This window comes from Carassius auratus, chromosome 23 (genome assembly GCF_003368295.1).
Source record: "Carassius auratus strain Wakin chromosome 23, ASM336829v1, whole genome shotgun sequence".
NCBI lineage: Eukaryota > Metazoa > Chordata > Actinopteri > Cypriniformes > Cyprinidae > Carassius > Carassius auratus.
Genome location: NC_039265.1, coordinates 5251511 through 5707668, shown reverse-complemented (window position 1 = coordinate 5707668; position 456158 = coordinate 5251511). Strand labels below are relative to the sequence as shown.

At 37.2% G+C, this 456158-nt stretch overlaps 8 protein-coding genes and 1 long non-coding RNA gene across 27 annotated transcripts; 5 read left to right on the top strand and 4 right to left on the bottom strand.

The window, feature by feature from the left end:
- The first annotated feature begins 80072 nt into the window (after positions 1-80072).
- On the top strand, positions 80073-220199 carry LOC113041081 (extracellular sulfatase Sulf-2-like). 6 transcript variants are annotated; one of them, XM_026199393.1, is made up of 23 exons: positions 80073-80452; positions 104514-104565; positions 142163-142223; positions 191147-191365; positions 193172-193411; positions 196180-196331; positions 196460-196629; positions 202292-202442; positions 203351-203526; positions 205443-205571; positions 208756-208812; positions 208931-209063; positions 211400-211631; positions 212058-212295; positions 212381-212477; positions 212612-212706; positions 213168-213230; positions 213307-213476; positions 213749-213891; positions 214349-214472; positions 216039-216072; positions 217499-217552; positions 217990-218255. In XM_026199393.1, exons 4-23 carry the CDS (start codon positions 191191-191193, stop codon positions 218018-218020), a joined length of 2664 nt encoding a protein of 887 aa, XP_026055178.1. In that variant the 5' UTR covers positions 80073-80452; positions 104514-104565; positions 142163-142223; positions 191147-191190; the 3' UTR covers positions 218021-218255. The 6 variants fall into 6 exon arrangements, with proteins under 6 accessions (XP_026055178.1, XP_026055174.1, XP_026055179.1 ...); XM_026199394.1 differs by lacking the exon at positions 217499-217552 and having other exon boundaries at positions 80075-80452; positions 217990-218258; XM_026199390.1 differs by lacking the exons at positions 216039-216072; positions 217499-217552 and having other exon boundaries at positions 80144-80162; positions 80256-80452; positions 217990-220199.
- Positions 118487-123651, bottom strand: LOC113041083 (uncharacterized). 3 transcript variants are annotated; one of them, XR_003275340.1, is made up of 5 exons: positions 123077-123650; positions 119811-119879; positions 119533-119701; positions 119321-119453; positions 118487-119095 (listed from the first exon to the last, which is right to left on the bottom strand). XR_003275340.1 is itself a non-coding variant. In XM_026199395.1 (5 exons), the coding sequence occupies exons 1-4, from the start codon at positions 120603-120605 to the stop codon at positions 119324-119326; spliced, it is 990 nt and encodes a 329-aa protein (XP_026055180.1). In that variant the 5' UTR covers positions 120606-121436; the 3' UTR covers positions 118487-119095; positions 119321-119323. The 3 variants fall into 3 exon arrangements, 1 of the variants encoding a protein (XP_026055180.1); XM_026199395.1 differs by lacking the exon at positions 123077-123650 and adding an exon at positions 119984-121436; XR_003275339.1 differs by having other exon boundaries at positions 119533-119879; positions 123077-123651.
- On the bottom strand, positions 163348-175959 carry LOC113041084 (uncharacterized). The gene is made up of 3 exons (XR_003275341.1): positions 173604-175959; positions 169078-169165; positions 163348-168978 (listed from the first exon to the last, which is right to left on the bottom strand). It is a non-coding gene; the product is annotated as an uncharacterized LOC113041084 (long non-coding RNA).
- Positions 220200-222947: 2748 nt separating the features above from the next.
- On the top strand, positions 222948-286664 carry arhgap46b (Rho GTPase activating protein 46b). Of its 3 annotated transcripts, none has more exons than XM_026199384.1 (10): positions 222948-223133; positions 250225-250647; positions 270684-271998; positions 274917-275532; positions 275791-275889; positions 281835-281908; positions 283185-283384; positions 284398-284489; positions 285052-285221; positions 285309-286664. In XM_026199384.1, the coding sequence occupies exons 1-10, from the start codon at positions 223120-223122 to the stop codon at positions 285501-285503; spliced, it is 3198 nt and encodes a 1065-aa protein (XP_026055169.1). In that variant the 5' UTR covers positions 222948-223119; the 3' UTR covers positions 285504-286664. The 3 variants fall into 3 exon arrangements, with proteins under 3 accessions (XP_026055169.1, XP_026055170.1, XP_026055171.1); XM_026199385.1 differs by lacking the exon at positions 222948-223133 and adding an exon at positions 247795-247979; XM_026199386.1 differs by lacking the exons at positions 222948-223133; positions 250225-250647 and adding an exon at positions 268378-268977.
- Positions 286665-289022: 2358 nt separating this feature from the next.
- On the top strand, positions 289023-305388 carry LOC113041080 (PHD finger protein 20-like). Of its 2 annotated transcripts, XM_026199387.1 has the most exons (19): positions 289023-289169; positions 291622-291729; positions 291977-292148; positions 292240-292324; positions 293200-293273; positions 293359-293818; positions 294425-294526; positions 294634-294759; positions 294923-294988; positions 295082-295330; positions 297126-297260; positions 297359-297451; positions 298582-298713; positions 298981-299159; positions 300886-300985; positions 301176-301371; positions 301469-301877; positions 303426-303645; positions 303749-305388. In XM_026199387.1, exons 2-19 carry the CDS (start codon positions 291647-291649, stop codon positions 303892-303894), a joined length of 3027 nt encoding a protein of 1008 aa, XP_026055172.1. In that variant the 5' UTR covers positions 289023-289169; positions 291622-291646; the 3' UTR covers positions 303895-305388. The 2 variants fall into 2 exon arrangements, with proteins under 2 accessions (XP_026055172.1, XP_026055173.1); XM_026199388.1 differs by lacking the exon at positions 298582-298713.
- Positions 305389-309036: 3648 nt separating this feature from the next.
- ndrg3b (ndrg family member 3b) lies at positions 309037-369521 on the top strand. Of its 6 annotated transcripts, XM_026199375.1 has the most exons (18): positions 309037-309267; positions 331036-331117; positions 334810-334842; positions 352678-352783; positions 353666-353786; positions 354928-354990; positions 355163-355223; positions 357405-357491; positions 358085-358141; positions 358216-358319; positions 358396-358461; positions 358557-358608; positions 359078-359125; positions 360048-360083; positions 360176-360227; positions 360653-360670; positions 364502-364540; positions 368076-369521. In XM_026199375.1, the coding sequence occupies exons 2-18, from the start codon at positions 331061-331063 to the stop codon at positions 368249-368251; spliced, it is 1176 nt and encodes a 391-aa protein (XP_026055160.1). In that variant the 5' UTR covers positions 309037-309267; positions 331036-331060; the 3' UTR covers positions 368252-369521. The 6 variants fall into 6 exon arrangements, with proteins under 6 accessions (XP_026055160.1, XP_026055161.1, XP_026055162.1 ...); XM_026199376.1 differs by lacking the exon at positions 360653-360670 and having other exon boundaries at positions 309038-309267; XM_026199377.1 differs by lacking the exon at positions 364502-364540 and having other exon boundaries at positions 309038-309267.
- Positions 369522-371907: 2386 nt separating this feature from the next.
- Positions 371908-379886, top strand: sla2b (Src like adaptor 2b). Of its 2 annotated transcripts, none has more exons than XM_026199382.1 (8): positions 371908-372600; positions 374983-375124; positions 376016-376115; positions 376196-376282; positions 376576-376679; positions 377711-377860; positions 378337-378469; positions 378843-379886. In XM_026199382.1, exons 2-8 carry the CDS (start codon positions 375034-375036, stop codon positions 378973-378975), a joined length of 798 nt encoding a protein of 265 aa, XP_026055167.1. In that variant the 5' UTR covers positions 371908-372600; positions 374983-375033; the 3' UTR covers positions 378976-379886. The 2 variants fall into 2 exon arrangements, with proteins under 2 accessions (XP_026055167.1, XP_026055168.1); XM_026199383.1 differs by having other exon boundaries at positions 371921-372600; positions 378340-378469.
- A 1128-nt stretch (positions 379887-381014) lies between these two features.
- Positions 381015-389909, bottom strand: exosc10 (exosome component 10). Of its 2 annotated transcripts, none has more exons than XM_026199373.1 (25): positions 389753-389909; positions 389478-389614; positions 388812-388935; positions 388400-388504; positions 388158-388311; positions 387204-387312; positions 386653-386728; positions 386459-386569; positions 386232-386375; positions 385839-386029; positions 385595-385751; positions 384917-385065; positions 384793-384843; positions 383243-383354; positions 383090-383137; positions 382908-382983; positions 382708-382820; positions 382435-382530; positions 382288-382356; positions 382074-382167; positions 381912-381985; positions 381591-381822; positions 381451-381512; positions 381301-381368; positions 381015-381204 (listed from the first exon to the last, which is right to left on the bottom strand). In XM_026199373.1, the coding sequence occupies exons 1-25, from the start codon at positions 389873-389875 to the stop codon at positions 381174-381176; spliced, it is 2706 nt and encodes a 901-aa protein (XP_026055158.1). In that variant the 5' UTR covers positions 389876-389909; the 3' UTR covers positions 381015-381173. The 2 variants fall into 2 exon arrangements, with proteins under 2 accessions (XP_026055158.1, XP_026055159.1); XM_026199374.1 differs by having other exon boundaries at positions 382435-382527.
- A 5741-nt stretch (positions 389910-395650) lies between these two features.
- slc2a4rg (SLC2A4 regulator) lies at positions 395651-452610 on the bottom strand. Of its 2 annotated transcripts, XM_026199371.1 has the most exons (9): positions 452220-452610; positions 449895-450115; positions 414521-414621; positions 409005-409240; positions 403869-403969; positions 403259-403523; positions 401680-401787; positions 399368-399489; positions 395651-399280 (listed from the first exon to the last, which is right to left on the bottom strand). In XM_026199371.1, the coding sequence occupies exons 1-9, from the start codon at positions 452409-452411 to the stop codon at positions 399169-399171; spliced, it is 1458 nt and encodes a 485-aa protein (XP_026055156.1). In that variant the 5' UTR covers positions 452412-452610; the 3' UTR covers positions 395651-399168. The 2 variants fall into 2 exon arrangements, with proteins under 2 accessions (XP_026055156.1, XP_026055157.1); XM_026199372.1 differs by lacking the exon at positions 401680-401787 and having other exon boundaries at positions 452220-452609.
- Between the last annotated feature and the right edge of the window lie 3548 nt (positions 452611-456158).

Here is a 456158-nt window from a genome sequence, read left to right as displayed (position 1 = left end):
AGGAATACAGGATAAAACAGAGTTCTTAATATCTAATGTACATTTGGACATGTTAGAGTACGGCATGTCTCCCTCATAGTACATAGAAGAGGCCCCCTGGTCCTTTTTAGCTGGCCTTGTGACCCTAGGAAAAAGAATACTTACACACATGTTCATGACATGTAAAACCTGACACTTCTAGGAAGAAATAATATGTTTCTAAGTAAGCATGCATCAATCTATAGTTATATAGATGGCTTCTTTATTTAATCACATCATACAACAATCTTGGAGGTTAAATACTGATCAAACACTTGATTAATAATCACACAATATTAATGAGATAATATATTTTGAAGAAAGGATATAATCAGCGTCAGAATCTCTATCCTCTCCTTCAGGCAACTCAGCAGTGAGTCAGTGTCATGGATGGAGGACCTGTTAATATTTTTTCTAGTTTATATTTCCATCTCGTTATGCCGCTGGTTTATATATTATCTAATTAACCTATATAATATATAATTATGGTTGTTATTAATCGTGAATAAATCTAAATCTTTTTAGACTATTATTTTGTGTTATTGAATTTGTCATGAAGATGTGACCATTTCTTCCTTTTATGCAGGCTTACTAAATAATCTTGATATAAAAAAAGGGTTTTCATTTTCAGCACATGCCCCTCAAAAGGTCTGTGCACGGCCCTGTTAGGGAGTAATGCAATATTGTAATGTGATACTTTTAAAAGTAACTATATGTCATTATCGCTGTAATGTGGAGTGTGCTAGTTTCATAGAATTAGAATCATTATTTAAATGTTGTTGTTATAGTTATCATGTGAATGCAACGCTTCAGTGATACAATAAAGAAATGTCTGACCGAATCCAAGGACTGGAACTATAATGTACATCATAAAACGCATTCTAAAGGGAAACAAATATTTTTAAACCATATACACAAATTGTGCAACTTGAATGTCACATTCTGCATGTTACAAATTCCGCAACTTGTCCACCTTCACTTATTTGAGGTACATTTCTCTTTTTGAGTCCTGTCAGAGGGTGTCTTGCTTCTTAACGCTCCTCTGAACAGCCGTTCAGAGAGACATTTCCTCCCCAGTGAGACCCTTCTGATTCATCTCATTGCTTTACTGATGTGGAAAAGTGAAAGTGAAGCTTTGACTGAAGCAGCAAGACAAAGCCTCCTTCAGAAGCCCTGCCTCAAACACAAAACACCCTCTACTGGATGATTTCTCAGGTACATTTCCATTCACCCCGGCAAGTTGGTGGTAATTATGTCCCCTGAAGAGGCCCTTACCCATCTGTTTTTTTCTTCCACTTAGAGCTGTTCTTTTCCATAGTTATCTCATCTACTGCAAAGGGACACCCATTTAAGTGTCATTCTCAGTGGCTCTCTTTTTCGTCCGTGCAAACAATGCTCCCACTGCAATTCAGGTAACAGCTGAAAACGGTACAGATTTGAGACTTGACAAATTAGAGACTCATAAACAACATAACTGCATAGATCTGGATACTTTATCTGAATATTACACAGCGCAAGAGAACTACTTTGCAATACTAATGAAAAATTTTAAGGTGGCACAATATATCAACACTATATAAAATGGCAGACCTTAAAACTAATTTAAAGAGACAGCAATAGATTATTTATTAACCCTTTAAGAGCGCTCTTTCTCTAGAGGAATCCAGTCTGATTGATCATCTTCAACTTGTTTGCGTGACATATTCATTGCTCTGTACTTCTTTTCTGAAAAGTTCTGTCCCTCCGAGCAGTTAATTTTAGAAGAGCTTGTTTTCGTATTCTCCAGGCCACATGAGCCTTTTCTACTTTTCTCACTATCGATCGCCAGTCCAAAAAATGCCTTTGGGGCAGCACTATCAGTGAGAGGACAAGAGATAATAAATTTCACCACAGCAAATGAGCTAGCAGAACATTCAGGGTCCTGGCTGCATCGCATGGCCTGCCAGAGTTGCTCGTCTGACTGTGAGTGGAGCTAATGTTTATTAGGTTAGTGAATCCCCATGGGCAGCAGATAAAGAGGGATACGGATCCTCCCTAATGACCACTGAGGGGGTCTGAGGACTGTGTCTGATATCACCTCACTTAGTCATTTTACTATACTATAAGAGAGGTAGCGATATGTTTGAGTGATTTATATATCTATCCATCCTTCTTTCTTTCTTTCTCCTTTCCTTCCTTCCTTCCCTCCTTCTGTCATCTGTCTATCCTACGTTTCTTCCTTTATTCTCTCCATCCATCCATCCATACATTCATATCGTCTGTCAGTCCTTCCTTCCTTCCTTCCTTTTATCCATCCATCCATCCATCCATTCATCCAGCCATCAGTCCTTCCTTCTCCATCCATCCATCCATACATCAATATCATCTGTCAGTCCTTCCTTCCTTCCTTTTATCCATCCATCCATCCATCCATCCATCCATATCATCTGCCAGTCCTTCCTTCCTTTTATCCATCCATCCTTCCATCCATCCATCCATCCATATCATCTGTCAGTCCTTGCTTCCTTCCTTTTATCCATCCATCCATCCATATCATCTGTCAGTCCTTCCTTCCTTTTATCCATCCATCCTTCCATCCATCCATCCATATCATCTGTCAGTCCTTCCTTCCTTCCTTTTATCAATCCATCCATCCATCCATCCATCCATATCATCTGTCAGTCCTTCCTTCCTTTTATCCATCCATCCTTCCATCCATCCATCCATATCATCTGCCAGTCCTTCCTTCCTTTTATCCATCCATCCATCCATATCATCTGTCAGTCCTTCCTTCCTTCCTTTTATCCATCCATCCATCCATATCATCTGCCAGTCCTTCCTTCCTTTTATCCATCCATCCTTCCTCCATCCATCCATATCATCTATCAGTCCTTCCTTCCTTCCTTTTATCCATCCATCCATCCATCCATCCATCCATCCATCCATCCATCCATCCATCCATCCATCCATCCATCCATCCATCCATCCATCCATATCATCTGTCAGTCCTTCCTTCCTTCCTTTTATCCATCCTTCCTTCCATCCATCCATCCATATCATCTGTCAGTCCTTCCTTCCTTCCTTTTATCCATCCATCCATCCATCCATATCATCTGTCAGTCCTTCCTTCCTTCCTTTTATCCATCCTTCCTTCCATCCATCCATCCATATCATCTGTCAGTCCTTCCTTCCTTCCTTTTATCCATCCATCCATCCATCCATATCATCTGTCAGTCCTTCCTTCCTTCCTTCCTTCCTTTTATCCATCCTTCCTTCCATCCATCCATCCATATCATCTGTCAGTCCTTCCTTCCTTCCTTCCTTTTATCCATCCATCCATCCATCCATCCATCCTACTTCCTTCCATCTTTCTTTCTTTCTTTCTTTCTTTCTTTCTTTCTTAGTTTCTTTCTTTCTGTTGGCAGATCTGTTTTCAGTTTTCTTTAAGGAATGTAGGGGTTTTAATAGCAAACAGAGGAGCTATTGCGTATGGTTCGGCAATACTGGGTCACTGCATCATTTAGCTTCTAAGTAACTGTGACGGTTGGAAAATGATGTCCCAATCCACTGGTCAAAGATCAGCATATAGCAGAGTTGAAGTCACAGCGGCCATTAGGTTCATAACTTTTCCTCTCACGTATTTTGGCTAGGCATTAAAGGACAGGCCCACTGATTTAGTTCAGGCAGCTGAATGGTCATCATATCTCATAGGATTAAATGTACCTTACTTTCATTATATTTCTATTCAGGGCTTGATGGGCCACATAATAAAAGTCATTTGAAGGCAATTACCCAGTGCTTTATACTATACTATACTCACTTTTGATTTTTTAATATTTGGCTTAGAATTCATATGCATCTTTGGTGCAGAAAAATTTCATCAAGTATATTTAAAGGACAATATTGGCCTAGGTGTCCTGATACATGTTTCATAACAAGAAAAGTGCATTAAACACACTTCGTGTTGAACAAATATCCAGATGGTGCAAAAGAATGGGAAAGAAAAGAAACAGTGTTAAGGAAAGTAACATTTAAATGTAATACATTGCGTTAGTCCATTAAAAATTAACTAAAAGCAAAACTTAGTTACTTTTTATGGATAGTAATGCATTACGTTACTTTTGTGTTATTTTTTGTCATCTGGGCTGGGCTTGCTTATTTGTTTTTTAATAACAATAAATGCAAAAGTTACATTTTTGGCAACTGTAAAGGCCCTTTCACACCAAAAGTGAAGTTAATAAGACTCAGGCTGAATGAAGTGTCTCAGCATGGCGACAGGAGAGGTGTCAGTGAATAAATAGGAAAACATAGTAACTTTTATTACTTATTTGAAAAGGTAACTCAGATATTTTATTGTAAATGTAAAAGTAATGCGTTACCTTAATAGTTACTTGAAAAAAGTAATCTGATCACATAACTAGTGATGCATTACCCCAAACACTGAAAAGGAAAAGGCAGAAAAATTGTAAAGATTCTAATCACACAGAATAGCTACGAGCACTAGTGAGATGACAATGAGGAAGGCAAGCATGTCTAGTGTCGGATTTCCCAACATTAATTCAAACACAATATCCTCTCAGAAGTGTCACTCTTGAAGTTTTCTGACAATAGTTTCTCCATTTGTCTCATTCAATGACCCGGCTGATCTCTTTTAATCTACTTAGCTCCTCACATTCAGAGTGACATCTCGAGAGACTTAGTGGAGCAAATGTCTAATTGCAATCAAAAAGACAGATAAAAGCTGGAAGCAAAAGTGCTTCCATACACTTCACCAAAAGCTTTTCTTATTGCTTAGCTTGCAAGAAAAATCATGATTTTCTCTTGTATTTTACTGTTTCCCCCAAAAAATTCATGCCACACAAATGGCACACTTTAATGCAAAAAACCCTCCCACCCCACCCCGAAAAGAAAAACATTGTAAACACTGGTTGCCTGATGATACTTCACTCATAATGCGTCTTGTTAAAGATGCTTATGGGGAAAACGTATTGGTTAGTGCAGTGAATATAAAACAAACCAACAGTTTGCAGAGGAGTGGAACAAATAAAAACGAGACTAAATGTGGTTTAAAAAATAGAAACTGCTAAAATGTCTCTTAATTTTCTTTGATCAAAACGAGACTAAACAAAATGATATTATGTTAGCCACAAAGCCAGCGCCCCCAGTTGCTCCCACTGCTCCTAAGCCTGAGCCTTGCAATTGCTCCTGCTAGGCCAGACGCTACTTGTTCCCCAAACGCCAGGGCCCCAGACCCAGGATAGCATTGGACCCTGTGCCCCAGGCATTATCCTGACCTCTGGTACAGGAAAAGGAGGGGGACATGTCTCGTACACAGTTGGACCACCCCTCAAAATGCCTCTGTTATGCCTCCAAGCACCCCGTTCAGTTCAGGGTGCCGATGGCAGTGTGTTTGAGACCAAGAATACCAATCCGATAGCATCCACACCACCAACCACTGTGATAGCAGGAAAAATAAAACACAAATATTTTCAAAAAGAGAGCAAATTTTCTCTTCCACTCACTATTAGCTCCGGGTCCTCTCTAGGTGGCCCACCGTTTGAATCTATCCAGCTCCTTGCCACACGGGACAAGGCCATGGCTGGCCATCCCCGGGGTGTGAAGCTGGGTTACGGAGATAATAAAACAAGGCTATACATTCTAAATGCCAAAATGATGAATTTGCTGACAAAAGGAGCCATAGAAATGGTTCTCCCAGCTGAGAGAGAGTCAGGCGTTTACAGCTGTTACTTCCCCAAGAAGGATGGTGGCCTAAGGCCCAGTGGCCTTGTACAAAGTGCATGAATGTGGCTTTTTCCCAACTGAGACAGAAGAGAATCCACATTCTGAAATACCTAGATGACTGGCTCATTCTGGCCCAGTCGGAGGAAGAGCTGTATCAAACAGATCCCTCCTCCTTAGCCACCTGGAGTGCCTGGGACTCAGGGTAAATTTTGCCAAGAGTGCGCTGTCTCCCAGCTAATGGATATCGTATGAGGCCAATAGTCACGTTCAGGCAGTCCGATCAGCTGTTTGTATGCTTTGGTGGCCACACCAGGGGTCTCCAGTCATGAAGCAGAGACTTTCCAAATGGATAATTGATGTTATTAGGCTAGCATACTCTTCTTTGGGCCTTTAATGCCCCATGGGAGTAAGAGCCCATTCAACTAGAGGCATAGCTTCTTCCTGGGTTTGGTTTAGCGGTGTGTCCATTGCAGAAATCTGAGCAGAGGCCGGCCCAACCTCAAAAGAACATGTCCTTTCTGCATAGCAGTGCACTTTTTCATATGTCTACCAGTTTGCCTCCTTCAAGTACACTCTTGGCCCTCAGTGAGTTCCGAGGCTGTACTGATTTATTCTGGAACAATTATACAAGGCCATGCCGACCTCTCTGAGTCTGGCACTATTGCCTCTTGCGGGGTTTCCCTCCAGGATACTTGGTCCCTCTTGGCCCCTTTGGGTGCCTAAGGCAAGTTCTAGTATTAATCGTTCTTCTAGTATAGCATGGCGGGATTGAACTGGTTCCCCATAAGCGTCTTTAACAAGACGCAGTACGAGTGAAGTATTAACAGTTAAAGCTGCAGTAGGTAACTTTTGTAAATATATATTTTTTTCATATTTGTTAAACCTCTCATTATGTCCTGACAGTAGAATATGAGACAGATAATCTGTGAAAAAAAATCAACCTCCTCTGGCTCCTATTGCCATTTGCAGTTACGGACCGCTCCCAGTAAGAAATCGACCAATCAGAGCTGCGGTCCGTAACTTTGTTTGTGTTCAAAATGTAGAAAAATGTATATAATAAGCGAGTACAACATGAATCCATTTTCCAAACCGTGTTTTTAGCTTGTCCTGAATCACTAGGGTGCACCTATAATAAGTGTTTATATCCTGACTATTTTAGATTGCTTTGGGGGTACCGCGGCAGAGTAACCCAGTACCTTTGTGATCCTTCATAGACATAAACAGAGAGAAGTAGTTCCGGCTACGATGTTCTTCCGCAAGACGCAAGCAGTTCTGTTTATTAACCGCTAGAGCGTCAAAAGTTCCCTACAGCATCTTTAATAACAGTTACAACGTAACCTTGGTTCCCTGAGATACGGAATGAGTACTGCTTACTTTGCCATACTATGTAGCTGCACGACTCATGTCTTCACTTCAGTCTAAGTAACCTAAGGATCCTATGGCGATATGCCACTTATATAGCCAGATGCCTCCTTTGGCGGGCTTTACTGCCATAGGCTCATGCAGCCCCACTGCCGAACCATTGGTTCGTTTTATATTCACTGCACAAACCAATCGCCAAGCTGTTACAATGCGTAACTAAAAAAGGCTTCAGTCATCTGAGAAAAAGGAGTTTTCCTCATAAGCATTCTTAACAAGATGCAGTAGTCGTTCCGTATCTCTTTTTATGTTAGTAACCAAGTACGTTATGATGCGGAAACAACACTTTTTTTTTTTTATAAGCCCAACTTTTTGAAATGGAGTTCTCTGCGCTCCATTACATTTGTACGAATCAATGAATTCAAGCTTAATACAGGTCATAAAATCCAAAAGATTAAAAGATAAGAGGTGTTTCTGGTGTCTTGAATTCATTGTAATCTGTCTCAATGACCTTATGAAGGAAAATGACCTTCCATTGTGTTGTAACGGCAGTCATCAAAGAAACTCCATTGTAAGAGCCTCTATTGAGAGCCTAATACTCAAAACATCTGCTGTTTCTTGGCACGTAAAGAAAATGGCACTGTGCTGAAACTCATATATTCAGGGCAATGTGTCAGGTTTCCTAAAATTCTTCCCAAGTGTCACATCGAAAGTGTGCTGTAAAAGATCAACTTTTGGTTGGACCTTTGTGCTCTAATTTCCTGACATTAATCAGGCCATTTCATGCTGGATAAATAAAAAGTGAAAAGTGACGTGACATTCAGCCAAGTATGGTAACCCATACTCAGAATTCCTGCTCTGCATTTAGCCCATCCAAACTGCACACACACAGAGCAGTGGGCAGCCATTTATGCTGCGGCGCCCGGGGAGCAGTTGGGGGTTCGATGCGTTGCTCAAGGAGTCAAACTCTGTAACCACTAGGCCACGACTTTCCCACGTGTTATGAATGGAAATGATCCTGATAGTACAACTGTATATACTGAACACCCTTGATGTGGAGTTCAATGGTCTTTCACTTTCTCGTTCAGTTGTAATGCCACTTTTTGTCAGAAATATGAGGAAATAGCCTTTATTCTTTCAGTAAAGTTGCATCTCCATAGGTGAGCCAGTCATTTGTGAAGAACTGTACATCTTCAGTACCATCACCATCACATTTATAATACAAGTGTCACTAGTTTTTACAGTTTTCTTGGACCACAAGCACTTCAGGGACACATAGTGTCATCAACCTCAATAAATAGGGAAAGAAATGTTCTTCGAATGTTTAACTTTTAAAATCTTCTTCCCTGACCAATGCTTTTTAGGAGTAGAAATATTGCACATAGGAAGTAAAGCATACATTCACATTGACACTAAATGGATATGACTTCAAGTAACCTTATTGAACTTAAAAGTTTGAAGTTGTGACTTTTGCAGATTTAATTCTTGATTTAATTTGGTTTCAAAACAGCATGTAATGAGACTTTTGACAAAGATAATTCAGTGATAAGATTAGGTGTCCTCAGTGTAACTAATCATAATTAAACAAGATTATAGAAAATATTCTTCCAAGACTGATCAGAACTCAAATAAGCAAAAAGATCATGCAAGAAATCTGATTTGTACATTCCATTATTAAATTTATTACATTTAGAGTGTTATTAATTTATTTTAATCTTTTTTTTGGCTTGTTATTTTTTCATCTTGAAAACACAACACTATATTCTTTATCCATATTAAACTGTTTTATACTCCATGAAGCAAAAAACACGATACACATCTCTTAAACTTCTTTAATATTTGAAAATCTCTTGCGTTTTGCCCCAAAGCACACACAATGACTTGAAAATACATTAACCTTGAATATTATCAAAGCTAATCTAGTCAAGCATGAACTCTGCTAGTTTGTTTACGTGTTTAAAGCTGCCTGAACAAAGAAGTGTGAATGTGCTAGGGTGATGGATCACCATTGAGAAATAAAGGGATAAAGTGAATGTGTGTCTGCTCAGATGTGAAAGTCATGGAGACAGTAATGTGAGGAGACGGGGGTCTGGGTGTTTAACTGTCAGACTCGGAGTGCAGGAAAGATGGGTTTGGGACTGATGTGGGTATAATTACAGTAACACCAAAAACGGTGGATATCCAGGCTGCTACATTGTAATCACACACACACACAAACACACACACACACACACACACACACACACACCATGAAGCTGATAATTACCGTCACACCTGTCTGAGCGCTGCAGTTCTCCTCCTGGGCTGTCTGAGGTAAGACTTGTGAGACAGCTGCTCTTGCAGCGAGGGGCGTGGATGTACACCTGCCCTGCTGAGATCCCCCTCATCCCGTGTGCTGCTGTCGGCATTGCCTGTGCAGTTTATCTGTACAGATGCCTGAACGCATGTTGATGTCTCTGTTTATGTGTGTCCCCACATGGAAAAAACCTATATAAACATATATCTTTCAATATAGGTTTTGATAAAGGTTTTTAATATATGTGACATATATAAAATTGTCAGTTTTCCAATATTATATGTACATATATGTACATATATGTACACACACACACACACACACACACACACACACACACACACATATATATATATATATATATATATATATATACACACATATATGTACACACACACACACATATATATGTACATATATGCACACATATATTTACACATATGTACACATATACATGTGCATAAATATACCTATATAGGTACATATATGCACGTATATGCACCTATATGTTCACCTTTAATAGTAAAATTAAAATCCATAGCTGCTAGGCAACATGCATAAAAGTCCAAAATGTAGAAATGTACATTATTTATTTACTCAAGATCAATCAAATAGTACAAAACAAAAAATATAGTACAAGAACAAAAATAAGACAAAAAAACTGCTAGGCAAAATAAAAGTCTAAAATATAGAAATGTACATTGTGTATTTACAAAAACTATCAAATAGTACAAGAACAAAAATAATAAAAAATCTTTGCAGGTCTGTCATGACGTGCCTCATCCTCCTCCTCTTCCTCTTCCTTCCTGCACTATCCAATGACGTTTGTTAGGGTGTCCGATATTTTTATTTTTATTTTTTTATTTTTTGGTGCACAAATTTTTTAGCGGATAGGCATTTTCGTCCACACGGATCTGGTGTTTTGGAAGAGTGAAGCCGATGTTTTGAACGACGCCTTTGCGTTTCGTCTGGACGGCAAATCCGTACATTTTCTGAAAATTTAACGTCATCAGCCCATGTCTCGCCCTTAGTCAAACACCACTACATCACGTAACAGCAACAAAAACATGAACAAAGACTGAACGATTGTATTTTTTATTAACTAACATTAACACGGATTAATAAATGTATTGTTCCATGTTCATTTGTGTACCATGCGCAAGGTTTGTCAATTACATGTGACACCAATTTCACATGTTCGCACATACATAAGTTCTTGCATAATTTTTTTTTCGTTAAATCTTAGTTTTTGCCTTGATAGTAGAAAATATTAGCTAGGCATCATGTATAACAGTCAAAACATGGGATATGAGCTACAAAATGACCAGATCCTGCCATTAGCTATATAGAAGACATATCTTGTATGTATAGGGCTTATACATGGATATGACGAAGCAATACAGGAGACCTATATTTCCTGTATATGCACATATATGCACCTCAGTTTTGCCTATATGTGGCATATATACGCATATATGTGCATATATACGCATATATGTGCATATATGCAGCATATATGTGCATATATACTGCATATAGGCTTCATATATGCGCATATATCCACATATAGGTTCTTTCCATGTGGGTCTCAATGAAGTATGCCCTCTGTTAATATGTGTGTAGCTGAACACTCTTCTGTCGTATAATGAATTGTATTTTTATGGCATTGTAGTAAACCACACCATGGTTATTATTATTAAGGGATCATTCATGCAAAAATTAAAATTCTGTGGTCATTTATTCAACAAAATGGAAAAGTTAAAAGAAACAATCAATCATCTAAACCTTAATTCTTAATAAATAACTTTTTTAGATAAGTTCTACGTTTTGTGGAGTTGTTTAATTATGTTCTACTGAGGAAATTATCTAAATCTTGAGCGATTTAGGCTTCGTCCACACAAAGCTAGAGCTTCCCCTATCCATCCTGTTTTTCCCCTCAAGAAATATCTGCGTCCACAGGAAACCACAAAACGATGTAGTATAAATGCCAGACCAGCATGTGGCACTGTAATTCTGCCACAGAGATACACTTAAAATGGAGAAGAAGACCTGGACTATGCACATAATAGTGGTGGGTGATACTGCTCCGATCGATCCGATACCAAATACATATAAGGTCAGTATTGCTGATACCGATACCAATACGATACTTTTTAGTGCAAAAAAGTTTGCTTTTTTTAAAAACAAATTAAATAAAGTGCACACAATTATTACTGCAGAACAAACAAAGAACAAATAGACCTGTGCAATTACATTCCCTGAGCCCCCCCTCTGGACTTCAATGTGCTATCAGCTTCGCTCACTCTGTTCGCGGCACGTTGTGTCAGTGAATCACGTGACGACACAACAACGAATCACAACAGAGCAGCAGGAGGGGGAGGAGTAGCAAAGTGGGCCAGGATGTGAAAGCAGCGTTTGCTCAGGATTTTAGAGGTAGAAGACAATCGAAAAAAATCGATTAAATTACAATTGTATCGATCCGATACCAATACCAGTGTTGGCATCGATACTATCGATAATTAGATCAATCCACCCACCCCTAGCACATAAACCTTGCGCACAGTAGCTATGCAAACAAACATTTATTGTCTCACATGGCTCCAGGGCGTGAACAAAGGCCCAATATAAGCCAAAAGGAGACTGGTTTTCCTTTGCTAAAATAAGGAAACTGTGCTTCCTTTGCTCCTGTTAACAAACATTGGATTTCACGAGACTCACTGACTTCAAGGTGAGTACATTATGGACTAATTTTCATTTTTGGGTGAACTAACTCTTTAATTAATCACATAATTATCTCATTAACGTTAACACTGCTTCAGTGTTACTTTAACAGTCAAGTGGGACCATATATGCTCCGAGCAGTGTTAATTTAGGATTTTAACTCAGGTTAACTCAGGATTTTACTGTGTACCAAAATAAGTACAACAAAATAAACTAAAACTTAACACAAAAACTATACACAAATTAATAAAAATTACCAACACACACACACACACACACACACACACACACACACAAAGATACTAAAAGTTAAAAGTAAAAAAAAATTACTGTATATATATGATACTGTTTTTTCACCCTTTTAGTTATTATTAATATTATTATTATTATTATAAGTTGTGCATCCTAAGTCCTTTTTTAAATTATTATTTTTTTATTTTGTAGATATTTTTTAAAGTTAATTTTAATGTAATTTAATGAAAAGTTATAAAATATAAAAACTAATAGAGTATATTAATTTATTATTTTATATAATGTATGTATAATTACGTTAGTTCATCCCTAATTAATTGAAAATCTTAAGATATTAATAAATACAATGCATATTATAAGTCATTATAAATATCCATCTGGAGATGTTGCCAAGAAATTGAATTAACTTAAACATAGACTCAAAATTTAATTAATGAGTAATCATGATATATGATTTGATATAAATAATATATTTGTAATGTTATAGATGAGATAAACATATTAATATCATACAAAGCTTCATTAGAAAAAGTGGCTTTTTAAAATCCTAGTTATGTTCATTTATATTATGTATTATTGTCAAATAATTTTGGTTCAGCTCCTAATTGCTGAAGTTTCCTCATGCTCAGAAGGTCAAAGAAAACATCAAGAACAAGCAAATACTGTGAGGCCAAATGAATATTTATCCCCACCTGAACAAGTAGCGCTCTGAGTGGCGGGGACCACAGTGAAATGTTTATTCATAAAGGGATTATGTAAAATAGCCAGAGAGGCGTGTTGGTACATTCAGACAGAGCCTAATGGTCAGTAATTAAAACTCAAAGCTGCTGTTGAAAGGATGAGAGAGCACTTATTGTTTTGGGTGTTCAACAAAAAGATTGGTTTTCCCTTGAGAGACATGCATTAGTCCCACAGCAACCTCTGTCTAGATGCAGAAAACATGATATTCTGGTGTATATGGAGGACACAAATGTGTATGATGACTTGGGTACTACAACGTAAACATGGTTTATGTGGACACTTCCTGTGTCCCCTTAAAACAAAATGATTAAAAACATACAAAACTGTGTTTTATGAAATTCTAAATTTGCCAATAGTTGTCTGAAAGGGGTAAGTTTAGGTATAGGGTTGGTGTAAGGCTATTGAAAATCCACAAATGCAAGTATGTGTGTGACAGATGGGGACACATCACAGGCCTGTCTCTAACCAAACACTAGCACATGTTCTCTGACTGGCCGTCTGTTCGTCCTTGTCTTTTCACCTTTTTGACTCACTTCATCCTGTCTGTCCAGAATGTCTTGTGATGTGTGATGTGCATGTCTGTATATGCTTATATATACTGGTGTGGGGTAGGGTTTCAAACTGTCCATTTCTGCAGAACTGAAGTCCTCAAAATTCACTTTTTTTATTATATCTTTAAAAAGAAATTGTAGCTTAAACAGACCTTTCTGACTTTATTTTCGATGTCTAGACTGGCTGTTAGAAATTTAATTGAGGATGTTTTCAGAAGCTTGTGTTTGTTGACCTTATGTTAATGTAAGATTTGTGTTTAGAGAGTGTTTTTTAGTATATATTGAGGTGTGTGTAGATGGCATACATCAATTCAAGGTAAGGTATTTTAAAGGTCCCCTTCATCGTGATCCCATGTTTTAAACTTTAGTTAGTGTGTAATGTTGTTGTTAGAGTATAAATAATATCTGTAAAATTCTAAAGCTCATAGTTCAATGCCAAGCGAGATATTTGATTTAACAGAATTCGCCTAAAAAAAACGACCCGTTTGGACTACATCTCTCTAGTTCCTCCAGTAATGACGTCACTAAAACAGTTTTTTGACTAACCTCCGCCCACATTAATTCACAAAAAGGGGGGCGTGGCCTTGTTGTGTGTGCTCCGACGGAGAAGAAGGAAGAGCTGCGTTTGTGTTTGTCGCCATGTCGTCGAAACGCTGTTATTTTCATCTCTGAGTCCAATCATCTCTGTTTGGCCTTCCCAGGGACAATGTACTTGGATATTAATGGTTACAATTAATGGACAAAATAATTAAATGGACTTGCTCCTCAATATCTTTCTGAGCTTTTAATACCCTACATTCCGACACGTAATCTTCGCTCGACCGACGATGGTCTTTTAGTTGTTCCGGTAACGCACCTAAAAAAAATGGGTGATAGGGCGTTCTCTTCAGTTGCCCCAAAGTTATGGAATTATCTGCCTGCCGTTATTAGAAATGCACCATCCTTGAAAATGTTTAAATCCTTACTCAAAACTTATTATTTTAAGGAAGCATTTGGGTGAAAGGGGATTTTCTATGGTTGGTTAAGAGATGTATTTTATGAGTTTACTATATGTCTTGGATACTTATTTTTAAACTGTTTTTGGTTTGTAAAATTGTTTGTAATGCTTTATTTGTACTGAGTTTATCACCCCTATTTTATCTATCTTAATTTTACTAATGCAAAGTGCTCTGAGAATTGACTTTTAAAAGCGCTATACAAAATAAAGTTATTATTATTATTACAATTTATGTTTAACTCAGTTCCGGAAAATTATAATCCACATGTAAAACTATGTGCAGCACATTTTGCTGAGGACAACTTTCTCAATCTCAATCAGTTTAATGCCGGATTCTCACAAAGATTATTCTTGAAAGATGGAGAAGGCGTTGTTTATGGACCACAACCGGTAAGTGTATTTTATTATTTAAGTTGGTGCGTTTAACAGTTTCTGTAACTTATTACACAAAGGGCAACGCTTTGTTCACTAGATGTTAGGGCTGTGCAAAAAAATTGAATGCAATTTTCATGCGCATCTTGTTGTCAGTAAAAACGCTCCTGTGACTATAAATACAAATCCTGCACATGCTCCTGCCCACTTGCTTCTCAAAACTACTCTAAAACTAGTCCAATCGTGTTAGCAGGAGGGCAGCGTGCTGTAATCTGCTGTCGAATCACAACACAGGAACCGCTGGCCCAATCAGAACTTGTTACGTATTTCTGAAGGAGGGACTTTATAAAACAAGGAAGACATCAGCACGTTTTTATGATAGTGAAAACAGCGGTATACAGATAGCCTAAGTGAATTGTGTGAAAAATACTGTGTTTTTTTACACGCTAAACATGAACACATGTTATATTGCACACTGTAAACACAATCAAAGCTTCAAAAAGCGCGTAAAATGGGACCTTTAATGAGGTTTTACAAACACTTTTTTTAAACGCAGTTATCTTTCAAGGGAACTGCGTCCTATAAGGGCAGCTGTGGGGACCCGTGCTTAAAGCATACATACAAAAATACTGACAACATGTAGGCCTACTATAGTATAAATAAGCGCTGGGAGAACACATCATCATCATCTTCTTCATGTTCGTTGACTGTTTTGTTTGAAGCGTGCAGCATTTAAGAGTGCATGTTTTTCACTAGAGGCTTTGCTCTGATACCTCACATGGATCGCGTGCTGTGTGTATGTGGTGAAGAGCAAGCACGTTCAGCTCTCAAGGGAGTTGGATGCGCTCTGCATTCATTGCTTATTTCTTGTGAGGGATAAGAATAAATTGAACGGGCTTGTCTCATGAGGAGACGGCCTGTGCTCATTGTGATGCATTCGCGAGGTGGATGTGAGTATTTCACCATTTACCTGAGTTTGTAGATAGCATTTGCATGAGTGTGTCCTCCTCTTGCAGGAATAGCGATGCATTGATGGCAGCAGTTTCATTTGCAATCATTTGTAATCTAGCAGTTGGGGAGACCTGGTTAAAGGCAAGGGCCTGTCTCCCGACGAGGTAGCAGAGTTGGCCCGCACCACAGATCCCGCTCTCTGTGCTACTATTCAGGCCGCCTCTGCTATGGGCAGGTTCATGGTGGTAGTGAAGAGTCATCTGTGTCTGAATCTGTCATATATCGGGAAGAAAGAGAGGGGTTCCGGTGTAACCTTTCTGAATTTTCGATACCTCCGTCGAGATGATGGTTGAGAAATTCAGGGAGATGAAGGCATGCTCAGCAGCCTTCAAATCCTTTGTTACACAAAGGTCCAGGTCTGAACCTGTTCAAACCTGGGGACCGTCCTAGATCTGAGGATCAGAAGCAGGGACAGTAGGCTAGTGTTTCAGCTCACACTCCTAGCTTAAACACTCCTCCCCCACCTACGGGTAGGAGTATGAAGAATCACGGGTCTAATGGAGATAGGCAAAATAAGAGATGTGATTAAGATGAGGCATTAGCTTTCTTCATCCAGATTAGACTGATACTTGAGTATCTTTAAATGGGCCAGCGGGGCTAATAGCCCCAGACCTGTAGCACCTAGGCCAAAATAGCATTGCGTTCCCACCGTCGGCCAGAAGCTCCGCTGCGCTCCACTGAAACCTGCCCTTTTACATGCCTCTCAGGAATAACATCAATCAACCCCATAATTTTACTGACAAAGAGAAGTTATCAGAAAACGAATAAGAAAAAAGTCACTGGAACTAGCGCGATCACAAAACGAACATGATAAAAGTGGCTGTTTGTTTGCATGCATTAAATGCGTTAAATATTTAAATCCAAAGCTTCGATGTTTACCTAAAGTAAATGACACATTGATCATAATGAATTAATTTATCAGGACTGAAAATTAGTCACACAGAAATAAAGTGTTATGAACATAGCCTGCTTATTCAGTTGAGACTGTTTCTGTTTATTTGTAGTCACAGTAGCCTATATACATCACATTTAGAAAGAATTATCATTTCTATATTTTTATAAAAGCTCCCAAACAAAAACCATTGCTATATTTTTATGACATAGGTTACGAAGAGCTAAACTCTCGAGACTAGACTTATGATGGATAAAATTTGTTACTAAATAAATACACGATTGTGTTAGAGAATAAGAAGTTGACATGATTTCTTCATGTGGTCGCATTTGCAATGTTTACTATGGTAATTTTAATGGCTAGAGTGCATAGTCTTTTGCATCGCTTATAAATATTTCTGCCTTGTATGGTGATTATAATCACATCAGATCAAGTTATTTCAAATACTCACTGCTGACTGAAAGTGAGTTTTGAGCTCAATATTTTAAAAAGTTTTTAATGCTGGTGTTTTTATAGCTGTTAGCCTTATGAAATGATCCACGGCATTGACGCTCTCCAGACGCGGAGAAACTCCACCTTTGTTCATAACCACTCCTCTAGTCCCAGCTGGCCCGCTTTGGCCCAAGGTTGTCGCCAGGCCAAAGAACTGACGAGGCACGATCAAGCACCGGAAGTGACAGTGGAAACGCACTGAAACGCACTGCACGCACTAGCACACCCGCTTTTGGCCCGACAGTAGAAATGTGGCTAGTGATTACCTCACTCATCGGTGTTGTATCCAGCCGGTATGAAAGCCCAGGTTTGTGCTTCATACTTCCTGGAACATGTGGCCAGGTCACAGGCTTCTGCGGGAGCCTTTTTTGATCATTAGGCCCTAGGATCATTAGGGATTCCTGGTCACCAGGATATCTCCTCTTGCTGAGCTTGCCTCTCCCATCTGAAATTCACATGGTGGTAAGTCTGCACGCTGAGCACTTTGCACACTTTCTAAATTCCAGACAGTGGGATGCACCATTCCAATCTATTGGCTGCTCTTTCAGAGTGTCTAAAATCCTGTTATGGAAAGGGTTATGCATGGTAGCTTCGTTGCCTTTCTTGAGTTGGTTACAGCCCTGGGCACCTTGAGCACCACTACACCTATCAATCCTATGGATACCTATTTTTAACAGGGTGTTGCTACCAGGGTTCTGTTGAGACAGTTCCTTTAGCAAGCTCATGAAGTGCAAGTGACACCCTCTGTGTGACAGACCGAGACTTAGTATGATGCTAGGTTCTTGGTCATATCCTATATGTGTTCCTGTAGCTCAATTGGTACAGCATTGTGGTATCAATTGCAATTGATATCAAGTGCAAGGTTGGGGGTTTGATTTCCCGGGAACACATGATAGGTAAAAATTAATAGCCTGAATGCACTGTAAGTCGCTTTGGATAAACACGTCTGCTAAATGCATAAATTCAATTTAATTAAATTTTAATTTAATATCCCCTTTAAAGGACTCTAGTCCTGATTCCAAGCCTTGAGCTCTTCCCCGGTCCAGGAGATCTGGCCCTAACAGTTAAGTTTTGGGGTATATAGCCTAGGCTTTAGGCCATATGTGATAATGTCACTGACAGCCGTCTTAACGTCCCAGGGATAGCTCCCATAGCTATGGTAGAGTTGGTACTTAGTGCTCACCATGGTTCAGGCATGCACTCCCCTAAGCATGGTGGCATGAGTATACCATTCCCCATAGCGACCCCTAGAGGATGCAGTTCGAAGTTCCCTGAGTAGGAAAAGAGAGACAGTGCGTCCTCTAGGTTTCTTGCTTTGAATGCAAGCTTCCGGTGAAGAAGTGGATGTTGTGTTCTCCCGGGGGCCTATTTAAACTATAGTCGCACTAGTACTGACGTCATGAGCTGCCGCTGGCCAACATGTTGTTGGGGTTTTCATATATTTGCTTCAGACACGGGTCATGACAAGGCGTTTCCCCATAGCGATCCCTAGAGGAAGCAGTGTCTTGTTCCCTATTCAAGGAAACATGGTTACATAAGTAACTAAGACGTTTTACAAAGCATTCTGTGTTTCTTATGGGTCAGTCGCAGCATCCAGCTGTCTGACATTTCCCAATATTCTCTGTTATTTGTGGATACGCTGTATACTAAAAGCATGCTCAGTTGCTCACATTATCGAAACTTCAGGATAAAGTAGATAAAAAAAATTTGCAGCAAAGAAGATCCATAGTCCACTGTCAGTAGTATACCGAGACATGAAGTACTGCTAACTCAACTTTATATTCCTTAACTACATATTAGTAAAAGTGGCAATTTGTGTGTTAAAAGTTTAACAAACTTTAATCTGATGTGAAATTTTTGTGGAGAATTTTGTCACTTCATGTGTCTCTTAGGCAAAATTCCAGATTAAATAATTTAATATAGAAGTTACTGTGTATAACCTGTGGAATTTTGCCATAGAATGCGAAAAATGAATTGGGGAAATTTTATATCCAAAAAGGTCAGCTGCCTTTGAGCACAACACACTTTCAAAATCTGCATGCTTAACTGAACCCATTGCGAAATTGTCACTTTTCGTCACTCAAGGCATCCTATGCATCATTTATATGACTTTCCTCTTTCAGACGAATCTATTCTGAGTTATAAAAAAAATTATCCTGGCACTTCCAAGCTCTATCATTGCAGTGGGCGGGTGTTTCTGTTCGACAGTCCAAAACACATCAATTTATAATAATTTTAATTTTTGGGTGAACTAACCCTTTAAGCTTCTTCTTCTGAGCCTTCTTTTAACACTTAACTCCTCCTAGAGCTTTCAAGCTACAACCACCAAACTTGGGTCAGACCTACAGACTGGTCTGTCCAACTTCTGGTTTTTGTTAACCAGACTATCAAATCCACCAAAAATTCCAAAGATTTTCAAAGAAAAATTTTGTACAATGAGACTTATGGTGCATGTAAGTTGTCTACTGCTATAGCAAAGCTTAAGAACTCCCTACTGAAAAAAAAAAAGGTTTTAAAGTGGTTTTGGCCACTTTTGAACTGGTCAGGCTGGTCTTAGCTGGTCAAGCTGGGAGTCCTGCTAAAAGACCAAGCAAGTGTAAACCAGCTTGACTATTTTATGATAATGACTGCCTCAATGTGCATTATTACACTACCTAAAAATTACACATCCCAGATTGCATCCAGTCTGAGACATAAAGTCTGACTCGCTTCCTCTCATAAACCTAATAATTCACATAAAAAGACACATCCTCGCACATGCTCCATTACCACCAACTGTTCTGTTCTGAATATGGCCTTTCAAGCTCTGCTGTACCATGAGACAGGAGTAGGTGAAATTACACCATTGCTGTATGTTTGGGACTCTTGGATGCATGTTGGCATACATTATCATACTGAAGACATTTGTCTTTTGTGGAAACATACTAGATCCTATCTGTCTATCTCTCCATCTTTCTGGTAGCACAATCAGCAGAAAGACACGCTTATGAGCATTGATGTGAATATATAGGAGGCCGCAAGCTTAACAAGCCAACATGTGCTAGACTAGTTTGCCTTCCAAAGCCAACTTAAACATAGATGCCAATCTGACTTAAACAGCAGTGCAACTGTTTGCTTTCTGAAATATAATTTGACTGAAATGCTTGAAAACCTTCCACCTTTTTACAGTATTTCAATGTGAAAAAGTGGTTTAAGCTCATGTAAGCGCTGAAGCACTGTAAATGCTGACTTGTGCTCTTGCTCAGACATGGAAATGTACTAGAGACAGACAATGCTTTCTTGGTGTTGTAAATTTTAAAGTGGCCAGATCTTTTTAGCCAGTTTTGCTTTTATGTGCCATTTAATTCAGAGTTTACTGTTTGAAGTAACACTGCAATGTTACAGTATAACCCAGGCTCGAACTGAGGGGGGATGGCAGAGGATGGCATCCTCCTGTTGGAAAGAAATTACAAAAATGATCACCCCCGTTAAACCATCGTCCCCCTAACCATCCCCTTTAGATTAATTATGTTGTGTATAATGTAAAATTTATCGTGCAAATTAAATGTTAAAATTCTCTACTTATGATAATTCACGAACTAAATAATGGCGATTGGCCAATCAGAACTCACTAACAAGCTAATAAGCAGGAGCAAGTTTCTGTAATTTTTCGTGAAAAATGGTTCATGCGCAACTTTTTAAGTTCTTTACAAAACAAGACAACAAATGGTATGATTTTTCCTTGATTAGATTTTAAAGACATTCCCCTAACATAATATGATTGTGCTGATGTGTGACTTTGAGGGACTGAGACGAGAGTTGACGAGCATGTCAACAAAAAAAGTATGACAGGTAAACAAACAAAAACACATCTTGAAATTCCAGAAGCATTCACTGCACAATGAAACCCACTGGAATGCAGTCAGAATGCTTTTATATTTCAACCAATGAAAGAAAAAATAACCATGTATGAGTTTTTATGTTTTTATATTCATTGTACAAGCAATGTACTTTTATGAATATTAGGACATAAATTGTTAATGTTTTAATAAATGTACATAAATCCCTCCATTTCAGGCCCCAGAAGGAAAATGAAGCTTAAAAATAGTTAATTTTTCACTAAATAAAAACCTTTTTTTTTTTATTCGTGTAAAATTAGCTCCGGGACAATCCAAAGAAATTGACCACACCATCCCTTATTGAAATTGTTTTAAAAGTTGACCACTGAGTATAACACAATAAAACTTTATATAAAACTGTAAACATTTTATGTGTTTTGGCCATTCATTTATATAACAACAGCATCTTGGGTGCCTGAAAATGCAAACTTTTAAAAATGGGTTTCAAAGTGCAAGTTTTTGAAAATAATACCGTTATCATTTCTGTGTATACTACAAAAAGGCGAATTTGTGAAAACAGTAATATCAGATGCATGCATATTACTTGTTCTGTCTATAGGTAATGCGTATGTGCGCAGGTGCACAGTATTTCTTTACAAGGTGACCTTAACATCTACTGGCCAGGCATGAATAATAGTGTTTTTAGTATTTTTCTTGGATCCATGTTAACGGGGTTCTTTTTGACAATGTTGTCATCTGTACACAAATCTCTGCTGTGTAAACGTACTCAAACTCTAAAAACTAAGTATTACATACTGTATATCATATAACCTTGCAAACATTGGCAAACCAAGTGAATATTTCATCTTCAAAAGTGTTTGCAGTATCAGCCTGGTATCTTGCTTCCAGATACACTGATAAAAGTGCATTTGCATAAAATCAGCCAATCATATTGGAGCTTGCCAAATCATGAAAGTTTAGAGTTTTTTGTGCAATATGCATCAGACTGCTAATGAACTGTGGGTGGACATGTCTAAGGCTAAGAATAGGCTTTTTGATAAGCACACATGCATATCTACATTTAATGATGAAAACTCCTATAGGTGGATAATAAGAGAGGAAGGTAGAAGAAAGTGTGGTGAAAAATGATTGATATGGAGTAATTTGCTCTGTACTGATTTTACCTGGCCATCTGCTAACACCTCTTTTTCTCTCTTCACCATTTCATCTGGTCAGAATCTCATAAAGAAAATTAATGGTAGTTATTACTTTAAAATGAACTTGCATACCTTTAATATCCTTCACCCATGACTTTTGTTGAGTTGCACTCGGAGACTCTGAGCCCTTCCTCAAGAGAAAAGAGAGGAACAATCAGGAAGATCATATTGATCTTGTTAGTGATATGGACTTGCATGTGCATGCCGAATCATTTTGCACCTGGTCTTCGTTGGCTGTCAGTAGTTTTGTTTTTTTTCCCCCACATTTTTTTCCCTTCACTTCACCTCTAATAAATAATTTATTCTCCCTCATGTCATTCCACACTCATATTCTTTCTTTTGTGGAACACAAAGTAAGGTCTTGTTGCTCTTTTCTATACAATGAAAGTGTCCAAAACTTTTTTTTGGAAACTCAGAAAAACTGTCTAAAAGTTTCCACAAATTACATAAAAGCATTTAGAGGTGGTCCATGTGTCGGAAAACATAGGAAAACTTTAAGGAAAACAGATATTATAATAATATTTTAGCTGTAATTTGTTGAAAATCTTCCACCTGAACAGTTTTCAAACCAGCAACTCAGTCTTCATTTGCTTACCTGCATCTGCTACTCCACAAGCGGATCCAAAACGTTATATATCCTGATTTAATCTACACTTTCCATGCACATAATTATGGGCTGATTATGCATGTGGAAATTGGAGATGATATCAAGAGGCATTGCTGTGGAAAAGCCAAAGAACATAAATGTAAAATCTGGAATTTATTAATGCAATGAATGGATATGTAGGACTTTTCAATCTCTTTATACGTGGGTACATTTTAGTTTGAGAAACATTAACTGTAGTCTTAAGCAGAAAATAATTTTCCTTTTAAAGAAAGAAAATGGTCAAATCACTGTGCTTCAAGGAATGTATGAACAATTGACTGACCACATTACAATGAATATATTTCGGAGGGGTCAACTTCCACAGATCACGGACCTTTCATCCAGTAGAATGAGTGAAGATTGATGTGCTCCCACATTCAGGAATGTCATTAATCATGCGTCGTCCTGACGTTGTGGACATATTTATGCCCCTATACAATTAGACCCCTCTTTTTCACTTACCTTTGCCATCACAAGCGGATCAAGAGGGATGCACTGTTTAATATCTGTCACTATTATATTTTTATGAATGCTTTCAATTAGATTTTATTTTTATATTTTCTGCTTTTATAAAAATTGTAGTTAAAATTCTAGATTTATTTATTCATTTAAATAAGTCATTGTAGTAGTTTATTATTTTGTATTAAATTATTTTAGAAATAATTTATTTGATTTTATTTCAAACAGTGGTTTTTAGGAGGGATGTTCTACCTATCTTATGAATCACTTGCAAAACAACTTTCAATGCAAAGTGTTTTACTGGTCAAATTTTACATCTACAATATGTAATATCTTCTTTGAAATGTAATATCAAAATGCTGTGCAAAGGCAAAATGTTACACAGATGGTTTTGGCTCATCTATGATAAAACATGGAAAAAATAACAACAAAAAACAGACATTAAATTGTTTCCAATGCATACAATATTTCCTTGAATATTTTTCTTGTATATGTTAATTTAATAACATTTGATTTAATTGGGCTAAGTCTGACTATCATCCAATGAACAATTTATTTAGAAAGTGCAAATTCTCTATATATCTATAAGTGAATATCATCTATCAGTTCTTGCTATAAGTGTAAATCTTCTTGTGCCACATTTTGCCAGCTATTGGCAAGCTGAGCTCATTAAAGGAATTAATTATTGAAACTTTATCTGTGAGTGTTAGACTACGTATTTGTCTATACTTTTTCCAGTGCTTCTTTCACTAACCTTCAAACTGACAGGTTTTGCAGAAAAAGGAGAAAGAGCACAGCCGGGAACCATGCACATAAGAAACTAGAGGAAAACTAATTACAGTCGGTATAATTAGTGGGCATGTGGCTGTCCGCCAGCTCAGCTCGCTTTAAAGAGAAACTCTGCCTCTGTTAAAGACTTAAGGGAAAAGTCCATATTGTATTTACAATCATGGGAACTGCTGCTTGCTTTGAATCAGTTGGACCTGGCAGAGCATTATTAGTCTTTGGGTCCAAATCTCACACACTGTGTGTGTGTGTGTGTGTGTGTGTGTGTGTGTGTGTGTGTGAGTGGGAGATGGAGTGTGAGTGTACGTGCAATGTGTGCTTGGCACAATTAAGTTAATTAATTAAAAGTTCAATCAATAAAGCTAACTTCATGATTTGTCGATTTAGAAATTTCTCTTTGCCTTATCAGGAGGTTCGGGTTTACTGGGAATTCAACCACAGCATGTTGATGAATTAGTTGCCTATTGGAATGATTTAGAAGAAAGTGGCTTTAAAACATACCTGTAAAAAAAACAAACAAACAAAACAATATATATATATTCAACACACACACATACACACACATATCTTATCCCTGAATGTGTAATCTTTTATGCAAATTCTTAAATTTAGTCAATATTTTAATTCAAAGAATAAGGCCTTGTAGGACTATGGCCATTAAAATGAATAAATATCAACACATACCCATTTTTGCCCTCTAGAAATGACAAAACACTCTTCCTGAAATGACATTTACTGCAGATATTTTTACACTGTTTAATACGGCTCAGGGGAGGCATTTACATCGTAATTACAATTGCATATATATATATATATATATATATATTCAAACATGAAACTTAACTGCCAGTAGGTGGTGGCCAATCACTGTTTTAATAAGTTATTCTTTGAGTCATTCGTTCAGTTGATTTGTTAAAAAAACATGCATTTAACGATGGAGAAACATTCTCACTGCATTCCATTCGGAAGGGCTCATCCTTATGCCCTAATCCCTTCGAAGGGTTGAAGGGTGTAGGGGACCAAACAACTGTTTCTTGAAGTGCCCTTCTGCGCAAAGGATCATGGGAGTCCAAAGTGTTCATTAGTTGTACCCTTCGAAATCCTTGATTCTGAAGGGTCCTTTTAAGAGGTCTGTTTTGAGCACTTCGATTTGGAACGACCCTTCATTATGGCGGCCATGATTGTTTTAACTCCGGGACTGCCCTTCGGAGGGCGATATATCCTGTTTGGAATGCACCATCTGTTGTGCCGTTGCTTTCCTTTGCAAAATATAGTAAATTCTGACAATTTTTCTGCACTTTTCTGCAGTTTTGTGTTCTAGCTTTTTGGACTATAGCTTATTCCCAAAATTCAACAGTGTGGTATATTGTTGGCTCTCATCCATTAAATTTATTGCATTATCCCTTATTTGTAAGTTACTTGGATTAATAATTCTGTTAAGTCTGTCAAGTGATTAAATGTAAATGTAGAAAACTCTGTTTCTTAAAAAAGCTAATAAGCAACAGTCTGTGGATCTTAAGACACTGCAGGTGAATAGGGTAAATATATTATATATTTATATACATTGAATAATATATTGATGATACAAATATCATATAATATTTTGCAAAATATACAAATGATTGCCGCTTTCAATATATTGCGTATTTACGATATATTGGAAAAAATAAATATTAAATCCCATATATAAGAATATATGCCTAATATATTACATTATATTTTTTCAATATACTGCAATATATTTTTGTTTCATAAGGGGATGAAGTCAGTTTCAAAATTTTAGTTAAATCTTTTTTACATATTAAAGTCAAATGTTTTTACCGAGGGAATTCTGGGTATCTTTTTTGTCACGCCATAATTCAGAAAATACTTATATACAGCCAGAAAACAGTATATTTTCACAATTTTGTGGGGAATAAAATGTTGTTCATAATCAAGGAAAATATATATGAACAAATCCCTCTGTAAAAACCTTCAGAATATAGACAGGAATAAAAATGTCAAGTTTGGTGTGTGTAAGTGCTACTGAAGTGGAGATTTATGGCTCAGTCTTGGAGAAAAACTCATTTTGAGAAAACGGCCTTTAAAAATATGTATCGTAATTGAAATCTATTGACACAAACAGATAAAGTGCTATAAAAGAAACACTTAACAGTGTCTTTTGGATGTTTTCATTCCATTAGTTTGAAAAAGCACTTTATGAAAAACCAAAAAGCCCAAAATCTCAGAATTGACAGGTGCTTGAAAAAACTGTTTTAGCCTGCAGTGTCTAACCTTGGGTCTTCATGGAGTCACAGCACAACACAGACACAATGGCAAAATGGTGTTTAATGTATACCTTATTCGAACAAAAGATTATAAAATTAATTATTTAGCAAAATTTTTTATCCAAAGCAACTTAGAGAACACTAATAGCATTGACTCACTTTCTATACCGGATAGGCAAAATAGGCACAAATAGTCAGCTCATGATCAAATTCAATTGGATTAATTGAGATCAGGTTTGCAAAGAACCCTAGAATATAAGCTAAAGCACAGAGTAAAGTGTTTAATACAATTACATACATGTCTTTTGTGTAATATCCTAACAACAGGAGATTTTCTTATCTCCAAGAAGAAGTTCTAAGGTTCATTTTAAGGAGTATCTTGATGACATATGGCCTGTCCTATTTGTATGTGTAGATACGTTCTCTCTCTCAGGGAGAAGGATCGCAGGGTCATTTGAACCGAACACTCTCAGCTCAGAATAATAAACTGTAGGAAGAGGGCCCTCAGGGTAGCCAAAGAAAACAGCTCTGCGTTATGGATGAGTCGTGAATGCATGAAGAAGTGTGCATGATGGATGTTAGGCACAAGAGTGAAAGGGCGAGCAAAGTTCAGCAAGGTAATGCTCAAACTTTTTATTTCTTCATGTATGTAGTAATGGCTAAAGATATAAAGAATCTGTGCGCGTTAGGGTCCAAGGACTTATTTTTCTCCAACAGGAAATGTCTTGCTCTTAACAAAACCAAAGTTTACACTGGACTAAACACAAATGAATAAAAAGAGATGGCAGAGAAAGAGGGAGAGCGAATGAGGGATTATGGCGAAAATATTTTGTCAATAGCCGACAGGTAAGGTTAAACTCTTTACTGTAACCAATTTAAGGGCATTGCAGAAGCTATTTGAAGAAAACATCTTTGAGTTGCCCAGAAGTGAGTGATTCATTTCAGGAGAATGACATCTTTTATATTGCATTCTGTCACAGTTTGAGACGCTAATAAATCTTGTCAGTCCCTGTAGTGCTTTCCTCACACACTCTTATGCCATAAAAACATGCTCGACACAAATACTTGACCAACACAATTCAAATAGACGGCTGTACATACATAGTGTACGTTCTTATGTACTTGTGGTTGTAACAAACCTCAAGAGTCTTCAAACCATAAAACCGTTTCACATTTCCAGGGTTCTTCCAAGCAGAAGTTGGTAAACTTCTATAGTGGTATAGTGTGAAACTAATAATCCATTGATACCATCTTTATGACTTTACATTAGAAACACAGAAGTGTTAACTTGCTTTCTTGTAATTTAATGCCAAGCTTAATAACAAAGTATTTCAAATTCAACTTTGATTGTAAATAACTGTGGAAATGCATTAGGTCTTTCACACATTACGGCAGATTCAGTTAGCTAGCTGTAAATGTATAAAATAGATATTAACTTCAAATCAATGTTCTATCTTTGTGTGAGAAAACAAGAAAGAAGTAGATGTAAAAGAAGGGTTATGGGTTGGAAAAGAGGCTGGAGGATAGAGGTATGATACTGTGTGGTTGGATGTGCTTTCTTTACTGAAGGAAACTTCCTTTCAATGGTCCGTCTCTCCTCATTAACCGCAAAAGCCAAAGATAACTACTTGAGAGTGCTGCTTTTGGCCTCTCCTCCGTCCATGTGCTGAACTGATTTCCACAAGATAAGTCATAAAAAATTGTTAAATGATCTTTAAAATAATAATTGGTTGATCATTGCCACATTTCTTATGCCCTGATTATATTAAGTCAGCTAAAGTGGATTGCACAAGTGAGCTTTCTAAGTAAATGCACGCTTCCATTTTACCCAAATGTAAGTATTTGATATTAGTGGAGTTTGGACAAATACATTTTGGTATATTTGAATGTTTGTTTTCGTGCAGTATGGACATATTGACAGCATCTAAAACTTAAGAAATCTTTCTAATATAATGATAAAGGTTTATTCATATTATCAACGTTAAAATTTTTTATGTGTGTATACTTTTTCAGTGTTTTTTTTTTTTTTTAGGATTTTCTGATGAATAGAAAGTTTAAAAGTGCAGAGCCATGCCATGCACATGACATGCAGGAAAAAATATTAGGTTAAATCGTGTGCACGATTTACTAATTAGTTCCCTCAGTGTACTAAAACATGCACACAATTACTATTGTGTTACCTCGATTTAATATTTCGTTCACTCAATTTATAAATTGTGTGCACGATTTACTAATTCATTCCCTCGAATTGCTAAATCATGCGCACGATTTAGCAAATCGAAGTAATGCAATAGTAAATCTAGGGAATGCAATAGTTATCGTGTACACGTTTTAGTACATTGAGAGAACGAATTAGTAAGTCGTGCACACAATTTATTTATTTTTTTCTTGCATTTCATGTGCGGGGTTTTGTATAAAAGAACAGCATTTATAAGAAATATAAATATTTTGTAACATTATAAATGGCTTTACTGCAACATTGGGTCAATTTAGTGCATCCTTGCTCAATAAAATAATATATTTTTTAATCTGACTGACCCAAAACTTTGAATGGAAGTACATCAATGTCATTGAGTTAATTAAATGACTCTAAAAGGATTTGTAAAGTTTAGAGCAAATACAGTTGTTCATATGTTAAAGCTTAAGTTTAGATGCACTCAGTTCAGTTATGATGTACAATTTGGTATCTTGCACTAGAACCCCACTTTATGTAGGAATGCATGTGATCACTAAAGAGATCACATTGAAGATTTAAATATATTCTTTTGATTTTAGACAGACAAAAACAATAATTGTCTAGAGTAACTATAACAAAAACAGGAATGATGTGTCTGTCAATCTAAAATGTGATTTTTTCCCCCCATCATTTGAGGCACTTGACATGTAGACAGATTTGGTGATTACAATATGAGCAGTCCATTTTTGTTTTGCATTTTTAATTTGGTGAAGAGATAGACCCCTTGGAGGGCCTAATCTTTTCAAACAGGGCATTGGTTTTAATGCTGTGCATTTATGCATGTTCACTCCACCCCACCATCTGAAGTGTTGTGGGAATGATGTATGACTAGGAGTAACACATTACCCAGTTGGGCTATTTTTTTCTGGAAGGTTTAGTGTTGACTTGTTCTCTGGTCTTGTCTTTTGAAATGTCACACTCTTTGTAAAACTCAATGGCTCACCTCCAGCCAAGAAGAGCTTTGGGAAAAGTTTGTTTCCTCTTTGAGAACTGGAGAATCTTTTGGAAATTAAAAACAAAAAAACACGCTGTTGATCTTGGCTGGAGAAGCAAAGATCCCTCTGATAAATGTATTCCATGGTGATCCATCTTTTGTGTCTGCTTCCATTAATCGCTCGCCGTTTTCCCGGTTCTGCAATCAGTTCTGAGTCCCTACTGTCCAAGTTCTGCCATGGTCTTCTCCCAAAAGGCTCCTTTCCCCGCAGTTTGCGCTTTATGTCACGTTTCAGAGTACAAGTAGATGGGAAATTCAAAAGCTAACATTTACACAAAGAATACTGAAAGAGGAATAGCAAAGAAAGAAAAAAAAAAGTGCCAAAGTTTAATCCAAGTCGGAAAGGACACGGCCCAAAAGGCAGGTTGTGTAAATGGTGTTGTGTGGGTGTTTATAGGTTACTGGCGTACTGAAAGGTTACACGGTGCCATTTCCTTCCCCTTCTACAGCTTGACATTTCCTGACACCCTTGACCAACTGTCTATTAATTAGGGTGACATTTCAGGCTAAACTGGCCGTCGAAAATTGCCAGAGGAATCTTAAGACATTTACTGAATAGGAGGAATTTTAGGTGCAGTGGTAACATCCATCTCCTGTCTGGTCAGGGTCAAGTGATCAGCGATTAGATAGACAGAAGGTCATCATTGATCATACATATGGAATTGCTGAAGCTTCCTTTATTGATTTAACCAGTGAATCTTGAAGGAATATTCCAGGTCAAGCTCTATTGACAGCATTTGTGGCATAATGTAAATTGAAAGCAATTGCTGTAACAGTAACACACTTTTGTGTGTTGGAAGTACAGAAGTAAATATCAGCAGCGTTCCCGTAGGGTTTAAGAGCAGAAATTTGAAGCTTGTGTTTTTGTTAAAGCATTTACATGAATTATTCAGAAAACTCCTGTTTATTATTTGATCTGTAAAGTCATCTAAATCGTTCTTTTTGTGCTAGGAATATTTGTCGAGGTGGATGAATATGGCCACTGGTTCTGCATTACAGATGGAGTGAAATTTTCAAAGACGAGTTAATTAAATAAATTACTGTACTGTAACCACAACTATTGCTTTTAACTGATGGATGAATTTAATTGGATTGTGTGCTATTGATTTATTAAAATGTATTGAACTCTGAACATTCCTTGAATGTGTCATTATCCTTTCTGTGTTGGTATTTATTCATTTGTCAAAAACTCTGATTGGGCTAGATTTTGGTCCGATTTTCAAATAGTGTCAAGTGTAAGTGTATCTGTAGAAAATAAAACATTATTAATCCTTGTTGCACCAAGAACAAAGTGTGTGTCATGATATTGCAGACTACAATTTGACACATTTTTGGGAAATTAAGTGTTCTTCCACCTTGGTTCTTTTTTTTTCTTCTTTTTTTAGATATGATGAATTAAATAAACAAATTTCCACCCATCCATTAATACATTCAAACATACAGTAATACATCCATACATAAATGTATCCTTCCATCATCCATGTATTCATCTATCTATCCATCCATCCACATACCATCCATCCTTTCATATGCATCCATCCATATACTATCCATCCATCCATGCATCCATTTACTGTATATCCATCCATCTTCCATCCATACACATCAGTTCATATCAATCCATCCATCCATCCATCCATACAGCCATATATCTCCATCTTTCCAGCCGTACTTCCAATATGTCCATGAATATACATCCATCCATCTATTCCTCCATCTATTTCATCAAATATTCCAAAATATTTATGAATTTCTATGCATTCATCTATCTGGGCTTTTCAAATGTTTTGATGAGCCATATCTCATATGTGACCATGGACCACAAAACCAGTGTTCACTGTACATTTTTCTAAATGCATATAAATAAGCATTTAATTGATGTATGGTTGTTAGGATAGGCCAATATTTGGCCGAGATAAAACTATTTGAATATCTGAAATCTGAGGTTGCAAAAAAAAATCTAAATATTTTAAGTTAAAGCCTTTAAAGTTTAATATTCAATGCATATTACTAATCAAAAATTAAGTTTTTATATATTTATGCTAGGAAATTCACAAAATATCTTCATGGAACATGAGCTTTACTCAATATCCTAATTATTTTTGACATAAAAGAAAAATGCATAATTTAAAAAATACTTTTGTGGTCCAGGGTCACATATATAAGTTTAAAAGACTTGTCTTAGTGCAGTAATTAAATGTTGGATGTGTAGCCCATTAGTGTTCGCACCAAAAAATTCCACATAGCATTTTTTTTTTCTGGCCCAGTTCCATTCCACACAACCCCTTTTCCTTCTGCCAACATACCACAAACAATGGAGTAGCCCAGATCTGGATTAAAGACAAGGGCCACACATGAGCCATAACTGGCCCAAGTCTCAGCGAATGAATAGCCCATATGTGTCCCTTCACTGGGCCTGAATGAGTTTTAGCATTAGCTCTGATTCTCCAAGTCACACCTGAGCCTTATATAACTCAGATCTAATAAGAAATCTTGATATCTGATAATATTGCATTGTATTAATTTTATGAAATGTTTTGGTAATTTAAACACAAACCATGCAAATACAGTACATTAAACTGTATAGAAAATCAGCCTTAAAATCCACAAATCAACCAAAAAAGAGTGAGTGTTTAAGTCTTTAAGAGAGATGTAGACAAATAAACAAACGTGTTATCAAAAGCATGGCAGAAATGTCAAAAAGCAGTACCACAGTAGTCTAAATGATTATACATTGCAGTCGCAGTCCTCTCTGGCTGGCAGAATATAATAGTTTAGTGTGATGAGCAGGGCATAATTTAGGTTGTTAAATGTTTAAAGTACTATCCTGATTCACTCTGTGAATGTGTGTGTTTCTCGTTCAAAACATGCATTACCATGGCATGTCGCAATCTTTGATTAAACTGGTTTGTTTGCCGTGATCCATTCTGTGACATCATTGCCATACATGGCCCAGCTCTGGCTGAAAGTGCACATGCCATTGCCATCAGGAGGCCAGCAGTGCCAGCTTGAAGCCACATTTGGGCCAAGATCACTTGCTATGTGGGATGTTTTTGATGACCTTTAAATGTAGGAGTGATTGGATGACAGAACATTTTGGACCTTTGTGTACACATGTATTTAATACTGTCCACATGTTACTGGATCACTAGAGACAGATGTTAACAGCAGGTGTAAAATGGGCCTAAGAGCTAATGAGGGTGAGCTCTTTGATCAATAACACAAAAGCATTGGCTTGAGGATGTTCAGGACCTCAACTTCAGTCAGATTCTCCTGTTTGTGGTGTGGATTCAAAATATAATTTGCATTGGAGACAGATGTGTTGGAGACTGGTTTCAAAGAGGCATCAAATGCACAAATTTAGGGAATGTGCAAAAACGAATCAGATTTTTGGACAGTTTAACCCAGCTCCCCGACACATTTTGGCATTGACAATTGCATATTATTTAAGACATACATAAGTAGTTTCTGATGTTTCGGGAACTTATTATCAGAGGCCCATTTACAGGAGAAATCTTTTTAGTTATCAGGATTCAAAATTGTTCAATCTTGTATAGACACGGCTTCCAAACCAGCCAATCACAGCAACAGTGAAGAAGAAACCTTTCAAAAGCAATCATTGAAAACAGGGTTCATATTTCATAGATTTTTGCAAATCCATTTGGAATTGCAAATTAAAAAGTGAAATAGTGCTGAATATGTTTTAAATTCAAATCTCAACGTTTCTGTCCTCATCAGAAAGGGTGTGTTTACTGCACACACACCCATATTTTATCTGTAAATGGGCCATTAATTTTGGCAAAAGCTGTGTTTCTGTTTTATGGCAATGATTAGTTGAGGCATGACAGTTGGAATGTGTGTGAATCCAACAGCTGTTATGGACAGATGAAGTATGGAGAAGATGAATATAGTTAGTTACAGTCTGTGGATTTTTTAGGGCAGTAGTAAGCCTAGGGTTTGAGTCTAATTAAACCAAAACAAAGCTTGACATGCTTAAGCAGAACCATGCAAACCAAATTTCCACATTTAAGGTTTCATATGAAAATCCATTTTTCTTCATTCATAGTGCAGCATATTTAGGTTTAATGCGTGAGAACTTATAGCCTTACACAGGCAACTAAAAGTCTCCGTCATACAGTGTATCTGTAGCAGCAAAACAGAATTTTCTTTCCTGCTGTGTTGCAAACAGCTGTAAAGGTAATATATGAAATATTTAGTTGAGGCATTTATGCACATCATTAAGCTTCTGCATGAAGTTTATTAGAGCAAACAGTGTGCTAAAATAGAGTAAAGCTGCAGTGCTGATAATCATGTTTACAGTTCATCTGAATGTGACTCACGCTGCTAATTGGTTAATTCTCTCCAACATCCTACATTTCGTCTCCACAAGAAACGAAGGCACTTAACCTATGTGAGAACCTATGTGAGAAAAAAAAGAAAAGAAAATGTGTGTATATATATATATATATATATATATATATATATATATATATATATATATATATATATATATAAATATTTGTAAATAATATTTGATGAAAATCAGTTACTCTCAAGTCATTCCTTACCCATTTGGTTAAACTTTGACGCCCTTACATTGAAAGGCAATTCATCCAAACCTTTGACCCTTTTTAAAAATCATAAAGATATGGTAAAAGAAATTTGCATGAATTAAACCGTTTAATACTTGATAATTTTAAAAGAACTGATTTATTTTATGTTTTTATCCACATATAAACATTGATTACTCCACATAAATAAAGCACATTAAATGTGGTAGGTGGAAGCTCATATGTAATTGATAAACCTGATTATAGCTAAACAGAAATTATACATTTGTCTGAAGTAAACAGCATGGCTGTGCACCACCAGATAGAAAAGCACAAAACCAGCATAAACCAGCCTTCATGCTGGTGAAATCTGGTCTTTTCAGCAGGATAAGCTTTTGATCCTGTTATATGTCTTTATATTTTAACATACATTCCAGAAAATGGGAAACAAAGGTAGTTCACACACTATATTGGCAAACTGAATACCTGTTAGCCAGTTTGAAAATCTACTTAGCAATTTAAGCACATCTCATGTTCCTACACCGAATGTTTCCCAAAACAGCCACTGAGTAAAATGCCACAAGGCAGAGTCATTTGTTGATATTAATGAGTAGATGAACTGAGGTTATATGAAGGTTCACACACACACACACACACACACACACACACACACACACACACACACACACACACACACACACACACACACACACACACACACACACACACACACACACACACACACAGAGTTCAACTCACTCTGAATGTGTAGTCACTCTTTTCAGCCCCTCTTTTACATTCACCTATATGTTTCTGTGCTCTATAGGGCTTTGTTAGATGGTTTTTAAAACACATGCATTTCCGTCTGCTCTTTTCCCGATAATCTCCTCAGGGAACGATCTGATTAGCATCTCTGCTAATAAAAAATAAGCTGTTAAACAAACTGGTCACATCTACCCATGCAACCCCGGCTGAAGGAAAATTAGATGTGTTCTGAAGACAAAAGCCCCAAGCTGCAGCCCTTAAAGATTATTAAATTCAGAAAGGGCTAGGTAAAATAAAGAAATAAATATATAAAACTGATTATCATGTTGCATAACTATGGTAATTTTTGCAGTAGCGTGTCAATGCTGTGGCATAAAGGTTGGGTAGATGGAGCATAATGTACATAATGTCCATGGACTTTTGTTTTTATTAATTCAAGGTTTTAGTTGAAAAGGTATGAAAGCACAGATATACTGTAATCTAAATGTTTTATTTTAATCAGCATTTTTAACAATTTAGCCTTCACTAGTTTGTTACTGTATGTGAACTAGCAGTGTGACAAATTCATTTTAACAGTACAAGTTTCTATCTAGTCTCCAAATATGAGATGTGTGTGTGTGTGTGTGTGTGTGTGTATATATACATATATATATATATATATATATATATATATATATATATATATATATATATATATATATATATATATATATATATATATAGACTTTGGTTTCAACCATTATTATTATTTATTTATTTTTTCAGTTAGACTGCAGAATGAATGTTGTGTGCTTCCATATGTTTTTAATAGTTGCTTGTGATGTCATATTTTTATATATCCACTTCATCATTTCCAATTTCATGGGATAAGTTTCACATTATACTAAATCTTCTCTTCCAAAAAAAAACTTTCACTTGGACTCTATGTAGGCAAAATTCATCTTGGTCTGTGGTCTGTCAGTGGACTTTGAAAGTCTTAAAGCATAGCTAAAACTAATCCACTCTAATACAACTCCCAATTGGACTGTAATTGGATTGGAATATTTTGCTTGGGAAGTGGAGCAAAAAAGTAAAAAATTATCAGAGGAAGAAGGATAGAGCTATGAATTGGGGAAAAGAGAGACTCATCCTTTCCAAACAAAAAGTTTATATTTAGAGGAAATATTGAGTTTAATTACCTGAATATCTTTGAGAGGTAGAAGCAGACGCATTCCTTTTGATTATGTTCTGCTTCCAAAAACAACTCCTTAATATAGATGCATAGTCAGAATGCTATGAGAAAGATGCTCAAGCAGAAACTTTTGTGAGTTTGCCCATGAGAAACTACAAAAAATTCCACACAATTCAGATCCCTGCTTATTCTTGTGGCCAATTATACTCCTGTCTCTCGATCTGTCTCAGCCTCTGGAGATATTCGGTGGAGGGCCTTTTAGCTCTATTACACAGTGAAGTGAATGAACGTATCCTGAGAGAGAGGCTGCTTTTACTTTCAGACCTGTCTCAAAGGAACTGAGCCAGAACACTGTAACTTCACCTCCAACTGTCCCACACTCAGGGTTACTAACAAACCTTGACCCTGATTTTTATAATATGTTCCCACGCTCGCTCCTCTGGCAGTATTCAAGATTTATAATGATTCTGAATGAAAGGCCCCTGCAGATTGGATGTTGTTACACCACTTGAAGTCCTGAAGGACTTTTAAAAAAAGACTCCATGCACTCTTGGTTGGGAAAAAATGGTTTTACTGTAAGATATGGGGTGAGAGTCAAAGGATGAGACCTCGTTTAGTTCAAGTAAAGGTTTCTCTATATGTGAGATTGAAGTTGAAGATGATTGTTCTGTTTAAATGGGTTGCAACTGAGAGGAGCTTCTGGTTGTAAAGCTTTGATACTGAGAGACAAAACAGAGTGCCACATGTTAAATAAATCAATGCAGAAGTATTGAAAAATAGTGGAGAAGAGGAGGTGATGAAAAAGAATGAAGCTGTAGTCTGAGGGAATAACAGAAGAAATAATGTAATTTTCTTAGAAGAGTGCTACTAGTAGCAGAAGGTTCCTGCAGTTTACATCATTGCGACTAGTTGATTTGTTCAAAAAGTTTGCAGATTCATTAGGCAACAAAAGAAATGTCTTAAACCACTGAATCATTCACTTGAACCCTATGTTTAAAAAAATAATTCTGAAATTCATTCAGAAATGAAATGGGAATGTCTTTATAAGATTGTTCAAATAATTAGTTTCAAAACATTGATTCCTTCATAAACTGAACAAGCGAACATATTTATAAGTGAGTCATTGAGTCATTCATTCAAACAATTCATTCAAAAATGCAGATTCATTAATAAACCCAACAAAAGAGTCTTAATGAGTAACTGAATTATTCACCCAAATGATTCATAACACACTTATTTATTCAGAAATGAAACCAATTGCAATTTTTATTAGTGTGTGATTGAGTCATTAATTCAAACGATTTGTTTTAAAATGTTGATTCATTCCTAAATACATAAATTCATTCAACAGGAGAATGTTTTTTGAGAGTGTCATCGTATCAATCATTTAAATTAATTCAAAACACTGATTCGTTCAGAAATTTAAAAAGACACTCCCTATGTCCCAATGTTCATACTATCCATCCTTAATAGTTTGTAAGATTAGAAGTGTGTCCCAAAGCATAGTATGTTGAAAAGAGTCCCCAGATGGTCTACTATTTCAGGTAAAAATATTTTAGAAGTGTCGATCCGTGCACACTTTAATAGCTAATATTGCCCACAATCCATTGCACTTTTTATGAAGTATTCAGTTCAGAAGTACAAACATGAATAAAAAGTGTAAAAATACTACAAACATGGTGGATGTGTGCGACTGATTGAGGTTTCGATTAAGGGGTTTGAGTTAGTAATTATTAGTGGTTGCACGACTAATAATTATAAATTTCTAAAATAATATTTATCATGCAAGTGGAGAGATGTCATGACAAACATTTAGTGATCATTTGAACACGACTGAATCAATTCAATGCGCACATTTTCATTACATTAACTCTTTAAGCAAGTCTTAATGTTTAGTGAACTTTACCAAACAAATGTGCGTGTGCCGCACAAACCAGCAAAAGATAAAGATGCAAACATGTAGGCCAAATAGAAAATGGATCCATGTCTAAGTTGATTAATAGCCTGCTCTCTCTCTGTTTTTGACAGACTGAGACGCGCAGCGTGGCTGTTTGATTGGTAAGCACGCTGTGCTTAATCCATTCATTAATTTAATATCATAGCCTAAGGTTTAAAGCATTGCCTTTTAAATATATACAATAGAACATGTATGATGTATTATTACTGGTGATATTATTCTTGCCAAGCATTGATTTCTGAAAGATGCACAGAGAAACAACAGCAATGCTGTGTTTGATTTGCGCTCTTTTCACTCATAAAGTTTACATTGATTTACGTCACACTCATGACTTTAGAGGTCTCTGTATAATATTGCGCTGATCCCCTGGCTCACCTGTTATTTAGCAAACACCGGACTGTGTTCAGCTTCAGCTGAGTATTTAGGCAGAATTATTCCTTGACTGTTATTCATTTTTAAAGCCATTATCCGTGCCATTCAGAATAAGGAATTCGGCTTTAGGCACATGCCTATTTACATATTTAAATTTTACATGCAACATAGATAAGGTCATAGAAAGTAGCAGCTACATGCAATATTCTAATCCTAAAATTCACGTCGTACTTGCAATCTCTTTGTACGCATTATGTTTAATGCATGCTCGAGTAGTCGATTGTTTCCGACAGCGCCGACTCATTGTTGAAGTAGTCGATCACTCGACTACTCGACTATGCAAGCCCTAGTAATTATCAACATTTAACCTGGTTAAAAATATTTATTTAAGGTTATTAGTGTCATATTTCATCTGCAACAACTATGTGAAAATGTATAAACATCAATTTGGCCATTAACTTTAAAATGCATCATCAGGCAAATAATATTAGCAGAGTTAATAATAGCAGATTAACATGCTACTTTCTGTTTTTTTTCCCAATACGGTAGGAAGTTGAATTAAATGAAATGAGGAGGATGTTATCTGTCATGTTATCAAGATGACTGACAGTCCACTTTACAGTGACAGGGTGCTGGCAACTGAGCAACAGAGTGTTAAATGTGAAATTATATGATGTGTCCCAAAGTATGTCCCAAAGCTCGTCTACTCTTCTACTACACACTCAAAAGTGTGTACTTTTTCTTCACCAAAAGAGTACATACTTCAAGGGTGTAGTATATGTAGGCACACTGGAAAACAGCATCTGTTTTTATGAATGAATCATTGAATCATTCACAGAAATTATTTGTTTAAAAAACACTGATTCTTTCTGAAATTAAACAAGTGATTTTTTAAGTGAACATTGCTACTTTTAGTCAGCTAGTTACTCCCAAACACTGATGGTTAGTCTCAGAGATGATGTGTATTAAGCTGAAGTGGTAAAACATTGGATTCATTGGAAACATTGGATCGGTGAAGTTTAGTAAGCTTAGCATATCCTTGACTTTATTTCCACTGGTAGAACTGGACTTGCACTGCAGAGAGCACCAAAGTATTGTACATTTCAGTGATTCTGTCACGCATGTGCTGAGCTCTATGTTAGCCCAAAGTAGGTGGTTATTATCCATAATGGGCCGGTGCATTATGGGTAATGTGTTTGATTCAGACCACATAGACCTTGGCATGCTTGTGTAAAGGTTCCATTAGTCTGGAAATTGAGCATAGAATTGGTCATTGAGATGAATGCACCGTACCTCTTACATGCTCCTGCTCTTTCCCATGAATAATAACTTTAACCTTTACGTGGAAAGAAAATGTTCATGAGCGAGGCAGTAAGTCTAATATGATTTGTGGTGCATTTCATAAAAATTAGTAATTTCATTTAAAACTTGGTATATGTAGCCATAATAAAAATTGCAGGGCTGCAAGTTGTGTTTCTAGATTTGATTCTTTTATTCCTTCATGATTTCTGCACCACTCTCATCACTCGTTTGAACTCAGCACCTCACTTCTTTTTCTCTGTCTGAAGGTGAAGGAGCGTGAAGACTTTTTCAGTGGTTAATGGGACTTGGATGACAGTTCTCCTGATCGCATGAGTGTGTGAATACTGCAATTTTGGAGTTAAGGTCAAAGTGTTGATGTCATAATTATTGTGGACTGAAGCTGCATGTCACATCAAAGAACATGGAAGTCAACACCCGATAATGAGCTTTCAGGATGAGTGCTTTCAGCTGCCGTGTCCATCAATAATGACATCCTGACACTGATATGGCAGGTGTATATGCATACGCTTCCACACAGCACCAGCTTCCACATGATAGCTCAGAATAAACAACATTTGCATTTGCTGTGAAATCAAAATTCAAGTTTTGTGAAAAATATAATCAACATTGTATATTAATTGCATTAAAACATTGCGATTGTTGATAAATGACCGTTTTAAATGTAGTTAGATAAAGCAGACAAATTGTATCATTTTTAAATATTCGTTACTGTTAAACTGTTTATGGTTGGTAAGATGTTTCTGTTCTTCTGTGCTCACTCAGCCTGCATTTATTGGAAGAAGAATACAGTAAAATATGAATACTGTGAAATATTATTAACATTTTGAATAGCTGGTTGTAATATATTTCAAAATGTAATTTATTCCTGTGATGGCCATTATTCCAGTCTTCAGTGTCACGTGATCCTTCAGAAATCTTTCTAATATGCTAAAAAAATCATTTCTTCTTATTAATGTTATATATAGTAGTATATCACAGGGGACTTTTGTTTGAAATGGCTTTAAAAGAAAGAATGTTACTAGATTCTTCTTCTTTTACTACATTATTGCCATCATAAACAGATCATAAACTTACAGTATATTTTGTTTTATATGTATGTATAAGAGTGCACGTTTCCTCCATAGAGCCTCAACATTATGAGTATGTCTCAGTCAGAAACACCAATAGTTTTAACGCCTTATAAAATAAACCTCATTCTCTGTTTTTGATATCAGCATCATTGCACAGCACCCTCAGATTTCATTAAATAGTTTTACAATGGAGCTCTGGTGATAAAACCGCTATAGCAATATCTACTGCAAAAAAAGAAGTTAATATTATTGAGATTATTATTAAGTCAACATGATGCCTGGCATTTCTCTTTGCTCGCAGCAGACCTTGATACGTCTCTGAAATGAGGGGAAACTTATTTCCTCTTTACCACCAGGAAGTCATAAACCTGTCAATCATATCTGATACATAATCCTCTGGAGGTTACTGTAAACCTGTATGCGTCTCTAAGAGAAGCGATATCATGGATTATTTACAGGGATTGTGAGGGATATATAGCCGGCCTGTGAAGACAGGTGTTATTATAATGCAGTGTAGCTAGCTATATTCAGTCCTATATAACGTATTCAGAATTGCAGCTGTAATACAGTGACCTCTATTAACCTGCAGTGAAAGTCTGATGCTGGCAAACACTAGCAAAGGGAAACGCTCCTAATATGAGTAATGTGCTGCATAATCTCATCCTGCTTTGTCAAAGATTGGACAAAAGTTTGTATTAAACAGCAATAAGCCAGGTGGTGGCATTTATACATGTATTTGGTCTGTTTGCATTTGAATAATTCAGTGACAGGGAGGGAAGTAAGCAGAAAGACACGCTGGATGATCCTCAAGCTCCAAAACACACATTAGGGCTGTACGTTTTTGAACCTCAACTGCTTATACCTCCAATTGCATGTTTATTTTGACTGCACTGACATTAACATTGTTCCGTGACATTGACAATGATCTTAATGTTTGTTGTCCTTCCATGTTAATTGAAAAGTTTTAATGTTTTGGTTAAAGGCACAATATGTAAGTTTTGGCTGCTAGAGGGTGCATATTGAGAACAAAGGCGAAGTTTGATGAAGCAGTGACTGAGCGTGGACTTATGGGAGTTGTTGTCTTCATCCCCACTACTGATGCAATCCGATGGGACTCGGGCAGAAATCATGTTCATGGATGTGTTAGTGATTTTTTTAAACGTAGTAGAATGAAGCAGGGTGAGACTGAAAGCTGTGGAAGCGAAACAAGGCCGCTGAACAAGCGCGAAGCATGTACGGCTTGAAAGCAGCGGAGCTTTTATTATGCCACAGTCGACCGCTTCGGCTCCTTCATGTTGTGCGTATGTGTAAAGTATTGCTGTTTTAAAATACTAGATACATTTGAAAGTTCTTTTATAATGTTACTCTGCGCGGTCGTCATCTGTCTATTAAAATGCACAACATATTAAAGTGTCTTTGGTGTTTCCATGTTTTCAACAAAATAAAACCGGAAATCGAGGGGTTATGACATCATTGGTAGGAGACACAATGACACTATGGACACTCTCCGTGTCACTAGTTAAAATAGCTTATTTCACTGGATTTAAACATTCTTCGAAACATTTGGGATAATGTAAGTACACAAGGCAGCAAAATATTTAACGCTGTTCTATTGGTGTTTGGATATTTTAATAAAAAAATCATGTTAGAAACGCCTTTAAGCATTATGCAAATTGTGGAGTTATCTTAATTTAAGACCAAAGGCAAAGTTTTAACATTTTAACATTAATGCAGCACACTTTTAGAAATAAAAGCAAAATTGTAACATCCAAAAGTCATAATTCTAAGTGGATTTTTTTTAATTTTCCACTAATTAAAATTTTACCCCAAAAGCAAATGAAAAAAAAAGGTAAATTATCATCATTATCATAGCCTATATATATATATATATATATATTTTTTTTTTTTTTTTTCATTGTTACAGCACTTTCATGACAGGACATGTTTGCCCTTTTCTTTTCTTTTTACAGAAATTGATACTTTTATTCAGAGAGAATGCATCAAATTGATCAAAAGTGACAGTAAAGACTTTTACATTGCCACAAAGGTTTGTTTTTAAAGTGTTTCTATTAAAAAAAATACTGAAAATCCGTGTTATGGTTTTCAGAAAAACATTAAACGGTATAACTGTTTCCAACACTGATAATAATAATCAGAAATGCTTCTTGAGCAGCAAATCAGTATATTAGAATGATTTCTGAAGGATCATGTGACCCTCAGGAGTAATGATGCTGAAAATTCAGCTTTGCTTCACAGGAATAAATTACATTTTAAAAACGTAATACAAAAGAAAACACTGTTTTCACTGTATTTTTATATCAATTATTTATATCTTTTTTTATATGTATTTATGTATGTGCATGTGTGTGTAAATGTTTAAATGTATTTGTTTATTTATTAATCAAATGAAGATAGGAAAAAAATAAATGCTTCAAGCAAGATGCCCATTATAGACTTGAATCAAATTTGCACTAACAGCTCACAGTCTTGATCTTTGAACTCCAGTAGGTCGTGAAGCATACACACTCTTTGGCATCCAAGCAAACCCTCTACTGCAGACTGTTTCTGGCTCTTTCTGTGGTGATTAACACACAGCTTACTTTCTGCTCCTCAAAGCTTGCTTCACAGTGTGTGGCAGCATAGGACAGATTCTCATGCAGTGCATCGCTGCTGCTGTGGGCTTTGCTGTACTCAAAGGCTGAAGAAGCAAAAGAGGCCAGTCGCTGGGGTCTAAGCTTTAATTCACCACAGGACTCAAGTGCTTTTCACTTTTTGATTGAGGGCGAATGGGGCCGTGAAACGAGAAACATTGTGAATAAAAATGAATGACGCAGCCTTTGGCTTGACTTTCCTTCCTTGTCTTTCTTATTCCCCTGTCAAATCTGTCTTTCATGCACAGATATCCCTTTTGACATGGTTTCTTTTAATAAAATGTTAGGCTGTTTCTGATATTGAGTGGCATGTTGTTTTGCACGTTGTTTTTTTTTTTTTTTTTTGAGAATCGATTTCTTTCTTCCTTCCTTTTTTTAAATAAATGGTTCAGACTGATATAGGGTTACAAATTCAAACAAGCCTTCATCAGTTGTGCTGTTTTAAGAGAACCTGTCAGGGTAAAACACCACTTCAGTGCCTAAATTGCAGACTTAGCCCATTTGTTCCTATTCCTGTCATTCGAGCAAGACACACATCTCAAAGGGACCAGATACTGGATACCAAAGCATTTGCAGTCTATATGATTTCTCATCACACCTCCGATTCATGTTGACACTCAATCTGACAAACTTAAAACTTAGATAATTATATAATATATAATTATTATATATTTTATTATATAATACACAATTTAGGGAATAAATAAAACAAGTCTTTACCACTCTTTTTCCATCTGTAACTGTTTTTCATGTTTTGATAAATGTTTTGCATTTTTTAGTGTTCAAGTAGACAAACATAACTATTTAAAAAGCTTTTGATAACTTGGTGGATGTGTTGTGGTATCATTTAAAGGAATAGTTCATCTATAAATGCTGAAAATGTACTCACTCTCAGGCCATTCAAGGTGTTAACGATTTTGTTTTGGAACAGATTTGGAGAAATGTAGTATTACATCACTTGCTCAGCAGTGGATCCTCAGTGAATGGGTGCCGTCAGAATGAGAGTCCAAACAGCTGATAAAAACATCACAATAATCCAGAAGTAATCCACACCACTACATTACAGAGCATCACTTGTCACTGTGGTTCCTCAAGGATCAATTCTTGGACCCCTCCTCTTCTCCATATATACGACATCCCTGGGTCCCGTCATAAAGGCACATGGATTCTCCTACCATTGCTATGCTGGTGACACACCAGCTCTATCTTTCATTTCAACCATATGATCCAATGGTAGCTGCACGGATCTCATGCTGCCTGGCAGACATCTCTGCATGGATAAAAGGATATCACTTACAGCAAAACCTGGCAAAGACAGAGCTTCTTGTCTTTCCTGCCACTCCAACTCTACAGTATGATTTCTCCATCCAACTAGGCTCTTCTACAATTTCCACTTCAGTCAGAAATCTTGGTGTAATCTTTGATGACCAGCTGAACTTCAAAGACCACATTGCAAAGACTGCTCGATCTTGCAGGTTTTAATTGCACAACATCAGAAAATCAAGCTCTTTCTAATGGAGCATGCTGCACAACTTCTTGTCCAGGCCCTTGTCATTTCTAGTCTGGACTACTGCAATGCTCTTCTGGCTGGACTTCCATCAAGCACAATCAAACCTCTACAAATGATTCAGAATGCAGAATGTGTCCTCATAAACAACTTAATACACACACACACACACGCACACACACGCACACACACACACACACATACACACACACACTACATATATATGAAGAGTTCAGATGCAAAAGCCTCTAAATGCCATCTGAAATTTTCATCTAAAATTAGGATTTTTATCAAGCTCCTATATTTATGTTCAGTTATTTCACTTTAATAGCCTGGAAAAGAACCTGCACATTGACATTAAAGTAAAATGACTCAACCTAAGCATAGGAGCTTGACAAAAATCCTAATTTTAGATGAAAATATCAGTCGGCATTTACAGGCTTTTGCATCTGAACTCTTCATATATATATATATATATATTAGGGCCGGAACTTTAACGTGTTAATTGAGATTAATTAATTACACAAAAAATAACACGTTAACTAAGATTAATTTATTACAGAAAAATAATTCCCGCATTTTTAATAACTTATTTTTGCACCGCGGAACGTTTCTCACTGGATGAGTTTCCGTGGACCGATTATACTGGAGCACCAACTAGCATTCGTATATCACCGCAGCACACATCGAGCCTCAAGTATCACCTCAACGCAAAACATATAGCAGTTAGCCTGGACCTTACACTTTATGTTGAACTATGTATTATTTTGTTGGTGCAACAGTTTATGTTGAACTCTTTATTGTTTTGGCCAAGGTTATTGAGAGTTGGACTTAGTATGTTATGGCCTCTGAAGCAACAGAGAGATATTTTCTAATAGTCAGTGTTTCCAATTTTTTATATATATATATATATATATATATATATATATATATATATATATATATATATATATATATATATATATATACACATACATACATTTTCATTTGTCTGCAGACCGTGACTAAATTTCTAATAACAAATGCAGCTTGTACCAATTTTCAAGAACATAGTCTGACCACAGGCAGGTGTGTCAAAAACATACATGATAATATAAGTACCATTAAGCAGTTTCTCTGTAAATCTGAAAGGTTATTACAGCAAACACCTTTCATATTTTATAGTCTGCCTAACATTAGTTGTGCTGTATTGCTTTAGACATATTGACCTTTAGTTCCTTCCACTTTAGCAACATGTTGGTTTTGAGAGGTGTGTGTGTGCGTGCGTGAGTGTGTGTATCATCTGTGCCGCCTCATTACCTCTGTAGGAATGTGAAACACTTCTCATCAACGGGTCCTCCATTATCTTCACTGTTTGACACACACGCACACACACTAATACTCTTACTCTTTAATTAGAAGGGATTTTAATGTTCAGCAGGTTTCATCTCCTCCAAGCCCCTCTGACATCCATCTTTCATTATAACTTGTAAACCACAAGTAGTGTATCTAAATGTGTGTGCGTGCCTGGGCTTAATCAGTTTCCCAACTCTGAGACAGACAAACTAAGAACAACACAGAATTACACAGCCAAGAACACTTTCACCCAAAAACAGCCATATAATACCTTCTAATTTGTGCAACATGACACTGTGATTTTATGGTCCTATTCCTTCCACAAATTATATAAATACATATTAATACATTTAAGCCACTTGACTTAGTGATTGCTCTCGGGATGTAAAGAGACTTTCAGACCTTTACAACCTACATTTTTTGTACAATTTCAGTGGATGTTTTTCTTACATTACTTTTTTTCAAGTCATATAAGATGATCGTTTAAACATTAAAGAAAGACTGCTGTTAATTTCAGTTAATCTGTTAAACGGCAATGACGGTGTTATTGAAATATTTTCTTAAAGAACTGCGATCTGTGAACTTTGTTTTCCTTGCATACACTACTGTTCAAAATGTTGGGGTTGGTAAAATTGTGATCATTTGATGAAAAATAGAGAAGAAATATAAATAAATGTGAATAAGAATATATTATTAATATACAACTGCTTGCTATTTTAATATATTTTAAAATGTAATTTTCCTGTGATGGCAAAGTTGAATTTCCCAATCCCTCTGAAATTATTCTGATATGCTGATTTGATGCTTATGAAGCATGTATTATCAATATTTAAAACAGTTGTGCTGCTTAATATTCTTTGTGGAAATATTATATATAATGATACATTTTTCAGCATTGATTTGATTAATAGAAAGTTCAAAGAACAGCATTTCTTTTAAATATAAATCTTTGTAACATTATAATTAGGGATGTCCCAATCAGGTTTTTTTGCCCTCGAGTCCGAAAAAACAGATCCAGTGTGTTCAATAAAATACATTTTGAAATGTATTCAAATAGAAAACAGCTATTTTAAATAGGCTAGTAAACATATTTCAAAAGGTTACCGTTTTGCTGTACTTTGGATCAAATAAATGCAGGCTTGGTAAACAGAAGATACTTCTTTAATTAAACAATAGTAACAAGCTTACGGTTTAAAAACTTCTGACTGGTAGTATAGGCAACTTTAATGTCTAGCTTTTAATTGGCTTAAAAATCTATAACTACTGGACTGTCAGGGATCTAGGAAGGAGGACCTAATTGCAGTGAGATATAACAAGGTTTTATTGACAAGACAGACTGATACAAGGAGGTAGTGAAGTGCACAAGATACCACAACAGGAACACAATAAACAGGAACCGCTAGGGAAGGCCACTGGGAAGGCTTCAGGAAACAACTGGCATAATACTTGGGCAACAGAGGGGACAGCAAGACCAGGCTGATGGAGAAGACCACACAAGGCACCATGGAGCGGAGCTCAGAAACTTGTTGACCACCGACTCTGGAGACAGACCAGATGCCAGGCAGGTAGAACCCGGGCAGGACGCATGGGGACAGGTAAAGAACTCGAACACAAGACTAAACAGGACAAAGCTCCACAAAAGCACAAGTTAAATCCAAGACAAAGAAACCAATGAAATAATAAAAGTAAAGTAACAAAATAAGAAATTACCCATTTAACCAACTTAAGAGAATGAGCAAACAAAACCATGAATAAGGACTAGAAAAACTAAATTAATATTTCAAATAAAAGCAAAAACAAAATACTAAAAAAAGGAGCAAGACAAGAACAAGGAATTACAAGGACTAGACAAGGGCACAAGACCAACCAGACAGCAAGACAATGGCACAAGACCAACCAGACAGGGAGACATGAACATATATATTCAGCCACAGACAGAGACAGGGAGTGAGAATGACCACAGACCAGCAAACACAAAAGGGAAAGGTGCACTATAAATAGGGAGGAAAATACATGAGGGACAGGTGAGCACAATTAGACCAACTAGGCTAACAAGAGGGTGTGGTAAAGAGGAAACAAGGAGAATGAAACGCAAACTGCATGAGAGTGTTCATCGCTCCGTGATGTTCATCTCGGCTTATTCTGGGTCCAAATAAAACACCAGATCATGCACAGACTATCCTGTCTCTTTTAGTTTAAATCTATATTTATTCACACCTTTATTATATATATATCCGAGTCCTGATCGGGAGGTAACGTCTGATATTGATTGAGTCTGAAACCATGTGATCAGGCCCGATTTCCGATCCCATTATCGGATCTGGACATCCCTAATTATAATGGTCTTCACTGGTACTTTTGATAAATTTAATGCATCCTTACTGAATAAAGCATTATCTCTTTCATGAAAAAAAAAACAACAACACAAATGTTACATTTATTTGACCATTTATTACCACAGTGACCAACTGCTGATTCTTATAAGTATGCCACTGAAAGTCATCTAGTCAGAACCAAAGACTAAAACTTTGCCTAAAATTTCAGTGCTGTTTGTTTGCTGCCTTACAAGCACTGGTATTTCCCTTTTGGAATCTAGTTTCCAAATCCACTCTTTGCCAAAGACAACAGCGTCTGCTGAGAGATAGATTTATTGCCTTATTTGAGATAAAGCCTCCCGCCATCTTCTGTCTGTCATGAACAGAAGGTTCATTCACCCTCTTCAGGTCATTAGATGAGCTTGGCAATGACTGGTATGTGAAGCTTGTGTTTGTTTAAACATTATTTAGCTGCTATATAGTCGAGAGTTCAGGCAACACAAATGGTTGACTGGCAGCGAACAGGCAATTGAGATTTACAGTAATCTCTCTCTTTGATGAGAGAACCAGCATCATGCATTTCTTTTAGGGCACATCTAGGTTAAATATGGCGGTTGGAACTCTTTGCACTAGTGAATGCTTTGATGGCATTTCTGTGAAAGGAAATATCTGAGCAGGGAGGAGCGTGTGGATTTGGTCACATATTCTTCTTTTGTTACTTATTATGTGTGTGGTTTGATATATATTATGCACTTTTGGAAGTTATCTGGCTTCTGTTGCATGTCCCTAAGGGAAATAGACCCCTGCCCTTCAACCTCACATCTTAAAATAAGAACAATCACATGACCTGCAGATGGAATAGCTTTGGCTCTGTTTCAAAGATGCTGAAGGTGAATCCAAAGGTTTTAAAGGAATAGTTCTCCCCCCCAAAAATGACAGTTTGCTGAAAATCTACTTACACCCAGGCCATCCAAGATGTAGATGAGTTTGTTTCTTCATGGGAAAAGATTTGGAGAAATGTAGCATTACATCAGTTGCTCATCAATGGACACAAGTAATCTGCATGACTCTTGTTAGACAAAATGCTTCAAACTATTACTTCTGGCTAATAAACAATCCTCTATCTGTAACAATGATTTCTCTGGATTTTTGTATTTTAATTGCATATTTTTAAATATAGAATATAAAAGAAAAACTTGCTGATGGCAATAAAATAAAATATTTAAATAGTAAAAATTATTTCACAGTATTAACTGTTTTTACTGTATATTTGAACAGATAAACAAAGTCTTAGTGGGGGTAAGAGACTTCTTTCAAAAACATTACAAAAATCACACTAGCCACAAATTTATGAATGAAACCGTGTATAAGTGCTTTTCAATAAATTAGAATGTAGAGGAAAAGTTCATTTATTTCAGTAATTCAACTCAAATTGTAAAACTCATGTATTAAATAAATTCAGTGCACACAGACTGAAGTAGTTTAAGTCTTTGGTTCTTTTAATTGTGATGATTTTGGCTCACATTTAACAAAAACCCACCACTCTCAAAAAATTAGAATATGGTGACATGCCAATCAGCTAATCAACTCAAAACACCTGCAAAGGTTTCCTGGGCCTTCAAAATGGTCTCTGACAATCATTGACACCCTTCACAAGGAGGGTAAGTCACAAAAATTAATTGCCAATAAGCTGTCAAAGAAAATATCTCTAAATAAAGACTTCATCATGCATCAGCCATGATGTCAGCATAATATTTTCCCCCACGCAGGTTTCTGTCAGTTTTTCGTCTAAGAGCTGTTAGTCTGTGCTTTTTCAACCTGTTTGTGACCTGTGTCTGATACATCTGTTTGCACGGAAGGCGAGTGTACCGTCATGTTGTAACAAGAGAAACTGACATTTCGTACAGAGGGAGGAGGGAGTGCGCTGCTTGAATTCCCAAAGTTTAATGTTCCACATCTGCAGGCGTGATCGCTGTTGAAAATCATTTCATGACAAGTCATTGTGGTTGAATGCGCAGCAGCTGAGCCATGGCTCATAATTTGTGTGTTTCCCACTGCCATGTTGCTGCTTGACAAAGTGTGTGTCTATGTGAAATAAAAATGGAAACATATCTATGAGTCCGATGGTTTACACGTCTGAGGCTACAGGTGGTTTATTTCAGGCTTTATGATCAGTCTCCATGGAGACAAAGATTTTTAATGTATAAGGTGCCAAATTTACTCTTTCTCTTTTATTTCCTTTCCATCCCTTTCTACAACTACTCTTTCAGGATAAAAAGTCGCCACTTGCACTTATAATACAACTGCTACAGTTCTGTCTAAGGTTTTTAAGTTTTCATATACATGTGTGTGTGTGTTCATACAGTATTAAGTAATTTTGTTAAATATTTTTTTTAGAACCTGTGATGCCTTTCTATTATTCTTTGATACATAAAAAGTTACAAAGAACAGCATTTATTCAAAACAAATACATTTTTTGGATTTTTAATCAAATAAACGCAAAAAGAGACTTCTTTTGGACATTTTTAAACATCTTATCGATCTCACAGCTTTGAAGAGTAGTGCTTTTTTCTTTGTGTTCAATCGATTTGATATTCCCCCCAAAACCACATTCAGATCAGAGCAGCTTCTGCTGTGAGTCAGGCTCTTTACTCATGACTTCTGCAAGGGAATTATGACCCCTTGATCATAATTTCCACATCAGGATACACACACTCAGTACTAGAGCCAGAGTGTAAAATCAGACACCATCCTCAGTGGTGCCCAAACCACAGAAACAAGTCTTGGATTGAGCTTTGTAAATGTGGTGAGTGAATTAATGCTGTGTTATTCTATAAAACAAAAACATTAAAGCAGTTAATCATGTACTACATACATCTCTCTGTCTTTTCTCTCTATAATTGTCCATGTTTATTTTTCAGATAAACACGGACGAGGTTTCTGTATCAAAACAGGACATGTATGATTGTATGTGTTTATAACAGCATGCAGCATGGTTATGTGGTGATGTGCTATAAATAACATCATTCTGTACAGTAAATTTGTAAAGGTTGAGACATGAACACAATGAAGAGTTGTTGTCGGTGCTTGACATTTATTATGATGCACGTTTGACTGAACAGAAGCCCAGTGAACATAAATATTACATGTAGTTTATCAGAAAACCCTGGCTCATATTATCACAATTTTCAATATTTCAGTGCATCAATCAGAGGCATTTTTGGCATTATGTTGATGTTTAAACAAAACAAACCACAAAAATAATGTGTCTCTTGTTTCTCTTCATAAAGAAAAAAATGAAAGTTGCACAACCCTGTTTATTCCCATAGATTAAAGAAAGAAAGAAAGAGACCAAGTTGGAAGCAAATGGACATTACATTTGACTGAGCTTTTGTTGCGATATAGTAGACAATGTCAAATTCATTATGAGTAATGTGGCATTATCAAAAGAATTCCTGTAAACGGAGTCAAACCTTCATTCATATCGTTCATGCTTATTTTTGCAATTCTCAGAATTCTTTTGTCATGCATAAAGAGAAAACTGTTTGATGAAATGTGCATGTTTACAATGGTTTTATAAAGGTTGTATTCAGATAGCTTGGTGGTGGTCCGTTATCTAGTTATTGGCTTTTTAGGGATGAAGTGGATTTATGAAAGGGTTTTAAGAGTCGTTTCTCTATGAGGGGGATGCATTGTGACCCTGTGGGCTGTCTTTTGACCCTCTGTGATTAGGGACGGGGTCAGAAGTGACAGAAGGGTGATGACATTCTGTCATACCAATTGGGGATTTTTGTAGTTTCATCAAGGATAAGCACATTAACATCCAAGCCAATTATTATTATTTTTTTTATTGTTATTATTAATTTTTATTATTCATTATAATCTATTCTGAGACTAAAAGGCTGGGAAATATTTTAGCATACCTTCATTATGTAATTTTCTTATTTTCAAATGCCTTTTATTTATAGATTTATTGTTTTAGTCTTTTCCCATATGAATATTTAAAACCTAGATAGTCTTAAGATTGATTTAAATGTTAAAGTCATTTTGATATTTATTATATCCAATTAATAGACATTTTTCCCTCAAATGTCTTTCATTTGGGGCATAATTTCCATCCGAAACCAACAACTGTGCCCCTAATAATCTTGGTCAATATTTTTTTTTTTTTTTTTTGTAGTTTGCAAGTACAACATAATAACTGTAAAATTGGCCACATAAGGCAAGCAATTTTTATATTTTTTTTTTTTTTTTACAAAAAATACTGAAAGTGCTTTTTCCATTACAGAATGCTATTATATTTTAAGATGTGGTTGAAATGACACTGACTGAAATTACTTTCAGAATATTTTTTAAGAATTACGCTGTGATGCATGTATGGCTACAGCTGGACATTGTTAGTGGATAACATAAAGTGGTGAGAGTGTAAAAATCAAATCATGATTTATAAGAGTTTCTTTTCTAAATGTTCACATTGCCAAAAGTGCCCATAGCTGAAGAAACACAGTTACACAGATATATACACAATTACTCTGATGACGATATTTTTTGGCAGTTTGTTCTGGGGTTCCAGTAAAGGACGTTATTGCTGAATCTGACTCATGGATCAGGTCCTGGCAGGACAGATGTGTCTTATCAGAAATGGAGGCATTCGAAAGTTGTGAGTGTGTGTGTGTGTGACTGTAAGACTTAAATCTCAGAGTGGACAGCCAAGGCTTTCCAGTCAGAGACTGAAGATGTGTGTATTATTAAAGGTCTGGAAAGTATGAACACGGCAGACTGTGAGTGTATCAAGGAATGTGCATGTGTCAAAAAAATGAGTGACTGTGTCTCCATTTTAAATGGCAACTGGTGGAAGTAAATTTCCATGTTGGAAAGTCCACTTGCTGGTAGGTGATTTTACATGCTTTGTAGCTCATCACAGAGTAGATTGATTTACCTTAAAACATTTTTCACAAACTTTTTTGTTCTGTGACTTAAGGCAAATGTTCTTGCAACCCACAACATACAATTAAAATATACATTTCAAGATCTAACTGGCAATTGATGTTGTTAAAAATAAAAAGACCTTTTACTGTAATGTCAGATAACTACTGTAATAAGTAAATAAAAAAATGGCCGAACACTGCAAGCACTCGTGGAAAATGTAATGACTCTTTCCATAATTGCGAGCTTCATCTTTCAAAATAAATGTAAAGACATTTAATAATGGTCGTGTGAAAGACACAGTGATAAAGCTCCTGTGTGTTTGTAGTACACAAGCAATGGACGGTTAAGACAGCTGACTCCACCGTGATGTGAGTAACCTTATCTCTCTCACAGATATGCATGAACACACACACACAACACATAAAACTCTGCATTTTAACAATCAATAGCAAATACTTAAAATAATAACAAAACATACTTACAGTAGCTGATTCAGAAGCGCCAGATTGTTGTAGCAAAGTCAGAATTACCTCCTCTCCCAGGTTCACGAAACGGTCGTTCATAAAATGCGTTGCTATTTTGTTTTAAGCGATCTTAAAGATTTCTAAATGCATCTACTTTCAGAAGGCCAAATAAAGTGCTTCTGCTTTCTCCTAGACGCACACAGCATCTCCCTGACATGACTGCTTCAACACTAACTGAAGTTAACTGAACCCATGCCTTCTTTCTTTGCGTGAACATTTGGGCGGCATTACACAAATATTTCCACATAGTGATGTAGAGATGTGGGGGCGTGTTTGAACGAGCCGTTTTAGGGGCATGGCAGAGTCTTAACTTTGATAAAGAATATCTCTTTGGATTTGAGACTTTAATCTTTGCAACTTTACAGATCTCCTTTATGCACCAAGAGCTTGTAACACTCCAAAGAGAAAGCAAAAACTGAAAGTGCTTCATATGACCCCTTTAACATTATTGTAGAAACATAATAAAAGTCATTTGAAAGATTAATATGTCTTTAAAATGCTTTTACTGACACTTTAGATTAATTTACTGTGTCTGTTCTGAATAAAAGTATTTATTTATTTCATAAAAAGTATTTGAGCAGTTGTCTATACATGTTAAAAAACATACCATAAGTAAATATAAATCCCCTAAAAGGCATCTTTGGTGACCATGTGGAGCTTTGACCTCAAGCTTGAAAATTTCTGACCTAAAAGGAGTTTGAGCTGCTACAAGAAGACTGAATCCATCTTGTTCAAGCTGGACCAGCACAAAACCAGCTACCATCTGTATTTGATCTGAATTTCTCCCAGCAGGGAAACATCTCAATCCAGAGCGCTGTCGATTGTTCTTTGGTCGTCATTTGCGTGTGTGCGTCAGGACACGCACATTTTTTTCCAGAGCCGTGCATTTGTGTCTCCTTTCTCTGCATTGAGCTAATGTTGTATTATAATCACATCATAGGCCTTGTTTACACTGCATATATGCATGCATCTTTTCTCCAAGCCGGCGAAAACAATCGTCTGAACACATATCAAAAGACTGGCCAATAAATCGTCAGAGAGGCCTTTCACAAAGAGAGCAAGCTCCCGTCAAAGCCGTCCTAACCAGCATGACTACAAACACACTCATTAATTAGTCAACAGCTTAGTGATCTCACCACCCGCCAGCAGGGCAGGGTGGAGGTCAAAGTGAATGACCTTGTCTTCATCGGTCGTCGTGGCAACTGGGCCACCCGATCTGTCAAGCACTTCTTTTCAGCACGGTGGGAAAGCATGTTTGGCCCAGGACCCCCATCATCCTCTGCTCATTGGACTACAATTCCCAGCCATTGGGCATGGGAGTCAGGTTTGTCCAAGAGCCGCCAGTCAGGGTTAAAGTATAGCTGGGCACAAAAGCAGGCTGGAGTGAACACAGTGGGCTGGAAAACTAGAAGTCTGGTGATGAATGCCTCGCTTTTCTTACCAGTTCAGCCAAGGAGGAAGAAAAGGACGGAGTGGCAGGAAATGTTACTCTAGTTTCTTAATTTTGAATGTGCTCCTTCCCTGCTTTCTTCGCTCTTTCGCCGTTTTTCTTCCTCCATTGCTGCGTGCTGTCCCTTTCATGCCTCTCTCTCACTCTTCATACTGCTGTATCCTAATGGATTTATCTTTAGCTTGGCGCTGCGTCGAGAAGAGGAACATTGTGACATGGCCTATTTTGCTACAACAAGGCTCTTCCATTAGCACAGAGTCTGTAAATAAATAAATAACGGTTACAAAAGGTGCTCTCGTTGGGAAGAGGGAATGTCTCATATTCTGGTTTTCGTGTGATGTGTTGAAGTCATTCACAACTATATACGTCGTACGGCTCTTTTCAAGGGGTGACTAACCTTCAAAACGAATTGCCAGAATTCATGGCCGAATGATTAAGATACTGTTTAATAGTCTCTAACGGACGAAAGGATTTGAACAAAGTTTCTCCTTTAGTTATATTCTCCCTTTGGCCTCATATAAAGGTAAAAGAGGAAGCAGAAAGAGTTTTAAGTGGTTGAGTAAACGCTTTGTGACTCCAAGTTATATTAAAAACAATGTCCTTTTAATCGTTTTCATTTTAATTGATTCAGTTTCTGAGCGGCTGTGTGCACCAGAAGTCCCTGTGATTGTACATTTCAATCATAAGCAAGTCTTTTTTTGGCCCTCTGGGAATGTGAAAATAATTGTTATTTGTAATCGATAAAGTTGGCTGGTATTTCTTTTATTGTAGTGTGTTGCTGTTTAATTTGAAGACATGCATCTGGCTGGATTTTAAATAAATTATTTTTTCAATTACCTTGTTGATCTATTTGTCTACTGCAAATGGAAAACCAGAGAGAAAGTACACTAGAATTGTTTTAAGTTTAATAATTACCATGGAGATTTATTTTTTTTTCATACCCAAAAGATTTTCATTGTTGTTTTATGTCTAACAAATCTTATTGAGGTTTGTGTTTGTAATAATAATAAATTATTTACCAGTGAATAAAGAAAAATACACTTATTTCTTTAAATACTTGGAATTGGTGCCTCAAAAAGAAAACTATCATGTCGTCCTGTTTTAAGGATGCTAAATATTTTATTGAAAACAAAACAAGACAATAATACTGATAAATGTTGTTCAGGTGCTGTGTGCATTGATTATTGTGTATGTTTGGAGATATTTAGGAAAAATACTAAATATCCAAAAAGCAATGCTAATGTTTATTTGTCAGAAAGTCTGTTTTTTTTTTTTGTTTTTTTTTGTTCATGTGAATACCCGCTGCTAATTTACCTTATAGTATTTCAACACCCTGGGTTCCCAGCTGGCAGAAAACTCAACGTATTGCAGCCATGAAAGCCAGCAAACAACATTAATCCAAGACAGCAGATTCTATACCTAAAATTCTACATTCCATTCTAAGATACCTTGGTATCCATTTAAAAAGCTCCATAGCCAAATACATAAATCTTAGATAAATCAACTTGTTATTTTACAGTTTAAAGCTTGTTGCCTTTCGTTGTCAGTTGTGCTTGTTCCTGTTGTGTGTCTTCAAGGAGGAAGGGGGAGGGAGAATCAACTTTGTCCAATATTTTGAATTCGTACTGCAATTCCCATTTCAACTGATAGCTGTCAATATTACATACTACCACTTTAATTAAAGGTATAGCTCACCTAAAAATGAAAATTCTGTCATTAATTACTCACCCTCATGTTGTTACAAAGAACTTAGTTCATTTTCAGAACACAAATTAAGATATTTCTGATGAAATCCAAGAGCTTTCTGACCCTGCATAGACAGCAACACAATTACCAGGTTCAAGACCAAGAAAAGTAGTATGAACATTGTTAAAATATTCCATATTACATCAGTGATTCAACCGTAATATTATGAAGCTACAAGAATAATTTTTGTGTTCAAAGAAAACAAAAATAATGACTTTATTCAACAATTTCTTCTGTGTCAGACTCGCGTTCAAAACGGTAACACAACAAATAGGATTAATTTTCACTCACTTCATTGTTTGCAGCAGTTTCACACAATGAAAAGTATCAGGATATTTAATGTGAGACAAAAAAAAGTGCTGGATGAGGTGGATATGTACTGTACCTTGCAGACTTGCAAATGTCTTTTTTGTAGCTGTTTGAAGCATAAATTTAACAGGTTTTTAAAAGTTTGTTTAAAATAAGAACAATTTGCCAATTAAATAAGAAAAATACTCCAAAAAGTTAGAAAAAAAAAAAAGAAAGAGGTTAGTTTAAATGAAAATACTTAGATAAGTTTGTTGTAGAAAAAAAAAAATACAACTTCACTTTCAAACCTTAAATGGACTTTTTGTAGATTGAGGGTGTTTTAGTTCCTATTCCAATTTGTTACTTTTATAGTTGAATTCGTGAGTCAGACCACTGTCAAGGTTTTGCAAGATAATTATATCACGCTTTGTGAGGCAGAGGCGAAAGGATTCTGTTTGGGCATCCATAATTTCAAAAGCAAGATGTTTTTAGTAGGAATTCAAACTGAGATCTCCAGGCTACAAGTGTTCCTTCTTGTGGTGAAGTTGATGCTAATAGATAAGACCATGAACTTGTTCAACCTTTTCCCTTGGCGTTCTCTCTCTTTCGCTGCATTTGCATCTACTCCTTGCCTTCAATTACCCTCACCCATAATGCATTTCTAAAGCGTGAGGTGTTCAGGACCACTACAGACCAAAGGAATCTTGAAGAGCGCTTGGCGAATAAAACCCTCCCTGCATACTCCACTTGTGGGCTGTCAGGAGAGAGCGAGCGGGAGCCTGTTTACTCAAAGCAAGGTTTCAAGTATGCTCGCTGCACCAGCGAATGGATAAACCTTGTGAACCTGTCCCAGCCGGGCTGCTTCAGAAAACAGCTGTACCCGCGTCACTGACCCAGGCTGAACCCCGGTAGCTTTCCGCAGCCGTGTCCACATTGATCGAGGTCGCCAGGAGATGCTGATTTAAAGTCAGCTGTCCTCCTCCGCTTACAGATCTCTATCAGCACGATCTGGGAAGCAGAACTGAGGCTGGAACAGCGTGGCACTGCAAACAATGACATACGAGAGCAGAGACAGTTCACGTCTCTCACGTTTGTTTCTCTTTCCTCTCTTGAGAGTCTCTCCCTCTGTCCTTTTTCTTTTCCAAGACGTCAAATCTCCATCCATCACAAACATGGGTTTCTTCCATCCTCATTTGCATCAGTCTCTCCTACACATCTCTTGCGACGTCCTCAGCAGTGTATTAACTGCGGCGCTGGAATATAGAAGCCTGTGCAGGAAGTGTATGTGGGTGTACGCCAATGAGGATGGTTGAGTCCAGACTGGCTTTAATATAAAGCCAAAGGCTCTTCCTCTGGGTTGTTTATCCACCGCTCTTCTTCTTTGACTCATTCTTTATCCCTCATCTGTTGATCTGTTTTTCTTCTTCTTCCTCTGCTCTTAATTCGAAATCCATTTGACCTGAACTGTCCTTCCTGTTTGCCTTGCCATTCCCAACTTGTCCATTGCTATGCCACAAAGATCCATTATTTTGCTATAAGGAAGGCTGAAAAAAGACCTTTCCTTATCTTCAGGTTGTTAGTATTGACATTTAATTCTTATACTTTCTGTATTTTTTTATACAGTAGGAATTCAGTGTGTGGTTAGCAGAATCTGCCAGGGAGTTAAAACTCTTTAGCTGTGTGTGGACATGGAAGTGTAAAAATAACTTTTATGGCAAATCTACACTCTCAGGAAAAAAGGTACAAAATCTGTAACCAGGAAGCTTTCATAAGTTACTAATATGTGCCATTTGGAGTAAATATTTTTACATGGCTTTTAAAAAATGCTAGGTAGCATTTTTGTTTTGTATGCGTTTGGCCAATCAGCGTAAACTTACGTGATTGATAGTTCCCACAGAATTTTTTTAGACCCTACCCTGAAGTAAGAGCTAATTTAGTTTCCTCAAACAGAGTTCCTAGAACTAAATGTGTTCCTAGTTCCTGAGGTGCGAACATGCCAAGAAGTTCTAGGAACTATGAAAAGGTTCCTGCAAAAGCACCTTTAGAAAGGGTGCTGCCTCAGTGACAGGTTTTGTACTTTTTTTTGGGAGAGTGTGCAGCCATGTTGGTAGTACTCTAAGTCTACATTCTTATTAATCTATATAAATTTGAAAATGCATTGTTTTTCTTTGTGGATATGTTTACACTTATCTAGATACATTTGAAAACGAATCTTAATCTGTAGCACCTCAGTTCAAGCGACACATGAACCCATCATCTCTTCTGCATAATAGAACAAAATAAACATGAATGAACATTAGAAGACATCTTGTTTCAACCATGGAAAAACGTCAGTACACACAACTTTTAGGATGATGTTTGTCGGACAAAATGGCAGATTCTGTTTTATGATTGGTCAGATCGACTGTCAATCAACCTCTCAGCGAAGGATCAAATGCTGTTCTGTGGCAAAACATGAGGATAGTTGTGTTTTAGGCTAAATATACAGTATAATGGTGACAGAGTGTGACCTGGATGCATCAGTGAATGGTGAGATATTTTGCTAAGTAAAATGATCCTACCAGAAGAATAGCAAAATAACTCTATAGGCCCTATCATACACCCGGCCCAATGCGGCCCAAAGTCTTTTTTGCTTGTTTCAGCCCGAGGCAGTTATCATTGGGTCCTGCGCTACATTGTTTAAAGGTGCTATACTGTATGTAAGTTTTTGACTCTACTAAAGCATAAAAATACCATAATATGTTTGCAGGTATTTAAGAAACATGCTAAGTTAACATACCTGTTTATCTGAAAAACAATGCTACAGTCAGTTATTCTCCTGAAAATGTGTGTTCCGGGCCAGAATGTCATTCTCTGTTTTGGTTTGTGAAACCTGCCCACTGCCTGTTTACCCAATTGTATTTCGGCACCCTGGGTTGCCAGTCGGCGGAAAACACAGCGTATTTCATTTCATTCATCTTCGAGTGCACTATTTCCTGATGATGTCATTAATCTGGCAACCTGCATGTGCATTAAGTCTGAGGAGGAGAGGACTCTCCAAAATATTGAATTTGGACTGCAATACCTAGTTCAACCACTCAGCGTCAATCATACATACAGCACCTTTGAAAAGCGAATGCAATTTTTTGCTCATGGGCATGCTGTTCTGAAAACAAGGTGTGTTCAGGTGCATTGCTGGCACGTTGCTATTTTGAAGTAACTGAAATAGACTTTGCCACTGACCTAATAAAACTTGGTCTGAAGTCAATGGTGCAGTATTATATATATATATATATATATATATATATATATATATATATATATATATATATATATACATACATTCAGAACAATTGTCACGACTTTAAATTCTACATGTGAATATGTGAATATTGTTTCATTAATTCTCATTTCCAATGTGCTGTTAATTTCTCTGCTGTCTGATGTTGTTAAATACTAACAGTGACAGTGATATGTTACTTTGTACACTCTTCAAATTACATTCCTGCAAAGTTTACAGAATATTTACTTATATGTATATTATTTTTTTCAGTAAATAAATGAATAAATATATACATTAAATGAACTCTAATAAATAAGTATAATTAATCAGTATTAAGTATATACTGTATTATTTAGAGTACTGAATTGATCTTCCCACCCGTTATTGGAATGCTGAATCCCTGATGATTTTCAAGCGACAGCTGAAAACTTATCTCTTTTGACGCTGCTTAACTTCATCTTTAAAAAAAAGAAATAATAATAATAATAAAAAAAGACTTTATATTTCTCTTTATTCCTTCTCTTTCTAGCTTGTACTAATTTGAACAATGCCTAAAACTTGGTATTATGAGCACTTCCTGTGTCTGTTTGCCTCTTTAAGAATTGCTTTATGCATTCCCAAATTGTAAGTCGCTTTGGATAAAAGCGTCTGCATAAAGACTAAATGTATAGTCATGTATATTTAAGCAATATAGACATCGCTAATTGCTCAATACTACTCATGTCCATCACTTAAAGCTTATTGCCTGAAAGACAAGCACTTGTTTGTGCTTGTGAAGTTGCTGTAATTTCATCTATAGAAAAGATAAAATGGAGTAGAAATTGTTAGCGGCCTTTGTGTGCATTCATGCAACCAGTCTTTATGATACCAGCTCCGCAACTCTCTGTAATTTTCGGATTTGATCATATCATGCAAAAAGCAAAAGCATTGTGTCTCTCAGTTCTTTAAAATCTCTCTAATCTCTGTCCTAAGAGGGACCTTATTTTGAGCCACTCACTAATAAGAGACAATGGATAGAGAAAGACATCTTTGTGTAACTGGCTATCTGAACTCTGCTATAATTCAGCTTTGGAGTGTTGGTCTTCCCAACACACAAACACTTCTTTATGCAGAAACATTCTTGGACAGGCAAACAACCGACAGGCAACATTCAGTGTAGTTTGAGGGCTCGTGGTTTCTTGTTTCAAGAGTGAATGTTTACTGTAAATGACTTAAGTCAGAGAAAGAGAGATCAGATTGTGATTAGTCTAAACTTCTGACAAAGGCCTGATCCACATTACAGCTTATTTTGGCCAAGAACTGCTCATTTTGATATGAAGAGGCCATCTTTATTTTAAATAGATGCTTCCAAAATAATGTGGAACCAGTACAAAAAAGTTAAAAATACACAAAACAACTTTCAAAAACTTTGTTTTTTTTAAAAAGTTTTTTATGCTCACCAATACTGAATTTATTTGATCAAAAATACAATAAAATAAGTAAAACTGTGAAATATATTTACGTTTCTTTTCTATTTGAATATATTTTAAAATGCATTCTGTTCCTATTATGCAAACTGAATTTTCAGTGTTCACATGATTCTGCAAAAATCATCCTAATATGCTGATAATTTGCATTATTTTAATCAGTGTTGAAAACATTTTGCCAGTTTTTTTTTTTTTTTTGTAATATTCAAAATGTCTTTGTCTTTGATGAATAATAGTATTGAATACTTTTGAACGGTAGTGTAAATAGTACAGCATCAGTCTAGTGTAGTAAAATCATGGATAATCTGATTATACATCCATATTATAAGAAAGCTCACATCTACCAACCACCGAGAACATCCTCGCAACCAAACATCAACTCCCTAGCATGCACCCAGTGGCTGAGTATATAACAATGCTAAAATCATATTCTCTTTTGCTTTGTTCTTTCAATTGTTATCTATACCCAGGGCTCTTGTATTGGGTTGCGCAAAGATTACACCATGCATGTATACTTAACAGAATTGCCATGAGAAAGAAAACAGCCAATCAGCTCAGCTCTAGCTCAATATCACACACTCTCCTCTCGACCTTGCTGATGCTGCATGCATTTTCTCCTCCCCGTTTCTATCGTTTAGAGAGCGCCGGTGTTCCATGAATATATATTGTCCACATGGGATTCGGCGCTGCACTGTAATAGTGTTCACATAATATATTCTCAGCTTACACCGACAAACAAAACAAAATGCGCATAATCAGTGTTGTAGATAGCAGCACAATGACAAACACGTTCGAACACTAACAGCACTCCCATTTATTTTTCACAGAATCAATATATTCTTCCTTTGGGCCTGAGACCTTGAGAAAGACATTTACATTCTCATGTAAGGGTCACTCGCCGTGGCTCAGTGGAGGAGAGATGGAGCCTTTGTGTTTTATTCGTCTAGTTTGGTTTGGAGACCATTTTTATTATTTCCAGGAGCAATTAAAAAAATCTTTCTCAACCGACATGTTTCTCACAGCATCTGTCTCACTCTTTTTAAGTCTCATTTTTGCAACAAGTTCATGTTTTTAGCCTGAAGTGGATCATTTTAGCAGAATCACGTTCATTAGAGTAAAGTGTGCCTCCTCTGAGTTTTCAAATACACCCTTTAGTAATTCATCTTGCCATCGACTCTGAACATTTGGGCTTATATTTTGTTTCCGGGCGTAATTTTCCGTCTCCTGGGTGTCATAGACTGTTCAATTCTTCATTATGTTTATTCATCTGTTTACAAACCCATTTATAATTCTACTCTGAGCCTTCAGCATGACATAAATTCCAATTAAAATTTCACAGGCCCTCAACTTCCATATTCCCTAATTAGTCGAAGTGCAGCAGAGGTGCCAATCTCTGTGTTGAGGTTGGCAATAAAAGTGAACCGAGTAACATTTTCCTCTAACCTCTAGCCTAAACCAACAGGGATAACACTGAAAGCGGTTTTCATTATGCCTGTCTTTTCCAGCACCAGCATTTTATAACTTTCGCCGACATCGAGATGAGAAAGGCGAGCGGTTTGAAGAACTTTTGAAGCGATCCTCATAACCCTGTCACAGGCCTTGCTGCTGCCTTTAGATATTTCACCTTTTATCGCATCTGGTGAAGTTTAAAAGAATGAAGAGGAAAAGTGAGGTGCACAGAGGGAGGAAAAGCTTGAAGATGAGAGACAGAGAGACCAGCTCTGAAAACGGCAGACAGACACAATCAGCACAAAGCGAAGCAATTTAGAAGCCTTTATATTGTTTATAAAGCCAAGCTTTATGGAATAGAAAGCTGTAGTGTGGCCATGTATTAGTACGTGTTTAATTCAAACCGCACACATTTAAAAATGAGCCCAATGTTCTTATTTGAAATGAAACTTACAAGACAAAAATCGAACCAAAATCACAGGCAGTCTAGACAAAACACAAAGCATTTGCTTTTCTTAGAGAAACTTTTGTCACAGAAATGATAAGTGGAAGGGAAATAAAAGAAAAAAAGATACCCAGTGCTTTTGTGAGTGAATGCAAAATTTCTCAGTGACATGTAATAGTTTTGAGAGAGAGAGAACACAACGTTTTTTTAGGGGAACACAAAACTTTGGTGAGAGAATGCAAAAGCTTTGAAATATAATTTTACCTAGCATTTCATTTTTGTTCTCCATCACCCATAGAGGCTCTGGAATTTTCATTAAATCTTTCATTTATTCATTTATTGATGCATGAAAATAATAAGAAAAATATTAAAACAAGTTAAGATATATTTTGTAAATTAAAAAAGAAAAAAGTTTCTAAAACTGTAAAATTAACCTCCAGACGTTTGCCAAACTGAACTTTCTAGTTGTAATTGTTTATATTTGTCATAATGCACATAACTATTTAACCAGTGTGAATAATCCCAGCAGCAAATATAAATACTGTAAAATAAATGTAACATAAAGGAAATCCTATAAGTAAATATGAGCAGATACTACTACATAGACAAATATTTATTCATAGAATTCAGCTAATAAAAAGCTTGGCATTCTTTGAAATTCTTTGGAGAACCATGTTAATACCGTGGTAATCATAGTATGAGTATTTGTACCATCTTTGCTCTCCTAATATTTTGTGAGTGTATCAAGTTAAATTTTTCAACTTTAGTTTCCAAGTCAAAAGTTTAATAGTGTAACTGACTAGATTGACAGTAAGCTGGCATCAGTCTGCCTCTTTTGACTTTATGACTTTAATATCTGACGACACTACCCTGCAAATTTCATCATACTTTCAATATTCTCTCTCATACTCACACTGCTGCGCTTTCTTTTTTATCTGTCATTCTTCCTCCCATCCATTTAAAATGCAGTCAAATGAACGGAGCCGCATCCCTGTGGATGTGCAAAAAAGTTTGTTGTTTTGTCCTTGAGATGCCCACTTCAATTCAGTTACGCTTAAAACACCCATTTAATGATCCTGTTTTCTGCCGGCGAAATGGCTCAGCTTTTGCTGTGCAGTATTCGGATAAATAGCCCTCAAAAGAAGATGATTCATCCCTCGAGTAATGAAGACATATGGTTTTTGACTGAACGGATGCATTGTTATACCCTGTCGCAGATAATGTTGGGAGGAAATACAGTGGTACAATAGATTCCATAATAGCCGCCTCACAAACTGGCCTTGTTAGTAGTGTGTCTCTATGTGTGTGTGTGTGTGTGTATGGGAGGGGATGTGATTATGGTCCACCAAGCCTGCCAATAGCGTGTACTCAGCTGAGATGGAGAGTGGGTGCACATTGCTTGCATGTCTGGCGGCGATGAACGTTGGCACAATGAAATGCTGAGTGTTTGGGTGACAGTAGCGGTGGGTTTCCGCTGCCAAAGATGGCTGCTGGTTGGCATGTGAGATCACATCAGTTTTAGCTCCCATATAACGTTACAACCACTTAGCATAGTCACTCAGACCATTAGCAATCACATCCCTGTATAAAATTCACTTCCTGTCTCGGTTAAGTGGCAGAAGGTTTTATTTGCTGCAGTGTTTTAAAACCCTCGATTAGACAAGTGGACACTTTATGCTTTTGAGGGTTTCGTATCAGCATAACACAGTCAGATGAATTTGGTCTTTAGTGAAGCCCTCTCATTTCATTTCAGCAAACTCCACAAGAATTAGCATACGCTCCCCATCTAACGTCACTGTTTTCTTATAACTCATGTTCAAAGGCAAAATGACACAATTTGAAACTGTTAAACTGTGATCATTTAAAATGAAAACAGGTTAAGAAAATAAAGCAGAAATGTTGATGGATTCAAATATGTAAATGCACAATGTTATTTGAGTATTATTTATACAATATTATAGAATTTATTGATATTTTGAATAAATTTGAATTAAAGTGTTTGTTTTAGTATTTTATGCACTTGATATTTTTTGTTAATTTTTTAGATCTTTATTAATTTTTAATTTATTATTATTTTAGTTTTAGTTATATCTCATCTTAAACGTACTGTATTTCAATTGCCAAGGCAAAATTTTTAGTTTCCATGAGAGTCTATTTTATTTGATTTCAGCTTGATTTAAGTTAACAAAATGTGTTTGTTTGTTATGTGTGTGTGTGGTGTGTGTGTGTGTGTGGGGGGGGGTGTAGCTTTAGATTACAATTTAGCAACTTTTTTTTCCGAAAGCACTAAGCAACAAATGTACCCATTTTTTAAATTTATTTGGCAACTTTTAGCAACTTTTGAAGTGACAATAAAAAGGCCCAGATTTTCTATCCAAATTACACAAAAAGAGGAAACCACAGATGCCTAGCAGTACACGTCACGTGTATTGAGTTAGCTGCTATTTCCAATTATTCATGATACACTTTGTTAGTAGCTTGTACCTGCGATTGCTGATCAGTTAGTAAACTGTATGAAAAACAGAAAATGGAAAAGATACTAGTAATTTTCCAGTGCATTATCCATTGTCACCAGGTAACCTGAAAACACTATGCTTAATTTAAAATGCATGTAAAAAAAAACAATATGGAAAATTTATTTCATATTAACATAATAGACTGTGTCCCTTATACTATATATTATTGTCCTACAAGGAAGTCCTGAATCGACACTATAATTAAAAAAAGGGTAGCACTATATTATAGTCCTGTGCCTCATGTACATAATATGTACTTATTATAGTAATTACAATAACTATGTAATAACTATGTACTAACCCTGAACCTACTCCTAAACTTAAACCTACCCCATGTAGTTACCATCTTATAGAAATAAACTGTAAGTACACTATAAGTACATGCAAATACACATACTGTAAAATAAAGTGCAACTCAATAAAGTTATGCTGTAACTTTAGTTTACTTGCATATATCTTTGCAGTTTGCATATCTGGTTGTTACTCTCTTATTACCCAAACATAACACATCCTTTCCTTATACTTACATTTGTGTTCTTTATAGGTACACTATAATAACAGAAACATAAACTGTAAATTCAGTATACTTGCGTAGTTCTTTGCGGGTTGTAATCTGAAGCGTTACTTCTTTTTTTCAGTTACCAGTAACAATTTTGGCACAGTAACACAACTGTGTCCAAATGCACTGTAAATATGAACACAGAACTCAATGGAAATGTAATCCAATAATAAAACTACTTTTTTCAAAATTTCAAACCTGTAATATATATATATATATATATATATATATATATATATATATATATATATTGGGATTTGTGTTCCATGGAAGGCGAGTAAATGATGTAGTTGTTCAGTAAGTTATACAGCAACTGTAACAGTGAGTGAAACAAATGAATGTTAATGCAAATAAGCAGCAACATGATTTAGACACTACCAGTGTGAGCACAGATAGTGATTGACTGCTTGATACACTCGGAAACCATGACAGGGAATGAACACCAACTAGACACCAACAGGACAGCAACCTCCAGCCATTTAAGTGTGAATAAACACTTTAACTTTGACAGCCTTCATTGTTATGCTAAAAATACATTAGATTATAATGAGTGTGAACTGAAATGTATTAATAATGTGAATTTCAGTGTCATTAAGATTACATCATACATTTTCGTTACTGCTGATTTTTTAGCTCTGAAGCTTCAGGCAACTATATTTACTGAACAACTTGAAGAATGATTCACAGTAAACAAGTCGTTAACCTCACTCTCTCTATTAAATAGAGTCTGGAAACAGTGACATTTAGAGTAAATCAACAGTAATGGATATATAAATAATAAATGAACAGAAAACAAACAAGCTGTGGGATAAATAATCATCCTTAAAGTTCTTACCCTGCTGTGTTTGCCACCTTAGGGTAAAAGGCCCAATTAATATTTATTAATTAAAAGAACCCTGATGATTGCATTTATCTGCCCGGAGGCATCAATACAACAAGGCATCAATACAGCCTAAATGTCTGCGACAGAAAGTAAGCACTGAAAAGTGCAGTGGCTGTATAATTAATCATTGTGATTTCCCTTAGGGATCTGTAATTCCAGAAACAGCATGTGTTAGTATGCAGTATGCAGACCGGCTGTATTTCAAGTGGATGGCATTGCTGAACTTTCACTATTCTTCTGCTGCCATTCCATTATTTTGTTTCAAAATCACCAGACACACAGAGATTTCCACAGTTATATTTTATGATTTCCACGATGCATTAAACGAAGACAGAATCGCAGAATCTGTCATAAAAAGGGAATTTACAGAATATGCACGGAATGTCACAAAATTCGGCACATTTTTGGACGGACAAATCAAAACATGACATGGAATAATGTCTGAATATTAAGTTGCAAAAATACCATTTAAATAGGAATCCTGCTAGTTATGTGTGCCTCTGTGTGAATGAATGCGGCAGATGCATGCTTTTATTTTACCGTTTTTTTTACTTTTTTTTTTTTTTTTTTTTACATAAAATCAATTAATTACAGATGCTTTTGATTATTACAGTTCAATGAAACCATTCAAATGGAATCCAGAAACAATAGAACACACAGTATTTGGAATAAACAAAAACAAATAAATTAAAACTGAATTTCAAAAAAAAAATAAAATAAAAATTCATAGTGCCTTAAGAATAAATTTGTTGTTAAACTTTTAGTAAATTGCTGTTTAATTTTGTACATTTCAATTGATTAGACATGCTTTTTGATTAATACAAATTAAATTTAACCATTGAAACAGAGTCTAAAAATTTTTTATGAAAAAAAAAAAAAATGGAATTCAGGAAAATTAAAGTGGAAAAATAAAACATATTTCATAGGGCCCCACACAGTGCTTGCAGTCTGAGCACTGTCCGTGCATTATTCATTACGATACTCTGTTTTTACTTTCTCTCTTCAAAACTTCTATAAAAGAGTTATCCGAGGACTGGTTTCGACAAATAAGGACAACTAGTCCGCCCCTGCGCCCACTTCCAACATCTTCACCCTCTCTGTCTAGCCCTCATTTGCATTGTGCTCTGTCCGGTGATGACCGCAGATGCCTCTCTCTGGGGGCCACAGAGGGTTTCCATGGCGACTCGGTGGGTGTCTGCGAGTGTGAGGGTGGTCTGACGGATGGCGACTTCCTCTTTCAGCTACATGACACGAGCACAAAAAGAACAGCTCTGAAAGAGAGGGTCGAGAAAAGGGAGCAGAAAGGAGGTGAGGAGGGGCGGGCCGTGAGGGGTCAGGAATAGGGGTCAGTGTAATTTGCACAGTGCTGCTTCTCTTTGATAAAGGGCGGCGAGAGGGAGTGTGGTGCATCTGTAGGGTTCCTGACTGCCTGTGTGCCAGGAATATCCATCGCTCATTCAGGGCTTGTTCAAATACAAAGAAGCTTCAGGAGAGGGAAAGTTACCCCAGGAGATAGACACAGATCTGCTTCTCTTGTCTTTCTAATGGCCAGCGGGCTGTCTATACAACTCTGGGACATGATTGACGAAACACTCTTAAGAATACAATTCTGTATTAATGATACTAGTTAATAATTAGTAATAAATTCTTCTGCCGGTTTCATCTTTTTTTTTCTAAATTATGAATGAAGTTATTAATATTTTGTATTCCCAAAGACATTCCTTAAACAAATAGTTCACCCAAAAATGACAGTCTCTCCAGTCATGCTAGTCGAAATGAAATTAGCATGCAGACTTATGATTATAACAGACAGTGCACAAAGATGCCTTTGAGGTGCTATTTTCTTCTTTTAAAAAAGTTGTTCAGAATATTTTTTAGGGAATTATACTTTCTGACAAACTTTTTCTTGAATCCTTCCCTGTTTCTGGAACCTCATCTTTAAATAAAGTGCATTGTGGGTAAGTTTTCCCTCCCTCCGAACACATATCAGCTTCTAGAGCGTGAATGTGGAACATCAGATCCTGAGAGACATCCAGCCACATTGTGATGGCTAAATATCTTCACTTCTGTTCTCACAAATGCTCACAGGGACAGAAGCCAATGGCAAAATTATAAATGGGCTGCATTATTCTTAGTCTCACTTTACATACGCTTACATAAGAAAGCGCAGAGCAGGTATTGAGATGGCCAGCGTCCGATAAAACTCAGATGAAAGCTTGATCCGCTGTAACTTTTCCCTAAGTGCTTGATAATGTATTTGAGTGCATTTACATTTATGAATAATTGATGGTGCGAGCGGTTCAGGAAAAGTGTGTTGGTTTACATAGTGTACGCTACACATGTCAGGGAGCGAGCTTGTGTATAATGTAACAGGGAAATGTAAGTCAGTGTTACTGCATTTCTGTAGTCCTGCTTACCTCTGTGTTCATATGATACTGATTCTTACACACATACACACACACAAACACACACGTACAGTACGTATCCCTTGCCTGAAAGCCCGTCCCTAAACCTAGAAAGCTGCCTCACAGTGTACAGCCAACATACGCTGCTGTCTTCTAAGGTGACATCAGAACCATCAGGGAAGTTCACAGTTAACCAGAATTTAACAATCCACATTGGCTGCACAAAAAGGATCAAGTTAAAGTATCTTTGCTAAATCAAAGTATTAATTTATATAATCGCTATCACCCCTGGTCCCCCATAAAAAATACTGACTCCAAGGTTTAGGATTTATAATGCTACAAAATTATATATATTTTTTTCAGATAAATGCTAATCTTTGGATTTTTCTGTTCATCAAAGAATCTCAAAAAAAAAAAAAAAAAAAAAACTTTTTTAAATACTGATAATAATGATAATAATAATGTTTCTTGATCAGCAAATCTGAATACTATCATGATTTCTGAAGGATCATTTGACACTGAAGACTGGAGTAATGATTTGGTCACGGGCATAAAAATACATTTTAAAATATATTGACAATATTACATATTACATATATATATATATATATATATATATATATATATATATATATATATATATATATATATATATATATATATATTACTACTTTTGCTATATTTTCAATGCAAGTGGTGTGTTCACATTGACAATTCAGAAAAGAACAAGTAAATACCCGGATGATACACTTAAAGGTGCACTGTGTGAATTTTGCTAAACGGCATTGATATTTGAAAGAACCAAAACAAACACACCTGTACCCCAACAGGACCTCGCCCCTATTTTAATATCGTCACCTCACATGTACTGTACGTACACAACCATGGCAATGATGATTGCGGAAGCAAGTGAAGATGACACACAAGCATAGCATATTTCAAATGTTTATTTCATTATAATTTTGATGATTATAACTGACAACTAAGGAAAATCCCAAATTCAATATCTCAGAAAATTAGAATATTGTGAAAAGGTTCAATACTGAAGACACCTGGTGCCACACTCTAATCATATAATTAACTCAAAACACCGGCAAAGGCCTTTAAATGGTCTCTCAGTCTAGTTCTGTAGGCTACACAATCATGGGGAAGACTGCTGACTTGACAGTTGTTGACACAATTCAAGGTAAATATTTAATTCAATATATTTTCATATATTAAAGTTGTTGACACAATTCAAGGTAAATATTTAATTTAATATTTAATTTAATATATTTTCATATATGGAATATATTTGGAATGATATATTTTTAAATTTAGAAATATTGGCTACACATATAATTTAACATGCAGTATAATGTCACACATATACAGTATGTGAACATGTATATAAGTATCCAAATATGGGCAAATATATATAGATTCTAGTGCTGAATGACAAAATGCCCTTATATTACTCAATTATATTATACAGTACACAATTGAGTACATGGTGTATAAGACTATAGTGTATCATTTGGGACACAAATTAGAATAAATTATAAATTCTGTGTGAACGTCCCCTTAGAAGGCAGCGTAAATGAGTTGCCTACTTTTTGGAACAGACTCTGAGACTGTTATTGCCTAAGTAGGCAGTTCAGTCGGTTTGGGAACCGTGAAGAGCAGCACTGTGTGTTCATACTGCTCCAGTCTCAGTGGCAGCATTATCCTCATTTCTCAGTCAAATAACACATCAGATTTCAGCCAAAACATTTCCACATTTGACTTTCGTGACTAATAAATTGACTTCCTCCTGTCTGAGATGTGTTTGAGGCTCTCTGAGTGTGTAGAACTGAAGGAGAACGCGTGGGCTCATTTTCTGTGTCTGGGATGCTCATTTGAGAGAACGGGACAGGAACTGAGGATTCATTTGTTTGGAACTCAGTGTACATCTATAATAGAGTGCTGGGATTCACTTATACACACACATTTCTCTTTTCCAGTCTTCTCTATTCCATCATCTCATCTCAGCCGTGTCTTCATATCTATCTGCCTTATTATTTTCTCTCTCCTTTCAGTGTCTCTCTGACATGGTCATGGTAACCTTCTCAATGTCAGTGAAGAAGAAGGTGAAGTCATTTTTTGTGACAGCTCCACCCTATTAACCTTCTCAAGTCTGAGCAGGGTGTGTGTCATTCAACACACACTCTCTTTCATTTTCTGACAGAGCTGGCCTTGGTTAACGGTTGTTTTTCCCTTTGTAACAGGTACAGACAGATCGCAGGGAGATGTTTGTCACCGTTCGGTTCTTCACTTGCATTTTACAGTAAAGCCGAGTTTATCTCTGCCTAACCAAACCACGCTGTTCTCAGAAGCTCACCACAGCACAGGTTCCCAGCATATCTCTGACACAAATTCTCTGCAGTTCCTGCCCGGGGAACAAATCTTGTTCTTTGGGGTCACATTTGAAGTTACATTTTCCTGTCTCTTGCTACACGTTTTCTTTTCCTTCAGTTATTTTAATGTCACATCTCAAAGGCATTTAACTGATTATATTTCTTGTGATGTTTGATTGAATGGTTGCCAAAAGTGCTCCTGTGGCAGAGAATGTCAGGAGGGGACTGAAGGGTGTGCCGAAGATGCTTTATTATTTTTGGGTTAATCCCGACAGCTGTTTGGATTAAATTTCAGCTCTGAGTCTTGGCATGTTTTTTTGGCAAATTCTGCAAATACTTTAGTCATCAGGAAAATATGGTAACACATTTGTGCAAACAAATAAATACATTTAATAATAATAATAATAATAATAATAATAATAATAATATAAAATGAACTAACAAACAATCTAAAAATATGAAATATGTTTTTTTTTTTATTATTGAAATTTAATTTGAACTATTAAGTTCCATTTGTTAACATTAGTTGATATGGACCAACAATGAAAATTACTTCTAAACCATTAATTAGTTATTTTTCTTAGTTATTTTTTTTCTTATGTTAATTTTTTAGCATCGACTAAAACATTATTAAAATAAAAAGTTGTATCCGTTAATCTTATTTAATGGATATAACAATGAATAGTTATAACTAATGTTAACAAATATTAATGACTCCTGTAACAATTGTTTTGTTAATTGTTATTTAATGCATCAACTGATAATGGGTAAATAATGGGATCTTAAAGGTGCAATAGGTGATTGTCTTAGGAAATTTTTTTTGTTAAACTGGTTGAAAGTGTCTTCACATCTCGATTGCAATCATTAAGTTAAGTGGTTTAAATGTATTTATCTGTATTTATATATTCTGTGGGAGGCATAGGACCAAGAAATGCATGTCCAATCAAAGCACTCGGTCCAAGCATTTTAAATTCAATGTATGTATCTGCATAGCTCTGTGCACCCTGTTCGCCCAGACAGAATACGTCATTAGTGCATTCACGCAAGCTGTGCAGACAGAGCTCGAATGGCAGACAAACATAAACAACCCGGTCTTCCCTCCTGGTGTTGTAGTACTTTTAATGTTTTGTCGCTGGTTGATGACACATGATGTAGCCCAGCGGTTCCCAATTCCAGTGCTCATGCACACATTTTGCAGGTCTTGCTTAGTTAACACACCCGATTCAGATGACCAACTCTAATGAGCTACTAGAATGAACTGTGTTCCAATCGATATGATCCCTACACAGTGTTCATCACTCCCTACTCCCTGAGCAGGGGTTTACTTCACTTCGGAACATGGACTGGAACTGGGAACCGCTGATGTAGCGTATTGTAGTAATTTTGTCTCTGGTATTCTGGTTTGTGAGCATAAATGCGTTCAGGGGGCGTGGCTTGGACAGCGATTGCAGGGAGGGTGGGATGTTCCCTTTCAGTGCTATCAGGCTAATGTTAGCATTTTCCAAGATCTCCTATTGCACCTTTAATATAAAGTGTTACCATACTTGTATATAAATGAGTATTGCATAATTTAAAAAAAAGTTACATTTAAATTTATAAGAAATAAGAATTTAAAATATTTAAAAAGTTTTTTATATATATATTTCAGTCTCTTTAGTCTGCAAACTTTGGTATCTTGCTAAATTTTGACACACTTTGGGCAATGTTGTCTAAAAAAAAAAAAAAAAAAAAACATGAAGAAATTAGAGATCACATTCCACCACACCAAGTATGCTGATGCCTCTTGTTCATACATCTAATTTTCGTTTTCAGCCCCTGCTATTTATCCCTCCCCCTCATACTCAAATTAAACCCTTTCACTTGTAATCAGCAGCCTCTGAAGTCTCTTTAGCTGAGGTTTCACCTGAGGGTTCAGCATTATGCTGTTCTTGGTAGTAATTTGTATGGGATTTTGTATAATTATAATTCATCCTTGTAGATGCAGTTGATTGGAGTGGCAGAGCTGAAGCCTGAAGCTGTTGGGGCAGAACCTACTCTGTTTGGCAACACTGATAATGAATAATGAATATTATGATTAGCCTGCCTTTGGTCCAGAGCTGCCTAAACACACACACACACACACACACACACACAGTCAACAAGTTATTACAAAAGACTGCACTGGAACAGAAAATGAGGTAAGAAATAACTAAGAGTCATAAGAAGAGCAGAAGAGCAAAAGAGCAGTCGAGGAGGCAGGGGCTCACTAGGGGGCCTCCCGGGGGCCCTGTAAGTCTTAAAAATATCAATTTAGATAAAATATTGTCCGAAGGGATTGTGGAGTCAAAAAGGTTGAGAACACTGGTTTCGCAGATTCAAACGATTGAGGGAATGAACTTGAAGAGAGATGGTTTTGGCTGACTGTAATGTAGAAAATGTAGAAACAAAGCCTTAGAGACTGATACCACTTGTATATGAGTTTATATTGCAAGGTTACTGCAGAACACCACATCAGTACTGCAATCCAGATTAGATGTCCCTCCATAATGTGAATTAATCTAATCTGGATTACGAGAGCTCAGTTTGTGGGAACAAGTAAAGTTCAAACCATGATCCAGTCCCTCTTGCATGGCACAAACGCCCCTCACACGACCTCCCTTAAAAGACTAAAGATTAAATTTAATCCATCCTGCCCATTAGATTGAGAGTGGGATTGGTTAAAGAGCAAACTCTGATCTTCAACATATAATCTCCTCGCTGTTGCTTTTCACTGCACTGCACTCTGTGGGAAAGCCTAGGTGGTGTCTTTTCCAACTGAATGACTCTTGAAAGCGAGCGCAGGGGCATTTGTCAGGTTCCTGTCATTCAGACATTGATAGATATATGCAACCTTTAGCTTTTGATGCCTCAGCAAGAAGAAGAGAAAAAGGTTGGCACTTTTCTCTATTACCAAGAAAGAATGGGAGGAAACGAGGTTGTGGATAAACAGAAAAAGAGAGTGGCAACTTTACTTTTATATGGAAACTATTTGTCTACTCTTCCTCCTTCCATGCTTTCATTTGCCTTCATCTGTCCTATTCTCCCTTCATCATCCTCTTATTATCTTCTTTACTGTATTACAGGACATTCAAATACCAACCTTGAAGTTTCCAAGAAGTTATTTTTAAAGTTTCTACGATGCTGCTCACAGTAGGCCAGCCTACAGAAAGGTGCAAACACACACACACACACACACACACACACACACACACACACAAAGTTACAATTCCATTCTTGCTGCTAACATAATTGACATCTGAAGTGGTGCAACGTTTTGAGAAGAGATGTGCTTTCAGTTTTCTCTAAGCAATCTCAGACTTATGATTTTCACCTTATTTTGCATTGCGAAAGTTTGCTGTTTTCTATGATGACTCAGTAGTGCAAAACACAATGAAATCTCCACAAAGCAACAAAATTAACTCAACACAATGCTGACTTCTGACATCTGACAATGTAGACAAACCACAACACAGTTAAATTAGCACTACACAATGGAAACAAGCCACAACACATTGAAAACAAGCCACAAACACAACGAAATTAACACAACACCAAAGACATCACAATGAAATTAACACAAAACAATGGAAATGAGCTGCAGCAGAATGAAATTAATGCAACACAATGAAAACAAGCCACAACACAACACAATGAAAACAAGCCATAATGCAATGAAATGAACACAACACAACAGAATCAAGCTGCATCACAACAAAATTAACACAACACAATGAAAACAAACCGCAACACAACCGAAACAAGCTGCAACACAACATAATTAACACAATGGATTAACACAACACAGCGGAAAGAAGCTGCAACTCAAAGAAAATAACACAACACAAAGGAAACGAGGTGCAACACAATGAAATTAACACAACACAATGAAAACAAGCCACAACACAATGAAAACAAGCTGTAAAACAATGAAATTAACACAATACAGCGGAAACGAGCTGCAACACAACGAAAATAACACAACACAGCGGAAATGAGCTGCAACACAAAGATAATAACACAACACAAAGGAAATGAGGTGGAACACAATGAAATTAACACAACAAAATTAAAACAAACCACAACACAGTAGAAACGATCCACAACACAACAAAATTAGCACAACACAATGAAATTAACACAACGGAAAATAGCCACAACCCAAAGAAATTAATACAAAACAATGAACACAAGCACAAAGAAAACAACGAAATTAACACAACACAGCGGAAACAAGACACAGCACAATGAAATTAACATAACATAATGGAAACTAACCAAAACACAACTCAATGAAAACAAGAAACACAACGAAATTAACACAACACAACAGAAATTTGCCGCAGCACAAAGAAATTAACACAACAGAGCAGAAACAAGCCGGAACACAATAAATATAAGACAATGGAAACAAGCCGCAACACATTGAAATTAGCATAACACAACAAAATAAGTCCTATGGTTTGTTTTGTGGCAATTTTGTGGTGTTATAGAAAATAACTAGAAGAATAACAACATGCAGTATCTATTCTACAAACCAGTGTTTATGATTATTATATTAAATTAAAACAGTCTGATAAGAAATACTGCTTTGCAATATAAAGCAGGAGTGTTTTTGCTCAGCTCAAATATGTGTAAATCACACTCGAACCTTTCACATTCAAGTTACATGTGACTGCACCTGCTATACTTCAAAAATATGAAACAGGCAGAAAAATCCTTACATTGAAGGAGGGACCTGAGCTATATATAGAGACCAGAATATCACTGTTGTCCTCCTAGGGCAGTATGTAATCACCTAGCAACCACCTGAACACCTTAGCAACCATATATCAATAGCCTGGCAACACCTCAGAAGCCCCTAACATTGTGTTGGCTAGTTTTGTTGGGGCAACAACTACTTGTGTTTTCTTCAGTAAATGCAAAAATCTAGTTTCTCTCTCCCGTTTCCCTTGATGACTGAAATCCTTGAGTTCTATTCTGGTCTTAGTTAAATCTGTTACACGAGGCCTTGGAGGCGGTGGATAACCTTACGGGTTCACCATGTACCATTTATATCATTCTCATAGAACATTCTCTCTCGCCTCGCCGTTCTCAGGAATAGAAGGCGGAGGAATGGAAAAATCGACAAATTGACTCGTTGCACTAGCTCAGAGATTTTTTACTTAGGGGTGGCATACCTACCTGTATTAGCGCACAGTCGATAATACTGTTCAAAAGTTTGGAGTCAGTCGTTTTTAAAGGCATACAAACTTTTATTTAGCAAGGATGCATTAAATCTATCAAAAGTGACAGTAAAGACATTTATAATAAATTCTGCTCTTTTGAAACTTTCTGTTAAAGGTACAATTTGTAAAATTTTTGCAGTGAAATATCCCAAAACTACTAGGCTAGTGTTATATATTTTGTCCAGCTGGTTACTAACAATATAATGTTTTCAACTACTTGTAAATCATGAGAAAATCCCCATTCTGAACAGTGACACGGGGCAGTGCAGTCGCCTGTCAATGACGCAGTTACCCTTTGTTCCCGCCTTTACTGATGTAGAAACCACATGACAACAGTGTCGTGGACAAATGCGGAAGTAGTGTCTAGCGTCCAGCAAACCACTAGCTTGCTTCAAGCAGTTCCTTATTTTACTTCTTGCACATTTTATGGTGGATTGTGTTACTTATTTATGGAAAAGAATTACTGCTTACCGTCTGCTGGGCCAACCAAATGATCTAAGAAGAGTTTGGGACAAGAGGAGAGAAAGAGCGAGGATCAGTATCGGTGTTGCATTTTCTAGATGGAGAGAGCTTCGCGACAAACTTCAACTAGAAAGAGATGGCAATCGGATGTACACGAGTGTATATATTTGTTGAACAAGTGCTAATTGTTTTCATATCGTCTGATTGACGGTCGTCAGTGGTTGGGTAGAAGACGACAAATCCCATCATTCCACGCCCCTTCTTAGCGTCATCAAACCATGCGATTGTTATTGTTTTGGTAGCGCGCCCTCTAGTGGCAAACGTATCTGTTTTCACACAAATATTAAGTAGGATAACTGTTTTAAACATTGATAAGAAATGTTTCTTGAGCAGCAAATCAGCATATTAGAATATTTTCTGAAGGATCATTTGACACTGAATACTGTAATGTTGCTGAAACTTAAATCAATTACATTTAAAAATATATTAAATAGAAAATGGTTATTTTAAATTAGAATAATATTTCACAATATAACTGTTTTACTGTGTTTTTGGTCAAATAAATAATATATTTCAAAAATAAAACAAAAAAATACTAAAAACATTTGAACAATAATACCTGTATATACTTAGCTTCTTTTCCCTGAATAAAAAAAATCATTAAATTCATTTAGCAGCATTGGTTTGTTACTTACTGTGTACAATGTATTAGTTATATAGAATCAAATCATGACAAAATATGTTTTAATAAAAATAATTCGTCAAATGAATTAATTAAACATTTTCTCAATTATTATTTTTTATTACCAAAGGTAAAACAAATTTTATTACATTGAGAATTGGAAGTTGAATTCAAGATCCACCTGGCTTAAAAACAAATGGAAGCATATTTGAATGTACGTGACACATCTGTCTGTACTAATATAAGTTGTTGTACTTTGAAGCTTCTTCTGACTCTATTAAGCCCAGAAGGTAGAAGCCACATGAATAACCATGAATACTGCACACCGAAGCCAAGCTTTCCCCTTTCACTCACTGAGTCCGCAAGCTCCGCCTGTGCTGCCCTATGTGAGTGTTTGTGTGTTCAGATTGGGTACCAGCAGGCAGAACAGCCTCTCTTTTTCAGTATCTCTCTTTCTTTGCCTCCCCCCTCCTCCTCGGTCGCCCGGCGATTGAGGGAGAATGTGAGTAAAGCAAAAGAGGCAGGCGTGTTTTAACAGATGGCTCTAGCCGTCCCCATTCAGCCAGCTCACTGCCTCTGGTACAACTCGAACAGAGAGAGAGAGAGAGAGAGCAAGGTAGTTCAGGAAATTGAAACCGCTTCTTTTTTTCACTCGTCTCTTTTAAAACTTTCCGTCCAGCCTCTCTCACTCTCACTTCTGTGTTGACAGTCACTTGAAAGTTTGACAAACTTCGTAGCAATGCGGTGACCACAGTGCAACAGGGTGCAGGAAGATAGATATCAGGACAGAAGAGGAAAGAGTGCACCGGGACACTGACACCCCTTCTCGGCTCACTGGTTTGGGGTCTCCGCCGCAGGACAGAAGGGGTCAAACTGCCACCTGCCTCCCCTGCAGCTGTGTGTGAGGTAGGCTCCTGTGACATGCCCTATTCCCCCCACCACCTCTCTCTCTCTCTCTCTCTCTCTCTCGCTCCCTTTGCTCAGCTAATGTAACCGCACACTGGGAGTTCTGCAGAACAAGTGTAGTGAGGTGATTTGACGTTCCACCGTTGCGATTGCATGCTCTCCCTCCCTCTCCCTCTCCGTTCCCCCTTCACTTTCTCATTCTTAAAGGAGCAGTCTGCCTGTTGCCTTGGCTTACTGTACATACAGTGCATGTGCCATTTTTCTGTATGTACTGTATATGTGGGTTCATGGGTGTTGTTGTTATTATAAGTTGACTGACTGACTCCAGTGCTTCTGAAAAAAGGGAGGGTCAGAGTTACACCCTGTTCCCTCGACAGACACATTCATGTATCAGTCAGGGGAAACCTGCTCTTGATAAGTTTGAGACATCCCGAGTTCTCCTAGCGCCTCATGCTTTTAACCTGTCATCAAAGACACTGAGTGATTTATATTTTAGTCAAAGGTTCAGCCTCAGCCGTCCATTCTTTATTTAGAATAATAGTGAAGTCAGTCAAAACTGTGAAATAAAGGTGGAAATTATGTCGTAGCAAAATCTTGTAATAACATCTTACTTAAAGCTGACAACTTTGGTCAAGACTGATTATTTCTCTGGACATCCCCTCAACTTCATGAGGTGCATCCTGGGACACTTTTTAAACATTGTCAAAGAGATTCAAATCTGTGTTTAACACTTATTGGCAGCTCACTGTCCACTCAGATCTGTTTCTTATTTGCATGGTTTTAAAATAAAACAAGTTTTCTAAGTAAACTTATATATTGGCAGTTTATTTTCATCTACAAAAGTTATTGAAAAAAATTTGCATCAACTTTTGAATTAAAATTATGGGAAATATATAAATTTAGTCTGTTTATTTATCCATCAAAAAGTGTAATAACTTGTTTGCAAAAGTAAACACTACTAGCATTGTTTTTAATATAAGAAGTTCCATTTGTAGCAATTGTAAAAACCGTTTCACACCAAAAAGTGTAATGAATAAACCTCAGGCTGAAGAAAAAGTAAATTCACGTCTATACAGTAGAACACAGGAGAAGGTTCAACACGTCAGCAATAATAATAATAATAATAATACATTTTTTTAAATGAATGAAGCACAATTGTTAGTTTATCTAAAGTCGTTTTTGCTTATCAGTATGGTTGAACTAGATCATCAAAGGTCAACTGCAAAGCCATTAGTTAAAAAAATGAGATACTGTACATTTGTGTTATTTAACATATTTAATTATTGCAGGTTTGCGTCATATTCTGAGTTTGCATTTCACTCTTTTAAATCATTTTGAGGAATACTAGATCTGTTTTTTTTTCTTTGTAAGTGGGATGAATTAATGCACATTCTCATTAGTATAGTATAGAACTACATAATGTTCACACAGTGCACACAACACTACTGTACTTTCAATTTCTCTCAATGTGGCAACAGGAGACTTGTCAGTCAATAAATGGGAAAACTGGTGATACTTAAAAAAAAAAAATAACTTACATATTTTCTTGTAAATTATAAAGTAATGTGTTACTTTACTAGCTATTTGAAAAAAAGTAATCTGATTACATAACTTTCGATACATGTAATGCGTTACCACCAACACTGCTTATTTGTTTATAACAATTAAAAAAATACAAATTAAATAAACATGCAATAGTTTTTTTTTTGTTTTAGAGATTGTTTGTATTTAAAAAAATATATATTGTTCTAATATAAGACTGAATCAAAACTATAATTTCAGTGAGTGATGTGACATACAGCCAAGCATGGTGACTCATACTCAGAATTCGTGCTCTGCATTTAACCCATCCAAAGTGCACACACACAGAGCAGTGAACACACACACACAAACATCCAGAGCAGTGGGCAGCCATTTATGGTGGTTTTGGTGGGCAGATTTTATGCTGGAGCAGTTGGGGGTTCAGTGCCTTGCTCAAGGGCATCTCAGTCAAAGTGTTGCTGGCCCAAGACTCGAACCCACAATCTAAGGATTGAGAGTCAAAGTCTCTAACCACTTGGCCATGCTTAAGACTGATAAGTAAGACTATATGACTTTCTATGATTCTTTGAAAAGCACTGAACGATGCCTGTGTTTTACATTTGTTGTTACATGCAACCAGTAGGAATGACACAGTGTAAAAAAAAATGTATATGGCATGTATTGTCTTCATATTATTTCATGCCACCTAGTCTCTCTCATGAAATTCAATTCAGATTGCAAACTGGCAACTCAGCTAAATATAATTTATTTTTCCGTTGCACTGCAGATTCTGAATAGCAGTGCAGGATAAGCCGCATATCTCATTTAATGCTGTGATAAGGACTGCTTTAGATTATATCTAGCTAACAAGACTTGCTGAGACAACAAAACCCACGTATTCATTTCTCTTTTTTTTAAAGGAAGAGGAAGTAACTAAGGAAGCAGAGCCACTGCTAAACTAAACCATCATCTAATTTAGCTGTCGACTGATGATTTCAGTTTCTAATGAATGTACAAGTATGTCGGTTGAAGATTAGCATTCGCTTACAAGCGGTCTTTGATAAGTGTGTGTGTGTGTAGCAGCAGCAGTCTGAGAGGTGGTGTCTGCGTCTTTACCTTGGCTCTGAGATTTTGAGTGCCATGTTGATTTTGGGACTCTGACCGCGGTTAGCCTTCCATGGCCTAGCCAGTGTTTACACTGATTACTTGCATTTGGTTAGTAAATTCCCACGATTTTGACAGGTGGCAAAGCAAGACCAGGAGATTGGAGGTTTTTGCTCGAGTTCTATCACACTTTCTTTGTCTCTCCTTCATTATCTCTCCTTTTCTGCTCTATTTCTCCTCTCCTCCTGCTGTTAACCTCCGTGAAGGGGGGTTCGAGGGCTGAAAGGAAGTTGCTGTGCTCACTCAAGGCTAATATTGTGGCCGATGTCAGTGGAATGGAACCGTTTCATACCTTTCTGCCTTTCTCTTTATAGCAGACGGTTTTAAAGAAAGATAGCAGCAGTTTTATGCGGGCAGATGTTTGACTTCGGCTGCGGATGGTTTTGTGTTCATGAACTTCAGCTTATTACTCAAACTGATAACAAGGAGCCTGGGTAAGATAACTAAAAGGTGTGGGTGTTTATGTACGTGTTTTTCTCTTGACATGAAGAGTCTGAATGAAGGGCTAAAGTGAACTATAGACTGAACAACTGGGCCTTTTATATGAAGAAAATATATTATCTAATGGCATTAGGCTTGTGCTCAAGCTGTGACTTTAGGGACCTATGTAGATTTATTATATATAGACTGAATTGCGAATAAATAAAGCAGATTTCATCACTTATGGGAACAGTCCAAAAGATCATATTTGAAAAACAAAGGGGATTTATGTGAATAAAGCCAAAGAGACTTTGTTGTTGTATTCAGGTCATTTGTGTTTAACTGACCTCTGACCTTTCCAGTATCGTGAGACACCATGTGAAATACTGACACCCATTCTGTAAATGAGGTGTTTGCGGATCCACACAGAATCTTCCGTAGGCTGTTTATTGAATGCTTCTGAATCATTTCGTCTCATTATTCTGGTTTAGTGCTTTCACTATCGCTTTGTCTGTTCTGATTTGGCTCATGATCTTCCTTGTCTGACTGTTTTCTGGTTTTGACCACACACTTTCTAGTGTTGTTGAGAGCCCCGTTCAACTAGCGTTTGCTCTGGACTGAAATCCTCTGTTGCTGGAAGTGGGGCACTGTGTCTAACTGCTGACACAAACACACTTACTGTAAAAAGGCCACTGACACCATCACGCACACATTTTTGAGCAGCGTGAACAATCTATCTAGCATTTTTTCCCTTGACTTAAGTCGCCTCTGGCTCTTTAGTAAAGCTGCTTTGAAATTATATATATTGTGAAAAGCATTACACACATAAACATGCAATATATTTTGTTAGAAGGCAAAAACACAATTGGCTTTTGGGTCAATGAAGGAATGCACAAAATCACACAAAACTCCCCCAAATTCCTCAGGCTCTCCTGATGGTTATACTTCTTTGGCATTTTGACAGTATGCCTTGGAGAAACTGTAATTTGTACTGCTTGCATTTAATATGTGATGCACCAATGTCAGCAGTTCAACATCTGCAGCAGGAAGCCATTAGCAACATGTTTATGCAGCGAAGATTTACAGTCTACATGTGCAGACCTGCGTATGTGAAAGATTTCAGGAGATTCCAGCAAAGATTCATATATAATGCAACATATAATGTCTCGTAAGTGTTTCATAGCTAAAAGTGAGCGAAGCATAGCTGTGTACTGTAACACACTCATGTACTCAGAGCATACCTCAGCAGTGAACACTTACAGCAAAAACATCTTAAATATTTTAAGAGAGACGACACACAATCAGGCTGACGCGAATGGACTTAAATAGGGATTGGAGGTCATCTGAGGGGAAGAATGAGGGCGTGAGTGTCAGAAACCGCCATAAAATCAAGAGATCTCTACAGACTGAAAGATGGAGAGAATTCCAGACATAGAGATGCTTAGAAAGGTACAAGTTCAGTGTTTGTGTGTTTGATATCTGGATCTCTTGCCATTCCCATCAATCTCAGTTTACCATTTGGATTGTCTCAGGACCCAGCACGAGTGCACAGTCTGAAATCTGTCATCTTGTTCAAGGGCGATGAGTTCCAGGAAAATGTTTTGGGCCAGTCACCTGAGCAATTATTGTGCAACCAAGTTCCTCGGTTGCTTTAGTGGCGTGTGGTTCACCTAGTTTGAGTTATTAAAGGAATAGTGAAAATTCCTCAAACTCATCTACTTCTTGAATAGCCTGAGGGTGTTTCTTCATCAGAACATATTTTGAAGAAGTATTGCATCACATCACATGGTCACCAATGGATCCTCTGCAGTGAATGGGTGCTGTTTTTGGAGCTTGATTAAATTAACGCTAATAAAATAAGGACATTTTAAACCATGAATCTTGCAGGATGTGTTAATGATAAAAAAAAGACCTCTTATTTGCCAATAAATCAAGGCAAATTTGTTTTGTCATGCCATGACCCCTTTAATATCTTGTGGGAAAAAAAGCTGTTTTTGTAAGAAACAAATCCATCATCAAGATGTTTTTGACTTCAAACTGTTGCTAAAACATGAGTCCACTATCCACAATATGGTTTCGAAGCATAAAAAAATAAAAATAAAATAAAAAATAGATCTTGGATGGCCTGAGTGTGTGTACATTTTCTGAAAATGTAGTTTTTGGATGAACTATTCCCGTAAAAAAAAAAAAAAGCTGAAATAAAGTATACAAAATACAACTTTATATCTAAAATTAAAATGAAAACATAAAAACATATATAAAAAGCCTAATAAGATGATAAACAAAGGTAGCAGCATCAGTTAAAAAAAGTAGTGTGCCGCTGCATTACGCAATGAAGATAAAGCTTGCAAGACATTGCTGGGAATGTAGCTTAATCATGATTTACATAAAATATACGCCAGAATAACACATCTTATGATAGAAGCACAAAGATCTAATAATTTCTGCAGACATGTGACGTTCCAAATCAGTAAACACTCGCCAGTACCCTCTTTATACATGGGCTGGCACAGCTTGCTGCCAGCTCTTGGGTTCGTCCAAGCAGAACAGATCAGGCTTGATCCAGGATTTCAACTTCCCAAAATAGACAATTTCCTGAGTTTTAGGAAACTGGAGTTGTATTCATCTATGTATACACACAGTGCAGAGGTGAGGGATGATGCCCTCTGTTCTCTGCCTTCCTCAAGCCTTGTTCTGGAATTGAAGTGCACAGCATGTAGCTGGAACTCTGTATTCATCAGGTCTTCACCCCGTTACACTCTTTGTGCTAACAGCAGGAGTGTGTGGGGGTGTGTTGGATGTTTGCGTGTGTGCATGTATCTAAAAGACCGTATTTCCTGGAAGCTTGTATGTGGGATTTAGGTTTCGACACACTTGCGGGCTTTGTGATAACCACAGCTTCAACCTGCTCTCTATTCAGAGCGTGATGATGTCACAAGGTGCTTTCCCCATTTTGTTAAGTGGAAATGAAAGGATTTATTGAAAGGCACAGCTTTGACTTAATTTTTTGTCTAGAAGCTTAAAGTGGTTTTATATATTTATTAGTGCTGTCAAATGATTCATAGTGATTAACTGCATCAAAAAAATTGTTTTACATAATATATGTATTTGTGTGTACTGTGTATGTTTATTATTCATATATAATTACAAACACATGCATGTATATTAAAAACAATGGTTAATATAATTAATATATTTATATATAATATAATATATATATATTTCCAAAATATATACTGTATATGTGTGTATGTATATCTACATAATAAATAAACAGAGCACTCATACATATTTTATGTAAAATAAAACTTTTATTTTGGATGTGATTAATCATGATCACTAGGTATATTTAGATGCACCAATTTTAATCAATCCGAATCCAATTTCAGATTTTGAAACTTCTGTTTATATGAACCCTTAATTCTGCAATCTGATTCACATATTCATTTGTATATTCATTACATGAACAAATGTTAGCTTATGCAGAGTGTGCAGTGCTGTGTTCAGAACTGTCACCGGAGATGCAGAGAGCATAAATATCATGGTAGCACTTTATTTTACAGTCCTGTTCCTAATGTACATACTATGTACTTATTAAAGTAATTACAATAACTATGTAATAACTAGGTACTAACCCTGAACCTACCCCTAAACCTAACCCTACCCCATGTAGTTACCTTGTATTGCCAGAACTTTCTTAGATAAATACACTGTAAGTACACTATAAGTACATGTTAGTACACGTACTGTAAAATAAAGTGCAACCAATATCATTATTGCCAGTTCAATAATGACATTGACAATGACAATATTTCAAATTTTTGAAAACTTCTACATGTCATGATTATTTCTTATGCAACGATGTTAGCCTGACATAACAATGGGTGTTCACATTGAAGTCTTGAAGAGAGTTCCAACTGGTGGTCTAGAATGGGTAAACATGGCTCTTTATTTTCAAATTATGATAATAATAAAAAAAGATGCAGTTGACACCCTTAATTTTCGCATCTATTCAGGTGTTTACATGAAGGCTTTTCAGGCTGATAAATTACTGATTAATTATTTAGTTGTAGCTACAGTGTTTAAAGGAATAGTTCACCCAAAAATGTGCATTTTCTTCTGTCGTTTCGGTTTGCAAAAAACTGAGGGTGAGACAAATTTTTCATTTTTGGGTGAACTGTCCCTTTAACTTAGTGTATTCTTAAAAATCAGTTGGGTTGCATTTGGCTAGATAGGGGTTATCTGTGGTTGTTTGAAGATTTTTGACGTTTAAATCTTATTAATGTTACATTGTAAGCTCTTTAGATCAGTGCATTTGTTTCCAAGTTCTTTAAAACACCAGTACACAGACAGTTTTCTAAAGAACTGGAGAATAACAAGTTCTTTGTTGAAACTAAAAAAGTTCTCCAATGACATCAGACTGGTAAAGCCCTTTGGTCCTAATTTGAAGCTTTATATGTAAGAGTGTCTTTGAATTCTGTGTCTTTCTCTGTTTCTTTAGCGCTTTCTTTGAACGACAGCATGGTTGCCATTAGCAGGTCAACATAAATGTTTTCAAAATGGAACATCAGTCAGGGCTTGGCTTTATGCCACCACTTACACACACACAGGAGCTCATACAGAAGGCCTGTTCCTTGTTTGTTGAAATATTCCATGCTTGCCACAGGTACGCAGGCATATGATGTTCTCCAGCACTTCGCTCACTCTCCGCTCCTTATAAACACACACATACAGTACACTCTGTCCATGTGGAGAGCTGTGGGTTATTAGGTGTTTCCATTTCATTTGCCTCTCACGTTTCCACTGGATTGTCCCCAGTACCTGCATCAATGTGCATACATACTTGCATATATCAAGTGCTTGTCTTTGCATGTGTATTTCAATACATACACTCTTGCTCAGTCTGGCAGTGAGAGAAGGAGAGAGATCTGTCCTTGCCTTAAGAATCGAGTGGGATACACACATCAGCTGTTTGCCTTTGACCGTTTAGTCCCTACTTCCTTTTTTCTCCAAATGTGTCATTTGTAATGTGCAAAATAAAGACAGAAAGGCTAGATGGATCAAATAATAGCATTTTATTTAATAAAAATAGATAGATTTTAATACATATATTGGGTACTTAAAATCTTCTGATGTTGATAAAGAATGAAAAATGTATTAATTTTTATAGGAATCCATGGGATCTGTAATTTTGTGTGAGGAAAATTTCCCCAGCACAGATTTCACAACTGGTTCCCGAGAAACTTGCCATGTTGACCACATATGAAAACAATATATTTAAATATATATATCAAAAGATAGTATGATATAAAGTACTGTATAACATAGAATATAACATACAATATATTTGTTGCTAATTGCAAAATATTAAAATATGCAATGCTTAATATGCAATGCAATGCTTAATAGGGGGATGCTGCTGAGCTCTTTTAGTGCAGTTTTTGTTAAGTAACTACTGAATGGCCAATCTCTATTCAGGATTCTTGGTAGTGTAGTTCTTATATTTATTTTGAAATTAAAGATGAAATTGTGACGTGTCAGGGAATCTTCACAGTCACAGCCACTTCCACCATCACAGTCACCTGTTCCCACTCACACCCGATCTCTGTCATCGGATTACTGATCACCCGCACCTGCACTCAATTATCAAGTCAGGTACAAAGCCACTCTCACCACAGTGTTTCAGCTTCCATAAATCTATTACAGTGGGTGGCGGTAATAAACCAGTCAGTTAGGCTGCCAACCGCCAATAAACACCAAAAAAGAAGAAGAAGAAGTTTCAGCATCTGGTCTATCATTCACCAACTCGAACTGTATCCTGACTCTGTGTACTTAACTGTGTTATTCTCATTCGTTGTTCTCCGAAGTTCCTGGTTCCCTGTCTCTGACGATCCTGTAATGATACCCTTCATTAGTTTCAGCTAAGACCCATTGAACTGTCTCAATATTCAAGATTCTCAACTGCCATTTGCTCCTCCTATGGATTCGATCCATATTCAAATCTGTTAATAAATCACCTTGTTAATCCTCTTACCCATCGTTTCTGGCTCGATTTGTGACAGAAGACTGGACCGACACTGCCACTTCCATGGATCATGTCGACGTTCTGCAGGAGCTGGTCAACACTCTTTGAGCCTCTCTCATGCCAGCCCCCAGCCCCCAATCTGCCTCTGCCAGTCCCATGGTTATGCCTGCTTCCTAAGGGGGGTGGGGGGGACCAGCTGGATGTGGTGGCTTCCTCCTTCAAGTGGCGCTGTATATAGAAATAATTCACCATAGAGCGCTCTAAGGTAGCATTCCTGATTTCTCTTCTTTCTGGTCATGCATTATCATGGGCAAAAGCAATATGGAATGCTAACGACATCATAATTAAATGCTAAGAGGTTTTCACTAACCACTTCAAGGAGATGTTTGGCTCCGCTACAAGAGAGCTTTCTGTTTCAGACCAGTTCAGGCAGTTGCATCATGGTGCATCTTCCACCAACAACTACACCATGCAGTACCGAACTCTGGCGACAGCTAGCAGATGGAATGAAGTAGCTCTTCTCAGCACCTACAGGCAACGATTGGATTCCTCAAATGGAAATTTATGATGATTCTGTTGGATTGGAGAGCTTAATGCTAAAAGCCACGGGAGGGACCCAAGGTGGACGTCACCCTGGGACGCCCCTGGCTCATTCTCCATTCTCCAGAGATCAAATGGGACTCCTGTATGGTTATTCGCTGGAGCGAACTGTCACCAACACTGCCTAACTGCACTTTCACGTCCACTCCAAATGCCACCAGCTTTCCAGATCACTTCCACGCGTATTGAATGTCCTGAATCAAGTGGAACTCCCTCCATCCCATCTGATTACGTGGCATTCAAGGATGTCTTCAGTAAGCAAGCAGTCACCTGTCTACCACCTCATTGGCCATGGGACTGTGATATTGATCTGCTGCCTGGAAATAAATTCTCCAAGGGTAAAGTTTACCCACTGTCCGCAAGGCTATGCAGGAGTATGTCAAGGAAGCTCTTAACCAGGAATTCTTCTGGCCACTATGAGTAACTTGTTATACCGTATGGCCTTGCCAAAGCCCCATCAGTCTTCCAGGGATTTATGAACAAGGTGTTCTGGGAGTTCCTCCACAAGTTTGTGATCGTTTACATTGATGATATCCTCATCTACTCCCGGAATCTAGCCGACCATCACCACCATGTTAAGCAGGTCCTTCAGAGGCTTTGTCAGCACCACCTTTACCTCAAACTGGAGAAGTGCGAGTTCCACCGCCCCACAGTTCAGTTCCTCGGCTACATAATAGGCCAGAAGGGAATTCAGATGGACCAATCATAATTCTGAAACTTTTCTTTTTGTCCAATAAACAAACCAGACACTAGAGTAAATTAAAACTTAAAAAAAATGGTGTGTAATGATGTCTTTCCATGGCTGAAACAAAATACCTTCTAATGTTCATTCATGTTTATTTTGCACTATAACTAGTAAAGAGGAAGAGATGGCTGGTTCACGTGCCACTTTAATTGAGGCGCTACAGTGATTTGTCATGTCATATAATTGTATATATTATTTGAATTTCGTACAAAATTCAAAAGGCGAGACTTAATTTCATAAAAAAGGTAACCTGCTGTCTTCTCTGTTGGCATGTTGTCATTTCCCTCATTGCTCCTCGATGTATTTTTTAACACATGAGAACATGATGTGTAGCGTGAGAGCGCCATTAATTGTTGGACATAGCAACAGTAACTAAGGAGGCAGGTTTTTGTCAACCGTCCAATCACAATAAAGTATGCTAGAAAGCCATGTAAAAATTGTCAAAGCATCTTAACAATGATACACCTATTGTGATCTGTACTAATGCTTTGATAAAAGCCCTTCTTTATCATGCCAAAACATATTTAATCTTGAGAGATTCGAGCAGGCGCTCACTTTCTTTTCTTTATTCTACCTGTCAGGGCTTTAAGCCACCTTGTCAAGTCAGTCTGCGCTTTCTCTCTCTCTCATTTCACACATCACTGCGTTCACTCGTCTCCCCGCTTATCTGCCCACCTCTTTATTGGCCCTCAATCCTGGCCTTTTCTCTTAACATGCCTACAATTTAGCTCTACCAATAAAACTACCTCACAATTAGATAAGCCTGACCTAATATAGCTTTATGAAGAGCTAAGATAATTTAAGACATTTTGTTTAATTCTGTTTAGTCACTCAGGGCTCCACTTCAATTACTTTCTCCGATTTTCTTTGAATTTGTGTGAAAGGCTAATTTTGTTGGTCATGAGGACTGCATGTGAACGACAGAGGGGAAAGTTCAATTTAAAAAAGTGAAAAAGTGCTACAGAATTGAGCCAGAAAGACAAAAAATAAAATAAAAAGACAATGATGCTTCACTTCTACACTTCCATCATTGAGTCCATTCTCACTACCTCCATCACCATCTGGTATGCTGCTGCCAAGGACAAAGGCAGACTGCAACGTGTCATCTGCTCTGCTGAGAAGGTAATCGGATGCAACCTTCCATCTCTTCAGGACCTGAACACTTCCAGGACCCTGAAGCGGGCGGTTAAGATTGTGGCTGACACTTCTCACCCTGGACACAAACTTTTTGAAGCACTCCCATCTGGCAGAAGACTGCTGTCCATCAGGACCAGGACCTTTCGATCCACAACGGTCCTTATCAACAATACCTATGACCCATCAGGTCTTCATACTCACTCCCATTGACTTTACACTTGACTTAAAAAAAAAACGAAAAAAACAAAAAAACACCATACACACGTGTTGTTTCACATGTGTTACATTAACACACACAATTCCGGCTGCAATATTCTTATATTCCCACATCCCAGACTGTAAACTTTGCACTGGCTCCTTGCTGCACATTTCACAATGTTCAGGATTGTACAATTTAAGTTTAAACTGTGAACATTTGCACTCCCCCCTTACATATTCTGCACAAATGTAGAGTTAATGTGTTTATTTTGTATTTTATATTTTTATCTTCCTGATTTTTTTCTTCTCTCTGCTCTTATTGTATAGCTTTTACTTGTCTTATTTTAAAATTGCTTATCTTACTGTTCTGTTGTTTATTCTTGTTTTTCTTTTGTCTTTGTCAAGCACCAAGACAAATTCCTTGTACATGTGTATACATACAGTACTTGGCAATAAACGTGATTCTGATTCTGATTCAGAATGAAGCCTTTGAGCAGTGACATGTAAGGCTCATGTTCATTTGAGTGTGGGTTTACTTAACTATACATTTAACATTTAAAATTTGACACTGATTAAAGTGTCAAAAAGAAGAGCGGTTCACACATCCAATGGGAAATGGCTAGTTGCATAATCACACTCCCTCTTTTTCTTACATTTCTTTTCACCTAAATCGAACCCTCACTAAAGCTTTTCTGCATTTTTATACATCAGAATCATAGAACAGATTTCAGAAGCTCATATCTCATTCATGCAAGAAAAGGGCCTCCATGTCAAATGTTTTAGGAGTTACTTACATTCAGAAAGTTTTTATATTGTGGACATACCACAAGCAAAATTACATTAACAAGAATGCATTTACAATGGATTCTATGGGCCAAGATGGCATTAAATCAAACTAATACAGCAGACTCACCTCAGAAAGGATGCTAACGTTACAATTCCCAACATAAATTTTTATACAGAATAAATAATTTAATAATACTAATCTCATTTTTAAAGCCTCCAGAATGTTTTTGTCCCATAGATTTCCATTCTAAGTACATTTCTGTATTTGTTTCTATGAACTTATGGACAAGTCAAAATTAATTAATTGGCATTCCACGGACATTGCCAATAGAGCTTAACTTGTATTGAGCCCAGAACATGCCTTTAAAGTGAAGTTGTGAGAATAATTTGTGATAAGATGATGATTAACGGGATTTAATTAAGCCAACATTGATTGGGCTGCATGAACCAATACATCACTGTGAAGCGACATTGAAAAGCCAATTAGAGTGGGAGTTTGAGGGAGAACTGGAGACATGAGGTGTGTAGTAATGTGTTGTTGACTGACTGTTTAGGCTGAAAAGTCACATACTAAATTTGAAATGAACCTTCCAGAGAAGAACAATGCATTCCACGTGATAAAGACCGAACACATAAGAAAATGTGACCAAACCTGCTGATTTTATGAAAAATGTTTGAGTTCTCCCTTATTTGTTTCTGTTAACATTGCACTGCATGGATCATTTCAAAGAAGGAACATTATTTCAAGATTATGCAACTGGACTTAAGAACTGTTAATCATTGATTCCCACGCGACACCTAATAAGCACCAGAGTACACTCTCATCCAACTGAACTAAATATTTAACTGAATGGTACATTTGACTCATGGACTGCAAAATTAAATAAGAAGTGTGAAGTCTGTTGTTTAATTCCCAGTGAAGGACGCATTTGACAGTAGGCCTGAGACTTGTGCTGTCTTGCCAAAGCCAGGTGAACCAAAGGACATACTGAATGTTTAAAGGCAGAACTTCGCAATAAATGCTCTCATTAATACTCTGAAGTGGCCTTCAGAGAAGAAAGAGAATTGAAAATGAATGTGAAGCAGAAAGTGAGTGAGCGAGACAGAGATATTTTATCCACTGCAGGGACATGTAAATATAAACTGATGCAGCTGTCAAATATTAGCGATATCTGACATGACGGAGCTGTAAGTGACTGTCGTAATCGCATTTAAAAGAACACCTCACGCATAGCCTTGTGTGTACACGTGTTTAGTGATGAGTCCTTGTTTACGTGTGAGAACATCAGGAAAAACATACACATCTAAATTGAATGATGGTCTGTCTGTCAAGTTGTTAGTCTACTTTCTTAATGATTGTTATTGGGATGTGAGTCTTCCCGAGAGATGCTATCGCATACGCGAACCAAATTTCCAACTTATACAGCCAAATCAATTTCAAGCTCTCGGACAACTCCTGCTAGCATTTAGCGGGTTTATTGGAGCTCTTGTTGTGTTTATTACTCGGCATACAATGAAAAGGCAGCAGGTTTAATTCTTGCACGCTAAAGACTGTGGAAAACAGATAAAACGCAAGAGCAGGAGATGAAAGTGAGCTCGTAATAAAAGAAAACAAAATGAATGCGCAGGGGTAAAAAAGGGAAGCTTAATGATTGTGTTTGACTGACAGGGATTAGCGCTGTGAGCACAAGCGCTGTGATTTGGGTAATTACAGTAGTGCTTTCCTGCGAAGACTGACAGTTACCTTGACGCTCTAAAAGGAGTCCTTGAGGAGCTGCACGGGTGACTTGACACTCCAACAAAAATGGCTCGGAGGAAAACAGATCTGGTATCTACTTTTGCCTTGTTAACATCATCAAATTAAACAAGCGCTTCAGGAAAAAGTTGCAGAAAGCACATTGATGTTTCTCTCCCTCCACAGACGTCACTCAAATCTCCCGCCGCGGGGCGCATCACACATGCTTCTGTGAGCTACAACTGAATTCTTGAAATTAAAGCTGTTTGTGCACCTTGTGATAACAGCTAAATTGACTAGATTTTCACATTTTCTGAGGGGCTTGTCCATACAAATCTTGCTTTCATGATGGTGTTGTAGAGGCCTGTCAGTGCAATGCAGATGCTAAGATGTGGCATTTGCAAAATGAGTTCTGGGTGTTTAATAATGCATTGCTTCATGCCATTAAAGGGATAGTTCACCCCAAAATGAAAATTGTCATCAGTTACTCACCCTCATGTCCTTCCAAACCAATAAGCCTTTCTTTCATCTTTGAAACACATATAAATATATTTTCAAGAAACTTGAGATTTTGGTCACTACATTACAAGTCCATTGCACAGAAGCTTCACAAAGTTAATGAAGATGGAAGTAATTCACATAGTTGGGCAGTATAATCCACAATCATGTAGTGATTTTTTACATCTTATAAGATTTACAAAATGTGATAGACCACAAACATGAGGATAAAAAAAAATCCTAGATTTAACCATTTTGGTCCTATAGTGTGTCATGATGTGACAAAGACAGCACACCACACACAAACAGATTTTCAACCAGAGTCAGGAAGAAATTTCATTGATAGTGTTTGGAATGATTTCATACACAACACGTTGTATAAACATTCATGCTGTTGTCACAAATCAACAAGCTGATTCTCCATCTCTGCTGTCCACGTCAATTTCACTTTCTGCTGAGCCATGACTGCTTCCGTCTTCCATCATCTCGCTTTCTGATTGGATAGTGTTTCATTTCACGTGATAACTCGTGAACAGATGAAGTCCAGACAAAACCATAACAAAACCATAACAAAACAGAGCAGAACAGTGACTTGATGTTTGTTAGGCTTCAATTAAGATCATTGGAAACCCTTTGATGTGCAATCAAACCTGCTGGACATTTGAACAAAAAAAGTTATGTATAAAAACCTTGTTAAAAACTAACTTAAAATTTTCCATACCTACCAAGAAAACAGTATAATGCTGCAATACACATGGTTGCTCCCAACACAGGATTACAGCTTGCAGGTCCTTATTTAAAAACAAAGGTAATAAGCCTCTTTATTTAACAGGCATTTTCAAGAGCAACCTGAAAAAACCCAACTTCTAGCACTCACTCAAAGCACCACGTCATAGAGGAGCAGTACAAAGGATGATGCATCCGAAGCCACCAAACACTTCTTTCTTTTATATGCACAACATTATAGGCACTAATTAGCTCATGAAACATAACCTACTGACCAATCATGATTAAGTACAAACACTGATATTTTCACCTGTATGGGTAACGCCAGCCGATCACTGGGTCTATACCTCTGCTACACATGTCTGCACCATAAACAGTGTGAGACGAGTTACCCACCAAACTTTAATATTTAGTTTGATTCTCTAACTTTAATTATGAGTGAGAACAATAGTGATGTACCCTAGCAAACGCTGCTAATTGCTGATGTTGAGGCTCTGAGAACTGAATCATGTGAATGTTTTCTATTCTGAGCAATGCTTGCTAAGTTTATCCTTCATGAATGAGTTAAACATAAATGAGTTCAAAATGGGTCATGTTTGTCAAAAAAGATTGCATCGGTTTGTTAAATGAAATCTACAGTGTAACATTCAAGGTGTCTGTGTGTGTGCATGTGTGAGGCTTCATGAAGATGTCAGGCCTCTGATAAGCTCCAACAGGACCTCTACTGCCCTTGTGCATGTTTGTTTGTAGATCAGCCTTTTAGATCAGGAGAAAATTGTACAAGCCTCTAAATTGTGTTTGCATTGAATGGCCTCACCACCCTCACACTCTGTTGTAGCATTTCTATAGCTTTATGCTAATCAGTTCTCCATCCATTTTCCTCTTACATGTGACTGATTGCTTGGCTCGTCTGTGTGTGTGTGTGTGGTCGGGCACTTGAAGGTCAGTAAGATGATTGCTCTTGTGGGATTTCTCTACTGTTTATCCCCTCTTTCCTCATCTGTTTTCCCCCTCTTTCTCATCTATTTCCAGAGTAAGTGTTGATAGGACCATTTCTGCTTTTTAAATAAGATCTGGCAGTTTGTTACATGTTCCTGAGATTGGATTTTGCCAAACTAATTTCCAATCTCTCTCTCCCTCACACACTCTATCTTCCACTCACTTGCTTTTATGTTGGTTCACAGCTACAAGATGAATTGATCAATGACTTTCAATTTTGGACTCAAGCATGATTATTTAAAGTTTACACAGGATGGATAGGAAAAACAGAGAGGAGGAGAGATTATCATAGAGCAGCCTAGGCTGGCATTCATTAAACCAGCTCTACTGGACTAGTCTAACGGGGTTTAATTGGGTGCTTGAAAGGCCTCTGGAATCAATTGACTCGGAGAAAGGGATGAAGAGTGGATGAGAAATAGAAACAGTGAAGGGATAACAGATGGAATTAAAACTAGGCTGCCTGAAGGTTGCAACTCTCCTTGAATTGATTTCAGGACTTACAGGGGAAGGGCGGCAAAGTGTTTGTTAAAACCAAGACTTACTAAACCTACATCATGCCATTTTATATTCTTAGATAGATGATAATTTCCTTACTAAATCCTAAAAACACTTGAATTGTCTTTGCATTAGAAAATATTGAACCAGATGGCCCATCAGGTCTACATTTTTAAATTTCACTGGAAGCAGAAAATAATCTGCTCTTTGGATATTATATTGAACGGAAGTAGTCATTTTCGGGCACAGAAATTGAAAAAACTAAAGATTTAGAAAAGGGAAGTAAGTTCCAACAAAAAATTTTATTTATTTATTTATTTATTTTTTATGTGCCAGTTGCTTGATATTTTGTCTAAGGTGTTATGTAAGTAGTTTAATGTTTTTTAAGAAAGTCTCTTATGCTCATTAAGGGTATGTGTGTACGTATATATATATATATATATATATATATATATATATATATATATATATATATATATATAGACACACACACACCCACACACCCACATACACACATACATAATACATACCCTACAGAATTATTCATCTTTATTTATTTTCACATTGTGTTTACATTTATGTTGCTGCCATATGTTAAACTGCTTTAAAGTATTGCTTTAAGTTTTTGTCCACTTTAATCTTAGACCATAATGCCAAAGCAGCTTTCATAAAAACTTTGCAAATTTATTTAAAAAATAAAAAAGAAGAAGAAGAAATTATTACATTGCATGAGCATGCATACTCTTTTCTGGGACATTTGAAATTTAGCTCAGGAGCATTCATATCGCTTGTAGATGTTAATATATTTTAAATGGAATTGACCTGTGTCAAATCCAACTGAATGGGTATGATTTGGAAAGGTACATATCTGTCAGTAATAAAAGGTCTAACAGCTTAAAAAGGCATATTAAAAATAAAAATCAAGGCCTAAAGTCAAAAGAACTGCCTGTATATAGAGCTCAGAAACAGGATTGTGTCTAGCCACAGATCTGGGGAAGAGCTCAGAAAAAAATTGCTGCATTGAAGGTTCAGAGAAGCATGTAGCCTCCATTATCCTGAATGAAAGAAGTTTTGGATAGCCAGAACTCTTCCAAGAGCAATCATTGGAGTAGAGTCTTGGTTAGAGTGGTGACCAAGAAGCTGATGGTCACTTTAGTTGAGCTCCATACTCATATATGGAGATGGAAAAAACCTACAGAAGAACAAACATCACTCCACCAATCTGGTCTTTATGGCAGTGTGGGCAGACTCGGTTCTGAAGACACATGAAAACCCATTTGGAATTTGCCAAAAAAATAAATAAATAAATAAAAAACACCGAAAGGACCCTCAGACTGTAAGAAACAAGATCCTCTGGTCTGATGAAGTTTAACATAGGCAACAAAAACACAAAGCATGGAAAAAATGAAGGGGTTATTAATACGTTTGCAATATACACACTGCTCAAAAGGTTGGGGTAAGATTTCTGAATACTTTTATTCAATAAGAATAAAAAACTTGAAAGGTTTTTTTTTTTTTTCGAATAAATGCTGTTTATTTGACCTTTCTGTTCATCAGATTCTTTCACGGTTTCCACAAAAAATTATGACAATAAATGTTTCTTGAGTAGTAAATCAGCACATATGAGTGATCATGTGACACTAATGATGCTGACACTTCAGCTTTGCATCAAAGGAATATATTCAGTTTATAAATATATTCAGTGTATTTTTCTCACTGACGTGTAACAAATTACAGCTTCACTAGTCTGCCACTGCACATAGGCTTAAAAACACTCACATTTTTTTACAGCCTCTGAACACAGGCAGGGGCTCTGGTGTGGTTCACCATTACTTTTTTAAATTGCCCCACGGACCAGCGGCCATCAGCTTGTCTTACCAGGCTCAGCAACTATCTAAATTATTAATCTAAGTCTGGGAGCATGGACGCATCACAGCAAACCCCAGAGGCCTGACAGGTCTACTGTCCAGACAGAGAGACAGAGCATATCAGACATTTTAGCCTGTATCTTTTTTGATAAATATAATATAGGTTGGAGCAGTGCCCCTGTGGTTACTGCTCCAGACACGAAAACCAATGAAAGGGTTGCAAGCTCAGTTCCAGCTCATATCATGTCCCTCTTTTTCCTCCTACCATTTCCTCTCTCCTCTCAACTACCATGTGTCTAAAATCTCTCTGTGACTTAACAGGCAGAGTCTGTGTATGAAGACAAGGAAACTTGTTCCACACTGACTTTGAAGGCACCCTAACACCTCATCTATTCGAAAATAATGTAAAATATAATGCATGTGACCTGTCAGTCCTTTACCTACTAATACTTTACTTTAAAATACTTTACTCAGGTCGTTCTCATGCAGTTGATGGGCTGTTAATCACTTGTAACTTTTTTGTGTGCATTTTCTCCTCTCTTCTCCGAACAAATGAGTCAGTATTTCTTAAGTGTTGTATTAATTTCTGGCTTGTTGAGGAAGCCGGGCAACAGCAGGAATTAATTGCATCTTTGCAATAGTTATGTGAAGCAGCTGCATGCTGCGTGGTGATTAAAAGCGCTTCACACGGAATATGAATAAGAGCATAAATTACACCAAGCGGTGGGCCGCGTAATGAGAAAAAAACGATCACGTTGTACATCAGGGCCAATCCACGATCTCAGAGATTACTGAAGGTCATGGGAGGGAAGGGATTCAGATAAAGAAGATAGCAGCAAAACAGCAGTCATGTTCTTATGCCAACTGAAGTCAAAACTTTAGCTGAGACTGAATTTATCCTATAGATGCTGTAGATTTACCTTGTTAGTCATAGTAAAAAAAAATGTAATATTAAAATCAGATAAATAAATACAGTGCTTAACTGTTCAATAACTTTGATCTTATTGTACTTTTTTCCATTTACGATGGTTTTGATGTCTCTAGACTGTACCATGTTTGCATGTAGTGTTTTGTTTTGCTTTGCTTTTATGCACTTTACTTTGCTTTGTCTTGGTTTGCTTTGCAGTTTGATGTTTTGTTTTCATTTTTGCTTCGCTTTTATGTTATGCTTTGCTTGTTTTTTTTTTGTTTTTTTTTGCTTAGTGTTATGTTGTGCTTTTCCTTTTGTTTTTTGTTTTTGTTTACTTTTTTTGCTTTGCTTTTTATTTAGTTTTCTGCTTAGCTTAGTTTTTCCTTTTTGCTTTGCATTTTTGTTTTTTGTTTTGTATTTTTATTTTTGTTTAGTTTTTCGCTTAGCTTTGCATTTGTTTGTGTGTTTTTTTTTTTTTTTTTTTTTTTTTTAGTTTTCTGCTTTGCTTTGTTTTTCTGATTTGCTTTCCTTTTTGTTTTTCTTTGCTTGTTCTTTTACTTCGCTTTTATGTTTAGTTTTTTTATTTAGTTTTTGCTTAGCTTTTATGTTCTATTTTGTTTTTGCTTTGTTTTTTGTTTTGCTTTGTGTTTTAGAATTAGAATAGCAGATAACAGAATCCACCATGTTTGTGCTTTTTTTCCCCCTGTAATCCAGTTTAAATTCTATCAAAACAGTTAAGAGATCTTCCTCCGGTTATTATATCACATTTCCGCTAGGTGTGATTTTCCCCAAATACACTATTACAGACGTAGGTCACAAAAATAGAGTGGGAGATGAAGAAAAAGAGGAGAGTAATCATGACGCATGGAAAAGGCTGACAGACAGAAAGAGAGGGAGATGAAAGCCGCCTCTGTATCAGTTTTCTCTCACCTATCCATCACCTTGGCGACAGCAGGTCTGTGGTTGGACCTGTTTGCTGTCACTGAAGCTGTAGTGAGGGAAGCAGCCATTTTACATCATTGATTTACATTAGTCAGAGAAGAAAGCTCAAGTATGACTGAAGAGAGTGACTCACACGCGCACACACACTCCCTTGTGTGCAGCCTTTTAATATTGCATTGGGTGTTTGGTGTCTGCTTTCTACTTGATGGGGTTTAATTTAATCTACGGTGGTTAACTTTCTCTCAGTGTGGGGCTCTTTTCAACATCTGACAAGAGCGAGATAGAAGAGGGAGCAGAGGAGAAGAAAAGACAAAGTAACACAACAGAAGAAAGAATAAGAAAAGGGGGGTCATGTATGGTGGAAAACCTAAGTGGGAAGAGAAAATGAGTGGTGGATTAGAGGAGAGGGTGATGGAGTGACAGAGACAGATGTATAAAGATGAATAGGAGAGAGGGTCAGTGTGGTCTTATGGCTGAAGGGAAGGATGCTGAATGATGGCTGAGCGTGTGCCTCCCGTCAATGTCACCTTAACATGTCTCACTGCTGCAGAGAAACACACTTACAAAGATTCTCACTAAGTGGTTGACCTGATTGGTTCAGACTGTCGAAAGCTTTTTTCAATGGTGTTCTTTCTTATGAAAACTTTTGACTTTTTATGCTTTACATTTTGCTGTGCTGATACTTCACATTGTGTGGCTTGTTGTTATTATTTTTCTTGGCAATGGGTCATACTCAAATTAAATGATAAAGCAGAGCCTTAGGGACCTGAATATCTAGTTTTCAAATTCTAGTCAAGGACTACCAGGAGGGTCCATGGATAACCTGAGATAACAAAAAAGATTTAGCAAAAAATGTATGTTTAACACAATTGTGATAATATTGCTAAATTTATTTACTTGTTTTAGTGCTGTCAAACGATTAATCGCGATTAATCACATGAAAAATAAATGATTTTGTTTACATAATATATGTGTGAATACTGTGTATATTTATTGTCTGTATGTAAATACAAACAGATGCATGTATATATTTAAGAAAAATGTTGTTTTTCTATTAAATATATAAATGTATATACATGTAAATATTTTAAAAAATATATACTGTATGCATGTGTATTTATATAAACATGATAAATATACACACTACACATACATATGCTATGTAAACAAAAACTTTTATTTTTAATGTGATTAATGATGATTAATCGTTTGACAGCACTACTTATTAAGATAATATTTTGATAATATGCTTTGGCTTCAAAACAGTATACAGTATAACAACAATTTGTATTTATTTATTTATTTATTACAGCTGGCAAAGTGAACATGTTAACATAACTACCAATTTTATCTATACAATATTATTTATTTATTTATTTTCCAGATAATATTTTAATAATGTGATTTGACTTCAGTAGACTTCAAAAGTGTATATAACAATATAAATGATTTTAACAACCTGCTTTTTATAATAATTTTATCTTGAACATATTTATTTATAATTATTTGCATGATGTTCTTTGGCCTCAATTAAGTATTTCACTATAAAAAAGCAAATGTTTGTAATATTACACAAACTGTTTTCCAAAACAGTATAAATGAGTCTTTATACTGCATGATAAAATATCTGCCTTTATATATTAAATAAAAATATTTTACAAAATGTATTTCAACAGCTTTTATTATGTTCGACATGTTTTCAGCATTATTTATTTACTTATTTTCCATTTAACATTTTAAGAATGTACTTTGGCATCAGTACAGCACATAACCACATTTGTTTTGTTTTTTTCTTATGTGTGTATTTATTTATTTATTTATTTTCCAGATTATATTTTAATAATGTGCTTTGAGTTCAGTAGCCTTCAAAATGTGCATAGCAATTTACATTTTTTTAACCTGTTTTGTTTTTTTTACCTGTTGCTTATAATAGACTTACTCTTTTTTCCCACATGGATTAAATGGCTTTTTATGCATACAAATATTTAGATGCTTTTATATTTCAGAAAGGGGCCCTTGCAAGGAGAAACCTTTTCCTGACTTCATCTTGTAACCACTCAAAACACTTTAGCCACAAGATCACAACACCCTGAAACACATCCCTCTCGGTAGTTAAATACATCCAATGGACAGTGACAGGAACTTGTTCGAGGATCTTTAGGAATGTGCTCAGGATCAGTTGCATGCCATGCTTGACCATGTTTAATCAACACCATCACCACAGCTCGCCATCCCCGACACCACAGCTCTGACGTCACAGTGCTTTTTCACCCTTTGACCCTGTATTTCGACTCAAAATACATTTTATTTACCAAATTTCACACAGTTCAGAATAGCACACAAACATCTCAACAACTAGCTTCTTGAGGCTGAATAGAACACTATTTCAACCCTGCTTTTGTCTAAGGGTGAATGGTGGGCCACTAATTACCTCTCCTCCTCTTTCAGTCTCAGCTCTTCTGTAATACAGCTTAACATATTCACATCCCACCCTAAAGATGTTGATGAATATGCATGAGCCCCCTCAGCTTAATCCTCATGATTGACAGCTTGACATCTTAATCAGAGTGATTGATGGAGCGCTGATTCCATTCGATCGGATATCTCCTCCCTCCCTCTTTCTCCTCATACATTCCTATAGCCGTTCCCACACTGTCATTAGCCATCACGCTAAATATCTTAACCTCCCTCGCTGAGGTCTCTTTAAGCTTTCATCCTGATTACCAAGTCTAGTTTCTGGCCGCTTCGTCTGAATAAACTTGTCGCGCTCTGTTTTGCGTGCGTGTGTGTGTGTTTGTGTGTGTTTTTGTGGTGTGGTGCTCACTAAGCCCCCCTGCTCTGGTAATTGGGCCTGCTTTCTCTCAGCGGCCTCCGAGCGCAGTAGGAGCTGGCAGTGCGGTGGGAAAAAAAAGAGGCCAGAAAGTCATTCTGCGTGTCCAAATGCACTGCACAAATCCATGACATCAGTATTTTGGTCAGACTTCACTTCAGACACAAAGAAAAGAAGTGTAAAAGGAGGGGAAGGCCAGAGAGAGAATGCGAGACTGAAAAAGGGCGAGAGAGAAGCACATAAAAGTCTTTTGACTAGGAAATAAATGTGGCCTGTTGGTTTTTTTTTTATTCATTTTTTGACAATTTCTTTAGAAGCAAATAAGTTTCAAGCTCACAAAACAGAGAAATCAGTTGGCGCCATTCAAAGAGGCACCAAATGAAAGTGATATTGAGAGTTGGATGCAAAAAGTTGGGTCTTGTGCAGTAGATGTGACTTTTTCCCTGTTTGCTTGTTTTGCAGAACAAAAAGTCAACTAGAAGAGCCGTGAGCCTGCGGTATTCTGGACCGGCAGGTGAGTGACAGGATGTTGGACAAATGACACAGGCACATGGCCAAGTTGTCATGATGAGAAATTGTCTTATTCAAAAAAGCTGCCCTCTTGTATTAGACCTTGGCAGCTGTATTGAACATGTTGTTCATTCTTTATACCAAAGAGAAACAAAAGCGTATTGTTGAAGATGACTGTGTGCCATTTAAAAGTGCTGTGGTGGGAACACGGTGTAGTGTCAGCATACTACTGTGGTGCTGCTATAAAACGCATTGGCCTTAAGGTGTTAAAGGGTTAGTTCACCAAAACATTTAAATTCGTCCATGTTCTACTCACACTCGAAGGTGTATGTGACTTTCTTCTTTCAGAATAATTAAATCAGAGTTATATTAAATATTCTCCTTGCTCTTCCAAGCCTTTCAGTGGGGGTAAGCGGGTGTTTGCTGTCAACGGTTCAGAAGACGTGAAATAAAGTGCATGCATCTGTAATAAAATTTCCCTCTTATATATATATATATATTATTACATTAGATACAATATACTGTATCAACCCCAGTGTCACAATAAGTGAATTATATACTGTACTGTTAAAAAATTTGGGGTCGGTCAATTATTATTATTATTATTATTTTTATGTTTTTCAAGAAGTCTCTTATGCTCAGCAAAAGTGCAATTATTTGATCAAAATTACAGTTCAATATGAATCATTAAATATGTCAATGTAAAATAACTTTTCTATTTGAATATATCTTAAAATATAATTTATTTCTGTGAATTTTCAACACCGTTACTTCATTCTCCAGTGTCACGTGATCCTTCAGAAATCATTCTAATCTACTGATCTGTTGCTCAAGAAACATATTGATATTATTATTAATGTTGAAAAGCAACACAAATAGAGTTCTGCTGCTTAATGTTTTAGTGGTAACTGTGATAGAAATCTTTTTTTACATCATAAGTGTTTTTACAGTCACTTTTGATCAATGTAATGCTTCTTGCTGATTTTATGTATTTTCAACTGTTACTTAAATGTCCATATATTTTTTTATAAGTTTCACCTTATAGCATGATACAGATATATTACCATGTTCATTTGCACTTACTTTGTACTTTACAGAATACTGCTATTGACAGGGTACATGTCCAGAACCATATTATTTTAGAAAATGTCCACAAAAAAAAAAAAGAAAAAAAAAAACGGTTATCTTGTGTGTGAGAGTGTAGGACAGTATGTTATGATAATACATAGCGTCACCATATATCATAGCCTAGAATCGTAGATGCAAAAGAAAAAAACAGAAATGACTGATTAATACAGTATATGAATGAAATAAAATTAGGACACGGGGTCAGAGCTCTGTGGGGTACTACAGAAACACACACACAGGGATGACCTTTTTGTATGGTAGATTGACCCTCACTAAAAACACACAAATGCTTCATTACTTCTGCCTCATAGACATACACACACACACACACACACACACAGTTGTTTCTGTGAATTGTGGAATACTCTGAATATTTTCCCAAGGTTGGCTGGTCTGAATCAGTCAAGTGTGTCCAAACTTTGAACCGTTAGTGTGCCGCTATCTGAACAGTACCAGTCGCATGCAGAATGCTTACACCCTGGTTTTAAACGTCTTTCTGCCTGACCTGGAGGTCAGTGAACTTTCACCTACGATTGAATCCTAGGCTTTCTGTGAGCGCTTGGATTGATTCTGTTTATTCCTCCCACACGCTCTCTCTCCCACACCCACCCAGCAAAAAGATGAGAACGTATTCCACAAAGATGCCTCTGATAAAGATCTCCTCTCTCCAGCTCATACACACCCACACTAGCTCTTGCACAATGTGCATATGGTTTCAATCTTTCCAGCTGTCCCACGGTTGCAGTCATGAGAGGCCAGCAGGAACAGTAGTGTGTGTGTGTGTGTGTGTGTGTGTGTGTGTGTGTGTGTGTGTGTGGTGTCTCCGAACATGAAGAGGAGTAGAAAAAGACATCAGAGGTTAGAGGAGTAGAGGATGGAGGGTATGGGTGAGAAAGAGACACACTCTGTTTAGTCTCCCAAGCAAGGTTTCTGTCTAAGTCTCACTTTCTCCTTCACACACACACTTACAGGCACACACGGTCTCTAGGGACGATATGTGCTCTAGAAAGCAGGCATCCTGATTTCCCAGCAGGCTGTGCTAAAGGAACATCAGGTTCAATCTGCCCCTCACTCTGTTTTGTTTCATTTTTGCTTGGTGTGTCTCTGTGAGGTTAGTGTACATTTCTCAGTGCCATGTCTGTAGTGAGTGGCGGCTGGCTTACCAACTTCAAATTAAGTTTAAATGTGCTATAATCCCATTTTAGTCACACTAGGCAGAGTCCCACAGGATGCATCTGAACCTTCTGACCCACAGATAAGTGTTATCAGAGAAGTTATACATTTAATTCACAATAATATGTTTATACTGTGCTGACCTGAAAGAGTTAACATTCTGCACAGTCTGTTTAATTGGTGGCTACTTGTGTCATCTAAAATCCTATTACCAAAACATCTATCTATCTATCTATCTATCTATCTATCTATCTATCTATCTATCTATCTATCTATCTATCTATCTATCTATCTATCTATCTATCTATCTATCTATCTATCTATCTATCTATCTATCTATCTATCTATCTATCTATCTATCTATCTATCTATCTATCTATCGTTCTATCCATCTATCTATCTGTCGACTGTCTGTCTGGTATCTGTCTGTCTGTCTGTCTCTCTCTCTCTGTATCTCTGTTTGTCTGTCTCTCTCTCTGTCTCTCTGTTTGTTTGTCTGTCTCTCTGTCTATCTGACTGCCATCTGTCTGTCTGTCCGTCCGTCTGTCTGTGTGTGTCTTTCTATCTATCTATCTGTCTGTCTGTCTGTCCGTCCATTTGTCCATCTTTCTGTCTGTCTGTCTGTGTGTGTGTGTGTGTGTGTGTGTGTCTGTCTGTCTGTCTGTCTATGTGTGTCTGTCTGTCTGTCTATGTGTGTCTGTCCGTCTGTGTCCGTCTGTCTGTCTGTGTGTGTCTGTCTGTCTGTCTTTCTGTCTGTCTGTCCGTCCGTCAGTCTGTCTGTCTGTCTGTCTGTCTGTCCGTCCGTCTGTCCGTCTGTCTGTCTGTCTGTCTGTCTGTCTGTCTGTCTGTCTGTCCAGCCGTTTGTCCATCTTTCTGTCTGTCCGTCTATCTGTCTGTCTGTCCATTTGTCCGTCTTTCTTTCCGTCTGTCTGTCTGTCTGTCTGTCTGTCTGACCATTTGTCCATCTTTCTGTCCGTCTGTCTGTCTGTCCATCTGTCTGTCTCTCTTTCTGTCTGTCTTTCTGTCCATCTGTCTGTCTGTCTGTATGTCTGTCTTTCTGTCCATCCGTTTGTCCGTCTTTCTATCTGTCCATCCGTCTGTCTGTATGTCTGTCTGTCTGTCTGTCCAACCGTTTGTCCGTCTTTCTGTTTGTCTGTCTGTCCGTCTTTCTGTTTGTCTGTCTGTCCATCCATCCATCTGTCTCTCTGTCTGTCCGTCTGTTAGTCTGTCTTTATGTCTGTATGTCTTTCTGTCTGTCCATCTTTCTCTCTGTCCATCTTTCTGTCCATCCGTCTGTCTGTCTGTCTGTCTGTCTGTCCATCCGTTTGTCCGTCTTTCTGTCTGTATGTCTTTTTGTTTGTCCGTCTTTCCAATCTTTTGTCTGTCTAATTCACATTCAAAGGAGCTTTATTGACATGACTTGCACAGTATTGCCAAAGCATTGTACATTATATGAATAAGGAATAAACAATTACATAGTACATAAAACAAAATAAGATTGGTAAAATAATTAAGTGAATAAGTATATGTATACTTTCTTTTTTTTCGACAAACAAGAAATAAGAAAATAAACAAAAATAACTTTGGACAACGGTACATGGAAGATGTGATCTTTTTTTCACTGGCTGACAGTCTTAGTTTGTGACAGACTGATACATATCTTGCTGTTGTTGTGATCATTTGTCTGACTGTCTTTCTGTCTGTCCATCTTTCTGTCTTTTGATCTTTTGACTACTTCTCTCTAGACTCAGTAGTATTTTTATTTTGTTTAATTTGATTATGTTACAGCTTTTTATTTTATTTTATTTTTAAATAGTTTGACTACTACTATATAAATGAGTTTCTCTCTAGACATTTATATTTTTATTTTGTTTCATTTTTATTGTTACATCTTTTTATTAATTTTTTTTTTAAAAGCGTGACTATAACTGTATAAATGAGTTTATCTCTAGACTAATTTACTTTTGGATTGTTTAATTTTATTATTTTACAGCTTTTAAGAGTAATGGTATATTAAGCCAAAATTGAACTCTTGTCACTTGCATGAGCATCACAACTCAACATGCACTAATAGCAGTCAACATTTAACAACGTAATCACACGGTGTCTGTTTTAACTTCAGTAATAAATTGTCATAATAAACATCACATTGTCATTCCGACGGCCCTCTATAAAACGTCTTGTACTGCAAAATGAAAAAAAAAAGTTCATATTAAGTTTTACAGTTTTTCTCAGTCACTTTGGTGCATTTTTCAAAACAGAAATGAAATTTTCAAAACTACTTGTACAACCTCCACATCATCTAGTCATTAATACACATCATAAAACCAGTTTCTCATTCTTTTGAACAAGTTGCGATTGCTATTGTACATTCATGCAATTGATTACGCACATTTATCTGCGGTTTCCTACATTATCAGTTGCTAATGTCATGTTGCTCAAAATGTATTATACAGTTTTCTGTGCAACAGTCTTACCCCTCAAAACATCTAGTCTTTAGTTCATCGTATAAGTCATTAAATGCAAAATGGTTAATCTAGTTGTCATAAACTGCCAAGCACACTTTTTATTTGTATTTTTACACACTATTATTAGATGTTTTGTCAATTTGGCATGAATTGTGCAAGTGAATCTTTACTAATGAAGAGAATGTAGATGATAAACCAATGATAAACCATTTCTCTGAAATAGCTCAAAGGTTCATCTCATGAATCTTCAGTAGGAAAGCTTATACTGTATAGACAAAGGACAACACAAGAGTTACAAATTCTGAAAATGGAATTATTTTCATCTTTGTTCCCATATTTCCTTTTCTATATCACAATGGCATTGTAAAAGTATTTTTTATTTTTTTATTTTTTTGGTCAGACCACTAGTAAAAGTGTAACTGGGAATTCTATCCAGTCTCTTTCAATCAACATCCCACAAACAGTAATGTGTAAATGTGTAGTTTTGAAATGGATATATGGCATACATAAGCATATGGCATACTGTTCAATACAGTAGTTTACATCAGAACATCCCTCCACTGTTAAATTGACAACATGACTAAGCAATTTGACTGTCTTATCCGTAAACTATGACACAAGGACTTGTCATTCTGATGGCACTGACATGTTCATTGACACAGATATTTATTTTTGAGAGATGAACTAAGGATTTTGAGCAAGAGACTGGCTTTTGCAGGTCATCCATTGTGTTTTGATATTTGTACGAGTTGTTTTGAGAAATGCACTTACTGTTTTGCAAATCTCAAGAATGATTAGAGAAATGTACCAAAGCGACTGAGAAAAACTGTAAGAAGGGCTTTAAGACCAAATTAGTCCGAATGGGCCATTTATAGCTGTTTTTGAGCTACCTATACAAATAATTTCCATGTCTGGCACATTTAAACATGTTTCCATGTTGTTTCTTTTTATTTCCTTTTGTTGGTTTGGAAGGTAAAAATAACTTCTTCAGAGACATGAGTCACTGTACTTGTTTTCTTTTGGTGTCAAAGGAACATCCTTCTCTTTTGTAAAAAACAAAAAACAAAATAGTCACAAGGACAGTTCTTGTTGTTTGTCTGCCGTCCACCTCCACATCAGATGTGCCACGGCTCTTTAAAGCTGGTAAATTGCCCGTAGGAGTGAGTTTGAGCTGTCAGTCAAACTCTACACCGCAGTGACTGGCGGATGGACTCATGTTTTCTAATAAGGTCATTCCCCTTTCCTTAATTAGGCACGTGTTCTGTGGATAGCGGTACCCAATCTAACACTCTGAAAAAAAATTATGCACGTGTAATCTTGAAAATCCCAGTAGAGAGCCAGTGCTAATCCATCATTCTATTTGTAAAGGTTATTTTTGGAGAAAACTTCATTAGAAGTAGTACTCCTTTGAGTGTGTCAGCAAAAGGCGAGATGTGGGAGGATGTGGGATGAACAGTGTGCACGTTTTTAGGAGAACTTAAATGTGTGTTTTAATAAAGCGACAAAAGCTTTCGGTTTGTGGGTGATTATTTTCTGAAAACAGCACTATTTTTTGTTTGCAGACAAAGCACTGGGCTTCTTTATTTAGATTGAATTCAGTGAGTGTCCTGCAGTTATTTATTGGTGTGTGTGTGTGTGGTTTCCTGTATAGTTGAGTGTGTGAGATGAGAGGAGGGGCCGTGACCCATCCCGCAGTGCTGTTTGTTTTTTTCCGTGGTCCGCTGCCATAAGGACGTGTAGAGATTTGTTACCTAGGGTACCATTTATCATAGTAACAGCATTGTGCAGGGGCAACATGGGAGGAAACCAATCATCCATCATATACAGTACATGGCCTGTCTCCACAGCAACGCCACAGCCCGTGACCAGAGGCAGAGAGGCTGCTGGGGGATTGAGTGGATCACTTAGAGTTCACAATTGGACAACCTGTCGTCTATCTCACACGCACAAGTAGCTAAATAAGGGGAAACTATGTGTTATTTTTATTATAAAGCTAACTGTTTAAGCCAATATATATTGTGTATATATTTATTCTTCTAAAAAAATTTTTGAATATTTTGTTTTTTTCCATTACATTTTTTTTGGAGCACAAGACAAAAGATTTTAAATTATATTATAATAATTTCCCAAGCACTCTTTTTCTTTAATGATGCCAAATTATCAAGAAAATATATTTTTTGTAAAATACATTATATTTTGTTCCCCTTAGTCACGTCTAAAAAAACTGGTCTGAAAGGTCTCACTATCGTGTTTATTCCACATTGTTTGGAGCACAATACAAATGGAGATACAATGCATACAACACATTTATAAAATTTTAATTAAATAAATATGAATATTAATGAATAACAAATCTAAATATGAAATATACCCACACGCTGTAACTGCAGTTGTTCTGTAACCAGGTGGTTTTCTATTGGATAAGTAAAAAAAGAGTACATTTACATTTTTTGAAAAAGCTATTTATTACTATTTCTGTAACTTTTTAGTATAGGCACCATGAAGAAGCACTTCTTTCTGTCTGTCTCTTCTTCTAAGTGTCTGGGTGATTTATTTTCGAGTATGTAGACTTTGCACAACCCTGCAGCAACTGGGTCTTTGTAAACAATCCACTTGAATCCACTGAGCCTTGGCTGCAGGTGTGTGTGTGTGTGTGTCTGAGAGAGAGAGAGAGAGAGAGAGAGAGAGCCCCCCTTTAGGGTGTGATAGTGAGCATAGTATTTTTGGCAGTAGTTAAGGCCATTATATCAGCAAGAGTGTGGAAGAGAGGGAGAGAGAGAAAGATGTATCCACCAGGAATAGCAGCCACCCCAGGGGTCTCAGCAAGACTTATTTCCCAGTCACTTAGATCACCCCGCCAGCAACGTCCCCTATTACTAGTTCAGAAGTGAATCTTTTGAAGAACGTGTTCAGGTCATTATTTCCCCTAAATCTAAAGTAAAAAATATTAAATCATATTTTGGATTAAGAAAATTAAGCCTGTTATAAGGAGCATAATATATTTTTGTGACAAAGTGTTTCATTAGAATTCATTCATGTATGTATATATATATATATATATATATATATATATATATATATATATACATATATATATATATATATATATATATATATATATATATATATATATATATATATATATATATATATATATATATATATATATATATACCATTAGTATATATAAAAACTACCATCAAACTTGTGGGGATGTTATTATCAGACTTTTTTCCTTGTTTTGTCTGTGTTTTGCTCCCCATGTGCCTTCCTTGCCCTTATTTGGTCCTTCCTGTTCCTGTCCCCATTTAGTTCTATTAGTTGCAGGTGTTCCTTGTTATTAGTTATCCTCCTCACCTGTCTGCACCTCATTATCTGCCCTATTTGAGTTCTAGCCCATTCTGTTCTTTTTTGTCTGGAATTGTATACTGTATGTCATCCCTTGCTAGGTGTGTTTCCCCGTTCCCCGGGTGTGATTAAAGCCAATATGTTTGAATTCCTCTTCTTCGTCACTGTGCTCCTCACAGTAGCAAACCTTGACAGTTATCTTATAAATGAGTTTCTTTGACTTTTTATCAAGAAAAAGCGTCTGACTCCTGCCAGCGTCCATCTTTTGGATAACCAGTTAGTTCGGATGTCACAAGACAAAATTAATATTCATTCCCCAAACACCTGACAATATCTGTGTTCCGAACTGAAAATAAAAAACAAAGAATGAAGGTTGAAATCATTATATAATCTATGTTCAAATGCAGAGTTTTATTTTAAATTCAGTAAATATATCATGTATAAAGTTTTGTGGGAGTTTTCAAAAAAAAAAATGTTTTAATCCAAATATTCCTAAAATACGCTGAATTTTCTTTAGGAAACATAATTTATATACTGAATATATCTTTTAGTTTCAAAATGAAATATTATCAAGCATTTTGGGCATTTTTTGTGAGATCCCCTCAGCTGTGTTGTTGCTGTGAGAGAGGGTTGGAAGAGGAGGGTCATTCTGGACTCTGTCTTTAATAAATAAACAATAAAGAAGCCAGAGCTTTTCAATCCCTTTTATATCTCCTGTGACATTCTGATGGATTACACAGCCATCTGCAGCAGAATCTGTGTGTATGAAGGGAGGGAGTTCACCCATTTTACACATACATAAATCCAGACAGGCAGCGCTTTGTTGTGTGAGTTTGTCAGCAGTCCTGGGTTAACGGGAGTGAGAGACAGGTGAGCAGGTTGTGCATACAGAATAAAGATGGACATCAGATGACTGATGGAATGGAGAGAGATACTTCAGAGAGTAAATGAGTGATTGAGTGTATGAACGTCCTTAATTAAGCTGATCCTTTTAATGAGTCAGATCAAAGGTTCATGTATAATTAAAACAGCCGAGCAATAATGCACCTGCTTCATCGGGAATTATGTGTTCTTGAGTGTGTGGAGAGGAACGAAGTGGACTTTCTGAGTGAATCTCACAAAACATATTTCATCTCAAAATCAAAAATAAATTATATTTTATTTTAGTATTCTGGTACCTCATGGTTTACTTAGAGGCTTTTTAAAATCAATGTATTTGTTTAACATCTTTCTCTCACAATTCTGGCCTTTTTGAGTTTAAATCTTACAAGTTGGATTTCATTTGAATTACAAGAAAAAGTCAGAATTGTGCGATAGAAAGTCACAATTACTTGTTTTATTTTATTTTTATTTTTATTGGTGGAAACAAACAACAACAACGAAAAAAACAGAACTGCTATGTGTAAACAAAAAAAAGTCAAAATTTCAAAAAATTCAAAAGTATTTCAAAATTCAGACTTTACATCTCACTATTTAATGACTGTATGTACGTTGTAATTCTCAGAAGAAGAAAAATTAGAGAGAAAAAGTCAAAATTATTGGATAAAAAATCACTAATTATATTTTGTCGAAACAGCCTTCCATACATTTGAAGCAATTGTATTTTTTAGTTACTACTTTTTTTTTCTTTCAAAAGATAATACAGTATTTTTCTACTGTATTTCAACACAATATTGCATTACAGCAATAAACATGTAAAATTATATATTGAGAAACTCAGAGGTGCTGATTTAAGTGCTTATTTATTATATGTATTTATATTGGTCAGTATTGGATTTCGGTATCACTTTAGTATAGGGACCAATCCTCACTAATTAACTAGTTGCTTATTAGCATGCCTATTATTAACATATTGAGTGTTTATTAGTAAAAAACATAATAATAATAAAGCACATATTCTGCGTGACCATATTCTACATCGCTAATCTACGCTACCTAATACCTAATTGTAACTTTGTTCCTTACAAACTATTAATAAGCAACAAATTAGGAGTTTATCGAGGCGAAAGTTATAGTTAATTGTTTGTTAATAACAAGAACTGGATATATGCCATCTAGGAACTGGTGTGAAAAGTCACACTGTCATGTTTATTCCCCAAGGTTTTTCTTTAGGGGCACAACCTTTTCGTTTTATCATCTTGAACTTTAACTCTGAGTGCTTGGTCATGACCTCCATCACCAACAGCATCATCAATCTGCCCTGCATTCAAGCCCCTTCTATAGTTATGCCCCAAACATCAGCAAGATGTTTTACAAACCAGTATGCATCACAGGTTGAACCCTTGTTAATAAATTGCCTTTTAATATGACATCTCTGTTTTCCAATTGATTACTTGCAAAAGCCCCGCTCAGGAAGAGACAAATCATTGATAATTAGGTTAATACATCTGCAGTCTGGTGAGGAGAGAGCCTTTCATCCACGGCTCACTTTGTACACCAGACCAGCTATCAGAAAATAGTGCTCAAGAGTTGACAAGTTTGGAGATGAGGAAATGGCCTTATTTTCTGAAAGAATGTTTTAAAAGAAGGGTTTAAGAAGATCAGGGGATTATTATAGGATTATATAAATTGGTGCTGAATGTCATTTGAATGCATTTAATGATATGATAATCTGATATGATTTGGACTTTTTGTGGCTCATTTCAACACAGGGTTGTCGTTTCAAAGGCAGGCGTCGACTGACGCCTGCCTTTGAGTACAAGACAAGTTTTCACACACTAGATTAAAGCATTTTGCAACTGGAATTTGTATGGGCTTTTAATGAACTCACCCTCTGAAAAAAATTATATACACCAGACGTTTACAGGATTTAATTTATGTTCTCTTTATGTTTTTATGTTTGTTATGTTTATGGGATGGGACAGTCACGCCATGTGAACTCACTCAACCAGGTCTCAGACACTTCAGTACTGTGATTCTGAAATTAAAGAATAAAGTCATCTTATGTTATACTTAACAATGAAACAAATAACATGAAATAATTGCTTAGTCAAATATTTATCTTACATTTAGCCTACATACTGTATGGCATACAATGCAACTCAAAAGTTTGGGGTCTATCTAATATACACTGTAAAAAATAAATGTATTTTTACAGAAAAAAACGGTAGAATTTAACAGTATTATGACATTTTGACCAGAACTGTGAAATTCCATAAAAATGCTAACTTTTACATCTAATGTACATTTTCCCTGTTTTTTAACTATTTAAATTTGTTACTGCAAAAAAATTACATTTTCCTTTAAATAACAGTAGTTGTTGTCTATTGTTATCCTGACATGTCCTTAAAAAAACATTCCTGTATATTTTTTGGTCAGAGTTGAAAAAAAAAATTAGTTTTACAGAGAAAACCAGTAGAATTTCACAGTCATTTCTCATTTTCATCAGAACGGTGAAATTCCACTAAAAATGCATACATTAACACCAAATATAGCCTACATTTTTCCAGTTGAATTAGGCAGTGACTATGCACTAAGTGCAAAAAGCAACAGTTGTGATTTACACTAAAAACAAATAGCTATATATTCTATTTACATCATGTAAATGTCGCGAAAGTTTGCAATAAGTGTAAATAGTAGCTAATTAGATATTCTATATTTTGGCAGATTCTGTTTGCATCTCAGTAATTGTGTACATTAACAGGATGCAATAATAGTATAAAGTGTTTTATTAAACACTCGTTAGACACTTTATTTCTACTTCATTTTTGTTGAAAATAAATGCCTTTTCGATGTGATTTGTGATACCAAAAGGTATAAACTACAGTTTCGAACCAAGGACTTTGAAACAAGCATCAAATAAACGAGGCTTCCACATTAGTGCCCGTGCCACTGAAGACATTAGGTTAAATTGCGCATCTTTTCTAAACTTTATTGGTGATGTTGTTTCCTTGATTTATAGTCAGCGTTTAGCCTACTATTGTCTACTATTGTTGTTATGCATATCATACATATCGTTCGTTTGTTAAAGAAGCGATCTGGCGCTGGACTGTGTTGTTTATAAAACCTGTTGTTTTTTTGCCGCTGTGGTTAATGGTGAAAGGCATCAGTTTTCTCTTGTGGCTGTTAGAGAATTTTATAACTGTGGGGTCAGTTGTAGCTTAGTGGTTAGAGAGTCGGGCTTGTAACCAAAGAGTTGCCGGTTCGAGTCTCACGGCCAGCGTGTTGCGATTTATCCTAATTGCTCCCTGCACTGCTCCGGGGGTGTGTGTGCTCACCCCTCACTGAGATGGGTTAAAGAGGTCACATTTCGAGTATGCGTTTCACTTATTGGTATCCTCATCCAAACACACACTCCTGTCCAACCCACTTGTTACACCACTTTAGGAAAATCATTCCTTGTTAAGGTAAGCTAATTGTCATGATTTCCATATCAAAATCCGAAGTAACCAGCAGTAGATGATATTTACTACGGAGCCCTCAAAGGGACGTGGTGGTGGAAATTTTTTTGCAAATCTTTTGCCTTCACCCGAGAAACTTAGCGTTCCCACGTAAAACCTGTTTTGAGCTCGGACAGACACTTCCTGTTTAATGTCCCGCTGGCAGTGTTTCAGAGCTCCGTATACGTTAATGGAGCGTTTCATAGTGTTTGAACTTGGACTCAAATATAAAGAAATGTGGTCAGTTCTTAACTCAAGAAGGAGTTTAGTGAAGTTGGTAATATTCACATAGGCTATTCGAACTTCCCTATTCTTGAGCTAAACGTTAAAACACAAATGACACCTATTTAAAATCACAGTCACCTAGACAACGAGCTACAACCCAATTAATTTTTACGTAATGCTATTTACATTAGGTGTAAATAATTTTCATTTAATAAATAGAATTATCAAATTTGCAGTAAGTGTAAATACTAATTAGATGCTATCTATATCGGCAGATAGTTGCACCTTACTATTTTTGTAGATTAACAGGATCCAATAATTATCTGAGTGCAAATGATTATATTTATTAAAATTGTTAAATGGATGCTACATTGTTGTGAGAATAAAAGCCCTTCTACACCGACCCCTAAGCCTACCCAATAAATACTTTATTTTTAATAAACACTCTTCTCTTAATAAAGCACTTTATTTCCACTTTTCAAACATTTTCTAAATTTTCATTGCAAATAAATGGCTTTGTTTTAATCACAAAAAAGCCAAATCTATAAGCCAGTGGTTCTTAAACTTCCTCGGTGTACATTAGTCAAAATAAAATAATTTGTTCTGCTAACCACAAAGAAAGTTATACATACTGAGAGTACAAGACAGATTTTCAGTTTTATCACATTAAAGGTAAATAGCAAGCATCTTAACTTAAAATGTGCTAATATTGTTTTTGGCAGAGAAAATACAACTAACTTCAGGATGAATTTGAATGTTTTCTACGAGTAAACTATCAATGTGCAAGAACAGAATTGCAGCAGCTCCCTTCCATAATGACCAAATAAAAAATAAGTGCAATTAGCAACCATTACTGGCAGGTCAGGCACAAAAAGGGTTAAGGGACGCTTTCATAAAGGAAATTTCCTACAAATGCATATCCAATAAAGATGCAATAATCACTGTATATGCCTTTCTATCATGTCTTCTGAAAACCCTGACACATTCAGAAAGTGTGCACTGCCACAAATAGTTAGCAAATCTGGGCTTACATGTTTTCATGCCATAATCTTTTTCTAGTGAATTTATTTATTTAAACCAAATGTAGAGGGACATCTTTGTATACTGTGTGACAGAAGTAATGCTAAAAACTAATTAAAAATACTCTTGAAACACAAATTTTTGTAAAATGTTATACAATAAATTATGGTAGCCAGAGTATTGCTGTAAACAACTTCAGCTTTTTATTATATAGCAAACCTTCAAGATCAAACAATGGAAAAACACTTCCCAGCAAAAGTCATGTTTTAGAAAACAAATTTGTTCAATTAAAAAAAAAAAAAAATCGACATTAATTCTGATAATCCTGAACATGTCACATGGAGAAAATGGATAAAGCATGTTTCAGAACACAAATGTGTTCAGTTTAAAAGAAACAAAAACACTGGGCCTGGATTCTGATAATTTTGAAGTTGAATGAATTTTCAAGTATTAGGTGAATATTGTATACGGGGCTTTAGCTAATTTATTGATAAACGATGTACTAACTGTAGATGTAAATTTTATTATGTAATGTTTTGTGACCCGTGTGATTTTAGCCGTGGGACTACGGATGGAAATTAGCCTTTGGCTACAATCCAGCATGTTTACATGCATGTATTCCATGTTTGTTCATTAACATGCACTGTCCCAATCAAATAAATAAATATAAACTAAATCCTAATCACGTCACAAGGTAATAAAAATGATTTAAGCAACAAAGCGCTGAACTGAAGTACAAAAAGTCGGTCTGTCCTGTTCTTCAGCGAAATGTCAATCTTCTGAAAGACCACATCTGTGGGGACACAAACAGTTACAATTAAAACCCAAACCAAAAGAAGAGCAGAGACAGCAACAAGCCTTAACCAAATACTCTCAGTTTTGGCCACAGACAATTACATCACATTTATTGGAGTTAATTCTAAAAATGATTGTCCTTTGGTCCACTTTATCATCGATGAATGATAAACACAGAAGATGAAGTCTACCACTACTATACAAGACAACAGAGCTTCTATACCTGTTACTCTCCCCAATCAAATGCAGCAATTTTTGATGTCAGACTCAATACTCTGGGGTTGACAGAGTACGCTCTCTTTTTCTCTCTCTTTTCCACCTTGGTACCTTTATGAGGATTTATCCTAAAGATGCACCTTTAAAACACAACACAAACAATATCCTTAAATAATTGTTGTATGCTTCTTAACCAAAGGAATGCAGTCTATGAAATACCTTTGCAAGAATTCTAGTGTGGCTCCCAGTTCTACAGGGTAACTGATGTTCAATATATAGTAAAGAGAGAACATCAGATACAGGGCTTCTGTAAAACTCAAGAGATGGTCATTTACAATCATCTGGTCTACTGCTACCATGTACACACTGGCTGTCAGTGGGTTCTCTCCTTTGAAAAAACACAAAATCAGTAAGACATAATATTTAACAGAATGTGAGTTCTGATCACCCAAAACCAGGAATTATTGTGTTGCAAGATCATAGTAAATAATACCCACCACACACTACTATACATGGTGTTGCTGGAAGCTGTTCTGAGCATATATCACTTGGAACAGAGGTGTCTTCTACCATCACAAGAAAGTGGTCTTGGTCATTTTTGAAATGGGTTAGCAGCAACATCTTTCTGTGCACTGAAATTGAAAGTAGTCCAATATTCTTCTGAACTTACTGGAAGCAGATTCTTCAAAGCTGTTGTTTATGTCAATGCCAGTGAGCTCTTTAAAGTGTGCTTTCATTCCTGCTGGCTGAAAAAGATATGGCCACTCATCAAGTAAATCTTTGGTTTCCTTTCCAGATTGGATGCTGTTTCTTTGAGGGGTGTATGTAGAAGTCATTAAGTCATAGATTGTCTTTACATCACTTTCATTATTTTGAAACATTACTACCAACTTCTCTTTCTTTTCCTGCTGCAATTCAGATGTTTCTCCAACTAGCAGTTGTGGATCAGAATTTATACAACCATATAACAATTTTTGTTTCTTTGTTGATACTTCTAGAGTACCACAAAGTGGTATACTAATAGCTTTTGCTCTTTTCAAATTGTCAATTCTACACACCAGTTGTTTGAGGAGAGAATCATATCCACTTCCTACAACCTGGGAATTAATCTCATCTCTGAAAGACTTTGGGTATGCAATCACCATTTGTCGGGCTATTTCTGATACATGTTTTTTTGCTGGACATTTGCTGACTTCCAGGATCTCAGAAGCAACAATGCGGACCGACTTTCTTCTCTCAGAGCAACTTGGCCTTCCGCCATTTTGCAACTTTCCCATAAAACTTGCTGGCATTTTTTGTCATGGAACATCAAAACTATAATGCCAGTCATGGTCATAAAATGAAGTTTCACAGCTACTGTCACCTAGAAGATAAGCCAATGTCCACAGGTTACAGGATGAACACTTTTCATGCAGCTGTAATTTTTTGGCAAAATTGCCTATTCCCAAGCTGCAGATTTATTGAAGTTTAATAACGGACAAACAGAGATGGCATGGGGCTTTGTGGGTTGTTCATGTGCCACTATATATAGTATGCATTTAAAGTGGTGCACAGACTTATTTTATGTCCGCAGTGCATTATTGTCAGAGGGGAGACGGTTGTGCATTTTTCACAGGGACCACAGGACCACAGTGCAACAAATCACTAGCATGAAATGGGCACATGTAACGTGTTGCTGGTGATTTGCTGCACTGTGGCCCTGTAGTTGCTCTGAACAATGCACAACAGTCTTCACTCTCCGCTGGCATAAGCTGCGGACTCAACTGGAGACGTTTTGGCCATTCATGCACCAGGTAATCACCACAGTGGCACATGTATGGATCACAATGTATGCAATTTCCAAAATCAATGTTTTGAGGCCCCGTGCCATCACAGTTTGATTTGTACCATCAAACTACACTAGTCAAAATTTTAAGAGGATCAAAACCTTTCATAATAGTTGTCTTAAAACCAATACCCAAAACTCTTCAAATGTTGACTAGTGTACAATAAATCTGCAGATTTGTATACATATACACCTACACATATACAAACCCGATTCCAAAAAAGTTGGGACACTGTAGAAATTGTGAGTAAAAAAGGAATGGAATAATTTACAAATCTCATAAACTTCTATTTTATTTACAATAGAATATAGATAACATCAAATGTTGAAAGTGAGACATTTTGAAATGTCATGCCAAATATTGGCTCATTTTAGATTTCATGAGAGCTACACATTCCAAAAAAGTTGGGACAAGGCCATGTTTACCACTGTGTGTCATCCCCTCTTCTTTTTATAACAGTCTGCAAACGTCTGGGGACTGAGGAGACAAGTTGCTCAAGTTTAGGAATAGGAATGTTGTCCCATTCTTGTCTAATACAAGCTTCTAGTTGCTCAACTGTCTCAGGTCTTCTTTGTCGCATCTTCCTCTTTACGATGTGCCAAATGTTTTCTAAGGGTGAAAGATCTGGACTGCAGGCTGGCCATTTCAGTACCCGGATCCTTCTACGCAGCCATGATGTTGTAATTGATGCAGTATGTGGTCTGGCATTGTCATTTTAAATGAGCCTTGGCCCAGAGAAAATGCCTGCGCTTCTGAATCATGTTTAGATATGGCTTCTTTTTTGACCTATAGAGTTTTAGCCGGCAACGGCGAATGGCATGGTGGATTGTGTTCACAGACAATGTTTTCTGGAAGTATTCCTGAGCCCATGTTGTGATTTCCATTACAGAAGCATTCCTGTACGTGATGCAGTGCCATCTAAGGGCCCGAAGATGGTTTTCTGGCCTTGACCCTTACGCACAGTGATTGTTCCAGATTCTCTGAATGTTATTATGCACTGCAGATGATGATAACTTCAAACTCTTTGCAATTTTTCTCTGAGAAATTCCTTTCTGATATTGCTCCACTATCATCTGAATGGTTGACGATGGCACCAGGTATTTTGCTTGTAGCTGCATATAAAACAGGCAGAGATTTTTCATGTACAATGACTTTGCGTTACATTTCGTCAGGGAGTCAGTGAATTCACTTTCATCAACCTCCTCCTCAGTAACATCAAAAAATGCTGAAGAAGGTTGCTCAGATAAAGTATCCATAATCCGTACTTGTGCAAATGTAGAAGTCCTGTGCTTTCGTGAAACATGGGCAGTGAAACTTGATCTTAAACTGAAATTTTTGTCACATTTTTCAAAAGGACAACACACCACCTCTCCCTTGGCTAAATGTGACCTGAGATGAGAAAGGACATTGTTCATGTCTGTAAATTGTTGTTGACAGTCTGTATTGTTGCAAACAAACGTGCCCGTCGAATCATCAAAATGAGTATGTGGTCTTTTGTGATGGCGATAAACATGAGCTTTGAGAGCATTGTATTTTGAGAATTTAAATTTGCATTCTGGGAAGCAACATGGAAACTGAGCATTTGCTTCATGTCGGTGTACGATTTGATGATTAACATATCCCTTAACTGTCTTCAGAGAGCAATCACAAAATTTGCACAAATACATCATCATCCATATGGTTAAAGGTAACACACCTCATAAGATGAAATCCGTTGTCCATGCATATGAGTGTTCTTAAATGATTGTGAAAGCAACGTTCTAAAACAACAACACAATTCTGAAACACCTTTATACTTTTTAATGCAACTTGCGTCAAACATTAAGAATAAGATTTCAAAACGTATGTGATTAGCCATTGTAATTGTATTCACCTGTTGCCAATTAACTTTTAAATTACGTTGGATGATACGTCAACAGATTTTTTTTAACACTTACCCTTCACCACTCGACATCGAGGTCCATGATTGTTTTGTTGACATTCTGTAATATATTGCATGCATACAGCAGAATATGTTGCCTAAACGGTCACGTTTACTCACAAAGCTACTTAACAAAGTCACTTACGATTTTTGAAAACAAACTGACGCCTGTAAATATTCCAGCGAACCCAACTCCCCTCCGTGTTTTAGCTTATTTGCCATGTCAATGAGCACGTTTCCCGACCAAAACAAAAACAGAGATTTTTTCCTTGAGGTATTTGTACGCTGTTTTGGAGCCATGATGTGCCACCTGCAGTTAACAGGCTGCTGCTTTGTCTCTTGGCTGATGCCGTTGGGCCGAGGCCAATGATTGAGAAGCAGTTTGACCAATGGCGTGCGTAAGGCGGGACTTAACAAGAAAGGTCAAAACAGTGCAGAAACGCACACAAAAAAATTGTCTACCATAGAAAGCAAAAGGGGAAATTTCCTGTGACATTGTGAGGTCATCATACTGGGTAAATATGCTGGCATGTAATATTAAATATAAAATTGTAATCAACAAGTGTTACTGTATTTACGTTGTTTCTTCTGTTGCAGTGCACCCTTGGCCTTGTCAGTGGGTGAGGTCACATCACTAAACTGTCTGAAGAAGTAAGGTGTCATGGACCATCATACAATTTGTAAGTGCATTACATATTTAATGAACAAAAAAATTTTTGAAGTAAAAAAACAATATTTTTTTTTATGTACGAAACTCAAGAACATATAAAAAGAGTAACATGATCAGACATAATGAATATAGATATGTGATGTATGATATATAACCATTTTCTCTCTTATTTTTTAAAGGCATCAACATGGAGATTGAGTTGGAGACCATTGTTCTGTTCGAAGTGTAGTTTGTGGAAGATGCAATGATGAAATTAATTTGAATTGTCAATGTTGTATTTTAAGCATATAAGCGATGTTCAGATGATGGTACTGTAGCACTGTTTAAAGTTTTTAATATTGTTGTTATTTACAATGGAAACTACTGTAACAGAAGAAAATAAAGAGGGAAAAATACAAATTATTTTCTCTAATTACTTTTTGTGACATATAACATACATTTCATGAACTACATATACAATTATCTGTGAGCCATAATCAAAATCAAAATGCTGTACATCCCTTTCAAAATTATGGTCCATCACAGTTCATTTTTTCAAATAACGGTCAACACATGTTATTTCAATTTACAGTCAAACTGTTAAATAATGATCAAAACATGATTTCAGTTTACAGTCAAAACATGCTTTATAAAGTAATGTTGTCAACATGTCATTTATATCTACATTCAAATCATGTTTAGTTAAACAACTGCTACACCAAGTTTTTACATTTACAGTTAAAACATGTTTTATTAAATAAGGGTTTAAACATGTTACGTGAACTTACAGTCAAATAATGCCATTACATTTAATGGTCTATGCATGTATTTGCAATTATACAGACAAAATATGTTATTTCAGATTACGTTTTAAACATTTTATAGTACTGTATGGTCAATGTTCTTTTTTCCTGTTGCTGTGTAAGCATGTTACTTCAGTTCATGAGGTTTTACCGTTATTTTCATTAATGGCAAACGTTTGGCACCCTGTGCTGCCATGCATTTGCTCGTTTTTTTTCATGTTTTTTTTTACAGTGTATATATTACTATTAATTTCAATAAAATAAAAATTTCAAGTATGTTGATTTGTTGATCAGTACATTTTGAATGAATTATTATCAGTGCTATACAGTGTTAGTATTTTTGTGGATTCATTGATAAATAGAAAGTTCAATAGTACAGCATTTGACAATGTAAACGTCTTTACTGTCACTCTTTAAATTGATCATTGCTATGAAGTATTGATAAAAAATGGCATTGTGTATATACAGTACTTATTTAAAGACATATTACATATTTCAAGGTTTTCTTTATTGAAATGCTATTAAAGTATGTCCGTACAACACAGATTAAAGTTATAGTTCATCCAAATATATATATATATATATATATATATATATATATATATATATATATGTGTGTGTGTGTGTGTGTGTGTGTGTGTGTGTGTGTGTGTGTGTGTATGTGTGTGTGTGTATGTTATTGTTGTTATTATTATTATTATTATTATTATTATATATGAATGAGTAATTAATAACAAAATTTTCATTTTCAAAGGGAGGACTATCCCTTTAAGAATCTTATAGACACTCCAAACTGACATGCCAACTTAAACAACAGTGCGTTCAACCTGGAGCTCCTGCATAAACCTGCAATTATAGAAGATTAACACCCTTGGATCGGAATCAAGAGTTTACTATAACAATGCCCTGGTATGAAAGCAAATAAAGTGCTAATTCAGAGTTTAGTTATGTACACAATAAATAAACACAGACACAAACAGGGATGATACCTTCAAAACAGATAACACCCATGTGTTTTTGCCAGTTTCACTCCCCGAGATTTCAGGTTTTGCAAAACTCTTCTTTTGTGTCCCAGTCAACTTACGCTAATTACCTCCAGTACAGTACCTCCAGATAAAAGATAGAAAATATAACTATACCTTCTTAAGCTCTTCCTATTTCTGTCTTACTTGAAATTCCTTGTGTCAGCAAGTCAAGAAGGGGTTTGTTAAATTAAGGCCTGCTAAATGATATTCAAGCTCCAAGAAGAGTTGTCGGAGATGACAGAGTACAGGCAGGGAATGATCAGTGATGAATACGGTTTGATGCATGATATTGATTGGACCCAAAGTGAGTGTTGCTGTGATTTAGTCTCAGGTGTAGCTCATCCAGAGTGGGCTTAGAGCTAATATTGATCTCTGAGCTACCTGAAGGCTCCTGCCTGCCTGTCTGTGAAGCAATGGTGCTGAGGAACGGAAGGCCTCTCCATCATAGTCACTGAGGGTTACTTGTAATGCAATGCTTGGATAAAGAACATAGCTATATTAGGGGGATCTTCATTTTTGAGGTTTTTCAAATTTAAGACATTGTATAGTTTGAGGAAAGGTATCTCATGCTGCCCTCTAACATGTGAAGACTCCTGGGGTACGTTCTGATTACTCACCATGCCCTGTCAGTATTTAGTCAAATTAAGTAAGATTACAAATCACAGGGAGTGTATATTAGTCTGAAAGAAAAACACATTTAAGGTTAAAATAAATGAAATTAAGTAGAAGGTGCATTTTTATTTAGCTGAATTTGTTTTCAGATGTGCCTTTTCACAGATGTTTAAGGTTTGGAGACTAAATAAAGTGGTCATTTATCATTGAGTTTGAGTGAACTGATGTAAAAAGCAACAAGACAGACTCAGCATTTTGATGCAATAAAGGCTGGAGCTGTTATTTATGGCACCCACCACCACTTACTATGAGGGCAGAGCATGACTGATCTTCTCAATTTTGGCGGAGGTGCTGATGCTATAAACATCCTGTAAACCACCCCAGATTGAAATATAGAAATGACTTATATTGTGGATAATGCTGTGGAGTATGTAACTTTGTTCACCTCAGAAGGGATTGTGAGAAGAAAAGTTTGAAGTAGGGAGTGTGTTCATATGCGCAAAAGTTGATCCGCTAACCTTGAGTTTATGGAGTTTATACCTAATTCAGTCAAGCTGCATCTAATTCTTGAAATGAGCAATATTCAGTTACACTTTATTTTAAGGTGTCACAGTGTAATCAAACAATTAATTACTAAAGCCCCTTTCACACTGCACGTCGGACCCGCAATATTCCCGTAACATTGCCTGGTCGCCTTCTGTGTGAAAGCAACCACGTCCCGGAATTGATTACCGAATTGAACCCGGGTCGGGGACCTAGTAACATTGCGGTAATCGATCCGGAATGAGTGCTGTGTGAACAAAAGCCAGATCTAATTCCGTATCGAAGTGATGACGCACGTTATCACGCGACTCTTTTACCGGCTGTTTTGAAGGAAGATCAACATTCGCGACGAAAACATATGTGCAAACTGTAATGAAGCAGAGATCAGTTAGTTCCTCACTTTCCGCGCTGACGCCGAGATCGTTTGCTTGCTTCAGTTAAAGTATAACGTGCCAAGCGTTGTCGACTCGTACATTACACGTCACACGCTGATGTCACGTGTCGTTACGGGATCTTCAAGGGTTGTGTGTGAAAGCACATGCATATCCCGGGTCATCACTGGCTGTGTGAAAGTGCCAAATCTAGCGACCAGGGAACAATTACAGGAACACTTTACCCCTGTATTTGCCGGAATGGCAGTGTGAAAGGGGCTTAAGTAATTAATTAAAATGTAAATGGTTAGGGTTTGGTTTAAGATTGCTGTTATTACTATAGAAGTTCTCATTGAAATACTTCTTAATTAAAAGCAAAGATCTCTTAGTATTTATCAGAACGGTTAACCAAAAATTGTTGGTATTCAAATGCATAGGGATGAATATTTATGGTTTCTGATACCTTTGTTTATAAACTATTTTATAATAAAAAAAAATAAAGTCATTTGGAAGACTCATCATTTTTTTGCTCTCCACCCTCATCACTGGGGTTCCACAGGGATCGGTACTAGGCCTTTTACCTTTTTCTGTCAAAGTTGATTCTGTACATTGCTCTGACAGATTTTAGAAATAAATTCAACATACCTTAAACTTGATTTTTTGCCAGCTTTTGTGATCTGCTTTTTTAAGTCCATATATTTCCTTCTACAGGTCCAGATTTTTTTTTGTATCCCTTCAAAGGTTTCTATCCTTCTCTTAATAAGATAGAAATCCACTTCACATCTTTTGCAATCACATTTACCTTTATATGAAATCTTTATAACAAAATAGCATTACCTCAATTTCTTTTTCTAATGGCTGCAGTCAGAGCAATTAGCTGAAATGGTTGCAATAGTAGAAATGGCAAATCTCTTCTTCTCATTTCACTATGAATCTCTGCCCTCTCCCTTTGTGGTGACCATTCGTCACGGTACTCTGCTGTCATTTCCTGTTCCCAAATTTGGCAATTGTGCCTTTGCCTTGTGCCCCCTCTTTCCTATACAGACAGATGACAGCAATCATTCAACTCTTTAGCCTCCTCTCTGCAGGCTATGAGCATGAAAGAGTAAAATGAAGAGTTTGTTTATCTTTTTTTATATATCTCTCGCTCTATCTCTCTCTTGCCGCTTTGTCTTTGAGCCGTCCTCTGTGTTGCACTGTGCCATGGGTATTTACTGTGGGAATGGCCATGGTCTGCAAGTAGGGTTAGCTTACACGTGAACACACACTCACATTTTATTCTGCCCATTCCCTAGATGCATGCATGCACACCTCCATCATGGAGTCATATATCATCATTCACCTCATTACTTATCCATGATTTTCCTGCATTGTGAAAAATCTCAAAGAATTAAAGGGATAGTTCACAAACATTCACACAACAAAAAGTACAATTCTGAGCCAGTGCTGCCATTGTATTGTTTTCATTATGCCATGGCCCACAGTGAAGTGGAAACTTTAATTATTCTGTTTCTCTTTCTTTTTCACTTCCTTCCTCTCTTTCAGATGTCAGTTGCATTAGAAATATGATGCACAATGTATTAAACTTGTTTTTCATTACATCACGCCCTGTCTTCCTGCTCTTTCTCTGATAATAAAGCACCCGTCTTTCCCATCAAAATTTCCGTTGGATTCAGCTCGTGCCCCACCCGTCTGTCGCTGTCTAATAAAGCTTGTGTCTCAAAGGAATAGAAGGTAATGAATACAGCTCTGCTACAGTGGCCTGCAGGGCACCAGCCCTGACTCAGCAGAAAGACCTGATCCTTTTTTGCTCTAGAAAGCATGCTTGTATTTAAAAGCGATGACAGACTTTCACCTCGACGTACAAGGTGTGTAATAAATTAAAATCTATGAGTCCTTTGGTTTCCAGGCGGAAATGATTGCTTCTCTTTTTATTTTTTTCCCTGAATTTTGTCCAGGTATGCTTTCTCTGAACTGAGGGCCATGACACAATGAATATTATTTACACTAATAGACTAGAGTGACATTGTGGGAAGATTTTTGCCCTCTGGGTGAATAGTTGATTTGTTGGTTGAGAGATAAGCAGAGAAACTTCGGTTATTAAATCAGTTCATGCTGAACTGCTCTTCCATTGTTTTTCTTCCCAGTGGTTCTCATCTCTCATATTGAGCTCTGAATCGTGGCCATGAGTGAATTTGCTTAATTCGAAAATATATGCCACACAACACAAATGCTTCTAGTTTTTAATATTCTTGAGGTCTCTCATGTTTGCCGAAGCTAAATTTATTTGATCAAAAATAGCGTAAAAACAGTAATAATGTGAAATATTATTACAATTTAAAATAGCTGTTTTCTGTCTAAATATATTTTAAGATGTTATTTATTCCTGTGATGCCAAGATGAGTTTTCAACATCATTAGTCCAGTCTTCTGAGTCACATGATAAAGCTCAGTGCATTATGGGGTTTAAAGATTTTTATTTGTATAATTTTTTTTGCCACAGGCTGCCACTAAGGATAACTTTGGTAATCGATTAATCAGCCGATTATTCTGACGATTAATCACGTAATTAATATATATATATATGTGTGTGTGTGTGTGTGCGTGGCAATATAAATAGACCTAAGCAGTAGTATCAAAAGCTAGCAATCTTGTAGTTTTATTTGAACAAAACTGTTAAAATACACAATGTTTTAGAAACAATAGTGCTATAGTTTTTGTAATATTAACAAAACTAAACAACATTTAATTCAAACTTAGAATGATGCTTTTAGCTTTTATTTCGCAATCGCGATGAACAGTTAGCAGACTGAGAAATACATTGATGTATTCTACTGAGTTTACTTATATTAATAAATTATTTACCTTACAAATCTGAAAAAATGGAGCATGCTGTGATCCCAGATGAACATTATAGTAAATCAACACTCACAATAATATGCAGAGATGGAGTTAGAGATGTTCCAGACATGGAAATGAAAGCAGTTTGTGTGGAGCAGCATTTACTGTGTACAGAGCCTAAATGCAATATGACTACATGAGAAAAGCTACTAATGTTTTGTTGGCTATGTAAGTGTGTTTTTTTATGTCAGGTTCAACACATTATCTGATCAGGTGCTTTGACGTTCTGAGTTATTTGGCTTTGTACCATATTTATCTTGTCTGTTTCTCCACTCACACCACTACCAGCTCAACCCATCATTTTGTATGGCGCTGTTTAACTGGCCCACACTGACCTTGGCATTTCACTTGGATTTATGGGTCAGCTGATGCCTTTGACCAGTCATATTTCACAATCTCTTATCTGCTAACACATAAGCAAAGCATGGCTGAACACGCTCGTGTCTTGACAATTGTTTTGGTCACGAGTATGGACTGCTTTTATGGTGTTTTTGTGGTGAAGCTCCAGTTCCCATTCATTATAACTGCACAGAAAGCGTATTTATACTCATCTCATCATTTATTTCTTATGCGGAAGGAAAACAAGTCAAATGACATTAGGGTATGATTTCAGTTTTTCTACCAAATGTATAACCTTTCCTTCCTCCATCTCTTCTTTGTAGTCACGGTCTCTTCTGTGTCTAGACGAGCTGTTAATTCTGCTTGTAATAGTGATTGTGCGTAATCAAGTAAAGTGAGTAATTAGGTGTCCTCAATAGTTTAGAAGAGGGCTAATGAGATCTCTTCAGCTTCCTGTTGGGTTTTGCCTCTCAGGTGTCCTGAAGGAACGGCTTCTTGTGGAGAGACGTCAGGTTTTTTGATTCTGCTTCCTTCTCTAAAATAAAGACAGATTTTTTTTCCATCAATCTTCTGTCTTCGTACATGATTCATACTCCGCTCACGTATCAAGAAAAAGAAATTGGGTGAAAGGAGAGACGGAAATATCATTAATTTCCTGTCAGTGTGCTTAACTTTTGTGTCTTTGAATTTATTTATTTCTTTTTTTTTGCTCATTTACTGCTGAATGTAACTTGACATTGCATTATCCTGAGGGTTTGCAAACACCTAATATGGGGAGAGAAAAAAGGGAACGGAAAATTGAGATGGATGGGAGCTGGAGGAATGGAGGTTGTGTGTGTGTTCTGTGTCACAAGAGACAATATTTGTTAAATGTTCTTGGTGTAGCCTTTGGCTCTGATACTCTGTTTAGAGATGAGTGTAAACAAACTCATTAAACCCACAAAACAGACCGTTTAATTGTTTCATTTGGTATGACAGCTCAAATACACACACACACACACAGATGAGGACAAACTTTTGTTAACGTAACAGAATATATTTTATCGAATTTCTGGATTTGCCCAAATTTAACTTAACTTGACTTCATGTAAGACAACATTCTCCCACATGCATATAAGTGTCAGTTTAGCATATTGCAGAAAAAGTCAACACAAGCTTCATGTTCAACACAAATGCTTCCTTAATTAATTAATTCATTCATTCATTCATTCATATTCTTGTCCATTTCTAAGCTGCTCTTTATTTTTAAAATAAGAAACAATTTGATTGAAACAGTAGCTAGCAAAGAGCAACTAACTACATAGTTGTTCACATTTATTATTTACAGTTCTTCCATCAAACTTGGTTATTAATATGTTTTTAAGATACTGAAAAAAAGCACAGATGTCAGGGCATGTCAAAGCTTTTCCCAGAAAAAGGGTTAAAATAAGATTATTATATTGTATTGTTAATATGAAATCAAAATATAATTTTTTTCTATTTATAATGATATATTACATTTATAAAAATAATATAATGTAATATAAATTAGATTGAAATTCTAGCTAATAAAATGTTAAAATAATATTAATAAAATAATTTACTATAAATATTTTTATTATACATTTTTTGAATATTATTAATTTATTAAAAATAAAAATAAAATGCTTTACTTGAATACCTTAATAATTTTATTCAAGACATATTTCTCTGGCATGAATAATGGGGATTTGCGTGACAGCATCACAGCAGCCTTCAAAAATGTTTGAAGACATTCACAGATACTAAATAAACACTGTTTAGTTTGATCAGGTGGAAAACAAACATTAATGAGCAGCATTTAATGCTATTTAAAACAAAGACCTAAACACACCATAGTTATGTGTATCAGTTTTGTTTTGTTTTGCACAGGTTCAAAGTTTAAAAACTGACAAGTGTAGTTGAGATGGAAGTGTTGCTCCTTTTAGCTATTTACTCCCTAACACTGCCATGTGGCTAAGTGTTGCTTTTGATAGAGACTAAAAATCACACAGACTCTGGGTGTGTTGTGTCTGTGGAATGCATCTGTGGACCACACCTGCTTTTGATGCTTTTGAGAACCTGGCTTGGCTATGATCAATTCCCCGGAGCATTGTCGTCCTGAGGTTACACGGCTTGTTTTTGTAAGCTGGTGAAGCATTCAACACAATAACTCTCAGAGAGGTGTGTGTCTTTATCCATGAGGGACGGTGGGTGGTATGATGTTGCTAATGTCATTAGTAGTTGTGCTCCTGAGGAGCCAGAAATAATCCAGAGCAACAGTGCATGGCAACATCTAATCCACAGAAAACCGATTCCCTCAACCCTGAAAGTCCTTCTAAAGCCGCTCTCTGCTCCATGTATCACACATACACAGACACACACACACACACACACACACACACACACACACACACACACACACACACACACACACACACACACACACACAGTTTCAGTAACCAGTAGAAACTGCTGTGCTTCCCTACTGTTACTTTTCTAAATGGATCCACTTGCTCTGGGCATGTGGAAGGTGTATTACTTTAAGCGCATGTCCGGAATTTATAATAAGTCTTTCATCCGCATCTGGCTCTTACTGAGGCATTGTTGCTGTTTTTTGGCAATTTGAAACCCATTTTTCTATTCAGTGGGTTTACAGAGTGCAAGAGAGGGAGGTTCAGTTTGGGTTTTGTTGTTTGTTTGTTTTTTATTTGTGTGGCGCTGAGTAAAGAATAATTGTTTTTTTCTGAACTGAATTTTTGGTTCTTCTTCGTAGAAGTTGCCAACGCAGAAATGGAAAAAAAAGAAGAAATTGATTTAAAAAAAACAGGGAGGAGTTTTAATTGAGTTGAGTGTATTTTCAGTCACATAAGATTGATTTAAAAGTATTTAACTAGTTTTTAGGGAATTACTGTACAACTGAGACGGGTCTGAAATGAACTTCAAATCATCTGTAATGTCTTTTATGAGACCAATTATTTCAATCAATCAAAATAATATGTACTATTACAAATTCAATTCTACCACCATTAACACTGTAAAGGTGGAAAAGAAGCTGTATCTGATATGGCGTTTTCAGTGGTGACTAATCTAAACGCCTCTGATTGGCTGTTGCATGCATAAGCGCAGCAGAAACCTGTGTGATTGGTTGCAAAAGAACACATCTGATGAAACATGAGCAGATCTAATTGTAAATGTGAAAATCGAATGATCTGAATCAAATGATCTGGTGGTGAAGTGATCTGATTTTTGTTAGCTAGTTCAGCGAATATGCATGACCATCTCCAACAAGAGCAAAATCTGTTTAAAGGAACTCTTTCGCCCCAATCGCATGCCACAATCAACAATCTTCATTCTTTTTTATTCTCGCCTTTATTTGCAACACCTATAATGTATTTCGTTGAATTGTGCAAGGGCACAAAATAAATTGTTTTTGTTAATTTTGCTGGCGTTTAAACACCCATTCATTTCCAACTCTGAGTATGAAGATTTTTATCTTTCAGTAGGTTACTAAAAGAAAAAAAAAATCATACTCAAAAGCAGAGTTGGAAATTAATGGGTGTTCAGGGCAATAATTCATTTAACATATCCTATTTAAAACAGTTTCTTTAAGTGCCTTGTCCCATAGACTTTCATCATACATGCATTACTGCAAACATGATGTTGTTTTCACAATCTAAAGGACGAGTCTAAATTATTTTCTGCAGTAATCGACAACATGCCACAGATGCTGTCAATAGAGATTATGTTGTATTGAACCTGGAGCGTTCCTTCAAGGGGATGCGCTGTTCTCGCACCACAGAGTGGCACTGATCCTGCCAACAGGACCATCAAATGCTCTGTTATCCCAGCAGGCAAAAAGAGATTGCCTGCTTTGATTGACAGCTTCTCTCCAGTATGTTTTTTTTTCTTTTAGCACCTTTTCTTTACATTTTTTCTTTTGCTGTTTCATTTGGTTGTGGCGTTCCTTTTTATTTTTTTTGGTAGCTTAAAATTAGCTTTCATTTTCAGTGTATGGAAAAGAGCAGCATGAACATGAGGGCTGCACCGGTATATTATATTACATTACATTCAGTCATTTAGCAGATTCTTCTATTCAAAGCGACTTGCAAATGAAGCAATAAAGCCCAACAAAAGAGCAAAAATATATCAAAGTGGTTACAAGTCCTGGTTAGTCTGATGCAGTGCACATAGCAAGGGTTTTTTATATTAAATAAAAAGAAAACAAGTACATTGAATAGAAAAAAGAATAGACAATGCTAGTGATAGAGGGTCCTTTTTAAAATAAATAAAAAGAAACAAGTAAAAATAATAGATAACACTAGTGTTATGAGGTCATTCTTTTATGATAAAAAGAAAACAAGTAGAACAGAAAACAAATGCAAGATGGTATTTTTTTTAAACTGCTGAAAATGACAGATAAGAATCAACTGATAATTATTTTCATGTCTTGCTTTACCCCCCCCCCCCCCCAAAAAAAAACAAACAAAAAAAAACAGTAATTTTAATTGCTATATCAGCATCACAACATAATTATAAACTGCTATTTACTAGTATAGTATAAATATTATGAATTAGAATTTATTTTAGTGATACTAATGCTTACACTTATTTTAGTTGCACTGGCAACATTTCTCATTTTCACGTCTGCATCACGATGTGGGAATATTTTCATAACACCGCCCAAATGTTCACGCAAAGAAAGAAGGCCAAACTTTTATTGTTGCTGTTGCCATGTTGTGGCGATGCTGTTTTGTTGTGAACACGAAAATACTATCCTTGCATTGTCTTCCAAAAGAGGGCACACCTACAAATCAGTGGTTAATTTACAACACTGTTCAAGAACAGTTCAACCCAAATATTCATACGCAATGTGTAAAAAGACAGTATAAGTCATTATAATCAGCAATTATGTCCCCACTGGATATAACAAATGTCTTGTTTGAAATGGGTTTTATTGGTTTTGTCTCGTTGAGCCGGGACGCACAGTATGTTTAGGGGTGCAACATTTCCATCATATGCTTGAGGCATTCAGCCAATCACAATTCACTGGATAGCTGGCCAATCAGTGTACACCTCGCTTTTCAGAATGATGAGCTTTGTAAAAATCGACGCATTTCAGAAAGGTGGGGCAGTATGTGGAAAATAAGGTTGTTTTTTTTTTTTTTTTTTACCTTAAACCACTTAAACACATTGCACTACACCAAATACACAAAATAATGTTCTTTTTAGCAACATCATATAACCACTTTAATAAGAACAAATTATTAGTATTTTTAAAAAATATATAAATTAAAAAAATAGAGGAAATCCACCATGACTTATCTAAAAAAAAAATATCTGCCAGTGGTATCAATAGATTTTCATTCCCTTGTCAACATTCTGCAAAACTTTTATGTTCCTCAGAAAAAAGGAAGTCGGATAGCTGTGGAATGACGTAGGTGTGAGTAAATGATAGCATAATTTTCATCATCTGCCACAAGGCCTGTGGATTTTTGTTTTTAGTTGTTTTTAGTCAAAAACGACTCACTGAAAGACTGGTCTCTCTTTTTTTAAACTACAGTATGAACTATTTTGGATGTGATTGTCAGCATACAAATAAAGGTGTGGAATCACCCTCGTTTAGTTTAGAGGAAGTAGAGAGAATTAAAGGCAGACAGGGAGGCAAAGACAAAATGAGAAATAGTACATTGTCGCTTGCTAACACGAGTGTTATCATGGAGTCTGTTTCACACGTCGTGTTTATTCCTGCTTTCAAGACTCAGCTGCTCTCACCTCGTGCATTATGCATGTAGCCGGACGCTGTTAGACAGGAAACCTGCCAGTAAATGTGTTTCAATGAGTTCGTGTGTTTCAGTGAGTTGGCCACGGGCACGATTCCTCATGGGTGCCGCTTTCCTTTCAGGTATAAGAGGCCATTTTTGGTGTTAATGGACAGGAAAGTGGACACTGGCCCAGGATCCATATTTCATAGCTGTTTGAGTAATATTTCACAGATCTTATTTGCCGCATAAGTGGATAAAAAGTGATGTTCGAGCTGTAGGGTTGATTTGCCCTCTACAAATCAAATTGCTCTGTAAGACACATTGGACGCATAAAGATGTTTGAATGGCTGTCTGGGGATTGTTGTATAAAATACAGCGGTAATGCAAGCCACAATAGGATGGCTGAAAATTGATGTGTGTGCGTGCGTGTGTGAGATGTTTTATTCTCATTAGTCTATTGGGTAGCAGATGGTCTGACATTTGTCTCATACTTGCAAATCAGCACAGATGTTCAACACACAATTAGCTCCAACAATAAAACTCAGAAATACATTGGCTACATCACAATGACAGAAATTCAGCACCGGTATAATGTGTGCCATAATCAAACATCTGAATCTTTTTGATTATATTGTGTGGGGATTTTAGCCATGTGAATAAATTATGTTTTGTAGCGTAATGTGGCGTAATGAGGAGGCAAACAATACCTCAAATCATGCGGCTGGAGGAGTAAATGTGCTTTTACTTTTCTAAATGATTGGGCTCGTGGATTTTTGTTAGGCAGACAATAAAACTGCTAAAATAATCTCGCAGTTTTATACACCTATTAATATTTAGGGCTCACAATATCCTAGTGACTTGGTTTTGGGTTGCCAGGTCTGCAAAACAAAACCAGCCCAATTGCTATTCCAAATTAACTGTATCGGTTAAAAAAACAATCATGGCAACAGTGGACTTGGTATGTTCTAGCAACATGCTTAAAACTACTCAATTCATTAGCAAATGCATAGCAATGCCCTGGCAACAACTGACCAATCCGTAAGCCCCGCCCCCTTTGTTACTGTTGCCTACTCGGATAAACAAACGGAGTTGCTCACTGTCTCAATATGACAGCTGTCACTGAAAACCTTCTTCCGAGGTGTTTCTGATAAACAGGTGGACCTTCAAGTGGGACTTAAATATGCCATGGAGGGACATATAAATTTAAAATAAATATATGAAAATACAGATCACAATGCAAATGGGAAGATTAATATTACGGTCGTAATATTACGTCACAGTCGCAATGACAACATTCTGGATCAACACCATTCATATACTGCAGAGTAAGATTAAATTAATTTACATTTAACCAGATTAATATGGAACGGCTCTCTTATATAGACCTTCGTTTATGTGTTTTTGACTTTCACTGCAAGGTACTTAATTCACTTTCTTCAATATCTTAATTCACAGTATGAAATAATTATTTAGTAGATCTGCTAAAAATGTAAAATAGCATATATAAAAATATTTTATGATAAATTAAAGATTTCTAAAATAATACAATTATTATTGTTTCACTATTTTTAAAGGTTAATTTCATTTTAAAAGTCATTTCAAAAAAGTATTTAGTAATGTGTTGAATTAAACATGATATTTTTAAAAAGTAACTAAAATAGTAACTATAATATTTTTGTGTAATACATACTCTTACTGTAATCTCCGTTTAATTCACAATTTTGAAAAACTCTGTTTTTAGTTTCACATAATTTTGAAATATGTTTTTACTTTGAATTTTATTTGAATTCAATTGTATTATTTTATTTTAATCACCATTCATTCATTGATTCATTCTTTACCAAGCCCAATACATGACAAACATCTTCTTAATCCCCTACTTCTAGTAAAACTGTGAACTTGAATTTAAAGAAACATATTCACAACATATATAACCTGGATTACAGTGAATGTTAAATTACTGCAAAGGTTTATACAATATTAACCAATACTGATACAATACTGATAGATGGAAATATCTGTCAAATTAAACAATAGCTGATGTGGACATGTTATACTGATATGTTGTGTTTAATTAAAGGGGTAATCAGATGCCAATTTTCCACAAGTTGATATGATTCTTTAGGGTCTTAATGGAAAGTCTGTAAAATACTAGTGTAAAAAAACCCGAGTGTTAAAATCAAGCCGTTTTAATCCATTTCCATTTAAATGCTAATGAGCTCTGCTGACCCCACCCCTCTCTTCTGTGGGTTGGTGAGCACATTGTTAGGAAAGGCGATTTGCAAAGATTCATAAAAAAATCGCTGGATCGCGAATGATTCACACAAACATAAATGCATTTAGGCAGATTGGGATCGGCGCATTCCCTTCAAAAACAAAATGAATCCTCTGCGTCTTCAGCGTCTCAAATGTTGGGAGTAAATGTCGACTGCTATGTTCATTACATCCAACAATAAAACACCTCATTCGCTTAATCTGAGACATTCTTGTCTTCCCCCGCACCGGAGTTGACACAATGGTGGACAGACAGATCACAGCTCACTCAAGGCAGGCCTAAGGTAAGACGGCCTTGTCAATCAACTATTGTGGGAGGGGCCTGTGCAGAACTACGTCATTCTGACAGGAATCTAGGAACAGTCTGATTTGAAAATATATGGATTAAAAAATAATAATAATAATCACTGTGTAGATTTTTATCATTATAGGTCGGTCGGATGTATACACAACATGTAAAGTAAATTTTGTATCCGATGATCCCTTTAATGTCAGCTGATGTCTCTGTGACATGATCTATGGTTGGGCAGCACAGTGTATATGGAAACTGAATTCTCACCTGCTGTGTATTATTTATGGAGAACTTGTATTATAGGGCTACTAAATATACTGTTTTCTGTGGGAGAGAGGAGAAAAAAAATAGAAGGAGAGAGTAGGAAGAGAGCGGATGTTGCAGAATAAAGAAAGCCTCTGAAAACCTCATCATATGCAGAGTTCATGAAGACCCACTTCTGCATCTGCACATAAAGATGTTTCCTCTCTCCCTGTTCTGTCATCATTAAAACTCCATCCTACAGAAGGACTGGAGGTGATGATGATGATGTGTGTGTGTGTGTGTGTGTGTGTGTGTGTGTGGCTTCACAGCTTCCTCTGCATGTGTGGATCCACTAGCCACTGCGACATCACTTCCTAGTTTGCATACGTACACTTGTCTTTGTGTGACTTTGCCTGCTTCTATCTGAGCATGTGCGTGTCCTTGCCTTTCCCTTCGTGTGTCCTGTTTGATTTATCCTCAGTGGAGGGGCTTTGATGACTCCCTTCTGATCTATTTGGTTGAAAAATAAGAGAAATTGCACCATTGCTCTCTATACTTGAGTAAAAGAAAGGGAAAAATGGGACACGGGGGACTGTGCACATGAACGCACACACACCGTTCAGGGCCGGGCATGTGTGCTTTACTACTGTTGTTGATAATCATTTACTAATGTATATTTCATCCTTTATGCATTGGTGGAATGTGTTTTTATATCTGTAGCCCTGTTAAAATTTGTATGATGAGACGATACGGGTTGCGCATGATTGCAGAGTCTTGTGTATAGAAATTTAGGCTGGAAACAGAAAGTTGTAATTAGTCTGAAGACCTCCTCTAACATGCCAAGAATAAGTTAGTATCATTAATGGCGGTCCTACCTCACATTATACACAAGAAATATTAACCAAAGGTTCAGAGATTCTTCCTACAATGAAAAGAAATTTGGTGCAGAAACAGAGTTCACTCAGAAATTGCTAGCAAGTTCACAATTAATTTAATAAAAGCATCAAGTAACAAGTCGAATTAAACATGACATTTTTAAATACAAAGACTGAAATGGTATTTTCTTCTAATACAGTACATACTAGGGCTGTGAATCTTTGGCAAGGCAGCGATTCGATTCGATTACGATTAATAGGTTTTCGTTTCGATTCAAGAAAGATTTTTGCAAATTTAGAATGATTCAATTCGATTCAATTCACAATTAAATTTAATATAACGATTCGATTCTGCATTCTTTAAGTGCATTCACGGGATTATTTAAAAGCTTCTACTAAATTATTTAAATGCTTAGTCAGGGGGCAAATTACAGTAGCATTTAGAAAAAGCAGTAGAGGTTAGAAAAAGAAAAGAAAAAAAGAAACAAATTTGTCCATTTGTTAAATGTTAGTTTAATAATGCGACATGGCGTACGTAAAAATGTATGTAAGCCAAGTTTTTAAAAAAGAGCTTAAGCTAACATTTTGTCACACCAGGGGTGTAGCCATAATTTCAGAAGTGACAGAAATGTCAAATACGATCATTTTATGTATGTAGCCTATATAATAATAATAATAATATTATTATTATTATTATTATTATTATTATTATTATTATTATTATTATTATTATTATTATTATTATTGTTGTTGTTATTATTATTTACAAGGAATAATCTTCTTTTTAATTAATTTTAATTAGCTGTAATAAATCAAATACACTGCTGGACAATAATCAATCATTTGTAATCGATATTTTTTTCCTAATGGCAAATTTATGATTGTTTTATATACTAGGCTACATTTATTTAGCAATTATTTACATTTTCTGCACAGAATAAGGTAGAACATATACTTTATAGTTTCTGTACTGTAATAAATGTCAATTAGCACTGCATAATTCAACACAAACGGACAAACGGAGCACTAGCCCAATCCTGTGACAGTCTCAGGCGGTAAACAGTGGAGCGCGTGAAGGAAAGATAAGAGGAACGATTCATGAACACTCTTCAAGGTCTCCATTAATTTGTGCGTGTAGCAATTTAATGTGTATACATTTTGAAAGCATTGAATCGCTATAGAAATCGCGATTAATTTCGATTCTTAGCATTTTGAATCCATTACTGTCCAAGATCGGTGATTTACGATTCAAAAATCATGTTTCAAGATCGATGCATATCAATCGACAGGGTTTGAGAAAACGAGTGAATCGTTACACCCCTAGTTTTTGTCAACAGGGAACTGTATGAAATGTAAGATGATGTTACTTGTCTGTGGGCGGGGCTAGTGCCTTAACTGTGTTGAAATGTTTTAATTGCATTATTTTTACATAACTTATTAAGTTAATGCTTAAGACTCACAGCCCTAATCTTATTTAATTTAGGGTTAGGGTTAGGGTTAGGGTTAGGGTTAGGGTTAGGGCTAATCCTAACCCTAATTTAATTTAATTTAATTTATTTTAATTTAATTTAATTTAATTTAATTTAATTTAATTTAATTTAATTTAATTTATACTTTTTTTTTACCAAGCCCCACACATGACATTGAAACAAGATATTGTGGCCACAACTTATTAATTCCCTAGTTTATTTAAATTGTGACTGTGAAAAGGAACAAACTCAGGAATTCATAAATTGTGGAAATTCATTACTAATTTGTGGCTACAGTTTAACTAAAACAAGGGAATTAATTAATAACATGTGGCCTCAAAATTATAGATTGTAGAATTGTGGCCATTTTGTCTATTTTGTCTTCCACATGTCATGTGTACTTTTACTTAGAGAGACATATATTCACAACAAAGTTGTATTGTAGAAAAAAAAATCATAAAATATTGTTGGTCACTGTTTGATATTGTAAGATCCAATTGTAATTGAATTAGTTAAAAGAGAAGCATTGTTTGGCAGTTTGGCTGTAAAGTAAGTGACATGTTGAAACCATAATCAACACAATATTTGGCTTTAATTTAAGATCTAATTCTCACTATTAACTAGAACTTTTGCGTCAGTTTACTCCTAACTTGCTGCTTAGTAATAGTTAGTACGGTAGTTTTCAAGTTCTAGTTTTTGGTGGGATTAAGGATGTAGAATTTGGTCATGCAGAATATGTACTAATAAACAGACAATGTGTCATTAATATACTTGCTAATAAGCGACCAGGTAATAGTGATCTAAACCGAGGTAAACTGTTCCCTATACTAAAGTGTTACCAGCTTTAGTTTTATTCTTTATTTGGCAAAAAATATAATTTCAAGTAGTCAATTCTAGTTGCATATGCAAATACTGACTCAATTTATTGTTTTTGTTTCTCCTCAGTGCATGTGGTTTGTGCATCTCCACTGGTTGTCTGGACAAGCAATCATCTCCTCTTTGTCAGGTAAGCTATCAAACGCACTCCTCCAGTGAGTTGTGGTCTCTCCATCTCTCCACGGTTGAGTGTAAGTCTTTCATCCTCCTAAACACTGTCCATCAAACTCCTGCAAAGTTTCCAAACAGGAACCATCAAACAGACACTCACACACTTAGAGTATTTCTAACCACACAGACACTCTGCTGTCTGCTACAGTCTCTAATGACTTGTAAGGCAGCTGTGGGGCATCTGAGGTCTGCTTTTCTTGCTCATCGATGACCCTTGTTGTGTCTTCATGCTGTTGCCTGGATACTGGGGCCGTAGAGGTGGCCTTGACCGAGAGGGAAATGAAATGGCCAGTGCTAATGGCTATCAGGAGACAAGCTTCAAAGCCACCAGGGCCCAATCTGACGAATGTAAACAACTTTCTCATAAACAGGAAAAACGTCTCCTCCCCACAAAACCGTCCTCTAATTCTAAGTGACTGAACTAGGCACAAAAAATCTATTGCAGATCGGGCATTTCTCTCTCTCTCTCGCTCACTCGCTCTCTCTCTCTCTCTCTCTCTCTCTCTTATGCTTTTTATCACAGAACAAGGCAGAAAATATATTGTTACATTTTTATAGATTACTGTAATAAATGCTATGTCAGTTAGCGCTGCACCATTCAGATACTTTATTTATTACCTGGAAATGACTTGGAAAAACACACATAAACCAAATATAAATATAAATAAAACATAGACTGCACGAGAGTGTTTAGCGCTTTAGCATGTTTAACATTCACATCCCCTCATTTCAGATATGAATAAAACACCAGGTCATGCATAGACTTTTTAAAGTTCAATTTACATGTATATATATATATATATATATATATATATTACATTTTTGTTATTTAAATGTATATATATTACATTTTTGTTATTTAAATGTGTGTATATATATACCATTTTTGTTATTTAAATGTATATATATATATATATATATATTACATTTTTGCTGGAGCACCACTCAAATCTTCTCCTCCCATTTCCCTTGATTCCCATGTTTGCTACCTGTGCGTATATCAACAGCGCAGCTGAGTTTTAGGTTGCCAGGTTGAGGTCACAAATGGGTTGTAATTTTTATGTTCATTATCAATTGTGTGAGTAGGATGCGTTTCACGCAGTATCTGGCAACTGGACAACTTTGGGTTAATGTATATATTCCAAGTTCCCACCAGTCCCTTCCTTTGTTGTATCTACGGCGCAAGGACGTGCCTTCCTTGATGGGTGATATGTCAGGGTCATGGACCTGTTTTGTTGTGTTTTTTTTTTCCCCACATGCTCCCCGTAAACCAGTTTCTCCCATGTGTGATTGTCACATTTCAGATGTGTCTCATTACCTTGTTTAGTCCTGTATTTAAAGTGTTGTCTGGCCTATGTTCCATTGTCCAGTGTTAAACGTCTTGATGTCCTACGTGTGTCTCCATCCTGCCCTGTCTTTCCCTGCATTTGGATTATTAAAAATACGGGAGTACAGGAGTATTTGTTGCCCTAGAGAAGCGATTTTCAGTGATGGCATGCAAAAGGTGATTAAGCTACTTTCTGTATTCATTACTAGTGTGTTATTTCTCACTTCCTCTCCTGTTACTGTATATATCTGTCCTCCTCACTTTGTTTCACACATATACGCACACATCTGAGTCAAATAACTGCGAGAAACTTAAACTCTCTTCAAATGTGCCCTCAGTGTGAATAGAAAGGTGAGAAGGACAATATTTATTTTAAAACCACATTTATAAGCATTTGTAGGTTGGCGATCTGGTGGTCTTGTAAAGTAGGATGTTGTAGGTCTGCAAAACGCTTTGGCAGCACATCACACATTGAGTTTGACAGAAAGCATGTTGAAAATGCAGTGTAAACCGATAACGAAATTTACAATATATATAATACAATAATACAATATATATTTTGTTCATTATTGAGGGAAATACTAGTCCAGGAACCCATAAATCGCTTTATTTTCAACATCTAGACGCTGTCAGTTTAAAAATCACAGTTCAGGTCTGCTTATCTGAATTACATGGCAACCCTTGCACAGTGTGTAATTTGAGCACAGCTAATATAGCTCAACATCTTCCCTCGAAGATCAACACAGATGTGGGCTTGTGTACATAACTGCCTAAACCCTAATTACCATAATTACATGTATGAGGCACAGTTATGGTTCAGTTGTACAACAAGCAGTGTAAATGGACAGGAAAATACAGGCTATTTTCTTTAATTCCCTCTTTTGTTGGCATTTCTTAAACGGATGGCCGAACAAACCTTAGCCTCTAGTATTAGACCAAAGCCATTACTCAGCCATTAGTCTAAATGAGATAACCTCTAAACTGCAAAAAAAAAATGGAGCGATCTTTTCAACAAGACACCCAGTCGGATCGGTTTGAGGGAAGCCATTAAAAATGGCAGTTTTCCCAAAAGCCAAACCATCTGTTCATTCAGAATTTAGTGTAATCATCATATCTTTTTTCAAATTCTGAAGCATGGAAGGTAGATGAAGAGGAAGGGAGAGAGTCTTTAACCAAAAAATAAAAAATCTGTTTGCTCATAACCAGTCATCCGTTTTTGCCTTATTAAACATCAGACCATCTGTTAATATTGATTCATTATTAAAACAATACAGCCCCTACAGTTAATTGAGTGTGAATAATCTGAATAATCCAATGTGGAGGGTTTGTGCGGTTTAATTCATAAAACTGCACAGCACACTGAACTCACATACGGTAATCCCCATCGGATCTCTGTGGCGGTTATATAAATTTCATAATTTCTTTCATGGTTTATGAAAGCCAGCGGGAGGTCAGCTGGATGCCCCCTGGGCCGTCCTGAAACACAGGTTATGAAAATCCAAAAGACAGGTGGTGTTACAAAGAAGAGAAAACAGTCACCTGCAAATTAATTCAGTGCGTTGGTGATGCCATGGTCTGTTTTTTTATTCTTTTATTCTGAATTCACCTATACCTCACATTCCTTTTCGATTTCAAACACATTTAATAGTCTAATGGGGTTGTTGTTGTGCATTTTGAACATATTTGGGTCAAGTGTTTGTCGTCCAAATAGGTGGCGTGGTAAAGAAACAGAGGTTGCTGAAAAGGAAAAAAGGGAGGAAATGGTAGGAAGTCACTAGAATGACAGAAAGAACTTAACGCTGTGCTGTTTTTTTATTCAGCCATTGTTTTTTTTTTCATATAATGTATCAAAAGTCATTTTTGGATCTGTAACAGAAGTGATCTTCCCTAAAAAACAGGAATATTGAAACAATAGCCTGAAAATATGTTTAGGAGGGAAAAAACTTTATTTGGGAAACCTGTATTTCCCAAATGTGATGTTATATATATATATATATATATATATATATATATATATATATAGAGAGAGAGAGAGAGAGAGAGAGAGAGAGAGAGAGAGAGAGAGAGAGAGAGAGAGAACATGTGACTGTACATTTAATATTTCACAATTGCAACTCTCTCAATTATGACTATCTTGCAATTGTGTTTTAGGTTTCATACTTACAACATATTTTCTCACAGCCAGAGTATTTATGTCATAATGTTATTATTTCTTCTTTTAAACTCCTCCAATTGACCCCTCACAAGGAGTTTGATTGACAAGCAATCTGACCAATCATAATGCTGAATCTTTCATTTTTTACAACACACAGACCAGACAGGAGAATAGATTAACATCATTGGACTTTGGCCTGTATTGACATATTTCAATGATTGAAATGAGATAACCTTCTGATGTTCATTCATGTTTATTTCATGTTATAACTACCGTAGTAAAGTACTCTTAACTCCTTGGATATGAATTAGATTTACAGAAGATCTTTTTACTAAATTTCTCTTTTCGAAAGTGTTTTTGTCCACCTTTACCCATTGACCGGTTGAACAACCTGTTTCCAACCTTTCGATTCATCTGATCTTCCACCATCTTTGCTGTTTAAACATAGACAGAGAGCGAGAGAGAGCGAGTCATTGATTTTGTCACCTATCTTATTCTCAATGATTTGTCAGTGGGAGACACTAAGCTTTGTCAATAAAAGGCCACACACTGTTCCAGAAATGCCACTGTGGCGACAGTCTAGATGATTACAGTGAATCTGTCCCTGCAGAAATTCATTATGGATCAGCCACGTGAGGCTCTAGTGTTCGGCTCTTATTAGTTTATCTACATTTCTCAGTAGTGAGGTAGAAGTGTAGCTGTTCTTTAAACTAAGGAGTAGCTTTCTGTATTAGTGGCAGTGTTATCAAATACAGCATTATATTTGCTCTCAAAATATATTAGCAATCAAGCAAGTGTCTGTTGCCAGAATCAGAGTTAAAGTGCCCCTATTATGGCATATGAAAGGTTCAGGTTTTGGTTTTGGGAGTCCCCAACAACAGGTTTACATGCATGCAAGGCAAAAAAAAAACTTTCATTGTCTTATAATATGCATTTGTTTTTACCTTACTTGCTCAATGACTCCCAAACAATTCGCTTAACAATTAGTTTTTTCCGAACCCCTCCTTGCGTGACGCTAATTTGCAGTGATTGCTCTGAATGGTCTCATTTTTATTTCATCATGCATGTAATGCCTGATAAAGCAGTGTTTGTGAGCGCAGTGCTGCTTTGTGTACAGCATTACCGGAGAAACCGCTATTTTTACGCTCCAAGGCATCTAGTGGCAAAGATTGAATTTGCATTTTGATTCAGACCAATGGGAAAAGAACAAGTGGGTGGGCAATATGTTAATGTTTCATGTTGACACCAACATGAAATGGCATGGGATTCGTTTAAAAAACGACTTGTTTCAATGATTCAGAGTCGACTCTTTCTTTTCAGAGACAATAACTTTATACACAGTGCACTTTCAGATTTATATCTTAGAGCTGTGTTACACACGGCATAAACAGTAATTTTCACAATTCCATAATATAGGGGCACTTCAATGATTTTTGAGTCATTTGAATCAGTTCTTTTAAATGAATCAGTCTGAATGGTTCGGAAAGTATCTGAATTAATTCACTGAACAAGAGAGGTTACTAAAGAGGTAAAACAAGTACCACAGTGGTTCTCAAGAGATTCTCAGTAGATCATAAGTACTGTAGTTTATTGTACAAAACTTAATTTAGAATTTATGGCTCTGGGAAAACTAATAACTACTCAGTGCATTTGCAAGTAGTACAAACCATGACACACTGAAAGTGTATAATTGTGAATATGTCTTCCATAATCTAAAATGTTAACTTGTTTCCTTTGAACATCCTCTACAAAAAATATTTTCGGTGTACTGTAGGGGATCAGATTAAACTCTACTGTTGCTACTAAACCACATACAGACATCTGTCAGAGTATAATGAAGGGTGACAGCAGGACTAGAGGACATATGGCCAGCCCTAAACCCTGTGTTTGTGTCTATTTTGTGTCTCGTCTCTTGTGTGTGAAGGGCCAATTAAGTTTGGAATATTTATTTAACAAATTCTGCTTAGAATGTTTTGTTCTTACAGTTTCAAATTGACTCGAAGCCCAGAGTGATAACGAGAGAAAGAAAGAGTGAGGAAACCGAGGCAGGATAAGTTAGAGAGGGCAACATGAGCAGAATATGCACTCTGTTGTTGTCAAGGTACTAAATATAAGCCTTTCAAGTGTCTGAGAGTACGTGGGTGTGCATGAGTATATGTGCTCGAAGGCAAAAATCTCCCACAAAACCCTTCTTTCTCTCACTTGCTGATAACATAATTGTTTAATAGATTTAAGTAGCGATAAAGGGTCTCGACTCTGGGCTAATGAAGTAGCAAGGAACTTCAGATAAGTGCCTGTAATCTACTATGCCTGTTGCAGGAAATGCTAACCTCTTCAGAGATCGCTCAGATAGGTGCGTGCTACTATAGCGGGTTTCTCATTTAGCAACAGTGTGTTTGTGCAAGTTGGAAAAAAAACAAACATTTCAAATGCAAGGTTAATGTGTCCATAAATCAATTAACATTTTATGCTACGCATGAACTTTGAAGCTCTGTTGATTTGTGCTGAAAATGATTGCTTGCAAACCTAGCGAGAGCTGTTTTGAATAGCTTGCCCAATAATGGTTCTGTGTTTGTAATGTGTTTTCAATAAGCGTGAACACTGTTTTTATTGAGAAAGGCTGTGAGGTGATGAAATCCAAATTCTCATTTTGTCTCCAAAGGTTTAGTTGTTATTTTGTGTATTGGATAATTTCAGATTGATAAGGTTTAACATGCAAAGTTTGATATTTCATAAGCGCTGTTCTCTATTTTGCTGCTTTTAAGATTCTTCTTCAATGTGTAGGGCTAAAAATGCAGCTGCGGTAATGTACAGTTGTCATATATACACATTTCCCATTAGTCAGATGAGCTGTTGGCACTGGACATTGCTAGATATTCATCCACATTTCATTCCTTTATGTCTTTAGTTCTGCAGCTTTCGTTTACTTTCATCACATCATTTATTTTTCATCATAATGCCTTCTCTCTCCCTCTTAACCGCGGATATTGACAGATGGATGGATGAAGCGCTGAAAGAATTCACGGGGCGAGCAAATAGATGTGGGGGGGGGGAGATCGCACGTGTGCACGTGCAGCCTGATGTGTTGCATTTCTCTGTAACTCACGCTCTCATATTTGTGTATAATTTAACAGAATGAGAGCAAAAGAGATAGATTCAGATTAATGCATTGTGGAAAACACTTTGCTTTGAGGGAAGCATGGGAATCTCATGCTTGGATGGGTGTATGGACATACAGACAGACAGAGAGATCTGCCTGTTCATCCAGTAGAGCATTTGTGAGGTCAGGTACTGATGTTGAATGAGAAGACCTGGCTTTCAATCCCTGTTTCAGTTCATCCCAAAGGCCTTTATGTCAGGACTCCATGTGGATCATTCAAAACTCATCCAACCACGTCTTTATGGACCTTTCTTTGTGCACAGGAGCACAGTCATGCTGGAATAGAAAAGGGTCTTTCCCGAACTGTTTTCTTAATGTTGGAAGCATAGCATTCTAGGTGTCTTCTTTAGTACAATTATAATCGGAGTTACATTTTTAAATGTCCAGGCTCTTCCAAGCTTTATAATGGCAGTGAATGGGTTGATATTTTGAAGTCCAATAAAGTACATCCATCCATCATAAAAATTGCTCCATGCGGCTCCGGAGGGTTAAAAAAGGCTTTCAATGTGTCGAAAGCGAATCTATGTGTTTGTGTATGTAAAACATCCAAACATCCATATAAACCATAAAATGTAGTTTCCCTATGCTTGTCCATGAGAAAGAAGATAGAGATTACAGTTTATAAATTTTTAAACATGGATATTTTTATGACACAAACGAATTGATTCACTTCAGATGGCCTTTATTAACCCCTGGAGCTGTGTGTAGCACTTTTTATGATGGATGGATGCACTTTTTTGGTCTTCAAAATCTTGACCCCCATTTACTGCCATTATAAAGTTCGGAATTTCGGATATTTTTTCACATAACTCCGACTGTATTCATCTGAAAGTAGAAAAAGTCTCATACTCCTTTGGATAGCTTGGGGGTGAGTAAATCGTGGGGTAATTTTTAATTACCAGCCCCATACCATTATCCTCCACCAAACTGTACAGTTGGCACAATACAGTCAAGCAGCCAATGTTCTCCTGGCATCTGCCAAACCCAGAACCGCAAATCACCCGAACAGAAAAGTGTGGTTTGTCACTCCACAGAACAGGTTTCCACTGCTCCAGTGTCTGGTGGTAGATATTTTACACTTATTTGATCCTTTTCTTTGTATCTGCACACTCACAGAAGCACATATGGAATCGAGGAAAGAAAAAATTGTGGAAAATTACTCTGATGGGCTGCTTAAAAGCCGAGACCTTTAAATTGTCATTTGAAGTGCTCTCTTGCCGTCCAGGAGAGAGTGGTTCTGAAATCTAAGCGCTGAACTGATCCAAAGCATAACGGCACGGCGGAGAGTGAGCTGTAATTATGGCTGGGCAATTTGCCGTGGTTAATGTGGGCCTCGGGCACAGAGGGTGAGAGAGAGAGGGATGATGGGTAACAGGATGTGATCATAGCTTTGTATCATGCAGAGGTCATGGAGGAGGCAATGGCTGAATCAGAGAGAGAGAGAGAGAGAGAAAGAGTCTGTTTTCTGTGTGTGCACCTGTTAACATTATTGAGCTCTTGTGTAACACCTCTGTGTCTGTCCTGGTTCTTGCGCTGTTAATCTGTCCGGTCAGATATAGAAGTTCAAGTCCAGCCCAACAGGTCGCTGGAAAAAAAAAAGCGGATCAGAACTGTTTTTACCACTACTTACATTCACCCAAATGTGAATTATGGGTATTAAATATAAACCTCTTTCACCTCTTAATCTTGTGAATCCTGTACGGAGTGATAAAACAACTCTAACTCCCGTTAAAAGAGGACTTAATCTAAGCACTGCTGTCTCTCTGCATTTCCATTAAAACATGCTTGATTTCCATGAACTGAGTGTAATCTCGTGTAAAACGCACACACCATTGTGTTCCAGGATTGTAGCAAATGATTAACATGAAGATGCATGCTTATATCACCACAACATGAGTCACATCGCTCACAGTTGATCAGTTTTAAGTGCTGTGGGTTTGTTCCGAGGCAGTAGGAGCGCTTTGGACACTGTGTGGGATGAAGACAGATAGATGGAGCATAGTTTTTACATGTTACTTTGTTGTGCTGTACTGTATATACTGTAAGAAAATATTAAATGTAGTAGCATGTAACATTTCTTTTTTTTTTTTATTAAATGTTCACGGTCTAACCAGATACACTATAATTTGGGGTCAGTAAGATTTTTTTTTTTAATTGCAATAATATTTTACAATATTCCTGTTTTACTGTATTTTAATATAATATAGTATAATGAAAAAAGAGTCCAGTTGCATGCTTTATTCTAGTGATGCATCAACCCAGTCCTGTTCTCCATCCAGTCGTGATCTTCTTTCCTCTTCACCACACTATTTTCTTTGCTTGGTGATGTGTTTGTCATGCTGAATCACTGTGTGATTGTCACTTTATCGGTTGTTTCTTTTTCTCTCTCTCTCTCTCTCTCTCTCCTTTATCTCTGTTCACACACATCTTTCCATCTATCAGGCTACACTTCTTTCTCTTTTCCTCTCTCTTCTTCCAGACTGTGATATAATTACACAATCTGTCCTGCCAGAGTGGGACATTATTTTTTGGCCAATAGCTACCTGATCGTGTGTGTGTGTGTGTGTGTGTGTGTGTTTATGAGCAGACTACAGCCTGTAGTTTATAGGCACACTACAAACAGACACACACAATCTTATATGACCATGATTTACCCACACATTCTAAAGTATAAAAAGCAGGCCATTATTATAGCATGGGCTTTGGTATGTTGAGTCATTAACTCTGCCTTTTTAAATACAGAAGAAAATAAATGACAGCATAAAATAAATATCTTGAAACATGAGATCATCTAGTGTGTTAATGTGGCAGGAATGTGAGGGAGTAACTGTGCTTACATTGTGCTGTGATTGGCTGATTGTGCTGTCAGCTGGGCCTGTCCTCCTCTTTTCAGAAGTCCACCGCACATCACGACTCTTAAATTCATCCTACAAACTATAGAGTGGAATGCTGGGATGTGTTTGTATTGTATATATCAGTATGTTATGTGTTGGTATATTTTGCGTGTAGTAGAGCTTGGCAGGTGTCCCTCGAGGTGTGACTGTGTTCTTGCATGCCTGAGTGACCCTACAGCTACACAAATGCTCAAACAAACACACACACACACACACACACACAAGTCGCCCGCTCCTGTGTATCAGCTCTGCTCTGTTTGTTTCCCTGTCCCACATTTAAAACACCATGATGCAATCATGCATGCTCATTGTTTTATGTTTGGTTTCTATTAGTTTGCATTGTTTTTCTTTGTTTTGTATGATTTTCTTTTGTTGTTTGCTGATTTTTTTTAATGATTTTGTTTTATTTAATTTTTAATTTTTATTTTTTGTGTTTTTTTTATGTAATTCTGATATATGCCTTTTTCTTTTTCCTACAATGAGGTAATGTCAGGTTTTATTATTATTATTATTATTATTATTATTATTATTATTATTATTATTATTATTATTATTATTATTATTATTATTCATTGGGGGACATTTTTAGAGTTTTATTTTTATTTTTGTATTTATTTTACACTTTATACATTTTTACACTTTATACATTTTAGAGTTTTATTTTAGTTGTTGTTTAACACCTTTTTGTTTTGTTTTGTTGTTTGTTTTATTTGTTTAACATAATTTTGTCTGGAGTGTTTTTTGTTTGTTTGTTTGTTTTTGGTCTTGTTTTGTAGTTTGGTGATCTTTTATTTTATTTTATTTTTTGGTATGTTTTTTTTTGTGATTATTTTTGATGATTGAGTATTTATTATATTTAATTTTTGTTTTGTTTTGTTTTTATTTGTTTTGTTTATGTATAGATCTGATATGTGCCTTTTTCTTGTTCCCACAAAGAGGTATTGTCAGTTTTTTTGTTCCTTGGGAGACATTTTCAGAAATCTGGAAAGATTTTTCTTTCTTTCTGTTCTTTTTATTTCTTTTTCTTTCTTTTTTAAGAGGGAAAACAAACCTGCCCACACACATAATTAAGGATGTTTACAGAGTGTCTGAGTCTGTCACTTTCCTCTCATTTCACTGACACACAGGACTTTAAATTTATCGAGTGAATCAACTGAACTGATCTCAGAGCTGTGCTGAATCTCGGTGCTGTCTGTGTTTGTGCTGGACAGCTGCTCTGAGTGCAGGATTTGTTTTCCTGGGAACATTTTTGGACTCGTAACAGGATAAAAGGATCTGACCAGCTCTGCTGATGGTTCTTTGATGTCTGCCTTTGTTCTGCCCGCCGAGTGTGTGTGTGTGTGTGTGTGTGTGTGATGTGGAACTGATGTCTGTGTGTGAGCCTGTTACTGCACAGAGGTAGAAAGAAGCAGAAGCATCAGATTAGAAAAGTGTGTACATTTTGTGTACAAGTAGTGTGTGTTTGTGTAGGCTAGTTTGAAATTGATCTCTGGTTTTCATTTTTCCGCCAAGGGCATAGCCGTGATGTCGGAAAATTGAGGCAATTTCAAACTGGAATAGTATGAAAGGAATCTGATTGATTTGTTCAAGGCTTGCACCAATATCATTTTTATTTTAGGCCTTTTTGCCGCTTTTCTTTGTAGCAGTTGTGTTGAGTGGACAGGAAATGATGAGAGAGGTTGACGGTATGAGATCAGGAATCTGGACTTGTATTGTCCAACCCTGAAAATATTAAGAAAAAATATGAATAACCTTTTAAACATTTTACATTGAAAATGTCTCATGGTTGATTTGTTGCAGATTGGAAGATCAGAATGAAAAATAAAATGACCATGATTATTTTTTTAATACTCATAATGAGATTATGTATCATTACATAATATTTTTATGTTAATAGTTCTTTCTGAATAATTAACAATGAGATTAACATAATGATCTGCAAAGCTTTTATTTAGAAAGAAAGAAAGAAAGAAAGAAACCTAAACCATGTATTCATTTATTTATTTTTTTAATCTAAATTTAGGTAGGGGGTGATTTGTAAAGTGATATAAAAATATATATATTAATAAAACAATATATATATATATATATATATATATATATATATATATATATATATATTTTTTTTTTTTTTTTTTTTTTTTTTTTTTTTTTTTTTTTGCACATTAAACAGATTGAAGTAATACGTTAAATAATGTGACTTCTGTTCTTAAAAGTCAGATTTTGCCTGTTATTACAGCATATCAGAGAGTCATTTCTCAAATGGCACTGTTTGCTGAGAACTGGCCACAGAGCAAGTCTGTTCTCATCCTCAATAAGCTCTTGCAGCAGTATTACTTTCAAAGTGGACGGTATGAATTAAGTTTGCATGGGAATTCTGGATCATTCTGGATCTGTATGCAGTCGATACACACAGGGGAGAATCTCTGTAAAGGTTGAAATGGCTCCACCCTGCACATTTCTGCAGAAATCTCCATCATTAGAGAACAAATATCTGTTGCTGCTCTGAGTTCTCAGAATTTGATCAGACTCATCTCAAGCGCTGCAGTGATGCTGTGGCTGTCCAGCATGACTCACTGCACATGCTGAGGGGAAGCGCACGTGTGTGTGTGTGTGTGTTTGCATGTGTATGAGGAGGAGGTTGATGAGTTTAGATGCTTAGAAACAAGCTCAGCCATATAGCTTGAACCAGTCTGCACCTGTAACCTTGCTCTAATTCAGTCCAGTGAATGTCAGCGCTACAGCCATCAGACCATGCCTCGGTCGAGAGGGGCCTGACATCAGTGTTTCACATCCTGCCCTGCTACATGCTCTGATACGATCTCCATTCCTCTCTGGGACTCTGTAATAAAAGTAATAACACTTTCCCAGACACACAGACGGACTGCTGGGAGAAAGCGCTAACTCAGCGTGGCCTCTAAGATGTCTTTCTCCTGCTCCTAGGCCTTTGGGCTGATGTGACGACTGCGCAGGGCGCCCACTGTTTCCTCCCTGTCTGTCTCGCTCTGTCCTTCTCACACACACACACACACACACACATACTAGAATTGAGCCTAGACAGATTGAATCGAGAGAGAAAAGACACTGAATACAGACAGATGAGACCTGGGAACACGGAGAAAGGAATGGAGATAGTTTTGAGGATTAATATATAACTGATTGCGTGCAGTGACATTTCAGAGACATATTAGTTGTAATTCTATTTTGACCTTATTATCAAGACTGATCTGAAAACTATAACGGCCAATGTTTCTAGGTTAGATTTTACCAGTGGTGAAAAAATGCACAGACTTCAAATGAGAGGAGAAAAAAAAGACTTGATAAAAGTCGACACTTTTAGGACAGTCTCCTCGCCTGCGCTCTCGTTCTGCAGAGAGGAGGCGCAAACACCTTTAAGGCACTCTCTTCCACAACACGAAAACGTGGCCAATTTCAACCCAAAATAAAGTTATATTTTATGCTTAGAAAGTAAAGTCTGTTTTCAGGGCCATAATGATTTTCATAATTTGACAATTAAGCACTTTCTGGAATACTCCACTGGAATACATACTATAAAAATATTATTAAATTAAAATGCAATATGTGATGTTCAGGGCGTTGAAATAAGTAATAACTTTTCCTCCAGGGTCGTGCCTGCTGTCAGTGTCAGCCAACAGAGAAAGAGCGTCCAGGAAGACAGTGATCTTAAATCTAACTCATGATGACACTGGGAAAACATTACACGTGCAGTTTTCCTGAAGATATCAGCTGACGGAGCTCTGATTCAATGCAAACATAAGTTTAGAATAAGGGTTTCATTCATGTGATATTTCACAGAAATGTATATGTATAATTATTTCGTGTTTGGGGGATTTTGGCCCTTCGGAGCTGCTAAAGCACAATGTGAGAATTCCTCCGAGGAAAGCGGTTTGGCTCAACAGAAGTAGAGCAGATGCTGCATTTCATCAGGTCTAGACTGCCTCCAAAACCACTTCTGTTCCCTAATGAAAATCCCAGCCAGGTTTATATAGCACCAAGAGCCATCACACATGCAGTTTCTGTGAGATTCACGAGAGCCGGTCATTTTCAGTGATATAAAGATGAGTAGAGTGTTTCCACCTAAACTTAATTATGTCAATATTGTTAGATAATGTGTTTCAATGTTATTTTTATTATTTTACATTTCACATGTACTTTATTGAATTATACATACAGTGCTCTCCACTAATATTGGCAGCATTAGTATATGTGAACAAAGGCGACTGTGAAAATAAATCTGCATTGCTGATCTTTTGATCTTTCATTTTAAAAAGTTGTACAAAAATTGCAAAAAAAGTTGTAGAAAAATTGCAACCTGCAAAATTGCTAAATTGCAAGTGAAACAATCGAAAGACGTTTATTATTACTACTGCAACTACAAAATTTCTTAAAAAATAGGTTGCAAATTATTTTTTTCAGTTTTAAAAAATAATTTAATATTTTTATTCATCAGCGATGCATTAAATAGATCAAAAAGGGCAGTAAAGGTTATTTCAAAGAAATTTTTTTAACTTTCTATTAAATACTGGAAATAAATATACCTGTTTCCATAAATGAACAACTATTTTCAATGTTGATAATAAAAATAAATGTTTCTAAACCAGCAAATCAGTGACACTGAAGACTGGAGTAATGATGCTGAAATATTTTTATAAAATATTTTAATTGTAATGATATTTCACAGTATTATGTTTTTTAATCAAATAAATGAGCCATGCTGGGGTTTTTTTCACAACATCTTACTTGTTTGTCCAAGTAGCTACTCCAGCACTGATGGGTTATTTGTAAAAACTAAACACAACGACTCCAACAGCATTGTTAGTCTGAGTGTGTCTGTGTGTGTATCATATTCATACAGTGTGCAATTTGGCAGCTGAGGGCGGTGAGGGGTGGGAAATGAATGAATGTGCTCCGCGACGGGAGTTTCATCCATAAGCTCCCCAAAGCGCCAAAACAGACGTGATTTAGCACCTTTTACCTTCGCCTCTCTCCCCACCAAAGGCCACTGCATTCATCCTACTGTCAGCAGCCTGCTTGATCAGCACTATCCACTATACGTGTGTGTGTGTGCGTGTGTGTGAGTGTGTGTGTGTTTTCTATGAGCCAGTAAAGTGCAACAGTGTGTTAGGTGCAGTGACAGCTTCATTACAGAAGGATGAATAGCTGAAATGTGTGTTGCATGTGGATTACACAGATTTCCCAAAATAGCTCAGAGGCTAATAGGGGGTCTGTCTCATCAGCGTACACCCTGTGATAGTATGTTGATGGCTTACAAATAAAATTAATTAAAAGGATAGAAAATCTGACATGAAATCTCTTTATAGTGTTTCAGAAAGAGTGGAGACTGTTGGGAAGCTCATCTGAAACTGTAGCTTGTCAAGTTACGCGCTATAGACACAATCTGAAGTCGTGAAGCTATGCTACGAGTTTCTATTTCATAAAAAGTAGTTAACTATACTGAAGCTACTAAAACCATTAGATATGTTATTAATGTTTGGAAGAGCGCATCTGATTATTGCCTTTAATGCTAAAAACAATATTGTAGCGCTATGCTACATCACTTCCTGTTGGAAACAGTAGCTTGTTCCAGTGTAGTTTTTGTGAGAAAGAAAGTGAGCGGAGACAGAGCAGTGGAAGAGAGGGGAGCAGGTGGGTTTTTTCGTTGTGGTTATTTTGACAATATGACTCTCCCGAGCTCTCAATCTCTCTTATGAGGTCACGGCGTACAGCTGTTCAGAAGCATTAAACTTTACAGTGGTTTTCAGGGAACATGTGGTTTTTGTAAAAACACATATTCGCCTCACAGCAGAGGCATTATGCTTTCAGGGTTTTTTTTACAAGCAAATACATTTGTGAGAAAGAAGTACTTACACTTTAGCATATCTTTTAAAAAGAGTACTTATTACAGAAATAATATACTTCAAAAGAATGTACTGATTGTGATATTTTCTAATTATTTACAATTAAGTCATTTTTATATTAAATACAATTAGCAGAATTTGGGTGCCTTTTGACCCACTTAAGTAGGACTTAAGCATTTCTTTAAATATGATTTCATTACTTATGTTTTCTTTGAAATATGGGTCAATTGTACTGCTGAATGTGCAGAAAACCATTTATGGTAAACTAAAATGTATGTTAATGTAATTTCTATTGAAAGTATATAATGCATTTGTACTAATAAAGTTGCAATTGAGTACATTTAAAGTGTATTAACTTTAAATGCCATCAAATAGCACACTACAGTTAAAATTATAATTCAGTACTTTAAATGTGCTTTAGTATGTTAGTGAATACATCAAAATAAGCACATTTAACACTATTAAGCCAATTTATTTTTCACAAGCGTAATCATCTTAAAAGTTTGTTTATATTTTAATCATAATTGTTAGACTAATATTCACGATCATTTGAGTATTTTGGAGATTATTTAAAGAAGTATGTCACCAAAGCTGTCTAAACACATGGTTTAATTGCTTGGTCCGAATCCAAATCCACTCCCACCCCGTCCTCATTTTCACATTGTATTATTTGGCTCAGAATCACAGTAAGGTAACGTCTCAAACCCCAAAAATGAAAAGCGCTGTTTCACTCACTTTTTTTTTCCCTTATGTTGTTGTCTTTTTAGTTTTCCTAAAACATCATCTGTGGGTGAATTCTGTCCTTGAACAGTGCATTGTATCTGACACATACTTACATCTGCTTCTCTCATCTGATGAGAAAAATAGACAGAGTAAGGAAAGTTGGTATCTAGATGAATCTGGATCTGGAAGGATAAGCTTCTTACCACTGTCTCTCTCTTTCTATTTCTCTCTCTCCGTAGGGAGTGGATCTTGTTTCTGTGGCGCCTGGGAGACTCAGTGTTTGTCTCCACTCCGTCCTCTTGCTCTCTCCATCCCTTATTTCGTTTTGCTGTCTATACACTTTCTCATTCTCCTTAAAGGATTAGTTAGTGATCATCCTGTCAGCGTTTAATCACAGAAACCTGGATGGCTTTGTGGAAGACGAAAGAAGAATTTTTGAAAAATGTTCTGGTAGCTCCATACAATAACAATGAATGGGAACGGAGACGTTGAATTTTCAGAAAGGACACAAAAGCATCATAAATATGTATATTTCAGATAACTTAAGTGGATTCCAAGTCTGCTTCTGTGAGGAACAGATGGAAATGTAAGCCATTAATCACTAATTGATTCAAATGATCAAATGATTCAAAATATTGAATCATTGAGTTGAATCTGACAGTTTGTTTGTAAATTATTAATTCAGACTGGTCAACCAATTAACTCTTTCCCTGCCAAACATGGAATTTTCTGTGTTTCCGTGTTGTCACTGTTATGCAAGAGGGGGCGCTATTACGCATCTCCCAAATGAGTATAGAATGTCCTGATCAAAAACACAGGCAAGGAAGATGCAGAAATTAGAGATGTCATTTGTAAGCATATGCATATGAAAAAAATGTGATCATTCTTTATTTTACATATATATATATATATATATATGTTGTTGTTGTTGTTTTTAAGTTAATTAAAAATGTAAAGATTTTTTTTACTTGATTGCTCCAATACCTGTTTTTTTGTAATTTCATGGAAAAAAGTGAATGCCACATTCTTCAAAATGTCTCTTTCTGTTTCCATATAAGAAAACAGGGTATGAGGGTGAGTAAATAATAACATTATTTTCATATTTCAAAAACCGGGGGTCTCATCTATGTGTAATTCTTTACATATACACATCATATCCATGTGTGTGCATACCGAATGCCATTGACCTTCACATGTTAAATAGGCTTGGAAATAATTTATTATGAAATTGCACATGGCACATTTGGTGTGTCGGATAAGTGTTTGTGTTTCCGTGTTCTGTCGTGTGTGCCGTGTCCCTCGCTTCGGGTATGGATTTCACTTTAAAGCCCTTCTCTGCTGGGAACGACAAATCATGGCAATTAGGCTGATGTGGACGAGGTTACGCTATGCATTATTAATCAGTCTGGTCATTAGTGCTCCAGTAGCACACCCAGAAAGCAGATCTTATATCAGTAGGCTAGTGCCAGGGCTCTTTAGCTTAGCACTGGCTTTAGCAGCAGTTTTTAGATGGAGATCTGGGGCCAAAAGAAGTTAACCCCCCGGTGTGCAGTTTTCAAGCAAAAGGGGGAGCTGGGGGACAGGGTTAAAGCAGGGGAAAGTATATGTGATAGGCTCATTATGTTAGCACTTGTGTGTGTTTACCTACGTGCACCCTCAGGAATTTGTGTGCACTGACAGAGTCTCTAAATGCATGCTGTGCTGATATAAATGAAGGAGTAAAAACAGCCTAAAAATGTAAACCACTTGTTTTGCTGAAGGAGAATAAGTAAAGAGGTTGTTACGGGTAAAATTCCTCTATAGACAAACAACACAACCATTAGAAATAGTGGTGGTGGTTTGCCTCTGTAGCTGGCTATGGACTTTTGCTATCAAAACACACATCGAACATCTTTAGTATGTCTGCATTTCTCCAAAACATTTGATTATGAATGTGGTTGTGTTTGCTTGTTTGTTTGTCGGTTTGTTTGTTGGTTTGTTCTTTATTTTTGTTTTGTTTGCATTTGTTTGCATTGTTAATCTTTTGTTCTCTTTCTAGTCTGTTTATTTTCGTTGTTTATCCACAATCATTTTAATCATTTGTTTGTTTTCTTTTTTGCATTTGTTAATCTTTCTTTCTCTTTCTTTCTTTCTTTCTTTCTTTCTTCTTTCTTTCTTTCTTTCTTTCTTTTTAATAGCTTATCAATATTAGATGTTCATTGGTCATTCATCCTTCTTTCTTTACAAATTTATTCACATTTGTTTTATTCATTGATTTTCTTGTTTTTGTTCATCTAGCAATAAAGTAGACACCATGTCAATTTTTCAAGTAATAATTTCTAGTAAACAGCGCTAGTAATTACTGTAAGCAAAAGACTAAATGGTAGATGCCTAACAAATAATGCTGGACTGCTTTCTTAGAAGTGTACAAAGTCAAAAGACATTTTTTTAGCCTATTTAGCAGCATTTTTGCACATAGATTATATAAATATCACATGTTTGCTTGCAATGAATTACTTGATGCTTGATTTACATTCATTTTGGCATGTAAAAGCACATTAGTGAGCTGTTAGCGCTGAATGTGTCATCGCTGAGCTGACCACCTGTTAGCAGTACCACTGTTTCCAGATCATGTCTTTAATTTGAGTTTGTGCTGTATAGTAATTGGCTACATGCCGCCTCACTGACCTCAGGTCAGCCGCTCACCGTCATGAGTCACAGCGCAGACAGGATTACAGCTGAGCACAGTCACCCTGGAGGCCCAATTACTGCTTGTTTAAACAGGAGCATTGTCTGATCCGGGATCAGTGTAAGAGAGCGGGGAGAGGTCATTGAGTATGCTGCTGCTGGTTTGAATGTAGCTGCTTTTCACTGATCCAAGGACTGAGGTGGATTTTGCTGAGTTTGCAGAAGTGTTTGAGTGACTTGACAAAGAAGAAACACTCCTTCTCGCACACACTTATCATTTCCCAGGTGTTGTCGGGCGGATGGTATCAGGATGATGGGTGGTAGAGATGAGAGCGTGGGCAGGGAGTTCTGCTGAGTTTGAGATAGTGTGTGTGTGTGTGTGTGTGTGTGTGTTTGTATAATGGCTGTAGTTAAAGACATGATTAATATGCAGTGTAGGCAGAGTGACAGAGGTGCGTGTGTCATCAGAGCTGGGCTGTGTAACAGGGCCTCTGGAATATTCCCATATGTATCCTCATACAGCATTATGTTAAGCAGAACATAATGCAGAAAGAGTCTTTATTCTCAGACTCGTATATGAGTGTATACTGTAGATAGTAAAGCAGGTGTAAGGTTTCCGACGTGGAGGTGTTCTTTTTTTGTTCATTAATTCATATTCATTAATTTTTGTCCATTTGTTGGTTTGTTTAATAGTTTGCCCTTTGTTAGCTCTTTCTTGTTCATTTGTAATCTTTTTTGTGATTATCATTTTCATTTTTTTATTGTAGATTCATGCTTGTCTCTGTTCTTTCTTTTTTTTTTCCTTTTTTTTATTTGAACATTGTTTTGAACATACTGTGTTTTTGTTTTGCATGTATTAATTCTGTCATTCTTTTTCTTTTGCGTGTACTTTCTTTTCAATCACTTGTTTTTGTTTGCATTTGTCTGTCTCTCATGTATTGTTTGCTTATTTGTTTGATCTTTCCTTCTTTGTGTCATTCTTTTTTTTTTCATTGTTTTTAGTTTGCAGTTGCCTTCTTTGATTTACTCTTGTTTGTTCCCTTACATTTTTGTTGTTTCATTAGTTTGTTTGTTTGTTTTTGTTTCCGTTTGCATGTTTTCACTTTCATTTGTTTTATTCATTTTGTTCATTTTCATTATTTATGTTTGTTTTGTTCTTTTTGAAAAATTAGTTTTTATCAATTTTCTTACCTTTTTTTCTCATTTCTTTTGTTAGTTTCTTTCTTTCTTTCTTTCTTTCTTAAATACAGTTCCATCTGTACTCATGGCATGTCCTTGATGACATTTTCTCTCTATACATCATAATCCTGTCTGTCATTTCGCTGGCATTTCACTGATTCTCTGGAGACCAGCCAATCTCACCAACACTACCAGACTTAACCAACCACACGCTTGCACGCACACACACACACACACACAGAGAGAGAAACAGAGAGAGAGAACTCCATAAGGCACAGATTAAAGATGATAAATAGGTGGGTAGTGGCAGAAGCGTTAACCCCACAGCCTTAACTCACAGATTCACTGCCCACCATATAACTAATGACTTCATCAATAGCCCAAGGACTATAGAAAGGCAGCGTTTATCAACACGCTTAGCCGTTAACCAATTGTGACACAAATTCATCCTGCATGGATTTAGCTGCAGTGTACACCATTTACTATAATACATAAAAACAGATCTTCACTCAAAATATACGTACAATATGCACTGTGTTCCACTGCAAGGCTCTTAGCTTGAATTTATTGATAGCAAGCTTATGTTTGGCATTTCAAGAAGCCCTAGCACTGTTTCCAATCGTGGTTTAATCTTTTTGTGATTGTTTAATCTGTCTTTTGATTTGATTTTGTTTGTTACCATGGTGAAGCAAGACACAGCAGCACAATACATCTCAGACTCAGAAGATTAAACGCTAAACAATGCCTGGTTTATTGTTTTAGTGCAACTACAGCTGTTTTTTGCAGCAAGAAAAAATAGTAAGCAACTGAAAGCACAATTCACATGCTAGCCATACTTAATTATATGTGATTTGGATTATGTGTGTCATATTGTATGTGTAATATTGTAATTGCACAGTGTGTGTGCCATAAATCAAAGCACATGACTTAATATAAGTATGTACACTACCAGTCAAAAGTTTTTGAACAGTAAGATTTTTAATGTTTTTTTTTTTTTAAGAATTGTCTTTTGTTCACTAAGCTTGCATTTATTTTTGTAAAAAAAATGAAAAAATAAAGAAGAGCATAAACCATAATATTGTGAAATATTTTTACTATTTAAAATAACTGCTTTCTATTTGAATATATTTTAAAATGTAATTTATTCCTGTTATGCAAAGCTGATTTTCAGCTGGGTTTTTTATAGATGTTGGGCTTGGAGAGAAAAAGGAGAACAAATGAGAAATGAATTTACAAATAAATTAATAAAAACCTTTCTCTAATATGGCACTAAAAATCAAATGAAAAAAAAAAAGTGAATACATTATTAAAACAATTTTCATTCACTGTAGAGCCGTGGATTCTTTCCTCCCATTTTTTACAGTCTTTTTTTATTATTATGGCAGAAAATGACTGATCCTCCATTGATTGCATTTTACAATTCTGAAGTGGTATTTTATTGTCTGTTATTTTATGGTAATACTGTTAGATCATATAAAGTCCTAGCAGTTTTTCCTGTGTGTATGTGTGTGTGTGTGTGTGTTTGCGTTCTCTTTCAGAGTCATACCTCCCTGAACCTTCAAAAGTGTTTCATGAGCAAGAGAAATGAAATAATGAAATATACAGCAATAATAAGATGAAAGGCTCTTTGTGCCGCCGCTGGATTAATATTTCACACTTTTGTGATTGAGGAGAACATAGAGTGTGTTGTAATTAGTTTCTGCACAGCTCCTTGTAGTGGAGAGCGCAGGCCTGTGACAGATCATTTAAACACACACACACTCACACACGTGGAGGGAGATGATGGGGGACGTGATTGAGTTTGACAGCTGACGATAAGAGAGACACTGCTTCAGTGGTCGGTCAGTAATGAAATCTCTTCACAGGATCCCATGACAGAGAGGGAAAGCTGTTACGTGATATAAACAGCGCTGTCAGATCCATATTCACACGCAGTGTGCGCATGGGGTATGTGCGTGATAGTGTTGCTTTGAAAAACAGTTAAAGGGATGTTTCATGCTGTAATGATGGTTACTTGTGCTGTATAAAGCCCATATGCCTTTCTTCCTTCCACACTGCAAAAAAATATCTGTAGAAAAACAGAAAAGGTACTGGTAATTTAGTTTAGAGGCGTATTCCTTTTCCTAAAACACAACACATTTTAATGCGTATGGGTTAAATGCACTTAAATAATCAATAGAGAATATCCCTTCATGTTAATACAGTACACTGGGCCCTGTTTTTACAGGGTTGATTTCAGTGACATTTTCATAAAACGAATGGCATTTACTGTTAGTTTCATAACCCAGAATATATTCAATTCACAGTGTATTTCAGAGCAGGGCTGTCACAATATCAGATTTTCACACAATTGTCATGGCCATAAGAATTCATGAAGATATCTGTAGCAGTTACAAATAAATAAATAGTGCTGTCAGTTGTATTATTATTTACTCTCAAAAAAATTAAGCCATTTTTTAAGATTTACACAATTTAATTAATAGTAAAATTCTATCAAACTGAATTGAATAATCCTTGCTTATTTAAAGGTAATAGTTGATTAAGGATTGTTAGGGTTAGGGTTAGGGTTAGGTATTATCATATGTTAAGTACTACTAGGAAGCGTTTTTTTCACAGAGTAATTGCTAGTAAATAAATATATAGAGAGAGAGAAAATAAAGACTGAATATCTGAATCTTTTTTTTCCCTTCTTGTAAACCATCCTTCAGTAATGTTTGTTTTATTTAATTTGGGGGGAAAGAAATGTTTAAAAGAGTATTGTTTGAAACTTTAAACAATACTCTTTAAAATAACTGCTTTCTATTTGAATATATTTTAAAATGTAATTTATTCCTGTTATGCAAAGCTGATTTTCAGCTGGGTTTTTTATAGATGTTGGGCTTGGAGAGAAAAAGGAGAACAAATGAGAAATGAATTTACAAATAAATTAATAAAAACCTTTCTCTAATATGGCACTAAAAATCAAATGAAAAAAAAAAAGTGAATACATTATTAAAACAATTTTCATTCACTGTAGAGCCGTGGATTCTTTCCTCCCATTTTTTACAGTCTTTTTTTATTATTATGGCAGAAAATGACTGATCCTCCATTGATTGCATTTTACAATTCTGAAGTGGTATTTTATTGTCTGTTATTTTATGGTAATACTGTTAGATCATATAAAGTCCTAGCAGTTTTTCCTGTGTGTATGTGTGTGTGTGTGTGTGTGTTTGCGTTCTCTTTCAGAGTCATACCTCCCTGAACCTTCAAAAGTGTTTCATGAGCAAGAGAAATGAAATAATGAAATATACAGCAATAATAAGATGAAAGGCTCTTTGTGCCGCCGCTGGATTAATATTTCACACTTTTGTGATTGAGGAGAACATAGAGTGTGTTGTAATTAGTTTCTGCACAGCTCCTTGTAGTGGAGAGCGCAGGCCTGTGACAGATCATTTAAACACACACACACTCACACACGTGGAGGGAGATGATGGGGGACGTGATTGAGTTTGACAGCTGACGATAAGAGAGACACTGCTTCAGTGGTCGGTCAGTAATGAAATCTCTTCACAGGATCCCATGACAGAGAGGGAAAGCTGTTACGTGATATAAACAGCGCTGTCAGATCCATATTCACACGCAGTGTGCGCATGGGGTATGTGCGTGATAGTGTTGCTTTGAAAAACAGTTAAAGGGATGTTTCATGCTGTAATGATGGTTACTTGTGCTGTATAAAGCCCATATGCCTTTCTTCCTTCCACACTGCAAAAAAATATCTGTAGAAAAACAGAAAAGGTACTGGTAATTTAGTTTAGAGGCGTATTCCTTTTCCTAAAACACAACACATTTTAATGCGTATGGGTTAAATGCACTTAAATAATCAATAGAGAATATCCCTTCATGTTAATACAGTACACTGGGCCCTGTTTTTACAGGGTTGATTTCAGTGACATTTTCATAAAACGAATGGCATTTACTGTTAGTTTCATAACCCAGAATATATTCAATTCACAGTGTATTTCAGAGCAGGGCTGTCACAATATCAGATTTTCACACAATTGTCATGGCCATAAGAATTCATGAAGATATCTGTAGCAGTTACAAATAAATAAATAGTGCTGTCAGTTGTATTATTATTTACTCTCAAAAAAATTAAGCCATTTTTTAAGATTTACACAATTTAATTAATAGTAAAATTCTATCAAACTGAATTGAATAATCCTTGCTTATTTAAAGGTAATAGTTGATTAAGGATTGTTAGGGTTAGGGTTAGGGTTAGGTATTATCATATGTTAAGTACTACTAGGAAGCGTTTTTTTCACAGAGTAATTGCTAGTAAATAAATATATAGAGAGAGAGAAAATAAAGACTGAATATCTGAATCTTTTTTTTCCCTTCTTGTAAACCATCCTTCAGTAATGTTTGTTTTATTTAATTTGGGGGGAAAGAAATGTTTAAAAGAGTATTGTTTGAAACTTGACAGATTCAGTCCTCAATCACTTGCATTATTTTGTCAAGAGTGGTCAGAGTAATGTCTGAGAAAAAAAAAAAAAAAAATGCTAGATGGAAGAAAGAAAGTCAAATTATTTTGAGTGGCATAAGAGTGCATGATCATTGAAATTGCAGGTGTCCCATTAAGGATATATGTTGCAGTTTGCAGATCTTAAAATATATCTTATACAGTGTCCAGATCCAGATAGAGGTTTGACTCCATGACTTTTTAAACACATTGTTCTTTTGGCCTATAAGTGAATCCTGAAGTCTTTGCTCTACAGATACAAGTAATCCTTCCTGCTCCGAATTTAACTGGGATGGAATTGGCTACATGTTGAATATTAGAGACTTTTATCTGTGGTCTGTCATGGAGATCTGCTAATCTGTTTATGGATAGTGGAAAAATTGATCATTTGTGAATGGGGATTTCCACTTCCTCTGTCAGGACACTTACGCACTAGAAAAGCTCTGATGGATAAGATTTTCTTAAAAGCATTTGTACTAAACTGCCACATCCACAGTTTTTGTAGCACGCCATCTTCAAAGAAGTCAAGAAATTTGTATCCTAAGTATCCTAAGTATCCTAAGACTGAACGGAGTTGTGTTTGCTGTGCTATTTTATAGTTTTGAGCTAACAGTTTCCAAGCAAACATTTAACATACCCATCTTTGTGTCCTCCATCAAATGCATCCCGTCTGGTTCCCACATCTCCACCCACACATGTACGTTTCCCTCATTCTCACCCGGCACGCAAACACGCACATCCACAAACTAAACCAGCGTTGTGGGCGGTTGTCCTTTTAATCACACATCTCTCAAGTGATTGACTGCTCCTTTGGTGATGTAACAAAATCCCTGATCCCAGTGCTGCCACACGCCTCAGAACACAGAGAGATACAGAGAACCAGTCTTATCATTCTCACTGAGCCTCAGACCTCTGTGTTGGAGGAGGTACAGACCAGCCTTAGTCTGCTCATATAGAGTCTAAAGCTTTACAAAATATAACAGAGGGACGAAGGGCAATCACATAAAAATGCAGCTGGATTTGCCAAAGTTGTGAAGTTCATGGCTGCAAGTATTTGAAAGTCCACATACTTTTTATGCTGAATTATGTTCATAAAATAGTCTGTATGAATTGCTTTTTAGTAGCTGAACATTTTGACCACAAAGTCAACATATATTTTTCACTATGTTTTTCCATTTCTGTGGGTCAGAAGTGTCTAAGTTAAAGAAAAGGAGAAATATTTGAATAATTTTGCATAGAATGCATGTGCTAAGTTCTTAGGAACTACTCTTTGCATGCTTCAAACCATTTCAAAAATAAATAAACCATTTAAAAAAAAAAAATTAAATTCATGTTGTGTAACTGTAAAATAAAAATGTCTTGTTTTTTTTTTTTTTGTAACTTAAACTAATCTTACCTATATGATTGCCAAAATGATATTTTGAGACCTTTTGTCCTTGCACACAGTCAAATGGGTCTACAAGGGTCCTCTATATGATAACATTTATTGGTTTATGTTTTTTTTTCTCCTACATGTTTATTGGCTTATTGAACTTGACAGGCAATTGTTTTCTTCAAATATAAATGCTTAAAAAAATCCAAATTATTTATTATTATTATTTTATACAACTATATTCTATTATTTATTATTTTTTTCCTATTATGATATTAGGACAATTGTATCACCCTGACATTTTTTAACTGATGCTCTAAGAATTTCATTTTAAATAAATAAAAATCAAGATGTGTTTCTGATGTAGGTACAAAACAATAATAATAACAATAAAATAAATGAGGGTCATGTCTTTGACCCCTGTGCCACCATGGAAACTGTTGTGCAAGTATTTGAACGTGCTCTTACTTGAATTCTTGTCTGTTATCTTGTTATCTTAAACATCCATTTCAGATAAAAGTGCCACTATTGGTCACTTAAAACAATAACTATGGTTGGTTAGATCAGATGAACGATTCTCTTCTAAAATGATTGATTCTTGTCTAGAATAAGCTCTAGCTGACCAATCTTGCAATAGTCAAAATTATAAAACTAGAGATACCTTGATTCAGCATCTGTTCAACTTAGGAGCTTCGATATGTATATGTACACTAAACTAATACTGTCCTCTGAGACCTAAGAGTGTATGGAGTGAGAGAAGTGTGGAGGAAGTGTGAGTCAGTGGAGAGCAGGATCTCAGAGAGGAGGGTGCTTTGATTCTCTCCGGCATCTGTTTCTCCAGTGTGGGAGGCAAAGGGCACCTGTCATGTCCGATCACGGAGAGAAAGAGCAAAAAACATAATCGATTGAGAAGTTGTCAGACAGTATGTGTGTGTGCACAGAGAAAGTGGACATCTTACTTTTACATCACCGCTATGGGCTTGTTGTGTGTTTGATTCGTAGCAACACATTCCCTTTAAAAAGAAGAAAAGGGAGAAGACGACTGTCCTGTGGGAAGAAAAAGAGAGTGAAAGAACACTGTTTCCTGAGGTCTATTTAGCTGAAATCAGAAAAATACACCCACACATATATACAAGACCAGTTATGTATGAAATATACTAGGACTTTTTATTTGAAAATCATAAGAATATTGATTTTGGTTTAGTTTTTCTGCTGAATCCATGATTTATAAATCGAGAGAACGAATTAGTAAATTGTGTGCACGATTAAGACAATCGAGGGAACAAAATAGTAATCGCGTGCACATTTTAGTACATCGAGGGAATGAATTAGTAAATTGTACACAAGATTTAGAAAATTGAGGGAACGAAATAGTAATCGTGTGCACAGTTTAGTACATCGAGGGAACGAATTGGTAAATTGTGTGCATGATTAAGACAATCGAGGGAACAAAATAGTAATCGTGTGCACATTTTAGTACATCGAGGGAATGAATTAGTAAATTGTGTGCATGATTAAGAAAATCGAGGGAACAAAATAGTAATCGTCAGGGGCGATTCTAGGATTTTTTCAACTGGGGGGTACAAGAGGGGCCACGATTAATACAGAGGGGCCAATCTTGTGTTGTTTGAACTGTATATCCAAATCATTTCAAGAGTTCAGTAACCTTTAAAATCAGTAATAAACAGTGATACCCTATTAAGTTTTAATAGCAGTTATTCACTGCTCTAAATCAAAACAATCAAATACAATTTGTATTAACTTTTCACTTTACAAAAGTGAAAGAAAAACTGTAATAAATAAAAGAATCCAATGTATGAATAGTGTACAACTCACAAATAATAATAGAATTTATTTATAATAGCCTATTTATAACAAAATCTACTTATGTCAAGGCTAATTAATCTTGAGCATATTGATTTAAAATATCATATATCCAGTCCAGTGTTATTTTAGTATTAGTTATTTATTTTGCTATTTAATCATGCATTAAATATTTATGTATGATTTTTTTTTTTTTTTTTTTTTTGAGAAGGTTTCTGGATGTCATCAAATGACGTTTTGTCAATAACTTCTGTCAAAACACAGTACACGCCGAATTTGAGACTCATTTTATTTACTTTGATCGACAAAAAGAAGAAAGAAGACATGTTATTGAAGACAAACAGCCCCAAATCTAAAAAATGACCATTAAAAAAATGATGTTTTTGCATGTGTCTCACCCATAGACTGTAAAAAAAAAAAAAAAAAAAAAAAGTCAAGTGTGGAGCGTTAAACATCATACGATTTGTTTCGTCACCTCACTTAAGTGAAAAAAAGTCGCTAATCGACTGCATGATTCAATAATGACTTTATTAGAACTGCAATTATACTTTTTTTAAACTATTGCTTTAAATTGCGTTGTTGCCTATATCGGTGCGTTCAGCCTAGAAGCATAGTAAATATAATGATTAGCATCTTGGTCTGCTCTAGGAGATAACATCGTCAACGAACCTGGTCGAACAACGAAAGACGTTAACGTTAGTACCAAACACTTCTTGCACTGCAACAACTCGCTAATCCAAAAACATTAGCTATATAAAATAGATAAACTTATTGCGTGCTTTATTTCTTTGGAAAACAGCAGCTCGTTATTCTTGGTCCTCGTTGAGAAGCATCGCGACGCAATCAGGAGTTATTTACTAAACTGAAAGATTAGGATTTGAATTTGTGAGTGACAGACAAGTAGAAGGGTGGGGGCACACTGGGGGGCCAATCAGTTTTCATGGCCCCTCCCCTGGCTACGCCACTGGTAATCGTGTGCACGTTTTAGTACATCGAGGGAACGAATTGGTAAATTGTGTGCATGATTAAGAAAATCGAAGGAACGAAATAGTAATCGTGTGCACTTTTTAGTACATCGAGGGAATTAATTAGTAAATTGTGTGCAAGATTTATGTAGGTTTTCTTGAATGTAATGTGCAGGGCTCCGTAAGAAAATAATGTTTTGTAGGTGAACAATCTCTTTAATATACTCCTGTATCTTCCAGAAAGTGAGAGCACTTCGATGCTATTTGTTCGCCAAAAATAAAGTAAATAAAAAACATTCCTTTAAAACTCAGTTATGTGTAATATTGAATATATTTCACAAGCACCGCCTGTGATTCATCACCCCTGCTATTAAGTATTAGCACAGCTTGCGGTGAAAGTTGTGTGTGTGAAAACGTGTCATATCTGAGGCGTGTCCTGCAGTCAATGCTTGTCACATCCATGTTCACTAGGAAAACACACTCACATTGATTAATGATGTGTGACAGAACCCTAACACATCCCACTCTGTGTTTCACACACATCAAATACTCAGGAAAGAAGGAGATAAGTGTTTAATAGAGCCACTAAATAAATTGAAAATAACCGCCACCCTCTCTTTGGCCGCTGCAGATATTCCCGTCTCCACATCTGTCCCACTAAACCACTCCGTTACACTGTTCAACCCAAACCCAAGCCTGAACCACACGGATGTGTCTGGCTCAGTTCAGCCCATATGTGCGCCTCATCTGCCAAACGCGTCTCACTGCTTTTACAGTGCCAGATTTCACAGATGTGTTTAACTTCATCCAGCCTGCCTCAGTATTTCACGAGGCCCATATTTTTCAGTTATTAAATTGTTCTCGTTTATGTTTTTGCTTCATCAGTGTGAGCGGTTTCCCAGTAAACTGCTGACAGATGTAGGTGCTCGTATTCAGCTGCCACCATGAGCACAATCTACACTATATTGTTATGAGTTGCTTTCAACAGATTGCAGTAATTTAAAAATATATATATACTGTTTGCGGCTCTCAACATGCTCACAATTGAATCACTGGTAATGTACAAGCTATCATGCTGCCTCAAAGATGCTGTTCCTCATTGGGCTGCACAGTTTCACACTAAATGAACTTGACTAGCTGCACCATAAAATAGATTATAACAAAACAAGACTGTCTGGCTGGCATTACTGTGGCAGAGAGTGCTGTGCTATTGCACATGGTTTTACCGTAGTACTTTTTCAGTTTTGGATAAAGTTCACAAATCAAGTACTTGAGTACAAGTACAGATAACCTAATAAATATTACTCCAGTAAAAGTATTAAGTAGTGCTAGTTTCTGGCAGGTCATGTGAGTCAAGCTTGTATCAGCTAATTCTCAGCGGATCTCATCTACCTATAGGAATACGACACCTATTCCTTTATAAGCTCTAGTCAGTATTATTTAGCAGCTTTTCAGCTTGCTCAGGAGCAAATTACCCTCCTCCATCCCCAGCTTCTGCTTTCGCCACTGTCAGGACTTGGCTTTCTGATATTCCTTGTTTAACAGACACCTTTATCTTGAATAAAGTGTTACACCTAAATATCTTTAAGTACATTAATGATGTCTGCCTTGTTCTGTTCTGTTTACCCTGGGGAGTTATTATGGCTGCTCTCCCTGCTCATTCATGACAGGCTGTGTGGATGGGCAGGGAGTTTTGGCCCAGAACTGAACCATACCGCCAAACCAAACTTCATGCTAAGTATCTCTCATTTTGACCCAGTGGTTCCCAATTGGAGAACCCCCAACACTGCACATTTCAGATGTCTCCCTATTCAAACACACCTGGTTCAACTCATCAGCTCTACTGCTCAAAATATCTGGGGGGAAAAGGCCTTGTCCAGCAAGTTCCAACTAATTCTTACTTGGCTAATTTATATGAATTCATTTGATTTGTCTAGACCCTAGACCCCAGTGACGGGTAGGTTTAGGGGCAGGATTAGATATAGGTAATTCGAACAAATTTATCCGAATCATGTTACTTGTAAAATCCATACAATTTATATTAAAAAAATATGAATTTGTACAAGTGAGATTGTGTGAATTTGTACAAATTAGCCACCTTGTAAAATATGATATATAATTGCCAAGAGTTTGGGCTGTGTTGTCATACTCTTTCAATACATTAAATATATTAAAATATCGATTTCCCTTACTCATACTTTGTGTGCAAACAAACAAACAAACAAATAAATAAATAAACAGACTTAGAGCCCTATGAAATCCATTTTATTTTTTCCTAATTTCCGTTTGTCCCATTTAAATTTTTCTGGATTCCATTCATTTGCCTTTTTTCCTAGACTCTATTTTAATGGTTAAATTACATTTAAATCATGAAACTTACAAATTTATTAAAAGTGTAACGAAAATTACGCTAAGGCTCTATGAAATCCGATTAAAATTTCTCTTCATTTTTCTTCATTTTTCAATTCATTTTTTTAACCAATTTCTGTGTTTTCCATTCATTTATGGGATTCAATTTTAATGGTTTCATTCAATTTTATTAATCAAAAGTATCTCTAATTGACTGATTTTAGATTTAAAAAAGGTTATTATTAGTACTAGTAGTACTATCATCAGTAATATATTTCTGTCAGAGCGTCACGAAGCACACAGGAGCGAGGAAACGAGAAGTAGATAAATCAAAAGGGTTTCATTACCAAAGGCTGGGGATCACAGGACTCGACACATCAGGAACACAGAATGACATTTTGACAGCTGGCATAGACTCAGGGTTTAAATACAAGGGCATAATAGGATAATTAATTAAACAAAGCTGGAACCAATTAAACATAACAGAACAGGAAAACCAAATAAGGGCATGGAAACACATGGGGTACAAAACACACACCAAACCCAGAGTCTCACACAGTTTTTTGTGTGAAAACCTTTAAGTTTCTGTTTGTATATGATATGACGATTGATTTTCTCAAAATAAATGGTAAAATGCCCATGAAGTGACTCAGAACAGCTCTAGATTATGTACTCTTATACTGAGGCAGCAGAGGCTGAAAACACCCCGAGCATCACATGCTTTAGTATGTGTGTAGTAAAAAAAAAACACACGTCTGTGCCATTCATTCACACAGATACACGCAGAACAAGCAGGATTAATATTCTTAGACATTAGTCCATATTGCATTTTTAAGTGTACTGACCTACTTTTAATCTTTTCATCCAAAGTTTTGCAAATTCTGTTACACTTGTTTTATGCCTGATTCCGACTACATTTTCTGCATCATGGAAATCATAGGGCCCTGTATAGAGTATTTAAAAATGAGAAGAAAAAAGATGTTTGCCGAAAAACAATACACTGTAAAATCACATCATATAGGGCAAAATGAATATAATTTTAAGAAACATAGTTTGAAACTCATTTGAAACTGCTTCAGCAGGGAAGATGCATTCATTTGCGTCATTTTAATGTTTTGTTTGGTTTTTACCTAAAATCTTCCCCATTGAGATGTTTGAATTCAGTGGGCTGACAGTACGCGACCTAAACAGGATTTTTAATTACAGTAATAAATTCTACAAATCTGTAATTAGTAACTTATTTTCCACGCCAGCAGTTCCATGCACACTCCAGCTCAAGAAACTAGATGCTCAGATAAAATACAGATACTTTAAGAATATACTTAAATACAGAAGCGAAGTAGAAATGCATTGTACAGTCCACCGCTGTCTTTTTTTTATACTGAAACTCAATGCAGGAAAGTTGGTGTTTTAGCAACACCCTGGCAACCACCCAGAACACCCTAGCAACTGCATGGCATCATACTGTGAAATACTCAGAACACATTAACACGCTGGCATAGTGAAAGCCACCTTTGCACATGCAATGCAACTCACAGATCTTCAGAAAATATTTTTTTGATTTCAGGATTATACTGTTGGAAGATTTTCAGTTGGATGGCTGATTTTTAGGGTGCGAGTCTCAGCAGTGAGCCAAAGCCTGAGCAGAGTGCTTGAGCTTGTGAGGAGATGAGAGGACGGGCCGGATGAATGAAAACAGACAGCATGTATGAGAGCCAGTCATGCTTTCATCTATTAACCGTAGCGTCCGTAAGCTGACTTACTGCGTCCTCTCCTTTGATCTTCTCTTGATCTTTATATATTCAAAAGAGCGATGCTTTCTCTCTTTTCCTCTTTCCTTGTTCCCGCGCAGATGTCGTAACACCTCGCAAAAGAAAGCGCACAGCTATAACTCATGCTCACATGGTCAGATAATTGGAAAGAGTGGGCCGCACATGTGAAAAACATAATATGAGAGCTGTGAGTGGGTGCATGTGTCTGGAAGACACAAACACACGTCTCCAGATTATTATGTGGTTTCATACGATCCTAAGAGAATGGATCTTAAAAGCTTGGGGGAAACTTTCCTGTTCCTAATGATCTGCATTTCAAACAGGGCCAATATTTCCTATGAATTACCCTATTATAGCAATAACTACTGTTATTCAGCACTAGGGGTAAATACAAATGTTTTATTGGACAACATCAACAATATATAAACCTTTTTACATTATTCTTTCATAGTTCTCTCACAACGGCACATTATGTTACAACTACTATAGATATACAGAAATATGACCCATACATACATTCTAGTCTTAATATCTTTCCTTTGATGTATGTATTTGTTTGTTTGTTTGTTTGATTGATTCAACCTCTCAAATGCTAGAATTAACATTTTCCCCTTTTGTTAACTATTCATTTATTTAGTTATTTATTTCATTTTTAATATGTTTCAAGCCTCTCAAATTCTAGTCTTTTCCTTTTGTAACCTTTATTTCTTTATTTCTTTATATTATATATATGAGTGAGCATGAGTGAGACTTATTGGGTGATAAAAAAATATCGCCGTTAATCTATTCTCAAAGTTGGGTTGGGAGCTGGGTCTATGCTAAGCGAGCTATAATGAGTTTCACCTTGATATTTGATATAACCGACTGACTGAGGCCAGCCTAAAAAGATGCTCAGGACAGTTGACGGGCCACTGCTGCGCATTGTCACTAAAGCTTATCCTTTTCACGTGTTTTTAAGATGTACCGCTTGTCGATTTAAACATTAAAGCATCCAAACACAAGACACGGAGAAGCTGAACAGAGTAGCTGGTTACACGCGTGCTGTTTTCGGTGTGGAGAGAAAGAAAGAGCCGTGTATCACGGACAGCGACACTGAACCGAGCTCTCTTCTGCGAAGTTCTCCTCGAAGTCCCACTTGCACCTGAACGAACAAATACAAATCACAGTTTGAACAAACAAAAAGATGCGAAAGAGCCCAATTCAGTACTCGCGGTGTTCTGGTGTTCAGGGCTCACGCAGAGAAAGGCGTCTCAAAACACTTGAACATCGAATATGCTTATTTTTGCTCTTGTGCCGACAAATACAATGTTCATGGGTGCGTAAAAAAAAAAGCAACGTATACGCACTTCAGACGGAGTATGTGTGAAACAGGCGTACGGTTGTTTGCACCTTGTGCTATGTGGAATTAGTTTACAGCTTTCTCAAGCACTTTTTGATGCATTTTGGAAACAGGAGATGAGCCTCTGGTCTAATGCGCTACCTAGCTTGATAAACCCCTTCTCAAAGACTTACTGTTTATCAATTTTATTTGGGTAACACACATATTCTGAATGCCTTCGACAGAATTCGAATGCGCCATTTTAATCTAGATTAATCTAGATTAATTTCAAGATTGCAGTGAGATTAATCTAGATTAAAAAAAAATTAATCTATGCCCACCTCATATATATATATATATATATATATATATATATATATATATATATATATATATATATAATTATTTTTATTTTATTTTTGTTATTCTTCTCTAACTTTCCCTTTTTAGCATTAAATCATACTGGGATTTTTTATGACACAGTCCTCCCTAAAAAAAATTTCCAGAAGCTGCTCATTACTCGTAGTAGTTTTGATAATTCTGTCCCTTTATTTTAAGGTCCAATTTTCGCTATTAACAAACCGTTAACTACGACTTTTGTATCAAAATACTAATACTAATACTAATAAAAAGTTCTAGTAAACAGCCAATATGTTAATAATAGGCATGCTAATAAGCAGCTAGTTAATAGTGAGAATTGGTCCCCATACTAAACTGTTATCTATAATTGTAATAAATAATTAATGGTATTTTAAAATGAACTCTTTGATATGGGAGGCAATGGATGTATTCGGTTGAACGGGATAGTGGATGGTGGACTGTTTTCTTGGATTCTTCCTCTAGGGCAGCAGTAGATCAGGGCTATTTTGCTATAGATGGTGAAAAAAGGTAGAGCAGTCAGGGTGATGGAGAAGAGCGGGTACAGGGCGAGCGAGGGATGGATGGATGTGTGGGTCAAGATGTAATAATAGAGAGACGAAGGAAGTAAAGCTGGGTGAGAGAGCACTTTGACACGCTGTTAACATAGACCTGTAACTAAAGTACTGTGACATACAAATGAGAAAGAGGATTCTGGGATGCACCGCATTCATCCTGCTGTGAGTCTGGCATTAGCCTCCTCTGAAAGTCCATCACAGAGAGAGACCTGTGTAGTTGTACGAGCAGACGTGCGATGTTGCCATAGCAATGCTTCTGGAAGTAGCAGAAGTCCGTCTGAACTGTTAGTGTGCGCATGATAATGAGTGTGTTTCACTTCAGGGGGTAAGCAGAGATGTCAGGGTTTATGTTTTGTGTTTATTTCTTCTATGTATCCCTGATCACCAGACCCACACAGACTGTGCACACACAGAATCAGAACGCCTGTTCAGTTCTGCGCACCTTTGGCTTTGGCTTTAAATAATACAGTACTATTCTCTACTGCATGTAACACAAGTTGAAATTACAACCACGTACTGCAGTTCTGCCGATTGTTCCTTTAAACTACAAAGTAATTGCATCATCAGAAGACTATGTGAAGGAGTCAAAAATGCCACATGCTGATCAGTTTGTGAGTTTTCAAGGAATAGTTCACCATAAAAATTAAATAATTTAAAATAAACCCTCCTTTATCATCACATGTCATCAAAATAAACAAAAGGGAAAAATCTCGGTTAAACCAGCGATGTGGTATATTTAATTAAACCGATAGAGAATGTAATAGTGTAATTTTGGGGGGTTCACAGCTACAGTCCTCATTCATTTTCACTGTATGCAAAGAACAGCATGAGCATATAATATTAAAAATCACTGACATTATACATTTTTGGATGAACTAAATACTACTGTAATGTTTCAAAGTTTGGAGCTGGTAACGTTTTTAAAATGTTTCTGAAACCTCACCAATGATAAAAAAAAAAAAAATACAGTAATATTGTGAAATGTTATTACAGTTTGAAATAAGTGTTTTCTATTTGAATATATTTTTAAAATGTAATTTATTTCTGTGATCAAAGCTGAATTTTCAGCATCATTACTCCAGTCTTGAGTGTGATGGTCCTTCCAGAAATCATTCCATTATGCTGATTTGCTGCATTTTTTACAGTTTTAAATGGCATAGAATCTGAAAGCGTTTTGTATTGCTAAACTGAAAGGAGCTCAGGAAGGAATGGAAGCAGAGCTGCACAGTGTGGCGTCTCAGCGGTCTGAAATACCCAGAAGGCTTCAGGCTCGCTTTGCATGATGAGACAAGCAAAGGCATATGTGGGAATATCTTTATGGGCATCGCAAAAAGAGCATGTACATCACAGTCATATTCATTCAAACACAAAATACAAGTGCTTTCCCGTCCCGTGTGGGACTTAAGTTGAAGTACTGTATATCACACACACATACTCACACTTCCACGCTTTCCTGTCTCATAATAGTCTTTTTCACACTGAATACAAGGGTCAAATTAGAGTATCTAATGTATATTCTGTAGGCGCCCTGGTCTCCTCCTTTCCTGCTGAAACCCGTAGGAAAGTTTTTTTCCCCTACATTTCTTTATTAATACTCTTCGAGCTGAAATGAGGCAGGTTCTAGCAACGACTGAGGAGGCAGTGTGAAAAAAGAACATGAAAGTACAGTTTCCCCAATGGAAAGCCAAAGACAAATGTTAGCTCAGGAGTTTGTGGGAGTCGGGTCGAGAGTTGGCCCCCACCAGGGTTACCGCAAGCTTTTTATTACTGCGCTTCACCGCAAGAGTTTCTCCATCCTTAACCTGAGAGCAGAAGTAAACTTTGACACACTGGTGGAATCGATCAGGGTTTGTTTTAGCCTCAACTTTTCCGAGGTAAAAGGAGGTGAACTGTGCTACTCAACTGCTCTGCTTAAAGATAAGCTGATGCTTAGGGGAAAAGAGGTAAATTGGTTCAGAAGCCTTGCAGGCACACTAAAATTCACCACTGGCGGCTAATAGTGAGCTGAATCTTAATATCTCTAATAAAGCTACAGCACCGGTCCTGCCTGTGCAAGGCCGCTCTCTGTAAACTTTGCAAATTGGGCTAAATAACGACCCTCTTCAATGTAGAATAAGCACTTTCCCAGCATTTTAATTCTTTCGGCTTATTGATTCATTGACTCTGTCAGTCTCACCCAGGGTAAGGGACAAACTAAAGGAGCATTCATGCAATCTGACAGCAATTTTCAATGACAAAGTGACCGGAATCCATTCATTTTCAGTGAGAGTTGACATGAACGACAGAGACTGGAGCTGATGCTAAAACTGAGCTGGATTCAAACTGATGTGCATCTTCAGCAATGCAGCATGGAAACTACCAATCAGAGCGCAGAATGTGGACCGAGTGAGCATAAAGGTTCTGAAATGGGGTTTTGGAAGCAATGCCGTTAAAGAACCATTTTTTTGTTTCCCAGAGAACCCTTCTTGTGAACAGTTCTTAAAAGAACCAATTTTAAAGGTGCTGTATGTAAGTTTTTGACTCTACTAAAGCATACAAATACCATAATATGTTTGCAGATATTTAAGAAACATGCTTAGTTAACATACTTCTTTATCTGAAAAACAATGCTACAGTCAGTTATTCTCCTGAAAATGAGCAATGGATATTTTAGATTTTTCATGCAACTATAGATGCTAATTAAAAAAATATTGATTTTTATAGCGTATGGGGTGCAGAGTGAAACCTGACAAATTTGAAGTATGTGAAACAAATGCTGTGTTTCATGACAAAATTTGACATTTAAGCATTTAGCAGTCACTTTTATCAAAAGTGATTTGCATTGCATGTATTTTATCCATTTTATCAGATCACACATTCCCAGACCTATGACCTTAGAGTTGCTCTCTTACACAGAAATATTAAGAACTGTTGCATTTTTAAAGTTAGGACTATATCATACGCAAAATTCTAAACTTGATTTTGTGCATGAAAAGCCTTAAACTTAACAACCACCTTACTAACTATTAATAAACTGCAAAATACGAGTTTATTGTGTTTAAAAAAGTCATAGTTAATGGTTAAAATCAAGAAGTGGACCTTAAAGTAAAATAAAAAATAAAAAGTATTCAGCATGTCACAAAATGCATATAAAACACCAAACGGTCAAACAAATGTCCCTAAATGAGATATGTATTTTATTCTTGAAAGAAGTTGTCGAATCGCATGATGGATTTTGTACATTCTCTTGCTTACTTCCTCCACAGGCACTTTTCATTTCATATTTTCATATTTATTCAGTTAATTTGGCAATGAGTTTGCCAGACGATGATGTGCCTCAGGTGCTTTCAATTAGATCACATCATTTGCAAGATATAGGAGAAGACGGTTTCATATCAAGAACAGTAGATTCTTTAGAACAGCTTTCCAAAAAGTGTCCCATCCAGGTTCCTCCCTGCATTCCTGATGAGCGTATCGGCCCGGTTCAGCCCGCGAGAGAGCTCTGTCACACTGCATTGATCGCCAGGGGCCACTTTCTGTTAACTACACACCTCAGGCTAGATGCAACACTATTATTTTAGGTAAACAGCAGCAGATACCTGTCCTAAAAGACTGTAAGCCAGCATCACCCTTCTGTATGATTTTTAGAAGTACATGTTTACTACTTACTTTTAATGTAAGAGCAGGCACTGATGTTTGTAACTTGAATGTGTGATGATTTAGGTGTCATTCTTATTTCTGGTTCTGGTTCACTAATCGTCACCAGGTCTAGTGAAATTGTTTTGGATCTTGAATGTGTTTGCATATTTGGAATTAATATAACTTTTTTGTAATAAGAGTTCAATAGTTCGTAGAGGTTTGCAGGTTTGATTGGTCCTTGAACTGTCATCGGTGTGTCTTCTAGCATGGCACCTGATCTCCAAAGGGACTGTGGTTTTATTTAGTGTACCATAAATGATTTTGGATTAGAAAGTGTCAGCTAAATAACTAATTAGCAAAGCAGCAGCAAAAAGAACCATTGAAAACTGAGGGGAAAAGGTCACACTTCATTTAAGTCACTTTCATCTTTTTGCACGGTGCCCAGTTAGATCTGGGAATGATTCGAAACACTGAATAACGTAGTTGAGCATGATGTGTGTTAAACAGAAATCACACTAGAAACGTTTACACAGTTCGGAGAGAACTCTTGGTATGGTGCATTTTATTTTGCAGCAAGCCAAAGTGGATAAGGCAAGTCGTTTATCCTTTCGGTGTAGTCATGCACACACACACACACACACACACACAAGCAATTACACACATTTGGTTAATGTGCAAATTAATTAGCAGCCTTGGCACAGCTCCAGCATTCATAGTCAATGAGAGCATGTCAAACACACACACACACACACACATACAGGCAAATGGAGCAGTGATAAGTTGCAAATACGTTGGCGGGAGTTCTTCAGCATGCATTGTTTTCCAAAGGGCTTTAGCATTTCATTGCATGAGAGATTAACATGTTCTTTCTTCCTCTTCTTTCTGTCATTGTCTTAAAGAATTTATTTTGTGGTATTCATTTTGCTTGCAGAGCAACATCTTGCACAAGGGTTACAAGTTATGCATGTGTGGTTTCTCTGCACCGCATCAGTAATTACAGCCCATTACTGACTAGTTCCTACTGTTCTTAATGCCTGTACGGCCTCCCCAAACTAAATTAATTACTTTCTGTATGCAGTCGTTAAGCCTGTCAATCAAGCCAGCGCGCGCACACACACACACACACACACACTTCTTCAGCCAAATCTTAAAATCCTCAGACTGTTTATTGTAATAGTGTTGTAAATCACTCAGATACACGAGAGGAAAAACACATGGGGCTTTTAGACAAGCAAGATGTGTGTCATAATAATTACAGAACAAACATTCTCATAAATTCACTGTTAACAAGCTGGAGGTCTCCAAATGTTTCAAATATGTTTCAGACACTTACATTCATACTGTTGTTTTATTGTGTTGTATCTTGTTGTATCTTATATATTACACAATGAAATGTATTAATATTAATAGAAAAGAGTTCATTCTAAGAGTCATTCTAATATACTGATATGCTGCTCAAGAAACATTTCTGATTATTTTCAATGTTGTAAAAAGTTGAGCCACTTCATATTTTGGTCAAACTGTAGAACCGATTTTTTCACCTTTTTTTCCGTTTAGAATAGGAAGTTCAAAAGAACTATATAATGATGATGATTATTAAGTCTAATAATTTATTACTATAATTATAGTCATTTTTTCTATCAATTTAATGTGTGCTTGCTGGATAAAAGTATGAATTAAAAAAAAAAAACTGGCCCCAAACTTTGAAAAGGTAGTGTGTTGATATATTTCAATGCAATTTTTTATCATCAAAGTGTATTCATAAATCTTCATTAAAGTGTATCCAGTGGATTGTAATTACCTTACATAGACTCATACACTGTTGTGTACTACAGTAGTTCACACAAACCACTTAACCCACACTGCATCTCTCCATTAAACAGTTTGACACCCTGTTTCAACGCTCCCCGCCTCATAATTCACATCATTTAGTGCGATTGTAAATACAATTCATTTTAATGACAAACTTTTCCCTTGACAACGCAAATACAGCTACCAAATGCAGTGCAAATCTAAAATGAGTTTGAGGAGATTTTTGTCATATTTTTGAAGTGGTGTGGGAGGCAGAGACACGCCAGAGCAGTGCAGAGAGAAAGAGAGAGAGATGAATTATAATTAGCAGGTGTAATTAGAGGCTAGCAGACACTAATGAAGAAGGATTAATTGCTGTTATCATCAAGGACTCTTCATTAATGGCCTTATTTAATACAAGTCATCCACATGTTCGTCACGGCAGTAAAACCCAGACCTGAAATAGCTCTCAGATCTGCGGATGCCGAGACATTGAGCCTGTGCTGATGTTCTGATATGATGTGTGCAGCAGGTGTTTTGTTGAGTTAATTAGTGTCAGTCTGTGAATGAAGATTTGTGATTTCTGGCTGTTCATTTGGGTCATTATTTATTTCTGCTTTACACTTTAATTAAAATATTTAACAAAAGATTTAAAGCTTCATGTTTTTTTATTATTTTTTCATCATTTTTATTATTTTTTTTTTAAGTTAACATTTTTATTATTTCAAGTGACAAAAAATGCTTTATGGTTTTACTTTTGGTTTTAGATTTAGTTAACAATAATAGCCCTGTTTATTTCTGTTAGGTTTTTTTCATTCATTGTTCTCTTCATTTGTTTTGTTTTTTTTTTAAGACATGCCAATATTAAATTATATCTGTGTATAGAAAAACTGATAATTATTTTATACTATAGCTCATATTACATTTCAAATCTGTTTGGTCTCAACAAAGACAGAAATAAAACACTAAATACCAAAATCAGTATTTAAATGCTACAAGGGAATCTAGGTCTCACAACATTATAGTTTAGTTAGTCTTAATAACCGTAAACCAGTCTTATGTCGCTGGTGTATATTTTTAGCAATAGCCAAAAAACATTGTATGGGTCAAAATTATCGATTTTTCTTTTATGCCAAAAATCATTAGTTTATTTAGTAAAGATCATGTTCCATGAAGATATTGTGTAAATTGCCCACCATAAATATATCACAATTTAATTTTGATTAGTAATATGCATTGCTAAGAACTTCAATTGAACAAATTTTAAGGACATTTTCTCCTTTTTATTTTTTTAAAAAAAAATTTTTGCATCCTCAGATTCCTGGTTTTCAAATAGTTGTATCTCAGCTAAATATTGTCTGATCCTAACAAACCATACATCAATGGAAAGCTTATCTATTCAGCTTTCAGATTATGTATATGTCTCAGTTTTGAGAAATTTTATGACTGGTTTTGAGGTCCATGGTCAAAAATTGTGAAACTAACCTAAATGTAAAAATCGGGCAATGAGCACCAAAATTAAATATTAAATATCAATCAATCACAATTTAATAAATAAAATAAATAGTAATAAAAAAGAAATGTGTTGGATTTACTCTTTCGGTTTAATACGTAGTTAACTAGCTTCTAGATGTGAATCTGCTGCAGTGTGTGAAAATGGGCTTAGAGCGTTGTCTTCTTGTTTCATTTATTAATAAGCAGCATGTTATTCAAGTACGTTTTATGTTTAATCATACACACACACACATTGTCTCTCTCTCTGTGTTTGTCTGGGTGGCCTTTTTTTTAATGTACTCCGATAAGAAGAGCAAATGGACAAAGTTAATTAAAAAGAAAGGCCAGACAATTTGACAGTTCTTTTCTCCCGCTCTCTCTCTGTGTCTCTCTGACAATAACAAAGACACGGTCTGTTGAGCTGCTCACAGTGGGAACTGTAGAGCATTTTTCGGGAAATTCATGGCAGAATAGTTGTGGGATTAGTTGTGAATAGCGAAGGGTTAAGTTGAAAATTCCAGCTGTCTTCGCGGTCATAGACAGATGTCTGAAGTGCGTCTGGTCTGTCGTCATTTCTCTGTATGTGAGGATGTATTCTGGGATGTGTGTGTGTGTGTGTGTTGAATCAATACTTCTCTGCCCCAGACGGCCATAGTCCATCAGGGTCTTTACACACAAAACCTCTTCAGTTCTCTTGTGGTTGTTTTTTACTCAAACCACTTTACAACACACATTTATCTCCTGTTTAAGAAAGACAGCATTTAGCAAGTAGTCAATTGGTAGTGAAAGATAGGAAGTGCTTTTGGGATTTCGACATGCTCTGCATTGTGACGAGGTACTATAGCTCATCTAAAACTGTTAGAAGCAACATTTTGATCATTGTTTTATGAGCTCATATTCATTTAGAGACCACATTGAGTATTTGTACATGTCAAAATTCATTTTCAAACCACAAACCAATTTAAAACGGGTTATTGAAGTAAAATAACATTACTAAAAATGGTAAAAAAGAATATGCATATAGTGGATAAATTAATTATATTCATATAATTACCTGTATATTACCTGTGCTAAATTATAAATACTCAAATAGGCTATTAGAGTAATACAAATAATAATATTGTTTAAATTATTACTATTATTATTATTTAAAATAAACTAGAGAATGAAAAAAAATGTTAACAAAGAAATGGAACCATTTACTAAATGATAAGCCCCTTACATTTTAAGTTTAGTCAAAATATAAATATGCTATAACTTCTAATTAATAAACACTTTTTTAAATATTTTTTTATATTTAAAATGTTATGTTTATATATATATATATATATATATATATATATATATATATATACATACATATAGAATGTGAATATAATCAACAATCTGTGCTTTGAAAGCATCTTCAACAGATCTGGCACAGTGAGTTTAAGCAAACCCCAACTGCATCCATTTGCATGCAGTTAGCACGCACAAATCATTGGTATGGAAATACAAGCACCGTTTTGCCTCAAATAAAACAGCGGCTCTTGCAGTAATTCATCTGAATTTAAATGTGGCGGGCTTTCATTTAGAACCCATGTAAATATAAACAGCGAGAGCTTTCATTTGAGGTGCTTGTTAATATAATGTAATGTAAATGAATGTGCCTGTATGCAGAGCAGCGTGGTCGGCGGAGCAGAAACGGGACGCAGATGGGACCCTCGTCCTCGGTTTTGTTACGGCGCGATGCTCCGTTAACCCTTACCAAAGATGGGAGATGGGACGGGGGTGAGAGGGACAATAAATTGAAAGCGGCAGAGCTCAAGGTTACAACACATCAATCCTGAGAGAGTGGAGAAGAGACGAGTGGGAATAGAATTATAGCAGGAGAGAGAGAGAAAGAGAGAGAGGGGGGTGTGATAAAGCTAGAATGAGAGAGCCTGGATGGGGGGGAGAAGAGAAGTGAAGAGAGAGGAGCGCACATGAGCGACTCCAACTGTGAGAGAAAGAGAGAGAGAGAGGGATATAGCTACAGCGCAGTGACCTACAGAGACAGATGAGGAAGTGCAGTGTGTGGAGTGTTACCACCGTATCTTGTTATCAAGGATCCCATTAAATGGTCCCATAGCCCTCGCGCTCCATATCTGGATATTTCTACTTCCATGTGGGATGAGCAGCTGCGCTGAGCGAGACAGACCGAGGCATCTGACATCAACACCATGAGGTACTCACGGAACTGAGGGAACCAGACGTGAGAGAGAGGGAGAGGTGTTTGAGAGCAGAAAGAGACAGGGATGACAGTGATAACAAGTGGGAGATTCTGTGCGAGGAGGTGAGAGAAGAGGAATGGAGGTTTAGAATGAGGGACGCAGAGAGACGAGTGGAGGAGAGGTGTTCTCCTGAAAAGTGAAGTTGGGGGTTTGTGCCTCTGTTGAGGGACTCTACATTAACCCAGATTCTGCTCACTTCAGGCTTGTAAGTTGCATAAATTCTGCTCCGTTTTTATAGTTTCTAGTATTTTAGCCTCTTAAAGCCTCAAACTTAGTTTAATTCTAAAACTATTTCCAATGTAAACTTAAAAGGGAATCTTAAAACAGCTCCGTTTATATTTAAATTGTAATCCAGATGTAGTTCCAAATTAAATTTGAATGGAAATCCACACGCAATTCAAATTTATAATTTAACCAAACCCAAATGCAATTCAAATTATGCTACAATCTGAATCCAGATTTCAAATGTAAATGCAAAAACGGATCCATTTTGGATTTATATTTAAATCAAAATCAGAATGCAGTTTAAACACTGCATATTTACATCCAAATACAGTTACAATCTGAATCCAGATTTCAAATTTAAATGCAAAAACGGATCCAGTTCATATTTATATTTAAATCCAAATCTGAATGTAGTTTACGTACTGCATATTTAAATCCAAATTCAAATACAATTTGAGTTCACAGTTGACATTTAAATCCAGATTTTAAATTTAAACGCAAAGACAGATACAATTTAGATGTATATATAAATTAAAAGTGTAATACAGTTCAGATGTGCTGTGTGATTGTATCCAATTTAATTTATAATTTGAATTCACAGTTCACATGCAAATTCTGACACAATTCAAACTGGAATTCAAATTCACATTTAAATCTATTCCTGATAAAATGTTTAATTAAAAAATAATTTAATGGGTATGGTGATATAAAAATCAAATATATTTTTTCAAATTATATTTTTGGATTATAAAATGGATAGTTATTGCTCTAAATTTTTATTGGATAAGCCATATTCATATATACTGTACTATAAACGCACTCCCAAAAAAAACACACATACTATAATAAAGCACCTATCTGCTGTGTTGCTTGGTGACCACAAACTATATGATTTGACTGAAGAATACTTTATATTATATAAATTATAAAAATAACACTTTTGAACATGGTGTTTATAGAATTGTGTAAAAACACACCTTACTCTCAGTAAACTGCACATCCATTTTTTTTTTTTTTTGATAATGGTAGAGTAAATGCTTCAAAAGTCTCTGTTCAAACAGTAATAGCAGTGTACTGTGTATCCTGTTCTTTTGTATATAATCTTCGAATAAAGCCCCTGTCTTTACAGGTCCTGTGAGGACCGGCAGTAAAAGAGACCGTGTCAGTCTTTCTCTCTCTAGTGGCTATGAGCTGGGTAACCGTATATTGTGTTTCGGACAAAAGCAAGCCATAAGTGTGAAATCTCTAGGAACGCAGATAAAGTGTACAGTATAATGTACAAAAGCCAAGGGAAGGGAATGAAACTGAAATGGTTTGCAGTAGTATCAGTCTTCACTTCACTACAGGAAAAATACTAAATGTTAAAGTCCTTTTGTCATTCAAGAACCTTCTTTGATTCATCTTGATGAATCTTACTCCGAATACACATGGAAGGGGCAGTCATGTCAGCTGGACATTCCTCGCGCTAATTTTATCTGTGTCGTAAAATAAGAGAGACGTAGAGCGAAAATAGAAAAAGCGAAATGACTGAGCGCAAGCTACCTATTAGACTCTATCATGTGCTTTATAATTTCCCAGAATCTATTAAAAATCATGCTATGCTGTCTTTCATATAATTCTATTCTGTGGACCTTGACCACCCTGGTCCAATCTGCCAAAAGTCAGTGTGACTTTCCATAAATATAACAGAAATGCAACTGAAATCAATGGTTCTCGAGGTGCTAAAGGCTCTTTCCGATCGGTACACTAGCATGCAGAGCACCAAAGAGAGAGCGTTTCATCAAAGACATGTCTTTTTGTCAGTACACTATTGGTTATGTGTAGAAAAACATTATTTTACAAGTTCTGCATTATTTTCTTTGACGCAAAATGCATTTTTGGCAATGTTTTTGTGTGAATGCTGGTGCACATGAATGAGGTTGTGGATTCGGAGTGTTTTGAATGTAGACGGAGGTGTTTGTGCGGTTGTATTAATGTCTCGGAGGGTTAAAGGGGTTTGTAATTTGTCTCCTCGGAGACTGGTATCTGCTTTCTTCGCTCTTTCATTCCTTTTCATTTCCAGGCGCACAGCTGTCTTGGCATGAATATACTCCTGGTATCCTCAACTGACATTACAGACACGAATACTGCAAGCGTAATTTGTACAGATTGATACGCAGCGATCCGAGACCACTTGTGGAAACCGTTTGATTTTGCATTCTCAAATTGAACTCAATTTAATTTTAGCGCGACAGTGAAAAGTTGAATGTAAAATCATGTGAACGTTAATAATTAGTACATACTGTGTGTGTCACTTTTTTGCTTTAATGGCAGCAGCGCTCGACTCCACAACCTGATGGTCTTGTTCTTTGACTTGAGAAGATCCAAAGATTATTAAAAAAGCTTCAGTAGAAGAACATCTGACCGTCGTATGATCAGTGTCACAAATTGACTTCTATGATTAGTAACCATTCGAAATAGAATCTGAAATATTTCATGTCATAATTTGATTTCCAGCTTTGAATTAAGTTTCTTTCGGAGCCCAGTGTCTTTTCGGAGATTTATGCAGGCTGATGCACATAGGGATGGTTAATGAGTTATTATATTTATATGGCGACAGCATGACTGTCAGTTTCTACTCTGTGCACCTAGACAGCAACAACGACAGCGTAGCAGAATGAGAAACAAGCGACATGAGCTGCTTTAAATTCCACAAAGAGGAGTATCACAATATTAAAGAGTCGCTGTGTGTGATAATTCAGTGAAAGTGATGTTCTCAGCATGGGTCTGCTCTTTGACTCAAAGATGTGACATCTTCAAGCTCTCCAGCTCACGCTACTCCTCTTCACCTCTGCCTGATTCGTCTGGTTATCGCTCTCTGGCTCTCCTCCGCTTGTTTATGCTCTCCAGTCCCTCCCTGGTTTGAGATTAGTCCCTGCTGTGTGCGTGGTGGGTGTATTTAGCTCATGGTGGGTAGCAGTGGGTGGGGTTTTATATTCCAGCACAGATTAGCAGCTGAGAAGGGGATTCCATCCTATTAAATTATTCATGCTCAAGAAATGATTACAGTGCATGAAACAGCATTGTGCATCAATAAAAGCCTTACCCTAGACACTGCGTGTATGTGTGTGTGTTTATGAAGACCCTAATTCACTGGGTTCAAATTAGATGGCGACCATAATATAAACTCAATGAGAGAGGCAGCTTATTCCAAGCACGATTCATCATCTCTCATTGTGGAAAGGCGATGGTTTGATTTAACTTGGGTTGAGTTGTAGGGCAGTGCTTTTTAATCTTATAAACTCTCCGCCGAGGACCCAAATAAGGTTTTTGGGGGGCAAATACACTGAACAGACACTTTTTGCAAGTGCAAAAATGTGTCTGATTCAATATTGTCATTACATATAAATATCAGTACTTATTCCTATAGTTAAGTGGATTTTATTTTTGGAGTTTGCACGCATTTTTCTATTTAATATAAAAGCAGTTATTTATTAAAATATAAAAAAGTAGAGCATTATAATTGGATACGCTAGATAACTAGATGCTGTTATAAAGTGTATAGGCCTACATTTATTTATTTTAAATTTTCTAAAAAAGTAGCGTTCAGAACCAACTAAAAATATGGTAAAGTTTGCTCTGAAAATCTCAGAGTTTGTGATTAAAAGGCAAAAAAATATGATGCAAAACGTAGAAATTAGAAATAAATTAAATTTCAACAAAAAAGTAATCATAAAATTTTAGAATTAAGTCAAAATTTCAACATAAAAAGGTATAGTTATGACATTATAATAAATGTAAAATAAAAGACAATAACTATAACATTATATTATATTAACTTTATTATGACAAAATTGCAAAATATCATAATTATGACTCATAATTTAACTTTTTTTGTGTCATAATTTCAACATTTCATCATGACTTTTTTCAAATCATCAACAGTTCTGAAAGGTAGTTACTAAACTACTTTCTTGTCAGTGGCTTTGTACATATAGTGTATTTTTGTTCTTCGTTGTACAGTGTGAAAGTTTCTCCTCTGCCTCTAAGCTTGAGCGCTGATATTTATTGAGCGAAACGTGGTACAGTATTGGTGGTACAGTGTGTACCAAGAGCAACACTCAGAGTTTAGAGCAGAACACTAATAAATGTCAAATTATTAAGTTAGTCCAGATGTCTGTAAAAATGTGGCATCTCATCTCTTGTCATTATATCCAAGATCTAACTTTTTCTGTACCATTTCTGAATCTGAATCCTGTTTTGTGGCACTTCTGCATACCGTATTTTGGACTTTGTTAGCTGACTCCTTATGTTGAGTTTATCTTTGCGTCCAGGTCATGCTGTACCCTACATTTGATGTAATATTTTAAGTGCAAGAGAAGCTGCATGTTTATATATAGGCCTAACTTACGGCTATAACAATTAAGATCATTAATAATTTACCCTAAATAAGATCTCTCTGGCGAAACCACATGCTGACACAACCTCTTTATCTTCTCCCTACAGGTGCCACAGAGTGAAGTCAGTATAGAGTGAGTGGGAGCCTTGAGATGGCGATGCAGGGGCTGGCGGCCCAGCTCTTGGTGCTGCTGGCCGTGTTGGCGGTGGCTCATGCCTCCATCTTCCAGTCCAATCAGAGACTGAAACCTCGGTTCCAGCGAGACCGGCGCAACATCCGTCCCAACATCATCCTCATCCTCACCGATGACCAGGACATTGAATTAGGTGAGTGGAAAAAGAACACTTGATTTTATAGTCAGATTGTTTAAATAGACTTCTCAAAAATGTGGGGTGAGTAAGATTTTGTTATGCTTTTGTAATGCGTTTATTCAGCAAGGATGACAGTACAGACATTCATAATGATACAAGTAAATGCTTTCAAAGACATGCCATTCTTTTGAATTTTTATTCATATTCAGAAATGTTTCTTGAGCAGCAAATCAGCATATTAGAAAGATTTCCGAAGGATCGTGTAACACTGAAGACTGGAGGAATAATGCAGAAAATTCAGTTTTGCAGCACAGGAATAAAATACATTTTAAAATATATTGAAATAGAGAACAGTTATTTTAAATTGAAATAATATTCTAAAATATTAGTGTTTTTTTTAATATGTAATAAATGCAACTTAAAAGATTTCCTTTAAAAACATTTTAAAAAGCTACTGTACGGTAATGTATTTCTACTGTTTTATTTATTTCTATGTATTTAACCAGTATATCCTGAGCTAACCATTTGTTTAAAAAAAAAAAAAAATAAGTCACAGTCCTGTGTCTTTTGCTCCTAAAACAAAGCCGTTCTTTAGAATCTCTAATGGTTTTAGCAAATAAGATCTCTCAGTCTAAAAGGGTTACAGGTACACGATGGAGCTAATGCTGAAAGAGCCTTTGCTTGTGTTGAATGTGTTTGTGTGTGTGAGAGCTCATTTATTTTTTACAGACTGTCTCTATGTGGTGAAAAAGAGACATCTTGGGCTTTGTCAGAGCGGAAGACAGTGATTCAATTAGGAAGGAAAGTCCCCACTCCTCTCAGCACTGGACAGTGTTGATTTCATATGCACACACACACATGCGTGTGTAAGCTGTAATTATGGATGTAGCAGAGAGATGACTGTCTGTGTCTCATCTCGTTTCCTCTTGAGTGCTTGTCTGGGTGAATGCTGATTTATACAATATTGTCCATCCATCCTGACCTTTGTGTGTGAAGTGCACAGAGTATTTTTGCAGTGTGCACATTTGTATGTGCTGACCTTTCTGCGTGAACCTGTAGAGGTGTGGTGATCCTGTCTGAAAAGGCCAAAGTGAATTCGACTTCCTGTCTCTGATCATATCATTTGAGCCAATCAGGGTGTAGGTTGTGTGAGTTCACTGAGCTTTGTTCCCATAAGTTATAATAAAAAAAATGGGCTTCTTAAAACTTAAATTGTAAATTGCAAAATTGGCTTTTTGCTAATTTTCAGCATCATTACTCTACAGTAGTCTTCATTGTCACATTATTCTTCTGAAGTCATTATATTAGGCTGATTTGCTGCTCAAGAAACAGTTGTGCTGCTTTTTTCTTGGTGGAAACTGTAATATTGTTAAATATCATTATAATTTAAAAGAACTCTTTTCTATTTTAAGATATTAGGGTTCTTTGAGAAATAGTGTACAAAAGAGCAGCATTCGTTTCCTGTACATAATGTCATTGAGACTTTTAATAAATAGTGTGTGACTTGTGAATATAAAGACTGTATCATATATCTCTAAACATAACACATTCATGCACACACACGCACACACACACATGCTGCTGGTGTCACATGAATTCCCAGGATGCAAACAACCAATACATTTCCTCTTAAAGGCTGGGATGTCACACATAGAATAAATGAAAGAACTGATATCTTTATCCGGTCGATGTCTAGTGTTGTGTAGAGGAAGAGGAAAAGTAGAAGCCAGTTCTCTTTGAAGTAGAGCGATCGGTAGAGCAGACTTTATGTCACCTTGAGTGATATATGACAGATCTTCTTTCACTCGCTCTCTCATCCAGGCTCCCTGCAAGTCATGAATAAGACCCGGCGGATCATGGAACAGGGTGGAACGCACTTCTCCAACGCGTTTGTCACCACGCCCATGTGCTGTCCGTCGCGCTCCTCCATGCTGACGGGGAAATACGCCCACAACCACAACACCTACACCAACAACGAGAACTGCTCTTCCCCCTCCTGGCAGGCCCAACACGAGCCGCGCACTTTTGGAGTTTACCTCAACAGCACTGGCTACAGGACAGGTGGACATCATTCACAAACACACACTGGAAGGATCACTTGGTTAAACTAGTGGAGTACAGTAGTGTAGAGTGCAGTAGAGCTATGGGTTCAGCATAGAACTGTGTAGACTAAAACAGAGTAAAGTAAGAGAATAGCCTAGAGATGAGTAGAGTAGCACAGACTGTACAACAGAGTTGAGCAGATTCAAGAAAAACAGCCTAGAGATATGTAGAAAATTGTAGAGTAATATTGACTGAAGAAGAGTAGAATAGAGTTCAGAGGAGTAGGAAAATAACCTAGAAATTTGTAGAATAATGTAGAATGAAGTAGAGTAGTATCGACTTAAGTGGAGTAGAATTAAGTTAAGCAGACTAATTAAGTACTAGTTAAGTAGACTTTAGACTATAGTAATGTAAAGGTGAATAGCCTTCAGAAGTGTAGACATGAGTAGAATGTAGAGTAGAATACTTATACTAGCAGAGATGAATATAGTAACATCCACTTGAGAAAAGTTATTAAAGCAGTGGAGTAGACTAAAATAGTGTAGAATAAAAACTGAGTTGAGTTGAGAAGACTATACTAAAGTAAAGTTGAAGATAGTAGAATAATGTAGACTAGATTGAAGTAGAGTGTCATATACTGAAGTAGAGTAGAACAGAGTAGAACAGAATAGTGTAGAGATTATTATAATAATGTAGACTAGATTGAAGAAGAGGTAGTATGTACTAGAGTAGAGTTGACTAGACTATAAAAAAGGAAAATACAAGAGCTTAATGATCAATAGAATAACGTAGAATAGATTAAAGACGAATAGAATATAGAGTTGAGTAGACTAAAGTGAAGGTGAATAGCCTCAAGATGCGTAGACTAATGTATAAAAATGTAAGGTAGATTAAAATAAAATAAGTCAGAATAGAGTGACATAGACTTGAGAAAGGTTAATTAATGCAGACCAGACTAACATAGAGTAGAATAAAATAGACTTGAGTAGGCTTGACTTAAATAGATGAGAATAACATACAGATGAGTAGGCTAGAGTAGAATACATTTGAGTAGCCCATACTAAAATAGAGTAGAACAGAGTAACGTAGACCAAAGCAGAGTGGAATGAAATAGAGCCGCCTAAAGTAGAGGAGTGTAGCGAAGTTGTGCTCTTTATATCTTTATATCTTTATATCTTTATAGCGTAAACTTCATTGTTGGACTAGATTAGAGCCTAATCAGAGTGTAGCAGCTGTGGCTCTGAGATCACACTTTCATATCCTCGTAGCTTTTGATGATTTCCATCTGAAAAACTCTGGGTAGACACCAAAGCATCATGGGACATAACTCTTCCTTACAAGCACAACCTGACATGAATGTAAAATTAATTTAATAGATTGAGCTCTCATTCATTTGTGAGCTGTTTCCTCAGTCAGAGTTGTGTCTGTTGGGTTTTTCACACACTCTCACCAGAGATTCGGTGTGGCAGGCCCCCAGGTCTCACACACACACACACACACTCAAACACACTATCACAGACTCTTAAACAAACAATGGCATAATCTGTCTTCAACAGATGATTTTCATTAAACTAAAAACCTTTGGGATGTATGGTGGTGTGTGTGTGTGATGTTTTCTGTTTGTGACATAGACATCATGCAAAACTACCATGTGCATGTAAACATAGCATGACCAGCGCCTCACACAAACACACACACACACACACACACACACCTGGCAGTGAGTCAGGCTTTTAGTGGTAACAGTGATCCATTAGAGCACACTTCCTCTAGGAGAGAGACCGGCTCTCACCAACATCCTTTCTAATGTAACATTTCCAACACAAATGTTCATCCATCTTCACGTATCTCCGTCTTCTGTTTCTCTACATGCAGCTTCTGTCTATATGCCCACTGTATTTTAAATGTGCAATGTTTTTTTAGTAGAAAAGGTTTACTCTACTTTATTGTACTCTACAGCGTACTGCACTGCTCAATTCTACTCTTCTAGACTAGTTATCATACCTACTTTTCTCTACACTGCTCTTCCTTACTCTGATCTTCTCCATACTCTATTCTATTATTTTCTATTTACCACAACTTTACCTCTACTCTGTTATAAGCTGTTTTGCTCTGTTCTGTTGTACAATACTCTATTGAACTCCATCCTCTTCCTCACTGCACTCTTTTATACTCAACTGTGCTCTACTCTGTTGTGTTCTGTTCTACTCAACTTTACCATAGACTGTTCTTCTTTACCGTTCTCTACTCTACGCTGTTTTACTCTACTGTGTTGCACTTGACTCTGTTGAACTCATTTCTGTTCTACACTACTCAACTGTAGTATACACTTTTCTATTCTTCTCTTGTACTGTAAGATACTATTTCTCTTTTACTGTTTTACTCAACTCAACTCTATCATGTTATACTCTACTCCGCTTTATTCTACTTTCCTGTACTCTACTGTACCTCCCTCTTCTTTTCTTCACTCTGCTCTGTTCTTTTCTCTTCTCGACTCTGGTGTACTCAAAACCTAAAGTTTAAGGCAACCAGCTTCAGGAAATGTTTGAGTTTTCTCAACTTGTTGTTTTCAGTTTATACAACAAAAAGTTGGAAAAAAATCAAAAATCTCCTACAATCTCCTGGGCCTGGTTGCCTTAAACTTTTACGTTTTCTCAACTTTAGATTTTTTACAGTGTACAGTACTCTGCTGTACTTTATTATACTGCTCAATGCTCTACTTTGCTCTCCTTTAAACTCTATTTTCTTTATGATTACTATACCCTTCTGTGTTTGTGTTTTCCCAGCATTCTTTGGGAAGTATCTGAATGAGTATAATGGGACTTACATTCCTCCGGGATGGAAGGAGTGGGTCGCCATGGTGAAGAATTCCCGCTTCTACAACTACACTCTGTGCAGGAACGGCGTCCGAGAGAAACATGGATTTGAGTACTCAAAGGTGTGTGTGCACGGTGGCCAATCAAGTGGAACATTATCTTTTAAAATCCCATCTTCTTTCTTCATTTCTTGTCATGTATTCATTTTACATGAGTAGACTCATGCTTCAGATCTCTGTACCTCCTGTAGGACTACCTGACAGATCTCATAACCAATGACAGCATCAGTTACTTCCGCATGTCGAAGAAGATCTACCCTCACCGACCCATCATGATGGTGATCAGTCACGCCGCCCCTCATGGCCCGGAGGACTCGGCCCCTCAGTACACCACTGCCTTCCCCAACGCTTCACAGCACATGTGAGTCCAGACCTCCATTGCACGACATTTCATTTAAAAAGTTGATCTGAAAAACTGCTTGATTGCACAATGTCTTAGTATTGGTATTTGCTTGGTCTCTTTTTCGTCTTTATGAAAACATCACTTAATTTGCATTGCAATTTGCTCTTCATCAGTGTGTGTAAAACCTGAATCATTTGGGATGATCCAAAAAGCATCTTGAGCTTCAATAGAAGAAAATCTGACAAGTTGTAAAAATATGTTGGCGTATTGAGACCGAACTTGCTGTGTGTTATAATATCCATGACACGAAGGTACAGTTTCTGCACAGCTCCATCTAGTGGTTAGGAAGATATGAAAATAGCTTTTTATTTGCTTAGAATTTCTGAGCATACTGGCCAAAAAAAAAAAAAAAAAAAACTGGTGTCTGTAGAATGGGTAGACCATACCCAGTTTTATCATGTTGGCCATTTTGGCTATTTTGAATTTTGTCATAAAATGCTATATTTTACGAACGCATTAGCATATCGTTACAGAACTCTATATGTGTCTTTACCACCATGCCTTGAAGGTACTTAAAAGGTTTCAGGGCAGCTGACAACATTGATACAAATGATGCCATAATCAGTCATGCTTCCTGTCTGCCATTCAGATTTTCTTTGTAAACATACTTTTTCAAACCCCTCCTAGAACGTTGGTCCGATATTCACCAAATTCAACTCGGATCATCTTTAGACCATGCTGGCCAAAAGTTATGGATTTTATTTTGATAGAAAAAATTGTATTAAAATATTAACACATAAACATATATGAGGCTGTAACTCTGCAAAGTTATGATATATTGACACCAAACTTTGTGTGTGCTATTGTCATTTCAAACTGAGCAACCACATCAATTTGGTAACCGCCTATTAGTCAAAGTGATAAACCATTAAATCCTATCACATTTTACATTTTTAATAAAAAACATCTTAAATTGGCTTCACTTATTTATTGCTGCAGTTGGTCTGATGTTCGCTGCCATGCTTGCTTCTGTTGTGCCTGGCACCTTAATTGCTGCTTGAATGTTTCTGTGTTGTAATTGTTCATTTTATTTGAAGGTTAAGCTCAGAAAAAAAAATTAATTGAGGTCTCAGACTTCTGGACTCCATTGTACATACACAAAAACATGAAAAGGGTCAGTGAAAGTGGAGATAAAACAGCTGGAAATCATTGATTACACTGTGAATAGAAATCTTACTGCACTTTTCTTTATTTCTGTCACTCAAGTGCCACTCGATGGAGATGTTATAATGGAAATAGTCCTCTTCAGTTCACACTAATGTACCCACTGACTCACACACACTTGTTTTTCTCTGCCGGTTTCTGCTGCTCTCTTGCTAATTGGCCACCAGCTGGTACCAGACCTTTTTTTCAATGTCTTTTTCTCTCTTTTTGTTCATCTCATCCCTCCATTTCTGTCCCTCCAGCAGATAAATCCTCCTGTCTCTGTCTATGCTTTTCCCAGGGTCTGTAATCCTCCTGCCATTCTTCACACACACACACACACACACACATGCCGAGAACATGCATGATGATGAAAAGCATATTTGTACACACTCATATAGTCTAGGTTAAATCCTGTCTACACGTGATGTAGCTGTTTTTAGGTAGCTGGATTTGCTTAATCTCTAGGACCCCTCTCTCACTCTCTGTGTACACCAAGTAATCTCAAAATCTCATTTTATAGTTCTCCATGTCTACTGTTGTGCCTGGTAACCTCATAGATTCAGCCTCTGGCTACAGGAAATCCCTGGGCAGAGGTCGGATTCAGGAAAATCTGCTCAAGAAGGTAGTTAAATATTAAATATATGTGAAATGTATTTAATTTACAATGTTCAAAGTAAAATTCTTCAAAAAACGGACAAATTTGACACTTTTCTGTGGAATGAACATGCAAATGGCATAATAAAATATACTCTTCTCCTTTAATTTCTGTGTCAGAAACACATCAAATCAATCAGGATGAATCCATATATCATCCTTTCACTCATTTTTTGATTTAGTTAATATTGATAGTAGAAAAATTAGAAAACGTCTCCTTTTCAAAAAAAGCTTAATTCAGCTTAAATTTCCATTTTACAGCTTTAATATTTGATTTCTACACATGGGCGGGAATTATATGCCCCTTTCGGCTGATTGCTCGGCTTAAATCAGTTCTTCTGCAGTTCTGCAAGGCAGGTGTTTGGATTCTAAATGCATTTATTGCAACTACAATTCACCTTTTTCTCATCAAACACACATTGACGTCACTCGTACCGGGGCAGAGCCAAGAAGTTACCTTCAAATTTCAGCTCTTATAAACCAGATGTTATTATATGTATATTAACAGTTAACTACAGTAAACTTTCTTGCTCAGTACATGAACCTGAAAGAGAGAACTGACCACATACAATGCACTATAAATTGCATTCTGACATATTTCGTCATATGTATAAAACAACACATACTGTAAAAAAAAAACAAGCTTGAAGATTTACATTAATGTCCTTGTATAGAATATATTTCATGCCCCAGATACATCCGACAGCAAACACACAGATATATTATCTTACACCACAAATGAGCAAACAAAAAGCCTCTAATGAACTAAATTCTCTCTCTGTCTGTCTCTCTCTCTCTCAGATTCGATTTGCTTTCAGGACATTGTGTCTCTAAGCACAAAACCGCACGACCATGAACTCCCATTTCTCTCGCATTCAAGCAAGAAAAAGAGAGGGAGAGCAAAGAGACACAGTACTGTCAATGAATATTACTGTCTTTCCTGAAATACTGAGGCGTCAGGAATGAAATCAGACAGAATGTTCACAAACATGCACATTCGCTTTCTCAAGCTGTCTGATAAAGAAGAAACCCAAAATAGATGAATAGATATCCATTTTTTAATTAGTAAATGGAAAGCTCTTCAAACATTGTGTGTGTGTGCATGTGATAAGCTTTCTGTTGTAGTTTAACATGCGTTTGATTCACCATCAGAGTAGATATAAACCAGGAGATGCAAACCTGCCCACTTTATGACTCACATAAACATCCATCATCCCTTCAAAGTAACTGCTCGAGTCAGAGAGTCTGGAATTTAATGCGCTTTTATTATTTTTCTGATGTCATCTCGCTTTCACCAATAAAAAACAAACAGACTTGCTCCTGTTTTGCTCGTCCAGTCTCTTTTCGCACACAAACTCTTCATAAAACATGTTTTATGATTCACCTCTATAACATCGCCAGCTGTCTGACTGTACCTATATTGCAAAGAAATATGTCACTTTTTTCCACCCCTGTAGCCATAAAAAATGGCCGTGCTCCACACATGCATTCATATGCATGTATCATTCTCCTGCTGTCAGGAGAGAATGCCCCAGAACTCCTCTCTTAACATCCCATGAAAAATTCCTGGGACCGCCCTCATTCTCTCCGTTCAATCCCCTGCAAACCACCCTCCACCGTCCATAATGGCCTCCCGCTAGTCCTGTACTTCTCTGCTCACTGCCCTCGTACAGCGCTGTATGTAATTAACCCCTCGTTGTCCCTCAGACTGGCGCAAGGCCACTGCAGAGATATAGTCCAAATCCTCACAGACAGTCAGAGAGCGTGTATTATTCGGTGGGAAAATCCCCCTGTTCTCATCGCCGCGTGATCCCGCTGCACCTGTTTCATCTCCATCACTCCCATGATGGAGGGAATAATGAAAATATGATCAGGAAAGAACAAGAGAGGGAGAAAGAGCGTTTTGAGAGGATTAAAAGGATTATATGTAGACCAATAAAGAAGATGAAACCATAGTGAGAGAGAGAGAGAGAGAGAATATGCTGTTTAATGTCTAAATAGGCCTTCTGAGGCCGTACTCCAACCATGATGGAATCTCATGTGACTTATTTGGAGCACTCTATATAGGCAGGACCTGTGTAGCATGTAGCATTCCTCACATCAAGCACACCAGAGACACAATTAACAATTAATTCTAGTCTGGTAGTCTAATAAGAAATACAGAGCATAGCCTAGACACAAACATTTGGTTAGATGATGAGTAATAAATCGTTTTTATCCAAAAAATTTCTGTATTATATACAATATTTATATTTACTCCTTGTACCGTTAAATCCACAGTTTTACATTAGCATGTTGCTAATGTCTTTATAGTCGAATAAACCTAAAAATTCATAGGATACAAATATTTCGTGAAATAGTGTTGTGAATCCGATTAGAACTATTTTTAATCAACAGCTTTGAATATTATATTTATAATAGACTTTTGTGTTTCAGTCAATTGCAGTATGGCATTAGCATGTTGCTAAGCTAGTGCCTTGATAGCATAATAAGCTAAAAAATACAGAGGAAAAAACAGCTAAAACCAGCCTAAGCCTGGCCTAGTCTGGTCATAGCTGGTCAGAAACACTTCTGACTGGACAAACCTGTGCAAACTAGAAAGGAAGTGAATAAACACAACAAAGAAAGCAGCTGTGATTTTAACCCTAATTCATGTGTTTTGGTAAAAAGCAGAAAATGCCCTTTTTGCCCATTTTAAAACATTCAGCCAACCAACACAACAAAATCAATCCGGTTTAATATGTTTTCAGCTCTGGAAGTGGTCCAAAGTGGACAAGCTCAAAACGTTTTAGGCCCTCTTTACTGTTGACGGGATCGAAATTAGGTTTAAACGCGACCAGAGCAACAATGAATGAAGCAACATGTTCGTGAAATAAATTCATAAACTGGGATTTGATCAAATGCTGGAAAAGCAATCATTATAATCCAAAGAAAAGGTCAATGAGGGAATCATTAAATTAATCTCAATGTATCTTTTTAGTAAAATCATTCAGATGAATCAAAATCCCCACTACTATCTATTTCTTAGCATTTGGAATAGCAGTAGGAAAATAGTGGTTAAAATATGTCATATTTTGTTTCCTTAACATATGTCTAAGAAGACAGCACACTTAGTTTTGAATCAGAGCTATTGTATAGGCACAAAAAAAAGAAAAGAAACAAGTGTCAAAGGAACAGCAGTACACATTTTTCAAGTCCCAGTAGAGAAATAGATACACTAAACAGAGACAGAGAGCTACATCGTCCCTTGTTGTCGCTAAGTTGCTATCAGTTTAAATATACGGCACTCTCAAAACAAGGCCAGGCAGCGAGCAGATAAGTGCGATGATGCTCACATTGATTTGTCTGTAGAAAGACTTTAAGTAATGGCTGTAAACACCAGAGCTGGGGGGCTTTAAATCACTGTAACTGTAAAGGCATGGAGTGTAAGTGCTGTTTGTTTCTAACAGGCCTCTCACGCCTGTCACAGGAGCGAGGAGGAGGAGCTACAAACACTCTTTTTATCCCTGAATAATGGTTGAACAACTAATACATTCACAGAATGTCAGTCTGTCAGTCAGCGCATGAGAAACCATGAGACTGTAAAATTGCAATGTGTCATTTTTGAGGAGACGGGAGAGAAAGCACACAGACGATTGCTGTCATTTGTAATTCTGACCATGCAAACACACACAGATGCACCTTCACACATTCACTCAGACACATGCTTTCCTCCGACATCAGCAGAACAGTGTCTCGGGATGCTCTGAAAACTTTCTCGATTTCCCTCGGTCATGCTTCAGCGGGTCCACTGACAGTGACTCTTTCCTTCTCCTTTCAGAACGCCCAGTTATAACTATGCCCCTAATCCAGACAAACACTGGATTATGCGTTACACCGGCCCCATGAAGCCCATTCACATGGAGTTCACCAACATGCTGCAGCGCAAGAGACTGCAGACGCTGCTGTCCGTGGATGACAGTGTGGAGAAGGTATGTCAGTTATACGTCTTATGCAAATCACATGAATTACAAATAATATAAATATAATGACATTATTTTAAATAATATATAGAAACCATTCCTAACCAGTTATAGCATTCAAGTTATATTCAATTCAATATTTCAATATTTTTTATAAAAAAAAAAAAATTCTTTTTTTTTTTTTTTTTTTGATGTATGTATCATGTTTCTAAGACATTTCCTCCCTTTACTCCATATATTCCATGGTACTAAATAATTCTAACACTTTTCTACATTTTCTAACGTAACACTAAAGTGCTATGGTACGTGATATTGCGATAATTGTTATTTTAGTGTTAATTATGTTTTGTTATGGTATTTACAGTATTAATGTTCTGAATATACTATTATTTGAATATTTCTGTTTAAAGTTTCAGGTTTTTTTTTTATTATTATTTTATTGATTTTATCTTTTTTAAATATTTTTTTTTTTCTAAAAGTGTAATTTATTTATTTTTTATCGTCTATTTTTATAATTTCTGTACTTTTTTTCAGTCCATCTCCTAGGCAATATTTCCGAATATTTTATATTTTATTTCAGCTTAATTTCAGTTAACTAATATTTAATATTTAATAATTAATATTTAATTGTAATTGTTTTAATGAACAGTATGAGTGCAGTGGTCCATTACACAATAATTTATTAATTCATTCATTCATTCATGTAAGTAAATGTACAGTTCTTGCTCAAGAAAATGAATTGCATCAAACCATGGCACACTTAACATTCAAAATCTCTTGGAATCACACTAAAACGTCCCATGATGCTTTTGTCTTGTTTTCCTCCAGAATGTTAGTTTGACCGCAAGCACGAAAACAGCTGTTGTTCCTTATAAATGATTCTACCACTGTTTAATGTTTCTTCTGTCTGAATGCAGATATACAACATGTTGGTGGACACTGGGGAGCTGGACAACACATACGTGATCTACACGGCTGACCACGGTTACCACATCGGTCAGTTCGGACTGGTCAAGGGGAAATCCATGCCCTACGAGTTTGACATCAGAGTTCCCTTTTACATCCGCGGCCCAAATGTGGAGGCAGGAGGCATGTGAGTGTGTATCCAATGACCAACCCTCAAAAAAATTTTGTGGTTTTAGATGGAAGTGCCATGATAAGTCTATATTTATATTTAACATATATTTATATTTATATATATATATATAAATGTTTTTTTTATAATTTCTCATTGCAATGCATTGCAAAATTAAAACTCTTCAAATATTATTTCCGGAAAAAGTATATATTTAGTATCATAAATAATTTTATGATTTATAATAACATTTATATTAATTCCTCTCTGTTTAATGGTTTTTGTACAGAGACCAAAGTTACTCTTAATTTAGGTCTAAACTTGATTGGTGGGGTTTTAATGACTTTCCGATATCCTGCCATATCAAGAGAGAGAATGAAATCAGCACATGTTGCAGGCCATGTTTGAACCTGCACCCCCACGGGAGCACCAGACCAGAGCTCTCTCTTTCTCTCATCAGCATTTAATATCATTAGTCACTAGTCTGGTTTACCACTGCTGTGTGATCTGGCTTCCCTCTTTCTCAGAAAAGCTGATTAACAGCAGTAAAGACCACTCATGTGAAGACCACAAGACTTTTACTGTGAATGAAAGGCACAGAAAAGAGGATAAAGAGTTTGGTTGGGGACTCGGGGTGAGAAAGGCACAGCTGGGGCCAGTTCAGCATCAGATGAGCCTTTGGGCAATAAAAAGAGAGGGAGAGATGAGCCTAATTTACTTTTTGAAAACAGAGCGGATGTGATTGGATTAATCTCCACTGAGCTTCAGTCCACTGACTTCACAGGATTTCAAATGGTCAGTTAAAATTGACACTTTAATAATTGATTATTATTTTTTTTTATCAAAATGAACAGTAACAGTAACAGGGGTGTGATGTGTTCTTCAGCATCAGAAGGTGAATGTTTAATATATCAGACAAAGAGGTTTATAATCGGACTCTCTGTTAGCTCAGCTCTTCTCAACCAGGGCCTCAAGATGATTTAAAATGGGACAAAACAAGCTTTAAAATAAACTAAAACAGCTCAAAAGATGATGATGATATTAATAATAATAATAAACCACTGTTTAAATTGCCTTTAAAAGTTGCATCTCAAAAATTTGCTCTGCAAAAAAAATAAAAAATACATAGAAAAAAAGAATATAATATAAAATCAAAACTTTTAAGAAATATTCACATTATTATTTATTATTATTATTTGTTCATTTTTATATAAAAACCAGGATTCACACAATTCACACATCAAGTCCCCATAAGTCATGAAAATGTGAATATACATTGTTCTAGTTATGTCAAGATCCTTTTTGTTTTTTTTTGTTTTTTGTGAGTTTAAAATAATTTTAATCCCCAAAAATCTAACTCTGAAGAACATTCAGTTCTTGAATCTTCTGAAATTACAGAATTAAATTATTTGAAATTATTTTGCATATTTATAATTGTTTTATATAATTGTAATAATATAATCTTAGTTATCAAGTAAACAATTCATTTTTTATATATCTTACTATTTTTTAATACAGTAATACTTTTTTAATACAGTCTATTTTTATTTCAGTTTTAGTTTTTGTAATTTTAGTACTTGGATTTATTTTATTTCAGTTAGTTGCTTCAGGACTGCTAGTATGAGACCTGCATGCTGCCATCTCTGCTCATGGACACTCCGTGTGCATCTGATACTCCGATACTTCACTGGGTGTTCAAACATTTCAGATACACATTACAAAAGTATATTACATGCTACGTTTAAGAAGATTAGTGGCCACTATGCAGTGTTTTCTGTATTTAGTATGAGTACAGCTGTATTCCATTTTGAGAAAGTCCCGGCTCTCTCCATTTCTCTCCCTGTCTGTGTCTTATTATCGTTCGGTGCTCACATGCTGCTCGTCTGGTTTCTGACCATTATGTCAAATGGCGACCCCTTCTTCTGTTTCCATAGCAACCCCCACATCGTGTTGAACATAGACTTGGCGCCCACCATCCTGGACATCGCAGGGATGGACGTTCCCCCAGACATGGACGGCAAGTCCATCCTCAAGCTCCTGGACACAGACCGCATGATGAACAGGTGAGGACGTCTCCTGAAGTCTGCCAGCTTTAGAAAAGTCAAAATCGGTGGATTGCTATGACAATTGGCTAGAGATAATTATTAAAGTTTGGTATATTCAGTTTGGTATATATATATATATATATATATATTTATATAGTTCACCTGTTTTCCTTCATTTCATCATCAGTCGATGAATAATTCTGCTGTGATCAGTCGAAAATGTCTTTTACTAGGGGTGTGAATATTTATGAACCTCTCGCCTCGATCTGATTTACAGATTCTGAGAGTCACGATTCGATTCCAAAATGATTTGTGATGATTTAAATTACACAGAACTTATACGTTTAATTAAGTACATATTAAAACAACTACAAATTGACCAATAAATTGGCTGTTAGGTAATCGACAGCTACTTAAATATAGCTCTCGAAACATCTAAAATCATTAAAAAAGGAAAATTACAATGCATCTGACAATCTTTTTTTCTTTTATATGATGCTTTATATGAACTTCAGCTCACATAACGTGCACAATGCCTTGGTTTTGAACAGGAAGCAATTTATAATTAACCTAATTTACATATAAAGGAGATGTGTCTGTGATAAAAGGAATGACAGAAATGTAATTTAGTGTGAATACCCACAGCACATTGCTGTTTCAGCACATTTGGCACCTGGGTGAACTGAATTGTGGGTGGTTTGTGAATAAAACGCAGGTTAGCACATGCAAAAGTGGCACGGCTGTTTAATTAATGCACTCCTCAGTGTTCTATTTCTCAGTGCAGAATCGACACTTCTATAAAGAACCCTGAACATCCATGGAATCTTTCAAATGCAGGAAAGGTTCTTCATAGTCTAAAAAAGGTTTCTTCAAAATGGTTCTTTTAGGGACTGTTCACTGAAAGGTTCTTTGGGGAACCGAATATGATTCTTCTATGGCATCACTGCAAAAGCAAAAAATGAAGAGTGAACAGCACTAGTTAGTTCATTGTATTACTTGATCAATGCTGAGTTTCCGGAGGATAATGACACATTGCATTTAGAGCGGTTTGAACAACACCTCGCCTCACTTCACTGTCACTGAGTGGCAGCAGATGGCCGTCTGCCAGGCATCCGACTGGCTCAGAGCCCCTCATCACCATGACACCTGCTGAAATCTCATCTCTGCACTCTTCCGCCGGCCCGCGTACCTCTTTTATTTCAGATGAGAGGAAGAGATGCATATCTCAGCAGGAGGTGAGGGGGACAGGAAATAAGAAATCCGGAGGAAAGAGGGGCTTTCAGGAAAAATGACTGGCACTTCCCTTGTGCTCTCAATCAGCTCAGATAGACACTAATTAAATAAGGACCTCCATGTTTCGTCAGCTTCAGCGTGCTGAGGGGTTCTTGCTGGTTTCAAGGGCATTGCTAGTGTCTCTGGGTGTTTACTAGGTGGTTGAATAAACCTATCCCCAAGATATTCTGGTCTTAAATATGACTAAGAATAAGTGTTTGTGATATGAGGACAGTAAATTGTAAATGATTAAACTGTCTCCACAAACTGACTTTACAGCTATTGTTTATGACCAGTGCTGTTCAGTGCCTATTTTTTATTAGTATTGAAATAAAATCAAGTGAAATATGATTTTGGTCATATTACCCACCGTTATTTTGGTCGAAATGGTCTGTCAGTATTTCTTTTCTATTTTGTTGGAGGGCTATATTTCGTTTAACATGGACTTTAAGCGCATTGTACTGCTCATTAACTCGCAAAAACCAACATCAAATAGAATTGTGAACGTGAATCGTGATCCTGTTATTGAAGCCTATTTCTGCCACTGTATAAAAACATAAAACTGGCTTATTGCAGCCCTTTATTTCACAATTTATAATTTAAAAAGTTATGAAGTCAGAATTGTGTGATATGAATAGGCAATTTGCGAGAAATAAAGTCAGAATTGCGAGATATAAACTCAATTCTGACTTTATTTCTCACGATTCTGTTTATATCTTAAAATTCCAACTTTTTTTCTCAGAGTTGCAAGATATAAACTCAGAACCCTGACTTTATTTCTCACGATTCTGTTTACATCTTAAAATTCCAACTTTTTTTCTCAGAATTGCGTGATATAAATCTGCAATTGTGAGTTGTAAAATCAGAATCGCGAGATAAATACCTCGCAGATAATTGCAAGTTCGTATCTCACAATTCTGACTTTGTTTTCAGAATTGCATGGCGGTTCTGACGTTTTAACAGGCAATTGTGAGTTTTTGTCTCGCAATTCTGAGAGAAATGTCAGACGAGGGAGTTTATATCAAACTATTCTGACTTTATAACTCGTGATTCTGAGTAAATAAATCTGAACTGCAAATGTAAATTCACAACTGCGAGAAAAAAAATCAGAGTTTTGACATAAAAAGTAGCAATTATGGTTTTATTTTCTCATTCATCTGCATGAAACAGGGTTTCATAATTCATTAATAAACAGACTTTCGTCATCTAGATCATAAGTGGTTGTGTCAGCTGTGTCAGCATCAGTAAAGTCATATAAATATTAGATAATTTCACCTTTTTATAACAAGCAAGGCTAGCTCAGTTTGTTACTATATAAAATAGTATTCAATTTATCCTTTTTTTAATGATTATTATCATGGTGACCCAATAGTACACACCTTTTCTATAATCCCCATAATTCAGCATCATTCATGTCCAAAACACAAATGGCATGAGGCAAAGTACGCACAACTTTGGCGTTGGAGTTTGTGAACTGATGATGCCTTAGCAAGTGCCACTAACAATAGGAGTCTGAATAGGAGAAAAGGCCAGCCAGAACACTCCTAAATCTGGCAGAAGCTCCTGCGGAGATCAGAGAGGCGTGTGAGAGCACCGATCGATAGCTCGGATCTGCAGAGAAGGTCAGGAGGTGCACACAGCACTTGTGTTTCCTCACCTCCACGTCTCCTTCTGTTTTTCATCAGGGAGAGCACGGGCGAGGAAAAGCACTTTCAATTGCAGCCTGGATTTCAGTTTAAGCTGTTTGTCATTTTTTTCTTTTTCAGCGTTACGATTTTTTTCACTCTTTTGCAATCTCGGGCCTCAACTTGTTGCATTCACTCATCATTTGGGTCCACTGAGAAACGGCCAATTTCTGGCCAATTTGCTGTTCCGGCTGATCGGTAACAAAGCCGGTAGATCAATATCCATCCGTCTCTCCTAATTGCAGGTTCCAGCTCAACAAGAAAGGAAAAGTGTGGCGGGACTCGTTCCTGGTGGAGAGAGGGTGAGTCAGCGCAAATTAAATGTGAAAACAGCCCGAGAGCTCTGGGTTTTGGGTGTGAAAGGGCAACGTATGTTTATTCAGATAACAAACAGGTTTTTCTCTTCTTCTCTGGTGACAGAAAACTGCTGCATAAAGTGTTGAATGATGAGAAAGATATGGCCCAGGAGGAAAACTACCTGCCCAAATACCAACGCGTTAAAGACCTGTGCCAGCGCGCAGAGTACCAGACGCCATGTGAACAGCTCGGTCAGGTACAACAACATACAGAAGAATATACATTAAACAGCAATCCACTACTCCACATTACCAGGAGTCCAGTGTTTCAGACATTGCTGATGCATGCATTCAGAGCAGAGCAGAGATGAAGTTATCAAATGAAATGTCACAAGCAGCAACTTGATGTGATTTTGGACATTGCATATCATAATGTTATTGTTCGCCTTTCTATTTGACTTGCAAATGAGCTAAAACTCTTCTGCTGACCTCAATATGTCACATAGACTATTTAAAACCCTAAAATCTCCTGTTCAATCGTTTGTGTATAACATAATAAATATTTATGAGCTATGCCTTCACCAGCTAAAGCCATCAGAACCAGCATACGTGTCAAATACTACTACCCACCGCACAGGAAAAACACCTTAACATTTTGATATTTTTCACAATATTGTACATTGATATGTTTTTTTAATAGTTCATAAAGTGTACTGTGCTCACCAAAGCTGTATTTTCAATTAAAAATGCAGCAAAAACAATAAAAGTAAACAACAACAGCAATAATGATTAAATAATAATGTTTATTTCGAATAGAAGGTTCAAAAGAACAGTGATTATTTAAAATGTAAATCATTTGTGACATTATAAATATAAATATGTACTGTCACTTTTTAATGAAATTTAATGAACAATTTAATTAATCTTTGCTGAATTATTTGTTCTTTTTTTTTCTTTTTTTCTTTTTTATCCCAAACTTTTGAATGTTGGTGTTAATGATAATAATAAGAGGAAATGTTTCTTGAGCAGCAGATCAGCATATTTGTGATTTCTGAAGCATCATGTGACGCTGAAGATTGGAGCAATGATGCTGAAAATACAGCTTATATCACAGAAATACATTACATTTTAAGTATATTTATAGTTTTTTTAACTGTAATATTATTTCACAATATTACTGTTTTTATCAATTAAATGCAGCCTTGCTGAGCATATCATTTTTCTTATAAATCGTATTATTGCAATCTTTTAACCATTAGTACAGTATGTAATTACAGAGGTACTACACTGAATGTACTTACAGTAACCATAATATTGCAATGGTAATACTTTTTGGCATACTTTGTCAGTATAGACCCTCACAAGTACAGAGAGAGAGAGAGAGAGAGAGAGAGAGTGTGTGTGTGTGTGTGTGTGTGGGTTGTTTGTGTGAAGTGAGAACAGAGAGATCACACACCTGAAATGTCCTGCTCTCACTTTCACTCTAACAAGACTGGCCCACTGTAGTCCTCCAGAAACCTGCAGCCTGTTCCTGCATTATCTATTCTCTCCATCCCTTTTTTTCTCTCCATCTTTTTCTTCTTTTTTTTATCTCAGGCTTTATTTGTCCATCTGCTTTTCTGCTTTGATCAAGGAACAGTCTGTCGTTACATAGCTTCACACTTTTGCAAAGTTTTTTTTTACTTGGTTTTCTTTCAAACCATGAAAAAGGGAAAATTGCACCTGCAGAAAGTGTTGTTTATGTGCACATGCTATCTGCACTGTTTTAACACCTCATATACTTAAAGAGATAGTTCATCCCAAAATGAAATGCTGTCATCATTGCTCACCCTCATTTTAAAGAATGCTGTTAACAAGACAGTTTCTGGTAGCCATTGACTTCCACTGTATTTTTTTGGGATATAATATATATCCAACTTTATATATAGAGCTGTGCAATAACACAGTCTACATTTTGTGATAAGATAAAATAGCACTTGGTACAAAATGCTGGATTGGTCCTCATAGCTTCTCTCATTTTCCAGCCACGTCTTTAACTACAAGGCCACTAGAAAGCGACTAAAAAGAAAGGCATGTTTCTCTCATGTCTCTGATAGTGTGCAGCCCTGAGCGCTCTGTAGCTTATGTTCCTCATTAATGAGGCTCTTAACGAGCTGGATTTGTGATAATTACAGCTGCCGACACAAGGCAGGGGGTTCATTTTCACCTTTTACTTCCGGAGTATAAGCGCACTCATCCACACACACAGTCATCACGGCCAAAAGTTAATGGGTGTTGATGGTGTCTAACTAATTGTGTTCATGAGCAGACGCAGTCAGACACAGTTCAGTCACAGAGGAACGAGCTAAGAATATTGTAGAAGAACAAGTAAGATATTTTGCCTCGAGTCACATCAAGAGAGCTGGCTTTCTATGGTATCATATGAACATGCTACTGTACTTTGCATCATGTTTTGAATGATAAAATATTATCTTGGTCTCATGTCCAAGCAACTGTGGCAATACCATACCATATGTTTCTGTTATGTCAGTGTATATGAATCATCTTTGAGAGTAAAACCACATGATGTCCCTCTTTGTCTGTGTCTCTGCAGAAGTGGCAGTGTATTGAAGACGCCACGGGGAAGCTGAGGTTGTCTAAATGCAAAGGCATGGCCAGTGTGTCTGCAGTGCGGAAGCCGTCTGTATCCAGCATCAAATCCCAGATTTATCTGCAGAGCATGAGCGCTGATGTCAGCGTGAACTCTGAGCCTCAAGGGTGCAACTGTGAACCCACAAGCTACAGACCGAGCACCTTCTCCAAGAATAAACTCTTCTCCAAAAAGAGTGAGTACGACTACATACTGAGCTACAAACACACACCGCAACAAGTCCTCCAAAAAATCACGCGGGGGACATTAGCTGAATTATTCTCTGTGCCTCTGCTGCCCTCTAGTGGAGGTGAGATGTAAACGAAAATTGATTTCTAATTAATATTATCAGAATTTCTGTACAATCATTTTTTATTTTAATTGTCATTACATTTTTATAATATGTATAGAAATTCTGCCCCAAGACCTGACTCAATTGTGTGTATATATATATATATATATATATATATATCATTTATATCAAATCAGGTCTTTGAGCAGATTTTTTTTACATACAAAAAACAAACAGGTCTCTCTATCTAATATAGTATCTAATATGGGGAAAAAAATAATTTTTTGTCCTTTTCAAGTGATAATGGTAAGCCCTGCATTTGATTGACAGAACTGAAGTCACTGAAGAGCTACTCCAGGAACCGCTTTGCCCGCGCCATTTCGATGGAGATGGGAGGAGACCTGTACGCAGTGGACCTGCATCATGAATACAGGCCCTCGGGCCCCAGGAACCTCAGCCTCAGGCAGAACACAGCGGACGAGGACGAGTTCAGCGGTGTGGGACCCACTGCAGTCAGCCAGACCAACAACAGCCTCGCTGTGCCCTCCTCTATTAAAGTCACTCACAGGTGAGGAGCGAGTGTGTGTGTGCTTCAGTATTATGGACAAGAGAGGGAGTATATGCATCAAAGAGAGTGTGTGTGTGTGTTTCAGATGTTCCATTTTGGCCAATGATACAGTAAAGTGTGACGTTGGTCTGTACAAATCGCTGCAAGCATGGAAGGACCACAAGCTCCACATCGACCACGAGGTATGACACACTCATGATTTGCTCACAATGATCCAAATCCGTGTGACTTTCTTTCTTCTGTGCAATATAAAAGGGGATGTACGTTTATATTGCATAAGTTACATCGTTATATACATCATCATTTCTTTACCCAGATCGAAACACTCCAGACGAAGATTAAAAACCTTCGTGAGGTCAGAGGTCACCTGAAAAAGGCTCGACCTGAAGAGTGTGACTGCAACAAATACTAGTGAGGGTCTCATCTGTCTGTTATTTTCTCTTTACTGGTGTTCTGTATTTGTCAAATTCTTCCAGATTCATTCATATTTGTAATAATCCTTAATTAAATTCAAATGAATTACATTAAACTATTATTATAATTAAATTCTGATACATTTTTGATATTTAAAGCAATAATTCATATATTTAATGTAGTAATTTAATTGTGTATTCCATGCAACAAATAAAATACATAATAAATAAAACTTTTAATAAATATTGATATATATATTAAAATGTGTGTATATATTAAAATGAATTACATAAACAGTTTATAACATATAAATTGTAATATGTAATTAATAGATACTGTATGTTTTACAAATTATTACATATACGGTACATTATATACATTATTTATGCATTAATTTTAATATATGCTGGTTATAATCCTATTTGATGATGGCTCACTTCATTTTTCTTCTCTTTTAGTTACAAATCCAAGTACAAGAGTAAGCTGAGGAAATACAAAGCAGGAGGCGTCCATCCCTTCAGGTGGGTTTTTGTGTCTGTATATGTTATGTGTGTTTATGTATGATACTGGTTTTGATGATTCTCTCTGTCTCTGTAGGAAAGGACAGGAGAAGGATAAGAAGGCCTGGTTGTTGCTGGAACAGAAGCGCAGGAAGAAGCTGAGGAAGTTACTGAAGCGCCTGCGTAACAATGACACCTGCAGCATGCCTGGCCTCACCTGCTTCACACACGACAACCAGCACTGGCAGACCGCCCCCTTCTGGACACGTAAGACACACACACGCACACACACACACACACACACACACACACACTGGAAATAGTATTGCTTTTACAACTGCATGCAAATAATTAAATGCATCTGGATCTGATGCATAAGGCAAACAGCTGAAGTAAGGGACTCCCCTGCACAGTGAAAAAAGAAGCAGCAGATTTGTTAAAAGGGGACACCGAGAGGTCCTGACCAAGCGTGACCAGCTATGAGTGAGAATGTGTTGACTGCATTGATGTGTCTCACACTATTTCATCTTTGTTTCCAGTGGGGCCGTTTTGTGCGTGCACTAGTGCCAATAATAACACCTACTGGTGCATGAGGACTATTAATGAGACACACAACTTCCTGTTCTGTGAATTTGCCACTGGATTTCTGGAGTACTTTGACATCAACACGGATCCGTATCAGGTCAGTGCTCATACTGTATATAAAGACAACAGGAAATCACCATGGGCTATGTTCATTTTCTTAATAAATGGCCCTATCCTTAGTGTACACTATTCATCAGTGCATTATAAAAAAAAATGCATACATGTAGTATTTACTGTTTTTTTTTTTTTTTGTTCATACATCGTGTCATTTTTATCTTCTGTTGTCTGCTGGTGTCACATTAGTCAACAAGAACACAAAACACTTCACTAGGAGCTAAATTGTTTGGTGTGGCAGAAAGGACTGCACTATAAAAAAAAATTATAATAATAATACAATTTGCTAAATAAGTATTGAAATAGTAACAGCAATTGGAAATTCAAATGCTTTTTTATACTGCAACAGTATTTAGTCAAATAATTTTACCAAAAATGAATTTTATATTAATGTGTGTTACGTTGCATCTCTCTGTCTGTGTGTGTGTGTGTGTGTGTAGTTGGTGAATGCAGTGAACACACTGGACCGGTTTGTTCTCAATCAGCTGCATGTTGAGCTCATGGAGCTCAGGGGCTGTAAGGGACACAAGCAGTGTAACCCTCGCACACGTAGCCTCGACTTTGGTGAGTCACACACACACTCAAATATGTGAAAATACCTCCACAGCACACACACACACAAACACACACACACACATACTGTATCCATACACACAGCTGCATCATTCTTCTAGGCATCCAGCCCAGAGCTTGCAACACACTGACTGATACATGTGCCACACACACACACACACACATTTCCCTCTGAAGGACCAAGGCAAAGGATAACATGGACTTTCACATCTTCATCATCATCATCCTCACCTGATCCCTGGCCCTGCCTTGCTTCCTGTCCTCCTTGTTTTATATGCAAACAGACACTCGTACCGTCACCTCCTGAGCTGCTGTCCTGAAGGGGAAATCTGTGCCACACAGCATGCTTTCTGACCATGCTTTGTGCTTAGTTGTATCTGAAATGTAGTCCATGCTGTCAAAGTCATCAAACTGAAATACGTGAGATCATTCCTGTGATAAACACAGGAGAGGCACATTTATTGAGTCACTTATTGATTCACTCGAAACGAACTCAAGGACAGCTCGTGTTAAAGGAAGTCACCTCTCGAAATATCACATTAAAATGCAAAAGTAGAAGGAAAACTTGTTTGTGGACATAGGGGATTTATTTTAGCATGAACTAAAACACCACCAACAAAAAACTGAAATTGATAAAAATAAAATACAAATAAAAATGCATAGAAATTTTTTTTTTTTTTTAAATGCACAACTGTTCAGATGGTTGGGGTTGGCAATATATTGCACGCGGTTTTGAAAGATTTTTTTATTACAGTTTAAAAATAAAAGTCTTGTATTTTGTAATTTAATTCCTGCGATGGATGGTAGAGCTGTATTTTCAGCTGCCAATATAATATAATATAATATAATATAATATAATATAATTTTTTTTCCAATCAAAAAAAACTTGCTGGCCCCAAATATTTAAAGAGTAGTGCATCAACGGCAAAATAATCTTTTTTTTTTTATGTGGCCGAGCTCTTATTTTTGTCTTATGTGTTAAACAGTTTCGCCGCACAACATTTCCGTGTTAGCATCTTCATAATTTGGTAAAATGACAAATTAATTTACATAAATAAATATGACATATTCTTATTGTGATATTGTAAATATTTCTTAGACAATTGATCTTTGATATTAACAAGCATGGGGATTGCTTTTTCTTTCTTCTAAAAATTGTATTTATTTTGCTAACTGTTTATTATTATTAGTTTGACTTGAACCTCAGCTGTACAGAACAGATTGAGCGTGTCATAAAAAGACGGTTGAGATTTTATTGTGCATGAAAGCCATCTGAAAGGGATCAGAATAACAGTTTATCAGCTTAAGATGAACATTAATATTCTACATCTGCATATTGAGCCTGCAGATTCATCGTTTTCCAAAAGATGACTTTTATCAAGCTGATTTATGACTCCATCCATAGCAATCTTTGCACTGTGACCTTCCACATGACCCTTGGACAGAAGCCCAGAGTTGTTTTTCCAGTGATGCTTTCGTGAGGATCTGAAACATTGATGGGGCTGTACATCACATTGTTCTTACACTCTCTAACTAATGATATTGTCTCTTCTTCAGGGGGTAAAGAGAGAAGCAGCTTTGATGAATACAGGTATCACTGCCAAATGAATTTAACCCCGTTGTAGACTAGAAGGCTACTGTGAGATTATTTTGGATGAAGATACTAATCCACTTCTGCAGTTCTGTTGTAGACAGCTTGGAGCTTAAATGAATGTTGAATAGTCTGATGCACATCACACACACCTAAAGGCATCACAGGAATTCACTCCTCAGTGTCAAATCAAGGGGAAGACATTCTGTCATAGAAGATGACGTAGAAACTAGAACCGATTTGCTGTAAAAAGAATGTTTCAGGTTAAATAAAAGTAAGGTTCTTATTCTTCAGTTTGTAAAAATGAAACTCTAGTATACTATAATGCACATATAATGAAAGTCATTGGGGCAAGATATTATGGTATTTTTTAAAAGCAATTATATTAATTAATCTGTACAGAAATGCATTATTTGAGTTATACAGGTGTTTAAAACACCCTTTAATGGAGAGCCCACTATCTGGGTGGATGAACTTCCGGTTACTAACCTGTAGGTGGCGTATTCTGCATGGAAAGTCTCCTTATGTTTATTGAGTGTAAGTTACTGATCCGTCTTTGCTCCAAAGACTTTAATTGTAAGGGTTTTACTGTAAACACAGCTTTTGTTTGTTTTTAGAGATTGGCAGACACATTTTGCAGATACTGATAATTAAGATGGGAAAGCACTGAAGAATTCATCTGCCTATAATTAAAAAAAAAAAGAAGAAGAAGTGATTATTTAATAAAATGAATAACTCAGTTTTCGTTTTAAAATTCATTACACTGAAAAAAAAAAAATTACTAATTTTTGAAATCAATTTATTTTAGCTAAAACAAATTTAGTTCACTGACTTTCACATATTTTTTTTTAATGTAGGTAAAATAAATAGTTTGTAACCACTTACCTTAAAAGAAGTAGTATAATTTTCTTCAATGATGATACACATTGATGATTTTTATTTTCTTTAATTTCTAGCATTTTATTTTAAGAATGTGAATGATGTACAAGAAATGGAGAACAAAAGAAATCCATAAAAATATTTACAATCTCCGTCATTTTTACAAACTGAGAAAAAGGTTGAATTATTAATTACAGTCTGCCTGTAGATATACAGCCTTTTTTAAGCTAGTTATAGTTCTCACAAACCTCATGACCATCCAAACCCACTAACTCAGTATGTGGGTCCAGTTGCAAACATTTAAACTCCCAGTTACTTCCTTGACAGATCAGATGTCTTCTCCTTCAGATTCTGTACTCTCTCTCTCTCTCTCTCTCTCTTGTTGTGTCTCCCTCTCTCTAGTCCTGTTCTGTGCATTGCATGTATTCAGCCTTGGGTGTTGTGAGAATGTAAAAGCCTTTAAGTTCTCTGATTGGCTGTGTCTCAATCACATGCTTGAGTTTGGGGGCGGGGTAACAGTTTGTCTTATCGTTGCTTGTCGCATTAGGCAGTTTCAGCGCCGGAAATGGCCTAAAGTGAGGAAGCCTGTCTCCAAATCGCTGTGAGTTTGGATAATAATTCTGCTTCTCGTCCATAGGATACAATGCCACCAAGCCACTACCTTGTCTGAATCACCGTTCTCTCGCTCTCTCTTTAATTTCCTTTCTCTTGAATGCATCTGCCTGGCCTGCATGATACAGCATTAGTTTGTAGAGGCGTCTATCTGCATGGGAACTGTTAAAATAGCAGTTTTGTTTCTGAGCACGAGGGAAGATTCCCGTCACTTGCCCCTCATCATCTTCACCTCATTTCATTTGAAGCCTGAAACATTTACGTTCTTCCTTCCTTCACCATTACAAGCCTTTTCAGGTTTCTTTAATTGTAGTTTATTTTCCGTTTTTCCAATCACAAGCATCCATCTCCATTTTGATGCATCCACTTAAATTGTTTCGCCGCTGGGCGAAAATGTTTAACATTTTTGGCTGTGTTCCCCCACAGGGGACAGATATGGGAAGGATGGGAAGGATAACTCATGGAACGAGGGTGCCCCGGAAGACACCAACATGTTTCCCGGCGAGCCAAACTGGTCCGAACTTGAACCTTTGTACAGACTTGATGAGCACGCCTACGATCTCAAACTCAACTTCACCCTCAGCCTTGAAGACTGGGCTCATTTCAGCCGCTCCGTGGACCACATGTTCACGCTCCTCAGTAACGACAACCAGCCGTATTCTCCGCCCCGCCATGACGACGGACAAACAGGAAGAGGCCACGCCCTGGTGTCCTCCAGCCAATCCGCTACAGCCATCTACCTGACCACTCTGGCCACGCCCGCTCTTTTATTAAAGGATGCTGGCGCTGAGGTCTTAAGAGACGCTTTGGGGCTAAACCAAGTGGACCGTCCCTCTTCTTCTTCTCCTCCTTCGCCTTCATCACATCCCTTGAGACCTGAGCAGGTGGACAATGCGGGCAGGGACACTCCTCTTGGAGAACTGAAAGAGGACAGACAGAGAGAAGAGGAAGAGGAGGAGTTTGTTCAGAGACGGACAGAAAGGTTAAGCTCCACCCACTGTGACTGCAATGACATTTTGCAGGAAACGGTTTGACTCTCACGTAACGTTCCTCTCTCATACCGTCCCTCCTCAGAAAGACATCGCAGAAAACTTCTTAATTTGATGGAAGTGAAGAAAGAGGATGTTTAATGTCAGCGTACAGTCCTTTGGTTTGTTTTTCTTTTCCCATATGTTTACAGTCGGACCATTTTCCCAACTTGTCCATGAGATCGGCTAGGCTTTGAACAGAGCACATTTTTATCTTTTAACTTAGATGCTTTACTCTTTTTATTCTTTCACCTTTTTTGATGGGTTTTTTTGAAGGTTGGGGGGTTAAAATTCATAGCAGTAAAACTTCACAAGGATTGAGTTGTTGTGACCATTCATACTTGATTCAGTTTGAAACTAGTTTTGCACCATTAATTCTTGATGGCTGCTTTTCTCATTTTGGTGTCTCCAGAGGGTGTCTCACTTTTTGGGACGATATCTTTTACACTCTTATAACTTCACTGAACAACACCTCAAACAGGTCAATGACGAATGTGTGTTTTGTGTGTGTGAACACGCTGTCAAATGTAGTCAAAAGCGAATCGGAGCGTGATAAAACAGATCATTCTGATTTCATTTGTTGCTCCCAGTGTATGATATTTAGTTTAATCTTAAATATTGGACAGAATTTTATTTTTTTTATTTTTTTGTTTCAATAGAAATAAAATCTAAATTTCTTACAATTTCTGTGCTGTTATTGCAGACCAACTAACCAACCAAAACAGAAAAGAAAGAAAAACTGTTAATTTGATGAATCAGTCATTATTTGTATTTAACAAAATCGTATGTTTTCCCCAAGCACATAAGAAATTTTGATGTACCGAACATGCCGCATTTGTCGTATTTGTACGCTTGTTCTTGTTCTTAAAACTTTTGCTATACACAATGCTACTAATATCAGAGCAAATATATGAAATGGATGTATGTATTTTAATGTGTTTGCAATGTAAATGGTTAAAGGATATTTTTTATTACACATTTGAAGCTAAACTGACCGCTAGACATAAAGATTTCACTCCAGCTTCAGGTTTATTTATGCAGCATATTTTTAACAGTTCTTTAATCCACATATTCAGTTTTTTTTTATGGTGACATATCTAAGATTGTTTAAATTATTAATCCGCCTTCCTGATGTATTTCATCCATCCCTGTTTTGAGTTTGGTTCTTTGATGATTGTGATTCAAGAGGGTAATAATCTGATCCCTGATCAGTCCACTTACTCTGGGATACTTCATCAGTGCAGTTCATTGTTCACATATTTCATATCAATGTACAACATCCACCCCTCACCTCTCATGGCTGTACTAAAAGCAGTTTTGTCTGAGATTGTGTATGGTTGTTTTAGAAAACCACCATAATTATTGTAAAGATGTACTGTGCATAAACTGGAGGATAGGAGACAACTCGGAGAGAAGGAGAAATTTCCCTTTGGCACTCTCAAAGGGATGGCTGTTTTTGGAATAGGAATTGAAAAAATGATAAGATGGTTTTAACAAAGTCTTGTACAGTTCTATAGATTTATCATACCTATATTTTTGTTTTGGTTTACCAGTGAACATTTGATAGTGCTCATTACTTTGTGAATAAAGTGTTGAATGCCCAAATTACTTTGTATTAGTCTTTTTTTCCCCAACAAGTTTTGTGCCATGTGTTACCTTGTGATATGCAGTTTTATGTATAAAGGGGACATATTATGTCTATTACATATATGAAATATAAGTCTCAGGTGTCCCCAGAATGTGCCTGTGAAGTTTCAACTCAAAGTTGCTCATTTTGAAAATGCCCATTTTGACTGGAAAGCTGGAAGCAGAAATTTTGTTTTACATGCAAGTATCTTCAATGCAAGCTTTTCCCCACCCCATTTAAAAAACAAACAAACAAACAAAAAAAATATTTGCATCTGTTTTATCATGCCTGTGTTGCATGCAGTTTAAGCGTCTGATACATGGTTTTCTGAGCGCACAGAAAGCAGCTGTCACCATGATAGTCACCCGAATACTAAAACAAGTTCTCTTTCATGGTTTACTGCGCTTAAACTGTCAAATACACACAAGGTTATGTCAAGAACACACAATTAACATAAACAGTCGGTTATGTATATGAATCTAGACTTAGGTGGTATTTCTCTTTAAGTCACTGGTACCCAAATAACGTGTCATCACTTTTAATTAGGTAAAGTAGTTTCGGTGAAATACATCAAATTAGTTTTAGATATTCTTCTAAAGATACATTTAACCCAAAAATATAAAAGTAATTGTAAGCTACATAGATCACACCTGACTGATTTTATATGTTTGTAACAAAAATTAAACTGTCCTAGTCTTGTTTTTGAAGAAAATATGTTGATTTTTCCTAATATTGCGTTAATTAAAATTATTTGATTCTTGTCTGCAGGTTATGCCAGATGCAGACATTTTGTGTATTAGGAGTCAGTCAATGAATCAATTAACCCATTCATTCAAAACACTGATTCATTCAGAAACCTTGCTTTTGGAGATACATTGCATGCTTATTTTGCTATTGGCTTCTTATTGAACTATTTTTATTGGTAGATCAAGTAGATCACGGCCAGGCCACCACTGTGTCTAAAATGTAAGTTTCAGACCTTAGTCAGGGTAGAGCCATATTTAATGATGACAGAAATGAAGACAAGGCTGAGAGAGAAGTCCAGCATGTTCTGTGGATTGTTGTGTGGATCACGAAACTTACAAAAGGCTTTCCCGAAAACATAAAATGAAGACAACATTTCGGATGAGAAAAACTCCATAAAATTAGTGATCTAGAACCTTTAGAGACATTATAACCTATCCCTCAGTTTTCATGTGTGTTAAAGTCAATAAGGCGTCTAAGCTGATGAGTTTTTTTTTCATTGTTTATTTTTGTAAAAATTAATATTACAATATTACAGTTGCAAATTATGCTTATATTCGGAACAACAACACACTTGTACGCGAGATATTTCATATTTTTATTTCGTTATATTATTAGGCCTATCGTCAGCAGCATAAATAGCTAAGCATAACAATATCATCCTCTACACCAGGGGCCTGTACCATGAAGCTGGATTAGGTGGCTAGCCAGCTAGCTTAGTCTCCGCCAACCCTGGGTTTTAGGTACTATGAAAGTAGCTCTGCTTTAATCTGTGTTCGTTGCCATGGTATCTTACGCTGCACGGCTAACCTGCTCCGGGGCAGGTTATGTTCTGGATTCAAGATCTCAAACTGAAGGTGGACCAATCAGATGTGAGAGAAGTTACACATGTCTGACACAAAGTAACTCTAGTTTATCTTGCTCCAAATTAAAGGTCACTTATACTAAAAAAAAGAAAAAGAAAGAAAAGAAAATAGAACTCTGGCTTTAATGATAATAACAGTCATTTTATGATTTATATAATTATTGTGATTCATATTATTATTTATCTCTTACACACAAGAAATTTTAGTTTAAAAGTTATTATAAATTATTTTAAATAAATATTAATGTATACAGATCATGTAATGTAAATAAGCTGTAGTATCAAAATATTGCACTATTTTAAAAATTACAAATCTGAATTTACATGTTCAAGTCTCTATCACTATATATTTTCAAATGTATAAACTAAGTTAACAAGCTCCACTTGTGACTACACTGATGCAGCAAGATCATTTATTTTATTAGTCTTCCTTCATTTTTCATATGACATTTAAATTTGTCATATTCTTCAATCTCTTAACCTTTAGCAAAACCTTTAACCTTTAGTCTTGAATCTCGCTGGGTCTCTCACCAGAAGTAAATCAAACTTGCTTTGTGTTGCAAGGCTCGTGATTGGCTGTTCGCCAGTGATGTCACACATTCATGTGCACACGCTCCACAAACTCAGGATCAAAGCCTGAATTGACAAAGAAAGTTGATGAACAGCATCATGGTACCAAAAAAGCCGGATTGGAAAGGTTTGGTTTTGTCAACTCAAAACTAATCCTGTAACTCTGAATTTGTTCAGCTACCATTATGGTACAGGACCCAGGGGTCAACAGACTCTATATTTGGTTTAGTTTACTTCACAATTCTCTGAAAGAAGATTTGGAATTGTGATATAAAAAAATAAATAAAACAAAAATAAATAAAAAAACTGGCGGAAACGGGCTTCCATAGTTTACAGCATGAAGGCCTACCCGTGAGGTACTATTACCATAGACAGTAAAAGAAAGACTATTACAAGAAGCGACATAGTGACAAAGCATTCCGCTTGTAAATCTTAGACTCGCCAGTAGATGGCGCTACGCGTTAAACTGTGAGCGCCAACTGTAAGCTACTAGCGCTCATTCCGCCTCAGTGATACTCCAGCAGGCTGCAGTGGAGATCAGATTACTCGAGCATGGCCCATGCTGAAGAGGGCGGGGGAATAACCCTCTCTGTCTGTCTCAAACTCCTCCAGGACAGAGAGCCTGAACTCCACATTCACAGCCTCAGTGCAGTCTGCGCAGTTTCTGCCAGAGGACACATCTCACTGCTTTCACGTGCATTAGTCCAAACAATGTGAGGAACATGGCTGACAGAAGGTAAGGTGGATCATTTCGCTGAGTTGTGGAAACATGTTGCAGTTGCACAATGCTGTTGAGCTCTGTTTGCTGATAGTGAATCGCGTGGGGAACTTTGAAATAGAAACTCTGTTTATTGTATCGGGGGCCTGGATGTCACATTATTGGGATGTTTTGATTAAATGAAATACAAACTTCATCAGGTTATACAGTTGCTGTGTTTATAAAGTCTTCGGCACGGACTGAGATGTTCAAACACGAGTGTTTGCATGGTCAAAGTTCACTGAAAACTAGTTTGAAACCCATCATGATGTTGCTCAAAAGTTGTATTTAAAGTTATTTAATTAATTATAAATTACCTTAAGAAGTGTCAGGGTTATTACATGAATGAATCTTTTGTGTAACTCATGAACATGTAAACAATGACTTTACCGACGCAAAACTGACAGCAACTTTTAGTATGTTCTGTTGTAGTCAATTTGTTTACAAAAATCTAGTTTTTTAATTTTTGTAGTTGTTTGTTTTTATTTAATTAAATTGTTTTTCATTGTCCATGTTGCCGTTTTGCTCTGTTTGTTTTACATTATTATTATTATTATTATTATTCAAGATTCAAGATTCAAGATTCGAGATTTTTATTCGTCACATACAAAATTATATATAGCATATCTAACCAGCAGTGAAATGTGAGTCAGGTCCGCTCCATGGACAGTGCAATTATTAAAGAAAACAACACAGATTGAAATATACATAAATAAAGCTATGTAAGAATGAAATAAAAGTAAACAATAAAAATATAAGAATAAAATATAAAAAATGTATATTGTAGAATTAAATATAGAACGCAAAATAATGTGCATGAGTGTAAACTGTAGTCTTATTATTATTTACTTATTTTGTACTTTAAGCAGATGTTTTTTAGCATATGTATACAGGTGCATCTCAATAAATTAGAATGTCATGGAAAAGTTCAACTCAAAGTCGTGTATTAAATAAATTCAGTGCACACCTACTGAAGTAGTTTAAGTCTTGGGTTCTTTTAATTGTGATGATTTTGGCTCACATTTAACAAATCCAATAAATTAGAATACTTCATAAGACCAATAAAAAAAACATTTTTAGTGAATTGTTGGCCTTCTGGAAAGTATGTTCATTTACTGTACATGTACTCAATACTTGTTAGGGGCTCCTTTTGCTTCAATGACTGCCTCAGTTCCAGCGTGGCATGGAGGTGATCAGTTTGTGGAACTGCTGAGGTGGTCTGGAAGCCCAGGTTTCTTTGACAGTGGCCTTTTGACAGACAGCTCATCTGCATTGTTTGGTCTCTTGTTTCTCATTTTCCTCTTAACAATACCTCATAGTTTCTCTAAGGGGTTCAGGTCTGGTGAGTTTGCTGGCCAGTCAAGCACACCAACACCATGGTCATTTAACAAACTTTTGGTGCTTTTGGGAGTGTGGGCAGGTGCCAAATCCTGCTGGAAAATGAAATCAGCATCTTCTAAAAGCTGGTCAGCAGAAGGAAGCATAAATTGCTCCAAAATTTCTTGGTAAATAGGTGCAGGGACTTTGGTTTTCAAAAACACAATGGACTAACACCAGCAGATGACATTGCACCCCAAATCATCAGACAGTGGAAACTTAACACTGGACTTCAAGCAACTTGGGCTATGAGCTTCTCCACCTTCCTCCAGACTCTAGGGCCTTGGTTTCCAAATGAAATACAAAACTTGCTCTCTTCTGAAATGATTTTGGACCACTGGGCAACAGTCCAGTTCTTCTTCTCCCTAGCCCAGGTAAGACACCTCTGATGTTGTCTGTGGTTCAGGAGTGGCTTAACAAGAGGAATACGACAACTGGAGCCAAATTCCTTGACACGTCTGTGTGCTTTGACCCCAGCCTCAGTCCATTTCTTGTGAAGTTCACTCAAATTCTTGAATTGTTTTTGCTTGACAATCCTCATAAGGCTGCGGTTCTCTCGGTTGGTTGTGCATCTTTTCTTCCACACTTTTTCCTTTCACTCAACTTTCTGTTAACATGCTTGGATACAGCACTCTGTGAACAGCCAGCTTCTTTGACAATGAATGTTTGTGGCTTACCCTCCTTGTGAAGGGTGTCAGTGATTGTCTTCTGACAACTGTCAGATCAGCAGTCTTCCCCATGATTGTGAATATTTTCTCATTAAAATGACATCTTTTCTCCTAAAAACGATATATGACGTTTAAATTACATAATTATCTCATTAAAATCTTTTCTAATATCAATGAGATGTTTTTCTTGTTAAAATGATATATTTTCTTGTTAAACAAGATGTTATGTCATAAAAACTATAAAATTATCTTGTTAAAGGGTTAGTTCACCCAAAACTGAAAATTAGCCCATGATTTACTCATCCTCAAGTCATCCTAGGTGTATATGACTTACTTGTTTCAGACGAATCCAGTCAGAGTTATATTAAAAATTGTCTTTAATCTGAAGCTGTTTCGTGGCACTCAGTGGGTGTTGCAGTGCATCAGTCCTAAAGAAAATAAAAAGTGCCCATCCTTTATAATAATAAAAAAATAAGTGTCTAACACTGCTCCGGGGGGTGAACAAAGTCCTCCTGTAGCAAATTGATGCATTTTTGTAAGAAAAATAACATTTATAATGTAATAATCCAGGGATTTCTAGGGCCGCCAGAAATCTAGTTTAATTTTAGTTTGCCCATTTGCCAAACAGAACGAAATACTACTAGTACTAATAATGATGATTATTATCATTAGTAGTAATAGTAATAGTATTAATATTATTAGCCTTTTAGGAAAATCTCTTTTTTTTTTTGTATTTTGATTTGTTGTTAAACCAAACTTCAGTCATTCAAATAAAGAAATATCCCAAGCCCAGAGTTGTTCTGATCGTAGCCTAAACAAGTCATGGGTCTGAGGTTTTTAAAAAGATAATTATATAATTTTTACAAGATAACATCTAAAAATGAAAATGAAAGGAGGCTAATATCGCACTACAGATTAAAGAGCGTAAAAAAACATTTTATTGTTTGTATTTTATCTTAAAATTGACAGAAGCCTGAGGCTTTGTGTTATAATAAAAAGTAACGAAGCCCAAAGCTTATTGAGATTTAAAATGTTACATATTATTTCCAAGCATTTATACCATAATTAAGCTTGTGAATAGTCACATAACGGTATTTACTTCAGAAAAATCATCATAACAGAGTCAAATTTTTAAATGGTTTAAAAAAAATTTATGGTTATCAAACCAGTGGAATATTAAATTTTATTCCTTCAACAAATAACAAATCATTTTAATGCAGCTAGCTTGTAATCATGACTTAATACGTGGGAAACGGGAAGCTTCTCGCCCAGCACAGTGGAGTGCATCGTTCTGTTAACTTTGTGGTTCATTATTTTGAGTCGTTTGGGACGCGGTGACACAGAAGACCCTCACATTTCACCTGGTTACTTTTTCAAAATTTAATTTGTTTGCATTTTGCTTTAGATAACGCAATGCAGTTCATTAACACTTGAAGTCATTCACTGTCTGACAAAATATTTAACTTTTAATAAAAGAAAAAGGACAACACCCATTTCTTTGAATGGATTGCGTTAGGTGCTCATCAAAATACATTGAAGGAAAGTGACCCTAAATTAAGTCAAATATAGACACCTCACCTATATTTTGATGTCAGAAGTGTCTGTGATCTATACTAGATGTTGTGATGTAGTGATGGGTTGATTAGTGGGGCAGATTGATGAACAGATGCGATGCGGCTGTTGCAGGCTGGTCCAGTGTCATCTTCCAGGTGTCCGCCTTAATGGAGTTAATAGAGTGGATTTGACATGTTTTATTAATCATGTTGCAATGCCATATCCCTTTGCATTCTCAGAAGACCTTCTCTGAAGCCAGGATAAACACTGACAGCTTTTCTGAGCTATTGAAATATTCACAAAGCCATATGGAGTTACTATTAGACTGGACACTGAAAGTTTGATAATGTGTCCCAATTGCTTGCACACTTAGCTGCTGTTTTCCAGATAGTTAAAGTGTATGAGGATGATGGCTGCTTGGCTTCAAAAATGACAAAACAAGCAACACAAAAGTAGTCCATGCAGCTAATGTACTATATTCCAAGTCTTCTCAAGCAGACTTCATTTCTCAAGCAGGCATCTTGCAATGAGGTCTGTGTATCCTGGAACATGAGGGACACAGCAAATGGATCTTTGTGACCCGGATTCTCCCAAATTTCATTGCGTGATTGTGACACCAGGACATTTTTTTTTTATTATTATTTTATTTATTAATTGATTTATTTTTTAAGAGTAAAATGCCACATTGCACTTTTAAGTGTACTGGTTTTCAGTGTACATGAATTTCTGAAGATTGTTTAGATGAGATTTTAGACAGTTTAAAGCGGGTTAAATTTTGCATTATTTTAATAGATTATTTATTTTATATTTTTTAGTCCTTTGAAGTGTTTAGCTTCTGAATTGGGACACAGCAAAAAAATTCAAGATATTATTTGGTCAAAATAGGCACGTCTGCTTTCAAGTCTTATCGGTTTTTGATGTTAAATGTCTGAAAATGAACGTTTTAATAACTACTACGTTAAATTTGCAGTTGGAATGATTACAGGATTAGTTCACTTCCAGAATAAAAATGTCTGATAGTTTACTCTCCCTCATGTCATTAAAGATGTTCATGTCTTTTTTCAGTTGCTAAGAGCTTAAGGTTTTGAGGAAAATATTTCAGGATTTTTCTCCATAAAGTGGATTTCAGTGGGGATCATTAGGTTGAAGGTCCAAATCGCGGTTTCACTGCAACTTCAGAGTTCAGACAGCTCTACACAATCCCAGCCGAGAAATAAGGATCTAATCCAGCAAAATGATTGGATATTTTCCAAAAAAAAGTATTTTTAACAAAAAAAGCTGATGTTGCATTAGCTCTGTGATGTGCATGCGTGTCTTCACGCATTACGTAATCGCGTTGGAAAGATCATCTTAATGCTTCTTCTATGTGCTTTGGTTTAAAAAGGTGGAGTAAAGTGAAAAACTCGATCTCATTTTCTCCTCCAACTTCAAAACTCCAACTTGCACGATCTGTTTTATTCTGGAATGTGACCTGATCCACATGTTCATCTGAGATGTGTTTGTGGTTGCTGTGTTCATTTTGATAGGATCACTTGTAAATAAATGCATTTGTTTATGTTATGTGCCACATAAAAACATCCCCTGCTTCCTGTTTCCCATCACCAGGAAACACATGTTGGACAACTGTCTTACCCGATTGGCTCTGTGTTTCTATAGCGACGCTTAACTAACTTTGTAGTTGCCTGAAAGAAATGGTGGAGCTCTTATTGGTTTGCGGTAAAGCCTTAATTACCAGTTGCTTTTTGGATCTTCTCGGATGAAATTACAAATTGGCTTGGCACTGCTAAAAAACATCTGAGAAACCCAAAACAAATGCTTTGTCCCTGATGGAAACATCAAGATTTTTATCTGGTTCTGACCTCTAAGTGTTTTTTTTTTTAATGCAGTCTGTATTTATAAATAAGCAGATTCCGTATGAAGTTGAAGTTTATGAGTAAATCTTTTGAACAGATGTTGGTCGTGTTCACTGTTCCATGTTTTAGGACTTAATATGGAATGGCAGAAAGATTGTTGAAATTAAATGGCCATTTGTGATAGATATGGGCCAGATCAGATGGAAAATGAGTTTGTGGGTGTGTTTTCAATGCAAATTTGGCTCAGCTGTAACTGTAGGGTTTCTGACTGTGTGAGATGATATATCTTGGCCTCTTTCATTCTGGAGAGAGGCCTAAACTCAACACAAAGCTGTCTCTCCCCATGCGGTCTTCCTGTTGGCCAGTTTAGGAAACTCTTCCCAGAAGAGTTTCAGAAGACTTTCAGCTGTTCATGGGACCTTCGTGATTCTTGGAAAGGTGTGTTTCTCAATGTCGAGAGCACATCTTTGGCCTACATGACCATATCAGGCACATTCTATTGTGTAATTATGATGATGATTGATTTCATTCACTTTTGTTTGATTTGGCTTATTGTTTTAATAGGAATCATTCTCATTTCAGTCTTTGTGCAACCATTTAGTCTCATTGAGTCCATGCAATTATATTTAATTATATTTATAGGGTTTCAAAGGGGCACAGCATTTCCGGAAACTTTACAAAAATGTCCTACATTTTCGGAAAGTTTGCAAAAAATCTTAAAGTATGCATTTTTCGTGTGTGTGTGTTGTTGTCTGTTTTGCTTTATTTGTATTTTTTTTTTTTTCAGTTTTAGTAATTCTTGTACTAACTTCTTTTACTGCAGATGCACCATATCAAATTATTTCTTAATTTAATAGTTATCTTTTTTTTAGCTTTATTTAAAAACAACAAAAAATATTTGTAATCATTTCAGTTTTAGTTAACATTAATGACACTGTAGTTCATAGTGTGTATAGACCTGTATGTGTGTGCTGACAGCAGTTTTGGATTTATAAGCCGTACTAGATAACAGCTTCATCCAGCACAGATCTCTGCTCTGGTGTGAGTGTTTTTTACAGCATGCTGTCGAACACATTAGTCATAAAAGACTTCTTGTAAATCATTTTAATAGCCATTGTAAATTAATGAAGAGGTCTGTTGAGGTTCACTTCACAAACAACACTAACACACATGAGCCCATACAGTGTGTGTGTGTGTGTGTGAGTGTGTGTAGATGGCTTCACTGTCACACTAAACTGAGTCACGTTTTAAAGCAGCATTCCCAGAGTAGATGGGTATCTGCTGAATATTAACCCAATAGAGTTAAAGTAAAAGCGTTTAGCCTGGAGTGGCAGTCATTAAGTGCACAGTAGGGCATGTCTGCGGCTGTCTGAAAATAACTCACAACCCCCACTGAGATGATAGGAAACTGAGCCAGACAGCGCTCAAAATCTAACCCGAGCTCCCTCTAGCAAGGTGGGGTTTTCTTTACTAGTCAGATGGGGACTGCTGAAACTCTCTTAAAAACGGACACGCATTGGCCTGAAAACATAACTATTTTACAAAGTGGTGATATTGAATGAATTCGTACAATTTAATTTGAAGTGAAAAAAATTGGCATTATCAAATGAATTTGTGCGACTTAATTAAAAAGGATAAAAGTAACTAATTTACGAATTGGTGATATTGAATTTGTACAATTTGATTTCACAATCACAAATCGGCAAACCGGTCAACCCGGTTCTTGATGCATACAGCGATATGATTTGCACGAAGCAGAATGAAAATGAAACTTACATTTTAATATGGACAGTCACGGAATTTGTCAAAGTTAGCATAAATTAATCAAATCAAATCTCCATATCTGTGAATGTTAAGCCGCAAAAGTTGGTTTTGAAAATTTCAGCATCTGCCATCTCAATGAGGACATAAATACATAAACAACATCAACAGAATTGTTCTGAGTCACTTCACAAGCATTTTACCATTTCATTTGAGTAAAACCAGTGTCAATTTAAAGTTATTCACGATAACCCGTCAAAATAAAATAAAATTCAACTAAATTTTTTTTTACCTATCATGTGTTCCCGGGGAATCGAACCCCCAACCTTGCACTTGATATGCAATGCTCTACCACTTGAGCTACAGGAACACAACCGTCAAAATAAAAGTTTTTACATAATGCTAGAAATGTAAAAAAAAAAAAAAAAAACTTTATTTTTGAAAGAAATAAATTACACAATATTTCTTCCATGTTTTAATTTTAATAGCAAATCTCCTTTATTTACCAAAAAATAAAATGTGTTTAAATTTCATTAATTAAGACAAATTAAATTTGGGTGAAACTTGTTTACTGTTTTTCATAATTATATTACTTGTAGAAAAACTTTACACACAATTGTAAATAAGTATAAAGAATGGTATTGGTTTTATTTTTAGTGATAAAAAGTGTGTGTGTTTTTTTTAATTAGCAGATTTTTGTGTTTTGCTTTGGTACCGAAATTGGTACCAAGAAGAACCATGGATTTCCGTGGATTGGACCGAATATTGTCATTTTGGTATCGTGACAACACTAACAGTCTGTTTTAAAGAAAGAAAACGTAACTATTTTATGAATTGGTGATGTTGAATGAATTTGTACGACTTTATTTAAAAATAGAAAACTAGCCTGCTTTACGGATTGGCGACATCAAATTAATTTTACCATTTGATTTGAAAAGAAATTGTCATTATTTTACAAATTTGCAATATTGAATGAATTCGTCCAATTTAATTTAAAGACACTAGAGCTGCACTATATGTCATTTTATCAGGCAAACTAGATTTTTTTCCCTTACTGGGGTGTTTTTTTCTTTTCTTTTTGCTGTTTTGGAGGGTGTTTTGCTTTACTCAAAAATACCCAAACACTTCATTACATAAATATATGCATTTATGTTAAACTTCAAGATATTGCCCTATTTCCCCCAGTGTATAACCACAAGAAACCAACTGTAAGAGACATTAGTGTTAGCCCACCACTGCCTTTCAGTTCTCAATGGCCTTTGTGTTTCAGGAGAGCCTGTAATGTACATACCAATCGGTAACACCAAGTCCCTTTTTTTTTTGTTGAAGGAAGCTCAACACATGCTCTTTACCTCGGATGAGTGAGGCTGTAGTCGCTTGGGGAAATACAACAGGGGGACAAGGACACAACACACACACACACACACACACACTCCTGCCCTGGAGGCTCATCTCTGTGCTTTAGTCTTTTAAGTCCCAGTTAAATCCCTGTTGGAAAGCTTCATTTAATGAGACTGGCAGAAATTGAGTGTGTTTTCGTCAGTATTCCCTAATGAACACAAGACGTTCCCCATCTGTGCTAATGCACTTTTCGGAATCAGCCGGACCCATCTGAAACCCTCACACTTGTCCTCTGATCCACCTCTTACACCCGGCCAGCCGCTCCACGCAGATGTGCTCACGACCTGAGAGAACTGTGGGCCAGGCAATGTGTGTTGAGATGAAGGAATTTGCTTGATTTTAGTTGAATCTTTCACTTTGTGCAGATTTGCATATTTAAATATCACCAGAGAATGCAGTCACACAGTGATCCGACAAGTTGCACTTAGTTCTGGATGAAAGCACTTTAACTAGTCAGTAGAAAGCTTCACTTTTCATTCACGTTCAATATCCTGCTCTTCTAATCACTAAGAACGGGGCAGCTGAAATTCCCTTGACAGCCGTTGGCTGGTTGATGGACTGATGTTGTGATTGGCAGCTGAAGGTCTGGAGAAATGTTAATATGTAAGGTATTGTGCTGCACTGTTTGCTGAGTAAATATGTCACTGATTATATGAATGAAGTCATAGAGGAAGTCATGGGAACAAGCTCTTGAGCAAATGAATTAGGTTACTCTTCTCATCCCTTGGTGCAGTTTAATAACACAAAGAATGTGTTTCTTGCTTAAAAAAAACAAAACTGAAATTTTATTTTTAAAAAAATTTATTATAAAAAATCGTTGTATTTGTTTAGTTCCTTTATTAGTGATTTTGAGAAATATTTACCATATGTACACAAACTTTTTTTTTTTTTAAGTGTTTGTTAACCAAACAGCTAATGGTCCCTATTGACTTCCATAGTAAGAAAAAAAAAAGAAACTGTTTGGTAACCAACATTCTTGGCTGGTACGTGTTGAACGGGTGCACATCCACCTTTTGTGTCTATTTTCTCCCTATTTCTTCTTGAGGTTTTTCCTTTGTGATTGTGTCAGAGTTTAAATGGTCTCAGGTGACCTCAGCTTGTGTCTGAACGGTTGGGCTCAGCGGTGGAGGATGAAGGACACGTCTGCCCTGTGCACTTCCTTCCTGCCTGTCTCTGTCAGAGCAGTGGAGAGGTGTGGATTGAGTCGAAAAAAAGACAAAGGTGTAGGCCACAGTCCCACAAAAATAGCTCAGTGGGTGCTTTACTAAAACATAATTTTTAAATATAATTAAAGGTAGTTAATGCCAACATTTCCTGTCCTTTAGTGGGTCTAAATCTAGGTCTACTTCATCTGTTATATTTTGGAATACATCCAGTCTGGAATTGTAAGCCATGTGTAAAAGCAGCCATTTATGCTGCAATATTGAAGCTGTGGCCTAAGCATGTTTTTTGACACCTTATGCCATGGTGCATATTTGGGCAATTCAGATTTGAATTCAGTTTGCAACATTTTCTGATTTTTGAACGTCAATGAAACTGCTTGCAAACAATTTTTTACAGTTAATGTTGCTTTACTTTCCATAGTGCAGTAGTCAGCTAGTATCATCACATCAAACAATAGTGGACAAACTGGAGCTAAATAGCCTTGTGTTGTATTTAAACACAAGGAAAGTAATGAGAAGAATGGGGAACAGGTGGGGAGTAATCAATTAACCAAACCAAATAGGGATAACACAAAGGAACTGAAGTCCATGACTGTAACATTAGCTAAATATATGCACTATATTTTCAAAATTGGAATCAATACATATCAAGAGCTTGTGAATTTAAATTGAATTTTGAAATCTGAAAAGGCCAACCCTATTCCTTAGTCAACAATCTCTTTCCACCATCACGAAAACCCTGAAAGCATCAGGAATGGTAATTGCCTAGAAATGTGCAGAATTCTAAAAAGTCCTGGAAAATCGTGATCATGTTCAGTTTCTTGCACAAACCGATCCTTTGGCTTCATAAGACCTCAAAATATTGTCAGGGGCCAGAGGTATACATTTTGTGTTCCTTTTTGTGCTTTTTATGTTCTCAAGAACTTTCAGCTGCTGACTTTCATTTTATAAATCACGGTTTCAGCTAACAATCTTTCCTGTTCTACTCAAGAAAAAAGGCAACTACTTCTTGGATGGCCGGAGTTTGCTGTCTATCATTTACCACTGAATATTGCAACAGAAGGCGTTGAAGTAAAATGCTACTATGCCCCTTAATGCATTACACTTTAACCTTCGGGGCAGGAATGTGGATCTGTGCTGTTCTGAGATCCCTAATCAGGCATCTCACTCATTAACAGTGAATGGGAACCAGGCCGTTTCCACAAACACTACCATTGTCCGCGGTCAGGGAGTGTGGCTAGCACACACACTAATGTTGGAATGCTAATTCCTTTAATTATGAGCGAGGCCACATTAGCGATAGCAACTAGCTAATTGCTTGAGTATGACTCAGCTCTCGTAAATTGAGTGGAAATAAAAACTAAAGGACTGAAATTGCATGTCGTTAGTGTATTTGGGTGAACATGCATCAGTGCTACTGCCAGATTCAGGTATATCCAATTTCAAGCCATACTGGCCTGCTGTAACTCTGTGGGAGTTTACCGTTATTTCACCAAGATTGTTAATCCAGCTGCCTTTTTAAATTAGGAAAGGAAGGCAGGAGTGGGTGGCTGTCGGTTTTAGATCATCCTATCAGTTACTGTGTGCGTGGTGTGAAGCTCTCTGGTGAAACTCTAGCTGACAGCACAACAGATGAAGTGGGGCCGTGCTGATGGGATCTGACTCACCATTTCATATTCTATCACAGAAGATCTGTTTTCTAGAAGTCACCATCATCTCTCTCCAAATGTGCTTGCTTGTGCCTGTCTGGCTGAGTTTAGATTGTGAGGAAAAACTGACGAAAAGACTGCTTCATGCAGACCTGGAAGAATTGAGGGGGACATTTACTCTTTCACAGTTAGTATTGATGTAAGGCTTGCTATTTAAAGAACCGTTCAGGAAAAAAAAAAAAAATTGCTGTAAATGTACTCATCTTCAGGCCATCCAAGATGTAGATGAGTTTGTTTCTTCATGGGAACCGATTTAGAGAAATTCTAACTTTACATTATCTGAGCACCAATTGATTCTGCAGTGAATTGGTGCCATCAGAATTAGAGTTGTGTGTTTGTAAGAAACAAATCTATGATTAATGCATCATGACTGTAAATCATCGCTTCTAGCTAAAATACCAATCCATAATCCATAATAATGCTTCCTCGAGTGAAAAAGTCCATCCTCTTTTGTCCTCTTACATCAAAAGTGTTTTGAACCATTTGTAAACGGTGCTTGATTTGTGCATAAATCTCTCCTGATTCAGATGAGATGACTTCTCCACTGCAGAAAGCAATGTTTCTCATATTTACCTGTTAAAATTACCCGGCTTTGTTTCTGTTTTTATCAGCTGTTTACACTCTTAATCTGATGGCACCCATTCACAAGATACATTTGTTAGCAAATGATAATGCTAAATTTCACCAAATCTGTTCAAATGAAGAATCAAGCTCATTATACTATACTTATTAATTCACTTTAAGATATATAGTTTATTAAGATATATATTTAATTATTTTAATGCATACATGCAGAAATTGAAGTAAGAAATGCTTAATCTTTTATGAAAACAGTGACTGATACACACACACACACACACACACATACTTTTATGTTCTCTGTTTCACTTATTTTACAGTATTTCTTCCTTTGGTCTTTCTTTTCCCCTTTTGCCCCTTTTTCTGTCCAAGGCTTTCCAGACATGCATATGTAATTCCCATCTCTGTTATGTGAGAGCGTGTCTAAAGCAGCATGTAGTTCTCCGAAGCGGCCTGTGAGATCGTTTAGTGGATCTCAATGCTGTGTTTTTCTGGACTGACCTGTACTTGGCAGGTCGTGGTCGCTGGAAATTGGGGTGAACGCATTGTATGTTTTTGCTTGTAAATTAGTGTGTGTGAACATGTACCTGTTTTAGAAAGTGTTCTATAAATATTGTCTTGGAGGAAGAAGCATCACTTTGCATTTAATGTAGTTTAGTGGTCTAGACTGTAGGCCTGGACAGCCCATCTTTTCTAATCCCAGAGTCATTATGAGGTATTTTAAACCTCAGATCAGATTAAGACTGTATTAAATGAGGCGTTTAATTGCAAGGCCTGGATGGACAAACTAAAGGACTACTGTATGTAACTTTTTGAACTCATGAAAAAAAAAAACAGAACTTATATGCACATGCGCACACTTTTTTTATCTGGTAAAATTTACCACTTAATGTAAAAAAGTGTTTCGGGTGCATAGAAAATAAAAAAACACATTTTAAAATGCTGACTAATGACGTTTTGCAAACCATCTTTTTCGAGTTGAACAGTTTGGGAAAAACCTGAAAAATATGGTTGTTTGCACTTGGTTTAAATTGCTTTGAGTAAGAATAAAGTAAAAGTAAAAATAATAATAATAATTTCTTTCCACCTGAGTTTTCATGACCCATTCCCACTGTTTTGACCCATTCAACGTGACTGAAAATGTTTATTATTATTATTGTGATTTATTATTAAAATAAAACTTATATTGCAATAATATAAACTCTATAAACAGTATTTAAAAAAAAAAAATGAATTTTATGAATTATTTCTGAATTTCTACTTTTTTTAAACATTAAACCAACAAGCGGCAAATAATACATGCACCTCCAATTTCAGAGTGAAGAGCGGCACTGTGTTCATTTACACTTGTACAGCTCATTATATGATGTTTCATTGTCTCTGAAACAAACAGGATCATAAGCTGTATGCATGAAAATAACACAGTGCTGCGCTTTATTCTGAAACTGGCAGTGAATATTTATTTCATTTAATCACAACCTCTGTGATCTGACCATGTCATTGACTTTGGCTTGAAAAGAGTCATGTAGGATCGTTCAGTGTGTGGAAAACCGCAGCTTCATCTTCTTTCTGTGTTGCAGAGAAGAAAGAACGGCAGGTGTAGAACGAGATGAGGGGAAATGCAGAGGGGATGAGCTTTCTCTTTAAATCAAAGCACGCCGGGCTCTAAACATACGGGTTTGGTAATGAATAGTTATTTTGCTAGCTGTGCTCAGATGGGAGTTGGAGCAGCGGTGTGGTAATCCATCGTATATCTGCCCTGCTGAAACCCACCCAAAGTCCCCTCATGATTAAATCATGACTGGAATGAACTGCTGTGACCTGTTGCGTTCTTTCGTCCGCTTTCTCTTTGATGGATTCAGGCTTAAGAGTGATGAGTGTGAGAAAATGGCTAGACTTAAACAAATCATCCGAAGGCACGGCTGTACTTCTGCAGCCAGGAATGACTGAATGTTCTGGCAACATCTACACGTCCTCCTGAACTTCAGGCCAGACTCTATCTCTCTGTTTCACATTCTTCACGATGTTTCTCTCTCTCTCTCTCTCTCTCACTCTGTTTATGGTCCGCACACGCTCTCCTTTCATCTTCAAACTCTTGTATTGCCCCTCATTCTCTATGAGGCCACACCATCAGCAGTTTAGGCTCATCTAGAGGAAACACATTTTGTCTAGAAGAGTTAGTCACAATCTGCTCTGGTTTTTCATCCTCTTTCCTGCTTTTAACAGCCCCCTGCAGAGAGATGTTCAGCTGTGTTTCTTCTGTTTTCTTCTTGAACTGTTGTCCAGGTTGGATGCTAGTCGGTGGTCCTTCACCAAGCCCCTTCTCTCTCCTGTCAATGTGTTTTTGCTCTTATGATGAGGAAAACTGTTTTACTTTCACAGGTCTTTTACGCTTGCATGAAAATGTTATACAAGCTGTTAAACAGTCACATTTCTATTGAGTCTAGGAGGTTTTATGGATTATATATCTTGGAGAAAAAAAGCAATCTGTAAAAATAGGGCTCAACTGTTTTAATATGAATTAATTCTCTATATTGTTTTTTATTGGTGTTTTACCTGTATTTTGAGTTTTGCACTTTATTGCATTGTGTTTATGGTTAATGTCTTTAAAATGAATGGATAACATCCTGGCAGAAACTTACCAGTTCTGCATGATTGGAAAATATATGGATGTTCATTTATTGCTGATATAAAATTATATGCTATGGGCTAATAAACTAAAAAAAAAAAATGTAAACTACGATCAGTCATTTTAAATGCCACAAGTGAATGTAGTCATCACAACACTATAAAGTGCAATATTCTGAGATTTATTGAAGATCACATTTAATAAGTATAATTTAAATTATTACTATTAAAATTAAAGGGTTTAAATGTTAAAATACTGTATAGGCATTAGCAGCGCAAGTAAATATTGCATATTCAATGGGGGAAAAAAAGCTCTTTAACAAAATTTGTCAATTTTTTATTTCATCTTTAACAGTGTTAAACTTTATTATCGTGTGTGTGTGTGTGTGTGTGTGTGTATATATATATATATGCAATGACGTTTAGTGTCAACACATCATGGTGCCTCCAGCTCATGTAATCATGCATTAAAAAAAAAAAAAAAGATTTATTTTGAATATCATGACCTTTGCCAGTCCACACACACACAGATATAACAGACTGATACACTGAATGACTAGGATGCATAAACAATGAATGGCAACAGCAGGTGCGCTTTCTCTTTTTGATCAAGCCGGGCTCATAAGGACACACAAGATTGTATTTCACCTACTGAATAAGCAGAGAGGGAGAGAGAGAGAGGAAGTTTCCTGAAGTCTGTTTACCCTCTGAGCTCCCCAGCTGGAGGCAGATGTGCTGTAAGTCAGCACATGTAAAAGTAAGAGAGTTCACACCTGGCCCTCTTCATCAAACAGCCGGTAATTAACCTTCATGATGACCTCTGTGTTTCTACAGTGATCTGTTTAGTGCACATGAACTTGCACATGTGCATGAGAAGGCTGGAGAATCAATCATTGTGAAGCTCATTCTGTGAGATTAAAGAGAAAAGATCAATCTGTTTTTGTTGTTTTCTTAAGATTAGTCTGAATAATCTTGCGCTCTGCCATGGTATGATGTAATTCTGGCTTAATTTGCATATCCTTCAACACACAAATGCATGTAAATACAGTCCATGTGGTGCGTTCAGTCCTATGTAAACCACAGTGGAGTGATGCAATAAGAGATGTGGTATGGAAAACAGATGATGGCCTTTTCATGTCTGAAAATCGAGCTCCAGAGCATCACAAATGCTGTTGTCCATCATCTCCAGGAATCACAGGCTTTGGCAGCGTACTGTTGACCAGATACGGTCAAACACTGATATATTTAGACCTGGCTGGAGGTCTCTGAGAGAGTATCTTGTGAATTGTGTATCAGGTGAGCGTGCGTGGAAGAGACGGGAAGATGTGAAGAGGTCTTGGCATGGTGTGGACTCACTGGCTGTACATTTGGAGATGGACAGCTGGGAAAAATCTCCCAATTTTGATCATATGTTATGTTGTCTGTCATTTTGTGTAACTCTATGAAGTGTTAACATTCACCAGAGTGGATTGGCCAGAGAGTTTGTCAGTTTGTAGCATTCATTGTAGGCTTCTAGAAGTTTCATATGTCAGTGGCCTTAATGAACAACTGATGGCATTAATTATCAGTCATATTTCTAACGCAAATTCATCAGTTATACTTTAAAAGGGTAGTTTACCCAAAAAAATAAAAGCAAGTTCTGTCATCCTTTACTCACCTTCAAGTTGTACATGTGGCATATGAACTTGCTCTATAATCTTTATACGCATGTTATATAAACTGTGCATAAGAACATGGTGATAAATGTGCAGATGACTTAATGATGAATATAATAATCTACAGGTGGGGTGTGATTTCAGCTTTGAAATCGTGTTTGCAAAACATTAAGTAAGTAAAACATTGCAAAAACATGTTAATTGCATGAAAAGGTTTACACTTATTTGATGACAGTTTAATAACAAACTATTGTTATATATTAGTTAATTGAATATATTTAGCTATATATAGTTAATATAATAATGTACATTTAGTAAGTAAATCAATAAAAAAACATTGATTAAATATTAAATTATTCATACTTTTTATTTGATAAACTAAAACAGTAAAAAGTAATTATTTAAATTTTAATTATGAATTATTTTGAAAGTAAAAATTAATACTAATAATAACAACCAAGGAATGTTTAAAGGGGGGGGGGGGGTGAAATGCTCATTTTCACTCAATATCCTGTTAATCTTGAGTACCTATAGAGTAGTACTGCATCCTTCATAACTCCAAAAAGGCTTTAGTTTTATTATATTCATAAGAGAAAGATAGTCTGTACCGATTTTTCCCGGAAAAACACGACCGGCTGGAGGCGTGACGTGTGGGCGGAGCTAAAGAATCACGAGCGCCAGTAGGCTTTTGAGTTGAGAGCATGTGGAAGCTGTGACATTACCGTGAGGAAAAAAACCATCATCCAAAACAAACCATGGCTAACAATCAGATTCAGCCGTTTATTTATGATCCAGAATCACATCCAGAGGCTGAAACTGAAAGAGAGCAGCAGCAGCAACGACTCGCTCCGAGCGGGGCTCGAACCCGGGTCTCTGGCATGGGAGGGGACGCACTAACAAGGAGGCAGAGATATTTGAAGCAGTTTTACTCACCGCCTGTGGTTCCAACACACGATCGTGACCCTTTTTCGTTGGGATTGCATCATCCTTAAGAAATAAACAATGTGCAAATCCGGCGTCAAACTGGGCCTTGTTTGTAAAACAAGCATCTTCGAAATGCAGGGAACAAACAAAAACACTTGCACAACTCCGTTGATGCTCTGTAAAAATAATGCTCTGTAAAAATAAAATGCTCTGTAAAAATAAAAAAACAGTCCCTTAATGCTGTTTTTTTTTTTTGGTAATCTGTGCAGGGTTGTCTTGCCCTGGCAACCAAAAACACACTTCTTTTGAGACATTTCGCGACGCTCTCGCTCTGATCAGTGAATGTCTGTTGTGCTCTCAGTGCTCTGCTTTACGGGAGCGCGTGCTCTTCCGGCAGAAGTGCCTTAGGACCCATATAAGGAAATTCCACTCCATCTAACGTCACACAGAGCCATACTCGAAAAAAAACTTTCCGAAACTTGTGACAAACCGGAAGGAGTATTTTTGGAACAGAAATACTCCTTCAAACGTACAACTTAATTTTTGAAACTTTGTCCATGTTTAGCATGGGAATCCAACTCTTTAACAGTATAAAAAACTAAAAAAATGCATGAAATAGCATTTCACCCCCCCTTTAAATGAAACAATATTAAATTATTTAAAGCAATTTATAGCAGTATAATACACATGAATATAATAATATACATACAAATGATCACATGAAATTATTTACACTCTGATGCAAATTTTAAATGTCTGATCAAATCTGTTTTTTTGTTTTGTTTTTTTGGTGTGTTCAGCTGCTGCCTGGAGAGTGTGCTTCCACAAACATGAGAAACATTAAGAGCTGCATTCTTTCTTTGTAAAAGTATAACAGTGAAGCATGTCAGATATGAATAACCACACACTCACACTTTGGGGTTTTCTGAAGGGTCTCTGTATTGGGTTTTAAAAGAAAAGTGTGAGAGTTTCATTTTTATGAGATTTGTTTTAGATTTGCCATTTATGATCTGATCCTGAGGTTTTGCTGTATAAAAGGCATTTTTGCTGAGCTCTGGCCCGTGAGTGTATTCTCTGTGTTAGTAGTGAACTGCAGCAGTGTGCCATCGAGCAACACTCCAACCTCACTTTTCATCTCTTACCACCCATTTGTTTTACAAGCGGCAGGTTGGTTCTTGTAAACGGCTCCGCCCTTTACAGAAATCACACACACACACACACACACACACACACACACACACACACAGCAGCAGTCCAAATGGCTGGAGGTGATTGAATGGCTGCCTGTGGAGACGTTTATTGACTTTCACAGTGGTGTGAATGAACTAAGCCAGTTAGGGAGTGATGGAAGATCGACCAATCACAAAAGCCCAGTGTTTGGTCAAGACCAATCAGACTGGTTCATAACGAACGGCTTGTCAGATTGTGGAGCAGTGTCAGACAGGTTTTGTGAAGGAATGACTGGCTAAATAGAGATAAATACTTCCAAAATGTAATGGTTAGGTTGCTTCAGATCTTTAAATGTTTGAAGTGTAATAAAATTGTCAACATTTATAGATCATCATTGACTTACTTTTTTCTGCAGAACATAAAAGAAGCTTTGCACAATCCCACTTTGTTTTTAAGTCTATATTATCCATTCAAAATAAACTGTTTATAATAAACCTTTTGTAAAAAAGATTGATTGCTCAGACTGAAAAGCTGTCATGCAACAAACTGATCAACAGAAAAAAAAAGCATGTAAGCGCTTAAATCCAATGATTTTCTCTCAATTTGATTTAAACATACTTTTGTTTGCATCTTTCAAATGTGTGTGTATTCACGCCTCACGTCTTCTGAATTGGTTATTGGTGGAGGAGAACAAATATTTAGTATCTGCTAAAAAGTGCTTCCACCATGTATTCAGCTCTCTTTTTAAATCTACCATCAAGGTAAGAACAGCAGTTATCTTTCATCTGGTTCTGAGTGTGTCAGTTGGCTGCTGAACGCATGTAATGCACATGTGAATGAATATCAGAATGCAGTGTTTCAGAATCTGAAATCAGACTGAAACATACCGAATGCTGTCCATTTTAGTTTTGGACTTTCATTGTATGGACAAAAATGTTTGAACTTCAGCTCTAAGCTCACTATTAATAGTGAAACTTGCCTTAACAAGCACCATTAAATCTACTTTAAACCGGTTTCATCATGCCAGTAAAATTTATTTGCATCTTGAAATTTAAAACTGAGCAAGGTTGGATCAGAGGTGTGGCCGCGTCTCTCAGGTCTTGGCTTAAAAGACTATTACTCTTTGTTTGAACATCACGCACGCACACACACACACACACACACACACACACACACAGAGAGTTCTGGCAGTGACACACAGTTCAAAGTGCTCTGCTCTGGAATGTCATGCAGGTGTCCTTGGAAGTGAAGGAGTGGATAGGGATTGCCCTTCAGTCACATAGTACAGCAGTAAGCATTCCTCTCCTCTAGACCACACACAGCGCTCAGATCTCACACACACACACACACACACACACACACACACAGCCTTCATAATCTGAAGCGATCTGGCATTCCACACACTCTAAATGAAAAGTGGTTTGATCTTGCCAATCACAACCCGGAGATAAACCTTATGACGATTCCTCTGGCATCCATCATATATCTTTCTTATGGCAATGGGTGTATGAATGCTGTTTACATAATGTAGAGAGAGAGGAGTTTATGCTTGATTTGCACAACACAAAGCGTGTTAATACACAGTTCACTGGTAAAGCAGGCTGGTTTGATTCCACTTTCTTTGGCGACACACAACATACCTGACAGAAATGTAAACACTCACAATATCATCTTTCCAAAGCGTACCCACAATGCACTTCTGACTGCATGTCATATCCCGTATTCTCGTTATGGGAAAAATCACAGGGCAACGTCCAGGTATAGAGAGAGAAAGAGAGAGAGAGAGATAAAAAATAAAGTAAAACGCTACAGATGTTGCAGATTTTAGTGTGTGGGTTAGGTTACAATATTTATCTTTGTAATAAACAATAGGTGTATGTGTGTGTGTGTGTGCGTGTGTGTGGAGAAGATTTGTTTCTGCTGTGATGTCATAAGGTAAGGTCAGCAAGGTTCATTCAAAACCGAGGCAGATGGCCTAGTGTAAAATGCTGTGTGTGTGTGTGTGTGTGTAAGTGCTGTAGTTTGTGTTTATTTACATAATGTGAAGTGTCTATTGACTACAAAAGTGAGAAGAACAGGTGGTCCTGTTTCAATTACCTTATAACGCAACATCTCACACCTACTGCTTTACCTGCTATAGAGGGGAAGCTATACAGCTGTCGGTGTGCTGTATTTGGAAACCACTGACATTTTTATAAAGTGACATTCATTCGCACACTGAAGTGTTACGCGAGTCAGCTTTACCTGTGGGACGGTCTGTCTGGCTTTGACTCTTGAGATTTACACGTCCCACAGGTAATGATTTGGCCATCTGAAGGCATATCCTCCTGAAAAAATAAATCACCTTCACGAGCAGTGTTTGTTAGACTGAGCATCCTAATTCATGTAAATGGCTTTCCTCCCGTCTGCCTCTAGTGTTTTCAGAGGTACTTGTCAAGTGTTGTCTGTTTAACACGGTTTCATTTTGATGAAAGGAGGTAGTATTCCAAGTGCACACAAAGGAGCCTGGACAGAAATGTTTAAGAGTGTGGGATAACAGCGCTCCAGCCGATTTTAAAGCGATCAGGTTGAGGAACTGACAGAATCACCATAAAAACACTGTAAAAGAAGTCCTTGCAATTTGTGTACAGTATTTCAAGTCTTCTGAAGTCTTCTGATGTCTTATCAGCCTGACTTTTTGGGCTTCATGCCAAAGCATTGAAGCATGGATTTCATTTGTAATATATTTTAAGGTGTATTTTAAATGAATGGATCAGCACAGAAATAGAGTGCCATGTGTGACTCAGACCAAAGCGTAAATCATTATTCTTTGTTAATCTTCCCCTCAGCTAAAGCTCTTAAATCTCATTCACATCCTTGTTTGGATTCAAAACTGAAACAAGTGTAATCCAGCATGCAAATTCATGTTGGTTTAAGCTACTCTTTACAGCAGGGTGTGTTGTCAAATTAACAGGAACCTTTCATGCTTCTAATGTGAAAGTAAGTGTTCATAGTTAAATTAAGCCAGATGTAGAATAAAAAGAAGATAAATTCATTTGATAGATACTGTGGTTACATGAGTGTTTACACACTCATATGCATATGCTGCTTCCTTAGCGTGCAGCTTCCAGCCGTGACCACAGAGTAAACAAATCAGATGCTAAACTCATCTGATCCCAAACAGTCACAGGGGCGTCTGAGCATCGCTCTTCATGGAGGAGTGTGCTGGAGGATTAAAAAAAGCCCTAACATCCTCAAACAGTGCTGCCCGTCATCATCCAGAGATCCAGCCCGTTCTTCCCTCAGCACACTGATAAAGTTTGATGACAAGTTGCCCTGGGAAGAGGCACAGCTGTGGAGCTGGAGGGTGATTTGCATGTTTACTGGTGTGTGTGTGTGTGTGTGCGTGTGTGTTTGCTAGCACTACACACTGTCAGAGAGCACGTGTGTGTGTTCCCCACTCCTCCCATGCTTCCTTTGCTCTTTGGGAGAGAGAGATAAGGATAGAAATAGACTTGTCACTTACTGCGACCATTTGAAATACACATTCAAAAAATGTGGTGTGGGTTTCCCAGCAGTCGTTTACTCGAAGGCTTTATGATACTGGATATAATTAATGTGTTGGGCACTCGGGCCGTGTCCTCGTGTCAGGCCCTGAGAGCCTGCTGTTTGTGTGCAGACCACAGAAATGTAAGAAAAACAGTCACGTAAGAACACATTCACACTCACTAAAATAATCACAGCAGGTGGTTTCTAAATATTTGCTTTTCAGCTTTAGATTTTTCAGAAAATGATTGGTTGGAGGTGACTATAATATTTAGAGAAGCCATGAAATTGCATGATACACCAAGATAAATGTTTCTTTAATTTAAATAATCAAATCAAATATAATATGTGTTACTGAAACAAGGAGTTCGCACAAATTTAAATTATTTCGTTTATTTATCGAAATTACTGTGTAAAATGTGTTATGTGGCAAAATATTATTATTCAATTTAACTAATTAAAAATTGACAAAAAAATTTAAACATTTCTTATTTGAAAAATTAAATTACACTACATTTCATTAAATTAAACTTTAGTGCCTGAACTTACTGTTTCATAAGAAAATTTCAAAAAAGGAAAATGTAAAAATAAATTGATGTGTGAAAATATTTTTTTTTTAATAAAATATTTTTATTACATTTTATATCACAGATTTCTTATTTTATTATTATTATTATTATTATTATTATTATTATTATTATTATTATTATTATTATTTATAAATTACTCTTTTCTGTCTTTGTTGTTCCCATAACTCTTTGTATCCATGTTATATAATTATATAATTATCTGGACCAAATTAATTTGCATATAAAAAACACAGTGTTCCATATAAATATTTAATGAGTCTTAACAAAAAACAGGTCTCAGAATAGTCAAATAAAATTCTAATAAATTCTCTGGTGCAAACATGTATATGCATGTACAGTAACAGCAGCTTGTCTCTCATTGTCTGCATGTCTGAACATGTTCAGAGGACTGACCACATACATCCACTGAATCTCATATGCAGACGAGCATTTAACACAGTTTCTCTAACAAGATAAATGTCCGTTAATGACCTCTTCTCACAAAAGGCAAGCAAAGACAATAATGAAGCCTGGGATATTTCCAGGCTGTTTTGTGGCAGTGTCAAAAGGGCAAGCATGTTTTTCTTTGAAGCACACACAGATACAAAAGCGCATGTGAAAGTTTATACTGAGTTTTTTTTTTCTCCAGCTCAATACAGTCTTTATCTAGTCAGTGGGTACTGGTGTATATCTCAAACAATACATCTCTGTTTTCATCGTGCGACTCTAAGATTTCTGTTGGCCAGAAAGTTTCAGAACCCTCCACGTGTTTTTCTGTGATTTAATTTACCTGGAAACATGTGCATGAACTACAAGTAGCCCAAACAAGCACCAATTAGACATAATACATCCTCAATTTATTGCAACACATACGATGCCTCTCAGCTGTAATAAAGCGATTCAGCATTTTATAACATGACTGATGAAACTGCATCTGGTTTATTTGATAAAATCCCAGGGTTTCGTAGGGACTTCGGAGTGATTGATGATAACATGCTTCTGCTTAAGTGAACTTAGTAATGCCCGCTTTCAAAACATGCTTCATGAAGCTTCGAAACCTTTGCGAATAATTTGTTTCCGTAAACAATGCTTCATTACGTCTTAACTATTTCTAGGGGGCGACCTCAATGCATGAATTATACATTTGTTTGCATTTTAATGATACATTTGTATAATATAAACAAAAACTTCTAGTTAGTAGTCTCTTAATGGCCTGATAAACCAAGCTCTCCATTAAACGTACAAAACAAACCCTGCAATTTAATACAATAAAACGCATTATACACTTATTTAATAGCATAAGATTTGTTAATTGCATGTAATAGATTACAGTTTCAATAAAACATTAGCTGTTGTTTTATAAAACAGGTGTTTGTGAATACTAAGGCTGTTTTCATTGCATCGATTTAATTCGGATAAGCAAGTGAGCATTTTGAGAATTTGGAAACAGTTGATCATTTTTGCAGTCCGTTTCGAAAAGATGCAAGATTCGGTAAAATGTAAAATGCTTCTCCCATCATTAACTGAGCTGTTTATGGTGTCTAAACACATGGAGAAGGGCACTTATGGTGCATTTGACTCATAATTACAATATCAAGGCGTCACGTTATATAGGTCAGAGCAAGGTGGTGATTTAGCTTTTATTTTTCAATGTTTTTATTCACTTTATGAAGGTGGAATAAATGTAATCGTCATATAATCTATCATAATTGTGCGATACAATCATTTGAATCCAATTCTGAAACGATAGGCTTAAAAAAAGTGCAGTGTTTCTGTTTCCCACTCAAGACTTTGTGGTGCAGCTCATGTGCTTTCAACTAATAAATACGGTCTTCCCAGCATGACTTGAATGCACTGTTAGTCACACAGATCACAACAGCTTTTATGGTTTTCTGTGTGTCATCATCTCACAGACTCCTTTTCTCTACCAACACGTGCCCTTTAGCACAAAGGGTTTCTATTCTCGTCCTTTGGTCACATGAGTGTGGGGGTCAGGGGCTTGTGGTCAGGTTTACAGGGCCACTATGAGCTCACTGCTGACCCCCAAACATAGCAGATGGCCCTTACTGTGCATGCTGGGATAAGGTAGGGCTCACGACTCACTGTCCTGGAAAGACCCTCACAGTGGAGGTAGATATCTCACACACACACACACACACACACACACACACATGCTTCTTCTCATGTAGCCTCCTTGAGTCAGAAGAGGAAGCTGCACACATCCAGAGTAATTGTCCCAGCTTTGTGGATTTGGATCTCAAATCGTTGACTTCATGACTTCAGCACAAGGTGAAGTGTGACATAGATGTGTGCGAGGGTCCCTACAGGTACAGTCTGATGCTGTTTGGTGTTTTGGTGCGAATGGGACGGTGAATAGTCGAAGCATGCTGGAACAGTTCGGATTGCTTTACTTTATTTGCATAAACCTTTTACAAGTTGCATGCTTAAAAATTTGCTGTAAGAGATGAACAGTAGTGGGTTATTGGTAAAATTGTTCGGATTGATATCCCTAGTTTTGCTGTGTATGCAAACACACTACTGATTTGCACATGTCTGTTTATATTTTCAGAGCAAAATTGAACCGAACCTCAGTTATTTAAAATGTAAAGTGATTTCCTTTTTAAAAGCTATTAGTTAGATTGATAGTTATTGACATTTTGTTGTACATGCATTTGATGGGGGAATAAAATTGCAACAACAACAACAACAACAAATGACAGTTAGCCATAAGCTTTATTTGGTATCATCTAAATTAATTGGTTTTATTTAGTTCAAAGAAATTATTTAATATTTAGGAAGATTTTTCCCTATAATAAATCTAAATGGATAAATTGTTTGGGTGACTCTAAAATGAAAGCAATTAGTTAATACAAAAATCTAAATTCAGGCATCATTTACTCACATTCATGTTTTTCAAACCTGCATGAATTAATTTCTTCTGTGGAACATAATGGAAGATATTTTGAGAAATGTCTGTGATATATATATATATATATATATATATATATATATATATATATATATATATATATATATATATATATATAAATTTCTGGAAATAGATTCATGTTTAGGATCACATTTACAGTGTAGCTTTGTTGTTGTGTGCCATGTTTGGGTTGTTGTTACAGTGGCCTCTGTGTAATCAATCCCAGAATGCATTAGGTTTCTAGAATGCAACAGGTGCAATTCAGTTTTTTCCTTTTGGCTTGAACTGAACAGGTGCTTTCTAGATGTTTCTCTGAGCCATGTAATTCCTGTAACAGTTTAACGTGTCAGACAGTGCTCTAAAGCAATCTCAGAGCTGATATCTGTTTCCTGTGCGTCCTGTGTGCAGTTGGCCATCTGTAGTAGAGAAAGATAGCTTTGTTGTAACTCTTAGTGAGGGAAGATTAGAGCAGTGCCGAGGAGGCAGAGAGCCAGATTCCCGATCTATGTCCCATCACGAGTCCATGCTCTTGTCTCTGGGCCGTGTGCCCAGTCGCCCCTGATCAGTTCTGGCTCTGAAAGCCCATCTGACCTCACATTCAGCAAAGCGGTTTCACTACATTTTCAAAAAAACTGACTGAGGAAAAAAACCTCGCTTGTATGTATGTCTGCATCTCCAGTGTTGATGACCAATCCCATGAGATGAGTGATCGATGCTGCAGGTTCATCATATGCGTGAGTGTGTGTTGAGTTTGAACCATGGCAAGTCACTGTAAGTTGAAAGGTTTTTGGCTCACACCTGCACCCTCCTGTTTCTTTTGTGGAGGCTGCATGGAAGTATGTAGCTCCACATTTAAGAAATCGTTATTTCAATAAAAAGACATTAAATGTGGAGTGTCATGCAGGGAATTCTGGGAATGTCAGTTTACAATTTTCACTGTAAATTATACAATGACTTTTCTTTTTCACTTCCAAAAACTGTACATTTAAAAGTATTTTAACGCACAATTACCTTAAATGAAAGGTTAGATCTATCACAGTTACTCCCGGTTTTTCCCTTAGTATTTTCACAGTCTTTTAATGTTCAAATCATGATTATTTTTATTTACAGTGAACCCATTGCAAATGTTCCCCCACGCAGTAGTGGACCCTCTTGCATAGTAAGCAGTGTCGAACAGCCGAGTCAATGAGTCAGAGAGAGAAAAGTGGAAAAGTGTAGCTTAGCCATGGAAATAAACCTCTGAACTTCAAATAAAAGTGATTAAACCAGGCCCCGTCCTCCACAGTCCCTCAATCACAGGTCTACATCTGTAAAAGGGTAAATCTGTTGAGCTAAAACACATGGATTAGATGTTGCAGGCAGGCCTATCTTCTCAATATCTCATTAAGATACAATTGCATTTTCTTCTGCTGACCTGAGCTGAACCTCCACTCTCATTTTACATTTGCTTTTGTTCAAATCTTGTTTATCTCACAAGCTGGGTTTTTCTCACACTGCGTTTTTGTTATAAACAAGCTGCACTCAAACCCACTTGCTTGATTGTCTGTACAGACTGCACTATTTGACTCATATCCTGACTACGTTAGCCATGTGTCCTCTCTCTAGGTCTGACTGGGTGGAGATCTTGGAGCCGCGCACGAGGGAGCGCATGTATGTCAACCTGCTGACCAGCGAGTGCGGGTGGGAGCTACCGCCCGGTGTCCCGGTCCGTCAGTCAGACGGCAACCAGTGGTGGGAGCTTTTTGACAGCAATAACAATCGGTTCTACTACTACAACTGCACGAGCCAGCAGACGGTCTGGCATAGACCTAAAGACAGTGACATAGTGCCTCTAGCGCAGCTCCAAGCCATGAGGAGGAGCTCTGAGGAGCTGAGGGGTCAAGGGAGGATCCAGAGAGGTCCGGCGGATGGCAAGCAGACACCCCAACCTGGACTGGGGTCTTCTTCACTGGAGCAGGAGAGTGGGAGGGAGACGCCATCGTCCAGGGGTAAAGGAGACAGTTTTGAGAGAAGGATCCAGGGAAATAGGTGAGGATGTGTGGAGCACTTGACAAACTTGTTATGGTGGCAGTTTAAGGGAGAATAATGATTTGCTCACCCTTGTGTCTTTCCAAACCTGTGTGACTTCATTCTTCAGTGTTTCAGTGTCCATCCATTGTGTGGTGTTCTGCAGAAGAGAGTCATACAGGATTGAAATGACCTGACTGTGATTAAATGATGACACATTTTCCATTTTTGGATGAAAGAGCTCTGCTCTCTGTGACGGAGACGTTGATGTGTTTAATGGTTCGATGGGATTAATCCCAGGGACTGCGTTTTAATCTGTCTCAGAAGGTTATAATGTGTTTTCAGATTAATTGCTTAATCTCAGCAATTTGCCGTTTTGTCTTGATTTTCTTGCTCTTGGCACTCTCACACTAGAGCTTTTTGGCTTTTGGAAGTTTGGTTCACTTGTAACATGCAGTTAGGAACGCAACGTGCACAACCTGTTTCACCAGTTTTGTAATGAGCAATGTTTATTAAACTGCCAACAGAAGAGGATCTTTAAGGAGATCCTCCAACAAAATAAAAACGAGATGTTTAACGTTTGAAAATGAAGAAATTAAGACATCAATATTGGTATTGTAACAGAATCAGAATCTTCATTAAAGCTGCAGTAGGTAACTTTTGTAAAAATATGTTTTTTACATATTTGTTAAACCTGTCATTATGTCCTGACAGTAGAATATGAGACAGATAATCTGTGAAAAAAATCAAGCTCCTCTGGCTCCTCCCAGTGGTCCTATTGCCATTTGCAGAAATTCATCCGCTCCCGGTAAGAATCAACCAATCAGAGCTGCGGTCCGTAACTTTGTTTGTGTTCAAAATGTAGAAAAATGTATATAATAAGCGAGTACACCATGAACCCATTTTCCAAACTGTTTTTAGCTTGTCCTGAATCACTAGGGTACACCTATAATAAGTGTTTATATTCTGACTATTTTAGATTGCTTCGGGGGTACCGCGGCGGAGTAACCCAGTACCTTTGTGATTCTTCATAGACATAAACAGAGAGAAGTAGTTCCGGCTACGATGTTCTTCCGCAAGACGCAAGCAGTTCTGTTTATTAACCGCTAGAGCGTCAAAAGTTACCTACCGCAGCTTTAATTGCTCAAATATGATTGTGAATATCAAATCGAAGTTTTTTTTCTTCTCTTCACATGCTACATCCTCTCTCTTTTGTATACCCCATCATGACAGTAGTTTGTGGGATTGCGCTTGGTTAGCTACAAGCATTTGTGTTCCCTTTATTGAATGATGAACTCAGAGAATGAATATATCTGTCATCGGAAGCCATGGCTTATTGGATAAGATCTTACCTGGTCTGACACACACATGATGTCACACATTGGCTTTCTGGTTCAGCCCCGTAGACTCTTTGTGGGTAAAAATAGCATGCAGGGTCTGTTCTCCTAATATTTTCTTCATTTTGGACTCTTGATGCTGTTTTGGCACAGATACACTGTTAAGTTGGTTGAGTGCCAGCTACTGAGAACACTGCATGAGAGAGAGAGAGAGAAAGGTGCCTAGAAGACTCCTCTAACAAAATCAGCCTTAAATGGTCACACACTTTTCCTTGTGTGAAACACACGCCCGTTAACGCACCCTGGAATGCTCTTTCTGTGCCGTACTTTAAATGCTGTGTTAATACCTGTTTGCTAATTGTAGCTTCTTGGGTGGGACACCCTCACACACACTTCCACCCATTTAAACTTCAGACCCGTTGGTTTTTCAGGCAGCAGATTTTAGCGGCACAAGTTTTGTTGTTTCTTTTTCTTTTTAGGTTAACTATACCATTCTCATCCAGTGTTGTTATTGTTAACTAAAACTAAAAATATTAAAATATTTTCAGTAATTTAAAATAAAGCTGAAATAAAATGAATTATACTTATTAAATATAATCAAAATTAAATGGAAATTAAATGTTAATACCAAAAATTACTAAAACTGTCATAAAAATAAATGCTATGAAAACAAATAAATACTATAATGCTCTATTAATAATAAAAAATAGTTTTCTCTTTTAAAATAAATCAAATGTAATGTTGTTTTGATGACAAACTAAAATAAGTTAAAGTGCTAAAATGACTAAAACTGACATTTAAAAAAAGCTAAATAGAAATATTAAAAAACGAATAAAAATTATGAAAGCAGATAAATAAAATTCTAAATAAAAACAGAAAAATATGAGTAAATTATATAGTGGTCTGTTAATAATAATGCCTTTCTCAAACATTCTTTCTTGCATGTTTTCCCATCATCTTTTTTCTTGTGTGAGTTATTGTAGTTACCTAAAACGAAACCCAAAATCATAAAATTTAGTTACTTTAAAATAAATGTTGGTAATAAAAATGTATAATGTCTAAGGGATATTAAAATCATAGTGTAGTTGTTTGTTGTGTGAGTTTCACGCTGTAAAAAATAAATCCATAAAATAACAGAAAAAGTACTGGCAGCTCTTTACATACGACATTATCTGTTAATTTTACAGAGATTTCTGTTAACTCTAAAACACAATGCATTGAATGAAGTGCAAAATTCAAAAGACTGGCAAAACAACTGTAAAAATAAAAATTCAGAAAAATTCCTTCAAATGAAACCGTATATTGTGCCCTGTTTTTGCAGATGTTTTTTTAGAGTGTATGAGTATGTGTCTGTGCACACGCTAGTTCTCAGGAAAGCAAATTAGCAGCTCACACTCAATTAAAAGTAGGGCAAGTGTTCCAGCTTGAACATATTTTTGGAGTGTGTGTGTGTGTGTGTGTGTGTGTGTGTGTGTGTGTGTGTGTGTGTGTGTGTGATGCAGCTAGAGGACGTCCAGTGCCAGCTGCCGTCAGAAGGAGTGTAGCCCAGTGACGCTGAGCTGTTTTTGGGTAGAGGTCATGGAGGAAACCTGGTTCTCTATAGTTGAAAACGTGTTTCCTGTCCTGTGGACGTCAGAAAGGGTAAGAGCTCTACTCTCGAGGGGTTGTTGGGCTGTGTTTTACCTAGTGAGCTGGTTTGGATAGCAGCATTTGGGCATCGTTAGCCAAGTTCTCAATGTTGAAATGTTTCAAAGAAACACTTTGAACACAATTTGAAACATGCATATGATGTCCAAAAATGCTGTCTAGGCAGGTTTTGCTTTAAACACCACATGTGGATTTAAATTAGAGTCATGGGGTATTTGCTCTTTAGGAAACACTGTCTGCTGTTCTCCACCATCTGACTGTGTAAGCTCCTGTGTGTGTGTGTGTGTGTGTGTGTGTGTGTGTGTGTGTGTGTGTGTGTGTGTGTGTTTATCCTTGGGTTAATCGGGTGTTGGTATCATTGGGGGGGGGGCTCTTCCCCATCGCGTTTAACATATGGGCCATCTCCCTGGCTTAAAAAGTCAATGTGTGTGTTCATTTTTTGTGGTCCCCATTGGCTGATTTATATTTCTGCGTCGAACCTACGTCTTAAATCGTAGCCTATGCTGTAGCCTGACGTGCACCTCTCCTTAAAACTAACAGCGTTGGACCGCCAGCACTGAGATTGGTCTGCTAGAACCCCTCCCTCCATATGTACTTGAGTTGATGTGTTCATGTGCAGAGTCCAAACCGCTGATGAAAACATCACAATGATCCACACCACTCCAGTCCATCAGTTAATGCCTTGAAAAGTGAAAAGTTGTGATTTGGAAGAAACAAATTCATAATTAAGGAGTTTTAACTGTGAACCATTGCTTTTTCGGGAATTTTCAGCAAAGTTACATTTTTGGGAGAACTTCCTTTAACAATCTTAACTGGCAAGACTTGATTGGTTGATTGGCATGCTGGTGAACAGCATGAAACCTATTGAGCCACCTACCTAGACAGCATTTCTGGCCATCATATGCTCACTTGCTATTTCTTGAGACACAGATGCCATGTGCTTGGACACTACAAACAAAAAGTTGCATTTTCTAAATTTTGCAGGCCAAAATTATTGCATTTGCTGATTTTTCTCAAAAATTGCAATGATGTTTGCTGTATTTTTAGTGGTTCTTTGCAGTAAAACCTCACCAATAAACATAATTGGTAATTGCATATTATTATTATTATTATTATTATTATTATTATAAATATTATGTAATTTGTCTTGCTGACAATAAGAGTACAATCACGGCTGCTGCATCAATGGTTTGACAGAATGCAAGCAAAGAGCGCTGTATTTATAATCTTTAAAAACTTCTCAGTTCATTGCAATCTTTGTTATAACACAATAAATATATGCATAATTAATATTTCATAATGTCTACAATCCGTGTGTTATAATGAGAGCAAACGTGAGCATGCAAATGTCAGCACTGCATTTAAAGAGAAGAACTCCAAAGCACTCAAATTGTAGTGAAAAGTTAAAAAGCCTTTATTGCATCACTGGCTTTATACGTTAAAACTCTTTTGGTGAGAGGTACATCAACGCGTTGTGGCTACATGCCTTCATCAGGGTGTGTGTAACCAACATCATCTCAGTTCATTTAACAGCAGCTAATTATTCAAATTAGAAACACCTGGTTACTCTATGTAGAGCAGCTAGAAGAAAGAAACACATTTCAAATTGATTCTTACATTTAGTGTGTAATGTGTTGAGTGTTAAGCGAGTATTCTCAGAATGGAGTCCTGCGACTCAGCTACTTGAGACAGAGGGAATTATGTCTTCAGTCTGTCTTTGTCACTCCCTCCTTCATTCCATCCCTTTCACTCTTTCACTTCTTTTCTTTCGGTGAGGTTTCTCTGGTTAAGCGGATTGAGGTGGGCACCAGTAATCTGTCTCATACATTCTTGCATTATGTGCTCCTGTAGAAGGCAGAAATCCCTTCAGATTAGCCCTGAGAATAAACTGGTTTAAAGCCTCATCCCCTCTTTCCCAGACGCATCCCAGCACAGAAAGACATGGAGATGAGAGGAGCTCAGCAGATTAAGAGAACAGTGCTTAAAGGCATAGTTCAGCCAAAAATAAACAATTAAGAAAAAGCTCTTTTATTGATCTTTTATTAGTTGCATGAACCAGTTTTACGTCAAGAGCTGACCGATGTTTTCAGGAAAGTAACAGCATGCTGGTTTGGATCGGCATGATGATGAAACGTTAGTTTGAGTAGTTAGGTCTGTCTGTTTCTGTTTTCAGTATGTGGTACAGTACTTGATGTTTGAAGAACAACATGACATCTGGTTTAATCTGTGGAGATCATCTGATGACAGACCGCCTCATGTTGTTGTTTTGTCATTGGATTTATTTCTGTCTCTGGATCCATCATCCTGTATGCAGGTGCTTTAATGTGTCCTTTCAGATAGTGTCATCTTTTCCTCTGTGGGAGTGACGTTATATCTGACATGCTCAGTGGCACATTGTCTTTAGAAAAGAGGAACAGGTAAACTGTATGTTCACATGTGTCTACACGTGTCTGAGACTGATCGCTAGTTTGTAAATGCAGCATAGCATAGTGCTCATACTAACCAGTTGGGATTTAAACAAACTAAAGATGTATATAGAGACCAGGATATCATTCATAATATCATTTATATTATTTTTCCCTGAAAAATGTATTAATCTACTTTTAAAACCTGTAATGCAAACGCTAAATTCCAATGGGATGAGCCACACTGAAGAAGCCATTATAAATTGATTTTAAATAAACACCTGTGAGAACACTTCTTAAATGATTGTGCCATGTTGCTTGCCATTTTCTGGAGGAAAATGAACTTACCGGGGTCTGACAGAGACGTGACAGTATGTGGAAATTTGTGCGCGATAAATTAAATTCTTCACGCGATCTTGTATAACATGAGGTTGTACTATAAAACGTACTGTAAATAACCAACATATATATCACTCCGCCAGCGGCACTAACTTCAGCTGCAAACACTGGGAACAGAAATATGGGCAGACTGGTAATTACAGGAACACAGGTGAATAAATGAAGGGAGGGATGGAAAAAACTGAGTGGTATGAGATCTTCTGCTTCTGCTAAAATGGAACAGGCAAGATTAGTAACATCTAGTACACACTAGTACTATTTACTCAGCAGTGTGTGGGCTGTATGCTTGTGTGTGTGTGTGTGTGTGTGTGTGTGTGTGATTATAGGGCTGCAAGAGATAAAGGAAGAATCAGAGACAGAGGGCTAGTATACAACTCAAAGGACCACCCAGCGGGACACACACTCATGCTTTTTATACACTAAGGTCTGTCTTGGTAAACATGTTTGATGCCAGGGTGTCTGGAAAGCATTGAATTCTATTTTAAACTAATTATAAAATAGCATCACAGCCAGTAACACCGCTGATAGTTTGGGGGCGGGGCTATCTGCTTGAGCATCTGATGTCATGCCAGGAAACCTGCTTTAAAACACTTTTTATAAAAATAAAATTGCATTAGAGGAGCAGATTTCAGCATATTTTTCAGTGTTTTTCCACAATAAATTAGAAAGACACTATTAAAATATCACTTATTTCATAATTATAAATAGGCTTTTTATTTTTTTTTGAACATTTGTTCGGTTCAAGATAAAAAATGTTTACCTTTAACTAGTCAACTTAAAACCGTAACATGAACATGATTCAAGTAACTTTTTTTTTAACCATCTGGTTAAAGAAAGCACACATGAAGTTCACCAGAATTTGTTACAAATCTTTGCAGAAAAGATGCATGAAATATGATGGCAAATAGTGCCTCAAACATGTCTGAGGATCAGAAACATAAAAAGAGCATGCTTTATTAGCCACAATGTAGACATTTAGTTTTAGAGGTCATTTCAAATTTCAAAATTACTATAAGTATAAGACCAGGTGACTATTATTAACAGTAAATGTTTTGTAAAAACAAATAGCAGCAGCTTTCAGCCTGTCATCATCATGCAAACATGAAATATCAGTAGTAATTCTTTACAGGTTGTCATTCCACTGTGCTGATTGTCTATGTATGTAAACTTGCTTAATGGATGTGTTTGAAAATTGCACTTGTGTCTCACATTTTTATCGCTAGGTAACGCCTAGCAATATGCTCTACTGTGGTAAAATGTTACATTTGAATTAATCGATCAAATCTGAAAATTCACCCTACTCATAAGAAGCTGTTAAGCTGCTGTGGTCTTTAGAAAAATTAAAGGAGTCATAAACTTAGAAACCAAAATTCCTTTGATCTTTTGACATTTGAGGTCATTGTACTATAAAAGCATCTAGTAAGTTTCAGAACTCAAAACTTTGTCGTTAGTCTAAAAACAGCTTTTATTGAAGGCGGTCTGCCAAAACAACAGCATGTGGATTGTACGACTCTGATGTAATAGTGTGGATAAGCACTGCCTCCACAGATGATCATCAACGCCTCCAACTACAGTGCTGCCTGTTTAGCCCCGCCCACTGATTCATGCATGTAGGGTTTACGAGTGAGACGAGCGCGTAGGTCTATGCAGAAACCAAACTATAATCTGGCTCGAAATACAAGAAGGCTCTGTGCCATGCCAAGATGGAAAGACTGGAAAAACAGTCTTTGTATTGCCTTCCTTCTGATCGCAACGTTAGGAAAGAGGCAATGAACTTTATTTTTAATGAAGATTAAGAAAAGACTATTGCTTCTAAATTATGATTTTTTTTTTAAAGCAAAAGCTTAATAACATTATAATTGGACCTCAGAGAACAGTACAAAATAAAAAACAGAGGCAGTTCGTGACCTCTTTAAAGGAGTAATAAAAGCACATTAAAGCTGCAGTAGGTAACTTTTGTAAAAATATATTTTTTACATATTTGTTAAACCTGTCATTATGTCCTGACAGTAGACATATATGAGACAGATAATCTGTGAAAAAATCGGGCTCCTCTGGCTCCTCCCAGTGGTCCTATTGCCATTTGCAGAAATTAATCCGCTCCCGGTAAGAAACAACCAATCAGAGCTGTGGTCCGTGACTTTGTTTGTGTTCAAAATGTAGAAAAATGTATATAATAAGCGAGTACACCATGAATCCATTTTCCTAACCGTGTTTTTAGCTTGTCTTGAATCACTAGGGTACACCTATAATAAGTGTTTATATTCAGACTATTTTAGATTGCTTCGGGGGTACCGCGGCGGAGTAACCCAGTACCTTTGTGATTCTTCATAGACATAAACAGAGAGAAGTAGTTCCGGCTACGATGTTCTTCCGCAAGACGCAAGCAGTTCTGTTTATTAACCGCTAGAGCGTCAAAAGTTACCAACCGCAGCTTTAAAATCATTGTGATATTCATGACATGAATACATTTTAAATTGCCAGCCAAGTAATGTGGAATATATTATAGATATTCAATATATTTCCAAAGATTTGTTGAAGTTTGTAGGTTTCGAGTGACGTTAAGTGGTTCATTGAGTTCATAGAAACCCTCTCACTCAAGACCTACGTGTTTTAGCTGTCTGTGTTTATGCCCGTCTGAATACTTGCCATATTTTCCTCTTCAGTGGCACATAGCCATGAGAAATGCATGTCTTCACCATAGTACCCCTTTCCCGAGTGAGCGAAATGAAGGGAGACGGATGCATTACATTCCCCCGCCAAAAAAACCCTCGTCACGTGTGTAAGTTTTGTCTCGAGTGTCATCATGTGATGTGCCAGCGTGAACTTAGCTCTCACATTGACAGAGGGCCGTATCAAACTTTGGTGACTTGCACATACTAATCTGTTTGTCCTGGGTCACATCAGTCATGGCCTCACAGAATGTAGGCCATTATCAGGAGGGCACTGCTGTATCACTGTCACAGCAACAATGGCTCAATTCCTGTCATCAATTTGCTGATCCTAAATTTGTTGTTATTTTATTTATTTATTTTTTATTGCATGAGCAAAGACTACTAGTTTATTACTTTATTTCTGGAGGTCGTTGGGTTGCTATATTTTTATAATTTCGATAAATCAAACAGATGCTAGTCAGGATGCTTAAACAAACCGCAGTGTTTTGATAGCGGCAGAGTGTTTAGAGGTCTTGGTGAAATCAACCAACTAATCAACAGATGAATGCTTTATTTGTAGCTGTCTCTGCATGTTAAGATGGAATAGGAGAAAGTATTTTAATATTTAACAAATAATTTTGCATTTTCACAAACATGCACACTTCAGCTTAAAGCACCTGACAAATTTGTCTCCTCGTCAAGTAAACATTAACAGTACGAAGTTTATATATTGAGCTGAATGAGTGTATTTTTGGTTGTAATTGAAATAAACAGAATACCATTTAATGAAAATTTTAATTTTAATCAAGTCCTTGACTTTGAGGTCTTCTTTATGCTAATATGCTCTTAAAAGTTGACAATTCACTTTTGTTTGTTTTTTTCATTTAAGGTGATTTTTTTATTTTATATAAATAGTTTAAAAATGACATGTGTATAGAAATTGACATTGTATGACATGTGTATTTTCTAGACATGTGTATAGAAATCTATACAAAAAAAAAGAAACTAATATAAAAATGTTTGCAACAAGTGATCCTTCCCTTGTAAAAAAAGATGTATACTTATGTAGGAATAATTTTAAAAATAATATACTTTCACGGAAAAATATAATTTAAAATAATATACTTAACTATGAACCATATGTGTTTCATACCAGTGTTTCTGTAGCTCAAGTGGTAGATCATTGCGTTAACAAGTGCAAGGTTGGGGGTTCGAATCCCGGGGAACACATGATAGGAGAATATTGTTAGCCTGAATGCAATGTAAGTCGCTTTGGATAAAAGCGTCTGCTAAATGCATAATTTTTTATTTAATATGTCATGTTTTTTACACTTAAATGAACTGAAAATGCATTATACTGTTATTTAAATTTATTTTAAATACTGTTCACTAAACATTTATGGTAAAATAAAATGCATTTCTATTGTAACTTGAATGCCATTTATTAATATATTTGTACTTACTAGTTTGTAATGATAAAGTTCCAATTTAATACATTGAAATTATATTAACTTTAAATGTAATACTAAATAACCCAAGGCATTTGCCTGCAGAAAGAAGCAGTTTTGACATCTACTGTACAAGCTAACTTCTGAAATTAGAAAGAAAATTGTTTTTATCAAACCATTTTGTATGGTATTTTAGGTTCGCTCTGTTACAAAGTATTTTTTTCCCCCTAGAAAAAATACTAACTATAATTTAGACAAAACACTACACACCTATAGTACATCACAGGCATTTCTTTTGACAGCCATCTCTCTCTCTGTTGTAGGTTTTAAAGTTTTAGTGGTTGCTTATGCTAGCTAGCGTTAAAAATCGCAGCTGTTAGCTTGCTTTTGCTGTTTTTGTTTTGTTTTCTGTAAACCAAGAACTAAAAGCCATACGATAACAAGCTTGTTTTTGTTCCTCAACTATTTCATCCATCTCACAGTTCAGAGAAACTCTTCCTCTCGTCTCGCCCTGTCACCGTTTCTACCACGCTAATTAAAACGCCCTGACTGCTAACCCAATTTGACTCTCCATGACCAAATTGAGTTAGCTCACATTTCAAATGGATCTTAACTCTATTTTCCTCTTCCTTCAAATTCCGCGGCTTCAAACGTATTTTTCCCCTCAGAAGTTGTTGATGCAGTGATGGGGATGACAGAGAGCTCATTATATGAAACTAAACACTGCGACTGCCAAATCGATTCTCCCACAGACACGTGTTGAAGCGCGAGTGTTATGGAGCGTGTTTGTCAAATGTAGTGAGCGGTCTGGGATGGATAAGGGTGTGTGAGTGCTGCCATATGGAAAGTGGAGTATTTTCAGCTCACATTCCCCACATAAGGTCAATAAGGTCGGCCTTGAGGTCAAAGGTCAAAAGCTTTGACCTCGTGAAGTTAGATGAGGAAAGGAGAGAGTGATATACCCTCGTGTTCGGCCACACACACTCTCTGTCATTCTCATGTTTATAGGTTGGAATAATTGAGTATTTTAGTTGTACACTAGGTCTTTGCAAATGCACACTTACACAAACAAGCACATGCGTAATTTTATATACTTTATGTTCACAACATTCCAAAAGCATTAAATGCAGACCTCTCTTTGGATTCCATGCTTGACTTTCCCACGACAAAACCCTTTAGGACAACCCACCCCCATTCCCCTTCTCTCGCTCCATCTTTCTCATTCTCCTTCCCAAATAAACCTATTTTCTGAAGTGTTCTGTGGTAAATTAAGTGTCTGTGTGCTGTTTGTTTGGGAACAGTGTGTTTGGGGTGTGTTTTTGTGTGTGTGTGTGGGGGGGGGGGGGTTGTGTGATGCTCAGACTCTGAAATCTCTGAAGTCACTCAATGACAGCTACACAGATTTCATCCACAACACAGCTGTATCTGTCTGTCTGCCATTTTATCTGTCCTTCTCTGCACCACTCAATTGCTAGTTATTAGGGGTGTAATGGTACGTGTATTCTTACCGGACCGTTTCGGTACAGGGCTTTCGGTACGGTGCACGTGTGTACCGAATGAACGAATGCAGTATTTTGTGTGCGGAACATAAGTACATTTTCGTGTTTCCAAACGAACATATTAAGTGGTGGTAGTCTCCGCGTTCAGCGCAAATCCCGCGCTGTAGCTGAAGGCCGGCGACATACTGGCTGCGTGGCTTGAGCATGGCGGTTCTGCTGCGTGGCGTGAACGTGCGTTTCTGCTGTCTCGCATTTTCTCTGTCTTTACCCATCAGAATCGTGCCTGATGCGACGCTGGCGCGCTGCTGCTACTGTAGGTGACATAGAGGGAGACCGCTGACAGACCAGGATCTTGTCTTCACGACAACAATATCTGTACTATATCTATATATATACTTTACTATATCTATATCTATATCTATATATATATATATATATATATATATATATATTAGTGCTGTCAAAATTAGCGCGTTAACGCATTCGATTAATTTGAAATATTTAACGCGTTAAAAAAAAATAACGCAATTAACGCGGTTGCAGTTTTTTTTTATTTCCAGTTGTGGCCTATGTGTGTTCAACGTGCAAAGAAATATGGATAAGACCAAGGAAGGACTTTTAGACGGAAAGTTTCAGTATAAAACTCTGCCGGATTACTCTTCAGTCTGCCACAAGAAACATTACTCTTCATTTAGTCTGCCACAAGAAACAGCAACATTAAAATCATGAACTCAAATGTCATTTAAAAAAAACAAAAAAAAAAAAACAATGACTGTAACAGTGCGTAAATCAGACCTTTCTGTAACGCTAACGTTAATAAGCTTAAATGAAAATAACGAAATAATTGTGTAGCGGAGTATTTTTTGTACACAGTGCCGCGAACTGTCAATCACTCCTGTGCGCGTGCATCACTGTCCTCCTCAGCTGCAGCAACTTGCGCTCTCTCTCTTCATCAAGCTTTAAAACAAAAAGGGGACGAAAAGATCATATTGTCTTTGTGCATAGGCTATAGATTAATTAGATAAATGAATATCTAAATTTGTGCCTTGCCGTCTACGGTATTTTTTTTGAACTTAGAAAAAAGATGCTGCAGCCAATGAGCAGCCAGCGGGGGCTGCAGGACGACTCAACCTCCGCAGACAGTTTTTAATGTTTATCAGACAATAAATACTCAAGATTTTGCTTTAGTATAACTCACAACGAGTTTCACACACCTTCTCCGGCCACGATGAGTTGTTGACACTTAACAGTGGGAAAAGCGACACATGCGCTATTCACTTGTATAACTTAAGGGTGAATGGGTAATGTAGTTTCTGCTCTGGGTGGGATTAATTAGGAAGCTTGCATTGTGAAGGGCGCTCTGAAAATCGGCAGTGCAGGTAAAAGATTAAAACCTCTATTAAAACAGATGTCCAAATGAGCGTACCGGCTCACTTAAAGCACTGGCAATGACTATACTTTGGAATTTTTTTGCAGTCCACTTAGAATTCAACATGGAAATCATTTTTGTTTTTTATTGGCATTGATTGTTTTGAAATTCAAATGGTACTTACATGCCTGTGTTTTTATTTCTGTAATAAATATGGCTTTCAAGCCAACAGTTAATTTGGAGGATATTGATGATTTATTGCAGGTATGCTGTTTACATGAGAAAATCTGTGTTACAAGTTAAACAAAAATTCCAATAAACAATCATATTTTGAATTTAAATAGTTTCTTTGTCTTGAGTTTACATTAATTATTTACATTTTACATTTACATATCCAAAAAGTTTCAGTCTTTTAATTGCGATTAATCGCGATTAATTTTAAAAAATTGTGCGATTAATTAGTTAATTTTTTTTAATCGATTGACAGCACTAATATATATATATATATATATATAGATATAGATATAGATATATATATATATTTTAAATATGAGCAGGCCTACAAAGCTGGGATTGGTAATGCTGCACTGTAATCATAGTAATTTATTTATATTTTTCTTTATATTTTATTATATGATATTTAATGGAGAACTTTGCAGCAGTATTTTATTTCTTATTCTTTTTATATTTTATATATATATTATTAAAAAGTATTAAAAAAAACTAAGTATTTTTTTGTAAACAAATTGTTAAAAAAAAGTTTATAGTAATAAACAACCTGCAGTTTAATGTTTGCATTTCTTTCACTTACTGTACCGAAAATGAACCGAACTGTGACTTTAAAACCGAGGTACGTACCGAACCGTGATTTTTGTGTACCGTTACACCCCTACTAGTTATACAACAGTTCCAGTTCATTTTGGAAAAGCCGGTCTTAGCTAGATGCTAAAAATCATTAAGATTAGTTAAACTTCAAGGTAAGTTTCTGAAAAAGTATCTATAGCTCTGCTACAAGACATTTACAGAGTCAACCTAAAGGGTTAGTGCACCCTAAAATGTAAATGCTGTCATCATGGATTGTCGTTCTAAAACTCTTTAAAGGGGCAATATTGTTTTTAAAATGTGACTATCCAATGATATAATGTCGAATTTTGACAGTACTGTATTGTTTGGCAAGTGCTGTATTTTCTATTAAAGAGCCACACAGATGGGAAATCAAAAATTACCTGTATTACAGTGTGTGATGTAGCTGTCCATCAGTGTAAACAATGTGCAAAGTAATTAAACCAAAAAGTACACGATTTATAAAGTTATTGGCTTCTAAAGTAAGGAGTCGACTCTGAATCACTGAAACGAGTCGTTATAGATTTCAAATCTTTTGCCCATCTCTATGTACGTCACTAGGAGCACTTTGCATAATAATCTCCGCCTACCGTCTTGGGAGAAACAAAACTACTCTGACCTGCCCCCCCCCCCCCCCCCCACACACACACAGACGCTCTGGTTGGTGTGAGAGCATCATGTCGAGGAGACAGTGTGTTTTATTTTCACTGCCAAAGAATGAAGATCAGAAGAACCAATGGCTAAAATTCATTTTCACCACAATACCAGAGCAGTACAACAAATCCTTGTTGTGTTCACAACATTTCACTGATGACAGCGGGATTTTCAAAGCGTTTGGCCATAAAAGATGGTTCATTACCAACTTTATTTAATCCAACGAGCATCTCCGAATCACAACGCGAAGTATGATTATGAAGTTATGTGTTTGTTTTCTCCCGAGCGTCTTATCAGTATGTGTGCTGTCTGCAGCCTGTCTGCGCTGATCGTCATGTACAAACACATCATTAAAATGAAGTGTAACTCCGTGAATACTCAACAAAGAGACATGAGAGAGATATCTATAGAAAGCTTGACATGTCTACTTTAAAACTAAACAAGTGCTGCCGAAAACAGATATTCTGTGATAAAGTAATCCCTATGAAAACAACGCGATGTCCATTTTTCACGTCTCCCTTCATTATATCTAATGTGACCACGCCCCTGCGCTGAATGCGCTATTCAGATTCAAACTGAAGCGCACAGCTTGAATACACACACACAGAAGAAAAAGCAGCGAAAAAAGCTCACTTGCTTCACAGTGAGAGGAATAAGACATAATTCACCCCAAACAGATGCTAACGCATAGTTTACCGTGGAGGTGTGTGTGAAGTGAAGTGAAGTGAAATTCAGCCAAGTATGGTGACCCATACTCAGAATTTGTGCTCTGCATTTAACCCATCCGAAATACACACACACAGAGCAGTGAACACACACACACATACACTGTGAGCACACACCCGGAGCAGTGGGCAGCCATTTATGCTGCGGCGCCCGGGGAGCAGTTGGGGGTTCGATGCCTTGCTCAAGGGCACCTAAGTCGTGGTATTGAAGGTGGAGAGAGAGCTGTTCATGCACTACCCCCACCCACAATTCCTGCCGGCCCGAGACTAGAACTCACAACGCTTCGATTGGGAGTCCAACCCTCTAACCATTAGGCCACGACTTCCCCGAAAGTGTGTGTGGAACAACCAATCAAACCTGACTATGTTAGTTGACCAATCAGAACACAGTATGCTACTGAAAGGTGGGGTTTAAGGAAACTGAATCTTTTGAACAGCTTCGCGCGAACCGTTTGGGGATCTCTGAGAATTGAGGTAATTTTAAAATGATATTTTGACAAAATGACAATGTTTTTTAACCTTGGATGGATTTAAACCTAATGTACAGGATTTATAAACAGTGATAGGAAGCTTAGAATTTTCATTTTACTGGCTCTTTAAGACAATTTGTTTTTTTTTTAATGAGTGAACTTGTTTAGGTTGATGGCATTAAATTTGAAAAGATACATCTACAGTAAATACAACTTAAAAACTGGAATTTAATTTAAATACATATCTGACTATAAAAAATGCTACACAGTGATTTGCGAGCAGTTGTTTTATCCATTCTTTTACATGCGCCAACTGAATAAGCCGTTCAATAGACGTTTTAATGCTACATGTCACTACAGTTTTCTGTGGATTCGTTTACAAACAAGGTATGAATTGACGTGGGATTTGACAGTGAGTTTGTGAGTTAGTAGCATCACAAATTTTTGTTTATCACTAGGGTCAGTCTGTTAATCTGACTGGCCCAGCTCTAATAGTTCTGTTATGTAGTCCATTTTTGGTAGTCCTGACCAAATTGTTTCTTGGCAGAGAAAAAATAAACAAAAAAGCTGTCTTTAATGTTTTGATGCATTTTGTGCTGTAGTTCGGTTTATCAAATTGTGATTGCATTATTGTTTAGTTATCTGTCACAACATATTATACACACGGTTCACACATGTACACACTCACGGACGGATTCTGTTTAGTTGTTGTGTATGAAGTAAGCACTGTTCGCGTGGGCCGGTGGCTTCAATTCATCTGTGGTGTGTGTGATTTTGGGGGGAGTGGAAGAGAAGATGTTGGAACACTGTGAAACAATCTGCATGTTGTTTATCTTTAAGAGCAAACGAGCGAAACAGGATTATAGTGAGAGAGGAAGGCAGAGATGTAGTTTGAAGAACAAAAGCACATATGACTGTCCTGCCCCCTCACACCCGCCCACTGACTATCTGTGTGCGTTTCCTCATTATCCTCTGAGCTCCACACTCCTGATTGGCTGATTTATGTTTTCATAAAAACACATTTGTAACTGAACAATCTTAGTTTCATCATTACTTCCCTTCACCAAATAACATAATGATTATTTGCTATATAAGTACCATTGAGATGAATTAAATGGCTGTAGATCCTCAGACATATGAGAGCTGAAGGTGAGGTGAGCTTCTGTGTGTATATTTGAATATGTCCGTAGGTGTAATAAAGACAGTCAAAGAGGGAAAGAGCAGCAGGGTTTTTTTTCTCCATCACTATAATGCAGCACATGCATTACTCTTTCTGCTCAGCTCAGTGTGAACGCTGCGCTGGTATTTCCTGTTTATGCTGTAGCAGAAACGCCCTTTGAACTTTTCCAGCATGCACTCCCTCAGGACACCCCCATCCTGCACTCCTGCCCTCTGTCCAGCCTCTCTCAGCATCCCTTTGTGTTCAGTGCAAATAACACAATCAGCATGGCCCGCACTTGCCAAGATGTGTAGAGTCTTGTGTGATTGGGTTTGTGAATGAGTGTGTGTGAGAACCTCAACACCTGGGCATCACAGATGCTTTTCACCCCTCTGAAAATTAATGAGCTGATATATTCATTTGTAATCACAGATTAAGTCACGACTGCATGCTGAATACTACAAGGATGGCTTTTGGTTTAGTTATAATAATGAGGAACTATGAATGTGTTGAGAACAAATAATGGGAGGCCTTGTTTATATCTGATATGTAAGGAATCAAGTAACAAGAAGTGGATGTCAAACATTTTTTATCTTTGGTTTGTTAAAATTATCTAAATGAAAAGTATTATTAAATGGTTACTAAATGTTTCCCTGATCTTTTTTTTTAAACATTTAAGGATCCTAATATGTATTGTCTGTGATGCATCAGATGCATTAGTTCATGCACTACATATTTATGTTTATTTGAGAGCAGAAATATGCCACTTTTTACCCAATCAGAGATGCTCCCTTAGATTACATGAATTTGAGAAACATGTTAATATCAGGTGTAAAATACGTCCAGAGTAATGAAAGACTAAAAACAGGTAAATATAAGATGACATTGCAAAGAAAGAGCAGGGAAATATCCATTACTGCCCACAACCAAACTTTGTTACAGCATTCAATCCCACACTGTAACATAACTTTATCCTAATATTTATACCAGCTAACTTTCTCAGCGGAGTCAGAGAAGAATGATGTGTTTTGTTCCTTGTGTTGAGATTATTTACAGGCCTGCGACATTGTATTTACTCAACACTGAGGATAGACTGTTGACATTTGGCCATGAGACAGTAGACACAATGGGTGGGAAAGACCACAGCAGGCACAGAAACGGAGAGAGAAGTTTGTGCGTAGAAAGATTCCCATCAATAGGTGGCCAGCCACTTGAATAAAACAAAGAGTTTGTTTTTCGAAATGAGCCCAGAGTGGAACTCAAGGAATGGAGGGTAGTGAAGTGCTTCTTTAGTTAATTCAGGCCTCTCGGGGAGCTGAAGAAGTATTGTTTCACACGCCGTGAGTCTGATCTGATCGAGTCGAGCGGATCGAGAACGGTCCAAGGGAGTGGCGATCCAAGTTCATGTGTGTGTGTGTTACGATGGTAAGACTCACATTCCTGCTACTGTAATCCCCCTCCCTCTCTCCACCCTCCCTTCCTCCTTTCCTCCCTCGCTCTCTCACTCTCCCTCTCCGCACCACTCTGTAATTAAACGACCGCATGGTGACAGTTAGAATTTGAGCAGAAGTTGATAACCTACTGAATGTTGATAACCGACATTTTGAACAGCAGACACTTGCGTCTTCTCCTCGATTTGGTTGTTTTCCATGCTCATTTGATCTGGAGGGAGGTGTCCTCTGTATTCTCAGTCACCCCAAGCAACCTTACAGATCGCCGTGCCAGCTTTGGGCATGCCAGGGGTAAGTACAGTATGTCTTCTCAGCGTACGCTCAAACATATGCTATGCATCACTGTCTCAGGTAAGTTTAGAAGGTCGTGAGCAACAGGTGTATCTCAAAGGATGCAGTCACTTGTACTGAGAATATATGTTTGCTCATAAATGGATGTAAATGTCTGATTTGTTGTTGTTTTTTTTGTTATGTTGGCAAAGTCATGTCATGTTAATGGTGCTTATATAAAGTGGTTAGAAGTTCTTCGACTGATCCATTAGCTGCAGAGTACAGATTAACGTGTGCACACAGACTAGCACTATAATCTGGATCAGTGGTCTGAAGCTGGTTTACACCATTAATCAGGCCAAAGAAAGATCAGCTAATGTTGATTTTACATTCTTGTGTGTTTGTGCGAGGGATGTTTTTGGTTGCGGATAGGTGTGTGTGTGTGCACGTGCACGTGCAGTCATGCTTTGGTTGCTGGAGTTCACAGTGGCTTTCTACCGGGTGCTTTGGAATTTCAAGTGTTTTGTTGGGTTTGCTGGAACATGTGCGTCTGACATCCGTTTATGCATGTGTGAAGGAACATAAGTGGTTTGTGTGTGTTTTAAACCTACACACACACACACAAATTGTATACATGCAACTAATTGTGTGCACATGTGCTAGTATGCAAAAATACACACCAAATGTAAACTTCCAAGTGTGTGTTTCTTGTGTGTTCAGCATGTGTAACTGATAAATGAATATAATTGTTACGTGATGAGGTTTTCATAGTATTGTTAAATTTTTGTTAATGTTGTAACATTTTGATAGTGTCAATATAGCAGTCCATAGTGGATTCCTGTTTTTCCAGTCTGCTGGAACACACTGTCTGTTCAACCTTTCCTGTTGTGTTTCTCTTAAACACTCCACCGCAGTGGCCTGGATAGTGTGTGTGTGTGTGTCTGCACATTGTTGTTGGTGCTTTGATTGAAATAGTTACAAGCAGTCCTCTGGTACAATAACAATTTCCTTAGACTAATAAATATTAAAATTGTTATTGTGTGCCCTTTCTTTACCTAAAGCTAAACACAATGTTAGATCATCTTTTTGATGTATGAGCTATTCTTTGAAAGAAAATAAAAAAGAGGAAAGTACTATGCCAACCATTGGCATTGCAACCCACACATTCCTGTCTATTAGATATGGATAGATTTACAGTTTCAAACTACCCACATATTGCCATATATGCTTCATAGCAAGAATACTAGTAACATTATAAATGTTTTTAACTTCAACATATTACAAAAGAATTGAATTGTAAAATCGACTTTGGTTGGTTGATGCACGTACAAATGTTGATTTTTTTTTAAATGTTTAAATAATAAATTGTTCTGGTACTTTTCCAAATATCTGTTTGCTTTATATTTAAGTTTTTAGGGTATTGGGTTGTTAGCAGCATGTTGCAACTATTGATTCCAACTATTTTTGTGATGGGAGTTGATGCTTATGTAGAGCAGAGTTGTAGTCGAAAATGTGGGCATCATTTCAGACCATATTTTCTTGTCATGGACTTGAGAGCATGTAGACTCAATCCTCTTAACTATAACACTGATGAGGAACATTTCAAATCAGTCACAAACAATTTCATTTCAGTTTGGATGGTGTTTTTAAAAGCACCTGCCTATAAAGGTATAAAAGAAGAACACAGCATGTGTTAACAGCAATCTCCATTTGTTTTTGTTTTTCAGGGACGCCGCTCAAAGATGGCAGCCTGCTCCTGGATCCAAGGCTGCCATGTTGGTGAAAGTTAACAGCATTGGAAGAAACCAGTCTCTGGGTCCAGCTACCGCCCACCAACTTCTCCATTTCAACCCCACCAACACTAGCACTTCACCCAAACCAGGTTACACAGCACAACTTGACAGAACCGGTTTGTTCAGTAAAATGGCCGTTCCTGGAGACTCCAAGCAGGGTTACCACCTCAGAAAGGGGGATGCCAACTTCTGTCTGGTTTTACCCTCTTCTAGCTCTTCCTCTTACTCTGCCCACCAGCGCTCTGGTGCAGGTACACCTCGCCCCTCCTCTCCTCAATACGGAGCTACACCCTCAGCACCCATCTACGATGAGCCTCCACCCATTGATTCCCCAATTTATGATGAACCCCCAGTGGAAATGGAAGTAGAAGGTGCGCACCACTTACACAGAGTACCCTACTCTACCAGTCACAGCCTTCCTAGAGGAACCCAGCCTCCAAAACTCCTCCAGTTCCCCAATTCCAAACACATCTGCAGCTCTTCAGCTAGTGAATACAGCCCGGCCGGCCGGGAGTGCATCAAACACATGGTGAACGTGGATGCAGCTGCATCCAAACACCAGCCCCAGACATCTAACCCCATCGAAGAGCCTTCAAATACAGCCAGTCCTCAAATCCAGCCCCAGTCTCCAGTCTCTGCCCAGATTAAGAATGACGTCTCTGTAGAGAAGAAGCAATCATGGAGGCTGTTGGAGCCCCGCCACAGCCGTCAAAGCAGCCAGGCCTCTCAGGAGTACCCAGGCCCTGCTGCCGTCACGTACCAGGACTCTGGCTACTCCACAGGGCCGTCCCCAAGTCTGAGAAGGAAGAACCGACGTCGTGCACCTCTTGTCACTGGGTCGGGTCGACCTGGATCGGTGGGAAGCAGTGGGGAGTTGAATGCGTTAAATGAGAAGCTGATGGCAGAAATGAGGGCAGTAGTAAACCGTTCCAATGTACTACATGGAAGCAAGGCCAGTCTAGACACTGAAATGGGATCAGAGGCTTCTGGAAGTACTGCCCGCTCCCCGGTCAGTTCATTGAAGATGGGGGCAAGAGGGAGTGAATCGAGGGAGGATGTGACATCAAGTAACCGATCACTGTACAGGGGCGGGGGCAACAACCACAGTGATGTCATTCTGTCACCACTGGTGACAGATGGACTCGGAGGCCGGCAAAAGAGGACATATGAGAAAGTGGATTCGCTGGAGAAGAGCTTAACATCGCAGACCAGCTTGGCATCCCCAGAACCACCAAGGTCACCCTCACAGGTACCAACATTTTTTGCAGCTGTCCACTTCATTGAGACTGTACATCTGGAAATGTTGTTATGGTCGATCCAGTGCAGCAATCTGGCTTGCTCCCTTTTTTACCAAGTTTTTCCTGTGTTCTTTTTCTTTAATTACCCTTCCCTTTGTCATGACTCCTCACATTCGATGGTCCCACTGTGTCTAATAGAGTTCTTTGGAGTGGAAAAGCATTCGCTTCCATCCGGTCGTTGTAGAAACTATGCAGGAGATGGTGAGGCTTGGGGTTTCCGGGGCTGAAGAGGGTGTAAATGTTCCATTCTAAGGAGATTTACTTTTTCTGTGTGTGTGTGTGTGTGTGTATGTGTTGTGCTTAGATTATAAGAGGATTGTACAAAGGCCAGTTGTTGTTTTTCTCATTAAAGAAAATGTGCAGGAATAAGGGGAAAATGGTGAGTTTAGTGAGCAAGAGATTGATGGACCGGGAGATGTAAATGAGTGAAAAGTAAAAGATCAGCTATAAGTGCGTGCGTGTGTGTGTGTTTTTTTTTTTTTTTTGTGGAAGATGTACATATGGGAATCGGTTAGCAAGTAGGTCAGTGTAGAGCTTGAACCAAATTACTTTTTCAGACCATCGTCATGGAAGACTGTATTTAATGTAGAATATGTTTTATGTGAATGGTCATAATAAAGGCAGAAAACCTACATCAAATCTTACCTGCCACCACTATTCAGCCCACGTTGTGGTGAACTTTATCGCAAAATTGCTGCTTTTTTAAGTTATTTTCATACAATACTGTCCATGCCTTTTCAGCATGAATTTTTCACTGCGTGTCCTTGGTAAAACCTGACAGAATTATAATTTTTTTTCTACATGCAACACGCAACATCAGAACATCCATTCATGACAAAACACAAATATAACAACAGATATCCTCTATATAATCCAGTACTTTAGACAAAAAACACTGCCAACCATCAACAGTGCCTGGCTCGGCCCAATCAATTCATGCCGCTGTACATTAATGAGACATAAACTTGGTATAATCATATAATCCGTCTATAAGTACGAAGATAAAGCAAAGTTTACATAGATTATTAACAGAGTAGGACACTCCCCAAACATATGAAGACTTGACGGTGTTAAACATGGTGTCACATGGATGGGAATATGCATGGAAATGATATGCAGATGAGGTTATGTATCGTAAAATGAGACGACGTAAGCTTCATATATGGTTATTTCGGGGAGGAGACGGAGTGGAGATGCATGTATGCACAATCTTCCCCTGACTGGGATTTATTAAGGTATTTTTGCGCAGATTCTGTGCATACTCAAAATCAAGCTTTTGTGCGTACCTACACTTTTAGAATGAAATCTACGGAGAGTTTTATACATGAGGTCCCTGGTACTATTTGCAGAATAATTGAGAAAGGAAAACAGAGCCCGGGCCAGTCCCCTTATTCACACAGCCAGGTGTTGTGGTTGTACAAGACAGTCGCCTCTTACAGCTCACTGTGTTTTGGCACATTCAGCTAATGTGTTTCGATGTGTGTGCTGACAGTTCCATTTGTCATTAGTGTAGTGCTCCAAATGTGGTTTGGCTTCTCCTGGTGAGCATAAGTTGGAGTTAATATTATGGATCCTAATACACTAGGAGAGATTTGTCATCAATCAAATGATCGCATGATTAAAATTATTACATCCGTAAAGCAAGATTAAAATGACCTTTTCCTTTTCCTGTGTTAATGTTTGTGAATGGACAATGTTTACTCAGTATTTCAAACATCAGGATTAGGGTTAGGGTTATCAGATTTAACAAAAATACACGTTTACCTAGAGTATTCAGCATGCTTTATATGTCTTCTGGCCCTTTGGCTGTCTTCTTGCCTTTGCATGCCTCATTACCTTCATCAGTCTTTTTTCTGTCTCTCTCATACTACTTACACATTAAAATACAACAATAACTTAAAGGCAAAGTTGTGAGGTTGGAAACAGTGACTCACTGATTTGGTTCAGAGCAAGCTCATTACATCTTGATGGAGGCAGAACCTCACAAATGTCCAGAAGCATGAAGAAACACTCCATTCTTACAATTTAATATGACCACATTGTTAAATCTGTATCACTTATAGCACAGTGTCACATTGACGTAATGCCAGTGGGTGCCAAGACATGAAAGGATACCCTTATGTTACAGGAATATACCACAAATGCAACGTGCTAGTCGATATAGATACTGCAAACACAGATGAATGACATCATGTTCATAACCTGTCCAAGTCCCACCCTACATTTTTTTTCAAACTCAGAATATTACTTAAACCTCCAATAATTAAATAAGTTAAATAACACAAATATACTTTTATTTAATCCCATTTTATGAACCGATGCCTTGTTGCCGACATTTATCCAATTGCATTGCATTACTAATATTGCATTACTTTTAAAAGTAACACTTTCTGTTATACTTGCATTTACACTACAAGGAAGAAAATATCTGTTGCTACTTTAATTCCATCATGATTTTTTTTTCTAGAAATACTATTCTTTTATGTGTATATGAACATTTTTAAATAAGAGAAAAATGCATGAAATTCTGTTATTAAATTCATTTTCTTCAGTGTGGAACTAGTCGGACCGGGATTATTTTTGAGCATTAATGAGTTAGGAAAAAGAGGGAAAGGAGGAGAGAAAGAGGGGAGGCAGTAATGTTTGAAGTTGGGATGTGATTTCCATATTGGGTCACCTATTTAGGGAGCGAGCGTAATCCATGTGAGTGTTCCAGGTTTCTGCAGGGAAACTGAGTAAGCCAATGAGCTGCAACCTACGCAACACACGCACTCGGATTCAAGTTCTTGCGGCAGTCGTGATGATGCAAATAAACAGCTGCATCCATACTGACAACTTGAAGTTTCTCAATCTTTCTTTTTGTCTCCAGACAGGAACACTGGAATCCAAAACTCAACAGGACAGCTCGCCCCAGGACTGTGATCATGACAGAGCCCTCACCCATAAAAACAACAACAACAGTCCCCCTCCTTCCGTTGGCAGCACGGGTTCTGGTTACCAGTACCCATACACCACCCTCTGCAAACCTACACCCGACGCCAACATGGAGGACTGGGCCAGCAAGAACCTTAACCAGCACACGCAGGGCCTGTTTCGCCGGCGCGTCTCCATTGCTAATATGCTCTCGTGGAACCGTGGCTCCATTAAGAAACCCATGCTGATCACGAGCGACCGGTTTGTCAAGAAGGAAGCCTGCGAGATGTTCAAGCTGGTCCAGGCCTACATGGGCGACAGGCCGGCCAGGTTGGACAAACGCCACGCGGCCCTTCAGGTGGTCACGAAGTGCTGGGGGATGCAAGGCTTGAGGGATGAACTGTACGTGCAGTTGGTGCGACAGACCACCGGAAACTTGAGTTTGAGGAGTTTGGAGGCGGGCTGGGAGATGATGGCCATCAGCCTAGCGTTCTTCTCACCTTCGCCCAAGTTTAGGTGCTACTTGGAAGGCTACATCCAGCGACACCTTGAGCCCAGTAATGATAAGAAAAGTAGGTCATTTCAAAGATTTTATTATAGATAAATTGGTTTACTTTGAAGGTTTATGTCTAATGCAATGGCATTCATACATTTATAAGTGTGGTTTAAGTTTCTAGATACTTAAGACAAATAAGGCCAGTGTGTGTCTTGGATAGTCCAGTGTTTTTGTTTGTGGGATAGGGAAAGAACGCACACAGGGGGGGTGTTTATATTTTAGGATGTCCCATATGGATTCAAAGCCTGATTCAAAGTTTGATTGTATCTGACAGTACTGCAGCACATCACGGAGCAGCAGGACATAAAAAACAAGAAGAATTCAAAATCCATGAAGAAGAGGAGACAGAACAACGAGGAAGAAGAGGATGAGGGTGAGTTTAGACAGACAGTCACATGAATGAATGAATGAAATCTTTATTTCCAACAATTAATTAAATAATAATACAAATAAAAATGACAGCAATGCGTAAGAAATATCCGTATAAATAAACAACAACAAAAAAATTATAGCATAATAATCAACCTGTTCCTGTTTGAAAAGGTGTACAGACATGAGAAATCTTGAGGAGAGATTTTGGCAGGGAGTTCAGAATTAAGGAATTGGCTTTATTTCAATTCATAAGTTGATATTTAAAGTGAATTGGCAACACCCGACAGGAAACTATCATTCTTTCTTTTTATCATTCTGTCTAACCATCCATCCATCCATCTGTCTGTCTATCTGTTGTTCTACAGTTGAATCCGTACTGAATGCTGTTTCATGTTGTTTTTGGTGTTCTCTAAGCTAAAGCATCCTTAATCTTTGACTGAAAGAAAGGCTCCCAGACACTCTCACTCATATACAGTGTCAAGGGGGTTTGGCATTCAATGTAAATGAGGGAAGCTTCCTGGTAACACGTTTGGCTGAGGAGGGAGAGTATTAATGATGCATTGGGTCCGCTGGTGGAGGAGGACCACTCAGAGAGAGAGCAGCTGGCTGAACACAGAAGGGGAGTATCCCCCTCCTCTCTCGCTCTCTCACTCGCTCTTTTAGAGGCAAGATTAAAGCTTTGAGCAACAAGACGTTCTGCGAGTCCCACGCTTCCCTGGCCCGCAGCCAGACTGCGCAGGCAAAGAGAGAGAGAGAGAGTATGTGGGTCGAGAGGCAACAAAGATCCTGAGAACGTCTTTCAGTCTTGAAGCGAGAGTGATAGGAGATGGAAAGAGGAAGAAGAACAGACGGACTGAGACAAAAAAATCAGATCGGGACATTTTGATCAGGTTACACCCTCAGTGGCTGCCGTCCAACTTAACCCTCAGCTTGTTCCTTTATCTCTCTTCTATATTCCTCGCGCACACATTGAGCCTTTCTCAAGAGCCCTGCTCCAAAACAAAGAGTTTGACGAGACAGCTCTGCGTGGGCTCTTAATAATGCAGCTCCAGCCTGGCCTCGGTTAATTACACTGTGCGCTGTCTTCACGAGACATGTGCTCACTTCACTATCACCAGTTAAGTAATGACCACTGCAACTGTTTGAGATGGAAGCCACAAATGAAATGTCATTACCAATATATCATTTAGTACTAAATACTTATTGCATGCACAGTATATCTAGAGCAAGCTGAAGTGGTCATGGATCACCTTTTGAGGGATTCAGACCTACAGACTTTACCACAGAGTCCGATCTTTTAGTTCATTTACTGAGTTACATGTGATTCTCCAGCGCAGGACTTTTCTTTTCTAGCAGCTGCTTGCTGAATCATAGTCCGTTTCATCATTTTATTACTACCATCTGACTGACTTTGATGAAATCGTTGCACTGACTGAATCATCACAGTCTGAATTCAGCGAGGAGCTCAAAAGCACTCAGCAAGCAACAATTAGCAGACTGCATTTCACATCTGAAATGGGAGTGAGTGTGTTAAACCCTCTGGTGCTGGTGTCCACTTAAGTGAACATTTTAGAAGCTAGTTTTAATCCTTAAGGGTAGGGGTGTAACGGTACGGTATTGTTACACTAGGAATAACAATTAAGGAAGCCATTTTACATTACTGTAAGGTTACAGTTAACAGTAGAGCCCTAACTTAAATTGATTTACTATTTATTTTTAAATATAATAATCAACACTTAAAATGTAAATGTAAAAAAAAAATTAATATCTACATGCGATTTAACTGACAACGCACAAATAAGCATAAATTAGCGTAGGTGCAAACAAGCAGAGCCGTTGCTCATCAGATACGGATGATGTACTTCCAACACAAAACGTGCGAAATAGTTGAAGACATGCTTTTTTGGGGGCGTTAAAACAATGGCCCAAATACCAGTCATTTGATGTGCGCAAACGTTTGGTAAATTGCATTGTGTGATTCATTTTAATACTAATAGGTAATCTACTAGGTAATCTTCTACAAATGCATTTTCAATAAGGTCAGGCGCAAAAAATAACTGTCCACGGGACTTATTCTTCCGTGTGAATCCTGACCGTACTATTTTAATGCCAATAGACAGTTTGCGCTGGCACAAGTTGTTAGTAAATCTAGCCCAATGAGTCGAATATTTTGCCAAATACTCTTCTCTAGACTTAATTTCTCTAGTGAACTAATGATCTGTGGATACTGATGACTTGTTTTGATGCAGCTGAAACACTGATTGAGAGATTACATGAGGCATGCGATGTTCATTCGTCTTTGTTTCAGTTAAAACTAGTAGCAAAGAGAAAGGGATGATCGAGCTCACTCGCGCCGTGCTGTCAGTTGAACTGAAGCGTTTATACAGCGATCTGTCATGCCACATCAAAGCATGCAAAGCATTTTAGTTTGAATTTCCTGAAACTGACTTAATATGAAAGATGAGACTTTGCTTCTCATTAAAAGTAACAGTAAATAAAACTGGAAGTTTCCAATGAAGTTTCACTCGTGCATGCGTTTTAGTTGTTTGCTACACATGCAAACCGAACTGAAATATTTTCGGTAGGCATGAGTGCAGCTTTACTCTCCTAATTCAGAGTATATCATCATTTTCAGACTACAATGGTTGATAATCATTGACCTTTAACCATAATTTTATACTTTTACGCTGTCATTATGCTGTTTTTGTGCTATTCCCCATTAATCGCATAAGATGTGTGGTAGTTTCATCAATTGGATACAGCAACACTATAGGTTTCATGTGCCATTGGCCTACAATCTGCAAGATCATGATCTTTGAACTTCATGGTAAAGATTAGAGGACTTGTGGGAGGACTTATGGGGGCATCCACGTTTGTAAGAGTGATGAGTTCCAGCTGAGCCAGAAAAACAATGGCTTTTCAAATCCCAGTGTAGTGTGTGTATGTGGAAGCCAAATGTCAGGAATGTTGTTGTGTTTTTAGTGGATGGAAAATACAAAGGAAACGAACTAACTTGTATCACACTGCCGTCTCTAAACAGTGTTCTCTTCAGTTCATGCTGACTGAAGCGCTGCCGGTTTACTTTAGTCATCCCAAGCATTGTTTTGATTCCATGTGACACCTTCCCGCTCTCTGACTGGATGCTGGGAATGTTCTGGAACGGCAGAAGGAATGTGGTTTTACCGTTGCAGGACCTCACCAGCTGTCTCCCAGCGCCATGTGCCCCCGGAGATGGCATTGTGGGAAGGGCTGGAGTTCACTGGCCCTTTTGAAATCAGAGGACTTTATTATATGATGTGGCACTGTTTTTCATTTGTTGTGATGCTCTTTTTCTCTCTCGTTCTCATTGCAGGATGTTTTGGAAAAATAAAAATAAAAAACCTGTATGGCCTCAAAGGACTGCCATTACAACACTGGCACTATTTGTATGCAAAACAGCCCTCATATCAGCTCATTTCCTTTCTTGTGGTAGCTGCTGAAGCGTTCAAACCGTCATTCTTTATCTTTAAGAGGCCAATGATAAAAGTGCATTTAACTGATAAGATGCACAACACATTCACAAATGAGTCCAAGAGGATAGGTGATGAAAGAAAGAGGAAGAAGTCCAATAAATGAACAGTACACTATGATGGTATAACACAGACACACACACTACCTCTCAAAAGTTTTTGGTCTGTTTTAAAAAAATATATATTTTATGTTCGCCTTGGCTTCATTAAATTGATCACAAATACAGGAAAAACTGTGATATGTTGAAATATTATGATTTAAAAACAACTCTTTTCTATTTGAATCTATTATAAAATGTAATTCATTCCAGTGATGGTGAAGCTGTATTTTCAGCATCATTCCTCATGTGTCTTCAGTGACACATGATCCTTCAGAAATCAGTATAATATTCTGATCTGCTGCTCCAGAAATAAACCATGATACACAAGTTTTCCAGGATACTTTTGATGGATAGAAAGTTTGAAAGATCTGCATTTTTTTGTAACATTATGAATATCCTTGTCCCTTTTGATCAATTTAAGGCATCCTTGCTAAATACAATTAATAATTTCTTTCAAAAGAATCATACAGACCCCAAACATTTGAATGGTGTATCATTCCCATGTTATAAATTCACTGGTTTTGGTCCCAAACCTCTATATAATAATAGTGATAGAGGTAAGAGGACTGATGAAAGACAAGGGGAAGAGGTTCATACATCAGGAAATGTAAGATTAAAAATGTAAGTAGGGAAAGTAGAGAATAGGAGCCCGAAGTGAGAAGTGATTCAGACCTGCTCATCTAACATGAGTTTACAGCTTTATACACACAAGAGTCCTCAAAACAAGAGTTATAAATCTCATGGTCTCAGTGATTCACAGACTGTGTCTGACGGCAGTAAACGCTCTCATACAGGACCATCTGTTCCTGTCAGGTCCGATATCGGGAAACTTTGATGACTGTGTGTGTTTATCTGTTTTATGAGGGTTTCCTTCAGACCATTAACTGAAAAAAAACTAATTTGCCTACATATGGACTAGCTTTTAGATAAAAGTACATCACTTGCCATTTCTTTGTAATTACCTGTGAAATTTAATAGCAATTTCTGAGTGAAAATCTTCTAAGTAAATCGTACACTGAATCGTACATCCTTTCTCCAGAGTTACTACAAGACACGTTCAGATGGTTTCTCCAGGATATCAGCATGCAAATGTTATAGACATGTCTGTATAATCCATCATATTAAACATGAAAACGTATGTTTGGACAATCATGCAACAGTCTCATGTCAGGTTTGGAACTTTGCGGAGTTGTTTCAAGCTGAAGAAGGATTGCTATTGTTGTTTTCACAGTCCGCTTGTTTGACTGAGCATTTAGTCTTTTTAGATGTTTACCGTCAACAGTTTTCCCGTATAAAACGGTTACTCCCTCTTTCTTCCCGTCCATATGTTTGTCTGAAGGTGTGAGTAACGGCTTTGAAGAGCCCTGAAGCCTCTCTGTGTCTGTTCCTACTGTCTGTGTCAAACCTCCGTCACCTGTTCACTGTAAATCTCTTTCAGACCCGCGTAACCACACAAGCTTGTTCAGTCAAAGAATGAGTCACATTCCTGAGAAGAAACAAGGGAGGGAAGCGAGTTTAAGGAAACAGATAGCGTAGTTCTTAGAGGTCAGTGCGTCTAAGCCAGAGTCACTAGTAGCTGTATCGCTTTCTCTTTAATACCAATGTGAGTCATATTTCATCTAGCGGAGCGTTGATGACAGGATCCATTAGTGCTTTAAACGCTGCTTTCCTGCCAGTTTTTCTTGTAACTGTTAAACTTCACGCCTCGTGTACCTCGTAGCTGTGAGGAAACGTTCACATCTCACTCGAAATGTTCACTTCCAGCATTCTCGCTGCAGGGCGTTCAGCAGTCATGCTTAGCAAGAGCGACGGGTTCAGTTTTCAGCTGCTGGAAAACACTTACATGCGTATATGAGTCACTGAAGTTGGTCTTGAGTGAGAGAAGAAGCCCACAGCACTTATGCCTCATCGCTCTTTGTCTCTGTGTGACCTTCTGTGTTTGGTCTTATGTTTTTAACTTGATTGGTTAAGCTAATGTATTTTTTCTGACCGTGCTGTCAAATGTTTGTGTGCCTGCTAAATCATATTACGCCCCTGTCACCCAAAGCTTTTCTCTTTCATAACATGTTCGGCCGTGTCCTGCGAATCCTAGAAAACGAGTGGAGTGCATTGGCTTTGTTTCTAAAGACTTCTTTATTAATAAATCCCTTAGGAAAGAATGCTATGCTAAGGACTTTGATACAAGTCACAAGGCTCATTCACAAGCCAGACTCCTTTCAATTGCAATTTTGACCAGAAAACAAACTTGCGTTGGGTCACTCAGTGGTCAGTTATGTCACTTCCTTTCAGAGTTCTGTCATTGGTCAGTAATACTGCATATTAATTGTCTTTGACAGGTCTTCCCATCAGCACTTACGCAAAGTACTGCTACCGAAAGTTGCAAAAAGTGGCCATTACTGGGGGCAAGAAGGTAAGAGTAGTTTTTTTATTTTATATTATGTAATTGGATCTGATTTTTATTATGGAATTTATAATAATAATAATAATATCAGTAGATATTGGATTTATTTAACTAGTGCACATTATCATTCTCAAATAATTACTAATAACTCGCTACAAAGTCATCTTTAGCTATTTTAGCATTTATTTTAAATGGTACACTTTATTGTAATGCCAAATCTCACTTGTAGCATTTAAAAAGATGTGTTTGTTTTATTTATTTAGACAGTATGTTATGAAGGGATGGGTTATTAAATTCTGCCATCGTTGATTGTTATTGTGAAGAATGTTGACTTCCATAGCATTTCAGTCAGCAATTGTTTGGTTACACACATTCTTCAAATGATCTTTTTATGTTCAACAGCAGGAATAATAAACTAAATAGTGACAGATTATGAATTTTTGGGATGAACTATGCCTTAATATCAGACATTTAATCGCATAATAATATCCGCTTGTCATATCATCAAATTTTTAACTCCTCAACTCAGATCTGAATCCAGCGGTTTCATTTCAATAGGCCGGCTGTGGTTTGCAGCATCGACTCTTAACATGCTCAGTGACTATCCAGACGCACAGAAGTTGCATGAATCCATCGTGTGATGTCAAATGTAATCAAAAAGAGTTTATCCTGGGAGTATTGTTTGTTTATAGATGCCAGCACCGCTGTTAGATCGTACCCAGGAGTCTCCAAACGCTGAAAAGACTCAGTATATGGTGCAGCTGTCTAAAATTGGTCACATCTGTGAGCAATCACAGAATTGTGCCTTTAGGAGCACTCCATGAGAGTTACTAATCCACTAACCCAAACTAAGAAGAAAAGGTTAGAACAACCCCCCAGGCCCCTCCTGTGTAAGACGCGTCCATGCACACACGCTTCACTGCTAACGACACTGGCGCTAGCAGGAGCTGTGTCCCTCCCTGTTTGTCCATTCAGCAGTCAGTCCCACCCTGTAATCAGCCATCCCACCTCTGTCTCCAGTGTTTTTACTGGGTGGGCTATTTTTACCTCTGCGCCACACAGCTACGTGTTAACCCGCTCAGCGCTGATCTTTCGTATTGTGTTACAGCTGAGATGATGTCTGTCTGTTCCATGTAGTTATGAGGGAAACACAGTCCAGTCAACAGGTGTTTCTTGTGTCAGTGGAGGGTTGATATCCAAAACTGTTTTGTACTGGAATATTTCTTATATTTTTATACAAATTGCAGTGACAGAGTAATGTGTGCAATATTTGTTTCATCTGTAGGGTCTGAGGAAGCCCACTCTGGAGGAGATTGACCACGGTCGGCACGCCATCGTGACCCCGTCTCTGTTCGGCAGCGCTCTGGAGGAGATCATGGAGAGGCAGAGTGAGCTCTTCCCCGAGAGGAAGCTGCCCTGGGCACAGGTGCAGCTCTCTCAGTGTGTGCTGGCCCTGGGGGGAGCCCAGACCGAGGGCATCTTCAGGTGGGACACGGACAGAGAAACAGGGAAGAGGGCGTATCATGGAGATAAGCGTCTCATGTGTAGCACATTATATTGCAATTCAGACTCTGCTAATTATTAAACTATCCTGAAGTATATAGTTTGTACTTTTTCATCTCTTCTTCATCATCCACAAAATTATACGTGACAGTAGGTTTGGCAACTTCAAAAAAAATAAATAAATAAATAAATAAATTAAAAAAAAATATATATATATATATATATATATATATATATATATATATATATATATATATATATATATATATAAATTGCGGTTAATCACATCCAAAATAAATTACTTTTTTTTTTTTTTACATAATACATGTATATTTATGGTTTATTTATTATATATATATAAATACACACACATGAAAATATGTACATGTATATACATTTTTATATTATATATAAAATATATTTAATATATAAACAATATATTTTTTCTTAAATATGTAGATGCATGTGTTTGTATTTATATATACAGTACATAATAAATATACACAGTATACACACATACTTTTATTTTGGATGTTTAATCGTTTGACAGCACATTATTGGTCATTTTTTGTTTCAAGAAAATAAGGTCTAAGTTTAAAAATTACATATTCCTGTGCACCACGACTTTTCCTTGCTATCCTAAGCCTGTCACATTGGCTCCACCTTGTGGTCAAATGATCCAGCACACTATTCTCAGCTGAGTCCTGCATGGTGACCTTGATGTGCACTTTGTTTGTGCATGTCCATAAGATCCTCAGGATTTTTGGCTGTCCCGTTTATCATTTTATGACACTATGATTGAGTAGGCCCCTTTATTGCTACAGTATAGCCATAGAGTAAAGAGTGTGGCGCGCAAGAGCTGAGGGCTGCATCTAGCACAGGGTTTTTAGGGAAAATTAAGGGAAATAGCTTTCAGAAACAGACAAATATGTGTATCATATGAGTGTATCAGATGTGTATGTGTCTTGGCTGAAGCTGTTGTCTTGATTTTGTAGAGTACCAGGCGATATTGATGAGGTGAACGCTCTCAAGCTGCAGGTGGACCAGTGGAAACTTCCAGACAACCTCTCTGATCCCAATGTCCCCGGTGAGAACATCAAACATTCACATTTATACCTCAAACAGGAGGAAGTGAGACCTTTAGACCAGAGCGTTTCAACCTTCTGGACTCAAAGGGCCACCGTTGTCTGACATTATATCCCAGATTATACTGTATAAAGACTACAGTATTTCTGCTCTAGTTCTGACAAAACTGCTGAAAGGTATTAGCAGAAACCAGGGCTATTCTATCAAATGCATTTTGATTCCAGAACTTTTTTTTTTTATTTAAAACATTTGTTAGTGATGTAAATAGTCACTACAAAACACTTGTCTTTCCACAAATTTTCAGCAGACAAAACATTTTGACTGTTCAGTCCTTGCCTGTTAGCTTTTTATCATCTACTATACTGCTAAAAGCTGACAAAATTAATTATAGTAGACACAGTACGCCTTAAATACTAACAGGGTCATTCCATGTTCTCTGCTTGAAGATGTAATACTGTAATAAAAGTGCATATCTTTGTGTAAGAGTGGTATTATTAATGAATTCCTATCAAATGGCCAAGCAGGATAGGAATGTGAGGTTTCTCTGTCTGTCTGTGTGTCAGCGTCTCTGTTGAAGCTGTGGTACCGAGAGCTGGAGGAGCCGGTGATTCCTCAGAGCTTCTACAAGCAGTGCATCAGTCACTATGAAGATCCCGACGCAGCCATCGGTGTGGTGCAGTCGCTCCCGGAGCTCAACAGACTCGTGCTCTGCTACTTCATCAACTTCTTACAGGTAAAGCCATTTGAACACAGCCCTGGGTGCGATCACACCCCACAAAAACAGCACTGATTTCACCGCTCTGTCTTTCTCTCATGCCAGGTCTTTGCTCAGCCGGTGAACGTGAGTAGGACTAAGATGGACGTGAATAATTTGGCGATGGTCATGGCTCCAAACTGCCTGCGCTGTCAGTCTGACGATCCTCGAGTCATCTTTGAAAACACGCGGAAAGAGATGTCCTTCCTCCGCATACTCATCGTCCACTTGGACACCAGCTTCATCAAGGGCTTAATCTAGTTATTTTGCGGCATAGCTCAGATTGAATCATTCAGGAGATGATAGGAACCAGGACCTTCTTCTGCTCATCCTAATATTAGTTCGGACAGCGTCTCAAATAACCCAGCTTTGTCTCAATGTGAATCATCCTGAACTTGATTCTTATGACTCTTCTTGAAGCCAGACATCGTTTGAACTGAATCAAATGACTCAGTTTGATTCCACAACAAAACATGCATGACGTTTGTTATTTCTTCTGTCTTTTATATTGATTAGCAGGGAAATGCATCCATTGGACAATCATAATCGTTATAACACACATGCAAAATGACCTGCAGCATGTTTCCTTAATTTAATATGGTGTGAGTGTTCTGATTATTTAATATCGTCCGTTTGTAAGCTCATGTATGAGTGCGGGGAGATTTTCTGACTTCAGTTCTGTGTACAAGGCTGAGCGTAAAGAGCTGTGGACCACAGAGACAGCTCTAAAATACTAGTGGTCAAGCTTTGAGCTTGAGGTATATGGTGCCTTACATGGAGAATGATCGCTGATGTATAAGATGCACAAGTGCCCATAAACACACCCTCCACGTTTCTGCACTGTCATAGTTTCCAAATGAACTGGTACCACAAGCAATTTTCATTCACTCTCTCACAGTAGCTTTCCCAGTCGTCCCATCTGGAATCAGAAAATGATATTTCCAGATGTGGTTTGGCTACATCCAAGATGATTATGCAGAACTATTCTGTAGCTTAAACCAGGAACCACTCTTTTTACAAGATAGCTGCTGCTCATTGTTACACAGAAAGTTCAAAATCACATACTTCCCTACTGCAAAAAAAAAAAAAAAAAAAACAACAGTATGTGAGGTGAGTAGTATATCTGAAATCATAGTAAAAAAAAAAAAAAAAACAGTAGACAAAAAAATTCCCTGGATAACCTACTACTACCTCCAGGATCCTGAAGGATAGACACTTTATTATCCCATTAGGCCACAGGAGAAGATTTATGAATGGCATTGAAGCAACACTGTGACAGTAACAACATGGTGGATGTGGTACAAACTAATTTCATTTCAAACATGCCTTCGGTTTCGGTTGAGCAGCTCCAACAGCAAGAGATGGCCAAAAATGTTAAACACTTCGGCCAGAAACATACTCTACACAAGTATGCAAATACAACAAAAAAAAAATCACAAATATTTGCTCAAGGCAGACATGCGGCCTTGTTGTCCAAATGTTATTCCTTTGCCACTGATTAATGATTTTTTACACTCTTATATTTCCTCAAACACCTCTCCGAACACATAGCTCCGCCCCCAAGCTCACACCATTGGTCGAGCTGTTGCCATATCAGTCTGGTAGTCTAAATATTTAAACGTTTACATTTTTCAGGGGAATCAATCAACAAATGACTGACTTATACTTGTCGCTGTGTTATTTAGAGATATAGGAAATTACTTAAACCTCAATAAGGTGACAATGATTTTTGCGTTACTGTGGCCATACTAAAATCACTCTCATTCACTCTTTCCTTAATCAGGCTAGTCCACTGATTTAGTCCACTTTAAGTGAATGAATACTAGTGAGCTGGAAGTGTACGTCATTAGATGCAGGGAACTCATTTGTCAGGGCACTTAACGTTGCAGTGCATTATGGGATTGAGCACTCTTAATGTCCGCTATGGTTTTGGGGCACCAGTGCATGCTGGTAAATGGCAGTCGTCTCAAATCCTCTCAGACACAGATTACCTTCAGACGGCTGTGCCATTACACTGACGTGCTCAGATTCTCTTCAGAATTACTAATTAATGTAAGAGATGACAGTGAACTGTGATATGAATGATGTGTGTTTGCATAGTTTCATAAAGAACTCTGTAATAAAATTTGTAAATTTGTATAATTCTACAGAAGTGGTTGGGAGTTTCACTTCCTTAATTCGTCTCTGTCTTTCCACCTGAAACACAATGAGCACAGTACTACAGAAGTCTGTGCCATGAAGTATAGATTTTGATTTTTCTGTTCGTACTTCATTTCAGCCGAAAAGCAAAGGAATGATTGGCTCATATGGTGCTTAGTTTAAAGTATTAAAATAGAAGGATATTCACTACTTTGGTCAATGTATTGCAATAATAATTAATTATTTTAGATTAGATTCAATTAAAAATATATACTTGACAGGAGCATCTACAAACCTCTCAAAAGAATAAAAAAGTGACTTCTTGTGGTGAAGTCAGCCATCTTCTCCAGTTCTGTTACCAACTGAAGTAATGCAAACTTGTCATAATCTGGAAATAATACTAAAGCTCAAACTTTAATCCTTTATCAATGACCTGTTGCCACACGTTTAACCACGCTCTGAAAAATACACTGAGAATTTATTGGTTGTGAGATGTATTTGTACTCCAGGTCCAATTTTTTTATTATTATTATCGAGCTCAGTTTCTTTCTAAACCGGCTCAAATTTCCTTCCTCAAGATATCTCATGCCAGTCAAAGAGCAATGCTGTTCATTCAGTGTCTTCGTCAGCTCTTACCCATCAGTCACTTGCCCTTGTCATCTTTGCTCAATTTGGGAAGTCATCTAATCATAATCATATGTGATGTGTTATGCATATGCTGCTTAAATGTCAGTTTGATTGTGCAATCAAGCCGTTGAGCCTGTGATGGTCTATTTTGAGTCCAGGGCTATTAAAGAAACGTGAAAAAGAAGGGACAAAATCATACAGACATTCATTTAAAAACACATACTGGACATGTTTTACATTTCTGAACTGAAGGTTGGCTGTGACTATATATTAATTGTGTTGACCTGACAGGTGTCTTATACTAACACCTAGTGGTGAAAATGCAACATCACACCACAGTAACTGATTAACTGCTCGACATTCTAGAAATGTGCTCTTTCCACAGTCTGCCCATAGTTTATGAATCAAAGTGGTCACTACGAGTATTTTTAGCTGGTTAATGATCTCCATCAAACATAAATTATTAGATTATGGTTTCGCAAACTGGGATCTTTGAAGCTTAGAGTTGATGAAAAGCTATAATATGTTATACATATTATTATTATTTTAATGATAACGATGATATGAAACGATGATACATATGCCATATTTCAGTAACTGTAAGATTTTGATTCAAAATGTCTGTTTTCTCTTTCATTGGATTTGTGTGTTGTTTTCCAACCAAATATTTTATTGAAACGCCTGACAGGGGACATTGTGACAACATACCCCACGGGTACAGACGTTTTTCAAAAAGAAAAAAAGAAAAAAAAATGCTTTTCTATGATCTTGTCATATGCGTTATAAACAGTATTTTTTATTATTGTTGTGTTCATTGTTATTGGCTAAGATAATTTGGGTTGTAACTCAGGGAAGAGTTTTGTCTAAAAAGTAAAAGCATACAGCTTCTGTGCTGCCGGACTAAACTATTCCGTCCCCTTTTGACGGGAAGCGAGTAAAACGAGAAGATACAGGAAAAATTCCCACCAAATGAGGAAACGGCAAGGAAAACTCGGTTTGCGCGTGCGCAGACAGACTCCACCTCGCGCACACCCGGCCTTGCTGCTCGCGCCGGAGAAAACAAGCTGCGTGGACGCGCTCTAAAAGCATGCGACTCAAAGCACTCTTCGTGCATTTGGACTTGCTTTCTTTGGTTTCAGAGTACATTTATCAGCAATAAAGGTAAATGGTGCTGTGATTATATTTTGCAAAATATTAAGTAGCTGTCTTGGACGTTTTATTTGTTGTAATTGTGAAATGTCTAATTTTTGTGTGATGATGTTGCTGTTAAAACGAAACTTGCCTCCATGCATGTGTGCTCCTGTTTGATGCTAATTGGACACATGAAAGTGATTTTCTCAAATAGTGCATTAACGGCATTTGTCTGCTGCTCCGTTCATGCTTCTTAAGAAAGATCGCGATAAAAGCGCGTTTAGGCTTCTTTAATAGCTGGAAGACTTTTGTTCGCCTCGTAATTACGGTAACGTTAGTCCCATGCCGCCAGGAGTAGGCCGAAAGGAGGCCGCTGAGCGTCAGAGTTTGAGTGACAGCTGCGCGAACCAATCAGAACGCTGGAGCTCGCGTCAGTCAGGGCTCTCACCCAATCAAATGGTTTGATGTTGTTGCGCATCGCTTTCGGCAACTGAACAATGTAATGTCAAAACAGCTATTTAAGATGCCGAGCAAATTGCTTAAACTTTATTATGAGGGCCTGACTCGTTGTTCTGTTATGCAGATCGTATCGCATAGCGGTTTTGGGCGCCTTCTGTCTTAAACTAAACACCGCAGTCAGGGTCAAGTTCGCAGACAACGTTGCACCCACGTTTTCTCAGCACGCGAAGTTGAAGAAAAGTCCAACGCCTCTATTCTTTGATATTTGCGTTGATATTTTCCTCCTTGTACTCCAAAAACGTTTCCATTCAGTCTCTGTCGTTTGATGTACTGATTGCGGCTTGTTATGACAGGCATGTAGAAATGAGCCGCTGGCCTGACAATACAAACAACGAGGAGGAAACGTATCGCGCGCCATTTGCGTCACGCAGCGCTCGAGAGGCTATAGATATCTATGCGCATGGCCGCTAAGTTGGAGAGCTGTGGTGTTTGTGCGTGGGTTTGTGAATGCATTGGTTTAACCAAATGTGCCGGTTTCCCGCGAGTATGACGTATTTAAAATGTATGCACCCTGTAGGAAAGTGTCTGTCCGCACGAGGCCGGGAGCGCGAGAGTCAGTTATGAAACTTGCGCGGTTTCACGTGATCATGATGATGAAGATCGGCGGATTTAATGCTAATGATCTCAGTCTTTCCTGGGTCTGTGATGCTTCAAGTTTCCTTTGCCTTGTTCCACTCTCCAGACTGGCAAAATGATCTCAGTTCGATTTAAACGTTTTTCCTCTCTCTAGCAGCTTTGGGAATGAATGACCTCCTCACCCTCATGTCGTTTCATAATATTACTTGATGCATTTTAATTATTCTAAAATGCATTATTAACCACGTCACTGCTGAAATGGGAAAACAGTGTTATGAAAATGTTCATTGCTGTAAACTAAATGTCTGTTGTTTTCCCTTGCGCTTCTTATCCGATAAATATCCCATAATAACAAGATGAGAGCAAGCACGTGGGTTATTATCAGACAAAATATTAATAATTAGCATGAATTTATGAAAAATAATGAAAATGGTCAGTTTGAGTCGGTGTATTTAAATATCTCCTGTTTGTCCCTTTGTTTATTTTTACATAACCTGTTTTTCCTCTTCTGTGGTCAGTTTTCTGTGGTTATTGTGTGTATGACAGGTATTTGACTTGTAATGTGCAGTTTCTTGATGATTTATTGATCAGTGTGAGTTCAGTGAATAGTCAGTAATCATTTATTAGGACATCTTAGCATAATTACTGTTTATGTATCCTCCTGCTTGCTTTTCATGGCTTGTATGATTTCTAAATAATTGTGTTAAAAATCATGTTTTACATTGTGAAGTTTTGATCAACTAACACACACATTTAGTCGTTTTGTTCAGTTTTTTGAACACGACACAAATCACGCTGAAGCAAAAGATGTGTGCATGCTGTAAACCAACCAGTATGAGAGATGATGTAAATATGACATATTATTACATTCTTGTTGGTTTTGATTGCTTCTATTGTCCTCATTTGTAAATGCATTAATGCTCTTTGCGTCAGGCAGTTCTTGGCAACCGATGGAGGAACCATGCATTATTACACCCTAGATAGCAGAGATCCAATATCTATATTCAATATGTCATTTTATAAATTATATTATCTAAAATGTGATGTCTCTTTTTTTTTTTTCATGCAAGCTTTTTGGAGATGAAAAATGACAGTTCAAATCCCCCAAAAGTTCAGTCATTCATTGAAATTATATTTTAAGGACATTCAGAAAAAGTGCATAACCAATGCACAGCTGAAACCTCGCACTAATGGAAATTTTGTATTGGGAACAAGATGAGCTTTTAAAATAAAAGTCTGATCCGATTGTTGGAAAAAGTGCTGGAAAAGGTCTCTCTTGTGAACCTTAGGTGGTAGTATAGTGTTTATTTATGAGCACCTTGGTAAGGTTGAGCCGTCCGTGACATCCTTTACCCCTCACCCATGATGTGTTTCTGTGGTTTGATAGGTTGGTGTGTGAGTGTGTGAACAGCATGACAAAGAGCCCTCCTCACAGGCGTGGGATCACGTTCGAGGTGGGAGCGCAGCTGGAGGCCAGGGACAGTCTGAAGAACTGGTCAGTGTTTTTCCTCATTATCCGTTCATTCACTCGGTCTGATTGAAATTCAGACGCTTCACTGGCGCTGCTGCCTCTAGTTCGGTTGCATTTCAAAATTTGTGAAAGTTCTACATTTAGCATTTTAAATCATGTTGTAATTTTCCAACTGAGTATTTATTTACTCTCCCCTCCAACATTTTACAGCTGTTCGAGTTACAGATGTGATCTGTAGCTAATCTGAATTGACTTTGTTTTGTGTTGACAGGTATGCAGCTAGCATCGAGAAGATCGACTATGACGACGAGAAGGTTTTGATCCACTACAGGCAGTGGAGTCACCGTTATGATGAGTGGTTTGACTGGAGCAGTCCGTACCTCAGACCCGTGGAGCGAATCCAGCTGAGGAAACAAGGCCTCTCTGAACGCCAGAGCGCTCCGGTAAGCACTTCCTGTCAAACTGTGCTGAGTCACTCACAGGCTGCATGGGCTCATAAAAGAGCATTATATATAGGTATGTTTCTCTTCTCAGGGCTTTCAAGTCAACCAGAAAGTTCTTGCCAGCTGGTCAGACTGTCGGTACTACCCTGCTAAGATCCTGTCCCGGGACAAAGATGGTGTGTACTCGCAACACTCACATCACTAATGCCAAGTTCATCTTCTGAATGGTCCAGAGGAAACTGGCAGCCGAAACCACTGTTTTTGGCTGATGTTTAAAAATTAAATATTAATACTATATTATATTATGATTTATTTCATAAAAAAAAAAAAAAAAATATATATATATATATATATATATAATATATATCATAATACTTTTAAAATAATTACTGTCATACTTATTAATTAATAAACAATTATACTTCATTTTTTTTAATGAGCATTACATTGGTCCATTTACATAAAAATATACTACGAACCAAAACATTTTAAACATTGATAATAATAATAAATTCAAGTAAATTACTGAAATAATTTTCACAAAATTATAATAAAATAAAATAAAAATTGTAAACACTAATAAAACACGTTAAATATGTAATTGTTATATTTCACAGTATAATAGTTTTACTGTATTTTTAACCTTAAACGTTTGTGCAGTAATACACACGTATGAATATGTAACATTGCATATGTAATTGTGCTGCTCATTTCACATATTTTTACATTAATACCTTAGCTGTGACTTCAACTTAACGAAACGCTAATAATTGAATAAGTTTTATAATTAAAAGATTAGAATTTGAGTCTCACTGTCAAAATAAATGTCTGTTTTTCATAATGTTTCTTATAATGTTGTGATTCCTACATTCACTTGTAGCATTTAAGACATTGATTAAAGTTATGTTTTGTTTACAATATCATTTAAATTTAATATCCGACATATATCATCATCGGTGCATCTGTTTGTAGCTATGTATTATACAGGAACACACATGGCATTATCAAAGTGTTGAGCAGTACAAATATCTGTGCTTCTGTGGTGTCCCAGGTTTCTACACAGTGAAGTTTTTTGATGGAGTTGTAAAGACAGTGAAGGGGATTAAGGTGAAGCCATTCCGCAAGGTATGAGAAGTGATTGCCTCGGCTCTAATCATCATTAAACCAGGCCATTAAAATACAGGATTAATGAGTCTGTCTTTATCTACAGAGCTCTGATGGCAAGACCAATCGGCAGACTCGAAAGCGGGGCGATCAAAACAGGAAACAATGGAAGGCCAAGGAGAACGGCACCAGCAGAAGTAACGGCTCGAGACACAGCACGTCTGACCAGGATGGAGACAGCAAATCAGAGGAGGATGAAGAAGATGACTCCAGAGATCTCCAGAACGGTGGAGAGGGCGAAAGCACAGCAGCTCAGACATTGAACGATTCAGAGTCGAGTTCTGCAGAGCACAACCAAAAACAGCACACTGAAGAAAACAGGACAGAACCGCTTGAGAATGGAGACGCGAACAACCCAGAGGAGAAAGAGATGAATGGAGGACAGGAGGAGTCCCAAGCACTTCAAAATGGCATTGACAAGAACGACGGAGACCAGAAAGAGAAGGAAGAAGCAACAGATGAAAGCCCCAGTCCGCCCAGAAGGACACGGAGTAAGGTGGCAGATGGTGAGTCTGGTTTACAGGAACATGCTACTTCTGATTATTTGATTTTGTTTTGATTCAACTCCGAGCTAGATTCAACCTCACACACTCCAGAGGACAGCATTTGCTGAGTAGCTAATAGAGAGACCATATCAAGAGAAGATATATAAATCTGTAAGACAAGGAGGTTCAGTTAGAAGAGCAAATTGTTTTGTTGATCGAATATGTCAGTTTGTTAGCTGGGCCAGTGATTTGAGCTGTGGAAGCTGATTTGTGATCCCATTGTTGTCAGTCTATTGTTGGTTTGACGTGGAGATTTGGTCTTAATGTCACAAAAGATTTCTGCTTCAAATAAATGTTGTTCTTTGGAGCTCTCCATTCATTGAAGAATCCTTAATGTATTGCAGTTTCCATCAAGATACCATCTAAACGGAAAATAACCGGAGGAAAATTGCCACTAAGTTACTTATTTTAGCTGGTGGCAATGCATTTTTAACCAGGCCAAGAGTTAATTTAGTAGTTTGGCAAGTTTTCCCAGTAAAGACTGAAATTAGAGGATTGTTGGGTGATGTATCTTGTGTGTTAGACTCAGTCTTGATGGTTCAATTTCTTGGCTTGTGTCTCTCACAGGAAAAGACGTGGAAAAGTCCAACGGTCCAGAACTGAGGAAGAGACGTGCATCAACGGGACAGATGCCACCGTCCAAAAGGAGCAGAGCCAACTCAAGCACAGGTTCACTCTCTTATTATTCTTCATTTTGGTTGTTCCAGCTGCTGTTCTGTATGCTAGTGTGTAATTAAACCATCTGACAGGACACTGTGCCTCTGATCCCCTCATAGAAAGAAACAGTCGATCCCAAATCAAACCAGACTCTGTCCCAGAGACTTCAGAAAGTAAGGATGGCTCAACCAGTCCTGCAGAAAATACAGCACCCAAAGAGGAGGCCGGATCCACACCTGATCCCGGTAAACATCCTCCTTCGTTTCAATTTGATCATCAAATGTGTTTGCTTAGACTGAATCGTTATTGCTTTTGGGATTTATTGCATGAGGCACCACTTCCCTTTTCTTCAGAATATGTGCAAATCTTGATTCGATGTGATGTGCTAACGATGCATTGCTTTCTCAGCTGCAGCAGTCAAACAGCCGCAAACAATCCACCTTCCAACCACAAACAAGTATAGCAGAGAACCATGTGAGTACACCACCCTCACTTTCACTCTCTCTCTCACCGATACAGTGCAAAGAACTGTCGGTATGTGACCTCATTGCCCTTTACCTCCCTCAGTGTACAGGGTCATCAAAAACCAGCCGCCCCCTATCCTGTCCATCGAGCTGGACCACAACCCGTTCAAATGCACGATCGCAGGCTGCCTCAAGTCTTTCCGCAAGGCGTCTCTGCTGCACTACCACATGAAGTACTATCACGCACAGAGCGACCCAAGCCCCCCTGACTGCACCCAGACGCGCTTCTCTGACAAACAGAACCAAAGCCAGGAGACCCCTCGCAGGCGCCGGACCGTCCCGTCTCCCCACCGTCAGTGCACACTTCATCTATCAGTATTTACTTCAGCTGTTTGTGTGGGTGCTTGTTTTTGTCCACATTTGTTTATTCAGCATTATAAACATAGCCATATAATGCTCATATACAATTTCATCACCTTGTTTTGGGGTCTGCTAGGAGGCATTTACATGCTTAAAAAAAATACTCGTTAATTACTAGTTATTGTAGGTCTTTGCAAAGAAACACTACACACCTGTGCACTCAACCTATAATACACATGCACATGATATAACTGTTGTAAAAAGTTAACTCTTTTATTGATAATGGTTATCATTTTCAAAAATGTTCACTTTGGGACCCCGTTTTCAAACGTTTGCATTTTCAGACTCCCCAAAATGCCATTGTCGTGAGAATGATATACATGCCAAATGCATAAAGTTTTGGGGTTATCTTAACTCCCTGAAGATAAAAAACAGTAACCTTTATTTATTTGTGTATTTCTATGGAAAAACAAGAAAAACAGAACTATGAGATGTAAACTAAGGATTCAGAGAAATTGAGGAAATTAAGATACAGAACAGTGAAATATAATTGTGAGTTAAAATCATAATCATTTCACATTTACAACTAAAAAAAAAATGTAATTGTGACATTCAAACTCGGAATACAGAGAAGAAAAAAAAGAAAAAGAGAATTGTCAGATAAAACTTGTCAGATTGTAAACTTACAATTTTGAGTTCATAAGTCAATTTTCAGACAAAAGAAAAAAATATATTAAAACAAACTCAAAATTACAAGAAAAGCAATAAGTGACAGCTACCTTATTTCGGAATAGTAAACTCCGAATTCTGAGCTATTGAAAGATGTTAACTTTCAGAGAGAAGATCGTGTGTTAAAGTCATAATTGCGCATTTACATGAGAAATCTGAATTAACTGTGAGACAGAAGTGAATTGTGAGATGTAGACCCACAGTTGTTTGAATTGTGTGAAAATTTAGATTTGAACTGAATTTTGAGGGTAGGGAAATTCTGTTGTTTTATAAGCTCGCATTGCAGTGGATTTTGTGCTTTGTAACTTTGCTAATTGTTTATATAGGGTGACCATACGTCCTTTTTTGCCTTTTCGTGTCCTGTTTTTGGACATAAAAAATGTGTCTTGCCAGGATTTTTAAATCGCCCAAAATGTCCTGGATTCGGCTTTTGCTTTCTACGTACAGTCACCATTCATTGTGTGAACTGTTTTCTTAATCTGGCTCCGGCTGAATTTCTGACCATTTCTGTGTGCTCCTGGAAACATTATCATATTGCACATAATTTTTGTGCATCAGGTGGCCTCTATCAGTATGCTGAGTATTTAAATCACTTTGGATGCAGGGTTGCCAAATCTGCATTTTTTGCACTGAATTGGAGAAACTGTTGTGTCAGGTTGATTTTCTCCCCTGAGTTAAATGTTTGAAATATTTTCCAAATTTTAATTTTACTGAAATGCTTGTTTTGAAACATTTTGCATTCTTCCAATGATAAATTGGTGGTAGATGTTGCGTTTTGTGAAGGACGGCCACTGGTAGGAAGCCTTGCAGCTGGGTTTATGATCAACCGGTGACTAAAATAGATATTTTATGTATGGAAATCCCATGTTTTGATATTTGGGATATGGCCATTGTGCTACTAAGGCCCCCATCAATCCCATCTGCATCCTGCCCCCACTGTCTTCTTTTTTTAAAAACTACAATATGGTGACCCTAGTTTACATGCACAAACAGCTATGTTAGACCTGACAGGAAAAAAAGCATCAATCAGTGTGGGTTATATGAACTTCCTCCCGCAGGTCACGCTCTGTCGCCCCCTGCTGTCGCCCTGCACCGGCAGCGCTCGGCCACGCTGGTCGCAGAGAGGAGCAAAGAGAACCAGCACTTCAACCGCTCGCTGCATGACGACACACACTGGCTTGACAAGGAAACAGGTATTGGAGAACATCCGGATCGTTCCATGCATTTCTGAGCACATGCTCTCGCTGATTCAGGACATGACGGTAATAGAGATTGATTTTCTGATCTGAAGGAGCGAAAGAACGGGAGAGGCTGAGGGAGAAGCGACAGAGGGATTTCTTCCGCATCAAACTGAAGAAAAAGAAGAAAAGGAAGTCGAAGTCAGGTGAGACTGCTGTTATAGTGCAGTGATGTCTCTGTGTGTCTTCAGCTCTCTGCTGTCCCCTGTGTTTGTCTGCTCGAACTGCAAACTTTCTCAAGTATTTCTCATTTCTGTAAAATAACTGCGCACCAGTAATGATGTCATGCTCTAGGGTTTCTGTTTGGAATAATGATAAACTATGACAAGGTAAGCGTTTAAAAGTTAAAATGTATATTTTGATACCATGCTAAAAACATCCAGCTTTTTAAACGCAAGGTATTTTTAAAATATTTCTTTAAAGTTGGATTGATGAAATAAGTTTCTTGCGTTTAATTTTAAGTTGGTCAGATTTGGATCCTGTTTGTCAAATGTCTCATGCTATGGGAATCTGCAGGCCTGAGATCACCTTCTCTCTATAAAAGAGAAATTTTTATTTTGCCCAATAAAGTAAAAAGATAATCTGCCGTCTAAATTGCTACCTTATAATTACTGCCTTAAACTGTACCACTGGCTGTTCATATATTACTAAATGTATGAAGCCTCACAAGACTACCCTTTGTAATTTTCGAATGAATTTAGTTTAACAAGAATTAAATAGTTCAACAATACTTTGAAAACATAAATCCTTTTTTAATGAACAAATTAATGAACATATTTAAGACTGTTTATTTAATTCATGATTTAAAATGTGTTTAAATAATAATAAAATAATTGATTTAAATGCACATTTTATGGAACATTTGCAAGTTGTTTTTGTTGTTGTTTATTTATCATTTACCATTTGCGATGAAAAAAAAAAATGCAATTGGACATTTCACAGATAGGGGCAACCAATCAGCATTTGATTCATTTTCAAGAGCCACTCCCTCTCCCACATGCCACTCAAAGTAGATGCAAGATGATGTACAAATTCTCACTAATTTTACCCACCATTTAAATCACAGCAGTGTGTCAGCATTGGGACACCAAGTCTGTGTCATTCATCTTGAGTTATTAATAGACTCCTAAAGTGCAGAGCTGCCCACACAATGAGCGTTATGTTTGCCAATCCCTCTCGACAGCATCAAGAACTGAATCAGATCTAGAAGCCGCCTCGTCTGTGAGGAACAACTGTGTTTAACCCTGTGTGGCGTCTGCTCTTCCTCCTCTGACAGACTGTTTCAGCACTGAGGAGAGCATTGGTCCAAAGCCTCTCCCCTGCAATCTGAATTCGGCCCACAAATTGCCCCTCTCCCTCACACACCAATCCTACTCGGGACACTGCCCCGAAAAGATGCTCAGCCAGGGTGGGTACCACAGAGCACAAGTCCTCCAAACTCACAGCTGCCTGCTTTGTGTTTCTCTCCTCCTTGGATGTCTTTCAGTGTCTTGACTAATTGTGTCCGTCAGATGTGTCTCGTCATTGCTGCTCTGTAGATGTTTTTTCTAGTGTGTGTTTAATGTGTGTGCATGTGTGATTAGAGTAGCTGTTTGTCTTGCATGGATCGCTGTGTTATAAAATCAGCTCAAATCTGCTGCCTAAGTGTGTATTGTGGTCTTCTTGTTTCCTCCAGGTGAAGACAGCAGCAGTGATTTGTCCTCAGACAGTCCTGTATGGAGTGAGGAGGAGTCTGACGCAGAGCTGGATCTGAATGTGCCCCTCTCAGAGCAGGGTGTGGAAACACTCCCTCACAGCTCTGAGATCGTACGCTGTATTTGTGAAGTGCAGGAGGAGAACGACTTCATGATTCAGGTGAACTAGCAGCCTCCATTTGATGCATTTGTTGACCAAACTCAAATTATAAAGTCTGTTTTGACTAGGGCTGTCACTTTTGTGAAAAAATCATTTTCAATTTTTCAGACATAAGTGTTCATCAAATCGATTGTAAAATCAATTTTCAATGTCAAAAAAAAAAAGACGTTTCTTTTTTCAACGTCAAATACCGGACGAAGGTAAACAGAGCGCTGGAAACGCACAAGTCAGCAATATTTCTTATTTATTGGCATGAAGTTTCGTGCAGAATAACAAACAGCAACATGAGTGCAACATTCTCTAAAAAATATATATGCAGAGGGGACTACTGCCATAACAAAAGAAAAACATCACTGCAGGCTTCAACCCGGCTGCATTTATGATTTAGGCAATTCAAAAATCTCCAAGATTATTTTAAATAATGATTCAATCCATTTCAAACAACTGTTCAAAAAATTTAATTTTAAATGGACTTGAGAAACAGGTCATGTGTGTGGTTTTATTTTATTTTTTTTATTGAACGTAACCGACACTTAAGCTGGGCGGCACTTGGCAGGCATAATGAAATGCGCAAAGAGGCTACAGGGCCGTTACAAATTTATTGGACAGGAAAACAAGTCGATCAAAATTTCGGGGTCCAGAGCAGAGCGTTTTTTATTCACTGTATGTCCAGCTGTTGAGAAGACACGCTCCGACCGCACTGATGTCCCAGGGACACTCAGGTACAGCTGCGCAAGGTGGGGGTATTACTGCAGCCGGTCACTGTCAGCTTGCAATGGTCCTTTCCATAACTCAGAATCTCCTGTAACTAGATGCGCGAATGAGGCGAATTCGCGTCTACCGTGCCGCAAGACCTCAATACGCGCGTAAACGCATCTTTACAATGACTTAACATTGAAATCATTCACGCCAGACGCTATATTCGCGTTTGGTGTGAAAGCAGCATAAGAGGACGCTTTCAACGTCACTGGGTCTTATAGGTGCGTAAAATTGCTGGTATTTTCTGTCTAGCTCTCTGAAGGCATACTGCACTTTCGAATTTCTTTATTTTCTTTTTCTGCTTGTTTGTGAGTTTTGTTACATCTATATATTTTTTATTGTTTAATTATTTTAAAATTAATAATGTACATATTTGGTTCAAATCGATTCCCTATATTCATTTTCAAAACGTTTTTTGGTTGGTGCGATCGATTTTTGAACTAAAAGTGACAGCCCTAGTTTTGACCCTAAACTCGATAGTATTGCCTTTAAAACAGACATTAGAACTTTCACATATGCTTGATTTACATTTTTTATATATATATATATATATATATATATATATATATATATATATATATATATATATATATATATATATATATATATATATATATATATATATATATAAACATTCAATATTACATTACATATTTAGCATCATTGCTCAGGTCAGTTCAGTGATAATTCAGTTCAGATCAAAAAATAAGTTTTGAAGCTAGTTAATTTCAGTTATAAGCAGTTCCAAACAAGGCAGCAATGTTAAAGAACAACAGCTCAAGTCAAATTAATGTTGATTCAGTTCAGTATCAGTGTTGATACAAGATGCAAATCAGCGGTAAATTTTGAGCTCTGCAGAGAACAATAATCCTACAGCTTAAAAGGATAGTTCACCCCAAAATTAAAATTGTGTCATTAATTACTCCCCTCCATGTCGTTTCAAACCTGTCCGATGTGCTCTCTGCAGTGTGATGAGTGTTTGTGCTGGCAGCACGGGACGTGTATGGGTCTGTATGAGGACAGTGTGCCAGACAGCTACAGCTGCTACATCTGCAGAGACCCACCAGGTGAGACACCAGAACCTCCCCAAACCATCTCCGCTTAGCATAATAGCAGCTTTGTTATCCATCTGTCTGGTCTGCGTGTGTGTGTGTTGGCAAAAAAGAACAAGAACTAAAATAAAGCAACCACTTCTCAATACATTTTGTTTGTACATGCTTTGTGTTAATCTTTAAATTTGCGTGTTTCTGTATGCAGCCCAGAGACAGAGTCAAAGGTACTGGTATGATAAAGACTGGCTGAGCAGCGGTCACATGTATGGCTTGTCTTTCCTGGAGGAGAACTACTCCCACCAGAACAGTAAGAAAGTGGTAACTGCCCATCAGCTCCTGGGGGACGTCCACCGTGTGTTTGAGGTCCTGAACGGCCTTCAGCTCAAAATGAGCATCTTACAGTAAGTAATTCCCCTTCTTGTATGCTCTCGATGCGACCAGCTGTTTGATGAATAAAGTGATACATTGAGATATGAAGCAAAGCTGCCTTCTTTTTAGGACACAAGCCCATCCAGACCTGAAGTTCTGGCGGCAGCCCTGGACACCTGCAGACAGCCTGCGGAGGAAGACGGCAGGTGACTCGGGCATAGCTACACCCTTCCCCTCCTCACCCCCTGAAATGGGAGCGAATGAGTTTGAGACATTGAAGAGCGAAGTCCCATCACCTGTGGAGAGGCATTGCTCTTTCCAGGACTCGTACATTAGCAGCGAGCACTGCTACCAGAAGCCCCGTACATACTACCCTGCGGTGGAGAGAAGACTTGTGGTGGAGACACGGTGCGGTTCTGAGCTGGAGGACAGTCTGAGGAGCACAGAGGACCTTCTAGAGATGGCCGAGCAGAGGTACGGCACGCAGCTGGACCACGACCAGCACAAGCTTCAGCTGGCCGACCGCTCCTTTAGTAAGGTAAGTTACAAGCAACTTGTTAACTTTCCTGCCAAATGCTCACTACAAGAAAGAAGCTTGTTGGCTAGAGTACATTTAAAGACTCACAGTTATGTTTTGTTAGTGCACACTGTACACAACCAATCTGAGAATTCATGTTGCAGCATTGTCAGAATTAAAAGGTTTTCAAGTCAGTTTGAGAGTTTGATTTTTACTATGTTTGAAATCCGTTTTCATAACAGTTGATGATCTATTTTGAAAGCAGTTTGAGGACTGTTTTAGAACCAATTAATCACCGATTCTATTTTCAAATCAATTTGTTTCGTTTAACCAGTTCAAAGTATTTTTAAAAAATGGTTTGAATCGTTTTTAAACCAGCTAGAGATCTGTTTTCAAATCAGTTTGATATGTAGTCAAGGCACTTCAAGGTCTTTTTCAGAATGGTTACAAATATTTTTAAACCAATTTGTTGTCCGTTATCAAATCAGCTCAAAGTATGTTTTCAAACCAGTTCAAAATCTGTCATAGGGCCTGTTTACATCTGGTCACTACATGTGTATTTTGTGGTTGGATAGCTATCTGATTTGTTAAAACAGTTCAATTTACACTTGGCCACAAATGCATCTTCACAAAACTGATATAAAGCCGATCTTCAGTTGGCAAATTTAACCATGTTCACGTCAACGAAAGCATTGGATACATGCTGCATTTTATTTACCATCAGCTAATTTCAAGATCAAAAACTGCAACCAGAGCAAGAGTGGCATAAGCACTTAAAAACGTTAGGCTTAATACTTGTAATGAAGATAATTGTGTGCGGTGTCTGCGGCTTACTTTGTTTCATTTGCATCAGTTTGTGTGATGCTTGCTGAAGAGATACTCTGATACCCATCCGTGGGGATGCTCGTTGAATTAGCATCATATCTGACTAAAGCATGTCTTTCTAGTCTATAAAACGCTCTCACACATGTATTATTTGTTTTCATCTGGAATGTGTCCTCCTGAAGTGGTTTGATCGGATTTTAATCCATCTCGACAGTGTTTAGGAGGATATTTACACCTGGTATTTTCACATACCTCATCAGATAGCTAGCTATTCAATCAGAGAAAGTGCTAGGGGTGCACGATAAATATCAGCCGATAATTAATGTGCATTTTATCAAAGCCGGTTCTCTAATCAGCTGTAAATTCCATCAGGTGCGTGATTTCACATAGGTCTACTGTCGATTAGAAAACCAGCTTTACTGATGAGATGTGCATTAATGATCAGCCGATATTTATCGTGCACCCCTAGAAAGCACAGAAAATTACCAGGTGTAAACAGGCCCTTATCGTCAGCAAATAATTCCAGCATGCACACATTTCTGCTTAGAAGATCACCATATTTTATGCAATGTTTTGCTGCGCAATTAAAAAACTGAACTAATTTGTTTTGGACTGCAAACAAACGTCTCCTTGATAACACATTTAATTACTATCATGCTACATTGAGTCAATCATTCTTCATTATCAGTGACATGGGAACATCAGTGCACACCAAACATGCATCTCATTGGTTTCTGTTGTCAGGAGCTGGAGTGTCGTATGAAGCGACTGGTTTCCGCAGAGCAGGAAAAGAGTTGTGTGGTAGAAATCAAGGAAGAGGAGCCTGACCCGGTGACCCCTGACCCAAAGCCTGACCCTGATCTTGTGCTGCACCAGCAGTGGCAGCTGAACCTGCTGGAGCACATTGAAGCAGTGCAGGACGAGGTGACGCACAGGATGGACCTTATCGAGCGAGAACTAGACGGTGAGACTTACAAACAGATTTCCTGGTTTAAAAATCAATAAACCGCAAACATAACAATTTCCGATTGATTTATTTGTAATAACATGTGAATATCATTCTGCAGTGATGGAGAGTTGGTTAGACTACACAGGTGAGCTGGAGCCTCCAGATCCTCTTGCGCGCCTCCCTCAACTGAAACATCGCATCAGACAGCTCCTGACTGACCTGGGAACTGTCCAACAGATCGCACTCTGCTCCTCGTCCTCTTGAGGGCGACAGAGAACATACAAACAGTTCACACTCAACTGAGTTCCTTAAAACTGCTGAAATACTTACATGTGCCTGTGTTTTGAGCGGAAACCCTTAAATGATTCAAGCTAACGTCAGTGTGACCGTTTCTGTGGCACATACATGTTGGAGTGATGGGTCTGGTCAGCAGTATAACAGTAGTCACCGGCTAGACAACACTCATGATTGAGGCTAATGATACCTGATGCAAAAAAACGTGTTTTTTTTTTGTTTGTTTTCTTTTTTGTGGAATATAATGCTTCATTGTAGCACTTATCATAAATATCATAGCCTTAGGAGGTTTGTTGTTGTTGTTGTTTTTTCATGTCATTTTCTCTGTGTTCTTCATATGCTAAATAATTGTTTTATGTTAATTCATACGTGTTTAAGTGATCATTTTGGACTCTTTGCTCTTTGGCACTTCTTTGCACTGGGTGAAGAGCTTAAGGACCCTAGTGGTATTTCACTGTAGTTAAAAGAAAAAATGTTAAATAGGAGTACAACAATATGAAAAAATATATTTTAATCTGAAAAATGTGCATTTTACTTTTATATTTGTACTAAGAAATCATGTAAACTTGTAAATAACCCAAACAATTGCTTAAACTGTTGCATTTACAGTAAAGACTTCCTGTAAACTTTGATCTGTTGTGAATACTGTAGTTGTGGGCTTTCTGCCTATAACCCTCTAATTTTTTGACAATTGATGTTGCTTTCATTTCAAAGCAGTGAACTTTGTTTCCACTGGTACAAAAAACAAGCACAGAATGTTGTTCTCTTGCATACTGAATCTTTGTATAGTTCTTTTTCTCCAAGGTTTCACTGTTTCTGATACTGTTTTGTTAGTTTCTTTCTGTTGTTTAAGTGTACAAGACTGGTTTTGATTAAGACATTAGATGCATTTAAGTTATTGTAAATGTGAATTTAAGTTATTGATTCTGCCACCATTTTACATCTCTCTGTTAGGTTTTATTTTATACAGTGTGAGTCTGAGTTTTGTATGGTCAGAACAAGAGAAAAGCTGGGGTCTTTTTAGTGTTCTCACCCTGTAGTGTACTTCTCTCTCTCTCTCTCTAGACTATTACTGTTTAAAATCTGACTGAGCCTGATCTATTATTTCAGGCCAATCTTAGTGTCATTCACCCTCAAATACGCAAACTACATTTGTTAAAATCCTGCCAGCAGGTATTTAGAGGGCTTGTGTTTTGTTGTTAACATTCTCTGTACAGCTAGTGAGCAACTGACAGTCCATTGATTGTTTTTCAGTATTGTGTATTATATTTTTACATCTGCCCTGTTGCTTTCCAGGCATTGGATATCTAGTTATGATGTATTGCAGTCCTTTTATTTGTACATTACATTTTTCCATCACTGGCATCTTTTAACGGTGGGGTCCCTAGGAATCTATAATAGGTTTTGAAAAATATACACGTAATCTAACTGCAAGAAAATAAATGCAAACATTTAAACTCCCAAGTTGTTTGTTTTTTACTCTGCTTATTCCTAGATTTTTTTTGTAATGCTTTATTGCAAAGTTGTGGACTAACAGAATTCTAGTTAACATTTAAATAATGTTTAAGTGATTGATTTTAAATTGTATAAATCTACAACAATCCCTTATGAAAATTAACCATGGTTTAACTACAAAAAAAACAACATGGTTACTCTAGTTAAACTATGGTAACCACAAATTAACCATGGTTTTGCTAAACTTTTTTTGTAGTAAAACTGGTTATACAAATAGTAATCAATATGCCAAAAAACTAAAACAAAAATGGTGACCATGCTTTTACTACAACAAAACCATGATTAATAATCATAAAAAATCAAATGTTTTTGTTTTTTCCTTAACCCTCTGGTGATCTTCGGTCACTTGGACAGATTTTTCTGTTTTGAATTTTTTTTTAATCACAGCTTCATCGGAATATGAAACTTGGTGACACTTATGGCACACACACAAAAGGGGGGCATGATTTGAGCAAGTTGAGGGGTCTAAAAAAAATTGTCACCCTTGTGGTTTTCGGTCAAAAATATGGAAGCCCGTTTCTGCCACAGTTGAGGAAAATATGATTTAAGTCATAACAATGAGAAACTTTCTCATAATTATGACTTAGTATCTTGTTCTATTAAAAAACTTTCTCGTAATATTGACTTAGATTCTCGTAATAATGAGAAAATGTATCGGAATATTGACTTAGATTCTCGTAATAATGAGAAAATGTATCGGAATATTAACTTAGATTCTCGTAATGAGAAACTTTCTCGTAATAATGACTTAATCCACAAAAAAAAAGACTTACTCGACACATGCGCAACACATGGCACACTAGCAACATCTGTTGATCAAAGTCGTGGAAGAACACAGCAAACATATTGTTCTGTAATCTAAAGTGTATAATGCTATAATCTGTCATTAAATAACGAATTCAGATATATTATTTGCATGTAGTTTTTTGTTAATTTGTAGCACTTACACATGTTAGTTCATGGCTTCAGATATAGAGAAACATATTCCAACAAAAATCACACGCATTTTTATTAAGATAGATATATGCTTCAGCATCCCACACCTCTTCCTGCAGGACATGTAAATGTAAAAAAAGCTTAATGTGGCTTATTGTACAATGACAAATTTAGGATACAATATTATTGATCATTCATATAGGCAAGAACAAAAGCCCAGTATTTGAACACCCAAAGTTGCACATTAAGCCTTTTCCTATAGAAAAACGTGTTTCAGAAAATGCATAAGCGTTGCTGTTTTGTGTAGCATTAAAATTTTGGGTCCACCTGAATGCCTGTATATACAATGTGGATGTTCATTAATTTCTGTTCTGAATTTGGTTCAATCTGTCTTTGTACTTCAAGTCACGTTAAGCATTCTTCACGTTAAGAGTATGTCCTGCAAGAATTGGGATGCTGAAGATCAAGAGATTGCCGTTTTAATGTACAACGATGCTTTGTGCTTTTGAAATGAGATGACTTACTGTATGATCGGGATCTATGTGGCCATGGGCTGAAGATGGCCAATTTATGTGGGTCCCATACGTTTGAACATATGGGACCTGCGTGGGATCTATGTGGGCAAATGATTTCAAACTTAAAATACATCTTTACATCTTTAAACTTTAAACTAAGACACTCTTTAAACAAAGAATATAACAGTTTAATATTTTATGGATCAGATCAAAACAATTACTTTTTAAATGAAAATGTGTGAAATATTTCAGTGTTACCCTGCCGATGCATTTATTGAAATGCATTTTTCTTTAACTGCACACAGGGACAATCACAAACTCTAGACTTTTTTTTTTTAAACTCTAGAAGGTCTCACACGGGACCTACCCTCTCAAATTATCTTCTGACAACACCTTCCACTTGACCAAGTAGTCCTGTTGCATTCAAACTTTTGTTAGATTTTTTTTTCCACCTAATATCATATCAAACTATGTCATCAATGTTGTCAAAACAGTAGCATTTAATGCTAGTGCACAGATCTGTACAACAGGTTAGATTGAAATGAAATACGCAAACACCATGAAGAGGTCTACACTATTAAAGTTTCTCATAATTATGACTAACAGAATCATATTTTTCTCAACTGTAGTGGAAACGGGCTTCCATACAAAAATGACCAACCACAGGAAATGAATGGGAAATCGACAAAAATCTACAAATCTGCCACAATGCAGAAAGAAGTACACAGCAATAACGGAGTGAAACTCTAAAACATCAAGAGTGCAAAACCACTTACACACAAGCGCACACATGCAGTACACCTGTGAACTGGTGTGACTGTAACACAGCAAATATGTCAAATAAAAGCAATAATTCAACTGCAGTAAAAAAGTGGACAGCAAGGAAGGGGTTACACTTTAAAACATCAAGAGTGCAAAACAAACACATCCACTCACACACACACACACACACACATACACAATTATGCACACTCAAATTAACTGTTATGGCTATAACCATACAAAACAAGTCAGAAAACTGAAATCAAATCACACTCAAAAATAACATTCCTACTGAGCCCCGCACATGACATGCAAGAAAAATAAAATTGTGCACATGATTTACTAATTCGTTCCCTCAATGTACTAAAATGTGCACACGATTACTATTGCGTTCCCTCGATTTGCTATTGCATTCCCTCGATCTGGCAAATCGTGCATACGATTTAGCAAATCGATTTATAATTCGAGTGAATGCAATAGTAAATCGAGGGAACGCAAATAATCGTTTGCACGTTTTAGTACATTGAGGGAACGAATTAGTACATTGTGCACACAATTTATAATTAGAGTGAATGCAATAGTAAATCGAGGGTACGCAATAGTAATCGTGTGCACGTTTTAGTACAATGAGTTAGTAAATCGTGTGCATGATTTAGCCTACTATTTTTTCCTGCATGTCATGTGCAGGGCTCCGTGCATTCCTGTTCATTTTTGTAAAATTTTTATAGAATTGTAATGTTTTGTGTAAAAAAATGTTTCCCTGTGTTCAGGTTGTTTGTTGACTGTAGCAATAATAGTTCAGAAACTGATGCTTCAAATCAACATTTCAAACCAAAAAATAACAATCTAAACCTTGTCTCTGAGAATGTCTAAATATATATCTAACTTAATAAAACATCTCTACATACAACTTAATAAAAAGAAGTAAAATCAATTAGAGAATATTTAGGTATTTTATATAGAGCATTATATGAATCTATGGGCAGCTAAACCATGGATTTGCAGGTGTTTTTTTTCTTATTTTACTCCCACCAGATGGCAGGATCTTGCTTAAAAATGGATTTTAAAGGTATTGGCTCTATTTTAACATGAAATACTAAATTAATTCAAAAGTAATATTCGATACTATAAAATGATATTTTCTTGTGGCAAATTGATCATAATTAATGCATAAATATTAATTAGTACCATTAAATTATCTCAAAATACAATATATATATATATATATATATATATATATATATATATATATATATATATATATATATATATATAATAGAACAAAAAACGTTTCAGTTTATTTTATTGGGGGGGGGGGGGGTGTCACCTTTGACCATGCAGATCACAAGTGTTATTCACAAATGAGGAGCACCAGAGGGTTAAACACACTTAAATACGTGGTTAATTACATCTAGACACTGTAGCATATTACTAAAATGTGAAATTATATGTTTCTTGTAAGTCGTAACGTCACCTGTCCAGAGGCTGCGCGCGCGTGAGCTCCTCCTCCGTCAGCGCCACTGTCTCGCGCTCTCTCCAGTGACCACAGCACGCCGCACAAACAAGTCTTCGACCAGAGCCCATCCAGACCAGCACATTTTGATCTCCTTGAACGGTGAGTGGTGATATCTTTTCGTTAAGTCCTGGTGTTTTAATGTATTTCCTGAAGTTGTCGAGTTCATCAGTTCTTGCGCGAGCGCTCCGTGCTGAACGCGAGCTAACAGCAGGCTAGCGCGAGAAAACGACCGAATGAGACATAACGGGGCGCTCAGTCCAAAATACTTAAAAATAGAGCTCTTTCGTCGAGAACAGACGTGGAGGAAAGTAACGATGTCATTGTCGCCTCTATCCCCGTTACTGCTTGATGCGTGGATGAGCAAAGTGAGTCTGATAACCGTCATGTAACGTTAACGGTTGAAAAAAAAAACATACTAACTAATTCGATAAACTGGGTACATGTGATGTATGGTTTTGGTGTTTTGTTTTGTTTGAACGTGTTAACAGCTGTTCAGCACTCCGAGGAGCTGAGTTTAACACTTTCATGATCCAGGATCAAGCCTCGGTTAGACTTCAGTCTCTTCAGACACGGACACACTGTATGCTGCCGAACATAAACCTCTATTCTATCTGAAACGTGTCCCTAGAAGATAAAGCTGGGATCAGTTTTAAATAAATGATTATGTGTTGCCGGCTTTGGCATCTCTGCACGTGTTTTATAAAAGGGTTTCTAACCCAGTTTCCCAAAATACTTCAATGAAACAACACCGCACCTGCAGAGCCATCTGATGAGTGAGGGTCCAGATGCTCTAGTGCACACCAACAACTGGGACAAAATGACATTCCTCGGGTGGTGTTGGTCCAGCTACAGTTTTTTTCTTTTTTTAAGCCCACTGAGGGTTTGTATGTATGATATATTTAATCAATAATACTATGTTGCTATGTTCCTGTTGCTCCGTGGTAGAGCTTTGTGTTAGCAGTGCAGAAGGTTATGGGTTTGATTCCCAGGGAACACAAATACTGGTGAAGAAATGTATAGCGTGAATGCACTTAGGATAAAAGCGTCTCACAAATGTAATACTGCATGACTTCAAATGTTTCTGTTTTTAGAGCTTTTATGTTAACAAAAAATAATCACACTCGACTTGTTAACTCCGCTATCAACCAACAACTGAAAAACTTTAGTTCATCTAATGAATGAAAGTCAGTCTACTGAGCCAAAATCGCACATTGTGGACCGGGCTTTAAACAAATTGCAGTGAGATGCATCTTACTGACAGTGACCGCAGCATAAATTAAGCCAGTAAAATGTAAAACTGATCATATTTTAATAATAATTAACATGAAATGTGCTGGGAACGTGTGCAATATGTAAGGAATAATTGATGACGGGCCATTGAATTATTAGAACAATAATGCACACCTGAGCTGGTGATGTGGCCATGATGTGAAGCGGAGTATTGCTGGAATGTTAAAATATACATTTTTTGCCTTGGTAAAATTTGCATTTTAGGGGCTAAATATCACGTTATTGGTATTGGGGTTGCTTCAAACCGCGGAAATGAAAAACAATCGCAGACTTGGCAACACTGGTTCAGGTGGAGCAGCGGTTACTACACAGAGCTGTAGTCCACCAACAACTAACACAAAATCGCTTTCAAAATCGCCTGCAATTTTAACATCGATTTTGTGTAGATTGTCAGTGAATTACGGCTCGGTGTAGTAAATGCCAACCAGTGTTGCCAAGTCTGTGGTTGTTTTTCATGTCCGCAGGTCGAAGCGACCCCAATACAAAAAAAACCCTAAAATGCAAATTTTACCAAGGCAACCCTGCTAAAAAATGTATATTTTAACCCGGGAAGCAATTTTTATCGGGGAACCTCCTGGAAGTGCGATTAAGCTAGTTTTGGACTAGTTTTGAGAAGCAACTGGGCAGGATTTGTTGTGAAAACCTGGCAACCCTGATCTGAACGCACGTGCTGGAGATATACTCCTAATTACAGGAGCGTCTTTACTGATGAGAGGTGCATGAAAATCGCATTCGATTTTTTGCACAGCCCTAGAAACGACACAAGGATGAGTAATTCATGACAGAATTTTTTATTATTGTGTGAACTAACCCTTTGAGGAATAGTTCACCTACTCACTCTCAGGACATTCAAAATGTAAATCTTAATGTCTTGTGAAGCAGAAAGCTGCATATTTTAAAGAAATAAATCCATCAATATCTTGGATAAAAAATTTTTTTAGTGTGTTTGCTCTGTTTTTATTTTGTTTAACACCTTGTATTATTCTAGCTCAGTTTTGTCATGAAGATATAATCTTATGTTGCATATGGCAATAGAAATAAATAACTACTACTACTGTCTTTATTTGTAAACAATGCTTGATCTGTGCATATTTCTCTTGAAATTAAGATTTTAAATATCTAGCATTAGGACCAACATGCTCTCTCTCTTTAATTTTCTTTTCCTCGATGTAAGCTATGCTAATCAGTCTGCCACAGTCACTGTCTCATGAAATTAGATGACTGAGTTTGTCAAAAAGAGGCATTCCATCACTGTGGACCCTTCATTTACCGAAGCAGTGTGAGCTGTTATTTCAGGTGCCATGAGAAGCATTTGGCAAACATGTCGATACAGCTTACCAGCACACCTGGATGTGTTTTAGAGCCTGTTTATATCTGTCCCCATGAGGACGGTTCTCAGCAGGACTGGTTTGATCTGCTTTTTCACTCCTGCAGTGGAGGTGTTTCTCTGTCATGGCTGCGGGAGCTTATGTTTTATGCACTAATGGAACACTCAGATGCATAGATTATGAAATTGTATCCAGACTTCAAACATGTAGCTTAGCCAAAATCTGTTTTTTCCATTCCTTGTAAGGCACCTAAAACATGAAGAGGTCTTGCTCAACAGAGCACTGAAATATCACCACCACCTCATGTTGTTCAAAACCCGTAAGACCTTCAGGATGAGGAGAAGAATTGTTGAATACATTCATTATTATTATTATTATTATTTTATTTAATTTTTTTTGCGCACAAAGTATTCTCGTTGCTTTGTAAAATTATGGTTGAAGCCCTGATGCCAAATGGACTATTTTCGTCTTTCAGATGAGACGTTAAACCGAAGTCCTGACTCTCTGTGTTTAGACATGCTGGTATTCGGTAATGCGATTATATTACGGTAATTAATATGCATGATAATGTTATCGTGGTCACTTCTAAATACCGTGAATAATGATATATTACAAATTATTCCGAAATTCTAATGCATTTTAAGAAAACTATTCCCATCAACTGGTCAAAATGCACAACACTACTGTATGTGGAGTGTGCGCTCTGATGTAAACAAGCACGATTGAGAAGCACATGGGGAACATGTGAGAGATGCGCTGAATGAAAGCACATTCACTCTCTGACAGCAGATGGCGCTAAACTGCAGAAAATGCAGTCCTTACCCTGGAAACCCCATAAATAAAGCAGCTGCTACTTTCTGAAGCATGTTTAAAGAATTTTAAATATCCATTCAGATTTGTGTATTTGCTATGATGTTCATCACAGAGCCGAATACTAAAAAATAAAGTATTTAGACTTAATAGGTTATTTATTTTCAAACTTTTTTTTTCCATTTTAATCTGGACTACAACATGCCCTAGATATTTTTTTGAAATATTTTTTTATTCTTTGTTAAAGAATCACTTTAGATTAAGACTTCATTAGTTAAGATTAGTTAATTCATTAGTTAACATAAACTGCCAATGGAAAATTCTTCTGAACATCATTAATCTTAGGTAATCCGATATTTAATAACACGTTGTTAAAGTTGCAGCTGTTATTTAGTGAGCTAACATGAACTAAGAATTGTATTGTATTTTTTTTTAACAAAGATATCCATCCCCATTTCTGCTGTATGGCTTCATCACTCTGTTTCCTCTCTACCAATAAGCTGATGTGTGGAGGGTGTTCTGGCGCACTATGGCTGCCGTCGCATCATCCAGGTGGATGCTGCACACTGGTGGTGGTTGAGGAGATTCCCCCCTTCTATGTAAAGTGCTTTTACATTTCAAGACCTGGGAACATTGCAGCTGTGTTGCTGTTTATGGAGGGTCTGAGTTCTCCCAGATTTCAGCAAAAATATCTTAACTTGTGTTCCATAGATGAATTAAAGTTTTACTGGTTTGTTACTGTATGAGGGTCAGTAATGACAATTCTGTCAATCCGCCCCATCCCAGTTCCGTGTTCGGAAAGGAAATTAAGTGTAATACGGACATCCTAAAGGGAATAAATAGCCTATGAGATTGGATGTAAAACAAAATTGCAATACTTTTTTCTAGCAATTAAATCATTGGGTAAGTTATAGGTGACTGTATATAAATTGCAAGCATCGGGGAGCCACTATTGAAACCGCTTTCGATTGCGTGCTCTCACTTTACTTTCATTTTCAAGGTTCACGATCACAGGGAGTGGCAGTACTTACCACACATTTGACAAGATTAGATGTTTGTCATTGGTGCTCAGGATCTGCAAATCATTCGCCATCGTCCTGTCAGAAATTTTCTTTACTCTGTGTATGTGGTTAGTGAACTTTCATGTACTGTTATGCAATAGGCTACAGGTAGCAAGCGGTTAAACTTCTAGTTGTTTCATAGAACCGTTTTAAAGGGCACACCCCAAACACTGCCCCACCCCGATGTCATCATCCATCACGATTTTTCACTGTAGACATCATCCGATGCCAATTTTGTAGACATTGGACTAGTTTCACTGTAGACTAGTCAAAAAAGTTTGCAAGAGTGTGATTACAAACACTGACTGTTAGATTATGGAGTCTGATGAGATAAAGATCAAAACTAGGGATGCACCGGTTGACCGTCCATGAATCGGTTTTTGGTCTTTTTTCGCCCGATTTTCCCGGAAGTGCGCCTGCGTGCACAGACTACATTGTAATCATTCGCTATCAAGTCATTTGGGAGGAAGTATTTTGAAATCTGTGCGAATCAAACTGCTGACTGCACAAAATAAGAGTCCCTTTCTGGGCGCCACCATTGGCTAGCGGACCCCCACCTGCTGTTAGCATTCCATTGACTCCCATTCGTTTAGGCGTCACTCTGACAGCGAATAACTTTGTCTGCAAGATTGGGTGGGTGATTTAGATTTCTCTTGGCACAGCAATTAGAAGACTTACAATTGTCAGATTGGTTGCTCATGTGACATCTACGTCATCAGCTCAGTTTGAGTCTGCAGAGTATGCTCGACCCCCAGGAAGTGCGTGCTTCTAATTGACTTAATTTGTCTCCGTTGAATCCAATGGGGTCACTGTGTCCTTTTCTTTTAAGGTCTATGACCTGTCCACTCCCTGCACATGTGTAGACAGTGAAGGATGTTCAGGTCAGCTTCTCGCATGTTGGTTGAGAAACGGAACGGACTAAACTGTGACAAAATTGAAATGCTTTTTTTTTTTTTTTTTTTTTTTAAGTATACCTTGCATACACGTTTGAAAAGCCAGAAGTAAACGTCAGTTCTGTATAGGATGATTATTTTTATTTTACCTTAAAATTACATAGCCTTTATTTGATTTAAAAATCACCTGCTGTAGCACACTGAAAAAATTTGGTGCTAATGATTCACATCTGTATTTTTTTAACTTGAGACAATAATTATTTATTTTTCATTGGCTCAAGTAAAAAAATATAGATGTGAATCATTACCCTAATTATTATTATTTTTTAATTGGATCAATGAAACACTTTCCATCTTTGTTTAATTCGCACCAACATGAATTGTTTTTAACATTTTGGAATAATGTATTTATATAGCATAGTTTTATTTAGTCTCACTGGTAAAGACCTTTTTTTTTTTAAACCAAATGTAAAAACTAAAACAAATACTGAATGCTGACTAAGAAACATCTTATTGAATGTGTGTTGATTGTGTTGCTTGGACTATGGAACTATGCAGTTATTGCCTTTAATTTCATACGGTTACAGTTAATCTTTTCATCTAAGGTCAGTTCTATGTGGTTTCAACCCAATTGAAAAACAAAAGCTAAATGCTGATGTCTGTACCATCTATGTTTGTATTGAATGTAGGCTACTTACTGCGCAGTTACTGCTGTTCATTTCAGATGGTTACGGTTATTGTTTTCAATAGCTAAAATCTATTTTGGCCTATGAAATGCCAAATAAAACTCTTTTTTTTTTTTAAGGCACACTTTCCTTCTTTCTTGTTAGTTGCTTAAAGAAAAAAAAATTGGTATAGGAATCGGCCATTTTAAGTAGTAAAAAATCGGAATCGGCCATTAAAATCATGATGCATCCCTCCCAAAAACAACACGTAATTCTTGCAGCACACTGTCTTTAATGGAAAGAGAAAACCACAAGTAGGCCAGTAGGTTTGTCCTTGGGTCTCTTTGCTGATAATAGTTGGATTCCGTTTTGTTTATTAGACAATGCTGTTGTTGTTTTTTATGTAGATTGCAGGAAGGGATATCTGCATATGTATATCCCAAGCACATCACTGGCCAGAACACGTGTTTTCCCTGTTATTTTATTGATTGGTTTGCTCTCCCTCCTCCCATTTTCTATGCTTACAACTTCCCTGGGTGACAGCTGTTGTATGTTTTCTCTGTTTCCTTTATTTTCCTTTGCTCCCCACAGTCCTCCATCAATCCACGCCTGCTTCTATTTCTGGTGGCATCCCCCATGGGATGACAGGGCTCATGGCCTCCACTGGATTCCTGGAGAAGTAGACTAGTGGAAACTGAGGTTCCTCGCGGGCTTGTTGTTTATCTGTCAGCACCTATCTGATCACCTTCCAGGAAAAGAAAGGAGTTGTCAGTCAGCAATCCAGCTAGAAATGGAAGCTTGCAGCAATCATTTTCTTTCATAATCACAATTGTCTTGATGGGCTGTTTTTTAGACAATCGCTTGATTTCATTGTCTTGGCACTCAAGCCTGCCGGCAGAATGCTTTTGTCTAATTAGCAGCATGTTCAGTGGTTTTAGTCTTTTAATTGACTTTATAATCCTATTGTTACAGACATACTCGGAGCTAACAACTAAAACCAGCTGGCACGATAGGCCATGTGGATCAGAATCTGTCTGTAAGCAGCATATGTTTTCAGACATGAGTGAGTGTCACTAAGATCTGGGAGTGGCTGACTAGGTGGTACAGCGCGTAGCAGTGGTTGGATCTTAATAGTTGCAATGAATAAGATATATAGATCATATTTTCTTCAGTATTTCCTGACTGATATCCAAGGGGGGTGCTTATACATGGATGACATTTTTCCCAGAATTCAATATCGGTAACAGAGAAAAATGTAATTTCATAATTACTTGGATATGTCTCTTTTCATGCTTGAAACTCATAATTGCTAGTGCTTTCCAGGAATGGGACCTCTCAGGACTGGGTCCCTTGGCACTATATCTGTAACTACAGTTAAGCCCCTTTCACACTGAAATTCCAGATAATACACGGGTAATGTGTCCCGGCAATTGTTCCCAGGTCGTTCCCAAGATTTTGCTCCTTTCACACTGTCAGTGATTTCCAGGAATATGTGCGGGCATTTACATGCAACCCGTAAAGGTCCAGTAATGACACGTGACATCAGGATGTGACATGGAATGAACAAGTCAAAAATGCTAGGGACATTAACTTTTCACTTAAGCTGGCGAACGATCTCAGCTTCAGGGTGGATAGTGAGGAACTAACTGATCACTGCTTCTATACAGTTTGCACATCATTTTTTTGTTGCAAACATTGATCTGACTCCAAAACACCTGGTAAAAGAGTTGCAGGATAACATGCGTCATCACCACGACACACCCTTTACGGCATTGGTTCTGGATTTTTTTTTCCACAGAGCTCGTTCTGGGGCTGATCCCGACAATGTTACAAAGACTCCAACCTGGGAACGATCCCAGAATCAATCCCGGGACGTATTTGCATCCACACAGAAGGCGATCCGACAGTGTTCCGGGGTCCAACGGTGCAGTGTGAAAGGGGCTTTAGGTAGGCACTACGAGACAGAGTATAAAAAATGGGAACGCAAATAAATAAAAAAAATTGTGGGAGCTGTAGTTTAACATAAACATTAACCTGATAACTGTCACTCACGTTTTTGAAGATAGACTTGAATGTGCATGATACAAACCTAAATTTTTATATTTCTCGACTGAAAACATTTTGTAACATGGTTTTGATGTGCCATTTACATAGTAATGCAATGTCTGATTTTTAAATGGGTTTTAAAGGATGAATTTTGAGATTTTATGTTTTCAAGTGATATATAACTTCTGATGATTTCTAAAATGTGATAGAGAAAAAGGCAACGAGGAAGTCTTTTTTTTAAACAAAGGTAAAAGCTCCTTTTGTAATGTAGATTTCTGAGGGTGCACTCTTGTCATAAATTAATCTATTACTTTTCCTACATAATTTTTTACAAAAAATATTGGTATAATATATATTTGGGAGTCTTAGACCTTTCCAACAATATATAGTTTGTCAAGATTAGATTAAATTTGATTGTAATATAGTATAGTCAACGTAGGCGTCCCGTATACGGGACGGGGTGACATTTAACAGGTTAAACTCTGTCAATAACTGTGACCCTCCTTTCGGTCATCTTGCCTTCCAATATCTTTTTGATGACAATACAGTTATTAACTAGCTGTATGACAATACAGTTATTAACAGGAATTGGAGAACTCATTTCCTCAAGAAAAAAACTTTTGCTCACTGCTCGAGTGAGTTGAATATAACATGCAGTCCTAGCTTGTCCTCTCTCTTTCTCTTTCTTTATTCCAGCCTGGCTGAAATTGTAGATGTGGCTGTTCTGAAAGAGCTGATTTACTGAGGTCCAGTTACCTGATCCTGGAAATACAGAAAGTAGATACTCGCAAGCAAACCAAGGAAGAGCCTCTGTTGCATTATTTTCTCTTCGCATCCTGTAGACATCTCATACCACAGAAAAAAACTCTCTCTTACTGTAGTTTAAAGAGGATGCTCTGTCTCTGAGAAAAGCTTCTGTCCATGTGAACACAAGTGTGTGTGTATGGTCTATTTTTAAGTGTCTCTGTAATGAAGGTGGTGAGCTAGTAACGTAATCATGATCTCTGTAGTGGTTGCTGTGATGGAATTGGAGATAAGCTCCATTCTGTACAACTGGTTTAAGATTGTACCATTTGCACTTTTAAAAGTGAAAGTGAAGTGACGTGTGGCCATGGTGACCCATGTACTCAGAACTTGTGCTCTGCATTTAACCCATCCAAGTACACCCATACAGTAGTGAACACACACAAGCTGGTTTCACACTGCACGTTGGACCCGGGAAATTGCTGGAACATTGCCGAGTCACCTTCTGTGTGAAAGCAAACATGTCCCGGGATTGATTCCGGGATTGATCCCGGGTTGGGACCTAATAACATTGCCAGATTCAGTCCAGGAACGAGCGCTGTGTGAACAAAAGCCAGAACCAATGCCGTAAAGGGTGTGTAGTGGTGATGACGTACGTTATCACACGACTCTTCTACCGGGTGTTTTGAAGGCAGATCATTGTTCGCCATGAAAAAAATGTGCAAACTGTAACGAAGCAGAGATCAGTTTGTTTCTCACTTTCCGTGCTGACGGTGAGATCTTTTGCCAGCTTCAGTGAAAATTAACATGCCTAGAGTTTTCGACTCGTACATTGCACGTCACGCCCCGATGTCGTGTGTCTTTACGGGACCTTTACGGGTTGTGTGTGAATGCACGCACATATTACCGGTAATCACTGGCAGTGTGAAAGTGCAAAATCTAGCAACCCTGGAACAATTGCCGGGACACATTACCCGTGTATTTTTCCGGAATCACAGTGTGGAAAGGGCTACACTGTGAACACACACTAGGAGCTGTGGGCAGCCAATGCTGCGGCGCCCAGGGAGCAGTTGGGGGTTCGGTGCCTTGCTCAAGGGTCTTAGTCAGTCGTGGTATTGAAGTTAGAGAGCATATGTTGTTATTAACTCCTCCCACCTACAATTCCTGCCAGACCTGAGACTCGAACCTATCACCTTCAGATTACAAGTCCGACTTTCCATTAGGCCACGACTGCCCCCATACCTAATTAAGACACATATTGAATTAGAAATAAGAGTAATAAACACTTGAAATTTCATTAACAAGGCTTCTAACGTTGCATTTAAACGATGCCCAATTGGCACTAAGGGGCCTAAGTGTGCCAAGAAAGCATCTCCCACACCATTACTGTAGCTGAGGGGCTAAGGACTGTAAGGTGCTAGCTGTGGCTAATGAGTTGAAGCTGGGCTGGGGGTGTCGGTAAGAACACCAAAGTCGGAGAAGGAATCCAGTTTAACAGATTTATTTATACAAGCATATGAAGAGGGGGAGCCAAATCTTGATAAGCTGTATTAAACAGTACTCTCAGTGCACAGATCGAAGATGAGCATGAATATTAAGTGATATCATCTTTGCTTTATGTCCTGAGGAGTGTCAGCATATGAGTGTGTGGTCTGTAACAAACAAATAAAATATTTGCTCTAACAAACAATGCTTCTTTCTTATCACAATTACACTAATAACAACATAAATTACATTAAAACTACTGGCTTCCCCAAACATCAACACAATGTTGCCATTGAATACAGCAGAACATGAAACATAATTCACAGCTTACATGTATAATAATTATACATAATTACACAATTACACTGTACTGGATGAAACTCAGATACTACTATACTTCACATTAGCATCCATTTTGTGTCATAACTCTTTCCACATCGCTATCCAAGCAAACAACAATCAACTAAGCCCGAGTAACAGTGAAATTTGTAGTACTCACTTTCTCTCTGGACGCACACAACTTTAAACACTCATAAGAACATAACAAAGATCAAAACTGCATTTAGTCAGGGAATTTCACGGCTCATTCTCTCTGAAGATGACGCTTGATACAAGACTGGATTGCGGTGTGCGCGCGCGCTCTGAAGCATCCCACCGTATGAGCTGTGCTCTGTCAAAATAAGAGTCCACGCAACCGGGATGAGAGCGCTCCTATCCATCCGCATCGTAAATCAGTGTCATTAATGAGACTTTCACACAATTACACCACCACCACCAGCCTGCACAGTGGTAACAAGGCATGATGGATCCATGTTCTCATTCTGTTTACGCCAAATTCTGACTCTACCATCTGAATGTCTCAACAGAAATTGAGACTCATCCGACCAGGCAACATTTTTCCAGTCTTCAACTGTCCAATTTTGTAGAGCTCTTGCAATTTGTAGCCTCTTTTTCCTATTTGTAGTGGAGATGATGTGCGTGTTGTGGCTTCACAAATGCTTTGCTGCAAACCTCGGTTGTAACGAATGGTTATTTCAGTCAAAAGTTGCTCTTCTATCAGCTTGAATCAGTCGGCCCATTCTCCTCTGACCTCTAGCATCAAGAAGACATTGAAGCCCACAGGACTGCCGCACACTGGATGTTTTTCCCTTTTCACACCATTCTTTGTAAACCCTAGAAATGGTTGTGCGTGAAAATCCCAGTAACTGAGCAGATTGTGAAATACCGGCCTGTCTGGCACCAACAACCATGCCACGCTCAAAATGTGTTAAATAACCTTTCTTTTCCATTCTGACATTCAGTTTGGAGTTCAGGAGATTGTCTTGACCAGGACAACACCCCAAAATGCATTGAAGCAACTGCCATGTGATTGGTTGATTTAGATAATTGCATTAGTGAGAAATTGAACAGGTGTTCCTAATAATCCTTTAGGTGAGTATATGTTCCCACATATTTAATGGTTGTTTTCAGTCCAGTCCTGTGGTATAGTAGGAATTGACAGACCAACAAATGTATTTCTGTTGCTTTTTAGCAGTCTTAAGTAAAGTCAGATGTTAACATCCTTCTGTGTCCAAAGAGACACAATCCTCTCTCCGGGTTTTAATTTTTTATTTTTTTGACCCCAGGTTTAGTGGAAGACTCTATTTGAAATTTAGTCATATTTTAGCATTCCTGGCACTTGTGAACATGAAAGAATGCTGAAAGCTAATCACAGTTAAAGTGTTTTAACACTGTCAGCTCTGTTTATAACTATGTGCCTGTAGAATGAGTAATGCTGAACACACCCTACACCCAGGGATGCCACAATTTATCTTTATAATTGATTTACACTAATTGCATACACTTGGAGAAGCTTTGGATTGATCTGGATTTATACATGAACTGCTCCTAAAACATGATGTGAATTGTAGTTAGGGCTGGGCGATATGCCTGAAAACTGTATCATGATATAAGTGATTCATATTGGTCGATATTGATAAATATTGTATTTTTGTTGATCTATTTAAAATAGGTAAAATAAAATTCTTTGGAAATGCATTGTTTGGTGCATAAATAATGACAAAAGTTTTTTATCTCCTTCCTTAAGATTTAGGTTTATAAGTTTTAGTATCTATTCATTCAGAAAACGCAAACATAAAATTGTGCCAAGTAGGACTGACTCAGAGAAACGCAGCCTAGCCAAACCGAGTGGCATTTGGATATGAAAATATGACGCGCATTTTCCTCTGAATAACAAAATAAACAACAAAAATATCATAGCAGTGTGAAAGCAGTAGTTAAAAATGCATCTTATTACACTGATGTGGATGTTTGCCCGAGTTCAGTGGGGAAGTCGTGGCCTAGTGGTTAGAGAGTTTGACTCATAACCCTGGGGTTGTGGGTTTGAATCCTGGGCCGGCAAAAACATGACTTTGGTGCCCTTTAGCAATGCATTGAACCCCAAACTGCTCTCTGGGCGCCGCAGCATAAATGGCTGCCCACTGCTCCGGGTGTGTGTTCACAGTGTGTGTGTGTTCACTGCTCCGGGTGTGTGTGCACTTTGGATGGGTTACATGCAGAGCACGAATTCTGAGTATTTTATGCAATACCTTAAATCAAGCAGTTTTACGGTATTAAACATTATTATTAAATATTTGATTAAAGTGATAGTTTGGTTTGCAGAGATCAAAGCTTAATCTAGCTCAGGACTGTTATGATTGTAATAACCCAGCAAGGTATTTTAATTGAGATTACTATACCAGGCAAAAGTTTTTGAATTTTTTTTTTTTTTTTTTAATAAGTCTCTTCTGCTCACCAAGCCTGCATTGATTTGATCCAAAATACAGCAAAATAATTAATATTGTGCAATATTTTTACGATTTAAAATAACTATTCTATTTGAATACATTTTCAAATGTAATTTATTTTTGTGATCAAAGCTGAATTTTCTGAATTTAAAAGTCTTCAGTGTCACATGATCTTCAGAAATCATTCTAATATACTGATTTGCTGCTCAAGAAACATTTGTTATTATTATCAATATTTAAAACAGTTGAGGACATTTTTTCAGGATTCTTTGAATATAAAGATTCAGAGATCTGTATATTGTAGAAATGAATACTACTATTTAGCAAGGATGCTTTAAATTGACAGAGACATTTATAATGTTACAAAAGATTTATATTTCAAATAAATGCTAATCTTCTGAACTTTCTATTCATCAAATAAACCTGAAAAATTATATTCATCTGTATTCAATAATAATAAAAATAATACATGATGCTAGTCATGATGCTAATAATTCAGCCTTGAAATCACAGGAATAAATTACATTTTAAAATATATTCAAATAAAAAAGTTGTTTTAAATAGTAAAAAATCTTTGTTAACGTTACTGTTTTTGGATAAAATACATGCAGGCTTGATGAGCAGAAGATACTTCTTCAAAAACAATATCACTGTTCAAAAATAGTGTATATTGTGAATAAAATTGTTTATCCAAAAATAAAACATCTAAACACTTACCTTTTTAGTTTCTTATCCATATTATATACTTACGAAAGGAGATGTTAGGCAGAATGAGGTGACATTCAGTTAATTTTAGTTATTAAATATAAGTGATTAATATAGTAATGAAATGTTAAATAAGGTTTCTATGTCATCTCATTTTGTCAAATATATTTATTTGTATAAATTAATTGTATAATAATTGTAATTACATAATATTATTTCCCAAAGCTGAAGTGATTAGACTATCTTTTATTTATTACGTATAACAATATTTTAACTAATTGCAAGACCTGAATAATCAATCAAATTCTACTGATTAATCAATGAAATAATCGACGATTAGTCGATTAATAGTTCTAATAATCGTTAGATTAATCGATTATCAAAATAATCCTTTGTTGCAGCCCTAGTGTCAAGCTCAATCAATGTTTAAGAGTTAAAGATAATAATGTGGGGAGTGGTCCATATTTTGTCAGCAATAAAACTTGATTGATAGCTTTGGCAAAACCATATAATCTTTAATAGGGAACCATTTTGTTGCGAGCCAGACTCAGTCTGTGATCTCACCACTAATGCAGTAGTCTCATTCTCGTCCTCTGAGTAATAATTCAGAAGCTTTGTCTTCTAACCTTTGTAGCTGCTGCCATGAATCGCAGGTAATTAGCTTCACGGCAGTGCCTCTTTTGTCTTTGGATCTCTGACCTCAAGCGGTAACACGGCACAGCATTTCTGGCATTGTTTCTGTTCATCTATCGTAATACATGCCCTAAATCGACCCAAGTGGCCCAGTTTATGTGGGTGCCAGGAGACAGCCAGACTCTGCTCCAAAGCTTTGGTAAACCCATGGGGCATCACATCTGCTTGTTCTCGGTCCATGATGTTTCTGGTTAGAGGGGCAGGCGATCTCACAGCAGCTGTGCCATTCTGTCACTGGCAGGATTCCACTAATGAGATCGCGAACAGAATGACACCAGAGGCCTTAATGAACAACAACATGAGCAAGAGACAAATGGGAGAGCAGACTCTTAGAAGAGAGCTTTGAATGTGAGCAATGAACAATGTGACTGTTTTTTACCCAACATTTGTGTTCATCATAAATGTATTCCAGTGATAGGTGACAGGCGGTGCTGCTTTATGAAATATGGAATAGATGGGAAGCTTTGCAGTCATAGTTTAAGGTCAGCAGGAGTATTGGACCTGGCTAGTAAATTCCTGCCATGCAGTGGGTTTCTCCCAGCTAGTACTGTGCTGCATGTGAAGTGGATGCTGGGATGTCTCTGTGGGCTTGCACACACACCCTGGCCAAATGGTTGCTTGGCTGACACTCTGCCCCCTTTGCCTTGTTTGCCAAAGTATTAAAGAGTTTATGCCAGGTCTCCCCTGTAAACAGGGTGGATTGTTTTCATTGTGCAATTTCTGTGTTCTTTTTTTCAGCTGCAACAGTCTTTATACGGTAGTTTACGGTTCTGTTGTAAATGGGGGAAGAGCAGTGCTTCCACTTTTGGATCTAAAATATTCATTTCTATTTGTGCACTGGCATTCCTTTAGTGAGATCTGTGAAGTTTTCTGTCAGGATGCAAATTGGACAGACTTGCATTCATTTCAGACATTTACAAATAATTACACGATCGTAAGATGAAAGAGATACAAAGGTGCAAACAGGTTTGAAATGCATTAAATGGCACACAAGCTGCTTTAAATTGTAAAGTTAGTTAAGCACTTAATATAAAGCAGTTTTTGCAACTGAGCTGCATATTGCTAAAATTTAAATAGCTGAGTCATACTTCATAACCCATATTGTATTCACAGGAAAATAAGCCTTTACAGCAGAACAAGAATAATGTCAGGTCTAGGTCAGCTTGTTTTTTTGCACACATTAAACAACATCTACTGTATAAACAGGTCACAGTTTATCTGTTGAAGATGTAGTGTTGGTGTGGCTCACGGCAAGCCTGCTGAGAAATGTGATGGCGGTGGTGGTAATTTTGCTATGATGGATCACAGTGATGGTCATAATGATGTTAGGATGCTTAGAAATACTTTGGGAGAAGGATGGAGTAATCACTGTCATTCCCTCTCCTCTTGATGAATTATAAGCTGGTTGTGATGATGGCAAATGGGCGGGCTTAAGCATGCTAATAATCAAATGGGCAGAGCTGAGGGACATGGACTTGAGAATAAGGCAGATGTTCAAACCAATTTTCTCTTGGCACTAATAGTTTCTCTGCTCAAGCCATTGTTAAGTGTTGTAGCAGGTCATGGAGAAAAACAGTTCATGTTGAGTAGAGCCCGACCAATATGGGTTTTTCTGGGGCTGATGCCAATATTAGGGAGTAAAAAAAAAAAAGAGGCCTATATCGGCCTATATTCTTTGTGTATATTATACTTGAATATATTATATCACAAAAATATAATATATTATATTTTGACGGGTTGCCGTAAATACCTTTACAGTTCTGTGTATTAGATATGATGCTTTTGCTCAAATCATATGGTCAAATGCTCATGAAGTGACTCTCAGATCAGTTCTGGAGATGTTCTTCATGTGTTTTCGTCCTCATTTAGTGAGACAGCAGACGCTTGAATCACCGCAAAGATCATTCCGCGTTAAACAGTGAATTCCCTTTGAATGGATTCCGTCTGTGTTTTCCGCATCAAGGAAAACAATGGGCTCTACAATTATACCAACACAATGTATACTCTCACACTTTAACTGCTTCTATTCTTGAACACTTAATGATTATCTAATCAAAATAAAAGAGTACCTGAGTCTAGGAGAACTCACCGCTATCAAACACACTCGGGACGTGTCGTGTTCAACTCCAGCAGCGGTCTAAAACAGTTCATTTGTTCACCAAACAGACACAAGTTTACTTCAAGAATGACCATGAGGCATAGATAAGTTTGAAATTAAGTGTTTAAAAAAAACAGATCAAACAGAATGAGCGAGCTATATTATAGCTCTATAAATGAAGCAAACAGACTTTATTAAAGCCACGGAAAGATAAACGTTTTGATGAAAATGCTCAATATACAATTCATTACATAAATAACAAATCAAATATAATGTAATTTAATGGAAAACTATGTGAATGGCGCTCAGGCAGGATTTTCTGTCAGCTGCATTTAAATCCGGGTCTGAAGTTTCTTGCTCTGTTCAGCATGCAGCGTCATGTGTCTAAACAAACAGCACATGCTGTCAGTGATTTCAAGCACTAGAGCCGCTCTCACACTGTATAATGAAAACCGAGCCTTCTCAACTGCTCTAGGAACTGATGCAACCCAGAAAACTATCGGCATGGATTTTTGCCGACAACAATTGTTCCAGCAATCAACTAAAGGTGCCGATTAATTGGCAAAACTAATACATCAGTCGACCTCTATTTGCAACTATTATTGTTATTACACTTGTATACAAACCTTCGTATTATGCTTGCAATAGAGTGGTTGACGTCACCTGCACTGCCACTGGTGGCAGTAGACAACCATGGTGAAGCGATTGTCACGCCAACTGTCAACAGCTCTAATTTTTGGGTGAACATGCATTTCCTGATGTGGAGTGAGTGGGTGCCTTTCTTTCTGATTGAGCTGACTCCATTTGAAATTGAATCAGGTCCATTTCAGTTCAAATCTTGCGTAAGAACACAAAGCCTGTTTAAACTCCCGTCAACTCAAATCCGCTGTTGAAGGGTGAGATTTCCGTTTCTCCGTGAGCTGATTAGAGCGCAGACAGATTAGCGCAGCTAATGCGTACGCTGTTGGTTAGTGCAGTTTGTTTGCTTTAGTTTATTTGAATGCATTAATCAGGCTTTGTTTGCATTTTCTAGTATCATACTATGGTCAACACATTCTTTTGTTTGTTTGTTTTCTGTGAATACCTCTAATAACCAAGCCAGAAAACCATAGGCATAGTTTAGCTTTGCATTTCTTTTTAAATGGATCTTTCTTTGTTCATTAATTTACTCCATATTTTATATTCCTCATTTGTGCATCTGAAATTGCCCTGTGCTTCTGCCCATGAATAACCTCTGCTTACTTGTTGATGACGAACATCCGTAGTCATAGTAATGATGTAGCTGGTGGAGCAGGTCCGTTCTGTCTGGGATGTTGGGAGATTAAATCACTAGCTTCAGGCACTTAGATTTTATTCTGGGAATGACCAGGAGTGGTCTGACATGTCAACCAATAACTTGAGTTTGAAGTAGAGACAGAAGAGGTATTTTGGATACCTGTATTGTTCCTATTTCATTATCTTTGTAATGCTTTATAATGTGGAAATATTCTACAAATCTTTCTGTCTCACAGAGCTGTCCCTGTATCGATATTGTGGCACTTGTCCAGCAATGGTTTTCAACAAGAACACGGTTTAAAATGGAGAAGAAAAATAAGACGTTTAAAAAAAAAAAATGAATAGGTTGTACTAGGTTGTTAGAAAAACACATATTTTTCACATATTTTACAGTATTACAACACCTCTTTCTAGGTCTCCAACATAGTGATAACACTTTTTGCCTTCTCTCACGCAGTTCAACCAGGTCTCGTCCCATTCGTCTATATTTGTGATATCAGAAATCCCAAAGAAAATGCATTGTAGTCCAAAGGATTTTTTCGTTGTAGTTTTTAAAAAGTGACTTCTGTTAAATAAAATATCTCCTTTTGAATTGGAGTTTGAACTTTGTAACTTTGCAGATCTTTTTTATATTCAACCAGCAACCCTACAAACTGACTAAAGGTGAAAAAGTATAATAGGACCCCTTTAAAATTAGAAACCAGAGAGCCTCCGCACATTTTTCCTCCTGTTTTATATGAACTACCCACTGTCTCTTTGAAGCTACTCTCAAAACTGCAATTATCTCTCTATTTTAAGATTCTATAATGTCATTACTAATTATAAGAGTAAATTGCAGTTGGAATAGAGGACTGGGAGGCTCTTGAATGAAAGAAAAGAGGAAGGATATTTTTTCTTTCTGCTGATTACGTGATGTATTCAGAAAGGCACGAGGCAAGCAAGAATGGAGCCCTTCAGTTCATATCCTGTAAAACAAAAGTATTTTTCTGCTAGAAAGCTCAACTTTTAGCAAATGAATCCAAATTAGCTGGAGTAAAATAGATCCTAGTGAAGTTACATGTGCACCCATTTAAAATGTACAGGTTTAGTAGTCACGCTATTACAAGATTTTTCCATCGTGTCTGACCCATGCATTTACTCCAGTCACTGTCACTGTACAACCCTCTACATTACATGTGTGTGTGTGTGTTTGTGTATGCGTATATATATATCTCAATCTGGCGAGTAAACTAAAACATTTACTAGCCAATGATGATGCAGTTTCCAAAGTGTCCAACCAAAGGGTTGCTGTACTGTTGTATGAAGATGTAAGACTCTCAGGTAGTTGTAATGGATTTAATCTAACTAGCTTAATGTGTAATATAATTTTGTAGGGCTGCCTACAAAAGTAGTCATTCATTTGAAGCATTAGTCGACTAATCACACATTTATTAATAAACCATTTAAATAATTATAATGAGCCTTTAATTTCTTACATGGATTAATAAGGACACAAGTACATGCATAAGCTTGCCACAGCACACCGGCAAAAGTAATGATTATGAATGTGTCAGGGGACAACATTATGGAGACTGCATTAACATTTTCATATTTTGATAAACTAGTGCTTTCTTTGTTTTCAGCTTAAGAGATGAAGTCGGCGACACTGACTCCTCATCTCCGCAGTACTGGACGTGCATGTATGCTTGTTTCATTTGTTCAATTCGTTTTCCAGTCGAATTGATTCATTTGAAAGTAGACATTTCACTCTCTATAGATTAGGGCTGCTCAATTATGGCAAAAATCATAATCAAAATTATTTTGTTCAATATTGTAATCACGATTAGGAGTGGGCAATATGACCAAAACTTTATATGAGTGATTTATTTAAAGATAGTGATGCATATCAAATATATATTTCCTGTAAATAAGGTTGCTTTGGCATCTACATTGTAGAGACCAGTGAAATTTCACAATTCTCAATACCACAGCTGAGTTCTGTTAACTATTAGAAACAAACAAACAAGAAGTCCTCAAAATTATTGAAAATAATTTAACTGCCAGTATTAACAAAATGAAAGGACAAAAGCAATATAATTTTTTTTATGCAAGTCTCATACAACCTACTACAGAAATTAATAATCAAATGTCAAATGAAACAGCATAGTATTAACTTTAAGATTGAAACTTTCCTTGTTTCTTATTAAAGCTACAAAAGTCCTTACCACGAGCAGTGTATGATTCTGAATTTGTCTAATGTTGCTTGATTAATATTAAGTGCACTCTGCAGCAGGAATATAGCCCAATGTCACTTTAAAAGCCGCATGGATCAAATTTACAGTTAAGTGTATTTTCATTCTCAACTCTTTACGTTCATTTATTACATGATCGACAACGGTTCCATTTTAGCACGCACCTTGAGCTAAAAGATGACTTTACATGTCCGTGTTGTGTTCTGTGTCTGAGCACATCAATTACACAGAAATCCCCATGAGGAAGCGCAAGTTATCTTTCACGCTTTTAAAAACATGAATAAATCTTATATATCTCGATAAATCAAGCACGTCCCATTTTCAAAAGTCACATTATGATTTTACTGATTTTACTGATGTGAAATTGGGCTCTTATGGAGGTCAAAAAACGCCACTTTCTCCTTCTTTCCTCTGAGTAACTCCTCTAATCCATCGAACACACACACATGTGGCCTTCTGTCACTGATTGTGACCTTGTCAACACTTCTCAGCCATCCCGCGGACGCTAGCCGCAGCCAAGTGTTCACTTAACATCCTCACCACCACAGACAGTACGTCAAGGTCCAGGGGAACTTACTGTAAGCAGGGTTAGTCCACGTGACCTGGCATGCATGTGATTTATGGCAGCAGAGAGAATTTACTGAATGCCAAATCATTACAGGTGGCCAAAGCCTTTAAATGGAGAAGCAGACACTTGGACATTGTAGCACAAGCTGTACAGAACATTAACACAGTATTGGGGCAGCAAGTCTTTCCATTTGTCTCAAAGCACACAAGAAGGGAAGGCGATTGGGTGGTTTCAGATCTAAAAAAGATCTAATAACCGTGAGAATGTTATTACAATTTAGAATAACTTTTCTAATTGAATATATTTTAAAATCATCATTACTCCAGTCTTCAGTTTCACATGATCCTTCAGAAATCATTCTGATATGCTGATTTACTGCTCCAGAAACATTTTGCTGAAACAGTTGTGCAAACAGACCCCAAACTTTCACACAGTAGTATGTAAATTCAAACTCTAATGTGCTGTTGCCTTTCAAAATGTGCCTGAACATACTCTCAAACCTGATATACAATATAGAAGCTGTGATGGCCCATTCGGTTAGGATTCGCCCACTTTTTTTTATGATCCAGTTAATTCCCAGTGTATTGCCAACGTTATTTTTCTTACTGAAAATCCTGTTTTACTAGAAAATGAGTCGCATTACAGCAGTAAAATCAGTTTCTGGTGTTGTTTAATCTCTTTAAGTACGCCCAAAGGGACTGTTTGCTTTTAATGTGTGGGCCAAACATTCATATCTGCCTTTGCTTGCTTGGGTTTTGCCCTAAAATGCAGTAGCACATTTGATCACGGATGGAGAGCAGCTCAGGAGACACAAAACCTTTATTTCAGCAGTAAGTCACACAGCGCCATTATAAGGGTGACAAAAGCCTACACAATGCCCTTCCTGAAAGTTGCATGCATTGACCTTCAGAATGGCCACAGCGAGTTAAACCATGAATTAAACATGAGCTCATCTGAATTCAGTTAACAAGGACAATGGGGGTTTGCTGGCGGTTATTAGGCGGTATGTTAAACACCAATTCTCTCTGTCTCCGTCTCTGTGTGCCCTGTTTACTGTAATTCTGTATTCTTGAGCATTTGCATGCAGAGCCATGTTCCCTTTTGGTCAATAAGTCAGTGCTGACTGTAATGATGTACTATCCATATCTGTCCTCTCTCTCTCTCGCTCACTCTCTCTCTCTCTCTGTAGTGACGGGCAGCTGTCAGGTTTGAGGATGGATGAGTTACAGGATGTGCAGTTGACTGAGATCAAGCCCCTCTTGACAGACAAGGTGAGTTTGTACACATTCATCTGGTTGTGAACGCCAGTGCTTCCCTTCTCCATCTTTAACTACATCTCACTCTGACTCGCTTCCTGGCTCCTCAAGGCGATCGTCTCAGGGCCTGTTATCCTTGGATCCCGAGCTGTACCGGAGCAGTGAGATCAGAGAGATGATGTATAATGTCATCAGGTCCTAATCTCATAGAAAATCCTCAAGAACAAGAGCGTATTGATGTGTGTACTATATTAAATGTGCACAACAAATCTGCTCTATAAAATATGTTTCCTTCTCTTAAAAAGACCATGCGATTTTTGTGACTCCTCCTGGTGGTCACTCCACTGCTTGACCAACAGTGTCGTTTAGTTTAGCAGAAATAAAAACTTTGATCCTTTTTATAACTTAAAATTAGGGGTGTGACTGTTAGTATATAACCGTGAGACCGGCGGTTATAGTTGAACACCGTCATTAGAACTCTATAACCGCCAAAACCGTGTCACTAAAATATTTTTTACAAACATTTTTTATCAAAAATTATTTTCATTTTTTAGATAGGATCATCAGATGCGCAATATATCGGGAGACATGGTTTTTACCACTTAATTAAGTTTTGTAAATCGTCAGACATGATATTTACCACTTCATTAAATTTTGCTTTGTAGAAAACCTTTCTTAAAAACGAATTTCGTTTTGAACAAATTTTATCTTAATTTTAATAGATGTTTCATCAACCAATTGCATGTATTTTAATAAATAAAAAGCAAATATAGCAGACAATGATAACCGTGACATGGAAGCACCAGCGCGCCGCGTTCACTTGCACTGCACTGTGAACTAGAGCACATCTCATCGTAAATGAAACTCAGCGTAGGCCTATGCCTCATACATTAGCATTAAATATCTTTGCTGCATCCTTTCTAGAACAGACAATGGCTTTTTTTTTTTTTTGCGGCTCGCATCAGCAAAGCATAGACGGCAAAACAATCAGCGGATGGCGGGCGGGTGCGGCTTTGAAATTTGCTCAAAAAACTTTGGCGCGGATGATGAGTTTTGTGACAGATCTCCTTAATAAACGGAGGTCTGAAATCTCTGCCCCTTTACCGATCAGAGCGCGCGCTGACACGGAGTTAACCCGCTATCTCCAAGAACAACCAATTGACTCTACGGCAGATCCACTAGCATGGTGGCGAGACAATATGAAACAAAATGAAACACGCTATCCCCCCTCCCCCCCCCCCCCTCCCGACGGTTATGTTATGAACCGTCACATTTGACTCACGTCATAACCGTCATCACCAATTCTGAAACCGGCACACCCCTACTTAAAATCTATCCTCCAAAATACTCTGTTGAATTAAAAACATTTGCATAGTCCTAATCCATTTTAGATTAAGGAGGGAGTGACAATTCTATTTATATGCTTGTTCTGCCAGTCACATTCTAACTAGTGCTGTCAAACGATTAATCACTTACAAAATACAATTTTATTATATATGCCCAAAAATATGAACACCCTTGGTAAATATGATCAAAGAAGGCTGTGAAAATTAATCTGCATTGTTAATCCTTTTGATCTTTTATTTTAAAAATTGACAAAAATCTAACCTTTCATTGAATAATAAGGATTTAAAATGGGGGGAAATATCATTATGAAATAAATGTTTTTCTCTAAAACACACTGGCCACAATTAAGGACACCCTTTTATTGAATTCTTTTTTAAACCTCCATTTGCCAGTTTAACAGCTCAAAACTGTCTCCTATAATACCTGATGAGGTTAGAGAACACCTGACAAGAGATCAGAGACCATTCCTTCATCCAGAATCAGTCCAGACCCTTCAGATTCCCAGCTTCTCCTCTTCAGTTCACTCCTCTCACTTTCTATAGGGTTCAGGTCAGAGGACTGGAATGGCCACAGCAGAAGCTTGGTTTTGAGCTCAGTGACCCATTTCGGTGTTGTTTTTGAGGTTTGTGTTTGGATTATTGTACGGTTGAATGATCCAAACATAGCCCATTCTAAGATTTCTAACAGAGTCAGTCCCTTAATTATTTTTTATCTGTTGGTATTTGATAGAATCCATGATGCCATGTGTCTAAACAAGATGTCCAGGAACTCCAGCAGAAATATAGGACCACAACATCAAAAACACAGCTGTATATTTCATTGTACACATGGGGTACTTTTTATCCCTGTTTTCACCAAACACATCTTGAGTGTTTGCTGCTAAAAAGCTCATTTTTTAGTTTCATCTGACCATAAAAGCCAGTCATATTTGAAGTTCCAGTCATGTCTTATAAATGAATATGCTTTAGCTTGTTTTTGGATGAGCCAGGATTTTCTTGAAACCTTCCCAAAAAACATGTGTTGATGTAGGTGTTGTTTGACAATTTTTTTAAAGGTCTGATACTCAGCCATTTTCTGTAATTCTTCAGCTGTGACCCTTGGAGAGTCTTTAACCACTCAAACTGACCTCCACACCATGCATTAGGACGATATAGGCACACGTCCTCTTCCAGGCAGATTCATAACATTTTATGTCAATTGGAAATTCTTAATTATTGCCCTGATGGTGGAAATGGGAATTTTCACTGCTCTAGCTCTTTTCTTATAGCCTCTTCACTAATTTGTGAAGCTCAATCATCTTTTGTTGCACATCAGAAATATATTATTAGGTTTTTCTCATTGTGATGGATGATTAAGGGCATTTGGGCTTTTTGTTTTCCCTCCTCTTTATTGTTCTGTGAAACAGGTAGCCATGGCTGGATAATTTCATGTTTATAATCACGCTGGAGTACTCAAAATTGTGAATATGGATGGGAATATACTTCAGAGATATTTTACTCATAAGAATTTGAAGGGGTGTCCTTAATTGTGGCCAGTGTGTATTAGAGAAAAACATTTATTTCATAATTATCCCCCCCCCCCCCCCCGTTTTAAATTCTTATCCAGTGAAAGGTTAGATTTTTGAGTATTTTTTAAATAAAAGATCAAAAGGATTAACAATGCAGATTATTTTTCAAAGCCTTTCTTTCAAAGCCTTCTTACCAAGGGTGTCCATATTTTTGGGCATGACTGTATTTTTATTACAGATTTTACAATATATTATGAATAGTATATGTAAATACACGCACATGCAGTACATATTTTGAAAGTATTTACATGTATATTTACATATCTATTTTCATATTCATATAATTTATATTATAAATAAATATAATTAATATAGAAACATTGTTTTTCCCCTGAAATATATACATGCATGTGTGTGTATTTATATATACATAATAAATATTTCCATATATATTACGTAAACAAAAACTTTTATTTTGGATGCAATAAATCGTTTGACAGCACTATTCTGTACATAAGGTCTTCAGAATTCAGTCCCAAAAAATTCAGCATGTCACAAAACATGCCATCTCTGGAATTAACATGCAAAGTAGATTTGATACATTTTTCTAAATTTCAATGTAAATTGTTAAAAAAAACCTTTAAATTAAATTTGGGTAACTCTTACATGCAAACTCAGTCACAACAGGAGCTACATAATCTCACAGAACTGTAATTTGCCCATTCTTTAACAGAATATAATTATGTTGTCTGTGCTAAGTATAACATGGGTCATTGTGTCTTGCATGACCTGGTATTTTAACATCACATGCCCAACCCTTTCAGCTGATCTCTTTCTCTCTCTTTCCACACAGAATGGACAGAACTTCCAGGACTTTGATTGTCAGGTAAGAGTCTCTTATGGTCATTAGGCCTGTATGTACTGCATATGACCTCCTGAAGCATTAATCTACTCTTCCTGTGCCGCTGGTTTATTTCCCAGTGCTGTGTGATGGTGAAAGACTCTTGACCTGTGCTTCACTGCTGAGCAGTGATATTCACTCTGCTGTCTCTTGGTTGTGCTGTGGGTGTGTGGGAGGGTTTGTGGGTGGTGAGTTGAGCTGGAGGAGAGCAAGTCGTGTACACAACTGTGTTATTTGTAGGGCTAGACCAGAATATTCGATTATTCAAATATTTGTTCGGTGGGTGGGCATTTGATTTCCAATTTTGAGATCTGAATTTTTATTTTCTATTTTCTATTTAAATGGTTCTCATTCGCCCTTGAATATGAATCGTGAATGAACGCCATGAATGTCATGATTCAGTTCATCTGGAAGAGAAGACAAAAATGCAAAGACCTCAGCTGTGTGAGAGCAATTTAAATGGAGTGAGGACAAGACAAAGGCAGTGTGCCAGATCTGCCATTTGAAACTGGCCTACCACAACAGCACATCAAATCACCTGAGTTCTGGAAGTAGGACGCCTATAGTATATTGTTGGTGTAAAAAAAAAAAAAAAAGCTGCAGTCATATTATACTTACAGTAGCCCAGTCTAATAATAAGTTGTCTATATTAAAAGTATTGCTCTTAACAGACCTGTGTGTTTTTATTTTTTTGTGATCAACTTTTTTTTATTTAGACAAAAAAAAAAAAAATTCAAACCCTGCCATAGTACATCAGTAGTACTAGGTTTGTCCTCATTAATTCATGCTGTTTTACATTCACAGGCCACTATTTTAAGAAGACTATGGATCCAATACGTTTTCCCACACATGTGCAGTGTAAACCAGGTTTATATTGGTTTATTGCAGCTGTAAAACTTTTTTTTTTGCATTGAGCTTATACAGAAGCCAGAATCATCATTAAAAAAAACATAAACTTGGCTTAACCATGTAATAAATTTGTAGTAAAGAGGATAAAACAACCTTGTGTCCACAGGTTATTGACAGTAAGACACTGTAGTGTAAAAGTTGCCCCCCCCCTTCATTTCCTTTGGATCTATTGGTAACTATGCAACAGGATGACTTGAACTATTGCATAAGTAACGACTCTGAACTGCAGCAGAGAGCGAGAGAGGAAACTGCTATATGAGTGAACCAGAGGAACTCGTTTGAAAAGCTAAACAACTGCCTGAGGAGTCCAGCCTTAATGGTTCCCTGAAGCACCATAATGTCTGATGACACCTTTTCTTTTCTTTTTCGTTTATAGATCTTGGCATGCTAATGTCATTAGGCTGAGCAGTTGCTATGGTGACGGTATGTGGATGATGTCAGCTGACTCCTGTTGGGCTCCTCCTGAAGAGGGCAGTGTAGATACACATAACAGCCAAAAAAACATTGTTTGATGGTTGTTTGTCTCGGTTTGGTTTGTTCTGTATGTTTCAGATTTTTTATTAAATGAGCAACTTTAGCTAAATGGTGCTGTTTGGTCTCCTGGCTGTGTCTGGGTTATTAAAGTGTGATGGTGCAGCATTGGTTCTGTAGGGGTATGGCGTTGGATCAGATGGCACACGGGGCAGCGCATGTGTTTATTCAGGCGTGACACTCACTCTGCCGGAAAAGGACAGACACGAGGGATGACCATTTACTCTCATTTCCATTCAATTTTCTGCATGCAAATGTTTTTTACTCACTCTATTGCTTGTAAACACAAAAACATGTTTACAGGTTACAGAGATAATCTCTAGTATGAATTATATAATTCACAAAGCTGGTGATATGACAAAGACTGCACTTTGTGTCTTTTTTTACAGTTATTACGTCATTTTTGTCACCTTAATATTTTATTTATTTATTTATTGAAAATTTTCATCATAACATTTTTACTTCCTTTTAGGGTTGCATGATTTAATGTAATTTTATTGTCGATTAAGGTTTAAGCTTCGAATGATTATGAAACAGGACAATTAAGTGAAAAGATTTGTCGTTTTCGTTTTAAATCCAGCTCACCCTTTTCCTTTAACTCAGTGCACTTTCATCCTACCTGGTTTATTTTTAATTTATTATCGTTCCGGATTAATTTTTTTATACTAGCATAAATATGACACCTAACATAAATATAAAATCTTATATACATACATGCATATATGTATATATATATATAAACATACATGCATACATGTTAATAACTATAGCATGAACTAATGTTAACAAATTGTTGTTTCCAAGTATGCTTGGCTCAATAGACATATTTCTGAAGCAGTTAGACAGGATTGTGGAGATACACACTGCCCTCTGTGGGTCGTGAGTTGTATTTTAGTTGTATCTTTTAACATTTTTGGTAGTTGTCAGACAGTGTAGAGACAGAGCTGACATTTTAATATCTGAGATCAGAACCCTCTGCCTCTCATCTCTGACAGCGTAGCAGATTTGGAGCACCCTCAACTGCTGCTGTGGCAGGATACACCTGCTGCTTGATGTGGCCGCTCTTAAGCACACACGCTTGAATACAGTTACACTGATCAGGGGTGTGTTCCTGCACTGGGGTGTACACGCGTGGGCCGCTGCACAGGGGGCTTTCTTCACACATCACAATCACTGGGAAATCCTTGTTTCCCTTCACCCACTCTCTCATCCATCAGAACCTCAGGTGCATCCTGGGACAAGGTTACACCGTCTGAAATGTCAAGGCTTAACCCGTGTTTCATGGTTATGCTCGTATGTATTAAAGGTAGGCATGTTCAAAGATCAGGGAAGAATCTCACTGCCACTTTTATAATACATAACTACAACATCATCATTATACAGGTTTTATCTTTGTGTGCTTGCGATCCTCATTGTTTTGTAGCAGTTCAGCATCATTTCAAAGTAAAAAGCAGATCTGTAAGACGATTGCGAAAAAAAAAAGATGAGAAAAAAAAGACTGACATTTTAAATTAAATGCTAATAAAAGAATATGAAAACAAAATAAAATATACTTTTATATTGTTTACATTAGTTTTTAGCTACAGGTTAAAAACCTTTGCACATTCATTGCAGTTCACTGTTATCTGGTGTAGCAGAAATGAGTCAAACCAGACAAATTAAAGAGTCTATCAGAGCTGTGTGCATTGAAACGAGAGCCGAACTCCTCAGGAAGTCATAAATCAGTTCTAGTGCCACAAGAACCAAGCAAGATAACCAACCAACCAACTTGTTCACACAACAGCTTTCAACATTAACACCAATAGAACAATTATTGACAACTTTAATTCGAAGAAGAGATTGTCAGATTTATTGTTCGTGATTGAAATGCAACGCTGGACATCACATGTAAACCCAGGAGATCAAGTTAAATACTTGCATTGACTTCCCCCATCAGGCAGAACCAGACTGAAATTCCTAGAATTTTCTTCACAGAAAAGTCCCTTTGCCAGAGAATGGCAAAGAAACTGCTTTTTGTACATTATATATGGACCAGAATGAACTCAAAAAGACTTATAAATGAATCATTGCATTGCTTAACTCCATATACATTTATGTGTAACCCACACATTTGACTATCATGTATAATCACTTATTGTGTATGTCTTTTGATAACTATAGGATACATAGTCATGTCTAGTATTGATATAATCGAATTTTCTTGCTTGATATTGTCCTGACAATCATTTATTTGTAAAATATATCATAATCGTGTTATAGGAATCATGTCCAAAATTAGACCCTGCGAGGCAGGAACCACATGCTTGGTAAGATAAACAAATTATTTATGATACCCCAGACCCAAGACCATATCTGATTGGTCAAGGCAACATTTGAGGGGTGGCCAACAGGGAAGTTTAAATACTTTGGACACCAAATTTGGCTTTTAGTTCTAGCATTGCTTGTGCTATCAGTCATGCCTTGCTTTTAGTCTGCTTTTAGTCCCTAGCTGCTGCTATTAGCCATGTCTGTTTCTAGTCTCTAGCTATGCTTCTAGCCATGCGGTTAGTCATCATTGTTCTTTGAGCGCGGCTCCAGCGTGCCTGCCTGCTGCTACTATGCCACGATGAGAAGGAACACAACCTAGTCTCGTCAAACTTTATTTCTTTTCTTTTCCGTTTGAGAGTTTCGTGTTCTGAATTAAGTTTTGTAACGTCGACCTCGTCTGTGCGTTTGAACTCCAACCAGCCACACAACTCCAGCTTCAGCCAATGCCCAAGCACGCGCTCCCCAAGACGTCACTTCACTACTGAACTTCCAGCCAATCAACGACCTCGGGATACCCCTTTCAACTGGAGTCCCTTTCACAGCAAACGAAGGCAACGTATCCCCAGATATTTGTTGTGCTGGTGTATCTAATATAATTTTAACCCCACTGAGGAACTCAATGCAAGCGCTAATTACGTGATTGATGGTTGTTCATGTCTATGCAATTTAACGTATTGCTGTTAACTTGGGATTCCATATTTCCATTCTCTTAAACTCATCTTTCCCTAACTTTCGACCTTCCTGCAACTTGTGTGAATGTGTGTGTGCGTGCGTTTATGTGTTAGATTAGTTTATATGTCTTAGATTTATCTAATAAAGCCTTATTCATATTGAAAAGAGAAGTATCTTGTGTTTTGTGCTTACAAGTTAATGTCTTAAACTGCAGATCTTGTAACTGTGCTAATTGATAGTGTTTCACTATAGTTTGGATATTAGTATCCAGCGCAGATTTGATGTTAAACGGCTAGTTCACTGAATCGCAGGGCGTCTCCGTGACCAGCCGTGAAACAGTGATTCTGTTCAAATTCCCTTTAAAATCTTAAATGATTCCCTTTGAGCTAAATTGACCTGTTTCCCTTACACTGGGACCATTGAAATTTATCTCAGGAGCATTCATATTGTTTGTATATGTTACTACACTTCGAGTGAAGTTAACCTGTGGCAAATTCAATTGAAAGAAACCAAAACCAAGACCTGAATTCAAAAGAACTGCCCGTAGAGCTCATAAACAGGATTGTGTCAAGCCACACATCTGGGGAAGAGTTCAGAAAAAAACCTGCTAATGGTTAAAGAGTCAGACTCGTAACTGAAAGGTTGCAGGTTCGAGTCTCGTACCAGGAGGGATTGTCGTGGGGGTAGTGAATGTACAGTGCTCTCACCACCTTTAATACCACGACTGAAGGCCCTTGGGGAAGGCACCGAACCCCAAAAATGGCTGCTCCGGTTGTGTGTGTGTGTGTGTGCACTTTGGATGGGATAAATGCAGAGCACTAATTCCAAGTGTGGGTCACCATACTTGGCCATGTCGTGTCACTTTCACTTTTTTCACTTTCATAAGCATGTAGCTTCAATCATCTTGAATGGAAGAAGAACCATTACTCTTCCTAGAGCTGGCCTCCTGGCCAAACTGAGCAATTGATGGAGAACAGGTTTGGTTAGAGGAGACCAAGAACATGATGGTCACTGTTGACCAGTTGAGCTCCAGGATCATATATGCAGATGGGAGAAACCTACAGAAGCACAAACATGACTTCAACACTCCACTGAAAGGACCCTCAGACTGTGAGAAACAATACTGGTTTGATGAACTCTGGTCTGATGGACCTCAAATCCAAACATGTTTGAAGGAAACCAGCTCAGCTCATCGCCTGCATAGTACTATCCCATGAACACTGAACCCAATCAGATATTCCTGGAGAAAATGTGCATCTGCACCCATCCAGCCTGACGGAGCTTGAGAGTAGTGCTGCAACGACGCATCGACGTCATCGATTACGTAGACTACAAAAATACGTTGACGTGCGTGAAATGCAAGAGGGTCTGGCTGCAGACTTGCACTTGCACTCTCAGACTTGCATTCTCAGACTTGCACTCTCAGACACTTGCACTTCCGCTAGCAAATTTTTTTTTTTTTTTTATTGTATTTTTTCCCAACATTTTATAACAGTATCCAGGTGGTGAAGACAAGAAAAAATAAACTAAATTACAATGTCACTTGCAATCGCTACTTGCACTCTCTGCTACCTATGACGTCACTTGCAATCAACACAAATCGTGCGTGTTGCCAATGGAGACAAGAAGCTGTGGTGGTGTATAAACGCAACGTACAAAGTTTCGCGTTAAGCATTTTTCCAAATAGAATTAACTGTCTACAAGTCGTTAATATCACTGTCTTTGTCCATTAATCTAATATGTGTTTTATTTATAATGATTTTCTATAGGAGGAAAACGTTTAATGTACAATTTAACGCACTGCGTTCTGTTCGTCTGCTTGTCTGTATGGAGCTGATCCTTTTAAAATCACTTAATGCATTTCATAATGCACGTTCATATTTGCTGGTATATACGTTGAGTCAACAACAAGACATATAGGGTAGGCCTACTGAATTGTCTTTATCATCTTAGTCTTTTAATAGGCCACATTAAGCGTTCGCATTGGGTTCATAGCCATCTGCTTGCCTTACAATACATTAAATAACTATATATCGAATTTGGTCTTTTAATTGAACTTAACGTATACTAATGCATTATGCCATATTAATTGTTTGTTTGTTTTTTTCACAGGAGAAAAATGCTTAAAGAAAGACTTTGCATATAGTAGTAGGCCTACTAATTTAGTTTTAATCGTTTAATCACCACCACAGCGTCTTGTCTCCAGTGGCAACATGCAGATTTGTGTTGATTGCAAGTAACGTCACAGATAGCGGAGAGTGCAAGTAGCGATTGCAAGTGACATTGTAATTTATTTTTATTTTTTTTTGTCTTCACCACCTGGCTACTGTTGTAAAATGTTGACAGATTCAAACAAAATTTTATCAATAAATAGAAAAAAATGAAATAAAAATAAAGACTGCAAGTGATGTCGCTAGCGGAAGCACAAGTGTCTGAGAGTGCAAGTCTGAGAGTGCAAGTGCAGGTCTGCAGCCAGACCCTTCTCGTGAAATGCGTCGACGAGTCACACTGTTTGTTTACATCTCGCATAATGGCATCCTGGGAATGGAGAAAGTTGCATTCTATCACAAAAACAGAGATCACTGTTATCAAAAGTATGTGAATACTTTAAACAGAGGACAAATAAAATGGCCCTTTGTTCCCTTTGCAAAACCGATATGGCAGCACAACTGCGATGCGCGAGCACCTCAGAGGAAAACATCCTGGCGCTCTCATGTGTTACGGTTTAACTGGTTACCGTGTGATCTGGTGACCAACTTCCTGGTTCAGGTCTGATATTCTTGCGCTTGTGGCATTCTGAAAAGTTGAGATGTTTTTAACTCGATGCGGAGTGGACGCGCCTAGAAAAACTAGCGCGTCGCACCGCGTGCGTGTCGATAACATTATGAGTGCGCTTATCGCGCGCCTACAATGGATATAACGAACTTGACGTGATAAGTGAATGGCCCCTTAAAAGACAGCGCGCCGCAAGACAACAGTCACAAACCACCGAGCCACCCCGAATCAGCTCCAGATCTCTGGAAACCATGCTAAACCATAGCAGAACTCTGACTACATTTTATGGTTTGTGATGCTAAAGAACATTTCATGACGTCTCAGACAACTGTAAATTTATGGCTACTGTGGTTTAATTATAAACGCTATTATAAGCTCATATTTACCATAGTAAAATTATTTTCTTTGCCTCTTGATTATTTTACACTGTAAAAACTTCAACCACATAGGTTTAAAATGAATAAAGGTTGAAATATTATATTAGAAGTTTTACTTATATTTTTTTTTGTAAATTTATCCAAAGGATTCATTAGCTAATAAAAAAAAAAACATTAGATTAATTATTAATTGTAATAAAAAAAATCGTTAGATTAGTCGACTAATCGAAAAATAATTGTTAGATTAGTCGACTAATAGAAAAAAAATAATCGTTAGATTAGTCGACTAATAGAAAAAATAATCGTTAGTTTCAGCTCTACTTGAGAGGTGAGGAAGTGAGAAGAAGAATGGCAGATCATTGCCAAATGCTGATGTGCAGAGCTTGTCGCGTCATACCAAAAAGACTCGAGTCTGTAAAGGTGCTTCTACGAAGTACTGAATTAAGGTTATGATTACTTATTATGCAATGGTCTTATTTCAGTTTTTTATTTTATTTATTTTTTTCTTCCAATAAGTTCACAAAGTTTTGAAAATCCAGTTTTTTGTTTTGACATTATGGTATATGGAGTTTATATTAATGTAGTAAAAAAGTAATTTAAAGGTATAACGTAAAAATAAAAAATAAAAACACAACGAAGGTGTATGAATACTTTCGCAACATACTGTATATGTGTATATACATGTGTGTTTCCGCTTTTTGCAAAGAACATGAATAGGTTCACGTTCACAGCTTCATCTCTGTTATGTTGTTCTTATCTCTTGACTCAGCATTGTTGCATGATGCTAATGATCTAAGATGAACCATTTGTCTTGTGTTGTTGAATTGCGACATGCACAATCGGATGTGATCTAGGTCAAGTTTACCTTGCCTGTAGCTTTACTACAGTTTGTATGAAGCTGTGAACACCAGTGTTTCCACATATGAATGGCAGTGGTATTTGTCTATAGATTGACAATATCTAAATCTTCCTACTTGTGTTACGGTCAGTTTTCTGTCTGTAATCATACTCAGTCCTTCACCAAACAGCAGCAGTATGAGAAGTGGTTGCATATGTTTATCTAACACCGATGACTGAGTGTGAAGCCAGGATGACTATATTGTTGAATGGTAAGAATCATTCTGTGAGAGCTGGGAATGAGATTACACCCTTCACACTTACTTACACACGCTCCCTGTAATCTTCCCTCCCTCTGTCTCATTTAATGCTCCGATGACTTGTCGTCCTCACAGTGACCCATCCCTGTTCACGGACAGTTCTCGTCATCAGAGTAGAGCACACTCGTGTTCTTTTCACCCTTGGCACCTTTGACCTTGAACTGGAGTTGAATTGCTTTGATGCCATTCATTTCTTTCACGATTCTGATCCACAGTATGGTTGCAGAATGTTTTTGGCAATGGTATGAATGCTGTTTCTAAGCAACAAAACATGCAATCTGAACATTAGAGATGGAGAAAAGTGTTTCTTGGGTAGTAACCTGAAGAAAACTATTTTTTATTCAGGGGCAGAAGAACCGGGCTTCCAAAGATACCGGTGTAGTCTGCTTAATTTCTGCATTATATGTAAGAGATAAGCTCTACTCATCAATTTTAGACATACAAATTGGGCAATATTTTGACATTCAGGAGACTTATTTGGAGGCTCAGATTAACCACCCATAAATGGTACATAACTTGTTGGTCACTGAATGTTTGGAGATTCTTGTTAAATTTTGCAGCTTTATCTGGCCAAGATAAATGTTTAACTCATCAAGACTTGATTACATGGTATGCCATTTTTAAAATTCCCTGTAAAAAAAAACAGAGTACTGGAACTCAAAGGGAAGTATTGTACTTTTTAAAAGAATATACTGAAGAGTGAATGCTTTAATTGCATGTTAATTGCAGTTAAATGACATTTAATGGAACTTCAGAGTGCTTTTTAAAGTTATCTTTACATTAAGTTTTTTAATGACACTTATCTTTGAAAAATGTATTAAATGTACTGGCAAGTATTTGATGAATTAAAATACACTTTAATGTAATTGCTGAATTTGTAATTACACATTTGTTACACTGTTGTAATTTAGTATATTTAAAATATATTACATTTAAGATGCTAATTGGTAGTCAATATGTGTACTATAAAGTATGACAAAAGATTAAAACATGAATTTAAACAGTGCAGTGCACATTGCACTTAAATGTATGCTTAAGTCTGTTAAGCTAAAGTAAATCTACAAAAGTAACTCATTACTTTTAAAATGTACAATTAAACATCTGAGTTACTTTTTTTAAATTACAAGTTACATTGTTTTTCCTTTTTTCGCTGACGCTTCTCCTGTAACCGTATTGAGAATTTGGAAGTGAGGTGTAAAGACAGATGCACACTCTTCAGACTTTTTTTGTTATAAAAAACAAACAAACAAATAAGCAAGCTCAGCCCAGATTAGTAAAGTCAAATTGAGCATTTTTGCAAAATTACAAGATTACAAAAATAACTTTTACTACTTTCCAAATAAAGAGTAACTGAGTAACACAATTAATAGTTTTTTCATGGAGTAACACATTATTAAAATGCATTACTTTAAAAAGTAACTTTCTCTAACTCTGATTTTCAAGCATTTTTTTATGTACTTTAAGATTTGAAGTACACTCAAGTGCACATTAAAAACAGTTAAGTACATATTTTCACAAGAGCACTTTCACTCTAGTCAGAAGTAACCTATTCCACTGTCAAACTTTAAAATGATCATTTACCTAAATGTATTGGAAACTTTAGTCATTGTAGAGAGTGATGTTGTGCCTCGTATACTAATGCACAATCTCTGAGGTTATCCAACAGCAGAACAGATATGCTTGAGATATTCAGCTCTGTAGTATCACCTTGTCATCTGGTCTTGCCTTGGTTAAATCGAAAGCACCGCTTCCTTTTTCCTCCTCACAGTTCCCCATTACTGCAGCCAGGCTGTGCTCTCCAGACAGGGAAATCAGAAGAGGTTAAGTTTAGGATTACAAAACTGCACTGTTGCAGATGATCCCACATTTCCCACAGCAGAGCCGCGAATATCCTTTCCTTTCACAGTTTCTATCTTGAACCACAATAGCGGAGACATTTGGAAATATTCGTGCATGTTTTGTCACCACATGGAGCTTTCCATGCCTGTCACTATGGCAACAGCAACTTGGATGTTACCGCATGTTGCATTCACATTTGGATGGATTTATCCACTTCTATTATTTACATTTCCCAATAATCACCCTTATCAACTCACCCGCCGAAACAAAAGCAGAGATTTATGCACCCCACCCCCTCCACCTGACCCTGTAAATCCAATTAGAGCAGCTTGAGTGCCCTCCTCTCTCAAAAACACACTCGCCAGGCATTATACGTCTGCTTTGCTTTGGATCTCTCTTTTATCCTCTCATTTTACTATTGAGAGGGGAAAAGGCTTTTATTTGTTATTGGTGGGTGTTCAAAGCCGTCGGTCTTGCTTCTGTTAATCGTGGCTGTGCCCTCCCTTACCTCGTGCCACCGCCCCTCTCTCTGAGGAGAGTGAGAAGAGGGACCCGGAGAAAGCGTCTGTTCTTGATCGCTGGATGAAACATGACGGCAGTGCTGGACATCAACCAGGTTTTCTGTGCAGTGAGCAGTGTGGTGAGTGTTAACAGAAAGACTGTGTCGATGTAGCCTGTTGCTTTCCCTCCAAAGCAGCAGCAGGAACTTTGCAGACGTGATCTGCTCACGCTCTCACGTCTGTGCATGAGTGCTGATGGAGTTTGAGTTGTGCCGTAGGTGTGGGTGAATGATGGGCGTTATCTGTCTTTCGCCTGATGGTTGTTTACGGATGTGTGTGCCATTTATGTGCTTTTGTGTGTCTGTAAGTGTCATAGAGAGGCCTTTGAGTGTGTGTGTGTGTGTGTGTGTGAGTGATGACAGTGAAGCTGTATGATGGCCACTCCGTTGGTTGAAGCATCACTGTTGGTGTTGATGCACTATTTACAATTTATGGTACATTTTAGTAGGCGTTGCACATCCAAACCTTTGGGTAGCAATGTTTTAAAAAGAGGGAGCAAGGATTTTCCAAGAATAATTTGTCCCTTTATGTAAATTGCACTCCCTCTTGTTGCTGTTAATAATAGTAATAATTATTAGCAGTAATAGTATTATTGCATGGTGTGAACCAATCTGCCAAATGCATAAAATAAAGAAATAAATAAATGCAAAGAAATGGTTATTAATAATAATGTAATTTGTTGGCATTAGTTGGCCATGTTAGTTAACAAACAATACTTATACACCATTTATTAATCTTCGTTCAGCATTTAATTAATGTACGAATACATATTAAATTAACAAATAAAATCTTATTGCAGTGTTACAATTACTACTGCCACTGATAATGTATAGCATATGTAATTCATAATGCATATATAATATAATTAACTTGACACACATTCCAGGTTTTTGTTGTGCATGTTATAAATAATCTGCATCATTTTTCTAAAAAGAAAATAAATAAATATATATATATATATATATATATATATATATATATATAATGCTTTACATTTTTAACAACTTTGCTTTTGGTTGACATCACAAATCTGTCTTCTCTTCAAGACAGTAATAATAATTATTATAATTGTGATTCATTCTTTCCTGTATTTCAGCAAGCAAACAATATGCTATCATGAACTGATATTGTATAGCTGTATATGCATTAATGTGCTGCGTTAACGGGAGACTCTTATCGGGCGATAAAAAATATATCGTCATTAATCTATTCTCAAAGTTGTGTTGGGAGCTGGGTCTATACTAAGCAAGCTATGATGACTTTCACCTTGATATTTGATATAACCGACTGGCTGAGGCCAGCCTAAAAAGATGCTCAGGACAGTTGACGGGCCACTGCTGCGCATCGACACGAAAGTTACACGCGCGCTGTTTTGGTTGCGGAGAGAAAGAGAGAGCCACGTATCACGGACAGCGACACTGAACAGAGCTCTCTTCTGCGAAGTTCTCCTCGAAGTCCTTCCTGCTCCTGAACGAACAAATACAAATCACAGTTTGAACAAACAAAAATATGTGAAAGAGCCCAATTCAGTACTCGCGGTGTTCTGGTGTTCAGGGCTCACGCAGAGAAAGGCGTCTCAAAACACTTGAACATCGAATTTGCTTTGTTTTGCTCTTGTGCCGACAAATACATACAAAATATGTCAAAATATCCGCCTTAAAGTATGCTCGAAAAAACTGTCAGTTATTTCTTAAGTGAAAAAGTAAACAGTTGAGGAAAAAATAGGACGTGTGTTATATTGGATGCGTTCATAGTCTCTTAAAGTGACCGCGCCTAATTTAGCTACTGGCTGCTGTAATGTTAATCCAAGAAAATTAAAATGAAAATCACTCACTGCTCTTGACTGAATTACTTTGTAGTTTTAACAGTCAACCCCAAAATTATTCCGACACCAGATATAATTTTTTATATATATAGCAAAACTGTAATAATGTGAGAAATGTTGAAGTTGTCTGAATAAATGTAGGTTTGATTGTATATTTCATTTTTACATTGAAGACTATCCAGTGCTATTTTACATTTAATTATTCGGTTTCTGTACCTTGACACCTACAAACTTGAAAAAAAAACTTAAACATTGTGTAAATAGAACAAATAAATAAAAATAAACGAACATACAAATTAAACAATTTCAAACAGGGCCCACTGGTACAACCTTCACCGGGTCCCCGCTGACCCCAGCTACGGCCCTCTGCTCACGTCTGTTTCACATATAATCCGTCTGCAGTGCGTATGTGGTGCAGCACGGACTCGATGTTCTTTCACACAGGACGCGTTTGCAGTCCACTACTCGGTACGTAAACGATCGCTGGACTGCTGCAGACGCAACGCTCCTGGAACGCAACTGGAATCCGTTAACATGGGTGCGTAAAAAAATATGCAACGCAATTCGAATGAGCCATTTAAAAAAAATAATCTATGCCCACCACTAATAATCATGTGTAATATACAGTAGTCTTAATATATTTAACAATATAATTAATATTAATACAATTTCTTGATTTGTTCCAGGTTTTAAAAATAATTTGAATAATGTTCTACCTTTTAAAGGGCACCTATTATGCCCTTTTTACAATATGTAATATAATGCTGTGTTCAAGTCCTCCTGGGAAGTTCGTACTTACGAGTTGACAAGTCATAATTACGGAGTCGGTGTGTTCAAGTAAGTTTAGTCAGCACAAGATCACGGTGTACCTTCTTTTAATAAATTACAAGAAAATACAATAAGGTTTTGTAAACTTAACTGCATTTTAAAAAAAAAAATTAAGTAATTTATGATGCCTTTATTAATTGTTATATTGGAATCCTGTCTATCAATTTCAACTAAAAAATTACCATCAACAACAAACGTTGCAGCCATCGATCCATCGAGTCTGTCATGTTTCTCATTGACATGCACCTACTCGGAAACTCTTTGACTTTGGAACTCGGAAGACTTTGTGGTGGCGTTCATGTGCATTTAACTCATAAATATGATGTATCCGACTTAATGCTCCATAAGTCTCAGGTGTCTCCAGAATGTGTGTGTGAGGTTTCAGCTCAAAATACCCCACAGCTCATTTATTATATCATTTTGATTGGAAGCAGAAACATGCTGTATTAGAAAATGAGCTGCTGCTTCCGGCCCCTCTTTTCTAGAATAGGGGTGAATTTACAGCTTCTAACTAAAAAAAAAAAAAAAAAAACTCCTGTAGCTAATTTTACATAATGATTAAAAAATTTGTGTAATTTTGAAAAATTGATTAAATTAATTTATTAAATTAACAATTATTTATTTAGGCCTGTCATGGATAATGTTGACAATAAAAGCAGCATTAGGTGGCAGCAAGTCCAAGTCCATGTTTTAATAAATGATTTATTGAACCATTAAAATCAATGCACTGTTGTATAAAATAATTAGCACAATTGTCGTCTTTTTAAAGAACATTTTGCACCAAAAATAAAAAAAAATTTGCTTCCTTTTGTGACCAGCATATTACAGTACCAAGTAATGATTGGCCAATCGCCACTATATAGTTTATGAATTATCATAAATAGGGAATTTTTACATTTTATTAAAATTCAAGCCCTGCGCATTAGTTTCAAAAACAGTTTATGTTTGTGAAGGTAAACATCTTTGGAAAGAAATCAGGTTTATATTAGATCTGTGTATTAAGTGACAGCAGCGTAATATGCAGTACCTGCTGCTGTCTGTGCTATTAATATGACCCAAAGATTAAAATAAAAGCAGAGAATTACTCACTGCTCTGGACTGAATAACGTCTATAGCCTCAATAAGAAGATATTTCTTACTTTAATGCTGCATTTGAATGCTGTAGCACCACCCTGAGTGAGCTGTATATGGCTCATTTAGGGTGGGGTCCCAGCTAGATTAAGCAGATAAATTGTGATGTCGCAATTTACAGTTTCTGTGATCGGTAAGCTCTGAGACGCTGCTAATGATATATGGAGATTACAAAAAAAGAGCAGGTGGATTTTTTATTATTATAGTGTGGTTGTGGACACACTGCCAACACACATTTGCCAAAACATGTGAAAGTGAATTTGGCATAATAGGTGCCTTTACGTAACTTTGTTTTTTAGCAGTGCATGATGATGCAATAAGATTTTGTTTGTTATAATGGGTCTCATTCATGAAACATTCGTAAATATACGAGTAAATATGTGAGTGATTTGCGCGGAAAGAGACCTTCCCGAAAACTCTTCTCCTGATTCACAAATACTTCGTAAAACATCAGATGTGATAGTGAAATGTGTGTGTGTGTGTGTGTGTTAATGAATTCCAATCAGTCGTAAATGGGACGCGCGTGCACGCTCATTCTCAATTACCATAAATCCCGCCCATTAAATCTGACTGACAACTATATATGGGTATCATACTATGACACCAAACGAAGGATTTCAACATGTCTTCTAAAAAGCGAATGAAAAATAAAAAAAATTCTCAGCTACAGAAATTGAAGTTTTATTATCAGAAGTTCACTCAAAACGCCACGTTTTATTTTCAAGCGTATACATAGTGGCGTATCAGGTCCTAAGAAAGAAAGCTTGGCAGCATATTACAGATGCTGTTAATGGAGTTTCATCTGTTAATCGAACAGTCCCAGAAGTGAAAAGAAAAAACGTATGTAATTACTATATATAATATTTTTTTCAAAATGCTGTGTAAATATGTACCCGATTAAGGTGAATTAAAATGCATCCGTATTAAAGAGCAAAACATTCAGATGTTAAAAGCACTATTTACGCGTGGCTGGGAGCAGGTGTAGATTTATTTCGTACCAACTAACATTTGGAAAATACAAACATTTTAATGAATCCGAAAATTTACGCCAGAACCACTTTACACACGATTTACACAAAAATTCGTTCTGCTCGTGTTTCATGAATGAGACCCAATGACTTTTTACAAAGCCACATACATCTTCAGTTACTAAAATGAATTGACTTGATTATGTAGACAGTAACTTCAGGACAGTCACATTTCCTACTTAAATCACAACCTTACTGTTTTACTTTTGAACAGATCTTTAAAAAATGGCATGCCTAATTTGAGCGCACTGCGCAGGTGTAGTAACTTCTTAATAGCTGATTTTGTCTCTGCTGTTTACAGACAAACAGATGAGATCTGAACTTTTTACTGCTGTCAACCTCTTCATCAAGTTCACCTTGTTCTCTTTCTTCCATCCTTATCAGAGCACTGCCGTCTCTGACAGATCCCTGACACGTTTCTGAGCTGCCCTCAGGCACATCTACCTTTAGCTCGATCCAAGCTGCCTGCTTTTCCATCTCTGTCCTGCTGCTGCTGGTTGGCTGCTGTGGTGTTGTGTTGTCTTAGAAACGAAATCTTATTGTTGCTAGGTTCTTGGATTAAGATGAAAAAGACTAATAGCAACTGACCATGCGGTGTCAGAAGTGATTATATTGTTGCTGTTTTACGTACTTATGATTTAATTTTCCTGGTTACACAAAAGAGTGACTGTCCTGTTTGATAAACTATAATTTTTAAAGTAGCAAAACAATTTTATACAATGTTTGTATTGCATGCATGCATTTTTGTTCAAGTAATTAATACTTTTATTTGGAAAGGATGCATTAAATTGATCAAAAGCATCTCAACTAGAGTTATAGAAACATATATAAAATGCATATTAGTCGGTTCACAAATACATTAGTTTTTTTTTTTTTTCAGACAAAACGGTTTTATTTCAGATGGAGAGTTGTTGTGCAGCTTCAAATAGAAACCGGGTGTCCTTCAAATGATGGAGCATTTTCAACGGCTGTTTCCATCGTAGGCCGCTTTGGTTATAAAGGCGAGTGATCAGGTTTTGTCATGTCACAGTGTGCTGCTCACGTCCAGTGTAGAAATGGCAGCACTGTAGAAACACCTGTTTCTGGAGACTGAACAGTGCATCAAGATCACACAACAGTCACCTAACATGAGATCAGGGAGAGCAATATGTGTGTGCACAAACATAACCGCCTGGTCTATTTTTAAATCTGCTGCTTTTAGTGGGTACTGTGTGGTTTGCTTCAGGTGTCAGCTGCTAGTATGATTTCTAGATCTGCTTAAGACTTAACTATTCTACACTACATTACTACTGTAGAGAGAGATGGTTTTCTTCTTATATAAACAAACATGCATGGCCCAGTGCAGGTCAGAGCTGCGTTTGGTCCTCATGCTGTGTGTGGAATGAGATTAGAGCCGGACCTGCTGCTCTTTTCTCCTTAGGAGTCCTTGAGTATTGCTGTTAGCCTCACACCTCATTCTTGTGGTTCAAGCCTCATCCTGTTTGTTGTCTTGTAGCCGAGCTGTCCATTTCAGATTTTTTTTTTATTTGACGTATAGACGTGATGCTGTGGTTGTTGTGGTGATGTGCAACAACAAACAACATCAAGGGTGGGCCAAAACCTACACCACAGTGAAACACAAGGGGCTGATTAAATCAGACAATGACGTGGATTTTTTTTTTTTTTTTTTTGAGTTAATTATTACCTGTTTTAGAGATGCTATTTGACTGGATGAGCAGATATTTCCTTACAAAGAATAAGTTTAAAGGCCACTTATGTAAACCTTTCAGTCTGTGTTTTAATGCAGACATTGCAGGAATGAATTCAAACAGCTCTATGCTCAAAGAGTTGACACCTTTGCACTTGTCTTATTAATTCACGTCATCTTCTGATTTGTTGCAGGAGCATGACATTGAGACTGTTCACGGTGTCCTTCATGTGACTTTGAGAGGGACTCCTAAAGGCAACAGACCGGTCATTCTCACCTATCATGACATTGGACTCAACCGTAAGTTGTCCCATATATTTTAGTTTATATATATTTTAGTATATATTTTAGTATATACTTTCAGTGTCAAAATGTGTCATTATACAGCTCACCTACTTAAAGCACGGAGAGGTATTGTTTGTTTTGTTTGTTTTTTTAGATGAGCATTTCTCAACCTTGTTCTTGGAGGAACCAGAGGTGTAAAGTAGGGCTGCATGATTAATCAAATGCGATTATCATGCACATTTTGTAGGGAAAGCCGGTTTTGTAATCCACAATAAATCATCATCACGTGCTTTCAGATGGAGCAACATTTACTACACACAGCCGTAGTTCACTGACAAGTTACACAAAAAATGTGCGATCAGCGTGTCCTGGTCCAGAGGTAGTCGAGGATGCATTGTGATCAGATCTCAGTGTCATGTAAACACAATCCAGCCATCATGTCTGTATTCGCAGGCTGATATCACCAAAAACGGCACCACCTCTCTCGCGAATTGTCACAAGAAAAAAGACTAGTGGGACTCCCTCAATTATCTTTGATTTTAAAAAATGTCCCGCAACTGAAAATGCTTTTCAAAAGAAGACCCACCACTTCTAGTTGACTTTGCACTGGGCCATTCTCTGCAGGCTTATTTAAATATTACGCGGTAAAGACAGATCAGATCGGTTATCCATATAGAAAAGTCAGTTGCTGTTGCCAAGTGTAAACGGGCCGTGTTCTGATTGACTGATGATCCGATCTACTTACTTGGATCATGGTGATCACATGTCAATGCCAAGTGTAAATGCACCCAAAGTAATCACATGCATCTGATTCTGGTATGCAGGGTACCATTTTTCTCTTTGATGATAATTTCTGAAAAATGCTTGAATTGTCTTTGTTTTTCTCTTGCGATGTAGATAAGTCATGTTTCAACACACTGTTTAACTTCGAGGACATGCAGGAAATCACCCAGCACTTTGCTGTGGTCCATGTTGATGCTCCAGGCCAGCAAGAATCTGCCCCTCCATTCCCAACCGGGTAAGGCAAACTACCGAAATACTTTTTATATCTATATATAGCATACAACGTGCAAAGCAGTGCAGTCTAACTGTAAAATGTAAATGTAAAAATTGTTTATATATATATATATATATATATATATATATATATATATATATATATATATATCTATAAACCAGATCAACATTCTGTCCAAGGTTGTTAAATTAAATTAAATTTATGCATTTAGCAGACGCTTTTATCCAAAGCGACTTACAGTGCATTCAGGCTATCAATTTTTACATATCATGGTTATATAACCAATCCAGGGGTTTTTCTGCATTAATCTTTTTTTTTGCCGGCTGTCAAAGCCATATTTGATCGGTGAGTGATGTAGAATAGAATGACGGGGCGCGTACGAGAGAGAGGCCCGGCTGCACGCGCACTAACAGTCTTCAAACAACACGAGTGCTTCTTGCTCTCTCTCTCTCCCTTGTGCATATTAAGCCCTCAAGTTTACATTGGTTACTTAAGTATTTTTTTACCTGTTTTACCTTCATTGAATGTTGTGTTGCTGGAAGGTAGTAAGTAATGTTGAGTAATGCTAGTCCATCAATCACGTGCTTCAAAGTTGATGTTTTTCACATTATCAGTAACATTTTGCTTTTCAAGCAGGACAGGAATAAGCTGGTTGGCCATATAGTCCCTTGAGGGCTGAGACACTTGTTCATTTTCCTAAATGTGCATACTCTCCATAAACCCCCCTATTTTGCAAATAATAATGCAGTCAGGAGATAGTGTGATGTAATGAGTGGTTTACACATTTTCAAACATTTAAAATGCATGAAAATAAATATTTTCTATCACTTTATCACTCTTGAAATGACCTGTACACTAAATAATCTAACCCTTATACTTATATATATAAATAGCAGTCTATTTATTTAGTGGCAGCAGGTGCAAAAAGACACAAAAAACGTGCACAAAAAGACGTGCACAGTTATCAAAGGTGCGACTGCATGTACAGTTGTGGGAAACTTGGGTTGCCAACCCTAGTGATTGTAGATAGCATGCAATGCACAGATGAGGCTCCATCTATTCAACCATGGTGAAAACCCACACATTTGCTATTGACAGTGTTTTCACTAATTTGTCACTCTCACCTTCCTCTTTTCATCAGGTACCAGTACCCAACCATGGATGAGCTTGCCGAGATGCTGCCCTCAGTTCTGACCCAGCTAAAGTGAGCCCAGACCTCAATCAGTCTGTACATGATCACTAACTCAGTACAAATAAATAAATAAATGCCTCATGTTTAAGAAATCCTGGCTTCTATTAAAGCCTCAAATAATTTGTGTAATTTTATCAGAATATATGCTAATTAATAAGCAATATGAATGATCCTGCTTTCACAGGATCAACAGTGTGATTGGTATCGGTGTGGGCGCGGGAGCTTATATCCTCACTAGACTGGCTGTAAGTCAAATATCTTCCCTTTTATTTTGCTGTAATGACCGATCAGTCATTGTATGTTGTAATATCTAACCGTTAGTTGGAGTAGCTTGTAAAAAATGCACCATTAGATGTTTAATTGAGCAGCTGAAAGAAGATCCTCGAAGTCCGTCTGCAGTAAAACCATCTGACGTCAGTCTTCAATAAATCCCCTACACCTCCTTTGAGACTCCGTTCACGCATGCATTCACACTCTCACCCTACACAAAGCTCTTATTCACCATCTACGCACAAACATGAACGCTGAGGATAGATACCATCATAAACACACACTCAGTCTCATGTCTCCTGCTGGTTATTATCAAGGTATAAAGTGATAAATGGTATTTTTCTCAAATGAACTAAAGAATCTTCAGTCCAGCTCCTCACACTTTGATGCACCTTGCATTGCTCATTTATAATATTTCTGCCACTGGCTTATTGGGTTCTGTGATGTAAGATGGCCGATTTGAACAAACACACTCCTACAGAAAAACTTTGGCACCATATACTTAAAATCATTTGTATTATAATTTGCTTGTCACATGCTCGTCCGTAGACATGTGGTCATGTGAGTGCTGCCTCGAGGGCTTGCATTTCTCTGAATGTCTGGTGCAGAGCATTATGCTGAGAGGAAAAAGAAGAGGTGTGAAACCTGAACTTTTTTCCATCACGATCACTGTAACAAGACTTGATAAGTTCACATGGCTGCCTGTAGCTGAATTTCTTTGGTAAAACCAAGTGTGAGCCCTTGCATTTAGTTAGTGTTTTGGACACTGAGATATTACGAACTTGATTAAGGTGTTGATATATAGGTCACATTTAGGTGGAAATTTTTGCTTGGTCACTTCTGAGGTTAAAGTTGACTTTCTCAGACCTTTAAAGCAATTTGTAAAGTGATCCCTTTCCCATGTCTTTACTTTTCTCAAGCCATTTTCTGTAGCAGGCTTATTTCAATGGTGAAACAGAGTACTAGGGGTGGGCGATATAACCTCCAAATTATATCACGATATTTCAAGAATATTTGTGATAATGATATTCATGACGATATACAAAAAAAATATGGAACAACATTTTATTGATGATTGAAGCTGGCAGGCAGCAACATTAATAAGTGCAAACACAATGAAGGGCATTTGCCATCATTTTCCAATGAGCAACTGTTATAATGACAGACTACCTATTTCAAAGTGTAAATCTATTGCCATAAGGTGGCAGAAGCAAAGTTATAAATAAATCTATAAATAAATCTAATAATATCATATATTGACCTTCATTTGTTGGAAAACTGTATGACTTCTGGGGAAATGTGTTAATTCATTCATGCATCGAAGGGGACATCACATGCCAATTTTCCATAAGTTGATATGCTTTTTCAGGGTCTTAGGGTTAGTTTAACCAAAAATGTAAATTAGCCTGTGATGTACTCACCTTCGAGGCACCCTTGGTGTATATGACTTTCTTCTTTCAGAAGAATCCAATTGGAATTATATTAAAAATTCCCCTTGCCCCTCTAAGCTTTACAATGGGGTAAGTGGGTGCTTTTTGTAATGAGTCCAGAAGACGTGAAATAAAGTGCGCACATCTGTAATGTGCTATAGGAGGCCTTTATTCACCCCCCGGAGCTGTGTGAGGCATGTTTTATTACGGATGTTTTATTAGTATTCAAATTATATTTGTTCAGAATAAGAAATTAAGTCATACAGGTTTGGGAGAGCATGATGCAGACGAGGGCAAGAGTTTTCATTCTTGTTTGAACCGATCCCTTTAAACAGCTATTTGCCTTTTAGCATAAATAAACTTTTACCAGTAACAAGCAAAGTTGGTAATGTCCACCATAAAGGAAAGATGTTGCAGATGCAGAAGTATTTATACCTATTTGATGAAAAAAAAAAATTGAAGATTGCTCTTTAGAATAGTATGCACTGATGCACAAGAGAAAATATATATTTTTTTTAATCAAGTTTTCTGTGGTATTTTGTGCTCCCAGGCCAATCACAATGTGTTCGACTGTCACATGACACTGACTATAGGAAACAATACCCCAAGAAGTTAAGAATCTGTGTCTTTAGACTGTTCGATCATCTACAAGTCTAGCACCTAATCCTCTCAGTCAGTATGAGCCATAATGATGGACTAATCCATGTAATCTTCCCATTCTCTTAGCTGAATGAGCCTGCTCTGGTGGAGGGGTTGGTTCTCATCAATGTGGACCCCTGTGCTAAGGGCTGGATTGACTGGGCTGCCTCCAAGGTAACATTTTGAATGCACTGAATGTCTAATCAGCATGTTTATTTTGTGCAGAAAATTATTAAATGGTTAAATAAATGACACTAAAAATATGATACTCATACTGCCCCAACAACAAGCTGTTGTATCTCCAAAGGTGCAGTTTTTTGTTAATAGGCACATAATGCTTTAGTCTGCCACAGTAGTTTTTACAGTAATCTTAGTATTGCCTTGGATGCTTTTCTTAAAAAAAAAAAAATATATATATACCATTTTAGTTGCATTTGCATTTTAGTGTTATCAACAGTGCATGCCATTAATTTTATTTTTTATTTTCTTTATACACTATTATGTGTAATTAAGATATCCTGTCCTTTCATTCTTAACAAAAGCTAACCCTAACCGTTCCTCCATACTTAAGATTTCTCAACAGATTAGCATAGTTGATCTTCTTAAAGATTTCCCTGTTGTAAAGCTCATAATAACCTTAAGGTCAGAATGCTAATGCTACAATAATTAAAGGTGCTCAAATCAGTGGAGGTGCTGGGAACACGATTTATTTGATCTTCAAACATTGTGCTTTTCACTAAACATTTCCATGTGTTTTTCTGTTTTAGTTATCTGGATGGACCAGCAATCTAGTAGACATTGTGATGGAACACCATTTCAGCACGGTAGGCATTAAATATGACACTCACCTCCGCATCTATAAGATGATTCACCCAGTTCATGAGTTTTTGTATCTCAGGACGAGCTGACAGAGAACCAGGAGATCATTCAAACATATCGTCTGCACATCGCACAGGACATCAATCAGGACAACCTGGCTCTCTTCTGCCACTCCTACAACAGGTGACATTATCAGTTCATGTACGGATCATTGTCATATGAGCTGATCTTGATAAACATTTTCATTTGCATATTACAGTCGGCGAGATCTGGAGATTGAGAGGCCTGTCCTGGGACTTAATGAAAATACGGTCAAAACGCTGAAGTAGGTTGTTTGGTTCTGTTTTTGTCCGTTTTGGCTGTAAATCATTGTGACTTCTCTTCCTTAGACCTTTATGTCTGTCTTCTCTTACCGTTTAGGTGTCCTGCCTTGCTAATAGTTGGTGACACGTCACCAGCGGTAGAGGCTGTGGTGAGTGACTAATCAAGAACATTGCCATTGCATCTATGAGCAATGGTAGAGAACACAGTGTGCTTTCTAAAAGGCCCATTATGCTCATTATTTCTCCATACATTTCTGTTCAGAGTGTTCCAGTGACATCACATCCTTAAAGGGGCTGTGCATCATAAGGTCTTATGCACTTGTGCTTGTTGTAAAGCACTCCTGAATAACTATAATATGCTTCTGGTCTTGGATCCTGATTGTCCAAAACTTCAATTATATCTGTAATAAAATCCTTAATGCAGTAACAGGTTAATGTGCACTTAGTGAACACCTTCTGAGTTTTACTAAGTGTGGTACTTTAAAGTGAGACTTGACCCACTTATGCTGGGCAAACCATTTGGTTTAGTGTAGAGATGGTCATTTTATCTGTCTATACCTTCCATTTTGTTTCTAAACTGACCAGCTGGGAATTTAATCAGTTTTTTTTTTTTTACAGGTTGAATGCAACTCAAGGCTAAATCCAACCAAGACTACTTTACTCAAGGCATGTCAGCTTTTTCCTCCTAGAGCAATGTTTTAATTCAAGGATGCAAACTCTCATCTTTGTGTAGACTGAATTTGAAAAAACTGAGGTTTTTAGTTGTCAAGAATGAGCTGCACTGAGCTCTTTTACACAAAAGAGAGAGTGGTTTCCAGTAAATGTAGCACCACACAAACTCCATCTCTGCATGTGCTGAGAGTTTGGGTCGCTTGTAACGTACATCTGTCAACAAATAAAATGTTTGCGGTTTCGCCATCGCTAATCCTGTCAGAAGTCAATCAGTCATGAAGAATCTTAGACAAAATCCAGAAGAACTGTGACAACATCTCCAGACGTTTGAAGAAACCCACCTGCAAAGATACCTGAAAAACATTGTGCAAGTGCACCTACAATGAAAGTGATTTTAAATGCAAAGGGTGGTCACACCATATGTTAATTAAATGTAGTTAATAGAAGTTAATGTCTGACATTACTTCTGAAAGCCTTCTCACAGACTTAATCTTTTCACAGTACTGTAACTTTGCAGGTAGGTTTCTTCAGTCAATTGTTTTGGAGGCAATGCCACAGTCTGGATTTAGTCTGACTAATCTTTTTTTGTTCTTGTTGTCTTCTAATTCCAGTCAGATCAAAGATCCAAAGATCAGATCTCTGTGTGGAGGACTGGCTGTTGTCAGACTCCTTGTGCAGACAAAAATCTCACTAGATTATTACGATTAATGGCAAAAGGAAATGTTTGGAAATGTAAACTGATACTTACTACTGACACACTTAAGCAAAAGATAAAAAATAACTGCCTTTTTTTATCCTTATGCTAAAATCAATTGTAAATAATTCTAAAGCTATATTTGAAGGATTTGGGGTCACATCTTTGTGCCATTTCTCAAGTTTGCATCTCTGTTGATTATTGTTCCCTTCCTCTCTTCAGATGGCAGATTGTGGTGGACTTCCCCAAGTTGTCCAAGTAAGAATAAAAGACAACAGTATTGTGTCTGGCACAGAATCAGTTTGATGTCATTTGTACCTGTATTAAATGTGGATGTTTTCTATTTTCAGCCGGGTAAACTCGCTGAGGCCTTCAAGTACTTTGTCCAGGGAATGGGCTACAGTAAGTATCTGTCCTCTTTCTGTCATTTCATAGGTCACTTTAATGTTAAGCGTTTAATCGTATCATCTTCCTCCGTTATATACCTTCACTTTTTATATGAATTTGGTCTCTTGTTTGCATTTTTGTCTGAAAGCATCATGTTGCATCATGTCAACGTATGTCTTTGATGGTTTAATAATGTATGTCATAAATTCTCACACAACTCAAAACATCTAAAACAGCAGCAGGAATATGACACGTTGATGGGTGTAGGAGTGAGAGAGAAAACTGCCTGTTCAAAGCAAGAACACAAGGAACTGTAATTCATCCACCGCTGATCTGGCTTTATTACTCGAAGCATCAAGCCAGTATTCTTGAGTAAAGCAGGTTTCAGATCAGCAACCCGCTGCACTAACATATGATTTATCTCCTGTGTGGCTGTGCAGTGCTGCGTTCTTCAGCGTGTAAGTACACTAGTCTTCCTCTAAGAGCATGCTGTGTGGCATGAGCCCTGTGTGACAGATCTTCTCTGGTCTTCAGGATAAATATCTCTCTTGCCCTAATCTAAAGATCCTTTGACTGAACAGAGGTTTGAATAGCATGTCATCTTTATTGCTGTAATACCTCACACCTTCATGAATCTGTATCCAAGGCCTCAGCTTCATTCAGCTATATGATCCGTTTTTTTCCAGGATTTTTAAAATAGAATAGCATTTATTTGAATTAGAACTATTTTATAGCATTTCAAATGTCTTAACTGTCACCTTTGATCAGTTTAATGCATCCTGTCTGAATAGAAGCAGTCATCTTAACAGTAATCAAAAATCTTAAAGGGGGGGTGAAATGCTATTTCATGCATACTGAGTTTTTTACACTGTTAAAGAGTTGGATTCCCATGCTAAACATGGACAAAGTTTCAAAAATTAAGTTGTACGTTTGAAGGAGTATTTTTGTTCCCAAAATACTCCTTCCGGTTTGTCACAAGTTTCGGAAAGTTTTTTTCGAGTATGGCTCTGTGTGACGTTAGATGGAGCGGAATTTCCTTATATGGGTCCTGAGGCACTTCTGCCGGAAGAGCGCACGCTCCCGTATAGCAGAGCACTGAGAGCAGAGACATTCAGTGATCAGAGCGAGAGCGTCGCGAAATGTCACAAAAGAAGTGTGTTTTTGGTTGCCAGGGCTAGACAACCCTGCACAGATTACCAAAAAAAAAACAGCATTATGGAGTTTATTTTTACAGAGCATCAATGGAGTTGTGCAAGTGTTTGTGTTTATTCCCTCCATTTCGAAGATGCTTGTTTTACAAACAAGGCCCAGTTTGACGCCGGATTTGCGTATCGTTTGTTTCTTAAGGATGATGCAATCCCAACGAAAAAGGGTCACGATCGTGTGTAGGACAGGCGGTGAGTAAAACTGCTTCAGATATCTCTGCCTCCTTGTTAGTGCGTCCCCTCCCATGCCGAGACCCGGGTTCGAGCCCCGCTCGGAGCGAGTCGTTGCTGTTGCTGCTCTCGTTCAGTTTCAGCCTCTGGATCTGATTCTGGATCATAAATATACGCTGAATCTGACTGTTAGCCATGGTTTGTTTTGGATGTTTTTTTCCTCACGGTAATGTCACAGCTTCCACATGCTCTCAACTCAAAAGTCTACTGGCACTCGTGATTCTTTAGCTCCGCCCACACGTCACGCCTCCAGCCTGTCGTGTTTTTCCGGGAAAAATCGGTACAGACTATCTTTCTCTTATGAATATAATAAAACTAAAGACTTTTTGGAGTTATGAAGGATGCAGTACTACTCTATAGGTCCTCAAGATTAACAGGATATTGAGTGAAAACGAGCATTTCACCCCCCCTTTAATCAAGCCAAGTTTTTAGTGTACCCATGTTAAGCTGTTGTTCTGACATTCCAGGAAGTGTTTCCGACTTACTCAAAACAATTACACTAGCAACGGTCACTTGTGATTTTGTGTGCTCTAAGAGTGTGAGGAATGTGATCGAAAGCAGCTTGACTCATTTGAAAATGCTCATATTTTAATGTGATTTGTCACATTCCTCCTCCATAGGTTAATAATCTCATCCTGAGATCTGTTGATCTTTTTGTAAGTCTCTATTCTTGTTTCTCTTCTGAAAATTACAGCCCTCCCTAATGGAAACACACACATACACACACACACGCGCGCACACACACACACACACACACACACAATGTAAGATTTGTGCCATCTGGACAATTTAATTCAGAATGTAATCAAAAACACTTTGATTCTGCTGTGGTGTTATTTATAAGGGTTAGAAGTTTAAAAATGGCTCTGACTTCATACTGTCAATATGGACCAAAATATCTGAGGAATGTTTCCAACACCTTGTTGAATCTGTGACACAAAGAGTTAAGGCAGTTCTGAAGGAAAAAAGGTGTCCAAGCTGGTACTAGCAAGGTGTGCCTAATAAAGTGGCCACTGAGTGTATATTGACTAAAACATCAGACTATAGGTTTTTATATTTACAATTTATGAATTTTAAAATCAATGCATTTGGTAGAATTACAGTAATGATCAACTATTAAAATTCATAGTCCGTTGCAACAGTGCATTTTTACACCCAAAATGTTTGAAAGGTTGATTGTAGGATATCCGGTTTTTTTTAAATATATATATAATTTCTATTTTTGTACAAAAAAAAACAATTCCTACTCATTGACAAAGAAACCCTGTTCTACATGTTGCCGATTAACAAATAGATTAGAAATTAGGTACTTCTGTACTTATTAATCATCCTTTTTTTTCATTATACATTAAAAGTATTTGTTAGTGCAGACTTCATGCACGTAAATTGTAGGTTTAGACAAGAAAAGCACCTAACATACTGTATATGATTGTGATTCTTCTTTTGTCTCGGTGGAAATATTAGTGAATGTAGAATGAGTCATTAACAGAGCATAATGTTCATTGGCTGATTCTGTCATTGACATTTGTATTTCAGTAGAGGTAGGGTATCCGGTAATTTCCACCTTGTGTTTCGAGTCGGTTAAGTGTGTTTGTCAGTCTTTTTTTGTTCTGTTCTTTGTTTCTGTTTTGGGTGTGTTTCATCTTTAACAAACCCACAAGTGAACGCTCTAGTGAGGGACTATCCCTGAAGACCGTTTCCCTTCTAGAGAGCTTCTCTCACTTTCTCTAATCTTTCAAATGTTAACTCTTTCACCACGGTCTTAAAATTATATTAACCAAGACTACTGTTTAATGGTTTGGGTTTTTGTCTTCTCCATCCACATGTTTGATTAGTTGTGAATATCCTTGACACTTTGAGGCAGTGGTCACCAACCTTTTCAAGCCTAAGATCACATCCAAAGTCCAAATGTAAACCGAGATCTACCACTTGCAAAAAATCAGAAAAGAAACAAGGCCACAATTAAGTTACACTTTGACATTCTCTGCTGCCTGTTAGTCAATAGCGAAATATTTAACTATACAAATTGTATATAACTATACAAACTGTCAACTATAATTCAACATTTTCAACAGTAATATAACATTAAGTGTTTCCACAGGCATATTACTCATAAATAATCACAATAATCAGTAAATTACAGGCCTAAGCCAATAATGTACTGTTTCACTTTCCCTTTTAAAACATATTTCAAACACTACAAAATGAAAATACTCAGGTTAGTGAAACTAGCATACAATATATTTTGACTTTGAGCCGAATCTGCCCAGTTTGCACGTCTAAATCACTTGTATGGTCTGGTTTTCAATCTAATACAGTTGCGTCAACTATAAATGCCTCATCTGTTTTGGGAGGTGCGCACGCAGTCAGCTGAGGCTCACGCTGCGATGCCAGGCGAAAGTATAAAGGCGGCGGTTGTTTTACAGACATTATATGTAAACTATAGTCTATTTGATTGGAGAGATATACCCCTAAAATGCCTCCAAGATCGACTTGTCGACCGCGATCGACGGGTTGGTGACTCCGGCTTTAAGGATATTCACCTTAAATCTGTTATGTCAAAAAGAGAACCATAGCCAGCCAAAAAGAAAAAGTTCACTTTGCCACTGGCTGCCACTTGCATTTTGAATAATTTAACCACTAACTTACTGTCAAGGCTATTCCCATCACCTGGTCTACTGGCCCCTACTTTCCTTGCATGTTCTCCTGTGGCTTCTGCTTAATCTTTCCTTTTCTCTATCCTCCCTCTTTTAGAAAGTGCTATCAAATAATCTCTTTCCTCTATCCCATGTTTTTCCTCCTCCTTTTCCTTTCCCTTTCTTCCTTCTTGACCCTTACATCCAATGCAAACAGTCCCTCATGTGCTACTCAGCCACCTGAACAGCGAATCAGGTATCATGAGATCAACCAGCACCTTTAGCCTAAGCTCGTCATCTCAACCTCCCATGCTTCCTGTCTGTCCGTCTTTGTCCCTCCCATCCCAATCACATACATACCAATGTCTTTTTGTCTACATCACGGCGTGTAAAGCATGGAAAATGGACATATCTTGTCTATGTTTGTATATTATTAGTCTGAGAGAATGTGTTTGTGCACACTGTCCAATACCAATAGATGTCTTATTATATTATTTTTATGAAACATAACTTTACTTTGCATGCCATATTCTGCACTGAAGTGGACTATTCATTTTGCTGCAATGGTAAAAATGAATTTGCGCTTGATCCTCACCAGAGGATTCTCTTTCCTTTATGGGAGAATAATGACTGCAGTGTCCAAGTGGGGCAGTTGTGTCACATCAGGATTCAGAGATTTATTCATAGAGTGCTGCAGGAATAAGTGTTTAAACCCAGAATGAGTTGGCATTATCATTGTCCCAATATCAATGGGGCTTTTGATTAAATGCCTGAAACTAGGTCTGTGGTTAACACAAGTAATAAATAAATATATATTTCCATATATTACAATATCTTCGATACGCCATCCATAATTTGGACATAAAATTGTCAACTCATTTACTAACTAGTCCGCATTTATAGCCTGGTTTTTTTAAAATAGCTCTTGCAAACGATTACAACTAAAATTTTAAAGATTGAAACAGTTGTTGAAGTTTTATTGGTGGTGACACTGAAGTCATGAAACTATGAAGTTTGCTATAGCCCAACTTTAGCTTTACCTCTGCCAGTTGTTTTCATGGTGTTCATGTTTGTAAAGGACATCTTGATGAATCCCAATTTTCAGACTTTTCATCCTGTACAATACATAAATAATATACAAGACAAGGTCACAAACTGCAGTGCAAAAGTAGTGATAGTAGTGTGTCAAAGGGGGCTTTCTCACTAACATTTGGTGTGCACCCAGGCTCATTTGACTTTAGAGTTTGGTTTGTTTTGGATAATGAATCAACGAACCATACCAGAGTTCACCTAAAAAGTGCTAAAGTACGCAATCATATTAAAACACTGAACCACTATTAATGAGATCTGTGTATGTATTTACTTTCCTGACAAGTGTGACTGATGCACTGCAAGCAGAGAGAATTTATTTCTCATTTCAGCTCGCAGGAATTGACTCCCACATTCTTTTGAACCTTTACATTACAGACAGAACAAATAAACGCATGTGCCATTTTGTGGTGGCACTTTGGAGACTAATACCTGGCAACAGGGTAAACAGCTGCCACTCTGATGATGCAATTGTATCATAGATAACATTGAAAACATTGCCTTGGCGCCAATTGAAATACACGGGACAACCATGCCGACGAGTTGCTGTATCGTTTTCTGTACCTCCAATTAAACTAACAAATTATGAATTGAAGTTCTACATCCTTCCTAATAAACATACAAAACTGGAAAGGATGACAAAATGGCTACAAGCAATAAGTTGTGAGGATGATCAAGGGAAGTTGTGGAATCCCAAGACTAATGTGTTTGTGTGCAGTGGGCATTAATCACAGGCAGGCTATATTAACATCGTGTTCATTATTAACGTTATCAAAACTCTGTAAGGTTGTTTCAGAAAGTGGCATGCATATATAATTAGCCTTATCATTCTACCTGAAGCAAAACTATGTAACGTTAGCCTAGTGTCGAACATAAACTCGCATGAAAACGCGTCCGCTAAGAGGTGTAGTCTACGTGATACGCCATATACCTAGTAGACCTAGTAGACGTAGACCAAGGATTTCCATATACCCACTTAAAAAAGCATGAGGATACGTAACAACTAGGTTTTGTGTCTGAACTTTTACACTTTCATTCATAAATTACCCCGTCTGTGTTTGCGAAGCGATTGAATCGCGGAATCCAGTCACAAACTGAATGTCACAGAATTTGGCTATTTTTGAATGAATACATCTACAATAGGGCTGTAAAATGAATCAAATATCGATATGGACTACTGTATATGAATATTAAAGTTAAAAGAGACTACGATTGTTCTACGCGTCTCTGGGAATGAGCGCTCAATATGTGCATTTTTGTCATTCAAATACACGCGATGTTCGCTGTGTTTTCCCCCACGCCGACTCCGCCCTCACCACACCCCCAACTTTGACTAGATGCCGACTGTATGTATGGTTTAGAACCGAAAACTACTGCGCAAACACAATCAGTGGGTGCAGGGGAAGGGGGATCAATCTAACTCTGGATCAGACCAAGACCTGAACCAAGTGAAAGCATCCCAATAGTGTTATTTCGGAGATATTTCTGTAATGTGAATAAAAAAATGTACATACAACTAGTGTAGTTTAGTTAATAAAAAAAATAACTTTGAGACGGTACTTTTATAACAGTACTTAACAGTATAATAATTAACAGTACTCTTTGGTGAATCAAATAAATGCATCATGAATAAAATAAGCAAGTTCACTCTTTCCCTGTCAGCATTTTTGAAAAAAAATTGCCAGATACCACCTGCATTTTTGATGATTTTTACTTCAATTTCATGACCCCCAGAATACATTGTTGTATAAATATATATGAAGAAGTCTACTTTTAAACTAATTCAGTTTTATTTTAACTTCGAGACTTCTTTTTTCATCAATACTTGAATGTAGCTAAGTCTCATAAAAAAAAAAAAATTGAGCAAAAGGCTGAGATAATCAAATTTTTATCAAAAACTACATCTGGATCACATTCAGTATAATGATCAAAGCAAAGACGCAGTGGATGGCTTCCGTCAGCACTCTCAAAGCTTGCACAGACCTTTACCGCTTCCTGGATTGATATTTTACTCTGAAACATTTGGCCGTTTACATTTATATTCTGTGTTTTGTTGACAATCGCATTATTTTTCATATGCTTATACTTGTATAGGAGATCACTCATTTCTGTTTTCCTCGCCTGTGTTTTTGATTGAGACAATTCTAGACTCAATCAGGAGATGCGTAATGGCCCAATCGAGTATATAAAAGCGAAAACAGTAAATTCTGTGTTTGGCAGGGAAAGAGTTAATGGTTTGAATCAGTCTGAAACATATGAAACAAATTCTCTCTCTGTGGCAGTATTTAATTTAATGGCCTTTTATGCATAAACCTCAGAATTTAATAGAAACAGAATTTGATTATATTTGTCTCAATCCATTTTGCATCAAATCTCAGTCAATGGTGTGCATACTTACAGAAGTATGTGAATTGGGATTCAGCTTACTATTCTCATGACCCATAAGCCAAACTGCCACCATCATTCAGTCAGTCCAGCTTTGTGCTGGAGTCGCTCAGTTTGAGGAGACTTCATTATTCTCCCTCTCCTGCATCTTCATATGTTTGGATCCGAATGCTGAGAGTGCAAAACTGGCTATCCTGTGAAGCACATACCCCTCACTCAGGATTGTCCCAACAGTCATGCCTCAGTCAAAACAGCAGCAGCAGCATTATTGCGTACATGTTTTCACCTCCATTCGATTTCTCTCTTGTCTCTCTCAGTGCCCACTGCCAGTATGACCCGATTGGCTCGATCTCGCACTCACTCTGCCTCCAGCATGGGTTCGGCAGACAGCTCACGCAGCCGCATACATACCAGTTCACAGATGGAGGGCGCCACCGGCGGCCCTGTCTACGACAACCAAAACAGACCGCAAACCATGGAGGTGTCCTGCTAAAGCACCCAGAACAAGCCACCATTTGATCTGGGATCATCTGCTTGTTGAACCTCTGCTCCTCAGGCGGCCTTCTGTATACTTTGGGGTTTTGTTTCCACTCCGTCTTTGTCTTTCATTCCTTTTTTTTCCTCTTGTGGCCAGGAAGAGCTGGTCTAATGAAGGGATGCATTATTTGATGTCTAGTAAACCATGTATTTTACATATTGGAATATTTTTCCACTGCATGCAAGCATACTAATCTTTTTGCTGATGTTTTTACCTTGAATTTGATTGGCTTAGTACTTTACTACTCCATTCTTTTATATGTGTCATCCATTGGAGATTAATTTTCACTCTCGATATGCTTCTTGTGTGTATATTTTGCTGGAGGCTGTTATTTATTGAACATTTTGGAGGGTATTCTCGTCTGTAGCAGGAGAGTTTTCGTCCCCTCTCTTACTCTCTGTAAGGTCTTCCTGCCCCTTGTGTTTACTACAGAGATGACCAGACTAATTTATTTCTTCTTCCTTTAATTGTTTCTTCAGTGCTTAATTGTCTAGACTGATTTCTGGCTCTTTTAGAGGGTTTCTACTGCTCTCACTTTGTCATTGGCTATTATGGTATGATTTTATTGGACTATCTGCTATTCGTAGCCTTTCTAGAATAAAATCTACTGATTAGCATGTCCCTATTTAAAGTGTACAATAGACATTTATATTAGTATTAATTATCTTAAGATTTTTCTTCAAATGGTTAATTCAATTTGATTGAATTTAATCAATCAGATTCTGTTTACTTGGAGAGTTTTAGACCAGAAACCCCTAATAACCAATACTCTGCTTAGATTTGCACTTAAGTTCTTGTAAATGATTTTTCACAGCCTGTGCTTGGCAGATCAACTAAACCAAAACCACCAGTTACTGAAGCTAAGATCTGTAGCCTGTTCAGATAACAGTTGCATTTACCATAGCGGTATAAAACAGCATGATTCCTCTAAAGGCACTGTACACTAGTAACTGGTAAATGATCGGCATGCTTTTGGCTTAAGACTCTTCATTCTTTGATGTTCCAGTAACCTCTGTTAGTTTCTGTAGTTTAGTTGTTCTTGGTCTTTATTATTTCAGTGGATGGCAATTCCCTGTTGATTGCTGACTGTACCACTGCCTTGAGTGAGTTTGTGATAATGCCTTGTGCTTTGTCCTCCAAGCATTTAGAGGGCGCTGTGCTGCATACTGTCTGCTGAGTGTATTGATTTGTACGAATATTGAAATAAAGTAGTTGTAAATTAAAATGGTATCTGTCTTTATTTGGTAAGTTGATATTTAGGCAAGACTCTTCATGGGTAGTGTACTTTTTGTATAAGATTTGTGAAATTTTATGTTTGTGAATGCACATGATGCATTTAAAAGTTGTATGCAATTTTTAGTCTTTCTAGAATAAAATCTACTAATTAACATGTCCCTATCTTAAGTGTACTATGAACTTTTATATAAGTATTAATTATTTTAAGATATTTCTTCAAATGGTTAATTCAGTTCAATTGAATTTAATCAATCTGATTCTGTCTACATGGAGTTTTAGACCAGAAACCCCTAATAACCAATACGCAGCTTAGATTTGCACTTAAGTTCATGTAAATGATTTTTCACAGCCTGTGCTTGGGAGATCAACTAAACCAAAACCACCAGTTACTGAAGCTAAGATCTGTAGCCTGTTCAGATAACAGTTGTATTTGCTTAAATTTACAGAACATAAATCTGAACTGTGACTTTTTTTTTTTTCTCTCTACACTGTTCCTGTAGCTCAAGTGGTACAGTATTGCTTTAGCAAGCGTAAGGTTGGGGGTTTGAATCCCAGGGAACACATGTTAGGAAAAATTGTTAGACTGAATGCATTGTAAGTCACTTTGGATAAAAGCGTTTGCTAAATGCATAAATTAATACACTGGGGACATTTTTCACTCCATTAATCAAAAATACAGTGGGGTAAAAAGAGAAAAAAAAGTAATATTGAATATATTATTTTAGGAATAAAGTCTAACATCTGGGGAATCTTATATGAACACTTTATCTGATTATAAAACTGAAAAGACTCGAAGACTGAAGGTGGAAAAAAAAACCTTTTAGAATTGCCTGAAAAACCACTTCATATCTTCTTTTGTGTTCTGTGAAAGAAAGTCATACTAGTTGTGAAATGACATGAGATTGAGAAAATAACAGCGAGTTAATTTTGGGTGCATGCCTTTGAGGAGCTGAGAGAATGAAGATAACAGTCAAAGAATACTAAATCATGTTTTGGGGCCAATAAAACCTTAACTAATATAATTGTACCTCAAGGAAAAACAAAAGTATAATGTGACCCAAAAAGCACTTCATGCACTGGTATTCAGCTGATCAACATGCAATTCTGTGCACTACACATCACAGTTTTTCTGTCACCTCAGCCAGCTGTGAAAGTTTCCGATCAAAAGCAAGCCTAAAGGTTGTATCGATTGCATGTGGTCCGAGATGACAGATCTGAAAGCTATTTATAGAAACTGTGGCATACGCAGTACTTAACACAACATTGACCTCAGTAGAAAGGATCAGTCGATAAGAGATTTGTGTCGTCTTTCCATCTGATGTGCAAAATCATTCAACTAGATCAAACACAACTTACATGTTTGTCATTTTCACTTACCGTACAGACTTGCTGATTTGCTTCTTGTATGAAATTGGCACATGGTGAACTTTTGTAACCTGGTAGGAAGACGGCCTACTTTCGAGTATAATTAACTCAGTCCATTTGTCATGGGAATAAGCACTGGAACATCTTCAGTGATATCACTTTAACAAACACCATTTTCAAATAAAAACAGCAAACATTTTATGCATTTGGGCCATTCATTTAAATGGCAATGGTGTTTTGGGGGCCTAAAAGTGCAAAGTTTTGAAAACTGGTTTTAAACTGCAAGATTCTGCGAATTTGTAAAAACTGTCGTCATCTGCATTCATAGTATGTGTACAGTCTATAGGTATGTGTGCAGCTGGGCTGTCAAATAATAAATAGAATTTTGAATATTCATCAAATTTAAAATAAAAACCCACACTGATAAGACTGCCTTAATGCACACTTAAATTCGAATGCAAAAACACACTGCATTTGAGTTTTAGGTGTGCGTTAAGGCAGCCTTATCAGTGGCGCATGGGATGCGATGTAAGTGTCATTTCATTTTAATGTTTATGTTAGTGTATCCAGTTGAACCCACTAGATAATGCGCTGCTGTATTGTTCATTTAAAATATTTCATGAGGAAAAGATCTTGTTTACTGAAAACAAACCAAGCCGCTCTCACAGAACGCATATTTTGCCCCAAACTGAAATTATGGCTTTTAAATTTGAATACATTGCTAATATTTAAGTACAAAATTCCAATTTAGTTTTTTAGCCATTTTGACAGCCCTAGTGTGCAGGTGTGTAGTGTTTCGTTACAGTGACATCGGCATGCATGCATAATACAGCGCTTTTAGAAATTTTCACGGATCCATGTGAATGGGGATCATTTTAACGGCATTGCGGTCTGTACGCAAATATTTTCAAAAACAAAAAGAAACGTTTTTTTCTGTGTTTTTTTTTCCCCTGTCATTGTTGCGTAAACGTACCTTAACATGCAAAATTCTGTGAAACGGTGCAAATTGTGCATCTGTCTTTTTTTGTGTATGTTTGTTTGTTTTTTGCAACCAGAGTTTAAAATGTAAATGAGCTCTCATGATTTGTAACAAGACTTGTTTTGCAGCCATACCAGGATCTGATCTGATGATTTAGTTTCCATGGCAGTTATTGCTGTGGCAATTGGTTTTAATGCGTTTGGGAATATGTGAAATTAAAACTAGCACTAGACAGTTTCTGAACCTTTCTGAAACCTTCCTGAAATTTCTGAAGCTGCTTCCGTTGGCGTCTGTATTACTGCATCAGTGAGCCCATGACATCATGACATCTCCACTAACATCTGTTTTGTGTATTAGTACAGTTTGAGCTTTCAAAACACCTTCTCCAGTCTGTTCTCTCTGTCAGGCATCTGTGCGTCAGCAAAGGAGTGACAGTTAGACCTGTTCGTCACAGGAAACTACAAGTAAATAAAGCTGCCTGCCTCTGTGTGCAATGCTAAAGCACTGACACGACCACAACAGCATCCCGCAGTGACACTTCACCTGAAACTGAGCTCAACTTCTCAGCTCCTCAAGAAAACAAGCCTTTGATCTTTACAGAAATCACTTCAAATAGTTGTCGAACTTGGCTATCTGAGTTTTCAGGCTGTTGCACGTTCATGAGCAGATAAGGATTGTGCGTACAACTAAGGATTGTCATCATTGCTAGCCTGAGGACCATGAGGTGAGTAAGAGACTTTGTCAAAAAAATAATTTGCAGAGTGCTGTGAGCTTTTATACATTTCGGAGGTTTATCGAAAGATCCTTGCACAATATTGTAATACAAAGCAATGTTTAATGTTCACATGTGAATATATAATATTTATAGTAATTAAAATACTATTTGTGGTTGAGATAAAGACTTGCAACGATTTTAACATCTACTTCGGGAAAATATTTTAAAATACTGTGTCTGAAAGTATATATGTGTGTGTAATGTTGAAACAAGGAGCTCTAAACTTCAAAGTCGTAATCTTGAATCTTGAATCAAAGTCAGAATCAGCTTGAAAAGCGTGCGCTTGCTTCAAAGGCCTTTCAAAGACGTTTTTGTTGTGAAATGTGTCTGCTATGATTATTAAAATGTGTTTGGTATGAAACTTTCAAACAACTTTTCTAGCAACAAGTTTATAATTCAGACTTGAGAACACTTAAAGGCGTATTAAATAGCTTAAGAATTGAGAAAAAGACATTCAGTGCCCTAGTCGCAACAGGAAGTTAGTAAACTTGCTCTAATCTCTGACCAAATGTGCCTTATCTCTAACACAGAGAAAGAAAATGTTGGTGGCGAAACCATTTTTACTCAGAAATTGCAAGTACATTTCACAAACGATTTCAAAGAAACAGCAAGTAACACTGGATTAAAATTTTGAAGTAGAAGTACTGATATCCTGTAAAATGTACTCCAATAATCTACAACTATCTCTAATAATCTACATGTTGTTTTTGTATTTTTTTAAATAAAAGTGCACCTATGAAATATAACGTTAAACATTATTGAGAACATTATTGATCTTTAAATGGCTTTCGTTTAGCTGTGGGTTTGTTAGTTTGCGTGTGATCGAGCCTGAATGATGTAGCCGTGTTCATATGTAGCACATTTTAATCAGTTGCGCATGAATTATTTTGGTATCCGGGGTATGAGGTCTGTAATTTGGACCTGGAGACCCTGATAACCTAGTGAGACCCATCTGTGTTTCCAACTGACCATCTGCTCCATAATAATCTCATATAGCTGTGGGGCCAGTGCCACTGCATTACAATATGATAAGGAAAAATGTCCCTCTGAGATCACTAATGAATACTAATCGAACATTAAGCTTATGACAGTGTTGAAATCATAGCCTTGGAGACATCGTATGTGTATATTGCATGTAACTTATTAATAGCAGCTATTACAGGGTTATTACAATGTAATAGTGTTATTACAATGTAATAACATGCAATAAGATTATAGATTCAGAAATACTAAAGAAGGTAGATATATGTCTTGAATCTATTTTAGCACATGAAAAAAACATTACGCTTAACTCTGAGATCACTAATGAATACTAATCGAACATTAGGCTTATGACAGTGTTGAAATCATAGCCTTGGAGACATAGTGTGTGTATATTGCATGTAACTTATTAATAGCAGCTATTACAGGGTTATTACAATGTAATAGTGTTATTACAATGTAATAACATGCAATAAGATTATAGATTCAGAGATACTAAAGAAGGTAGATATATGTCTTGAGGCTATTTTAGCACATGAAAAAACCATTACGCTTAACTCTGAGATCACTAATGAATACTAATCGAACATTAGGCTTATGACAGTGTTGAAATCATAGCCTTGGAGACATCGTGTGTGTATATTGCATGTAACTTATTAATAGCAGCTATTACAGGGTTATAACAATGTAATAGTGTTATTACAATGTAATAACATGCAATAAGATTATAGATTCAGAAATACTAAAGAAGGTAGATATGTCTTGGTGCTATTTTAGCACATGAAAAAACCATTACGCATAAATGTTCTTGGAAAATATGTAGCTTGTTTTGATCAGACTATCAAGTCATCAAACCAGCTGATTTCCTTTAAAATGTTTACAGTGATCATATTTCATATCGACCCCGTGGGAAGGCAATGGAAGACTCCAGAGTCATATGAGAATATGAGTCACATTATATAATGGTTTTTCATCGAAGCTAGTAATATTTGACCTGTTATTTGCATACTGAATCATTTTGATCTGTTGATTTTGCTCTATATGTCTATTACTCAGGCGCACGTGTGCTGCTTAAATAACTGCGGCTTGTACTGCTGTGATGTAACAGCATGATAGAAAATAGTAGAATGTTCTCAGCGTTTTACCAGATCTATTTTTAGAACGGCAACTCCTTTTTTTTACCAAAGGTAAATAAGTGCGTGATACTGAAAGTGCGGATGGAAAGTTTTTCATCAAAGTACACAAGTGGTTTGTCAGCATCCTTCCTCCTCATGGTCAAAGTGTGACAACAGAAAGCCCTGGCATGATCAAACTCTACATCAGATTTGATAGGTTTTTTATTATTTTTAGATTGTGGTTCCCATCAGCACTGTGTGCCTGAACTCTCCAGAGCAGTCGGCCATGGGCAGTCGTCCCAGTAAAGACCCGCGTGGATCCAGCGCACATGCTCTTCTCTTGGACACGGAGGAAAGCACTGAACCCCTGACCATGGGTGAGTTCAGCACTTTATATCTGCACACGGTGATTTTAGAAATACCGAACTAATCGCAAAGAGGTCTAATAGTGAAGCTCATCCAGATGTGCGTATGGATTCACTAGCAATGTTTTATTGACTTTTTATTGGCTTTACTAGCGCTCATACTTAAGAATTTAATCTGAAGGATAATCTGTAAAAATACCTTGTCAAATGTATTGTTAAAAAATTGACAGCTGAGTTTGCCAGAATTTCACTGTCAAAAATATGACTTGGGTATTATTATTAGTTCTTAGGTATTACAGAATAATACTCGCACAGTTTATAGACCAGCACAGGGTCAAACATGCATGATAAAAAATAAATCAAATTTATAATGTAGGAACCATTGCTAGATTAATAAAATATTTGATTTAAAACTAAAATATAACGGTGTTATCAATAACTAAAACTGAAACCATAAAAGCGATCCATGGAATGAAATACACATTTTCATTTGGTTTGTGCGCTAAAATAACTCCAACTAAATAATAAAACTAGATGGATAATTAAAAAGACACTAATAAAGAATAAAAAAAAGCTCAAACTTAATTGCTTTTAACTAAAATTAAAATGCTAAATCTAATTCAAAGTCCATTTAGTGGTTTTCCACCATCAACTGTAAGGTGGCTCATATTTTAACTTATAAAACATATACTGTTAAATTATGTGCATTAAAACTAAATTAAATGATAAATCATCGGTTTTTCTTTTTCATTTTAAAATTGCACATGTAATTTTCACTATAAATGTTAAGACAACTTTTTTTTAATTGCATTTTTAATCCTGTGGCTTGTTGAGGAGCTCTCTTTGTGTATTATAACATGCTAATGCAGCTGGCCTCAAGGTGATGTTGTGATCTGTGTGCAGACAGCGGTAGATTCGTGGTGGTGTCCCTGTACGACTATCCGTCTAGAGGACCGGGTGACTGCGCCATCAGAGTAGGAGAGAGACTCAACATTTTGTCAGAGTAAGTGTACTGCTGTTGCACAGTGGCCCCTCATCATAGCCTGATCGGCTGATTATCTGATGATATAACGTGTGTTACAGTGAGGGAGAGTGGTGGAAAGTCAGTTCATCAGCCACAGGAAATGAGAGCTACATCCCCAGCAATTACACTGCCAAAGTGTACAACAGGTGAGCTTTGAAAGCGCCTCTTTCTATTGGTTTAGAGTGTGCGTACAGTACATGATGACATCACACCCACGGTCAGGTGGTCTGGTGGAGTGTGTTCCATAAGTGACATCACCGTTATTCCTCCAGAGGCGGTGATGAAGACAGTTTTAGTTTCTGTAGAGTGGGCTCACGGGGACATACTGTACCCACAATGACCCTGCTGATCATTCACTCATCACATGATGCTCTGACTCTACCTACTACTTTTCCCTCAGCTCTGTCACTCATCTGTGTGTGTGTGTGTGTGTGTACAGGTGGCAGTTTGTGGGTCTCAGCAAACAGAAAGCAGAGGAACTGCTGATGCTCCCCCATAATCAGCCCGGATCCTTCCTTATCAGAGAGAGCGAGACCTACCCAGGTACCTGTCTGCTAATGCTAGTTACATTGCTAGAATTATTGTTTTTCTACGAGTTGCTAAGCCACTTTTCACAGCTATAGGCAACAAATTGCTGTGATTAATCTAATTATTAAATCGAATAATCGTTGATTTTAGAAACACTTAAGTATAGGGAACAGTTCTCAATGTTAACTACTTGATTTTATTAGCATGCCTATTATTAACATACTGGCCTTTTTTTAGTGCTTATAAAGCACATATTGAGCATGACCACATTCTACATCCCAACACCTAAACTTAACCTCTACCTTACTAACTATTAATAAGCAGCAAATTAGGAGTTTTTTAAGGCAAAAGTCATTGTTAATAGATTATTAAAGGCACAATATGCTTGCACACTGGGGTTATATATTTCATGCAGTTGTATATTTGTTATCCCAAACGTTCCCAAGGATTTGTAAATCCAGAGAAATTCCAGTTTTTGTCAGTGATGTAATATCCCTATCCTCAGTTTTCCGCTTGTAGAACCGATGTCAACACACACACAAATCCTTTATGGCAGTCGTCAATAAAACTAAAAGGAAATTAAAAGTGTTGACCACAGCATTAAATTTAGATCAGTTTTTACAGTGCTGTGCATTATAACCAATCACACACAAGTGTGTTGAGCTCATGAATGCAATGGCCAATCAGAGGCATCCAGATGAGTTTTTGTTTGGTGCACATGCTTGCTGACTGAATTCAGCTCTCAAGCGGATTCTCTAATCGTGAACAACAAAGTGCAGATGTATATGTGATGTAAGAAATTCATTGACCGCTTTACTGATTATAAGAGGAGTTTTTGGAGAGTGTTTAAACTCGTGCTAGGCTGAAGTCTTTGCTTACATCCGCTGTAATTTATTCTCAGTTTGAATAACGGTGGAAAGAACAGACGAGTTCTAGCAATCACATAGCAGCATTTCAGAAACCTAAATAACTACATAGCAACACCCAGGGAACAACCCAGAACAAACCAGTTTGTATTGATGTATACGTGTGTGTTTTTTCCTCAGGTAACCACACTCTGTCAGTGCGTAGGAGCAGCTCACAAGAACGCGCTTCAGTCAAACACTACCGCATCAGCTGCATCGAGAACGGCTGGGTCTACATCTCTCCTGGACTCACCTTCAGGACACTCTCAGACCTGGTTGCACACTATTCAGGTACACACACACACACACAGATACAGCAGTAACTCATTACTGGCACCCAGTGATTGCGTGTGATGTTGCTGGCTTTGTGCTTGATGCATGTTACTGACTAATAGATTTGAGGAAATGTTTAAATCATGTAGAGAGGTGGATGCCATGCCAGATCCTATAAAAAAACAAGCTTTATTCTAGATCATTTTCAGTGGTGGAATAAATAACGGATGAAATATTTGCTATGAATAGAGTAATTCTACAGCTAACAAACGTTATGCTCAATCCAGTGTCAGTTGTCAAAGACCACTGGTGTATCATCAGAAACCAAACAAATGAAGTTGATTATGTAGTGCACTGTCAAAAGATGTTAAAAGTACTGGCAACCACCCAAAACTCATTAGCTACCACACAGCAACATGTTAAACATATTTTGGTTGAACGTGCAGAAATGAGTGCGTGTTGTGGGCGGAGTTTAATTGTGAACTGTCCCTCAGAAGTTTCGGACGGGCTTTGCTGTACTCTGGGGGAGCCATGCTTCATCATTGGATCCAACAACGTTCCTGTGGTAACCGGCCCGCCTCCGATTGCCGTGAAGAGGCCTACTATAAACTGGAAAGATGTTGACAGGTGCGTCAAATGCCAATGAAGTGACTTTCAACACGTCACCCAATATGAAAATTTGCTCATCATTTACTTACCCTCAAGTTGTTCCAAACCTGAATGAGTTTTTTTCCCCCCATCTGTTTAACACAAAATATATTTTGAAGATAGTTGCCATTGACTTCCAAACTATGAAAGTCATTGGCTACCATCAAATGTTTAGTTGCATTCTTCAAAATAGCTTTTGTGTTCAACAGAATTAAGGAATGCGTACAGGTTTGGAACAACTTGAGGGTGAGAAAAGGACAGATTTGACATTTTTGGTGAACTCTCTCTTTAATGAAACACTGCGACTTCTCAAAAACTAGTTGAGCAGTTTCTAAACGAGTTTTCTTCACAGCTCCATGATCTTCGGGCAGAGCAAAGAGGGTGCAGAGGAGTCGGTGGTGAGCGAAGGCCTGAAGGAGGCCATTAACTCGTACCTCTACATGACGGAGGAATGTGAGGACTGCAGTCAGCTGTGGGACACATGAGTAGAAGACTGACGTCAAACCTGGAGGACGAGTGTTTGAATGACTTTGGACTCTTGATGCCGTGATATGGGATAAAACACTTCACAGAAACCTAGAAACTCTTTTTTTTTCCGTGACCCGGATGCGGAAAATTAACCAAAACGCATCTTAGCGTCTTTTTTCATGCGTGAATTTCTGCGTAAAAACTGTTTGAGCGAAAGCGGCGTCGGATGAAGTTCCCAGACGCACGCACTGACTCATTGCTGTTCTTCCAGAGTGGGTGCTAGAGACAAAGATGTCACAGTTTCCTGTGTGGACGCGCTCCTGGCGGACATAAAAGAGAAAACGACTGAAGGAAAGAACGACAGAGGAGTGTGCGAGTGGGAGGGGGAACACAACTGGGTGGCACACACATCCATTTCCACTCCACACACACTTACTGGAAATGTATCAGTCGAGCTTAATACAAATGTGATTGAAAGAAGCTTCAAAGAAGTTTGATGTCATTTTTTTTTTGAAAATTCCGAACAAAATACATATTTATGACTTGGAACATAAATGTTGTGTGACTTTGTAAATCTATACTGTTGCTTAAAGAGACTCGATAAAGACCCAAAAATGAAAACTGTCATTCCAAACCTGTTTGAGTTTCTTCTGTGGAACACAGAAGATGACCTTGTGAAGAGAGCTGATTACCAAACGGTTTCAAGTTCCCATTGACTTTAATTGTCTGGTTTAAAAATATAATGGAAGTCGATGGGAATTGCAGTAGTTTGGCTATCAACATTCTTTAAAAGATGATCTTTGGTGTTCAAAGTCATACAGGTTTGGTCATTTTTTAGGGGAGAAATATCAACAGTCATTACTAACGGTCTCTTGTGACTTATGGACAACAGTTATGTTCTTTTAAATAAACTTGAGAAAAAACACGGCCACTTTGTATTTCTAGAAGCTGACAAAAGCATCTTGAATGAGGTGTTTCCTGTCAGTATTTGCACCTATTGTTTAGAGGAGAACCACAGTCTTGAGCAGCAGGAAGTGAAGGGTTGTGCATGTCTGCGTGTGGTCTGCTCTCAGTGTGCAGGGGCATGTTCATACCAGCTACGTTCTTCAACAACCTTAGTGTAGCACTGAGTCGTCAAAAGATATGGCTTTAGCTATTAAAAATGAGAATTGATTTGAGAAGTTCAAGGATTTCTATCAGTTACATCAAACCACAGTTTCTCCTCCACACAACTTTGATGACATAACTTTGAACTAAAGATTTACATTTTAAATAATCTTGCCAGGCTGCATGTTTGATGCTAAAGGTAGAGCTGTTATTCTGCGGTGCCATCCAAAGGCTGTGTATGTACTGCAGAAAAAAATACTATACAGTTCCAATAAAAGCGTTTAGACACGAATGTCTTTAAGATATATTATCAAACCAAGAAATGTTTCAAAGAAGGTTGGCACAAGCACACTTTAATGTCTCAAAGTGTTGTAGGTTTCGGTCATAAAAACTTGGAAATCAACAGATTGCACCCCTTTCGCTCATCTTGGGGTTTATAAAAGTGAAGGCATGCCTCAACGGAAAAACGTAGGCTATTGTCACTAAAAGTGGCAAGATATATATAAAAAAATTATAATAATTTGAAGTTTAGCCTACCTGTTGAGAATAAACGTAGCAAGTTCATTGCATCGATTGAAACGAACACATAGGTGAATTCCACCATTTTGCAAAAACACTTTCTTTTTTTCCTGATGTTTGTCTGTTTCGTCAAGTCTTTGCATTTTGGCTTCAGCTCATCTTATTTTTTCAACACCGTCTAAACTCACCGTCTAGCTCTGGCTGAGCTAGCTACATTAGCATGCAAATCATATCATTGCATTCGGACGGAATCGAGCGATTGGACGAACCCTGCCACAGATCACTTCAATTCATGAACGCTATCAGGACGCGAAGAGAGTTTCTACCAGTAGAACAAAAAATATCTCTGGAAACTACACGTCTTCCCTACCTTTTAAATTTGCAAAGAAAAAAAAAATTCTAAACATCTAAGCTTCAAATAAAAACTTAATTTAATGAAAAATGTTTTTAAAATCTCAATTTAATGATGGATCAAATACCACAAATTAATGTGTACGAGCACAGTCATGACAAATAATTCAGTCTGCAAATAATATCGGTGTTACAAAGAACGCTTTTTAAAAGGAAAACAAATCCATTAGTCGAAGGTTTATCTCTTGGGCCAGTTGTGACGAAACCCTCTGCAAACAGAAATAACAAATAGTTTTTTTGTTTTGTTGTTATCCAGCAATGATTTATTTCTTGATTCTATCTGTGTGTGTGTGTGTGTGTGTTACCTGTCAGATTTGTCAGGGACATAAGACATGCTCCTGCCTCCCACAGCGTTTTTCTTCGGTCCTTTTTTCTGAAAATTAAAGTTGGCAAAAACTCAGAGATCCTGCACAGCTTAAAGAGTCAACACTTGTAGATTGAAAACAGGTGAATACCTTCTGCTTGGGTCCACGTGCTTGTCTGTTTGGATCAAACTGTGAACTCTCTTTTGATTTGCCTGTGTGGATAAAACACAAGCAATGAAGACTGAACCAACAGGAAAAACACACGAGAGAACAGAACGCAGGTGCCTTACCATCAAATACTTTAAAACTTGACTGGCTGTAGTCAAAAGGTTTAAAGTCTTGTTCGGGAACTTCCGGCTCTTGAGCTTTTTTCTGCTTCTTTTTTTTCTGAGCAGGTTTTGTCGACTGATCGGCCACAGGTGTCTCACTAGCAGTCTTTGAGACTTTCATTTTTGGTTTGAGACTCTCTTCACCAGCATCACTGGCAGCTCGCTCTCTTTTCTGCCCAGCCTGCTTTGCTTCCTAAGAACACAAGAGCAACAAAACCTGTTAGTGTAAAAGGAAGAGAAGCAAACACCGCTTGTAAAGTGTGTGAGCCGGCGCTTCCTCACCGCTACTTGCTCCCGGACAGTGTGAACATTTTGCAGCGACTCCTGGTAGCTCAGTTTGGCTTTCTTTCGTTCCTCTGAAAGACCAACACAGACATTTCAGCACAAACTAATCACCTCAGAGTTAGCAGACTACACCGAGTTTCTACAGAACGGTGTTTGTACCTTGAGCTTTCTTGGCCTGTTCTTTCGCCTGCTGTTTCTCCTGCGCCTCCTTCTGCTGCTGCTCAATACTCTGTAACTTCCACCGGTTATGAATCTGTAATAAACACAACAAAATTAGTCAATATAGTTACATATCAATTACTTTTCTCTCTACATAATGGAACATTATTATTATTATTATTATTCATAAAGGTATGTAAAAAAGAAAGTATACCTCATAAATCTTTGAAGAGGGGTCATACTTGGCATTCTTGGAAATGTGAATGTCCTTTGATGGTAAATACTGAAAACGAGTGTTAGTGAATGAGTATGTATGCAGTACAGCTTGGCAAAAGGCATGAACTAAACTGAAGTACTGTACCATTCTGAAGGGGTTCTCAAAGGACCCCATGATGCTGTGAGCTTTTTGTTGTGCCACAGTCAGATGAGCAGGAGCTGCCTCCTCCTCATCGTCCTTCTCAAATACAAGTGACAAAAAAACATCCTCAACTCACACAAGCGCTCCCAAAACAAACTGACGAGTGATACATTACACACATTTACAGATCAAACTTCTGCTAGACGTTATAATGCATGCAGACACACATGCTGAACAAGAGACAAGTGTCTCTGTATTTCTTTTCAAATGTCCTACCGCGAAGAGGCTGATTTTTGCTGAAGCTATCAGGCCGTGCAAGGCCTTTTCCTCTTGGTTCATGCTTTCATCCTCTTCCTCTGAAAACAGCACTCCCGGTTTGGTTGGAGTTTCTAGATTTGTGGAGAAAATGTCGATTGGTGGTTTCAAAATAACACAAATCACTCAAATCACGAGGTCTTCATAATATCTAGACCTACCGAAAGAGGAGAGGTCCAGGAAATCACTTTCAGACGAGCGGGAGGTGTCATGCGGTCCGAATAAAATCGTCTGTGGCTAGGATACAACAGCAAGAGGGGCAGTTAGAAATAAACACTAACATAGCTGCTTCTTCTACCAGTTTGGATCCTCAGAAAACAATGCTGAAGATCAGTCAACACACCTTTCTTTTAGGGGTCATCGATTTCCTCTTTTCAGCAAGTACCTCTGCCTAAAAAGAGAGAGCATTCAAATTCATGGTCTAGAATTTCATCTTACAAACTGAAGTGAAACTAGCCGAGTCTATGAGTTATACAGTGTTTGTCTGAGCGCACACCTTGAGTAAAGGGGTCTCTCGAGCCTGTTTGAGCAGCTGATGAAGCTCATTGATCTGCTGGCGTACTAGAGGTGGAGTGGGGTTACAGCACGCGATGATGCCCTGAGGCTCCCTAGAGAGGGGACAACACCACATTTATTCACAGCCTTCAAAAGAATACAACATTTCAATAATAGAAATGCACTAGTCCAGTCAAACTAAGCTGACCAAACTTAAGTCCACTTTCATTCTAAGATGTGAGTCTAGGAGAGCATAAGTCTAAGTGGACGTCCTTGACATGTGGAGTCCCACAAGGCTCAATTCTTGCACCGCTCTTGTTTAGCCTGTATATGCTTCCACTAAGTCAAATAATGAGAAAGAACCACATTCACAGCTATGCTGATGATACCCAGATTTACCTAGCCTTATCTCCAAACGACTACAGCCCCATTGACTCCCTCTGCCAATGCATTGATGAAATTAATAGTTGGATGTGCCAGAACTATCTTCAGTTAAATAAGGAAAAAACTGAAGTCATTGCATTTGGAAACAAAGATTAACTTTTCAAGGTGAATGCATACCTTGACTCTAGGGGTCATTCAAATAAAAATCAAGTCAGGAATCTTGGTGTGATTCTGGAGACAGACCTTAGTTTCAGTAGTCATGTCAAAGCAGTAACTAAATCAGCATACTATCATTTAAAAAATATTGCAAGAATTAGATGTTTTGTTTCCAGTCAAGACTTGGAGAAACTGGTTCATGCCTTTATCACCAGCAGGGTGGACTATTGTAATGGGCTCCTCACTGGCCTTCCCAAAAAGACCATTAGACAGCTGCAGCTCATCCAGAACGCTGCTGCCAGGATACTGACTAGAACCAGAAAATCTGAGCATATCACACCAGTCCTCAGGTCCTTACACTGGCTTCCAGTTACATTTAGGATTGATTTTAAAGTACTTTTACTTGTCTATAAGTCACTCAATGACCTAGGACCGAAATACATTGCAGATTTGTTCACTGAATATAAACATAACAGACCACTCAGATCACTAGGATCAAGTCAGTTAGAAATACCAAGGGTTCACACAAAACAAGGGGAGTCTGCCTTTAGTTACTATGCTGCCCGCAGTTGGAATCAGCTTCCAGAAGAGATCAGATGTGCTAAAACACTAGTCACATTTAAATCTAGACTCAAAACTCATCTGTTTAGCTGTGCATTTATTGAATGAGCACTGTGCTATGTCCGAATAGATTGCACTATATTTTCACTGTTTTTTATTTTACTGTATTTATTTTTATGTAAAATCATTTTCTGTTTTTAAATGTTTTAAAATTGCTTCTTTTATTTTTGTTATTATTTTTCTTCATGATTATTTTACTTTCTTTTATTTAAAGCACTTTGAATTACCATTGTGTACGAAATGTGCTATATAAATAAACTTGCCTTGCCTAAGAGTTAAGAAATGTGAAAATGCTCACAAAAACCTAAATTACATTCAATTAGTTTAGTTTCAAGAAAGCAAAAGGCCTCACACGTGCGCAACTTTAAATGAAAATGTAATTCTTCTTACTTTGGAAGCTCATCGGCGATCTTCATCATCATGTGGTTGGGTAAGATATATCTGTGGAGGAACAACACTCATGAATCCCAGCAGCTACACAGTAACCCGTCTACTATCTGTGAGCGGACGTTACCCAGTGCTCTCATCCTCCTCCCGTCCCAGTTTATCTCTCCAGGCGTACAGCAGTCTGAAGGCCGCCAGCTGCTGTGTGTTGAAGCTCTTCTTCTGCTTGCGGTACAGCTCCATGTACGAGTCCTCCGTAAAAATAGGCTTCACGTATTTCTAAAGAGAAAGACAAGAGGGGCGTAGAAATATTCAGAACTTCATTTGAAACACTTAATCACTATATTAAGCTGGTTTCTTTAATTGATTCAGTTGAACTGATTCAAAGTCATTACCACAACAAAATAAATATATCGTTTTATAGTTTCTGTGCATTTGGGGTGTTAATTTAATTAATTAATTAACAATTCCTCTAATTCTTGTATGCTCTTTAAAACTTTTTCCTCCCTCACTTTTGTCCTCCTACACGCCCAGCTTCATATTGACCATTTAGCACTTCACATACAATTCAAGGCATTAATGTTTTCCAACAAAACCACTGAATGCATTACTTCAGAGTTATGTGCCTCTAGAAGCTTTATTGTACCATCCCAAAGAAGCACAAAATCACTTCCACAGACTTTTACATTAAATGTTCCCTCCTTTGATTGCTTCCATTGTCTTCATTTGTGAGTTGCATTGGATAAAAGCGTCTGCTAAATGACTGAATGTAATTGTAATATGTTGGTATGAAGAAAGCAGTCCATACCTTGAGCGACAGGTCTCTGCTTTTATCCCAGACTTGCTGAATGAGGGTGGGTTTGCCGTTGCCTGTATCATACAGGTCAGTCCGGACTCGATCGTACACGTACAGCAGATAGTGAGTGTCTGCCTGAGCGTACTTCAACATCTCATCCGGCAACGGTCTACAAACACACAACACACACACTAGTATTACCACAATGACTGTTACAGCTATCAGACAAACAGAATGTATTGAGCGTTGGGCTTACCGTATCCTCCAGTCTGCCAGCTGGTAGCGTTTATCAGAGTTCACACTGCAGTAGACTTTCAGGAGATGGTCGAGGGAGTTTCGGCCGAGGTTTAGGCAGCGTGCAGCATGATGGGTGTCGAACATGTTGACCACATAAAGACCAAAGTCCTTCTGTAGCCACTCGATGTCAGAGTCGGCCCCGTGAAACACCTGCAGGAGCGACATGTGAGGCATGCACCAAACAACATGAACCACAGCAATCATCACATGGCATTCACAGCACATTTCATATCCTTGATGTGACATTTTATCAATGAATGAAAATATGGTTTCATTTAGTTTCATACACACACACACACACAAATCCAAGTGGGTAAATCTATTAGAGGAGCATAGTATTAAAGTCGGTCACCTTCACGATGGCAGGGTCGGTGAAAGTCTCGTTTAAGATGTACATTTGACTGCGCAGCTCCAGCGTGTCTATGATGAAATCCTCCTCTCGTGTGGATATCTGCATCAGACACGTGATTCCCAGAAAGCTTCTGTAGGAGTGATGCTGTAAACAGAGAATTGGTGCGGATTGAACACCTAAAGTGAAACACGACGACTAAACAGCATGACAAGCTGAATCCGTCATACCTCCAGGTCCACAGCGAACTCCGACACCTTGGCTAGCTTCTCATTCAGAGCGACGAGCTCATCTAAAGTGTTGATGAACTGACAAGAGCACTCGGCAAGAGGTTTATACATCTAAAACACAAAGAAAATGCCTCAATGATTGAAAACACTCATCACAGTTCCTGAAAATAAAACCGGATGATCAAGACATTCACCTGGACGTCAGGTTTACACTTCAGACTCTCCGGCATGACCAGATGATCCAATTCATATTGATAAGGGTGAGAAAACCTGGAAAACAGCATTACAGTCCATTTAAAAGAAGACTACCATATTTTTCAGACTATAAGTCGCACCTGAGTATAAGTCGCATCAGTTTAAAAATACGTCATGATGAGGAAAAAAACATATACAAGTTGCACTGGACTATAAGTCGCATTTATTTAGAAACGAGAAAACATTACCGTCTCCAGCCGCGAGAGGGCGCTCTATGTCTTCAGTGTAGACTACAGGAGCGCCCTCTCGTGACTGGAGACGGTAATGTTTTCTCTTAGTTAATTTTTAGTTCATTTCTCTTGGTTCATGTCAAATTAATTGTAATAAATAAGTCGCACCTGACTAGAAGTCGCAGGACCAGACAAAACTATGAAAAAAAGTGCGACTTATAGTCCGGAAAATACGTTAATATTAAACACTGATGTCAAGTAACTAGCAAACACACAATGGAGCTCTTTAAACGGGATGAATCACATAAGTCTGGTCTTACATGTCGTCCACATGCTCCTGAGTTCTCTGCTGATGGATGAAATCAGCCAGCGCAGCAGGAACGTCCAGATCCTCCGGTCGCTCCTTACGGATGTGTTTGTTGGCAAAATCTAGGCATACATTTTAGAATTTGAACACATTACTATTTAATTAATGGAATTATTATATAATATTAAAAATCTTTGAACTACCATTTAAAATTTTATTTAATGCATGTTATTTATCTTTTTAAAACAATATCAGTATTTAACACAAATTATTTAAACTAATTTGAATAACATCAAAACTTTTTTGTATTATTTTTAAATTTTTTATTAGCACTGGCCAACAATTTGTTAATTGCATCCAAAATAAGTTTTTGTTTGTATAATTTGTGTGTGTATATAAGACAGACACATACAGTATACATTTTGAAACCATTTACATGTATATATTTACATAGAGAGAGAGAGAGACATGCCGGTATTCGGTAATGCGATTATATTACGGTAATGAATATGCACGATAATGTTATTGTGGTCACTTCTAAATACCGTGAATAATTATATATTACAAATTATTCAGAATTTCTAATGCATTTTAAGAAAACTATTCCCATCAACTGGTCAAAATCATGATTAATCGCATCCAAAATAAAAGTTTTTGTTTACATAATGGGTGTGTGTGTACGGTTTATATTTATTATGTACATATAAACACAAGTTTAACATGTTTATACATTTATACATTCATTCTTATATTTTATATTAGATATAAATATATTTCAAACAACATTTTTCTGAAATATATGCACATGCATGTGTTTGTATTTATATATAAATAAATATACACACATATTATGTAAACAAAAACTTTTAGTTTGGATGCGATTAATCGTTTGACAGCACTAATTTTTAAAGACTGTGAACATCAGAATAAAGCGATGTTATCACTGAGGGTTTCTCAACACACTCACATGTGGGCAGAGGCTTAACTGCATTGGGTTTGATGAAAATTTTGGAGACAAATGGAGTGTTGCTGTTGTCCACTTTCTCCTTGAACTTGAGCTGCGGCCGCTGAATGTTTTTAGCATGTAGAAGGTGAAAGGTCTCATCCCTGCGCTCTCCTCCCTGCAAGGAGAAGAAAAGCTGCTATCAAAACATGTGATCAAGTTAAACTAACAACTTCCCTCCAACAAGGATGAGCTGAGAGACGAACCCTGCGGTTCCAGCTGGACACCACGATCTTTGGCGGCTGATATCCTGCAGGCATCACCGGCTGCTGTGTGCGGCTCACACCGGACGCCTCGTCCAGGAGGATGCCCTGAACACACATCACACGGCATTTAGCAGGGTTACACATGTGACAGGACAGAAGAGACTTGCAGCGCGAGAAACTGCATAAACTTAGCCTCTATAGTTAATACAGTGTCTGAAGAACCAGTTTGAGCAACTAGCAGTTAAACGAGAGGTAATCGGTCTTAGATTTTGGATTCAGCTACATTTTTATGTAACCAAGTTTCCACCTTGAGTCTTAGAGCAAAATTAGATGGCTAACTTTTAAGACTAGTCTAAACCTTTTATGCAACCGGCCCCTGAAGCATGAATGTGTCCCAGTGCAAGCCTCGTACCACTTTCTCAAGGATGGCATCGTTTGAGTCCACCACCAGGTCAAACCTGTCCTCCAGCCCGGTCAGTCTGTTCCTGTCTCTCATGTGAGACCGACAGCCATGATACTGCATGATCTGACTCATACTGTGAGAGAAACACACACAGAGAGAAGCCTCCAGTTAATGAACACTAATACTAGAATAAACATCATAAAGCATTTATTCATGTTTCATACATGCAATGTCTGGGAGGACAAACAGAAGTTATGTTTCTATCGCAGAACTTTTATTTCTGTTAATAGTCCTATAAAAGAAAAAAACAGATCTGATAGAAAGTTTATCCAGTATGATATCATTGGAATAAGTATATTGTGTTCTTATAGACTGAATAGATTCGTATATCCCAGATAAGCATCTATTCATGAATATAAATTGTAGAATTATCTTATATTATGAATTATTCTGGGCCTATTGTGAGCTAGCATGCATCTAGGCATGTTTTATGTTTGATTTCTAGAAGAACATTCAGGTTAGGACTGCTTAACTAACAGGGGTTTCTTTTTAGTCTTCTATATTTAATAACTTAAAACCTTTTTAGGACCAAGTAAAGAAAATATAGATAGATAGATAGATAGATATATGCGTGTGTGTGCGTGTCGCAGCAGTGCTGTAGTAAGTGTGTTTCACCAGTGTAAGAGCTGGTCTCCCTGTGAGGCGCAGAACTGCTGGAAGGAAGGGAAGCTGCGGTACAGATCAAACTCATCTCCGGCTGCTGGAAGAGCTGCAGACGCTTTCGTGGCAGAGACCACCGCTCCCAGACCGTGCTGTCAAACACAAACCAGCGAACAGCTAACGTTACATTAACATCTCGAGCGTAACTGCGCGTGCACACATGGCCGCTATGTGTAACAGCTAGTTACAGCGCTGACGCCCACATTCACACATTCAAACGATCCACCGACCTTGACAAATGCATCGACATCCTTAAAACCCGGACAAAACTCCGATTCCTCCTCTGTTTCTTCACATGGTGAAGAAAGATCACTCTGTTTAACAACGGCAGCACTACTCGAGGAGGCAGCCATATTGGAAACATTAAATCGCGAAGATGGCAGCCTCGCGAGAATAGCTCTTCTTCTGTGTCAGCACGTGTGTCGACGTCAGACAATACCGCCACCTGGAGGACAGATGTGTGAGATGTGCAACTCCGACTCGTGGACATAATAAAGGCATCATTTTGTTGAAAAGTACCTCCAAAGGGGTCTATTCAGACATTGGGGCATATGTTGACACGAAAAAGCGACCTATACTGATTCAGATATTAATGAAATAAAAGAGATAATTGTGCAATCAATCTTAGCATCGAGTGAAAATGGTAGGTTAATCATAAATGCAGGTTGTAATGTGCTGCTTGTAATGTCCTCCAGTGCTCTGCACACACTGCTCTGATATTTACATCACTCCAGTGTGTTATTGTGTACATAGACAGTAAAAGAAATTGAAATGAGATTGCGTACAGTCTCATTGGGGTGTTGATGAGGACCAAAGAGACGCCAAGCTCTCCTGAAGTAAGAGCACGTCTCTGTATTGTGTGTCTTTTAGACATTCACAAGCACTAAAAAACACTAAAAACATTTGTTTTGCTTTTGGAGCAGGAAAGGTTGTCTTGTGGAACCCATTCGCATTCCTGCATTACATTTAAATAAATTAAATTAAATAAATGTATGCATTTATCAGACGCGTTTATCCAAAGCAACTTACAGTGCATTCAGGCTAACATTTTTTGCATGAAGAACATGTGTTCTTCATATTTGTAATGTATAGATATAGACAGGTCTGGGCAATAAGCTTCCTTTATAAAATTATAACAAAAGTTTAATAATAGGTCAATATAATGTTTATGCACTATGCAAATAAAAACCAGTCACACTGGTGCCAATGTCGTTCTGTTGTTTGAGAAACATTAAAGCTATTGTCAAATGTGGATTTCTAAGAGGCATAACACGTCATATTAATTTGTGAAATGTTTACCTGTTTGGTTGAAACACTGTCATCTGAGGATTATAAAACCCACAATTAACTCTGGTTTTAACTTTCACTCAACCAAAGAAAGGAATAATAATTTGACATCAAAAACTGCTAGCAATTTTTTACAAATATTTACAAAGAAATGGCAAGTAACATTGGCAAGTCTTAGACTCAATTGACTTTGTACACCGACGCATGTGTCATTCCTATTTTGCACCTGCGCAAAGCGCGCTTTTCCCTCCACAGAGGCACGTCGCTAAACTAGTGAATGAACTTGCGCTCCCTGGGCGGTTCAGCGCAAAAAAGGAGGCGTGTTCCGGCGCAAACAATCCCTGGTGCTATTTTGTTGTTCCATTAAACAATTGCGCCACTGACCAGAAAAAACCGTCTAAAGTCAGTGGCGCGTTGCGCGTTGTTCATTATGCTATTTTAAGGGCGCATGCTTGACCATAATGTATAGCGTGCACAACGCGCATATACTTTGCTCATGTAATCTACACAGATGCAACAGTTATTTTTGCAAATCATAAATTGTTACACTAAAAAAATATTAACACATGAGATGACGGAAATCATTGTGGTGTGCCACGAAGATGTGAAAAAATAGGCATAAATCTAGCTTACAAATTATTCAGGCTAATTATTCTCCCATCCCCATCCAACACAACTTCTCTGTCTTTCACGGCTCTTACAAGAACATCAGTCTCCTCGGCTGTGAACCGCTCCTGGCGTGCGCCTGGTAAATACGCCATAATAATAGCAATCCATAATGGAACTTGCGCACCTGCTTTTAAAGGGAATGTTGGATGACGCTCTGATTGGTTTATTTCACGTTACGCCCAAACCACACCTATGAATAATGAAGCTACTTCAGACCAACCCATTTTAGATTTGCGCCGGGCGCAAGAGCCATTTATCCCGCCGGGAAAATAGCAACAGCGCCGAGACCCGCCCACAAACTTACTTGCGCTTCGCGCTTTGACACTTGCGTTTCAGATCGTTAAAATAGGGCCCAAAAGATCTTTAGCGTACGTTTCACATTAAGGGCCCTATTTTAACGATCTGAAACGCAAGTGTCAAAGCGCGAAGCGCAAGTAAGTTTGTGGGCGGGTCTCGGCGCTGTTGCTATTTTCCCGGCGGGATAAATGGCTCTTGCGCCCGGCGCAAATCTAAAATGGGTTGGTCTGAAGTAGCTTCATTATTCATAGGTGTGGTTTGGGCGTAACGTGAAATAAACCAATCAGAGCGTCATCCAACATTCCCTTTAAAAGCAGGTGCGCAAGTTCCATTATGGATTGCTATCATTATGGTGTATTTACCAGGCGCACGCCAGGAGCGGTTCACAGCCGAGGAGACTGATGTTCTTGTAAGAGCAGTGAAAGACAGAGAAGTTGTGTTGGATGGGGATGGGAGAATAATTAGCCTGAATAATTTGTGAGCTAGTTTTATGCCTATTTTTTTCACATCTTCGTGGCACACCACAATGATTTCCGTCATCTCATGTGTTAATATTTTTTTAGTGTAACAATTTATGATTTGCAAAAATAACTGTTGCATCTGTGTAGATTACATGAGCAAAGTATATGCGCGTTGTGCACGCTATACATTATGGTCAAGCATGCGCCCTTAAAATAGCATAATGAACAACGCGCAACGCGCCACTGACTTTAGACTAGGTTTTTTCTGGTCAGTGGGGCAATTGTTTAATGGAACAACAAAATAGCACCAGGGATTGTTTGCGCCGGAACACGCCTCCTTTTTTGCGCTGAACCGCCCAGGGAGCGCAAGTTCATTCACTAGTTTAGCGACGTGCCTCTGTGGAGGGAAAAGCGCGCTTTGCGCAGGTGCAAAATAGGAATGACACATGCGTCGGTGTACAAAGTCAATTGCACTGGGTGCAAGATAGGGCCCTTTATTTACAATTTTGAAAAAGTATTTTCACAGTGTACCCTACAGGAAAAGCCCCTGGTGGCGCTGTAGACCTAACCCAGATTTAAGATATCCTTATTTTGTACGTTTTAATGGTGAAATATGTTTTTTATGTTAAAATATGGTCTTTTCTACCTGCAAAATAAGCAGAGACTAAACATTTGGGACTATCTCTCTTTCCAAACAGTAGGAGATTGTCTGGGAATCTTTTATTCTATCAGTATTTTTGCAATTCCATCTAGTGGCACTAGAGGCATCAAAATAACACTTTTAATTCAAACTTTATTAATGATTTGGGTGTGATCTTTTCTAAATAAATGGTTTGTTATTCTTCTTTACCATCAAAGTTGATCATTTTACAGCAAGACTTTTCAACATATACCGACGAGTTCAGCGTTAGCATCATCCCCAGGTATAATGATTTACAAGTAGAGTGTTTATTAATTAAAAATAGCATGTTACACATTAGTTAGGAACATTTCCTTCACTGTTCATGATCTATTATACACTATTGTTCAAAAGAGTTTGAAAGAATAAAGTACATAAAGGCCCTGTTTTTCTATTCAACCTCCAGAGATGGTCTTGAGGTCGCCATTGTCTACTTCTGTAACAGATACCACCCCAAAACTACACCTCTGCGCTCTCTGGCTGTCAAGTGTCCAGACATCAGTACCCGTTCAGCCGAGACTAAGAAGGTGCAGCAGGATTTGGCCTGGCCAGGGGTCCTGAAACGCATCTTCCCTGACAAACCTGAAACAGTTGCTCAGATTCGGGCCACTTTCACTGGACTTTATACCCTGGACGTGTTAGAGGAGCAACATTTTTAACTGGGTGCTGAATCCTGCTTGAGGAGATACCCTACAATTAGATTTACAATTAACTCTAATGAATCACTTGAAATAAACTCAAGGGTTAGACAGGAATCACCATCATAAACACACTAGACTTTAAGCATGCCAAATTTCTACAGACACTTGGAAGTCAATGGAACAGAAATTGTAGTGTGACTTTCCCTTAAAGGGATAGTTCACCCCAAAATGAAAATTACCCCATTATTTACTCACTGTTAAGCCATTCTAGGTGTATATGACTTTTTTTAAAAAAAAATACAAATGCAATCACAGGTATGTTAAAATATGTTTTGGCAAGGTTTATAATTGCAGTGAATGGCTGTTGAGATTTTGAAGCCCAAAAAAGTGCATTCATCTGTCATAAAAAGTGCTCCACACAGCTCGAGGGGTTAATAAAGTCCTTCTGAAATGAATCAATGCATTAGTGTAAGAAAAATATCCATATTTAAAGCTTTATAAACCGTAATCTCTAGCTTCCTCTAACTGTCGTTCACTTCTTCATTAGAGAGTGGTGTTTCAGTGGATGACATAGGTGTAGTGTAATTGGGGAATATGCTAGTCTCACGAGAACCAAGAATCATAATTATCTGAATCCTCCAACCTTTTAATTTTGTTTTAAACAAATCCCTGTTTTGTATTTATAATTCATGACTAGTATTTTGTTTAACTCTCTCCTTTGCACTTACGCATCTGTCACTTCTCACTTCGAAATCCTACATCTTCCACAGAGTATGTCAAGTAGCTTGTCTGCCAAGACCAAATACATTACTTTATAACATTGTCATTCTAAAAATAGAGTTTTCATGATTGAAAAATGAATAATCCACATGAATGAAACCATCAAGCTGATTGTCGGCCAAATAATAGCATAGAGAGCACATACAAATGATGTATTCTGCAAATTATTATTTTATCAGAATAATTTCTTAATTCTATTTTCATTTGTAATTATTTCAGGTAAAAAAATTCAGTTTGTGTATGATAATCTTGGTAGAGCACCAAACTTCAGAAAGGCTGAACACCATAAGCAGTATTGAGCACCACTGCTGAAACTAATATATACTGTATGTATAATAAAAAAATAATAATTGTGTGTTAAAGCTGATTTTGTTTTTAAAATGTATACTACCATTAAAGAAATAGGTAACCCAAAAATGAAAATCTCAGGCAATCCAAGATGTAGATGAGTTTGCTTCTTCATGGGATTTGTAGAAATGTCGTATTAAATCACTTGCTCATCAATGAATGCTCTGCAGTGAATGGGTGCCATCAGAATGAGTCCAAAAAGCTTATAAAAACATCACAATAATCCATAATACTCCAGTCCATCAGTTAATGGTTGTGAAGTGAACAAATGCATGTTTGTAGTAAATAAATCCAGCATTAAGGTTAATCTCATGTTGTCTCTCGCATCAAAATCATATTTGTTTAGAGCTGTTTTTGCTTGTAAACTGCACTTGATCTGTGCATATCTCTTACCTGATTTAGACTAGACCACTTTTTTTTTTTATTTGAAGAAGTGTCATTACAGTATGTCATAGACTCAAATGGTTAGAAATGAAAAACTTCTTGATTTTATTATTAACTTGCAGCTTTTTGCCTCACAATTTATTATTGAATGACTGGAGTCTGTGCATTACTGTAATGTTTTGATCAGCTGTTTGGACTCTGGATTTGGATTCTGACGGCACCCATTCACTACAGAGCATCCACTGGTGAGCCAGTGATGTAATGCTACATTTTTACAAATATGATGAAGAAAAAAAACTCATCTTGGATGGCTTGAGGGTACATTTTTAGCAAATGTTAATTTTCAAGTCCAATCTTAATTGGAATAGTATTTTCCAATATTACAGTTTTGTTTTTTATTCTTAATTAAAGAAAAGCAGCCCAAGCCCCAGACTTTTAAGTGGTAGTGTATATCTGCAGTGGAGACATTATGTAATTTCAATGGAATGTAAAAAGATGTTAAACTGGAGATTATGTTCTAGACATGCACTAACACACATAAAAACATAAACCTGCACAAATAAAGAAGTAAAAATCCAATTCCAATCAAACACCTTTCAGAAATCCATGTTTATTTCGATCTCCACACTACAGCCACAGAAATCACACTCTCATCACCAGCCGACCAAAAGTCAACACCAGAAACACCTCCATCCTCTCGTTCATTCACTCAACTCCGCTGAAAAACAATGCTTCCAATAAAGCAAGAAAGTACAAAGATGATACAAGACATGCATCAAATTTCCACCAATGAAGAATGACGAAAAACACAATGAATGACAAGACCTCACCAGTTAAACAAGGCCAAAAGAACTTGTTCTGAAGAGAGAAATCGCACGAGTTGTATTGAATAGTAGGATTATTATAATGATGTTTTCTGAACACTGAAACATTATGAAAATGTCACAAAGAAAGAAAGAGGAGTTTCTACACATTTTCTTGGGTGTTTAGCTTAATATCCTGGCTGGAAAGCAACAGGCAGTCAGTGAAGTTGGATTAACGGTGAACAGACAGACAAACTAACGTGAAATCAATCAATGGGAATGTGCAGGACAGAAAGACGCAATGATCCAGAGTAACGTCCCTCCAGCCTCACAACAGAACATACTCCATGATGCACACAAAACAATGACAACGCATCAATGCAAGCGCCAACTGAACACGAAAACTAAAGAAAAACTCTGAGTTGTTCCAACTACTTGACATGAAAGAAAATCAAAGAAGCTTGATAAAACAAACTCAGATTACAGGCGTTTCATTTTGTAGATTGTACATTCATTGATGCTTTTTTCCCCGTTTCCCCAAACCCAAAATATACAATGAATATATACACGTTATATTCACTACAGTGACATTTAACAAAAAAAAGGCATCCTCATATAGATTTTATATCATATCAAAGCTATATTTAAAGCATCACTGTCTGATTTTTGACGCTTAAAATCCCAATCTTCCCATGATTCATTTCCTATGAAAACCCCCCCCACAATGTTGAACACAGGAAACGATCTTTATTTGAATCAAGACAGTGATGTTCCCTAGAAACAAGCCTGAATGATAGTCACCTGCAGTCACATGACTGACGTCACGTACTGCGAGCCCCGCACCAACACGAGTCCGCAAAGTACCGCCAAGAAAGCTTATAGATGCAGGGTCAGTAAAAAAATCAAATAAAGAGCCCATCCCTGACCCGATGAGAGAACCATGGCGGTCGGTCGACAGGCAACCATTAAACAATTGCTTTTAAAAAACTTCAATTTCTGCGTAAAAAAAGGGTACATAAAAATCTACGTTTTGTGCAGTATAAGTTAGTGCAATTATATATTTTCCCTCTTGTTCTTCTCATTGGCACTTAGTGAAAGTAATGATCTTGAGAGGGACGCTCTTTCCTTCCTGACCTCTGGGAAAGACGAGACAAAGCTGCTCTAAGCTGTGATTGATGAATTCGATCATTTGGCATTTGCCCAATTGTTTCTTTGATTCCGGTCATTAATGGGTGAACTGCTACATTTTAAGTGGCTGTTTTGGTTGATCTGATGAAAGCTTAAACATGATTTAATTCTCATACCTTGAAGGTGAAAAATACTGCAAAATATTTTGAAACAAAAACTACCAGCTTGGGTTGGAATTAGAGTTTCTTTTTTAAATAATAATAATAGGAATAATTTGACTCTAAAATAACAAATGTAAAAATAAAAATATATTTTGAAATGTTTCTTTATATAGATACCTTAAAAGGATAGTGTACCCCAAAATCCCAATCATTCTTCATGTTGTTTCATACCTGTATGACTTTTTCTTTTGTGTAAAGGAGATATTTTTATAAAACGCTTCACCGCATCTGGTATTTCTGTCATACAATGACCCCCAGAACTTCAATTGTGCAGGCAAAAAATGCTTTTAAAATATCTTTTTTATGTTTCACACGAGTCAAACAGGTTTGAAACGACACGAGGATGAGTAAATGATGACAGAATGTTGATTTTGGGGTGAACCGTTCCTTTAAGATACAGATCACATTCAAATGTCCAATGATTGTCAGTGTTTCATGGGTTCACTGCAATATATATACACACATACACACAGCGAGAGTCCTGTTTTCCAGTACAAATATTTAAACACCCTTAAATTAAGATACATTAACTTGGATATCATGACTTATTTTCTAAGAAAAACATAAAAACAAAGAAATAACTTTTAGCAAACGTGAGTTTATGCTTAAAAACAGAAGGAGAAAAAAACTATTTGAAGGAAAAACAAGATTTTTTTTGTTCTTGCTTTAAGCACAAACACTTAATTCTGATAAATGTTTAAGAAAACAAGTCATTTTTTATTCTCAAGCAGATGTATCTTGATGTTTAGGTATTTGTATATCTTTTTGTGTTTGCAGTGTAACAGCTGAGAGCTGCTTGACTCATATTGAGAGGGTCAGATAGCACAGTGCACACCGTTTACATGAAGACAGCACATGATCACCTCCATATGAAAGAAAGCAAGCACAGTGGAAGACGTCTACACGTTATCAGAGCAAGCGCTTTCAATTACGTGAATAATGAGGAGCGAATAATTCCTTAGGAAGCATAATGTGGGCCGAATTCGCAATTTCTGTTTGGAAAACACTTGATTTATGGATCACATTAGACTGGGATGACTTCCCTCGACAGCAGATTGTCTGTTAGCTGGGTTAAAGTGCCTGCCCTTGAATTAATACTGTGGACTGACAGGAATAAACCTCATAGCTTATGAAGAGGCTGTTGATCTGTGAGGGACAGAGTAGTTTGGGTGCGTTAGCGCAGAGAGAGGCCAGTTTACATTCACTGCACTATAACCACTCGCTTAGAGATATTACTTTAGCAGTATGTGTTGAAACAGTTCTTGACTATTTGCTAAAACGCTCAACATGCAGTTTCCGATGCTGTGCTAAACTGTACTCTGCTTGATCAAAATAGAGATGGCCGTTAAAAAAGTGCTTGTAGGCAAAATGAAGCGGCAGGTCCAGAAACAGTTTGATTTGGAACGAAAACAAGTTGTTTGAAGCTTAAGTGATGATGAGTTGCTCGGTAAGTGTTCAACCAGGTTTAAGAGGGTTAACTGTTAAAAATAACACCCATCAAAAATAGCTTAGGGAGTTTTTAACAGTAAAAACGGCTATGTATAAAGTCTGCCACACTTAAAATCGTGAAAAATCGTTAGCTGTATTCCAGCGAACGCACGCAAAACATGAAAGTATAATAAACTGCCTGGAAAATCTGCTTTGCTTCTGGATTACTTAAGAAAAGCTCCTTTTTGCCTTAATATGCAATGCAGCAAAAGCTTTTTTTCAAAATTATTTTTCTCTTTTTTTGCTGTTATCAGTCTCAGTGTTCCACTATAAAAGCGGTAAGAAAAGAGCACCCCTTGTGGCCTGGAGGAATCAGTGACATTAAAAAGGCCACATGCTTCAGACGGACACATCTCAGCTCGTGAAGTTCGCTCTGAGAGTGTGCAGGAGACACCGGCGCTCAGTCCGTGGAACAGCCGCAATAAACGAGCACGTTTTATAGTGGGGTGAGGGATAACGCTCAGTCAGTGAAGCGCTGGCAGGCCTTCTTCCAGCGGCACGCTGTGCACCACAGGTCCCTCTTCTCCATGCCGTACACCTTTCGGCACTTCTTGGCTTCGCCACGCGGTTTCCTGGGAATGAATTTCACATAGTTTCCATTTCAGCTGTGACGCAAGGCTACACAAACATCTTAAACCGAAAGCATGTGGACAGCTCACCTGGTTCCAGTAGTGGGTTTGGCAGTGGAGGTGGTGTTGGCGTGTGTTTTGCTGACAGTGGTGTGGTTAACAGGCTGTCTCTTCTCACCGATGCTAACAGTGCGGATCTGAGTCATCGGGCCCTGCAAAAGCACTTCATGTTAAAGGTGATCTAAAGCTCAACCAAATACACACAAGTTCACCCTCTGGAGTCTAAGGGTATTTTTGGGGACCGGAGAAGTTTTGTCATGCCCTGACATGATTTTTTCAGCTGCTTATAAACATCTAAATGGCTAATGTCTAATCTCACTGTAATCAGCACAAACTGGGCTATAATAATATGTGAAATGCATGCATGTACATGATTGTGTTTTTGAGAAAAAAAAGAAGTTATGCGTAGTTAGTGAAAAACTAAAAATGTTAAATCATTTGAATAAGGTAATAAAACACATACAGAACAATGGTTCCCGGGACTTTTGAGAACTGGAGCTTGTAGCCTAGAATTTTTCTTTCTAAATGATGTGAAAATCATCTTGTTTACTCACTCACAGAAAACAATATATTGATTAAAATTTTCTAAGACACTTTTTATTGGTAAAAATCATATGCGAGTAGGCATTAACTATCTATTATTTTTATATATTTATTTATAATATAAATTAAAGGAATATACATTAAGATGTAAATACTTTAAATATAAATTTAAACGTAGACATAAATAAATTTAAAATACTGTATGTGTGTATTTATATATCCATAATATATATACACAGAACACGCATATTATGCAAACCAAAACTTTTATATTGGATGCAATTAATTGTGATTATTCGCTTGACAGCACTATATTATATTATATTATATTATATTATATTATATTATATTATATTATATTACTCTATAATAGAAAAATACTGTGATTTTTACATTTTCTGTGCCGTTTGTGTAGAACAATGTTAGTGTTGTTAGGGTGTTCTGGCTGATTTCTAAGTGATACATTTTCATGATTACAGTCCACGGCAAAATAACAGTAAAGCCCTGTTCACACCAAGAACAATAACTATAAAAATAACGATATTAGCGTCCACACCAGTGAACGATATCGTCTGTTTATTCTTAGTGCACGATCATCTTCCGCTTTAATTTCTCCAGCTCAATGTTTTTATAATTCATCTGCTGAAAGTGATTCCTTCAATATCGTTTCTCTGAGCCTTTATCGTTATAGCTGTGGTGTGGACTCTTTAAAGGTATAATTTGTAAAATATTTGCAGTAAAATATCCAAAAACCACTAGGCTAGCGTTATATATTTTGTCCAGCTGATTACTAACAATATCTCTAATGTTTTCAACTACTTGTAAATTATGAGAAAATTCCCATTCTGAACAGAGACACGGGGCAGTGCAGTCGCCTGTCAATGACTTTAGTTCTTCTTCTTCTTAGTTTTATTGCAGATTACAACCATGGCTTATCAGGTGCATACCGCCACCTACTGTATCAGACGTAATTTCACGACAAATTTCAACTAGAAAGAGATGCCGATGTCGCTTGTGTATTACTCGACGTGTGAGTTGTTTTTATTCGTATCTTTACAGAAAATGTATGCTTTTATAACGATCAACAAGATTAGTATTATGGAGCATACACGCCAAACGCGGGGCATCGCGTCTCAGACCCGCGCGAAGACGCATTTGATCCATAGTCTAATCGTGTCTTTGCATTGGCTTTGTATATAATCTACTCGTACAAATCGTTCAACTCGCGTTAAATCCATGATTTATGTTTCCGTCTGATTGATGGCTGTCAGCGGTTGGGTAGAAGACAACAAATCCCATCATTCCATGCTCCTCCTTAGCGTCATCAAACCAAGCGATTGTTATTGTTTTGATAGTGCGCCCTCTAGTGGCAGGTTCTACAAACTGTACCTTTAATATTCAGAACGATTTTTAGAACCATATCTTTATCAATATCTTTACAGTTTTTTATTGATCTATAAAAGCAGTTCCCTGAGCACAATATATATTCATGATAAAATGTCTTTTTGACAGGCACTAGGAGTAAGCAGTTCCTTTGTTGTCAACCTGTAACAAGGGTTTAGAAACTACTTTCTTTGCTTTGCAAAAGCATCTGAGACAGGAAACCAAAAGTCATGCAAGTGCAACTTCTGAAAGACCCCAGGAGACAGAGAAAGACAAACTGGGAGCGACAAATGAGACCCAACCAGGCTCACAGGATCACTGCCTTTTCAACCTTTAGTGAGCTGAGTCTTTTACAAGGGGACACATGCTGTCGAATACGTCTCTGAGAGGAAGAAAGAAAGAGGTAGCCATCTCACAGATAGAGCTTTATATATGACAGGGGGCGACTGCCAGGATACACTGATCCTATCCTCACTGTGAGGCGGATCAGAGGGCATGCTGGGAATGCTGACAGGGGTTGTAGCCTGAAAAACACAGTGTGTGTCAGAAGCGGTATTAGCAAAGCAAGCAGAGAGAGAAAGAGAAAACAGTGTTAAGTACAACCTCAACCCACCGAGAGCCAAGAAGAGCTGCCTCAGAGACAAGCCAGTGACCTCAGGCGAATGAGAAAGGGTTCAAAACAGACTGTCTGAGCAGCAGAGGGCAGAAATCACGGCCTTCGCTGACCTCGTCACCCCAACCCATAAATACTTCAACAAAATGGACCCCAACATTTAAAGAGACACATGTGTATGAGTAGTCGGGCATTGATACTGAACAAAACCCTCAATCTGGTGAACCCTCAGAATAAATCTCTGGCCTGTGTGAAAGCTCACTCATTCAATTTAGGAAGAAACCTCAAATTCTTGTTGTTCAGTAAAATATTTAAACATCCTTAACACACACACACACACACACACACACGCACACACACACGCACACACATATACATTTACAGTGGTGGCCAAAATGATTAGAAGACTAGTATTTTCAGCAGCTAAAATGATTTTAAGTCAGTTATTTCTATCTGATATTTCCTACTGACACACTACAACAAAAGACAGAAATAACTGACTTTAAACCATTTTTAGCTGCTGAAAATACTAGTGGGCTAATACTTTTGGCCACTACTGTATGTATAAATATGTATGTAAATAATACATTGTATTTTAATGAAGAACGATTTTAGCATTTCTTTCCAAATTGATATTATTGGCAGAAATTAAGCACATTTCCTCAAAATATTGTAATTAGTGTTGTAGCAAATTAAGTCTTTATGTAACTTGGAAGTGTTTGTTTATGCTTTGGTATGTATGTGATGTAGTATTTTTATGCTTTAATGTGAGTTTTTTTTTTTTTTTTTGAAAATCACTGTGTTCAAGTATTTGTTCAGTAATCTAGAAAATTTTAATTATCGAAGTGTAGTGAAAATCTAATAATAATTCTCAAACATATACTATATGAAGATATTTTCAATAATCTCTTAGAATTTTGATTCATGGCAAGTGCACATAACCACAATTTGCATGCTTCATATATGAAATCCGTTCATTATACGCAGTGAATATTTTTCAATTTTTGGGTAAACTATCCTATTAATCCACACTTGATGCCTCCAAACAGTTGATGGTCCCCATTGACTTCTTTTTTTTTTTTTCTATGGAAGTCACATAATGACCTTCAGAAATAAATTCATATAGGTTTGGAACAACATGAACAGGAACATGTCCCTGACTGTGATAGAGAGAGATCTGAGTCGCATTAATAACTAAAACAGAGCCTTGTGCGAGAGATTTGAAAGAATATGGTGTTTCCACAGTAAAAGCATGCACCCACACACAAACACACACAAAAGCGTCCATGAAGACTTCATCTCTACACCTCAAACCCATAAAATGATCCGTCTGCACAGAACCCGTGTCCTGAATAAGATGTGTCGATGCGGACTGCTGTTACCTGGTAAGCGTGGTCAGTGCGGATATGGTACAGCGCCGACGGTGCTGATTGGCTGAGGGGGGTGTGGATCATACGGGCGGGCTCAGATCGAGACGCATCACAGGTCAAGACGGGGAAGACGGGGAAGACGGGGGCCGGGCCGGATGTAGTAGGAGAGGTGGGCGTGAGGTTGGACAGCCCCTCCGAAAGCGTGTCCATGTTCACCTCGATCTCAGAGTAGTAGAAATCCTCCTCGCCATCGCTGTAGTCAGAATCTCCGTTTCGCCTGAAAACACACAACACTAAACTGACACAAGTGCACTCTGGTGTGCGGCCAGCAGGGGGCAGCAGTGCCAGCACATTAACAGAGGACTGAGTTTATACGGCAAGGTCAGGTAGCAACAAGAGGCTATAAAAACACCCCAGTTACCTCCTGTTATGGTGCTCAGGAAGGGAAGAGCTCCCTGACAGACAATCTGGCCCTTCAGATTCATCTCCAGTCCGAAAGCAATGAGTGTAACTTCCATTTGAAAGTTAACTTTATACTTTTCTTTAAAAAGAGAGCCGCTCTGTCTCATTTCTGTGAAGAAGACGCATGTTCAGAGGTGTGATGTGTGTGATTAGGGCTCACCCCAGGTGCACGGTGCGGATGTGCCGCTGGATCCCTGAGGAAGTGCTGAGGACTTTTTCACAGTTCTTCCACAGACACTTAAACATCACCTTCATGGAGTTCTGGAACAAACAAACACACGAGTTACACGTGAAGTTCATATCAGTAACTTTGAAACTAACAGAGAATATTTCAAGTTTTGGTTCAGTCAGGGCGGCAAATCAATTTTACAATATCAGGCCTGTAAGATTTAGATTTTTAAGCATTTTATCAAGTCAATGGGTCAATATTTAATCTTAATTGTTTTTTAAGTATAAAGCTTAAAACAAATAGCACACCAAAGGCTACAAACTCTGAATGTTGTCTGCATACAAAGTGATTGGGCAAAGAAATGTATTTTCAGGGGACAAAACAGAAAAACAGAATGCACACTTCAAAGATGAATTATGAGAGAACAATATTAGTATGTGCAGGTGTTCTAAAAATATATTTTGTAGCAATGTTATTTTAGTATTATTTATACAATTATTATTTTTGAACAACCTTTTTTTTCACTTTACGATATTTTACATTTGAGTAATTTTGCTATTTCTATTGAGCTTTCATTTATATTTGATTTCAGTTTTAGTAATCAATAGTGCTGCCTTATTGCTGTTAATGTAAAACCCAGTAATAGTAATAGTACTATATAATAATAGTAATTATTAAGTGCATCTTTTAGTGTTCAGAATAAGTGAGATATTTGTAGCAATGTTATTTTAGGATTATTTATAAATATAATGCTATTTATATTTTGATTCTGCATTTATTTTATATTTTTATTTAAATTTTGATAATTTTTATTCATTTTATTTATCTTTATTTCAGTTTTAGTCATTTTAGTACTAAAGTTTAAACTTATTTCAGTTAGCTGTCAAGAAAAAGTTTCAAATTTGCATTTAAGTTTTTCATCTAATAGTTACATTTATATTTTATTTTATTTCAGCTTTAACCAATTAAGAATAACAAGTCCTGCCTTATTGCTATAAATATAAAACCCACTTTCAAGATTAATTATGAGTATATAAATGTATTATTCATAAACCCCATATATATTTTTCATTAGCATTTATTTTATATTTTTATGTTTTATTTCATTATTTAACATCCTTTCATTTTATTCTATTTGAATTTCATTTATTTCTTCTTTATTTCAGTTTTAGTTTTAGTACTAAAGCTTAAACTTGTTTAAGCCAAATTTCTAATATGTATATTTTATTTTATCGTATTTCAGCTTTATTTAACAAAACAGGAAAGGAAACGGTTGAAGATCCAGTAGAAATTCCCTTCAGCACGAAGGCCTTCACTGCTGCAGTGACACAACTATTAAAACAGTTCAAAACAACAGTGACGGTGTAGGGAGATTCACACCTCCTGCGCTCTTCTGTCACTTTCACCAGCGCTCGTTTCCCCTCCAGCTCTGAATCTCATCTGTGTTTATCTAACATGCTTGCTTCAAACAATGAGTCAGCCTCTCACATGCTGCAACACACTCCTTATTCATAAACACTCAAGCATCTAAACTGAGTACATGAAATCACATTACTCACCAGTTACAATATTTCTGCTTCATCAAAAATAGAAACAGTAATATGAAAAAATATTACAATTTAAAAAATTTGATGCAGCTTTTACAAAAGAAATCTTTTGCTACATTTTTGTATTTACTCTCACTATCAATTTAATGAATTATACTTTAATTTGTAAAAAAACAAAACATCTTACTGATTTCAAAGCATATGTTTCATTTATTTATTTATTCAAAATATATAAAGTAAAAAAAAAAAAATTAGAAAATGATATTTAAATAATATGGAAAACAATGCCATTTATCGAAAGCTAGTTTTCTCAAAAGTTAAATTTGAACCCTGGTTATAGTTGATATCCTGCGGAGTGGGCGTAAATGTTTAATATGTTACATAATGCATCATATTCCCAGAGTTCAGACCGAGAACAGTGTGAGTGAATGACACTCCAGAACAAACCCAGATTATATTATCATTACAATCATAACAATCATCATCTCTTCTGATAAACCCAAACCAGGATCTTAATTTGTGAGAAAAATTTGCACATTAACTGTGAAATGTGAAACATGTCCGGACCTGTTCACTGCTCTCATCAGAGTCAATGAGTGGGTGTGTGTGTGTGTGCTCACACACACATACACAAACAAGCAAGCACTCCTGCTGTTGTCAAGGACCATGATGTTAACCCTTTCACACATCACACGAGCCTACAAACATTTCCCATTAAAGCCTCGTCAGAGATGATGTGACAACCATTAACCAAAACAGACTCAGAAAGCGAGCCAGAGCGGCTGGACGTGTATGTTTCCATCTGTCTTTATGAATGAACAGCCAGTCCTCTTGTGTTACACTTCACCCAGCTGCTCAGCATTTGGCTTGGTCCGCATCAAAGAACTTTGTTTCTTTTTCTCGTCTCCTTGACTCGGAGTGGTTTTTATTGGCTATAGCTGGACGTATAGGCATGCAGGGTGGTCTCTGGTGAGCTGAAACAATAGAGGAGGTAGTCAGCAGCATGGGACACTTCCATCTGTCTCTGTACTCACACCGAAGAGCCAAAAAATGAGCCCAAATAATGTTGAACATGTAATGCGCACCAGCGTGAAACAAACAACTGCACACTATTTTTTTTAAAACTCTTTCTTCAACATTTTGACTAAATATCCAGTTGTATACAGGATGGCAAATCTAAACTGGTAGATATGAAATAGAAACTAAACTACATATGGCATGAAAAAGTCTCAGCTTTCAATTTTGGTATTTTTTTAGGAAATTTCCAACAATTAATATGGTTTTGTGGCTCTTAAATGTGTGGTGACAGATCGCTGCCTTCTGCTAATCCTTCGGCTATGAGGAACCGACCAGCAATGCATTTTTCCTCAGACATGTAAATCGTACATGGATTTAACATTGTCCGCTGCTCAATATATACTATTAAATTAAGATAAATAAAGTTTGGTTCTACACCAGAAACACAAACCATCTATAAGGCTTACAAGAATACATCCTAAAATATAATAAGAGTTACAATTAGCATCAAGCTACACGTGAAAATTGTATTATTAATGTATTTGCTTAAACCCCACTTTATACCATCATCGAGTGCTTGTAATAACTTAATTGTAGTTGACTTTGATTCTATAGGCAGACGTAGTATTTGTATGTTTAATAATGCCACACTGCTTATAATTTGTCATAAACATCCTTTATTTATATAAAAAAATACCATGAGCTGCATACAAAACACATTAAAAAAAATTTAAAAAACGCCATTATCGTGTCTATTTGCTTTCATATTTTATGTGTAGAAAAATATTTCACTTGTTTTTTTTAATACACAAGATCTAGAGTGAATGCGCTCTGACTCAAAACACTTGCACATGAGAAAGAAAATGGGACAGTGCTCTCCAGATCACATAATTCAAAGGAGAATTAATAGAAACGATATTAAGAACATGTGAAATGCCTCAACTCTCACCTTTGTCATCACGGAGCGACGGGGAAAATATCAACACAAAATCTTTTTTTCGCGCCATGAAGGATCACATTTGGTATGAATAACGCCATTAGGGATCTATTATTTTGATTCAAAAGCGTCATCGTGCTGAACATTCGCGCTCATTTTCGCGTTTAGTGTGTTGCAAGGCCTTGAGTTGATTAATCAGCATTTTAATATCATACAGATTATTAGATGGATACCGTTTGCTGGTGTCCAAGACTGCAGTATGCCGTTTTCTGCCAAATTGCAACCAAGGATATTAAAAATACTAACGAACTGGCAGTAGGTGGTCACAGTCCAAAACAAAAACAGACACTCCAAATCAAATATTTCAAATCAGAATATCTGGCTGTAGAAATATGCGAACGCAACAGGTTTCCTAAATATCTAGTTACATAACATGATATTATTATGCTTTAATAAATGACATGGATCACATTTAATCATATTAAGTTTTCTCTACAAACCAAGTGTGTGTTATTTGAGTTGAGAGTAAAGTTGTGGAGCTGTAGAGCTGTAAAATCTTGTGTTTACCAGTGGAACTACTGTTCTACAGGTAGGTGGATCAACCTCCAGTTATGTGTTATGATTATTCCTGTGGCTTGAGTGATGGTATCTTGGCATACCTTGCAAAGTTACTTGCTTTACAAACTTTGTATGGTCATGACAGGAATTGAAAGACTGGATATAACTTTGCACAGATAAGTTCAGTAAGCAATCCTACTTTAATAATATTAAATCTTTTTGTAAACATTTATTACAATGCAATACCATGCTCCGTATATTACCATAGTAAGTGCCTTGCTTTAAATGAGATTTTTTTTTGGAAACTACTATTTAAAAAAATTGGGGGTCAATATGTTTCTTTTAAATAAATAATACTTTTGTAGTTTTAATCGGAAGATTTCAATACAGCTGAAACTAGAAGAATCCTTTTAAAGGTCTGATATCACTTAAGGAAAGTTTTTCTGTCCTGTTTCTGCCTTCTTCATTTCTCTGTCCAATATCTGGAATTGCAAAATCAGAATTGAGAAATATAAAAAAAAAAAAAAAACACCTTCCAAACAAACATATTTCTCTTTTCTCCCTTCTTCGGGGAGAGGCGTGTAGTCGTGACAGAATCCATGTATACAATATTGTGCAACTGGGAATTATGTGAAAAACAGCGTGTGTAGTGCTGAAAGGATAAGCCCTAGTGGATCTTTAATGGAACTCCCCTCCCCCCATCTAAACACACACACACACACACACACACACACACACTTGGCCTCTTCCAAAACAAGGTGAATGAGCAGAAAGGATAATGACTTCCTGACACTGAAACCACATTCACATTCTGGAGTGATTTCCACACTACAAAAAACAGAAAAGAAACGGTACAACAAAAGAGAGAGAGCTAAAAACATGCCATCATTTTAATGAGGTGCAAGGGTGACAAGACTCATTGGGCCAGAGCCACGATGATGTGCTTATTAGAGCTCTTCAATTTTTAAAGGCAGAGATCTGAAAATTGACTGAAGAGTCAAGCCACTTTTGTGCACAAAAACTAACCAGTCAAACTGCTTTCTCATATGCCATGACTTGACACCTCACCTTTCTTTTTCTGGGGATGGGGTCCTCAAACAGGAAGTGTGTACTCTCGGTTTCCTCAATGTTGTCATCACTCTGGGAGGAAAGCAGGAAGCTCTTGCCGGCATCATTGGAGAGGGGCGGGGACGGAGTGGAGGGCACCGATTGGTCGCTGGCGTCCCAGCTCCAGTTCCCACTGGTAGAGCTGCTGTAGCTGGCAGACAGGCTCTCCTTCCAGCCCTTACCAGCCAATTCTGCACCTGAACACAGCATTTTAAAGCAGGAGAAGACCTTTGACACTATTGCCTGGAGTATTATTACCTAACCCAGAACCCAGCACACTGCATGAATTCAGATTAAATATCTAATCCATGTATAAAAAAAATAACATATCCAAACACAAAACACATAAAACAAAACGTTTTTTTTTTTTTTTTGCTAAAAACCGATAGGCTTGTGACTGTCTGTTAGACTGCCAAGTAAGTTACCCTGTCAAGGTCCAGAAAAGTATGAAAGGCATCATCAGAATAATCCGCCATCAGTGGTTCAATTGTAACGTTATGAAGCGACAAGAATAAGCGGAAAGCGGTCTCGCCACCATGCTAGTGGATCTGCCGTAGGGTCAATTGGTTGTTCTTGGAGATAGCGGGTTAACTTCGTGTCAGCGCGTGCTCTGATCGGTAAAGGGGCAGAGATTTCAGACCTCCGTTTATTAAGGAGATGTGTCACAAAACTCATCATCCGCGCCACAGTTTTTTTTAGCAAATTTCAAAGCCGCACCCGCCTGCCATCCGCTGATTGTTTTGGTCTATGGACGATGCAATGCTTTGCTGATGTGAGCCGCAAAAAAAAAGCCATTGTCTGTTCTAGAAAGGATGCAGCAAAGATATTTAATGCTAATGTATGAGGCATAGGCCTACGCTGAGTTTCATTTACGATGAGATGCGCTCTAGTGCAGTGCAAGTGAATGCGGCGCGCTGGTGCTTCCATGTCACGGTTATCATTGTCTGCTATATTTGCTTTTTATTTATTAAAATACATGCAATTGGTTGATGAAACATTTATTAAAATTAAGATAAAATTTGTACAAAACGAAATTCGTTTTTAAGAAAGGTTTTCTAAAAAGCAAAATTTAATGAAGTGGTAAATATCATGTCTCCCGATATATTGCGCATCTTATGATCCTATCTAAAAAATGAAAATTTTTGATAAAAAGATTTTGTAAAAAATATTTTAATGACACTGTTTTGGCGTTTATGGAGTTCTAATGACGGTGTTCAACTATAACCGCCGGTCTCACGGTTATATACTAACCGTCACACCCCTACTTTCTGTATGCGAATAAAACAAAAATGTCAACTTTTATTCTGATGATGTCTTTCCTGGACCTTGACACTGGTATTTACTTGGCAGTCTACGGGACAGTCAAAGGCCTCCCAGTTTTCATCCAAAATATCTAAAATTGTGTTCCAAAGAAAAACAAAGCTTTTACGGGTTTGGAATGACATGGGGGTAAGTGATTAATGACAACATTTTCATTTTGGGGTGGAGTATCCCTTTAAGTTTTCCATCCCTGCTCTGTTCTAAACCGATTTCAGTACAAACAGTGTGATTAGTGTTCTCACTGAAAACTCCAAAATGCACTTCATATGCCCAGATGATGCACTTCACTGAAAAACCAAGTGTGGAATGTTGGACACTTGCACTAAACCATCACAGCTTTAATACATAGGCTATTGGAGGATGAGGAGTCATCAGACAAAATAACCTCATTCAGTTCATACACTAGACAGCTGAGTGAACAGAATAAGTGCATAGAGTATAGTGCGTCATTTGGAAAAAACCTTTGTTATTCAGAGCTAGGTCAACTTCTGTGAAAGTGTGCATGTTAAAAGAATTCATTCAGAATTAGACATCCATTCGTTCACAGAATGCAGGAAATTTGGCATTAGACTCAGAGTGAAAATCATTGATTTATTTGTGCATATTTTACACTTGTTTATCCTTTATTCTGATTGCTCAGTCACAACATTCCAAGTTGTGTTATTTCCCAATAAAATCCATCGTAATTAGCCGAATAACACAGCACTTATCTGGCTTCTCTCACATCTTTCCTATCACAGCACCACAGTCTCTCTCAGTTCATTCACACACAGCTGCCATCTTGCACTTCAGTCACTGACTGTATTAACCGAAGAATGAAACCGTCGTCTAGACTCAATGCTGTTTGAACGGTTTTACATTATTTCTTACATACGGTTTAATCACACTGGAGTTGTGGTGTGAAATCCCACACAAATATACCTGATGGCTGTAACGGCTTCAGTAAATGGGTTTATATGGGACTCATTTGTCAATAAGTCTATAAAAACCCTAATAGATTAAATCAAAACAAATGGGTTGCTTCCAAGCATTCAAATGAGCAAAAAGAAAATGAAACCGAGCTAAATGATTCACATCACAACAAATTATGGTAACACTTTATAATAAGATTCACTTTTGCTCTGTCTAATGATAAGTAACATTTTACACAGCATCTATTAATCCAGATTAAAGTTCATAACAAAACTACTGAACTACCAGCAGCCCATATTTATTCTTTCTTTATCTATTTACTAGTATGGATGAAAGGGAGTTCTCTGTTATTTGTGCAGCCACGCTGATTCAGTACAGTAAGTCTTTAATTTCCCAGAAGGGCAATGTGTTTGCATTAAAGACATAAAAAAATAACAACGCACAAATGAAAAACACATCAAATCCAATCCCAAGGCCAATGTCCTTGATTAAATAGAAATGGAGAGTGGGGAAAGTTGTGCCACTTTTTACTTAAGGTGTCCTCTAGGCAAAAGTAATGAGATCTAATATTATTTCAGGATCTCTTCTTTCAACTGAAAGCATCTATACCGAAGGGACACTGAAATATGACTTATACAAAACTATTACTATTACTAATGCGCTATGTCATTTTAAAGATTTATCTAGCTGGACATTCACTTTTCTGTATCCCATCCAGGAAAGGGTTTAATATTCAGAATATATAAATGTAAATAACCTGTTTTTCTAGCATTTTCTAACAGTATTTGCATTAGTATTTATTTGACCATATGCCATGCAGAAAAATAATTTTCCAGCATTTTTATCAAATTTATATGACAAATATTATTTAAATGACCATTCAAAAGTTTGGATTTATGAATACTTTTTAAAATGAACCTGTTTCTGCTCATTGCAACTGCATTTATTTAATCATCAGATACAACAAAAACAAAAATATTGTGAAATATTATTGAAATTTAAAATAACTGCTTTTGATTTCTAAAATTGTAATTTATTCCTGTGATCAAAGCTGAATTTTCAGCATCATTCCTCCAGTCTTCAGTGTCACATGATCCTTCAGAAATCAGTATAATATACTGATCTGCCGCTCTAGAAACATTTCTTATCATTATCAATACTGAAAACAGTTTTTGTGGAAACATTTTTAAAAAATTCAGAATTCTTTGATAAGTAGAAAGTTCAGACACCAGTTATTTGAAATAGGAATATTGTGAAACATTCAAAATGTCTTTGCGTTCACTTTTGATCTCTTTAATGTGTCCTGTCTGAATAAAAGTATCAATTTCATTCAAAAATACAAAATTAAAATCTTACTAACTCCATCACTCGATGTCACTCCAATTTCCTTTATATAATAATGACTAAATCATCCAAAATTCATCACTGGAGTAAATTTGGCCAACTAAAACAGCACAATAAATCAAAATCTAATCAAAGAGGGTCGGCTGAGATCCAATCACACAGCTGAGGATTTGAGTGGCTCAATAACTGAAGGGACAAACCAGAGGGAAATCCTCCATGGAACGTGTTCAGAGGATCCATTAAAACAGTCCGTTCTTTCCAAGACACAAATGTGGAGGACTGTGGAGGGACAGCCGCTGTTTTGTGACAGCTTAAGAAAACTCACTTTTCATTTTGTTCCAGAACCTCTGAAAGGTCAGAACAAACGCAATACAAGTACGCTTTCACCACAGTCCAGTTAACATTTAAAAATCCGGCTCTTTTAAAAGAACAATCTTTGGTTACACGTCTTAAAGGAATAGTTCTGTTCAATGAATCAGTAAACAAAAATGAATCTGATCGGATTCTCGAGTTTGACTCACTGGCTCTTAAGTACCCTTTTTTTCTAACTGCATGGAAAATAGCAACCAAAATATCTTCTTTGGGCTTGGAATGACATGACGGTGAACCAGTGATGACAGAATCAGTTTGATTTTTTGGGGTAAGCTTTTCATTTAAGGGCAAAATCTGTGTTTGATTCGAAGTCTAATAAAACATCAATGAGAGAGTTCAAGCACTTCTGCTGCTGCACAGTGTCTTTGGTCTTTTGTTCTGAAACTCTTTGAACATACTTTTGGTTTGGGAAGCCATGAGCTGAAGGAAGGACAGTCACTGCAATTACGAACCCATAGTCTGGTTTTCCTCTCATCATGCTGAAGGGGACATAAAAATGGAAAACAGCATTTTTCTTCCTCTTTTGAAATAAGAGTCTGATGACCAAGTGCTAATATTTATACAAGACTACACTGTTTTCAGAGATCAGGATGACTATGGCATCACAACCATGAGCTCATTAACATATGAACACTGGTATGCTGATATTAGCCAATCATAACAGGCCATTTACGTCTAGAAGTTTAAAGGTACATTACAAAAAGCAGCCTGTTCAATTGTACAGGGTAAAGCATATATATATATATATATATATATATATATATATATATATATATATATATATATATATATATATATATATAAACTTTTTGGAGCAAGAAACCTTGACCAACTTTATAAGTGATACAATTAAAATTTAGAATTTGTATTACTTTTTGAAAATAACTGTTTTCTATTCCAATATATTTTCAAATGTAATTTATTTCTGTGATGCAAAGCTGTATTTTCAGCATCATTACTTCAGTCTTCAGTGTCACATGATCCTCCAGAAATCAGTATAATAAGCTAATTTAACATTTCTTATTATCAATGATGAAAACAGTTGTTCTGGTTACTATTTTTGTAGAAAGCACAATATTTTTTTTCAGGATTCTATGATATGATTAAAAAAATTCAAAAGAACAGCATTTATTTAAAATAGACATCTTTTGTAACTTTATAATTGTCTTCACTGTGACTTCTGATCAATTTAATGCATCCTTGCTGAATAAAACCATTAATTTCTTCCCAAAAAATGAATAATATATTTTTTTTTACATATACATGATTAATAATAACTGGCTCAACCAATGGCGTGAGTTGGGGGCGTGACTATCTGTTTGAAATAGAACGGACTGTGTTCGAAAACAACTATATATTTGCAACTCTGTTTGGCGGCACACTAATTACACACTTCATTAATGCCAAAATGGAGAAATCAGGAGTGCTTTTGGGCACTTGTGAAGGTTTAGAGCCTGTTTGACAAGTCATCATTCAACCTGAGCGCTCTGGGATCTATCAGCGAAGCGAGAAGTAGAGCGATGTTTAACCTGAGGCACTGCAGGAAGGGTTGAGCACCAATGGGCTGGTGGACAGTGTGGTCAGGACGGTGGCGGCCATCACCTCTTTATCAGCAAGACCAGAAGGCCTCCTGTTAAAAAAAAGAGAGAGAGAGAAATTAGTTTACAAATCACTGACATCTGAAGACCTGGATCAACTAAAACCAATTACGTCAAGCAGAGACAGATGTTAAGAACACACTCTCACATCAACATAAAACGGCACACATCTGTTAGGTGGGCCGCCCGGGCCTTTCTCTCTCTCTCTCTCTCTCTCTCTCTCTCGGCCTGAGCGCCTGTTTTCTCTGTTCGGCAGGCCGAGTCCCACAGTAAACACTTCTCTCTGCTGTATCGCAGCTCCATACTGTGCTGAACTCATCATGGGTAATGGAAAATTCCAGCGCAGTAATAAACACGCAGTAATATGCCCACACAGCACAGCTCCATTATCAACTGTATTTATTCAGCGTGTGTGTGGGAGACAGTTTACTCGTGTTTGTAAATCAACACCAGGGTTTAGTGTGCGGCTGAATGAAACGCTCTGTTAACTGTTTAGGGTCTTGCTCACAAGTGTGATTCAGCTTCGGGCTGTGTACGTATACTGCGTGCACATGACTGATGGCTGTTATATTGGACTGCAGTGAAAGAGAGGGAAACCGGAGGGATTGTGGGAGATCAGAGAGCGAGGAGAGGGAGTGAGTGTTAACAGACATTACATTTAAATATTTATGCAAATTAGAAATGTTTAAATAAGATTACTGCACAAGATGGGACTGGTGCGAAGGCGATCAGTGGCACGTTGATTCAACAAACACAACTACACAATATCAAACAAACGTTACGTTAGAAATTCATCTCTGGTCAAATCGAAATGATTGTGCTTTTTTTTTTGGTAATTTCAATGTACTTATTTGTTAATTAATTTGTTAATTATAATAAATACATATAAAAAAAAAAACAATAATATACAAATAATACTATTACAATAATGGCCATATCTGATTATAAGTGAATAATTAATTTTATTTTGGTCTGTTTATTACACAAAGTTTTTGTATGAGTATCTCAAAAGTCATTTGGATACTTTTATGTCTTAAAAGAAATGACATTTGACAACCCTCGTGCCCAATCATTTCTACTGTATGGAAAAGTGCAGCCTGAACGGTCTGCTAAACCTCTTTTTTTGTCCAACAGAAAAACTATCGTATGGATTTGGAATGACATGAGAGTGAGAGAAATCATTTTTTGGTGGTGAACTACTCCTTAAAAGCCAACAACATATTTCAACACTCATAATTATGCAATTTTTGAGCCACGCTAGAGAACTAGGTGAGAATCAGATTCTCCTCTTCTCCGGCCTGAACACAGCAGCACTGATCTGAGCACAGAAACAGACACAGGGCTAAGCTGTGTCCCTATGTTATATAATCAAAAAAAATCCCACTCACACTCCCTCATAATTTCATAAAATATACTCCCTCTGCCTGACACACACACACACACACACACACACATGCCGGGTTTCTGCCCCCCGCCTGCTTTGGCAACCCAACCAGAGCAAACTGGTTTGGAGTCGCTCTGAAAGCCAAGCCCAGAGACTTGGCAGGGCTGTCAAACTTTCCTTTATCTGGGTCAACTTCCAAAAATCTGTCTATCGCTGCAAAAGAAAAGAAAAGAAAAGAAAAGCAAGTAGTGGATTAGAAGCAGACAAGACTAAGGAACATAAATCAAATATAAAGTTCTGCCTAATTTTTTGAGATTCATGCAAAGAGAAAACTGCTCGGTTTTGAAAAGAGAGGAGAGGAGAAACTTTCTGCTTCTAGAGGCAAAGAAAATGACACACATTATAGATGACGGTACTATGCTGGTTTGATTAAAGACTGTGTGTGTGGAGCACACATTCAGAATGAATATGTAGGTGTATGTTTGCATTCCTCTGTTTCCGACACTCTTGATCAAAACACACTGGAGGTGGATTATGCCAGTCTTTTTAGTTTTGCATAAGAATATATATGTGGCAAATTATATTTAAAAGCAACAAACACATGCACACACACATACAACTCATTCAGCTATCTAAATTTGAACATGACTAGACTGCTTTTATATGGAATTAATTACAATTACATTACAGATTTACATGATACAGATTCAAAACAATACCTATATTACATGAAATAGTACATTTTACTGTATTTATGAATTGTTTAGCCAAAAAAGGCCAGATTTACTATCAGCCTGCGTCAGAGCAAACCTTCATTTGGTGTTAAAAAAACTACTGTAAGGATTTACTAAAGACACACAGTGGGAAATAGCTCTGAAAAGGTGTGGACATGGTTATTTTTGCGACTCAACTTATTGAATATGCATTTGAAGGAGTTTCCCTTTCGATTGGTAAATTTATCGGAGGAGTGTATTTAAATGACTTCTAGTGAGTATTTTGTAAGTTTAGCTCCCAAAAGTAAGTCCGCATAATGATTTGGGAACGAGCGCAAGGATATCAGAGACTCAAACGGATTCTAGCACCAGCACTGGTTTCTCTGACCGTTTTCCTCCCTCTGTTTCTCTCACACTGCTTTCCTGCCTTCCCGCTTCTCCACGCTTTTCCCGAAAAGGCTCTTTATCACATTCAGCTGTATGATTCATGTGTTACCATATTCACAAAACGCATTCATAAACACGCCGAGAGGGGCTTAGCAAATCTGTGAATGTGTGTGAGAGATAAATGGGACTTACTGGAATCTAGATTTCCAGCATTAAAGTCAAATTTAAGTGTGTGTGAAATGCTACACCAGTAACTGTGATGAATTAACCCACATCCTCGAATCACTCTGCTCGACAGCATCTGCAGGCCTGTGTGACACAGTGTCCAGATTTTAAGTGAGCAGAACAACATAATCTAGCGTCTACACGTCTAGTTTTGCGGCATGTTGATTTGCAGTGGACTGCAACTGTAAAAACGGTCATGAAAACCCAGGGAATTTAGTGACCGTCTGGCCGCAGGGCTCATTTATACTCCTGTCAGAAATAAACTTACACGTCTATGGTCACATTCCTCCAACTCGGAGGAAATGAAGAAAACATTATGATTGAAGAGCATCTCCATTTGGGGTTTTTCTCTCGGTTAGCGCTAGGTTATATTAGCTGAGTGTAAGCAGCTGTGGTTTGTGTTGTGTTACAGTTATGTGCCATTGTTACGATGCTGTGATGACAGTTTTGAGGTGGCTTTTTGGAAACAGATTCTTTTGTAGTGGATTCTGGTGAGAGACGTCTGGGAACACAACCAAAGATTTCTGTTTGATCCAAAAGCAAAACTCACTGAAAGTAGTACTTTTTCTTAACCGTGACCGTCAAATTTCTTACATTTACTACGACTGTAGGGCAATTCACCCACCTATGTGACTATAATTTTCACATCCTTATGCCATTCCAAACCTGTGTGACAAAAATTTTTCCTTTTTATTATAATGAAAGTGAATGAGGAATGAAGCTAGGTATCATAAAAGTATAATAATTGTGGTTCATACAACTAATGTGCTATATTTCCAAGCCCTTTGCAGTCATATGATAGGTTTGTGTGTGAAAAACGACTGAAATTGAAGTTGTATAGACCACCTAACAGCACCAGTCTTTATTCAGATTAATTATGAAGAAACTGACCAGGATATTCTTCAAAAAATGATCCCTTGTGCTCTATGGAAGAAAATTTAAAAAAAATGAAAGCGAGTAAATGCTGACTAAAAAATAAATACATTTCCATCATGCCACCTTTGTTAGGCATTGATTACAAACCGGAAATCAATTAAAAAAATAAAAACAGCCAATTAGAACATCATTACAATCAATAATTAAAGCTGGATGAAAGGGCCCTCGCACCCGGGCTCACAGCCACCCAATGGCTTTAGGAAAACAGCGAGCTGTGGGCAATATGTATTTAAAGTGGTAAATATAGAAGGAATATGTCAAAGTCATTTATATATGCCAAACTTCCTGCTGCCAGCTGGTGGCACTATGACAATAACTGAATAACGGCACGTAGATGTCTGCAGGCCAGGACTCTAATCAAACGTATGAAGTTTGGGGCAGATTGGACATTGCATACATGAGCTCCATCAAGTTCCTGTTTCTTTGTATTAATAGCATAATTTAGCAAATTAGCTAAGTGTCGCCAGCATGCTTTTAGCATGTTTTCAGCCTATTTAATACTTGCTGATGTTTTTTAATATGTTGCGAGGGGTCCATAACAGTGTTAAACATGTCACTTCCTGTTGCCAGGAGGTGGCGCTATGACTATAACCGAATATGAGCATGGACGTGTGTTCAGAGTCTTATCAAACGTGTGAAGTTTGGGGTAGATCGGACATCTAATTTTTCCTTACAAACAAAAATGGGCTGAGCACACTAAAATTCTCATTTTAAATGATTTAAACATCAGAGTATTATTTCAATTAGAGTAAATTATTTGTTTGTAACTTTAGGATATGGTTTGTATTGTTAACATATTAACTAACATGAACTTAACAAGAGCAATACTTTTGTTACTATATTAAGGAATCTTTGTTTATCTTAGTTTATAAAAACACAGCTGTCCATTGTTTGGCAATGTTACTTCACAGTAACTATGCATTAACTATGTTAACAAATACTGTACAACATTTGATTTCAACAATGAAGGCTTATGCCAAAATGTTGAAATTAACAATGTTGTAGAAGTGCAGTTAAGTAATAGTATATGTTAAATAATGTAGTTAAATAGTTTAATAAATAGAACATTATTGTAAAGTGTTACAGATTTTTTTTTATTTACCAATTCAGACGTCTCGTGAGTTCATTGTTGGACAGGTCAGTTAAAAGGGGTAATATAATGTTGCTAAAAAACATTATTTTTGTGTATTTGGAGTAATGAAATGTGTTTATGCAGTTTAAGGTTAAAAAAAAAAAACATTCTTATTTCTCCTCTATGCCCTGACTTTCTGAAACATACATTTTTACAAGACTCATCAGTCTGAAAAGTGAAGTGTGTTCTGATTGGTCAGCTATCCAGTGCATTGTGATTGGCCGAATATCTCAAGCGTGTGATGGATATGTTAAGCCCCTTAACTTAACATACAGTATGTTAAGGGGTGTAACATTTCCATCACACATGGCGTCTCCTGGGACCACCAGACAAAACCAATAAAACTCATTGCAAACAAGGCATTTGTTGCTAGCCTGACTACGTCAGACTTCCTACTTCCGCTCAATTTCATTTCGCTTCTGTACTCAGTCTGATACAGCGTCAGAGCTTTCTGTTTGCCACCGGTCTGGAAACAGCCGGGCCAATCAACGAGCAGAGGGCGGGCTGAGAGCCGTGACGTAGATGCTAATCGCCGAGTTTTACATTGTAGGTTAGAGAAATCGAAAACCGAAACGACCGTGGAAATGGGAAACGAGACACGGGATGCAATTCGCTCTGTTATGGAGAACATTCAACTCTTTTTCAAACTGAAGCCAGAACAAGAAGAATGTTTAACAACAGGTTTACAGTGGAAGTTCAGTCATAGATTTGAGTTCGATGCATGATGTCTGTGCTTCGATGCGGCTGTACAGGGGCATAACATACGTCATAACTAAACGTATCTGATTGGCTTACGGGTAACCAATGATTTTAAACTTCAGACAAGCGCCCCCTAGCGAGAGAGAAAACACTTCTCTATTATGCCATTCCAGACTCTGTCTACGAAGCAAAGTGAAGTAGCAGAGTCTGGTATTACCAGGCTAATATAAATAGACTAATAATTTAATAACACTTATCTCGTTATGCCAAAATTATTATGATTAAAAATATTTGTAGGTTTTTTTGTGGTGGTTTTTTTATTTTATTAATTTAGACAAAATAGTAAAACATTAAATATCAAGTGTCCCCTAGCGAGAGAGAAAACACTATCTATCTATCTAAATAATTAATTAATTAATTAAAGACAACTTACTGTTAGTCTATCCAGTTGAACCCACTATGCGGCAATGCTACATTGTTCATTCAATATATTGTGGACAACGAGAGCATCAGTGTGGAAAAGCCGTTTGTACAGAACACATATTTCTAGTTGTTTAAGCAACTTTATTAATTATATATGGTTTATAAACATTATTTTAAACATTATGCACTTTTTTCATAGTAATTGTCATTGCAGATTAAAAAAAATGCATGCGAGAGTCTGCAGACTGACCTTTAACGGTCAGATTATCAATGACTCCATGTGACTTAATCGGGTTTGGATGAAGCTTATTCAGAGGACCTCATGGAGAACTGTGTGTGGTCATACAGATCAGTCTGAGTGTACAGATATATTGAGGACCCTTCATTTGTGTAGAAGCTGTTATGTGTTAAGGTGCTGCTCACTGGTGGTGGAAGAGAAGGTACCTCTCACAATGTAGAGTGCTTTGAGTGCTTAAAAAAAGCAGAAAAGTGCTATATAAATGTAATTAATTGTTATCATATATTTGAATATGAAAGGTTTTGTGTGTGTGTGTGTTTGTGCAGGATGGAGCAGGCAGTGAGAAGCACAACTTTAACTCCCACGCCCCCAAGCTTCAGTCTCCGCCCTGCTGGCCTGCTCTACAGTATGTGTGTGTGTGTGTGTGGTTTCCCCTCTAACCAAGGCCTGGCTACACATGCTCACTGATAGAAGCTCAAGTAAACAGAACAGGCCCTGCCTGATAGCACTCCAGAGAGCAGCTCCATTACTGACAAACAGCTGCTATTGGCTGGAGTGAAGCCAGCAACTTACTGAGAGAGAGAGACAGAGAGAGAGAGAGAGAGAGAGAGAGAGAGAGAGAGAGAGAGAGAGAGAAAGAGCTGCTCAGGGTGCTTTATAAAATAAAGTTTATTATTATTATTATTATTATCATGTTATAAGATAATCATTTCAGGTACATTAATACATCTAAATTATTATTAACAAGAACATGTTTTACATCTAAAATAAATATGAACAAAAATATAATAAATATCATTACAATGCAGTAATATAGTAATATATTTTAAAATGTAATTTATTGTTGTGATGCAAGGCTGAATTCTGAAGGGACCTACAAGAAACACCCCAAACCTGTTCAGCTGTGTAGCATGAAGGAAGAGCCAAACAATTAAAAGGAAGGAAATGTGAGAAATATGAAGTGAATGAGTCTTCTGTGTTTGTGGTCAGAAAGTGAACAAATAATATTCATCTTTGAGGACTGACACACTCTCTCTGAGTGTCTGTTTACAGGACTGCATGGATGTGGGTCACCTCACTATTTATAACCAACCTGTGTGTGTGTGTGTGTGTGTGTGTGTGTTTGTGTGTGTTGCTGTGTGTAAGGTAAGCGCTGTCACCCCGCATGACCGACACAGACACACACAAACACAAACACACACACACACACCTGATCCGTGTCCTCAAATTGCTCTGATGGGTTTTGACTCTGGAGGTTTAATAGTTACTTTTGCATAATTTAATGCAACCTGGCTGGATAAATGTATTAATTTCCTTAAAAGAACAAAACAATATGTATTTCAACTTTCCTCCAATTGAACTTATCAATGTAAACTTTTCCTCAAATTATTATGCTTTTAATATTTTATGTTGTTATTTTTATTAATTAAAAAGCAAAATGCAAAAGCGCAGACTTTTCACTAGTGGTCAGATTTTGGTGCCGTCCTGCAGCGCATGCTTTCATTGTGCAGCCTCATGCATTGGTTTGGTTTGTCTCTGTTTGTGTTTTTCAGGAAGCAGATATGTCACGCCGCTTGGCAGAGATCCAGACAGAGGAAAGCTAGCTGGCCTGCAGAAAAGCGCACAATAAGCACTGAACAATGTGAGCGGTATGCTAAAGTTAGCAGCGCACGCACACACACACACACACACACACACACACACACACAGACCTACACACACAGACCTACACACACATTCTCTTCCTGTGGTGTGTTGAAGACACTCAATCCCTTGTGTGACACAGAACTACAATTTTCTTCACAATGTTGTCCTGACTGTTGATTCAGGACCCTTGTATGACATTAATTTTATTTACTTTTATTTTGACTTGTCTATCAGTTTGTACATACAAACTAAACTCATATTTACTCAGATATAAGTTGCTTGTAAGAATTTAGTGGGGTTTAAGCAGACTAAATGGTCAAATCTTTTTTTTTGCAAAGATTAAGATTTTTTGCAATTAATTTTCAAAATAAAGCTATTTAAAATCATCCACTTTATGTATAAAAAATATCTAAATATCTACAATCTTAAAATCTGAACAATTACAAATTACAATAAAATAAGATAAATTCCAATATCATACAGCCCAGTATCTCCAATACCATGTTTTGAGCATTTATTTGTGGTTGGGGCCACATTTGAACAAACTGAAGGCAGCTTTGACATGATTGCAAATTATAATCCACAGCATATCAAAGATGTATACCTCGCTTGTAAATAACCCATAATATTCCTTTCAAACACACTGCTCCAGGCACGTCCACTCTTGGTTATCAGGAATAGCTCAAAGCTGCTGCGAGAAGAGCGGGTCAGCGTGAGGGTCAAAACTGCAGTCCCACGGCCTGACCTCAGATCACACGTACGCATGAGAACCAGTCATCTGAGCTAGTTATTCAAGTAGTGTGCCAGGATACACCTGAATGCCCTTTCTTCTACATTTTGGTGTTACAAATGTGGGCCAGCTGTCCTTGTTGTGTCAACCAGAGAAGGCCGTTGAATACAGTGTGTGGGAAGCATGTTTGCTTCTCGCTCTAAAGTCCACCGCGTTTGACCTTGGCGGAGTTAGAAAGCGGCCAGTGTTTTCTTTTATTCACTTCTGGAGCACGTTAAGATTTGAAAGGTTTGCAGCTCCATGTGAGAAGTGAGTGTTTCATACATGATCTCTCTCTCTCTCTCTCTCTCTCTCTGACATGTGTTTTCATTTGTCTTCCTCCCCCGCGACCCTTCTCTCCCATTCAGCCCCTCATTTTCACTCCATCCCACACTTTCTCCCGAGAGCGGAGGGGCGCTACACCTCCCCCATCCCTCCTCACTCAGTGCTGATGGACGGATGATCACGGATGAGATCTGGCAGTGTGTTATGATCCATTAAGATCCACTTAAACACAGTAAGATGTTGCAGGACGTATGGGTAAAGCAGAGATGTACTATTCATTTGTCACTGAATTGAATTGACACTGAAGTTTTTTGAGCGCAGGTCTCTCTTCTGTGTAGCTTAGCTGTTTTTTCTAAGAGCTGTCAATTTAACAATTTGCCAGTAACTAATTTAAAGTAATGAATTATTTACATAGATGCACCAATAACGTAATTCTGTCCAATACTGATAAGCTATGGCCAATAAATATGCAATAATAAAGTTTTATACTATTTAAAAGGTTTTCATCTTTTTATTTTATTTTTAAAGACTTATTCAAAAGGTAGCATTAACATTAACAAAAGTGACAGTAAAGACAGATTTCTATTTGAAATAAATGCTGTTGTTATGAACTTTCTATTCATCAAAGAACTCTGGAAATAATGTATTGCAGTTTACACAAAACTATTGTTTTTTTTACCATTTATTTATTTATATTTTTCTGAAGGATTGTCTGAAACTGAAGACTGGAGTAATGATGCTGAAAAATTGGCTTTACATCTCAGAAATAAACTAAGTAAAATAAAGTACTATTTCACAATATCACTGTTTTTGCTGTACTTCAGAAAAATATATACAAATAAATTAATCAAATAATATTTTAGCAAGTTTCAAATGCAACAAGTAAACGTAGTCATCCCATCATTATAATGTACAGATTGATAGATTGGTTGGTTGGACAAAGATTGCAATTAATAGTGTTATTAGATTATTAGTGAATTTAAAATGAAGTGAGAGTCAGATTAATGTAAAAATCAACATAAATGACTGAATATTCATTACTGGCCTATATACAATAAAGACAATCTAAATATACAAACACATAATATATGTAAATTCCTTTATTGTTTTCTTGTTTGTTTGGTAATGTTGAGGCTGTAGCACAGCCCAAAAAATAAAATGAAAAAGCGATGATAAAGAATAATAACTTTTTTTTTCAAGGGGCTTTTCTCAAAAATAATGATATAACTCTGATTGAAACTTTCCAGCTGCACAACTCTTTTTCCTCTTGTCGGCTCTTCTCCATGTGGCTGGCTCCTGTGTGATGTATATCAGCACCAGAGCATGCTGTTATCTCTCTTTCTCTCTCTGAGCAGTTCTCTAATTATAACCGTCCCACCCCCTCCCAGCACACCCAGTTAGTCTCCGCCTGTTTTCCTCCACACTGTTATGTAATGCCTCGCTCCACTCCAGATCCACAAACACACACACACACACACACACACACACACACACACACACACACACACACACACTGGTAGGTGGGACAGTATCCATGTTTACCAGAGGATAAGGCTACAGTACAGCAACAGAATGATAGATGACTAGACTTTAATAGCACACAACATTGTGATTTATAAAAGCCCTCTTATGCAAGTTACTGTGTGTCTGACAAACTGCACTGCTTTTAAACCAGAGCTCAGTGCTTAACTCTCTCTCTCTAAAATTCACATGGTCTCTCACACATATACTTACGTAAGTTACTTCATAATAATGTAATACGATATAATAATAAAAACTGCTCTATGCATATTTCCACTATTACTGTCCCAAACAAAAAGCTCAAGAGTGTTTGCCAATATCAGTTCACATCTGACCATTCAAGTTTAGGGTCAATACATTGTCTTAAAGAGACAGTAAGATGAAAATTCTAAGCTTCCTATCACTGTTTATAAATCCTGTACATTAGGTTTAAATCCATCCAAGGTTAAAAAACATTGTCATTTTGTCAAAATATCATTTTAAAATTACCTCAATTCTCAGAGATCCCCAAACGGTTCGCGCGAAGCTGTTCAAAAGATTAAGTTTCCTTAAACCCCACCTTTCGGTAGCATACTGTGTTCTGATTGGTCAACTAACATAGTCAGGTTTGATTGGTTGTTCCTCACACAACTTCATGGTAAACTATGCGTTAGCATCTTTTTGGGGTGAATTATGTCTTATTCCTCTCATCGCGAAGCAAACAGTAAAATAAAAAACTTGAACAGTCTCGCTGCTTTTTCTTCTGTGTGTGTATTCAAGCTGCGCGCTTCAGTTTGAATCTGAATAGCACGTTCAGCGCGGGGGCGTAGTCACATTAGATATAATGAAGGGAGACGTGAAAAACAGACATCGCGTTATTTTCATATGGATTACTTTATCACAGAATATCTGTTTTCAGCAGCACTTGTTTAGTTTTAAAGTAGACATGTCAAGCTTTCTATAGATATCTCTCTCATGTCTCTTCGTTGAGTAATCAAGGAGTTACACTTACACTTACACGCTCAGGAGAAAACAGACACATAACTTTATAATCATACTTTGCGTTGTGATTCGGAGATGCTCGTTGGTCTAAATAAAGTTGGTAATGAACCATCTTTTATGGCCAAACGCTTTGAAAATCCCGCTGTACTCACCGAGATTAGAAAAGCAGTCATCAGTGAAATGTTGTGAACACAACAAGGATTTGTTGTACTGCTCTGGTATTGTGGTAAAAATGAATTTTAGCCATTGGTTCTTCTGATCTTCATTCTTTGGCAGTGAAAATAAAACAAACTTGCCTTTACAATTAAAAACACACTGTCTCCTCGACATGATGCTATCACACCAACCAGAGCGTCTGTGTGTGTGTGTGGGGGGGGCAGGTCAGAGATCCGTTTCTCCCAACACGGTAGGTGGAGATTATTATGCAAAGTGCTCCTAGTGACGTACATAGAGATTGGCAAAAGATTTGAAATCTATAACGACTCGTTTCAGCGATTCATAGTCGACTCCTTACTTTAGAAGCCAATTATAAATTGTGTACTTTTTGGTTTAATTACTTTGCACATTGTTTACACTGATGGACAGCTACATCCTACACTGTAATACAGGTAATTTTTGATTTCCCATCTGTGTGGCTCTTTAATGTTTTCATCTTTTCAACTCACCAAGGCTGCACTTATTTGATTAAAATAAATACAGTAAAAACAGTAATAAGTCAGTCAAGCTGAAAGACCGGACTAATTAAACACCAGGCTAAGAGAGCAGTTAAAACAGCAAAGTGCAACAAACCAGATTAGTTAAAAACACCACTTCCTCACACATCCAAATTTAGTTTTAGGAGGGAAACATCCTCACATGCTTCAACTTGAGAAGCCTCTGAACTGCAGGAGTAAAAGAGTGAAAAACTAAACTTTTAAATAAAATTAAAAAAAATTGAATCAGCAGGCTGACTGAGCACAATGAGGCCGAGGAGACACACTTTGCCATTTGAGTGTTGAAGCAAACCAGACAAATGGAGGCTATCGAGTTGCATAAACAAAGTTTAAGAGCAGTCCACTGAGGGCCGATTAAAGGAGTGTTTGAGTGGACACGGTACATAGAAACGTTTTTCATTCGAAGCTGAGTTTCAAAGGAAAAGCCCTTGATAACACACACTACAGGGCAAAAACAAGCCTTGTTTAATACCTCTGAGAGGACACTAACATACCTAACCTGACAACTCAGATGACATCCAGAGCAAGGTTAATGCTGTTAAAGTCCCGGGGGATTTAATCACACACACAGTTAGCAGTAAGACTGATAATTAAGTGCAGTGTATGTACTGTAGCTCATCTGACTGCAGTACACAGGACTTCACAGCTCGCTGACCTTAAACACAGTTTCTGTGATGTTGTTGTCATTATGCTGCACTGACTCCCAGCTGTGGCTTTAGCAACATATCTGACGGCCTCAGAGACAACCGTGTAATAAGCCATCTCGGAGTTTTTCATTTCCATCTGAGGGCGAGAGGAAACCCCACATCGGCTGTTGTTGAGAGTGTGTGTGTTGTTGTGAACTCATTTCACTACCTGTGAGTGCCAAACGATGGGACTAAATCATTGTAAATACAACAAGTTTATGGTTGGGTTATATTAATTTAACGTCAGTAGCGGTCAACACTTTTTTTGTTGTTTAGGCACTGTGGGTGAATATGAGCGTTGTGATACAGTTACTAAGCTGTTCCAAGCTGTGAGTGTTGCTAAATTGTTCATACTTGCTGTCAGAATGCTGCCTGGGTGTTGTGGGCAAATGTGAGTGTTTTGAGAGTTGCTAAGTTGCTAAGGTTGCGTCTCATTCAGTTCCCTTGTTCAGTAGTCAGGGAACGGATCCAGGAGTCGGCCAATTTAAGGGATGTCTCAGTCATGAAATCCTTCCAGCACACTCGAACGTTCGCTCCCTGAAAAATCCCACAGTGCTCCACAAAAACTAGGGAGCATCGGCACTCACTATGCTCCCTTAACGGGAATAACGTCATATTTCTGAAGCATGAAACACAAACCACACGAGCCAACGTGACAGAAGATTTGAAAAGACAAACTGTTTTTTAATATATTTTAACATAAACACACATCGCTAGACAGGTAATGAACTAGGGCTGTCAACTTTAGTCGTTTAGTCGACTAATCGGTCGATGCCGTCTTGGTCGACTGACATTCTCATTGGTCGACCAGTTGCATTTTTTTTTTTTTTTTCACCTATAAAGAAATTTTCATTGATTTACTCCTTGATATTTATTCCTTTATTGACAGTTATATATTACAGTATTCTAAATATAATTAGCCTATGTTTTATCCCAAACTTTAAATGCTTTCATTTAGGCTATTTTATAACAGCGCCACAGTTTAGCCCACCACGTGAACACTCGGGAACCGCATCTGTGGCTGGCTGCACTGCTGCTTCGCGCTCAGTAAGGAATATAGGTAGATTTACTGTATTAAATCAGTTAGAACGCTACTTGTTTGGCTTTAGTCGACAAAATATCCAAGAAATCTTTAAAAACATGTTTAAAATCATCGAGCCAAGATATACTGTGCCAGCACGGGAGACTGTCATGCGTGCGCTACGTTCGTGGTTTGATGGACTTAAAGTAGATGTAAACCAGTTAACCTTTCTCCAATCCTCGGAGGCTGTAGGCCTCACAACTGATTTGTGGCCTTTGGTTAGAATGGAGGCATACATGATAGTTACGGCCCGTTTTATCGATTCAGACTGGAAAATGAATAGCGTTGTGTTAGAAACAAAGCACATGGGAGAAAATATCGCTGTGCGACTCAATCAAGTCTCGAACGCTTACCACATTCCACCAGAGAAGCGGGTGTCACTGGTAACGGAACCATGCCAACATGGTTCTCTCGGTGGAATTAATGAAGGGATCTGGTCAGTGGCCAGACGTGGAGTTGGTTAGGTGTGCAGGCCACTCCCTGCAGCTGTGCGTAAATGCTGCCCGGTCTCTATAGACCTAGGACTAGGAGTTCCTCACTTTGCAGTAAAAAACAAAATCACTTAATTTTCAAGGAATTGTATAATTATTATTATAGTTTTATGTATTATTGATGTTTTTTCGTTGTTGTTTTACAAAAGCTCATAATTTAATAAATGTTCAATAAAAATGCAAAACATTTTTTTTTTTTTTAGTCGATTGGTCATTGCGCAGGACAGGACTTTGGTCGACTAAGCATTTGTTTGGTTGACTACAGCCCTATAATGAACACATCGAATCAAATGCGGAAGTCCACAATAGGACTGGGGAGACAGGACCCCACCCCAATCAAATAATTTTGTAATTAGTAAAAAAAAAAACACATACTGGGCAATAATGCATTTTAAGTTTAGAAATATTTGGAGTCTCCCCCTCCCTTGCCTCCCAGTGGTTTGGTCTCAATGCTTGCTTTCCTCTTTTACATCACCTCAGTGTTGCCAAGTCCGCTGTTTTCCCGCAGAATAGCATTTATATAAGCCTTTTGATGGAAAAACGGTTATGCACACAAAGTGAATGAATCGTGTTTGAACCGAACTCTTATTACAAAGCAAAAACAATAACTCCTCTTCGATCCATGAACGTTTCTCTCAGTTAATATGTGCGATGTCATCCCACAGTCTGAAACGTCGGTCATAGCAAATCAACACATGCTGTTGTGAATAATTAAGTGAAGTGTCTTCTCATAGGATAAGAACATGCAGTCTCATGAATAATTTAATAGATGTGTCATCGATGTACTATAGTCCATTGTTTTGTGACATATCGTGACGTCAACACGTTGCAGATTTTAAACCCGGAAGATGAAAATAACTTATAGTTTTCTCCAACAGTTAAAATTATTGGATGCTAACATTGTCTTCTATGATATGCAACACAAACACCTCTGCCAAAATCTCAGAGAAAGTAGTTTGGGGTTTCAGGACCCTTTAATGTACTGTTAGGCTGTTGTAGCCAGTTGTGACGGTTTCTATGTGGTTGCTAAGGTGTTCCAAGTAGCTGTTAGCATGTTGTTAGGGTTCTGAAAGTGTTGCAAGTCAAAAGAGCCCAACCCACCATTTGTATTCCTTTTTTTATCATTTGTCCAACAGAAATAAGACGTCTGATTGTTTAAAAACTAACAGAAAATCCCTTCTTTGTGAACTGGTCATCAAGTTATGAACTATATCAACAAGGATAAACATGTCAAGTTGGTTTTCTCTTCGCTTGTGTCACTGTGCATAAAAATCAGTAACTACTGACTTTAAAAATGGGAAAATATTGGGAGTCGGATGGACCAAAATACATCTGCTCATAATAACGAACAGAGTTGTGTTCTGTGTTAGTTTTAGTATCTGACCACAATCAAAATGACCTGTTTTAATCCACCCATATGGGAATAATGTGAACATGTCTTATTGTGTATTTAAATGTGTATTTGGGGCACCGCTCAAGTGTGTAAAGTACCACAGTATAGGAATAAATAGTGAGGAAAATAACTGAGACGAAACAGCTGAACTAATTAAACAAACAAGACTTAAGCAAACCTCACAGACCACTTCCCGCAGAGAGAGAGAGAGAGAGAGAGAGAGACCCAAACAGAGTGCTTTCTGCTACAGGGAAAATGTCTGCAATAGAGCACTTTGTTTCTTTAAACACTTTCACAATTTTCTGTCTATTCCCAGAGTAAAATTCAAATATCAGTCCCAGATTATACATACACATACAATATTATTGGGATTTTAAGTATTTTGAGCCAGCTGAGTATGGCAATAACATGTATTCAAATCCAAATGTTGCCAAAGGAAAACTTTGTTTACATCTGTTCTAATATCTGCATCTAATATGATACATTACTCAGTCTGTTTATCTTAGATATTCATCTCCATATCTATCCACTCCTTATTAAAAAATAAAAATCCCTTCCTCGTATGATTGTACATGCAATTTTTTTTTTTTTAAGAAACCACCTTAGAAACACCCTGAGGAAGATAAACGTGACACTATTTATTAAGCATTTTGTTCATTTAGCTTTCTCCGACTGATGCAAGATCAGATATATACTGCATGAGAATGTGCTTCCTTTACACACGGCTCAGAGAGAAAGAGAGTGAAAAAGATGTGGTAGAGTTTGACAGAAAGATTTCAAATTATTGATGTAATCTGTTGTCCTGCATTATACACGCTGAGCCTGCAGAAATCATAATTATGTGCATACAATCCCTTGCCAAAATTCAGGCCCTGATACAACATCAATACTTGGCATCTGTGTCTTGATACAACATTGCCAGGCAAATTATTGTAATGCTATGCCAAAATGACTTCCCCCACCCCTTATTATATGATAATATTATAATACAACTGTAAAGTAGATTTATATGTAAAATTATGTCTCAGTCTGTATCAAAAACTGACTTGAATGGGGAAGCAGCAACAAAATCAGATCCTGTATAAAGATTTTAATGTTTTCTTTATGAAGGTGTATAATATGAATATAACCATGATGGACTTTATAAAGAGCAATATGAGCCACAAGAAGCACTAATTATTAAAATCCAGTGCATTAACCACAATAAACAAGAGTAATGAGTCAGATCTATAAATCACTGCTCATCTCCTCCTACTCTCCAATATTACTTATGTAAAATCATGTAAATTTTTCTTTTTGTGAATGGCATATGTTAAATTATGTAGAGAATTGTAGGGAAAATTTTATTAAATTAAAGTTAGATCCTATTAATTTCCCAATCCAAGTTTCCTATCATCACTTTTCAGTGGGTGATATGTCAAAACTGACGTTATAAGATCTAAGGTCTAAAACACTTAGAACTCAAACATGGACAACAATGTCGTTTTCATAATAAGGTAAATTATTGGATTACTGATGTCCATGTCAGTGTGTCTCAGTCTACGTTTATATGACAACAATATAGTCAAAAAATGAAACGTTTTTCCCTTGCGTTTTTCAAAAGTACACAACAATGTTTTCAAACGATTTGCTTTTACACATATCCGGCATTTTTTTAAGATTCCCGTGTTGGGTGTTTACATGGAAACGATAACAGCGGTGTTTTAAAAACGTGCACTTTGAAACCCGTTTTCCAAAATATGCTTTTTCAGTCCCCAAAACACTGTTACCGTGTAAATTAACAGGCTGAACGCACACAAAGTTTCCCGTTTTTGGCTGAAAACGTTGTAGTTTAAACGGCCCTTTAACCAGGTGTGACATAGTTTTCACAACTTATGTCTTGACATATACAGCATGTGTAGTATGGACTACTTTTATGTAACTGTTTGATGGGGGTTTTGTGATTTTTTCCCTTTATAAACAATGGTGTGAATACAGTTGCACAGAAAATTGTTCAACAGCTTGAACAACTTTTGTGTGAACTGTCCCTCTGAGATGCACACGTTGTTGGAAAATATACAGCCACGTGTGAATCAAATGGCAAAAATGAATAACCTCACTCTTAAAATGACACTATAATAAAAAGAAGCCTAAAATTTTAGATACCTGTGGCAGTAGGCCTGAATACCAAAGCACAGTTTCCTAGAAACCACAGCTTGGTTTTTCCATTGGGAATTTTATTTTCTTTTTATTTTGAGCTAAATGTAATATGTAGGTTTCTTTCCCCTCTTTCTTTCACTTCCCTTCCCTCACTATATCCCTTCCTTCCTTGGGCTACACAATTATGCTGAACTGTACACACAGTAAATACAGCTTTGCACTAAATATATGCTCCAAAAACATCAACATGAAGGGCTTTTGTATGCACACAAAACACACAGCTGAGCTTTTCTGCCAATTGTTCGTTTGGTTTCAGTTGACTGCAGAAAATTATTGCTTTAAATACTTGCAGTTACACCAATAAGCATCCATGTGGATTTTGCACTGAGACCTCATTCATTCTTTTTATTCAAGTCAAGAGAAAAGTGAACAATAGGCAATTTTACTTTTTGCTCAATGAAGAAAAGCACATAATACTTCTTAGAGCTATTCATGACAAAGTCATACGAAGCTGCATTGAATGAATGTATTTCATATAATGAACAGCATACACAAACATTTAAAAGTTTATGTATAGTGCCAGTAGGGCTGTTTGGCTCATTTCACGCAGCTGGAGCGATAAACTTCTCTCTCATCGAGATGAATAGCTGCACAGATTTAGATCAGCGCTCAGTTTGTGGAGGTGAAGAGGAAATCAAATCTGTGAGGACTTGATGACAGAAACATGGACTAGCTGAAAACACAGGACATCTGAATAGTGATTCATTTCATGATGAAGTTAGGCTGCTAGAGGGAAAGTCATGTGGATTTTTTTATTATTCAAGTCATTACATTCCAGAATGTAGGGACTTTTTTCCAAGTGAAAAGCTACAGTATATGAAATGGATAAAAAGTATTGACTAAAAATCCCCACATTCACAGTGGATCACAATGAAAAGTCCCAAAAGTGCTATGCAAACATTTCGCAACAAAAAGATGAAAAAGATTTAGCAACATTACAGCATTATTTGCACCGCAAATTCATTAGTAATGCTGTAAACTAAAACAAACTTCACCTAGAGAACCAAAATATCATTAGTCAAAACAAGTGAATATTTCATGCTTCTCTGGAACTATTAGATCACAACAAAAAAAATTACATTCAAAAAGTTAAACATTATTATAAAGATGAACAAATTAAATTAGCTAAACTGTGTTCAATTACTGTATTTAGCAGTTAAGTAGTATTGCCAAGATTTCAAGAAACGAATAAAGTAAACAGTACTAAAATGAAAAACAAAGATACAGGAAAGAACAAAGTAAATAAGTCAAATTAAATAAAAAATAAACAAAACAGTCTTAGCTTAAATCTGTTCAATAGCAGTACATAATTCAATTCAAGTTTATTTGTATAGCGCTTTTTACGATACAAATCGTTACAAAGCAACTTTACAGAAAATTGCGTTTCTACAAAATTTAGTAGTAGCTTATAAGTGGTGACTGTCAGTTTATGTGCATATGACAGGAATTTTCAGAAAAATTAATACAAGACGTAGTCAACCAGACGATGAAAATTATTAACAGCAATTATTATATGGTGCAATCACACTTGAGCATTTTGACCGAGAAGTGCATTTGACCGTTCATGCACACAGCCACATTACCGCTCACACATGCAAGTCAGTACTCATGGGAGCTTAACGGCAGTGGCTTGAAGTAGACTGTAAAAAGCAATTTTTCAAAACTGCAAATAAAAAGATTATGTAAGAATATCTTACAAGAAAATTCTGTCTTTCTACTAAATTCCATATTTAGTTCAATGTATCACTTGCTGTTTGTTTGTAATTATTTGATGAAATAAAATACTAGCAATTTATATATTGTTTCAAAGTAAATCCTACACCAAAGTGAGCCAATACTACTACCAGTATTTTAAATTTAGTACCAAAGTACCAATACTTTTGACATCTTAGTAAGCTCAGTGGCGATGTGATTGGATCTGACTTGGCCCATACACTGATCTCCTGGAGTTGGCTCAATAATTATTGCTCAATGACTATATGTAAATCCAGACTGCCCTCTCACCCAATGTAATCCCATAATACTGTGGCAAATCAGATTATGGGGTCAAGTAATCACAGTGAGTAGCCAAACCCTGCTGAATCAACAGTTCAGAGAAACCACACTACCTTAATCTTATTAGCAACAGAGACGTGTTTCACAATATCACACAGATGTGAAGTTGTAACTGAAACGCTGATTCACATTGGGATGAAATGGTATTGTGATAGGGTTACGCTTTATGCTTTAACGCAACCTGTCGCGCCGTTCGCTGCCAGTGTAGTACTGTAGTAGTGTTAGTGTTAGCTGCTGGTTTACACCAATACTCCTCCTTATAGACTAGACAATGTTTCATTTCCTTAGCAATGACTTTTTAGTTCAGTCTTCACTTGACGTTCTGTAGCACAGCTGCCGAACTTCCTGTCAAAAAATTAGCAAGCATTTAAACACGATAAAGCATGAGATCCTTTTTCTTCTTTAGAAAAATCTATTTGATATCATTTTGTTTGCTAATTGGCTGCGGTTGGATTGAATGCCAAATTTCTAAAGAGTTAATTCAAAGCTCACAAATATAGCCTACTTTATATTCACGTGGCCGTTTTGCTCCTCTACCATTTGAAAAAAAAAATGCTTTCTATTTAAATATATTTTAAAATGTGTTTTCCACACTGACATACCACACTGACAAAAAAAGCAAGTTTTTAAATTTTATTGACGTTTGTTCACTTTTACCTTAATTTAATTGACTGAAGTAAAAAAGAAAAAAAGTCAATGTTTTCACTAGCAGACTTTATTTTATTTTGTTAATATAAAAACAAATCTGAGCCATGATCCAGCTTTGCTTGCAAAGAATGAGAAGCTCCTTTTATACCCGAACATGATACCCTCACCTATTACCAATTCACTTGCTTGGTGAAAACTTTCAAAACAGTTTATTTGGCTATTCTATATCCTCTTTATTTTTATTCTGCCTCTATCCCAACTTTTCTGGAGTGTGCTGCAGTCTTTATATTAACAAAATACATTTAAATTGGTCAGTCAAAGCTTTGGAAATCTCTTCTTTGTACTTTTGTCAATCACAGATTTGATCATTTTACAACTTTTCTAGAATTAGGGTTGAAACTTTGAAATATTCTCACAAAATATATGAAATATAATAAAGTAGTGTTAACATTTCTTCCAGTTGCATGTAGAAATGTGGTATTTACGCACCAAAATAACAATGTCCACTATGGGCCCTATCATACATCTGGCGTAATGCGGCGCAAATGTTTTTGCTAGTTTCAAAAAGGAGGTGTGTTCAGGTGTATTGTTGGTGCATTGCTATTTTAAAGAACTGAAAATAGACTGCGACATAGACTGACTCAAACCTGGTCTAAAGACTAAAATCAATGGTGCAATATTTATTTATTTGTTTTGTTATTTAAAAGTACAGGTTGTAGGACCTGTCACGAGAGAGCGCACTACCAAAACAATAACAATCACGTGGATTGATGAGACTAAGAAGGAGCGATGAATCATCAATCAGATGAAAAGATAAATCATTGATTTAACGGATACAAAGACGCAATCAGACTATGGATCAGACATGTCATTGCGCAGGTCTAGAGACACGATGCCCCGCGTTTGGCGTGTACGCCCCATAATACTAATCTTGTTGATCGTTATAATAGCATACGTTTTCTGTAAAGTTACGAATCAAAACAACTCACCTGTTGAGAAAAACACAAGCGAGATCGGCATCTCTTTCTAGTTGAAATTTGTCGCGAAGCTCTCTCCATCTAGAAAATGCAACACCGATATTGATCTTCGCTCTTTCTCTCCTCTTGTCCAAAACTCTTCTCTGGTCGTTTGGTTGGCCCGTACGCTGACGTTTATGGGAGCTGTCCTTGTCGACAGAAACAGCGGCAGAGAGTATGAAGTAATTATGTTCCATAAATAAGTAACACAATCCACCATAAAACGTGCGAGAAGAAGTAAATGAGGAACTGCTTGAAGTAGGGCTGCACGATATTGGGAAAAAATGACATTGCGATATTTTATTTTTCTTACGATATACATTGCGATATTTTTTCTTACAAACAAAAATGGGGTGAGCACACTTACATTCTCATTTTAAATGATTTAAACATCGACACCATCGTGTCAATTGATTAATATGCTCCATCTCTCTCTGCCCTGTTAAACTTACATGTGGTTTTCAGTCCTGTCAATGATAAACTTTCACTCTATGATGGTTAAGCTGTGCAATTAATCCGCGAATCACATTCGTCAAGGGCCAGGGACAGTTAATGAATAACGGATCAACTACGACAGTCTACATCGCACATCCTGCGATGTGACTATCGTGGATACGTACATCGCGATATCGATACTTAAACGACACATCGTGTAGTCCTAGCTTGAAGCAAGCTAGTGTTTTGCTGGACGCTAGACACTACTTCCGCATTTGTCCACGACACTGTTGTCATGTGGTTTCTACGTTAGTAAAGGCGGTAACAAAGGGTAACTAAAGTCATTGACAGGCGACTGCACTGCCCCGTGTCACTGTTCAAAATGGGAATTTTTTCTCATGATTTACAAGTAGTTGAAAACATTAGAGATATTGTTAGTAATCAGCTGGACAAAATATATAACACTAGCCTAGTGGTTTTTGTATATTTTACTGCAAAAATCTTACAAATTGTACCTTTAAAGAGCGTGTAAGTAGAAAATGCGCCTCTGGGCGGGTCCACAACGCACGTTCAAATTAAAGGATTGCAGTGTAAAAGAATATTATTGTGTATAAGAAAACTTACCGTATTTTCCGGACTATAAGGCGCACCGGAGTATAAGTCGCATCAGTCCAAAAATACGTCATGACGAGGAAAAAAACATATATAAGTCGCACTGGACTATAAGTCGCATTTATTTAGAACCAAGAACCAAGAGAAAACATTACCGTCTAGAGCCGCGAAAGGGCGCTCTATGTTTTCAGTGTAGACTACAGGAGCACTAAGCAGCATAGAGCGCCCTCTCGCGGCTGTAGACGGTAATGTTTTCTCTTGATTCATTTCTCTTGATTCATGTCAAATTAATTTTGATAAGTCGCCCCTGACTATATGTCGCAGGACCAGCCAAACTATGAAAAAAAAAATCTCATACATGTCATAATGGATAGTTATTCCATGTATCAGAATAAACCTACCTATTTGCTCACGCATGAGCAGATCTGACTGCTCTCTGGAGATGCATTCTGTGTGCCTTAAAATTCTGCCATTTAAATAGCGAATCCGCCATGGTATGAGCACAACTCGTTGTTAAAGGGAATGGGGTATGAGACACTGAATGGTTTATTGTACGTTATGCCCAAAAAAATACCCTTTTAGATCATGCACCGGGAGCGCCGATTGTGTCTTTCCCCTTGTTATACTAGTAAAAGTGGATTTGGACACACCCTGAGAGCACCTGCACCATACGTTTTAGACCATGCGCTTAGATCGTTAACAAAGGGCCCTATGTCATAAAAAAGGGAATTCAATATATTCTAAAAAAAAAAAAAAGGGTAGGGGGCGCTGGCCCAAAAAAGCTTAAGAACCACTGCAGTAGATGATTTCATGTAGTTCATTCATAGTTGAGTCAACCTACACAGTAGACCTTGAACATCAATCCAAGGCCCTGGCACACAAGTCACGCTGCAGTGTAGTCTTGTTTTGTTTCAAGGATTTATTTGGACCCTGTGGTTCAGGCGAAGAGGCTGCCACTCAGCCGCTCTAAATTCACCACTCTGGGTGTGGCCGTAAATACCGCTAGTGTTTTCTAGGAACTCAGCAGAGAGCTAGATAGTACATTTAAGTGTGTTTGTGTGCATAATGTAGTTTGCCGGGATCACAAGACAGCAGCCTAATGTTTAGAGCAAATGCGAACAAGCAGGAGATAAAGCAAACATTGGAAACGGAAACCAGCAAAACCACCCTGACTTGTTCCAAACTCGACAATGGACCACAGTCTTTGAAGGTGAGGGGGTCAGTGCTGAGTAAGCACAACAATGCATGTTCAATGCTAGCAGAAACAACATGAATGAATATTCCAGCTTTAGTATAAGTCAAGCTTAACCAGTAGGTTTTGTGACATATACCACAAAAATTAATTTAAATTTGTAAATATGGATAACTGTGAGGTACTTACAATGGAAGTGAATAAGATAAATTCTCTCACCAAAACACTCACACTCAATATGCATGTTAGTAGGATGGGCAATGCGATATGACAAGAATATCATATGATTTTTTTCAGTGATCCATAACCTGATCACAAACTAAACGACTAAAACGCTAAACCCTAAAACGACCTACAAATCAAATAATAAAAAAATATTTTTAAATAAATTTGATAAAATGCTAAGTTTTATATGAATGCTTGTAAATCTTCCAAAAATGGACCCTATTGGTTCCTGGTATTTTATTTTATTATTTTCTTGTTGTAATTATGTCAAATACTGTCAACTTACAAAATAATTTTATTCTGTAAAAAACAAAGCAGAAAACCATTGCAGGGAAGTTTGTCAGCTATTATTCAAGATAAAACTCAATCCTGGATTAATTTTAAGGACTGATCATGTTAAAATAATTTCAGAGTAGATATGAAACCATAAGATAATGGAAAATGGAGTGACACCTAAAATAAATGGTATAAGATACTGTCTGTTTGTTTTCCTGCTTTATTGTTGATGTGACTTATGATTTAAAAAAAAAACAATTTTTGAAAGCAAAAATTATTTTACAAGGCTTAAAGTAATCTTTGTGTGAGTGTGTGGGTTTGAATGAATGTGAGAAGTTTAAGACAGCGAAGCGGCCTTGATCCTGGAACAGGGCTCTCATATTGTAGGGATTTAGAGCTGGATCTGGTGCCATGACCCGGAGCAAAGTGTAGAGGCCACTGGGTCACTGCAGAGTTGAGGACGAGGCTTAAAAATACTAAAATCTCAACAATTTAAAAAAAAAATTTGCCCAAGGCTAAACATATCAAAGAGCACATGATTTCCTAAGCATCATGGAAAACCAAACTCAAATCAACCAGGTTTTTTATGACACTGCAGAGGTTTTGGAGAAGCTGCTGGAAGCATGACAGGATTCATCTGGAAAAGGGGGAACTGAGAGAAAAAAGGGAGAGATCTAGCTGTTTTTAGAAGTCAGAGTAGGCTGCCATTTATTCCCAAGAAAAAGTTGGGAATTCTTCTAATGATTATGTAAGATGTGGGTGTGTGAATGTTAAAGAAGAGAAAGAGCCTTAACTGTGCTTTCCTCCAGTTCCTGCCTTTCTATTGAATCTATCAAGAACCAAAAATCCAAGAATCATCATGCAATGACAATTTACAGCCAGGCCGGGAGCAGTAAAATCTGTAAAGTTATCCACACATGCACATAATAGACTAATTTCAGAAGGATAAATATCAGTAAAACATTCTTCGCACCTCTTGATCAGAAAGATCTCATAAGAAAGACTCATAAACAACTTCCATAAAATAATGATCAATGTGCCCAGGAGCAAAATACACAAACAAGCAGTTGGATACAAAAGGAGGCTGAATTTCTTCACTCGGTGCGGCACACCACAATCTGCGAAGGAGCTATAATGACGAGCAAAATATGAGCAAAATAACAAATGAAAACTATAATCAAAAAAGTAAACAGCATAGCTTTGGGCAATCGAGGCAGTGCAGCCAGTAAAAACATTTGATTAACTGGCTCTTCGTCTCCCTAAAGACAAACAACGAGTCCACAACCAGCATTCCTCAACAAGAGTTCAGGTCTGGTAGAAAAAAAATAAACTTGTTTATGGTTCTGCCGTTTTTTCTTGCACACTCGCTCGCTGTCCGAGTGCACAGGACAAACCATGCTGATGTCTGGGGTCAGAGCTGGCGTCTGGGGCTGAATTTATGTCTGCCAGAAATTACACAATTGTGGCCACATCCTCATTTTGGACCATGAAAGCTTCAAAGCTGCATTTGGTAAGTTTGGTACTAGAAAACACTGCTTTAAAACTACTGAACGATTCCCTCGAGCAGCATTAGTTGTGCAAGTATCCGCTGTTATAAAAAAACAAAACGAGCAATCCAAAGTAACGGAATAATAGTGATTTTTCAGATTGTCCAGCTGAACGGCAGCAGGTATGTAGCTCATACTGCTGGACTTTTTTAGTGCGTTTAGTGCATGTCTTATGTCTTATTTGACTGAAGATTAAAAGGATAGTTCACCCAAAACTGAAAATTCGGTGATTAATTACTCAGCCTCATGTCATTCCAAACCTGTGAGACCTTTCATCCAAAATATCTTAATTTGTGTTCCAAAGATAAACAAAGGTCTCATGGGGTTGGAACGACACGACGATGAGTAATAAATGACAGAATTTTCATTTTTGGGTAAAATATCCCTTTAAATTTCTATATTAAATTAAATTGCGCCACTAACTGTAAACATTTTTTTTTACAAGTAAAACTGCTATAGAAGAATAATTTCAAAATACTATAAGGATTCAGCTCAATACCAAAAAACAGATAATGATTTAATTTTACGTATGATAACCATTAAACACTTGATATTTAATGTTTTACTATCTTGTCTAAATTAATACAAAAAAAACACCACAAAAAACCCTAAAAATATTTTTAATCATAGTAATTTTGGCATAACGAGATAAGTGTTATTAAATTATTAGTCTATTTATATATCAACGTGTAAAGAATTTCGCAACTCAGTTCCATGTGTTACAAGAAACACCACATTTTTCCCCTGTGATATATAGACTGAATTCGTAGCTATAGCCCGAGTGGCCTGATGATGTCAAAGGATAAGGAAAGAAATTTTAGAGGAAGTTTAAGTATAATATATATATCATCGTATTGAACCGTTCGGTATGAGGCTTTTGGTTCATTATGTACCGAACGGTTCGTTGGACTAATTAATTATATAAAAAAAAAAAAAAAAAGAGAGAGAGAGAAATATAATGATATGCGTTCAACAAGTTAGCCCAATAACCAAAACGACGTAACAGGCAACGCCCCTGACACTCCCGAAGAAGAAAAAAACACCAACTTATAGTTATATGTTTATGTTAGGCTAGTAGCTACTCAGTCAGGCGCTCGCTCACTCAGCACGCGCTGAAGGCTCGTTGCAAAATGGCCAATGTGTTTAACAGACCAGAAATAGAAGATCCTCCAATAACCAACAGGTCTGGTGTTTGGGTGCACTTTGGATTCCCTTTAAGCTATAATGGTGATGGCAAGAGAGTGGTGGATAAAAAAACAATGGTATGTCGCATCTGCTACATGACAGGGTACACCAGCGAAAAAAAAAAAAAAAAAAAAAACACCAACGGCAATACTTGAAACATGTCAACTCATTTACGCCGACATCACCTTATTGTGTCAGTATCTGGGAAAAGACGAAAAAAAGGCGAAACATACACGCAACAAACTATCCCCGCAGCATTCAGACACCGGTACACCATTATAGCTTACAGGGAATCCAAAGTGCACCCAAACACCAAACCTGTTGGTTATTGGAGGATCTTCTATTTCTGGTCTGTTAAATGCATTAGACATTTTGCAACGGGCCTTCAGCGCGTGCTGAGTGAGCGAGCGCCTTAGGGGCTAAAAACGCGGGGAAAACGCTAGTCGCGCCGCTTTCTCCTCCTTTCCAAAGCACTCAGGCAGAAGCGCTCATGTGGCGTCTGTCTTTGCTAAGCAACAATGACGTGCCCTCTCCATGAGACGCGGAAATTTCAGCAAAGGATAAATGGATTTGCAGTTCTAAAAATCGCTTGCAGTAGCTCTGCTACTAAATTTATTTCAAAATTGAAATCCATATACAACTATGATCAGCTGTTCCTTCATCTTGGCTGAGCTTTCAACGTTGTTGTGGGAAAGGATGAACCTGATTGGTTAGTTCTTGTCACATGACCCGTGGTGCGCTTGCGGCATTCTGAAAAGTTGAGATGTTTTTACATTTTGCTGTATCTAAAACGTACCGAACCGAACCGTGACATCAGTGTATCGTATCGAACCGAACCATGAATTTTGTGAACCGTTATATATATATATATATATATATATGTATTTTTAATAAAGTTCACAAAAGGTAAAATTTAAAAAAGTCACACAAATGAAGAATCACAAGGATAAAGAAAGTAAAAAAGGCTGATTTCAAACTGGCTTCAAACCCAGGTGTAAACAAGGCCTAAATGTGGTACTTTCTCAGTGACCTCTCATGTCAGATGGAAAGAACTAAAAATACGATGAATCATCAATCTTCTGTTTCTCTTTTTCGTATGTGGAATAAAGCAGCCAATTAAACTGCACGCATCTGATGCGCGTCCCCTCAAATATCATCTGAAAGTTTTGGTTCCTCTCTTCAGTTTCATAGACACTCATCCTCTGCTACGTAACGCGAGTCATGATGAGCGCGCCGTTCACACTATTATATGTTGTGGCTTCTGATAATATCAACACAATGAGTCATAACAGATGATAATTACAGCAAATCTATCAAGTCGAGGCACAAGGGTGTCTGTCGTTCTCAAGCGGTCACAGTTTCACCCTAGGCTTTGTGAGCTTGGGCAAGCCAAAGGAACGCTGTAGCTGAGTTATAGATGACGAAGGAATGCCTCCCACTCACCCTTCAGATTTTAATAGCTTGCTGGCTGGCCAGACGTGAGCTACGTGCTTGTTGACGTGAACACATGAGTCATTCCAGTGGCTCTTATATGAGGGTTCCTTTGACCCCATAGATTCTGAGAGCAGAGGTCATGACCCACGGAGAGGTTTCAGTGTGACGAAGTCAGTCAGCTGGAACTACAGATGCGGTAACCTCTTCTGTAAACACACCGCAAATCAGTTTAACGTGGCTATTAGTGTGATTAATTATAAAGAAAGTAATCATCATTACTCACATAAAAACACAACTCTCAATTGCACTCTTTTACAGACATTAGTCTACAGTATTCAGTCCAAGTATACTTGAAACAGTGTATAATAGAGTATAATTTGTTTTAGTTCAGCATTCTTTGATGAACTGAAAGTTTTAAAGAACTACATTTATTTGAAATAACATTACAAATCTCCTTATTGTCACTTTTGTCTTTTGATCAATTTAATGCACCTTTGATGAATAAAGGTAGAAATCTTACAGACTTTTACTTTTGAAGGGTAGTATATAAAAATAGCATGTGAAAAAATTAATATGCTTCGTCAGATGCATCCATCCAACCTATCACCTCAGATATAGAAATGTAGTTAATTTTGCATCTTTTTTATCCCATTTCGGGTAATTTTGTCCAATCCAACAATTAGTCAAAGAAAAAATGTCTCATAGGATACAGTAATGCGGCATCTTTCAACATTTTAGGGCTGCAAATGATTAATCACGATTAATTGAATACAAAATAAAAGTTTGTTTACATACTATATGTGTTTGTGTATGGTGTATATTATTATGTATATATAAATACACACACATGCATGTATATATTAAGGAAAATATGTTTTTAGATAAAACATTTATATTTATATAAATTATATACAAGTATAAATATATTTCTTAAAATATCTACATATATGTGTGTATTTATATATGCATAATAAATATACACATACTGTAATGTGTAAGTGGGTAAACACAAACTTTTATTTTGAATGTGATTAATCGCAATTAATCGTTTTGCGGCCCTACAGCATTTTTCTATGTTTTCCTTCCTCTGATGTTGTTTTTTTGACAGCCGTCGCCAATGCTGATATCTTGGAAACATGGGGCCGATAGGCGTCAAAATAAAAGTCTCACCTCAACACATTGGCCAAGCAGAAAAACTTATCGACCGATGCCGGTATTTGAAAAAGGCATTTTGAATAAATTGGCATTGGCCATATATCGGACAATCACTAATAAGGATGACCACATGACTGGACTTGTTCATATGAAACCTAAATTTTGCTGACTTCACCTTTTTGTTGAAGATTATTTCAGGCCTTGTCCACACTTATAAGTTTTCGTTTGAAAATGCATCTTTTTCTCTGTTTTGGCCTTCCGTCCACACTGAGACGGCGTTTTTAATAAAGGAAAATTTTGCTTTTTGAAAACACTCTCCAAAGTGGATACATTTGAAAATACCATTTAATTTAGAATTTGAAAACAATGACGCAAGTTTAGTCATGTGACGCATATACCAATAGATATCTGTATTTATATTAGAATCATGCACCTTATGTCTATGCACTTTCACACTACTGCTATAGATGTGTTACTTTGTACACTCTTCATATCACAGTCCTGCAAAGATGAAAGCAAGATTATACGCAATCGCTATTTGCGGCAAAACATGAGGGCAGTTGCATTTTATATTTGACATACAATCATGAGTTTGTGCGACCTGGACACGTCAGTGAATGGTGAGTTATTTTCATAAATAAAATAATCCTGTCAGAAAAACTGCATGAAAATGCTTTATGTATGTTCCATGTGTTTCATTTCCAGTGAGATTTTTTAGGCTTTATGCTTGCGCAGAAAGCAAATCTAACTTTTTCTGATGTTTCAGTGTGTATGAGACACTTTTGGGAAAACGGTTGAAAATGCTAGTGTGGACGGGAGCGTTTTAAAACAAAGACGCCTTTTTCAAACATATCCGGATTAATGTAGATGTAGCCTCAAAGGCTTGCACAAGCAGATACAAGACTAACTCAAAAAGCAAGGGCTTCAACCTGCTGGACTTTCTACCTTCCACCTTGGCTTTTGTCTCTCACTTTACTTTAGATGAACGCTGATAAGAGATGAATAGATTCAAGCATAAACTTGCTGCCAGTGTGACCTATCAGCCACAGTGTATAGCAGTGACTTTTTACTGATTTGTCAGGCAAGCCTGGACATGTCAATGAAAGACTAATGTGTGTAGAGCTACTCAAGAAGTGTATGATCGGTCCTTATCTCCTGAACACATGTGAGTGCAAACACACTAAATTATTGAAGGATTTACTTGCGCACCACATACGGTCATGTGTGAATCAATAAGACATAGTTTCTCTCATTCATTTCAATTGCAAGTTTACCTGTCTGACTGAGAATCTAAAGGCAGGACTAAATGTCAACTGCGTCTAATTCTTCCAGTGTTAGTCTGAATGGCGTCACATTTGCAAAAAAGGTGTTGCAGTTCCTGCACTCTAAAAAAAAAAATAACTTAGCAGGACTTCAATGCATAGTGACTGCACTCTGTGTACAATACAACAGAGCCTATAACAATTTACAACTGGGTGTAGCTAATAGAGATTTATTTCAATGGCCAAAAAGGCAATGAATTCAATGACAAGATCCTCATATAAAATGAAAGAGCTGGCTCCAAAACCAATATATTATATTTAATTAATGATTCTGCTTTGCTGTAGTGTTTTGGATAATTTCATAATCAAAAGTCTTTATATTATTATTCTTATTAATGCCTGATTTTGATAGATAAGTGGCACTTTCTCCTCTTTTTGTTTTAATTATTATACTTTGTTGTTTGCTAAATTAAAACCATTGTAGACAATTAATTGAACATTTCATATTATTATACATATAATAATTGTTACTGATAAGTACAGTCATTTCTTTTTTTGACCATAAAACCTTGAGATACTTGCCAAGCACATATAAACACGCATAAAAGACGGCAAATGTGACAGATGTATAGCAGGAAAAAAAGAGTACTGCAGGTGAATATGAGTTATGAAGTGATCATAAAATATGACAGGTAGAGCTTGTATTGGATTTATCTGACAAACATCAGCTTTTCTCACTGTAACACTGCAGTGAAGGGACAAGCCATTTGCCTGCGTATCTGAGAGTTTTGCATACATTTACAAACCCTTAGGGAGTATGAGATCCAGGTATCATTTAAAATTAAAATCTAGGCCACATTGATGTTATAGAAACACCAAGCCACAACTGTAGCATCACAGTTATTGCTGCAATACTTTCTATTGACAGAATAATAAGTGGCACAATAAAACGAATTTTTACAAATAAAAAATGTAAATTAAAGCTCACAAGTAACTTTCTTTTATAGGTACTTCTATTCTAGTTTAATATGCAGGGTTTGTGGTGCTATCAAAACATTGCTCTGTTTGTTTAACTATCTTGTCAAGTCTGACACAGCAACAGCTCAACCAATGGTGTAAGTTTGGGGCGGGGCTATCTGTTTAGCTAACCAATGGCAGGCAGGGGGAGTGTTCAGGAAACTTGCTCAGAAAAGACTATGAACATGTACTAAGTACTAAGTAATAAATTCAGTGAGCATTATAAAAGCCTTATTGTAAATATAAAATAAAAGTAATTTGCTTGAACTTGCTATATCAGCATATTTAGTTATACACACACATACAGTACATAGTCAATTCACAAAAGCATCCCACGCACCCACATCAATTCAAACTGACCTACTTATCAATGCTGATGGTGGTTTATGCACATACAAAACCAGATTACATATCTCTTAAACACCTTTTGGCCCCAAGCTTCAGTCCCCTTTAATAATCAACCTAGTCTGGATTGGTGATGTGTCCTTGAACGCCATAATTCACCCAGAAATCCTGTTTGACTTTCTTTTGAACACAATTTTGAGTCGTTTGCTTGATTCTCTTGGCAAGAGTAAATGATGACAGTGTTATTAGATGTATTTGTGATGAATATGATTTAAGAGAAAGATGTGAATGAGAGTATGAAAGACAAAAAACGGAAAAGAAAAGGCAGCTAAACAGTGAAAATGACAGAAACTTTGACAGATTGTTAGATTTGATCAGACATTCCTCCTAAACACGCCAAAAATGAAGACTGCATAAACACTGACTGAACACTGACCAAGAGGCCCGTCTGTCTCCTTCACGCCATCCTGTGCCATTACATTACAATCAGCCTCTGGTACGCTGAGGGTCATGTAGACAGTAAAAGCCACTGGCTACAAGACACTCAATGCAACGTTTGTCTTAAGAATGATTTGAGAGCTTAAGTTAATGAAGTTCACCGTAAAGGCTTGAATGCAAGTGAGTGGAATGACAGATTAAAACATGTCTGATCAAGCAACACTTCATTTCACTTTTAAACAGACTGAGCCATTAAACCTAGAAAGCAACTTGACAATCAAATCAATAAGAGTACAAGTGAGATCTATGACTCACGTAACACATGTCTCTAATGTTTCCCTCAGGCCTGGTTTGCATGAATTTAACATATCTTAACTTACTCTACAGCATGTGAATAACTATAACAATCTTTACTGCCATTCAAAAGTTTGGACACACCTACTCATTAATGCAGTGGTGTCTGCCCACTTTTTCAGTCTTTGTTAAAGTGTTACCATAAACTAAAGGTAAAACACAACATTTCAAACTTTCATCTGAAACAAAAATACATTTGAAAAAGGTACAAGACTGTGTACTTAACGGCTTAGTGAGGGAAAGAACTACAATCCCGTGAAGCATTGCAAATAACAATCAATTTAAGAATGATGGACAAATATAAAACTATTAATTTAAAGAGCCAGTAAGATGAAAATTCTAAGCTTCCTATCACTGTTTATAAATCCTGTAAAATCGGTTTAATTCCATCCAAGGTTAAAAAACATTGTCATTTTGTCAAAATATCATTTTAAAATTACCTCAATTCGCAATTCGGTTCGCGCGAAGCTGTTCAAAAGATTAAGTTTCCTTAAACCCCACCTTTCGGTAGCATACTGTGTTCTGATTGGTCAACTAACATAGTCAGGTTTGATTGGTTGTTCCGCACACAACTTCATGGTAAACAATGCGTTAGCATCTTTTTGGGGTGAATTATGTCTTATTCCTCTTATCGCGAAGCAAACAGTAAAATAAAAAACTTGAACAGTCTCGCTGCTTTTTCTTCTGTGTGTGTGTATTCAAGCCGCGCGCTTCAGTTTGAATCTGAATCCAGACATCGCGTTGTTTTCATATGGATTAATTAATCACAGAATATCTGTTAGCAGCACTTGTTACACTTCATTTTAATGACGTGTCTGTAAATGAAGATCAGCGCAGACAGGCTGCAGACAGCACACATACTGATAAGACGCTCGGGAGAAAACAAACACATAACTTCATGATCATACTTCGCGTTGTGATTCGAAGATGCTTGTTGGTCTAAATAAAGTTGGTAATGAACCCTCTTTTATGGCCAAACGCTTTGAAAATCCCGCCTTGTACTCACCGAGATTGGAAAGCAGTCATCCGTGAAATGTTGTGAACACAACAAAAGAGATTTGTTGTACTGCTCTGTTATTGTGGTAAAAATGAATTTTAGCCATTGGTTCTTCTGATCTTCATTCTTTGGCAGTGAAAATATAACAAACTTGCCTTTACAATTAAAAACACACTGTCTCCTCGACATGATGCTCTCACACCAACCAGAGCGTCTGTGTGTGTGTGTGTGTGGGGGGGGGGGGGGGGGGGGGGGGGCAGGTCAGAGTTTTGTTTCTCCCAACACGGTAGGCGGAGATTATTATGCAAAGTGCTCCTAGTGACGTACATAGAGATGGGCAAAAGATTTGAAATCTATAACGACTCGTTTCAGTGATTCAGAGTCGACTCCTTACTTTAGAAGCCAATAACTTTATAAATCGTGTACTTTTTGGTTTAATTACTTTGCACATTGTTTACACTGATGGACAGCTACATCATACACTGTAATACAGGTAATTTTTGATTTCCCATCTGTGTGGCTCTTTAAAGGTTGTTGATTTTACGTATAGAAAATATATTTTAAGTTTATTGCTTACTAATGCTAAGGCTTACTAATATTTAAGTGCATTGACAACATAGCTTTTTTGGCACAATCTTCTCATCAAGACTCTCTGATTGGTGGAGTTTCTGTACAGCATCATGGGTAATGTAGTTTTCCCCCACAAATTCAGCTGTTAAACACAAATAATGCAAATGAATGGGTTCAACAAAAGCATATACCATCAATTAACAACTGTGGACCTCACAGTAGGTCTGTCTCATATGACTTATTGCTAAAAATTAGGTTTCCCTATGGAGAAGATGAAATGAGTTTTTACTTCAAGAATCCAAATGCCGCAACTATCCACTTTTTGAAACAATACAATACATAAGCACAAATAAAAAATGTTGAAAGTATGAAGTGACCAAAAAATTCTAAGTTATTTACTTACTTCAACAAGGTTCAGTCTGGGAATGAGTTTAAGAAAAAAAAAACTATAGATTAAACTGTTTAAAAGTTAATGAAAAACAAACTAAGTGTAAAAGTAAAAGAGCCCAAACTTTTGACTAGTATTGTATTGGCATACAACACACACTGAATGCTATATATGCATTAATACAACTACTATATCACCCAAACGGTGTCATCTGCACAGTGCTCTCTATAGTGACAACTATCAGAACTGACCTGTCATGTGGGACGGGGATGATGGAGGACGTGTGCAGGTGCGGTGTCTCGGGAGATGGCAGGTGATATCCTGGCTCCCCAGGCCCTCTCACTGGGCTCAGAGCCTCCATGTGGGTTTGGTCTTGTAGCCTAAAGCCATTCAGGATCAAGCGATGAGCAGGGCAGCCATGTTTAAGGACCCCACCTGAGCTCTGCTCATCCTCCTCTCTGCCACATGCAAACTGAGAACAAAAGGTTTAGCAGTTATACAACGTGTCCAAAGGAAAGGAATCAATTCACTTCTGTTTGTTAGTTACAGCATAGTAATATTATTTATGATGGGTGTGTAGGATGTTATGTTTGACAAGAATAATTTTCTCTTCATGGTAACCTCTTAAAACAGAAAGTTGGATCAGGACATGTTGAAGGGCCTGTCCCCTCTTAAAGCCAAATGTGAATCATGATTTGCTACTGCTAGTCAGTAAGAGTGGTATTAGGGACATTCTCTTTCTGGAGAACATTTAAAACCTTGGATAGTCCCAGATGAGTCATCAATCATTTTCCTGAAAGGAAAAGACTGTGCACTTTAAATGCACTTAAGAGAGTGCATCCACGGTTATTGTAGTCAAGTAAAACTTAAAATAAAACAACAAAAAAACGTTCTGTTACTTAAAAAAAACGTATTCATTTCAGATAGCTGACAAAGAATTATCTCTCTTTTTTGTTGTTTAACTTAACTTCAACTAAAACTAATAAATAAAAATTAATTTAAATATATATATATATATATATATATATATATATATATATATATATATATATATATATATATATATATATATATATATATATATATAAACCGAAAAACTAAAACTGAACTAAAAGTAAAGTGAAAACAGGGATAATCTATGGCAGGACGTCTCAGCAAAATTCCAAGGGGGCCACAAGATGACTCAAAAACATTAAAATGAATACATTATTATTAATATATCAACATAATCTAGCTCTGATTTCAATTGAAATGCTAAAAAAAACATACAATAAATATGTAAACTGAAATCATATTTCACCCCTCACCCACTGTTTTTGATTTTGAGACCTTTGGAATCACAAAATGAATTATGATTAATTTAATATATCACTATTCCCATTTTCTGATAAGCCACTGTTGTAAGCAAATATATATATATATAAATATATATATATATATATATATATATATATATATATATATATATATATTTATTTATTTATGCTCAAAGCTAACAGAAACAAAACAAAACTTCAATGCTGATTGTTATTTGTCCAAAAACTAGGGTCGAAGATTAAATTTGACATTTCTTTTTTTTTTTCAATTAATGAAGCATCCTATCAGTTGGTAATATAACTGTCTACCAGTTGCCTCCCCATTCCTGATGTGCCATATTAAATGATGAGTTATTACTCAAATTACCTGCATACCTCTCATAACAAGCACTTTTATTAAAGACAAACACCAGCAATCCTAAAAAAATCACATAGGTTATACTTCCTGATAGCTTAAATGTGCTTCAATAAAATGCACTCACGCCCCCAAAACATTGCAATCATGCATGAGCTGCATGACAGGCATCGAATTTTCACTGCACCGCTCGTATCGGTCAAGTGCACGCTCACATCAGAGCAGATACATCATTCTGCGACGCGTCATCATGGAAGGGGGCGTGTCCCGCACTGCATGCTACACAGCCAGCCAAATTAAACGCACTTCTAAAGTGAACGCTCGTGTTTTTAAAATAAATTAACGTCGCATGTGGTTACTTCCTCCATATACGATGCATAAACCAACTGTTATGTTATGTTAACATAATAATGTACCTTTTTCCCAAACCACAACGTAAGTTACACATGAAAACACTCGTTTTTAATCTGTAAATATTATCGAAAGGCCATCATTCGCCCTGAAATGAAACATTAAACAATGTTCCTGTGAAAACAAACCCTTACACCGGCTTCAACTCGCGTTAAACACTTCATGGGGGAGGGGAGAATCGCTTAAATGTACCAACCCCCTGCTTTTTTGTTTTCGTTTAAACTTTGAACGTTCAAGTTAAGTCGCCATTTTACCAATCAGTTACCGCCTCGCTTGATTAACGCAGATAACAGTATAACTGTAACGATTAAATGACACTACATATACCCGACAAACAATTTCTCCATGCAAACTTGAGTTTTAATCGAAAGGCAGAGCTGCCATCGTACAACTTGCAACGCAACGGTCGTTTTGACATGTTTAAAAACGCAGCGAACTGTCAAAACCCCAAAAGGTGAGCGTATGCGAAACTTCAACGAGCATACATCACTTACTTTCTTGTGAATGTAGTGCCTCTCTCTCGATGAGGTATAATAATGTCCATTTGGAGAGATCTCCTTGCCAGAGTTCGTTAAAGCAGCTTCGAGCAGCGCGTTTGTTTTGAGCGCTTTCCCAGTGACGGGCTCGCACCCTTCACGCGTGCTGTCGCCGGCTCGAGGCTGCTCGAGGAGCCGCTTGGAACTCATTCTCAACCTGGATCAAATGTGACTAAAGGAAAATCACCAGCGCTCGGTCGAATTTAGTGCTGAGCAGGATAAGATGCATTTAACAGTATTGTGTGGAATACGACTCTACAGACTCTAAAAGCAGCCGGTAAGAGGGGATAAAAATGATTGTTTTGCTTCTCTCTCTCGCCGAGCCTGACACCACGCCCACTCTGTCCTGCTCGTGCAGCCAGGCGAGATTCGCTCGGCTCCGCCCCTCATTGATTCTGATTGGCTCTCGGCGTACATAAACATTCTATTTAGGCACGCGGCCATCGCAGATCTGCAGCTGATTGGTCGCTCGGGAAACGTCGGAATTATTTTTTTCTTGAGTTGAGGAGGTGTGTCTCCATGGTTTGCCGGCCGGTACAGACAGAGAGGAAGAGAGAGAGAGAGTGACAGGAGAGAGTGAGAGCCGGTAAAAATTGACGCACTTTCTAAAAAGAATTGTTTTCCCAGCTTGAACGGCAAAACAAATCATGAAATAACTCACTCATCGAACGCATAAGAATACAAACATGAGTAAGACATACTTTTAATGAGTATTTACGCGAGATTAGCGTGCTGAAAAAACCCCATCTCAAACCAGCCGAAACTGGTTTGCTGGTTGAAGTTGGCCTGTCAGTCCGATCAGGCTGTTAAAAAGGGTTTCAGACCATCTGAAACCAGCCAAGACCAGCAAAGTAGAGCAGTTTTGCTGTTGTTGTTTTTCACCTGCCTTTCCTCATATTTTTCAAAACCACCCCCTATATGCAGTTTTCACAAAAAACGATGTCAAGTAAAGATCTTCATATTTGATGTTGATGCACATTCTGTGGACCTTTTAGACATGCATGTATTTGTGCAATAAATAATCGTTTAACAGCAATTTTCAGAGACTTAATAATGTATTCTCCTACCTACTGATTCCAATTGAAGCCTGTTTCCACCACATAGTAGAAAAATAACAGGTAATTGCGACTGAATTTCACAGTTCTGACCTTTTCCCACACTATTCTCAGTTTATATCTCACAACTTAGAGACTTTAACAGTTCTAATATATCTATATATATATTATAGTCATTCTGACTTTATTCTCAATTTTTGTCTAAGTATTAAGCCAATAAATAAATAGAAAATAAATAAATACAAAGGTAACTTTTTAATCTAACATTTCTGAGTTTAAATGTTGAATTGTGAGATAAAAAGACACTTTTTATTACCTTTTTTTGCTTTAACAAAAGCGTTTTAAAAAATCAAATTCTTTAATAATTATAAACAATCATGATATACTACAGCAGAATAACCAACGCACAACCAGTCATAAGGTGCAACTTTATTAAAAAAGTAAAAACAAATATTTATATGAATTATTTTTTTTTACATATATAGAAAACATTACAATCTTTTTTTTCACACAGAATATTACTAAACAGATGTTTTATATATATATATATATACACTATTCTCTGTGTTACACTTTGGATGGACCACACATAAACTCAGTTAAGCCAAAGACATATGCTGGGGAAGCGGTGTTTACAATGTACACACTTCACAACATACAACCTAAACAGCAGAAATAGAAACCTTTCACTGCTTTTTAAAACATCAATACCAGAGCTTTTCTTTTATAATATAGTTATGTTGCATTGCAGTACACTCTATATACATGCGATTTGGTCTGTTTTGTCATGATAGAATGTCTATTTCTGTTTAACCACAAATGGTTTGAGTGAACAAGAAGCATCACATAAGTCAATACGTCTGTTGAACGCAAGCAGATGGATTTTTTATAGATATTTTATTTACATACATACCAATAAATATCATACTTTGGGCATGCCATTTCTCGGCCTCTTTTAAGAACAAACATGTGGTTGAAAAAACAATAAACCCTTGTGCAACCTGTACAAATCACACCCTGAAAGATCTAGTTTTCATCAAAAACAATGCACGGCCGGACGAACGGTTCTCCCAGCCTCACTCAGAAGCGACAACATCAAAAGCACCGATCCACCCTGCAATACAAAGCAAGCCCTGTGCTAGAAAGACAGATTCAGGATTGGGAGGAACCGCCAAACCAAAGCTAAGTTGGAGCACACTTCCTCCCTCAATATTGCAAACGTCAAATCACAAGGACACATGTTAATAATGGCAGGGAGGGCCTACAGTTGCCTTGAGACCAGATCCCTGCCATTTTGGACGAGTCCTGGATCAGATATGTGTTTTGTGCTCCCTGAGAAGATCCATAACCTCTCAGCAGCAGCCGTCTGTGGCGTCTCCACTTCCCATTTGGTGACTGGTATTCTGTTTTTTGGCACTATGTCTTATAGTGAGAGGCACGGGAATGAATCATACATTATATCTGTTGCACCAGAGAGGAGAGGAAAAAAAAGAAAGCTTTTGTTTCCAGAAGCATGCATTGCGAGCAAGGAAATAGTTGCAGCCTATACTTGAACAGAACAGTGGAACACGTGAATGGCAGTGATAGTAGCTTTCTCAACACGTTGCTACAAGTGGAAACAAGTTAACCAATACAGTTTTATAAGAAAATAGAGTGACATAAAAATCTTTAATCTTAGTACATTTTAAAACTGACATGACAAACCCAACGTTTCTCACCAGAGGATGCATGTGACATGGATGAGGACAGTATATTGGTTATTTATCCTTAATGAAATCTATCTATCCATCCCTGAGCTGATAATTTCTTGGCCCTCTCGAATCCCAAAATCCCTTTCCTCTGAGCTTTCCTGTAGCCTTCTAACATACTTCAATGATCTGAATATGCTTGGTGCAGTGAAGTCACCAACCATGCATTGGAGATGTTTTATTTCATGCCGACGGCCCTCAGAAGTCTTCGGGGATCATCTTGAATGGTTTCCCCTTGCAGATGTTGTTCCACTGTGCTATTATTTCCCCATGATCCTAACCCAAGCTCCCGTGCATGTGGGAAAGGCATTGTTTACAATAGGATCAAGTCACACAGACAGCCTAGAATATGAGACAGTTTCTAAAAGACATTTACTAGTGACCATAAGCCTTGTGCTGTGTTTTCCTTGGACACTGTCTCCATGAAATGCTGCCGTCAGCGAAGCCAGCCGGAGGCCCAGCGAGCTGCGGAGCAGTACTGGCACATACTGAACTGAGAACAGTGGATCGAGAGTGGCCCCGGCCAAACTAGAAGCATTTATTGCCCTCTGTACGCATACCACAACGTTCCAGCACACTGACGCTACAAGCCTCATAAACTCTCATGTTAACAATGGCCATTGAAAATGACATGTTAACTAGCTAGGCTGAGGCATCCCGAAAAATCTTGTAGAATCTTCCTACTTTCTGTTAATATTGCAAAACTTGTGAGAAACGAGTGGAATATCACTAAAACTATCTGACACATCCAAAGATTGGGCAGAAGTGGCATGCTATAGACGAAATAACCAAAAATCAAAAGAAATGTAGAGCTAATGCACTTACACAGCCATAAAGTGACATTTATGCAGGCCCACATTGAATCTGCATCCGCAAAACTCCACAGAAAGCTCTGCAAAATTGTTTATTGATTATTTTGATTATTATTTTCGATATTTAATCAATTAAATATTCATATCGATAAATAATTATTGTTTAGTTATTATTTAAATAGAGAGATACCCACACTCCAGTTCAAAAGTTTTGGGTCAGTAAGATGTATTCTTTTATTCAGCTGATATAATATTACAAACTATTTTTGTAACATTAAGCAG

What these genes read in the sequence shown, in the direction of transcription:
- arhgap46b (XM_026199384.1), top strand. An exon ending in CACCAAGGTCACCCTCACAG is followed by an intron (nt 271,999 to 274,916) that starts GTACCAACATTT and finishes TTTTGTCTCCAG; the next exon opens with ACAGGAACACTGGAATCCAA. An exon ending in ACTTCATCAACTTCTTACAG is followed by an intron (nt 285,222 to 285,308) that starts GTAAAGCCATTT and finishes CTCTCATGCCAG; the next exon opens with GTCTTTGCTCAGCCGGTGAA.
- LOC113041081 (XM_026199389.1), top strand. Translation starts at nt 191,191, where the DNA reads ATGGCGATGCAGGGGCTGGCGGCCCAGCTCTTGGTGCTGCTGGCCGTG. An exon ending in CCCAACGCTTCACAGCACAT is followed by an intron (nt 196,630 to 202,291) that starts GTGAGTCCAGAC and finishes TTCTCCTTTCAG; the next exon opens with AACGCCCAGTTATAACTATG. An exon ending in AATGTGGAGGCAGGAGGCAT is followed by an intron (nt 203,527 to 205,442) that starts GTGAGTGTGTAT and finishes CTGTTTCCATAG; the next exon opens with CAACCCCCACATCGTGTTGA.
- sla2b (XM_026199382.1), top strand. Translation starts at nt 375,034, where the DNA reads ATGGGCAGTCGTCCCAGTAAAGACCCGCGTGGATCCAGCGCACATGCT. An exon ending in CCTGGTTGCACACTATTCAG is followed by an intron (nt 377,861 to 378,336) that starts GTACACACACAC and finishes ACTGTCCCTCAG; the next exon opens with AAGTTTCGGACGGGCTTTGC. An exon ending in AACTGGAAAGATGTTGACAG is followed by an intron (nt 378,470 to 378,842) that starts GTGCGTCAAATG and finishes TTTTCTTCACAG; the next exon opens with CTCCATGATCTTCGGGCAGA.
- slc2a4rg (XM_026199371.1), bottom strand. Translation starts at nt 452,411, where the DNA reads ATGAGTTCCAAGCGGCTCCTCGAGCAGCCTCGAGCCGGCGACAGCACG. An exon ending in ATCCGCACCGTGCACCTGGG is followed by an intron (nt 403,524 to 403,868) that starts GTGAGCCCTAAT and finishes GTGTGTTTTCAG; the next exon opens with GCGAAACGGAGATTCTGACT. An exon ending in TCATATATAAAGCTCTATCT is followed by an intron (nt 399,490 to 401,679) that starts GTGAGATGGCTA and finishes GTGCTTTTGCAG; the next exon opens with GGCCCGATGACTCAGATCCG.
- exosc10 (XM_026199373.1), bottom strand. Translation starts at nt 389,875, where the DNA reads ATGGCTGCCTCCTCGAGTAGTGCTGCCGTTGTTAAACAGAGTGATCTT. An exon ending in CCGACCCTGCCATCGTGAAG is followed by an intron (nt 386,030 to 386,231) that starts GTGACCGACTTT and finishes TCGCTCCTGCAG; the next exon opens with GTGTTTCACGGGGCCGACTC. An exon ending in CTGTCCGGGAGCAAGTAGCG is followed by an intron (nt 381,823 to 381,911) that starts GTGAGGAAGCGC and finishes TTGTGTTCTTAG; the next exon opens with GAAGCAAAGCAGGCTGGGCA.
- LOC113041083 (XM_026199395.1), bottom strand. Translation starts at nt 120,605, where the DNA reads ATGCCAGCAAGTTTTATGGGAAAGTTGCAAAATGGCGGAAGGCCAAGT. An exon ending in ACCATGTATAGTAGTGTGTG is followed by an intron (nt 119,702 to 119,810) that starts GTGGGTATTATT and finishes GTTTTTTCAAAG; the next exon opens with GAGAGAACCCACTGACAGCC. An exon ending in ACACTAGAATTCTTGCAAAG is followed by an intron (nt 119,454 to 119,532) that starts GTATTTCATAGA and finishes TGTGTTTTAAAG; the next exon opens with GTGCATCTTTAGGATAAATC.
- ndrg3b (XM_026199375.1), top strand. Translation starts at nt 331,061, where the DNA reads ATGGATGAGTTACAGGATGTGCAGTTGACTGAGATCAAGCCCCTCTTG. An exon ending in TCAGTTCTGACCCAGCTAAA is followed by an intron (nt 354,991 to 355,162) that starts GTGAGCCCAGAC and finishes CTGCTTTCACAG; the next exon opens with GATCAACAGTGTGATTGGTA. An exon ending in AATACGGTCAAAACGCTGAA is followed by an intron (nt 358,462 to 358,556) that starts GTAGGTTGTTTG and finishes CTTACCGTTTAG; the next exon opens with GTGTCCTGCCTTGCTAATAG.
- LOC113041080 (XM_026199387.1), top strand. Translation starts at nt 291,647, where the DNA reads ATGACAAAGAGCCCTCCTCACAGGCGTGGGATCACGTTCGAGGTGGGA. An exon ending in GAAAAGGAAGTCGAAGTCAG is followed by an intron (nt 297,452 to 298,581) that starts GTGAGACTGCTG and finishes CTCCTCTGACAG; the next exon opens with ACTGTTTCAGCACTGAGGAG. An exon ending in CGAAAAGATGCTCAGCCAGG is followed by an intron (nt 298,714 to 298,980) that starts GTGGGTACCACA and finishes TGTTTCCTCCAG; the next exon opens with GTGAAGACAGCAGCAGTGAT.